The sequence below is a fragment of the Ambystoma mexicanum genome, chromosome 6p (assembly GCF_040938575.1).
Source record: "Ambystoma mexicanum isolate Mex_15411 chromosome 6p, UKY_AmexF1_1, whole genome shotgun sequence".
Classification (NCBI taxonomy): domain Eukaryota; kingdom Metazoa; phylum Chordata; class Amphibia; order Caudata; family Ambystomatidae; genus Ambystoma; species Ambystoma mexicanum.
In genome coordinates this window covers 23,061,455-23,638,170 of record NC_090935.1, presented here as the reverse complement: position 1 = coordinate 23,638,170, position 576,716 = coordinate 23,061,455, and the positions used below count along the sequence as shown (strand labels likewise).

The 576,716-nt window shown below is 49.1% G+C and overlaps 1 protein-coding gene across 3 annotated transcripts; it reads right to left on the bottom strand.

Moving 5' to 3' along the window:
• Positions 1-137,879: 137,879 nt before the first annotated feature.
• On the bottom strand, positions 137,880-558,247 carry LOC138511161 (uncharacterized). 3 transcript variants are annotated; one of them, XM_069626665.1, is made up of 6 exons: positions 558,197-558,247; positions 474,148-474,309; positions 373,877-374,117; positions 304,338-304,804; positions 255,773-261,086; positions 137,880-137,922 (listed from the first exon to the last, which is right to left on the bottom strand). In XM_069626665.1, the coding sequence occupies exons 2-5, from the start codon at positions 474,235-474,237 to the stop codon at positions 255,801-255,803; spliced, it is 6,084 nt and encodes a 2,027-aa protein (XP_069482766.1). In that variant the 5' UTR covers positions 474,238-474,309; positions 558,197-558,247; the 3' UTR covers positions 137,880-137,922; positions 255,773-255,800. The 3 variants fall into 3 exon arrangements, with proteins under 3 accessions (XP_069482766.1, XP_069482767.1, XP_069482768.1); XM_069626666.1 differs by having other exon boundaries at positions 474,148-474,303; positions 558,197-558,245; XM_069626667.1 differs by having other exon boundaries at positions 137,881-137,922; positions 255,758-261,086.
• Positions 558,248-576,716: the final 18,469 nt, after the last annotated feature.

Genomic DNA, 576,716 nt, shown 5'->3' with positions numbered 1-576,716 from the left:
GTTGCCCTCTGGTCTTGTCTACTCATCCACAGGCCTCCAGGCAGTGGCAGCCAGTGAGAAAGCTCATTGAGAGACTTGCAGGCCTCCAGCTTCAGTCCTAGCAGGGTCGACCCAGCAATTCATCCTCCCAAGTGTAACATGAACAGCTGCCTATAACAACCTGTAGGCACCCGATCAATATTTGTTATTTAGGTTTTTAAGTGTCCTGTATAATTAGTTAGTCTAAGCACTACTGCTGGTGTCTATCCCCTATGCTACAAGTCCAGCCCCTTCTCAATGTTGTAGCTTACAATGACTGCCTTAAGCGCCATGCTTTGCCCTCCACTCACATTGCCGAGTACACGCTGCCCTAACCTCCACACACGGTCTTCCACCCGCGTGGGCTGGTAAGGACTGTTCTGACCTGTATCCCGCTCTCTGCCCACTCGAGCTGGTAACTGTGACCCTGACCTCCACATCCTGCGTTCCACCCACGTGGGCTGGTAAGGACTGTCTTGACCTGTAGCCCGCTCGAGCTGATAACTGTGACCCTGACCTCCACATGCGCTCCTACTCCTACTCATGACAGAACTGCAATTACACACTCCTCATTTCTAAACGTTCAGAGTCCATCCTACCACACATAATCCTTGAGCCGAGGTGGCGGCTGGATGGCAGCCCTCAGGCCATACCATCCACCCCATGAGGCGGTTGCTACAGTCTCATGTGATCTCTCACCTTCCGCCTCAGGGTCACCCAGGTCCGGTTCGCTCCCCTGCTCCCACGTTCTGTCTTCCGTGTGTCCTTCGCCTTGGGAATCTTCGGGTACGTCCTCGACCCGCGGCGACTCCTCATCTTCTTGGGGACAATCCCCATCCATCCACAGGATGCGCGGCACCACCTTGAACCATGACGCATTGCGTGTCACCTGGCGATGTCCCCTTTGTGCAGTTATCATGGTCCCTCATGTCTCACGAACAGTCCATGGGAGAGTCTCGTAACGGGAGTCCATTTTGGACTTCGTCGGGTTCCGTAGCATGACCACCTGATGGCCCACCTGGTGGTCGGATGGTCGTGACCTCCTCTTGGTGCTCATGTTGGCGTTGGCGTCCCTGCGTCTTCGGTCAGTGCGCACCTCGTCTAGCTCGTCCGGTCCCCTGCTGGGGTGGTGTGGGATGGACGACCTGATGACGGTGCCGAACATGAGATCCGCTGGGGGGGACGCCTGTTGTGCAGTGCGGGGTGACCCGGTAGTTCCTCAGGAATCGATAGAGGTCAACCTTCCACAAGCTGGCATTTGCCTTGGACAGCCTCAGCACTTTATTGAGTGTTCTCATGAAGCGTTCTACGTCGCCGTTGGCCTGTGGCCATCTGGGCATGATATGGTGGTACCGGATGTTTAGGTCTTGCAAGTACTGTTTGAACTCCACCCCTTGGAAGGGGGCTCCGTTGTCACTTTTGATCGTGGTTGTTAGTCCATGTGTCGCGAACATCTTCTCAATGGCCGGGATGACCACTTCCGCTGCTGTGGACTCAACCACCTCAACCTCGGGGTATCAGGAGTGGTCATCGATTGCCACCAGGAGGTACAGGCCCTCCCGTAGTTTGCAGAAGTCAATCCTTATTGCGTCCCACCTGCCAGAGCCCCTTTCCGCCGATAAGATGGGTTCCGGATCTGCTGGGCTCCGGTTATGAGTCACGGCAGGCAGGTGTTGACCAGTTTCCACTTTTTCGTCAATGCGATGGAACCACACTCGGTGTCGAATGCGCGCCTTCGTTCGAGCCATCTCTTGGTGGCCCTCATGGGCGAGTGCCACTATCCGGTCGTGCAGGCCTGGCGGAATGACGATGCGGTCTCCGCGGAGCAACAGCCCCTGGTCTGTTATCGATAAGTCTTGGCAGACGGTGAACATTCCTGTGAGGAACGCTTTTGCCTCCTCCGTCCGGTTATGCGTGTTGCTCATGAATGACCTCCAGTCGCCCGAAATGATGGCGTCTTTCACCAGATCGCCTCAAGGGTCGCTGCATGTTTCTTCCGCGATGTCCTCAGTGCTGACCGCCTTCGGCCTCATTGCTCGCAACACCTGGCAGATGTGCTCTTCAGTCTCTTCGGCCACCTGGACTTCCTGTGGTGTTGCCTCCCTTGGGTGCCTTGAGAGGAAGTCCGCCGGGTTGCCACATCCCGGTTGATACTGGAGCTCAAAGTTGTACTGCTGCAGGTGTAGCAGCCATTTTGCTATTCTGGCCGGTGGGTGTGATGAAGTGCCCATGAAGATGGGGAGGAGGGGCTTGTGGTCCGTAATGGCTGTGAACTTGCGGCCATATAGGTACAGGTGGAAATGGCGGCACCCCCATAGTACGGCGATTGCCTCTTTCTCGATGTGCGAGTACCTCTGCTCCGTCGCTGTGAGAGCACGCGACGCATAGGCGATGGGTCTCTTCTCGCCTTTGTTGGTAACCTGCATGAGGATGGCCCCCAGGCCGACAGGGCTGGCATCGACGTAGAGCTCCGTCAGAAGGGTAGTGTTATAGTACGCCATTCTCGTCTCTGCGGATAGCGACTCTTTTATGCTCTCGAAAGCATCTTGGCACACTTTTCCCCACTCCCACTTCGCGTGGAGCTTCGTGAGTTCACGCAGGGGTTCCGACAGTGTGGCCAGGTTTCGAATGAATCTACCACAGTAAGTGGCCATCCCCAAAAAGCTGCAGACGTCAGTGGGAGTCTTAGGTGGGCTTGCGGCCTGCATGTCAGCGACCTTTTGGGGGTCCGGCGAGATACCAGAGCTGCTGAACTTGTAGCCGAAAAAAGCTATGTCTGTCTTGAAAAACTCGCATTTTTCCTCGTGGATGGTTAGGCTCGCCGCCTCCAACCGGTCCAGCAGCATCTCCAACCTCCTCGAGTGTTCCTCCTTGTCCTGTGCATGGATCAAGATGTCATCACTGACATTGAGGACACCTGGGATGTCCCGGATGACTTCCTGTATAGTCTGTTGAAAGACTTCGGCTGCTGACGATATGCCGAAGCTCAGCCGCTTGTATCTTCGCAGACCCAAGTGTGTGGAGAAAGTCGTTATGTGCCGGGAGTCTTTGTGTAGCTTCAGCTGGTGGTATCCTGCCTTCAGGTCAACTTTTGAGAAAACTCTGGATCCCGTGAGATCAGCCACGATCTCGTTGAGGGTTGGCGTGATATGGCGCTCCCTCTTGATGGCGGTATTCGGGAGGCGCATATCTATGCAAATGCGGACCTTCCCCGGCTGTTTGGGTTTCTGGGTGACCACCATCGGGGACACCCATGGTGTCGGCCCTGTTACCTCCTTGATGATGCTGGCTTTTTCCAGCGCTTTCAGTTCCAGCTCGACCTGCTCGCGCATGTGGAAGGCGGTCCTCCGGTGCCTGACGGCCCATGGTTGAACCGACTTGTCGATGTGGAGTTTAATTGCCTTTCCCTTCAGGCACCCAATCCCGTTCAGCAGGTTCGGATGTTGCGCCAGGAGCTTCTCGACCTCGTGGGCTTCCCCAATTTGATTGACGAATTTTATGAGCCCTAAGTCTTCCGCCGCATCACCGCTCAGGAGACATTCGATGCCGGCGTCCACAACGTAGACTTTTGACGGTAGGTAGTTCTCCCCATGGCTGAGGGTCGTGCGGAACCTGCCGACAACTGGTAGCGGCTTCTTGCAGCCATATGCGAACAGGAGGGTGTCAGTGTTTTTGAGAGACGGTTGCGGCTGCAGTGTCTTGAAAGTGGACGTGGGCATGACATTCACCGAGACCCCCATGTCAATGGTCATCCATATCTGTTGGTTTTGGATGGTGACCTGACATTTCCGTCTCCGGAGCCCTCTCTTCTGCGTGCCTCGTCCTCGATCCAGGGCTGACACTAGGTAGACTTTTCTACCTTTGGTCCGCTGCTCTCTGCCAGGGTCCAATGGAGTCCCTGTGATGTCGTCACCGTCTTCCTCAGTCGAAGAGTTGTTTGCTTCAATGCGCCTCATGACTCCCTGTTTCTTCTTTTTTGTACTACTTCTCTCCTGAGGATTTGGCGGAGGCGGTAATGGAGCGCCTGAGGAGCGGCACACCTTTGCATAGTGGTCCTTTCTGCCACAGGCCCTGCACGTTGTGCCTTGTGCCGGGCAATTTCGACGTCCGTGACGCGGTCCACCGCACCATCCACACTCTGTGGGCCCCGGGATCCATGGTTGCCATCTGGGCGGTGTGTAGTTTCCACCGTATTCATTTCTTGTGGATTGACTGTTTGTGACCTGGGCCACCATGGACGACGCGAGAGCCGGCTGTAATTTGTGCAGAGTCACGCCCATGTTGGCAGCCCTGGTGTGTGCTAGCTCCCTCTGCCGGCCTAACTCCAAAAAGCGCGTCAAAGAGATGCCCCTCTCACCCAGCACCAGCCTCTGTAGTTTCTCGGAATGGATGCCATTGATGATTTGTCTTCGGATCTCCTGCTCAACATCCGTGAACTCACAGGACATCGTTAACTTCCTGAGCCGGATGTGAAACGCATCCAACGTCTCCTCTTCCACCTGAAAAGTGGTGCAGAATATGAATGTCTTGTAATCGGGATTTAGTTGCGGGAGGAAGTGGGCCGTCAACGCGTCCTTCGCTCGCTGGTAGACGTCCAGGCCATCCGCGATGGTGAGCGCATTGAAAATGCGTAGCACCTCGTCCCCTATGTTCAGAAGTAGGTGCGATCTCATCTTCCTCAACGATGTCACATCCTTGCACTCCATGGCCATCTCAAATTTTTGGAGCCATAGCTGCCAGCGGGGGCCAACTGATGATGGATCCGTGAAAGGATCGAAAGGTTGGATCATCGTGGTCGAGTTGCTTTGTGGGCGAACTGGCGGTGGCGACAGTGGCAGGTTCGCCGTGATTCTGGACGGCGTGCCAGGGAAGGGAGTGGAAGTGCCGGTCGCCATATTGTGTGACGATGTCCCCTGATGGTTCCAGTTACGGCTGCCCTTTGAAATCCGTAGGCGGATAGGGCCGCTGCCTGTCCTCCACTGTCTACAGCCGTGACCGCACATGCGTGTTCCGTGCGCGGTCCGCCCACATGTCGACCCTCGGTGCCGTCGGCACGCTGGAAGGAGGTGTCATTCGTGCGAAGCAGGAGGGATGAGATGGTTGGGCGCCGAGCGCCTGTGCTGGGCCCCGTTTCCCTCGTTGCCAGTGTTCTGTTCCTGCCCCGCGCGGAGGCATAGCGTGGTAGGCCGCACCAGTAGGCCTCAGTGGCGCAGCGCCAGCCAGAGCGAGAAAGAAAGACACGACACACGCTGCTAGGGTCTGTGCCCGGAACTGCTTCCCTCGCGCGGGGGCGGGGCTTTTATTCAGACTCCCTACATCACAGCGTAGCGGGGCGAAGGGCGGATATAACAACTGCCATGACCTGTGTCCCACTCGATGCCCACTTGAGCTGATAACCGTCAATCCGCTCTCCAAAAATATGTGGTGGTAAATACTGCCATGACTTGTGTCCCACCCTCCACCCACCTGGGTTGCTCAAGAATGCCTGAGTGCTACGCCATGCCCTCTAGACACTATGGGCTTCTAAAATAATCCTCATACATTGTAAGACGGATGAGGAGGAGAGGGTAAGGCGGATGAGGAGAAAAAATGTTTTCTGCGGGCTGATCTGGGGAGGGGGCACTCTGGTGGGGTTTGGAAGCATCAAAGGTCCTAAACCCACCCCTTCTATCTGTGTGTGCGTTCCCTCAGGGATTTCCTTTTTACAAGCACCTCCACTTCCCCGCCCCTAAAATGTGGGTCTTCGGGATTAAGCATTTGCAGAACTGCGTTTTCTTTTATTTTCGGAAGAACACGGGCTCTTGATGCGTTGTATTGATTGCTAGCACCTGCAATAGAGCTGGGCCAAAAGCAGTGCCATCGTAGGCATCAGCTTTCATTACAAGTGGCAAGCTGTTCCTGGCCGGAAGCGGAAATGATACGCTGTGGGGACGTAGTCTTGCAAGATCGCAGGAAAGCAATCTCGTGAGAAAAGAGAACACAAAGCGCATGGAGAACACCATGGAGGGAGCATGGAGGGATATAATCTGGCAGACAGTGACAAAGACACACCGCCCCAGCCCTCCTCCTGATCATGGAGCTAAACTATCCTGAGGCCCTGACACGTGAGGCCATCGCATCCAGAGTGTAATGCCATGGCTGAGGGCAGCCACTGGGTGCTCTGCATGTGTGATGTGTGCACCCTATGCACACACAGCAGGCAGTGAGGTAACTGCATGCATTGGACTGCATACCCATGTGAGTACAGTTTCTGCCCCTTCCTTGGACTTTACTTATTCCCAGCTCAGCAAGTTTGTGGAGGTGTCCAAATAAACACTGTGTTCAGCCCTACCTGTGTCCTGTCTTCCTCCAGGCCACCACATAACTGGCGACGAGGATCCAGACCCCCACGGGCACGTCATACAAGGCGCCACGCCACCCCCCGCTTTCCTCCCTTCTCCGGAAACAGCTGCCATTGCATCGCAGCAATGGGAACCACTCTTCTCCGCGTACCTAGAGGCACTGGGCGGAACAGGGTACGTGCCGGCCAGAAAGAAGGCCATACACCTCAACGCAATGGGGGTCGAAGGGCAGCTCATTTTTGCAGGGCTCAAAGCCATACCCGCCGAAGACGAAGAGGGCGACGCCTACAAGGAAGCGATTCGCTGCATTTTCAAGAGATTCACCAATAAGGGAAATGTGGTGTTAAAGAGACTTAAAATCTACACCCGTAAGCAAGAAAGCAACAAGCCCGTAGACAACTACATCACCAGGATGAGGAAACTCGCGTCCCTATGCGGATTTGGTGACAATGTCGAACAAGTCATCTGTGACATGCTGGTGGTTTACACCAATTCAAGGAAGGTCCCAGACAAGTATACAGGAAAAGGAGATGGACCTCGACAAAGCCGTCCAGATCGTCAGAGCCGAGGAGGAGACCTCCAACAGACACAAAGAGGTCAGAGGCCCTCACCCGTACCTGAGTTTACCGCTCTGCAGTGGAGAGGGCGCAAATAGAGACAGCCCCACGATACCCCCAGAGACAGAGGTCCCAGACAAAATGTTCAAAATGTGGACGTTTTGTTCACGTGGCTGCAGCCAGCACATGGTGGGAAAAAACGGTCACCCGCATTGATGGCAACAAAGAGTCAAGCGACGACGACGACCAGCATGACAAACCGATGGAGATCATGGTCAACGCACCCCGCGCAAGGAGGGAAAAGGCTCCCTGCATAGTGAGAGTAGACGGCATGAAGATGCGAGTCATGGCTGACTCAGGATCAGACCTCACCATCCTCCCCATACAAACATACAAAGACATGATGAGCTGCGACCAGGTTGAAATCAGAACCACCAGACAGAAGCCAACAGTCTTTGGAGGGTCCACCGTAGACTTGCTCGGCTACATCAGGGCAAAAATCGAATTTACAGACAGGTCCACCACTACGAAAGTGTACTTATCATCCCAGGGCCCGGCCCTGCTAGGATGGGATGGCCAACACAGGCTTAGCATAAGGTTAGACCCCAGCACCCCAGATCAGGTGCTTTTGGTCTCTTCAGGAGGAGCACCACATTTGAAAGAAGCCTTCCCCGGCCTGTTCTCTGAAAAGCCCGGAAATATTTAATACTACGTCCACAAGATCCGTCTAAAGCCAAATGCAGTGCCTATGAAGCACAAGGTCAGATCTGTGCCAGCGACAGCGAGGCCAGCATTCAAAGCACAGCTCCAGAAAATGGTTAAAGAAGGCACCATCAAAACAGTGGAGTCGTCGGAATGGTTGAGCCCAGTAGTCCTCATCAAAAATAAATCTTCTAATGATCTGAAAGTCTGCATAGACCTACGAAGTCTCAACCTAGAAGTTGTCACTGACAGTTTTCCACTTCCCAGCGTCAGCGAAAAAGTGCTCATGATGAAGGAAGCAACCATTTTTTCGAGGCTCGATATGCGAGACGCATACAACCAGATAAGCCTGCACAAGACCATGTGCCCGCTTACGGCGTTCATTACCACGTTCGGCACATACCAGTACACACGCATGCCGTTCGGCCTATCCTCAGCCGCCTCGGCCTTCCAGAGGGTGATGAGCTCCTTGTTGCACGGCATTACCAACGTATCATACTTCAGGACGACATCTTGGTGTATGCCAAGGACACAGATACCCACGACAGAGCATTGAATGCAGTCTTAAACAGACTACAAGAGGCGGGCGTCCACCTACGCCATGACAAATGCGTGTTCGGCATGGAAGAAGTTGAGTACCTCGGTTATCGCCTCTCGAAGGATGGGGTGAGCCCCAAGAAAAATCTGCTCAAAGCGATAACCGATGTCCCAGCCCCGATGTCCAAGGATGAACTCCAGTCCTTCTTGGGCCTCGCGAAATACTATGCAAAGTTTGTCCCCAGATTCTCTGAAACAACATCCCCCCTGAGGGAACTCCTGAAGAAGGGCGTGGCTTACGCATGGGGGTCCCAACAGGAGCCTTTGTCGAGATCAAAAAAAGGATCCTACACGTGCCATGTCTCAAACCCTTCCATCCCGAATGGGAAACATGCAACACGACAGACGCCAACGCTTATGGTTTAGGTGCCACCCTCACCCAACAAAGGGGTGACACGGAGAACATAGTAGCCTTTGCATCAAAGGCCCTATCAGCATCAGAGAAAAACTACTCCACGGTGGAAAAGGAAATGCTGGTGTGCGCCAAGGCCGTTGAATATTTCAGATCATACGTCTGGAGTAACAAATTTCGATTGGTCACCGACCACAAACCCCTCATACACATGTTAAGCCCTGGCGGCACCAAAACTGCGATTCCGAGACTGGCTAGGATTGCCGCAAAACTTTGGGAGTACACCTACGAAATCGCCCACATCGCCGGATGGAAGAACGCCCAGGCAGACTGCATGTCCAGGCTCCTCGACCAAAATGCCCCAGTGACTACGTTCCTCGAAGATGAATGCATGGTAGCTTCCATAAGCGATCTTAGGAACAGCGAATTAATGGAACTAAGCGATCGTCATTGGCAAGAAGAATACGAACAAGACAACGCCTTACGCCATGTGACAGAGTTATTCTGCGAGGGATGGCCCAAAGAGAGAGCAGTTCCATAGGGCCTGCGCCCCTACTGGAAAGTGGGCGACAAGATCACCGTAATGAACCGTCTCGTTCTGAGAGGGGACCGCATAATTCCCCCAAGAGGCATCCGCAAAGTAATCCTGTGCAGAGCACATTCAGGCCACTTAGGGAGCAACATGACAAGACGCAGAGTACGCAATGCCTATTGGTGGCCTGGCATGTATCAAGACATACGGGCAATGATTGAAAGGTGCCACGAGTGCATCAACAGCGATAGACGCCTGTCCGTGAGACAAGCCCCCATGATGCCAACTGAAATCCCGAAAGGAGTATGGTGCAAAATAGGCTTGGACTTCATCGGCACGCTTGACGGCATGTCCACAGACAACAAGTATGGAATAGTCATGGTGGACAACCTTTCCAAGTGGGTGGAAATCGAATTCGCTGCAGACATCACCACGAGCACGGTCATAGAGGCGCTCACCGCCGTTTTTCAGCGAGGTGGTCTCCCCGAGGAAATCGTGACCGACAATGGAGTGCAGTTGTTGTCCAGAGAAATGGAAAAGTTTCTAAGGAAGAATAATGTCCGTCTATTGAGAGCAAGCCTTTACCACCCGCAAGCTAACGGGTTGTTGGAAAGGGTGAACCGCTTCATCAAAGGGGCGCTGCAACTGGCATGCGCATTGGGTCGAGACCCCAACAAGAGAGTAAAGGTAGCCGTCGCAACTCACCGCCTCACGCCCAACGCCATCACCAGAGTTTCACCTTTCCAACTGTTGAGAGGGAGAAGGATGGTGTCCATGCTTGTACCCCCTTGGCTGAACCAAGCCAGAGAAGACAAAGACATATACATGCGAGACATTGTATTCCGCATGCAGAAAAACAAGGAAGCCATGAAATCCAAAGGCGACAAACGCAGGGCCGCCCACCGCACTGTAGTCAATTGAAGGCGATCTAGTAAAAAAACGCCTTCCCCACAAAGACACCACAATCGGCTCCAAATACAGTAGTCCCATAGAGGTCACCGCAAAGGGAACCAGGTCCGCATCAGCAAGTGCAAGCGATGGAACCTGGAAAGAGTGGCCGTATACCGCAGAAGAGCGTCCACCAACCACCCGTCCACAGAAACAGGAGATGACCATGAGCAGCGAGGTTCACCCGGCGACCCCATTCATCCAGAGACAGACGCTTCGGAAATACATGATCAAAGGGAGCATTCAGACATGAGTCCCGTGCCCCATTCCTGGGAATCACTTGGGGAGGCGACACAAGGAGAACTCGATCCACCCGAATCTCCCCGTGTCACCGCTCGAGCTCCAGGTCTCATCTCCAACCAAGGCAGACCCCAGCGGGAGAGAAGGAAACCCACCAGGTTATCAGACTTTGTCATGGACTAGCACCCGTCCTTTTTCCACCAAGGGAGGTATGTGGGGACGTAGTCTTGCGAGATCGCGGGAAAGCGATCTCGTGAGAAAAGGGAGCACGAAGCGCAAGGAGAACACCGGAGGGATATAATCCAGTGGACAGTGCCAAAGACACACCACCCCAGCGTTCCTTCCTGTTCATGGAGCTAAACTATCCTGAGGCCCTGACACGTGAGGCCATCACATCCAGAATGTAATGCCATGGCTGAGGGCAGCCACCTGGGTGCTCTGGATGTGTCATGTGTGCACCCTATGCACACACAGCAGGCAGTGAGGTAACTACATGCATTGGACTGCATATCCATGTGAGTACAGTTTCTGCCCCTACCCTAGACTTTACATATTCCCAGTTCAGCAAGTTTGTGGAGGTGTCCAAATAAACACTGTGTTCAGCACTACCTGTGTCCTGTCTTCCTTCAGGCCACCACATCCACTTTCATTATAATTGCGAGCTCTTCCTGGCCGGAAGCAGAAATGATGCTGTGTGCAGAGGCTGGTTTATCATTCACTTTTGAACAGGAGGGGCTTTTTGAGGGGGTGGTTCATTCATGCCCCCCACGTTTCATCTCCACACGGGCTGAAGTTAGGAAGTTCTGGGAATTAGGGGTGAAAGTTTGGTGATGGACTCCCCATTTGGATTTGCATGTTCTGGTACTCTATTGAAGAGCCTGCCTTCGACTAACCACTTATGCACCAACGTGTTCTTCTCAGGAATGCTGTCCACCGCCGGCCCCATCTCACCAACCTAGAAATGCTAGTTGGTCATGTGGTATTTTATGATCTCACAGGCTTCTGAGGGTTTGTGGACCATGCGCGTGCTGAAGGACTGTCTTCAGGTGTGCCTGCCACCCCATGAAGATTGTTGAGCCCAGAACCAGCTGTGAATGACGGAAGAGTGAAGTCTGTAGATTAGTGTGTCATGACTGGAGAAACTGAAGCTCTGACTTTAATCAGTTCCGATTGGGAGAGGAAGATTCCCCACAGATCACTTTCAGTGGAGCTGGTTAAATCGGACCCGCTGACTGCTGTTCTTTGATAGGCCTCTATACCTTGGGTGCCAAGTGTAACTGAAGTGGACCCTCACCTCAGTTGGGGGGAAGCCTCAAGACTATCCTTTTCCCAAGAGCTAGTCTTAGTTCTCTTGGCCAAGACGGTCCTTTGCGGTTGACCTTCCAGACTTTGGTCTACCATGTTAAGTTGACCAAAGGCCATCGGTGGAACCTTGGGAACCAATTTCCCCAGCCTTTCATATCACTTGTTGAATGGCTGCAGGCCTCTGCCCCCAGTGTTCTATGCATGTGGGCACACTAGCAGTACAGTCATTGCCCTGTATTTGGTTGTGTTCTGGTGGTATTTTCTTGATATTCCTAACGCTTGGTGTGTTCATTTGCTATTCTGTGCACGTTTCCACAGCTCCCCCATGGCTCTGTTTGCCTTTGGGTCTCTTCTGCTGTATTGGAACATAACCCATTGTAAAATTGACGAAGGATGGTGGTGGCACATATTGTGCATTTAAGATGGAGACTGTGGCGCGCTGCAGGTTTGTGACATATTGATGTCTGCATGTTTCCATACTCTGCTGATGCGGTGTGTTTCCCTGTCTGAGGATTTGGTCTGTCTCTGAAGGAATGGCTTCGGCTTTTTTCAAGCCTTTTGTAACCGGTTCGTTCCTCCGGCCCTGATGGTGGGGTTTCTCCTTTCTTTACTTTTCCTGCCATTGTTTATGGCACCAGAGCACTATTACAAAATCCGTGCAAGCATTGCAATAATGTAAAATGCTAAGTATTATCAAAAAGAAAAGTAGGGACGAGAACTGTGAATAAAGTGGTTTTTACCCCCCACCCACCCCCTCACCTCATTTAAGATGCCCCGACACCCCCATCTTCCACCAATAGATCTCATGAAAGTGAAACCCCCCTGGGTCCAAAAGCTGACTTTCAGCTTCTTCCAAAGAGAGGAAAATCAGGACTGGATCAAAATGAACGTTATTCCACAAAGAGACGAAAGAGGAATAGATTTGTTTAGACTTTTGAACCTCTAGACTGAGTAGATCTTTTGAGTAGATCGCTTCACCAAAGATCTCTATCACCATTGTAAATATGTTTTTTATTGCCAAAATAAAGCTGCCTTGTAAATGAAGCGTGCCAGAGGGGAATCAATGCCGTGCTTTAAGGGTAACCGAAGGAGTTGGATAGTCATACTTGCCAACCCCACAGATTTAGGCAGTAGGTTACTGCTTTTGAAGCAGTCCTACCACCTACAGATTTCAGGGACAGATCCTACTGCTTTCTACAGTGGCAAGTAATGTATGTGATTCTAAGGCAGGCTGCAGGACAGAGCATGCAACACATTAATTAGTCTGTCTATGCAGTGGACTGGTAGGTGATTACTTTGATTGGACTCAGACCAATCCACTGACCTGACAGCTGCGCGACTCTGTCCTGCACTCTTGCCGGGACAACCCTTAGGTGAATCACCAGTGAAGGCAAGTGGCAGAGTGTAACACCATCACACAGCATCTGCTGACAATTTGGTGTTACCATTCAGAATTATACATTTTTAACATTTCAACATCTTTCCATTTTGTGCTGTTTGTATGTTTTGTATTTTCCTGTGATGTCATTGTTAAGGGAATTATGATTTTCGAAACTTGAAAAATCCTACATCTTTTTGCTCACAGAATGTTGGCAAGTATGCATAGGAATGGATCTAAAATCTCAAAGTTCCTGGCTCCTGCAAAGGGTCTGGCTGAGACCCGGAGGACCAGCTCAAAAGGGATAAGGGGGAGCCAGGCAAACTACCCTAAATTGAGATCTCGGAATTACCACAAGTGCCTGAACCATCATGTGGCGGTGATCGGGGTTTGGAATGTGAGGCTTTCCCACGCAGAGCAAATGCTACAGAAAGTTCCAGAAACTGCTAGAAATGCAGCTCTCTGAAGATGTGGTTCCTCTTCCTTCTCGTCTGATGGCGTGGTTCACTCTCCTCCTCCTCCTTCTCGGTTCCACTTCCTCCTTCTCTGAGCAGGGGGTTCTCTGATGTTGTGGGAACCCTCTTTTCCTCTCGCTTCCCCTGAATGTGAGACCACTCTTTTCCTAAAAGTTGCAACATATTTGGTGGAGTAAACGCCCAAGGTTTCTCCGGTGAGATATACTGAGAGAGCACAATGTGTACATGTGTAGGGATATCCATTTCCCCTTCATTTTATGATTTTCATTCAACTTCATGGCAAAATACACTGACCAGACGTTATACCTATAAATAGAAATACTTTTTTCTTTTTCCATTGTGCCAATACAAATACATTTCACATTCACAGGCCTGAGAGTGTAAACACTTCTCACTTTGGCTTCAGCCCTTCGCGAAATTCAGGCAGAATTTGACCAAGTGGCTGAGAGCCAAGGACATCTAACTAATCCGACCTGCTTGACCTGACTGTCCCTACTGGCGATCCACCTGCATGCCCCAGCTCTGATACCTCGGTCTGTATTTTACACCATTGTATATTACTGTATATCACCCCCACATTGTTAAGTGTTCCTGTACCCTTATCACCTCTTGTCGGGACCTAGCTCCAGCCCTGCTCATTCTTGCTTATTGTATACTGTATTATGACCATGCACATGTACCTGTACATATTTTATTTATTGTAGAATGTACTATGATTATGTAGATGTACCTGTAACAAAGCTGAGCATATTCTTGTCTTGTGCGCCCTGATGCTCCAGGGCATGGCGCGCCCTACAAATAATAAACTAAACTAAACTAAACTTATGTAACAAGGTTTGACGAGTATCTATGTACAAATCAACATGCAGATATTGCAGGACATGCCATTGGCCCTTCATACCTTGGCCAATCCGATGACTGTATGAACCAGGAACATGTTATTAATGAACACATTGTGTTCAGTACTTCCAGGAAGTTCTTCATGTCACTTATTATTCACATGGACTGTTCGTCATATTATCAAACTGAAACACCTAAATAACTCGGGTTAATTCAATAATTGCTCAGGACCAAAATGCAAATGATATTGGGTCTGGGGGTAGGGGTTAAAACAAATTAATTTTTTTAAAATTTTCCGCAAATGTGTCTTGCAATTCAAACAGAGAGCCCTTTCTTTTCTTTTAACCAAGGTGAAGTAAATGGACACAAAACAGAAATGAGTCTTCTTCGGGCAAATCAACTTTCCAACACACTAAGCTGCCCTTGAGACGAGGCTAAATCGGCGACACGCTGTTAACACATTCAAATCTTGCCAATATATGGTATACAATTCACCATAAACAACATCTCCAGTGACTTCTCCTTGGTGCAATATTCACTATGGCTGTTTCAAGGCAGCTTTTCATATTACTATTACAATATAATGTCTCTACAACAAGTGGGTACTGCTGTGTCCTCTTTAAGGCGAATAATGTTAACTATTGAAGGTATTTGTACCGTGCACCGTCACCAATGGAGTTGGTCCCCAGGCGCTCAGGCAGATCTGCAAACGAGAAGGTGGGATGGGTTAGTAAAGTGAAGGGGGAATGGGATTGTGAAAGGATTGGTGTTCTGTTGGCAGCTTCAGTTTGGTATACACCGTACGCTGAGCTTTGGTGCGATTATCGGATCAGAGTCAGTCCTTGTGTGCTGTTGGTGCGGCTTATGTGTTGTTTGTTGTTGCTGTGTGGTGCAGTGCATGCAGTTTGCTGTGTGAGAGGTGGTTGTGTGAGTTTTTGTGTGAGTTAAGTATGCAGAAATGTTGAGCTTTTTGGTTAGTGGGTTTATATGTTTCGCAGCTAACCTTCGCAGTATGGCCAAATACCTAGATTCTGGGAGTCCTGTATGGTGAGGGCGTGGGGGGAGGGCCTGGTCCTACAGTACACTCCTTTCCACACTATAGTGGGAAGATGTGTAGGCCACATCTAGATCTGGGTTTTCTGCAAAGTCTGGAAGAGGTCTAGATTTCATAGTAAATTACGTTTCACCATGTAGCAGACAAAGATGGAGGTTATCCCCCGATACGAGGGTTCTGTATAGAGGGAGAAAGGGGTTCCATGTGATATAATCGCGGCAAAAATTGCTGTGGTAACAAAATATCGCTTTTTGCGCCGCAGTCCATGTAAAACATGCGGGGGACACCCCCGCAACCCCCGCCCCCCTTAAATGGTATAATGGGGCACACTTTTACCGGGTCAAATGGCAGCATTTTTGCAGCGATATTTTTTTACCGTGACATTTTTGCTGCGAATATATTACCTGATACCGAGAAAGGTCCAGGCTTCACAATAGATGGGTTTTGACATACAATAGACAGGGTGGAAGTCACATCTAGATTAGAGAGTCCCGCAGAGTGGGAGAGAGGCCTAGGCATCCCCATGCTTTACGTTTCACCCTACACTAGATAAAAGGGGGGGGCATGCCGAGATTTGAGATCCTTTGGAATAGGTGCAACACAGGCTAGTTTATACAATTCTAGTCAGAGGTGGCATTTGCTAACATTCATCTTCATCTTGTATCCTGGCTTGCAACATTATGTGTTACTATTGACTTCTGCAATTGTATTTGCTCTCCACTTTTGTTTCTCCACTCTTGTTGACTGCTTAATCTCTTTTCTCTCCTCCTTTCCCTTCTCCCTTTTCCTATCTCCTCCCCTTACTTTCTTCTATGCACTTACTCTATCAGAATTGTCCCAGGACCTAATATGATAGCAACCTCGTCTGTTTCCTCCACCCTCCCATTACTGTTTTTTTCCTCCCCACCACCCCTCCAGCACTATCTGAAATATTGTCACGCCTAGTATGATAGTCGCTTGTTTTGTTCCTCCCCTCCCTTTCTGCACCCCTCTCCCTCACCTTTTGTTTTTCTCCGGCTCTACCAGAAATGTCATCAGACCTAGTACGGTAGTAGCCTGTCTGTTTCCATTTCCTTCCCACTCTCCCCCTCCCTTCCTTATCTATGTCTTAGCTCTTGCACTATCTGAATTGTCGCCAGGCTGAGTACGATAGTTAATTTCACATCCTTACTGTTCATGGCCTGTAAGAATGTGGTTGTATTTTCCCTTGTTCCCTCCCTTGCCTTGAAGCGCTTTGAAACACATTGTGTATAGGCGCTATTTAAATAAACAATCATATCATATCATATCATATCATTCACAAATCCATCCCAAATGCGCCACAAGGCAACGTTCACAATCCCGCCCAGACACCATCCAGGCCAGTGTTCACAAATTGAAACCAGTGGGGTTATTGCTATTGTTCACAGTTCCATATGGGTCCAGTGTAGGCTGATGTTCATCGCTCTATCCGGGCGTGGCATTTGCTAGCATCCACAGCCCCATCCGGGGGCGACACGGGCCAATGTGTAAATACTATTTAAGTGGCATTTGCATGTGACTCAGCCTAATGTTGGCCATTCTCTTCAAATACAGCGCTTGCCAACAACCAAAAATCCGTCCAGATGCGGCACAGGCCAACATTCACAATTCCATCCCAGTGTGGCACACGCCAACAAACACAAATCCGTCCAGATGCGATGCTAGTCAGTATCCACAATTCCATCCATGTGTGGCACCTGATAACATTCACAATTCCGTCCGATTGTGGCGCATGTTGACATTCCCAATTCCATGCCAGTGTGTTGCTTGCCAACACTCAGAATTCCTTCCAAGTGTGGCACATGCTAACATTCACAGTTCCGTCAAAGTGTGTCACATGCTAACATTCACAATTCTGTCTAAGTGTGTCGCTTGCTAACATACACAATTCTGTCTAAGTGTGGCACAAGCTAACATTCACAGTTCCGTCAAAGTGTGTCACATGCTAACATTCCCAATTCTTTCTAGCTGTGTCGCTTGCTGATATTCACAATTCCGTCTAAGTGTGGCACATGCTAATATTCACAATTCCATACAAGTGTGGAACAAGCTAACATTCACAATTCCGTCCAAGTGTGGCACATGCTAACATTCACAATTCTGTCTAGGTATGTCGCTTGCTAATATTCACCGTTCCGTCTAAGTGTGGCGCAAGCTAATTTTCAGAGTTTTGAGGTAAGGTAATGTAGAGTGGCAGGGCTTTCTGGAGTAGAGTAATTGCTCTACTCCCACCCATGCCACACTTACTTTGCTGGTTGATGGCATGTCGCTGGCTTCACTGGCTTCCCCTGCTGACACCTGCAGACACTCTCTGGAGCCGCCGCTGTTGGAGCCGCCCTTTGCCTCAGGCCCTTCGCGGCAGGTGCTGCTGGGCAGGGGCTGCCCTGGGGTGTCCTTGATGAGGTGTGATGGACCAGTTAGGGCAGGAGGGCGGTGTGGGAGGTGGGCAGAGGGGTGATCAGGAGGCAGGGGAAAGGGAGAGGAACCACGCACCGAGTGCACTCGCTGTGCTATTAAGCACAGGTGGAAGAGATTCTTAAGAGGCACAAGATGGAGAGGTCAGGGCCTCTTACCTGGTCAGCAGCTCATAATGAACCAGTCATCTATTTAAAGGTTTATTAGGAATGCCGCCTGTATTGCAAAAACCTCATAAAGGTAATTTTAATACTAATTGGCTCTCACTAAAATGCATAATAACAACCCCTTAATTGAATTGTCTCTTACAATTCCTTGCCTTTTAAGACCTCTTCCCTTTCTCAGTGTGAAATCAAAACAGGTAAAACCTATCTCTGCTATTCACAGAACTCCTCTGTAGCAGTAGAGAGTTGAAATCTGACATGCCTGAAACTGGAGTTCTACAATCCCAAAAAAGAAATCCCCAAAGGTCTTCACATTCAGCCTACCCTAACCTCATGTCCCGCAACGACAGACTAGTTGTGGACTCCCGCCTTACTTAGCAAAATGACCAACAGTCCTACGACTATAATTACGAATAAAAACACCATTGCAAACCTTGTGCCATTCAAAGGAGCCTTACTTAATGTTAGATCCCTTGTGGCCCATCCTACGGAAATTGCCAATATCATCCGTTCAGCAGACCTGGATTTCCTCGCCACCACAGAAACCTGGCTTCATGCCGCAGTAGGTCCCTCCCTAACTCTCGCGGTTCCAGACAGCTACTCCATCCTCAGGGCAGACAGACCTAATGCCCGTGGAGGAGGCGTAGCACTTATATTCAAATCCTCGCTCGACATCAGATCTGTGACCTCCCGTCCCCTAAATTCCTGTGAACATTTATCCATTAAAATTCAAACCACCCCTAAGAACACTATCACCCTGGAACTAATATACAGACCCCCTGGTCCCATAGGTTCCTTCGAGGAAGACATAACCTCCCTCATAACTGAAAAATCTAAACCTTTATCACAGAATATTATTCTAGGTGACTTTAACTTAGGATACAATGATCCTCACGACACTCCAGCATCCTCCCTTGCTAATGCACTCTGCGTACACAACTACATTCAACTCAACACCTTACCTACACATCAGAAAGGCAGAACTTTAGACTGGCTCGCTTCCCACAACTGTAACATTATCTGCAAGGACCCCCAACCACTTATATGGACCGACCACTTCCTACTCTCATTCGACATTAGCACTAATAACCCACACCACAAACAGTGCCCACCTGCACCAGCATGTCTGACGAGAAATAAGCGGAACATCATAGCTGAAGCACTCATACCACTGGTTCTACCTACCCTAAACATGATCCCCAACACATCGGACCTCAACTTACAAGTAGACACCTACAATAATGCCATGACCAAAGCTATTGACCTTGTTGCCCCTCTAAAACTACGCAAAGGCAAACCCAAAGCACATCTCAATTCCTGGTACACACCAGAACTTAAAATACTAAGAAATAAAAAGTCCCAAATGGAAACACAAAATCAATCTCACAAATGCATCCTCCCTTTATAAAAAAGAAATAATTCGCACTAAAAAGGAAGCCTATAATATAAGAATAAGCAATGCTAGTTCCAGCACTAAAGAATTATTTACCATCCTGAAGGAGTTAAAAAAAACAATCCACCCATGGACTTGTCCTCGAAGGAGCAACTCTGGTGCACTAGTATCCAAGATGCCCTTGCGAACAAAATCACTGGCCTACAAACTGAAAATAAAAGACTACAACTATCTAATAGTAGCCCCACCCCCAGCCCCCTATCCCTAGCCTATCCACCACCCCTAACACTAACCATGGCTTCACCTTCAAAAAAGTAACCGTACTTGAAGTGCAAAAAATTATAACATCCCTCAAACCATCAAACTGCAAAGGGGACAGCTACCCCACACAGATCATAAAAGATGCAGCAAGAGACCTCGCCCCCTTCATTTCCAAGCTCATAAACACATCATTTTCCACTAATTCGGTACCCAACAACTTGAAACAGTCATGGGTCCTCCCGCTGCTAAAAAAACAGACCTTGGACCCAACCATCCCCACAAATTACAGGCCTATCACAACCGTTCCCTTCCTGTTAAAAATCCTGGCAGAGTTGCCTACCTGCAAATTCAGCATTACCTAGAGTCCAACCAACTACTCGGATTGCGTCAGCCTGGCTTCTGGCCTCAACATGGAACAGAAACTGCCCTTGTTGATCTTAAAAGTCAGATTGACGAAATCAAAGATAAGGGCAAGACTGCCATCCTACACCTCTTAGATCTCTCAGCAGCCTTCGACCTGGTCGACCACAAAATACTCTGCAACCACCTCTCCTCTGCCGCTCACTTTTCCCCCTCTGCTGTCACGTGGATACAGTCCTTCCTGGCCAATACAACCATGAGAGTCTTCTCTCCTGTGGCAGCAGCAGACCCCATCCCTATCACTTGCGGTGTCCCACAAGACTCATGTGTTTCACCGACCCTATACAATATCTTTACAAAGCCCCTCTTTGATAAACTGGACCGTCTGGGTGTCACCTACACAAACTACGCAGATGACACCCAGATACTCCTCACCATCACGGGCAACTACAATACTGATGTAGCCAGGATCAATGAAATCTTCTCTGTCATTCAGGCATGGATGGCCACACATGGCCTCTGCCTAAATGACGAGAAGACTGAACTGCTCATTATTGGGTCACCGAACAACTTATAAAAACTAAGTCCCAACTGCTCCAACATCATAATTGTGATGGCAATACAATCCCGGTCGCCAAAAATGTGAAAACACTTGACTTCTATCTCGATGCCAATATTAACCTCACTAAACAAGTCAACTCGATCACTTCTGCCACTGCCTACACTGGAAAACTAATCAGAGCCTGTAGACCTTTTCTTTCCCCTAACAGTTGCCTCACGCTAGCTAGAGCTCTTCTACAATCTAAGTTAGACTACTGCAACAGCCTCTACTTAGGCGGCAACCAAGCAATAATTAGTAACCTCCAAGTCCTTCAAAATAATGCGCTACGGGCAGCGCTAAACATTCCTAGCCGTGAGCACATCTCGGCCACTAGAACCACATGCAAATGGCTCACCATCCAACATAAAATCGATCTAAAACCACTCTGCCTCACTTACAAAGCCCTCAACCATCTAGCCCCCCCTACCTGACTAACAAATTCACCATGAAATCTTCCATCAGAACAACGAGATCTTCCAATACCTTATGTCTCACAGAACCTAGATTTATCTCTAAAAGAGCCGGAGGCTCGAGCTTCACTGTCCTTGCCTCCCAACTCTGGAACGCCCTGCCTTTGAATATTAAGTCATCCAAATCCTTCCAGTCGTTCGGGAAACTTGCCATCGGGTGGCTTCTGACAAAAGGTCAACCTTGAAGTTAGACTTAGCAATAAACAGTACTTATTGCACATGCCTCATCTATGTCATGTTTGATGCTATCACCTCGACTGCCTGTATATCTTGTATATAACTGTGGTTTACCATGTACTATGTCTTGTAACTTGTAATAAGCGCCCTTTTACTCCCGGGTCCGGAGCGCTAAAGAAATAAAATAAACAAACATTATGAAATCCACTTGAAAGGCCACCTCAAAAAGTCATCATGCTCTCTAATGTCTATAACAAAAGCCTTATAAGAAATGTGGTGTCAATTGAATTAACCATGATGCAACCATAAGCAAAATCTAAATACGATAGTTCAGTGGGTTTGAGTTGCTGCAGTTAATTGCTTGGTGCTTCCATGTACAGCTCGATGAAAAAGGATAGTTCTCTAAAAAAGCTAAAAGGAGAAACCTTTGAGCCTCTGAATCAAAAATCCAATTTCAGTTCTGCGAAAATCCAGGTCAGAAAAAGGTGTGAAAAAGAGCCCCTCTCTTCTCCTCCATAAACCAGAAGGGAGACCGCTATTCAGCTTAGATCCTCAGCTGTGCCTCTGATAGCACTCTGTGATGTGCTCGAACAGCACAACCTTAACTCCTCCCAGAAGCACTCTTTATATTTCTGGATTTTTTCATATTCCTCTGGCTTTCCAAACATCTGCCGAGAGCTCATAAAACATGTTCCCCGAGAATAGGTTTACACACTCTGAAGGAACATGGAAAATATTCCCTGAGCTTCACAAGACTTGAGGCCTGCTCTCCTAGATTTCCTAGATTATCTAACCCTGGCCGCCATATTAAGAGTACATCCAGTAACTTGCAGATCAGCCCAAAACATTGTTTATTATTTACAGGAGTGCTGGGGACTATTTACATAAACAAAACAGCCACTGGATCCCAGCCTGGAACTTATATTTACAGTGTTCTCTTGTGCACCATAAACAAATGATAACCTGACTCAAATCCCAGACAGGAAAGGATTAATCATTCATATGTGCACTGTTAGAAACCTGAAGGTGTCTCACCCGCTAGTCCCCGGAGATCTGTCATCCAGGTGGCCAGGACACGGCCATCGCTATTGGATCCAGTTCCTGGGGGTGGACCAGTGGGGGAGGATCACCTGGATGGGGGTCTTTGGGGAGTGGAAGTGGGACACCAATGGGCGAGTTGCAGTACCCGCTTCCTTGTAACACCTTTTCCACATACTGCCCCGTAGGATATCAGGGTCAGGCAGAGTCAGGCAATTGACAGTAACAATGCACGCCTGACAGCCCTTTACCTTAGCCACAGGGATAAAAGGCGGGGCATGAGAGCACACTACGAGCAAGGCCAAACACTTGAGGAGGCAGCTATTCCAGACCAGCAGTTCAAGCGGAGGATAAATGCAGCGAGACCTGAAAGGATGACAAGGAGACAATTGGCCTTGCCCTTTTCAACTCAGACATGCAAAGCCTCCAAAAGGGGAATCACAAGACCCGGAAGTACAGCTGGAGTGTGGTGTGAGAGGCGTCAACGTTACAGGGAGCCATCCCGTGCCAATAGCCAAAGTAGGGAGAAGCACTGGCTACCGTGGTGCCATCCTTGACTCCAGACAACAGAAACTACAGCAAATTCAACACAGCTGGTGAGTCGGAGGGAACTGATAGTAAGCCGGACTGTGTTGAGCCGAAGGTTACAAGCGGCAACATTTGAACAAAGAACTTGTGTGAGATCACCTTTAACGAAAGCCCAGTTGAGGTCCAGATGCAGGGTGGTCCGATTTGGGGAGATGGAGACGGGTGCGGCATCATCCGCAGAAGGAGGTGACGTAGCACAAGTAATGTGGTAGAGAGTATAGGCAAGGCAATGCATGTCCCAACACCCACATGACCAAATCCAAGTCCAGATGGCGGGCCAAACCCTGCCACACTGAAATGCATGCTGAGTGCCAATCCCATAACCAACACACAGCCAACACACCTAGAATGCTAACATTCCCCCTCTGAATACCCTGCGCGACACACCTGTAAGACATGAATGCATGATCAAATGAATAATGAACAGCACCATCGTATGCCTCTGCCATGTCACACCATCACTGATGCCCTGCATCTCTTCTACCCCCAGGCACCGATGAGGAAAATGCGAGCCAGGAGACCACCACGAGGGCATCCACATCACACCCTAAGAAGAGGGCTACCACCACCACCTCCGCTAGAGGCAAGCAGGCCACAGCCACTGCCATTGTGCCTGTGCGAGCTGGGACACAGCCAGCAACACCTGCTGCCAGTGTGCCTGACACACTACAGACCCAGCAGGCCACACCCACGCCCCATACGAAGGGGAGTCCCTGGAAGCACCCGCCTCCACTGGGGAAGAACTGGATGCCAATGTGGAGCCAGAGGGAGTCACCAAGGTGACATGTCCACCCACCCTGAGCCCCGTGAGCACCCCCTCACCCCAAAACCTCACTCACCCACCTGCAGCGAAGCTGATCCCTGCCTCCGTGTCTGTGACCTACCCACCGCTGAGGAGTACAGGTTTCAGGTTAAACGGGAGGGACTTGATCTGTGTCTTAACGTCCTTGAAAGAAATGGCCAGCCTTAGATCCGGGAAAAGCTTATTCCAAGCTAATGGGGCTTGAACATCAAAGCTGGTTCCGCCAAAGCTGTCAATATGAACTCGGTTGCACCAGTTTATGTGAGTCGTAGGATTGTAAGTTGTGTCTCAAAGGGAGAGGGAGAAGCTGGTTTACTAGATACTGAGGTGCGTCACGATTCTGGCACTTGAACGTGAGGGATAGTAGTTTGAGTAACACAATGTTTCACAGGTAACCAGTGCAAGTCCCTCCTTGCCTTGGTGATATGGTCTCCCTTGAATAGGCTGTGGACTGCCCGAACAGCACCAGTTTGAGTAGCCTGGAGTGCCTTGATGTCATTTTTTGAGGTACTCAACAATAGACTGCTGCAGTAATCAAGGCGTAAGTTAACTAAGGCTGTAGCCGACAGTGATCTTTTGCTCAAAGAGAGAAAAGGGCGGATCTAGTTAAGCCATTTGGTGACATACCCACATGATGCCCGCATTTGAGCAACCTAAGGTTTTATAGTGAGCTCTGTGTTCAGAATAACTCCCAGGGTTTTAATGCTTTTGGCTACTCTGATGTTACTGCCAGCAATCGGGAAGCTTTCATAGTCTGGGGCAAGTTTGTTTAGCCTCTGTCTGGAAGCAAGGAATAAAAGCACTGTTTTTTCAGTGTTAAGAGCAAGGGAGTTTGTCACCATCCATTCCTTGACAAACTCATACATTTGATTGATGGAATGAGAGTCCTGATTGTAACAGCCGGACAATTCCAGTATGACCTGAGTGTGAGTGTCATTTGCATAGTTGGTGAACTGGGCACCCAGGGTGCCGAGGAGCGCAACTAGTGGCATGGTGTAAATGTTGAACAGTGTTGGGGAGACGCAAGATCCCCGAGGGACCCCACAGGTGGTTTTAGCCCCAGTGGATCCGGCATCACCCATTGCTACCCCTGTATTCCTGGGACCTAGAGAAGAGGAAATCCAGAGTGTTACAGGACTGGAGAGGTGTCCATGCTCACTAAGTCTTGCCACTAGCATTGAGCGATCAACCACATTGGCCATAAAGGTGGTGTAATGGACTTTTCCAATGCCATCATATTGGATGTAAGGTGGGCCGAATGGATGTCACAAACCAGGAAAGGAGTGCTTACAAAAACACAGGACGACCAGCCTTGGGTCCGCCACTGGATGCAACTTCCTGGCCTGATGGATCTGAAGAGACCCAACACTGCGGTCACAGGTTAGGTCAGAGTGACTCCTCTTTCACCTCTTGGGCCCTAGCAGGGCGGTGGCCTGGGGCCCAAACCATGAATCTGAGGGTCCCCATTCCACACGTATAGTGGGAAGCAGGAGTAAAATCAAGAAATTGGGCACAGTTAGGGGACAAGTTTCCGGAGTGCTCCGGCTGCAGTAATAACCATTTCATTGATGGGTCGAGCATCACCTGAGGCTCAAAATGGTCCATTTAATAGAATGGTATCCGAGTTCTTGAGATTGCGTGAGATGGATATCTTTTATTTATTTATTTATTTATTTGTATATAATCTTTTTATATTTTTACAAAGACAATTTTCGTAGATAGGAATAAGCAAAAGTTTGTGGAGTTGCGAAAGCTGAGAAGAGTTGATCACTTTTACTGTTCGTGACCGAGAGGGTTAACACAAATAAACTTTCAAGATCTGTCTAGGTCGTCTTCTAACTTGACGATGCATTTTTCAGTTGAAGTCGGAGTTGGTTGATCTTTTCCATGGCGATGTTTAGGAGTTTTGCCGTCGGAATTAGCCATCTAGGTTGAGCTCCTGTGATAAGGCGATTCCACCATGTGTCTTCATCATGGACGAAAGAGTTTATGAACAGGGGGCCGAAAAAGGCGTTCCTTTCTTGTGCTATTTCCGGACAGACCATCAGGAGGTGCCTTATAGATTCTGTCGTTTTCAGGTCTTTGCAGAGTCGGCATGTTTTCTCTTTGGTGGCTGCTCTGATTGCTAGGATTTCCTGGGTAGGTAGCAGGTTGAGACGTGCTTTCAATAGGGTTTTCATTAAGTTTGCTCGGATATTTTGTGCAGTACTCCATGGGCTCTTTAAGTTTGTTGAAAACCGGTGGCAAATGGTTTAGCAGTTTATTTGATACTGCTTTCTCATTGGTGTTTATCCAGTCTAGCCGATCCATTTTCGATTTAATTCTTAGAGGATTTTGGAGCAGTTCTTCTTCTGAGCAGGCTATCTCCTGCAATGTTTGTTGTTGGATTTCGACCCAGTCATTAAGGAACTGATTGCTTCCTTTGGCGATTTCCTCGGCAATCATACGATATATTTGAAGGCTCTCAGGGTGTCGAATTTTTCTGAAGAGTTGGATTGTACTTTGGGCCACGACTGCACTTAGAGAAAGCAGACCAAGTTCACGTCTTATTGCTGCAGAAGATGTTGATTTGGGGAGTCCTAGTAGTGTTCTCCAGATGAAACCTTCCAGTTTAGTCCAGAACGTGGACGGGATTGCAGGTGTTGCGTCCATGCCGTAAATTAATGACGGAATTACTTTTGCCTTGTAAAACTGGATGGCCGGTAGCAGGCTAAATTTGCCATATTTCCTATCGACTGCTCGAAGCTGGGCGGTTAGGTTCTTGGTCTTTGTCCATAAAGTTTGTTGCATACTTGATGCTTTCTTAGAGCTGTCGATTTCAACTCCCAAGTATTTAAACGTTGAGACAACTTCATTTTTGACTGATGCAGGAACCACTGTAAGCTTTCTTTCTTTTTGTTCCCCTGTTTCTGAATGATCAAGATTTTTGTTTTTGATTTGTTTATCTCCAGATTATTGTCCTTAGTATATTGTGCAAGGTTGTCAAGTTGGCGCTGGAGGCCGACATGTGTGTGATCCACAATTATCAGGTCATCAGCGTATAAAAGTCTGGTGACCCTTACATTACCGACTTTAGGTGGAAATGATCTGATCATAACTTGAGAGTCTTTAAAGTCGTCTAAAAAGGATATGAAGAGTGCTGGGGCCAACGGGCAGCCCTGCTTCACTCCATGATGGGAAGGTATATGGTCAGATAGTAGGCCTTGATTGTTCAAGTGAACAGAGACACTGGTGTTAGAGTGCAGGGCGATTATGGGGGCGAGGATTTCTTCAGGGCAGTTCGACGCCTTTAGTTTGTTCCATAGTTTTGACCTGTCGACTCTGTCGAATGCCTGGGATAGGTCAACGAATGCTAGGAAGACTTGCGGTGCTCCTGACAGGACTTTTTCTTTAATGATGCTCAGGATCATTATGTTTGCTGCGGAGCTAGCGTTTTTCTGGAATCCTGTTTGGAGTGGGTCAGCAGAGGGTGATGATCGTGCCCATTTCTGAAAATGGCTCAGAAGGATTGTTGCGAAGACCTTGCCAATGACGTCCAGAAGGGCTATAGGGCAGAAGTTAGAGGGATCCTCTCTGATACCCTTTTTGAAGATCGGCACGATAACTGCCTGGGTCCAGGAATCAGGGAGTATCTTCCGGTCTTTGCAATCTTTAAAGATCAGACTCATTACCGCTGACCAGTCGTCTGGATGTTGCTTTAGGTCAGAGTTTGCTAACCCGTCCGGTCCAGGGGCTCTCGATAGTTTCAGCCTTGTGATGACTTTTTTCATATCGTCTTCGTCTGAGAGGTCCACCCAGTTTCCGTCTGGCGGTCGGTTAGGTAGATCGATGGTCGTTGTGGGAGACTCAAAAAGTTGAGAAAAATGCTTGACCCATTTTGCTTCTGAAACTGAGTTAATCATTTGAGTTTTGGGATGATGATTTGTTTGGTTGACCATAGACCAAAATTCCCGAGGTTTTTTGCTGGATAAGGCCTTAAGCATATTTTTTGCATCTGATTGATAGAGGGCAAATCTGGTGTTTCTGAGCCACTGTTTGTAATTTCTCCTCTCGGTATGGTAGGATTCCCACAAAATTGTTGTGTTCAAAACAGCTGCTTCTTTCTTTAGTTTCCTTAGTGTTCTGCGTTTAGTTACCAAGTTCCGGTTGTACGCATGGTTATGGTTGGAAGTTGGATCATGCGAGGGCTTCCGTGGTTTTTTGAAGGGAAGGAGCAGCGGGATGACATTGCTTTGGAAAGAAAAATATACATATATGTTTAAAAAAAAAAAGAAAGTTGTGTCTTTAGTTTCGGTATCAGAAGTTAAGCTTTTATAGTTGTCCTCCAGCATTTTGATGTCTTTAGTAGACATGCGCAAGCGGGTTGCCTGGGAGTTCGTCTCGATCGATGGTTTGTAGAATTGATGATCTCGGGCACTACTGTTGCAGATAAGGTTCAGTAAGTTATGGTCGCTTGCCTTAGTTCTAATTATTTCAAAAGAGGTTATGCGCTGGTAGACCTTTTCGGAGACCAAGATGTAGTCAAGGGTAGCCGATGACCTGTCGCGCTCCCACGTAGGTATCAGAGTTTGGTCACTCATAACGTTAGCTGCGTTATGGAGATTCCTAGAGGTCATTAACGTTAGCCATGATTTTCCCCTTGCCTCTGCCAAAGTTAGGGCAGATGAGTTCGTCTTTAGCGAGTTTGAGACCGCACAGTTTGAATTTAAGTCCCCACAGATGAAAATGTTCGAAGTTGTCAAATCAGTAACAAATTGCACTAACCTGGGCAGACTGCGACCCGGAATGGAGACAACTGGCGGATGTCGTGGAAATGGATGAATGCCCCGTGGGAGTCCTGCTTCCCAGCTCCATGAATGATAAACCAGTTAGGAGCAGAGCAGGATCCCCAGGGAAAGCCTCCTGGGGGAAAAAACCCTGAGCCGCTGCAACTCTTCGGAACGGGAGGTGGAAGTCTGGACGGATCCTCTATGCGCGCTGGACAACGAAGAGTGTCGGAGACCTTTCCAAGGAAACAAGATAGAACAGGTAAGTTCCAGGAAGACTGGTAGCGAGAAATAAGTGAGAGTGGGAAGTGTGGTACCACGTACAAGTGTTTAAGGAGGGTGTCCTCTAAGGAAAGAGACTGCTCTCGGAAGTGTCCGAGGGCTTCAGAAGCCGGTCCTGTTCCAGGGATGTGGTGGCGCTAGCAATCAGAGAATAGAAAGTAAGCTTTAGAATGCCGGGGAGAGAAATCTACTGAAGGGAGATGAGTCTGATGGTACTCACTAACACGGGCGGCCAACCCGCCAGAGAACCCACGAATCCCACCAAATACGACCAGCAGCTGAGTCTAAGCAAGGGAATAGAAATCAGAACAGAGGTAAGGAATAAGTAGAAACTCTGAGTCAGTAGAGGAAAGGAGTGTGAGTCCTAAAAGCGAACTTACGGAGCGTCCACAAAGGCAGTAGCGACGCGTATACAGACAGCACTTCCTTCCTTATCAGGAGTCACATGACCCGGCGCGATTGCGTCAGATGTACGTGAAACAACTAGACCGTTGTTGTCTCTAGGAAAAGTCGCCGTTATGGGAGCCTGCATTATCACGTTATGCGCCGTTCTCCCTATTTTACGGCTTTGCCACCATGACCAACGTTGATAATGTGTAACAGAAGTCTGGTGTTTAATTCTGATTTCATCAATAATGTTGGCAGCTGCATCACAAAAGTTTTCTGGTGTTGTTTTTTGAGGATTCCAGTAAGCATTGATGATAGCAAGCGAGTCTTGAGAGGATTTTCTTTCAACTGAAGTTGCCTCGGTCCATGTGGCGAGGACAGCCAAGAATCCGTAACTTACTTCTATTTTCTTGGTTATGAGTATGCCTGATCCTATGCGGGTAGCTATCAGTAGGCCAGATGACGGTCGGCCTAGAGGGCCTTTGTAGGTAGGTGAGATTTCTATAGTGTAACCGTCCAGTGCCGGTTTGTCCAGCAACCAGGTTTCCTGAAGGCATAGGAGTAGTTGGGGTTTTAAGCACCTAGAACAGGTGCAATGTAAGTCCATCGGTGTCTAGCTTTTATTTTTATTGACCTTTGCTTGTGTTTTTGTTACAATAGCTCAGCAGTTGCTTTGCTTTCTGTCTCACCTCCTCCCACTGTTCAGTAACGTACGGCCTTTATGTATATAGAGGAGAGGCTCATTAATGAATCATTTGTTAGTTTACACACGAGCATCTTCCTCTGGCAGGACCTACTCTGGGTGTGGAGCAACATTGTCATGTTGGGTTCCTATTGACTGCAGCTGCAATGCTCTAGCCTCATGAATTCTCCAGAACCAGGGTCAGTCCTGACCACATTCTCATGGATCTGGTTTGCTCTCACTGCTTTCTTCTGAATCTGGGCTGTCCTTACCTCATGATTCTGATTTGTCCTAACCTCTTATTTCTCCAAATCTGGGCTGCCAACTCCTCATTGTCTTTGGTCAGGTTGCCCAGACATCCTCCTACCAGATCTGGTCTGTTTTCATTTTCCTCCTGGATCTGGGCTGCCCTCTCCTGTTCCTCCTGGATCTGGTCTGGCCACTCCTTTTCCTACTGGATCTGGTCTGCTCTCTCCTATTCTTCCTGGATCTAGTCTGGCCTCTCCTTTTCCTCCTGGATCTGGTCTGACCTCACCACATGGGTCTGGTATTGCCTTACCTCATCCTCACGGATCTGGTCTGCTGTTTTCTTTTTCCTCCTGGATCTGTTCTACCCCCTTCTTTTGCTCCTGGGTCTGTTCTACCCCTTCTTTTGCTCATGGATCTGTTCTACCCCCTTCCTTTGCTCCTGCATCTGGTCTGGCCTCTCCTTTTGCTCCTGGATCTGGTCTGCTCTCTCCTTTACCTCCTAGATATGGTCTGGCCACTCCTTTTACTTGTGGATCTGGTCTGCTCTCTCCTTTTCCTCCAGGATCTGGCCTGACCTCACCACATGGGTCTGGTGTTTCCTTACCTCATCCTCACGGATCTGGTCTGTTGTTTTCTTTTTCCTCCTGGATCTGTTCAACCCCCTTCTTTTGCTCCTGGGTCTGTTCTACCCCCTTTTTTTTTCTCCTGGATCTGTTCTACCCCCTTCTTTTGCTCCTGGATCTGGTCTGGCCTCTCCTTGTGCTCCTGGGTCTGGTCTGCTCTCTCCTTTTCCTCCTAGATATGGTCTGGCCACTCCTTTTACTTGTGGATCTGGTCTGCTCTCTTCTTTTCCTCCAGGATCTGGTCTGACCTCACCACATGGGACTGGTATTGCCTTACCTCATCCTCACGGATCTGGTCTGCCGTTTTCTTTTTCCTCCTGGATCTTTTCTACCCCCTTCTTTTGCTCCTGGGTCTGTTCTACCCCCTTCTTTTGCTGCTGGGTCTGTTCTACCCCCTTCTTTTGCTCCTGGATCTGGTCTGGCCTCTCCTTTTCCTCCTAGATCTGGTCTGGCCACTCCTTTTACTTGTGGATCTGGTCTGCTCTCTCCTTTTCCTCCAGGATCTGGTCTGACCTCACCACATGGGTCTGATCTGCCTCCCCTCATGGATCTGGCCTGCCCTTTTCTTTTTCCTCCTGTATCCTTGTCTGCCATCTCATTTTCTTCCTGGATCTGTTCTACCCCCTTCATTTGCTCCTGGATCTGTTCTACCCCCTTCATTTGCTCCTTGATCTGGTCTGGCCTCTCCTTTTGCTCCTTGATCTGGTCTGGCCTCTCCTTTTGCTCCTGGATCTGGTCTGCTCTCTCCTTTTGCTCCTGGATCTGGTCTGCTCTCTCCTTTTTCTCCTGGATCTAACCTGGCCTCTCCTTTTTCCCCTGATCTGACCTCACCTCATGGGTCTGGTCTTGACTCATCTCATCCTCCTGGATCTAGTGTGCCCTCTTCCTTTCCCCCTGATCTGGTCTGACCTCACCTCATGGGTCTGGTATGCCTTCTCCCCATCCTGCATATGGCAACCCTCTACTCATCCTCCTGCATCTGATTGTATTTGCTCCTATATAGCCTGGTCTTGGCTATGCTCTATGTATCCTATGCATCTGGTTTGCCCCATATTGTCTTCCCCGTGTCCATTTACCGTTGTCTTAGGTCTGAGCTGTATGTTAATTCGCCTGCTTTATGAAGTGTTTTTTCAGCACTGTTCTACTGCTCCTTCTCTCTGCAGGAGGTTGAGGAATTCACCTTCATCACTCACCTGGCTGGACTGACTGACCATGTGGCAGTGGGGCTTCGTTTGTTCGTATCCTGTCCACCTGAGGGGGTCTAGGAGTCTTCGGCAGGAGCATAAGAGAGCCACTCCATGTCTTTGCCTGGGTAAGGGACCCACTGAAGAATGGAGGACGAGAAAGGAGTCTATGTGGAAGCGGTCATACATGTGTTGTGATGACACCAGGCCCTTCTGACTCCTTGCTGGATGGGAGGACTTGATGGGTGATTTGGTGAAGGGTGCCCCCTGTTGGAAAGGGGCGGAACTCCAGACATGGTGTTATGGTCACAGTTCTGTGCAGGTGGAATTTGGGGAAAATGTACATTCCAGTTCATGTTCTGGTGTCTGCATATCTGACATTGTAGAGCCATTAACTTTGCTATCTTTGACTATGGGGTGACGATGAAGAGGTGCTATCAAATGTGGCTGTTTTAATTCTATGTATTTATGTGAATTTTTTTGTCTTGTATTTTTCTGATTATTTAGTGGAAGGTTTTTTGTAAACCATAAATGCAACAATAAAAAATAAAATAAAAAATGTGACTAATCGCGCAAATCACGTGTTGTATCACTAACAGCGGGGGCGTTCATGTCTGGAGCACAGAGGGGAACCTCCTGCCCCAAAGCCCTGCCATTTGGGAATACTGGATGAGCTGCGACTACACCTCCCCCCAGTGCAGAGGTTTGCATGTATTCTATTTGATTTACCACGTCTCTGGTAGATTCCCACATGTGCCTTCCCAAAAACGGCTCCGTCCAGTTTCCCAATGAATGCCAGCAGAGCCTCCGCAGTGCCACCCACAGATAATCGGAGCCTCCTTCCTAGATCTATAGATCTCCTTTGGGTCTCTGGCCTATCACCTCCAGAACTGTTACAGTAGCTTCCATATGTCTCCTATAGACTTCTTTTCAACCTCATTCGTGGGTCCCATATAGAGCTCCTTCGAGCCTCCCCAGGTCCCTTATACAGAATGCCACCACAATTTCCCCATGAGTCTCCTTTACAAATTCCTTCAAGCCTCTCTCATGTGTCTTCTTTAGAGTTCCTTTGAGTCGCTCGGTCTCCTGCTTAATTGCTTTAAGCCTCTCCTATGTATCATCTGCATAATTCCTGTATGCCTCTCCCATGCAGCCTCCACAGAATGTGCTGGCACCTCTCCCGTGTGGCTCCTGTATGCCTATCCCATGCAGCCTCCATAGAATGTGCTGGCACCTCTCCCGTGTGGCTCCTGTATGCCTCCCCCATGCAGCCTCCATAGAATGTGCTGGCACCTCTCCCGTGTGGCTCCTGTATGCCTCTCCCATGCAGCCTCTATAGAATGTGCTGGCACCTCTCCCGTGTGGCTCCTGTATACCTCTCCCATGCAGCCTCCATAGAATGTGCTCGCACCTCTCCCGTGTGGCTCCTGTATGCCTCTCCCATGCAGCCTCTATAGAATGTGCTTGCACCTCTCCCGTGTGGCTCCTCTATGCCTATCCCATGCAGCCTCCATAGAATGTGCTGGCACCTCTCCCGTGTGGCTCCTGTATGCCTCCCCCATGCAGCCTCCATAGAATGTGCTGGCACCTCTCCCGTGTGGCTCCTGTATGCCTCTCCCATGCAGCCTCTATAGAATGTGCTGGCACCTCTCCCGTGTGGCTCCTGTATACCTCTCCCATGCAGCCTCCATAGAATGTGCTCGCACCTCTCCCGTGTGGCTCCTGTATGCCTCTCCCATGCAGCCTCCATAGAATGTGCTCGCACGTCTCCCGTGTGGCTCCTGTATGCCTCTCCCATGCAGCCTCCATAGAATGTACTTGCACCTCTCCCGTGCGGCTCCTCTTTGCCTCTCCCATGCAGCCTCCATAGAATGTACTTGCACCTCTCCCGTGCGGCTCCTCTTTGCCTCTCCCATGCAGCCTCCATAGAATGTGCTTGCACCTCTCCCGTGCGGCTCCTGTAAGCCTCCCCCATGCAGCCTCCATAGAATGTGCTCGCACCTCTCCCGTGTGGCTCCTGTATGCCTCTCCCATGCAGCATCCATAGAATGTGCTGGCACCTCTCCCGTGTGGCTCCTGTATGCCTCCCCCATGCAGCCTCCATAGAATGTGCTGGCACCTCTCCCGTGTGGCTCCTGTATGCCTCTCCCATGCAGCCTCTATAGAATGTGCTGGCACCTCTCCCGTGTGGCTCCTGTATGCCTCTCCCATGCAGCCTCCATAGAATGTGCTGGCACCTCTCCCGTGTGGCTCCTGTATGCCTCTCCCATGCAGCTTCCATAGAATGTGCTGGCACCTCTCCCGTGTTGCTCCTGTATGCCTCTCCCATGCAGCCTCCATAGAATGTGCTGGCACCTCTCCCGTGCGGCTCCTGTATGCCTCTCCCATGCAGCGTCCATAGAATGTGCTGGCACCTCTCCCGTGTGGCTCCTCTTTGCCTCTCCCATGCAGCCTCCATAGAATGTGCTGGCACCTCTCCCGTGTGGCTCATGTATGCCTCTCCCATGCAGCCTCCATAGAATGTGCTGGCACCTCTCCCGTGTGGCTCATGTATGCCTCTCCCATGCAGCCTCCATAGAATGTACTTGCACCTCTCCCGTGTGGCTCCTGTAAGCCTCTCCCAGGCAGCCTCCATAGAATGTGCTCGCACCTCTCCCGTGTGGCTCCTGTATGCCTCTCCCATGCAGCCTCCATAGAATGTGCTCGCACCTCTCCCGTGTGGCTCCTGTATGCCTCTCCCATGCAGCCTCCATAGAATGTACTTGCACCTCTCCCGTGCGGCTCCTCTTTGCCTCTCCCATGCAGCCTCCATAGAATGTACTTGCACCTCTCCCGTGCGGCTCCTCTTTGCCTCTCCCATGCAGCCTCCATAGAATGTGCTCGCACCTCTCCCGTGCGGCTCCTGTAAGCTTCCCCCATGCAGCCTCCATAGAATGTGCTCGCACCTCTCCCATGTGGCTCCTGTATGCCTCTCCCATGCAGCGTCCATAGAATGTGCTGGCACCTCTCCCGTGTGGCTCCTGTATGCCTCTCCCATGCAGCGTCCATAGAATGTGCTCGCACCTCTCCCGTGTGGCTCCTGTATGCCTCCCCCATGCAGCCTCCATGGAATGTGCTCGCAACTCTCCCGTGTGGCTCCTGTATTATTCCCCAGCATTGAGCTGTTCCCATGCATATTCCTTTGTAGCTCCTGTATACCTCTCCTATGCAGCTTCCATAGAATGTGCTCTGACCTCGACCGTGTGGCTCCTGTAAGCCTCTCCCAGGCAGCCTCCATAGAATGTGCTTGCACCTCTCCCGTGGGACTCCTGTATTCCTCTCCCATGCAGCCTCCATAGAATGTGCTTGCACCTCTCCTGTGTGGCTCCTGTATTCCTCTCCCATGCAGCTCCCATAGAATGTGCTGGCACCTCTCCCGTGTGGCTCCTGTAAGCCTCTTCCATGCAGCCTCCATAGAATGTGCTTGCACCTCTCCCGTGTGGTTCCTGTAAGCCTCTTCCATGCAGCCTCCATAGAATGTGATCGCACCTCTCCTGTGTGTCTCCTGTACCGTTCCCAGCATTGAGCTGTTCCCATGCATCTTCCTTTGTAGCTCCTATATGAGCACTCATGCAGTACTTATTTAGGTCCTTCAAGCCTCTCCCGTGCAGCCCCCATAGAATGTGCTCGCACCTCTCCCCTGTAGCTCCTGTAATTCTTTCCCATTCAGCCTCCATAGAATGTGCTCACACCTCTCCCATGTGCCTCTCCCTGCAGCCTCCGTATAATGTGCTTGCCCCTCTTCCGTGTGGCTCCTTTAGTCCACTCCCATGCAGCCTCTATAGAGTGTGTCGCACCTCTCCATGGAGCTCCTGTAGGCATCTCTCATGCAGCCTCCATAGAATGTTCTTGCACCTCTCCCGTGGGACTCCTGTACCGTTCCCAGCATTGAGCTGTTCCCATGCATCTTCCTTTGTAGCTCCTATATGAGCACTCATGCAGTACTTATTTAGGTCCTTCAAGCCTCTCCCACTCAACACCTGTACAATTCCTTGATGCTACTCGAATGTCCCTCCTATAGAATCCCTCTCTGCCTCTCCCTTATTTAATATATGATCCCATTGGAGACTGTCTCGGTTGCCCGGTCAGACTGGTCATTTGGTTGTGGTCCACTGAGGGCACCTACAATGACCCCTGAACTCACTCCCCATTATACATATGCATTGATGATGAGACAAGCGGCCATCGTTCACCTGTGAAAGATATGTTTAGTTTGATGTTTAATTTATAAGTTCACAGTCCCACCCACTATTCTGGGTAAGAAAAACAGTGATTTCTCAAAACTCGAAATGTATTTAAAGAATTTAAGTTCACTTCAAGCAAACATGGTGTCCATCTTTATACCAAGGAAGTCACTACAATGTTCTCTACTCATAAACAATTAGACAGAAAAACTAACTTTTCCCAGCCTACATAAACTTTACTAAAATCAATGAGCACAAGCATTAATTTCCATATGCAATTCAAGGTATGTATACTCTCAAATGTACTAGACATTTTACATACACTCCTTCTATGATTGCTTCTATCTAAGCACAGCAGTATACGTCAATGATAATATTGCTGTGTGTGTGTGTGTGTGTGTGGGTGTGTTTGCGTGCCGCATACTGATATATGTAATTCCTTTTCGGAGATGACTTGTTACTCCAACTAATGGGGACCTCAATGGGCACAAACATGGCTCCATGCTATGCCAATGTGTTCATGTGTTGGCTCGAGGAACACTACATGCTGCACATTCCTACTGCATGTGGGAATCTGTAGTTTTATACAAGGTATATTGATTACATTTTTGGTATATGGGGTGGTACCACACAAGAATTGATCTCCTTCCTGGCGTCTTGGAGCCAGTTTCACAACTGGATAAAATTCACTTGGAACTGTCAACAATCTGCTATCTATTTTCTCGACACATAAGTGTTTATCAGACAGGACAAGCACACGACTTACTTATACACTAAACCACCTGATAAGAACAGTCTACTCCATGCCCACAGTTTCCATCCGCAGAGCACCTTGAACAGCCTGCCCTACAGCCAACTGTTACGCCTCAAGCGTATCATCTCTGACCCTGAGATATAACGAGCAATGTGAAGCAATGCTTGACCCGTTTCGCACCCGAGTTTACACCGAACAGAGGTTGACAAGGCGGTCACTCTTAACAGGGAGCCATTACTTCAGCAACATCCTAAACTAGACCCCCCTCCATTAGTATATGTACACAGCCATTCATTAGAGGCAAAGCAACCACATTAGACGCAGCATCAAACACTGGAATGTTCTCAAGCTTGACACAGCCACCCGTGCCTTGTTATCTGCCTTAGAATGTTCTCAAGCTTGACACAGCCTCCCGTGCCTTGTTATCTGCCTTAGAATGTTCTCAAGCTTGACACAGCCTCCCGTGCCTTGTTATCTGCCTTAGAATGTTCTCAAGCTTGACACAGCCTCCCGTGCCTTGTTATCTGCCTTAGAATGTTCTCAAGCTTGACACAGCCTCCCGTGCCTTGTTATCTGCCTTAGAATGTTCTCAAGCTTGACACAGCCACCCGTGCCTTGTTATCTGCCTTAGAATGTTCTCAAGCTTGACACAGCCTCCCGTGCCTTGTTATCTGCCTTAGAATGTTCTCAAGCTTGACACAGCCTCCCGTGCCTTGTTATCTGCCTTAGAATGTTCTCAAGCTTGACACAGCCTCCCGTGCCTTGTTATCTGCCTTAGAATGTTCTCAAGCTTGACACAGCCTCCCGTGCCTTGTTATCTGCCTTAGAATGTTCTCAAGCTTGACACAGCCACCCGTGCCTTGTTATCTGCCTTAGAATGTTCTCAAGCTTGACACAGCCTCCCGTGCCTTGTTATCTGCCTTAGAATGTTCTCAAGCTTGACACAGCCTCCCGTGCCTTGTTATCTGCCTTAGAATGTTCTCAAGCTTGACACAGCCACCCGTGCCTTGTTATCTGCCTTAGAATGTTCTCAAGCTTGACACAGCCACCCGTGCCTTGTTATCTGCCTTAGAATGTTCTCAAGCTTGACACAGCCTCCCGTGCCTTGTTATCTGCCTTAGAATGTTCTCAAGCTTGACACAGCCACCAGTGCCTTGTTATCTGCCTTAGAATGTTCTCAAGCTTGACACAGCCTCCCGTGCCTTGTTATCTGCCTTAGAATGTTCTCAAGCTTGACACAGCCACCCGTGCCTTGTTATCTGCCTTAGAATGTTCTCAAGCTTGACACAGCCACCCGTGCCTTGTTATCTGCCTTAGAATGTTCTCAAGCTTGACACAACCTCCCATGCCTTGCTTTCTGACCACCCAATGTTTTCCCCCAGAAATGCACGGTTAGTGAGCAACCAATTGGTACATGCAGAGTTGAAAGTTGGCACTTTCCCATGCTATAATTGTCACATTCTAACAGTCTCATTAAAGGCTCATCCATTTGGCATCCATTTAGCGGCAAAGAAGTCAAGCTGTCTACCTATGCCAGATGTGACTCAAAGAATGTGATTGATGCTCTGCGATGCCCTTGTGGACTGTATTACGTGGGGTTAACCACTAGCAAAGTGAAACTGCGGTGGGCAGTACACAGATCAGGACTGGTAACCGGAAGCCCCCTGTAGCTAGTCACCTTATATAGCGCATTTGGCAAGATGTCACTTTTTTCAAAAATCTGCCCTGCTTGTGAAATCTTCCTCTTCATAAGTTCCCAAGTGCTGCATATATTGACTAGTATGCTCAGTTAAGCTGCACACTACCTCCCCGCTGCAGATATCTAATACAGTGATTCAATAAGGTGATGCTCTCCTGCTGTACAGCACCGCAGAAGAGCAATGCTGAGAGGAGGTGGTAACACTCCTGACACAGAAGGGATACAAGGTTGACAAGGAGAAACTGTAATATTGCCAGAATAAAGTTGTGTATCTAGAGCAGATAATATAATCAGACGGGAGGAGGGTTACCCCAGAGAGAGCGGCGGCAGTACAAAACACAGCACAACCAAGCACAGTCAAGGTGATGCAACAATTCTTGGGACTGTGCAAGTACTGCCAGTCTTGCAATTTTGAGTAGTCTACCTACACCAATCCCCTCCTGTGGGGCCTCAAGGAAGCGCAGAAAGTGATGGGCCCTATAATTTTTACCCCTGAAACGATTGACTGATTCAAAGAATTAAAGAATGCACTCAACAATGCACCTGTTTCAGCATCCCCAGATTATAAGGACATTTCTTTTTTTTTACATTCTAATGGTCAGGTGATGATGGCTGTCATCACCCAGAAGACTTCACAAGGACACAGGCGTCTGGCTTTTTATAGCGGTCATTTAGACCCAGTAATCAGAGAAATGTTCCATGTGAGCAGCCACTTGCAAAAGCAGCATTTGCAATACATAAACCATGCACAATGACTATGGGCTGACCAGTGACGCTCTATGTGTGCACAGTATTTGCTATCTTGGACCAATCCAAGTCTGCCCTCACCACCTAACGAGCTTCAGGGCATGCAGTAATACTGTCAAATCATTTAATTAACATTGTGACGTGTCACATTGTTAATCCATCAACATTTCTCGCTAACCAGTGCAGAAAGGCAACTATGTACCTGATTGTACTTCCTATCAGGACACATTAGTAGATCTAACCGATGTTAGGGAAGGAGAGATACTTTTCATTGAAGGGTCATCAACGATCGATCAGAACTCAGGTTATCAACACATGGGGGTGGCCGTAGTACGCTATGAGGAGGGGCAGTTTCAGCTAATGTCAATGGTAAGACTGCTGCACTGTGAGAGTGTGGATGTCGCCCGTTACATCCCTAGACCTCTGGGGATAGAGGTATCGATCCCTAGGAGAGCCTGGATGTCACCCGTGACATCCCTTGACCTCTGGGGAAAGAGGTTTCAATCCCTAGGAGAGGGTGGATGTCACCCGTGACATCCCTAGACCTCTGGGGATAGAGGTATCGATCCCTAGGAGAGCTTGGATGTCCCCCAGTGACATCCCTAGAACTCTGGGGATAGAGGTATCAATCCCTAAGAGAGGGAGGGCACAATGATTGAGTGCAGCCTGCACCTTCTTTGAGCAATATCTCCTCTCACAGTAGGCATAGGTGTTTATAAACCCTTTGAAGCAATGGATGAGGCTCAGGCCATCCCTCCAAGAACTGAGCGATATTGTGCTCCTTGAGTCTTGCCACACAGTTTCCATTCTCTGCAAGTGTTACTATTGGACTGATGCAGGATCCTGTAAGTGGGAGGGGCTCTTTTCTTAGACATGTAACAATAATGATGACTTAGTGGATCCAAGCACATCAATGATTGTGAATACATACATACATGTGTATGTCTGTTAGGGGAGTGCTTCTCAGTGTGTTTTGCTGTGTGTTGGAGTAGAACTGCCCACAGAGGCCACTGTGTTAGGGCAGGGGGTGGAGTGGGGTCTCTCACAGGGGCTGCATCTCTGTGCCAGAGCATAACTTTCCACAGGTGGCTATTTTTAGCAAAGAGATTTGCGAGTGTGCTTGGACAGGACACCTGATTTCTATGGATGCTTCTGCACTGCCTGCAGTTGTGTTCGTAACCCCCCCCCCCCCCTCTGTCTGCTCAGAGTGATAAGATGTTACATTATGTTAATGATTTCTTATATTGCACGGTCAAGGACTGAAAGGAAAAAGCAGAGTTTACTTTGGAAACAGAAAGGTTTTCAGGGTTTTCCGAATTGAGCGTGGTGTTCAATCAGACACAAGGCTGGTGGAAGGGTGTTCCAGAGAGCGGGGGCTGCGGTTGAAAACACGTTACCATCCACTGACTTCATTTGGAATCTTGGAACAGTGAGGAGGGCTACATTTGCTGAGCGAAGAGTTCTGGTTGAGGAATAGGGGATACTCTTCTCCTCAAGATGTAAAGCACCCTGCCGATGAAAGCTGGTGAGTCAAACAGAGAGATCTGATTTTAATCCTGCTTTGAACAGGGAGCCAGTGAAGCTGAGACAGGATGGCAGAGATGTGTGTATATTTCGGCAGGCCAACAACTAAGTGAGCTGCAGACCTTTCATGAATTAGAAGCCTCTTACCATAATTTCTAGGATGGGCCAAAAAGGTTACGTTGCAATAAACGAGAATACCTAAGACCGCAGCGGCAACCACTGGTCCCCTCAGACCATGTTGTAAAATACGCAGCACCACACCTGAAACTAACCTGAAAATCAGGGGACAAGGAGACTGGGAATGGATAAAGAATAAAACATCAATATCCCTGCTTTCCCCTCGCGTGTTCCCTATGATGCCCCTCCCTTCCCGTCCCTTCCCTATATTCTGTTTCACTTGAAGCAGTCCCTGCGATGGCATAGGCACTATGCCAGCCACCAATATGGCATGTTTATTCCAGAAGAAACATCATGGCAAGGAGAGAGCCAATATAGGCCACAACCTAAAATCGGCCAGCAATAGGTTTCCAAAATATATTATTAATAAAACAGCAATGTAGGGATTAGTCCAGTGCTTCCTCCAGACAGCCTACTTCTATGAGCTTTGATAATCATTGATGCAACCCATTTATTGCACCTGATTAATGGACTACAAAGGATGAAAGGGTGAAGGATTACAGGTTTTACTTTTGTGAGATTCTGTGCATGTTGCTTAATATTTCATGTATAATAATGATAGCGACTATGCGTTTGCATAGCACAATGCATAGGTCTCTTGACTTACTTATGGCAGATTATGTTAAGGTAATTTCCCATGATGCATGCTCTAGAGTATGCTGATGTAACGCCTTGTGGCGTTACTGGGATGCCAATGCATATTCAAAATTGCAATTTAGGGCCTACCACACCTTTAGACTTAAAGGGACTTGAGAAACTATAGCCATCAATATCTGAATCATTTCGGGATGCTTAATAGATGTAAATGTTGTTACTCAATGCAAAGGCATTCACAATTCTTCCTTAGTTCTTTATAGATGACATAACCTTTCAGGGAGAGTTGGTTCGTTTAATGAGGCGATAAGACCCAAGATGGTGGGCCTACTCTGTGAGTTACAGACCGCCACCCAAGTTAAGAGCCAAAGCACAGTTATGGTATCTTTTGTTTTTTAATGTAAATAATCTTACCTTTCTTGCACATCCTGACGCAGGAAGTGCTGCTGTCCGTAAAGTCTGTTTTTCATGTTGATGTCTGTGACGTCATCGACATGAAAACAGACTTCACAGATAGGAGCATGGAGCAGCGCTGGGCCGTGCAAGTAAGGTATGTTTATTTTTTAATTTTTAAAAAAGACACCTTTAGCATCTGTGAAGGAAACTACATGGGTGCTAACTGGTGAAGGGGGAGCAGGGAAGGGAAGGGAAGTGGGCAGTGCAGAACATGTGCTTGTACCATACAGTACACCCTGTGTCCCGAGACGCCTGATTGGCCAGCGCCCCCATCCAGGGTGCTTCTTGCATTTCTCTGCTTCTTCCTCTCCACTCAGGGCTGCTGATTGTGTAGTATTTGCTACGCCCTCTGTGCCAAAATACATGCAAGCCCCCCCCTAATGTGCAGAGATATTGACAACCACACAACTTTATTATCCCCTTTATGTTTCAAAGCTCGACAGACCCGAGTGCAAAGTAATCTGGACCTAGATGATCCCCTCTGTGTTTTAAGACTCAAGACACAAAACAAAAAGATTCATACATGCTTCCTCTCACTCCCGCTGTTTCTGTTTCTTGCTCCACATTCATGGAATTCTCTTCCCACAGACATCCAAAAAAACAGTACACACCGATTTTTTTCGAAGATAAATTGAAAGGCCATGTCCTCGCTTCCGAGCTATCCTCATTATGATGCTGGAAAGGCATCGGAGGGACGGGGCCTCCGTATCCTTGCCCTTTACTGTATTTTTATTGTGTGTTCTGTTGTGTTTTCAGCACAGGGGTTCATGTGGGACTCCTGGTGGTACAGCTCTCTTTTGGTTTGGTGTACAGACCCATGGGATACCCTTATGGCACCCATGGGTGAAGGTACAACCCTGTACCCCTAGTGTATGTTTTTGGGCACCTGTGTGTGGCCCACAGAGCAGGGTATGGGCTAGTGGCAGCTCCATGCTGAATTGACAGGTGCACTGAACATATCCATTTTGGGATGCCCATATAAAGACTGTGTTTTAACTAATACAGTGTGTGGACATTCCTTTGTGGGTGCTTGGGGGCTACACTGTACTTAAGAACCAGCCTGCATCACCTCCTGAGAAGCTAGGCTTTGATTGCTCGACTATAGCTACCGAATAGAGAATCTTGGCTGCGGTCCTCTGTGCCTCTCCTCTGCCAAATAGAGAGCAGGAACAGAGACACCCCCCTCCAGTCTTTACGCTGGTTGCAGCGGTGGGATGCTTATGGTTTTAAGAATCAGTGTATAACCGTGCCATTTACAAAATATCTGCATTTTGTTAAATTGAGGTATAGTTGTGTACAAGATAACTGCATTACAGTATAGTTGTGTACAAGATAACTGCATTACAAGCAATGGAATCTATTGTGAAAGGTAAATTGACTCGGATGAGCTTAGAGGCTCTACAGAGTGCTTGTGAAGCCAGGGAGTTAGACTTTGTGGATAAGTCTAGGGCTGAGCTGATAGCTGCCCTGGTGGACTACCAGATTGATTGTAAAGCTCTTGAAGGGGGGATGCAACCAAGGAGGACTCTGCCCCTGGGGTTGCCATTGAATCCTATTCTGGGAACGCCACAATTCCTGCTGCCTCTGTTCCGAACCCCAGCACTGCTCTTCAGGGGGAAGCCCTGAAGATTGAACTTTTACAACTGGAACTACAACGGGAACAGTTAGCCTTTCAATACAAAAAGTTGGAAACAGAAGCTGAGTTAAAGAAAGAAGAGTTGGCACAGCAAGTGATACTCAAAGATAGGGACACTGAGCACCAGAAAATTCAGCTGGAGAGAGCTAGAATGGAGACTTCAGCGAAGCCAGTTGAGAGTGTCAGGTCCCCAGCCACCAAGTTTATGAAAGATTTAGTTGGTGTCTATGCAGAGGGTTCTGATATCCTCCAATGGATTGAAGAGGTTGAAATGGTTTGTGCAATTCATGATGTGGATAGGAGAGACTGGATATGACTGCATTCTGAAACTGAGTGTGGAAGAAAGGGGTCAGTATGAATGCATGAAGTCTGCTTTGATTGCCAAGTTTGGCAAGACACCTACCCAATACCTTAAAAGTTTCAGGGTTTTTAAGAAAAGAGAGAATGTGTCTTGGGTTGACTGGCTGAGTGCTGCACATATGAACACGATGGGGTGGATTGATGGTTACGAGGTGAAAACTTTTGTTGACTTATCCCACCTGTTGTTTTTTGAGCATTTTTCTGAAGCCTGTTCACCAGAGCTGCATCAGTATGTTGCTGACCAGAACATTTTGGATCCCTTTAAGCTGGCCAGGCTAGCTGACAAGTGGGTCTCCCACCGGGTGTCCCCTAAGGACTACAGTGGAAGGACAAGGACAAACAAAAGGGGACCTCTCAGAAAAAGCTGAGGAGTCCCAAAAGCAATCACAGTCGGGTAAACCAAAACCTTCCTCTCCTAGGACCCAAAAGTCTAGTGGGGATAAGTCCTCTGTCGGTGGGAATAAGAGTAGTGGTCCACTTGCTGCAAAGCAGGCACCCAATGGTTCTAGTACTAGACCCCGCATTCCTGGCACTTGTTGGGACTGTGGGGCTCTGGATCACAAGAAGGGTGACCCCAAGTGTAAAGGTAAGGCACTTGGAGCCCAGGCTGTCAGCCTGAGCTACCCTTACCCGATGCCTGAGGTGGAGGCCACTGTCCTCCCCTCCTCCCCAGGGATCACATTCAGTGCTCCTCTAGAGATGTCCCTAGTGTCCCTTGGGGCCTGGGACCAGTACGCAGAAGTACTGGCGACTATCCCACAGAACACCCGTAGGTTTTTGAGAAGTGTCCTTTTGAATGGCAAGCCTTCTACTGGCTTGAGAGACACTGGGCAAGCATGACAGTGGTGGACAGGGTACGACATCGTTTCATCGCGGGATGTTTTTTCGTGGGGTTTTTTACTGCGGATTTTTTTTCGAAAAAAATCATCCCATTTTTTGGGGAGGTAATAAAATTATATAAATTGGGTGTGGGTGTACGCGGATATGAAAAGAATTAAAGGGGGTGGGGTTTGGCGGGGTAACCCCCCCCAAAAAAAAGCGATGATTTTTTACGACAAAAAAAATCTGCGGTAAAAAACCCACGAAAAAACATCCCGTGATGAAATCACATGGAACCGGTGGACAGGACCCTGCTGAAGCCAGAGGACTATGTAGGTGCTCCTCTGAGAACCACCAGGTTAGCTGGTGGGCCTCCCAAATTATCGCCTGTAGCCTTAGTCACACTCATGATTGGAAACAAGACAGCAAAGCTTCCTGTCCTGGTTCAGGACAATGTCCCTGCTAACATAAGCTATAAGCTCATCAACACCTGCAAAGCCTTGCTCTCGCCGTCCAGCTGCATTACCCTAGCAGAGCGGTAGTGCTATCAAAAATCGTTTACTGCAATACGCTCTTCCTTGGCACCTCAGAACACAATTTGAACAAATTGCAGGTGCTGCAGAATAATGCCCTCAGAGCCGCACTGAGTATCCCGCGGCACTCTCACATCTCCAGCTTTAGGCAAGATGCCCACTGGCTCCCGGTTCGAGACAGAATCACCCTTAGATCACTAGTCATTATCCACAAATGCCTATCTAACGACGCCCCTAAGTACCGGGCAGACAAGTTTGACAAACACATATCAGCCCGACCAACTAGAACGGTGTATTTTCACTGCCATCCCCAAATTCTCCCTAAAAAAAGCAGGCAGCCCCAGCTTCCCGGTCCTAGCTGCCAAACAATGGAATGATATACCTGTGAACCTTAGAGCAGAACCATCTTTCTAGACCTTCAGATCAAAAACTAAGTCTTGGCTGGCCGACAAGAACTCTCCCTCTGTTTGACACATTAACGTTTGTTCTCACTATTGTATTTCTGCTGATGCTTGCCCTGACCACTATGTAACCCGGTCATTTGCACTTACTCTTATTATCTTGTATACCTATATTATGTTGTAATCTACTTTAAGTCTCTGGTGCCCAGTTACCTCAGGGTTCGGCGCGCGGTATAAATAAAGAAACAAACAAACAAACAAACAAACATTCTGTTAGGAAATGATCAAGTAGAGTTGGGGTTGATCTCGGATGGTCTACCCATGGCTGCTGCTGCAGACACTAGGTCACAGGTGACACCGGGTCTGGCTGTGAGTCAGGTACCCGAGCCAAAGGCGAGGCCTAAGGCTAGAAGACGGAAGAACAAGAAGGCCACCCAGGTGAAGGGGGCTCCTTCTCTTCCTGCTGTTCCTACAGCACCCATTGGGATCCATGCTCTGGACGGGCTGGGACCAGTGGAAAACCCAAACTCAACTCCTGAGGGAGAAGAGGCAGAAGACCCTCCTGCGGGAGAGGTGCTCAGCCCGGCGGACCCCCCGACCTTCAATGCCTGCTGGCTGAAGGGGGACCCTCCCGGGTGGACTTCTGTAATGGACAGAGAGAGTGGCACTCTCTTGAGGGTCTGAGTAAACAGGCCCTGTCCCAGGCACAGGGAGAAGTGTCTAGGATATTCTGGATCTCTTGGGAGGGTTGCTGAAGTTGGCGCATGAGGTGCTCTTAGCTGGTCATCTTGGTGCCAAGAAGACTAAGCAGAGGCTCTCTCCCCATTTCTACTGGCCTCGGATGGAAGTAGAAGTGGAGTCCCATTGCAGGACATGCCCAACTTGTCAGTTGTCTGGCAATACTGGAGGCAGTGTCATTGCCCCACTGCAGCCATTGCCAGTGTTTGGCACAACATTTGAGATGGTGGGCATCGACATTGTCGGTCCCCTTGAACCTCCCACTTTAGGTGGGCATCGGTTCATCCTGTCTTGGTCTTGGTTGATCATGCCACCAGGTACCCTAAGGCTATATCCCTTCGGACTGTTACTGCCAAGGTGGTTGCCAGGGCTCTCCTGGGCATTTTTACCCATGTTGGATTCCCTAAAATGGTTGTCTCTGACAGAGGGTGTTAGGCAGAATCCTCTGCAGTACCCGTAGGGAACACTACAGACAATTAAGTCCACCAGTGGTAGTACAATTTCACCTTTAGTAGTACAAGCCTGTACTACACAGTTATAGTGGTAGCAGTAGAGGAGCAGCCAGACTTATCTCAAGAGCAAATGAGCAGTAATAGGGATTACACCAAGGACTACAATTACTGTGACTCAAACAAACACTGACTCAGGGTTTCTGGTTAAAAAATATAAGTACATTTATTTTCTAACCATCTGTTCACAAAACACTTCACTTCTATTAAACAAGACCACACTCTAAATAAACCACCCACAACCAATTCCTTTGGTTCAGGTCGATTCAATGTAAGTACATTGGGATTTGACACACCGGTGTTGTGAAACAAAAGACGTTACCGGGGGTTAAGCAGCGCTCACTTTTTGACAGTAATGACAGTTCGTTCTTACGAAAGAAAAGCGTACCCGCGGTGTGAATTGTATCCGTAGTCAAAACACATTTAACACATTGAATAAAAACCAAGGAAAAGGGGATACAAATCATAGGCAATACTTTTGTCAAGGCACATGAATCAGAGGACATATTCAAAGAGACAGATAAAGTCAATAGGTCTGCACCAGTGTCAAATGGAGCAGGGCTCTGTTGTCGAGGATCACACGATTAGAACAGTTCGAGGTTAACGTTGCCAGGAGTACTTGGATATTGTCAACGGGAGGCAAAAGTTATAAGAGGGAAGAGGGAAGGAAGAAAGGACAAGCCTTCGGTAAGAAAAAGGGGTTCACCCCGATTCCTCAAGGTCGGATGGAGAGAACAACCAAATGGACAAAATACCTTATTCGACTGAAGAAGCTGGTGCCACGGCAGTTGTTCCTGGTAGTTCCTGCAGACTCACGGTTCCTGAAGCTTCAATCGTGGGGACAAGAAAGAGGACGTCTGGAGCGATCTGCACTACCCAGGGATGAGGCCAGCAGCAGCAAAGCAACAGTGAATAAAAGGGGCGCTCCTTTAAAACAGGAGAGGGCTCTTCTGATGGCTATCCGGACCACTACAGCTTTGTGCAGCGATTTTGACCCAGGAGAGGATTCTCTGGGTGTAGAAAGGTTAGCTGGTTGATCCCACCAGGCTCAAGGGAAGAAGACTCTGGACTGGATCTTCTCTGTCGTTGAAGGGTAGATAGCTCAGGACTGCAGCAGGGCTTTACCCGGACTCGGGAGTTGCAGCAGCCGTCTTCTTCTCCGCTTCTCTTCGGTTCTTGTAGTTCCAGTGGCTACTCTGACTTCCAGCCCAAGAGTCCTGCGTTTTATGCCAAAATCCCCCATTCACACAGCCTGGCTGTCAATCACACAGCAGGGGGGTTGTCCAGCTCGGACAACCACCTCAGCCAATGGACACAAAGTGCGACTTGGGTCTCCAAGGAGACCCTGTGCAGGGGGTGACTAAACCCCTCCCTCACATTCAGCCCACCTAGACACCCAAATGCCAAAGGACGGCGAACAAAGAAGGCAAACCTGGTTTGCCGCGCAAAGTAAAACACAAGAAGGATGTTAACAAAAAGAAATGGCGAATAAACCCGACTGGAGCCAAAATAAAATATATTTGGTCAAGCGGGTTTATGTTCGAGGCTAACACAATAGCCTAAAACAGTACCACGGTTATACACTATAATCGCGGTAGGAAAGTTAGGGTAGATACCACTGCCACCAGCCAAGTCTTAGTGTTAAGGGAGCGAAACAAGGCTCCAGGAGGTACAGACAAAAAGGGATCAGAGTTAACCCTTTCCAATACTCCATGTAAAATGGGGTGTACTGGGTCTGTAGGTTAAATGACTACATAAAGTAAATGGCAACTTTACCTGTTTCTGGGGGACAGCAGTCAGCCCCAGAGAAATGGAGTCAGTGGGAAGTCTTAGAGACAACCCTGTGTCACTGCACTGAAGGTGCTGTGTAACACACACAAAAAGTTGGGCTCATGGAGTGGTGTGGCTCCAGAGCCCAAGATCACACAAAAAGTAGAAATGCACATGGCAAAACACACGTAAGAGTGGGAAAAGGTTCACACTCTTACCAGGTGGAAAATATAAACCCCAGAAATCCAGCAAAGCTGCCGAGGGACTCACTAGGTAAGGGAAATTAGCCATAAATGAAAATTCTCCCTAACACTCGCCCCCCCATACCCCCGGACTAAGGGACAGGATGATTTAATCCACTCCTGGATGAATCTCATACCTCTAGTCGGTTCTAAACATCCTAGAGAGACCATCAGCATTTTGGTGGTGACTTCCTGCTCTGTGCTCAATGGTAAAATCAAACCCTTGCAGGCAGATTGACCATCTTAGTAGTTTAGGGTTTTCCCCTTTCATTTGCATCAGCCATCTCAAGGGTTGGTGGTCAGTCTGAATAATCAAAGTAGGCCCATACAAGTATGGTCTAAAGTTATTCAGTCCCCACAGAATAGCAAAACATTTGCGTTCTATTGTTGCCCACCTTGTCTCAGGATCCTTTAACTTCATGCTGATGAAACAAATGGGATGTTCCCTACCTTTCTCATCCAGTTGACTAAGCACTGCACCTATTCCTGCATTTGAAGCATCAGTTTGTACAATGAAGGGTTGGTGGTAGTCAAGAGCTCTTAGGACTGGAGCTTGACAAGGGCTTTCTTCAGACCTTCAAAGGCTTGAGTGCACTCCTCATTCCATCTGACCTTTTTAGGAGATTTTGGAGAGGAGATAACATTCAATGGAGAGTCTATGGACCCATAGTTCTCTATGAAGTTCCTGTAGTACCCAGTGAGACCTAGGAAGGCTCTCACTTGGGTTTGAGTAGTAGGGGTGGCCCAGTTTTGTACAGCCTGTACTTTGCTCGGCGATGGCCTTATTTCACCTCCTCCTACTTCATGTCCAAGGTAGACCACTTTGCTCTGACCAATTTGACATTTACTTCCCTTTATGGTCAGATGGGCCTGCTCAAGAGCCTGCAAAACATACCCTTGGTGATCAATATGTTCTTTCCATGTAGGGCCATGCAGAAGTCCTCCATCCCATTCAGAACTTGATTGACCATCCTCCGAAATGTAGCAGCTGCATTCTTTAGTCCAAAAGGCATTACCTTAAACTGGTAGAGGCCTTCTGGGGTGGAGAATGCAGTTTTCTCCTTGGCATGGTCTGTCAGAGCTATTTGCCAATAGCCTGAGGTTAGGTCAAATGTGCTGAGGTACTTGGCTACACCAAGGTTTATCCACCAGCTCATCTGTCCTAGGTAAAGGATGGGCATCAGTCTTTGTGACTGCATTTAGAGCGCTATAGTCCACACAGAATCTCAACTCTTTGGATCCTGCTTTTGGTACAAGCACAACTGGGCTAGACCATGGACTAGTAGAGGGTTCTATAACCCCGAGATCAAGCATCTTGTTGACCTCATTCCTTATGTGGGTTCTGATATTGTCTGACATTCTGTACCCCCTGCTTTTCACAGGCAAACAGTCACCAGTGAGTATATCATGCTGGCCCCAAGGGGTCAAGCCTGGTGAAAGTGAGAACAGGAAGGCAAACTGATTCAACAGTAATTTGCACTCATCCTGCTGGTCAGATATGAGACTGGAAGAGAGATTAACTCCTTCCACTTGCTCATCTAAAGGTAAGCCTCTGAGGAGGTCAGGCAGAGGTTCACTCTCCTCCTCCTCCTGAGCTGAAGCTAAGATCAAAGCTTCTATTTCAGGTCTAGAGACATAAGCCTTTAAACGGTTGGTGTGAAAGACTCTGAGAGCCTCCTTAGGATTGCCTAAGTCCACCAGATAGTTCACCTCTCCAAGTTTACCCACAACTTTGAAGGGTCCTATCCACTTGTCCTGCAAGGCCCTTTGCCTTGTAGGAACCATAACAGGAACAAGCTGGCCTTGAGTAAACTCAACCATGTTAGCCTTCTGGTCATGCCAATGCTTGACCAGAGCTTGACCAGCTTTCAAGTTATCACTTGCCTCTGCCATCATGTGTGACATTCTCCTCCGGAGACCTATCACATAGTCAGTCACTCTGACTGGCTTGGGGGAAGGAGCACTCTCCAACCCCTCCTTAATCAGCACCAATGGACCTCGAACTGGATGGCCATAGAGAAGTTCAAAGGGACTGTAACTTACTCCCTTCTGAGGGACTTCTCTATATGCAAAGAGAAGGCATGGCAGTAGAAGGTCCCACTTTCTTTTAAGGGGTTCTTCTAAAGTGTTAGTCTAGAAATTACCCTCCCATAGTATAAGCAATATATTTAGTTGGCTGAAAATCAACAACATCATATATTCAGCTTCGATAATACAAGTAGTATGGATTCATGAGCTTGACTAAACAGAGTCCATTTTGTAGAAATAGAATTCACCACTTTGATTAACCTTTTGCTCTTTGCTTTTTGTCAAACTCCTTTGCTGTAAGAATATTCCATTCCACTGAAGCTCATACGGAAGAACCGAGGCCACAAGATACATGATGAAACATAATACTGCCAACCCAGACAGGAATGTCCAATCTCCTCCCGTACAAGTCCTCCTTAAATGTAAGCAACAAGGCATTTAATCACTATGCAGATGCAAGTTAGTCTTGCTGGAGCGGTGGAAATGAACTAAACAAGTAATTGATGGTTTGAATTATGCTCCATTCCACGGCCCCCCTTGGCCAAGCCCGGGAGAGCGGGTTGACCCCTAGCACACGAATAGAAACTAAGAGATAGCAGGCCCTGGAATGTGTCTCTCCCCTGCACATAGTTTGCTTGCTAGAACAAGAGCTGTGTGTTCTGGAAAACAAAGAAACTTGTCTGCAAAATCCACAGATTGCAACTGTTGCTAAATGAAGGTCCAAGAGTGTCATATTTGTGTCATATTGGTCATAATTGTCAATCATCAAATACATTTCGCAGTAAATACATTATGGGCGGTATTGAACATGTCATATCTGATAGTAAGATGCTTGATTTGTATATATGTAACTGTTGTAAAATTGCTCGCGCTCTTGCGTCCCTCGGGGTCTGGAAACACACGTTGCGGGATGCGAGACCCAGTTGGCCAACTGAAACTATTTGCTTTGCAATAAACCCTAGATTTTGGGAATTGAACCTCGTGTCTGGCGTATCCATTCGTGTTCGGTGATTGTTCCTTGTTTCCATACACGCGGGGCCCCTAGGGGCCACATCAAAATGGCGCCCGAATAGGGACCCTCCCCCACTTGTTCCATCGCATACGTTGTAATAGAAAGAAGGCAAAAGAAGAAAACGGAGTGAGGATGAGACGGTCGAGCCGGGATCGAGAGGTGTTCGGGGCGCCCCTGTGAAAGTGATGAGAGACTCCTTTGCAGATCTGTACACCGCTGATCCCTGATCGAAGTGTCCGTCCAGAGAACAAGGAGGCGAGGGTCACCGAAACAAGGCAGAGTGAGCCAAGATACCCAGCCACGACAATTTTTGGTTGTGTCAGTATACGGACGAATTGCGTCTTGGAAGGCGATTTGGTTGATCAGGTAAGTCGTGCCCTGATTCTAAATAATCCTGATATGGTTGAGAGTTGGTTTGCAAAATCAAACGCCCAGGGTAAGGTAAGGTTAAAACATGCCCGGGGTATTGTCTGCCTGCATGGCGGGGTTTTTCCGCCGCGGTAGACATTCTTTGGAAACTGAACAGGTTGCGCCACCAAAGGGGTCGCCGGCCTATAAGATGTATATAAAATATGGTGTAGAGGCAAAAATGTTTTGTGAGATTTGGCATAGGAAACTAGACATGACGAAAATCTACAATGGCCTAATCATGGAAGTTATGAGATCGCGCGAATAGATTATTTGGAATCAATATTGTTGAAGAAAAGAGCGCGCCCTGCAACATTTGATGTCATTAGAGATTGGAGGAAGGAAGCTATGCTACGCTGGAAAAGCAGGGAGAAAAATGCGCGTAGACACAAGTCAAAAACAGAAAGAGTATAACTTGAGAAAGTCAGAGAGAATGGGTCAGTTGGGGGTAGACAAAATATATCCTAAACAGGAATTGCATGCATCAGATGAACTGATAGACAAAATATTAACTGAACATAGACGAGAGCACCCAAGAAAAGAGGTAAATAGAACTGCACCAGTGCCCACTGCCCAGCCCCCACCAGTTGCTCAGCCCATCCCTGCTGCTCAGACACCAGGACATATGCAGATTACACATCCCGTAGCGCTACAACCCATGGCTCCAGCGCTGCAGCAGCCACTCCCCGTTTCCATTCTGGTTGTTCCATGCGCGCCTCCCTCCCAAGAATTTCCTCCTCCCCCTCCGCCCATTGAACTACTTGATTTCACTATAGTAAGGGAAGATCCAGCAGGAGTGGGGATAGCACCAACTGAGTGTACCAGAGTAACTCGTGGTACAGTCAGTAAGGAGAGGAAACGCAAGATAAGGGATGCTGCAGAGATGTATATAGATGGAAATGACGAAACAGCGACGCTGGATTCGATGAATGATTTTAAAAGGGTTGGTGAAAAGCAGGTATTGTTGGAATGCATGGGAGATTATTTAATGGAGAGATGGAAGCAGTTAATTAGGATGGTGCAGCTGTAGACGCTGCGAGATTTGAATGCCTTGGCACGATGTAGAGAGAGAGAGATGAAGAGATAAAAGAACATGTGGATAGGCTCTTTGATTTTAAAAATGAACTTGATGATGCATTTGCTGAAATGTTTACTATGCCAGGATATAGGAAGAAAGATATAAGGAGGGATAAGAAGGAGGCAGTACCATATGTGCAGCGGCGATTTCTTCTGCCGTCAAAGCAGGCAGGTGACTAATTAAAAATATGTACGCGGAAAGCGCTGAAATGGATTACAGATCCCAGCATTCTCACGATGGAAGTGCATGAAATATTCGATCAGTACACCTTGCCAATGAAGAGAAAGGCATTGCAGGTGATGGTTGAATATTTGCAGGACAAAGATATAGATCAAAAACGAGCTCCCCCGAACTGATGGCAATATATAAAAGAGCAATAGAACGAGGGACGGGGGAAACAGCCTTATCACTTGATTTGGGAATATTATTGCATATGAGGGAAGGAGGAGGAACAGTGAGTGCGGTATTCCCCATGAGGGAGGTCCCTCCCACTTTTGTGCCAAAGGTTGCGGTAGGTAATATACCAGGCAGTGTAACGGAAGCCCATTATACAGCACAATATGTACATGTACCTTTCTCCAGACAGGAGGTGAATAATATAAAACAAACGATTCCTGATTTAAGGAAGAATCTGGCGGGATTCTATAAGGAAATAGAGTGCTATTTGAGGTCGTCCATATTTACTATGAACAACATAGATTTGTATTCCCAGTAATTGTGCCAGCAGACATATGGAACCACATAAGGAACGTGAATGATTAGGACACTTATGGAGCCACGTGGGAAAATCTAGTGATAGAGGATAGGGATAGAAAAGCGGGTGAGAAACCATCTACAAATATGACAGCGCTACCAGGACGAATAATACAAAAACTGAAAGAAATAGTTCCAGAAAAAAGAATTGTATGGGATAAACTGACTGCATGTCTCCAAAATAAAGATGAGGCAGCAGCAGATTATTTTAATAGATCTGAGGAAGTATTCACAGACTACAGTGGACAGGATGTGAGCACAGAGGCGGGTTAAAGGTTATTTGATGATAAATATGTGAGAGGATTAATACTCCCAATTCAAAACTTAATAATGACATCAGAGAGTGCATGGCAAGCAAAATCGCTGAGTGAAGTATTACACATGGCCCAGTACTATGAGAATAGGGTGAACGCAGAGAAAGAGAGAGAGGCAAAGGATAGAGCTAATTTAAAAACGAGAGTGTTACTTCAGCAGGTGAGTGGACTCAATAGAGGGAGAGGGTATGCACAAGGGAGAGGTAATTTCTCCTCAAATGGTAATTCCAACATGCATGGAGGACCCTTGGGACCAAATCAGTGCGCATATTGCAAAGAGGAGGGTCATTGGTGAGCGCAATGGCCACATTTGCAGAATAGGAATGGTTTTGGTCAAAGAAGACAGCATGGGGGACACCCGGGAACAACCGGTCAGAATAGAAATATGCAGCAATATCAGAATAATCAAGGAAATGGCAGTCAGAATCAAAGCCAAGCAAGCCAAGGGCAGAGACAGGCTCCAAATAACCAAAATCAGAGTGGGCCAAATAGAGGCAGGAGTGGAAACATTTTTGACACCCAAGCCAATGGACAAGCCAATACATATTATTGTGGTGACTACACATCGGATGATGTGTTCTTTCCTCAATAGGACAGCCCAAGACAGGGGTCGGAGCCAGTGTCTATTCCCGTGAATCAGAAAGGACCCTACGTAGAAATGAAAGTCGGGAATAAAGAGCACAGTTTCCTCGTAGATACAGGTGCACAGAAGTGCTCGATAGACCATCACTTGGTTCTGGAGATACCACTGTCAGGGCAGAGTAATATTTCAGTAGGGTTCGCAGGAACACCAGTAATCAACCCGGTGTCCCAATCAGTACCAGTGACATTAGGTCCATTCACTGAATATTGTCCATTTCTCTTAACAGAAAATTGTGGGGAAAATCTATTAGGATTAAACCTGTTGAAAAGATTGAGCGCAATTATTCATTGCACTCCAGACGGAGTGTTTTCGACAATTTCGCCGAAAAATGTACCAGTGTCTGAATTTTTGTCTAAACCTTTGCCAGGGGAGTTGAGCGAAGTACCAGCTTGCATATGGGCCATGAATGACAATGACGTGGAATGCTTGACAATAGAGCCAGTGAAAATTGTTTTGAAAGAAGGAGTAACGTTGCCACGTATTCAGATATATAGGATTTCAATGGATGGGGAGAATTCATTAAAAAGTATTGTTTCAGACTTGGTGAAATCGGAGCGGATTGAAGAAATTAAAGGTAGCACATGTAACAGTCCCATTCTCCCGTGTATAAGAAAGGAGGTAATGAAATACCGTATCATTTTATAATTGATTTACGAGCATTGAACAAAGTGGTAGACCCGCAATTGCCATTGGTCCCAGATGTCACCACAATTTTGACAATAATACCCGCTTTGGCGGAATATTTTAGTGTAGTGGACCTTAAAAATGTGTTTTTCAGTATCCCAGTACATAAGGATAGCAGATACTTGTTTGCTTTCACGCTAGGAGGACGGTCATTTACATTCACCAAATTCCACAAGGCTATACGGAGAGCCCGAGTATCTATGGCAGGGCACTGAAAGAATAACTGGATATGTTAGAACTACCGACAGGCTGTGTATTGTTACAGTATATAGATGATTTGTTGATTGCTGCTGATACAGAGGAGATTTGTAAAAAGAGCACTGTCTTGTTGTTGTCACACTTAGCAGCGCATGGCCATAAAGCGAGCTTGAAGAAATTCCAATATTGTCGACAGGCGGTGGCTTATTTGGGCTACCTACTTTCGAAAGAGGGGAGAAGACTGACACCAGAAAGGATAGAGAGTATCTCTGGTATGCCTATTCCAAAAACACAGAAAGGAGTCAGAGCTATAATAGGCATGGCTTCCTATTGCCGTCAGTGGATAAAAGACTTTGCTATGATCGTGAAGCCAAAGGTGGCATTAACAAAAAAGGATGCTGTGATGCCTTTGCAATGGAGTGAAGAATGTCAGAGAGCATTTGATCTTCTCAAAACTGCATTGTGCTCTGCACCAGTGTTGAGCACACCAAATGATGAAAAGATTTTTAGATTATTTGTGCATGAGAATGAAGGCTGCGCGTGGGCTGTTTTGACGCAGGAACAAGGTGGACGAAATAGACCATGCGGTTATTTTTCTTCCATGGTGGATCCTGTCGCGTACGCGTTACCACGTTGTTTGCGAGCTGTTGCAGCGGCTGCTGCGTCAGTGAAGAAACTGAAGGAATGGTATTGGGGCACACACTAATTCTGATGGTGCCACATGCCATAGACGTTCTATTAAATAGAACGCAGACGCAACACCTCACGTCCGCCAGATTGACGAGATGTGAAATTGTCCTGTTTGCACCAAACATCCAAATTATGAGGTGTAGCACTTTGAATCCTGAAGAATTAATGCCACTGCCCAATGGGAAAGTAGGTGAGAGTGAATCACCTCCCCATGATTGCTTAATGGTTACAGAGGAAGAAACGAAAGGAAGAATAGACTTAACAGACACCCCACAAAAAGAGCCAGATGGAGAACTGTTTTGTGACGGTTCTTGCTTCAAATTACCTGATGGCACATCAACTGCCGCCTATGCTATAACGACACAAAAAAGTATTGGGGAGAGTAAAGGAATCCCCTATAACTCTGCACAAGCCGCAGAGATAATAGCATTGACCAGAGCATGTGAGATTTCTGAAAATTTGAGTGTAAACATATACACTGACAGCCAATACGCTTTTGGGGTGGTACATAACTTTGGCCGACTCTGGGCTGAGAGGGGTTTCTTGACATCTCATGGAAGCAAAATACACAATGGACCTTTGATTGTACGATTGCTGTCTGCTCTTACGTGTCCAAAGCGCCTAGCAATAGTGAAATGCGAGGCACACAAGAAAGTAACATGTAAGGTGGGAGAGGGAAACACATTTGCAGACAGGATTGCGAAACAAACTGTCACTGATTTAAGTACCAAGATGTTAACAGTACAAACAGAGGAAGTGCCCTGCATGATAGAGGATGGGGTTGCCACTGTTAAAGAAATGCAGGCAGAGGCAACTGCTGATGAAATACAAAAATGGGCTGAGGGCTCTGCAGAACTGGATTTAGAGGGTTGCTGGGTGGACAAGAAAAGTAGAAACTGGATGCTGCCCAATTCTTATGTAATCGCAGTGGTCACAATGGCCCACAGCCCCACGCACATTTGTGCAAAGAAGAGAGTTCAGCACTTAGCTACAGTATGGCAGAACACTCAGATAAAGAAAAATGCAGAGAGACTGGTGCAAAATTGCATAACGTGTTTACAACATAATGTTGGAAAAGGAACAGCTACCCCAAGAGGAAGCTTTGACCTGCCCTCTATGCCATTTGAGGTAATCCATTTTGATTTCATAGAGATGGAGAGGTGTCAAAACTTTAAATATGTTCTAGTGGTTGTATGTGCATTTAGCAAATGGGTAAAAGCATATCCCTTGAAGGACTGCACTGCTATGAGTACTGCAAAAGTGATTTTAAAGGAGTATTTCTCCCGGTCTGGGTTGCCCCGGGTCATATGGTCAGACAATGGCCCGCATTTTGTGGGCGCAGTAATACTACAGATTTGTGCAGGTCTTCAGATTGAGAAACAATTCCATTGTGTTAGGCATCCGATGCGTGCCGGTCTTGTTGAACGTCAAAACGGCATTCTAAAGTCCAAAATCAGTAAAATATGCGCAGGGAACAAGTTGCGTTGGATAGATGCATTACCTCTAGCATTGTTGTGTACGCGCACATCTGTTCAGGCGAGGACTGAGCTCTCCCCTTACAAAATCGTAATGGGGAGACCGGCGAATGTTTGGTGTGCACCGCAGCCTAAAAAGTGAAGGGAAATCGAATATCCTGTGCTCTGTACATATTGTAACCTGTTTATACAGAAATTGCGTTTGATTCATCAGCAGGTGCAGGAGGCTCTACCCATCCGATACACCGGTCCAGGGCATTCGCTGCAACCCGGGGACTGGGTCCTGATAAAAAACTTTGAGAGAAAATCATCACTTGCACCCAGATGGCGTGGACCCCATCAGATCCTTTTGGCAACACACAGACTGCAATCCGAGTGGACGGTGGGAAAGCGTGGATCCACGCCACTCACGCGAAGAATGTCCCATCATCATGGAAAAAACTGCCTGATCTAGACGACGAGGAAAAGGCAGCTGCATCTGAAACAAAAGAAATTGTTGCCAGCATTTTGCCACAGAACGTATCTGATCCTGAAACCAAGCCTGGAAAGATTGCTATACAGGAGGAAGGGCCAAGAATGCCCCAACGTTACTCAGCAGAGTCTGAATCACTGCAGGCAGAGAGAAAACCTGCATCAACTCTTTGGCGCCCACCACTCATCGTTGCGCCGTAGGCTGACTCTGAGCCTGATCCAGGAAGTGCAGAAGAACTATTCATTGATCACGAGGTACCAGGGGTAAGACAGTACAATCTACGGCCTCGGAAAAAGGATCTTCATTATTTCTTTCTTCATTGCCTCTCTTTCCCATCCCGAATGAAGTGGGAACCGGAGGCTTAGGGGAGAGAGGCATGGGAGTTGTGAAAATCCGACAACTCAGGTACGCAGCTCCCCGGTGCTATCTTTGGAAAAGAAATCCATGCGTAGATCACCCCTTGGGGACAAGAGGGGCTTGCATGGTACGAAGGAAATTGATACTGCTCTGGAGTTCTTTGAGCAATGTGCCGAAGCACGATAATCTTGCCCAACGTATAGCAATCCAGGCTGTTGAGAACTGCAAAACACTGAATTAGGAGAACATTTTGTTGACATCACGGGCGAAGTGAGAAAAAGATAATCGCAATGAACATCGTAGGTGGAGAAGAATCACGAGAGAAAAAAAAGAAGAATGCCTACTTCAGCTTTTGCCTCCTCCTGCACCGCTGCTGATAATGAGTTAAATGTAGAGCCAATAGGGGTACAAAAGAAACATGATAGGAAAAATTGCATGTTGATCTTAACAATCGTCATGTGTGTCATGAGTGTACTAGCACCGGTAACGATGGTACTGGTGTTATGGTATATTGAAGAGATACACCCATTGGGAATGATCTTGCCTATTAGAAATATTTCTGCCACTGAAAGCCTGATCCATGTAGTTTCCTATACTTTGTCCCCAATGGAAGAACGGCACAGAGAAGGGCATGGGAATAATACCCTACTGTTGATAATGAATATGACACACTCAATTCTGAGAAAAAACAATTGTTGGGTATGTGCCCATCTACCCCAGCACGGGGTAAAAGGAATAGGTTGGTATGCGCAGCCCCTGCCTTTGAGCTCCGCATCTTACGCATCTTTAAGTGCATTCTATTATGGTAAATGGAATAAGAGTGAAACGGGTCAATTAGACAGAACAAACATGAACGAATTTGAAGAAGTGATAATGAAACCCGTAGGTTGCTCAATATTTCGCAAAACTAGACTAACAACACCAGTAGTAATACCACAAGATAGATTCTATGGACCCCATAAACCATCATCTGTAATCACGTTTCACATGAACCTGGTGGGAAATAAAGATACAGTGCCTCCCTCCTACACAGTAAATTACAGTCCTCGTTCTGTTCCATTTTGTTTGAAAAAGAAAGGCTCCTATTCAGCAGGGACAGTCACTGGATGTAAGAACATAGTGTTCCTTGAAATAGAGGAGGAACCAGTATATATAGGCGATCCTGTGTATTTCATATGTGGAGACAGAGCTTATCCCTGGTTGCCCAGAAACTGGGGAGGTACGTGTTATTTGGGGATTCTGTCTCCAGGGGTGTTTCTTTCAAAAACGGCCGACATAGCCAAACTATCTAGACCCAAATCAAGACAACAACGAAGTGAGGCAGGATTAATTGCAGAAGACATAGCAAAATCACTTATACCAGTCGTGGGCGCAGCAATAAACTCCTATAATATAAGACAACTGTCCAGAATATTAGAAAAAACAATAAATGGAACAACGGACATATTATACAACATGACATTGGAGGAGAAAGGGATTAGATTAATGACACTTCAGAATAGGATGGCTCTTGACATAGTTTTGGCTGATCGTGGGGGAGTTTGCAAAATCGTGGGGTCATCATGTTGCGTATTTGTAAGTGACTCAGCGCCCACGATTTTTTAAATTTGATATTTGATGAAATCACATGGAACTGGTGGACAGGACCCTGCTGAAGCCAGAGGACTATGTAGGCGCTCCTCTGAGAACCGCCTGGTTAGCTGGTGGGCCTCCCAAATTATCGCCTGTAGCCTTAGTAACACTCATGATTGGAGACAAGACAGCAAAGCTTCCTGTCCTGGTTCAGGACGATGTCCCTGCTAACATAAAATATAAGCTCATCAACGCCTGCAAAGCCTTCCTCTTGCCGTCCAGCTGCATTACCCTAGCCAGAGTGGTAGTGCTATCAAAAATCGATTACTGTAATACGCTCTTCCTTGGCATCTCAGAACTCAATTTGAACAAATTGCAGGTGCTGCAGAATAATGCCCTCAGAGCCGCACTGAGTATCCCGCGGCACTCTCACATCTCCAGCTTCAGACAAGATGCCCACTGGCTCCCGGTTCGAGACAGAATCACCCTTAGATCACTAGTCATTATCCACAAATGCCTATCTAACGACGCCCCTAAGTACCTGGCAGACAAGTTTAACAAACACATATCAGCCAGACCAAATAGAACAGTGTATTTTCACTGCCTAACCATCCATAAATTCTCCCTAAAAAAAGCAGGCGGCTCCAGCTTCCCGGTCCTAGCTGCCAAACAATGGAATGATATACCTGTGAACCTTAGAGCAGAACCATCTTTCTGGACCTTCAGATCAAAAACGAAGTCTTGGCTGGCCGACAAGAACTCTCCCTCTGTTTGACAAATTAACGTTTGTTCTCACTATTGTATTTCTGCTGATGCTTGCCCTGACCACTATGTAACCCGGTCATTTGCACTTACTCTTATTATCTTGTACACCTATATTATGTTGTAATCTACTTTAAGTCTCTGGCACCTAGTTACCTCAGGGTTCGGCGCGCGGTATAAATAAAGAAACAAACAAACAAACAAACATTCTGTTAAGAAATGATCTAGTAGAGATGGGGTTGATCTTGGATGGTCTACCCATGGCTGCTGCTGCAGACACTAGGTCACAGGTGACACCGGGTCTGGCTGTGAGTCAGGTACCCGAGCCAAAGGCGAGGCCTAAGGCTAGAAGACGGAAGAACAAGAAGGCCACCCAGGTGAAGGGGGCTCCTTCTCTTCCTGCTGTTCCTACAGCACCCATTGGGATCCATGCTCTGGACGGGCTGGGACCAGTGGAAAACCCAAACTCAACTCCTGAGGGAGAAGAGGCAGAAGACCCTCCTGCAGGAGAGGTGCTCAGCCCGGCGGACCCCCCGACCTTCAATGCCTGCTGGCTGAAGGGGGGCCCTCCCGGGCGGACTTCTGTAATGGACAGAGAAAGTGCCACTCTCTTGAGGGTCTGAGGAAACAGGCCCTGTCCCAGGCACAGGGAGAAGTGCCTAGGACATTCTGGATCTATTGGGAGGGTGAGCTCCTTGTTAGTGAGCCCACTAAGCCTGAACCTGGTGCCCTCAAGAGGTTGGTGGTACCCCAGGTTTACAGGCCCTTCCTGCTGCAGTTGGCGCATGAGGTGCCCTTAGCTGGTCATCTTGGTGCCAAGAAGACTAAGCAGAGGCTCTGTGCCCATTTCTACTGGCCTCGGATGGAAGTAGAAGTGGAGTCCCACTGCAGGACCTGCCCAACTTGTCAGTTGTCTGGCAAGACTGGAGGCAGTGTCATTGCCCCACTGCAGCCATTGCCAGTGGTTGGCACACCGTTTGAGATGGTGGGCATCGACATTGTCGGTCCCCTTGACCCTCCCACTTTAGGTGGACATCGGTTCATCCTGGTCTTGGTTGATCATGCCACCAGGTACCCTGAGGCTATACCCCTTTGGACTGTTACTGCCAAGGTGGTTGCCAGGGCTCTCCTGGGCATTTTTACCCATGTTGGATTCCCTAAAATGGTTGTCTCTGACAGAGGGTGTTAGGCAGAATCCTCTGCAGTACCCGTAGGGAACACTACAGACAATTAAGTCCACCAGTGGTAGTACAATTTCACCTTTAGTAGTACAAGCCTGTACTACACAGTTATAGTGGTAGCAGTAGAGGAGCAGCCAGACTTATCTCAAGAGCAAATGAGCAGTAATAGGGATTACACCAAGGACTACAATTACTGTGACTCAAACAAACACTGACTCAGGGTTTCTGGTTAAAAAATATAAGTACATTTATTTTCTAACCATCTGTTCACAAAACACTTCACTTCTATTAAACAAGACCACACTCTAAATATACCACACACAACCAATTCCTTTGGTTCAGGTCAATTCAAGTACATTGGGATTTGACAGACCGGTGTTGTGACACAAAAGACGTTACCGGGGTTAAGCAGTTCGTTCTTACGAAAGAAAAGCGTACCCGCGGGGTGAATTGTAACCGCAGTCAAAACACATTTAAGACGAGTATACTCGTCCTTTTTACATAGACTTCAATAACAGCCTGGCACTTAAGGGGTTAACACATTGAATAAAAACCAAGGAAAAGGGGATAAAAATCATAGGCAATACTTTTGTCAAGGCACTTGAATCAGAGGACGTATTCTAAGAGACAGATAAAGTCAATAGGCCTGCGCCAGTGTCAAATGGAGCAGGGCTCTGTTGTCGAGGATCACACGATTAGAACAGTTCGAGGTTAACGTTGTCAGAAGTACTTGGATATTGTCAACAGGAGGCAAAAGTTATAAGAGGGAAGGAAGAAAGGACAAGCCTTCGGTAAGAAAAAGGGGTTCACCCCGATTCCTCAAGGTCGGACGGAGAGAACGGCCAAATGGACACAGTACCTTTTTCGACTGAAGAAGCTTGTGCCACGGCAGTTATTCCTGGTAGTTACTGCAGACTCACGGTTCCTGAAGCTTCAGTCGTGGGGACAAGAAGGAGGACGTCTGGAGTGATCTGCACTACCCAGGGATGAGGCCAGCAGCAGCAAAGCAACGGTGAATAAAAGGTGCGCTCCTTTGAAACAGGAGAGGGGTCTTCTGATGGCTATCCGGACCACTACAGCTTCACGCAGCGATTTCGACCCAGGTAAGGATTCTCTGGCTGTTGATCCCACCAGGCTCAAGGGAAGAAGACTCCGGACTGGATCTTCTCTGTCGTTGAAGGGTAGATAGCTCAGGACTGCAGCAGGGCTTCACAGGGACTCAGGATTGCAGCAGCCGTCTTCTTCTCCGCTTCTCTTCGGTTCTTGTAGTTCCAGTGGCGACTCTGACTTCCAGCCCAAGAGTCCTGCCTTTTATGCCAACATCCCCCATTCACACAGCCTGGCTGTCAATCACACAGCAGGGGGGTTGTCCAGCCCGGACAACCACCTCAGCCAATGGACCCAAAGTGCGACTTGGGTCTCCAAGGAGATCCCTGTGCTGAGGGTGACTAAACCCCTCCCTCACATTCAGCCCACCTAGACACCCAGGCGCCAAAGGAGGGCTTCTTCGCAGAAGCCCGCCAAAGGACGGCGAACAAAGAAGGCAAACCTGGTTTGCCACGCAAAGTAAAACGCAAGAAGGATGTTAACAAAAAGAAATGGCGAATAAACCCGACCGGAGCCAAAATAAAATATATTTGGTCAAGCGGGTTTATGTTCGAGGCTAACACAATATCCTAAAACAGTACCACGGTTATACACTATAATCGCGGTAGGAAAGTTAGGGTAGATACCAGTGCCACCAGTCAAGTCTTAGTGTTAAGGGAGCGAAACAAGGTTCCAGGAGGTACAGACAAAAAGGGATCAGAGTTAACCCTTTCCAATACTCCATGTAAGATGGGGTGTACTGGGTCTGTAGGTTAAATGACTACATAAAGTAAATGGCAACTTTACCTGTTTCTGGGGGACAGTAGTCAGCCCCAGAGAAATGGAGTCAGTGGGAAGTCTTAGAGACAACCCTGTGTCACTGCACTGAAGGTGCTGTGTAACACACACACAAAGTTGGGCTCATGGAGTGGTGTGGCTCCAGAGCCCAAGATCACACAAAAAGTTGAAATACACATGGCAAAACACATGTAAGAGTGGGGAAAAGGTTTACACTCTTACCAGGTGGAAAAAATAAACCCCAGAAATCCATCAAAGCTGCTGAGGGACTCACTAGGTAAGGGAAATTAGCCATAAATGAGAATTCTCCCTAACAGAGGGTCCAACTTCATGTCTAGCTACATGAAAACCATGTGGAAAGAGTGCCGGGTAACCTACAAGTTCTCCACCTCTTACCACCCACAGACCAATGCTCTGGTTGAGAGATTTAATAAAACTCTCAAGGGCATGCTAGGCGCTTTGGAAGAGCCCCTAAGGAGGAAATGGGATCTCCTCCTGCCATGCCTGCTGGTCGCTTACAGAGAGGTAGCTCAAGAGGGTGTTGGTTTCAGCCCCTTTGAGTTACTCTTTGGACATCCCGTGAGGGGGCCCCTTGCCTTGATCAGAGAAGGTTTGGAAGCCACCCCTCCAGGTCCTGCCAAGCAAGTGGGGGACTATGTGTTAGACCTCAGACGGAGGATGACACAGATGATGGGTCAGGCGACAGCGAATCTCAAGGCCAGCCAGGAATTGAATAAGTACTGGCATGACCTTAAAGCCTCGTATGTGGATTGGACTCCAGGCCAGGAAATCCTTGTGATGGAGCCTATCAAGCCTCGAGCTTTGGCAGACAAATGGACTGGACCCTTCAGGATAATTTCCAAGATGGGCGAAGTCAATTATCTGGTTGACATGGGAGTCTCTGGGGTAGCCATCAAGTATTCCACGTCAACAGGCTGAAGCCTTTCCATAGGCGAGCGGAAGTCTCATGTCTCTTGCTAGCATCAGAGCAAAAAGAGGATGAGAGTGAGCCCCTTCCTGATTTGCTCAATAGCAGCCCTCAGGATGGCTCAGTGGAGGGAGTACATCTCTCTCCAGATCTGACGACAGAGCAGCAGAAGGCCTGCAGGGCTTTGCTCCGGCAGTATGACTCTCTGTTCTCACTGACACCAGGCCTTACACCGTGGTGTAGGCATGAAATTGACACTGGTGACAGTGTGCCTGTCAAAAGCAGGTGCTACCGTATGGCAGATACCGTTAAGGTATCTGACATATACCTACCGTTAATCTCTAGAAGGTGGCAGATGCCCCTGCCACCTTCCAGAGATTGTTCAATCATGCGCTCAGTGGGCTAGAGGCCTTTTGTGTGGCCTACTTAGACAACATTGCCGTCTACAGTTCCACCTGGGAAGAGCATTTGACACATCTGGATAGGGTGTTGCAGGCCTTGAAAAGGGCTAACCTCACTATCAAGGGCACCAAGTGCCAGATAGCTCAGGGGAAAGTCACGTATCTTGGACATGAGGTAGGAGGGGGTCAAATCCAACCTCTCCCCAGTAAAATACAGGATGTACATGACTGGGAGACTCCCACTACTCAAACTCAGGTGAGAGCCTTTTTGGGCCTCACTGGGTATTATCGCAATTTCATGGCAGACTATGGAACTATAGCTGCACCCCTGACAGCTCTGACTTCACCCAAACAACCTAGGAAGGTTAATTGGACGGAAGACTGTCAGAGGGCCTTTGATGGCTTGAAAGAAAGTCTGTGTAGGGCACCTGTGTTGTGTGCACCTGACTACAGTCGACCCTTTATCGTCCAGACAGATGCCTGCAACACCGGAATTGGAGCTGTCTTGTCCCAGTTAGATGACAAAGGGAGGGAACATCCGATCAGATTCATCAGTAGACAACTCAAGGGTAGAGAACTTAGGTGGGCTACTGTTGAAAAGGAATGATTTAGCATAGTTTGGAGCCTTAGGTGTTTTAGGCCCTACCTAACGGGGTCTACCTTCAAGGTCCAAACAGACCATAAGCCCCTTAAGTGGCTTATGCAGATGAAGGGTGAGAAGCCGAAACTGCCCAGGTGGTCCATTAACCTGCAAGGGCTCGACTTCACCATAGAGCATAGACCAGGGAAGAGTCACAAAAATGCAGATGGCCTTTCCAGAAGGTATGTTGACCGTCTAGGTGATGGTGTCTATCTCATGAAAGATAAGGCACCCTAACCTCAGTCTGGGGGGGGGCGACTGTGATGCTGGAAATGCATCGGAGGTCAGGGCCTCTGTATCCTTGTCCTTTACTGGTTTTATATTGTGTGTTGTGTCGTGTTTTCCGCGCAGGAGTTCATGTGGGACTCCTGGCGGTGCAGCTCTCTCTTTTGGTTTGGTGTACAGACCCATGGGATACCCTTATGGCACCCATGGGTGGGGATACAACCCTGTACCCCTAGTGTATGTTTTTGGGCACCTGTGTGTGGCCCACAGAGCAGGGTATGGGCTGGTGGCAGCTCCGTGCTGAATTGACAAGTGCCCTGAGCATCCTCCATTATGGATGTCCGGGCCCTGTCATTGGAATCAGTTGATTCCTGATGGAAACAAGATGGCCCCGTGGCCTCTTGCCTTCCATCACCTGTTACCTTGATTTTCCCGAAGTCCCGGGAAGGCCTAACTCTGTCCCCTCCCCCTGACTGCCTCCCTCTGACTGACTGTTGGGTGGAAGTTCCATATATGGTAGTGTGGGGAAGTGCCGACCAGACTGGCTGGAGCCTTCCCAACGACCATATGTTGTGGGTACACATGTGGGTGGGACCTGGGTGAATGGAGTGTATGACGAATACGCATTCTATGTTGTGGATGTCTATGATCTGGTGTTTGACACAATGGGCCTCATTACGAGTCCGGCGGTAACCGAGGTGGTAAAACCCCCTGGTTACCGCCGGACTTGTATTACCATTATGCCTCCGTGATTCTCGGTATTACCGGGGCATTACAACCCCGGGGTCCCGGGAATAACGGAGGCGGAATGGTGTAAATCCCCATTCCCATTGAGTCCTATGGGACTCAATGGGAATGGGGATCATGGAAACACCGGCACCATCTTGTGATGCTGCCGGTGTTTCCTCGTCTGCCTGCAGGCGGGCATTGGTAAACCCACCAGGTCAGACCTGGCGGGAACGCCACCTCCCGCCTGCAGGACTCGGGATCGGGCGGTCCGGAATTAACAGTGGCGGCGGGTTGACCGCCACTGTTATTTCCGGACTGCCCAACCTGTAATGAGGCCCAATGACTGAGACAGCCCTACCCGAAACTGGTATGAATGCAGTGTATAGTGTTGAATGGCGTGGTACTTGTTCGCATCAATATTCTGTGTTATGAGTGTCTGGATGGAGAAGAATGGCCTGAATGCACCGTGCGCCTGATTGGCTGACTAACTGCCTGAATGCCCTTCCGAGTGATTGGTTGCCTGAGTGTGACCCAGCAGAGGGAATGGGAGATCAACTAGTATATCTGGGGGCCTCTCACTGCTAGAAATCGTTCAGAAGCTGGAGTTGAAACTGACATTGAAACTGAAGCTTAACCTTGAAGCCCTGCTGGAAGAGAAGCATTGCTGCTGCTCCACTTCGTCGATCTGAAAGCTGCTGTGTCTTCAAGAACTGACCCAGAGAGGACCTGGCTAGGCACCCTGTTCCCAAGCTACGACTGACCATCGTTCACTGCTAACCTTTGCCGAAGCGCCCTGGATGTCAGCCTACGAAAGACTGTCAGGCGGAGACGGGGACCGCCGACGAGAAACAAAGAGAATGACGGGACAGCCATCTACCGTCGTCGACCAGCGTTCGCAGGTTTGCTATCACCACTGGAGGCCCTTCGAAGTTAGTTGCCCAGAAGCGCGGACTGCTTGACGCTGTGCCGTCGATGACTGGAGCCGCAACGCTCCTTTGCCTAAGACTTTTGATTCACGGACGCCCTCGTCCGTACCGCCGCCCGCCTTATCCCGCCAGAGAAGGCCAGGCTGTCGATGCGCCGAGGAGCCTCCGCCGGTGGGTTTCCCGCCACCCAAAGACCGTAGAGACACTGGACGACTCGACGCCCTTGCTGGGCCACAGTTCTTCACAAACTCTTTGCGGTCCCGAACTATCGACATTGAGGTGCCCCGCATGCCTCATCCTTGCAGGACGTCTTCGACTCATCATCGACGAGCACCGCCAGGACCGAAGCTGCTGCCTCCATGCCGTTGTTCACCCTTTCTTCCGGGGATCTCGATGAACCGTGGCTCCTGCCTGAAAGGGAGCCGCTCAAGAAGGATCTGTCGACGACCCGTCGAAACCTACGATTCCAGGTACATTGGGGTTGTAGAACACTTTAGAAGGAAATAAGACTCGTAAGAGCAATATATGGACTGGGCTTGTATTATATCTTACTTTACAGGTTGCTCAGGTGGGGGGATCTCCACACAGAGCTGTGTCTATGTCATGGGGCCAGTATTCTGCCAATTGTTCTAACCAACTGCTTTCCTCCTATGTCTATTGTTGGTTACCTTTATTAAGTGATTTGTGTGACATTTAACCAGAGTACAGTTGATGCACTTTAATGAAATCTGATAATAATTGTGGTACCACTTAGAACTGTATATATTTGACATTGTAGATTAACTGAGCACTGAGTTACTGTGATTGTGTATATAACCTTGAACCTTAATTATATAAAGACTGTGTTTTAACTAATATAGTGTGCGGAATTCCTTTGTGGGTTCTTGGGGACTACACTGTACTTAAGAACCAGCCTGCATCACCTCCTGAGAAGCTAGGCCTTGATTGCTCGACCATAGCTACGGAATAGAGAATCTTGGCTGGGGTCCTCTGTGCCTCTCCTCTGCTATATAGAGAGCAGGAACACAGACACCCCCTCCAGTCTTTACACTCATAACGTACCTCTCATCTGCCTTTAGCTAACATTTCCTCTCGCCTCCAACCTGTCTCTGTCCCTCACATTCTCTACCTCCACTCTAACACTTCTTCTATCATAGTCACATCCCTAACATAGCTGGCCGGACAGCCTAAATGTACTTAAAAATGTCTAATGTTGATTGTCCTTAATCTATTTAACTCCATCCACATATTGACCCCGGTGACTGTCCCATTTACTCCCATCTCAACTTCATCATAATGTCACTGGAACTCACCCCATTGTAAATAGCTCACTGATTCCCTTCAATTCTGATATCTTACCTATTGTACTTCTTTTACAAACCAAAGAGCATTGCTCGTCCCTGTATATAAAAAATAACTGCATAGACATCACATATATACTAGAGCTCAGCGCAGAAGAGGGCTAATGCCGTCTCCTCCACAGTTATAAAAGGAAGGGTATCCAAAGACGTGCAGGGTGATGAGAAGTCGATCTACTCATGCTTTAATAATATAGAGTTGAAAATAAAGAAAAAACCTCAGACGCAGCTCTGGTGTAAAACCTTTTGATGAATATATCACTTTAATAACAATGAGAGATACCCAGGGTCAGTACAGGCTTGGCGGAAAATGTGTGGGGGCCCATTTCAATATGACAGTTAGGCCCCCCTCTTGCTTAGAATGGAAAACAGTTTGAGGCACTCGTAGGGTGCATATATTATAATGGAGACACAGAAAGAAAGCCGAGGTGAATAGCCACCAATTGTCATGAGACGGCCAGATAGCAGGGAGCTGAAACACTAAATGACCATTGAAAAGCTATACATTCTTCTTTGTCAGCAAGGGGCTGATGTGGAGGAACCGGTGTTAGAAGGCAACTAGGTGATAACCTTTCTGTATACCCTGAGGGAAGTGACACCTTGTACCCCTAGTGCATGTTTTTGGACACCTGTGGGTGGCCCACAGAGCAGGGTCTGGGCTGGTGGCAGCTCCATGCTGAATTTGACAGGTACTGTGAGTATCCTCCATTTTAGGATACCAAGGCCCCGCCATTGGAATCAGTTGATTCCTGATAGGAAACAAGATGGCCCCCTGTGGCTTCTTGCTTTCTATTGCCTGTTACCTTGTATTCCCAAAGTCATAGGAAGCCGTGACTCTGTCCCTTCCCCTGACTGGCTGTAGGGTGGATGTTCCCTATATGGTAGTGCCCCTTGACTGTCTGTTGGGTGGAAACTCCATATATGGTATTGTAGGGAAGTCCAGGCCAGACTGGCTGGAGCCTTCTCAGTGACTGTATGTTGTGGGTACACCCTTGGGCTGGGGTCTGGGTGAATGGAGTGTGTGACCAATATGCACTTCTTGTTGTGGATGTCTAGTTTCTGGTATGTGACACAAGACTGAGACAGCCCTGCCTGAAACTGGTATGAATGCAGTGTGTAGTGTTCAATGGCTGGGTACTTGTCCCAATACACATTCCTTGTTGTGAGTGTCTGAGAGGGAGGAGAATGGTCTGAATGCACTCTGCGCCTGATTGGCTGCCTGACTGCCTGAGTGCCCTTCTGAGTGATTGCTCGCCTGAGTGTGATCCAGCAGAATAAATGAGAGACAGAACAGTATATCTGGGGGCCTCTCATTTCTAGAATTCGTTCAAAAGCTGAAGTTGAAACTGATGCTTAATCTCGAAGCCAAGCCGGAGGATGAAGGTTGACTGCTGTTACCTTCATCGCTATCTGAAAGTTGCTGTGCCTTCAAGAAACTGATCCAAGAGAGGACCTGGTAAGGAGACCTCTTACCAAACTACGAGGGACCATCGTGCACCGGCAACCTTTACCGAAGCGCCCTGGAAGCCAGCCTTTGAAAGACTGTCAACCGGAGACAGGGACCGCTGAGGAGAACAAAGAGAAGCCGTCCACCGTCGTCGACCAGGGTTCGCATGTTTGCTATAACCACTGGAGGCCCATCGAAGCTTTGTTGCCCAGAATGGGGAACTGCTTGACGCTGAGGCTGACTACCGGAGCCGCAATGCTCCCATAGATTAAGACACTTTGAATCCAAGGAATCTCTCGCCCGCACCATCGACCGCTTTGTCCCTCTGGAGAGAGTCAAGGCCGCTGAGGCGCAGGGGAGAATTCACTGGTGGGTTTCCTGCCACCTGAAGACCGCAGAGATGCAGACGACCCGATGCCCTTGCTCTGCCAAAGTTCTTCATAGACTCATTGCAGCAACGAACTATCGTCGCCGAGGTGCACCGCACACCTTGTCTTTGCAGGACGTCCACGACTGATCGTGGTCGCACATCGCTAGGACCAAAGCTGCTGCTTCGCTGCCGTTGTTCACCCTTTTCCTCGTGGGATCTCGATGATCCGTGGCTCCTGCCTTAAAGGGATCCGCTCAAGAAGGATCAGCCGACGACCAGAGGTGGACTGGCCTATAGGTGTCATGATCTCTGCTTCCAAAAGGTCAGGGTTTTCCCAACTCCCTTGGAAGCAGATCCATAACCCAGGTTCCGAGTGCCAACCAGTCCCAATTGGGACCTTTTGGACCCAGTCCTGGCGCCAGTGGCACCAGGCTCATAAATATGCCCAGTCCCAGCGCTGGAAGCGCCGGGCTCATAATGCTTCGGTGGACTTACCTGCAGCAGACCACGCTGCTTACTTGCCTGCCAGTTGAGCCTCTGATCCTCTTCTGTTTGGAACTACTTTTCCTGTTGGGTGGGGCAGGAGCCACTCCCTAGATTCAGAACACTGGAACTCTTCTGGAAAGCAGGAACTCTTTTCTTACCTAGGCGTGGCTGTGGAAGGAGACACCTAAGCACTACAGGAGGCTATTTAAACCACACCCGATGGATGAATCTTGCTTTGCGTTATTCTGCATCCTCTGCAGCAGAACGTTCATCGTGTCTTCTGCATCTGATCCTGGGCCTAAGGAAAAAGCCTTACCATCCTGAATCCAGTATTCAGCAACACCTATAAAGACAAGAAAGAACAGGTTAGCATTACGGTCTTCAGTGACAGCTCTTCACTTACCTGGTCCATCGGCTGTCACCAACGCTTCACACTGCATTCCGGCATCTGAAAGACAAAACAAGGTGCGTTTAAAGACATTGGGGAACTTTAATACTCACGTGCCATTACTCCTTTCCACACCTAACCCAGTGGGTATTCCGGCACCCTGCAGCCGCTCCGAACTTGTACCTGCAAAATAAAAAGACAGTTAGAGCGCATCGTGAAGCAGGCAACAAGCGCTTACTTACGTGCTTCCAGGCGCTTCTATTCATCACACAGGCTCCATCTTCAACTCACTTCAGCCCGTCATCCGCCATCGCCGGAACCCTGCAAAACAAGAAACATCATTACTAAAGACTTTAAAGACATTAGAATTACTCGAAACTTACCGTTCGTGCAGTAAACGACGGACAGCAGTCCTCTGAAGTCAAGAGGCCTGCTCCCCTTATCCAGTGAAGAAACTGGTTACAGCACCCTGCCCCGAGGCAGATGGAGAGCACGGCATTCACTTACCTAAGGTGAGAGCGTTAACCTTTGGGGTTCTACAGGAGAAGAGAAAGGGAAGAAGAGAGAGACATTCAATAACCCAGTTCCTTAATCCCATATTTTCTATCTGCAGACATCTTACCCTTCAAGTCAGACATACAGTGCACAGAGGTCCAGCCCAAAGAGCCAGCCGTGTGTTACACATCACCTTTGCAGATACGGTATACGCCCAGTCAAGACCGGCGCCTCTACGGGAATCAGGTGAGCGTTACAGAACGCAAAGCCTACCACAAAACTCCCGTCCAGGCGCTATGGAAACCTCGGATACCGACCAGCTAGCCCAGTTACTTGGGGAACTAAGGGCAGAAGTGCATGCAGCCCGTCAGGAAACGAACGCTCTAAGAAGGGAACTGATTATTTCCAAGGAGCGAACAGATGATCTCGCTAGACAATTGCTACAGTCACAAGCCGGACAGACCCCGTTACCCGCATCTGGGGGAAATCTTCCTTCTACATCCTCTATGAATCCAGTGCAGATCAACCTACCTGGGAATGTACCTCTGGCTCCGCCCGAACGATTTTCTGGTGACCCAAAGAGGTTTGCAGTATTTATCAATCAGTGCCGGTTGCATTTCTTATGCCGGCCAGCAGCCTTTCCAACTGATCAAGCTAAAGTAGCTTTCGTGCTTTCGTACCTTGGTGGCAATGCGGCAGACTGGTCGATCCCTCTAGTTAATCAAGATGATCCGGTTCTCCATGATTTTCAAGCCTTTCAGCTTAGTATGGAAAAACTGTTCGCAAGACATTCACAGGGGCAGGCCTTGGACAATGAGCTTCTTTCGTTGCGACAGGGTAATCAAGACCTTTTGGCTTATATTACATCTTTCCATAGACTAATAGTGGAAACTCAATGGCCTGAGGACAAAAGGATTACGCTGTTTTATAGAGGTCTACGTGGAGACCTCAAAGATGTTTTAGCCCAAGTAGTGAATCCCCCACAAGACTGTTCGGATTATATAGACTTGGTCGTTCAAATAGATCATAGACTGCAGAACAGGAAGGCCGACCGTTCCAAGTTTGATGCTCGAGTATTTTCCAAACCGCCAACTCCTTCCAAAGGAGAAGACTCCGGGGAACCCATGCAAATAGGGGGTCTGAAAGGTCCTCTAACACAAAAGGAGCGGGAAAGGAGAAAACAGTTGCAATTATGCCTCTATTGCGGAAACTCAGGGCACTTTCTTCGAGACTGTCCGGTGAAACCTGCCAAGAAGGCAGTAGGAGCTGCAGTTACCAAAGTTACAAAATCTGAGCAGGGAAACGACCTCGCCCGACAAGAATAGAGGTCCTCTTGCCGAGCGTGAAAACCAGTTCCGTGACCTCGCATTTCGTGATACCTATGGTCCTCATTAGCCCTGATAATCCGGATCGATTACATGCAATTGAAGCTTACGTCGACAGCGGTGCCATCGGCAATTATGTGGATCATGAAATGGTTTTGAGGATGAATCTAACTCTTTGTCCCAAGGCTGTAAAGGACGTCATTACTACAGTGGATGGTACGGAGATAGCCTCCGGGCCAGTAACGCATACCACTCAAGAGGTGACGCTAGTAAGTCAAGATGGACACCATGAGAAGATCGTGTTCAATGTGATCAAGGCCCCTCAGTTTCAGATTATTCTAGGAATACCTTGGTTAGAGAAACACAATCCTCTGATCGATTGGCGAGCAAGAACGGTCCTCCCGAATACCTTGAATACCAAGATGTTTTCCGGAAGGATCAGGCTAACACTCTACCTCCTCATAGGTCTTATGACTGCCAGATAGACCTGATACCTGGATCTACTCCTCCTTGTAGTAGAATTTATGCCCTCACCGAGCCTGAGAACCTTCACCTTCGACAATACCTGGATCAATACCTGGCGAATGGGTTTATTCGTCCTTCCAAGTCCCCTGCTTCTTCAGCTTTGTTCTTCGTTCCAAAAAAGGAAGGAGACCTTAGAACTTGTATCGATTATCGCTCCCTGAACCAGATCACCGTTAAGAATAGATATCCGTTACCTTTGATCCCTGAACTCCTGGACCAAGTCAGAAAAGCATGCATATATACAAAGCTGGATCTTAGAGGAGCTTACCACTTGGTACGAGTAAAAGAGGGCGATGAATGGAAGACTGCCTTCCGCACCAAGTATGGGCTATTTGAATATCAGGTCATGCCCTTCGGACTTTGCAATGCCCCGGCCGCCTTTCAATATTTTATGAACGATGTCCTCAGAGAGCTCATAGATGTGTGTGTTGTTGTTTACATTGACGACATCCTCGTTTATTCTTCATCGGAATCTGAACATCGGAAACACGTGAAAATGGTCCTCGAAAGATTGCGTCAACACAAACTTTTCGCTAAGTTGGAAAAATGTGTTTTCAACGTGACTGAAGTTGAATTCTTGGGATTCATATTATCACCTGGCGGAGTACGTATGGATTCAAAGAAGGTCGATGCAGTTCTCAAATGGCCATCACCATCCTCCGTAAAAGGTGTGCAAAGCATGTTAGGCTTCGCTAACTTTTACCGCAGGTTCATCCCCGAATTCTCTCGAATAGTCCAGCCCATCACTGCCTTGTTAAAGAAAAACAAACGTTTTGAATGGTCTACCGAGGCGGAACAAGCTTTCCAGGATTTGAAGACTAAATTTATCTCTGCACCAATCTTAAAGCACCCTCGCCCCGAACTCCCCTACATCGTGGAAACTGATGCTTCAAGCCTTGCCATGGGGGCAGTTCTATCACAAAAGGACCCGGTAACCAATCAGTTGCATCCCGTGGCATTTTGGTCCCGCAAATTCTCGCCTCCTGAAATCAATTACACGATTACTGACAAGGAACTTCTGGCTATCAAGTCTGCCTTTAAGGCTTGGCAGCATTATCTGCTGGGGGCCCGACACACCGTTACTGTGATTACGGATCACCGAAACCTGCAATATTTGAAAACCGCAAAAGCCCAATCCTCTAGACAACTCCGTTGGGCATTATTCTTTGCCGAGTTTGACTTCATAATTACCTATCGACCTGGTACAAAGAACGGTAAAGCTGATGCCCTTTCTCGGATGGGAGTGGAAGAACACTTGATCAACCCTAAACCTGTACCAATCATTCCCGAACAAAGAATTCTGGGTGTAATCGCCACAGAATCCATAGAGGAAGTTAAGGATAAAGCCAGGCAACTTGTAACTCCAGCAGACATACAGAATTGGCATCTGCAGGGAAAGGACTTTGCAGTAAAGGGCAACTTATTGTATTTCCAAGAACGATTATACCTACCCAGCACAGATTTACAGAAAAAAGTAATTCCTGTTATCACGATTCTTTAATGGAAGGTCATCCCGGTATGGCCAAGACCTCAGAAAAGATCACGCGCTACTTCTGGTGGCCGTCTTGGAAAAAAGATATCAGAGACTTTATAATGTCCTGTGGAGTATGCGCCCAAAACAAGAGTCAAAAGGAAAGACCAGCAGGCCTCTTACGCCCTATGGACATCCCACCTCGCCCTTGGCATACGCTTTCTATGGACTTCATCACCGATCTACCTCCATGCTCCGAATACAATACGATTCTAGTAATCATGGACTTATTCTCCAAGATGGCGCATTTCATTCCGCTCAAAGGCTTGCCAACAGCAGCAACTCTGGCCCGAGAATTTCTCGAAAACATCGTCCGACTACACGGTTTTCCTTCGGTTCTAATTTCGGATCGAGGTAGTCAATTTATTTCTCATTTTTGGCGAAGTTGCTGTCGGTCGGCTCAAATTGATGTGAGACTATCGACCAGTCACCACCCTCAGACCGACGGACAAACCGAGAGGACCAATCAAACTCTGGAACAGTATTTACGCTGCATGCTGCAACAAACTGAAAAAACTTGGAAAGACATCCTTTGGATAGCCGAATATGCCTACAATAACTCTGTCCATTCAGGAACTGGGAAAACACCGTTTTTTCTTTTGTACGGCAGTCACCCTCGAACCTCGGAGTTGGATCCCCTCCAAGATCTTGAAACACCAGCAGTAGACTACCTGCATTCTACAATCACCCAAGCCTTTAAGGAAGCTGTTTCTCACCTTCAAAGGGCTAAAGAACAATACAAGAAAGGAGCAGATCAACATCGGAAGGAAGCCAATATCAAGTAGGGGACCAAGTCTGGTTATCCACCAAATATCTACCTCTAAAAGGGCCACGCACATTCAACCCAAGATACCTTGGTCCCTATTCCATCACTACCATAGTAAACCCAGTAGCGGTCAAGTTGGACTTGCCCCCGCACATGAAGATACATCCGGTCTTCCACGTCTCTCTATTAAAACCCGTGCAACCTCAAACCCGACTAACTAAATCTCCAAAACCCATCCTAGTTGATGGAGAACTCGAGTTTGAAGTCAAAAGCATTCTGGACTCCAAGATCTCCAAATCTAAACTATTTTACCTAATTGACTGGAAAGGCTACGGCCCCCAAGAGAGATCCTGGGAACCTGCTGAATATGTCCACGCTCCTCGCCTAATCAAAAGATTTCACTGAACATTTCCTGACAAGCCAAAACCCCCGGAGAAGCCCGGTTTGGGAGGGGCCTTGAGGGGGGGTACTGTCATGATCTCTGCTTCCAAAAGGTCAGGGTTTTCCCAACTCCCTTGGAAGCAGATCCATAACCCAGGTTCCGAGGGCCAACCAGTCCCAATTGGGACCTTTTGGACCCAGTCCTGGCGCCAGTGGCACCAGGCTCATAAATATGCCCAGTCCCAGCGCTGGAAGCGCCGGGCTCATAATGCTTGGGTGGACTTACCTGCAGCAGACCATGCTGCTTACTTGCCTGCCAGCTGAGCCTCTGATCCTCTTCTGTTTGGAACTACTTTTCCTGTTGGGTGGGGCAGGAGCCACTCCCTAGATTCAGAACACTGGAACTCTTCTGGAAAGCAGGAACTCTTTTCTTACCTAGGCGTGGCTGTGGAAGGAGACACCTAAGCACTACAGGAGGCTATTTAAACCACACCCGGTGGATGAATCTTGCTTTGCGTTATTCTGCATCCTCTGCAGCAGAACGCTCATCGTGTCTTCTGCATCGGATCCTGGGCCTAAGGAAAAAGGCTTACCATCCTGAATCCAGTCTTCAGCAACACCTATAAAGACAAGAAAGAACAGGTTAGCATTCCGGCATCTGAAAGACAAAGGCTTACCTACTCTTCGTGCGCTCCGGAGGTCTTCACACTGTATTCCGGCATCTGAAAGACAAAAGCTTACCAACTCTTCGCACGCTCCGGAGGCCTTCGGCGCTGCATCCTGCATCTGAAAGACAAAACAAGGTGCGTTTAAAGACATTGGGGAACTTTAATACTCACGTGCCATTACTCCTTTCCACATCTAACCCAGTGGGTATTCCGGCACCCTGCAGCCGCTCAGAACTTGTACCTGCAAAATAAAAAGACAGTTAGAGCGCATCGTGAAGCAGGCAACAAGCGCTTACTTACGTGCTTCCAGGCGCTTCTATTCATCACACGGGCTCCATCTTCAACTCACTTCAGCCCGTCATCCGCCATCGCCGGAACCTGCAAAACAAGAGACATCATTACTAAAGACTTTAAACTTACCGTTCGTGCAGTAAACGACGGACAGCAGTCCTCTGAAGTCAGTGATTTGTGTGACATTTCAACTGAGTACAGTTAATGCATTTTAATGGAATCAAAGCATATGTGTGGTAGCACATAGAAACTGTATATATTTGCCATTTCAGATTAACTGAGCACAAAGTGTGTTATTGTGATTGTGTACATAAGTTGACCTTATTTATATAAAGAACTGTATTATGTGGACATTCCTTTGTGGGTGCTTGAGGACTACACTGTGCTTAAGAACCAGCCCGCCTCACCTCCTGAAAGCTTAAGCCTTGATTGCTCGACCATAGCTACCACATAAAGAATCTTGGCTGGGTTCCTCTGTGCCTCTCCTCTGCCATATAGCGAGCGGAGTACAGAAACCGTCTCCAGTCTTTGCACTTAGTCTCGGCAGCAGCTGTGTTCCAAAGGGTCATGGAAAAGGTGTTTGAGGGGGTACCAAACATTATTGTATTTCAAGATGACATTCTGATTTATGCTGAATTGAGTGAGAAACATGATGATCTATTGAAATTGGTCTTGAATAAGTTGAAAGGTGCAGGGTTGACAGTACAAAGGAAAAAGCGCAAGACTGCGGTGTATAGCGTGGAGTATTTAGGTCACAAGGTGTCGGGTAATGGCATCAGCCCTAAGCTCAGCTTGGTAAAAGCTATTGAAAAAGCCCCAAGTCCCACTGGCAAGGAACAATTAAGATCTTTTTGGGGTTTAGCTGAGTACTACCACAAGTTTGTGAGGAACTTTGCAGTTATTTCCACGCCCCTAAGGTCATTACTAAAGAAAGGGGTCAAGTTTGGGTGGTCAAATGAGTGTGAGGAGGCAATACAGAAAATAAAAGAGGACATAGTGAAAGCACATTCAATAGGAAAGTTTTCTTCAGAAGTCAGGTGTCTTTTTGTCCGTGGATGCCAGTATTTTGGGGCTGGGAGCAACGCTCACACAGTATGACAATGACAAGATAGAGAGAGTTATCACGTTTGCATCAATGACTCTGAAGTGTGCTGAAAAGAATTACTCAGTCATCGAAAGAGAGGCTTCGGAGATGTTTTGGGCAATATGTCATTTCAAGTTCTTCTTGTGGGCCAGAAAGTTCATAGTGATATCGGACCACAAACAATTGGCCCAAATGTTTGAAAGTGGAAACTGGGCTCAAGGGTCGCCCAGAATTAGCAGATGGTGTCTAGGCAAACAAGGATATGATTTCAAAGTGTGTTATTTACGGGGAAAGTACAATGTTATTGCAGATTACCTATCAAGAATGCCTACTACAGGAAGTGTGTAGTGAATGGAAAGAGGGAAATATAGTTGCAGAAGTGGAATTGGGAAGTGTGGGGCAAATGGAGTGGGAGCAGAGTGAGCAATTGGATGAAGACATGAAGATCATCAGAGCATGGACAGTATCGGGATGGCCTAATGAGTTGTTAGAGAAGACGTTTGAGGTTTGGTGGGAAGGTAAGGATGAGTTGAGTATCATTGATGGGAGGCTCAGAAGAGGAATGTGTATTGTACCTTCTGAGAAGATTAGAGATCAATTGGTGGGATTGGCTCATCAAGGACATTTAGGGGAAAGCGCAACCAAGAGGAAGCCAGGAATGCATAAAGTAGCTGAGAATTTTGTCAAGAATTGTGGCCCATGTGGGTTGAGTGAGAAAAACAAGGTTGTACGAGAAACTCCTCTTATTCCCAACTTTGTACCTGATCAACCCTGGAAGAAGGTATCCATCGATATAATAGGACCCATTATGGGGTTAGGTGAGGGGTTAGAATTAGTGTTTGTGTTGGTGGATTTTCATACTAAATGGGTGGAATGGAGTGCTGTCAGAGAGGAGACAGCAAGGGAGATAGTGGCATTTTTGGAGAAAGTTTTTTGAGAGAAGGGTTTCCCTCAGAAATCGTTTCTGATAACGGTGTTCAGTTCTCTTCAGAATTCATGTGGAAGTTTCTCAACAGTTATTCCATAAAACACACACGCACAGCTCTATATCATTCAACAGCGAATAGGTTGGTGGAAAGGACCAACAGGTTCATAAAAGGGAGCATTCAATTAGCATTACGTTCAGGACTACATATAACCACACCTCATTCTATGACAAAGGTATCGCTGTTTGTATCTCTAAAAGGGAGAGAATTTAGTACAAAACTATGCCCGGGTGGTTAGGCTTAGCAAGTTCGGTGGTGGTGGACAGGAAGAGCATAATTAATTATGTGAGACAAAGTCAAAGAGTGTGCAAAGAAACATTTGACAAAAAGAAGGGTGTGAAGGATCTAGAATGGAATGTGGGAGAATGGGTTCTTATTAAAAAAACCCTGATACACCCATAAATGTGTGGAAAGTAAATGTAGTGGCCCCAAGAGAATCTCTGCAGTGAGGAAGGTTGTGGTCATTGTGGAAGGTAGCGAGGTGTGGTCAATGGGCAGATTGGCAAAAGTTGAGAATGGTTGTAGTGGAGTGTCAGGGGAGGTTGAGTTGCATGATGGGGTGTTTTCGTCTAAGAGAGTGAGACGTTACAGGATTTTGTATGTGAATAGCGGGGTAAATTGAGGAGGTGACTGTCTGACTTCAAATTTGTTCATTCTGTTTTTTTTACCTTCCACAACAGTGTTTCTCTGGTGTACTGTGATTATCCTGTTAAAAAGAAATTGCTGTTTTCAAGTTTTACAGGTTCACATTGTTGGGCATCTTAGCCTGTTTGTTGTTCTTGTAAATGTTCTGTGAGGGGGGAGATATGTAATGATCTGTCTCCCGAGCCTTCCAGCGTGTGGAATCAGAAAAAATACAATATTACGGCTGTTACACCAAGCGATTCCCAGAATCTTTATTACAAAACTGAACAGTATTCAACAAAGTACACAAATAGCTATTTGGCCATCAATACATCACAGGGACCACCAGCAGGGTTCAATGTGAGCAGTGAACAGAATTTCCTGGCTGGACATCGACACATTTATACAATTTGTAAAATGATTGCCAGCCCTCTTACAGGTTAATCATACACTGGGCTAGGGTCGCGCCAGGTTCACTTTCCCAATTTACATATCTCGTGCATGCGGTTTACTTTTGAATACATTTACTAACACACTCCATTATTCTTTAGTTTAACATTTACACTCTTTACATACTGTTTTAATACAGACCAAACAAATGTTTTACATATTATATTCGGATAGCATTACTGTTCTTGTATACTTGTAGTTTAACATTGCTAATTCAAGTAATCCCCTGCTCCCGAGGTCAACAAAGGACAAGGTCTACATGACCCTAACATGTAGCCTGAAGGCAGGTTGGACATTAACTCTCCTACAGAGATTGGAGAGGTTAAGGCAAGAACAAGGGCACACGAGACAGCCATTTTAGATTACAGGGTGACTTTGTACAAAAACCCCAAAATGGCGGTTCTAACCTAAAATGGAGGCTTGATTCAAGATGGCGGATTACATCAATTTCTAAGGTCAAGACCTTGCCGTAGAGCGTTATTCGCGTACAATTTTTAAGCAACTTGGCGTAGGCCAATATACATACAAATCGTTATAATAGGAGGCATAATTTAATATCCAGTTCGACAAACCCTCCTTTTGGCCTATGCCAAGTGCTAACACTACTTCTGATCTGCTTACAAGTAACTCCATACGTCATCGTCCATACACCCCGAATCATTGTCGGACATATCTATTGCCATTAGATCTGACACCAGAGTTTCTTTCAACACATACTCTTTGGAAACATTCTTTGGGGTGTATATTTTATGCCCTAATGCACTTGTTGCTTGCGCGCAACATCCCCCTAACACTGAGCATATACCAGGGAGACACTGTATACAACAACAAAGAAACAGAAAACTTCCCAAGATAATCAGCAGGGCCGAAAACAACTTCATCCCCATGGCCATAGGAGGTCCCAAAACCACGTGCCAAGTTCCCAGTTTCCCTCAGGAACATGTACTTCTGAACTAAGAACATGTAGATTTTGGATAGCCCTAAAGATCGTCGCAAAGGAGTCTGGTATGTAAACGCAGCAAGCGGATCCCACTAATTTACATACTCCTACTCGCTCTGCCAGGATGACATCTAATGCCATCCGGTTCTGAAGAGCCACTAATCTTATCGCTCTCTGCTCCAACGTCATATTATAGAGTATGTCAGTGGTCCAGTTGATGGTTCTCTCCAATACTCTCGCTAGTCCCCTCATATCTTCTGAATTTGTAATTTGTCCAAAAAATGGTACAAAGGATTTCATAATATCTCCTAGAGTTTGCGCTGGAGTATCCCCTTTTACACCCCGTCGTGGACGAGTCTTCGAAATTTCTACAGTACTGGCAATAAATAACCCAGTTAATAGAATCCCTAAATAACAGGTTCCTTGCCAATCCCTGGGCAACCATGGAAATGCCACATTACCGCAAACAAAATAGACAGGTTCGCCTATGTACAGAGGTCTGTTTTCACTAGTCAAATTTGCAACATTGGGATGAGACAATCTATCAGACCGCGTAACAGAAGCAACGTTTGGCTTACTTTTATTTGCAAAAAGCGAGCATCCCAGGGGCATCAAAACATTCTTTTCAAAACTATTTAAATTTGTACCATCAAAGTTCCCTGAGATGCTGTCATTCCATTGACCAGAAAATAGTGCTCTAAGAGAAGCGTAACAGGCAGTTGTCAAAGGTAAGGGATAAATATACCAACCTAGCCCCTTATCCCCATGTTGCGGTAGATGTGTACAGATCCAGCAATTGGTCTTATTAAAAATTGCATAAGTGGCATTCATTATTAACAAAAGGGTATTATTCTGATAGTTCCGTCTATGCAAAGAATCCCTAGGCGACAAAGTATGCAATTGCACAGAAGGAGTGGGAATAAAGATACATTTTCAATAGGTAAAAAGTCCTCTAACGGATATACTTCCTCCAGATACCATAACCCAAACACAACAGTTACTAAAAATCCAGTAATTATCACAAAAAGGCAACAATATACTTTGGGGGTCCCCTTACATGCTTGATCATTGTCTCTGCTAGTCAAATGTTTATCTAAAAGTTCAGTACGAGCGGTGGCGGGTGCAGGCATTGTCGTCTTCAACCGAAAAACACCAATTGTTCGTTTGCTGGCGACTCCAGTCACACGTCTTCTTAATGTCTTTCCCACAACCCTTAGCTGACAGAATCTTCCGGTACAGTTGGGCCAAAAAGGCAAGCCCTCAAATGATTGTCTCAATCGCACAGTTAGACCATGCTGTACGTTTACTTCCTTGGGCGCAAATTACATTTTGCAGTTTCTGGTGAGAACAAAGTGTCGTCACTTCCTCCTGGAAGTGGCAAATGGACAGAAATGGGATCAGAAAAGGATTGATCCGGAAGTTCCACTGTTGGGGAGTACGGAGACAAGATGGCCGTTTTGTCCGGCCTTGCGGATTCTGAAGCGATCTCCGATTCTCCCGTGTTTCAGGCACGCTAGTTACAGCAGTGGGAAGGGATTCTGTGTCTTCGGTATCGTATGGCATGGGCTGTGGGATCCGTTTGGTGTGCGTCGCATGGATCCAGTGTTTACGACCCGCTACCCGCATGGCAGTCTCGGTGACTAGCAGGACTTGGTAGGGACCCCTCCACCGAAGTGCAAAGCAAGATGACCTCTCAAAAACCTTCATGAGGATCCAGTCCCCCGGTCAATGACTGTGACCAGGACCCTCTTAGTGCACAGGTAATGCCTCTCGCACCTGGTGATGAATTGAAAACAGATTTTTAGTCAACTGGTTACAGTAATCTGAAAGAAGCACATTTTCTATATCCCGTAATGAGCGACTTATGGCATTCCCCAAATATTAGCAGGTCTCCCCATTACCACCTCAAAGGGAGAGAACCCAGTCTTAGTTTGAGGGGTTGTTCTCATCGACAGTAACACGATCGGTAAGGCGTCCGGCCATTTTAGCTTGGTGCCAGCACACGTCTTAGCGAGTTTGTTCTTTATAATGCTGTTGTGCCTTTCCACTAATCCGGCACTTTGGGCATGTTTAGCTGAATGGAACCGCTTGTCAATCTGTAATCCTTTGCAAATTTGTAGGATTACAGTGGCAATAAAGTGTGGCCCATTATCTGACCAGATGACTCTCGGCAGCCCGAACCTAGGAAAAAACTCTTTCAACAGAATTTCTGCTGTGGTTATGGCTGTTGCATCTCTAACCGGGAAGGCCTCAACCCACTTACTAAAGGCACAAATAACAACCAATACATATTTAAGATTGTTACACTGTTCCATTTCAATAAAATCAAAGTGAATAACCTCAAACGGGACAGAAGGTGGAGCGAAACTTCCTCTAGGAGTCAAGGTACATTTTCCTACATTGTGCTGCAAGCAAACCATGCAGTTCTGGACAAAACGCTCCGCAGTTTTGAAAATCTTATCATTGGCCCATACACTGTGTAGCATTTTTGTCAATTTACGCGCACAAACATGTGTCGGACCATGAGCCATAATAACCATCATTGTAATGTAGGCGTCAGGGAGTAACCATTTCCCTTCAATATTGTCTACCAAACACCCATATCATCCAATCTCCCTGCACCCTCGATCCATCTCTTAGTTTCCTCTATGGTAGCATCTGCTTGAATATCTTTTACAGCATCGATACTTTCACCCAAAGTGCAAACATTTACAATTTCTTTTACAGCATACATTTCTGAACTGAAATCAGTGGCAGTCTGTTTAGCTATCTGATCGGCGAAAGCATTCCCTTTTCCTACATCATTTGTAACCTTTTGATGTGCTGAGCATTTTATGATAGCTAACTGAACAGGGAGTGCAAGTGCTGAAAGTAATCGCACTATTAAAGTGCCATGCTGGATTTTCGTTCCGTGCGAGATCAAGAAACCTCGTTCTTTCCAAAGTCTACCGAAATTGTGGGCCACCCCAAAGGCATACTGACGATCAGTAAATATATTCACTGTAAGCCCTTCAGAAAGTTCACAAGCTCGAGTTAACGCTATAATTTCTGCGGCCTGTGCAGAGTTATGCATAATTCTTTTAGTTTCCACAACAGTGCTTAAAGTAGTAACAGCATAAGCAGCCGTGGATGTACCGTCTGGAAGTTTAAAACAAGAGCCATCACAAAATAGCTCTCCTTGTGGGCTATTCAAAGGCGTGTCTTTCAGATCGATTCCGCCTTTAGTCTCTTGTTCCGTCATATAAAGGCAATCGTGTGACGTATCGTCACCATCAACAGTATCTTGCGAGACAGGTAAAAGTTCAGCCAGATTTAATACACAACACCTCTGAATTTGAATGTGGGGGGCAAACAACATTAGTTTATATCTTGTCAATCGTGCAGAAGTGAGGTGTTGCGTTTGAGTTCTATTCAATAGAATATCTACAGAGTGAGGTACCATTAGGGTTAACGCATGACCCAGGACCATTCCCTCACTCTGTTTTACAGACGCAGCAGCAGCAGCAACAGCGCGCAAACATCTTGGCAAAGCGCATGCTACAGGATCAAGGGCGGAGGAATAGTAGCCACACGGCCTATTCTTCCCTCCATATTCCTGCGTTAACACAGCCAAAGCACATCCATCACGTTCATGCACAAACAATACAAAGGCATTGTCATAATTCGGAGTTCCTAAAACCGGCGCTGAACACAGCGCGGATTTGAGCAAATCAAATGCTGTCTGGTGTTCCAAAGTCCATGGCAATGGCAAAGAAATGCCCTCCTTTGTCAAAGCCAGCATTGGTTTAATCATTAATGAAAAGTTAGGGATCCACAATCTACAATAAGAAGCCATACCTATCAAGGCTCTAACTTCCTTTTTCGCGTATTTGGGACAGACATGCCGGAAATGGTCTTTATTCGTTCAGGTGTCAACCACCCTCCTTTGACAGGAAATAGCCTAAATAGGCGACTTCCTGACAACAATATTGGAATTTTTTAAGTGAAGCTTTGTGGCCACGTTTTGCTAGATGACAAAGCAACAACACAGTGCCTTCTTTACAGGCGCTCTCAGAATCAGCAGCCAAGAGGAGGTCATCTACATACTGCAGTAATGTGCAAGTAGTAGGCAACTCGAGGGTATCGAGCTGCTCTTTCAATGCCCTACTATAAATACTTGGACTCTCAGTGTACCCTTGTGGTGCACGAGTGAATGTAAACGAGCGTCCACCTAAGGTAAACGCAAACAAATACCTGCTATCCTTGTGTATGGGAATACTAAAAAATGCGTTTTTAAGATCAGATCAACAACGCTAAAATGAGTGGCAGAAGCCAGAATCATGGTTAGTATTGTTGTAACATCAGGTACGATAGGAAATTGAGGAGCCACAATTTTGTTAATAGCGCGTAAATCAATTATAAATCAAAAGGGAATCGTATTATCACCTTTTTTGTATACTGGCAAAATGGGTCTATTACATATGCTACCCGTAATCTCCTCAATTTCACCACGATGTACAAAATCAGAAACTATACATTTCAAAGCCTGTTCGCCTTCAACTGAGATCTTATATTGCGGGACGCAAGGCAATTTTACTCAATGTTTCAAAATAATTTTAACAGGTTCAATTTGGAGAATGCCCACATCATTATCATCATTTCCCCATAAGCATTCTGGAACATTACTAAATTCTGGCGGTAAAGGTCGAGTCAAAAACTGAGAGGCAAGTGATTGCTGAGGTGAAATTGTTAGCCGAATTCCGTCCAGAGAACAATGTATTAATGCATGCAATGCCTTCAACAAATTTGGCCCCAGCAAGTTCTCCCCACAGTTTGTGGTAAGTAGAAATGGACACTGTTCCGTGAAGGGACCCAGTGTTATCGGTACCGGCAAAGAGACCGGACAAACTACAGGTGTGCCTGAAAACCCTACGGAAACGTTGGATTGCCGTGACAGGGGAATATTTGGAACCCGTGAATGATCAATGGAACATTTCTGTGCTCCCGTATCTACTAAAAATAGATGCTTCCTATTTCCCACCACCATCTCAACGTAGGGGCCTTTCTGATGAATGGGAATAGGCGTAGGATCCAAATCCTGCTTCGGGCAATCCTAGCGAAACAGAATATTATCAAAAGGAAGCTCTTCAGAGAGGTACGCGGCAGAAGGGTGATTCTATTATCCACATTCGAAACTTGTTTATCTTGTGAAGGAGTTTGCTGTGATTCTGGTGTAAACTGACCTCTGCCAGGGCCCCCTGCACCTGGGCGACCTCTGGATCGTCTACCCATGTTCCCAAATGACCTTTGCTGTAAGGTCGGACATTGTGCGCGCCAGTGGCCTTCCTGCCGGCAATAGGCACACTGGTTAATGGTTACCGGAGCCAAGGGCGCACTTCCCTGTGGAATGTACTGACCTCTAAATCTGCTGTAATAAAACTTTAGTTTTCAGGTCACCCTTTTTTTCTCAAGTTTTTCCTTTTCAGTATTTACACAATTTTCATAGTACTGAGCCATATGCAGTACTTCTGATTGAGACTTCGCCTGCCAAGCGCTTTCAGAAGACATAATCTTTAACTGGATGTCAGGCAGCAATCCACGTACAAATTTGTCGACAAACAACCTTTTCCCTGACTCTGTGCCTAAGTCTTGTCCACTGAAATCTGAGAATACCTGCTCAAACCGATTGAAGAAATCGGTAGCACCCTCAGACTTTCCTTAGACACAGGCCGTAAGCTTGTCGCAAATGATTCTTTTTTCTGGAACCATAGTTTTCAATTTTACAATAATTCTATCAGGCAAGGTTAATATCACTTGAGGTGCTCGTTCGCCAGCTGGTCTTTCTCTGTCTAGCCTAACCATGTTATCCCATGTATCACCCACCCCAGGTATGTCATCTATATTCCTAATCTGTTTCCACAAATCAACTGGCAGGAGTACGGGAAACAATAAGTCAATATCATTTAAAGTGAATACCGACGACTGTAAGACTGACTCTATTTCTTTATAGAATCCGGTCGGATTCTTTCTTATATCGGGAATAGATTGCTTTATGGTGTTCACTTTCTATCTTGAAAACGGGACGTGAACAAACTGTGAAACATAATGTGCAGGAATTTCTCCGGCGACTATTCCTCATCCAGCATCGGCCGCAATCTTAACTTTCGGGACAAATGTCGGAGGGACCTCTCTCATAGGCAACTGAGAAGTAGGCAGCTCCGAACGCTTACTAAGCAACAGAGCCAAATCAAGCGCTAAGGCAGTCGAAGAAGTATCAATCGAAAAGGCTCTTTTATAAACACTCAACAATTCTGCGGGACAACAAATCTTTCTTTTTACACACTCATTCTGCAGGTGTTCTACCATCACCTGTATCACTTTCTTTTGCATTTCTAACGTATACTGACTATATGTGTCATATACTTCATCTGGAGTTATCGACATATCCGAAATCCATCTTATCACATCCTTTATACAAATTTGCGCTTCCTCACCTTTTAATTCACAGCGAGGAGAAAAAATGTTTCTGTAAGTACATAATACCTAAACTACCACCATCTGCTTCCTCATTCTGTAACCCTTCCAACTCCTTCCTATACTCAAAAATCCTCTCAACATGCTCATATACCTTCTCCGCAGTATCTCTAGACAACGCTAAGACGTTCAAATCACATAACCCTTGTGGGAAATCTACATCATTTAGTCTATTCCACATTATACTCAAATGAGTCCCTAATCCTTCGATAAAAACAGTTTTTTCTGGAATATCTTTTAAATTTTTGTGGAAAAAACATTGGCTTGTTCACCCTTCTCCATACAATGTTTAGCCCAAGCAGTCAATTCACTCTTTTTGTCTGGGGACACAGTATTACGAGTCACAACCCTTGGTCTTGCTCCCTGGTCTACTACAAGCGATGCAGAATCACTTGGAAAAGGAAGAGTAGGCACATTCTGAATAACAACAGGTGAAGGCAAGGGGGCAGGAAAAGGGGCGACAGCTGGAGGAACAACAGGTAGAACAGCAGGGAGGACCGGAGGAACTATAGGAGGGGGAACTACAACAGGAAGGGGCAAAGCGCCAGGAGGAGGGACGTACGGAGGTGGCGCGGAGGCATCAGGTCTTTGTTCATGCAAAAGTTTATTAATCAATTCCTCTGACGTATGAAAATCTTTTGAAGAGTAGATTTTCTGAATGCCTAATTGAAACGCCCTGTCCGTGTTCCTAACTGACTCCAATTGTTTATTTTGATCATATAACCGTGCCTTTTCGACACTTGTCATATGTCTACGCATGTGTTTCTCTCTACTCTTTTGTTGCTGCAAAGCTTCTGTTTTCCAACTGTGCAACGCGTCAAATGCTGCAGGTCTAGCCTTTTTCTTTACTAATACAGACTCTAAATATTCTATACGAGGGATTTCAAAACTACCATTAGTTGGCCACCGAAGATTAGAATTATGTCTGGTTTGTCTGTGCCAAATGTCATTAAATACTATACTACCAAAGCCTTTCTTACAGTACATAGTACATGCCGGCGACCCCTCCTGTGGTGCGGGACCGCTATCTTCCAAAGATTGTCTGTCACTGCGGAATAATGCCCTGAAGCAGGAAGACAATTTCCCAGGCATGTCAAAGATTTGATGTTACCTGGTTAAATAATTCTGCTCGCGAGTACAATGCTCCAAATTCAAATTGTCAGGGTTAGATTAAGAATCGGGGCACGAATCACATGACCAAAGGACTGGGAGACCCGATCGGGTTACTAAGGACAATGCTAAGGACCCACGTGTCTGGTGATTTTTCGGCAAATTTACCCACCTCAAATATATGAACCCTTGTCAAGACGTCGTCTCGGGCTACAGCTCACCGTCCAGGGATCGGATCATGCAGTTTCATCGAGGAATTCGCTTCTCGTCTAGAGTGGCCATTTCTGTTGGCACCGTCCGATCCCGGTCCGATAGCCGAGCCAACCTTCAACAAGACGAAGTCAATCTTGAGGGTCCCTATTCGGACACCATCTGTGGAATCAGAAAAAATACAATATTACGGCTGTTACACCAAGCAAAGGAAAATACACCGACACGGGCTTGTAAAGATTCCCAGAATCTTTATTACAAAACTGAACAGTATTCAACAAAGTACACAAATAGCTATTTGGCCGTCAATACATCACAGGGACCACCAGCAGGGTTCAATGTGAGCAGTGAACAGAATTTCCTAGCTGGACATCGACGCATTTATACAATTTGTAAAATGATGTTCAGCCCTCTTACAGGTTAATCATACACTGGACTAGGGTCGCGCCAGGTTCACTTTCCTAATTTACATATCTCGACCATGCGGTTTACTTTTGAATACATTTACTAACACACTCCATTATTCTTTAGTTTAACATTTACACTCTTTACATACTGTTTTAATACAGACCAAACAAATGTTTTACATATTATATTCGGATAGCATTACTGTTCTTGTATACTTGTAGTTTAACATTGCTAATTCAAGTAATCCCCTGCTCCCGAGGTCAACAAAGGACAAGGTCTACATGACCCTAACATGTAGCCTGAAGGCAGGTTGGACATTAACTCTCCTACAGAGGTTGGAGAGGTTAAGGCAAGAACAAGGGCACACGAGACGGCCATTTTAGATTACAGGGTGACTTTGTACAAAAACCCCAAAATGGCGGTTCTAACCTAAAATGGAGGCTTGATTCAAGATGGCGGCTTACATCAATTTCTAAGGTCAAGACCTTGCCGTAGAGAGTTATTCGCGTACAGTTTTTAAGCAACTTGGCGTAGGCCAATATACATACAAATCGTTATAAAAGGAGGCATAATTTAATATCCAATTTGACAAGCGAGGTTGAGTTCTTTATTGTGCGGGCCTGCAGCGACTAACCGAAGCTGCCTCCCAGCTCCACAGCCGCCATAAAATGGTGGCTCCCGAACCTTCTGGGTTCCAGGCATGGATAGCTCGGGAGACAGATCATTACACACAAATTTAAAGATTTTCAGGCCGATTCATGAAATAATTGTGCGCCGAAATCTGTGGCGCAAGCTGGCGCAAGCGTGAAAAAGCTAGCAGGTTACATGCGATGCCAAGGGAATCATCACCTCTGTCTATGCAAACTATCCAGGTTCCACCCATGACAGTTTCATATACAGAATGTCCGCCCTGAGCCGGGCCCTGGAAGCTGGGAAGCATGGCGACACATGGCACATAGGTGAGTACAAATGCCTGTGCACATGCATGCATGTCACACACAGACAAATACACAAGCCCAACTAATGACAACCATTATCACCTTACCAGGGGACAGCGCCTACCCTCTGAGCACGTACATGATGCGCCAACACGGAACCCCACCACATCACCCCAGGTAAGATACAACGCAGTCCATATTGCAACCAGGGCCATAGTGGAGCACACATTCGGAGTGCTCAAGTCACGCTTCCGCTCCCTTGACCGCTCTGGCAGACAGCTACTATATGCACCCCCAGTAGTGTGCAGGATCATTGTGGCAGCATGTGTCCTGCACAACATTGCAACACGACGGTGCGTACCAGTGGACATGGTGGTGCCCCAACATCCCCAACCACAGGCGCTGCGCATGGGAGGGGAAAGGGCACGTGGCGAGGCAGCCCGTACCCAGCATGTGGCCACATTTTTCACCTAAACTCCAACCCCTGCGGAGTGCACACAGGCCTGGCACATACCAGGTGACAATCGATGATGAGAAAAGGACAGTTAACTGTCACAACCTTACCACCCTGAGAATGTGTCCACGGAAGTGCCACATTGTGTGCATCCCTAGCTACTTAAACACAACCAATCCTGTGTGACCAAAAGGAACACATGCAAGGTGCATATCCCACCCCCCCCCTGCAAAACAGGGCATGAAAGTACTGGTATGCCACCCAAATCCTCCCAACCCCCATGACCTCCGTCTGCCACACCATGCCATGGTATGCAACGGCAAAATATCAAACCAAATGCACAACACATGACACAATCGTCATGAAGTGCCACGTGAGAAATGTAAATAGGCACCAGACAATCACACCTGACAGGGAATCTGAAGAAATGACTGACCAAAACCTCACACCCTGAAAACTGTGGCACAAATGCATGCTGCCAGTGGTACAAGCAACAAGAGTCAGAATACCTGTTGCCATGCACATTGGACAATAGCAAATTGGCATTACAAACACTGTGTGCTGCGTGTGTGTCCCCTGCAACACACTGCTCACCGGACAGTACAGTGAGTGTGCATTGCGTTGGGGAAACACCTTGAGCATCATAAAAAATAAATACAATCAACAAAAAGTACCCTGTGATGCATGTACACGATCAATGAATTGGAAGTGAACATGGATTGTAGGGACGCAGTATGCCTGAGAAGTCAATCTGGGTGAACGTGTGTGCATGGTGTCATCGTAGTTGGTGTGGGGGGACGTTGGCTAAGTGTTTGTGTCAGTAGGGACATGCATTGAATACATGCATGTGAAATGAAGTGAGCCTCAGTGTCCTGTACACAGCACATGTGAACATTGCCCCCAAGGACCCCCCCATGTGTTAAACCACACCAATCCCCTGACACCTCAAAATCAAACCCAACATAGGATCAGCCATTGACCAGAAGAACATATCATGTACAGAGTACCCCACATCGACAATGGCAGACAGTGAGCAATCACTCATTGATTGATTGCAAATCCGTATGCGGCCTACACACAAAGTGCATCAAAGCGCCTCAAGGAGGGAGGGAACGAGGGAGAATAACAGTACATTCCTACAAGTCCTTCAAACAGTCCAGAATGTGAAAAATAACAATCAAATCAAAGTAGATAGTACAAGTGCTCGTAACAATAAGGGAGAGTCTAGGGAGGGAATGTGGAAAAACAAAACTAGCATCAACATTGCTATGCATGACGGCAATAGCTGCCGTGCAGGAGTCACATAAGGAGGGGGGTGAGGGAAGAGGAGGGAAGAGGTGAGGAGAGTAACAAAACAAATGTCAAACAATGGAAGGTTGATAAATAATCAAGATAGTACTGGGGAGGGGGAGAAGAAACGCAGAAGGGAAAGGGGGAACAGACGAGCTGTAATCAGTGGTGGAGGGACTGATGATAAAAGTAAGTGCCAAAATAAAACTCAAAAAGGTGAAGGTGGGGGGCGGATGGACAGAGGCAGAGGGGGACGTGTCTGCATAGAACAAGCGGCTACGTATCATCATGCCTGACAGCAATTGGGGTAGTGCTGGAAAAAGAGAGACAGAGGACAAGGAGGAGGGTAAAGGGTGGTGGAGAGAGTCAGGGTGGAGAGAAGGGAGGAGAGGGCCATGGTGTAAAGGCAGGAAGGGGCAGAGGGGGAAATAAAGCACACACAGGGGGCAGAGGGAAAGAAGAGGGTGCAGAAGGGGAGGGGGTGTGACAGTGAAAGGGGGAGACAGAGGGAGACTGGCGGGGGCAGGTGGAGACTGGCGGGGGCAAGGGAGTCAGGGGGGGACAGGCGGGTTGCAGGTGGAGGCTGGTGGGGGCAAGGGAGACAGGGGGAGACTGACGGGGGCATGTGGAGACTGGTGGGGGGCAAGGGAGACAGGGGGAGACTGGCGGGGGGCAGGTAGAGACAGGCGGGGACAGGGGAGACAGGGGGACAATCAAGGGACCCAGAAGGGTGGGGTACCATGGTGGACAGGGGTAGACAGGGCCTCCGTTGTGGGCCTTTGGTAGTGGTGGCTGGCTCCAGCCTCCTGGTTTCCCGAATTGGCTCAAGGGCCAAGTGCAACCAATGGGAGGGGTGAGCAATGCCAGGCCACAAACAGGACAGTCAAGTCAAAAGCAATGCGGCCATATTTCAAATGGCACAGCAAAACACCAGACAGGGCTGCAAGGTGGCCAAAGCAGGGGAAGCAAGGAATTGGGGGTCGATGAAACACGTGTCACAAGGATAACTCAGCATGCAGCGTTGATGTGGCATATCAAAATCACTGTAGGCCAAGTGTCCCAATGCAACATTGTCAGCACACTGACCCCTCTCACCATCAGTGTGTGTTACACAGCCAAAGGGTGCATGGTACCACCTACAACAGGAAGTGCATGAACATAAACAGTCAAGTCATAAAAAAAATCACAAGCAACATTATGAAATGCACAGTCAACAGAATACTCACCAAAATGAAGTGCACACATGCATTTGAGAAGCCATCTGGAATACCCACTAGGGGTGTACACACAAATAGGACTGCAGGCTGGCCACAGATATGATGGAAGCCCAATGCCCCTGTGTAAGATGCTGTCACACTGAGCCATCCTTGCGAGCCCATGGAAAGGGGAAGCAGGAGTAGCATATGTGTCAGGGCCCCAAGCAAAACACATACACGAGACAAGCCTGAATGGGCCCTGCTGGAACACACAGTGGATGCCTTCAAATGACACAAAGCACCACACTGTCACATGAATGCACAATAGACAAAAACATTTTTATTTTAAAATCATTGCAGGAAAACAAAAACAAACAAAAATGGCCACATACGACCCGGAGGTTGGGGGGGGCACCCAGGAGGGGGGAAGAACAGGGTGCACCTCAACACCCACATGTGTAGATGTTGAGATAAATAAAAAAAAACTCAATGGGCTCAGCGCCTGCACGGCCCGACCTATGTGGGAGATAGGTTGTCGTCGTCACCCTCTGGATGGAAATCAGAAGGTGGACGCGGCACAGTTGCCTGACCACGCCTATCCGCGGCTTGCTTCTCAGCGGCAGCAAGCATGCGGGTCTGGTAAACCAGGTCCTGCATGGCAATGACACATAGGTCTGCATGCATTACCACACGTGTCACACGTGCTTCCTCCTGCAAGGACTCACGTGTAAGACAGAGTTCTGCCTGCATGCCCTCACATGACAAACGGAGCACCTCCCGGCTTGCATGAAGTTCAGCTGAGATGGTTCTTTCAAGCCGCTCCATCCTGTCTTCTGCCCGCCTACTCCCGCCCATCATGAGCGCACCCAGAGTAGATCGGAGGGATCAGTGTTCGACCCTCAGGGCCTGTTAGGCAGAATTATATGCAGTTCCCTTTGGGAACACTACACACAATTAGGACTACAAGTGACAGTACAATTTCACCTTTGGTACAAGCCTGTACTAAACAGTTATAGTGGTAGCAGTAGCGGAGCAGCCAGACTTATCCAAGAGTAAGTGAGCAGTACAAGATAGTTACACAAAGGACAGCAATTACTATGATTCAGGCAAACACTGACTCAAGGTTTCTAAGTAAAAGAATATATATTTATTTACTTATCAGTTGTATAACAGTTCACCTTCCTAAGCAAGTTAAAAAATCGCAATCATCAATACACCACCTCCCTTAAATTCTATACACGTTAGGCTCACAAAATGAAGTGGGAGCAAAATGGCACTCCAGCAATTTAAAAGGGAGGGAAAGACAATGTTATCAGCAATTAGGTCAAACCAACAGATAAGTATTCTGAGCAGTTGAACAAGAGAGACTACAGTGAGGAGATCAGCTAGAAAAGGCTTATGTCCAAAGTCAATGGGTCAAAAGTCTTTTGCTCAAGATCACACAGTTCAAGGTAGTTCGAGGTTGGTTGGTAGAAAAGATAGTTCAAAGAGAAGAGAAGGACAAGCCCTCGGATCGGGGAAAGATTTCTAACACTTTCACCGCGGCTGAGCGAAACGCACAACCGTATATGCTCAGTACCTTAAAACGGAGAGGAGGCTGTAGCTGAGGCAGATGTTCCTGGTAGTTCCTGCAGGCTCACGGTTCCTGAAGTGACTGTCGGACTGATCAGAGGTAGGAAGGCTGGAGGGTCCTGCACTACCCAGGGAAGAAACCAGCAGCAGCGCCAAACAACGAATGAAAGGTGCGCTCCTGAAAACCCAATTAGGGCCCGACCTTCCTGGTTATCTGGCCCACTGTAGCTCTGTACAGTGAATTTGACCAGAGGAGGGGTCCTTTCTTGTAGTTTGGGCAAACTGGTTGGTCCCACCAGCTCAAGGGAAGAAGTTTTCCTGGAGGATCTTCTCTGTCGTCGGATTTGGAGATTCGGCCCTCTAGCAGGGCTTCACCGGGCGGTTCCGTCATGTTAGGGGTCCTCTTCGTCCAGTTCCACGTTGGTTCTTTCGTTCCAGTGGCGACTCTGCTCTTCCAGTCCCAGAGACCTGCTTTTTATGCAGTTTTCCCCCATTCATACAGCCTGGCTGTCAATCACACAGAAAGGTGGCTGGCCTGGCAAGGCCAGTCCCCTTAGCTAATCAGACAAGAGTGCAACCTGGGTTGCTATGGCAACCCATGGCAGGGGTCCGAAGATCCATCCCTCACATCCTGCCTATCTAGACTATCAGGTGCCTTAAGGAGGGCTTCTGTGCAGAAGCCCGTGAAAAGACAGCGAACAAAGGAATCATCCCCGGTTTAGCGCGCAGAGAAAAACACGAGAAAGACGTTAACAAAAAGAAATGGCGAATAAACCCAGCCGGAACCACATTTTAAAATGTATTTGGTCAAGCGGGTTTATGTTCGAGGCTAATATAATAGCTTGGAACAATACCACGTTTCTATAGTATAATCGCGGTAGAAAAGTTAGGGTAGATACCACTGCCACCAGCCAAGTCTTAATGTTAAGGGAGCGAAACAAGGTTCCAAGAGGCACAGACAAAAAGGGATAAAATGTAACCCTTTCCAATACTCCATGTAAGATGGGGTGTACTGGGTCTATGGTTTAAAGTGACCATATAAAGTTAATGGCAACTTTACCTGTTTCTGAGGGACAGTAGTCAGCCCCAGAAAAATTGAGTCAGTGGGAAGTCTCAAAGACAACCTGTGTCACTGCACTGAAGGTGCTGTGTAACACTCACAAAAAGTGGTGCACATGGAGTAGGTGAGGCTCCAGTGCCCAAGATCACACAAAAAGTGAAAGCACACACAGCAAAATACATGTAAGAGTGGGAAAAAGGTCTCACACTCTTCACAGGTGAAAGAAAGAAATCCTAGAAAACCAGCAAAGCTGCTGAGGGACTCAGTAGGTAAGGGAAATTAACCATTCTGGAGAATTCTCCCTATTACTCGACTCCACTCCCCTCCCGCCCCCGCCAGACTAAGGGACAGGAGGATCTAATCCCCACAAGGATGGATCTCCTGTTGCAAGTTGGTTAAATGGCCTGCTGAGTACACCAGAAACCTTTTTCAACCCTTGCTAGGAATCTTTTTTTCTCCAATGTTTTTCATTTGTAGACTATATGACCTACAAACCTGTTGTGATACATCTCTCTTTTTAACTGTATAGGGGATCTGTTCTAACAGTCCCTCAGAAGTTGTAACAACCTCTGAACCTACAATAGGCTTTTTCAAGGGGCCCTTAGAAAGGAATCCCTTAGATATAGAGGGGCCTCCATGGTTCCTCACCACCTCTCTCACCAGAGCAGGTTGGGTCTCGGGTATCTTGGTTGGAGGGGATGTGGTCAAGCAAGGTACCTGCTGCCACTTCCTCTGAGATCTGACCTTATCTGTTTTAGAAGTTTCCCTCCTAATATAAGGATTTACACTGGAGTCTTCAGTAGAAGATCCAACAGTCTTAAGGTTTTTAGCCTTAGACCTATTTTTCCTGGTTTTCCGCCAGCTTTGAGAATGACCAGTTCTCACAGGCCTAGAGAGGGGTCCAATCTGTCTATCCACCTCTTCCTCAGAAGCAGGGGGTGTCAAGGACTTTACAATTGGATGGGCAATGATGGAGCTTGGTTGGGCTCCAATTTCCCTACTATACTAGCCTCAGATTTGCCTGGGTTAGAGGTCAACTTACTAACACCAGGGCTTGCAGTGGGGTTCTCTCTAGATGTTCCCACAGGCTCAGAGTGGTCTTTTAAGGTTGCCTCCCTAGCCAATTTGGTTTGGTGCTGTTTTCTCTCACTGGGAGGCCTGGGGGTGCTGGATACTACTCCTAGTGTTTTTAAATCATTCCCCAATAGGACTCTCCCATGCACCTCATTCTAGACACTGACAGGGATCCTCACTGTCATATTATTACACTGAATGAGAGCTGGCAGAATTAGAACCAACTGGACAGGGCCTCCAGACAATTTAGTGGGACCTTTGGGTGCCTTAGCAACATCCTCAGGCTTGAAAAAGCTTTCATCCACTACTGTTCTGCTGGCCCCAGTGTCTCTCCTGGCAGGGATGTCCTGGCCATTGAAAGGAACACTGTCCATATAATATTCTATAGAGTTTTCTGGAATGGAGTTATAGACATCTAACGTCTGTTTCTTACCCAGACCCATGGACTCTAAGGATACAGTTGCCTGAAGACTCAAGGGTGCTTCAGCAAATAGTTCAAAGTGTGCACTAGCCATTTGTACTTCTTCCTCTGGGGAGAAGGCTAAGGGGGCAGTGCTGATCCCTGCAGGTGTACCCTTGCACCTGGGATCTTCTTTGATATGGTCAGTTGACCCACAGACATAGCATTTACCAAATGCTCTTTGGAATGGGGGCTTCTGCTGACCTCCCTCTGGTTGAGCACCAGAGGATTCGCTAGCCCTGTCTGGTTTCCCTTGTGGCTTAACCTGGTTATATTTGGGGGCCTCTTCTGGATGGAAGGTATTTGAATTCTCCTTGTTGTCTTTCTTTGGTTGTTTCCCCTCATCCTTTTTCTGAGTAGCCCCAGAATCCTTGTGAGTAGCCCTGTTGGCTACCCACAAGTCAGCGGCCTTAGCTGGCTTCTTTGGATCTATCACCTTAGAATCAGCCAAGTGCTGTCTGAGCTCAGGGGAGCAGACATCAAAAATAGACTCCAACATTACAAGATTTCTCATTCCTTCATAAGTGTTTACTCTGTAACCCTTAATCCAACCATCTAGGTTTTTCAACCACTCAGATACCCAGGTAGCCCAAGGAGTACCATCATGCTTTTTGAGGGTCCTAAACCTCTTAAGCTACTGGAAAGGGGTCTTCCCAAATCTAGAAATTAAAGCTAGCTTCACACACTCATAATCCATCCTATCCACCTCCCCCAACTCCATTACAACATCAGATGCAACAGTGGGTAGCCTAGAGAAGAGCCAGGGAAGCAATTGATTCCCTGAAAGAACTTGAACACCATGATTATATTCAAACATTGCCAACCAATCCAAAATATCAAGCTTAACCTCATACATACCCACAATTTATTGGGCATACAGGGTCTCTTAGGACTGGAAGACCTAGAAGACTCTGGGAGAGAAGCATTTTCAAGAGACAATCTTTTCATTTCAAGTTCATGATTCAACTCCATTTCTCTGAGCTTAAGTTCTTGGTGTTTTTGTTCAGTTTGAGCATTTAAACGTTTGAATTCCAGTTCAAGCCACATTTTCTCTAGAGCAATGAATTCAGGACTGAGTGTAGGACCTGTGGGAGTCCCAGTGGACAAGGGTTGAGATTGCTGAGCAGGCAAGGGAGCAGAGAGACCTACATTAGGGGACATGTCTACTTCTTCCAAGTCATCAGTAACAGATACATTATCATCCTCAATACTTTCCACATTTGCTAAGGAGTCAGGTATTTCAGACCCACTCCCTAAACTTGGACTCTTTAACAACTTTTCAACTAATTCAATCTTTTTGCCTTTGGCAGAGAGTTTCCTTTCTTTACACATGTTTCTTAAATAATCAGCAGTGTAACTCAGGAGGGTCTCCTGACTGTGGCTTTCCATATCTGACATGATTATTGTTGCTTTTTAGTGATGTTAGTCTTGTGGGTAGTTGATCCAAGGTAATAGCAGCACTCTGAGTGTAATTACTATACTTTTATCCTCACCGCTGTACACCAGTGTTAGGCAGAATTATATGCAGTACCCTTTGGGAACACTACACACAATTAGGACTACAAGTGACAGTACAATTTCACCTTTGGTACAAGCCTGTACTACACAGTTATAGTGGTAGCAGTAGCGGAGCAGCCAGACGTATCTCGAGAGTAAGTGAGCAGTACAAGATAGTTACACAAAGGAAAGCAATTACTATGATTCAGGCAAACACTGACTCAAGGTTTCTAAGTAAAAGAATATATATTTATTTACTTATCAGTTGTATATCAGTTCACCTTTCTAAGCAAGTAAAGAAATCACAATTATAAATACACCACACCACTTCCCTTAAATTCTAGACAAGTTAGGCTCACAAAATGAAGTGGGAGCAAAATGGCACCCCAGCAATTTAAAAGGGAGGGAAAGACAAAGTTATCATCAATTAGGAAGTATTCTGAGCAGTTGAACAAGAGAGGCTACAGTGAGGAGATCAGCTAGAAAAGGCTTAGGGCCAAAGTCAATGGGTCAAAGGTCTTTTGCTCAAGATCACACAGTTCAGGTTAGTTTGCGGTAACGTTCGTGGCACAGATTCCGGACGAGGTTGGTTGGTAGAAAAGATAGTTCAAAGAGAAGATAAGGACAAGCCCTCGGATTGGGAAAAGATTTCAAACACTTTCACCGCGGCTGAGCGAAACACACAACCGGATTTGCACAGTACCTTAAAACGGAGAGGGGGCTGTAGCTGAGGCAGACGTTCCTGGTAGTTCCTGAAGGCTCACGGTTCCTGAAGCGACTGTCGGACTGATCAGAATTAGGAAGACTGGAGGGCCCTGCACTACCCATGGAAGAAACCAGCAGCAGCGCCAAACAACGAATAAAAGGTGCGCTCCTTAAAACCCAAGCAGGGTCCGACCTTCCTGGCTATCCGGCCCACTGTCGCTCTGTACAGCGAATTCGATCAGAGGAGGGGTCCTGGCTTGTAGTTTGGGCGAACTGGTTGGTCCCTCCATCTCAAGGGAAGAAGTTTTCCTGGAGGATCTTCTCTGTCGTCGGATTTGGAGATGCGGCCCTGTAGAAGGGCTTCACCGGGCGGTTCCGTCGTGTTAGGGGTCCTCTTCATCCAGTTCCTCGTTAGTTCTTTCATTCCAGTGGCGACTTTGCCTTTCCAGTCCCAGAGACCTGCTTTTTATGCAGTTTCCCCCCATTCATACAGCCTGGCTGTCAATCACACAGCAGGGTGGCTGGCCTGGCAAGGCCAGTCCCCTTAGCCAATCAGACAAGAGTGCGACTTGGGTTGCTATGGCAACCCATGGCAGGGGTCTGAAGATCCCTCCCTCACATCCTGCCTACCTAGACTATCAGGCGCCTTAAGGAGGGCTTCTGTGCAGAAACCTGCGAAAAGACAGCAAACAAAGGAATCATCCCCGGTTTGGCGCACAGAGAAAAACACGAGAAAACCTTTAACAAAAAGAAATGGTGAATAAACCCAGCCGCAACCACAATAAAATGTATTTGGTCAAGCGGTTTTATGTTTGAGGCTAATATAATAGCCTGGAACAATACCACGTTTATATAGTATAATCACGGTAGAAAAGTTAGGGTAGATACCACTGCCACCAGCCAAGTCTTAATGTTAAGGGAGCGAAACAAGGCTCCAAGAGGCACAGACAAAAAGGGATAAGAGTTAACCCTTTCCAATACTCCATGTAAGATGGGGTGTACTGGGTCTGTGGTTTAAAGTGACTATATAAAGTTAATGGCAACTTTACCTGTTTCTGGGGGCAGTAGTCAGCCCCAGAAAAATGGAGTCAGTGGGAAGTCTCAAAGACAACCTGTGTCACTGCACTGAAGGTGCTGTGTAACACTCACAAAAAGTGGTGCACATGGAGTAGGTGAGGCTCCAGTGCCCAAGATCACACAAAAAGTGAAAAACACACACAGCAAAACACATGTAAGAGTGGGAAAAAGGCTCACACTCTTACCATGTGAAAGAAAATCCTAGAAATCCAGCAAAGCTGCTGAGGGACTCAGTAGGTAAGGGAAATTAACCATTCTGGAGAATTCTCCCTAACAGGGCCTCACGGTGTGCCTCTGCCTGAGCAGAAAGTGCTTGACGCAGAGCCACCATTTCAGCCCGGCGCGCCCTGTCAGAGGCTGCCATGCCCAGCCTGAGTGAGCGGCACGTGGACTCCGTAGCCTGCTGCTGGAGCTCCACCTGCCTTTCTGGGGGGAGGAAGGAACAGGCCACACTTTCCATACCTTGAGCCATCATCTCAACTGCTCCCCCCTGTTGCTGTGCTATGGCATAAATGGCATGCTCCCACTCAGTTGACCCCGGTGGCGCACAGCCACCGCATTGCTGGACACTACACATGCGGGCCCCAAGGAGCCCTGGTCCTTGCTGGGTTGGTGCCGCCCGCGGCTGCAGGACTGCATCCCTCCGTCGACCTGATGCCCCAGGAACATGGCCAACTGGTGTGGAGTGTGACCCTGCACCCGTAACCACCACAGGCATACATTCCAACCCCGCCTGTCCCCCTACTTCAGGTGTCACGGACAGAAGATCATCCAACGCAGGATCACTTACCGGCGATGACACGTCATGATGCAGATCCGGCTCAACATAGTGGTCAGAGGATCCATCAGAGCCTGACTCAGAGTCAGATCTGGACACGATGGCCTGGAGCACCAGTGGGTTCTCGTGGGCTGCCACCCCACGACCACCACTGGTGCCTGGTTGGTGATGTGAACTGACCACCGTGTCTGGGATGACATCTTCATCCTCTGCCTCCAGTGCGTCATCACCTGCAACATAAACAAAAGAAACATGAACATGCATGTCAGTAGCACATACCACACACATACAGATCACAACATTGACAGCCAACACATGAAGCAGACATGTCACACGCAACTCAAACCCCAACATGCATCCAGTGGCATTGCAATGCAAGGGTATCCCAAAAGCAGAAAAGGACAAAGGATGTATATGACATGATATGACATCTCATCAAGATTGCCCTCGTACACAAGTGGCTAAGAGAGCAACCAAACAAAGGGAGGGGAACAAGGGAGAAAAGGAAATGAAAACAACGATCTTACTGGGCACAATGATATTGAGAACATGCAAGTGCATGGAGTAGGGAAAAAGGGGTAAAGTCCCTGGAAGGGAGAAAAGTAGAAAGTGCCGAACAGAGGAGACTAAAGAATGAAAATGAAGTCTTATAGAATAGGCATTGAAAAGGTGGTAGTGCAGCCGGCAAGTGCAAGATCATTTGGATAGGGCAAATCTGATAAGTGCAGAAGAAGAGTGGGGGACTGTATGGGTACACATACAGGACCCATTGCAATGGCGGGCCTGGAGGCAGTGCTGGAGGGCTGTCCAGGTGCACAGTGCCAAGAGAGAAAACAGTTCAGCTGGGGAGAAGAAGAGCTAATGCAGGAGCAAATAGGAAGGTCTTGAGGTGCTTCGGAAGCAGAGATTTTTCTCCTCAAGCTTCAATGTGGCAGGTAGGCTGTTCTAAAGGGAGTTCCCAGCCGTAGACACAGATCTGCCCCCAGCTTTTTTTCTTCGATAAACGACTGACCCGAGGGAGTGTGAGGTAGAGGAGCAAAGGACTCGAGAGGGGAGGCACTGGCAGAGGGATAGTTGAAGGTATTTTGCACCCAGGCCCCAGAAATCCTTGTACACAATGCAGAGGGTCTAAAATGTAATCCTTGCATCCACTGGTAGCCAATGAAGGGATTTCAGAGCTGGAGAGATAGGATCCCAGGGCTTGAGGCCAAGGACTAGTCTCGCAGTCCTGTACTGGATAAGTGGTAGAGGGCGGAGAGTGGAGGCAGGTACAATTTTGAAAGAGGCTGTCACAGTAGTCCAACCTTGAGACAACCAGAGCTTGAGAGACAGTGAGCTTGTAGGTGCACGAGAGGAATGGCAGAGTACCCCTGAGGAGGTGAAGCAAGAAGTTAAAATCTCAAGAGACATCAGAAATGTGTGCGGAGAAGGAATGTGTGGAGTCAAAGGTGACCCTGAGGTTGTTGGCCTTGCAGGTGGGGGTAGGAGGAGAGCCAAGAGAGGCCGGCCAGAGAGTGAGGGGAAAGGATGGTGAAGGTGTACCGATGAGGAGGATGTCAGTCTTGCTGGCATTTAGACAGAGATCGTTGGCAGTACACCAATTTCAAATGGCAATTAGGCAATCAGGAATAAGGGAGGGAGAGGAGGTGGCCGAGGGCAGCCTGAAAATGAGTTGAGTGACATCAGCATAGCACTGGAAGTTGTTGCAGAAAATGGAAATGCAGTAGGCGAGAGCTGCCAGGTAATGTTTGAAAAGCCAGGACGAGAGGTCAGACCCCTGGTGAACACCACAGGTAGAGAGGGAGATTGATGAAAGGAAGGACCCAAGTTGTAGCTGGGAGGGTCACACACGCCAAACACACATGTCATTGAGTAACATGCATCAATACTCACTGGACGATGCATCATAATCCATCCTCTCTCCCACTCCATGGACTAGTGCTGTTGGGATGAACTCTGCAGCGATCTCCTCATGCTGAGTGAGTTCATCCTCCTCTGGTGCTGGCCCACCACCAGTCACCAGAGACATGGAATAATTGGAGGCACGCTTTTGTTTTGCACAGCGTCGGAGGTCATTCCAACTCTTGTAGCAGTCCTGAGCCGTGCGCACCTGGAATCCCATGGCTGTCACACCATCCGCAATATGCTGCCAGTGAACCCAACGCTGGGCAGGCGTTGTATGGCACTGTGGGCCCACAAGCATATCGCGTTTGTGTGCCGACACGTAGTCCACAAGGAAGTCCAGTTCCTGCTTGCCGAAAGGCTTCTTCCTCGACGTGCCGGAGGCCGGAGCCGTGTGTGGGGTCCCAGCCTCTTGCGCAGGAGCACGCTTCCTCCTTTTGGGCGGTGGTACTGACCCCGAGTGGCCAATGTGGCCCTGATCAGTGGGGACAGTGGCGCTGGTGCACTGGACGAAGGGAGTTGGTGTTGGAATGAAGACGGAAGGTCTGGCTTGGGTCTGACTCACTGCCGGGGTGGTGTTGGCTGCATCTGCCCATGCAGTTACCACCACCCGGCTGCTTGGGGCAGCAATGTCATAACTGCCCCAGATACATGTGCCCCGGTCACAGCTACACTGGACACATGTGACCCGCACCTTCTGACAAGATGGAAATCGTCCTGGGAGTCCTCATCATGCAACACAACATGCGCTGCCCGACCACGACCCTGGGTGGTGGTCCCCACAGCTGCACCTACAGCTACCACTAGTGGTGGGCCCGTTGTGATGCTGGAAATGCATCAGAGGGACAGGGCCTCCGTATCCTTGTCCTTTACTGCTTTTTATTGTGTGTTCTGTCGTGTTTTCCACGCAGCAGTTCATGTGGGACTCCTGGCGGTGCAGCTCTCTCCTTTGGTTTTGGTGAACAGACCCATGGGATACCCTTATGGCACCCATGGGTAGGGGTACATCCCTGTGCCCCTAGTGTATGTTTTTGGGCGCCTGTGTGTGGTCCACAGAGCAGGGTACGGGCTGGTGGCAGCTCCGTGCTGAATTGACTGGTGCCCTGAGTGTCCTCCATTTTGGGATGCCCAGGCCCTGTCATTGGAATCGGTAGATTCCTGATGGGGACAAGATGGCCCCCGTAGCCTCTTGCCCTCCATCGCCTGTTACCTTGATCTTCCCGAAGTCCCGTGAAGCCCTGACTCTGTCCCTTCCCCCTGACTGGCTGTTGCGTGGAAGTTCCATATATGGTAGTGTGGGGAAGTGCTGACCAGACTGGCTGGAGTCCCAACGACCGTATGTTGTGGGTACGCCTGTGGGTGGGACCTGGGTGAATGGAGTGTGTGACGAATACGCATTCTGTGTTGTGGGTGTCTAGTATCTGGTGTTTGACACAATGACTGAGACAGCCCTGCCCAAAACTGGTATGAATGCAGTGTGGAGTGTTGATTGGCTGGGTACTTGTCCCAATACACATAACTTGTTGTGAGTGTCTGGAGAAAAGTGAATGTCCTGAATGCACCGTGTGCCTGATTGGCTGCCTGCCTGCATGAATGCCCTTCACCGTGATTGGATGCTTGAGTATGACCCAGCGGAATGAATGGGAGATCAACAGTATATCTGGGGACCTCTGACTGCTAGGAATCGTGTTCAGAAGCTGAAGTCCACTACGACGAGTAACTGGAATAACTGAAGCTTAACCTTGAAGCCCTGCTGGAAGAGAAGAATTGCTGTTGCTCTCCTTCACAATCTGAAAGTTGCTGTGTCTCCAAGTACTGACCCACAGAGGACCTGGTAAGGCACCCTCTTCCCGAGCTACGAGGGATCATCGTGCACCAGCTGATCTTTGCCAAAGCTCCCTGGTAGACAGATCTTCGACAGGCTGCCGACCCGAGATGGGGACTGCCGCAGAATCCCAAGGAGAAGCGCCCGGACTGTTGTCCACCACTGTCGACTACCGCCGTCGCTGACCGGAGCCGCTGTGCTCCTGTTTGCCTAAGAACTTCATTTGATCGAAGGAAGCTCTCGTCCGCATCGTCACCCGTCTTATCCCACTGGAGAAGGCCTGACTGTCGACGCGCCGAGGAGCATCCACCGGGTGGTTTCCCGCCACCCGAAGACCACATAGACGCCGACGACTCGACGCCCTTGCTGGGCCACAGTTCTTCAAACTCTTTGCGGTCTACAACTATCGACACCGAGTGCCCCGCATGCCTCTTCCTTGCAGGACGTTTATGCTTCCCCGTCAACGAGCACCGCTAGGAGCGAAGCTGCCACTTCACCGTCGTAGTTCACCCTGTTCTCCGTCGGACGTTCGACGGCCCGTGACTCCTGCCTGAAAGGGAGGACATGCAAGAAGAGCCGTCGATTCCCTGACGAGGAACGCTACAACGCCAGGTATTTTTGGGGTTGCAGAACTATTGGGAAGTCTCTTGTGAACAATATATGGACTGGGCTTGTATCTTTATTCTACAGGTTGCCCAGGTGGGGGGATCTCCACACAGAACTGTGTCTAGTGGTAGGGGCCAGTATTCTGCCTATCGTTCTAACCAACTGCTTTCCTCTTATATCTATTGTTGGTTTCTCTTTTTTCACGTGTGTATTCACTCTGCATCAAGCTAGCCACGCGACAACACACGGAACACCACGCTCCTGCCCAGAAGGCCATTTTCCTGCCCCCCACAACCCCGAGCTGCCTCCCATGAGCCATCTGCTGCTGCCTGCCTGCTGGCCACGTGCCCTGCTATTTGGTGCCTGCACCTCTGCCATCTGCAGGGGTCCAGTTGCTGCGACCAGCCCTGCTGGAACAGAAGACTCCCGACTGCTGTTCCATCGCTCCACAGCCCAGCGCCAGGCCCCAGTTGCCCACCCACACCTGCCTCGGGGGTTGCTATGTCGGGGCAAACACTGTCTGAGACCACTGGCAACCCCCATCCAGAGAGGCAGAGGGCTGTCAGCTTCTCAGCCAGAGAAGTTGGCATCCTGGTGGAGCAAGTCCTGGGGCAATATGATGTCCTCTTCAGACGACCCTGCGCCGACAAGGAAGGATGGAAGAGCACCTGGTCGGACATTGTGGTTCCCATCAACGCGGAGGGTGTGGCAACCCGCGACTTGAAACATGTCCAGAAGCGCTGGGAGGACTTCAGATACAGGACCCTCAAGAAGGCCCGGCGCCTCTTGCGTGCAGCGGATGCAGGGGGCGCCGGGTCCAACTTTCCACCGACCAGATGAGGGTCCTGGAACGCATCGACCCAGTGCTTCACTTGGATATATGTCTGACATGGCCCATGTATGGATGCGTATGTGCAGGGACGTGACCGTTCTGCATGTGAGTCCAGTCATGTGTGATGCACATCAATGGTGTATGTGTTCCAAAGCATGACGCACAACTGCATGTGGAGATGCACACATGTTAGCATTTCTGTGTATGTACTATGCCATGGTTGGGGTGTGACACATGGATGCCGGATCCACCTTCCTGTACGTGCACAGCGTACATGTGCATGTGTGTGTTTGACATGTGTGCGACTGTGATACACCATGGATGCATGTGACACAGACAGGTAAGTACCCGATTGGCAGATGTGACATAGTTGCCGATGGTTGCACTGTGACAGGTGGTGGAGATGTACAGATGCATGTCTGTCTGGTGGCATGTGTGCATGTGTTCGGCACTCCCCATGTTGCTTGTGACATCATGCCAACCTTCGGATATTCATGCAGTTGTGTGTGTATGGATGCTGCTGGCTGCTGCATGATTCCTGTTAATTTGTGCATGTGTGTGGGTTCAAATGATATGAGTGTTGGGGAGTGTGATGCCATCTGTGAAGTTTGACACTGCCACTCATGTGCAACTGTCATGTGTGTATCAGACCATTGTACAGTGGCCTGATGCCTGTGTTCTATCTCTCCCTGTATGCGTCAACTGATGAAGAGGGCGGAGACGGTGCTGTGGAGCACAGCGGCATGGATCCCACCACCAGCCGGAGACGCAAGGGCCAGCTCCCCTCCCAGGTACTGATATCATCCGGGAGTGAGGAGTCTGGTGCCACGTCCATGGCTGCAGCTGCCGAGGGAAGGTCCAAGAGGTGGAGGTTGGAGGTGGATTCCTCAGCAGCAGTAGGGGCAGCTGAGCCCCTACTGGGGCCTATGGAGGAAGATGGCACAGAGTCATCCAGGTTGGTGGGGGGTTTGGTTGAGGAGGAGGCTGTGGAAGACCCGCGCACAGGGCCTGGAAGGGGATTCCACTGGTGCTAGTGGTGCAGTCCAGGGGCAGGGACAGGAAGCAGCACAGGCCGCCGTGAAGGTGCCTGTGTGTAATCCTGTCCCCGATCCTGTGTCTGCATCATCCGGCACCAGCAGGGATGCCGTCGTCCAGACCTGTTTTCAGGGAGGGGATGCGCAGACAACAACTGGCCTTCCTCTCCCTGTGGACGTGGCAATCCATGACCGGATTGAGCCTGTCTTAGCTGGTGTGGCGTTGCGCCAACGTGGTATTCAGTATGACGTGCAGGGTTCTTGTGAGGACAATGCACGTCATTTCAAATACCTGTTTGGCCGTGTCGCACTACTAGGACAGGTCGTCAGCACTGGGTTGCTCCGTGTGCTGGATCTTCTTGCGACCCCCTCCTCAACTGGACCCCCTATGCGCCAGTCGTCCTCCGTGCCATCTTCCCGCCCAAGTATCACCTGTGCCCCCTGTGGAGCTGCCCCTGAGCCAGCGGCCAGGCTGGTAGAGGACACATCCCTGACACAGTCAGGAGTCAGAGGTCCAGCAGGGGTGGCCACCCCACCCACTGGACCCCAGCAAATGGAGGACGTGCAGGCATCAACAAGCAGGGCACGTGCACGGCGGCACCAGAGGATTCCATCAGCCTGGATGCCGTTGTGGTGCCAGAGGCAGTTGCATTGGAGGCAGCAGCAGGCTCAGCGTGGGAGCCATCATGGCTCGGGGCCATAAACATCCCGGGGGCAGGCATCGGCCGGCGGGCAGGAGGACCCAGGATTGGGAGTGCCTTCCGTGTTGCAGCGGTTGGGCAAGCAAATAGATGCAGAGCGGCGGCAGGTGGAGATGGCATGGCTCACAATGGTCAGAGCGGAGAGTGCTTTGAGGCAACTCGCAGGGAGTTGGAGGATGCCATGGCTGCATCCCTGCGAGACCTCTAGGCCAGGGAACAGGCCCGCTTCCGGAACATCGACATGGAGTTCGATGATGCCCTGTCCCGGGACATCGAAAAGTGAGCCGTCGGACTAGCTCGCCGCCTTTGTATATAGTTATTTAGGTTTAGGTTTCATTTCGTTTTTTTATGATTTGGAGTACACAGACTTTGCTCCACTTTTTGTATATATTTGTACTTTACATAGGGGTTTTTGTAGGTTTCATTTTGTTTTGGCATCATGGACCCTTCAGACTTTCATTGTAAATAGTTCTGCACGTGGTCATACTTTCTTTTTTACGTCATCCCATGGAGTAATGGTTTTTTATGCTTTTCAATTGTGGATTTTTTTATATGGACTTTGGCAATGGACCACTTTTAATTTTTGATGTCTTGGAGTTTCATTTTTCTTTGGATTTTACTTTCTTTTTCATATTGCATTCATTATTTCTTCATTTGCATGTGTGGTTTTCATTTTGTCATTTTGTTTTATTTTTAACACATTTCATGAATCTTCACTATTGGTGTGGTCTACCCTCATTGGTTTCGTGCATGTCTCTATGAGCATTGGCTCAGTCATGTGTTGCCACTGTGTGGCTCTTTAGGACATTTATTCATGGGCATGCTGGTTCTTTTCAGTCTCTCATGGCATGGGTAATTTACTAGGGAGTGGGTGCAGTGGATGGTTGCATGTTTGTACTGGAGGGTCTGGGGGTGGGAATGGGGTTTGCATTAGGGCCATGGGTCTGTATTGTTATGACGTGGTGTTTGAGGGTACATGTGTTGGGGCCTGCTGGCAGGTTGCCGTCACTGGTGGGGGGGACATGAGTCAGGGCCTGCTGGCAGGTTGCCGTCAATTGGGGTGGGGACATGAGTCGAGGCCTGCTGGCAGGTTGCCGTCAATGGGGGTGGGGTGGAGGGACATGTGTCAGGGCCTGCTGGCAGGTTGCTGTCACTGGTGGGGGGACAGGAGTCGGGGCCTGCTTACAGGTTGCCGTCACTGGGGGTGGGGTGGAGGGACATGTGTCGGGGCCTGCTGGCAGGTGCCCGTCACTGGTGGGGGGGACTTGTGTTGAGGCTCACAAGTGCATGGTGCCATGTGGGCTGCCTGCGGGGCATGCCCAGCGGTGTAGGGTGGTCCCCTGTGGTGTGGGCTGCCTGTGGTGCATGGGGAGGGTGGATGGTCTGCTTGTGGGGCATGTCCAGGGGTGATGGGCTGCCTGCAGGGCATGGGCAGGGTGGATGGGCTGCCTGCGGGCATGACCAGGGGTGTAGGGGGGACCTGTGGTGTGGGCTGCCTGTGGGGCATGGGGAGGGCACACCCAGGAGGGCACACACTGCCAAATTGCGTGTTATTCTCACTTGCGTACCCCGGAATACATGTAACCCGCTCGCGCCAGCGAAATCGCGTGTAATTCTCACTTGCGTACCCCGGAATACACGTACCCCGCTCGCACCAGCGAAATCGCATGTAATTCTCATTCGCGTACCCCGGAATACACATACCCCGCTCGCGCCAGCAAAATCGCGTTTTATTCTCACTCGCGTACCCCGGAAATACACATACCCCGCTCGCACAAGCGAAATTGCGTGTAATTCTCACTTGCGTATCCCGGAATACACGTACCCCGCTCGCACCAGCGAAATCGCCTGTTATTCTCACTGTCGGACCCCGGAATACACGTATCCCGCTCGCGCCAGTGAAATCACATGTTATTCTTACTCGCGGACCCCGGAATACACATACCCCGCTCACGCCAGTGAAATTGCGTGTAATTCTCACTTGCGTACCCCGGAATACAGGTACACCGCTCGCACCAGCGAAATCGTGTGTAATTCTCACTTGCGTACCCCCAAATTCAGGCAGCAGTGCGGTGAGGAGCCACATGCATCCCCTGCAGCCAGCCCACACCACAGGGACCCACCCCACCCCCCTGTCCATGCCCCGCAAGCAGACCATCCACCCTCCCCATGCCCCACAGGCAACCCATCACCCCTGGACATGCCCCGCAGGCAATCCATCCACCCTCCCCATGCCCCGCAGGCAGACCATCCCCCCTGGACATGCCCTGCAGGCAGACCATCCCCCCTGGACATGCCCCGCAGACAGCTCATCCATCCTCCCCATGCCCCGCAGGCAGCCCATCACCCCTGGACATGCCCCGCAGGCAGACCATCCACCCTCCCAATGCCCCACAGGCAGACCATCCACCTTCCCATGCCCCGCAGGCAGACCATCTAGCCTCCCCATGCCCCGCAGGCAGACCATCCACCCTCCCCATGCCCCGCAAGCAGACCATCCCCCTGGACATGCCCCGCAGGCAGCCCATCCACCCTCCCCATGCCCCGCAGGCAGCCCATCCACCCTCCCCATGCCCCGCAGGCAGACCATCCACCCTCCCCATGCCCCGCAGGCAGCCCATTCCCCCTCCCCGTGCCCCGCAAGCAGCCCATCCACCCTCCCCATGCCCCACAGGCAGACCATCCACCCTCCCCATGCCCCGCAGGCAGCCCATCCCCCCTCCCCATGCCCCATAGGCAGACCATCCCCCCTGGACATGCCCCGCAGCCAGCCCACACCACAGGGGTACTTTTTCCAAGCTATTTGCCTGGCGCCAGCGGGGTACACGTATTCCAAGGGGTGCGCAGGGAGTTTAACACGCGATTAGGCTGGCGCGAGCAGTGTATGCATATTCCGAGGGGTGCGCAGGGAGTTTTACACGCGATTGGGCTGGCGCGAGCAGGGTACGCGTGTTCCAAGGGGTGCGCAGGGAGTTTTACACGCGATTGGCCTGGCAGGAGCAGGGTATGCATATTCAGACGGGTGCGCGGGGAGTTTTACAAGCGATTGGCCTGGCGCGAGCGGGGTTCGCATATTCCGAGGGGTGCGCAGGGAGTTTTACACGCGATTGGGCTGTCGCGAGCGGGGTACGCGTATTCCGAGGGGTGCACGGGGAGTTTTACAAGCGATTGGCCTGGCGCGAGTGGGGTACGCATATTCCAAGGTATGCGCAGGGAGTTTTACACGCGATAGGCATGGCCCGAGCGGGGTATGCATATTCCGAGTGGTGCGCGGGGAGTCTTACATGCGATTGGCCTGGCGCAAGCAGGGTATGCGTATTCCGAGGGGTGCGCGGGGAGTTTTACACACGATAGGCCTGGGGCAAGCGGGGTAAACGTATTCCGAGGGGTGCGCAGGGTGTTTTACACGCGATTGGGTTGTCGCGTGAGGGTTGAGTGGCGTTTTTAGCGCGATTTCATTCATTGTTGGGGGGCTGTATGCTGGTCCACTGGCCTTTGCGCCATGTAGGGGATTTGTGCGGATGTTTTTGGCGCACGGGGCGGTGTTGGGGACGTAACTGGCGCTGCTGCAGGGTCGCTGCGCCACGCTGCGCCACGGCTGGTCAGGGATGTTTGAATCCATGAATACGCGGTGCGTCAAAATGTATCCTAGCACCTTCCATCTTCTGCCTCCTACTAGGCCTGCTTGTCCCGTCATTCATCTGCTGTCTGTGTGCAATGATGCCTGTTTGCTGGAGCGCTAAATAAACATGAACATTCAGAATGTGAAAATTAATGCCACAATGATATTCGTTAGCGTTAATATGTTACTATAAGAATTTGCATGTTGTCTTGTGGCTTTAATATGCATTTTTTTCTACTAAAACCTTATTACTATTGTGGTGTCACGTGCCGGAGAGATTCCGGGTCACGTGTCAGGGTCGGGGATAGTAAAAATAAAAGCAACACCGGAACTGGCGTATAGGTGCCAGTTCGGGTTTATGCAGCTTCACAAGTGGTTGTGTCCTGATTGTGCGCAGCGAAGCGCAGCACCTTACGCACCATACGGCCTAGTCAGGCCCATCTCCTGTGTCGGGCTCCGACCACAACCTATGCCCGACATCAGACTGGCGACGAGGATTAGTATCAGAGCCCCACGCGCCCACAACATGAGCCGCAACCTGCGTGCAGGGGAAGTAAGAACCTCGACCTCAGGCCCAATACTCCATGAGGCCTACCAACATACCGCCGGGCCGCATATCAACACGTGTGGATACGGAGCCTCAGTTTCGCACTCCCAACGTTCCAGAACACTCCTGCTTAACAAACGAGGAAGTGGAGCCTCGTTCTCACACCCCCAACGTTCCGTAAAGTACACGAACACGCCAGGAGGCACAGCATCATCCACCACAGCAGGCAACAAGGGTTTCAAGCAACAAACGCCAGGGAGACAGCACTGCAGGCAACAAGTGGTATTTCAAAACACCCAAAAGCATCAACCTCAAGACACCGGTGAGTGCAGTCCCAGGAACAGGGACAAGCTCTGGACTACATAGAGCCCCTCTGACCCAAGGAAGGGTGCAGCCCCTGCAACCACCTGTGGCTGCACCTGCTGTAATAAGGGACACCCATTTCTCACGAAAGGAAACACCACAGCGCGAACCATGTCCAGTGCCGACACAAGCCCCTCGAGGGCTAGCGCGAGGAGTGCCAATCCAGACCACCCTGACCCAGCACTCACCACCCTCATGCTGCCTTTTGACCCTTTCACCACGGGAGCAGCCATTCGCTGGGAGATCTGGCTGCAGCAGTTTGAAATGCACTTCGATGCAAGGGAGATCACGGTAGCGAAGAAGAAACGCACATTCCTCCTGCTCAACATTGGAGCAGCAGCGCTACGCCTATTCAACACCATTCCAGACCGCAGAGACGCGGACAACTACGATGCTGCAAAGAACGCACTCACTAACATGTTCAGGCCCGACCTCAATCCTAACTATGAACGATTCCATTTCTGCGTGGCCAGACAGCGAGAAAATGAGACGGTGGACAAATTCCATGCCCGCCTACATGAAATGGCAGTCGGCTGCGAGTTCCCCAACGAATAGTTCACCATCCGTCTCCAAATAATAAACGGGATTTCATCAGAAAAACTGAGGAGGGCTATCCTGTCGGAGAGGAACGTACGCCTGTCCTGAATTCTCTAAATGGCGCACCTTTGTGAACAAACAGAGGACCAGGTAGCAGTAATCGAGGCGGCAATCCAACGACTCCCGCTCGACAACCCCAAGCCAACGGAGGACATTGCAGCCATATCGAGACACCAGAACACCCGAGAACAAAGCGAGCGAAGAGGAAACACCTCCAAACCCCAAACGTTGCAAGGAAGAGATAATGCATGCAAATGGTGCGGTGGCCCATGGCGCAGAGGAGAATCTTGCCCCGCATGGGGATCAACGTGCCGCAAGTGCAACCGCCTCAACCACTATGCAGCAGTCTGCCTAAATCCACCAAACAGAAGCGACCGAGAGCAAACACTGCGGTAGACACAAGAACGCCGAAAGAAATGTGCTCCTCGAGAAACATCTTGCCAACCAAGCAGGAAAGGAAGGGCAAGAGCTGTAGATCACACCCAGAGGTCACCGGACACAAGAGAAAGTGATGACAGTGAGGACAGTGCATCCCCCGACAGATGGGACAAGGAAAAACGAAGAAAAAACAGCAAAAGGATACACTGCGTACACCTCATCTCTGCCGTAGAGCCTCAACGGTCCAGACAACGAAAGAGGCCATCATGCACTGTCATTTCCGACGGAAAGCCACTGCGAGTGGTCATAGACATGGGCGCAACCGTTAACGTGATGCCAATTTCAGCATTCGACAAACTCCACCCAAGGCCCTAACTCCAAGAATGGAAAGTTCGACTATATGCATGCGGCTGCAAGAAACCCCTGCTGGTGCAAGGGTCATTCAAATCGGACTTCTCCCACAACAACACCACGTGCCGAGCACGAGTCTACGTCGTTGACGCTGGCTGCGAGACACTATTAAGCTGTAGAACTGCCGAAAAACTAAAATTAATACAATTTGCCATCAGCATCCAACACACAGAAATCGTTGACCTGTTAGAACAACATCACAAAGTATTCCAAGGCATCGGGTGCCTGAGAGGAAGATCTATCAAACTCCACATTGACCCTACCATCGAACCAAAAGCTGTACGCCATCGCCGAGTACCATTCCACATGAGAGAGGCCGTGGAAAAAGAACTCGACAAACTGGAAAAGGCTGGCATAATAGAGAAGACCTCAGGACCAACCCCGTGGGTATCCCCCATGGTAGTCGCAAAAAAAAACAAACGCAGTACGAATCTGCATTGACATGAGGCTCCCCAACGCAGCCATCGGGAGGGAACGCCACATTACACCAACAAGAGATGAACTGATTGTCGATCTAACTGGGGCAACAATTTTCAGCAAGCTCGACCTTAGGTCTGGGTACCACCAACTCAAACTAGCCAAGGAGTCGAGATACATCACTACATTCTGCTCCCACCTCGGACTGAGACGCTACAAGCGGTTAAACTTCGGAATATCATCACCGGCCAAAGTATTTCAGCACGAAATCCGGAAAGTTCTCACTGGCCTGGAAGGGACAACAAACATTAGTGATGACATCATTGTATATGCATCCAACGAAAAAGAACACCTCAAGCACCTTGTAGCGGTCCTACACAGACTAGAAGAAGCTGGACTGACCCTAAACGCAGAGAAGTGCGAATTTGGAAAAGAAGAACTATGTTTCTTTGGATACATCTTTAGTGCAAGAGGGTTGTCGCCGGATCCTGCTAAAGTCAACGACATCAAAAGCACCAGGACCCCGCAATCCGCCACAGAAGTAAGGAGCTTCATGGGAATGGCAACGTACTGCGGGAGATTCATCCCAAACCTCGCCACCATTGCAAGTCCCCTCCGCGAACTAACAAAAAAAGACCAGAAGTGGGAATGGTCGTCCACTCACCAACAAGCTTTCCAGCGAATCAAAGACACTCTGTCTGCCTCCACAACAATGGCATTTTTTGACATTGAGAGACACACTGAACTCCTAGTCGACGCCAGCCCAGTCGGCCTAGGGGCTGTGCTTACCCAAACAGACAAGTTTGGAAACATACACCCCATCGCTTTTGCCAGTCGTGCGCTAACCAAAACTGAACAAAATTGCGCGCTCATAGAAAAGGAGGCCCTCGCAATCCTGTGGGGATGCAGACACTTCAAAGTCTACCTGCTGGGCAAACAAGCAAAAGTGTTCTCTGACCACAAACCACTCATTCCAATATTCAGAGGATCAGCGCCACATCCCCCAGCACGCATCGAAAAGTGGATGCTACAACTCCAGCCCTACAACATAGAGGTAGAATACATGGCGGGGGCGGATAACCCAGCCGACTACCTGTCACGCCACCCGCGACCTGCCACCGATCAGGAAGAATGCCACGCGACGGAGACAGATGAATACGTGTGCCACATAGTAGCCTGCGCCCTACCACGGGCCCTGACCCTGCAAGACATAGCCAACGAGACCGAGGCTGACACCATTTTGACCCACACCACCATTGCCATCCAATCAGGGAATTGGAAGAACTTCCTGACCACCATGGCTCAGCGCACCACATCCGCCCAAGGGAAACTGCAAATACTGTTCAGGATCGCCACGAAATTACCGTAGCCGCCGAAGGGGTAATACTCAAAGGCCACCGAATCGTGTTGCCCACATCACTAGAAGAAAGGGCTCTCAAACTAGCCCACAGCGGGCACCAAGGAATTATGAAAACAACTGCGTACCTAAAATCCAGGATGTGGATGCCCAACATGCAACAGCGAGTGATGGATCTTGTGGGGTACTGTGAAGCCTTCCAAGCCACTAGGAGAGCCGATAACCCAGAACCCATCATCAGCACCCCGAGAAGCAGCAAACTGTGGGAAGCCGTCAGCATCGATTACTGCACCATTGCAGGAGAAGGCTACCTACTCGTCATGGTCGACGAATTCAGCCGGTATCCCGAAGTCGAACACGAGGCGTCCACCAACGCCGAGACCATGACTCTAGCATTAGAGAAAATATTTGCAATACACGGAATCCTGTCAAAAATCAAAAACGACAATGGGCCACCATTCACCTGCCAAGAGCTACGCCAGTTCTTCCAGGACCTCAACATACGACACAAGCGGATCACCCCAGGATTGCCACTAGCAAACGGCGATGCCGAACGATTCATGGGATCACTCAACAAAGTCATCCGCATAGCAAAGGGACAGGGACACTCCTGGCTAAAAGCAGTATATCGCTTCCTGAGGACCCACAGGCAGACCCCACACTCCTCGACAGGAATCAGCCCTGCAGCACTTATGCTTGGGGTACCTATACAAGCAGAGCTCCCCGTACATCCAATGTGGGGAGCCCCTGAGCCAGACTCCCAGCCATAGATGCCAGGAGGGCTAAACGAAACAAACAAGAGATTCTCACTCGACGAGCCAGCCACCGGGAGCTAGCACCCGGAGACACAGTCATAGTCAAGAACCGAGCCACGCCCAAGAAGATGTCCCTGAATTTCGAGTTCCAACCCTGGACAGTCAGCGCTGCGAATCACAGCATGATCACCGCCACCAGCAGAAGCGAGACAGTGACTAGGAACATATTGCACTTCAGGAAAGTACCGCCGAGCTATGGGAAGAAAACCCAAGAGCCGCAAGTGAAGAAACCAGATCATCCTGTCGGCCACAAGGCCGAATGACACCCGGAACTTGCGAGGTACCACGAGAGCAAAGGACACCCAACCGGCAAGAAGACGAAGTCAGGCCAGAGAGCCATCTGGCAGAAGATCCCGAGAGAAGCCATCCCCGATACTACCTGCGGGAAAGGCCGAAACCATTGTCCCGCCTCCAGGGGTACGTTGTAGATGGAATCTACCAGCAGATGAGCCTGCCCAGATAAAATCTGAGATACTAGAATGGACTACACCTGTTGTGATTTGTTATTGCCAATTGCTGTGAAAAACATTCCAAGTTGGGGAGGAATGTGGTGTCACGTGCCGGAGAGATTCCGGGTCACGTGTCAGGGGCGGGGATAGTAAAAATAAAGGCATCACCGGAAGTGGCGTAAAGGCGCCAGTCTGGGTTTATGCAGCTTCACGAGTGGCCGTGTCCTGATTGTGCGCAGCGAAGCGCGGCGCCATACGGCCTAGTCAGGCCCATCTCCTGTGTCGGGCTCCAACCACAACCTATGCCCGACATCACAACTATAGGCCTTGACATCCAACTATTTGAGCTGGTTTGTGATATCTCTCTCTTTCTCGCTATCTCTCTGCCCCCCATGAGCTCCCTCGTCACGGGGCGTGGCCTAAGCCCCCACCCCTTGTCAGCCACGCCCCCTTGAGGAGCACCTATCAGCAGAGATAGTTGAAAGGCCCTGACGCCTTCCCTGGGGCATTGGTGCTATTGGTCTGTTGCTTCTTCAGGGTCAGGAAAGACGAGCAAAACACACATGCATCACATGTGTTTTCTGGACCCCTGGAGAGGGTATCACTGGGCATGCGGGGGTCACTCGGGTGTAGTAATAGCGAAGTCTGGGGGGGCGTTCTCTGAGATGCTGAAATACTGAGAAGAGGAGGGGCCAAGCACTCGATGGAGCGCATGCGCCGTCTTTCCACCCGGGTATCCTTACACCCAGCATGCATAGCGAAAATCTGCATAACTGCGATCTCTCATTCACACAGAGAGGCATTATTTTCATGTGAGGTAATTAATGAACTCATGCTGCATATAGAGAGACCTTCCAAGTAGCCTAAGTAATGAAAACCTAAGGAAGTGCGGAAGTGCCCCTATCCTTGAGAGGTTACTCTGGTGTTATGTGCCTCTCCCGCACACAGCTTGGCATGTAATTTTGGACATAGTGTTGATAGCCGGCTGTTCCCAGCACCCCGTGGGGCTGTGATATTCGGCTTTAAGCCCAATATTTGAAGGTCTTTGCACGTGATGACGTGTTTGAGGCCAACACACTTGTAAAATGAAAGACTCAAAATGTTGATTGTGTGGTTACGCTGTACGTGCGGAGATTGCACTCTGGAACACGTGCGGTGGTTGCACACCGGGATACATGCGGAAGTTGCACTCTGAGATACGTTCGTAAATTGCACTCCGGGGTCATGCGGGGGATGCACTCTGGGGCACGTGTGGTAGTTCCATTCTGGGGTACGTGCAGTAGTTGCACTGGAGTACGTGCGTAAGTTGCATTCCGGAGTATGTGCAATAGTTGCACTCTGGGGCACGTGCAGTAGTTGCACTGGAGTACGTGCGTAAGTTGCATTCCGGAGTACGTGCAATAGTTGCACTCTGGGGTACGTGCAATAGTTGCACTCCGGGGTACGTGCAATAGTTGCCCTCTGGGGCACGTGCAGTAGTTGCACTGGAGTACGTGCGTAAGTTGCATTCCGGAGTACGTGCAATAGTTGCACTCTGGGGCACGTGCGTAAATTGCACTCCGGCGTACGTGCAATAGTTGCCATCTGAGGCACGTGCAGTAGTTGCACACCGGGATACATGCGGAAGTTGCACTCTGGGGTACGTTCGTAAATTGCACTCCGGGGTCATGCGGGGGATGCACTCTGGGGCACGTGTGGTAGTTCCATTCTGGGGTACGTGCAGTAGTTGCACTCTGGGGCACGTGCAGTAGTTGCACTGGGGTACGTGCGTAAGTTGCATTCCGGAGTACGTGCAATAGTTGCACTCTGGGGCACGTGCGTAAATTGCACTCTGGGGTAAGTGCAATAGTTGCACTCAGAGGCTGACCGGCCCCCGCAGGGGGCGCTAGAGGGACAGCCTACATAGCGGGCTGTCCCCTCTGGCCACCCCCTTCCGGTTGCTGGGCATGCCTCTCCTCTTCCTCCCACCTCAGCGAGGCGGAAGAGGTGTCCCCGGGGACCTGGCTTCCGGTCAGATCTCCCCGGGGACACTTATAAGGGCGGGAGCGGCAGGCCATCAGTCTTTTGCCCTGCAGCTCCCGCCTAGTGTTAATCCCCACCCACCCACGCCTGATAGTAAGTCTTGGGGCAAACAAGTTGAAGGTCGGTAAGATTTGGAGTGTAACCAAAAGCGCTGTCAGCCTGTGCCAGTGGCATATATGGGACAGTGTCCTACTGGTAGTAATCAGTGTTCTCCTGGTAGTAACCAGAAGCGTTGTCAGCTTGTGCCAGTGGCATATATGGGACAGTGTCCTACTGGTAGTAATCAGTGTTCTCCTGGTAGTAACCAGAAGCGTTGTCAGCTTGTGCCAGTGGCATATATGGGACAGTGTCCTACTGGTAGTAACTGGTGGGAGTTAATACGTGCAGACCGGTAGTAGAGTAGGATCAGGGTGAGGATTTCGCATCATCAATAGGAGTGATAAGGTGAACAGAGTTAATTAGTGATAAGATAAGTTTAGTGTGTTGTATGAGTTGTTCCTAATTCTCTTCTCTTGTTACAGGCGGAGTATCGGGGCGGTCCTAGCCAATGAGGGACTTCACGCTGCAGCTGCAGCGGCTCGGGGTTGGCCGGGCTCGAGCCGATCCCTCGACGGGCACTGACTCCCTTACTTAGGCCTTTAGGCCAACAATCTCCTGGTCAGTGCCCCTGAGTGTCCTGCTGGTAGTACCAGTGTAGCTGGAATAACCAGCAGTTTTTGTCAGTTTGGCCAGTGGCTAAAGAGGTGACATGGTTCACCCGTATCTGACTGTTTGGCCAGTGGCTAAAGAGGTGACATGGTTCACCCGTATCTGACTGTTTGGCCAGTGGCTAAAGAGGTGACATGGTTCACCCATATCTGACTGTTTTTTGTGATGTGGCTGGGACCGTCCCAAGTTGTCTTGCTCCAAATAAACTGTGACCTTGTGTTTTCCAAAGAACTTTAAAAAAATTGTCTGTGTATTCATTTCAATGTACTATTATTCTGACCTAAGGAGGTGGGGGTGTCCAATGGGGATCTCCCCGCTATGGGGTACGTGCAATAGTTGCACTCTGGGGTACGTGCAATAGTTGCACTCTGGGGTACGTGCAATAGTTGCACTCTGGGGTACGTGTAATAGTTGCGCTCTGGGGCACGTGCACCTGGAGAAGGAGTTGTGCTGGAATCACCCCCTTTGTCGGGTTTTCTCGGTACTAAAGGACCTGACCACTGATTGGCTGCATTAGACTGAGCACCGCGCCGGTGAACCTGAGCAGCGCCCCCTTCTGCTGGACCTCCCAATACCACAGTCGCTTAGAGGGGCCTCTAATAGAGGACCCTGGGACAGAACCCTTACATTACCAATGCTGGAGTCTACTTAGAGGGACCTCTAGTAGAGGACTCTAGGACTGCACCCTTGAATTTCCAATGCCGGAGTCTGCTTAGAGGGACCTCTAGCAGCAGACTCTGGGACTGCATCCTTGAATTTCCAATGTTGGGGTCCGCTTAGAGGGACCTCTAGCAGCAGACTCTGGGACCGCACCCCTGAATTCCCAATACCACAGTCGCTTAGAGGGGCCTCTAATAGAGGACTCTGGGACTGAACCCTTAAATTTCCAATGCTGGAGTCCGCTTAGAGGGACCTCTAGTAGAGGACTCTGGGACTGCACCCTTGAATTTCCAATGCTGGAGTCCGCTTAGAGGGACCTCTAGCAGCAGACTCTGGGACCGCACCCCTGAATTCCCAATACCACAGTCGCTTAGAGGGGCCTCTAATAGAGGACTCTGGGACTGAACCCTTAAATTTCCAATGCTGGAGTCCGCTTAGAGGGACCTCTAGTAGAGGACTCTGGGAATGCATCCTTGAATTTCCAATGCTGGAGTCTGCTTAGGGGGACCTCTAGCAGCAGACTCTGGGAATGCACCCTTGGATTTCCAATGCTGCAGTCCGCTTAGAGGTACCTCAAGTAGCAGACTCTGGGACTGCACCCTTGGATTTCCAATGCCGGGGTCTGCTTAGAGGGACCTCTAGCAGCAGACTCTGGGACTGCACCCTTGAATTTCCAATGCCGGGGTCTGCTTAGAGGGACCTCTAGCAGCAGACTCTGGGACTGCACCCTTGGATTTCCAATGCTGCAGTCCGCTTAGAGGTACCTCAAGTAGCAGACTCTGGGACTGCATCCTTAAATTTCCAATGCTGGAATCTGCTTAGAGGGACCTCTAGCAGCAGACTCTGGGACTGCACCCTTGGATTTCCAATGCTGCAGTCCGCTTAGAGGTACCTCAAGTAGCAGACTCTGGGAATGCACCCTTGAATTTCCAATGCTGGAGTCCGCTTAGAGGGACCTCTAGTAGCAGACTCTGGGACTGCATCCTTGAATTTCCAATGCCGGAGTCTGCTTAGAGGGACCTCTAGCAGCAGACTCTGGGACTACACCCTTGAATTTATTTCCAATGTTGGAGTCCGCTTAGAGGTACCTCAAGTAACAGACTCTGGGACTGCACGCTTGAATTTTCAATGCTGGAGTCTGCTTAGAGGGACCTCTAGCAGCAGACTCTGGGACTGCACCCTTGGATTTCCAATGCTGCAGTCCGCTTAGAGGTACCTCAAGTAGCAGACTCTGGGACTGCATCCTTGATTTCCAATGCCGGAGTCCGCTTAGAGGGAACTCTAGCGGCACACTCTGGGACTGCATACTTGAATTTCCAATGCCGGAGTCTGCTTAGAGGGAGCTCTAGCAGCAGACTCTGGGACTGCACCCCTGAATTCCCAATACCACAGTCGCTTAGAGGGGCCTCTAATAGAGGACCCTGGGACAGAACCCTTACATTTCCAATGCTGGAGTCTGCCTAGAGGGAACTCTAGCGGCACACTCTGGGACTGCATCCTTAAATTTCCAGTGCCGGAGTCTGCTTAGAGGGACATCTAGCAGCAGACTCTGGGACTGCAACCTTGAATTTCCAATGCTGGAGTCCGCTTAGAGGGACCTCTAGCAGCAGACTCTGGTACTGCACCCTTGGATTTCCAATGCTGGAGTCCGCTTAGAGGGACCTCTAGCAGCAGACTCTGGGACTGCATCCTTGAATTTCCAATGCTGGAGTCAGCTTAGAGGGTCCTCTAGCAGCAGACTCTGGGACTGCACCCTTGGATTTCCAATGCTGCAGTCCGCTTAGAGGTACCTCAAGTAGCAGACTCTGGGACTGCACCCTTGAATTTCCATTGCCGGAGTCTGCTTAGAGGGACCTCTAGCAGCAGACTCTGGGACTGCATCCTTGAATTTCCAATGCCGGGGTCTGCTTAGAGGGACCTCTAGCAGCAGACTCTGGGACTGCACCCTTGGATTTCCAATGCTGCAGTCCGCTTAGAGGTACCTCAAGTAGCAGACTCTGGGACTGCATCCTTAAATTTCCAATGCTGGAGTCTGCTTAGAGGGACCTCTAGCAGCAGACTCTGGGACTGCACCCTTGGATTTCCAATGCTGCAGTCCGCTTAGAGGTACCTCAAGTAGCAGACTCTGGGACTGCACCCCTGAATTCCCAATACCACAGTCGCTTAGAGGGGCCTCTAATAGAGGACCCTGGGACAGAACCCTTACATTTCCAATGCTGGAGTCTGCCTAGAGGGAACTCTAGCGGCACACTCTGGGACTGCACCCTTGAATTTCCAATGCTGGAGTCCGCTTAGAGGGACCTCCAGCAGCAGACTCTGGGACTGCACCCTTGAATTTCCAATGCCGGAGTCTGCTTAGAGGGACCTCTAGCAGCAGACTCTGGGACTGCACCCTTGGATTAACAATGCTGCAGTCCGCTTAGAGGGACCTCTAGCAGCAGACTCTGGGACTGCACCCTTGGATTTCCAATGCTGCTGTCCGCTTAGAGGTACCTCAAGTAGCAGACTCTGGGACTGCATCCTTGAATTTCCAATGCTGGAGTCTGCTTAGAGGGACCTCTAGCAGCAGACTCTGGGACTGCACCCTTGGATTTCCAATGCTGCTGTCCGCTTAGAGGTACCTCAAGTAGCAGACTCTGGGACTGCATCCTTGAATTTCCAATGCTGGAGTCTGCTTAGAGGGACCTCAAGTAGCAGACTCTGGGACTGCATCCTTGAATTTCCAATGCTGGAGTCTGCTTAGAGGGACCTCTAGCAGCAGACTCTGGGACTGCACCCTTGGATTAACAATGCTGCAGTCCGCTTAGAGGTACCTCAAGTAGCAGACTCTGGGACTGCATCCTTGAATTTCCAATGCCGGAGTCTGCTTAGAGGGACCTCTAGCAGCAGACTCTGGGACTGCATCCTTGAATTTCCAATGTGGGAGTCCGCTTAGAGGGACCTCTAGCAGCAGACTCTGGGACTGCACCCCGGAAATCCCAATACCACAGTCCACTTAGTGGGACGTCTAGTAGAGGACTCTGGTACTGAACGCTTACATTTCCAATGCTGGAGTCTGCCTAGAGGGACCTCTAGTAGAGGACTCTGGGACTGCATGCTTGAATTTCCAATACCACAGTCCGCTTAGAGGGACCTCTAGTAGAGGACTCTGGGACTGCACCCTTGAATTTCTAATGCCAGAGTCTAGATAGAGGGACCTCTAGTAGCAGACTCTGGGACTGCATCCTTGAGATTTACAATGCCGGGGTTCTGCTTAGAGGGACCTCCAGCAGCAGACTCTGGTAGTGCACCTTTGGATTTCAAATGCTGCAGTCCGCTTATATGGACCTCTAGCAGCAGACGCTGGGGCTGCACCCCTGGATTCCCAATACCACAGTCCGCTTAGAAGGATCCTCTAGTAGCTGACTATGGTACTGAACCCTTAAATTTCCAATGCTGGAGTCCGCTTAGAGGCACCTCTAGTAGCTGACTATGGTACTGCCCGCTTGAATTTCCAATGCCAGAGTCTGCTACCAGGGACATCTAGTAGCAGACTCTGGGACTGAACCCTTAAAATTCCAATGTTGGAGTGTGCTTAGAGGGACCTCTATCAGCAGACTCTGGTACTGCACCCTTGAATTTCCAATGCTGGAGTCCGCTTAGAGGGACCTCTAGTAGCTGACTATGGTACTGCATCCTTGAATTTCCAATGCCAGAGTCTTCTTAGAGGAACCTCTAGCAGCAGACTCTGGGACTGCACCCTTGAATTTCTAATGTTGGAGTCTGCTTAGAGGGACCTCTAGCAGCAGACTCTGGGACTGCACCCCTGAATTCCCAATACCACAGTTCGCTTAGAGGGATCTCTAATAGAGGACTCTGGGACTGCACCCTTGAATTTCCAATGCCAGTCTGCTTAGAGGGACCTCCAGCAGTAGACTCTGGGACTATCCCCTTGAATTTATTTCCAATGCTGGAGTCTGCTTAGAGGGACCTCTAGTATCTGACTTTGGGACTGCACCCTTGAATTTCCAATGTTGGAGTCTGATTAGAGGGACCTCTAGCAGCAGACTCTGGGACTGCACCCCTAAATTCCTAATACCACAGTCCGCTTAGAGGGAACTCTAGTAGAGGTCTCTCGGACTGCACCCTTGAATTTCCAATGCCAGAGTCTGCTTAGAGGGACCTCCAGCAGCAGACTCTGTGAGTACACCCTTGAATTTATTTCCAATGTTGGAGTCCGCTTAGAGGGACCTCTAGCAGCAGACTCTGGGACTGCACGCTTGAATTTTCAATGCTGGAGTCTGCTTAGAGGGACCTCTAGCAGCAGACTCTGGGACTGCACCCTTGAATTTATTTCCAATGTTGGAGTCCGCTTAGAGGGACCTCTAGCAGCAGACTCTGGGACTGCACGCTTGAATTTTCAATGCTGGAGTCTGCTTAGAGGGACTTCTAGCAGCAGACACTGGTACTGCACCCTTGAATATCCAATGCCACAGCCTGCTTAGATGGACCTCTAGTAGCAGACACTGGGACTGCACCCTTGAATTTCCAATGTTGGAGTCCGCTTAGAGGGACCTCTAGCAGCAGACTCTGGGACTGCACCCCGGAAATCCCAATACCACAGTCCACTTAGTGGGAAGTCTAGTAGAGGACTCTTGTACTGAACCCTTACATTTCCAATGCTGGAGTCTGCCTAGAGGGACCTGTAGTAGAGGACTCTGGGACTGCAACCTAGAATTTCCAATGCTGCACTCCGCTTAGAGGGACCTCTAGTAGCAGACTCTGGGACTGCACGCTTGAATTTCCAATGCTGTAGTTCGCTTAGAGGGAGCTCTAGCAGCAGACTCTGGTACTGCACCTTTGGAAATCCAAGGCTGCAGTCCGCTTAGAGGGACGTCAAGTAGCAGACTCTGGGACTGCACTCTTGGATTTCCAATACCACAGTCCGCTTAGAGGGACCTCTAGTAGAGGACTCTGGGACTGCACCCTAGAATTTCCAATGCTGCTGCACGCTTGGATGGACCTCTAGGAGAAGACTCTGGGACTGCACCCTTGAATTTCTAATGCTGCAGTCTGCTTAGAGGGACGTCAAGTAGCAGACTCTGGGACTGCACCCTTGGATTTCCAATACCACAGTCCGCTTAGAGGGACCTCTAGTAGAGGACTCTGGGACTGCATCCTTGATTTCCAATGCCGGAGTCTGCTTAGAGGGACTTTCAACAGCAGACTCTTGGACTGCACCCTTTAATTTCCAATGCCGGAGTCCGCTTAGAGGGACCTCAAGTAGCAGACTCTGGCACTGCACCCTTGAATTTCTAATGGTGCAGTCTGCTTAGAGGGACGTCAAGTAGCAGACTCTGGGACTGCACCTTTGGATTTCCAATGCTGCAGTCCGCTTAGAGGGACCTCTAGTAGCTGACTCTGGCACTGCACCCTTGAATTTCTAATGGTGCAGTCTGCTTAGAGGGACGTCAAGTAGCAGACTCTGGGACTGCACCCTTGGATTTCCAATACCACAGTCCGCTTAGAGGGACCTCTAGTAGAGGACTCTGGGACTGCACCCTTGAATTTCTAATGCCAGAGTCTGCTTAGAGGGACCTCCAGCAGCAGACTCTGGGACTGCACCCTTGAATTTCCAATGCCGGAGACAGCGTAGAGGGACCTCTAGTAGCTGACTCTGGGACTGCACCCTTGAATTTCCAATGCCGGAGACAGCGTAGAGGGACCTCTAGTAGCTGACTCTGGGACTGCACCCTTGAATTTCCAATGCCGGAGACAGCGTAGAGAAACCTCTAGTAGTAGACTCTGGGACTGCACCCCTGAATTCCCAATACCGAGTCCGCTTAGAGGGACCTCTAATGGAGGACTCTGGGACAGAACCCTTACATTTCAAATGCTGGAGTCTGCTTAGAGGGTCCTCTAGTAGAGGACTCTGGGACTGCATCCTTGAATTTCCAATGTTGGAGTCTGCTTAGAGGGACCTCTAGCAGCAGACTCTGGGACAGCACCCTTGAATTTCCAATGCCGGAGTCTGCTTAGAGGGACCTCTAGCAGCAGACTCTGGGACTGCACCCTTGAATTTCTAATGTTGGTGTCCGCATAGAGGGACCTCTAGCAGCCGACTCTGGGACTGCACCCCTGAATTCCCAATACCACAGTCCGCTTAGAGGGACCTCTAGTAGAGGATTCTGCGACAGAACCTTAAATTCCCAATGCTGGAGTCCGCTTAGAGCGACCTCTAGTAGCTGACTATCGTACTACACCGTTGAATTTCCAATGCTGGAGTCTGCTTGAGGGACCTCTAGTAGCAGACTCTGGAACAACATCCTTGACTTTCCAATGCCAGAGTTTTCTTAGAGGGATCTCTTGCAGCAGACTTTGGGACTGCACACTTGAATTTCCAGTTTTGGAGTCTGCTTAGAGGGACCTCTAGCAGCAGACTCTGGGACTGCACCCTTGGATTTCCAATGCTGCAGTCCGCTTACAGGTACCTCAAGTAGCAGACTCTGGGACTGCATGCTTGAATTTCCAATGCTGGAGTCTACTTAGAGGGACCTCTAGTAGCAGACATTGGGACTGCACCCTTGAATTTCCAATGTTGGGGTCCGCTTAGAGGGACTTCTAGCAGCAGACTCTGGCACTGCACCCCGGAAATCCCAATACCACAGTCCACTTAGAGGGACGTCTAATAGAGGACTCTGGGACTGAACCCTTGAATTTCCAATGTTGGGGTCCGCTTAGAGGGACTTCTAGCAGCAGACTCTGGCACTGCACCCCGGAAATCCCAATACCACAGTCCACTTAGAGGGACGTCTAATAGAGGACTCTGGGACTGAACCCTTAAATTTCCAATGCTGGAGTCTGCTTAGAGGGACCTCTAGTAGAGGACTCTGGCACTGCACTCTTGAATTTCCAATGTTGGAGTCTGCTTAGAGGGACCTCTAGCGGCACACTCTGGGAGTGCACACTTGAAATTCGAATGTTGGAGTCCGCTTAGAAAGACCTCTAGCAGCAGACTCTGGGACTGCACCCCTGAATTCCCAATACCACAGTCCGCTTAGAGGGACCTCTAATAGAGGACTCTGGGACTGCACCCTTGAATTTCCAATGCTGGAGTTCGCTTAAAGGGAGCTCTAGCAGCAGACTCTGGTACTGCACCCTTGAATTTCCAATACCACAGTCCGCTTAGAGGGACCTCTAATAGAGGACTCTGGGACTGCACCCTTGAATTTCCAATGCTGGAGTTCGCTTAAAGGGAGCTCTAGCAGCAGACTCTGGTACTGCACCTTTGGATTTCCAATGCTGCAGTCCGCTTAGAGGGACCTCTAGTAGCTGACTCTGGCACTGCACCCTTGAATTTCCAATACCACAGTCCGCTTAGAGGGATCTCTAGTAGAGGACTCTGGGACTGCACCCTTGAATTTCTAATGCCAGAGTCTGCTTAGAGGGACTTCTAGTAGCAGAATCTGGGACTGCATCCTTGATTTCCAATGCCGGAGTCCGCTTAGAGGGACCTCCAGCAGCAGACTCTGGGACTGCACCCTATAATTTCCAATGCCGGAGTACGCTTAGAGGGACCTCAAGTAGCAAAATCTGGTACTGCACCTTTGGATTTCCAATGCTGCAGTCCGCTTAGATGGACCTCTAGTAGCTGACTCTGGCACAGCACCCTTGAAGTTCTAATGCTGCAGTCTGCTTAGAGGGACATCAAGTAGCAGACTCTGGTACTGCACCTTTGGATTTCCAATGCCGGAGTCCGCTTAGAGGGACCTCTAGCAGCAGACTCTGGGACTGCACTCTTGAATTTCCAATGCCAGAGTCTGCTTAGAGGGACCTCTAGCAGCAGACTCTGGGACTGCACCCTTGGATTTCCAATGCTGCAGTCCGCTTAGAGGTACCTCAAGTAGCAGACTCTGGTACTGCACCTTTGGATTTCCAATGCTGCAGTCCGCTTACAGGGTCCTCTAATAGCGGACTCTGGGACTGCACGCTTGTATTTCCAATGCTGGTGTCCACTTAGGGAGACCTCTAGCAGCAGACTCTGGTGCTGCACCCTTGAATTTGCAATGCCACAGTCTGCTTAGAGGGACATCAAGTAGCGCCCTCTGGGACTGCACCCTTGGATTTCCACTGCCAGAGTCTGCTTAGAGGGACCTCTAGCAGCAGACTCTGGGACTGCATCCTTGAATTTCAAATGCCGGAGTCCGCTTAGAGGGACCTCCAGCAGCAGACTCTGGGACTGCATCCTTGATTTCCAATACCACAGTCCGCTTAAAGGGACCTCTAGTAGAGGACTCTGGGACTGCACCCTTGAATTTCCAATGCTGGAGTTCGCTTAAAGGGAGCTCTAGCAGCAGACTCTGGTACTGCACCTTTGGATTTCCAATGCTGCAGTCCGCTTAGAGGGACCTCTAGTAGCTGACTCTGGCACTGCACCCTTGAATTTCCAATACCACAGTCCGCTTAGAGGGATCTCTAGTAGAGGACTCTGGGACTGCACCCTTGAATTTCTAATGCCAGAGTCTGCTTAGAGGGACTTCTAGTAGCAGAATCTGGGACTGCATCCTTGATTTCCAATGCCGGAGTCCGCTTAGAGGGACCTCCAGCAGCAGACTCTGGGACTGCACCCTATAATTTCCAATGCCGGAGTCCGCTTAGAGGGACCTCCAGCAGCAGACTCTGGGACTGCATCCTTGATTTCCAATACCACAGTCCGCTTAAAGGGACCTCTAGTAGAGGACTCTGGGACTGCACCCTTGAATTTCTAATGCCAGAGTCTGCTTAGAGGAACCTCTAGTAGCAGACTCAGGGACTGCATCCTTGATTTCCAATGCCGGAGTCCGCTTAGAGGGACCTCCAGCAGCAGACTCTGGGACTATACCCTTGAATTTATTTCCAATGTTGGTGTCCGATTAGAGGGACCTCTAGTAGCTGACTTTGGGACTGCACCCTTGGATTTCCAATGCTGCAGTCCGATTAGAGGGACCTCTAGCGGCACACTCTGGGACTGCACACTTGAAATTCGAATGTTGGAGTCCGCTTAGAAAGACCTCTAGCAGTAGACTCTGGGACTGCACCCCTGAATTCCCAATACCACAGTCCGCTTAGAGGGACCTCTAATAGAGGACCCTGGGACAGAACCCTTACATTACCAATGCTGGAGTCTGCTTAGAGGGACCTCAAGTAGCAGAATCTGGTACTGCACCTTTGGATTTCCAATGCTGCAGTCCACTTAGATGGACCTCTAGTAGCTGACTATGGTACTGCACCCTTGGATTTCCAATGCCACAGTCCGCTTAGAGCGACCTCTAGTAGCAGACTCTGGGACTGCATCCTTGATTTCCAATGCCAGAGTCCGCTTAGAGCGACCTCTAGTAGCAGACTCTGGGACTGCACCCTTGAATTTCCAATGCCACAGTCCGCTTAGAGCGACCTCTAGTAGCAGACTCTGGGACTGCATCCTTGATTTCCAATGCCAGAGTCCGCTTAGAGCGACCTCTAGTAGCAGACTCTGGGACTGCACCCTTGAATTTCCAATGCCAGAGTCTGCTTAGAGGGACCTCCAGCAGCAGACTCTGGGACTGCACCCTTGAATTTATTTCCAATGTTGGAGTCCGATTAGAGGGACCTCTAGTAGCTGACTTTGGGACTGCACCCTTGGATTTGCAATGCTGCAGTCCGCTTAGAGCATGGGTGCACAACATACGGCCCGCGGGCCAGTTGAGGCCCGTCATGCCCTTTTGACCGGCCCGCGAGGCACAAAGACTTTCCTAATGGAGGGCGGCCCGCGGCCGCCCTCCATTAGGAAAGTCTTCGTTGTCTTCCGGGCCGGACAAAACACTGGCCCTCATTGGCTCAGCACACACGCACCACGTCGCACCTACGAGCCACGTAGTGCTTGTGTGCTGCACCAATGGAGTGCAAGCACTACGGCTGGCGTGGTCCATAAGGCTTGATGCCGGAAGGCATTTCAGCCTTGGACCACGACAGCTGTAGTATGATTCCAGTTACCTCACCAGCGCTCCAGCTCACCTGCCTTCCAGCACGTCTCCGGTAAGTGGTCTATTTGTTTGTGTTTGTGTGTTGGGTCTGTTTTGCTGTATGTTTGTGTTGTGTATGTTGAGATGGGGGAGTGGGGGGGTCGGGTGTGCATGAATGTTTGTTTTTGTATGTTTGTGTTGTGTATGTTGAGATGCGGGGGTGGGGGGTGTTGGGTGTGCATGAATGTTTGTTTTTGAATGTTTGTGTTGTGTGTTGAGATGCGGGGCTGGGGGGTTGTCGGATGTGCATGAATGTTTGTTTTTTAATGTTTGTGTTGTGTATGTTGAGATGCGGGGGTGGGGTGTGTCGGGTGTGCATGAATGTTTGTTTTGGAGTGTAAGTGCAGTGTATGTTGAGATGCAGGCTCTGTATGTGTGCATGCTTGCTAGTTTGTATACTGATTTGGGGGATGGGGGTTCTGGTCTGTATGGGTGCATGCTTGAGAGTTTGTGTGCTGAGTTGGGGGGTGGGGGGTTCGGGTCTGTATGGGTGCATGTTTGAGAGTGTGCTGATTTAGGGGGTTGGGGGGTTCGGGTCTGTATGGGTGCTTGTTTGAGAGTGTGCTGATTTGGGGGTGGGGGTTCGGGTCTGTATGGGTGCATGTTTGAGTGTGAGTGCTGAGTTGGGGATGAGGGATTCGGGTCTGTATGGGTGCATGTTTCAGAGTGTGCTGATTTGGGGGGGTTCGGGTCTGTATGGGTGCATGTTTGAGAGTGCTGAGTTGGGGGGTGGGGGTTCGGGTCTGGTTGGGTGCGTGTGTGTGTGTGCTGATTTGGGGGGTGGGGGTTTGGAGTTGGGGGGGAGGTGGGGAGTTCGGGTCTGTATGGGTGCATGTTTGAGAGTGTGCTGAGTTGGGGGGTGGGGGTTCGGGTCTGGTTGGGTGCATGTTTGAGAGTGTGCTGAGTTGGGGGGTGGGGGTTCGGGTCTGGTTGGGTGCTTGTGTGTGTGTGTGCTGATTTGGGGGGTGGGGGTTTGGAGTTGGGGGGGTGGGGGGTTCGGGTCTGTATGGGTGCATGTTTGAGAGTGTGCTGAGTTGGGGGGTGGGGGTTCGGGTCTGGTTGGGTGCGTGTGTGTGTGTGCTGATTTGGGGGTGGGGGTTTGGAGTTGGGGGGAGGTGGGGGGTTCGGGTCTGTATGGGTGCATGTTTGAGAGTTGGGGGGGTGGGGGGTTCGGGTCTGGTTGGGTGCGTGTGTGTGTGTGCTGATTTGGGGGGTGGGGGTTTGGAGTTGGGGGGGAGGTGGGGGGTTCGGGTCTGTATGGGTGCATGTTTGAGAGTGTGCTGAGTTGGGGGGTGGGGGTTCGGGTCTGGTTGGGTGCGTGTGTGTGTGTGCTGATTTGGGGGGTGGGGGTTTGGAGTTGGGGGGGTGAGGGGTTCGGGTCTGTATGGGTGCATGTTTGTGTGTGTGCTGAGTCGGGGGGTGGGGGGTTCGGGTCTGTATGGGTGCATGCTTGAGTGTGTGTGCTGAGTTGGGGGGTGAGGTGGGCCAGGGTGAATAACATCAGAGACAACTGGCAGCCTTGCCTGGTGCCCTGTAGGATCACACAGGCAAGTGAAATGTGTTTGCCAGTGCGAACCCTGGCCACTGGCCTGATGTATAGCAACTGCACCCAGTGTGTAAATCCCGGGCCAAACCCAAATCGGCATCACCATGTAGCTCTGTTCCCATTTAGTGATGCTCTTTGGCATTCGCTGCAGTCCCCTAAAGATCATACTCCTAGGTCCAGAATTGTCCCTGGACATGGTATGATAGTAATAAATGTTTGCCCCCAACCCCCACTTACTATCCCCTCTCCCTCTCCAGCACTATCTGAAATGTCGTCAGGCCTAGTATGATAAAAGCTTGTTTTGTCCCTCTCCCTCCTTTCTCCTCCCCTCTCCCTCACCTTGTGTAATTCTCCGGCTCTACCAGAAATAAACTATCATAGCATATCATTAGAGATGTTGGGCCAGAGTGTCAAGGGTTAGCAGTGGGTGTGGTTATTTGTACATTCCTAAAGCTTTCAAAATCGGCTGCAGACTTTTCTAGTAAGGTCCTGGATGATGTCTGCTCCTGTAATTTTGCAACTAAACCTCGATCAAGCGTTTGAGACCCATTGAGTGTGGGTAATTGTTACCTTTCTACAACCCCATCAAGCATTGTTCAGGGGGATAGAAGCACAAGCAGAAACTATTTCTCTGGCGCTCCTGCCAGTTTTGCCCTGCCCAGGAAGAAACTGAGATCACTTTCTTTGTATGTTCACTAAAGTAATTGGTCATCCTGTGATAATTCCTTTCAAAAGCTCATAATTTGGCAACAGCTTGTGCTTTGAAATGTTATTTTTTTTTAAAAAGTATGTCCTCAATTTCCACCTTAATCTCAAACATAGCAGGTTGATATGCTATGCAGCCCGCTATTCCTCAAACTATCCATGAATAGGTGCATGAAAAGGTATGCTGGTAAGGCTATGTTCTTTATCTGATTTTGTTCTTTTGTCGCTTCTAGGATTCTCCAAAAAGTATATAATTTGTATATACTCTAGACTTGGACCGTCGTAGTGGGAGCATAACAGTGGATTTCGTATCTTTATCCAAAGATGTCCCTGCCAATGTTTAGTGCAGTAAAAAAAAGACAGATTGACCAGGAGCACCGTCAATTTAAGGATGAGTGGACTGAGAAGTTTTTTTTCATCGAGTCCAAACCTGATGTGTACTTGTGTCTCATTTGTCTCGAACGCATAGCAGTCCCCAAGGAATATCAAATCCGCCGCCATTGTGAATCAATCCAAACATTCACAATATAAGGATTTGCAGGGGGAAGCGAGAATTAAGAAAGCTGGGGAGCTAAAAACATAGCTGACTAAGCAACAGGGTGTTTTTGCCCAGAAAAAAAAAGAATCTGAATGTGCCACCTTTGCGAGTTATAAGGTTGCTCGGCTTATTGCAAGGTCAGCACGTCCTTTCACAGATGGGGATTTCGTTAAAGACTGCGTGATGGAGATTTGCGAGGCAGTGTGTAAAGAAAAAAAAGATGTTTTTACAAATGTTCCCCTTTCACGTATGAGTATCCAGCGGCGTATTGTAGATATGGCTGCCAATTGTTACAGCCAACTGAAAATGCAGTGCAAGGATGTCAAGTCCTTTTCAGCTGCCCTTGATGAGAGCACAGATGCAAGTGACACAGCCCAACTCTTAATTTTCATTCGGGGGGTCGATAATCAATGCAAAGTATTTCAGAACTGGCTTCCCTGGTATCTTTGCATGGCAGGACTACTGGTGCTGACATTTTTAACGCCTTTCAAAAAGTCATTGATGATTTAAATTTGCCATGGGATGCGTTGGTAGGCGTGACGACTGATGGGGCGCCAGCCATAGTTGGGGAGCAAAATGGGTTTATTGGCTGCTTGAAAAAGCACTTAGGCGAGAAGGCTGTCCATTTAAAAAATTATCACTGCATAATCCACCAGGAGGCATTATGTGCAAAACATTTGAAATTCACTCAAGTGATGGACTTTGTTGTGAAAACGGTTAATTTTGTCCGTGCACGCTCTTTAAATCACCGATTGTTTCAGGCATTTCTAGAAGAGGTAAAGGCGGATTATGGTGATGTCCTATATCACACCGATGTTCGATGGCTTAGTCGTGGCAATGTGCTGAAGCGATTCTTTGCTTTACGGCACGAAATAAAAGCATTCCTTGATGAAAAGGGAATGGACACTTCTGTCATGCTAGATATTGACTGGGTAGCCGACTTTGCTTTTCTGACTGACCTGACAGGCCATTTCAATGATTTAAATTTACAGTTGCAAGGAAGCCAAAATCTCATATCGGATCTGTTTGAGGCAGTTTGTGCCTTTGAAATAAAGTTAAGGCTTCTTACAGCCCAACTGGAGAAAGGGATGCTGGCACACTACCCCGCATGTGCAGAGGATTTCCCCCATGACAAGTATGGAGGGTGGTATCGGCATGTGAAGGTCCTGAAGGAACTGCAAAATGTTTTTGAGAATCGTTTCTTACAATTCAAATCCCAGCGAGCCTCTTTTAAACTTTTTGCAGACCCTTTCTCAGCTGATGTTGACAGTGTGCAACCTGAACTGCAACTGGAACTGATTGAACTTCAGTGCTGTAGTGCCCTCAAAAATAAGCACAGAGAGATGCCTTTATTAGTCTTCTATCAGTCTCTGATAGCTTCAAATTCATCTTCTCATTTGCAATTCTCAATTCTCTAATCTGGTCCATAAGCTTCAAGGTCTTCTCATCAAAACGATTCATATGTTCCTCAGCTGATGTGACCCTCCTGGATACAGCTTCAAACTTCTCATCAGATTTCAGTAGAGCTGTCTGGATCTCCATCATGTCCATTTTAATTTCACTCAGCAGTGCCAAAAGCTTTTCATCTCTATTCTCCTCCTTACTGTCCTTCTCCTTCTCCATTCCTTTCTGCCTCTTGGCGTCTGGGGTATTTGGCACAGACATTTTCCATTTATTGTGTAGGGAAACTGCATAGGGCATAGGAGCACAGCAGTTATGCTGCCATCCTGGAGCTGACAGTTCTGGAATCTTCGCCACCTGTAGTCTTAATTGTGTGTAGTGGCCCCTAAGGGCACTGCACAGGATTCTGCCTAACAGGCCTTACGAATAATACTCTTAAAGCTGATGTCACAAATTGGGCTACTACATTGACAATCCTTTTTAGGAGTACTGTTGAAGGTTCTTGTTTCTCCGATCTTGGCATACAGCGCATGTGGTCCTGATTTCTAAGAGAGGTGCTAGGGCTGAAGCAAAGAGCTACCACCCTACATGGCTAATTGTTGCGGATAGCAAGGTTTTTGCGTCTCTCTTATAAAAACACCTGGAGAATTGGGCTGATCTGCGGGTAAGCTAAGTAAACTGCAGACTGGTTTTTGATGGGGACACCACTCATTTAAATGGTTTTATTCTTAGGATGATCCAAGAACATGCATGGGCTGATTCTTCTAGGTGCATCTATGTGGCCTCGATTGATGGACCGTAGAAGGCTATGGTCAAAGTTGGTTTCATGGCGTCCGCCGAGCAGCCTGTTGTCATTAATACGAGGTTTCCATGAGGAATCAGGTAAAAGAGTCAGATTAAACAAGGAAGGAGATATGTCTGGAAGGATTGTAACTACACCTGGGTGGAGGCAGGGGTGTGTCTTGGCCCCCACCCTCTTTAACTTACATGTTTCCATCCTTGCAGAACACCTCTCTCCATGGATAGCATACGTGATGATTTTCTGCTTCTGGGCAATCACAAGATAGGGCTTCAGAGGCTCTTATCTGCTTTTTCACATTATGCCAAAGACAATGGTCTACTAATAAATCCAGCTGAAACCAGAATCCATGACAAGAGTCAGAAAACACAGCATAACTCCATGGGTTGTTGAATGTATTAAAATCAAAAGTAGCCCAAGGATTCTGTAACTAGGGTTTCATATTGCTCGCAACCAATACATTTAAATATTACTCCTGTCCTTATGCAGAAGGCGAGATGCCGTCTAATCAGCTTTTAAAATGGATAGAAAATGTGGCAGTTTTTCTATTAGTACTGCTATCACTTATTAAGAAAGAAAGGTGGTTCCCAAACTGATTTACGGAATGAAATTAGGGTGCGATGCCATCTTACTACTGCTCGATCGATTGGAAGCTGTTTTTTGGAGGCAAGTCTTAAATGTCCCAATCTTCTCTACGGGTGAGGGTATTATGGAGATTTGTATCCTTGCTTAGGAAAATTGTCTTTCCAATGGATGACTCATTTTATGCAGAATTGAATAACTGCACGATTAATATCCCCTTGGTAGGGTCTGCAATTTACGTATGTATGCAGCCGCCTTCATCAGGGTCATTTTAAAGATAGTGCCTATATAAAGTAACATGTAACAACTTAAGAATACTATATCAACAACACATTAAAAACAACAGCAGCTCGCACTGTAAGGTATCTCGAGCACACATGCTTTGCATGGCTGACAGCACAATATACCTCACTATTCATATGATTAAACATAGACAGCAACAAGTCAGTAGTTAAAAAAAGCCAAGTGTCTCAATCTGAACAACACATTTTACTCAAGAAAATATATATATGTACACTCTAGTGTGAATATTCAAATGTATTGCCTAACCATCTAACAATGACTCAACATATAGAAACATGTATATTGGGCACATCAATATAGCGCATATAGTGAGAACAATATAGGTAATACTCACAAGTATAAAGACACACTTCAGATAAACATGGGTCAAAGCACATTGGACTGTGCAGCCTCCCTGGTCCCGAAGTCTAACACCACCGGAACATTATGGCTGAAATTAAAAGTGGCGCGATGGAGTGATGCAGCTCCGTCACGCCAATAAACGGTGGCATCACTGCGGTTGCACATCAGTGCACGCGGGGAGCCTGGACGAGCAATAAGTGTCACTGAGTCCTCTGTGGGGGGGTCCAGGGCTACCGCTGTGAGAGGCCTTGTGTCCTTGATAACAGTGGCGATGAGGAGGTCACTGTGAAGAACCATGTGCTCGGGCCATGCAGCAGTGATTTCGGATGTTCGCGCAGGGCATAACAACATCTCGAGGCACTCGCTGGCTGCGGAGCCGCTGCATGCACAACAGTGAGGCATACCCTCATCAGCCTGACAAGTTGAGTTGAGGCTCCCCTAGGGAGTGCACGTGCGTCTCTTCTTTATAATTTTTGGAGCACCCACGGATGTGTTGATTTTCGGACATACAAAAAAGAATTTTAAAACAGGTTAGTGTTTTGGGATATGTGTCGGTACAACTTCTTCTGTTGGCGACCAAGATGGGTTTGATTTGGCCTCTCAGCCGTGTCGCATCCTATGTGGCATTCGTTGGAGGAACCAATCCCCTACCTCCTTGGTTATTAATATGAATAGATAATCTGCCACTCAAGAATTGCGCCACACTTGTTAGTTCAATATTTTCAAAAGAACATTTCTTTTTATTCCTTATTTGCCCTTTGAATTCTTGTTGACACGTGTTTCGGCTACTCAAGAGCCTTTCTCAAAACAAAATAGGGCTTTATTAGGTACATATCTTATTCCATTAGCACAATTATTATATAATGTTCAAAACATTTTTGTATTCAAAAAGGTTTAGGTAAGGAAAAAAAAAGGTAACGAAGAAAAGAAAGAAATAGTAAGAAGAGGGGTTATGCAATAGTAAATCACATGTATTTTGAAAAATAAATAAAAAATAATAGATAATTCACAAATGCAATACATCGCAATACAAATAATTACATCAAAATGTGCATCCAATTCATAATAAATACAAAACAATATAAGTGATAAAAGAACAATAAAAGATAAAAAATAATAATAGTGGATAATAAGTAAAATAACAAACAGAGAAACAGAAAAAATATATTGTTTAACATAATTCCTCATACATAAATCCACATTTTATATTTAAGGTTTCAATATTAAACACAAATTCTCATTTGTATTATTTCTATAATGATTCTATCTTGTATTACAGTCTACAGTATCGTTCCCTCTAATGGGTTGCAGTAAATCTACATTCGACACACAATAATAATATTCATGTTTGAGCGTAATACATAGAACAGTAGAAGTCTCTTACCCGTTAATTCCATAAGTCCCGGGTAAATCCCTATAATGAAAATAATGCAAAAAGAAATATTTCCAATCCAATTGTTGTTCACACACAGGAATTGAATCTATTAATTCTCCAAAGGTTTTGGTTAAACTCAACCTTTCGTATGGCCATAAATTCTAACCTTCCACTTAAAAGTCCATCACATCTACCTCGCCACTCCACACCTTAATTTATCAACAATTTATGTTTGTCTTATTTAGTTTCACAGTCTCCCCGTTAGCAAAAAGACCCCGGTCTGAATCAACTCCCATATGGGCATTTGGATCGCCCGACTGCGGGCGTGCAAAAACGTCTCTTTTCCCTTTTCCGTTCGGGGACCCACCCCTGATGGCTTACCTGCAGCTTTGTAACAATCCGTCTCCTCGCGTCGGCCTCGAACAGAAATGAGCCGCCGCGGGGATCCACCATGTAATGTATAGCATCACCAAAGTTACACGAATCCTCCTTCTTCTCTTTCTAGCATCGTTTTACAGAGCGGCCATATTGGAAAGGTTAAGAATGCACATATCATCCATTCACTTAATCATTGTTTGTATCATGATGATGTGTCATATTCCCCATCTCCCATTCACATATTGAAATAAATGAATATATTTCTGAACGGGCATCTACCCTATATTATAGGCCAATTTGGAAATATATATTTAATACAAATTTTTGTTAGCCCCTCCAAATGGTGTTCCAACTCAGTTTGTGTCGAATGTGATTAGCCATTAACCACCCTTACATAACATTATTTCTCAATTAATCTTGATACAAATAAATGTTATTGAAAGGATTCGGCATTACAAACTACCTTTGCATATCAAATTATCATTTTTGTACATTTTACATATAAAATCAAGGTTGCAAACCATAAAGAATAACATCCATTTCAATATCCATTTGCTTCCTTCCACCAGAAATAAAGTACCATGCCCTAACAGTGTCCTTTCATTTCATGACATGTATGAACATTATCAAATCAGAGGAAATGTCCCATCTCATTATCATGATTGAGACCAAACTCAATTGATCTAAATTTGCATATCAATCTGGCTTCCATCTGTCTTAATTTCTCCTCTATATTTCCACCTCTTTTCCCCATTCGTATCTTCTGCAGTCCAATAAACCTCAGAGTTTTTTTGTTTTCCATTTGATGTTGGAGCTGCCAATGTTGTGCCAGCGGTAATGTTGCATCCTGGCTTCCAATGGATGAGAAATGTTCTCTTATACGAAACCTCGTTTCCCTAATCGTGCTTCCAATATAGATCATCTTGCATGGACATATTATTGCATATATTGTATATTTTGAACGACAATTTATATTTTCTTTGATTTTCATTTTCGTCCCTCTTGAGTCCACAAATTCCATCGTCATGTCATGTGCAAAATCACACATAGTGCAGGTGCCACATTTTCGGAACCCTGACGTCTTTGGGTCCAACCATGTTCTGCTATATTGGAAGCACGATTAGGGAAACGAGGTTTCGTATAAGAGAACATTTCTCATCCATTGGAAGCCAGGATGCAACATTACCGCTGGCACAACATTGGCAGCTCCAACATCAAATGGAAAACAAAAAAACTCTGAGGTTTATTGGACTGCAGAAGATACGAATGGGGAAAAGAGGTGGAAATATAGAGGAGAAATTAAGACAGATGGAAGCCAGATTGATATGCAAATTTAGATCAATTGAGTTTGGTCTCAATCATGATAATGAGATGGGACATTTCCTCTGATTTGATAATGTTCATACATGTCATGAAATGAAAGGACACTGTTAGGGCATGGTACTTTATTTCTGGTGGAAGGAAGCAAATGGATATTGAAATGGATGTTATTCTTTATGGTTTGCAACCTTGATTTTATATGTAAAATGTACAAAAATGATAATTTGATATGCAAAGGTAGTTTGTAATGCCGAATCCTTTCAATAACATTTATTTGTATCAAGATTAATTGAGAAATAATGTTATGTAAGGGTGGTTAATGGCTAATCACATTCGACACAAACTGAGTTGGAACACCATTTGGAGGGGCTAACAAAAATTTGTATTAAATATATATTTCCAAATTGGCCTATAATATAGGGTAGATGCCCGTTCAGAAATATATTCATTTATTTCAATATGTGAATGGGAGATGGGGAATATGACACATCATCATGATACAAACAATGATTAAGTGAATGGATGATATGTGCATTCTTAACCTTTCCAATATGGCCGCTCTGTAAAACGATGCTAGAAAGAGAAGAAGGAGGATTCGTGTAACTTTGGTGATGCTATACATTACATGGTGGATCCCCGCGGCGGCTCATTTCTGTTCGAGGCCGACGCGAGGAGACGGATTGTTACAAAGCTGCAGGTAAGCCATCAGGGGTGGGTCCCCGAACGGAAAAGGGAAAAGAGACGTTTTTGCACGCCCGCAGTCGGGCGATCCAAATGCCCATATGGGAGTTGATTCAGACCGGGGTCTTTTTGCTAACGGGGAGACTGTGAAACTAAATAAGACAAACATAAATTGTTGATAAATTAAGGTGTGGAGTGGCGAGGTAGATGTGATGGACTTTTAAGTGGAAGGTTAGAATTTATGGCCATACGAAAGGTTGAGTTTAACCAAAACCTTTGGAGAATTAATAGATTCAATTCCTGTGTGTGAACAACAATTGGATTGGAAATATTTCTTTTTGCATTATTTTCATTATAGGGATTTACCCGGGACTTATGGAATTAACGGGTAAGAGACTTCTACTGTTCTATGTATTACGCTCAAACATGAATATTATTATTGTGTGTCGAATGTAGATTTACTGCAACCCATTAGAGGGAACGATACTGTAGACTGTAATACAAGATAGAATCATTATAGAAATAATACAAATGAGAATTTGTGTTTAATATTGAAACCTTAAATATAAAATGTGGATTTATGTATGAGGAATTATGTTAAACAATATATTTTTTCTGTTTCTCTGTTTGTTATTTTACTTATTATCCACTATTATTATTTTTTATCTTTTATTGTTCTTTTATCACTTATATTGTTTTGTATTTATTATGAATTGGATGCACATTTTGATGTAATTATTTGTATTGCGATGTATTGCATTTGTGAATTATCTATTATTTTTTATTTATTTTTCAAAATACATGTGATTTACTATTGCATAACCCCTCTTCTTACTATTTCTTTCTTTTCTTCGTTACCTTTTTTTTTCCTTACCTAAACCTTTTTGAATACAAAAATGTTTTGAACATTATATAATAATTGTGCTAATGGAATAAGATATGTACCTAATAAAGCCCTATTTTGTTTTGAGAAAGGCTCTTGAGTAGCCGAAACACGTGTCAACAAGAATTCAAAGGGCAAATAAGGAATAAAAAGAAATGTTCTTTTGAAAATATTGAACTAACAAGTGTGGCGCAATTCTTGAGTGGCAGATTATCTATTCATAAAAAAGAATTTTAGTTTTCTCTCAAATATTTCTCTCTGGTGTGTGATTTGAGAGAAGTGAGGGATTTTTTCCTAGTTGGATGTTACCATTTCCATTTTGCCTCTACATGCAGGGGTGATCCATCGTTTCTGACTTTGTGGCCCGTTGTGCGCTCAAGGAAGAATTTTCTGCCAACTAATTCGACATCATGGGGGGTCAGGCTAATGCCCCTGCAGCTGCTCCGGCTGCTCCAGTTGGCGTACAGATGCCCCATCAACACGGGTCCCTCGGACCAATGCCAGAGTTTGATATTCCCGTTGCACCGTCAAGCCTGGACCCCAGAAGGAACCTGTGGATAGAATGTCTGTAGATGTATTTTAGAGCCACGGGGGAGGTAAATGGCCAGGCAAATATGTTGACTCTCATTTATGCGGCAGGAGCAGCAGTTCAGAAAATATTCAAGACTTTGCAACAAGTTAGTGACTCCTACTTGGATGCTAAAAATGTCTTGCGGGAGTACTTCCTGCCGCTCATCAATCTGGACTATGAGAGGTTTGTGATGTGCAACGCAAAACAGAAGGATGATGAGGCATTGGGCGCGTGTCATGGCAGGTTGAGACAGCTAGCATCCGCATGTGCATGGGACAACGGAGAGAGCATGATACGCCAGCAGCTCATTCAGGGAGGTGCCCTTGGAAAAATGGGACGCCAAGTGCTGAGAGAGCCTGGGTTAACCCTGACGCGCATCCTGGAAATGGGCGGCTCACATGAGTTGGCGGTGTAAGGAACTCATGGTGGCAATAGTAAAAACAGACACAAGTGATCCCAGTTCAAGGGTGTTTATTAATCTGTATGACAGCTACTGGACTGTCCTGCACTCTTACCGGGACAACCCTTAGGTGAACCACCAGTGAAGGCAAGTGGCAGAGTGTAACACCATCACACAGCATCTGCCTATCAGACTGAGGGGGTATCAGTCGCCATGTCATTCAGTGTTCAACTTCCAATAAATATGTACTGCCTGGGCTGCTACAACAGAGCAGTGGCAAACGTTGCCTACCAGCTCTGTGTGATTACCTTCTGTGAAGTTAGGTAATTGAATTTGGTGTTAAGTTACCATTCAGAATAATACATTTTTAACATCTTTCCATGTTGTGCTGTTTGATGGGTTGTCATACATGCCAACATTCAGACACACCTGGGAGGGAGGTTCCCACTGAAAAATCGGAACTCTCCCGTCTAAATCGGGAGGGTTGGCATGTATGAGTTGTGTATTTTTGAATGCTTCAATGTTGCCAACAATGTATGTTTTGCATTTTCCTGTAATGTCATTGTTATGGGAAATATTATTTTTTAAACTTGAAAAATCCTACCCCTTTTTGGTCACAGAATGTTGGCAAGTATGCAAGCACTGTGTGGAGGCCGTCTTTACAGCAATGGATACCGATTATCAGATGAATGTCTTTGTGTGACCTGTGAGGTACTGTCAGTGATTCTATCACAGTCCATTTCACCTATTATGAACCAAACACATGATCATACAATGTACTTGCAACTTCAAGAGATTGTATACTCACTGTATTTTGCAATAACAATTTAAGTATGATATCCACACAGCATGGCCACCGCACATTCGTATTTACCATGTATGGGCGATTTTGGCTCATGATAAGTTTCAGAACGCGGTATACTCACTTCTAGAATGGTTAAGCCACAAAGACTAATTCCGGACCATGCATTTGTTGTCATTGAAATTTCATTTTTGACACATGCATGTGGATGTATGCCCACATGTACCCCATTAGGTTATCTAAGGTGTAATAATAAGTTTAACAAGTGTCCCCTGAGTGGACATCAGTCAAATGACAGTCTTTCTACATTTAGTAAATCCCTTTTGCTTCTATATACTCCTGTACCTAATTATACATGGTAGCTTCATCCATGGGATGCTTGAATATGAGCACAACTACATACAGGCTAACATTCCAATTCACCAAGGAGGGAGATTTCTTCAGAGAAATCTGGAGACAGCAATTTCCCCGTAGGAATGCATTGGGGAAAGAATTATTTTAGGCCGCCTAAATCGGGAGGGTTGGCATGCATGCATGCAACTATTTTAACACCAGACCCAAGTTCTAGGTTTTCATGTCAGTCTGGGCTATTGCTTTTCTCCCACTAACAGTTACAGTGTTCGTGCTAATCCTGACAGCAGGTCTGGGTGGGAACCCATTGCTGTAACTATAATGCACTGCCGGCAGCACGTGGCACGCGAGAAAGACTTCCGGTTCTAGTGACGTGGCGAGGCGCGCGCGGAAGCACGAGGGCTGCTGCGCCGTTATCCGCTCGTGCGTGCGTGTGACGTGGGTGGCGCGCGGCACGTCGCACGCACGCACGCACGCAGGGCATCCATTTCCACCATGAGCAGGCGAGTTACCAGCCATGATGATTGTAAGTCCTTATTTCCGGACATGAATCCTGCCTGGATTTTGCGAGTGTCCGACCTAACATTCCTCGCCTAGAAACCTCACACGTGAATGTATTTCCATCTAGGTAAATACAGTGGCTTCGCCAGGAATCAAATTTAGGAGGGGCACAGAGGGGGCCAAAGACAAAAGTAGGGGGGGCACAGACAAAATTAGAGGGAGCGCATGGTCACTGCTCATTTTAGGTAGGGGGGCACAGGGTTTCACAGGGGGGTCCCACCCCTCCAAGCCCCCCCCTCCTAGCGACACCACTGGGTAAATATGAGGCGCAATTCCCCTCCTTATGGACCAAGTGAAGACTATCAGTCAGCTCCATTATCTACCCAGGGCCTAGAATTCAGTAGACAGTGCTCAGGATGCGCATGCAGACACACTCATTGCCATTCTGGAGCAGGATATGCATGCAGACACACTCATTGCCATTCTGGAGCGGGATATGCATGCAGACACACTCATTGCCATTCTGGAGCGGGATATGCATGCAGACACACTCATTGCCATTCTGGAGCGGGATATGCATGCAGACACACTCATTGCCATTCTGGAGCGGGATATGCATGCAGACACACTCATTGCCATTCTGGAGTAGGATATGCATGCAGACACACTCATTGCCATTCTGCAGCGGGATATGCATGCAGACACACTCATTGCCATTCTGGAGCAGGATATGCATGCAGACACACTTATTGCCATTCTGCAGCGGGATATGCATGCAGACACACTCATTGCCATTCTGCAGCGGGATATGCATGCAGACACACTCATTGCCATTCTGGGGCAGGATATGCAGGCAGACACACTCATTGCCATTCTGGAGCGGGATATGCATGCAGACACACTCATTGCCATTCTGGAGTAGGATATGCATGCAGACACACCAATTGCTATTCAGGAGTAGGATATGCATGCAGACACACTCATTGCCATTCTGGAGCAGGATATGCATGCAGACACACTCATTGCCATTCTGGAGCAGGATATGCATGCAGACACACCAATTGCTATTCAGGAGTAGGATATGCATGCAGACACACTCATTGCCATTCTGGAGCAGGATATGCATGCAGACACACTCATTGCCATTCCGGAGCGGGATATGATTGCAGACACACTCATTGCCATTCTGGAGCAGGATATGCATGCAGACACACTCATTGCCATTCTGGAGCAGGATATGCATGCAGACACACTCATTGCCACTTTGGAGCGTGCATGCAGACACACTCATTGCCATTCTGGAGCAAGATATGCATGCAGACACACTCATTGCCACTTTGGAGCGTGCATGCAGACACACTCATTGCCATTCTGGAGCAGGATATGCATGCAGACACACTCATTGCCATTCTGGAGCAGGATATGCATGCAGACACACTCATTGCCATTCTGGAGCAGGATATGCATGCAGACACACTCATTGCCATTCTGCAGCAGGATATGCATGCAGACACACTCATTGCCATTCTGGAGCAGGATATGCATGCAGACACACTCATTGCCACTTTGGAGCGTGAATGCAGGCACACTCATTGCCATTCTGGAGCAGGATATGCATGCAGACACACTCATTGCCATTCTGGAGCAGGATATGCATGCAGACGCACTCATTGCCATTCTGGAGCGGGATATGCATGCAGACACACTCATTGCCATTCTGGAGCGGGATATGCATGCAGACACACTAATTGCCATTCTGGAGCAGGATATGCATGCAGACACACTCATTGCCATTCTGCAGCAGGATATGAATGCAGACACACTCATTGCCATTCTGCAGCGGGCTATGCATGCAGACACACTCATTGCCATTCTGGAGCAGGATATGCATGCAGACACACTCATTGCTATTCTGGAGCGGGATATTCATGCAGACACACTCATTGCCATTCTGGAGCGGGATATGCAGGCAGACACACTCATTGCCATTCTGGAGCGGCATATGCATTGCCATTCTGGAACAGGATATGCATGCAGACACACTCATTGCCATTCTGGAGCAGGATATGCAGGCAGACACACTCATTGCCATTCTGGAGCAGGATATGCATGCAGACACACGCATTGCCATTCTGCAGCAGGATATACATGCAGACACACTCATTGCCATTATGGAGTATGATATGCAGGCAGACACACTCATTGCCATTATGAAGCAGGATATGCACGCAGACACACTCATTGCCATTCTGGAGTAGGATATGCATGCAGACACACTCATTATCATTCTGGAGCAGGATATGCAGGCAGACACACTCATTGCCACTCTGGAGCAGGATATGCATGCAGACACACTCATTGCCATTCTGGAGCAGGATATGCATGCAGACACACTCATTGCCATTCTGGAGCGGGATATGCATGCAGACACACCCATTGCCATTCTGGAGCGGGATATGCATGCAGACACACTCATTGCCATTCTGGAGCAGGATATGCATGCAGACCCACTCATTGCCATTCTGGAGTAGGATATGCATGCAGACACACTCATTGCCATTCTGGAGTAGGATATGCATGCAGACACACTCATTATCATTCTGGAGCAGGATATGCAGGCAGACACACTCATTGCCACTCTGGAGCAGGATATGCATGCAGACACACTCATTGCCATTCTGGAGCAGGATATGCATGCAGACACACTCATTGCCATTCTGGAGCGGGATATGCATGCAGACACACCCATTGCCATTCTGGAGCGGGATATGCATGCAGACACACTCATTGCCATTCTGGAGCAGGATATGCATGCAGACACACTCATTGCCATTCTGGAGTAGGATATGCATGCAGACACACTCATTGCCATTCTGCAGCGGGCTATGCATGCAGACACACTCATTGCCATTCTGGAGCAGGATATGCATGCAGACACACTCATTGCCATTCTGGAGCAGGATATGCATGCAGACACACTCATCGCCATTCTGGAGCGGGATATGCACGCAGACACACTCATTGCCATTCTGGAGTAGGATATGCATGCAGGCACACTCATTGCCATTCTGGAGCAGGATATGCATGCAGACACACTCATTGCCATTCTGGAGCAGGATATGCATGCAGACGCACTCATTGCCATTCTGGAGCGGGATATGCATGCAGACACACTCATTGCCATTCTGGAGCGGGATATGCATGCAGACACACTAATTGCCATTCTGGAGCAGGATATGCATGCAGACACACTCATTGCCATTCTGCAGCAGGATATGAATGCAGACACACTCATTGCCATTCTGCAGCGGGCTATGCATGCAGACACACTCATTGCCATTCTGGAGCAGGATATGCATGCAGACACACTCATTGCTATTCTGGAGCGGGATATTCATGCAGACACACTCATTGCCATTCTGGAGCGGGATATGCAGGCAGACACACTCATTGCCATTCTGGAGCGGCATATGAATTGCCATTCTGGAACAGGATATGCATGCAGACACACTCATTGCCATTCTGGAGCAGGATATGCAGGCAGACACACTCATTGCCATTCTGGAGCAGGATATGCATGCAGACACACGCATTGCCATTCTGCAGCAGGATATACATGCAGACACACTCATTGCCATTATGGAGTATGATATGCAGGCAGACACACTCATTGCCATTATGAAGCAGGATATGCACGCAGACACACTCATTGCCATTCTGGAGTAGGATATGCATGCAGACACACTCATTATCATTCTGGAGCAGGATATGCAGGCAGACACACTCATTGCCACTCTGGAGCAGGATATGCATGCAGACACACTCATTGCCATTCTGGAGCAGGATATGCATGCAGACACACTCATTGCCATTCTGGAGCGGGATATGCATGCAGACACACCCATTGCCATTCTGGAGCGGGATATGCATGCAGACACACTCATTGCCATTCTGGAGCAGGATATGCATGCAGACACACTCATTGCCATTCTGGAGTAGGATATGCATGCAGACACACTCATTGCCATTCTGGAGTAGGATATGCATGCAGACACACTCATTATCATTCTGGAGCAGGATATGCAGGCAGACACACTCATTGCCACTCTGGAGCAGGATATGCATGCAGACACACTCATTGCCATTCTGGAGCAGGATATGCATGCAGACACACTCATTGCCATTCTGGAGCGGGATATGCATGCAGACACACCCATTGCCATTCTGGAGCGGGATATGCATGCAGACACACTCATTGCCATTCTGGAGCAGGATATGCATGCAGACACACTCATTGCCATTCTGGAGTAGGATATGCATGCAGACACACTCATTGCCATTCTGCAGCGGGCTATGCATGCAGACACACTCATTGCCATTCTGGAGCAGGATATGCATGCAGACACACTCATTGCCATTCTGGAGCGGGATATGCATGCAGACACACTCATCGCCATTCTGGAGCGGGATATGCACGCAGACACACTCATTGCCATTCTGGAGTAGGATATGCATGCAGACACACTCATTGCCATTCTGGAGTAGGATATGCATGCAGACACACTCATTGCCATTCTAGAGCGGGATATGCATGCAGGCACACTCATTGCCATTCTGGAGCAGGATATGAATGCAGACACACTCATTGCTATTCAGGAGCGGGATATGCATGCAGACACACTCATTGCCATTCTGCAGCGGGCTATGCATGCAGACACACTCATTGCCATTCTGGAGCAGGATATGCATGCAGACACACTCATTGCCATTCTGCAGCGGGCTATGCATGCAGACACACTCATTGCCATTCTGGAGCAGGTTGCGCATACAGACACACTCATTGCCATTCTGGAGCAGGATATGCATGCAGACACACTCATTGCTATTCTGGAGCGGGCTATGCATGCAGACACACTCATTGCCATTCTGGAGCAGGATGCGCATACAGACACACTCATTGCCATTCTGGAGCAGGATATGCATGCAGACACACTCATTGCTATTCTGGAGCGGGATATGCATGCAGACACACTCATTGCCATTCTGGAGCGGGATATGCAAGCAGACACACTCATTGCCATTCTGGAGCGGGATATGCATTGCCATTCTGGAGCAGGATATGCATGCAGACACACTCATTGCCATTCTGGAGCGGGATATGCAGGCAGACACACTCATTGCCATTCTGGAGCAGGATATGCATGCAGACACAATCATTGCCATTCTGCAGCAGGATATACATGCAGACACACTCATTGCCATTCTGGAGTATGATATGCAGGCAGACACACTCATTGCCATTCTGAAGCAGGATATGCACGCAGACACACTCATTGCCATTCTGGAGTAGGATATGCATGCAGACACACTCATTATCATTCTGGAGCGGGATATGCAGGCAGACACACTCATTGCCACTCTGGAGCAGGATATGCATGCAGACACACTCATTGCCATTCTGGAGCAGGATATGCATGCAGACACACTCATTGCCATTCTGGAGCGGGATATGCATGCAGACACTCATTGCCATTCTGGAGCGGGATATGCATGCAGACACACTCATTGCCATTCTGGAGCAGGATATGCATGCAGACACACTCATTGCCATTCTGGAGTAGGATATGCATGCAGACACACTCATTGCCATTCTGCAGCGGCCTATGCATGCAGACACACTCATTGCCATTCTGGAGCAGGATATGCATGCAGACACACTCATTGCCATTCTGTAGCAGGATATGCATGCAGACACACTCTTTGCCATTCTGGAGCGGGATATGCATGCAGACACACTCATTGCCATTCTGGAGTAGGATATGCATGCAGACACACTCATTGCCATTCTGGAGTAGGATATGCATGCAGACACACTCATTGCCATTCTGGAGCGGGATATGCATGCAGGCACACTCATTGCCATTCTGGAGCAGGATATGAATGCATGCAGACACACTCATTGCCAATCTGGAGCAGGATATGCATGCAGACACACTCATTGCCATTCTGGAGCGGGATATGCATGCAGACACACTCATTGCCATGCTGGAGCGGGATATGCATGCAGGCACACTCATTGCCATTCTGGAGCAATATATGAATGCATGCAGACACACTCATTGCCATTCTGGAGCAGGATATGCATGCAGACACACTCATTGCCATTCTGGAGCGGGATATGCATGCAGACACACTCATTGCCATTCTGCAGCAGGATATGCATGCAGACACACTCATTGTCATTCTGGAGCAGGATATGCATGCAGGCACACTCATTGCCATTCTGCAGCAGGATATCCATGCATACACACTCATTGCCATTCTGTGCATGCATACACACTCATTGCCATTCTGGAGTAGGATATGCAGGCAGACACACTCATTGCCATTCTGGAGCAGGATATGCATGCAGACACACTCATTGCCATTCTGGAGTGGGATATGCATGCAGACACACTCATTGCCATTCTGGAGCGGGATATGCATGCAGACACACTCATTGCCATTCTGGAGCGGGATATGCATGCAGACACACTCATTGCCATTCTGGAGCGGGATATGCATGCAGACACACTCATTGCCATTCTGGAGCAGGATATACATGCAGAGACACTCATTGCCATTCTGCAGCGGGATATGCATGCAGACACACTCATTGCCATTCTGGAGTGGGATATGCATGTAGACACACTCATTGCCATTCTGGAGCAGGATATGCATGCAGACACACTCATTGCCATTCTGCCCCAGGATATGCATGCAGACACACTCATTGCCATTCTGGAGCAGGATATGCATGCAGACACACTCATTGCCATTCTGGAGCGGGATGTGCATGCAGACACACTCATTGCCATTCTGCCCCAGGATATGCATGCAGACACACTCATTGCCATTCTGGAGCGGGATATGCATGCAGACACACTCATTGCCATTCTGGAGGGGGATATGCAGGCAGACACACTCATTGCCATTCTGGAGTAAGATATGCAGACAGACACACTCATTGACATTCTGGAGTAGGATATGCATGCAGACACACTCATTGCCATTCTGGAGCAGGATATGCATGCAGACACACTCATTGCCATTCTGGAGCGGGATATGCATGCAGACACACTCATTGCCATTCTGCATCGGGATATGCATGCAGACACACTCATTGCCATTCTGGAGCGGGATATGCATGCAGACACACTCATTGCCATTCTGGAGCGGGATATGCATGCAGACACACTCATTGCCATTCTGGAGCGGGATATGCATGCAGACACACTCATTGCCATTCTGGAGCGGGATATGCATGCAGACACACTCAGTGCCATTCTGGAGCAGGATATGCAGGCAGACACACTCATTGCCACTCTGGAGCAGGATATGCATCCAGACACACTCATTGCCATTCTGGAGCAGGATATGCATGCAGACACACTCATTGCCATTCTGGAGCAGGATATGCATGCAGACACACTCATTGCCATTCTGCAGCAACCATCCATTTGAAACGCCCAAACAAGTGTGTGAAGGATTTCACCTTGCACTACTTCAAGCTTATATGTGGTGAGCAGTTTGCTAAACACTATTTTCATCTCTTTAGTGATTCTCTTGCGACCACGAATGAGTGGTGACATATGCATTTATAGGATTACAATTATTACTCCTTCTCAGATCAACAGGACGCATTCTGGACTATTGGGGAGCTTCAATTGCAATCCACTATAAAGCAATATATTGCACTTGGGGAGCACTCTGTGGGCCCCCTAAATAATACACCACTGGGTCGATGCACACACACTTGTCGTTTAATATCGAAAGGTGAAGGGAATGTAAGCATTCAAGGGCATGACACCCGGGGACATGTTTCAGTACTGCCACAGGAATGCTCAGTGGCCATGTCTTGGAGTTGGGCTCTCACATTGCACTTTTGCACTTTTACTCACAAATTTAGAATATGGACTGGTACCGATTTATGGTAAACTTGAAGGCCCTGTGTTTTCTGTTTTGCTCCATCTGCCTCCGGCTACTTCTCCATATGTGGGACAATCTTGGGTGTGTACAACTATTGATTCACTGTATATATTTTTTGATGAATCCAACCCCTTTTATATGTTTAGTTATTTTATGAATCTGTTTCATAATGCGTTTTGATTTTTCATTTTTTATTTGTTACTGTGCATTTGTATGGCACATACGAAATCAAACCTATGCTTTTGTTAATAATATGTACAGGTTGTCAGCCTTGAAGACGACTTCGGTCGAAACACGTGTCGGCTGCCTTTGTGGTGAATTAAACATAACACTTTTGCAATTTCTGCAGTTATTTCACTTTTTAACTATATGCATTAAGAAAATCTAATAGGCAGAGCGTGACACAGCAATTCTGAAAACAAATCTTTGATTTTCACTTCTGCCTACATTGAAATGTTAGCGTCAAAAAATGATCCCTAGTGTATTACATGGTGCAGAAGTGACAACTGCCAAGGGGGCCTGGTTTCAGTTTGAGGGCAAGCTTTGGCGCAAGGTGCTCTCGTTGCCACAGGGTACCCCGCTGCCTGCAATAAGGCATATATTAGACATTAGATCACTCCAAGCCATGATCGCCTGGAGAAGCCTGCAGTTATATAGAAGTGTACTTGCTCCGCTAGGTGGCTCTTTGTGGAGTTGCGATGTGTCAACCTGACTCCTAATGAGTCATGCAGCCTCCGGGCTTCCCTAATCTAGTGACACAAAGTTCCAAGGTGTGGCCACACAAAGGGTTCTCACAGCCTATTCTCAAATGTCCACCCCTAATCCAATCCCAACCAAAACACACAAACCCCCTTGGAATGCTCCGCCATAGTTACCTTCTCACTATCTTGATATGGTATGGCATTTATAAAGCGCCTATACACAAGTGTTTCAAGGCGCAAAAGGCTTAAATCTTTCCCACACAATGCTGAAAAGGGCCGCAATGGCCCCCTTTGTGCACATAACGTGTGCAGTAGTTGCATGAACCACTTTCATCTTCACAGTGAAGGTGGGAATGGCTGAAATCTTTCTTTTTTTATGTTTTATGTTTCCACAGATGGAGAAGGTAAAGGTATTTCCGAAATGCCACCCACGCTGGTGGTAAACTCTGCATTGGGGAATTTTCAGAAATAACTCTGCTGAAGGTGGCAACCTCTCCAGTGGTGTTTCATCAGACATGTGCCCACGTCTGAATGACGTGCTTAGTCTGCAGTCTACTAACAAGCAACACCTGAAAGGCACAGCTTTCTGTGCACGCTTTTCACCTGTGGCCAAAAGTGAGTACCACAAACAATCCAAGAGCCATTTCTATAACCACAATAGTCATATCCATGGGTGCTATTCAGGGTGCTATTCGGGGTGCTATTCAACTCTTTACGCAATGACCTTGCAAATGATCAAGAAATTCACCAGAAGACAGTGTAAGCATTCTTACAGAATGACCCTGTGATAGTGATAGGTTGGCAAGGAGTGTAAAAGACCAAAAGTGTTTGGGCCCCAGTGGGGCCAACATTACCAGCCAGGCTGACAGGTTGCCAAGGAGTGTAACAGACCAAAAATGTATGGACTGCAGTGGTGCCAAGATTACCATCCAGGGTGACAGATTGCCAAGGAGTGTAACAGACTAAAGGTGTACGGGCCGCAGTGTTGCCAACATTATCACCCAGGGTGACAGGTTGCCAAGGAGTGTAACAGACTAAAAGTTTATGGCCTGCAGTGGTGCCAACATTACCACCCAGGGTGACAGGTTGCCAAGGAGTGTAACAGACTAAAAGTGTATGGGCCGCAGTGGTGCCAACATTACCACCCAGGGTGACAGGTTGCCAAGGAGTGTAACAGACTAAAAGTGTATGGGCTGGAGTGGTGCCAACATTACCATCCAGGGTGACAGATTGCCAAGGATTGTAACAGACCAAAGTTGTATGGGTTGCAGTGATGCCAACATTACTATCCAGGGTGACAGGTTGCCAAGGAGTGTAACAGACTAAAAGTGTACGGGCCGCAGTGGTGCCAACATTACCACCCAGGGTGACAGGTTGCCAAGAGGTGTAACAGACTAAAAGTGTATGGGCTGGAGTGGTGCCAACATTACCATCCAGGGTGACAGATTGCCAAGGAGTGTACCAGACCAAAGGTGTATGAGCCGCAGTGGTGCCAACATTACCATCCAGAGTGACAGATTGCCAAGGAGTGTAATAGACCAAAAGTGAATGGGCTGGAGTGGTGCCAACATTACCACCAAGGCTGACAGGTTGCCAAGGAGTGTACCAGACCAAAGGTGTATGGACCGCAGTCCTGCCAACATTACCACCCAGGGTGACAGTTTGCCAAGGAGTGTAACAGACTAAAAGTGTACGGGCCGCAGTGGTGCCAACATTACCACCCAGGGTGACAGGTTGCCAAGGGGTGTAACAGACTAAAAGTGTATGGGCTGGAGTGGTGCCAACATTACCATCCAGGGTGACAGATTGCCAAGGAGTGTACCAGACCAAAGGTGTATGGGCCGCTGTGCTGTCAACATTACCATCCAGAGTGACAGATTGCCAAGGAGTGTAACAGACCAAAAGTGTATGGACTGCAGCGGTGCCAACATTACCATCCAGGGTGATAGGCTGCCAAGAAGTGTACCAGACCAAAGGTGTACGGGCCGCAGTGGTGCCAACATTACCATCCAGGGTGACAGATTGCCAAGGAGTGTAACAGACCACAAGTGTATGACCTGCAGTGGTGCCAACATTACCATCCAGAGTGACAGATTACCAAGGAGTGTAATAGACCAAAAGTGAATGGGCTGGAGTGGTGCCAACATTACCACCAAGGCTGACAGGTTGCCAAGGAGTGTACCAGACCAAAGGTGTATGGACCGCAGTCCTGCCAACATTACCATCCAGGGTGACAGGCTGCCAAGGAGTGTAACAGATCAAAGGTGTACGGGCCACAGTGGTGCCAATGTTACCATCCAGGGTGACAGATTGCCAAGGAGTGTAACAGACCAAATGGTATGGCCACATTGGGGCCAACATTACCATCCAGGGTGATAGTTTACCAAGGAGTGTAACACATACCAAAGGTGTGTGGGCCGTAGTGGTGCCAACATTACCATACAGGGTGACAGATTGCCAAGGAGTGTATAAGACCAAAAGTGTATGGACTGCAGTGGTGCAACATTACCACCCAGGCTGACAGGTTGCCAAGGAGTGTAACAGAGCAGAAGTGTACGGGCCGCAGTGGTGCCAACATTACCATCCAGGGTGACAGATTGCCAAGGAGTGTAACATACCAAAAGTGTATGGGCCGCAGTAGTGCCAACATTACCACCCAGGCTGACAGGTTGCCAAGGAGTGTAACAGAGCAGAAGTGTACGGGCCGCAGTGGTGCCAACATTACCATCCAGGGTGACAGATTGCCAAGGAGTGTACCAGACCAAAGGTGTATGGGCTGTAGTGGGGCCAACATTACCATCCAGGGTGACAGGTTGCCAAGGAGTGTAACAGACCAAAGGTGTATGGGCCGCAGTGGTGCCAACATTGCCACCCAGGCTGACAGGTTGCCAAGGAGTGTAACAGACCAAAAGTGAGTGGGCTGGAGTGGTGACAACATTACCATCCAGGGTGACAGGTTGCCAAGGAGTGTAACATACCAAAAGTGTATGGGCCGCAGAGGTGCCAACATTACCACCCAGGGTGACAGGTTGCCAAGGAGTGTAACAGACCAAAAGTGTATGGACCGCAGTGGTGCAAACATTACCATCCAGGGTGACAGATTGCCAAGGAGTGTAACACACCAAAGGTGTACAGGCCGCAGTGGTGCCAACATTACCATCCAGGGTGACAGATTGACAAGGAGTGTAAGGGACCAAAGGTGTATGGGCCACATTGGGGCCAACATTACCATCCAGGGTGATAGTTTGCCAAGGAGTGTAACATACCAAAGGTGTATAGGCCGCAGTGGTGCCAACATTACCATCCAGGTTGACAGATTGCCATTGAGTGTATCAGACCAAAAGTGTATGGACTGCGGTGGTGCCAACATTCCCACCCAGGCTGACAGGTTGCCAAGGAGTGTAACAGACCAAAAGTGAATGGGCTGGAGTGGTGCCAACATTACCATTCAGGGTGATAGTTTGCCAAGGAGTGTAACATACCAAAGGTGTATAGGCTGCAGTGGTGCCAACATTACCACCCAGGCTGACACGTTGCCAAGGAGTGTAACAGACCAAAAGTGAATGGGCTGCAGTGGTGCCAACATTACCATCCAGGGTCATAGGCTGCCAAGGAGTGTACCAGACCAAAGGTGTACGGGCCGCAGTGGTGCCAACAATACCATCCAGGGTGACAGATGGCCAAGGAGTGTAACAGACCAAAGGTGTATTGGTGCAGTGGTGCCAACATTACCATCCAAGGTAATAGGTTGCCAAGGAGTGTAACAGACCAAAGGTGTACGGGCCGCAGTGGTGCCAACAATACCATCCAGGGTGACAGATGGCCAAGGAGTGTAACAGACCAAAGGTCTATTGGTGCAGTGGTGCCAACATTACCATCCAGGGTGATAGGTTGCCAAGGAGTGTAACAGACCAAAGGTGTACGGGCCGCAGTTGTGCCAACATTACCATCCAGGGTGACAGGTCGCCAAGGAGTGTAACAGACTAGGGCTGCAGTGGTGCCAACATTACCATCCAGGGTGACAGTTTGTCAAGGAGTGTGGGCCGCAGTGGTGCCAACCATCCAGGGTGACAGAATCTGCCAGTGGGCGGAATGAAGATTTGCGCCTGTGGCCTAGACTCCTCCCTCTCACTGTGCTTAGACTCCTCCTCCTCTCACTATGGAGGCCCCCTCAGGCACTTTTGCAACATTACGGAAATCAAGTCGACTTACTGACTCCGACTGCAGAGATCATTTTGCAGCTCTCTCACAGGGAACCGCCGCCTAGCCAGCCTGTGGGGAATATGCTGCCTTACCACACTTCACACTCCACACCTGCCTGCGCGGGCCCAAAGGTAATAGCCGCCTATCCAGCCTGTGTGGAACATGCTGCCTTACCCCACTTCACACTCCGCCCCTGCATGCGCGGGCCCAAAGGTAACAGCCGCCTATCCAGCCTGTGTGGCATATGCTGCCTTACCACACTTCACACTCTGCCCCTGCCTGTGCGGGCCCAAAGTGAACAGCTGCCTAGCCAGCCTTGCTGCCTTACCACATTTCACACTCTGCTCCTACCTGCGCGGGCCCTTTATGCAACATGCCTGGATATTGGAACATAAATCAGTGCTCCTTTAAAGGTGTCAAGATGTCATTTGGGGGTCGCCAGGGGACGCAACTGCAACCCCTGTGGTTTCCCATGCTACCCCTGGGGTCTCCCTTGCTACCCCTAATTTTTTTTTTAAAATACAAATTCTTTTTTATTGGTTCTTAATTTTATTTTTAAATGTAAGCTCCTGGCCTGTGGCCAATCCCATGGGCCTCTCTGTTTCTATAGAGTGGCTGGATTTCTTGTTCAGGCCTCTTAAAAAAAAACAGGGGGTTCCACAAGAGTAACACTTTGAGCAGTGACCTTAAATAAGAAAGAATGGGAATAACAAATAAAGTGTCTTTCTGGAATTCTGTACAATAATTGCTAGACTCATTAAAGGTTTATTTTGGGCACACTTCAGGGGGTGAGTCACAGATTTAGTCTGATTTAGTCTGTTTTTAAACACCTCAAATTCACAATGCAGACAAAAACTATCAGGCCGATTCATGGAATAATTAGCGCGGCGCAAGTGGGCAAAAACGTGCGAATCGCAGTGGAATAGCGAAAATCGCAGTGCAAGTGCGAAAATCGCACGAAAAGCAGCACACGTCGATTCATGGAAGGCCGTGCGCGAGAAAACCAGCGGATGTGCGATAAAAAAGTGCGCGGCGCAAGTTGGCGCACGTTGGCGCACAGGCCAACAAACAGCGTGCGCCAGGTCACAGCGAAAATCGCACAGGCCACAGCGAAATTCGCACATAGCGCGGCGCACGCAACAAAAGTAGGCGGAACACGGGCGTAACACTCGGAATGGGGAACAACTTGCAAAAACGTGGGCGTCACGGGGGAAGCACAGGGCACAAGTGCGCGGAACGCCCACACGCTCGCCTACAACACGTATTCATGGAATAGAATAGGGCAAAAAAGCGCACGCTCAAACCAGCGTACAGGCACAAACACGACCGCCACAAGAAAGCAGGCGGTAGCGTCTCTGCGGCTGTAAGAAATGTGCGCCAAAAGGTGCGCCAACAAATAGCACCCATATACTGCCATGATGAATGTCCTATACTGTGGCCCTCCAGGACAAATGACGTGCAAAGGGGTACCCACAAACACGGACACGCTGACAAAAAATACGTGTGCGTGTATACCGGGGTGCGCGGGAAGTCTCACACGCGATTTGGCCGGGTACGTGGATTTCAGGGGTGCGCGGGAAGGTCCACGCGCGATTCCATCAGGGTAGGTGTATTTCAGGGGTGCGCGGGAAGTCCCACACGTGATTACAGCAGGGTACGTGTATTTCAGGGGTGCGCGGGAACTTCCACACGCGAATAGCCTGGGCGCATGTATTTCAGGGGTGCGCGGGAAGTTCCACACGCGAATAGCCTGGGCGCGTGTATTTCAGGGGTGCGTGGGAATTTCCACACGCGAATAGCCTGGGCGCGTGTATTTCAGGGGATCGCGGGAAGTTCCACACGCGAATAGCCTGGGTGCGTGTATTTCAGGGGTGCGCGGGAATTTCCACACGCGAATAGCCTGGGCGCGTGTATTTCAGGGGTGCGCGGGAATTTCCACACGCGAATAGCCTGGGCGCGTGTATTTCAGGGGTGCGCGGGAAGTTCCACACGCGAATAGCCTGGGCGCGTGTATTTCAGGGGTGCGCGGGAATTTCCACACGCGAATAGCCTGGGCGCGTGTATTTCAGGGGTGCGCTGGAATTTCCACACGCGAATAGCCTGGGCGCGTGTATTTCAGGGTTGCGCGGGAAGTTCCACACGCGAATAGCCTGGGCGCGTGTATTTCAGGGGTGCGCGGGAATTTTCACACGCGAATAGCCTGGGCGCGTGTATTTCAGGGGTGCGCGGGAAGTTCCACACGCGATTACAGCAGGGTACGTGTATTTCAGGGGTGCGCGGGAATTTCCACACGCGAATAGGCTGGGCGCGTGTATTTCAGGAGTGCGCGGGAAGTCCCACACGCGATTACAGCAGGGTACGTGTATTTCAGGGGTGCGCGGGAATTTCCACACGCGAATAGCCTGGGCGCGTGTATTTCAGGGGTGCGCGGGAATTATCACACGCGATTTGGCTTGGTACGTGTATTACAGGGGTGCGTGGGAAGTTACACACGCGATTAGGCTGGGTTGGACCTCACTGGTGTTCCCTGTACACCCTCCACGGCCCCTGCAGTCAGCCCACAAAACAGGGGACTAGCCTGCACACCTGCTCAAGTCCCCTATCACCCCCACCCCCCACCATCCAGGGGCACCCTCCACCAGGCCCCCACTCATGTCTCCCACCACCCCCACCCCCCACCATCCAGGGGCAGCCTCCACCAGGCCCCCACCCATGTCCCCCCCCCCCTGCCCCCCAGCAGTGCAGGGTCAGCCTCCACCAGGCCCCCACCCATGTATCCCACCACCCCCACCCCCCAGCAGTGCAGGGTCAGCCTCCACCAGGCCCCCACCCATGTCTCCCACCACCCCCACCCCCCACCATCCAGGGGCAGCCTCCACCAGGCCCCCACCCATGTCTCCCATCACCCCCACCCCCCACCATCCAGGGGCAACCTCCACCAGGCCCCCACTCATGTCTCCCACCACCCCCACCCCCCACCATCCAGGGGCAGCCTCCACCAGGCCCCCACCCATGTCTCCCACCACCCCCACCCCCCACCATCCAGGGTCAGCCTCCACCAGGCCCCCACTCATGTCTCCCACCACCCCCACCCCCCAGCAGTGCAGGGGCAACCTCCACCAGGCCCCCACTCATGTCCCCTATCACCCCCACCCCCCACCATCCAGGGGCACCCTCCACCAGGCCCCCACTCATGTCCCCTATCACCCCCACCCCCCACCATCCAGGGGCAGCCTCCACCAGGCCCCCACCCATGTCTCCCACCACCCCCACCCCCCAGCAGTGCAGGGGCAACCTCCACCAGGCCCCCACTCATGTCCCCTATCACCCCCACCCCCCACCATCCAGGGGCACCCTCCACCAGGCCCCCACTCATGTCCCCTATCACCCCCACCCCCCACCATCCAGGGGCAGCCTCCACCAGGCCCCCACTCATGTCTCCCACCACCCCCACCCCCCAGCAGTGCAGGGTCAGCCTCCACCAGGCCCCCACTCATGTCTCCCACCACCCCCACCCCCCACCATCCAGGGTCAGCCTCCACCAGGCCCCCACTCATGTCTCCCACCACCCCCACCCCCCACCATCCAGGGGCAGCCTCCACCAGGCCCCCACTCATGTCTCCCACCACCCCCACCCCCCACCATCCAGGGGCAGCCTCCACCAGGCCCCCACTCATGTCTCCCACCACCCCCACCCCCCACCATCCAGGGGCAGCCTCCACCAGGCCCCCACTCATGTCTCCCACCACCCCCACCCCCCAGCAGTGCAGGGGCAACCTCCACCAGGCACCCACACATGTCCCCCTGGCCCCAGGTCCTGACGATACACAATCATGGCAGTAATGGGCAGCATACCCAGCACAAACACCCAGGCAAGGATAGCATCCACCCACATAGTGAATGCAATTACATGATACAACCCCAATGGCAACAATGTAAATGGACACATGCCCGACACACACACATACACAATGGGTGCAAGTGAATGTCAAAACACATATCATGACATGTATGAAACCAATGAGAAAATAACACAAGTGAAAGTAAAAATAAAAAATGTATTATAGATAAAAAATAAGTAAACAAATCAAACATACAACTATGTGGATAAGCAAATTAATGGTCCATGTCCGAGAACAAAAGTCATAATCAAAAAAACAAAGGAATAAAAAAAAATTGTCGTCCAAAGCAATATCATGTAGTATGAAAAAATATGAAAAACCATTTCCTCATGGTGAACACAATAAGAAATGAAAAAGAAGTATCTACAAAAAGCAAACTATATACAGGAATGTTCCAGGGTCCATGAGCCCAACACCATAAATGAAACCTACTACTACCTAATCTAAAAAATATATACAAAAAAGTGGCCATTGTCCGAGCGGTCCAAAATAATAAAACAAAATAAAGGAAACCTAACACTAACTAACTAAATAACTATATACAAAGGCAGCGGGCAAGTCCTGCGGCTCACTTGGTGATGTTGCTGGCCAGGGCATCATCGAACTCCATGTCGATGTCCTGGAGGCGGGACTCTGTCCTGGCCCCGAGGTCTCGCAGGGATAACCCCATGTTCAGCTCAAACTCCCTGCGAGCTTCCTCGAGGCACTCAGCCCGCCTCAATGCCCGACGCATGGAGAACTCCGCCCTGACCATGGCGAGCCGCTCCTCTTCCGCCCGCTGCCGCTCCGCACCTATCCGCTGGACCAACTCCTCCCACACGGAAGACACCACCATCCCAGGGTTGCCCTGCCCTCCGGCCGATGGCTGCCCCTCTGATCTTGATGGCCCCGAGCCATTATGCCTCCCACGTCGAGCCCGCTGCTGCCTCCGACGCCACTGCCTCTGCCAGCACGACGGCATCCAGGCTGATGGAAACCACCGACGCCGTCGTGCACGTGCCCTGCCTGATGATGCTGTCACATCTTCCATCTGCTGGGGTCCAGTTGCAGTGTTGTCCACCCCTGCTGGACCTCCGACTCCCAACTGTGGCAGGGATGGGATCCCCACCGAGCTGGCTGCATTGGTCGGGGCAGGTCCACAGGGGGCCCTGGTGGCATCTGGCCCGGAAGACGGCAAGGAGAACGACTGGTGGATAGCCTGCACAGAGGAGGAGAGGGCCGCCACATTGGCCAACACATGCAGGAAACCCCCGAACATGGCCGATCCCAATTGGGCCACGTCGGCACGGTGCACTTCGTGATGACGTGCGTGCTCCTCCCGGGAAGCACGCACGGCATCACGAATCACAGCCGTGCGCATCGCGACCCCAATCAGGACCTTCTCCACACGGCCAGGGGTTCCCACGTCCGCTGGTGGAGGGGAGTCAGGTGACATGGACATCCCCACTACCTGCGGACGGGCCTGGGACGGGGCATCCCTGCTGGTGCATGGTGGTGCACTCACAGGGTCAGGGACAGCGACATGCACAGGCCCCTCCACGGTGACCTGTGTTGCCTCCTGCCCCTGGCCCTGGACTGCACCACTTGCACCAGCAGGGATGCCCCCACCAGGCCCCATGTGTGCCCCAGTGGCGGCCTCCTCCTCCTCTGTGCAAACCACCAACCTGGATGGCTCCTCACCGTCTCCCGCCGTAGCAGGCCCCTGTGGGGGCTCACCCACCCCTTCCGCTGTAGCCGTGGGTGCATCCCCGCCGCCTTGCTCCACAGCGCCGTCTCCGCCCTCTTCTTCACTAGCCGCTGCGTAGAGGGAGACAAAGAACACAAGCATCAGGGTACTGCACAATGGTCCCCTAGACAGGAAGCAATAGAAGATGAGCACCACTGTCAAAGCACACTTCCATCATGTCCCTCCACAACACATGGGTCAGTCCAGGCAAAACACACACAGTAACAGGCATGCTGCATGCCATGGATATTTCCATGCATGTCCAATGGACTCTTGAAACATTCAATGATATGCAACTCACATGCATCATGGCTCATGCATATCACATGCACACACTTCACCTCAGTCACATCCATCTGGCCCCAAACACACCAAACACAGCCAAAACAAGGGTAAGTTGGCTGCTTCACTGAATCTGTGCATTGTCACACACATGTGTCATGCATCCATGGCATGCACAAGTCACAGACACGCAGGTCAGGCACACAGACATGGCTACCATATATGTACCTGGCATCAGCACCCATCCCTCACCCCCACCCATGTCCAGGTACAGAGACTGGCATGCTCCCATGTTCAAAATCTGCATAGGGCTCCCCATGCCGCATTTGGACACATGCAACAACCACGTGGGTCACACATCACTGGTCGCACATGCATTACCATGATGTCCCTGCACACATACATGCATACATGGCCTATGGCACACATACAGGCAAGTATCATAGAACCAGCACACCGCAACATGCCCTGTCTCACACAGTAATGCTTGGACACTTACCGCTCAACTCCAGACGGGCCTCCCTCTCAAGGATCTGGGCGTGGAGCGCTGGGCGTACGCGTTCCAGGACCCTCTTCTGGATGGAACTCATGTGGCCCCGGCCCCCCTCCACGAGGCGCCGGGCCTTCACAAGGGTCCTGGACCTCAAGTCCTCCCAGCGCTTCTTGATCTTCTGGACGTTGCGGGTTGCCACCCCCTCCGCTTGATGGCAACCACACAGTCGGCCCAGATCCTCTCCCGTCCTTCCTTGCTGGCGCGGGACGATCCAAAGAGGGCATCATACTGCCCCAGGACATGCTCCACCAGGACACCAACTTCGGTGGCAGTGAAGCTGGTGCCCCTCTGCCCCTCTGGCCTGGGGTTGCCACTGGTGCCAGATGTGGAAGTGCCCGACATGGCAACCCCAGAGGCAGGTGTGGGTGGGCAACTGGGTCCTGGGGCTGGGCTGTGGAGCGATGTAATCCCAGTTGGGAGTCTTCAGTTCCAGCAGGGGTGGACACAGCAACTGGACCCCTGCAGATGGCTGATGTGCAGGCACCAAATGGCAGGGCACGGTGGCAGCAGGCAGGCAGGCAGGCAGCAGCAGATGGCACGTGGGAGGCTGCTCGGGGCACTGGGGGGCAGTAACTCGGCCTTCTGGGCAGGAGTGTGGTCTTCCGTGTGTTTTCGGGTGGCCAGCTTGATACGGAGTGATTTGGCACGTGAAAATCCTGCACGTCAGCGTGAAATCCGAGGAAAGGCCCTTAGCGCGTAAGCGCGTCAGCACGCATACGCGATTCTATTGGACCAGAGTCCCTCAGCGCGTAAGCGCGTCTGTGACGTGACCCGCACGGGTGTTCCCCGCTCAGCACGTGATGACGGAGCACACGTGAAAATACTGCACGTCCGAGTGTCATCGCGTGTCATTGGACAAAAGTGCGCTTACACGCGATTGGCCTATGTACGTGTATTTCAGGGGTGCGCGGGCACTTACACACGCAAGTACGTCAGCGCACCTGTATCCCGTGGTGCGTGGGAATTTCCACACGCTATTGGACTGGGAACTAGATTCCAGGGGTGCGCGGGTCACACGCTCGCCTAGTACACGCGCAAAGCATTAATTTGCGCACTTATCAAATGACAAGCCAGATGCCAGGATGAACATACCGTTCCTAGCAGCAGTGGCAGTGGGCTACCAAAGGAGGAGGAGGAGGAGAGTCAGGGCCAGAATATTCACACCCAGAACCAGCCTGTTCGGGATGCCTGATGACCAGGTGTATGGAAGGTACAGGTTTCCACCACACATAATACTGGACCTGGTGAGTGAGTGGGAGGATGACCTCACATCACCCACCCTGTGCTCCCAAGCACTCAGCCCCCTGGAGAAGGTCCTCAATGTACTGCACTTCTTAGCCACTGGATCATTTCAGCGGACAAGTGCCATAGTGGGTGGGGTGTCACAGGCCACCCAGTCACGCTGCCTACACCAGGTCTTGGACATCATCACTGCACGCCCATCAGTCCGCAGGCACATATACCTGCCCACAACACCTGCAGAAAGGCATGCTGCGGCCCAGGATTTTTACGGTGTGGCACGATTCCCCAAAGTGCTAGGTGCCATCGACTGCACCCATGTGGCTCTACGTCCCCCCAGGGCATCTGAGCACATCTATAGGAACCGCAAGCACTGGCATTCCATCAACGTGCAGGTAGTATGTAATGCCAAGGGAATCATCACCTCAGTATATGCCAACTATCCCGGGTCCACCCACGACAGCTTCATTTACCGAATGTCCACCCTATGCCGGGACATAGATGCTGGGCGGCATGGCGATACATGGCTGCTTGGTGAGTATGTATGCCACTGCACATGCATGCATGTTGGATACTGAGCAAGGTCACAACCCCACCAATGATACCAATCACCACCTCCACAGGGGACAGTGCCTACCCTCTCAGCCCCCACATGATGACGCCAATTCGGAACCCCACCACGCCACCCCAGGTAAGATATAACACAGCCCACATTACAACCCGGGGCATAGTGGAGCGCACATTCGGAGTGCTAAAGTCACGCTTTCGCTCCCTTGACCGTTCTGGCGGGCAGCTGTTATACGCTCCCCCAGTAGTGTGCAGGATCATAGTGGCAGCATGTGTCCTGCACAACGTTGCAACATGCCGGGGCCTGCCCGTGGACATGGTGGTGGCCCCACATCCCCAACCACATGCACAGCCGCTGCGCATGGGAGGGGAAAGGGCACGGGGGGAGGCAGCCCGTACACAGCTAGTGGCTAATTACTTCACATAGTATTCACTCCCCTGTGGAGTGCACACTGCCCTGGCACATTCCATCTGACAGTCAATGATGACTCAACCTGACACTGATCCTGAATGTCTGGAGATTCAACCGTGAAAAGCATATCAGCCTGAGATTGTTCACCTGGAAGTGTTACAATGTGTGCATCCCTACCCACACACAACACCAATGCAGTTTTGTGAAGAAACACATTCAAGCAGCCAAAATTAATACCCACTTGCTAAATGCAACAAGAGGACAGTGCCATGTCACCCAACCCATCCCCAGCACCGCCACACAACACACCGTGCCATGTCATGCTATGTGCAGGTAAACAAAGTAATCCCCACAACATGACAAGTGTTGCAATGTACAGTGTCCCCAATTGAAACTTCCTACACCTGAAATGCTCACTGTAATGCAGGACCAACAACAAACTTGAGCAGGTACTACCATTAACATGACTTCAGTAATGTGATAAATCAGTTGTCTCACCACCTGGATATGCCTGCACTCCCACCACTTCCAACTGAACAGTGTTGGTGCCATGTAGAGTTGTAGGTGCACTGCTGCCAACAAGGACCCCATCTCCAGACTAGAGGGCCTTGTGTAGACATGAGGAAGGGACCTGCAAATTGGGAGGCAGACACAGATGATGAGTTACACATCAATGCAACATGCAGTGTACAACACAACAGCAATATGCACTAGGAATGTATACACAGTATTGACTAGACTACCCACACATGTAGTGGGAGTCCAATGTCACCATGTACTTCAATGTCACTTGGGCACACCCTTTGCAAGCCCATGGAAACGGGAAGCAGGAGGGGTGTGTGTGACTCAAACCCAGGCATCTGAACCTAATACATGACAAGCCTGCATGTGCCCAGCCACAATGCAGCGTATGCCCACAGGAACCACGGAAGCCAACAAATTGTCCCAAAAAAATTGGGAAAAATATAAAAAAAAAATAAAAATAAAAATAAAAAATAATAAAAAATGGCCATTAAAGGGCCCGGGGGGGTTGGGGAGGCCACCCAGGAGGTCCTGTGTGGATCCTGGGAAAATAAAACACCTCCATGGGCTCATGGCCCACACGGCTACCCTATTGTGGGAGTATCACTGCTGTCGCTATTATCACCCTGTGCAGCTGCATCCGGAGGTGGTTGCACTATGGGAGGCAGCCCACGCAAGGCCCTACTCTGTTCCTCCATGGCTGCAAGCATGCGGGTGTGGTAGGTCTGGTTCTGGAGGATGAGGGTGCGGAGGTCCCCATGCAACAACTCACGGGATGCCCGGACCTCCGCCCTCGTTGCTTGCATCTCAGCTGAGAGCGTACGGGTGAGACGCTCCAGCTGCTGTTCTGTCCTTTGGTGTGTTGAAGCCTCAAGCTCAACTAGAGTCGTCCTGAGTTGATGTAGCTCCTGCCTCAGGGCTTCCCTGTGGCCCTGGGACTCTATGGAGATGGCCTCCTGCAGAGTCGCCAGTGCCGCCCGCCTGTCCCTGTTGGACGCCAACATGTCCTCCCTGTGTGACTGGCAGATGGAGTCGGTTGCCTGCTCTAGTCGCTCCATCAGCCTTTCAGGGGGGACAATGGAAGTGGCCACCCTATCCATGGCCTGAGCCATCATCTCGGATGATGCTGCCTGTTGGGTAGCCATACCGTAAATGGATTGCTCCCATGCGGTATTGCCAGGTGGCGTACGGCCACCACGTCGGCAGGCACCACACCTGTCTGTGGCAAGGCGGACTGCGCCTTGCTGTGCCGACACTGCCTGAGGCTGCAGGACTGCATTCCCCCTCTGATCTGCTGGCCCAGGAACAGGATCAGATGTCGCGGAGTGTGACCCTGCATCCGTAACCACCAAAGGCCTAGCTGCCAACACTGACATCCCCATTGAGGGTTCTGACCCTGGTGCAGGTGGGTGGGACAGAACAGATTCCCTCCCTGGAACACTCACCTGCGACGGCACGTAGGTCTCATCATCCGAGTCAACAGCTGAGTACAGCTCGGGGGAGGTGCAGCCAGAGACACCCTTTGAGAGCACAACCTGTAGCACTTGTGGATTTTCACCCACCAGCACACCACGTCCCTCACTGGTGGCTGGTCGGCCCTCGGACCCCTCCTGGCTCTGCACCATCTCCACAACCCCAGCAGTATCAGGTGCGTCTTCCCCTGCAATGACATAATAACAAAGAAATGGAAACCCGCATTAGCACCATGGCACACAATGAGGGCTGAGAAGCAAGAGAACCAGTACTTGATTGACACATGTCCCACATGACTAAGACCCTCCCATGCATGCACCCTCACTGCGTATGAAGGGCAGGCAAATGGCACACACTCATTACACAAAGATGGAAGATGAACACATTTTCTGCATGCTGCCTGGCAGTGGCATCACAGATTGCCCTGTGATTGCCAGGTGACACACACATGCCATCACACAGATGGCATGTGCCATTGCTATTGAGTGTAGATGGAGAGGAGGGCAGCACTTATTCATTCTGTCCAGTTCCCACATGCAATAGCTTTTCTAATTGAAACAGGTCTGCTTTATCACCTGGAGCTGCCAGTCCAATATGGTCCAATTGCACAGGGACATGTGTGAACATATGATATCCAGGTAACAAAGTCACTCCACTTTACCATGGCCATGCCAGACATGTGACTAGAGGACTGAGGAATGCCTAGTATAAGTGGTGGAATGCATACAATCTGTCTGATTGAACATAGGAAAATAAGCAACAATGTTGTGGCAAGGTGACACTTCAAGGGCAACTGGGGTGCTGTTGGGCTAGATGTCTACTGTTGGCAGAAGGGATACTGCAATGGCCAATTGCAGCTGTGCAGGATGTATTGCATGAAGCACATGGCTGACACATTCGACTCAGGCGCACACACTCTCACCTGGCACACCAACAGATGCCCTCACACACACACCATGCACATGGATGACACACACATGCATGTGCACTCACCGGACAATGCCTCGTAATCAGGCAGATCTCCCACGCCTTGGATCTGTTCCTCCGTGACGTAGGTCCCAGCGACTGACTCATGTGGAGTGAGTTCCATGTCTTCTACTGGAGACCCACCTCCAGTCACTAGAGTTGCGGCATGACTTGAGGCCAGCTTCTTCTTTGCCCTGCGCTTTAGGTCATTCCAGCGCTTGTAGCAATCATTGGCTGTGCGCCTCACGATTCCAAGGGCACTTACGATGTCCGCAACGGTCTGCCAGTGTGCCTGGCGTTGTGCAGGTGTGGTCTTTGATCCTGCAACAATGACCATCTCGTTATCATGTCCGGACACATACTCGACAAGTGCATTCAGTTCGTCATCCGTGAAGCTGGGCTTCCTCGACGGACCGGACTGTGTAGCCGTGTCTGGGGCATCAGCCTGTGCCGGACGAGCACTCTTCCTCTTCCGCTTGGAAGGTGGTGGTGATCCTGAGTGTCCTGCGCCGCTCTGGACACTAGGGGCAGGAGCCCTGGTGGGCTCTGTATCAGGTGTGTGGGATTGCACACTCAGCATGGGAGTTGGTGCAGGCATTGGCTCAAGTGTAATGGTGTCATGGGGAATGTCAGCAGAATGGACTAGGACGGACACTGTCCTGGCTGGGTGTGTGAGAGCTGGGGTGGATGGAGCCGCAGCTGCCCCTGCAGCCTCTCCGCCCTGCCTACTTGGGGCAGCAGATGACCTTGCTGCCCCAGATCCACGTGGCATGATGGCATCAACGTGCACCAGCGCACGTGTGGTAGCCCTGCTGACCTGGAAGTCAGCGATGGAGTCGCCAGGTGTGGTGCCACAATGGGCTGGTCCAACAAGGGCTGAGCATGGATGGTGTCAGCCACATCAGCCTCAACGGGAGGGGGAGGGGAGGGGGGGGATAATGGGTGCCCTTGACTGGTCCTCCGCACATGGGGGGACAGGCTCACCCTGCAAGTTACGACCACGTCCCCTACCGGATCCACCACGGCCACCACTTGTGGCTCTTCCACCTTTGCCACCCTTACGGAATCCTCGCCTCCCAGCCATGGCACTGATATTAATGTGCGTATGGGAGTGGCTGTAGACTATAGTCCTGGGAAATTGGGGGTCAAAGGGGTTGGGTACCAGATAGTAATTGTACCCTAGTGCTCTAGCAAGGCTGATTGTAACCCCTGGGGAAAGATGACGGGTCACGCAACGCACAGGAGGCCCAAAAAAGGGAGATGACGTGCACGCAACCCCTCCTAGACCACGTGTGCAGAAAGAAAAACCTGCACTACGCTGTGGCACCCAGTAACACAAGAATGAACGTATGCGTGTCACACGCAGCCTAGAATGACCTCTGAAGGGGTAGGCTACACACGGGGCAAGCACAGAAGTTAGATACGTGCGTGACTCACCGTCTGCCAGGTAAAAGAGCGTGAAAAATGAGCGCGTTTGGTTGGCAACACCCCCGCCAAAAGAAGATATGTACACTGTCTGAGGAGACAGGACAACAGTAGAAGGGGACACTGTTTGAGGGAACAGGCCCAGGTAAACCAGTACGAGAGAAAAAAGAGAAAAAGCTGTCAGAGGTAACAGGGAGTATGAACTGGAAACGCCGTGAAGTAAATCGCGTGTGAAACGACAAGAAGTACAGAATTCACCCACTCGCTCTCCACGAAAAGCATGTACAAGGAAATGGTGTTCTACACGTACCTTATATACAGGCCCACACGTACAGCGTCACTTACGCGGCGTGTACGTGCTAGGCCCATTTTCACCAATCACACGCTTTGTCACTTCTGCATGTAGATCCATTTTCACCAATCACACGCTTTGTCACTTCTGCGTGTAGAACCATATTCACCAATCACATGCTTTGTCACTACTGCGTGTAGGTCCATTTTAACCATTTACACGCTTTGTGACTTCTGCGTGTAGGTCTATTTTCTCCAATCACACGCTTTGACACTCGGACGTGGCACGCAACATTTTCCTGCACGTGCACGTGACTTCATGGACGCGCATATGCTGTTGATGGGTTTACGCGCTAAGGGCCTTTCTTCGATTCACACGCAGACGTGTGGGATTTTCACGTGCAAAATCACTCCCTATCAGGCTGTCCACGCGTAAGCACACGGAAGACCACGCTCTTGCCCAGGAGGCCAAATTACTGCCCCCCAGAGCCCTGAGCACGCTCCCACCTGCCATCTGCTGCTGCCTGACTGCCTGCTGGCCACGTGCCCTGCCATTTGCTGCCTGCACATCAGCCAGGGGTGCTGTTGCTGTGACCACCCCTGCTGGAACCAAAGGCTCCCGACTGTCACCCCACAGCCCAGCACCAGGACCCAGTTGCCCACCCACCCCTGCCTCTGGGGTTGCCATGTCGGGCACTACGACATCTGGCACCAGTGGCAACCCCCGGCCAAGGAGGCAGAGGGGCACCAGCTTCAGTGCCAGGGAAGTTGTTGTCCTGGTGGAGCATGTCGTGGGGCAGTATGATGCCCTCTTCGGAAGGTTGCGCGCCGATGGACGTCGTGACTGCCATCAACGCGGAGGAGGTGGCAGTCCGCGACTACTAATGTGTCAGGAAGCGCTGGGAGGACTTCAGGTCCAGCACCCTCAACAAGGCCCGGCGCCTCATGATGGCAGCAGATGCTAAGGGGCGGGCGGGGCCACTTGTCGGAAGATCAGATGAGGGTCCTGGAACGCATATCCCCTGCGCTCCACATCCATGTCCTTGAGAAGCAGACCCGTCTGGAGTCGAGCGGTAAGTGTACATGCATACTGATAGTAAGTTGTGCGTGTGGTGGTGTGCCAGGAGTGTGCAGGTTGAACATGTATTTTTATGTGGCCAAGTAGGGGGGGTGTACAGGGCTGTGAGGGTGACACATGCGAGGGGTCTCATGTGTGACACATGGATGGTGCTTGTGGGTGTGGGCTTGCATGGCACAGGATGTGGAGGAATGATTGTCAGGTGCGACATGGATGTCGATGGAGACACTGCGACAGTTGGCGGAGGTGTACACATGCATGCAGGTTTGGTGTTGTGTGTGCATGTGTAGTGTACTCCCTATGCTGCATGTGATGTGTGGATGACCTTTGGCTGCACATGCTGTTGTATGTGAATGGATGGTGCTGGCTGTTGCATCATGGCTGTGGTATGGCTCATGTGTGCAAGTTGAAATGACATGTGTGTTGGGGATTGTGATGCCATGTCTGAGGTTTACCTATGCCACTCATGTATAACTGTCATGTGTGTATGAGTCCATTTTACAGTGCCCTGATGCCTGTGTTTTCTTTCTCCCTGTCTGCACCGTCAACTGATGAAGAGGACGGAGCAGGTGCTGTGGAGCACAGCGGCAGGGGTCGCACCACCAGCCGGAGACGCAAGGGCCAGATCCCCTCCCAAGTTGTGATCTCGTCGGGGAGTGAGGAGTCTGGTGCCGCGTCCCAGGCCGCAGCTGGCAAGGGGAGGTCCAAGAGGCGGAGGTCGGAGTTGGACTCCTCAGCAGCAGAAGAGGCAGCTGGGACCCCACAGGGCCCAACGAGGGAAGATGGCACAGAGTCATCCAGGTTGGTGGGGTGTATGGTGGTGGGTGCCCCTGCACTGCTGGGGGGTGGGGTGGTGGGAGACATGGGTGCGGGCCTGGTGGTGGGTGCCCCTGGTGGCTGGGGGGTGGGGGTGGTGGGAGACATGGGTGCGGGCCTGGTGGTGGGTGCCCCTGCACTGCTGGGGGGTGGGGGTGGTGGGAGACATGGGTGGGGGCCTGGTGGAGGGTGCCCCTGGATGGTGGGGGGTGGGGGTGATAGGGGACATGAGTGGGGGCCTGGTGGAGGTTGCCCCTGCACTGCTGGGGGGTGGGGGAGTGGGAGACATGGGTGCGGGCCTGGTGGTGGGTGCCCCTGCACTGCTGGGGGGTGGGGGAGTGGGAGACATGGTTGCGGGCCTGGTGGTGGGTGCCCCTGCACTGCTGGGGGGTGGGGTGGTGGGAGACATGGGTGGGGGCCTGGTGGAGGCTGCCCCTGCACTGCTGGGGGGTGGGGTGGTGGGAGACATGGGTGGGGGCCTGGTGGAGGCTGCCCCGGCACTGCTGGGGGGTGGGGGGGTGGAAGACATGGGTGGGGGCCTGGTGGAGGCTGACCCTGCACTGCTGGGGGGTGGGGGGGTGGGAGACATGGGTGGGGGCCTGGTGGAGCCTGCCCCTGCACTGCTGGGGGGTGGGGGGGTGGGAGACATGGGTGGGGGCCTGGTGGAGGCTGCCCCTGCACTGCTGGGGGGTGGGGTGGTGGGAGACATGGGTGCGGGCCTGGTGGTGGGTGCCCCTGGATGGTGGGGGGTGGGGGTGGTGGGAGACATGGGTGGGGGCCTGGTGGAGGCTGCCCCTAGATGGTGGGGGGTGGGGGTGGTGGGAGACATGGGTGGGGGCCTGGTGGAGGGTGCCCCTGGATGGTGGGGGGTGGGGGTGATAGGGGACATGAGTGGGGGCCTGGTGGAGGTTGCCCCTGCACTGCTGGGGGGTGGGGTGGAGGGAGACATGGGTGGGGACCTGGTGGAGGCTGCCCCTGCACTGCTGGGGGGTGGGGGGGTGGGAGACATGGGTGGGGGCCTGGTGGAGGCTGCCCCTGGATGGTGGGGGGTGGGGGTGGTCGGAGACATGGGTGGGGGCCGGGTGGAGGGTGCCCCTGGATGGTGGGGGGTGGGGGTGATAGGGGACATGAGTGGGGGCCTGGTGGAGGTTGCCCCTGCACTGCTGGGGGGTGGGGGAGTGGGAGACATGGGTGCGGGCCTGGTGGTGGGTGCCCCTGCACTGCTGGGGGGTGGGGGAGTGGGAGACATGGGTGCGGGCCTGGTGGTGGGTGCCCCTGCACTGCTGGGGGGTGGGGTGGTGGGAGACATGGGTGGGGGCCTGGTGGAGGCTGCCCCTGCACTGCTGGGGGGTGGGGTGGTGGGAGACATGGGTGCGGGCCTGGTGGTGGGTGCCCCTGCACTGCTGGGGGTGGGGGTGGAGGGAGACATGGGTGGGGGCCTGGTGGAGGCTGCCCCTGCACTGCTGGGGGGTGGGGTGGTGGGAGACATGGGTGGGGGCCTGGTGGAGGCTGCCCCTGCACTGCTGGGGGGTGGGGGTGGTGGGAGACATGGGTGGGGGCCTGGTGGTGGGTGCCCCTGCACTGCTGGGGGGTGGGGTGGTGGGAGACATGGGTGCGGGCCTGGTGGAGGCTGCCCCTGCACTGCTGGGGGGTGGGGTGGTGGGAGACATGGGTGGGGGCCTGGTGGAGGCTGCCCCTGGATGGTGGGGGGTGGGGGTGATAGGGGACATGAGTGGGGGCCTGGTGGAGGTTGCCCCTGCACTGCTGGGGGGTGGGGTGGTGGGAGACATGGGTGGGGGCCTGGTGGAGGCTGCCCCTGCACTGCTGGGGGGTGGGGTGGTGGGAGACATGGGTGGGGGCCTGGTGGAGGCTGCCCCTGCACTGCTGGGGGGTGGGGGGGGGTGGGAGACATGGGTGGGGGCCTGGTGGAGGCTGACCCTGCACTGCTGGGGGGTGAGGGGGGGTGGGAGACATGGGTGGGGGCCTGGTGGAGGCTGCCCCTGCACTGCTGGGGGGTGGGGGGGTGTTTGACATGGGTGGGGGCCTGGTGGAGGCTGCCCCTGCACTGCTGGGGGGTGGGGTGGTGGGAGACATGGGTGCGGGCCTGGTGGTGGGTGCCCCTGGATGGTGGGGGGTGGGGGTGGTGGGAGACATGGGTGGGGGCCTGGTGGAGGCTGCCCCTGGATGGTGGGGGGTGGGGGTGGTGGGAGACATGGGTGGGGGCCTGTTGGAGGGTGCCCCTGGATGGTGGGGGGTGGGGGTGATAGGGGACATGAGTGGGGGCCTGGTGGAGGTTGTTCCTGCACTGCTGGGGGGTGGGGTGGTGGGAGACATGGGTGGGGGCCTGGTGGAGGCTGACCCTGCACTGCTGGGGGGTGGGGGTGGTGGGAGACATGGGTGGGGGCCTGGTGGAGGCTGCCCCTGCACTGCTGGGGGGTGGGGGAGTGGGAGACATGGGTGCGGGCCTGGTGGTGGGTGCCCCTGCACTGCTGGGGGGTGGGGTGGTGGGAGACATGGGTGGGGGCCTGGTGGAGGCTGCCCCTGCACTGCTGGGGGGTGGGGTGGTGGGAGACATGGGTGCGGGCCTGGTGGTGGGTGCCCCTGCACTGCTGGGGGGTGGGGGTGGTGGGAGACATGGGTGGGGGCCTGGTGGAGGCTGCCCCTGCACTGCTGGGGGGTGGGGTGGTGGGAGACATGGGTGGGGGCCTGGTGGAGGCTGCCCCTGCACTGCTGGGGGGTGGGGGTGGTGGGAGACATGGGTGGGGGCCTGGTGGTGGGTGCCCCTGCACTGCTGGGGGGTGGGGTGGTGGGAGACATGGGTGCGGGCCTGGTGGAGGCTGCCCCTGCACTGCTGGGGGGTGGGGTGGTGGGAGACATGGGTGGGGGCCTGGTGGAGGCTGCCCCTGCACTGCTGGGGGGTGGGGTGGTGGGAGACATGGGTGCGGGCCTGGTGGTGGGTGCCCCTGGTGGCTGGGGGGTAGGGGTGGTGGGAGACATGAGTGGGGGCCTGGTGGTGGGTGCCCCTGCACTGCTGGGGGGTGGGGGTGGTGGGAGACATGGGTGGGGGCCTGGTGGAGGCTGCCCCTGCACTGCTGGGGGGTGGGGGGGGGTGGGAGACATGGGTGGGGGCCTGGTGGAGGCTGCTCCTGCACTGCTGGGGGGTGGGGTGGTGGGAGACATGGGTGCGGGCCTGGTGGAGGCTGCCCCTGCACTGCTGGGGGGTGGGGGTGGTGGGAGACATGGGTGGGGGCCTGGTGGAGGCTGCCCCTGCACTGCTGGGGGGTGGGGTGGTGGGAGACATGGGTGCGGGCCTGGTGGAGGCTGCCCTTGCACTGCTGGGGGGTGGGGTGGTGGGAGACATGGTTGGGGGCCTGGTGGAGGCTGCCCCTGCACTGCTGGGGGGTGGGGGAGTGGGAGACATGGGTGCGGGCCTGGTGGTGGGTGCCCCTGCACTGCTGGGGGGTGGGGTGGTGGGAGGCATGGGTGGGGGCGTGGTGGAGGCTGCCCCTGCACTGCTGGGGGGTGGGGTGGTGGGAGACATGGGTGCGGGCCTGGTGGTGGTTGCCCCTGCACTGCTGGGGGGTGGGGGTGGTGGGAGACATGGGTGGGGGCCTGGTGGAGGCTGCCCCTGCACTGCTGGGGGGTGGGGTGGTGGGAGACATGGGTGCGGGCCTGGTGGTGGGTGCCCCTGGTGGCTGGGGGGTGGGGGTGATAGGGGACATGGGTGGGGGCCTGGTGGAGGCTGCCCCTGCACTGCTGGGGGGTGGGGGGGTGGGAGACATGGGTGGGGGCCTGGTGGAGGCTGACCCTGCACTGCTGGGGGGCGGGGGGGGGTGGGAGACATGGGTGGGGGCCTGGTGGAGGCTGCCCCTGCACTGCTGGGGGGTGGGGGGGTGGGAGACATGGATGGGGGCCTGGTGGAGGCTGCCCCTGCACTGCTGGGGGGTGGGGTGGTGGGAGACATGGGTGCGGGCCTGGTGGTGGGTGCCCCTGGATGGTGGGGGGTGGGGGTGGTGGAGACATGGGTGGGGGCCTGGTGGAGGCTGCCCCTGGATGGTGGGGGGTGGGGGTGGTGGGAGACATGGGTGGGGGCCTGGTGGAGGGTGCCCCTGGATGGTGGGGGGTGGGGGTGATAGGGGACATGAGTGGGGGCCTGGTGGAGGTTGCCCCTGCACTGCTGGGGGGTGGGGTGGTGGGAGACATGGGTGGGGGCCTGGTGGAGGCTGACCCTGCACTGCTGGGAGGTGGGGTGGTGGGAGACATGGGTGGGGGCCTGGTGGAGGCTGCCCCTGCACTGCTGGGGGGTGGGGGAGTGGGAGACATGGGTGCGGGCCTGGTGGTGGGTGCCCCTGCACTGCTGGGGGGTGGGGTGGTGGGAGACATGGGTGGGGGCCTGGTGGAGGCTGCCCCTGCACTGCTGGGGGGTGGGGTGGTGGGAGACATGGGTGCGGGCCTGGTGGTGGGTGCCCCTGCACTGCTGGGGGGTGGGGGTGGTGGGAGACATGGGTGGGGGCCTTGTGGAGGCTGCCCCTGCACTGCTGGGGGGTGGGGTGGTGGGAGACATGGGTGGGGGCCTGGTGGAGGCTGCCCCTGCACTGCTGGGGGGTGGGGGTGGTGGGAGACATGGGTGGGGGCCTGGTGGTGGGTGCCCCTGCACTGCTGGGGGGTGGGGTGGTGGGAGACATGGGTGCGGGCCTGGTGGAGGCTGCCCCTGCACTGCTGGGGGGTGGGGTGGTGGGAGACATGGGTGGGGGCCTGGTGGAGGCTGCCCCTGCACTGCTGGGGGGTGGGGTGGTGGGAGACATGGGTGCGGGCCTGGTGGTGGGTGCCCCTGGTGGCTGGGGGGTGGGGGTGGTGGGAGACATGAGTGGGGGCCTGGTGGTGGGTGCCCCTGCACTGCTGGGGGGTGGGGGTGGTGGGAGACATGGGTGGGGGCCTGGTGGAGGCTGCCCCTGCACTGCTGGGGGGTGGGGGTGGTGGGAGACATGGGTGGGGGCCTGGTGGAGGCTGCCCCTGCACTGCTGGGGGGTGGGGTGGTGGGAGACATGGGTGCGGGCCTGGTGGAGGCTGCCCCTGCACTGCTGGGGGGTGGGGGTGGTGGGAGACATGGGTGGGGGCCTGGTGGAGGCTGCCCCTGCACTGCTGGGGGGTGGGGTGGTGGGAGACATGGGTGCGGGCCTGGTGGAGGCTGCCCCTGCACTGCTGGGGGGTGGGGTGGTGGGAGACATGGGTGGGGGCCTGGTGGAGGCTGCCCCTGCACTGCTGGGGGGTGGGGGAGTGGGAGACATGGGTGCGGGCCTGGTGGTGGGTGCCCCTGCACTGCTGGGGGGTGGGGTGGTGGGAGACATGGGTGCGGGCCTGGTGGAGGCTGCCCCTGCACTGCTGGGGGGTGGGGTGGTGGGAGACATGGGTGGGGGCCTGGTGGAGGCTGCCCCTGGATGGTGGGGGGTGGGGGTGATAGGGGACATGAGTGGGGGCCTGGTGGAGGTTGCCCCTGCACTGCTGGGGGGTGGGGTGGTGGGAGACATGGGTGGGGGCCTGGTGGAGGCTGCCCCTGCACTGCTGGGGGGTGGGGTGGTGGGAGACATGGGTGGGGGCCTGGTGGAGGCTGCCCCTGCACTGCTGGGGGGTGGGGGGTGGGAGACATGGGTGGGGGCCTGGTGGAGGCTGACCCTGCACTGCTGGGGAGTGGGGGGGGGTGGGAGACATGGGTGGGGGCCTGGTGGAGGCTGCCCCTGCACTGCTGGGGGGTGGGGGGGTGTTTGACATGGGTGGGGGCCTGGTGGAGGCTGCCCCTGCACTGCTGGGGGGTGGGGTGGTGGGAGACATGGGTGCGGGCCTGGTGGTGGGTGCCCCTGGATGGTGGGGGGTGGGGGTGGTGGGAGACATGGGTGGGGGCCTGGTGGAGGCTGCCCCTGGATGGTGGGGGGTGGGGGTGGTGGGAGACATGGGTGGGGGCCTATTGGAGGGTGCCCCTGGATGGTGGGGGGTGGGGGTGATAGGGGACATGAGTGGGGGCCTGGTGGAGGTTGTTCCTGCACTGCTGGGGGGTGGGGTGGTGGGAGACATGGGTGGGGGCCTGGTGGAGGCTGACCCTGCACTGCTGGGGGGTGGGGGTGGTGGGAGACATGGGTGGGGGCCTGGTGGAGGCTGCCCCTGCACTGCTGGGGGGTGGGGGAGTGGGAGACATGGGTGCGGGCCTGGTGGTGGGTGCCCCTGCACTGCTGGGGGGTGGGGTGGTGGGAGACATGGGTGGGGGCCTGGTGGAGGCTGCCCCTGCACTGCTGGGGGGTGGGGTGGTGGGAGACATGGGTGCGGGCCTGGTGGTGGGTGCCCCTGCACTGCTGGGGGGTGGGGGTGGTGGGAGACATGGGTGGGGGCCTGGTGGAGGCTGCCCCTGCACTGCTGGGGGGTGGGGTGGTGGGAGACATGGGTGGGGGCCTGGTGGAGGCTGCCCCTGCACTGCTGGGGGGTGGGGGTGGTGGGAGACATGGGTGGGGGCCTGGTGGTGGGTGCCCCTGCACTGCTGGGGGGTGGGGTGGTGGGAGACATGGGTGCGGGCCTGGTGGAGGCTGCCCCTGCACTGCTGGGGGGTGGGGTGGTGGGAGACATGGGTGGGGGCCTGGTGGAGGCTGCCCCTGCACTGCTGGGGGGTGGGGTGGTGGGAGACATGGGTGCGGGCCTGGTGGTGGGTGCCCCTGGTGGCTGGGGGGTGGGGGTGGTGGGAGACATGAGTGGGGGCCTGGTGGTGGGTGCCCCTGCACTGCTGGGGGGTGGGGTGGTGGGAGACACGGGTGGGGGCCTGGTGGAGGCTGCCCCTGCACTGCTGGGGGGTGGGGGGGTGGGAGACATGGGTGGGGGCCTGGTGGAGGCTGCTCCTGCACTGCTGGGGGGTGGGGTGGTGGGAGACATGGGTGCGGGCCTGGTGGAGGCTGCCCCTGCACTGCTGGGGGGTGGGGGTGGTGGGAGACATGGGTGGGGGCCTGGTGGAGGCTGCCCCTGCACTGCTGGGGGGTGGGGTGGTGGGAGACATGGGTGCGGGCCTGGTGGAGGCTGCCCCTGCACTGCTGGGGGGTGGGGTGGTGGGAGACATGGGTGGGGGCCTGGTGGAGGCTGCCCCTGCACTGCTGGGGGGTGGGGGAGTGGGAGACATGGGTGCGGGCCTGGTGGTGGGTGCCCCTGCACTGCTGGGGGGTGGGGTGGTGGGAGGCATGGGTGGGGGCCTGGTGGAGGCTGCCCCTGCACTGCTGGGGGGTGGGGTGGTGGGAGACATGGGTGCGGGCCTGGTGGTGGGTGCCCCTGCACTGCTGGGGGGTGGGGGTGGTGGGAGACATGGGTGGGGGCCTGGTGGAGGCTGCCCCTGCACTGCTGGGGGGTGGGGTGGTGGGAGACATGGGTGCGGGCCTGGTGGTGGGTGCCCCTGGTGGCTGGGGGGTGGGGGTGGTGGGAGACATGAGTGGGGGCCTGGTGGTGGGTGCCCCTGGTGGCTGGGGGGTGGGGGTGATAGGGGACATGGTTGGGGGCCTGGTGGAGGCTGCCCCTGCACTGCTGGGGGGTGGGGGGGGTGGGAGACATGGGTGGGGGCCTGGTGGAGGCTGACCCTGCACTGCTGGAGGGCGGGGGGGGGGTGGGAGACATGGGTGGGGGCCTGGTGGAGGCTGCCCCTGCACTGCCGGGGGGGTGGGGGGGTGGGAGACATGGGTGGGGGCCTGGTGGAGGCTGCCCCTGCACTGCTGGGGGGTGGGGTGGTGGGAGACATGGGTGCGGGCCTGGTGGTGGGTGCCCCTGGATGGTGGGGGGTGGGGGTGGTGGGAGACATGGGTGGGGGCCTGGTGGAGGCTGCCCCTGGATGGTGGGGGGTGGGGGTGGTGGGAGACATGGGTGGGGGCCTGGTGGAGGGTGCCCCTGGATGGTGGGGGGTGGGGGTGATAGGGGACATGAGTGGGGGCCTGGTGGAGGTTGCCCCTGCACTGCTGGGGGGTGGGGTGGTGGGAGACATGGGTGGGGGCCTGGTGGAGGCTGACCCTGCACTGCTGGGAGGTGGGGTGGTGGGAGACATGGGTGGGGGCCTGGTGGAGGCTGCCCCTGCACTGCTGGGGGGTGGGGGAGTGGGAGACATGGGTGCGGGCCTGGTGGTGGGTGCCCCTGCACTGCTGGGGGGTGGGGTGGTGGGAGACATGGGTGGGGGCCTGGTGGAGGCTGCCCCTGCACTGCTGGGGGGTGGGGTGGTGGGAGACATGGGTGCGGGCCTGGTGGTGGGTGCCCCTGCACTGCTGGGGGGTGGGGGTGGTGGGAGACATGGGTGGGGGCCTGGTGGAGGCTGCCCCTGCAATGCTGGGGGGTGGGGTGGTGGGAGACATGGGTGGGGGCCTGGTGGAGGCTGCCCCTGCACTGCTGGGGGGTGGGGGTGGTGGGAGACATGGGTGGGGGCCTGGTGGTGGGTGCCCCTGCACTGCTGGGGGGTGGGGTGGTGGGAGACATGGGTGCGGGCCTGGTGGAGGCTGCCCCTGCACTGCTGGGGGGTGGGGTGGTGGGAGACATGGGTGGGGGCCTGGTGGAGGCTGCCCCTGCACTGCTGGGGGGTGGGGTGGTGGGAGACATGGGTGCGGGCCTGGTGGTGGGTGCCCCTGGTGGCTGGGGGGTGGGGGTGGTGGGAGACATGAGTGGGGGCCTGGTGGTGGGTGCCCCTGCACTGCTGGGGGGGTGGGGGTGGTGGGAGACATGGGTGGGGGCCTGGTGGAGGCTGCCCCTGCACTGCTGGGGGGTGGGGGTGGTGGGAGACATGGGTGGGGGCCTGGTGGAGGCTGCCCCTGCACTGCTGGGGGGTGGGGTGGTGGGAGACATGGGTGCGGGCCTGGTGGAGGCTGCCCCTGCACTGCTGGGGGGTGGGGGTGGTGGGAGACATGGGTGGGGGCCTGGTGGAGGCTGCCCCTGCACTGCTGGGGGGTGGGGTGGTGGGAGACATGGGTGCGGGCCTGGTGGAGGCTGCCCCTGCACTGCTGGGGGGTGGGGTGGTGGGAGACATGGGTGGGGGCCTGGTGGAGGCTGCCCCTGCACTGCTGGGGGGTGGGGGAGTGGGAGACATGGGTGCGGGCCTGGTGGTGGGTGCCCCTGCACTGCTGGCGGGTGGGGTGGTGGGAGACATGGGTGGGGGCCTGGTGGAGGCTGCCCCTGCACTGCTGGGGGGTGGGGTGGTGGGAGACATGGGTGCGGGCCTGGTGGTGGGTGCCCCTGCACTGCTGGGGGGTGGGGGTGGTGGGAGACATGGGTGGGGGCCTGGTGGAGGCTGCCCCTGCACTGCTGGGGGGTGGGGTGGTGGGAGACATGGGTGCGGGCCTGGTGGTGGGTGCCCCTGGTGGCTGGGGGGTGGGGGTGGTGGGAGACATGAGTGGGGGCCTGGTGGTGGGTGCCCCTGGTGGCTGGGGGGTGGGGGTGATAGGGGACATGGGTGGGGGCCTGGTGGAGGGTGCCCCTGCACTGCTGGGGGGTGGGGGTGCAGGGGGACATGAGCAGGTGTGCAGGGTAGTCCCCTGTGGTGTGGGCGGCCTGCAGGGGCCGTGGAGGGTGTACAGGGTACACCTGTGAGGACCCACCCAGCCTAATCGCGTGTTTAACTTCCCACGCACCCCTGTAATACACGTACCCAGCCAAATTGCGTGTGATAATTCCCGCGCACCCCTGTAATACACGTACCTGGCCAAATCGCGTGTGATTATTCCCGTGCACCCCTGTAAAACACGTACCCAGCCAAATCGCGCGTAAAACTTCCCGTATACCCCTGTAATACACGTGCCCAGCCAAATCGCGTGTGATAATTGCCGCGTACCCCTGTAATACACGTGCCCTGGCTAATCGCATGTAAAACTTCACGCGTACCCCTGTAATACACGTACCCTGGCCAATCGCGTGTTGAACTTCCCGCGTACCCCTGTAATACACGTACCCTGGCTAATCGCGTGTAAAACTTCCCGCGTACCCCTGATATGAGCGTTACCCGCTTTGCGTTCCTTGTTTGGCAGCCCTGTAAACTGGTCCAAGGTTAGCGCAGCCCTTTGCGATGATTTTGCGATTTTGATGGCTTTTCCTTGCGCGAGGGCGTTCTTGGGGGCGTTACTGGCGCTGCTGCAGGGTCGCTGCGATACGCTGCGCCACGGCTGGTTTGGGAGCCTAGAATCCATGAATACGCTGTGCGCGGAAATCGGTTTTAGCGCACGTGCCTGGCGCAGACAATCGCACGCGGACACTCTGCGCCAGACGCTTGCGACACTTTTCTGCGAAATTCTATGAATTACCCTGTATATGTATTTTGCTTTTCGCAAGTTGCAGTTATAGCATTTTTTTTTCTGCCGTTGTCTCTGTTACGATCATCACAAGACATTCCATCTCGCTGTCCTCAGTCACTTGACAAAATCATTGTGCCTTAAATCTTCTTTACAGTATAGAAATGTTTGGCCATAGCACATAAAGTGGCCCTTGATTTCATTGTGCCACAATTAATGCTTTGTTGTAATGTGTCTATCTTTCCTATCTCCCTGGCATGCTGTTCAGGGTGTTTGTTTGCATGTATGCGGTAACGAGTGCCCAGAGTACGGGGTGCTGCGTGAGTGCGCTGCTTTCTCTGCGCTACTCTAAATTCTTTAATACACAGTTATGAACCCTCCCAATGGTATGTATTTTGCCAGCCTCTGAAGCCTGAAAAGTTGATCCACGCAGGCTTCACATGTGGCCAACTCTGCACCATACATGCAGATGAACTGGCCTGCTGTTAAGTCTCAGTGACCAGTTTATTGGTATCCTCTGCAGAGTGTAATTTGCTTTCTGACTTTGAGTTGCCCATTTTACTATAGCTGGTAAGATAGCTCTAGCTGGTAAGATAGCTCAGTGGGTTGAGTGCTCCCTGCTGCAATATGTGTGTGATCTGCAGGTTGCAGATTTGAATCCGGGCAAGGCCAACTCAGCCTTCATCCTTCTGAGGTCTATAAATGAGTACCAACACGATATTATGCATATTTGTTCTATATAAAGGGCTTGGACGTCTGCTTGCATTTACAGTAATTTGGTAATAGGGGCCTATACACACTGATATTAACGATACATATGGTGATCCATTCTTGTATGAAATGTCTATCACATTACAGTGATATCGTAACCATATTTATCGTAGTGTGCTTAGGAACAATGTTATGTGACGGCACTTCCTGTTTTGTCAAAGGGTGAAAGGTCGTGTGACATCGCTTCCCAGGATGTCACTTCGGTGTGGGGTCAATTGACATCACTTCCGCTACCCCTGGCAATTTGGTGAAATGATATCCCCTGTCAACGCTATCTGTTTAGCACAATATATATATTTAGAGAATTTACCCTATTCGTGTCCCAGTGTCATTTCACATAGCAGGGCTGTGGTATATTTGATTGACCATGGTATAGTGCATACCGTCTAGGCGCTTCATTGGGTTCAGTTTCCACTCAACTCCTTCTCTGGTGAATAGAGGGCAGCGGAAGAGAGTTGCATTCATTTTTATATGAGGCTGTGTAGATTCCTGAGGAGCTGGGCAGCTTCCTGCCTCGATAGGAGGTAAACTGATGGCCGTCCTTCATATTGATATAAACAAATTGTCCCAGCTCACACCGATGGATACATTCTGATTAATGGGTTTAAAGATTATTAGTGGGGTGCTGGGGAGAAAACCAAGGTTGGCACTAGGTTGTACTAACCAATGTAAGAACAGCAGATGTCCACAAATTTGTGGAACTATCCCGTCCCCTGCACACCCAAGTGTTATTGTATATAACAAACACAAATTCAATGAATATAATGCGTTTTAAAGTGTAATTTTTAAACACAATTTTTAGAAAAAGTACAGGAACTACATTTTTACATAAAATTGTAATTTTTACTTCCAATGTGTATTTAGTCATACAAAGCTTAATTGGCTTAACACAAAATCCTAACACTGTTTCTATTTCACATATTAGTAATCCCAAAGATGCAAAACTACTTTAGTTTTTCAACTCTCAAAATTCATTCTGAGTAATCTGTTCAGGTGAACAAATAAACACATCAGCTCCTCAATCCTTTATACATATGTTAGCAAGTTCATACATCATATGTAAATTAGTTGATCCTTGTGCGTCTATGCACTCTATGCATTTCCGGGAGGAAAATCCCCTTCTTCAGGAGTTGTCCACCCCTTCTTTCTGTGGCCCTCATTACGACCCTGGCGGAAATCGGAAAACGATGGCGGAGATGCAATACCGCCATCGAATAGCGCTCGGTGCGACTATGACCCGCCACCGCAAAGTACGAAGTCATTAGCGACACCGTAGTGAACGCCAACGCTAACTGCACCAAGCACGCGCGCGCGCGCCATGCCAAACCGTAAATACCACCATGGCGCAAGGGTACGCGAATTCCGACCCTAGCGGACATGTACCTAACGCCATCAAGCATGGCGGAAAGCACCATTCCGCCATGGTGAGAAGTACGGCATCGCGAATCAACCGTAAACGGCCCCACTGAGTGCCTGTACACCGCTCCCTGCCCACAAAGCACAACTCCTCGTAGGTGCAATGAAGTCACAATGCTACCAGTGAAATGTACAAGTCACCCATGCATGCCAACGAACAAAAGAACCACAAGAGGGGCCAATGGGAGCTGCAGGGCACAGATGGCACGAATACAGAAGCCATTCCAATGGACATGACCACAGTCCCCCCCCCAGAAACGCACGCAAACACAGGCACCTGTGACCAGCAATATTACGAAACTCACAACATTCCACCAGTCCACCTGGCTGACCGTCGTCTGTTACACAAAACCCAATCCCCCGCCCCTGAGCATGACAACATCCAAACAGTCATATTGGCATCCCCCATCCCTGACCTCACTGGGCTCCGTAGGCAAACGCGCCCAGCACAGTACCACGCCACTAAATTCCGAAACCGGAACCCAATGCAGATCTCCTCACAAAACATCGCTCCCCAAATAGGAATATGCCACATCACTCGCAAAGAAGAACGCTACACGGGCCATATCAGAATAGAAATTTAATGCACAACTAAATCACCAAGCTCATACAGCCATCAGTCCATGAACTCCAAAACACATATCACCATTGTGGGCTGCATCCGCAAGGAATGACCAGCTACTACTTGTGTGACGCCCTGTCCCATCATGGCACACAGAGCCACATACACGTACGAAAAGGCAACATGGAAGCGCACAGAACCGCAGGCCCGTCCCAATGGGGAGGCACTAGTCCAACTGAAAGGCCGAAATGTTGCTCCGAGCCACTAGTACTGCGTAAGGGCATGTGGCCCATTGGCGATCGTCCCATAAGATCGTAATGCTGCTCCACTGATTAACACGAAGCAGCAGGTGTCGTGAGTAAACGCCATCTGCAGGAGTGGCATACAGATGGCAGTGGCAAAAGGGTAGGAGATACCTGTCAACAAAAAGAAAAGAAAAAGAACAGAATGGCCATCAGAACTACATTCGAACAACTCACTCCAATGACCACACTAAATCCACAGCCATATGCATGCTAGCCCACTCCAAAGGATCATCACCACCCCAAAACCACTTGCCACTCATAACTATCGATATCGAGGTGTAAACACCATCCCAAACGAGTGTACCTGTGCATGCGTCTGCCAAAACAGATTCCATCAGATGGGAATGTCAACGTGCATGGACACAAGTGTCTGAAGGCGCGTCGAGACAGGGAGGGCTCAACAAGGCCAGATAGACGATGGTGCCACTATGGCAGCCCTGCATCACATAGCGCAGGGGAGGCGGATAGATTCCAACAAGCCCTGTACATGGCAAACCCTGTATCAAATGAGCTGGCCATGCATCCATTCATCATGCCCTCATCCTGTCATAAATACACCGGAATATTTACTCACAAGACATTCGGGATTTCCATTGAGTCTGTGCGTTATGCAGCCTGCAAAATCCACAGTGTTCCAGCCCGTAATATCTGTGTTGTGAAGTTACATGATTTTGGGAACGTCCGGCCTCATCGCCCACGTCAATATAGCGCATCCCAAACTATTCATATCAATCATTGCTTCCTCGCCATGGCCTCTGTCTCAAGGACATCGAACAATAGAACATTATACTTGCAGTCAGACCTGTGGGCATCTCCTCTCAGCTAGCCGAAGACCGAAAGCGCCGGCCTTCGAATTCCTCATTTGCAACATCACGTCGAAAAGGCATCTGTGGCCGTTTGAAATCACAAATTAATCCAGCTAGTGCAGCTGTGTGTGTAAATGTCAACTGCCATCACCCACTAATGGGACGCCCCGCCCGTCGTTGCAACCCTGTACAGTGATGCATGAGGGCCCACCGTTACTCGAGTACTACGTTCCACTGACCCATCACAAGTCTGTTCGCGACTGCAAAGATTGTATGTGAAACAATGTGACCATAGCCGAATGTACAAATCAACAAATGTAACACGGCCATCGGGTACAAATACATGATTGCAATAGCAAGATGCCGTTCCTCGATTAGCAGCGTTGTGTGCGGGACGTGCTCGCCCAAAGGGGAGAGCAGCTTGCACAGGTGGAATGAATCACCACAGGTGGAGGCCATACAGCCTGAAAACACATAAATTGCACAGCCAGTCTCCTCCCACAACCACACCCACTCCGAAATGCTACCGGCAGGACTCGCGATGTTGGCCCTGGGGGACCTGATAGCACTGCAAGTACTCCAACTCCAAGAAGAAGACGAACACCAACTACAACCGGCCGCACGGAGGAGACGCAGGAGGAGGAGGAGGCCAAGGCAGGGCCCGCAAGGGCCGCCAGCACAGCCACTACCACCACGCAGGCAGCCCGCAATCCCACGCCTCCGAGCACATCCGTTCAACCTCACTGATGAGCAGATCCACACCCTCTACCGTTTGGACCGGAACACCATAGCCGCAATAGTGGACATGACACAGGCTGACCTTGTCAGCATGATAGACAGCCCAACCGCCATCCCACCCCTACTGAAGGTGGTGTCTGTACTCCACTTCCTGGCCACGGGCACCTACCAGCACACAGTCGGACAGTTGCATGGCATTTCTCAGCCACTGTTCTCACGGACACTATTGCAAGTGCTCGATGCCCTCCTGAAGCACGCAGACGACTACATCTCTCTACCACGCTCGGAGCAGGACATTACCAACACTAAAGTGGGATTCCATGCACTTGCCGGCATACCGGGTTGCATTGGTGCCATCGACTGCACCCATGTGGAATTGGTCGTCCCACATGCCATGGAGGCCCAGTACCGCAACCGAAAACAATTTCATTCCCTGAATGTACAGATGGTGTGTGACTCCAACAGGATCATTACACATTGTTGTGCCAGATTCCCTGGATCAACCCATGATTCTTTGGTCTTGAGGAACTCTACTATACCACGCTACATGGAGCGACACGCAGGGAACAGATCCTGGCTACTCGGTGAGTCTCTTTTCATGCATGATGATGTGGGGTATGTGATGCGGCAATTACCTGGCAGGAAGGGGGGGGGGGTGCGTACGTAGCAATGGCATTCCACATCATACGTTTATCGTCCACATACAGGTGATGCTGGGTATCCACTGAAGAGATGGCTCCTCACACCAGTCCGGAACCCACGGGACCAGCATGAGGAGGACTACAACCATGCCCACTCACGTACCCGTGTAGTCATTGAACAGGCATTCGGCCTACTGAAGACTCGTTTCCGCTGCCTCAGCAGGTCTGGCGGGGCACTCCTGTACCGCCATGAGAAGGTTGCAAAGATGGCGATGGCATGTGTCATGCTCCACAACATGTGCGTACGTAGAAATGTGCCCATGCCCCCAGACGCAGAACTGCAAGCACCTGATGATGGTCATGATGAGGGTGGGGATGTGGCAGAACCCAAGGAGTCTGCGAGGCACCGGAGGGCCGTGACATTCGTCAGCATGTCATTGATGCATGCTTCTGGCACTCACGCCTGGTGGCTGATACATGGACACGGGACTCGTGGCACTGTGTGTGTCTGGTACATGCACAATATGGACTATACGCCTAGGATGGCCTAGTACATTATGATCATTGTCGACACATCTCATTGGTTGATCGTGCACTTGTTCATGGCATATGTGATATCATGGTGTACACCCTATCGACCCGCCACCCAAGTGAGCCCAACACACCCCCTCCACCCTCCTACCTCCCCCCCGAACACCAGTGTCCAAAGATGCTCATTGTCAGTGGACTGTCGCTGTTGCAAGCCCCCTCTGCAGGTGTCAGGGGCACCCCTGCCTGTGGAGCGCAGGTTCCTCCCAGATCTACGTTGGGGGCTGCCCTGGACGGAACTAGCAACGGAAGATGTCTCTGCCTGCTCACGTCCATGCATGTCCCTAAGGGTTTGTGAGAGCTCCGTGAGCACACGGCGCACTGCAGCAAGTTCGGCACATACGTCTTTGGACGTCGCATGCAGTTCCCCCCTCAGGCTCTCGGTGCTTCTCTCCATTTGGACTCTCAGGCTCTCGGTGCTACTCTCCATTTGCGCCCTTAGTGTCTCTGTACCTCTCTCCATTTCTGCCCTGAGTGTCTCAGTTGATGTTTCTATGTCTGCCTTAGTGCCCCCACATTCATCGGCATGGTCCTTGAGGAGCGTGGCCAGTTGCTGCTGTTGCCCGATTAACTTGTCGAGGGACTGTTGCCTCTGCTGGGCCATGGCCATTTGCGGGGGGGTCACAGAGGGGCTGTTAACCTCATGTTGCCTTGCCACAGGGCTTGGGGGGATGGCCAGTCGTCGTCTTGTGGGTGCCCCTGCGTGGTATTCTCATGTTGTACGGGATGGGACAGACAGGGGGATTGGGACAGGTCATGGATGGATCTGACTTCGACATCTCCGTCTTCTGTGTCGGAGCATGCTGCCATCATTGGGGTGTAACCTATGGTGCTGCTGCCACCAGAGCCAGTGCATTCTGTGGCATCCGTTGGGGGGACCTGTGGTGGTGGTGTAGTGGGCATGCTGGCTGCTGGGGTGCCTGTTGATGTTCCCTCCTCTGTGCTGCCACCTGATTTGTGCTGCTGCCGTGTCTTGATGCGTGCAGCTGAGGTGGAGGGTCTTTGGCCGTTGGTCTTGGCCCTCTTTGCTGGTGTGCTGGTAGGGGTGTCCTGATGCTCGTCGTTTGGATCGGACCCTGTGGTGGAGTAAAGGAGGGCGAGGGTTATTAATGGGTCTGTGGGTATTGGAATGGCATTGTATCACATGCATTGGGGTGGTACATGAGGGTGATTTGGGTCGGGGCCTTAGAGGTGCTTTCATTTGTGTGTGGGGTGAGGGTGCAGTTGTTTGGCAGCCTGCAGTTAGGGTGTGCCTGCTGGACGTGTGGTGGGTGTTTTAGGGGTTTTAAATTATTCATGTATTTATTGTGGTTTTAAGGTGCGCTATGAGGGCGATGTGTGTGGACGTTCTCCTGGACATGTGTTCCTGTTGCACTATGTGGACACATGGTACTTCACATGATTGGACATTGTGGTTTTAGCATTATTTTATCTGGCCCACCTACCTGATTCTTCTGATGTCTGCACTCCTTTCTCCATCCCTCCGACTCCCTCGATGCTCTCCATTCCGATGGTGGAGGCACAGATTTCTTCCCAGGGGGTCAACTTGATGGGTGATTCAGGACCTCCCCCGGTGGCTGTGGCAATGTTGCGGTTGGCAGAGAGTATGCTGCGGACGCGTATCCGCAGGTCGTCCCACCGCTTTCGGCATTGTTGTGGTGTGCGGGGTGCGGTCCCCACCGCGCTTACCCGCTGTGCTACCAGAGCCCATATGGCCTTCTTGTTCGCAAGTGCCGTCCTGGTCATTTGCGTGGAGAAGACGACGGCACCATTCTCCTGGAGGGTCTCTGTTGGCACGGTGAGTTCTTCGCGGGAGAAGTGGACCTGCCGCTTGCGGTCGCACGCTTTCTTCGCTGCTTTTCACATTTTACTTGGTTTCGCTAGGGTGGATGACGGGTTGGGGTGTGTCTCAGGGTTGTGTTTTTAGTGGTAGTGTGGTTTTAGTGGTTTTATAGGTGTACGGCGGGTTGTTTCCCGTTCCGGGCCCATGTTTTTGCTTCCGTTTCCGTATATTTCCGGTCACCGTACTTTCCGGTAGGCGCACTCTGCGGTGTCCGCTGTGATGGGTGGCGGTATTGCACCTAGGGCGACGTACGGCGGCGGTGTGGGCCGTTTTGGGGCCATTTGCGCCATCGCGGACTTTGCACTTCCGCCATGGCGTGGTGCTCGTGCCCGATGGGTCGGAATGGGCCGCTCTTTGCTCCTTCGTGCAATGGCGGAAACGCTATTTACGCTGTTGCGGTCCGGTCAGTCACTTTCCGCCAGGGTCGTAATGAGGGCCTGTGTCTTTTGGTAAACTTATCGGGTATAGTTGATAGTACAATTTTAATTTCACATATTTGTACTCTTATCATTGTGTCATGATTCTTCAAACAATAAATAATCAACTGGATGTTCAATTTGTATGGTGTGTATAACTGTTGATTTGGTTACAAGTCGGTGTCCAGTCAAATTCAACCAACTTCTATTGACTTTATCCCCTGTACTGGGATGTACAACGGCCTAAATTCAAGAACACTGTGTAAATAAATTGTTTAAACAGGCCCAAAGGGCTTGGTAAAAAGCTAATCACAATTAAAATCACAATCTATTAAGATTTCTAGGGGAGAACAAAGTGAATTTAGACGGAATCCAGTTTTGACCTATATCACAAGAATTCCAAAGTCCCCAATTATATGCTTATACCTAAGTCATGGTTCAGGGTCAATCCAGTAGTGGTAGTAAGTATATCGGGTGTCCAGTACCGTTAGAATATACCTGGATCAAGTTTATGCTATGTAGTCCATGGTTTGTGAGAATTCAATGAACACAAATTAAGGTGGGTATTGATAATTAGAGATGTCTTACCCCTATCAGTAGCTTATGTCTAAGGACTCCCAAGAGTTGCCTTAGGTACGGGATGGTTCGAAGATGGTATCAGGGTCCAGTGTAGCCTGTGATCAGGCAATTACTCTGTAGAAAAGCGCTTGCGTGTCAGTCTGGTAAAGATTATATCTAATGCTGTTGAATTAGATAAATTCCTCAGTTATCTTTCCTATTGCTGTCCATATCTTACCTGGATGGGTTCAGAATTCTCAAAGAGCGACTGTGGTCAGCTGCGGTCGATGCTGCAACGTTAAAAAATGGCCGCAATATATAGTGTGATGTCATCACGCATTAGCATGATGACATCACATTGTTATTGTTTGCCGTCACGTTGCGTGATTACATCATTCTGATCACTAGTCCCATTTTACGTGGACGAAACTCATGGAAAGATTCATTTAATTTAGAAAAATAAATAAACAGTAAAAGGGTTTATTGGGTTTCTCTGGGACAAAATACAAAATGTAATAAATATTATATTGAGTATTTAATTATTTTTATTATTATTTAAACCAATCTGTTTATTCCCTGGAGAGATAGTGATGGTTATTTCTAAAAAAAAAACGGATAAACCCTTGAGTAGGGTCTCTAGGGATTAAAGTAAAGACGGGTGCCAACTAACCTTTATGGTACCCAACTCTGGTGTGGATGGGTGTCCTAGACATGCAAGGTTCTCCAAGATTGAATTGTAGTATAATTTAGAGGGTGGCTGCTGTCTTGAGTAAATACCCTAACTGATCATGTCGGAGATTGTACATCCAAGTGCTCATTGGTTGCTAATCATGCTCCCGTTCTAGTGCATCATCTCGACCAAAACGTTTACCATTTCCAAGATTGTTTCTTAAACAGCATCCAGTAATCTTGTATGTGCTATATAAACCTGATGTGTCACTTCAGCAGTATTACAGAAGAATATAAATCAGTCTAGCTTCATATTGGACCCTGCAAATGGCAACAGGGGTGGGCTCCCTTAGCTGCTGTTTATCATGGTCCTTGGATGTATGTATTTCAGCATTATTGATGCTCCTTGTGGGGTGTGAAGGCAGCAGATTGTGCGTGAACAGCCTGGGCCACATATGTGGAGTGTATTTGTATTTGTATTTATTGAATTTTATATAGCACTTTTAGCCAAAGCGCTTTACATGGAACACCAAGCATTACACAAAGCAACGTGAGTGCATATCATGAATCACGTAGCAGAGAACAATACAAGGGACAATTAACCAAAAACAGACAGTACTGTGAACTTGCACAGGGTAGGACAGTGGTCAGGATCGGCCGGTAGCTCTCAGGCAGGGGACTGGAGAAGGTGTGATCTTAAAGAAGTGAGGAAGGAGGAGTAAGAGGTGATGGAGCATAGAGAGAGAGGGAGAAGGTTCCAGTGGAGTGGAGCGAGAAATTGGAAGGAGCAGAAACAGGAATGTGCACAGGGTGCGGAAGGAACGGTGAGTAGGAAGTTATCAGCAGAGCGGAGAGGACGAGAAGGAGAATAGAAGGAGAGGAGGGAAGCGAGGTGGGGGGGCAGGTCCATAGAGAGATTTGAAAACAAGACAGAGGAAGTTATACTTGAGTTGAGAATGGAAGGAGAGCCAGCCCAGTGAGGTAAGGGATGAGGAGTGTGGGGTACATTTACCCACCCAGCAGAATTCCCCTCCATCACCAATCTGCACTTCAGCAGTTACCAGCAGAATGGCGGCGCTGGCTCCTTTGAGCGCCATTCCCTTGCATCAAAACTGCATTTGCAGCTACAAATATGATGGCTGCACTGTCTTTGCCAAGCACATATTGGGCAAGATGGAACAGGGAACACACCGAGAAAGGCTGGCAGTGTGTTTCCTTATGCGCACCAAAGAAGAGAATTGAGAAGCAGCACTGCTTGGCTGCTCGCTCAAAATTTCCAAATGAGTAAATAAGTGCATTTACTGTGGAAGCCACAGAACAGGTTTTCCTGCTTGGCTTCAAAGGACATTTGCTTGCTGGAAACAGGATTTGCCTTCCCACAAAGGGGCCAGCCCCTTTGAAACTATAAATGGACCAAGAGGAAGCATTTCACACGCTTGTCAGATTTTGTGGCTGGGATTGAGCCTGTTACAATAGAGTTCCAGGACACTTAGGTGCGAAATTGCAAAGAACACTTCCCCTCAACTTCAACTGGAGGGCTTCAAAGCCAGCTCCGAAGCAGCCTTGGAGGTTATTCCCTTATTTGGGAGACAATACTGGCCATCTGGCTCAAAAGGCTATTTTAATTAATACATTTTAAGGCTGTTATTGCTGCAACCGGACAACGCAGTAATCCAAGAGTTTTACAGTTTAAATTCAATTTTTGTGGCTTTAAATTAAGACGTGGTAGCGTTCACTAGCATGTTGGGTATGGAAATGATGGAAAATTGTATATTCTGAGGAAAGTGTATATGGTGCCACTTTTCAATACTAACATGCCTTATGATAATATGTACACATGTAAAAAGTTATAGAATTGTAAGTGAAATATTTCCCACTGAAAATCACAAAACATTATTAGAAGGATGAAACAATGTTGTATAAACCTGGGAGTTAGACTGCCATGCTCTGTGTGGAATATGTCATTTGCCTATATGATTTGCGAAAGCACCACAACTGTAAAAATGTGCAATTTATGTCAAAACTGATTTTTGGCAAAATTAACTGTGGGAGGGCCTGGGCATAGTAAACCCACACCATAAAACTCATGTCATGTCTCTAAATCCAACCGGCTGACAGACAGGCAGTAACAATAAACCCTGACCAATCCAGTTGTTTAGAGGCATGTCCAGCCAAAGCATGCCCCCATGGTAAATCCTGTGATGTCACCCACCTTATAAAAGGGGGAAGCTGACAGAGACAAAGGACACACACTCTTCTGAATTTTCCAGCTGATGCATATCCAGACAATTGCATATTCATCCTGAAGATTCCAGATCCACTGCCAGGCCAGAGCATAGCTGACCCTAAACCCCTTACCAAAATCCCACTAACTCAGGGAGAATGGGTGAAAAGCCATGGTACCCTTTTGAAGAGTATCTTGTGACCAGACCGTTTTTTTGCCCCATTACCTGCATGCCGCGGTGCCGTGACCAGACAGGCCCAGTTGTTTTCTGCTAGGAGAGTCTCGCCATGGTGCCGTGACCAGATCCCTTGAGTCCAGAAACCCAGTTGATTCAGCGCTGATTGGGAGTATCTCCCCATCCCATAACAACACATAGCCTACCCTATCTTGATACCTTGTCTTGGTTCCACCTCCTAAGCAATCCCATCCATACCCTGATAGCTTGTGTAAGATAGTCTGAATCCTCTGTGTATCCTGTTTCTTAATTTCATGTTCTGACGCCATTCTTTCCCATCCCTTTAGTCCATTGCATAAGTCCTTAGTCATATTTGGAGTTAATTAATTAATTTCCACATAAAGAGACACGTGGTGTGAAGGGGGTTAAGACGGCCGCTTAACCTGTTTTATGGGCAGCGTTATCTTCTTAATAATCTAGTTACAAATATATAGTTGTAGTAGTACTTGTCACTTTTCGTTCCAAACCGATTTTCTCTGTTAACTGCTTTTATTTTCCCAAAACCGAACTTCCTTTCACATTGAAAATCTCATCCAGTTCTTCAGCTAGAGTCACTCTTTCACTTTCCTATTATCCCTGTGATGTGCACCTATCACCCAACCTAAAAACCGCATTCCGATTCTGTGTATTTCACCTGTTTTTTTTTCCAAACCGTTTCGACATTTAAAACTGCTAAAAGAAGAAAATGCAACTTTCCAGTGTGTGATTTTGGCTGCACTGTGTTCTTACTTTCAAGCTGATTTTTGAACTGTATGCTCTTTGTTGATACCTTGCCTGGTACTTGCTAGTGTTCATACATGGCTGATATTGTATCATTCATATGTACCCCATTTATTCAACCGCACATGTAAATTAATTATTTAGCAATTCCGAGTGTCATTTATGCAATTGGAAAGATTTTTGCCTCCCATTTCGTGAGGGAAGGTCGAATTTCAATTCTGTTTACTGCCTAGTATCCCTGACTCCTTGATGCTCCATACTATACACTCAAAATTCGATTAATAGGGGGTTGAGGGAGCACTGCAGGGGGAAATCTTAACTCGGGTGCTATCTAACTAAACAGTAAAATTGCTCCTATTCATCTATGCTTTGGATATGTTGTAGTAGAAGGTCAACCAAGTGCATTTCATCAGTTTACATTGTAATTATCACCCTATTGGTGATTGTTGCCCAATATTAAAATTGTGTGATTTTCTTTGAATTGAAAATAAATAAATATTGTTTTCCCACCCACCGGCCTGGTTCATGGTCTATTGTGACACAGCATATTTGTAAAAGGGGGTGTGAGACGGGTTGGGTGCCAGCTCAATCCGAATTCTAGGAAATAAAGAAAAAGTATTTTAATTGAGCGCTACATCCTAGGCTAAGGGCAAGAGTCCTGGTCTCGTGTGTGACGCCCGATTAGAATCCTTAACAGGAGAAAGAGTCCTGATAGGAAAGAAGATAGAGAGAACGGATGGCAGAATGGTAGATGGACTTAAGAGGGGCTAGACGAGAGGAAGGGAGGCCGAAGAGGATAACAGAGCAATAGAAGAGTCGTGAGAAGAGTAAGGAAGATATTGGAAGTTTAGTGGCATGGAAAGTAAGAAAGGGATGAATTTTGCTTAAGTTGTATAGGTGGAAGCGATAGGCCTGGGTGGTAAGAGAGTTGTGGTGAGTAAGGTAGAGGTTGGAGCCGAGATAAAGGCCAGGATTGCGGGCAGACGGGGAGATAGGGAGATGGGAGGGAGGAAACAGAATGGAAGGAGGAGGAGAAGGTGGAGGGAGGGTATTAGCAATCAAGAATAGGACTTCAATATTCACAGTATTCAGGGCGAGATAGTGGGAGGACATTCAAGTTTTGATGGCAGTGAGGCATGATGAGAGTTTGTGATGGATGTTGGTTGAAGGACGAGAAAGAGAGAAAGAGCTGGGTGTCGTCAGCATAGAAGTGGTCAGATACACCAAAGGAAGAGATGATTGGCACGAGAAAAGGGGTGTACAGAGAGAAGAGAAAAAGGCCAAATACTGAGCCTTGGGGAACGCCATAGTCGATAGGGTAGTGGGGGAGATGCAGCCACCCCAAGAAACAGAAAAGGTGCAGTTGGATAGGTAGGAGGTGAGCCAGTGAAGGACGGAGCCACTGAAGCCAAAGGTGGAGAGAGAGTCAAGGAGTAAAGGATGATCTACTGTATCAAAGGCGGCTGACAGATTGTGGAGAATGAGGATGGAAGAGTGTTTGGAGTAGTGGGCTGTGAGGCGGGAGTTAAACACCGAGGTAAAAGAAGTTTCGGTAGAGTGACGGGCGAAATCCAGATTGGGTAGGAGGGAGGAGAGAGAGGTTAGTGACGTGAGCTAAGAGTTGTGAGTAAACAAGGCATTCAAGGAGTTTGGATAGAAAGGGAAGGAGTGAGATGGGACGAAAGCTTGAAGCCAGGAGAGGGTTTGCTGAGGGCATTTTTAGAATGGGGATGATGATTGCGTGCTTGAAGGCTGAAGGAAAGGTAGAGGAGGTGAGACAGATGTTGAAAAAGGAGGTAAGGTAAGGTACATGGGGCGGGAAGACTTTCGGAATGAGAGAGGTGGGAAGGGGATCGCAGGGAGCAGAGCTAGAGTCAGTCTTAGACAGGAGAAGGGAGACATCAGAGTCAGAGACAGGAGTGAAGTTAGAAAGGGTGGTGGAAGGGGTAGCGAGAGATGGGGGAGTGTGTAAGGGGGATTATAGGATGTTTTGGCGTAGAGTGTGTACCTTGGAGCAGAAAAAGTTATTGAGATCAGTAGCAGGAAGATGTGAGGCTATAGAAGGATCAGGAGTGGGGGGAGAGAGAAGGCGAGTCATGTGGGTGTTGGGGGTGAAGGACTGCTGAGTGTGGAGAGGGTAATGGAGATTAAACACAGTACCTTGAGGGAGGGACAGGCAGTAGGACGGAGTATGGTGGTGGAGAACGGAGGGAGCTGGCGGGTAGGCTACTGCATGCCTGTGAGCCCTTTTAGGTGCAGAAATGCAGTGGATAGTTAAGTAGCTGTTTGCTTAGCTTCACTGTGGCTGCGCCTGGAATTGGGTCTGGCAAGCCGTGCGGTGGGGCTGGTGAGGCTAGTGGGTTTGGCAGCTAACTGTCAGGCTTTGTCAAATGATAGGGAGCTGCTTCTGATGGTGGTAGGGGAGAAGGGCATAGGTGGAGTGGGGACCAGGGTTGAGGAGGCAGTTAGGGAGGAGCTAGAAGCTCTTTGGTCAGGTGAAGTAAGGGCCTGGATTGGAGTGGCCCAGTTCTGATAGGTGGAGCAAGGACCTGTGTTGGGGTGGCAAAGGACAGTTAGGGAGGAGCTGGAGATACTCTCTGGTTGCTGGATGGTAACTCAGTACCTCTTGAGTCTTCACAGGACTAGAGTGTGGGCCACATATGTGAAGTGGGCCACCTATGTGGGGTGGCTAAATGCCAGGCTACTGTCTAGTTTTCCTCGTTTCTTCTATGCTTCCTGCACCAGTGGAAAGCAGTGCAAGGGGAACTTTAATTTTAGTAGCCCCGGCTGCATATGGTGTGTGGACCGAGGGCCAGATGAGGAAAGTGATCTTCAGGGTGATGGAGCCCACTCATCACCGGCGGGGGCCGATGGAGCCCTTGTCACAGAGCAGGGCACATGCACTCTTGGTCCAGCCAACACACAACAATCGCCTTGTCACTGGGATTGCAGCAGAAATATTTTTCTTTACTGCTTCGTGAGATGCTCTGATTTGCCTGGTGGACACAAGGGCACTCTTCAGGTGCAGCAGAGGGCCTTCAGTTTCCTTTGGCACACAGGGGCACACGGTAAGTGGCAGAGCAGTCATTATAATTGTTCTTTTCTAATGCGCTCAATACAGAAGAGGTTGCAAAGCGCGAGACCGTGATTCGAACCTGTGTTGCTGTGCGTTGTCTTGCTTCCAAGACAAACGCGTTGCCCCTGAGCTATCCTACCGGTATATCCGGGGTCTTCACAAGGCAGGTAATGACTGGAAGCTCAAAGTAATCCAAAAAGGAGCGTACACCAAGCAAGAAGTAAAACCGTTTATTACAGCTGGACAAGCACAAATCAAGCAGCACAGTGGAATAGAACTGGGTAATGGGAGCTGTGAAGTACCCCCGCCCCCTGGGGCCAAGCATTTGAGACATTTACATGTTATTTGCACATTGAGAAATAGTTGCGAACATTGTTGCAAAATATTAAAATCCTGCAAAGCTGATTGGTGGGGCTGCATCAGTCCCCTATAGCCAGACATAGGTTAATCATAAATGATTGGAGCAAACAACCTTGATTGCTCTGTTTATTACCACTCATGTAACGTACCTGCACACCCTGCATCAGAAATTACTTTTTATTAGCAATACGTAATCATGCTGACCTCTGGAACTTTATTAATCTGCCATTGGTCAGCACACATGAGAAACACGAGGCACTCTGGGCTGGTGGGAAGGGATGCATTCACACGGCATCCGGCCAATAAGGTGCCTCGCGGGCTTCAGCGCGGACACAAAACACTGTTGCATTTTAGGGACACCAAAACTCATCTGCTGATTGGTTCCCTCCTGTCTCGTCCCCACGCCCCACATTCTCCTTCCCAGGCCCATCTGCCAAGGGGCAGTTTGAAACCGCTGGCCACACTGTGAATTTGCCTTTCAGAGCCTGCACTTATGCTTTTCATTGCCTGGCTTGCTGACCTTGTATGTATCTGCCGAGCCCCTTTCACAGTGACTGCCGTCTCCTGGCAACAGCCAGCTTGCAGCATTTCTCCAGCACACCGCTGTTGCGAGGCACTTGTGAAATTCATGTCTGCCTGCTATGCAGGGCCTGTCAGCGTAAAACCCAAGTGGTTTACTTACCTGTGGCTTTTCGCCCCATTTTGGCTGGCCTGTTGGTTGGCATTACATGATACTACCACGTCTAACCCCTAAGTCCCCTAGTCCCCATGTGCGTCCCCTTTAGCGCCCACACCCCTGTCTTACCCCTAGACTTCTCAGAACTGTGCGTGCGCACTCGGCACATATACCACACATCGCAGCTGTCAACAATGTCCCTTCCACATCTAGGGATACCCCGTCCCGGCTCCCATCATTCCCGCAGCTGGTGGGTGCACCCCCTGGGCAGCGCTGAGTTTGCACCTTCACCACATTGGCAGAGACCAGGGTACAGGCTTTCATCTCCCTATTGCCATACAGATAGCAAATAGCAAAGGGAATGATACTCTGGGCGAACCAAACCATATGTGAAAAAATAATAACACGGTCACAAGTAAATATATCTCGGACTGCACTAAATAAATCAGCATATATTAACCAATGCCACTGTGGGCCACAGACTGGGGGACGCTCAACATACATAAGGGGAGCTGCTGAATTTAAAATGTGTAATACAACACATGCTTAGAAAACAATCATAACATATATTTCATGTCACAAATTTGTAGGAAATCAAAAAAACACCAACACATACAAAAAGGCATTGAAGAAAACCTTAAAAACAATACAGCGGCCCAAACTAAAACTATGGATTTGTTTCCTTGAGTTGAGCCTGTACACATTCAGGCCTCTGGACATTCAAGCTTTGCTGCTGTGCTGGAATGAAGCCACGAAGAAATCCAAGTAGTTTCGGCTGTGCTCACTGTATGCAGCCGCCTTCATCAGGATCATTTTAAAGATGGTGCCTATTTAAAGTAACATGTAACAACTTAAGAATATGATATAATGAAAACATTAAAAACAACAGCAGCTCGCACTGTAATGTGTTTCGAGCACACATGCTTCCCATGGCTGACAACACAATATAACCTCACTATTCATATGATTAAACATAGACAGCAACAAGTCAGTAGTGAAAAAAGGCCAATCTGAACAACACATTTTACAACAAAAATATAAAAATATATATATATATATATATGTACATTGCTTAACCAATTAACAATGACTCAACATATAGAAAAATGTATATTGGGCCACATCAATATAGCGCATATAGTGAGAACAATATAGGTAATACTCACAAGCATAAAGACACACTTGACATAAACATGGTTCAAAGCACATTGGACTGTGCAGCCTCCCTGGTCCCAGAGTCCAGCAGCCCCAGAACATTATGGTTGCAATCAAAAATAGCGTAACGGAGTGATGCAACTCCGTCGCGCCAATACACGGGGCGTCACTGCGGTTGCACGTCAGTGCACGCGGGGAGCCTGGACGAGCAATAAGTGTCACTGAGTCCTCTGTGGGGGGGTCCAGGGCTACCGCTGTGATAGGCCTTGTGTCCTTGATAACAGTGGCGATGAGGAGGTCACTGTGAAGAACCATGTGCTCGGGCCATGCAGCAGTGATTTCGGATGTTCGCGCAGGGCATAACAACATCTCGAGGCACTCGCTGGCTGCGGAGCCGATGCATGCACAACAGTGAGGCATACCCTCATCAGCCTGACAAGTGGAGTTGAGGCTCCCCTAGGGAGTGCACGTGCGTCTCTTCTTTATAATTTTTTGGAGCACCCACGGATGTGTTGATTTTCGGACATACAAAAAAGAATTTTTGTTTTCCCTCGAATATTTCTCTCTGGTGTGTGATTTGAGAGAAGTGAGGGATTTTTTCCTAGTTGGATGTTACCATTTCCATTTTGTCTCTACATGCAGGGGTGATCCATCGTTTCTGACTTTGTGGCCCGTTGTTCGCTCAGGGAAGAATCTTCTGCTAACTAATTCGACATCATGGATGCCGGTCAGAGTAATGCCCGTGCGGCTGAAGCGGCTGATCCAGTTGGCGTACAGATGCCCCATCGACACGGGTCCCTCGGACCAATGCCAAAGTTTGATGTACCCGGTGCACCGTCAAACCTGGGCCCCAGAAGGGACCTGTGGATAGAGTGTCTGGAGATGTATTTTAGAGCCACGGGGAAGGAGAATGACCAGGCAAAGACGTTGACTCTCATTTATGCGGCAGGAGCAGCAGTTCAGAAAATATTCAAGACTTTGCAACAAGTTAGTGACTGCTATTTGGCTGCTAAACATGTCTTGAGGGAGCACTTCCTGCCGCTCATCAATCGGGACTGTGAGAGGTTTGTCATGTGCTACACCAAACAGAAGGATGATGAGGCATTGGGCGCGTGTCATGGCAGGTTGAGACAGCTAGCATCCACATGTGCATGGGACAACGAAGAGAGCATGATACGCCAGCAGCTCATTCGTGGAGGTGCCCTTGGAAAAAAGCGATGCCAAGTGCTGAGAGAGCCTGGGTTAACATTGGCGCGGACCCTGGAAATAGGCTGATCACATGAGTTGGCGGTGTAAGGAACTCATGGTGGCAACAGTAAAAACAGACACAAGTGATCACAGTTCAAGGATCTTTGTTAAACTGTATGTGCAGGTTGGAAAAACGCCTAATCTTAATCTAAATCTAAGATGGGAGCAAGCTACGACCATCAAATGAAAATAAGGCAGTCCTAGTGGCGGCGTGTCAAATAAAAGGGTCTATCCGAAAAAGAAACCTATTGTCAAACCTTACAACTACATACAAAAGGGGTGTGGGATAATGTTCAGGAGAAAGAAAGAAGATTTTACAAATGATACATCAGGATGTAGTAGCTGGGGTCTCCCTTCCCCATGTTTTGAGCACGGAACAAGGTGGGACTCCTGAGCACATCACACTCTCGAATTTTCCCAGAACAAGATCACAGTTCTGTTCTCAGCGATCAGAACCTCGATGGTTAAGTCTCTCTTTTACCAAAAAGTCTCTTGCCTTCGAGGTCCTGATGTATTCAAAGATAATAAACCAAAAGTTCCTTTCCGATGTATGTTGAGTGATACTTCTTCGCCCCTGGGTCCCCCTTTTCCGGGTTCAGACACCTCTCGAATATCAGCCTCCCTCCGTCGGGTTCCCTATGGCTTTTCACAAAAAGCACTTTCACCTGCTGCATTCACAGTTCTTTTTTTAATCAACTTTATTTATTTCGGTTACAGTGTTACCTATGCATTACATGTGTTATTGTGACTCCCTTTACAGTAATATGCATGCGGCTTGACCATTACCCCCTCCCAGTGGTCCCTCCTCTGTCACCTCTTTAGTCTGTGGTGCTTTGATGGGTTGGAGACCCGCCAGGGCTTTGGGGGCCCAGAAAGTACGATAGCAGGTGGGATTGAAATGTTAATGCCGGGAATCGGGAGTGATAGTCCAATACTGGGGCCCAGCAGTCGGTGAAGCTGTGGAGAGACCCCTCCTTAGCCGCTGTGATCTTCTCCACCACCAGGATCTCCCAAGCTTTTATCCACTAGAGGGCCAGAAGAGGACCCTCCTGAGCTTTCCACTTCCGTGCCACTGTGATTTTAGCTGCTAGCAGTAGGTGTGTGAGCAGTTTGGCAGATCGTCCTGTTTTGGGATAGCAGTCTGGGCTCGGGTGATGTCTGCCGCGATCCGCAGGACCTCCGTCCAGAAGGTCTGTGCTGTCGGGCATCACCACCACATGTGAAAAAAGGCTCCTCGCTCGCCGCAGCGTCTCCAGCAGCTCGGGTCTATGTCAGCGTTGCAATGGTGCAGGCAAACTGGGCAGTAATACCAGCGGTGAAGGAGCTTTAGGGTGCATTCCTTGTTTGTAACGCATCTGGATGTCGAGTTGATCCTGGACCATATCTCCACCCATGTCTGGTCTTCTATGGGGTGTACCAGGTACGCCTCCCACCCAGACATGTATGGCGGTCTAACTTTTAGCATGTCCTCCTGGAGGAGGAGGTACAGTTTGGTGATCCGACCCCAGCCTGTGCCTTCCCCTATCGCCTGTTCAAGAGGGTGGGGGTCGCGGGTGGCTCCCCGACGGACTGTGGGCTGCGAGAATCAGTGGCAAAGTTGGACATATGCAAACCTCTCTCTTTCCGTCAGCTGAAAGTGGACTCCGAATTGCTCGAAGCTGAGCGGGTTGTTGGCCTCGTAGAGTTGGGAGAGGGATCGGAGGCCTCCTGTGGTCCATCGGCTGAAGTGAGCTGCCTCCATTCCTGGCCTGAAGTCAGGGTTTCAGATGACCGGGGAAAGCGGGCTCAGGCCCTGGGCACCTTCCTCCTCCTTTGGGCCCACACCCACGCCTCGAGGGTCGCTTTGGTAGACGATAGCATCTGTGGTCCGTGGCTCCGGTGAGGCCTTGGGATATGTAGCAGGGAATGTAGTTGTGGCTGGCATCTGGATTGCTCAATGAGGGACCATTTTGGGGGGGCATCTAGATATCTAGACTCGCCCAAGCCGCAGCGCTCGCTAGTTGGGCCGCCAGGAAATAGTTCATCAGGTTGGGGAGCCCAAAGCCACCCCATTTTGCGGCCCCAGTCATGACCCTCATAGGTATTCTGGTTCTGTGTCCCCTCCACACAAATTTCGCCAACTTCCTCTGTGGTTGTTCCAAGGCCTGTTTTGGGGGGCGGGGTGCAAGAGCGGAGAACAGGTACAGCAGTCTAGGGAGGAGGTTAATTTTGCATGCTGTGACCCGTCCCAGTGGAGAAATCTCTTGGTTGTCGCATCGTTGGAGGTCCTCCTCCAGTTCCTTGAGCAGCGGGGGGAAATTAGCAATGAGAGCTGTTTCGGGTCTGCTGTGAGGCGTATTCCAAGGTAGGCCGTTGAGGAGGAGCTCCATGTTAGCGGGCAGAGTGCCTTGAGGTTGGCTACAAGGGGAGCGCCCAAGTTGACGCTCAGTGCCTCTGATTTGGAGTAGTTCACCTGGAATCCAGCCACTCTTTGGAATGCCTCCAGCTCAGTTAGGGTAGCTGGCAAGGAGGATTGACAGTTGGTGATGGAGATCATCACGTCGTCGGCGTACAGGGAGATCTTGAATCGTTCGCCGTTTATTTCTAGCCCAGTGATGTGGTCGTTGGCTTGTGTCCTTTGGACGAATGGTTCCATGACCAGAGCAGAGATCAGCGGGGAGAGCGGACAGCCTTGTCTCGTCCCGCATGAGAGCCGGATCGGGGACAAGTTCTTCTGATTCAGCCGGAGGATGTTCTCTTTGTAGTTTGCTAACACCCTTTTCTGGAATATCGGGCCAAACCGGAACGCCTCCACGGTGAGGCGCATGAAGTTCCAGTCCACCCTGTCAAATGCTTTGGTGGTGTCCAGAGTTAAGACCGCCAGGCCCCGTCGTTCTTGGGTCGCGACTTGGATGAGATTGAGCGCTCGGCGGATGTTGTCCATGGTGCTTCTCCCTCTGATAAACCCTGCCTGGTCCTGATCTATGATAGTTGGAAGGATTTGCGCCAACCTGTTCGCCAGTACCTTTGAGTTTTCATTAGCGTCCACATTGAGCAGAGATATCGGCCTATACGAAGAGCACTCCTTAGGGTCCTTGCCGGGTTTCAATAGCATGATTATGGTAGACTCTTGCATAGAGAGTGCGATAGTGCCGTGTCCCGGAGAGAGTTAAATAGCTCTGTCATTGGGCGCAGCAACATGGGGTGAAGGAGTTTGTAGAATTTTGGTGGAAAGGGGTCTGGGCCTGGGGCCCTGGGTTTAAGATTTTTGAGTATTTCTTCTACCTCTTAGGTTGTAATTGGGGCGTCAAGGGCAGCTCTGTCCGCTTCTGAGATGTGTTGTAGCCGGGCGTGTGCTATATATTGTTCCTGGATGGCCTGTGGGCGGGAGGGCTGAGGTCAGGGTGTCAGCTAGATGGGCTGCCGCCACCCATAGTTTTGCCCCTTCTCCATACAGGGTTCTACCTTTTGGGTCCTTCAGTGCGGTAATGTGGTTCCGTCGGCGGGTTTTGGCTAGTTTGCTCACCAGATATTTATTAGCTTCATTGCCATTCACGTAGTAGCTCTGTTTGGTCCGGAGCAGGGTCGGGGCTAATTCCTCGGCATAGTGAGCTCCCAGCTTCGTGCAAGCTAGCCTAAACATTTTGTCCGCTTTGGGCGACCGCTTCTATTTAGGGTCGCTTCTGCTTTCACCATTTCCTTCTCTAGCTGGTTACTGTTTATGGTTCGCCTCCTCGTATATGCGGCAGCCTGAGCTATCAGTTCCCCTCTGATTACAGCCTTCATGGCTCCCCATCTCGTTGCTGTAGAGGAGAGGTCTGGGGTTTTCCTTAAAGTAATTGCTGATCGCCTTGGCTATGGCATCACACACCGCCATATGATGCAGCATTGGTTCATATAGACACATCTGCCTCTTTCCGGGGGATCAAAGACCCTTGCGGTGAGGAGAATTGGGGCATGGTCCGACAGCACCCTTGTGCTGATTTCCACATCATCCGTGAACTGCAGGAGCTGCGAGCTAGCTAGAATCAGGTCTATTCGGGATGAGGAGCGGTGGACGTGGGAGAAGAAAGAGTATTCTGCGGTATCCGGGTGAAGGACCCTCCAGGTGTCTACTACGCCTAGTGTTTTGAACAGGTGGCAGAGGCCCAGAGCCAACCTAAAGTCCCTGGTGGATAGGGCGCCTGTCCTGTCCAGTGAGGGGTTGGACACCCCATTTAAGTCCCCGCCCAGGACCACCTGTCCTTCGAGGAATGGGAGGAGAGTGGATTCCAGGGTTGTGTAGAAGGCCGCCTGGCTGTCGTATGGTGCGTAGACCGCGATCAGCATGTGGAGTTGACCATAGAGATCCCCTTGATTGCTACGAATCTGCCATCTGGGCTACGCAGGGTCTCCTTCTCTTTAAAGGGAATGCCTTTCGCTAGCAGAATTGCTGTGCCCCCTTTCTTGCTGGGGCCAGAGGCCAGGTATTGTGTTGGGAATGGTCAGCACCATAGTCCGGGGAAGTCCTCTTCTGAGAGGTGGGTCTCCTGTAGGAATCCCACCGAGGCCTGAAGGTCCTGCAGGCGTCAAAGGATGGACTTGCGTTACGTCACAGTCCCGACATTCAGTGAGATGTAGCAGAGTTTGGTTTGTGCTGGAGGAGAGGTCAGCGGGGTGCCTTTAGGATTCAGGTGGGTGGTGGTGGGGGTAATCCTGTGCTCAGGGGAGTCCACCGGTAGGCTGGTGTCGGCCCGACTCAGCTGCAACTGAGTTTTAACTTTGTCCAACTCAGGGTTAACCAGACCCCAGTAACCAAGGGGGCTGGGGAAGGTCCCAACCCAACGAGGAGAAAGAAAGGAACAGAAATTTATCAAACTGGCCCAAACGGGCCTCAGGCTGAAGTGACTGTCCATCCACTCGGCTGGGGCATTGCGTGGGACGCCCGGGTGCCAAGAGTGCAGGTTCCAGCCTGGAGTGCTGATGGTCGGTTACTGATCGTATGCAGCGGGAGTTTTCCCTCCTTTTGGAGCTTTCATCCAGCGGCTATGCTGGGGCTTCAGTGTTGAGCTGCGTGGTTTATCCGTCGGGGAGGTAGTTGTATCTTGATCATAGTTGTTCGCTCCCCATAATGCTGCCTGGCTCCTCCAGATCATGAATTACCCTCGTTTGGCCCTCAAGTGTGAACTGAAGCGAGGCAGGGTAGAGCCAACGATATTTGATTTCCGCTCCTACAGAAAGGTTGTTAGAGGCCGAAGGGCTCTCGGCCATTGGACTGTGGGGGCGGCTATGTCCTGGAACAGCTGTATGGCGGCTCCCTGATATGTCAGGTTGCCTTGTGAGCGGCTCGCTGTGATGATCTCCTGTTTCATAGAGAAAAAATGTACTTACTTCAGGGCTAGCCGCCGATGGGTTATTCCTGTGGCCTCGCAGTCTATGAGTGCGATCAAGCAGAATTAGTGACTTATCGCAGTCCAGGAGGAGAGTCTGGAAGAGATCTCCGATGTAGGCAGGGAGGGCTTGGTCCGGGATCGAGGCGGGAACCCCTTTGATAAGGATGTTGTTTCTGCGGTCCTGTTTTCCAGGTCCTCCTGTTTGCGCTCCATAGTTTCCGCGTTGTCCTCCAGCGTATGGATTTTCTGTCGCAGCTCTGCACTCTGCACCGTGTGTTCCAGGACTTGATCTTCTGTGTCCCTGACCCTATGTTCCACCTCATCAACGTGATTGTCCAGGGCATCTATCTTGGTTGTAACCTCTGCCAATCAGTTGCGGAATTCCATTTTGATGTCGGAGAGGAGGCCCTGAATATCGTCTTTTGGAGCCCATTGTCCTTGGGCCCTTGTGGGCGAGGAAGGCTGGGTCGGGGGGAAAATGGGGTCCGGTTGTTTAGATTTCTCCTTCAAGTGGAGTAAGTTGGCTATATCTGCTGACTTCGGGCCCTTCTGCTTAGACATCTTGGTGTCTGGGTCGCCGTCGGCACGGATGAGTGGTATCCGCAGGCTGTTGTTGAAGGGGGGGGCATTTTCGGGTGTGAGCCCCTTTTCGCCCCAGCTGGGTGTGAGGATCTTCTCAGGGTGTCCTGGGGGAGGCCCTGCCTTGACAATGCCGCCTGTCATGTCACCGCTGGTAGGGGTTCCTGGCCAGTTCTTCAGATCTCTACAGGCTAGTGTTTGCTGAGGTTTACTGCAGTGGTTGGGATATTTACCACTGCTTTGGCAATTTCATTTGGGCTGCTGGTCACCTGCTGTTCTCCATGCTTCCCTTTTAATGCAGGGGGACCGCCCAGGTGGATCCTTCAGTGTTGCCTTAGTGGCGGAGGTCCGCAGGCTTCAGACGTGTGGTCGGGGTAGTGAGATAGGGCTGGCGCTGTGTCCCTGTAGCCCTCCGATAGTGTGTAGGCAGCCCATTGGGTCCACGTGGACTGGGGTGGATGGGCCCAGAGGGGGGCATTAAATGGGGCAAGTGGAGACCAAGGAGAGCTGCCCTGAGCCTCCCCAGGCCGATGTCAGGGTCTGCGGGCCTGTCACAGGCCAGGAGGCGTAGTGCTGATATGGCGATGGGAAGGCCCCCAACTGGTGCTGGCCCAGTGTTGGTGGGCACGCGGGATGCAGGCCTCCTTTCCCTCCTCAGGGTCCCAGGGCTAGCATGGTGGGTCCACCGGGGGGATCGTGCTGGTGGAAGGGCTGACACTGCATACGTTCCCGTGGCCAAAGTCAGGGCAGAATGTTGTTGGGGCTAATAGCGGGTGGTTGGGGACACCTCTGCAGCTTCCCGCCGCTTCAGAACTCAGGCGCAGCAGGGGTGCGTGCTATTGCACCGGCTCCTTGCCTGGGGTCGTCTGCTGTGGCAGGGGGCAGGCGACGGGGCCGCCCCTCCACTGATGCTGTGCCGTGAGGGGGAGGCAGTGCTGCCGCGGGCCGCCCGCTATGGTCAGGCTGAGGGTTTATGCAGAGCGGGCCCACGGTGTGACGCAGGCAGGCCCGGGAGACCCCTCGCAGTGTTCATCGGCCCAACATCCATGGGCGGGAGGGAATCCACTGTCCCACCAGTCGGGCTCGGGGGGGGCGGCGCTGAGCCCTGGCACCGCTCTCCACCAGGTGCTGATTCCCCTCTCTGCCGCTGGTCACAGGGACGAAAGAGGAGCTGTGTCTGCCTCGACTCCTTTATTCCATATGTCCTGGGACCCCGACCATCGGGGGTCCGTGCTGGTCTGGTCGGCTGGGCGGGGGGATTTAGTGTATGCCGCAGGAACCGCCATCTTGGAGGTGGATATCGGCCCCGGGCTTGGCTCCTTGAGCCAGAGGGCTGGGGGGCTTCCCCGTTCCGATTTCGCCTCCCAGTCGAGCTGCAGACTCCCGAGGTACTCCGCCACACCTCACGCTTGCTCCATGCCCGCCTTCACAGTTCTTATGTCTTTTTAAACAATGCACTGTGGACATCCCTCCGTCGGGCTGACTCTTGTCAACTTGCATTTGTAATTGGTTATTTATAAGAGGTTTCTAAGTGCGGACCCGGGGATCGAGCCTGTGTTGCTCTGCGTCATCTTGCTTCCAAGGTGAGCACGTTGCTGAGAGCTATCCTCCAAAAACATTACCCCAGGCTATCCTCCTGAACACACTGTTCTTTAGGGCATCATGCATCGCCCCTTCCTGTCGGCATTCCTCTGTAGGTTTCATTCTTGTCAATCACACCTTTGACTTTTCTCTCAAAGGGGGGATTTGTCTCCCTTAGTTTTCCAATGGTTTGTCGGTCAAAGACTATTGACTGTACAGAGGATTTTGCTAGACTCCTGTATGACCACTTGTTAGGGAGAATTCTCTATGTAGGCTGAATTTCCTAACCTAGTGAGTCCCACAGCAGTTGTGCTGGATTTCTGGAGTTTGTTTTTTTCATCCTGCCAAGAGTGAGACTCTTTTCCTCCCACTCTTGGACATGAATGTGGTTGATTTCTTTGAATGTCAATTTGTTCTATGGGCTATGGGGTCTTTTACTCCATAGGGCCTCATGTGTTTTGCTATGTGTGTTACACCGCACCCTCCGTGCCGTAACACTGGGGTGTCCTAGAGGATCCCCACCATAGACTCCATACCCTGGGACTGACTACTGTCTCCCAGGGCATGTAAAGTCACCATTGGCTTTACTAGACCTAAATTTACTAACAGAACTAGTTCAAACCATCCTATTGTGGACGTACTGGTAGGGGTAATTCGATTACCCCTGGGTCTGTTGTTCGAGGGGGCACTGTCCCGTCCCCCTCGTCGAGTTTTGGCTGGTGGCAGTGGATACTACTTTTTATATTCGACCGCAAATATATTCCTATGGGATTCTTCCCATTGTTGGAGGCTAATACTTTTTTCACATTAGTCTCTAACATACCGCCGGTTTATTTGTCTTAAATAAATCCACCGGTTGGTATTTTCTGCCAGAACTCGGTTTTTAAAATGGCGAATGTGTTCGCCTCTGTAACTCCGAACCAAAGGTTGAGCCCTTTGTTCCACTTTTGGCGGGCTTCTGCACAGAAGCCCTCCAGAGTGGTGCCATTCTGTCTGGGTACCACAGGGGGTGTGGGAGGGGGTTTAGGCACCCTGGACTGAGTTGCCTTGCCAACTTTGGTCGAACTCTTGTGTGATCGGCCCGAGTTGTGAGCCGCCCCGCTCACCACTTAGCATGTTTGATTGACAGCTAGGCTGAATGAATGGGGGTTTTCTCCATAAAAGCAGGGTTTTTGGGACTGGAACTTCAGAAGACGCCACAGGACCTAAGAATCCGACGAGGGTAAAGCTGAGCTGACCTGCAACGACAACACCTCCGGTGGAGTCCTGCTGAACTCACCACTTCCCAACGACAGAGGAGATCTCCCTGCTGGAGAGTCTTCTTCCCCTGACTGGTGGGAACAACCAGTCCCTTGCTTTTTCTTCACTTCCAGGACGTCTAGTGGTCGAATTGCCCATGCTGAGCACCCCGGCAACCGGATAGCCACTAACCACTGTACCGCGACCAAAAGGTGGTGCCTTGTGACTGAGCACTCCGCGGCTGGTCTCTTCCCTGGTGGTGCAACGATCTTCAACTTTCCTCGACAACGAGATCCTCTCATCTTCTGGCAAAGCCCTGACTTGCATCCACCACCAGGAACAACTGCCCCCGCCGGAGCTGACTCTTCACTTTCAAGGTACTGTGTCTGCCTGGCTTCCCTTGTGACGTTTAGCGTGAGGTGTCTTAAATCCTTACCTTTCCATTGTGTCGCCTCCATACCTTCTTAACTTTTTGTTCTAAAACTGGTCCAACCTTTCTGTGACATTTTGCTACAAAGACTTGAAGTGCATTTCCAATGTGATACTTTTGGGACATACAGCCTTGCCTCTCCCCGAGTGGGCCTGGCCTCTGAACTGTGTGATTTACAGTAGACCCTGCCTTGCTCGCCTCGCATTTGTTTCGTAAAAGTGTTGGTACTGAGTTGGTTTCATACCCTGCCCTTTTCTCTCCCTTTCTAACGAATACTAGAGTGCCATCTAGGTTAAAGCATTCACCTCTGTCTGCAAATAAGTGGTGCCGTTGAACCTAGACTTGTCGAAATATTGTTATGGGATTGATATATACTTATAGTAACTGTGATTGAAGTTGTTTGCCATATTAGTGCCAGTGTGTTTTCCATAGATGTGTTTTTAAATAAATAATTATATATCTTTACACCCAAGCTCTGATCCGTGTCTGCTTGTTCTACTGTGTAAATTGCCCTATCTTGTATACTCCAAATACGGCCTAACTCGTCTTGAGAGAAGTCTGACTGCTCAGCCACAGCTACCAGGTAAATCTGGGTGGTACAGACTGCTACCAATTGGGTTTACTGCTACCTCCTGTAGACTTAAACCTTTTGCAGTGGTTCCCCAGAGGGAACTGCACAGGTTTCTGCCAAACACTGGTCTACAGCGGTGGGATTCGTATCGAGTATACAGTTTAGAGTGCTTTTCAACACTTTAGGATAACTAACCACAAAGCTTAGCACTAAAAAGCAACTTTCTAAAAACATGTCTACTATGGAAGTTTACAGTCAGGAGTCCTTGTCAGGAAAAAAACTGAGAGTTTGAGAGCTCTCTGTAGACAAGAGAATCTTTCTGTAAAAGGCAAGAAAATAGAACTGATAGCAAGATTGCTGGAAAACCAAAGTCTGGGTACTGGATCAGAGGAACCAACTTCTCCAGCAAATGTAGATAACAGTAATGGTGTTGATCTAAATCAAAGTTCTGATGATAGTGATGAAGAGGCTGAAGAGGAAGGCGAGGCTAATGAAACTGTTTCCCCTGCTCCTCTATCTGCCTTACCAGCTGTATCTACTGGGCCTATAACAGGTCCCACACTAAGTCCTCAAGTCATTGAACTAGAAAAAATGAAAATAGACTTGGAATTCAGAAGGATTACTGCTCAAACTGAACAGAAACACCAAGAAATGCAACTAATTCTTAGGCTCAGAGAAATGGAGATCAAGCATGAGTTAGAAATGAAAAAGTTGTCTGTCGAAACTGCTTCTGTCTCTGGCTCCTCTAGAAGTGTGATGATTCCAAATGTGTTTCTCATCCTCCACCCGACATCCAACATGGCCGCCGATTCTGTAGCCAGAAATCGCCCACTCCGTGATCCTGAGGAAACCAATTCCAAGATGGCCGCCGCAGCGGTAACCATCGCAAACGCACAGCACAGGCTAGTTGTTCTCTCCCAGGAAGCCTCTCAATCTTCCACCTTAACTTCCTGTTTACCTCCTTATAACCCAGCAACTTCAGAAGGAAGAGGCGTTGCTACTCTCATAGGAGCCGGCACACGCTTCGTAAGTCCGCTTGCTAGAATTACGAAAAGCTCTCTCTTCCTAACAATTCCTCTACTCCATACTCACGTTCTTGTTTTCCTCTCCTCCCTTTGATTTCAGAAGGTATTACGGAACCCTTCTTTTTCATTTCCGGGATCGGATTTTCATCTAAGCACGCTTAGAACCGGAATCCTCTTCATACCTCCTTCTAGTGAGTTCCTAGGTACAATCTGTGGTCCATCTTGTTTTCGGTGATCAGACTTCGGATCTTCATTCTTCATCCTTCCTTTCTAGCGATATCCTGTTGGAATTCTTTGGACGCTTCTTTTCTACTCAGGCTGGCTCAAAAAAGACTTGAAAGAGAAAGGGTAGGGTTACCTCCTTATCCATCCCGCTATTTCAGGACTATATTCATTTATCCTAATCTTATGGGTTCTCTCTTTCTACCATTATAGAATCACTTACCTTTTACTTTCCAACGGAGATCCTTTACCTCTCCGCATTCTTCCTGTTAGACGCATGGTAAGCTTCTAAAACCTTTCTATAGGTATTCCTTTTTTCACCAGACTATCAGGATTAACTGTGTTTCTTTTACTTACTACATGTAGCCCAGTAACTAAAACAACTCGCCTAAATCAGCAGGAAATCAGCCAGAAGAATACCCAGATCAACTTTCCTCGCCTGGTCTTCACAGGGAAACAACGTACCCCAGCAGCTCTTCAAGGGTTTTATTCCCCACGAGGGTTTCCCTCAGGGTTTCACTGAGGACAAGCTCTTGCAGGTCCTTTGAGAAATCCTCAGGAGAATTTCTCTTATTCTTCAAAGGATCACACCTATTCGTAGAAACACCAGGGGTTCTTCGGGTACCTGTTCATCCTGCAAGATCCCAGGTAGGTGGTCTTTGCTTCTTTTCCAGAGTATTTTGGAACAAATTTGTTGTCGATTCTTAAACAACCATAATAGTCATAACAGTTAGCAACGCCCGAGTGTACATTTGTTCCTTTTACGCTGGGCAAGAGGCATAAGAATCACAAATCATGGATTCACAACAGCAGCAACAGCAACAGCAAATCCAACAGCTGATTGCTGCCGTTCAATCCTTAACTACTGAAGTACAGCAGTTAAAACATGAGAATAATTCCTTAAGACAACTCCAACAGCAAACGGCCCAACAGGCTGCAGCCCCTCGTACCCCACACTGCTCAGAAGTTCCTCCAGGACCCTTACCTGGAGGACAGTTTGATGGTAACCCGCATAAGGTTAAGGAGTTCTTAGACTCCTGTACTGTGCAATTTGCCTTTAAAGCAGCGTATTTTCATACCGATAGAGATCGTGTGGGATATATGGTCGCACAAATGACTGGACCAGCACTGGCTTGGGCCACACCATTAATCACTAACAATAATCCCATTTTAGATTCTCATACTGCATTTTGCAATAGCATCCGTACCATGTTTGGCCGTCAAGAGATTCGTGTGGCTTCACAGGAACACCTCCTAGATCTAAAACAAGGAAGTTTAGACATTTTGGCTTATATAACCAAATTCAAGCAGATGGCAAGTGAAACCACATGGTCAGATGACGCTCAAGTCACACTCTTCAGAAGGGGATTATCTGAAGACCTCAAAGACGAGGTGTCTCGGGTCCCACGCCCCACTACACTATCTGAATTCATTGCATTGGTAATGCAAATTGATTACCGCATGAAGGAAAGAGTACTAGAGAGAAAGAAGGGAAGGAATACACGAATTACGTTCGCTCCTTCTTCCCGTTCACAGTCTAACGATGAACCTATGCAATTGGGTACAACAGCTCGAGGTCCTTTGACTCCCGAAGAAAGAAACCGTAGGAGGACCTTGGGTTTATGTATGTACTGCGGTTCGAATAACCACATGGTACAGGATTGCCCAATTACACCACCTAGGCGTTCGGGAAACGCCAGCTCCCGGCCGTAAGAGGAACCACGGTACGGGAACCAGCATGTAAACAAGGTTCCTCTCCAACATCCTTCTCATCCTTCTGTACCAGTCAGAGTAATTCTCAGATGGTGGTACTCATGGTATCCTTCTCTTTTGGTAATCGTCTGCTTCAAAACATACCAGCTCTAGTGGACAGTGGAGCAGCCGGAAATTTTATTGATGATCAATGGGCCATTTCACACGGTATTCCTAGGTCCTCAAAGGTAGAGCCCATTCCAGTGGAAAGTGTGGATGGTAGTCCCTTGATTTCCGGGCCCATCAAGGATCATACCAACCCCTTCATGATGATCATCTCAACTCATCAAGAGATTCTTACATTGGACATTATTCGAATAGCCCATCATCCGGTAATTCTAGGATTACCGTGGTTAAAGAAACATAACCCGTTTATTAACTGGACAGCTGGATCTTTCTTTCTGGGATCTGAATACTGTATCACCCATTGTGTCAAGAATCAGCAAACGGTGAGGGTTGATTCGGCTCCAGTACCCTTGAACAACCAATGGGTAACCTCTCTTAACCAGGTTTCTGGTCTTCCAGAATGTTATCATAAATTCCAGGAAGTTTTCTCTGTCTCAGAATACACTCAACTACCCCCTCACCGTAGGGATGACTGTTCAATTGAGCTGGTTCCTGACCAGCCATTACCTTTTGGACGAATGTACATCTTGTCTGAGAACGAAAAGGAGGTTCTTCGTGAATATCTCAGAACCCATCTAAAAAATGGACTGATTACCGAATCCACTTCACCTGCTGCTGCCTCTCTGTTTTTCGTTTCTAAAAGAAACTCCAAGGAACTCCGTCCGTGCATAGATTTCCGTGGACTGAACAAAATCACAGTTCCAGATAAATACCCTATGCCATTAATACCCGACATCCTTGAAGCAGTCAAAGGGGCCAACATCTATACCAAATTAGATCTCAAGGGTGCATATCATCTCATCCGGATAAAACCGGGTGACGAATGGAAGACGGCATTTCGAACTCCGTTTGGACATTTTCAATACAGAGTAATGCCTTTTGGTTTGTCCAACGCCCCGGCTATTTTCCAGAGGTTTATGGATCATATCTTTGCAGACCTGTTACTCCACAATATGGTCGTCTATCTAGATGATATCTTGATATTCTCTTTCAATGTCCAAGAACATCAGAAACATGTTGAAGAGGTGTTACGGCGGCTCCAACAAAATCATTTGTATTGCAAGATAGAGAAATGCTCCTTCCATCAAACTCAGGTTACCTACCTAGGATATGTTCTTTCGGCCAGAGGAATGGAAATGGACCCTGAAAAGGTTTCTGCAGTTCAAAACTGGCCCACTCCCTCTTCCGGCAAAGACATCCAACGCTTTGTTGGATTCGCAAATTTTTATCGAAGGTTTATTCCCGAATTTTCAAGGCTCACCCAACCTTTGACAAATCTGCTCAAAAAGGGAATAAAGTTTTCATGGTCCCCTACTACAGATCAAGCATTCAACAAACTTAAGGAGTTGTTTACTTCAGCCCCTATCCTGTTGACACCGGATCAATCCCGCAGGTTCATTGTTGAAACTGATGCCTCTCAGTACGCCCTAGGTGCTGTTCTGCTTCAACTTGATAATTCTAATCAAGAACGCCCTGTAGCGTATTTATCCAAGACACTTGCCCCTGCTGAACTGAACTATACAGTTCTGGAAAAAGAACTCCTTGCCATCAAGCGAGCCTTTGAAGAATGGCGCCATTTACTCTTAGGGGCCAAACATCCAGTTGAAGTCAGGACGGATCATCATAACCTTCGGATCCTTCAATATGCACAAACCTGCAATAGCCGCCAGGCTCGTTGGGCTCATTTCTTTTCTCCATACAGAATTACTTTTTCATTTATCCCTGGAAGGGACAATTCAAAAGCTGATGCTCTTTCACGCAAGGAACACCTTCCCAACGAACCATTTAAAGCAGAACCCATCTTTCCCCTTACGGCTTCAGGGCTACAAACCACATCAGATTTTTTGTCACGACTCAAGATTCAATCTAGACACATTACCAAGGACCAATTATCACGTGCCAATAGAATGACCTTGACCAAGGTTGATGATTGCTATTTTCATGGAAATAAAGCTTTCATCCCCACTCGACCCCTCCAAAAAGAAGTCTTGGACATGTGTCACTCTTCATTGACAGCGGGACACCGTGGGTTCCTATCAACTCTGGAATTGATGTCACGTTATTTCTGGTGGCCGACATTCCGGAAGGATGTCAAAGAATATGTTGGATCCTGCCCTGTCTGCTTACAAACCAAGGTTCCTCGAAAAGCACCTCTTGGAGAATTGGTAAAGATGCCATTACCCTCTCGCCCTTGGCAGATAATATCAACGGATTTTATCGTTGACCTCCCACCTTCCGGGGGTTGCTCCACTATAATGGTAACCATCGATACCCTGACTAAGATGGCTCACTTCACTCCACTTGTAGGATTACCATCGGCAGCACGGATGGCTCGCATCTTTATCAGTAACATCTTCACGTTACATGGTTTACCCGAAACTATCATCTCTGACAGAGGGTCACAGTATACCTCACGATATTGGAAGCTTATCTGTTCCCATCTTGGTATTTCTCGGGCTCTCAGTTCCGGCTATCACCCCCAATCCAATGGCCAGACCGAGAGACTTAATCAAACACTGGAAGGATATCTCCGAAGTTATGTATCAGCAGCTCAAGACAACTGGAAAGAACTTCTACCCATGGCCGAGTTCACATATAATAACTCATACCATTCTGCCATTAAAACAACTCCTTTTAATTGTACTTATGGATTCAACCCCACATCTTTCCCCACTATGAAGAAATCTGAAACCAAATTTCCAGATGTGGACTCTCTAATGCTTCAGATACGTCACGGGCATAGTTCAGCCTTGACAGCACTACAAAATTCTCAAAACAAAAGAAAGTATTTTGCAGATCGACACAGAACCCCAGCTCCAGTGATTAAAAAAGGAGATTGGGTATGGCTATCCTCTAGGTTCCTTCCTCGCCATCTAGTACCATCCAAACTCTCTCCACGATTCTTTGGTCCATTTCGGGTCATTTCAACTATTGGTACAGCTGCCTTTAAACTCCGACTTCCGGTCTCCTGGTTCCGGATTCATCCGGTCTTTCACGTCTCACAATTAAAACCTGACAATCGAAGTACTTTTCATCCTGTGGTCTCGGTTCGCCCTCCCCCAGAAATGTGTAAAACCGGACCAGAATATGAAGTTAAAGAAATTTGTGACTCCAGATATCATCGGGGTCGGCTACAGTACCTTGTGGACTGGAAGGGATATTCTCCTGCCGACCGCACATGGGAACCTGAAGCTGCAATTCATGCTCCTCGCCTCGTTAAGAAATTTCACCTCAAACACCCGTCTAAACCGGGAGGAAGCAGGTCTAAAAAGGGGCATACTGTGATGATTCCAAATGTGTTTCTCATCCTCCACCCGACATCCAACATGGCCGCCGATTCTGTAGCCAGAAATCGCCCACTCCGTGATCCTGAGGAAACCAATTCCAAGATGGCCGCCGCAGCGGTAACCATCGCAAACGCACAGCACAGGCTAGTTGTTCTCTCCCAGGAAGCCTCTCAATCTTCCACCTTAACTTCCTGTTTACCTCCTTATAACCCAGCAACTTCAGAAGGAAGAGGCGTTGCTACTCTCATAGGAGCCGGCACACGCTTCGTAAGTCCGCTTGCTAGAATTACGAAAAGCTCTCTCTTCCTAACAATTCCTCTACTCCATACTCACGTTCTTGTTTTCCTCTCCTCCCTTTGATTTCAGAAGGTATTACGGAACCCTTCTTTTTCATTTCCGGGATCGGATTTTCATCTAAGCACGCTTAGAACCGGAATCCTCTTCATACCTCCTTCTAGTGAGTTCCTAGGTACAATCTGTGGTCCATCTTGTTTTCGGTGATCAGACTTCGGATCTTCATTCTTCATCCTTCCTTTCTAGCGATATCCTGTTGGAATTCTTTGGACGCTTCTTTTCTACTCAGGCTGGCTCAAAAAAGACTTGAAAGAGAAAGGGTAGGGTTACCTCCTTATCCATCCCGCTATTTCAGGACTATATTCATTTATCCTAATCTTATGGGTTCTCTCTTTCTACCATTATAGAATCACTTACCTTTTACTTTCCAACGGAGATCCTTTACCTCTCCGCATTCTTCCTGTTAGACGCATGGTAAGCTTCTAAAACCTTTCTATAGGTATTCCTTTTTTCACCAGACTATCAGGATTAACTGTGTTTCTTTTACTTACTACATGTAGCCCAGTAACTAAAACAACTCGCCTAAATCAGCAGGAAATCAGCCAGAAGAATACCCAGATCAACTTTCCTCGCCTGGTCTTCACAGGGAAACAACGTACCCCAGCAGCTCTTCAAGGGTTTTATTCCCCACGAGGGTTTCCCTCAGGGTTTCACTGAGGACAAGCTCTTGCAGGTCCTTTGAGAAATCCTCAGGAGAATTTCTCTTATTCTTCAAAGGATCACACCTATTCGTAGAAACACCAGGGGTTCTTCGGGTACCTGTTCATCCTGCAAGATCCCAGGTAGGTGGTCTTTGCTTCTTTTCCAGAGTATTTTGGAACAAATTTGTTGTCGATTCTTAAACAACCATAATAGTCATAACAAGAAGTTCCAGTCCCAAAAGACCCCGGATGCCTAAGGAATTAATTGGTATGTATGAACCAAAGTTGGATGTGTTGGATTGGCTGAGTTTGTTTGAGTACAATCATGGACTCCAGAACATCACAGGTAATGAGCTACTTACCTGGTTGTTCTCTAGGCTCCCCACTGTTGCAACTGATGTGGTAATGGAGTTGGGGGAGGAGGATAGGAAAGAGTATGAAAGTGTGAAACTAGCTTTGATAGCTAGATTTGGGAAGACCCCTTCCCAGTATCTTAAGAGGTTTAGATCCCTCAAAAAGCATGATGGTACCCCTTGGGCTACCTGAGTGAGTGAAGGGTTGAAAAACTTAGAGGGATGGATTAAGGGTTACAAGGTGAACACTTATGAGGGTATGAAGAATATTTTTATGTTGGAGTCTATTTATGATGCTTGTTCTCCTGAGCTCAGACAGCACTTGGCTGATTCAAAGGAATTGGATTCCAAGAAGCTAGCTAAGGCTGCTGACTTGTGGGTTGCCAACAGGGCTACTCATAAGTATTCTGGGGCAACTCAGAAAAAGGATGAGGGAAAACAGCCTAAAAAAGACTCAAAAGAGAATTCTAATAACTCAAATTCGAAAGAGGGCCCCAAACAAAACCATAAGGGTAAGCCACAAGGAAAACCACAGCAGAATAGTGTACCTTCTGGTGCCAAACCAGAGGGAGGCCATAACAAGCCACCATTCCAGAAAGCATTCAGAAAATGCTTTGTTTGTGGCTCTACTGACCATGTGAAAGGAGATCCCAGATGCAAGGGTAAACCTTCAGGGGTCCAGCTTGTCTCCTTAGCCTTCGCTCCAGAGGAGGAAGTCCAAATGGCAAGTGGAAACTTTCTACTGCTGGCTGATGAACCCATTGGAGTCTCAGCCAGTGTTTCTTTAGTGTCTCTGGGTTTGTGGGAACAACAGAATTTAGATGTCAATAATTCTATCCCAGATAATACTAAAGAGTATTATAAGGACAGTGTACAAGTGAATGGTCAGGAGACTCCTGCCATCAGGGACACTGGGGCCAGCATAACTGTGGTGGATACATCTTTTTTTCAGGTTAAGGATGTTGCTAAGGCACCCAAACGCCTCACCAAGTTAGCTGGAGGGCCTGTGAAGATGCTTCCCCAATTACCAGTTCTCATCCAGTGTAACGACATTACTGTGAAGATACCTGTCAGCATACAGAATGAGGTACCAGGACGAGTTCTGTTGGGTAACGATTTAAAAACTCTCGGAGTTGTGTCTCATACCCCCAGACCTCCTAGTAAACGGTTACAGGAGCTAACCAGACCTGCAAGGGAGAGAACCATGAGAGGTACTCCCGAGGAGATGATGAAGAAGGATATCCCTCCTGCTCCACTGGATTTGTCAGCTAGTGTCTCAAAGAAATCAGAAGCGAAAGGGAAACCTAAAACTTCTATACAGAAACCAGCAGCCAGCACTTCAGTGCAGCCAACAAGGACTTCCCCTCGGTTGTCCAAAGTTACACCAGTAACTCCCCCTCCAGCTGAGGCTGAGAGGGTGGTACAACCCCGTGTGGTAGAATTAGACTCTGAAGAAGAGCTAATGGAAGGCCAGGAACTCATTGGAGATCTGGATCCTGTTGACCATCCTGAGCTGCAGTCTTTACTGGCAGAAGGTGGACCCAAAAGGGCAGACTTCAGTAAGGGACAGAGAGAATGTCCAACTCTGGAAGGTCTTCGCCACCAGGCAGAAGCTCAGGCTGAAGGGCAAGAACCTGGAAAATACAGGTTGCACTGGGAAGATGGCCTCTTCTACAGTGAACCGACCGAGTCTGAACCTGGAGACTACAAACGACTTGTAGTACCCCAAGAGAACAGACAACAGTTCTTGCAGTTAGCCCACGAGATTCCTTTGGCTGGTCACTTGATTTTCAAGCAGACTAAGGAAAGGCTCTCTCTCTACTTTTATTGGCCAAAGATGGGGGCCGAAGTAGAAAAACACTGCAGGAGCTGCCAAACCTGCCAGACCTCTAGCAAGGTTGGTGCCAAGAATGTGGCACCCTTAGGGCCTCTCCCAGTTGTGGGAGTCCCATTTGAGAGAGTAGGGATTGACATTGTTGGTCCCCTTGAGCCTCCAACCTCCTCAGGCAACAGGTTTATACTTGTTGTAGTAGACCATGCTACTAGGTATCCTGAGGCAATTCCTATGAGGACTGTTACAGCTCTGGCTGTGGCTAAGGCCCTCCTTGGTATTTTTACCAGGGTTGGGTTTCCTAAGGAAGTAATCTGTGACAGGGGGTAAAACTTTATGTCCCACTACATAAAAGCCATGTGGAAAACCTGTGGAGTTACTTACAAGATCTCAACAGTTTACCACCCACAAACCAATGGGTTGGTAGAAAGTTTCAACTGAACCATGAAGAGCATGATAGGTGCTTTAGAGGAACCCCTTAAACGGAAGTGGGACCTTCTACTGCCATGCCTTCTCTTTGCTTATAGAGAAGTCCCTCAGGAGGGAGTAGGTTATTCTCCCTTTGAGCTTCTCTATGGTCATCCCGTCAGAGGTCCCTTGGCCCTGATTAAGGAGGGGTTGGAGAGTGCTCCCTCCCCCAAGCCAGTCAGAGTGACTGACTATGTGATAGGTCTCCGGAGGAGAATGTCACACATGATGGCGGAAGCAAGTGATAACTTGAAAGCTGGACAAGCCTTGGTCAAGCACTGGCATGATCAAAAGGCTAACATGGTTGAGTTCACTCAAGACCAGCTAGTTCTCGTTATGATCCCAACAAGGCAGAGGGCCTTGCAAGACAAATGGATGGGACCCTTCAGAGTTGTGGGTAAACTTGGAGAGGTCAACTATCTGGTGGACTTGGGCAATCCCAAGGAGGCTCTGACAGTCTTCCACACCAACAGACTCAAAGCCTATGTCTCGAGACCTGATGTAGGAGCGTTGCTTCTAGCATCATCAGAGGAAGAAGAAGAGAGTGAAGCTCTTCCGGATCTCCTCAGAGGCTTACCTTTAGACGAAAAAATTGAAGGAGTAAATCTTCCTTCAAATCTGACACCTGAGCAACAAGAAGAGTGCAAATCTATGTTGAATCAGTTTGCCTCTCTGTTCTCACTTTCACCAGGCTTGACCCCTTGGGGCCAGCATGACATACTCACTGGTGACTGTCTGCCAGTCAAAAGCCGAGGATACAGAATGTCAGAAAGTGTAAGAACCCACATCAAAGGTGAGGTCAGCAAGATGCTTGATCTCGGGGTAATAGAGCCCTCTACTAGTCCATGGTCTAGCCCAGTTGTGTTAGTACCTAAGGCAGGATCTAAAGAACATAGATTCTGTGTGGATTATAGAGCTCTTAATGCAGTCACTAAGACTGATGCCCACCCTTTGCCAAGAACAGATGAGTTGGTGGATAGACTTGGTTCAGCCAAGTTCCTCAGCACATTTGACTTGACGTCAGGCTATTGGCAAATAGCCCTGACAGACCATGCCAAGGAGAAAACTGCATTTTCTACCCCAGCTGGCTTATACCAGTTTAAGGTAATGCCTTTTGGATTGAAAAATGCACCTGCTACATTTCAACGGATGGTAAACCAGGTTCTGAATGGGATGGAGGACTTCTGCATGGCATACTTGGATGATATAGCAGTGTTCAGCAATTCCTGGGAAGAACATGTAACCCATCTAAGAGATGTTTTGCAGGCTCTTGGACGAGCCAATCTGACCATAAAGGTGAGTAAATGCCAAATTGGACAGAGTAAGGTAGTCTATCTTAGACATGAGGTAGGAGGTGGAGAAATAAGGCCTTTGCTCAGTAAGATTGAATCTGTGCAAAATTGGACAACACCTACTACTCAGACCCAGGTGAGAGCCTTCTTAGGTCTCAATGGGTATTACAGGAATTTCATTGAGAACTATGGGACCATAGCTTCTCCTCTGAATGCCATCTCCTCTCCAAAATTCCCTAAGAAGGTTAGATGGAACGAGAAGTGCAATCAGGCCTTTGAAAACCTGAAAAAGGCTCTTTGCCAAGCCCCAGTACTCAGAGCTCCTAATTACCACCAAACTTTCATTGTGCAGACAGATGTTTCAAATGTAGGAATAGGTGCAGTACTCAGTCAACTGGATGGGAAAGATAAGGAGCACCCCGTTTGCTTCATCAGCCGCAAGCTGAAGGATCCTGAAACAAGGTGGGCAACAATCGAAAGAGAGTGCTTTGCTATCGTGTGGGCTCTGAAGAAGTTTAGGCCGTACTTGTATGGTTCTACTTTCGTCATTCAGACTGACCACCAACCTTTGAGATGGTTAATGCAAATGAAAGGGGAAAACCCAAAACTACTGAGATGGTCAATCTGCCTGCAAGGGTTTGATTTCACCATTGAGCACAGGTCAGGGTGTCACCACCAAAATGCTGATGGTCTCTCTAGGATGTATGTCATCGACTAGAGGTATGAGATTCATTCAGGAGCGGATTAAATCCTCCTGTCCCTTAGTCTGGGGGGGGGGGCGAGTGTTAGGGAGAATTCTCTGTTTAGGCTGAATTTCCCAACCTAGTGAGTCCCCCAGCAGCTTTGCTGGATTTCTAGAGTTTGTTTTTTTCATCCTGCCAAGAGTGAGACTCTTTTCCTCCAACTCTTGGACATGAATGTGGTTGATTTCTTTGAATGTCAATGTGTTCTATGGGCTATGGGGCCTTTTACTCCATAGGGCCCCATGTGTTTTGCTATGTGTGTTACACCGCACCCTCTGTGCCGTAACACTGGGGTGTCCTAGAGGATCCCCACCATAGACTCCATACCCTGGGACTGACTACTGTCTCCCAGGGCATGTAAAGTCACCATTGGCTTTTCTAGACCTAAATTTACTAACAGAACCAGTACAAACCATCCTATTGTGGACGTACCGGTAGGGGTAATTCGATTACCCCTGGGTCTGTTGTTCGAGGGGGCACTGTCCCGTCCCCCCTCGTCGAGTTTTGGCTGGTGGCAGTGGATACTACTTTTTATATTCGACCGCGAATATATTCCTATGGGATTCTTCCCATTGTTCGAGGCTAATACTTTTTCACATTAGTCTCTAACATACCGCCGGTTTATTTGTCTTAAATAGATTCACCGGATGGTATTTTCTGCCAGAACTCGGTTTTTAAAATGGCGTATGTGTTCGCCTCTGTAACTCCGAACCAAAGGTTGAGCCCTTTGTTCCACTTTTGGCGGGCTTCTGTACAGAAGCCCTCCAGAGTGGTGCCATTCTGTCTGGGTAGCACAGGGGGCGTGAGAGGGGGTTTAGGCACCCTGGACTGAGTTGCCTTGCCAACTCAAGTCGCACTCTTGTGTGATTGGCCCAAGTGGTGAGCCGCCCCGCTCACCACTTAGCGTCTTTGATTGACAGCTAGGCTGAATGAATGGGGGTTTTCTGCATAAAAGCAGGGCTTTTGGGACTGGATCTTCAGAAGTCACCACAGGACCTAAGAATCCGATGAGGGTAAAGCTGAGCCGACCTGCAACGACGACACCTCCGGTGGAGCCCTGCTGAACCGACTCACCACTTCCCGAGATCTCCCTGCTGGAGAGTCTTCTTCCCTTGACTGGTGGGAACAACCGGTCCCTTGCTTTTTCTTCGCTTCCAGGATGTAGTGGTCGAATTGCCCGTGCTGAGCACCCCGGCAACCGGATAGCCACTAACCTGTACCGCGACCTAAAGGTGGTGCCTTGTGACAGAGCACTCCGTGGCTGGTCTCTTCCCTGGTGGTGCAACGATCTTCAACTTTTCCTCGACGACGAGATCCTCTCATCTTCTGGCAAAGCCCCAACTTGCATCCACCACCAGGAACAACTGCCCCCGCCGGAGCTGTCTCGCCACTTTCAAGGTACTGTGTCCGCCTGGCTTCCCTTGTGACGGTTAGCGTGAGGTGTCTTAAATCCTTACCTATCCACTGGGTCGCCTCCAGACCTTCTTAACTTTTGTTCTAAAACTGGTCCAACCTTTCTGTGACATTTTGCTACAAAGACTTGGGGCCTCATTACACGGATGGCGGTAAGGATTTACCGGTACCGGTAAATCCTTACCGCCTTACTACGAGGTCCCTTTGCGGGTTGGGGGATTTAAGCCCTGCTTTTTGCAGGCGTTAAAAACCAACCCGCAAAGGGACCCAGGGAGCTAATTACGGTACCGCAATTTACGGTACCGTAATTAGCGCCTTCCCCATTCCCATTGAGCCCTATGGGCCAAAAATGGGAATGGGGAAGGGCAATGGTGGAAGGGGGAATTACCGCCCCGCCAACCTTGGAACGGGGCGGTAATTCCCCTTTCCGCCAAGGCGGTGCAGGTATTTTACCGGCATGGTTCTCCGCCATCCGTGTAATGAGGCCCTTGAAGTGCATTTCCACTGTGATACTTTTTGGGACATATCGCCTTGCCTCTCTCCGAGTGAGCCTGGCCTCTGAACTTTGTGAGTTACAGTAGACCCTGCCTTGCTTGTCTTGCATTTGCTTCGTAAAAGTGTTGGTAACGAGTTGGTTTCATACCCTGCCTTTTCTCTCCCGTTCTAACGAATACTAGAGTGCCATCTAGGTTAAAGCATTCACCTCTGTCTGTAAATAAGTGGTGCCATTGAACCTAGACTTGTCGAAATATTGTTATGGGATTGATATATACTTATAGTAACTGTGATTGAAGTTGTTTGCCATATTAGTGCCAGTGTGTTTTCCATAGATGTGTTTTTAAATAAATAATTATATATCTTTACACCCAAGCTCTGATCAGTGTCTGCTTGTTCTACTGTGTAAATTGCCCTATCCTGTACACTCCAAAATACGGCCTAACTCGTCTTGAGAGAAGTCTGACTGCTCAGTCACAGCTACCAGGTAAATCTGGGTGGTACAGACTGCTAACAATTGAGTTTACTGCCAACTCCTGTAGACTTAAGCCTTTTGCAGTGGTCCCAGAGGGAACTGCACAGGTTTCTGCCTAACACTGGTGTACAGCGGTGGGATTTGTATCGAGTACACAGTTTAGAGTGGTTTTCAACACTTTAGAATAACTAACCACAAAGCTTAGCACTAAAAAGCAACTTTCTAAAAACATGTCTACTATGGAAGTTTACAGTCAAGAGTCCTTGTCAGGTGAAAATACTGAGAGTTTGAGAGCTCTCTGTAGACAAGAGAATCTTTCTGTAAGAGGCAAGAAAGTAGAACTGATAGCGAAATTGCTGGAAAACCAAAGTCTGGGTACTGGTTCAGAGGAACCAACTTCTCCAGCAAATGTAGAAAACAGTGATGGTGTTGATCTAAATCAAAGTCTTGATAATGAGTCAGAAGAGGAAAGTGAACAGCCTCTGTCTGCCTTACCTACTGTACCTACGGGGCCCATACCAGGTCCCACATGTAACCCTGCTTATTTTGAACTTGAAAAAATGAAGCTCGAATTAGAGTACAAACGTTTTTTAGCTCAATCTGAAAGAAACCAAGAGCTAGAGTTTAGAAGAATGAATGCCCCGGCTGAGCAGAAGCAAGCTGAGTTAAGTCTCCGAGAATTCGAACTTAATCATGAGTTGGAAATGAAAAAGTTGTCTGTGGAAAATGTTTCTCTCTCCTCTGGTTCCTCTAGAAGTTCCAGTCCGAAAAGACCCCGGATGCCTAGGAATTAGTGGGTATGTATGAACCTAGATTGGATGTGTTGGATTGGTTGAAGTTGTTTGAATATAATCATGGGCTCCAGGACATCACAGGGAATGAGTTACTTCCCTGGTTGTTCTCTAGGCTTCCCCCTGTTGCGACTGATGTGGTAATGGAGTTGGGGGAGGTGGATAAGAAGGATTACGAAAGTGTGAAACTAGCTTTGATAGCTAGGTTCGGGAAGACCCCTTCCCAGTATCTTAAGAGGTTTAGAACCCTCAAAAAGCATGATGGTACCCCTTGGGCTACCTGGGTGAGTGAAGGGTTGAAAAACTTAGATGGATGGATTAAGGGTTACAAGGTGAACACTTATGAGGGTATGAAGAATCTTTTTATGTTGGGGTCTATTTATGATGCCTGGTCTCCTGAGCTTAGACAGCACTTGGCTGATTCGAAGGAATTGGATTCCAGGAAGCTAGCTAAGGCTGCTGACTTGTGGGTTGCCAACAGGGCTACTCATAGGGATTCTGGGGCAACTCAGAAAAGGGATGAGGGAAAACAGCCTAAAAAAGACCCAAAAGAGAATTCTAATAACTCAAATTCCAAAGAGGGCCCCAAACAAAACCATAAGGGTAAGCCACAAGGAAAACCACAGCAGAATAGTGTACCGTCTGGTGCCAAAACAGAGGGAGGTCAAAACAAGCCACCATTCCAGAAAGCATTTGGGAAATGCTTTGTTTGTGGCTCTACTGACCATGTGAAAGGAGATCCCAGATGCAAGGGTAAACCTCAGGGGTCCAGCTTGTCTCCTTAGCCTTCGCTCCAGAGGAGGAAGTCCAAATGGCAAGTGGAAACTTTCTACTGCTGGCTGATGAACCCATTGGAGTCTCAGCCAGTGTTTCTTTAGTATCTCTGGGTTTGTGGGAACAACAGAATTTAGATGTCTATAATTCTATCCCAGATAATACTAAAGAGTATTATAAGGACAGTATCCAGGTGAATGGTCAGGAGACTCCTGCCATTAGGGACACTGGGGCCAGCATAACTGTGATGGATAAATCTTTTTTTCAGGCTGAGGATGTCGCTAAGGCACCCAAACGCCTCACCAAGTTAGCTGGAGGGCCTGTGCAGATGCTTCCCCAATTACCAGTTCTCATCCAGTGTAACGACATGACTGTGAAGATACCTGTCAGCATACAGAGTGAGGTACCAGGACGCGTTCTGTTGGGTAACAATTTAAAAACTCTCGGAGTTGTGTCTCATACCCCCAGACCTACTAAGAAATGGTTACAGGAGCTAACCAGACCTGCAAGGGAGAGAACCATGAGAGGTACTCCCCAGGAGATGATGAAGAAAGATATCACTCCTTCTCCACTGGATTTGTCAGCTGCTGTCTCCAAGAAATCAGAAGCGAAAGGGAAACCTAAAACTTCTACACCGAAACCAGCAGCCAGCACTTCAGTGCAGCCAAAATGGACTTCCCCGCGGTTGTCCAAAGTTACACCCATAACTCCCCCTCCGGCTGAGGCTGAGAGGGTGGTACAACCCTGTGTGGTAGAATTAGACTCTGAGGAAGAGCTAATGGAAGGCCAGGAACTCATTGGAGATCTGGAACCTGTTGACCATCCTGAGCTGCAGTCTTTACTGCCTGAAGGTGGACCCAACAGGGCGGACTTCAGTAAGGGACAGAGAGAATATCCAACTCTGGAAGGTCTTCGCCACCAGGCAGAAGCTCAGGCTGAAGGGCAAGAGCCTGGGAAATACAGGTTGCACTGGGAAGATGGCCTTTTCTGCAGTGAACCGACCAGTCTGAACCTGGAGACTACAAACGACTTGTAGTACCCCAAGAGAACAGACAACAGTTCTTGCAGTTAGCCCACGAGATTCCTTTGGCTGGTCCCTTGAGTTTCAAGAAGACTAAGGAAAGGCTCTCTCTTTACTTTTATTGGCCAAAGATGGGGGCCGAAGTAGAAAAATACTGCAGGAGCTGCCACACCTGCCAGACCTCTGGTAAGGTTGGCTCCAAGAATGTGGCACCTTTAGTGCCTCTCCCAGTTGTGAGAGTCCCATTTGAGAGAGTAGGGATCGACATTGTTGGTCCCCTTGATCCTCCAACCTCCTCAGGCAACAGGTTTATACTTGTTGTAGTAGACCATGCTACTAGGTATCCTGAGGCAATTCCTATGAGGACTGTTACAGCTCCGGCTGTGGCTAAGGCCCTCCTTGGTATTTTTACCCGGGTCGGGTTTCCTAAGGAAGTAATCTCTGACAGGGGGTCGAACTTTATGTCCCACTACATGAAAGCCATGTGGAAAGCCTGTGGAGTTACTTACAAGTTCTCAACAGTTTACCACCCACAAACCAATGGGTTGGTAGAAAGGTTCAACCGAACCATGAAGAGCATGATATCTGCTTTAGAGGACCCCCTTAAACGAAAGTGGGATCTTCTACTGCCATGCCTTCTATTTGCTTATAGAGAAGTCCCTCAGGAGGGAGTAGGTTATTCTCCCTTTGAGCTTCTCTATGGTCATCCCGTCAGAGGTCCATTGGCCCTGATTAAGGAGGAGTTGGAGAGTGCTCCTTCCCCCAAGCCAGTCAAAGTGACTGACTACGTGATAGGTCTCCGGAGGAGAATGTCACACATGATGGCAGAAGCAAGCGATAACTTGAAAGCTGGACAAGCTTTGGTCAAGGACTGGCATGATCAAAAGGCTAACATGGTTGAGTTCACTCAAGACCAGCTAGTTCTCGTTATGATCCCAACAAGGCAGAGGGCCTTGCAAGACAAATGGATGGGACCCTTCAGAGTTGTGGGTAAACTCGGAGAGGTCAACTATCTGGTGGACTTGGGCAATCCCAAGGAGGCTCCGACCGTCTTCCACACCAACAGACTCAAAGCGTATGTCTCGAGACCTGATGTTGGAGCGTTGTTTCCAGCATCATCAGAGGAAGAAGAAGAGAGTGAAGCTCTTCCGGATCTCCTCAGAGGCTTACCTTTAGATGAAAAGATTGAAGGAGTAAATCTCTCTTCAAATCTGAGACCTGAGGAACAAGAAGAGTGCAAATCTATGTTGAATCAGTTTGCCTCTCTGTTCTCACTTTCACCAGGCTTGACCCCTTGGGGCCAGCATGACATACTCACTGGTGACTGTCTGCCAGTCAAAAGCAGAGGATACAGAATGTCAGAAAGTGTAAGAACCCACATCAAAGGTGAGGTCAGCAAGATGCTCGATCTCGGGGTAATAGAGCCCTCTACTAGTCCATGGTCTGGCCCAGTTGTGTTAGTGCTAAAGGCAGGATCTAAAGAGCTTAGATTCTGCATGGACTATAGAGCTCTTAATGCAGTCACCAAGACTGATGCCCACCCTTTGCCAAGAACAGATGAGATGGTGGATAGACTTGGTTCAGCCATGTTCCTCAGCACATTTGACTTGACGTCAGGCTATTGGCAAACAGCCCTGACAGACCATGCCAAGGAGAAAACTGCATTGTCTACCCCAGCTGGCTTATACCAGTTTAAGGTAATGCCTTTTGGATTGAAAAATGCACCTGCTACATTTCAACGGATGGTAAACCAGGTTTTGAATGGGATGGAGGACTTCTGCATGGCATACTTGGATGACATAGCAGTGTTCAGCAATTCCTGGGAAGAACATGTAACCCACCTAAGAGATGTTTTGCAGGCTCTTGGACAAGCCAATCTGACCATAAAGGCGAGTAAATGCCAAATTGGACAGAGTAAGGTATTCTACCTTGAACATGAGGTAGGAGGTGGAGAAATAAGGCCTTTACTCAGTAAGATTGAAGCTGTGCAAAATTGGACAACACCTACTACTCAGACCCAGGTGAGAGCCTTCTTAGGTCTCACTGGGTATTACAGGAATTTCATTGAGAACTATGGGACCATAACTTCTCCTCTGAATGTCATCTCCTCTCCAAAATTCCCTAAGAAGGTAAGATGGAACGAGGAGTGCAATCAGGCCTTTGAAAACCTGAAAAAGGCTCTTTGCCAAGCCCCAGTACTCAGAGCCCATGATTACCACCAGGGGTGGACTGGCCAATAGGGAACTCTGGAGATTTCCCGGTGGGCCTCTGCACCCTGGGCCTCTTTTGTGTGGTATTTCCAAATTTTCTCATAGGAAAAGCATTGGGCTTGCTGAAAATGTGTCATATGGGGCCACTTTGAACTTTATTTCCAGGACCTCTTTTGGTCCCCAGTAATTATTTCCAGGGCCTCTTTTAGTTCCCAGTCCAGCCCTGATTACCACCAAACTTTCATTGTGCAGACAGATGCTTCAAATGTAGGAATAGGTGCAGTACTCAGTCAACTGGATGGGAAAGGTAGGGAGCACCCCGCTTGCTTCATCAGCCGCAAGCTGAAGGATCCTGAAACAAGGTGGGCAACAATCGAAAGAGAATGCTTTGCTATCGTGTGGGCTCTGAAGAAGTTTAGGCCATACTTGTATGGTTCTACTTTTGTCATTCAGACTGACCACCAACCCTTGAGATGGTTAATGCAAATGAAAGGGGAAAACACAAAACTACTGAGGTGGTCAATCTGCCTGCAAGGGTTTGATTTCACCATTGAGCACAGGCCAGCGTGTCACCATCAAAATGCTGATGGACTCTCTAGGATGTATGTCATCGACTAGAGGTATGAGATTCATCCAGGAGTGGATTAAATCCTCCTGCCCCTTAGTCTGGGGGGGGGGGGGCGAGTGTTAGGGAGAATTCTCTGTTTAGGCTGAATTTCCTAACCTAGTGAGTCCCCCAGCAGCTTTGCTGGATTTCTGGAGTTTGTTTTTGTCCATCCTGCCAAGAGTGAGACTCTTTTTCTCCCACTCTTGGACATGAATGTGTTTCATTCCTTTGAATGTCAATGTGTTCTATGGGCATTGGGGTCTTTTACTCACTAATTTCTCACTGCCCTCTTAATATGCAATTCCTCGAAGTGCCTCAATATTAATTAATATTGTTGCTGTATCCTCATGTCAACTAATCCTCTGTAATTCGGGCAAAACTTGTGCACTAGGAGCAGTGTTGGTTCCTGGTCACCTGATTTGGTAACATTTTAACACTACAGCTACCAGAATCCCTAGAGACTAAAAGAGCTGCTAATTGGAATCACCTAAATATCAGCACAGCCTCCCTGATGATTGTTTGTGACAAGAAAGCGCTAGGAGGAGAAGAACAACAGAGCAACTGAACAGCAGATGGGATCCAACCCTGTTAATACTTGTTAAATAGTTTTTTGGGATCTAACCCAGTTATTTTGCATCAAGTCTAATTTGACTGGGAACTGGAGTGCGCGCCTCATCATCCCCCTTTTTTCTAACCATCTGTATCACCTTCTGACTGCCCTCATAATGTGCATCCCTCTAACTGCCTCAATAGAACTGAATCCTATTACTGTATCCTCATGGCATCTAATCCATTGTATCACCTCCCTCATACACTTCTCGCTGCACTTATATGCAATCCGTCTAAGTGCCTCAATATGAATGAATCCTGTTACTGTATCCTCATGTTATCTAACCCTCTGTAACGCCTCCCTCATACCTTTCTCACTGCACTCATAATATGCAATCCCTCAAAGTGCCTAAATATTAATGAATACTGTTACTGTATCCTCCTGTCGTCTAACCCCCTGTATTGCCTCTCTCAGACCCATCTCACTGCCCTCATAATATGCAATCCTCCAAAGTGCCTTAATAGCAATGATTCATTTTACTGTATCCTCATGTCATCTAACCCTTCTGTGTCACCACCCTCATATCCTCATCAAAGCTCACATTATATGCAATCCCTCTAAGTGCCTCAATATGAATGAATCCTGTTACTGTATCCCCATGTTATCTAACCCTCTGTATCGCCTCCCTCATACCTTTCTCACTGCACTCATAATATGCAATCCCTCAAAGTGCCTAAATATTAATGAATACTGTTACTGTATCCTCCTGTCGTCTAACCCCCTGTATTGCCTCTCTCAGACCCATCTCACTGCCCTCATAATATGCAAACCTCCAAAGAGCCTTAATAGCAATGATTCATTTTACTGTATCCTCATGTCATCTAAGCCTTCTGTGTCACCACCCTCATATCCTTTTCAAAGCTCACATTATATGCAATCCCTTTAAGTGCCTCAATATTAATTAATCCAGTTACTGTATCCTCATGTTATCTAACCCTCTGTATCGCTTCCCTCATACCTTTCTCACTGCACTCATAATATGCCATTCCTCAAAGTGCCTAAATATTAATGAATACTGTTACTGTATCCTCCTGTCGTCTAACCCCCTGTATTGCCTCTCTCAGACCCATCTCACTGCCCTCATAATATGCAAACCTCCAAAGAGCCTTAATAGCAATGATTCATTTTACTGTATCCTCATGTCATCTAAGCCTTCTGTGTCACCACCCTCATATCCTTTTCAAAGCTCACATTATATGCAATCCCTCTAAGTGCCTCAATATGAATGAATCCTGTTACTGTATCCCCATGTTATCTAACCCTCTGTATCGCCTCCCTCATACCTTTCTCACTGCACTCATAATATGCAATCCCTCAAAGTGCCTAAATATTAATGAATACTGTTACTGTATCCTCCTGTCGTCTAACCCCCTGTATTGCCTCTCTCAGACCCATCTCACTGCCCTCATAATATGCAATCCTCCAAAGTGCCTTAATAGCAATGATTCATTTTACTGTATCCTCATGTCATCTAACCCTTCTGTGTCACCACCCTCATATCCTCATCAAAGCTCACATTATATGCAATCCCTCTAAGTGCCTCAATATGAATGAATCCTGTTACTGTATCCCCATGTTATCTAACCCTCTGTATCGCCTCCCTCATACCTTTCTCACTGCACTCATAATATGCAATCCCTCAAAGTGCCTAAATATTAATGAATACTGTTACTGTATCCTCCTGTCGTCTAACCCCCTGTATTGCCTCTCTCAGACCCATCTCACTGCCCTCATAATATGCAAACCTCCAAAGAGCCTTAATAGCAATGATTCATTTTACTGTATCCTCATGTCATCTAAGCCTTCTGTGTCACCACCCTCATATCCTTTTCAAAGCTCACATTATATGCAATCCCTTTAAGTGCCTCAATATTAATTAATCCAGTTACTGTATCCTCATGTTATCTAACCCTCTGTATCGCTTCCCTCATACCTTTCTCACTGCACTCATAATATGCCATTCCTCAAAGTGCCGCAAAATGAAAAAATCCTGTTACTGTATACTAATATCATCCAACCCTCTGTATCCCCTCCCTCATTCCCTTCTCACTGCCCTCATAATACGCAATCCCTCTAAGTGTCTCAAAATAATCAATCCTGTAAGATATATATATATGCATATTTTTGTTTGATTTAATTGAATTAACAATTTTTACAAAAAATCCCAGAAAAGATCAAATCCACTGAAGTAAGCAAGGATGCAGATCGTCTTGTTAGTTCATCAAAGTCAAGAGTTGGTCCTCCTAAGGTCTCTTGAGTAGTGCTCGATAAGCCCCCGAACAGTCAATGGATCGTTTAGGTGATCGGGGCATATGGTTCACAAAGGCCGCGTAAGCTTGTGGGGCAGAACTCCCTAGATGTTTTTGGGCCTTATGTCTCTAGGCCTCTGCCTTTCATCTAAAGTTTTTCTCCAAATCAATGATTTTAAAAAAAGAGGTTACCCTGATCACACAACGGGTGTCGTCACCATTTGACAGCACCCTCCACCATTCATCTTCAGTTAAAGTTGTAAAAGCTGCCATTATTTTTCTCAGGACTGTGTTTCTGACTTGGTGTCTCCCTTCACAACTCAAAAGCAGGCGTTTACTTGTTTCCATTTCGTCTTCCTTTTTACAAAATCTGCACTTGTCCGTTGTAGATTGTTTTCTTGTAAAGAGTACTTAGTTTGGTTTAAGTTGATTTAAGGGAAATCTCAGAAAGGCCCTGCTGCGAGTTTTGCCCGGGAATTTTCCCAGGTAGCTTCTAGTCTCATTTAGTTTCTTAGCTGTTGTAGGGAATTGCTTAGTCAAACTATAGTTGTTGGCGGTCTCACCAGTGAGTATCCAATTCAGTTCAAAAAGTGTTTTGGACACTATCTGGGTTTATTAAGAGCTTATGTGCCGAGGCATCAATCTCGTTCAATAAGGTGATGTTCTGGTTTTTCCAATCTGTCAGTAGTTAAATGTTGTCCTTCTCCATTACTTTCCCGACCAAGTACAGAGCTTTGGGCTTATTGTCCAATAAGATTTTTCGATACAACATCAGCATGTTTCTCTCTTTGGTGGCTTTAAGTGAGGGAAGACATAATTTGCGTCTGATGGATGGCATGGGAGTGCTCTTTGACCGTCCAAGTACTTGCCTCCAGAAATAACTCTCCAGTTTGATCCAGAGATTGTCCGGGAGAGAAGGAATGGCCTCAGTTCCGTACAATATTGCTGGGACCACCTTTGATTTGTAAAAGGTTATTGCTGCCACGAGCGAGAATCTACCATATATTTTATAGATCATTCCTGCTTGTGTGGTCAAAGCTTTCATATTTGACCAGAGCACGCCCTGCATTGGTTTCTCCATGGGGTTATTACTTAATGTAACTCCCAAATATTCAAAGGTGTTGACTTTTTCCAGTTTTTGACCCTCCACAAACCAATTCTGTTTTTGTTTTATTCTAACCGAGGTTTCCCATGTCATCACCTTGGTTTTTGCTGTGTTCATTTGAAGGTTGTTTTTCTTCAAGTAGTCTGCCAAATTGGACAATTGTCTCTGCAGTCCGACTGCTGTAAGATCTAGTAAAATAATGTCATTTGCGTAAAGGAGACGCGATACCAATTCTCCTCCCATCTTCGGTGGGAAGCATTTCACCTTATCCTCCGTGTCTGAGTAGTCCGCAATATAGGCCTTATACAGTGCGGGAGCTAGGGGGCAGCCCTGTTTAACACCCCTTGATGTCTTCATTTCTTCAGACAGAAGGCACGCTTGACTTAGCCGTACCTTCATCAATGTATCGAATGCGAGGAAAAGACGGCAGCTGAGATGTGTGGTCATGTCAACGGGTCTGAGGTCCCTGTGTTGTCATCATCGATATCTACTAATCACTTCTATTTGAGAGGCAATTGTCAAATATGTGATCACTGGGTCTTCAAGCTCGTGATGTCTTGGCAGAGATTGCTGGGTCGACGTGCTTCCAGGTTTGGTTTTTGTAGGTAGTGCAGTGACAGGTGGTTGGGTACCCGCTCCCCACACCACAGGCTTGCTTTCCGGTTTCCCCTGGCATGGAGAGAGTGCAAGCACTGAACTGCAAGGTCAATATGGCTCTGACAGATATCCAAAGGAATCAAATAAGGACACCAGTATCGCAGCAAGATCAGAGTCGGGCCAAGAGAGAGAAAGCAGGCTGAGAAGAGCAAAGAGGCAGATGGTAAGTGAACCGACCAGCAGACGGGCAAAGGCAGCAGAGAACAGGAGCAAAGACAGCGTTGGAACCCAAGAGCAAGGCATAAAGAACACAAGAGACAAGAGGCAGACACAGAGAGCCAGGCAGGAGGCACAAGGCACCAGGCACAGGGCAAAGGATGACCAGGAAATAAGCAGAGTGAGGGTCCTGGTCGGGACGTTAATATGTGCTGAAGAGAAGGTGCGTTGGGCTTTTATTTCCCACTCACGTTGTGGTTGCCATGGCACAAAGGACACACCATGCATGCTTGGCGTTCCCGCGTCCGCCTGTCTTCCGGAGCTGGGCAGCGTCTGCCCCACTCGAGAGGACTGCCTTGGAGACTGGCGGTACATGTTGAAGCGCTATCAAGGATACAGGCACCAGCCTGTGACAGTCATGGCGCAGCCGTGGCGGAAAGAGTACGGCATTACAGTAATGCCCCAAATAATAGAGCAATGGGGAATAAAATGGTATTCACTAGTATCCTTGGTGACGGTTGTTCTGTATGTTTGAACAGAAGCAACCTTTTACTGATTTTTTCAGAAATTCCTTCTTTAAGGGCATTGTCCTCGGTTGATCTGGAGAGAGTTGAGGTCCCAGATAGAATGAACACGAACAGGTGCATCTTACAATTTGGGTCTAAATTGGTACAGGAATTGGTGTATTCTGAGTGACAAAAAATGAATAACATCTGTTGACTATCTGGAAGCTTTGAATGAAGAGGATCATGGATATAAGGGCAGCAGAGTCAAGGTTTATGTGCACCAAGTAAAATTGATTGGTACGCAGTCACATCTGCCCTGTGGAGAACAACTAATCGATGAAAAGGATGATCATTTAAAATGAATATGTTTGAACACACAGGGAAATCTTCAATTCTTAACAAATCCAGGGGTTATGACTACCATTAAGCACACTATATGTATTATGTTACAGGGAGCATGGCTGTGCTGCTCTCCCAAACTAGATGGATTCCAGGTATTCTTTTCAAGCTGCTAAACCTAGTAGAGGGGGCCGCCCAGCTGGGGGTTTGATTACAGCTATACGCTCATGTTTGGGTTTCTTTGCTGAGATGATTCCTGAGTTTCCTCATGGTGTTGGCAGTGGTTTTATCGAGGCGCTCAGCCCATATCCACTTACTATTGATCAGTGTTTACTGGCACAGAGAGGTAAGAGACGTGAATGAATCTTTAGGAATTAATCTAGATTGCACCATGGTTTGGAGGATTAGGGAACCTCACGGGCATATCCTCCTGGCGGGGGATTTGAATGCAACCTGTATTCCCCCTGATTTGAAGGGGGCGCATTGAGATTGTGTTCCGGATAGGGGGGCCTCTGACTTTAAAACATTGTCAGGACAGAAGTGGGATCCCTCATAAACCTCGATTAGTCCACAATTACTGAACGGACAGGACAAGGAGATGGCAATGGCCAAAAACAGTATGGTATCAGGGTCTTAGTAAGTCTACTCAGCACTATTTCTGTGTGCACCAAGGTTTATTTGACACGTGTATTGACTTTCAAATTATTAAAAATAACTGGAGTGGCCACTGTATTTTAAAGGCACTTTTTAGCAAGGCTCTCTTCGTACATGTTAACGGTGGCCCTACTAGTTTGCGAGTCAATGAGGGAGGAATCATATTCGATGGACCCCACATAATATTGGGTTTTGGAAGCATGATGAGTAGCTCCACGCTGGAATGGAAGCTGGAAGCATTCAACGTGGGCAAACTATTGAGTCATTTGGAGAGAGCTGCTTGTGCTAAAATAGGTTCTATGAGGAAACAGCGTCTGCACATTTACTCTGACCCTTTAGCAATCCAAAAGCGCAATATGAGGAAGGTAGAGATATTGAGCTCCCTAAAGAGGGGTATGAAGTTCAAATTAATTAGTGTAAGAAGATTGAGCAGAAATATAGACATTTCTGCAAAGCATACAGCGCATATCTATTGCAGAAGGGTGCAGAAAATATGTTGTATACCCTTATTAAAAGGGACAGCACATCGTTCTGGGCCCTGGTGAATGCTCAAGATGTTGCTTCTGCTATTGTCCAGTTCAATGCTCTATCAGAGCATGCCTGGATTAAACACTTTGAAGAACTGTATCGCCCGAATGAGAATGTTAATGTGGCATTAAGCACCATTTCCAGGGACTGGAACGGGTGTTAACGGCGCTGCGGCTTAAGTTAGAAGCACGAGCAAAGAGAGGCGTTCCGTTCAATGAATGAAATCCTTTTCCAAGATCGCCACCATAGAACGGAATGGCGGGCCTCTTCGGCGCCCCTCTTCCCTTTCCATGTCGGCCAGAGAAGCTGGGAAGTAGCTGCAGCGGCGGCCTGCACCGCCACAACAAACAGGTAAGTGGAGGTGGGAAAAGGGAAGAATAAAACAAGTAAGGGAATGGAGGGTGGGGGAAGATGGCGACGCAGGTGCTGGCCGTCAGGCGGCATGGAATGCAGGCTTTCACCGGCAGTTCAAGCACGCGTTCCTAGCCACCTGAGTGGTTGGCACCCCCTGCCAGGGTGCTAATTGTATTTCTACTGTTCCCTTAGACCAGTGGTCTTCAAACTTTTTTGGCCAGGGCCCCCCTGAGCAAAATTTGGGCAGGTCGGGACCCCCCAGAAATGCCAAATGGACAGTATATATTGCGCGCCGTCACCTGCTCCCATCAAAGTCGCTGGGCTCCCTCATCCCACTCCTACCCAGTCGCTGGTCTCTCCCCACCCCATCACACACCCAGGGCTCTCCCCACTCTGCTCCCATCACTATCCCATGGTTCCCGCCCATTGAGCTCCCACCATAGTCCCTCGGTTCCCCCATCCCGTTCCCAACACAGTCTGAGGGCCAGTGGCGGCTGGTGAATCTTTTTTAAGTGGAGGGGCATTAAGGGGAGGTTCGGGGGGGTTTCCCCCTGTGAATTTTTTTTTAAATAATAGGTTAAAATGTTGCATTGTAGAGCATACTTTTAACAAAAAATGGGTAAATAGCCAAACAGTTTGCAATTGTTGCTGGGAGTCCAGGGGGCAGGCATTGATATTTTATTTCTATCGCGCTCGTACACAAGTGTTTCAGAGCGTGACAAGGCAAGGGAGGGGAACAGAGGAGAATAAAACAGCGATCTTACTAGGCCCAGTGACATTGAGAACGCGCAAGTGTGAGGGGAAAAGTGCATGGAAGGGGGGAGAAGTGGAAAGTGCGAAGCAGAGGAGAAACAGATAAATAACAATAAATAAATAATAAAGGCAACAAACAGTGGTAGTGCAGCCAGCAATTTGCAAGTGCTACGTTTAAGGCAGCAGACAGGGTAGGTCTGATAAGTGCAGGAAGAAAGATGGTTCTCCTCAAGTTTTAGAGTGGCAGGGCGCTGTTCCAGAGGGAGGCCCCAGCCGAAGACGGAGATCTACCCCCAGCTCGTTTCTTTGATAAACGACTGACCCTGAGGGAGTTGGAGGTAGAGGAGTGAAGAGCTCGAGAGGGGAGGTATTTGCGGAGGAATAGCTGAAGGTATTTTGGACCCAGGCCCCAGAAAGCCTTGTGGACAAGGCAGAGGGTTTTGAATGATAGATGTCCGGTAAAAAGATACCATCCCTGTCCCCTGGGCCCCACTGGTCCTAACACAATGAACATGATTATGTGTATATGCAAGGCGCTGCACATTCATACAGCAATCACTCTATCATTCACATGAGCATCCATCACCATACACTCACTCATAACGCATCCATACACATGTTTAAATAAAAACAATGAACATAAACGTACCTTCTGCATTGGCCTGTGTGTGGGTGCTGAAACGGCCTGCTCCAGCTGCTCTGTCCGTATGTGCGAGGAGGCGCAGGAGCTCCCCCTCGGACATACAGACATGCAGTGCCCCAGCCAGCATTTCCAATGAGCTATGCAATGCTGGCGAAGCAAAACGCCCCAGCACTTGCATGGCTCAGTGAGCATGTGCGGCTGGGGAACTAAACTGAACTGTCAAAGGGAAACAGTGTTTCCCTTTGACTGTTCAGCCAGCCCAGGAGCACTCCATTAGCTGGATAAAGCAGCTGAGGGAGTGCTCACTGTTTCACTGGGCTGGCTCCTTAGCTCCTCCATAATGGGTGAGGGGCCACTGGGTGGGCGCCTCTTGCCATTATGGATGAGCCGCCAGGCTCGGACAGGCCTATAGGGCAATGCCTGTACCAAAAATGTAAAATGCTAGTTTGGGCCAATCAAAATGGGCCACCATTTTGGCCAATGTGGACCATTTTGATGAGTTACTTAACTATGCAGTTAGTAATGTTGACCATTGTTGCTGAATATATCACAATTTACTTACATTTTAACACAAAGCACCCCTTTGGGTACTATTGAAACAGTGGGCTTCATAACTACTCTGGCGGTAGCTGTGCCGGTAAAACCGGCACGGCTGCCACTGGAGTTGCATCCGGGTCTGGCACCCGCGAATGGGCAATTACTAGGTCATGCCGAGTTAGGCGGACATGATAATTGCCCTTTCGAAGGTGCCGGTAGATCCCCATTCCCATTTGAGCCCCATATGGCTCAAATGGGAATGGGGAGCTCGGATGCACCGGCACCGTTAATAACGGTGCTGGTGCATCCGACGAGCTGAGGTCAGACCTGGCGGGGGCTGTCAAGCACCCACGAGCACAACTCTTACTATGGCGGAACGGTAGCAACGGTGCCGGTAGCTTACCAGCACCGTTGTTACTGGTCCGCCATAGTAGTAATGAGGCCCAGTCTGTGACTAAAGGAATGAATATCCATTTACAACTGTGGGCCACTTTTTCATTGTTGCCTGAGACAGTTTCATGCTTCAGCCCGCCCATGTGGGCCACCCCTGCTCATTTCTTCCAATCTAAAAAAAAAAAAAAAAATCTTTTTTCATGCTGAGCTCTCAGGGCCCCCCTGGGATGCACCCGCGGACCCCTAGGGGGTCGCGACCCACAGTTTGAATACCACTGCCTTAGACAAACCTGTGAATAAAGATTGGGGGCTTCACATTGATTTTGATGATGTCTATGAGATTATTGTAAGGAGTAATAACTCGAGGGCTCCTGGCCCTAATGGCTTTAAGAATAATACTCTTAAAACTGACACCACAAATTGGGCTACTACATTGGCAATCCTTTTTAGGACTATTGTTAAATGTTCTTGTTTACTGATCTTGGCATATGGCGTATGTGGTCCTGATTTCTAAGAGAGGTGCTAGGGCTGAAGCAAAGAGCTACCACCCTACATGGCTAATTGTTGCGGATAGCAAGGTTTTTGCGTCTCTCTTATAAAAACACCTGGAGAATTGGGCTGATCTGTGGGTAAGCTAAGTAAACTGGAGACTGGTTTCCGATGGGGACACCACTCATTTAAATGGTTTTATTCTTAGGATGAACCAAGAACATGCATGGGCTGATTCTTCTAGGTGCATCTATGTGGCCTCGATTGATGGACCGTAGAAGGCTATGGTCAAAGTTGGATTCATGGCGTCCGCCGAGCAGCCTGTTGTCATTAAATCGAGGTTTTCAGGAGGAATCATGTATAACAGTCAGATTAAACAAGGAAGGAGATATATCTGGAAGGATTGTAACTACACCTGGGTGGAGGCAGGCGTGTGCCTTGGCCCCCACCTTCTTTAACTTATATGTTTCCATCCTTGCAGAACACCTCTCTCCATGGATAGCATATGCTGATGATTTTCTGCTTCTGGGCAATCACAAGATAGGGCTTCAGAGGCTCTTATCTGCTTTTTCACATTATGCCAAAGACAATGGTCTTCTAATAAATCCAGCTGAAACCAGAATGCATGACAAGAGTCAGAAAACACAGCATAACTCCATGGGTTGTTGAATGTATTAAAACCAAAAGTAGCCCAAGGGTTCTGTAACTAGGGTTTCATGTTGCTCACAACCAATACATTTGAATATTACTCCTGCCCTTATGCAGAAGGCGAGATGCCGTCTAATCAGGTTTTAAAATGGATAGAAAATGTGGCAGTTTTTCTATTAGGCCTGCTATCAATTATTATGAAGGAAACGTGGTTCCTAAGCTGATCTACGGAATGAAATTATTGTACAATGCCATCTTACTACTGCTCAATCGATTGGAAGCTGTTTTTTGGAGGCAAGTCTTAAATGTCACAATCTTCTCTACGGGTGAGGGTATTATGGAGATTTGTATCCTTGCTTAGGAAAATTGGGCCTCATTACGACCCTGGCGGAAAGTGACTGACCGGACCGCAACAGCGTAAATAGCGTTTCCGCCATTGCACGAAGGAGCAAAGTGCGGCTAATTACGACCCATCGGGCACGAGCATTACGCCATGGCGGAATCCGAAAGGCTGCGATGGCGGAAATGACCCCAAAACGGCCCTTACCGCCGCCGTACGCTGCACCAGGTGCAATACCGCCACCCATCTCATCGGTCACCGTAATGAGCGGACACCGTAATGAGCGGGCACCGTAATGAGCGGGCACCGTAAATATACGGAAACGGAAGTAAAAGCATGTGGCCGGAACGGGAAACAGCACGCCGCACAACTATAAAACCGAATCCCAACACAACCATTAAAAATCCGACCCTGACACACATCCCAACCCCTTAGCAACCCCAGTTAAAAAAATAAATATGGGAAAGGTAGCCAAGAAAGCGTGTGATCGCAAGCGGCAGGTCCACTTCTCCCGAGAGGAACTGACCGTGCTGACCGAGACCCTGCAGGAAAATGCCGCCGTCGTCTTCTCCAGTCAAATGACCAGGACGGCCCTTGCCAACAAGAAGGCCATATGGGCCCTGGTGGCACAGCGCGTAAGTGCGGTGGGGACAACACCCCGCACGCCACAGCAATGTCGCAAGCGGTGGGACGACCTGCGGATTCGCGTACGCAGCATACTTTCTGCGAACAGGAACATCGCCACAACTACCGGGGGGGATCAGAGTCGCCCATCAAGTTGACCCCCTGGGAGGATATCTGCGCCTCCACCATAGGAATGGAGAGCATAGAGGGAGTCGGAGGGATGGAGAAAGGAGTGCCGACATCCGGAGAATCAGGTAGGTTGGTCAAGAGAAACAATGCGAAATCCACAAAGCACGAACATGTGCAGTACCATGTGACCCCATAGTGCAATACATACTTTGCCCTGACAGCGCCCTCTAAAAGTCAGAAAGAATAAACAAATTAATCAAGATGCCATAAACAACCCCTACATGTGCAGCATGCACCCCCTAACTGCAGGCAGCCAAATGAATGCATCCTCAATCCACACGAAAATGAGACCACCTCCAAGGCCCAGTCCCAAATCACCCTCATGTACCACCCCAATGCATATGATACGTTGCCATTCCAAATCCCACAGACCCATAACTAACGCTCGCCCCTCTTTACTCCACCACAGGGTCCGATACCAACGACGAGCTGCAGGACACCCCGACCAGCACGCCTGCAAAGAGGGCCAGGACCAACGTCCCAAGAGCCTCCACCTCAGGTGCAAGGATCAAGACACGGCAGCAGCAGGAATCAAGTGGCAGCACACTGGAGGGGACTGCAACAGGCACCCCAGTAGCCAGCAAGTCCACAACCCCAGCACCACAGGTCCCCCCAAAGAACGTATCTGATGGCACTGCCTCTGGTGGTAGCAGCACCATAGGTGACACAGCTGTCATGCCAGCATGCTCCGACACGGAAAACAGTGCTGGCGACGTAGGTACCATCCATGACCTTTCCCAATCCCCCTGCATGTCCCATCCCCTACACCATGACGAAACCACGCAGGGGCACCCTGAAGACGACGACTGGCCAACCCCCACAAGTCCTGTGCCAAGCCAACATGTGTTGAGCAGCCCCCCTGTCACACCACCGCAAATGTCCATGGCCCAGCAGAGGCAACAGTCCCTCGACCTGCTGATCGAGCAACAGCAGGAAGTGTCCACGCTACTCAAGGACCATGCAAATGAATGCGGGGGTTCCAGGGCAGCCATGGAAACATCCACCGAGACACTCAGGGCACAAATAGAGAAAAGTAGTGAGAGCCTCAGGGGAGAAATGGAGAGAAGCACCGAGAGCCTGAGAGCACAAATGGAGAGAAGCACCGAGAGCCTGAGAGCACAAATGGAGAAAAGCACCGAGAGCCTGAGGGGGGAACTGCATGCGACGTCCAAAGACGTCTGTGCTGAACTTGCTGCTGTGCGCCGTGTGCTCTCGGAGCTCTCACAAACCCTCAGAGACATGCATGGACGCGAGCAGGCAGAGTCATCATCCGTGGCAAGTTCCGTCCAGGGCAGCCCCCAACGCAGATCTGGCAGGAACCTGCGCTCCACGGGCAGGGGTGCCCCTGATACCCGTAGAGGGGGCTTGCAATAGCGTCTACCCACGGACAGCATGCATATTTGGACACTGGTGTTGGGGGGGGAGGTAGTAGGGTGGAGGGGGTGTGTTGGGCTTCACTGGGTGGCGGGTCCATAGGGTGTATAAATCAAATCACATCAACAATACAGTACTTCATTATCATCCAATGACATGTGTGGACATTGATATTTGCGTACGAGGCCCTCATAGGCGTACAGTCCACAATGTGCCCGTACTACACACACACAGTGCCACAGGTCCCCTTTCCATGTAATAGGCACCATGCGTGGTTGCTAGAAGCATGCATCTATGATGCTCTGTCGGATTGCACGTGCATCCTGTGCCTCATGGACTCCTTGAGGTGCCTCCACATCCCCACCCTCATCATTATCATCTTCAGGTGCATGCAGTACAGCGTCAGGGGGCATGGGCACATTCCTACGTATGCACATGTTGTGCAGCATGACACATACCATGACCATCTTAGATACCTTCTCATGGCTGTACATGAGTGCCCCGCCAGACCTGCTGAGGCTGCGGAAACGAGCCTTCAGTAGGCCGAATGCCTGTTCAATGACCACACGGGTACGTGAGTGGGCATGGTTGTAGTCCTCCTCATGCTGGTTCTGTGGGTTCCGGATTGGTGTAAGGAGCCATCTCTTCAGTGGATACCCGGCATCACCTGTATGAGACGAATAAAGGGTGTCAGTGGAATGATAGTGCTAAGTAGCCCCCCCCCTTCCTGCAAGGTCATTGACGCATCAAATGGGCCACGATGTCATGCATGGAATGAGACTCACCGAGTAGCCAGGATCTGTGCCCTGCGTGTCGCTCCATGTAGCGTGGTATTCTTGTGTTCCTCAGGACCATAGAATCATGGGTAGATCCTGGAAATCTGGCACTACAATGCATAAAGATCTTGTTGGAGTCACACACCATTTGCACATTGATTGAATGATATTGTTTGCGGTTGCGGTACTGGACCTCCATGGCATGTGGGACAACCAATTCAACATGGGTGCAGTCGATGGCACCAATGCAACCCGGGATGCCGCCAAGTGCATGGAATCCCACTTTTGCGTTGGTAATCTCCTGGTACGTGCGTGGTAGTGTGATGTGGTCGTCGGCGTGCTTCAGGAGGGCATCGTGCACTTGGAAGAGTGTCCGTGAGAACAGTGGCTGTGAGATGCCATGCAACTGTCCGACTGTGTGCTGGTAGGTGCCTGTGGCCAGGAAGTGGAGTACAGACACCACCTTCAGTAGGGGTGGGATGGCGGTTGGGCTATCTATCATGCTCACGAGGTCAGCATGTGTCATGTCCACAATGGCGATTATGGTGTCCCGGTCCAAACGGTAGAGGGTGTGGATCTGCTCAGCAGTGAGGTTGAACGGATCAGCTCGGAGGCGTGGGATTGCGGGCCGCCTGCGTGGTGGTAGTGGCAGTGCTTGTGGGCCTTGCTGACCCTGCCTTGCCCTCCTCCTCCTCCTTCTCCTCCGTCTCCCCTGTGCGCCCGGTTGTTGTACCTGTTGTTGTTCGTCGTCTTCTTGTAGTTGTAGCACTTGCAGTGCTATCTGGTCCCCCAGGGCCAACATCGCTAGTCCTGCCGGTAGCATTTTGGAGTGCGAGTGGTTGTGGGAGGGGTTTGTGTCTGCTATATATGTGCTGTCGGCCTGTATGGCCTCCACCTGTGCTGATTGAATGAATCTGTGGCAGATGCAATCCCTTCTGGCCGAGCACGTCCCGCACGTAAGGCTGCATTTGGCCGCATGGCATCTTGGGATAGGAATCATGTATCAAATCCCGATGGCAGTGTGATGTACTTTGACTGATTTTCATGCTATGCTCCCATTGTTACACATGCTATGATTGCAGCCGCTTACATACCTGTGAAGAGTCAGTGGTATGTAGGGCTCGATCGATGGCCGACCCTCATGCAGCACAGTAACGAACTTCACCGACGGGCGTGGCGTCCCATTTGTGATTGCAGCCAGTTAGCATTATGACACACAGCCGCACTACATTGATGTGATTGTGAATGCAAGCGTTCACAGAAGCCTTTTCGACGTAATGTTGCAAGTGTGGAATTCGAAGGCCAGCATTTTTGGTTTCGAAGTAGCGGTGAGGAGACGCCCACAGGTCTGCCTGGAAATGTAACGTTCTATTGTTGAATGGCCTTGGGACAGGGCCCATAACGAGCAAGCAATGAATGATATGGATTGAATGGGATGCGCAATAGCGTAGTGGACGATAAGGCAGGACGTTCCCAAATCCATCTTGCTTCACAACACTACAGATCCGGCCAGGAGCACAGTGGTTTTTGCAGACTGCATTACGCACAGACGCGATGGAAGTTTCAAATATTATGTGAGTGAATATTCATGCGTTTTCATTGCGGGATGAGGGAATGATGAATGGATGCATGGACAGATGATTCCATTTAGGGTCTGCCATGTACATGGGTTTTTTGAATCAATCCCCTTCCCCTGCGCTATGTGATGCAAGGCTGCCATAGTGGGACTTACGTCTATCTGCCCTTGTCGGATCCTCCCTGTCTCGACGCGCCTTCATACACTTGTGTCTAGGCACGTTACTAATCCCATGTCATGGGTTCTGTCTTGACGGACGCATGCACAGTAACCGACGTTGCCAATGGTGTATTTACCTCGATTGATTTCGTTATGAATCGATACTGATTTAGGGGTGTGTATATTCCTTTGGAGTGGGCTAGCATGCATGTGGGTCTGGATTTGGTGTGTTGAATGAAGATTGTAATGCATCATGAGTCCCGTAATGCAATCGGTTAATTTGTGTTTCATTTGGGTGACAGGTATCTGCTGCCCTATTGCAGATGCCATCTGTACGCCACTCCTCCAGATGGTTTTTACTCTCGACACCTGCAGCTTCGGGTGAATCAGTGGAGCAGCATTACGATCTTATGGGACGATCGCCAATGGGCCACATGCCCTTACGCTGTACTGGTGGCTAGGTGCAACATTTCGGCCTTTCAGCTGGACTAGTGCCTGCCTCATGGGACGGACCTGCGGTTCTTGCCGCTTCCATGTTGCCTTTTGGAACGTTGATGTAGGCCCTGTGTGCCATGATGGTACAGGGCGTCACACAAGTGGAAGCTGGTCAATTATTGCAGATGCAGCCCTCGGTGATGATGGATGTTTTGGTGTTATTTTGCAAATTGCTGTGAGGCCTTTGTCATTTGGATGTGCATTTAAATTGTATTCCGATATTTGGCGTGTTGCGTTATTCTTTGCAGGTGATGTAGCGATTTTCGATTTGTGGCGGTATGTATTGCGAGATGATCTGCATTGTGTTCCGCCTTCTGAGTTGAGTTGTGTGGTACTGTACTGGCCGCGTTTGACTACGTAGCACAGTATGGTCACGGATAGGGGCTGCCATTGTGACTGTTTACATGATGTGCTGTTCAGGGGCGGGGGATTGGCTTTTGGCCGACTGGTGCCTGTCAGCCAGGTCGATTGGTGGAATGATGGGATGTTCAGAATGTGGCTGGTCACAGGTGCCTGTGTTTGCGTGCGTTTGTTGGAGGGGGACTGGGGTCATGTCCATTGGAATAGCTTCTGTATTCATGCCATCTGTGCCCTGCAGCTCCCATCGGCCCCTCTTGGGATGAGCCTGGCTGCTCAGTCACTCTGCCAACTTGTGTGGTACATGCTTCTGCTGATGGTTGGTTTGTTTACTGGCAAGAGTACAGGGCTGGTGCAGTCCCCCTCAGGATGCTGTTTTGGATGTTGCCTTGCGCTGGTGGCAAGCGATGGGGGACTACTGTTGTTTTGTGTCATGTGTTCTTGATTTTCATTTTGATGTATTGTACCTTCACATGCCTGTGCTGCTTCAGTACGGCTATGGTGGCATGCCGTACATGGATGCCCACTCACGGGGCGCTTTGAGCCCCTGCATGCATTTCTACGTTGGCATGCATGGGTGAATTGTGGATTTCACTGGTTGCATTGTGTGAGTACATTGCGCCTGCCAGGGGTTGTGCAATGTGGCCAGGGAGTGGAGTACAGGCACTCAGTGGGGCCGTTTACGGTTGATTCGCGATGCCGTACTTCTCACCATGGCGGTATGGTGCTTTCCGCCGTCCTTGATGGCGTTAGGTACATGTCCGCTAGGGTCGGAATTCGCGTACCCTTGCGCCATGGTGGTATTTACGGTTTGGCATGGCGCGCGCGCGCGTGCTTGGTGCAGTTAGCGTTGGCGTTCACTACGGTGTCGCTAATGGCTTCGTACTTTGCGGTGACGGGTCATAGTCGCACCGAGCGCTATTCGATGGCGGTATTGCATTTCCGCCATCGTTTTTGGATTTCCGCCAGGGTCGTAATGAATTGTCTTTACAATGGATGACTCATGATATATTATCGTGATAGTGTATATAACATTGAACCTTATTTATATAAAGACTGTGTTTTAACTAATACAGTGTGTGGACATTCCTTTATGGGTGCTTAGGGGACTACACTGTACTTAAGAAACCAACCCGCATCACCTCCTGAGAAGCTAGGCCTTGATTGCTCGCCACGTTTACCAATATAGAGAATCTTTGCTGGGGTCCTCTGTGCCTCTAATCTGCCGTATAGAGAGCAGGAGTACAGACACCCCCCTCTGGTGCGTTTCTTTACAATAACTATGGAATGTTTTCATGGCTATGCCTCATTAAAGCATTTGGCTTATGAACATAAAAAAGAGGATCAACATCACCTTGTTTAATCTTGTTTCCAAAGAGTCATTATCACTCTATTTGCATGCGATTAAATTGGAATCTGTCGCCCGCAAAGGATGTTCTTCTGAAAAGGGTCCTGATCACTGCTGACAATGCATCCTGTGGGTATTGTAAAGATAGGGAGTGTGCTAACTACTAAGCATTTGGTAATGTACTGCAGTTCGCTTAACCGTTTAAGAATGACTTGTATTTTGAAAGTATTTTCTTTAATTAAATGGGCTAAAAATGATAAATTATGGAGACATTGGTTGGCTGTTGCTGCCTTTTTTAATTCTTTGGCATTTTATAATTTGACACCATTTTTTATATGTAACTATTTTAAATGTAATATGGAAATAAACAGCTTTTAAAAGAAATAATGATGATGAATTCAATGAGGTTTTTAAAAATAAATGTTTAAACATTTCTGAAATTGTGGTTATGTGAAAACCTTGTGCGTTGTACTAATGTGCTTTATTTTGTAAAGAGTTTTTCAAACCATACACTAAAAAAAACGAAATAAATACGAGATAGGCCATTTGCAACTGCAATAAGGTACATGGACATTTTAAGGACAACCCAACACTAGACACTTTTGTTACAAGTGGAAATGTTTCAAGAATGGGCGTGACTAGAATCAGCGTTTGAAATGTTTAAGAAAATAAAAGCAAAGCAGACGAGCCTTAGAGGAAGGGTGCCTAACACTAACCACATGGAACATCTGTTGATATCTTGAGGTGAAGGGATTGGTTGCTCTGGAACTAAAGAGAGCAGGAGTGCTATTGCTACAGAAGACAATGGCAATTACCCCATTTGAACTAGAAGGGTTTTATACCTACAACAAAGTCGCCATTAGGGCTCAGCAAGGCAGGCCGTCAGGCGGTCTGGCAATCGCAATAGACTTGAACTATGACTGTAGACATCATTAAATAGAGACAAACCCAAAGGACATTACGGCTGTGAACTTATTCCTTCCTACCATAAATGCTATTCTGTTAATTGTCAACCTCTACTTTAACCACCTGAATATCAAAATGGCAGACCTCTAGCAGGCGTTAGACATCTTGCTTACGGACTGGTCTGGGAGTGGAGATACAGAGCTTACAGTGGTGTGGGCTGATTTTAACTCTGCCTGTGCGTTGCCACACTGTACAGGGGGTTGGCAAAGATTGCAAGGCGCTGCACTCATTCTGCACGACAGGGGGTGGTATGAAACAATTACTTAGAGCAATGGGATCTTCGGACTTGCTTACCAAAGGACCAAGAAGTGAAGAACTTTTACACATGGCGTCGGGGCGAGAAAAGGACATGGGTCGACCGTCTTTTTGTCTCTGATGATCTGGGCCACTCCTGTGATCCATTAGAAAAAGGGGATGGCCACGGAAGCTACGACTTCCCTATCAGCCTGGCAATCCGACTCCCATTTAAAGTCAATCATATACAACACAAAACAGCATTTGTTTCATCGGCAAGAGGGGAGTGGATGGTAAAATGGAATGCAAGTGCCTACAGGACATTCAGTGTTTTGTGGGAGGAGATTTCATAACCATCCCTTTGATTTTAAAGTCAAAATGCGAAACAGACAAAGAGGGCAGCCATCAGAACTCTACTCAACACAGATCCTGATAACTCCACCTTCACGGTAGAAAAGAAAAGAATAGTGGGCCTCTATAAAATAACATTAAGACGAACTGGTAGGGAAAGCCTGATTGATCAACATCGAAAGCTGATCAATATTCTTATTCAGAACGATACGGCCAACTTCTGGAAAATTCTGGGGGGTGCAACGAATGGTGTGCATAATTCCCTGGAGAGTAACATCACTGCCAAGGAATGGGAAGCTTATATTACTTAGAAATCCATCAAGGCCCCTGATGAGGAGTATTTACTTAACCTGAGTATGGCAAACCCTGCACAAGGGGTCCTTCAGTGGTAGACAGAGGACATTTTATGGGCAATTGACAGGGCCAAGCCATTAAGGGCCCCGGGCCCAGACAACATACCGCCAGCACTGATTAAATCTAATCCAGAAGTTTGGGCAGACCCTCTGAGACACTTATTCAACCATGTGAGCAAAACCCTTACAGTCCCGGATACATGGAGAGAATCCCTAATTATCCCCGTATGCAAACAGGAGGACAGGGGAGAACCAAAAAACTTTAGACCAATAGCCTTGCTGGATTCTTCCAGTAAGATTTAAGAGCACTTAAGGGACACATAACATCAAAGGGCCTGTATTCTCATTTTCCGATTGGGTTCTGCACCGGCATGGGATCCTCTTTGAGTGCCTTTGCAATGTCACATCTTCTAGCAGCAGTGAAAAAACATAAGGTAGGGACTGTCTATGTGGCATCGATAGAGCTTTCCAGTGCCTTCGACACAGTTTGCAGAGCAAGGCTTTGGAAGAAACTGCTGGCCATGAATCTCCCCTTAATGCTGGTACAGTTGCTAGCTTTGCTGCATATCGACACAGCGGTCAGAGTAAGGCTGACGGGGGAGGGAGCCATAAAGGACCACATTGCTATGCACGTTGGTTTGCGGCAGGGTTGCGTGATGGCCCTCACCCTTTTCAACCTCTACCTCGCTGACCTACCTGGGGTCTGGGAGGGGGTATTACCAACCCTGCAAATCTGGGTTCAGTGTCATTAGACTTAATTATCTTTGCTGATGACTTGGTCTTGTTCGATGGGACTCCAGAGGAAATTGACACTGTTTTTCTGATTACGCAGTACAGAATAACCTCAGCGTTAACGGCTAGAAGTCGAATGTCATTCTCTTCACAAATAAGAGAGCCCTGAAAACCATGCGATGGAAGGTGGGTGGCAACTCTTTAGAAAGAGTGGAATCCATTAAGTATCTTGGTTACCATGTCTCCAATACACATTCTAAGGAGAGCTGGAAACATTTGATCAGGGGCAAGACCCTGCCACTGCTGGCAAAAATGAAGAAGGTATACACGCAATGGTGTCACTTCTCTCTTAACCCTACTCTTCAATACTACCTTTGTACTGTAGAGGTTACCCTCATTTATGGTTTGGATCTTTGTCTTTTTGAATTGAGGAATTTCCTTAATACCATCCAGGGAATGCTGCTTAAGAAAACACTAGGGCTGTCTATGTCCATCCCGAATGCTGTCATAAGGCAAGAGTTTGGGCTGATCTCATTGGGGACAAGAGCTAAATGGAGGTAAATGGCGGAATACGTCAAATTACTAAATCCACCAGTGACGTCTCTCTGTCAGAGCTGGGGGGCAGAGCAAACTAGAGCATCTGGCGCTTCAGGAAGAAATGTGTGACTTAGTTACCTTGATAGGGTCATCAAAAGAAGAGCTTTGCTATAACGCGCCCACTGTCAAGAATAAACTACACAATATGATTGGGAGATCTCCTCAGAAAAGTTGGGGACTTACAGTACTATGCTGAATACAGCAAATTTCTTACCAGGTGCTCCCAAAGTATTCCACATTTTCCCCTGTCTTAAACGTAGGACGAACTACCTATGTTTTAGGCTAAATCAAATCCTGACTTTGGAAAGGATAAGTAAATGGGGGCTGGGCATGAGCAACCAGAATTGTAGGTTTTGTAAGAACTTGAACATCAAAGAGACTATTAAGCATCTGGTAACTGATTGCCCGGCTTTGCAAACAGAAAGGGATAAACATTTGGGGATTTTGTGTGTTGTAGCTTGATGGTTGGCCAACGTCAGACCCGGATACTGGCTCTAGCTGGTTTTCTTGACAAGATAGAAAAAAAAATGTTGGACGTATGATGATGGACATCGATTAATTTTATCCGTTTTTCTCCCAAGTAATATTTTATGAAATTTGATTTAATAAGTTAAAGCATTTTGTGTTAAAGGATGGTGATTTAATTTCTCTTTCTTTTTTCTTCTCTTCTTAATGTGGTATGTTTATTTTGTATGAAGTGAAAGGTTTATACTTTTGTCTGAACCAAAACACTTAATAAATAAAAAATAAATAAGGTACATGGACATTTTAAGGACCACCCAACACTAGACACTTTTATTACAAGTGGAAACGTTTTGTCACATGGTGCCTGCAAAAGGGTATCAACATTATTGACAGTTTACCTATAGATTTGTTGACACACCTACTAGACCCCTTAGACTGTGGCTTCTTCTAGCCAGTAGTAGAAAGGTACAGCTTCACTGTTGACTTTGCAGAGCACAAAAGATGCTGAGTCATGGCTTTGACTGTCGCATCTGGATCGAATTCTATCAACTGACACGCGTCTTAGTGCAGCGTCTCAGCTTCTGTGAGAAAACGGAGGGTAAAGGGTAGCCCCAACCAGCAATCCTACTCTTTCAGGAGCATCTTTGTGACACATAGACACACCCACACAGACCTGGCTGGAGCCCAAGTCAGAAAAGTACCCTAAATGGCCACTGACATTCTGCAAGTAATCAACGGCAAGGGCAACAGTTTTGGGTTGCCTTGATATTGGGTTTCAGCCACATCACTATTTCCCGGCCTTTTAGGTAGAAAAGGCTGAATGTGAATGAAAATGACCAGACGCTCGTGCTGCCACTGATTATGGTGCACTGCCACCAACCAGAACCAGTACAACTGTCTGCATCAAGGGAGGGTAGTGGCCAACTTGGCAATACTTCACATGTTTGGTGGCCATAAGAGTCTCCAAAGGGCCAAACACATATACAAGTTGCATATCCAGTGTAATCTGGATTGAATCCACTGGGGAAACCGGCCAGAGCACTGCATGGTACAAGCATAAAATGGAGGGGGCTCATAAATGTTAGCCAAATGTGGGCTTTCTTTCTTACAAGTCCCAGGTGGACTGTAATGGAGGCAACCATGGACTCTACAGTCTTAAGTGTTTCCGTCTGAGCTCTTATCTGCACTAGCCCATTGAGAAGTAGAATGGCTGGTGACTAGCTTTTACGAAGGACTGAGTTAGGAAGACATAATTTTTAAGTTAATTAATTTTAGTACAAGACTTTTTAACAAGAATTGGTTAAATTGCTTATTTCCTGTGTTATTCACCTGATAATCCAAGGGGTAAATTCCAAGGTATTTAATAGGCACGGCTTTTCAATTGCTATTTTACATTGTTATCTCTATTGCCATTGTTCAGTCACTTGGTGAAACGTGTAACTTTGTTCTAAAAGTGTAACACTGTATTTTATGTAATGTTTAATTTAAATTGTATACATTGTGTAAGGTTTAATTAAAAACCATGAGCACAAATAAATGAATACACAAATGAATGAAATAATCAGAGAAGCCCAAAGCAGAGCATAAGTGAATATTGGATCTTGGCCGCCTACCTCTCGTCTGCTCACCTGCGGGGTGATATCCTCTGCACTTGAGTCAGGATAGAACCTTCTGATGATTATCCACCTCGATGAGCTTGGGGCCTTTCACCTCCTTCTGCTTGGCTTCTGTAAATTTAGCTTTTGCTCCCTCGATTGGAATCTTTTTCACTTTTCGGTTCTGCTTTTGTTCAGTAAAGAAACGGTCAGTCTTATTTCTTTCCAGAAAATTGTCGACGGTTTTTCCAACATGTTTGTTAATTTCACTGCTGATTCGATTGTTTGTGAAGCTTGTTAAGCGGCTTGAAAATAATTCAATGAATTCATCACTTAATAGTTGGGATATTGTTTCCAGCAAATCTGCTTTCATGATCTTCACATCTGGGAAATTGCGACGCCCGTCTTCCTTATAGTCTTTAGTGGTTGGGAGCTCATCGCATTTCTTAATCATAAACGGGAAGACTCTCTTTTCCATCATCTCTTTAGTTGGGGCGGCATTTACCAACTGCACAAACTCAGCTGTGCTCTTTCCGACCTCAACACTGAGCTTGATTCCTTTCTGGATAGCTCCCTTCACCTTGGCCTTCTCTAGAATTTGGAGGACACCGTCTTCCATAGCCTGGAGGTAAGTAAACAATTTGTTGACAGTGTCGTAATCATCAGTGACGTCAGTGACTGCACTCTGGCAAACATCTGCTATTACGCTATTCATGATCTTGCGGTGTGTTCCTCGAATCTGAAAGGTGTTTGGATTCTCGGTGAGTAGGGCCTCCTCAGGCACCCCATTGACGATTGCAAACTTTATCATGGCCTGGTTCAGAGCTTCATCCCCTTTCACAGATTGGGTTATCATTTCTTTGAAAGCCTTTTCAAACATGCTTCTGAAGGCGGCTTGCAGCCCTTTGTCCATGCCATATTCTAGACCCTTGAGTGCGCCCTGCTTGGCGATCTCTTGACCAGCGTATTTTGCTGCCTGCAGAAAGTTTTTCCTCACAGCAGAACTTGAGGCGAGGGCCTTGATGGATTTTGATAGAGACTCTTTGGTCACGGTGGACGCTGTGGATTTTGTTGTATTAGCAATTGTAGAAATTAAAGATTTTCCAGTTCGGATAATGTCATCTGCAACAGATGCAAAGGTCTTGGTTCCATTGATCAAACTCTTTGCCACTTTCACAGCGACTTCCGCCACTTTTTTTATGGTGCTAAATCCTGCCGTTACCAGGGCCAGCCCAATACTAATTGCTTTGGATATTGCCCATTCTGCCCAATCGAAGGCACCCTTTACCATCCCTTCTATGCCCGATATCATGTCAGATACTCCTTCGGATATAAGCCCCATTCCAAACTGACTGGCAGTCCCAAAGGTGAAAGCGCACACAAGAATACCTGCTAGGACCTGCAGTGCTCCGAGGATGAAGCAGATAAGAGCATCAATGCAGAACTCTGGCTTCTTCTCAACTTCAAATACAAAGGACAAGCCATAGTCGTAGAGCACAGTCAGCTCATCAGTGGTTAAAGGGCCATGATCAGCTGACAGTGAGAAGACGGCTTGGTCCTTTGTGATGGCATTGCTCTTGCTTTTTTGCAGCTCTCTTAATTTTGCTACGGATTTATCAATGTAATCGATCCAGGATTTGAAGAGGCTCTTGCGGGTTTGCATTTGTTTTGCAAAGTTGGTTTCATCTCTGTTGTGAGGCTCGAATCTTGCTATGCAGGACATTTGGCAGGCCACCGTGGTGTTCGCCACCTCTGAAACATAGATATGGATTGTCTGCTTTGATTCCGTCAATAAATCAATGGCATTCTGCATGTAGTCCCCCTGTCCCAAATTAATTTTTATGTAAGCTTGATTGTAGAGAGAGATGGCACGGTACACTCGATCAGTATTCTGCGCTTTCTCCCAGAACGATAATGCACCATAATCCGACCCTTTGTTCTGAGTGTGAAGGTACATGCGATCCATTGCTTGCTTAATGAAGTCATAGAAGTTCTCTGATTCCCCCCTTAGGAGGCTCTCTGCTCTCTTCTGGATCACTCTGCTGAGGTCTTGCTTTAGTTGTTTGAGGTCTTTATGCTCCTCTATGTCTTTGTCATGAAGCGTGAGCCAAAGGGCCCAGGTCTCCTTCAGTGCGTTCAAAGCTGGGCGGTAGTCCAGCTTGGCCTGGGAGTAATCAAATGTGTCATCACTCGCGAGAAAGACAGAAGACAGGTAGATATCTCTTCTTTCCACCTTTCCGTAATTTCCATGAAAAAGATCCAGATGCTCACAAAATGTCCCAAAGAGTTCCTCTCGCATCTTTACTTCCAAGAGCTCATCGTCCTCCATGTCAGGGATGCGCTTCTTTTCATAGTCTGCCCTGAGTTGCCTCATCACCTCGATGGGTTGGCCTTGATAGGATTGAGACAGTTCTTGGTAGTTCAGTATCATCTGGACCATCCCAGGGTTCCCTTTACGAGATGTTCGGCCAAATATTTGCTTTTCCACTCTCATGTTCGTAGGGAAATGAGTGAGAATCACAAAGAGCCCCCCACTGTCATTCACATCTCTAGTGATTTTAACATCGGTGCCCCTTCCACCGAGGTTTGTAGCAATTATCACATCCCCGGCATCGAAGATTCTCGTTTCAATGTTGTGTTTATCACTTCTGGTGTATAAAGTTAATTTATCTGAGTTGGAAACAGCCTTTAGTTCTATTAACTCTTTTTGCAGCTTCTCAGCTGTTTTCACATCTTCACAGACAACTAATGTGGCTTGACCTTTGACCCACTGATTTGGGCTGGTGTGCTCCTTCACACATTCGCAAATCTTTTTAATCCAAGCATCTTGCCCGCCTTCAACCTGGACAACAGGTAGCTCGGTCTTCTTGGTGTAGCGGTGAGTAGGCATGATATAGCAAGAGACTCTATAATGCTTTTTCAGGAACTCCACTTCTGCCTCATCCCCCAGGGTTCCCGAGACACCAAACATGCCAGTGCCTTTAGTGTATCTCTGAAGGAAATGGAAATTTGACATAAAGTTGGTGACATTCGATAACGGAGATATCGCCAATTGGTGCTTCATTTCTAGGAATTGCTGCAAGCCGTCTCCCCAGCGCTTGTTCTTCTCGAGCACACCGGTAGCTTTGAAGTCCACTGGGATGATGCAGTGATACTCATGGATGGGCGAGGTGGTCTTTACTTGGTTTTGTTCTGTGGCCGATTCTATCATGTACTCACGATCCTTGACCATTGTTAGTGCTTTCAGGGCATTTTCCACAAAGACCTTCATCCTGCTCTTGGTATACTCTTTCAGGTAGGCTGGCAGAAGGATGAAGTGCTCCTCGTTATTACTTTGGCTTTCTGGTGGCTGATAGGCATCTGAGTACTTAATTCTTGATTCCAGTTCAGCAATGGCTCCTTCCACTAGTGCCTTTTCATGCATCACTTCGCAAGCGTGCCCATGTTCCTGGAGAAGAATGTGTACCTTCTCATGATCCAATACAGAGGTGTTGTCGGCTGTGGAATTGTTCTCGAAAGCAGATGCTTTACCATCCTGTACCTCATAACATTCAAACACAACTGCATCTTCTAGAACCTTCTGAAATATGGACAATAGATCTCTCTGCTGAGCAGGTCCCAGTTTATCCATGAGCTCTTTGATTTCAGAGTCCTTTGGTTCTTCCGTGCTCGGCTGTTCTGGTCTACCTATGGTGGTTTCTATTTGTTTCACATCTTCTTCAGTGAAGAAGCCCAGCTGCAGTCCTGGCATCAGAATATCGAGGGGAGAAAAATGTTTAGAGGTCTGTGGTCCCATCACAGCTGTTGTAGCAACTTTGTGGAAATACTGTGTTCCTGTTGCCCAGAGAATGTCTCCGGTTTTGGCCTCTACGATGCATTGGCATGTACACACCTTGGCCCAGATAACAGCCAGAAGTTGTTCTAAGTGCCGAATCCCTGTGGCTGCATGTGAAAGAAACGTGACTTGTACACCACTGTCTAAGGTCATATAGTCTACTTCATCCACAATGGCTATATCGAAAGTCCTATCCCCGCGGGTTCTGACTTTTTCAAATTCCTGTCGTAGAATATCTGCAGCAAAATTCCCAATCGTACCATACACAATATCAGCTGTGTATGCCTCTTTAATGGTTTTATCCCTTTGTCTTGAGTCAGTGCATTCATCTGACGATGGAGGTGGAACAACACTACAAGATACATCGAACATCTTGTAGAGTTTGCTCCATTCCTCTTGATCTCGACGGGCAAGTACCGGGGAACTTGTTATAACATCCACTTTCTTTCCACGGATTGCATGGATGAGGGCGAGCATAGCCACGATTGAAGATTTGCCCTCACCAGTGAAGATCTCCAGAAGACAACCATTGCATTCAGAGTCTTTGGAAAGGAGAAGTGTCAACACAGATGCAAGTTGGGTCATGCGTGGGAAATATCCTTCGATCTTCTCTCCCGACTCTTTTATAATAGTTGTGGTGTCCTGAACAGCCACACATAAGCCAATCACAATCTTAACAAGTGTCTCCATATCAGGATTTTCCAAGTCAATAGATCGGGTCATCTCTAACCCTTCTTGTTTCATTTTCTCATCCAGATCCAATGTTTCGTATACCGGTAGTCGAGCCCCAACTTCACTAAGGACTTGTTCCAGAATGGAGAGAACCTTTTCTGGATATCTGTTTGCTCTCATTTCTGCTAGGATGGTTTTTAAATCTTTGTCCTTCTCTTTCTTCACTTGTTGTTGGAGATGTTGAAGAGGATCAAGCTCCTTCAAGGAAGCAATGGCAGTGTTAATATCTACATGGTACGTCTGTACGCAATGGAGGATTTTCTCTACCTTGTCCCGAGAAACAGCTTCCTGTCGCACCTTCAGCACAAACACAATGGCCTGGATAGGGGTCCATATGCCACTGAATAATAGGAGACCAAGGCTGTCTTGAACGGTGCTAGTGAGTTCAGAAAAGACCATGTGGGAAAGTTTTCCCACTAATGTCTTGTTTGTCTTATAAAGTATGTCCAGTATTCTAATGAGACAGCTGGATTTTGCATCTATCTCGTCTTTGCACTTCAGCAGATTAATCATCTCCAACCCAACTCCATTCAGTGTTACTTGGACTGTTGCTTGAAGAAGACTCAGGTGCTCGGTCAGAGAGAGATTCTCATAATTGAAGGCCTTATCCAAACTTCCATGACTGCAGGTGGGTATGTCCTTGTCCAGGAAGTACTGAGCAATGAGATTCTGCTGCAGTGTTTGCATCCGAGCACCGATGTTTTGGGATGCCAAAGCTTCGTCTTCCTTCATGTTGGTCTCAAGTAGTAGGAGGTTAAACCTCTCCTCAACATCTTTTTCCTAAAATATAAAGAAGATGTGTGTTAAATATCTCAGTGCATTGAAATCAGAAATGACATACAAGTTAAGCACCTCCCAAGTGGATCTGAACGCTTTGCTGACCACTTGTGTGTTCCTGTAGGAAATCCCCTCAGACGCTCACACCAATCAAATACAACCCACTTGGGAAAAAGGCCCAGCACACCTCTTGCAAGGATAACACGTTTTATTTCCACACAAAAGGGAAAAAAGCGGCAAAAAAAGTCTGCTGCCACGGAATGTGCAGTACATTATAACTGTAAGCATCGTCACTGGTGACGTCATATCATACAGTAGAAACTCGCTATGCTGATTGGAGAGATCCTGCACATAGGTCACCTGCTCCATAGGGAACACCAGGCCATTGGTCTCAGCCTTGTCCGTCCATCTTCGTCCACATGGGTGATATTGCAGTCGTCACTGCTCAGCCAATGATCATTTAACAATTGTAATACTTTACTGGACTGTGTGTGCAAACTAAACAATGCGATTGGCAGACAGTGCACTCAATTTTGCTTTAATGTTGAGCACAGTTTCGATAATTTGCTTTTTATCAGGATGTTTATCCTTTCTACGACCCTGTTGGTTTTGGGGTGGTAGATGGTGCACATCTGATGTCCAATGCCCAATAATGCCGAAATCTCTTTAAAAATGTAATTAAAGAAATGAGTACCGTTATCTGACCTTAATACATCTAGTTTGTCGGAGGCAGCTGCTGCTGTAGGCGCCAGTGCTGCCTGGCGTTGTTCCGGTTCTAGGTTTATTCCTTTAACCTCTTCCGAGGTACGCTGACTGTTGGAGCTGCTCTGGCAGGCACTGTAGCCGTGGGTGCAGTTGCACTTTGAAACGGTGCGGGTCTCCCGTTGTCCCTTCTACTGTGCAGCAACTGGGATACTTCTGTGAGTCCAGCGGGATGACCCCCAACTATGTCCGTCTCTATTTGTGTTACCACTGAATAGTGCTCCATGTGAGTATTGAGTGAAGGAGTGTCTTCTTGAGTTTTTCTCCCTGAGCCTTATCTTATGCCTTTCCCTTCAGATGGGGAAGGGAACATCTGCCGAAAAAATCTGGGGAAGCTTTGTTATTTGATAAAGGCTCACTGACCCCTCAAAGACAGGTTTTGGGAAGCACTCCATTAATTAATACCCTGTTGATCACTTCCCCTGCTGTGGTTGGATCCTGGCTGCCTGATGGCCCGACAGCTTTGCCTAATTTGACTCCTCTTGCTCCTTTGGGGGGGTCATATCGCTGAGGTTCAGACTCTAAGCCAACACAGGAGGCAAAGGGTACAACAAAAGCTGCAAATGGAGAGGGACAATCTGTCCTCTGATGCAGACGATACTACCTTGTTGAACAATGGAGGTAATTGATCGACTGTGGCAAATTGGACAACCGAAGGGGATATTAATATTGGGGAACCTCTACCCACTATAGAGGATTCCTGTTCGTCCCCATTGCTCATATTACCTCTCTTGGATCTGGATGGCTCCAGGCTTAAATCCGAGTCCCAAGCCCTTTTGGACTTGAAAACTTCCCTGGGGCTAACGGCTCAGCCCAACTTGGATACAGACTCCCAGACTACTCCAGATAAATGGGATCTGGTTAAAGCTAACATTATTGAAGATTTGACCTTGTGTACAAACTTTACAGACTTTTGCTTATGGGTGGATTGCCTGGACAACTGTGATGGGAATTACCACCTTATTAAAAGGGATAACTCATCCCAAACTGAATCTCTAACTCCTTTAAGGTTGCAGCAACTTTCTGGGTCTGGTTTGGTAAATATCTGCACGCAGTCGGCTTCTTTATTGAATAGCTCATTGCAGCAACCACTCGGCTTTGTAAATACTTGTGCCCAGTCAGTTCCCCTATTGAAGAAAATAGACAGTTCTCCCCTAACATCCCAGCATATTTGAGAGGAGGTTGGTAATCCACTCTCGGAAGGTAATGATGTGCCCAGTTCCCTCTATCCTGTACCTTTGGTGGATATCGTTAAGCCTAAACCAGGCCCTATTGGGGCAGGTCGCCCTGGAACTCGATGTTTGCTGTCATCTATCCCAGAACACTTTCGAGTTAGGAAAGCACAATTACCAGTTCCCAAGGAAATACTACTATGTGACTTTGTTAGGGATGAAAGAAATGTTGTCATCACTAATATAGAGAAATTGAATGGGTATGAGCCTAGAGATGCATTAAGGAACAAAGTCCTGGCCTGGCTCCATCAGGGAACTGGGCCAGGAGAAGTCCGGAGCTCAGATTTGAAATTGGTTCGAAGATTACAGTTAGACGAATGGTGTAATCAGAATAACAGGGACTGTGTGCTGGTGGGATGTGGAACCAGTAAACTCCCCCTCTATTTGAGTAGCTGTAAATACCTCCCCAAAGGCCTATCGAATTTGAAACTTGTAGTATAATGGCATGGATAAGTAATGTCCCTATTTCACGAGACTGAGGTTGTCGACTTAGATGATTCTGTGAAAAAGAATGTTTGATTGTCCTTGCTTTGATGGTGTTATTTTTATGTTTCATGTTGTATGTTGTGTTTTGTAGTCCTTCAATGCCTACAGGCTTTAATGCTATATAAATATACAAATAAATAAATACATTGCACACACCCCATCAAGGGCAAACCTCTTGCACCAAACATGTTGCAGCGCACTTAGCGTCTGGGTGTGCACAAGGTCCCGCCTTCACCCATCGTGAGAAGGGACACACAGTCACAATGAGGTACTGAGACCCATTACACCTTTCGCCCATGAGCGCATAATCAATATGAGTTTACGGAACGGACAGTAGGGAGTGGCGGGGTGCCGCTAATTGTTCTTAATGTGAGGCCTGTATTGTAGGTTTGGCACGTGGTGCAATGCATGACCATATTTGCCAAATTCTCATTCAGGTACGGAACAAACCAGTCTTCCTGAATTTCCGCTGCTATTTGTTGTTTGGAGATGTATGCCGGGGTGCAGCCAGTCGAATGCTACTAGTAACAACTCATTGTTGCACCCTCTTTTAATTCAGAGCTCTTTCTCTTCATGCAGTGCATGTCCCTGTATTTCAATCAACTAGGCAATTGATAGGCCATTGTATGGTGTGGGTAACTGTTCTGTGGTAGGCTTTAACACAGGATACTCTGCTACTGGTGGCACTGGGAGATATGCTATGGTTTTCGCTGCTGTGTCCACAGCGGCGTTACCAAGTGAGACCTTTTCTGGGTTGTTAGTGTGGGCAGCGCATTTGCCAACTGCCACTATGAGTGGCGGGTAAAGGGCGTGGATGAGCTTATCCAGCAAAGCAGTGTGTTGCACAGTAGATCCGTCAGCCCACCTAAATCCCCTTCTCTTCCACTTTGCAAGTCCAGCATGTACTGTGGTGGTAGCGTATGCTGAATCGGAGTAGATAGTCACGTGACACCCTTGGGATGCTTGAAGAGCCTCAATAAGCGCAATGAGCTCTGCTGCCTGGTTTGAGAAGTGCACCTGCAATCACTTTTGCACCAATGTTTCATATTCCCCATCCACCACATGGACCACAGCTGCCCCAGTATGCCTCATGCCAGTGCACCCCATGACAATGGTAGAACTTTTCTCGATAGCAAATGCTGCTGCAGCAAGTGCTTGCTCGCAGGCAAACTGTCCCTGCATTACTGAGTCTAGGATGCCACTGTAGTAGGCCAATGGCACAAGGAACATTTTTGCGTCAGTACAGCAGTCATTAACTATCCAATAGAATGGGAACATAGGCAGAACTCCTGCGTGTAATCTGGGGTTGCTGACACTGGTGCAATGGAGATGACCTCCTTAAGGTCATTGAAGTTTTTAAACATTTCCTCTGTTCATATTATGTTACTGTCACCCTTCTGAGCTTCCTGATCTTATGGCCTTAGGCAGGTAGTGTGTCATGCAGCAGATGGGATGCAGAGTAACTCTTACACCAAATAATCAAACCAACTCAGGAAGATGGCAAAGTACATTTTTACTGTTTTAATAGCAATTGTCTAAACTGGGAGTTACAACGGAAATTAACGGACGTTGCACAGAATTTCTCTCGAAGCATTTCATAACAAAATTACATTTATATAGTAAAATGTCATCATACGTGACGTCATACTACGTGGCAATTAAGCGAAACCTACGGAGAGTTGTGATAGGCTAAAGGGGAACATCTAAGTATACTTTCTTTAAGGGATCGGGTAGTGATTGGGTCTCTACAGTCAGGTGGACAACTCATGCCCACCCCTAGTGCAAATCATCTTCAACTGTTATAAGATACACAGTACATCATTGGCTCTCAGACTAGAAGGCCCTTCGTTATATGGCCCTCTACAATTGGTTGGCACACTTGTGCCCTTCTGGAACATTTGGCTCACTAGCAGCACCTAATCCCATACCCCAGGTACCAGGAGGTGGACATGACCGTGTCTCCCCATCCAATTAGCCCAACATCTCTCCTCACCAATGCCTTCTGCCATGGAGATTGTCTTTGAACTTGGCCTTGCAAAGTTTACTTGCTTCTGAGAATATATGGGAGTTTGAGCATGCGCTATCATTGTTCTGGACTGTATACCAAACTTCTATTTTCATCCTTGGCTCACTTGACAGGAGACCGCAATTCGGCCCATTTTGCAGCATTTAATTGTATTAAATGAATAAACTTGGCACTCATGGTGTTCTTTGCACCTTAACAAGGGATGATTCGCCATCTCACATTCAGTGTTCTAAAAGTATAGATAACCAGTTCCTTGGCAGCTCCATCCTTGACACCTGGCCATACAGCCTTTCTTGATCCTTCCACGATCTCAGCTACTTTTTTGCTGCGACACAGCTTCAGCCTTTCTCTTCATGGGCTTGAACTTACTAAAATGGAGACAACGATGTCCAGCTTCTATTAAATGGCAGCACCGCCTGTGGTCTATTCACTACGTATAGCTAGCTTCTCTGATCACTTAATCTACTTGCGTTGCTGCATCGGTACAGTTATTAAATGGCTTTCGTTTTCTGCAGTGCTCTTCACATGTGCAATCTTCGTCTCGCATATGGGAGGGGGGCGGGGCAGTTGGCTGCTCCTCTACATTCCTTAAGACCCTGCAGTAGTGGTCTCGTGTAAGCTGCGTAATCAAGTATGCATGCCCTGCAGTAATTACAAAGCCCCAAGATTTTTTGCATTTCTTTTACTGTTTTGGGTGGGGAGTTGGCATGCACCGTTGTTGCGCGATCAGGAATTGTTCTTTTGCTGTTGACAGAAATGAACTGACCCAAGTATAATACCTCCTTGAGGAAATAGTGTCATTTAACCTTGTCCACCTTGTATCCCTTTTGGGCCAGGAGTTGTAACAGTGTTATAGTCCTTCCTACACTGGCGTTCACTGATGCTACACACTAGTAAGTCGTCAACATATTGAATGAGGGTACTGAGCACATTAGTATTACCCAAATCAGTGCGCAGTATTCTTTTAAAAATACTGGGGGATTTGCAGTATGCTTGAGGCAATCTCATGTGTTCGATGCGCATTCCCCCATGCGTAAATGCGGAAAGGTACTGTGAGTCTGGGTGCAGGGGGACACAAAAGAAGGCATTTTTGAGATCCACAACAGTAAAGTAGGTCACCTTTTTGGGGATGTTACAAAGGGTTGTTGCAGGGTTTGGGACCACTGGAAACTCTGCCTGTACAATGTCATTAAAAAGGCACAAATCTTGGCTCATTCTTCAACTCCCCCTTTTAGCCTTCTTAATCGGATAGATTGCTCTGTTGCATGGGGAGGTAGATGGTACAACTATCCCCTGGTTTAGTAGAGCAACAATGGTGTTCCTTATCCCTTCTTCTGCCTCCCTTGACAGGGGGTACTGCCGTACCCAAGGAAACACCGCTCCTGGCTTGAGTGGTATTCTTACTGGGGTCACCCCCCTTGTAAATGCTCAACATCGTGGGCATTTGGCGTCCACAATCTCTGATGGACTTGCTTTAAATCTGCATCAGTGAAGGGGGTGGGGCCACCAGAGCCATCAACGGGCACTGCACCTTTGGATACTGCACCATAATGTCACAAGGAATAGATATTGCTAGCACAATCTTGCCATTTTCTGGGTTGTCCTCAAACAAATCTGCTTCTGTCACTTCCTTCAGAGGCACTGTAGGATCAATACACAACACTGTGCGCCACTCGCCTCCATCTGAGTCTGTTCCAATTACAACAATCCATTTAGCTGACATCACCAGACCCTGCAAATTTAGGGACAATATTGTCCCTGCCACTAGGTCAGGGGACACCACAGGTTGAAAAATGAAATCAGACGGAACTCGCCAACAAGCCTTCTGGGGCACTGCCACAAGAAGCACTGTTATGCCATACACAAATAAATCTGGGCCCACAGGGATACCGCAAAACACAATCTATCCACCCCTAGCATGTATGATGAGCATCTCTCTTATGAAACACATGCCTGGAGTGGCGCACATGCCTCCATCTGTGAATGACACCGTCATATTCAATTTGCTTAACAGGTCTCGCCCCAATAGGTTTATTGGGGAGCTCTCAGAATACAACAATGGTGCATGCTCCACCCTTCCTACTATCTTCATATCAAGTTCTTTTGTGTATGGAACCGTGGAGACAGCCCCAGAGAATCCCTGCGGGTCAAGAGTTTCTCCTGATAGCGGGAACTTCCCCTCACTGATGCATGATTTAGTGGCACCTGTGTCAACCATGAAGATGAATTTCTTGTTACCTATCTCATCGCCCACCAAGGGTTCCTCGCCAGGGTGGACTGTCATGGACAGGACTGGGCACGCAAGAGTTCTCTATGGGCTGTCCTAGTCAGGGTATGTGTTTTTTCGGGGAACGTGAAGGGGTTATTTCCCACCATGCTCACCCCTCTGTCAATGGCATGTTACTCCCATACATGGTATTCTGCTGGGGAATTAATGGTTATGTCATTAGCTGATGTGGCACTTGGGCACCCGGGGGTCACTGTGGCAATTGCGTGTAAGCCTGGTGTATCTACACCAGGCTTATAGAGGTTGGTCTCATGAGCTGTACCTGTGGTTGGGGCGGTGGGCAATACTCCAGCATTCCCTTGCAAAATGCCCCCATTTCCCACAGCTCCAACATTGAGAGTGCCCCCCCTCCCTGCTCCCCTGGGTCCCATCCCTCCAAATCCCTCCAAATCCCCCTCTACCCTCCCTGAACTCACCCCTCCCGTGCTGCTGACCTCTTTGTTGCCAAATGGGATAGGGCACTGTGCCCCACCTCCCTACTGTCCTTGTCATCCTCCTGGCCAAAATGCTGCTATCCTGACATCAGGACTGGAGTCTGCTCTGCCACCTCCCTTGACGCGCTTGATGGTGCTGTCCCCTTAACTGCGATCGTCCCCAATTTCTTTTGCACCCATTTCGCTTGCTCTGCCTACAGCTGTTGGGCTGTTTCCTTTTCTCGCTCTTTTATTCTCCTACAATGATCTATTAGTATAGTCTGTATCTTCGCTCATCCCTTCGCTTCAATGCCCACAATTTCCTCCAACGCCTTCTGAACATTCTTGGGCAAACCCCTTCTGATAACAAAATAGAAAGGAGGAACTGAATGGTCCCACTGGTCCCCCTTCTCCGCACTCCACATCTCCTGACCCTTTAATAATGTATTGTGCATGGCCGTTGTCATCTCCCATGGTGAGACAGTGGGCTGATAGGAGACAGAACAGGAGGCAGAAGGAGAGAGAGGGGAGGCTGGAAGAAGGAGGCAGAGCAGGAGGGACAAGGAGAGAGACAGGAGGCTGAATGAAGGAGGCAGAGCACAAGGCAGAATGAGGGAGACAGGTGCCTGGAAAAAGGAGACCATGCAGGAGGGAGAATGAGAGAGACAGGATGCTGGAAGAAGGAGGCAGAGCAGGAAGGAGAAGGAGAGAGGCAGGAGGCTGGAAGAAGGAGGCAGAGCAGGAGTGCAAAGGAGAGAAACATTAGGCCAGAAGAGGGAGATAGAGCAGGAGGGAGATGGAGAGAGACGGGAGGGTGAAAGAAGGAGGCAGAGCAGGCGGGAGAAGGAGAGAGACTAGAGGCTGAAAGAAGGAGGCAGAGCAGGCGGGAGAAGGAGAGAGACTAGAGGCTGAAAGAAGGAGGCAGAGCAGGCGGGAGAAGGAGAGAGACTAGAGGCTGAAGGAATGAGGCAGAGCAGGGGGAGAATGAGAGAGACATGAGGCTGGAAGAAGAAGACATAACAGGAGGGAGAAGGAGAGAGCCAGGACGCTGAAAGAAGTTGGCAGAGCAGGAGGGCGAAGGAGAGAGACAGGAGGACGGTGAAGGAGGCAGTGCAAGAGGGATGAGGGAGGCAGGTGGCTGGAAGAAGGGGACAGAGCAGGAGGGAGAAGGAGAGAGACAGGAGGCTGGAAGAAGGAGGCAGAGTAGGAGGGAGAAGGAGAGAGACAGGAGACTGAACGAATGAGGCAGAGCAGGAGGGAGAAGGAGAGAGACAGGAGGATGGAAGAAGGAGGCAGTGCAGTAGGTAGGAGGGGGAGGCAGGAGACTGTAAGGAGGCAGAGCAGGAGGGAGATGGAGAGAGACAGGAGCCTGAAAGAGGAGGCAGAGCAGAAGGTAGAAGGAGAGAGACAGGAGGCTGGAAGAAGGAGGCAGAACCAGAGGGAGAAGGAGAGAGACAGGAGACTGAAGGAATGAGCAAGAGCAGGAGGATGAGAGAGACAGGAGGCTGAAGGAATAAGGCAGAGCAGGGGGAGAATGAGAGAGACATGAGGCTGGAAGAATAAGGCAGAGCAGGAGGGAGAAGGAGGGGGCCAGGATGCTGAAAGAAGTTGGCAGAGAAGGAGAGAGACAGGAGGACGGAAGAAGGAGGCAGTGCAGGAGGGAGGCTAAGGGAGGCAGGAGTCTGGAAGGAGGCAGAGTAGGAGGGAGTATGAGAGAGAAATAAGGCTGAAGGAAGAGGCAGAGCAGGAGGGAGAAGGATATAGAGACAGGAGGCTGGTGGCAGAAGGCAGAGCACGAGGGAGATTGAGAAAGACATGCGGCTGGAAGAAGAAGGAAGAGCAGGAGGGAGAATGAGAGAGACAGGAGGTTGAAGGAAGGAGGCAGAGCAGGAGGGAGAAGGAGAGAGACAGGAGGCTGAAGGAAGGAGGCTGAGCAGGAGGGAGAAGGAGAGAGACAGGAGGCTGAAGGAAGGAGGCTGAGCAGGAGGGAAAATGAGAGAGACATGAGGATGGAAGAAGGAGGCAGAGCAGGAGGAAGAAGGAGAGAGATAAGAGGCTTAAAGAAGGAGACAGAGCAGGAGGGAGAAAAAGAGAGACAGGAGGCTGGAAGAAGGAGACAGAGCATGAGGCAGAAGGAGAGATAGTTCTGCTGCGAGACTGGAAATCCACTGTGCTGCCCTCCACCGGGAGATGAGCCTGCTGGGAGACTGAAGTCCTACCACTGAGCTGCTGAGTTCCTCCTGACCCTGCCCGCGGTCAATACAAGCTGTGCCTTCATGATGTCATCTGTGGGCATCTCCTCTTAATCGTGGGACCAAGCGTGGATGGCCCATCAACCTTCTGAGGTTTCCAGAGGAACCGAGAGACAGCCAGAGGTGAGTGTCCTTGAATACGCAACCTGACGACAGTGCACGATGACCAAAACAATGAGGCATGCGTTTCAAACTATTTGCTGTTTCCTGGATCCATTTGTAACTATCTAGTACATTTGGGGGCCTGAGGTCACTTCTATCGCTTGAACAGTCCAGACCCACCCACTCATTGGTTTTGGATTGGGCGTAAAGTCCTATTTACCTAAGAGCTATGGGCCTCGCCTAAGGAGGTAGTGTCCGGGTCAGTTCTTCAGTGGAATATATTTCTACATCTCAGGGCTGGTTGCTGCTTCTCTAATTTCTACAAACTCACTTAAGATACACAAGCCTCTTTCTCACCAATTTCCTTTGCTCTGGACTAACTGCTTGCTGTGTTTTACCTACCCTAGCTGAGTACACTCTCCTATCATTCTCACCTTGACTCTCAGGAACCTTTATTGGGCACCTAAAGAATTCCCATAGACTTTGTGTAGGCTAGGGCTGGACTTCTGAAGACTAAGTATATAGTGTTGAGTGCCTTATAATTACAATGCCTATGTTTTGATGTGTGTGTTGTAACATCTTTCTCCCTACTTTGGTGATGGCTTCTATTGTCAGTATAACTGCTTGTGATACTACAGCAGTCTGTAACCAATAGTGGGTTACACAACTGTGAGCTGTATATAAACATTACTATTACATACCTATGAATATTAAATGGGTGTCTTAGTGTAGTATTTACATACTATTTCTGTTAACAGCTAACCATATTACATAACAGTGCCCACTTTCTCCTTAGTTCAGCCTTACCGTCCGGTCTACGCCACTTAAGAGAGTGGTTTAGCTTAACTGGGGTTGTGAATAGCCTTGCTACTGTTGAGAGGCAGATGAATACGTCATCCATACCTTCTGCCCCTCCCCTAGATCAATACTGCACAGTTGAGAAACGTTACTCAAAAAGGCAGCTGTACCGGCTTATCCCAGGCAGGTACAGCAGGAAATGGACACAATCTAAGCTGAAGATGGCACGGGTAACCCAAACCAACATTGTAACAATACATGTGCATGCATTAGACACGAAGCAAATGGGCACTCAACATGAACAACGCGAACAGTAGGTAACACACGCATTTATACATGAATAATATGAACAAAGCATCCAGAAGACATGAAGGATACTAAAATAAGCAATATGTAAGCTGAATGCAACATGAACAACACTCGAATATAGCTCACTAACATAGAAACGCAACAGTAATGGGCAGCCATCTTTTCCAAAATAGATGCACAATATGCTTCTAAATTAAATGAAAGGCCTCAAGGCTTCACGAGGACTCAAAATGCTGAAATAACAAAATACAGATCTGTGCAGTGCTCAGACAGTATCTAGCAATCCAAGCCAAGGTTACCATGAATAAGGGAGGATAGAAACGGCAGAGAGAAGGCACGAGATAACGATTCCCAAGACGCAAGCCATATATTCTCAGATTATATAAGAGTACAACCAACCTTTGTAAGCCAGGTGCAGGACAACTATACGCTAAAAGACTCCATGACGAATAACTCAAGAGTGTCCCCAGTGGTAAAAGGAACCATAACACTTGCACCAATACTAGCTAGAATCCTAATAAATGTAGGGTGACATAATTCCAAACATGGTCCCATCACACGTGACTCATAATTGAGGAACACTGTCTATTCATTAGCAACGAATAAGACACTTGCCTTACTACTTACACATATCTATTTATTTATTAATGTGCTATAGCTTAACATAAGCTTTTTACATTTCATAAATCAATACACATTACAGAAAGAAAATATTATTGCAACTTCATTAGACATATAAAAACATTAAAATGAGAATTAAAAGAAGACAGAAGAGAGAAGAAAGAAAACTTTAGCACATACTAAAAATGGAAAATGCAAATCTACATAAATATATAAACAGTACACACGCATTAATCTTTATTCACCTATGACCAATTTCGTTCCGTGGAAATTTCGCATTCTGAAGATTCTAAAAGAAGGATTGCTGGCGTAAACACTTATCAATTCATAGGTATTACTTTATCGTTTAGACACTCATTCTCACACATGAAATTTTTTCACCGGAGTATTAAAGCGCCTAAATGGTTATACCTAGCAGACTCTCTACAATCAACCATACGTCATACATTGCAATATGAAGTTTCATGCCAATTGTGTTAACAGACCTCAGCCAAAAGTCGTTACTACTTATGTGGTCCTCACTATGGACAAAGCCACCATAACATGTTGAGTGGGTTTTTAGCATGGCAGGACAACTGGTTAGGACATGTTTACCAGATTCAGTCTCATATTTATTCGTACAGAGCCGGAAGAAGCGTATGATGTAGGAAGATTGTTCATAATCCCAGTGATAGCCAATACCGGAAGCTGATCAATCCTCATTGAAAGGATGAACCGCCTCAGACGAGGCGAAGGGCAGAGAGACAAGTATGGCAGTGATTGCTTAAAGATATATCGCATGTATGGGACAAATTTCTAGCGTTTCAAGTCTTCCAAATGAGCATAATTATCAATACAGTCACACAGTTCGGACTTCTTAGCTAATGCCCGCAAAGAACTAGCTGTGTCCCCATACAGCCTATTGGTCCAACCAATCTTGTCCAAATAGCTGTCCATGTGTTTTTTCATAAGTGGAAATGTGGAAGACATTAATTTCACTGTGCATAGCAGAAAGCAAGGGATTATCTGCCTTCAACGTCATTTTTAAATACAATTCCGCCCTCTTCCTAAGTACCTGAGATTTCCACGAGATGAGGCACAATTCCAGTCTAAGGATGGACATGGGTATACATGTCGGGAGACCTAGTATCTTCTTCCAATATTTCCCCTCGAGCATCTGCAGCCACCCAAGGTCCATTAGCTGTAAGGCTTCTAGTCCATGAGTGATCATAGGTGCTAGAACCTGCAGATATAATTGGCGTGCGGCCCAAATAGTGTACCCACAATGTGAGGCAGAAGAACGATGTATCAATGCAGTGATTTGAGCCGCTCGAGTGATCCGAGCTTGTTTGCACATATTATATTGTCCCTTGGGCTTTATCTCTATACCCAGATATCTATAATAGGGGGTATATTGAATTGCTGAATCGTGGATTTTAATACTCACTCATGATACCTTCTTACAGGTAAAAACCACCATCTGGGTCTTACCCAGGTTGATTGAGAGGCCGTTTCTTTGAGCGCAGGTCCATAGGGCCTCTGCTGAACTACGTAGTCCGCTGATTGTGTGGTTCATGATGACTAAGTCATCAGCATAAGCTAGGACCGGACAGTGGACTGTGCCTATCTTAGGGGGACAATTATGTTCTGCTGTTATTGCTTTCGGTATATCGTGGACAAACAGGTTGTATAATAGTGGTGTTGTAACACAGCCTTGTTTTACATCACAAGTTTGCCGAATCATACTAGTCATGTTCCCTTTGGAGTCTAGCTTCAGAGAAACCGAGGTGTTGTGGTGTAATAGTCTGAGATAATAAAGTATCCCTTTAGGGCAGCCCAAGGTCTCAAATTTAGACCACAAAAGTTCTCTCGGCACTAAATCAATAAATAATGCATATAATGGTGGATTGCCAGTTGATCTGGCCCTGTTTCGAAGAATATCCATTACCACCAAGTTATGCACTGTGGAGTATCCACCACTGAAGCCACATTGAAATCGATCCAATATCTTCTCTCTGTCCATCCATGCCTGTAGTTCATGCAATAGATATGTGGCAAATAATGTTCCCGTGCAATCCAACATGGACAGTAGACGATAATTAGATGGATCTGCCCGATCCCCCTTTTTAAAGATCGGGACCAGAATTGCCATCTGCCACGATTCTACTTACACATATCACCAGACACGAGATGACACACAAGAAATTCCTGGCTCATGGCCTTGAAATGAGGGATGCTATCTTCTTCATTTGAGAGAAAAGCAGTCCGTGGACCTCTCTCCTCCTACTCCTGTCTGGCTCATGTCTTGACGACCTGTCGGCTGTCCAAGGTTGGTAAGTAAGACGCCAACCAATGAAAATCTCTAATGTCACGCCGCCCATGAAGCAAGGTGCCAGCCAATAACATATTGTAGCGATGATGCATTTTTACCGTTATCAATTTAGAGGAGGTCGCAGGAGGAGCCAACAGACAAGCGGTACCCAATCAGAAATGTAACCCCTTTAGAATGTATATGTAGTCACCATTATTAGCCAATCCCTGTACCCCGTAGGTTTTGGAAACTAAGTTACAGTATGATGGGCCTCATCACAAGTTTGGCGGTACCCCAACGCTAATTGCGCTGGTATACCGCGAACACAATGAGCGTTACTGCAACTTGGTCTGGCGCATGTTGTGCTGAATCCTGAGTTCGGGGGGGGGGGAAGACATATACGCCCGCATCCAGGCTTGGATGGGAGTAAACGGACTATGTCTAAATGGGGAAAAAAACGAAATACTACTAGTAGGCCCTAAAGAAGCCCTAAAAAGACTTGACAACACGTATAGCTCCTTCATCATCGAAGACACAGTCATTACAACTGCAGCCTCAGTGAAAACCTTAGGTGTTTACCTAGATTCCACACTCTCTATGGACAGACAAGTCAGTGGCATTTCATCAGCAGCAGCTCTAACCTCTAAATCATAATTGCAGTGAAACCCTACCTATCCCAAAAGAAACGCCTCAACATTGCCAGAGCCACAATAGATGCAAAATTAGATTACTGCAACATCCTACTCCTCGGAACCTCTACGCACAACATCAATCGTTTGCAAGTAGCACAAAACAATGCCCTCAGAGCGGATCTCAGCATTGCCAAGAGAGAGCACATCACTCAGGCAAGAAGGGACACCCACTGGCTACCAGTCAAAGAACGCATAACATTTAAAGCCCTTACAATCACACACAGATGCATCACCCAAACCGCACCAGCGTACCTAGTAGAAAGAATACACCAAGCACCAATCTACAGGCCAAAACGCAATAAATACTCACACCAACTCTCAGTCCCAGCATTTAACAGAGTGAAAGCTGGTGGATCCAGCTTTGAATTTCTAGCCCCCAAGCATGGAACTCGCTACCACCCAATCTGAGAAGGGAACAATCCCTCTCTACCTTCAGGAAAACACTGAAAACAATGTTGTTAAACTAACTCTTGCATTGCTTTGCCTTTCCTCCAAACTGTTCCTCTGTAACCACGGAACCACTCTTTGCTAACCTGTACTAAGTTGAATATTCTGTGAACAGCGCCACGAGGCCTCCAGGCCGCTGGGCGCTTTATACTGGACGCTTTATAAATCCAAATAAATAAATAAGTAAATAAATAAATAAATAGAGGGATTCCAAAATACCAGTTTTAGGTGCATGTAGAAAACTGTGCTTATCCCAAAGACATTAGGCACTGCACACCTATTCCCTACTCTTATCCGAATATCCGAATGTCTTTGAAGCACACACAACAAAGAAAAGGGGTAGAGCTTGTGCCGGACTAAGGTTTCATGAAGTAAACAGATGGGCACTGAGAAAACAAATGACCCAGTTAATGGAAGCCAACTCTTAAAAAAACCTAGAATTAAAATTGGATTACTGGTGAAGTCCAGGATCTATCTGACAAGTGACAAGTTACAGGAGACTGCCACTGAGTAAGTGGGCAGAGTTATACCCTCTGCTCAAAGAAGATAATGAGCATTAGCCCTGGGAGAAAGAAATGTTCATTGCTTTTATGGCAGGCATGGGTGAACCAAGGCCAGAGGCCAGGACTACATACATATCGTGGGAACAAAAATATGCCATTTAATTGAAGGGCAAAAAATGCATGTCATTATTTCTTCATAGGATTGTATGGAAGATCATACTTTGACCATTATCCCAGGAAACATACCTCTCAAAGACATCATTCACATATCTATGAAAAGATCAAGGAAAGCTCCATCCAATGATTCAACGCTCCTTAGAATTCAACGTTGGGAACTGAAGTTATAAGCTCAAATGTGATGATAGTTTCACAGAAAAAGTCACAAAGCAGAGATTCCGGAAGATGGGAGCTTATTGAAACAGATACCTGTATATCAAATCTTGTGACAATGGGTGTTAGGCAGAAACCTGTACAGTTCCCTTAGGGAACACTGCAAAAGATTTAAGACTACAGGTGTTGGCAGTAAACCCACTTGGTAGCAGTCTGTACCACCCAGATTTACCTGGTAGCTGTGGCTGAGCAGTCAGACTTCTCTCAAGAAGAGTTAGGCAGTATGCAAAGTATACACAATAGGCACTCAGATACAATAATACAAGCAAACACTGACCAGAGCTTTGGTATCAAAGTATATAATTATTTATTTAAAAACACACTGTTTGAAACACTCCAGCACTCTTATTGTAAAACACTCTAAACACAGTTACTATTATAATATATACAACCCTTATTCCTTATCAGACAAGTCTTAGTTAACACCACTTATTTCCAGACAGAGGTGAGCGCTTAACTATAGATGGCACTCCAATAAGTTCATGAAGAAGGGAGGGAAAAAGACAGAATATGCAAAGATACACCACTCTAAGATTCAGGAACACTTTTAGCAAGGCAGAAGAGCAAAAGTCACTGGTGAGCCAAAGTCCATAGGCTAGGCCCACTCTTAGAGAGAGCAGAGCACAAATGCACCCAAGATCACACAGTTACACTAGGCTTAGAAAGTCTTGCAGAGGGTTCAAAAAGAGTTTAGAGAGGTTTAGGAAAGTTTAGCCAGGGTGTCCCAGGCTAACCCAGGTTCGAAAGCCAGGGCCTAAATCTACCCCCTACAGTCGGTAGCAAGGGAAGCCAGGCGGGACACGGTACCTTAAGTGGGAAGGATCCTCCAGCGATGGCAGTTGTTCCTGGTGGTGGGTGCAAGTTGCATCGTCGTCCAGGAGAAGAGAAGATCTCAACTTGGAGGAAAGATGAAGGTCGTTGCACTACCAGGGAAGAAACCAGCCGCAGAGTTTTCCGGTTAAAGGTGGTACCTTTGTTTCGCGGTCGTGGTAAAATGTGGTATCCCGGTTGCCAGGGTGCTTGGCACAGGCAAGGCGGCCACGAGGTACGTCGGGAAGGCGAAAAGACGGTGAAACTGGTTATCCCCACCAGTCAAAGGAAGGAGACTCTCTGGCGGGAGATCTCCTCTGTCGTTGGGAAAAGTGGTGAGACAGTCCAGCAGGGCTCCACCGGTGGTGGTGTCGTGGCAGGTCGGCTCAGCTTCTCCCTTGTCGGATTCTTAAGTCCTGTGGCGACTTCTGAAGTTCCAGTCCCCAAAGCCCTGCTTTTATGCAGAAAACCCCCATTCACTCAGCCTAGCTGTCACTCAAACATGCTAAGTGGTGAGTCGGCCGGCTCACCACTTGGGCCAATCAGGATGGAGTGCGACTTGAGTTGCCTAGGCAACTCAGTCCAGGGTGCCTAAATTCCCCTCCACCCCTCCTAAGTACCCCAGACAGAGTGGCACCACTTTGGAGGGCTTCTGTGGAGAAGCCCGCCAAAAAATGGAACAAAGGGCTCGGCTTGGGTTGGAGTCACAGAAGAGAACACAAATGCCATTTTAGAATCAAGTTTTGGCAAAAAATACCAACCGGAGAATTAATATTAATTAAATAAACCGGCGGTATGTTCGAGGATACCGTAAATAATTAAATAAAGATAGTAGCCTAAAACAATGGGAAATCCCATAGGAAAATATTTGCGGTTGAATATAAAAAGTAGTATCCATTGCCACCAGCCAAATCTCGATCAGGGGGGACGGAGACGTGCCCCCTCGACTAGCAGACCCTGGGGCAATTGAATTGCCCCAGCCAGTACGTCCACAATATGATGGTTTGTACTGGTTCTGTTCAGAATTTAAGACTAGTAAAGTCAATGGTGACTTTACATGCCCTGGGAGACAGTAGTCAGTCCCAGGGTATGGAGTCTATACTGGGGGGTCACTATGACACCCCTGTGTCACTGCACTGAGGGTGCTGTGTAACACACATCACAAAAACACATGAAGCCCCATGGAGTAAAAGACCCCATAGCCCATTAAACACATCTAGATTCAAAGAAACACACTCAAATCATGCCCAAGAGTGAGGGTAAAAGAGTATCACTCTTGGCAGGAGAAAAAAATAAACCCCAAAAATCCAGCAAAGCTGCTGGGGGACTCGCTAGGTTAGGAAATTCAGCCTAAACAGAGAATTCTCCCTAACACTCGCCCCCCCCCCAGACTAAGGGACAGGAGGATTTAATCCACTCCTGGATGAACCTCATACCTCTAGTCGATGACATACATCCTAGAGAGTCCGTCAGCATTTTGATGGTGACACCCTGACCTGTGCTCAATGGTGCAATCAAACCCTTGCAGGCAGATTGACCATCTCAATAGTTTTGGATTTTCCCCCTTCATTTGCATTAACCATCTCAAGGGTTGGTGGTCAGTCTGAATGACAAAAGTAGAACCATACAAGTATGGCCTAAACTTCTTCAGTGCCCACACAATAGCAAAGCATTCTCTTTCGATTGTTGCCCACCTTGTCTCAGGATCCTTCAGGTTACGGCTGATGAAGCAAATTGGGTGCTCCCTACCCTTCTCATCCAGTTGGCTTAGAACTGCACCTATACCTACATTGGAAGCATCCGTTTGTACAATGAAAGTTTGGTGGTAGTCAGGAGCTCTTAATACTGGAGCTTGGCAAAGAGCTTTCTTAAGTTTTTCAAAGCCCTGATTGCACTCCTCATTCCATTTGACCTTTTTAGGGAATTCTGGAGAGGAGATTACATTCAGTGGAGAAGCTATGGTCCCATAGTTCTCAATGAAATTCCTGTAATACCCAGTGAGGCCTAGAAAGGCTCTCACTTGGGTTTGAGTAGTAGGTGTTGTCCAATTTTGCACAGCTTAAATCTTGCTGAGCAAAGGCCTTATTTCTCCACCTTCTACCTCATGCCCAAGGTAGACCACCTTACTTTGACCTATCTGGCATTTACTTGCCTTGATAGTCAAATTGGCCTGTCCAAGAGCCTGCAAAACATGTCCTCGGTGGTTTACATGATCCTCCCAGGAGTGGCTGAAGACTGCAATGTCATCCAAGTATGCCATGCAGAAGTCCTCCATCCCAGCTAGAACTCGGTTCACCATCCTTTGGAATGTAGCAGGTGCATGTTTTAATCCAAAAGGCATGACCTTAAACTGGTACAAGCCAACTGGGGTGGAAAATGCAGTTTTCTACTTGGCATGGTCTGTCAAGGCTATTTGCCAATAGCCTGACGTAAGGTCAAATGTGCTGAGGTACTTGGCTGCACCAAGTTTATCCACCAACTCATCTGTCCTTGGTAAAGGGTGGGCATCAGTCTTGGTGACTGCATTAAGAGCTCTATAGTCCACACAGAATCTCAAGTCTTCGGATCCTGCCTTTGGTACTAACACAACTGGGCTAGACCATGGACTAGTAGGGGGTTCTATTACCCCGAGATCAAGCATCTTCTTGACGTCCCCCTTGATATGGGTTCTCACATTTTCTGACATTCGGTATCCTCTGCTTTTGACTGGCAGACAGTTACCAGTGAGTATTTCGTGCTGTCCCCAAGGGGTCAAGCCTGGTGAGAGTGAGAACAGGGAGGCAAACTGATTTAACATAGATTTGCACTCCTCTTGTTGCTCAGGTGTCAGATCTGAAGAGAGATTGACTCCTTCAATTTTTTCATCTAAAGGTACACCTCTGAGGAGATCAGGGAGAGACTCACTCTCTTCTTCCTCTGCTGCTGAAGCTAGAAGCAAGGCTCCTACTTCAGGTCTGGAGATGTACGCTTTCAGTCGGTTGGTGTGGAAGACTCTAGGAGCTTCCCTGGGTCTGCCCAGATCCACCAGATAGTTGACCTCTCCAGGTTTTCCTACAACTTTGAAGGGTCCCATCCATTTGTCTTGCAAGGCGCTCTGCCTTGTTGGGAGCATAACGAGAACTAGCTGGTCTTGAGTGAACTCAACCATGTTAGCCTTTTGATCATGCCAATGCTTGACCAAAGCTTGTCCAGCTTTCAGGTTATCACTAGCTTCTGCCATCATGTGTGACATTCTCCTTCGGAGACCTATCACATAGTCAGTCACTCTGACTGGCTTAAGGGGAGGAGCACCTTCCAACCCCTCCTTAATCAGGACCAATGGACCTCTGACCGGATGGCCATAGAGAAGTTCAAAGGGAGAATAACCTACTCCCTCCTGAGGGACTTTTCTATAAGCAAAGAGAAGGCATGGCAGTAGAAGGGCCTACTTTCTTTTCAGAGGTTCCTCTAAAGCACCTATTATGCTCTTCATGGTTCTGTTAAACCTTTCCACCAATCCATTGGTTTGGGGGTGGTAGGCGGTAGAGAACTTGTAAGTAACTCCACAGGTTTTCCACATTGCTGTCATGTAGTGGGACATAAAGTTTGACCCCCTGTCGGACATTACTTCCTTAGGAAACCCAACCCTGGCAAAAATACCAAGGAGGGCCTTAGCCACAGCCGGAGCTGTAACAGTCCTCATAGGAATTGCCTCAGGGTGTCTAGTAGCATGGTCTACTACAAGGATGAACCTGTTGCCTGAGGAGGTAGGGGGATCAAGGGGACCAACAATGTCAATCCCTACCCTCACAAATGGGACTCCCACAACTGGGAGAGGCACTAAGGGTGCCACATTCTTGGCGCCAACCTTACCAGAAGTTTGGCAGGTGTGGCAGCTCTTGCAAAACGTATCTACTTCTGCCCCCTTTTTTGGCCAATAGAAGTAGAGTGAGAGCTTTTCCTTGGTCTTCTTGAAGCTCATGTGACCAGCCAAAGGAATCTCATGGGCTAAGTGCAAGAACTTTTGTCTGTTTTCTTGAGGTACTACAAGGCATTTGTAGTCTCCAGGTTCAGACTCAATTGGTTCACTGTAGAAGAGGCCATCTTCCCAGTGCAACCTATACTTCCCAGGTTCTTGCCCATCAGCCCGAGCAGCTGCCTGTTGGGGGAGACCCACCAGAGTTGGACATTCTCTTTGTCCCTTACGGAAAGCTGCCCTGCTGGGACCACCTTCTGCCAGTAAAGACTGCAGCTCAGGATGGTCCTCAGGGTCTAGATCTCCAATAAGTTCTTGGCCTCCCACTAGCTCTTCTTCAGTGTCTAGTTCAACCATACAGGGTTGTACCTCCCTCTCAGCCTCAGCTGGAGGTGGAGTTACAGGTGTAACTGTTGGAAGCACTGGAGTGCTTGCTGCTGACTTTTTCATAGGAGTCTTGGGTTGCCCCTTTGCTCCTGATCTGGTAGTTACTGCAGTGAGTTGCTCCAGTGGTAAAGGAGTGATCTCTGTCATCATCTCCTGAGATACCCTCGTAGGGTTTTCTCTCTTGCAGGTTTTGTGAGCTCCTGTAACCTTTTACTAGGTGGTCTGGGGGTATGTGACACAACTCCAAGAGCTTTCAGGTCATTACCCAACAGAACCCTACCTGGCACTTCACATTGTACACTGACGGGTATTTTTACAGCCATGTCATTACACTGGATGAGAACTGGTAACTGGGGACACATCTGCACAGGCTCCCCAGCTAACTTGGTGAGGCATTTGGGTGCCTTAGCAACATCCTCTGCCTTGAAAAATGATTCATCCACCACAGTTATGCTGGCCCCAGTGTCTCTAATGGCAGGAGTCTCCTGACCATTCACCTGGACACTGTCTTTATAATACTCTTTAGTATTATCTGGGATAGAATTATACACATCTAAGTTCTGTTGTTCCCATAACCACAGAGAGACTAAAGAAACACTGGCTGAGACTCCAATTGGTTCATCAGCCAGCAGTAGAAAGTTTCCACTTGCCATTGGGACTTCCTCTTCTGGAGCAAAGGCTAAGGAGGCAAGTTGGATCCCTGAAGGTTTACCCTTGCATCTGGGATCACCTTTCACATGGTCAGTAGAGCCACAAACAAAGCATTTACCAATGGTTTTTTGAATGGAGGCTTGTTCTGACCTCCCTCTGGTTTGGCACCAGAGGAGACACTATTCTGCTGTGGTTTCCCTGGTGGCTTACCCTTCTGGTTTTCTTTGGGGCCCTCTTTGGAATTTGCAGTATTAGAATTCTCTTTGGAGTCCGTTTTAGGCTGTTTCCCCTCATCCTTTTTCTGAGTTACCCCAGAATCCTTGTGAGTGGCCCTGTTGGCAACCCACAAGTCAGCAGCCTTAGCTAGTTTTCGGGAATCTAATTCCTTTGAATCAGCCAAGTGCTGTCTGAGCTCAGGAGAGCAGGCATCATAAATTGACTCCAACATAAAAAGATTATTCATACCCTCATAAGTGTTCACTTTGTAACCCTTAATCCATCCCTCTATGTTTTTCAACCCTTCACTCACCCAGGTAGCCCAAGGGGTACCATCATGCTTTTTGAGGGTTCTAAACCTCTTAAGATACGGGGAAGGGGTCTTCCCAAATCTAGCTATCAGAGCTAGTTTCACACATTCATACTCTTTCCTATCCTCCTCCCCCAACTCCATTACCACATCAGTTGCAACAGGGGGAAGCCTAGAGAACAACCAGGTGAGTAAGTCATTTCCTGTGATGTTCTGGAGCCCATGATTATATTCAAACAGAGACAACCAATCCAACACATCCAACTTAGGCTCATACATACCAACCAATTCTTTGGGCAGCCGGGGTCTTTTAGGACTGGAACTTCTAGAGGAGCCAGAGAGAGAAGCATTTTCGACAGATAATTTCTTCATTTCTAGCTCATGCTTGAGCTCCATTTCCCTTAGCCTTAGTTCTTGATTCATTTCCTCATGTCTCTGTTCAGCCTGAGTATTCAGTCTCTTGAACTCTAGTTCAAGTTTCATTTTCTCTAATTCAAGATATTGAGGACTAAGTGTGGGACTTGGCAAAGGCCCAGTAGGTACAGCAGGTAGAGCAGACAGAGGCCTAGGGGGGACAGTCAGAGCAGCCTCGCCTTCCTCTTCTGACTCTTCCTCAAGATCATCAACATTTTGATCAATGTCTATTTCTATACTGTTATCTACATTTTCTGGCATGGTAGGTTCCTCTGAACCATCATCCAGACTTTGGTTAGCTAACAACCTTTCTATTAATTCCATTTTCTTGCCTTTAGTCAGGAGGTTCTTATGCTTACATAGTACTCTTAAACAATCAGCAGTTTTTGTAGCAAGGGACTCTTGACTATAAGTTTCCATAGTTGACATGTTAGAAAGATTACTTTTTCAGTGCTAAGCTTTGTGGTCAGTTGTACTAAGGTATCCTAAAGCACTCTAAAGTGTATACTCAATACAAATCCCACCACTGTACACCAGTGTTAGGCAGAAACCTGTGCAGTTCCCTTAGGGAACACTGCAAACGATTTAAGACTACAGGTGTTGGCAGTAAACCCACTTGGTAGCAGTCTGTACCACCCAGATTTACCTGGTAGCTGTGGCTGAGCAGTCAGACTTCTCTCAAGAAGAGTTAGGCAGTATGCAAAGTATACACAATAGGTACTCAGCTACAATAATACAAGCAAACACTGATCAGAGCTTTGGTATCAAAGTATATAATTATTTATTTAAAAACACACTGTTTGAAACACTCCAGCACTCTTATTGTAAAATATTCTAAACACAGTTACTATTGTAATATATACACCCCTTTTTCCTTATCAGATAAGTCACAGTAAAACACCACATATTTTCATACAGAGGTGAGCGCTTAACTAGATGGCACCCCAATAAGTTTGTGAGAAAGGGAGGGAAAAAGACAGAATATGGAAAGGTACACCACTCTAAGATCCACTCTAAGATTCAGGAACACTGTTAGCAAGGCAGAAGAGCAAAAGTCACTGGTGAGCCAAAGTCCAAAGGCTGGGCCCACTCTTAGAGAGAGCAGAGCACAAATGCGCCCAAGATCACACAGTTACACTAGGCTTAGAAAGTCTTGCAGAGGGTTCAAAAAGAGTTTAGAGAGGCTTAGGAACGTTTAGCCAGGGTGTTCCAGGCTAACCCAGGTTCGAAAGCCGGGGGCTAAATCTACCCGTACAGTCGGTAGCAAGGGAAGCCAGGCGGGACACGGTACCTTAAGTGGGAAGGATCCTCCAGCGGTGGCAGTTGTTCATGGTAGTGGGTGCAAGTCGCATCGTCGTCCAGGAGAAGAGAAGATCTCGACTTGGAGGAAAGATGAAGGTCGTTGCACAACCTGGGAAGAAACCAGCCATGGAGTTTTCCGGTTAAAGGTGGTACCTTTGTTTCACGGTCGTGGTAAAACGTGGTATCCCGGTTGCCGAGTGCTTGGCACAGGCAAGGCGGCCACGAAGTACGTCGGGAAGGCGGAATGACGGTGAAACTGGTTATCCCCACCAGTCAAAGAAAGGAGACTCTCCGGCGGGAGATCTCCTCTGTCGTTGGGTAAAGTGGTGAGACAGTCCAGCAGGGCTCCACCGGTGGTGGTGTTGTGGCAGGTCGGCTCAGCTTCTCCCTCGTCGGATTCTTAGGTCCTGTGGCGACTTCTGAAGTTCCAGTCCCCAAAGCCCTGCTTTTATGCAGAAAACCCCCATTCACTCAGCCTAGCTGTCACTCAAACATGCTAAGTGGTGTGTCGGCCGGCTCACCACTTGGGCCAATCAGGATGGAGTGCGACTTGAGTTGCCTAGGCAACTCAGTCCAGGCTGCCTAAATTCCCCTCCACCCCTCCTAAGTACCCCAGACAGAGTGGCACCACTTTGGAGGGCTTCTGTGGAGAAGCCCGCCAAAAAGTGGAACAAAGGGCTCGACTTGGGTTGGAGTCACAGAAGAGAACGCAAACGCCATTTTAGAATCAAGTTTTGGCGGAAAATACCAACCGGAGAATTAATATTAATTAAATAATATGTTCAAGGCTACCGTAAATAATTAAATAAAGATAGTAGCCTAAAACAATGGGAAATCCCATAGGAAAATATTCGCGGTTGAATATAAAAAGTAGTATCCACTGCCACCAGCCAAAAATTGATCAGGGGGGACGGAGACGTGCCCCCTCGACTAACAGACCCTGGGGCAATTGAATTTCCCCAGCCAGTACGTCCACAATATGATGGTTTGTACTGGTTCTGTTCAGAATTTAAGACTAGTAAAGTCAATGGTGACTTTAAATGACCTGGGAGACAGTAGTCAGTCCCAGGGTATGGAGTCTATACTGGGGGGTCACTATGACACCCCTGTGCCACTGCACTGAGAGTGCTGTGTAACACACATCACAAAAACACATGAAGCCCCATGAAGTAAAAGAACCCATAGGCCATTAAACACATCTAGATTCAAAGAAACACACTCAAATCATGCCCAAGAGTGAGGGTAAAAGAGTCTCACTCTTGGCAGGAGAAAAAAATAAACCCCAAAAATCCAGCAAAGCTGCTCGGGGACTCACTAGGTTAGGAAATTCAGCCTAAACAGAGAATTCTCCCTAACACTGGGACCGGCAAACTACGAGTTGTGCTCGCGGGTGCCTTTCTGCCCGCCAGGTCTGACCTGGCGGGCTGACCGGCACCCGCAAGGACAACTCGTTGGATGCACCGCACCATTCATGAATGGTGCTGGTGCATCCAACCTCCCCATTCCCATTGAGCCCAACAGGGCTCAATGGGAATGGGGACTACAGAATACCGACACCCGGCAATGGGGATGGATCGGGTCCGCCGGGGTCAGAATGCCCCTGTATGTCCCCATTGGCGAGTTTTACCGGCACGGCTACCGCCAAACTCGTAATGAGGCCCACTGACTTTTACCCTGTCTGAATAAATCACTATAATATGTCATTCGATCCGGCAACCTCATGCCGAAATTAGACACATTTCATTAAGTCCGGCATGATTAGACCATTTCGGACACATATCGCTTGTGACTCTCATTTGTAAATTTAAAGAAATTCCCATGTTTTAGTTTTTAAGGTCAAAATGCAATTACAAAGGGGTGGAGTTATACCTACCAGAGATTGGTGCCCGGTCAGTAAAGAAACCAATCATCGCAACAGGGCTGGACAATAGAGGTCCAATCCTTATCAAGAGCCAATAAGCTGGCACCTGCTAATTTAGATATTTAGGGGAGTGATGAAAGATTTAAAAGTAGATGCACAATGGGAAAAGGGGAGAGCTGACTGAAATCCTCTGAATGGAGAACTGCTGGAACAATTGCTGGAGAGCCAATATTGCCTGGGAGGTGGATTAGACCAAGAGAATCAAGACTAAAATCTGGAGGGAAGATGGAGAGGCAAATAAAGTGATTGAGTCTGGAGGTCTCCATGACTTAACCTGGAAAGGCCATCTATCCACGTCCATGCGTTTTCCCTGAGTATCCAGAAGTCTTGGTTTCTTTTCCTGAGCACAAACCCCAGACATATTCTATGAAAGTAAGCTTGTCCAACCAAACCAATTATTGTGGGGATCTGTTTGATTTAATATTTTCCCTTCATTGATTGGGTGGTGTAAGGGAGGCATGGTATCACAAGGATACACTGACACAGGAGCTACACGTTTCAAAACCTTTATTACATTCTTGGGGTTTGGAAAACATCTACTTTGCCCTATAGCTATGATGGAAGTAGTCTCTACCATCAAATAATAAAGAAAACACAGTCCTAGTCAGTCTATGTCAAATCAAAATGGCCTATACTAAAAAACCTAATTCCTGTCCTATCTCTTATACAAAAAGTGTGTAAAGGGGAATGTGTATGTAAAGGAAAGTCAGTGTTATAACTTAAAGGATCAAGATGGCTGAGTCAGCTCTCCTCCCCACGTTGGACAGCACAGAGTAAGGTGGCCCCTGTAGACAGGATGACACACTCTGGCTCAGGTTATCAAAAAAAGGCAGTTCAAAACGTGGGTCGAGGCCCGCTTGGCCTTCCACGTTAAAGTTACTTATGTTTAGTTCACCAAAGGTTCTTTCACAGTTCGACAAAAGTTCACCTATGTCTCCCGCTGTCGGGCTCAGACATCTCAAGGCATCAACAGTTCACGTAGATCTCCCTCAGTCGGGCTCGGACCTCTCAACAAAAGTACCTGATTCAATGTAGATCTCCCTCAGCTGAGCTCGGACCTCGCAATCACAGCACTTGCAGGGGTGCCCTTCCCCAAGCTTTATTCACCTTTGTTAGGGGGTTCCCTTCCCCTAATTTATTTGCTATTCCTGGTCTCCCTCAGTCAGGCTCGGATCTTTCACTGATGTTGAAGACTTTCGGGTGTGCAAGGCTTTTTTCATAGACCTCCGCAAGGACCACTTCGACTTTCACTTCAGCTCTCCCTTATGGTATTTTCCCCAGTGTCTCTTGGTCTTGGTAATTCCATAACACAATCAGAAAAGTTCAAAGAAATCTTTCTCTTAACGCAATCACCTTTTAACTTCCCCTTTCGTCGGGGTTAATCTTGACCATTGCGCATTTCAGAGACTTTTGAGTGGGCCATTTCCTTTTCGCCGGACCACTCCGCTACTCTGAATCACTGGCTTCACAGTTATCACTGACTTTAAAGTTCACTACAGGTTTGCTTTCTTTCGCGTCTCATCAGCACGCGTACATCCTTCAATGGGGAGATACACTGTTGCTGCTTCAATCGTTCCTTGACACAAACCGGCCTTTCATGTCTTTCGCGAACTCACTGGTTGTATGCAATCCTTTCTTTTCTCTGCAGCTTTAATTCACGAGTCAAGGTTAGTACCACAGGCTTGGCCCTGCCTCCCCAACTCTGTTGTCCACCCGGGTGGGTCTCTGTAGTCCTTGAAACACAACACAGACTTCTTCTTGTCTGGGATTTGGCTTTCTCTGTGTATCCTTCACAGTTTCCCAGAGGCAAGAACCTCCTGCAGGGATCTTCAGGGTTTCCCTAACCCTTGCTCTGGTCCCTTGATCCGTCGTCCTGCTCCAGTGTGTTCACCTTCGCCCCAGAAGATCTTCTCATTCTCGTGTCTCACTTTGCACAGAGTGTGTCTCCATGTTCTGCCTTTTATCAGTGTGGGGGGGCTAATGGGTATCAGATGTATGTGAATACGGTCAAGTGCCTGACTTTGCCTGACCTTATTAACGGGACATGTCCAATGGGATATACAAGTCTTAGCCTCTTTACTCACAATCCTTCTCTTCCTCTGCCCAGTGTTTGTGTAAAAGGGGGTGGGGGGAGTTGGAACGTTGGAGAATCCTATAAAATAGGATGGGTTATTGGCTAAGAAAGGGGGAATACCCCGTCATACCACCGGTTGTCTCACCCCGACCCCTCGAAGATCCCTCGTGCAGGTGATCCTCCCGCACTGGTCCACCCCTAGGGTCTGGATCCAAAGGCGATGGCCGTGCCCTGGCCACCGGAGAGAGAGATACCCAGAGCCTAGTAAGTGAAACAACCTTTGGTTTCTCACAGTGTGCCAACCAAATAGACCCTTAGCATTTTACTAAATGCTAAATAATAATTTTATCAACTCCCATATAGTCAGGGAACGCATGGTGAGCTCGGGGGAGTTCCAAACCTCTGCTCTCTCTCCTAACGCTGATTCTAGGTATAGAGGGTCATTCCGACCCTGGTGTTAGGGGTTCAACGGCACAGTAAGGATGCCGGTGGCATTAGCCCCCTACCGCCACATTCCGAGGTGCCTTAGCGGGTCGCACCAGGAACGGCTGGTCTTACCAGCCATCCTTAGCGGGACCCGTTAAGGGACCATGGAGCTAATAACGGCCCCGTAATTTGCGGGCCCATTATTAGCTCCTTCCCCATTCCCATTGAGCCCTATGGGGGCTCAAATGGGAATGGGGAATGGTTTTCTGAATGGGGATTTACCGGGTCCTCCAATGTTGGAATGACCCGGTAAGTCCCCATTCAGAGACACCGGACCCGGGTTTGGAGGCAGCCATGGTGCTAGTAGCACCATGGCTACCTCCAAACTCAGAATGACCCCCATAGTCTGTTAAAGTAATTGGGTACTCGTATTTTCTTTTGGCCAACCCCAAAATGTATCTTAAGGAAAGAGGGGTATAAAAGACGAAACTGTTGAACACTCCCGGTGTCTTGCATTAAAGCAGACAGGATACCAATTGAATATCTGAGTCTGTGCTGCTCAGGAAAGTGTTTTCTAGGTTAAAGAAAGTGAAACAATTGATTTAAAAAGCACCCTCTCAACAGAGAGTGAGAAAATAAACCCTGGTCAAAGAGAGATTCTTCATTGCATAGGGGTGAAGGAATAAGGGTTCCAAATATATAAAAGGTGATTGTTCTTAAAAGTCTGGTGTGCTCCATCACTTTAAAGGGATATACAAATACAGATCGCTGCACGTGTGAAATTGCTTTTGCCAATAGAAAAGTGTTGCATGTTATTTAAATTATTATTATTTTTTTTTTTTTTTTTTTTTTTTTGGTTTATACAAACCTTTAAAATACATCGTTTGTCAGAGACCAATGGCCAATACAAAGCAAGACAAGACTAGACAAGGCAGAACATATAAGCATGAGATAAAGTTCCATCCATTTGTCAGGGGTCAAGCCTTTGGTACTAGCGGAGCCTTATCGAGAAGGTCCCAATGTACTAAATTAAACTTCATGTAAAGTGTGTTGCCAAGCGTGTGATCTGGTCAGGTTTCAAGGTGCTACACAGTATAAAGTAAACCCTATGCAAAGTATATTGTGAAGTTAAATTGTTCCGTCATGTGCATGGTACTGCACAATTCTGTACATTTAGAGTATTTTGTCTGTGACTCAGGTATCTGAAGTACTCTATAGACCTGTGTTTCTTTGTAACCTATGGAAATAAGCAAAGACGGAAAACTGTACCTGTTGGGTTAAAGAGTCTGGGATCTGTGCTATCATAAACCAACTGGTGTTTTGAATTTGTGTGAAAAGTGAATTGACAGGAAGGAAAAGCATTTTGGCCACAGAGTGAGCTGAGTTGTTTTGTGATTTGTGCCAATATTAATTTTCCTTTTGATTAATAAATATATAGTCTCTTTACACACTGGATTGATTCATGACTTATCTATTGCACAGAGTTCATGGCTGATCCTGGTGTGAAATGAGTCAGGGACAGAGCTATCAAAAGATCCTATCAATTGAGTTATTGGTGTGGCGCTCTTGATTGGGGAGGGAAATAATTCTCTGCATTGATTGTTGCTGCATAAATATCTCCTCCATCAAAGGGGGCTCGTCCAGGAAAATCGATCCCAAAGAGCAGAGGGCATGTAGAAGAGGTTGAAGACAAACCCACTTTGTGGCGAAGGAAAATAAGATCATCCCCTTTGAAAGAGAAGAATCCCCAGAGGATTCAGGCATGGATTCAGGAAAAGGGCCAACACCTATTTATCCCCATTCAGACAAATGAGTTGGAAGAGCCAGTGTTCACCAATGTGCCTGAATAACGGAAAACGCGTCATCTGTGAAGGATTATTCAGCAAAATCCAAAAAGATCAGACCATTCCCACATTTAAATTGATTGATAAATGGGAGGTGGGTCTGGAAACACCAAATTCCAAACATTTCCTGCCTAGCAGGAGTATGCTCAAAAATTCCATTGGCGACAAAATTATAGAACACAACAGTTGGGTCGTTAGAGATGTCCCTTCTGACTTTTATTTGGGTTGTGTGACATCCTAAATCAATTCACAATTAGCTTAGATCTAATTTATAACAAAGTATGGTCACGACTTGGGGGTAACCCCATGGGCTTTGACAACACCTTAAGATCCTTTCGGCCAGCTCAATTGCTGCCTTATGCGGTTGAAGTTCAAGTGGGAGAAGAGATTGCCATCCCGAGACAGCTGCGGCAATTCACCATTCCCCTCAAAATTAAGTGAGGACAGAACCTCAAACATAAGGATGCCTACATGAATTTGAACTCTTGCCACCAACAACAAGGTTTTCATGTAAATCCAAAACCTTGAGTGCATCGAGAACACAACACCATTAAAATATTGTTGGATATCAACGACCCTCGAAGTATCACTTTGGGCATGGACACCTCGAATGAAATGGTGGTCGATGCCCAACACTATTCTGTTGGTTTAGGTAATAATCGAACCAATTCCTCACAATTGTTTCGACACCAGTGACAGTATTCCTCCAGAAAGGATTTTTACCTGGCAAGGGCGGAATTTCTTGGTGTACTCTTCATGCCCTCATGGGGCGGAAGAGGTTACCTGTGACATCAGGAAGGATGAGGTGGTATTTAGAGTCAATGGCCCTCATTAGGACCCTGGCGCTAAGTGTTTAACAGCGCCGTAAAAGGCTGCGGCGCCGTTAAGCACTTAGCACCTTACTACGAGGTCCCTTTGCGGGACCCGTCCTGAACGGCTTGTCTAGACCAGCCATTAAAGTAGGAACCCGCAAAGGGACCTTGGTGCTAAGTACGGTACTGCAATTTGCGGTACCGTACTTAGCACCTTCCCCAGTCCCGTTGAGCCCTATGGGGCAAAAATGGGAATGGGGAAGGGCCAATGTTTAATGGGGAATTACCGCCCGCCAAACTTGGAATGGGGTGGTAATTCCCCATTGAACATTGGCGGACTCGTTACGATACCGGCACCAACCATGGTGCTAATAGCGCCATGGTTTAGCGCCAGTATCGTAATGCGAGCCAATGACAACTATCTCAAATCCAAGGAACCTCAAGTCCCAGTAAACACCATCAAAAGAGATCTCTCCACCCCCTCTCGTATTACCATTCCACCTCCGTGATTCCCGGAATAACCAGGGCATTACGGCCCCGGTGACCCGGGAATTCCGGAGGGAGAATTCTGTAAGTCCCCATTACCATGGAGTCGCATAGGAATCTATGGTGATGGGGACAATGGAAACACTGGTTCTGTCTATGACGGAGCCTGTGTTTCCATGTCCACCTGCAGGTGGGTGGTGTTAAAACCGCCAGGTCAGTCCTGGCGGGATTGACACCTGCAGCCTGCAGGACTCTGAATCAGCTGGTCCAGAAAGAACGGTGGCAGTGGTTTTACCGCCACCGTTCTTTCCGGACCGGCAGGGTCGTAATGAGACCCATTGACAACTATCTCGAATCCAAGGAACCTCATGTCCCAGTAAACACCATCATCAAAACAGATCTCTCCACCCCACTGGAGGATACTCACTGAATTTCCAAGCCTGAGGTCTTCCAGGTTTCAGGAAGATGGTTGAGAAACTGATCAATCTAGCTGATGCCTGTGAGACCGAGGAAGACAGCAGCTGAAACAGGCATTCCTGGACTTGCAGGATATCTTTGCAGTAGATTCATATGATTGTGATGTACATCTATCCATTCAACTACCATAACCATGGACCCAGAGATGGCTCCAGTATTCATTACCTCTCACGTCCATGGAGTCTCTCACAGAAATGATTAATAATTTGGAATCCCGTGGGATAATTCGTCTGATCTACAGTACCTTTAACAACCCGGAACTGGAGATACTAAAACTAAATAAGCAATGGAGACTATGTGCAGACCTGAGTGTGTTAAACAAATGGGTCCACATGTCAAAATGGCCACTTCTCTACATCAATCAAGGACTGTGACAGATTTGGGTGAAAGTAGAAACCTGGCCTATGTAGATGATGTATTGATCAAGAGCCCAACTGTGGAATAACATATAGCAGAAATTGGCTATGATCTAGCCCAGTTGCAGAATGCTGGAGCAAAATTGGCCTTTTAGAAGGCACAGTGGGGTACAACCACAGTGAACTTTCTAGGGCAGGAAATCACCCCTGAGGGTATCAACACCCAGGCGAAGAAAGTGGAAGCCCTATTGAAATTAAAAGACCCTACTACTCTGCGTGAATTGAGAAACCTTCTTGCACAGAGGTCACTCGACCTTTGGCCCATTTATTAAAGGCCGGAGTCAAGTGGGAGTGGGGTCCGGAGCAATCCGAGGCAGTAAATCAACTGTAAGGAAGCCTTTCTCAAGCTCCTTGTTTGGCGTATCCCATTAGGAATAAGGAGGTCTTGGAGAAAGGGTTTTCAGGTACCTGCCTGACAGCAGTATTGTACCAAAAGCACGAAAAGGTCAACAAAGTTATCTCGTACACAAGCAAAACTTTGTTCTCTGTGGAGGGAAAATTCAACAACCGCGAAAAAAGGTACTCCTGGCAGTGGTATGGGCCTTGAAAAACTACAGCCCATTTATCCAGGGGGAGTAGACTCCTCACCAATCCCTGTGGTACTTACAAAGTGACAGAATCCGGGCTGAGAATATAAGTAATTCCACAATTACATCCTGGATTCTGTCCATGCAAGGCTTTCCCATGGAGGTCAGATATGGCCTAAACAAGAACAGTACTGTGGCGCAAGGTTTAGCTGACTTGCATGATTGTGCTCAATAAAACTGTCTTGAGGACGAAAGTCTAATAACCAGCAACAACATGGAGGCGTACTTAACTTCCCCACACAAAGTCTATGAAGAAATCACTTGCAGGAGATACCCACAGTTTATGTGGATGGGTGCTCCTCGCAAGTTGGTAATAACGGGGAAAAAGAGCTAGTGGCTGTGTCGGGATGAATATCTCACATCCCACATGAGAAAGGAAGTACAAACTCAGGACATCCATAAAGCAAGAGTCTGAATACACATCAAAGGCGAAAAATCTAAATCGCAAACAGATTACCCTATCATTTCCACCATGTCCCTTCACTGAAAGATAAGCAGTCAACAGTATCACATGTATTCCACATTTAAATGCACAGAAAGCAGCAGATATTATCAACCAGCAATTACACGTTAGGCGTTCAGCTTGAATAGGTACAAGCAAATAGGCCCCAAGAGACAGGGAGCCCAATAGGCAATAGAGTAAGCATTTAGTAGGTAAGGCAAACATTAACATACTTAAGTAATGCTTCGTAGGTACCTTAACTTCAGCAGGCCTCAAAACATCAAAGATAGTTTTATACAGCGAACGGACAGGTAGCTCAGGTCAGACCATGAGGAATATGCTGACAAGGACAGTAGCCTTGAGCGCGGTGTAAAGGTCGCGCAGCGATTGGTTAGATGTAATAGGTGAAAACCTGGTCCCAAGCAACACAAAGGAACATGACTTAATCAAATGTTGCTATCAGAAGCGGGTATACAGGGGCAAAGGGAAGAATGCTGCATAAGCATTGGCTGCAAGTGAGATCGTCCATTCCAGTCTCACACATTCAGCAAGTGAAACATACAACTAATAAAGGTTTCGCCATGTTCCTGTAAAGTAACAAAAGACAAGGTCACAGCCATGTTGAGAACAAGAGTACATGCAGAGACATGTACACGCCAGAGTCATTCAAGTCATTCAAACCGAAGAAGCACATCGCCCCCTGTAGGAAAGCATCCACCTAGAAGTGGACAGGACACACACGCACACACAAAATGTATAATGCAAGTTCTCAGCCCAGAAAGTACTCAGTAAACGGTGCAAAGGAAACCCAAAGGCAATAGCCCCCAGTACAAAAGATGCAATAAAGGGGGCATATCGATAAGGACCCATTTGTAAAGCACAGGAAGAGTGAATCACTTGATGTAGAGTTTTCTGTATAAAGTTTTCATTTTAGTAGAAATAGAAGAGGGCTGTCGTGGGGAAGCAGTGACGTCACAGTAGTGGTAATAGTGGGTATTTAAGTTTTAACGTTTCTCAATGAGGCGAGGGGCAATCTGTTCAACTAAGAGTGGGAAGTCCTGCACTCGCAAGGACTGCAACACTCAGTTCCACGGGTAATGGAATGAGAGGAGGAAAAATAAAAAATGGTGTATATGAGTGTTGAATTTTAATCATATTGTAAAAAGTGTTGATATAAAAGGTATAGTTGATTAGAGGCGAAAGTAGTGTGGGGTGAGTGTGGAGCGTGGATATAGAGCGTAGAGAAGAGTACTGTGAGGAGTGAAACTGTATTGATTTTTGTATTGGTGCAAAGATGCCTAGTGAATAGAATTTTGTACTCGTTTTGTGTTTTTTTGAGGAAATTTGGGGTGCTCTGTAGGGGGCAAACTTAGAGATCGGGCTAGTCAATTGTTGATTATTGGAGTTTTGTTTGTTGTGATTATTAAGTCGTTGGTCCGTTTGTTATTGTAATGTAGGTATTGTTGAAAATGTGTCCCCTAATCGAACACATGTGTAGGGAGCTCCCAACCTATAGGGACAAAATGCTTAAACATAATTTAGATTTGGTCCATAGGGACAATGTTTATCCCATGGTAAACTGAAGGCACACATGATAAGGGTATTATAGTACACATGTATATGCATTTATTATCGACTTATAAAGGCAAAAAACTCAAAAGGAGGAAGAGTATATTAGAGCTTTGGAAGCTCTACGATGAGGTAGAAAGAGAATCAGAGGGAGGAGGTGAAACCAAAGGGAAACATTGTAGCCACCGCCCCTCCATTACCCAGAGACAGCACAAGCACGACACAGTCTGTGACGCCTGTGCAGTCGTCAGCTCCACCCCTAAGTCAGGGAAATGCAAAGTCAGCACAGGCTTCAGCACCTGCACAGCCGATATATACACCCCTTGCTGGAACCTATCCTGTTAACCCTGCCGCGGGATATATGAATCCCCGATACAAGCCCTAAGGAGAACAAGAACCATCGACATCATGAGGGGCCACTGGAAACACAGAAAAAGAAAAGACAGAGACCCTATCATAATGAAGATAGAAAACAAAGCACGTAGGGACGTACAACCTGCAATTCAAAAAACATGGGAGGAGCTACAGAGAGTGACGAAGAGAAGGGAATGAGAGGGACCATGTCCCGTGATTATTGCTGACACATGGACAGCAGGGGTTGCATTGTTAACGCTTAATAGAACAGTGATTAAGGATGTGAAAGTAGAGACAGAGGAGGACATACAGTCAGAAGGAAGACATGAGGAAAGCACGCCGCACCAAGAACAGATGAGACAAACTTTCAACTATGATTCAGTAGCAACAGTGAGTGACGAGGAGCAAGAGGGTGATGATGAAGATTGGGAAACAGAGGGAGAACAAAGAGAGAGAACTCCATGGGGGGGAATGGCTTTCACCCCGCCCTGCAACCATAGCAGTAGCACGAGGAAGGAAAAGGGCTAGACCGAACAAACAGCAAAGGGAGAGAAGGGACCCTATTTCCATTGATACAAAAAGGGATAGGAAGATCGCAATATGTACGCTGGTCAAATCAAAAACAATTTGATTAAAACGCTTCCTGCTCTTACCCCAGGAGCTGCAAGTCTATACATGAACTTGAAAAGCTGACAGCGGGTATCACATTAGCAGTAAGAGATATGAAAAGCTTACTTGCTAGTATATTGAGGGAACAGACAAACAGGGTATCCTAGCGTACGATTAGAGAGTAATGTACATGACAGACCCCCCCCCTTTCAGCAACTGTAGAGCCCATGTGTGGGACCCTTTGAGAAGGGTGTACCCAGACACACCCGACATAGGATCAATCATGGCACGCACATAATGCGAGCTGATGAAGACCCAGCATTATACATTCACTCGATTCAGGAGATGTGAAGGAAAGAGACAGGTGAAGCATGGGATAAAACAGTACCAATCCTTTACCATGTATTGCGTAGAGGTCTTTCCACGGAAGTGCAAATTAAGCTAGACAAGATAGTGGGCATTGAGGCTAAAACATGGGGAGAAATCCAAGCATACGTAGCACATTATTGTAAACACAAGCACGAGAAAGAAAGAGAGAAAGAAAAGCAAGCACAGCAAGCCCGAGCAAAACTAGTACAGAAGAAACAAGCCGAGGTGAGTATGGAAGGTGCGATGGTTACAAATGTCGCCGATGGGAGACAGAATCAGGAGCCTCAACAAGAAGGGACAGGTAATATGGGCAATGACAGGATACAAGGTGCATGAGGTAACACCCAGCAAGGGCAAGGGGAAAGTTTTGGAGGGTTGAGACCAAGGTTTGGAGGGGCATGCTGGACATGTGGCAAAGTGGACCATCTAGCACGAGACTGTAAAGCAGCCGGCTAATGCAATATCATCCAGCTGCGACCCCTAATCAGTATCCAGCCTAAGGGGAATATGCCCCAGGTCAGCACAACCACAATATCCAGGCTCACTGCAGATTGGGGCGCCCACACAGGGAGGACTCATTCAATACCCAACACCAAACAACACACAGAATGTTAGACAATGAGTACCATCACAGACAACTATATTCCCCTGGGAGAAAAACATACTACCACGAGGGACAGTAACACATTATGTCATGGGAGAAAACATATACCCGCTCCCAGGGACAAACATGTATTCACAATAGGACAGCACACCGTTAACCCTGACATGTCCAGTCCTATCTATCACCCAGACCTAGAAAAGGAACCTAAAATGGGAGTGAAGATAGGAGACAGGGATATGGGAGTTACAATAAACGAGGGCTGGTTCCCATTAACCAACAGATATATGGACACGCAGGGATTCTCTGGGCAATAACAAAGGTTCCTTTCACAGAAGATTTACCTCTCACCACAGGGACACAAGATATGCTAGCACCACTACTATACGGCACTGAGACACCAGTAAACTTGCTAGGTAGCGACCTACTTCGGAAGCTAAACATGACATTCTCATTCACAGATAAAGGAATAGTGTGCTCCACACCAGGTATGCATTGCACCAGAGTAGCTGCAGTAGTCCAAATGTAGCACCAGTGCAATTAGGGCACTACCCTTACCCGAGCATGTGGTCATGTATGCAGTGACCATCCTGATTGGATGGTTTCCAGGAGTTCAAAACATGCTATTTCACCTGCCAGTGGAGTTCATATTTAGACCAGCAGTACCACCAGAAGGAACACCAGGCACAAAGTTTGTTTTACACATTGATGCAGTGACCACCAGAAAAGACACCATCATTCTCACAAGCACAGTTGAAGAATGGATAGAATGGCACACAGTATTATGCACAGATCCCATTCTACCATTAAGTGTGGTCATAGACACACATTTAGTTGCAGATACATAATCTGACTGGGAAATAGTATCCGTTGGCTATAGATGCTTGGGACAGGCCTCACTTGTAATGGGGGCGATTGTACTCATTGCTGTCAGATGTTTGAGACAAGCCTCATGTATAATGTTAGTGATTGTATCCACTGGCTATAGATGCTGGAGACAAGCCTCCCTTGTAATGGGAGCGATGGTATCCATTGCCTTCAGATATTTGGAACAAGCCTCATGTATAATGCAAGTGATTCTATTTGCTGGCTATAGAGGCTTAGGACAAGCCTCACTTGTAATCAGAGCAATTCTATCCATTGCCTTCAGAATTTTGGGGCAAGCCTCACTTGTAATGGGAGCGATTGTATCTGTTGCCTTCAGAATTTTGGGGCAAGCCTCACTTGTAATGGGAGCGATTGTATCTGTTGCCTTCAGATGTTTGGGGCAAGCCTCACTTGTAATGGGAGCGATTGTATCCATTGCCTCAGATGTTTGGGGCAAGCCTCACTTGTAATGGGAGCGATTGTATACGTTGCCTTCAGATGTTTGGGGCAAGCCTCATGTGTAATGCAAGCGACTGTATTCATTGCCTTCAGATGTTTGGAACAAGCCACATGTATAATGCAAGTGATTCTATTTGTTGGCCATAGATGCCAGTAAGACTGAGATTCTCTTCATCAGCACACCCGCTCCCTCCTTTCCTGCTGCTCTCTGGCGGACCTCTCTTGGTCCTCTTCCCGGTCCTATATGCAAAGCCAAAAACCTCGGGGTCATCTTCGACTCCACACTCTCTTTCTCTCCTCACATCTCTGACATCTCCAAGAAGTCACTCTACCAGTTGCACCTCCTCAGAGGTATTCTGCCTTTCCTCTCCTTCCCCCAGAAGCTCACTGTCTCCAGAGCTCTGGTTCTCTCTAGGCTGGACTATTGCAACAGCCTCTTTCTAAATCTGCCTGCCCCTACTCCCCGCCCTCTGCAACTCATCCAGAACAGGACTGCCAGACTTGTCCTTGGCCTCAAGCCAGGGATCATATCTCTCCAGGACTGAAATGTCTGCATTGGCTCCCAGTGGCTGCGAGGATTAAGTTCAAAACCCTCTGCATCGTCCACAAGGCCTTCTGGGGTCTGGGGCCTCAATACCTCCAACTCGCTCTTCCTAAATATCTTCCTTCGCGAGCTCGTAGCTCATCTGCCTCCAACTCCCTCATGGTTACTCGCTTCTTCAAGCAACGAGTTGGTGGTAGATCTCTCTCCACGGCTGGTGCCTCCCTCTGGAACAGCCTCCCTGCTTCCCTCAAACTTGAGGAGAACCATCTCCGGTTCCGGAAGCACCTCAAAACCTTTCTCTTTGCTTCTGCCTTCTCTCCTCCTCTCCTCTGCTGACATCCTGGCTGAAACTGGTACTGCACTGGCTACCTGGACAACCTTCTGATCCCGGGCCCAGGTTCCTCTCCTGCCAGCGTCACACACCTGCACTGCCCACCTGGCAACCCCTGCACTCGGGGACTGTTCTGTATCCCTACAGTCCCCCAACCAGACCTTGATAGCTGATGTCCGCACTTACCCTTGCACTTGCCATTGCTGGCCGCTATTTATTTTAATTATTGTTATTATCTACGCCCATGTCCATGTCCACTTTCCTTTCCTCCCTTCCCACGCACTTGCGCGATCTGAAAGACACCTGGCCTAGTAGGATCGTTGTTTGTCGCCTTGTTCCCCTCCCTTGCCTCGTCGCGCCTTGAAGCACTTGTGTATATGCGCGTTACAAATGCCATATCATCATATCATATCATATCTTATCATAGATGCTTAGGACAAGCCTCACTTGTAATGGGAGCGATTGAACCCGTTAACTTCAGATGTTTGGGGCAAGCCTCACTTATAATGGGAGCAACTGTATACGTTGCCTTTAGTGTTTGGGGCAAGCCTCACTTGTAATGGGAGCAATTGTATATGTTTCCTTCAGATATTTGTGGCAAGCCTCACTTGTAATGGGAGCGATGGTATACATTGCTTTCAGATGTTTGAGGCAAGCCTCACTTGTAATGGGAGCTATTATGTACATTGCATTCAGATGTTTGGGGCAAGCCTCACTTGTAATGGGAGCGATTGTATACGTTGCATTCAGATGTTTGGGGCAAGCCTCACTTGTAATGGGAGCGATTGTATACGTTGCTTTCAGATGTTTGGGGCAAGTCTCACTTGTAATGGGAGCGATTGTATATGTTGCTTTCAGATGTTTGGGGCAAGTCTCACTTGTAATAGGAGCAATTGTATATGTTTCCTAGGCTCACTTGTAATGAGAGCGATTGTATACGTTGCCTTCAGATATATTGGGCAAGCCTTACTTGTAATGGGAGCAATCGTATCCATTGCCTTCAGATAATTGGGGCAAGCCTCACTTGTAATGGGAGCGATTGTATCCATTGCCTTCAGATGTTTGGGGCAAGCCCCTCTTGTAATGGGAGCGATTGTATACATTGCTTTCAGATTATTGAGGCAAGCCTTACATGTAATGGGATCGATTGTATGCGTTACCTTCAGAAGTTTGGGGCAAGCCTCACTAGTAATGGGAGCGATTGTAAACGTTGCCTTCAGATGTTTGGGGCAAGCCTCACTTGTAATGGGAGTGATTTGTAAACGTTGCCTTCAGATGTTTGGGGCAAGCCTCACCTGTAATGGGAGTGATTGTAAACGTTGCCTTCAGATGTTTGGGGCATGCCTCACTTGTAATGGGAGCGATTGTACATGTTTCCTACAGGTGTTTGGGGCAAGACTTACTTGTAATGGGAGCTATTGTATACGTTGCTTTCAGATGTTTGGAGCAAGCCTCACTTGTAATGGGAGCGATTGTATACTTTGCTTTCAGATGTTTGGGGCAAGTCTCACTTGTAATGGGAGCGATTGTATATGTTTCCTTTAGGTGTTTGGGGCAAGCCTCACTTGTAATGAGAGCGATTGTATACGTTGCCTTCAGATATTTGGGGCAAGCCTCACTTGTTTTGGGAGCAATTGTATTGATTGCCTTCAGATGTTTGGGGCAAGCCCCTCTTGTAATGGAAGCGATTGTATACATTGCTTTCAGACGTTTGAGGCAAGCCTCACATGTAATGGGATCGATTATATACGTTGCCTTCAGATGTTTGGGGCAAGCCTCACTTGTAATGGGAGCAATTGTAAACGTTGTCTTCAGATGTTTGGGGCAAGCTCACTTGTAATGGGAGCGATTGTAAACGTTGCTTTCAGATGTTTGGGGCAAGCCTCACCTGTAATGGGCGTGATTGTAAACGTTGCCTTCAGATGTTTGGGGCATGCCTCACTTGTAATGGGAGCGATTGTACACGTTTCCTACAGGTGTTTGGGGCAAGACTTACTTGTAATGGGAGCTATTGTATACATTGCTTTCAGATGTTTAGAGCAAGCCTCTCTTGTAATGGGAGCGATTGTATACGTTGCTTTCAGATGTTTGGGGCAAGTCTCACTTGTAATGGGAGCGATTGTATACGTTGCTTTCAGATGTGTGGGGCAAGTCTCACTTGTAATGGGAGCGATTGTATACATTGCTTTCAGATGTTTGAGGCAAGCCTCACATGTAATGGGGTCGATTGTATACATTGCCTTCAGATGTTTGGGGCAATCCGCACTTGTAATGGGAGCGATTGTAAACGTTGCCTTCAGATGTTTGGGGCATGCCTCACTTGTAATGGGAGCGATTGTACACGTTTCCTACAGGTGTTTGGGGCAAGACTTACTTGTAATGGGAGCAATTGTATACATTTCCTTCAGATGTTTGGGGCAAGCCTCACTTGTAATGGGAGCATTTGTATCCATAATTGGTCGATTGTATACATTGCCTTCAGATGTTTCGGGCAAGCCTCACCTGTAATGGGAGCGATTGTAAACATTGCCTTCAGATGTTTGGGGCATGACTCACTTGTAATGGGAGCGATTGTACACGTTTCCTACAGGTGTTTGGGGCAAGACTTACTTGTAATGGGAGCAATTGTATACATTTCCTTCAGATGTTTGGGGAAAGTCTCACTTATAATGGGAGCATTTGTATCCATTGCCTTCAGATGCTGAGTCATTTGTAACTGCACACATTGGGGATATGATATGATGTTGCAATTATAACGCGCCTGTATACAAGTGTTTCTTGGCTTGACAAGACAAGGAGGGGGAAACAAAGGGAGGACAAAATAACGATCTTACTAGGCCTTGTTTCATTCAGTTTGCACAAGTGCAGGGAAGAGGGAAGGGGAGAAGTGCCAGGGGGAGGGGAAAGGGGAAGTGCAGTTAACTCAAAAGTGCAGAGACCGGTTGGCTCGTAAGTACTGAGCAAAAGGACCTTAGGGGTGCCGATACAGACCCGTAAGTGCTGGAGAGCCCGGAGGCAGTGCGTGGGCAACTGGACATGCAGGAGCCTGGGCCAGAGTTCAGGGGGTAACCAGGTGACCAGTGTGCAGAGCAGTCGGGTGCATCAGCAGGGGAGAGGAAGAGAGAAAGCGGAAGTGAAAAGGAAGGTCTTCAGTTGCTTCCGGAACCGGAGGTGGTTGTGCTCAATTTTGAGAGGCAGGGATGATGTTCCAGAGGGTTACAGGTCATTTGGTTGAAAATAAATGGTCGACAGGACAAATGGTCGACACAATTTGGTCGAAAGACAAATGGTCGAATTTTTTAATTTTTAATTTTCACTTTTTTATTTTTTGGGGGGGTCCCCCCCAACCCCATTTTTTTGCTAAAAAAACCCTTTTTTTTCTAAACGAAAACCTGAAAAATATATATATAAATTAAAAAAAATTCGACCATTTGGCTTTCGACCAAATTCCATCAACCATTTGTCTGTCGACCATTTGTCTGTCGACCAAATGACTGGACAGCGTTCCAGAAGGAGGCCCCAGCCAATGAGATAGATCTGCCCCCTATTCTCTGCTTGGAGAAGCGTCTGACCCTCAGAGATTTGGAGGTGGATGAGCAGAGAGCTCGAGAACGAAGATGTTTTGGAAGAGAAAGGTAGAGGTAGATCGGTTGTGGGCCACAAAAAGCCTTCTGCACGATGCAGAGGGTCTTGAACTTGAACCTTTCAGCCACAGGAGCCAGTAAAGAGATTTCAGAGCTGGAGAAATACGATCCCGGGGCTTGAGGCCAAGGACAAGTCTCGCAGTCCTGTTCTGGATAAGTTGTAAATGTCAAAGAGTAGAGGCAGGAAGATTTAGGAAGAGGATTTTGCAGTAGTCCAGCCTAGATTCTTATTTTTCAATTCCATTAATAGAATATTAAAATAAACTGTGGTATTGGTATAGACCCTTCAATCAGAGTAAGGAGAAGCAGTGACAGAGCCATTTAAATGGAATGTCCACATACACATGATAAACCCCAACATCTGCCTCCCTGCTTTGTCCCTTCCTGCACACGTACTTTAGGTCTTTGGGTGCCTTCATGATGGGGTACATAGGATAGCTGCTGCTGGTACGAGCCACCACTGCTGCTCTCCTCTGCTTCTTTCCCATGCGTGTAATGCTGCGAGACCCTGCACAAGTGCCCCAAGGGGCATAGGCCCAGCCTTGGCGACTGGCTGTAGTGGCTGTTAAATATCAAGGGGTGAAGAGGTGCTGCTTGAGAGGTTGGACTGCATTTTCTCCAGTTCCAACCTGTGTGTCCCCCTCACACTTGAAGGTCTCTACTGGGTGCCCCAACTCCCCCCTCTATCCTAATGCAAAGGTTCCTCTACCACTACTTGGCGCCTTCGATGCCCACAGTTTCCCTTGGTGTTTTAGGGTGCACTGTACCTCATTTGTCTCAATGCCTTCAGCGTCATCTTCCACGGAAAACTGCGTGATGTGGGAGCGCTCTTGGAAATGGTCCACTCCTCTCTGGTTGCTTCTGTTTTTTAACTTCTCTGAGGTTTTTTTCAACCTTTCCTCCAGGGATTGTCTCTCTTTCTCAATGTCTTCTGCAATTCTTTGCTCCCTCTCGCGACGCTCCTGTTGCCTCTTCTCTTCCTCCCTCTGTTGTTTCTCTCTCTCTTCTCTCTGCCTTCTTTCATCTGCTTCTCTCTGCCTTTTTTCATCTGCTTCTCTCTGCCTTTTTTCATCTGCTTCTTTCTGCTTTCTCTCAGCCTCTTCTCTTTGCCTTCTTTCATCTGCTTCTTTCTGTCTCCGCTTTGCCTCCTCGCTCTGCAATCGCTGAGCCTCCTCCCGACGCCTCCGCTCCTCCTCTTCACGTTTTTGAATGATCTGATCTTCCTTCTGCTTCACTAAAAAGAGAATAAAAAAACATAAGTCAAAATTATTATTGGATCCAGAAAGATTATTTTGCATCTCTGTTTGGGATAAAAAAAAAATTGCAAACGCCCCCCTTACTTGCTTTGAGCCCCCAGTGCTACTGCTGGACTTTCTGGATTTGTTTTATTGGCTTTGAAGGTGAGTAAGGTTCTTCAGCCTCACCTCCCCCTCCTGAATGTATTTTTCTTCTGGGGACACTAGTTCACCTTTTTAGGGTGCTAGGGGATCTCTCCCTTTTCCTCTGTTAGCGCCCCGCACCTTAAGTAGTGTGCTGCCGGGTGCCCTTTGTACCCAAGCGCCCACCAGTGCTCAACACGAGGACAGAAGATAGCATGGCATTAAGGAATGACACAGTTGTTGACATCTGCCCGTGTCCCTGTTCTCCACAAGCTATCTTCCATGCAGTGCTCTGGGGACAATATGAGTCCCCCATTACTTTCCATGCCTCTCCTGAACAAGCTGCTGGTATTTGATACCTTTTTACCTTTTATTTCTGATGCAAAGTCACGTGCTGTAGGAAGGATTGTAGATGCACTTGCCTAGTATCTTAAAGTGTTAGGAACATATGTGAATGAAGTAAGTCATCTTTTAAGGTGCGGGGGAGAAACGTGACCCTGGCACAGGACCACAAATACCTATCCGTAATGAGAGAAAAGAGCATCCATAGGTAGGAGCCCTCCCGCCCCCTGCACACTATTAGTATACCGTGTAATAACGGTTAAGTATAAATCTTTATAGAGCATAGGGATGAGGTAGGAGCCCTCCCGCCCCCTGCACACTATTAGTATACCGTGTAATAACTGTTAAGTATAAATCTTTATAGAGCATAGGGATGAGGTAGGAGCCCTCCCGCCCCCTGCACACTATTAGTATACCGTGTAATAACTGTTAAGTATAAATCTTTATAGAGCATAGGGATGAGGTAAAGTAAATGTTCAATTCAATCAAACAAAGTTTACAACAATAATATAATATACTTAAAATTCATTATTAAGGTTCATTCCTTGTCAACGAATCTTGTGATGCTGGGACCAAGAACAAAAAATGTCAGGTATTAAACAACGTTTTCAAAGAATGTGCAGTATATACAATTACAATTCAAGAAAAAAATGGCTGACGCTTTTCGGGATCCATATCCCTTCTTCTTGAGCCAAACAAATTGTAAACTGTAAAGAAATGAAAAAGCGTGTCAGAGTTCTGACTAGTAAATGATCATAAATTAAGTGCTCGAAAAGCATATATTAAAGATAAGGCAAAAGCCATTAATTGCAGGGTAGTTTGCTAAGTATTTACAAGTAAGTTCATATTCGTTATCTAGGTCACATTTAATCCACTAAGCACCTATCCCACAGGGGGAATTGTCATTGTGACCAAAAAACAATCCTCACAATCAGTGTGTCTGTATAATGAAGGTACTATTCACCCAAACATATTAGCCACGTAAGGCTGATATTTAATATCAAGTTGGACGGGTATTATGCCAAAACACGGCATATTAAGTGAAGGTGGAGACCTACATACCTTAATGATACTCGTGAAAAAGATGCGTAACAGCCTGGAAGGCGTGATATTTTGGTATTGGTCCTCAAACTTCAACCAGGTGGACAACCTCCCTGTTGCCAGGGCGGCACCCTAAATGTGAACAGAACAATTCTGTGATTTAATCTTACTAGAGCAGAGTATTCCAAACAGACTACAGCTGTTGAATGCACTCTCAAAAACATATTTAGGAAATAATAATCATGAACAGGCAAGTGTGAGCTTGTAGAGCTCCAAGAGTCAATGCACCAGGCATACCTCTCACTTGACGTGTAACAGGGTCCGGGATGACTACGTGCTTTTAAACGTTGTACGAGCTGAAGATAATGTCCAACAATGGATAAGTCCTCAGGGCGCAGTAATTACTTGCAGTACTATAGAGACTGGAACCTGAAACGGTAACATGGTTCACAGTCATATTGTGTTCACAATAATGTAGTGTAATATAATATTTCATGAGGCGGCATTCTTAGTTGAAATAATGGTCTTAAATACTAGGATCTTGTGCTTACCTAGTGCTGATATTGGAGCTGAACAGAAGGTCAGTAATCCGGGATTCACGGAATTGACAACTCGAAAGCTGCGGGCACAAGTAATGCTAGCATTCTGAGTTACATAAATTTCAAAAGCGGGAGGCTACGGCCGCGGATGTATAAATGCGGGCGAAGCGTTCCTCACAAAGGTTGCGATGGGCTACACTGTTGCCTAAGAGGCCTTCCAAGACGCTGGAGCAGTATCTAGGTGACTGAAACAAAGATCACGCTTAATTAATAAACATAAAGGAAGAACTATACATTGTGTTGTGTGAACATGCAGGGCAATGGGAAGAGGATGTTCTGTGTGGGCGCCATCTTAAGATGGAATCTGATGGAGCTAATAGGGTCTATACACGGTTTAATTTGATGTAACCATAGTAATCATGAACATGATAGTAATAGCCATTAGTGTTAAGTATAAAGAAAGATATAATATCATGCTGATGATGAGTGTCTTGGTTAGACTAAAGTATAAAACCCGATAACAATTGTAGAGGCTTGTGGAGATTATAGAGTGGTCACAATGACTAATGGTGCTAAGTAAAAAGAGGTTCACGATACCTCTAATGTGCTACGATGTTAATCTTGGATTCACATTTGATCAGCGGGTCAGTTGACAATTACTGGACTCCTCTAAACTACACAGGTATTCCACTATAGGTTTATTTATGCTGCAGATGCAGTTGTATTATGTGGTATACGGCATTCCAAGATAATAACATAATGCGTACTAAATATAACGCATAATCACTGTCGATGAACTTGACAATGATGTCAAGAGATTCATGATGCCTATTATGTTATGCATTGTTGTACTTGGAGTACCATTTACTCAGTGGGCCGGTTGACAGATCCCGGACTTGCCTATACTTAACAGATGTTGCACTGTAATTAATACATGTTACAAATGCAATGCAATTAGTGGATGATGCCAATTCAGTGTACATGCAAATATGAGCACATACAGTAAGGAAATGTATTTGTCATTCAATAAAGGTCAACATAAAGTAAAGTTATTAGTCACATGCATTTCAAATAAAACATCTCAGAGAAAACTCCTCATTGAGTCCTCTAGGGTTGAGAGTGTCCAGAAGGTCAATCCAATATTTTTCTCTGCGTTAGAGGGTTGATAGATAATCCCCCCCTCTGTATGGTTTTTTGACAACCTCCAAAACCATGTACTTTATTTGGGCTACTGTGTGTAGCGATTGTGAGAAATGCCTAGCAAAAGGAGATTTCATGTTCTTGCATCTAATGTTCGATTTGTGTTCTTTTTAGGAGTGTACCATATACACAACTGGCTATCGGGATTTAAGTCCTGTTCAAGATGGTATGGTCTTTGTTGTCTGTCCTTCTACTTCCCTCATAGGGAGGTTCCTGTAGGGGTGTGCCTGCTTGTATCCACGCCCCGCATCATCACGTTGTCTGTGAAGCGGCATGTGGCACTGAGCAGCACGGATGTGGCACGTCAGGCAGAGGCATGGCAAATATGCTGAGTCAGCAGCTGTCCCCCATAACTTATAAAATAAAAGTTCAACCAAATTTCTACAGTGGCAATAAAGGTGGGATCAGGAGACCACGTGGCAGACTCTCCCTCAAATTCGACACCAAAAGGGCACTAGAAGCACATGGAGAGACAGAAGAAACTGTCATTAAAGAAAGCAACAGGCAAGGAGATACTGCAGCAACCACTTTCCTGCGAACCCCCCTTCCTGAGGCACCTATCCCTTGGACCGATTGATGCTCCAGAAAGACAATAGAGGTCATTACGAGTCCGTCGGTATATGTTAAAATTGGTGGTAATGGAATTACTGCCACATTTACCAATCTGCCGAATTATGAGTCTGCAGGAATGCCGCTGACTGTATTACAGTAGGCGGAATTACAAACGACTGCCTACAAACCCACAGGACTAGTACATGACAGACAATGCTGTATGAATACGCATATTCACATTGACACAACGGCCTACCAACACACAAGAATGAATACAGGTACCACAAAGCAACATGATAGATCCGTAATCATTGTATCAGAAAGTGGGACATAGCACCAAAGACCACTAACACTGGCAATTCCTTGGCCAAGTACTCATGTACATTACTCCATCATGTAAGAGACGCAGACACCAGAAACCCAGGGCACATGCATGAAAGCAACATAGATGCCCAAACCAGGCACCATGACATCTTGCTATGACAACCATAGAGCCTGGATACTGCTCGATACAACTTGCCCATACAGTGATAGCAAGACATGTGGTGCAATGAAGCTTCTAACATGCACAGAATGTCCATGGACATGATGTAGTGCCCATACACAATGCACTTTGACTGACACCTTTGACCTTTCTCCTTGCAGGTGACTTTGGATACCCGCAGCTGCCATGGCTCACGACACCTGTGTGGGATCCACATACGCCACTGGTGGTGGCCTACAATGACGCACACAGCAGGACCAGCTTCTGTATTGAGTGGACCTCCAGCCTCCTGAAGGCCAGTTTCTGCTGCCTGGATCATACTGGAGGGGCATACATGTATAAGCCAGAACAGTTTGGCAAAATGGTGCTGGTCTGTGTCATGCTGCATAATATGTGCCTCTGGAGGAATGTTCCTCTACACCCTCATGTGGACATGACAGCAGGCGGATACACTGCCTGGGGCTGAGGCAGTTGCACTCAGTGCCCAGGATGAGGTCAAAGCAGAATGGTTCATCAGAAACTCAGACATTTTCTTCTGAGCCCAATTCTTTCCACATGCCATGCACCACTGTATTTTATTATTTATTTATTTTATTTTAACATTTATATCAGCGTACAAAACCCACAGGCATCTAGGCGCTTTACTTGGCTTGACACGCGCTAATTTACTATATCTATTTGGTGGCGATTTGAAACGGAGTTTCTTACTCTGCACGCACACCGTCATTCATTGGAATTACAGTTCCCATTGGTCTTGTGGTCCACTGAACCTTAAAATCGCAATCCAGGCGTGAATGCGCTGGTGCGAATAAGCCCAACCGGTCTGTGCCAGTCCGTGCAGGACAGGAAGGCAGGAACTGTTGGCTTTCTGTCTGTGCATATCCTGTTTACATAATAGGCATTGCAGAAGTTTTAGCAGCTATTGTTATGCCAAGATAGAAGGGATGGGAGAGAGTAATAGTGCTGCAGGTGCTTCCCTGAATCTAGCCATGCCGGAAGGCTAATGCATGTTACGCCAAGATAGAAGGGATGGGAGAGAGTAATAGTGCTGCAGGTGCTTCCCTGAATCTAGCCATGCCGGAAGGCTAATGCATGTTACGCCAAGATAGAAGGGATGGGAGAGAGTAATAGTGCTGCAGGTGCTTCCCTGAATCTAGCCATGCCGGAAGGCTAATGCATGTTACGCCAAGATAGAAGGGATGGCAGAGAGTAATAGTGCTGCAGGTGCTTCCCTGAATCTAGCCATGCCGGAAGGCTAATGCATGTTACGCCAAGATAGAAGGGATGGGAGAGAGTAATAGTGCTGCAGGTGCTTCCCTGAATCTAGCCATGCCGGAAGGCTAATGCATGTTACGCCAAGATAGAAGGGATGGGAGAGAGTAATAGTGCTGCAGGTGCTTCCCTGAATCTAGCCATGCCGGAAGGCTAATGCATGTTACGCCAAGATAGAAGGGATGGGAGAGAGTAATAGTGCTGCAGGTGCTTCCCTGAATCTAGCCATGCCGGAAGGCTAATGCATGTTACGCCAAGATAGAAGGGATGGGAGAGAGTAATAGTGCTGCAGGTGCTTCCCTGAATCTAGCCATGCCGGAAGGCTAATGCATGTTACGCCAAGATAGAAGGGATGGGAGAGAGTAATAGTGCTGCAGGTGCTTCCCTGAATCTAGCCATGCCGGAAGGCTAATGCATGTTACGCCAAGATAGAAGGGATGGGAGAGAGTAATAGTGCTGCAGGTGCTTCCCTGAATCTAGCCATGCCGGAAGGCTAATGCATGTTACGCCAAGATAGAAGGGATGGCAGAGAGTAATAGTGCTGCAGGTGCTTCCCTGAATCTAGCCATGCCGGAAGGCTAATGCATGTTACGCCAAGATAGAAGGGATGGGAGAGAGTAATAGTGCTGCAGGTGCTTCCCTGAATCTAGCCATGCCGGAAGGCTAATGCATGTTACGCCAAGATAGAAGGGATGGGAGAGAGTAATAGTGCTGCAGGTGCTTCCCTGAATCTAGCCATGCCGGAAGGCTAATGCATGTTACGCCAAGATAGAAGGGATGGGAGAGAGTAATAGTGCTGCAGGTGCTTCCCTGAATCTAGCCATGCCGGAAGGCTAATGCATGTTACGCCAAGATAGAAGGGATGGGAGAGAGTAATAGTGCTGCAGGTGCTTCCCTGAATCTAGCCATGCCGGAAGGCTAATGCATGTTACGCCAAGATAGAAGGGATGGGAGAGAGTAATAGTGCTGCAGGTGCTTCCCTGAATCTAGCCATGCCGGAAGGCTAATGCATGTTACGCCAAGATAGAAGGGATGGGAGAGAGTAATAGTGCTGCAGGTGCTTCCCTGAATCTAGCCATGCCGGAAGGCTAATGCATGTTACGCCAAGATAGAAGGGATGGGAGAGAGTAATAGTGCTGCAGGTGCTTCCCTGAATCTAGCCATGCCGGAAGGCTAATGCATGTTACGCCAAGATAGAAGGGATGGGAGAGAGTAATAGTGCTGCAGGTGCTTCCCTGAATCTAGCCATGCCGGAAGGCTAATGCATGTTACGCCAAGATAGAAGGGATGGGAGAGAGTAATAGTGCTGCAGGTGCTTCCCTGAATCTAGCCATGCCGGAAGGCTAATGCATGTTACGCCAAGATAGAAGGGATGGGAGAGAGTAATAGTGCTGCAGGTGCTTCCCTGAATCTAGCCATGCCGGAAGGCTAATGCATGTTACGCCAAGATAGAAAGGATGGGAGAGAGTAATAGTGCTGCAGGTGCTTCCCTGAATCTAGCCATGCCGGAAGGCTAATGCATGTTACGCCAAGATAGAAGGGATGGGAGAGAGTAATAGTGCTGCAGGTGCTTCCCTGAATCTAGCCATGCCGGAAGGCTAATGCATGTTACGCCAAGATAGAAGGGATGGGAGAGAGTAATAGTGCTGCAGGTGCTTCCCTGAATCTAGCCATGCCGGAAGGCTAATGCATGTTACGCCAAGATAGAAGGGATGGCAGAGAGTAATAGTGCTGCAGGTGCTTCCCTGAATCTAGCCATGCCGGAAGGCTAATGCATGTTACGCCAAGATAGAAGGGATGGGAGAGAGTAATAGTGCTGCAGGTGCTTCCCTGAATCTAGCCATGCCGGAAGGCTAATGCATGTTACGCCAAGATAGAAGGGATGGGAGAGAGTAATAGTGCTGCAGGTGCTTCCCTGAATCTAGCCATGCCGGAAGGCTAATGCATGTTACGCCAAGATAGAAGGGATGGGAGAGAGTAATAGTGCTGCAGGTGCTTCCCTGAATCTAGCCATGCCGGAAGGCTAATGCATGTTACGCCAAGATAGAAGGGATGGGAGAGAGTAATAGTGCTGCAGGTGCTTCCCTGAATCTAGCCATGCCGGAAGGCTAATGCATGTTACGCCAAGATAGAAGGGATGGGAGAGAGTAATAGTGCTGCAGGTGCTTCCCTGAATCTAGCCATGCCGGAAGGCTAATGCATGTTACGCCAAGATAGAAGGGATGGGAGAGAGTAATAGTGCTGCAGGTGCTTCCCTGAATCTAGCCATGAAGGAAGGCTAATGCATGTTACGCCAAGATAGAAGGGATGGGAGAGAGTAATAGTGCTGCAGGTGCTTCCCTGAATCTAGCCATGCCGGAAGGCTAATGCATGTTACGCCAAGATAGAAGGGATGGGAGAGAGTAATAGTGCTGCAGGTGCTTCCCTGAATCTAGCCATGCCGGAAGGCTAATGCATGTTACGCCAAGATAGAAGGGATGGGAGAGAGTAATAGTGCTGCAGGTGCTTCCCTGAATCTAGCCATGCCGGAAGGCTAATGCATGTTACGCCAAGATAGAAGGGATGGGAGAGAGTAATAGTGCTGCAGGTGCTTCCCTGAATCTAGCCATGCCGGAAGGCTAATGCATGTTACGCCAAGATAGAAGGGATGGGAGAGAGTAATAGTGCTGCAGGTGCTTCCCTGAATCTAGCCATGCCGGAAGGCTAATGCATGTTACGCCAAGATAGAAGGGATGGGAGAGAGTAATAGTGCTGCAGGTGCTTCCCTGAATCTAGCCATGCCGGAAGGCTAATGCATGTTACGCCAAGATAGAAGGGATGGGAGAGAGTAATAGTGCTGCAGGTGCTTCCCTGAATCTAGCCATGCCGGAAGGCTAATGCATGTTACGCCAAGATAGAAGGGATGGGAGAGAGTAATAGTGCTGCAGGTGCTTCCTTGAATCTAGCCATGCCGGAAGGCTAATGCATGTTACGCCAAGATAGAAGGGATGGGAGAGAGTAATAGTGCTGCAGGTGCTTCCCTGAATCTAGCCATGCCGGAAGGCTAATGCATGTTACGCCAAGATAGAAGGGATGGGAGAGAGTAATAGTGCTGCAGGTGCTTCCCTGAATCTAGCCATGCCGGAAGGCTAATGCATGTTACGCCAAGATAGAAGGGATGGCAGAGAGTAATAGTGCTGCAGGTGCTTCCCTGAATCTAGCCATGCCGGAAGGCTAATGCATGTTACGCCAAGATAGAAGGGATGGGAGAGAGTAATAGTGCTGCAGGTGCTTCCCTGAATCTAGCCATGCCGGAAGGCTAATGCATGTTACGCCAAGATAGAAGGGATGGGAGAGAGTAATAGTGCTGCAGGTGCTTCCCTGAATCTAGCCATGCCGGAAGGCTAATGCATGTTACGCCAAGATAGAAGGGATGGCAGAGAGTAATAGTGCTGCAGGTGCTTCCCTGAATCTAGCCATGCCGGAAGGCTAATGCATGTTACGCCAAGATAGAAGGGATGGGAGAGAGTAATAGTGCTGCAGGTGCTTCCCTGAATCTAGCCATGCCGGAAGGCTAATGCATGTTACGCCAAGATAGAAGGGATGGGAGAGAGTAATAGTGCTGCAGGTGCTTCCCTGAATCTAGCCATGCCGGAAGGCTAATGCATGTTACGCCAAGATAGAAGGGATGGGAGAGAGTAATAGTGCTGCAGGTGCTTCCCTGAATCTAGCCATGCCGGAAGGCTAATGCATGTTACGCCAAGATAGAAGGGATGGCAGAGAGTAATAGTGCTGCAGGTGCTTCCCTGAATCTAGCCATGCCGGAAGGCTAATGCATGTTACGCCAAGATAGAAGGGATGGGAGAGAGTAATAGTGCTGCAGGTGCTTCCCTGAATCTAGCCATGCCGGAAGGCTAATGCATGTTACGCCAAGATAGAAGGGATGGGAGAGAGTAATAGTGCTGCAGGTGCTTCCCTGAATCTAGCCATGCCGGAAGGCTAATGCATGTTACGCCAAGATAGAAGGGATGGGAGAGAGTAATAGTGCTGCAGGTGCTTCCCTGAATCTAGCCATGCCGGAAGGCTAATGCATGTTACGCCAAGATAGAAGGGATGGCAGAGGGGGAGGGGAATATTTATTTTTAGATCATCCTTGTCTATCTGGGAAGTTAATGGTCACTTCATGGACGGAATTGAGTCTATTTATATCAAGATAAGCCGAATGCTGAAGCAACTGTCAATGTTCTTTTGTTATATAGGCCCCCATCTATGACTGAGGATTTTATCATGGCCCTATCAAATTTCCTTCTCTGCTGCTTGAAACCTAACACCAACTTTGTACTATTAGGTGATTTTAATTGCTGGTTGGGGCATGATGAAGACAAAATGGCTACTGATCTGCAGGTAGCTCTGTCTGACCTAGGCTTTGATCAAAAGAAGACGGTACCCACCCATAGTTTGGGGCACACCCTAGATTGGGTTTCCACCTTGAAGTTTGACTCCAGGGATCTTCAAGTGTCGCCATGTCCTTGGTCTGACCACTGTTGTATACAATTTACAGTGCAGGTGCAACTTCATATGAAAGCTAAAGGTGGTTTGGTCAAGGGTAAGCCCTCAGGAAATCTTAAGAACATCTCCTTGGAGCGGATTGAGCCCCTTCTCAGCCCTTTGGCTGTTATCTCTGAACAGAGAATCTCTGATGAGATTGCGCGATTGCTTTCCACTAATATTAACGATATCTCTAATACACGAGCCCCTCTAAAACAGAGAAGATGCAAGGAAATTAAAAAAAGTCATGCATGGTTCTCCCCTGAATTAAAAAAAACGTAAAGCCTCGACACTTAAACTTTTCTATAATTGGAAACTTAACTCCACTCCACAAGCATTGGCAGCCTATAAAGGAGCAGCCAAAGCCTACAGGTTAGCGATCATTGAAGCCAAAAAATCGCATTTAATATCAGAGTACAGAACGCTCAGTCAGATGTACAAGAGCTGTTTAAGATCCTTAAGGAGCAAGAAACCACTCATTCTCCTAATTCCTCTCATTTAGTGAAGGATGGTGATTTGTGATCTGCGATTCAGGACGCCATGCAGGGCAAGCTGAATAACATTAGAGATATCGCTAAAAAGAAAGAGGGGCAAATTATAGTAGCAGAAGAAGGCTCAAAAGGCACCCCGTTTACAGGTCCCCCCTATTCCCCAATTTAGCTTTTCTGCTATAACGGTCATTGAATTGGGTACCATAGTGGAACAGCAGAAGGCCACTAAGTGTATGGGCGACCCCTGTTCGGCCGTCATAATTAAAACCTGTCTTCCCAGGCTTCTCAAAGCAATTTGTAAATTTGTAAATCTATCCTTTATGGAGAGCTTGGTGCCTCAAGACCTGAAGAAGGCATGAATAACCCTGATCCTAAAAATAACCTGGGTTATCTGTTAATGTCCCACTTAACTACAGGCCTATCACCAATACCCCATTCTTACTAAAAATCTTAGACTGGGTGACTTAGACTCAAATTGCAGAGCACATTAACAACTTTCCCATCCTTATCAAACACCAATCCGCCTTTCGATTAGGGTTTGGGACAGAGACTGCGCTGCTTGAACTCAAAGCCAGGCTATTGACCCGGATTGATAAGATTGAAGCTTCAATGCTGATGCTGCTGGGGTTGCCGACGGCCTTCGACCTGGTGGACCATTCCATCTTGGTCACCAGAAGTCTGCAGGACTGTGAAGGCCTCAAAGGAGCCTTTCATTTTTCAGCCACTAAGGCCTGGAATGATCTACCGTTGGAACTCATATGCTTGAAATCTACAGATCTTTTTAAGAGGAAATTGAAGACTCTTCTGTTCACTTGAAGCCAAACTCTGTGCCGCACTGTGCCGCACTGTGCAGCCCCGCATCCTAACCCACCCCCACAGAATGGGACTTCATTCCCATCCCCCTCCAACCTGTGCTTCACCATCTGTTCACTCCCATGCTCTGGTACACAACAACTCCTCAAGCTTCGTGCCAGAACACTGAGTTCAGCACTGCTACCGGCTGGCTTCACACTGCCCATTGATGGCAAATCCAGATGCTCTAGGCTCTCCATGTGTACCACCGCCCTTTCTATCCCCCTCAACCACCACTCCCCACTCCACCCCTGCCCTATCGAATACCCCCCCAGCACACTGTCATTGCCCTCTTTAAACAGGAACTCTCCATCAACTGCACCTTGTTGAATGTCTGCTCTTTCGGAGCCTATGCCATTGCTGTCCACAACCTCATCTTAGACCATCAACTTTATATTTTTGCTGCCACAGAATCTTGGCTCCACAATGCCTCTGGTCCCCTACTCTCTCTTGCCATCCCCTCTGGCGGCACCATCCTTAGAGTTGACCGACCCAATGCACCAGGAAGTGGTGTTGTCCTTATCGCCAAATCACCCTTCAATATCAGACAGATCTCCACCCCCATTTTACCTGGCTACGAAATAAGCCTCACCAAACTTTCTACCAACCTCCAGATCACCTACAATCTATTACTCCTTTACCGGCAACCTAATTCCCATAGCTCACCAGAATCGGATCTACCAATGCTACTCACTCCTCTCATTAAGCCTACCCCCATATTCAGGAGACATCAATCTGTGCTTTAATGACCGTCCGACACTAAAGCTTGTGCTCTCGTTAACTCTTCGATTGAAATTAACTTCACTGGGCAAGTCTCCTCTCCCACCCATGACAAAGGGCGCATTCTTGACTGGATCCTCACTACCAATGCATCCATAGACTTATTAGCCATCAACCCTGTACCTTGGTAGGATCACTGCATGATAGCGTGTGACATCCTTCTCTCTCACCCAGTGACCACACCCCACTACACCTGTATTGATGCGCAACACTTGCAAGCTTACTCAAACAACACATTGAGCTGAGCGAGAGGCTGTCTCTTTATAGTTCCACTATTGCTATTTACTATTAAAAGGCATAGTGCTTGATGCACTGTGCATATGTTGAAAGTATACTTAACAGTGACGTAAAGTCACGTAATGCAAATACAGGTGTCCTTTGTTTTGACATAGGACGGAGGTTGAAGCGCGACTGCGCAGGCTCATACAGTGGCCCGGATTGGGATGTCACAGATGTGAACACACTGCACTCGAATAGAGTTATAGCAAGGGTCAGTAGCACATTGGGAAGATGTGACAAAGATGTTACAGCCCACAAGATTTTGTTAAATGGGCTTTCATTGAGTTCATTATTTATTTTAGGTCATGTCACCACATATGTGGTGTTAAGATGTGCTTCTCCCTGAAGAAGGCTGGGTTGATGGTTCGCAATCAACTATATAGCCGAAATGAGTTGGCGGTTTGGCTGAAGTTTACATCTTTGAATCCTTATTAAGCTGACCAGCCAGAGACACGCAAATTGCTCTCCATATGGATAGCTGAATAGTAGAGCATTCTGTGTAAAATAAGGACTCTTGGTTGTTATTCAGTACAGCCTGTTAATGTTAATCTGGATAAAAGCTGCTATTTTGCCCATCTGTTTGCCCAGAAGAGTTAGGTCTTGCACATTACGTTTTTGTTGTCCGAGTGGTCTTTGGGGTTTGTGATAGGTGTTTGTCTGTGTGTGAGTCTGTGTATTTGTTTGGTGTGGTGTTACTCCTTAGGTAACATTGGCTGTATTTTTTTTCAAAACTGGCACATTACTGCTTGTGCAACCGTTGGCATTCTGTCATTAACTACTCATATGTTTTATATTATCTCACAATTTGTTGACTGTCCATATTGCTGTTATTGTATCTCATTGCTTGCTGTTTACCTTATATTATTATGATTAATTGATATTAAAATTGACGGTCAATATTACAAATGAAATTAAATTACATTGAAGTGATTTTGTTAACACCGTTTTTGTTTAAATATCTGACATAGGCAGTTGCTTTTGTTCCTAAGTTTGGTGGTTCACGGATACCGATGCCTTAGGTTTCTGTTGTTGACGACCTCAGGTCTTTGTTGTTGAGAGATTGAGAATTGGGCAAGTCCTTCCTTTGTCTTTATTCGGAAGGAGCACTGACAACTAGAGCACCCATTCACCTTCTTCCAAGTGCTCTTCAGTGCTCTGTACCTCCTCCTCGTCCCAATACATCTCAAGGAAGTCCTCCCTACTTTTCCTCGTCTCAGTAAATGTTGGGATTTCAGTCTTGCATACATACATAGAAGTGGGTGATATAGAAGTGTGGGTCATGGGGTAGGAGGATGTATAGGGTGCTTAGTTTTTCTCCCTAGTCAGTTGTCCTTGTCCCCATGAGATCCTCCCTCTGTGGGTAGTGGCCTGGCCTCCCTGGCCTCATGGGAAGGCTCTCCCCCTCAGAGAGAGAAGTAATGACCTCTAAGGATTTGTCACAAAAGACAGAATGTGTGAGACTTACTGTATACATTATATTCTTGCTTTGCCTTCTTAGCAGAAGGTATGGTGTGAAACCGCGGATGCAGGCCCATGGTGGAAACCCATTGTGTGAAACTAACAGGTTCACAGCTGCATCAAAAACACCACACCACGACTGGGTCTGACTTTCACTCTCTTCTCTTTGTCCCCACCTTAACCTTCTGCTGCAATTAGGCTTAGATGTGGTGTAAAGTACAGTTCATATATTTCCCTTCACTGCTTGACCACAATTGTGTATCAAATCTATACTTATTTATTAACAACACAGGTATGCAAGTCATGGACAATGTAAGGTAATAAAACTATGTGAACACACAAATACAATACAACATTGGTGTCCATGTGGAACACCATCCACAACTGCATTATTCACATTATGTACTTTTGTATCAGATGAAATGGGGAAAAAGATCTGATGCTATTACAAATGCCTTTACAAAATATAAGAAACACCAACACCTGGCTAAAATAATTTGGACAATTCATCCCTTCTCCCCATAGAGGAGCCACCCCCTGTGAGTCTTGGGAGGTGGGTCTGTTCCACCAGACCCTTCCTTGGGGTTTGGGCAAGTGGGTCCTCGCTGGGAGTGTCTCCCCTGTAGGGAAGAAGGACATCGGAGACTAATGAAGACCTCCCTGAAAAGTACATTGCCTGCATATATGGGACCCCGATTGGCTTCAGGTAATGCTGACTATCATCTGATGGCTGCTGTAAGTGAAAAAGGACACACCTTTTTTGATCATAATGAAGTAAGCATACAGAATGAAAACTGTGAATGGAGAGAGACTGGGGAAGCCACAGTACGCAGAGGCGAGACACTGGAAACACATCCTGGAGGGACAGAGCTCCGAACAAGCACAGAGCTAGCAGTGCTGTAGCAGGAGCGAAGCCCGCTAGCTGGAGGAAATGCAACATGTATGCTGACCAAGCGATAGTCTCCGACAGGAAAGTAGCCTCAACGGGAAGCAAACCGTCTTTCCTGGTGGCACGCCCACTAACACTCAGTGAAGGGCTGGGTGCCAGCAACCAACGCCGAAACTAGAAACATGCTGGGACGCTGAAGCTCCACATAGTGAGAGCAGGTCCAAGCAGGATGAACACAAACAGGGAGGCAAACGCTCCCACCGTGAGGCGGCCAGGCGACAAGTTGTGGGGTCAGAGACTGCCAATACCATTTCTGGTATGAAACCCACGGAAACCGAGAGGAGCACAAGGCCCAGATAATCTAATATCGACTATTAGGGCTGGAGAAGTCACTGTGAGGGTGAAAGTCTGAAAGCATGGAGCGGGCATGCAGCCCCATATCAAAAGCGTGACAGAACCACAAACACTGTGTATGAAGGCTGGGGAAACCATTTTCAAAATCAGAAAGAACAAGACTTTAATGGACCCATGTCTTGGGGAGCAGCGAGCCAAAGGAGTGTGTGTGATTTGTATCCAGGTAGGGGAATCCAACAAATGTATAACCTGCAATGCTGTTACGAACAAATACATAATGAAGCCAAAAAAAAGACAAAAGTGTACCTATCTAACCCAATCCCCGTCACTGTATTTAAGAAGGTTAATGCTGTGATTTTGCTTAAATTTGCTGAACACAAAACTCCAGCAATGCATTAGAGCTAAATTGCCACAGGTCAATGCTTTATGCAGGTTCGGCGGGCAGGAACTCAACCAGTGGCACTTAGCCATAGAATGTGTGGCATTGGGGGTAGAATGCGCCATGTGTTTTAAAAATTTAGTCCATGATCCTTCAGCCTTCTTTATTGATGTGTTTTGGGTTCGGCTTTTGTCAGGGAACTCTCTGAAAATGACCTACGCTCTCATGCAATTTTTAAAGCATATCAGTTTAGAGGAATTAACTTGTGTTTAGAAAATAAAATCCTTTTTTGGACTGTAATTTTAATGTTTTCTTTTTAAATTTTGTATAGTTGTTGATTATGTGTGTATGTGAACTGGATTATTTGGATTGTGTAGTGTACGGTTTGCAATAAACCAAAAGAAATAGTCAAACATGGTTATAGTGACAAATCATATGATGGTACGTTCAGGTATTGCAAGAAAGAAGAAGGCAGCCACCTGTCCAGCAGATGGGACTCAATGACCACAATCACACTTTGGCTGATGCCACACAAGGATAACCCACCTTCCTACTTCGTGGGACAAATATACGCTGCACAAAAACAAAGGGAGGTTTATTAGTGAGTGTCAATTGTTATAACCTCATCAATCTCCCAGGGGTGGTCTTAAACAAATAATAGACATCCCATCCACCATCACTGTATCAATCATATTTCATAATTGTATTACAAAAACAGTTAATTTTACCTACACATAGTAATAGCAAAAAACACTCAAATTCATGCATAAAACATGAACATCAAGTACATAACGTATACAAAAATTACACACAAATACACAATGGGCATCATTTTATCCTGTTTCTTAGTGATCCAGGTTTCCACTAGCATGGATTTACTAAACACAATTGTCACGCTGTGGTTATAGTCTAAATGTACAGGTTTCTGTCCTAACGAGGCTTACATCTGCCAGTCATTCGTCAGGGTGTGTATCGGGCGCTGGCTGACCGCTGTTGGCAACCTTCTATCACCCTGGTCTTGCTGTGGATCCCATCCCGACTGGGTGGTATTGCTGAATACATGTCTAGAGACCCCCTGCAACCATTTGTGTTGCTGATAGCTGATTTCCTGGCTTTGGAAATACCAGCCTATCTTCCTCTTGCTATCCTCAATGGGTAGCGGTAGCTGTCTCTTAAAAACTGTACTTCGTCTCTCAAATGTACTTCTTCTCCCAACAGTGCACTGGCACTGGTTGTGGAATAAGGGAAGTCCTCCTCTATCCCAATAATATGAGGCTCTTTGGCTGAGTATCAGATGTAACAAAGGCACCAACTTCAGCCCAAGTGGATATCCCAAAATATTGTTCTCTGATTGGACTCTCTGTAGCTATGTTTGCTTTCTATGTAATCTGGAGGAGCTTAGCTCCCTAGTCCTCTAGGTGCGGCTGGAACTAGAGGACTAGGGAGCAAGGGTCCCCCAGACAGTTTTGTAGTAGAGAAGTGCGTACTGGTGATGAAGATGAAGAGAGCGAGAGCAACAGTGTTCTAGTGAAAAGCATTGTGCTCCTTCTGTGCTCCGGTGAAGGAGATATCTCTGCGATTTTGGCCGGCAAGTGTTTTTTGATAGGATGCAGTCTTTTTTGTAAAGAGTGAGAAGTATAATTAGAGCAAGTAGCTCAGTGAGGTGATTGCGGTGTAAGTGAGTATGGTGAGTGATTGTTGGAGATGACTAAACCTGGAAGGGGTTTAAAGAGGGGTTCTTTGGGTGGAAATGGTGTGCCGCAGGTGCTTTTTTGTGTTAAATCAGTTTGTATATATTAGGTTGGATTATGTAGACTCTGCTGAATAATTTGTGTCAGGTACTTCCTGGCTATAAGGCGAAGATTTTAAAATATCATTGGGAATGGTTGAGGGAAACTAAGGGGAAAATGCTCAATTCTTGGCCTATCGAGGGGACCTATGATAAGGAGATATTAGAGAACCTGCATGCTTTCTTAAGGGTAAACAAGGGTTCAAAATTAGAGAATCAGTTAAATAACTTAGAGCTATGGAGGATGTATGAAAAAGGCGGGAAGGCCCACAGTGTTAAAACCGTGGAGGAAGGGCCGGAAATGGAGGGTGCGGGAATTCCTCTGCACTGCCCCCATATGGGTGCTACCTTTATTGCCCGCAGAGGGGTGTACAGATCTTGAGTTCGAACCTCCACTTTCCCCAGCAGCTTCTCCAGTACTTGCGAGAAGAAGCAGGTAATGCCTCCATCAGGTACGATTTCTAGAAAATGGGACAGCGAGGAAAGTGGAAAGGTAACTCCTTCAATGGTTAGGGCTTCAGAAAGATTGAGAACGGAAAGCGGGAAGGGAATACATTCCCTGACTGCTAGGTTAGCAGACAGATTAAGGATGCAAGAAACAGAAAGAGTGAGGTCGGCAGTTAGGATAGCAGATGAGGAATTGAAAACAAAGAAGAAGGTTAGGCCTTTTCCTGCTTGGATAGAACATAGGCTGGAAAACATGAAAGAAGCGTTGAGGTTAGAGGAGGAAGAGGTATTGCTTCTAAGATGGTGAAGAGATTAAGAGTTGGAAGAATGGAGTAGACAGGTAAGGGATTTAAAAGAGTGAAAGTGGAGGCATTGGCACGTTCTTCTGAGATCGGAAAATTCAGTTTTTAGATAGGTTGAGGATGACTTGTGTTGAGGCGCGGTATAAATACCAAATCCTTTCATATCATGGAGGACAGGGATGCTGCCACTTGTGAGCAAGCTTTAGCGGCAGCAGCTTTTGCAATTCAAAAGTCTTCGACCATTACTATGGGTTGCCCGTTGACATTGTTTGTGGAGCATGCAGTCATCATGATTTTAGAGAAATCTATGTTGACTTGGACAACCGTAAGAGTTTCAGGATACAAGGTTATTTTATCAAATGCATTGATACATCCCGTGCAGTGTCACCTAGTCAATCCTGTGACATTTGTAGCAAAACCAGTGAAACCTGAAGACATTGTTCATGATTGTGTCACATATGAGGAAGAGAGAATGAACGTTAAAGAGGATGCCTTGAAGGGAGGTGAGGTACTTTTTGTTGATGAGTCCTCATCCATAAATCAGGCACTGGTGAAAGGCATACAGGTGCAGCTGTTGTGGGCCTTGTGTATGGGTAATACCTGTTCAGAATGAAGAGACGGTTGTCTTTGCATTACTCCACGCAAGAAGCAGAATTAGTGGCACTTATTGAGGTGCTAGAGTAAGGGGAAGGCAGTCACTGTTCATTAAGACTCTGCATATGTCACCTCCACTGTGCATTCAAGGTTATCCAGGTGGCAGAGAAGAGGGTCTAGGAGGTCTGACGGAACCCATGTCCAGCATGCCCCACTGCTCTCCCGCTTAACTTTGGGGCTAGTTAAATGCACTGCACACACTAACTGTACTAAGCCAATAGCTCTCGGGAATGATGCCACAGACAAGGTGGCGAAGGAAGCCGCATACTTCCTTTTACAGATTCCCACTAAATGAAAACCGTGTCCCATCAGGTACAGTTGCCAGACCCGTAGACCGCAGTCTCGGTGCTTCAGATCATATAGATGCAAGGGAATGCCCCTAGAGAAGAACAGGAGCACTGGGAAAAGAGAGGATGTGTTCTCTCACGCACAGATTTGCTGTGGAGGTAGGAGTTGACGGGGAAGGTAGTAGAGCTGCTTCTCATGGCTCTAGAGCAACTACATTACTCATAGCACACTTCTCAGTGACAAATTGTACCACAGCTTCAGGAGGAATGGTGTGTACCGAACCTCCATGAACATGTTAGTAGGAAACTGTGTAGTCTGCAAATAATTCAATCCCAGAAACACCACAAGGTCAGTAAGGGGAGTCTTGCCTAGCCCCTCTGGGCCATTCAGGGAGCTCCACATAGATTTCATGGATATGATCAGCAGGTGTAATACCTATTGTTATTTAATTGTGATTGCCTGTCCCTTCTCATGGTGGCTTGAGGTTGGTCCCTGTGTACACCTTGATGCTAAGTTAGTAGCAAGATTTCTGGTGAGTGAGTTGAAAAGGTCTTGGTACCATTGCCTTTCCCTGGCCCTGTTTTATCTGAGAAACCAGTCAGGAAAAGACCACCATTCGAGCCCTCATGAAATCGTGATGGGCACAGGCTACACACACCTCTGTCAGCTGCATGTATGGTTTCAGACGCACAGAAGACCGCAGAGGTCCTGAGAGAGGAATTTAGAGAGTATCTTAGCGCTGAAAAAGATCAACGCAAGATGCACCTACTCCCAGGAGACCAGGTATTTATTCATACCATCATGCGTTGTTGGAATGAGCAGCGTTTCCACAGGCCTCACTGCGTTATTGTTAGGGAGAATTCTCTGTTTAGGCTGAATTTCCTAACCTAGTGAGTCCCCCAGCAGCTTTGCTGGATTTCTGGAGTTTGTTTTTGTCCATCCTGCCAAGTGTGAGACTCTTTTCTCCCCATCTTGGAAATGAATGTGGTTGATTCCTGTGAATGTCAATGTGTTCTATGGGCTATGGGGTCTTTTACTCCATAGGGTCTCATATGTTTTTCTATGTGTGTTACACCGCACCCTCCGTGCCGTAACACTGGGGCGTCCTAGAGGATCCCCACCATAGACTCCATACCCTGGGACTGACTACTGTCTCCCAGGGCATGTAAAGTCACCATTGGCTTTACTAGACCTAAATTTACTAACAGAACTAGTACAAACCATCCTATTGTGGACGTACTAGGAGGAGTCATTTGATTACCCCTGGGTCTGTTATTCGAGGGGGCACTGTCCCGTCCCCCCTCGTCGAGTTTTGGCTGGTGGCAGTGGAAACTACTTGTTGTGTTCGACCCCGAATATAACTCTATGGGATTCTTCCCATTATTGGAGGCTAATGCTTTTTCCCGTTAGTCTCTAACATACCGCCGGTTTATTTGTCTTAAATAAATCTACCGGTTGGTATTTTCTGCCAGAACTCGGTTTTTAAAATGGCGTCTGTGTTCACCTCTGTAACTCCGAACCAAAGGTTGAGCCCTTTGTTCCACTTTTGGCGGGCTTCTACGCAGAAGCCCTCCAGAGTGGTGCCATTCTGTCTGGGTACCACAGGGGGTGTAGGAGGGGGTTTCGGCACCCTGGACTGAGTTGCCTTGCCAACTCAAGTCGCACTCTGGTTTGATTGGCCCATGTGGTGAGCCACCACGCTCACCACTTAGCGTGTTTTGAGTGACAGCTAGGCTGAATGAATGGGGGTTTGCTGCATAAAAGCAGGGCTTTTGGGACTGGATCTTCAGAAGTCGCCACAGGACCTAGGAATCCGACGAGGGTAAAGCTGAGCCGACCTGCAACGACGACACCTCCGGTGGAGCCCTGCTGAACCGTCTCACCACTTCCCAACGACAGAGGAGATCTCCCGGCTGGAGAGTCTCCTTCCCCTGACTGGTGGGAACAACCAGTCCCTTTGCTTATTCTTCGCTTCCAGGGCGTAGTGGTCGAATTACCTGTGCTGAGCACCCCGGCAACCAGATAGCCACTAGCCCGTACCATGACCAAAAGGTGGTGCTTTGTGACGGAGCACTCCACGGCTGGTCTCTTCCCTGGAGGTGCAACGATCTTCAACTTTCCTTCGACGACGAGATCATCTCATCTCTTGGCAAAGCCCCGACTTGCATCCACCACCAGGAACAACTGCCCCCGCCGGAGCTGTCTCTCCACATACAAGGTACCGTGTCCGCCTGGCTTCCCTTGTGACGGTTAGCGTGAGGTGTCTTAATCCTTGCCTCTCCATTGGGTCGCCTCCAGACCTTCTTAACTTTTTGTTCTAAACTGGTCCAACCTTTCTGTGACAATTTGCTACAAAGACTCGAAGTGCATTTCCACTGCGAGTGGGCCTGGCCTCTGAACTTTGTGATCCACAGTAGACCCTGCCTTACTTGCCTCGCATTTGCCTCGTAAAAGAGTTGGTACCGAGTTGGTTTCATACCCTGCCCTTTCTCTCCCGTTCTGACGAATATTAGAGTGCCATCTAGGTTAAAGCATTCACCTCTGTCTGCAAATAAGTGGTGCCGTTGAACCTAGACTTGTCGAACTATTGTTAGAGGAGTGATATACTTATAGTAATTGTAATTGAAGTTGTTTGCCGTATTAGTGCCAGTGTGTTTTAAATAGATGTGTTTTTATAAATAAATAACTATATATCTTTACACCCAAGCTATGTTCCGTGTCTGCTTGTTCTACTGTGTAAATTGCCCTATTTTGTATACTCCACATACTGCCTAACTCTTCTTGAGGGAAGTCTGACTGCTCAGCCACAGCTACCAAGTGAATCTGTGGGGTACAGACTGCTACCAAGTGGGTTTACTGCCAAACACCTGTAGGCCTAAATCTTTTGCAGTGGTCCCAGAGGGAACTGCACAGGTTTCCGCTTAACAGTTATCTACGCAGCTCCAACTGCTGTGAAATGTAAGGAAGGCATGGTATCAAACAGTAAGACAGACACAAGTGATCACAGTTCAAGGGTGTTTTTGAACTTCAATTGGGTTTGAAAATTGCCTTTGTAATCCTAAATCTAAAGATGGGAGCAAGCTACGACCATCAAATATTAATAACGCAGTCCTAGTGGTGTCTTGTCAAAATAAAAGGGCCTATACTAATAAACCTATTGCCAATCCTTACCTCTAAATACAAATAGTGTGGGAAACAATGTTTATGTAAAAGAAATGTGTTCAAGAAATGATAAGTCAGGAAATTTTAGCCGTTGGCTTCCCTGCCCCACGTTTTCAGCATGGGACAAGGCGGCACACTCAAGCTCAGCACAGCCTCAGGCTTCTCTAGCATGAGGATGCAGTTCAGATCTCAGTATCAGGGTATTATGTACCAAAGTCTGTTTGCCATTCAAAGTTTCTTGCTTCAGGGGGCCTGTTACGACAAACAATCAAAAAGTTCCTTTCTGCTCAGGATTCTCAGGTACAACTTTGTGGGTGATTTTCGATTCACCCGGGTCACCCTCTGCTGGGCTCAGACCCACTTTAACACACAACCTTCCTGGGTAATTCACTTTTCACTCTAGGTACCCCTCTGCCGCGCTCAGACCCATTTTAACACAAAGGGCCTCATTACACGGTAGGCGCTAAAAAATGTGATTTACCGTCATGGCGCCATTAGCGTGTCCGCCATCGTAGGAGACCGCTAATAGCGTTACATTACGAGTTAGCGGACACGCGCATAGGGCCATGACGGTAAATGACCCCACCGCCATGGCGGAAAAGCACCTTACCGGCTCCGACCAAAGTGCTGATAGCACCTCCGCCCTCATGCTGCACGCTATTAGCGGCCACCGCCGTTAGCGGTCACTGCTATTAGCGGTCACTGCTATTAGCGGTCACCGTAAAACACCGGAACCGGAAATAGCGTCATCGCACCGGAACGGGAAAGAGCCCGGCGGCCATCTTTAAAAACACAATCCATTGCCATCCCCTGCACTCAGGACCTGCAGCAACACCACGACTGGCAAAACCACATCCCAGAAGAACAAACAATGCCCAAGGCCCTAAAGAAAGCCGATGCGCGCCAGCGCAAAGAACGCTTCTCAAACGAGGAATTGAAAATGCTGGCAGACACCCTGGCTGCAAATGCAGACGTAGTGTTCGCTAGCGACATGCGGCGCCCGGCACTCCTGAGAAAAAAGGAAATCTGGGCTGAGGTGGCGCAGAAAGTCAGTGCGGTGGGCTCCACCCCCCGCACCGTAAAGGACGTGCGCAAGCGGTGGGATGATCTGCGCCTCCGTGTACGCAGCATTTTATCGGCCAACAGGAATCTGGCCATGGGCACAGGAGGCGGAGGTGGATCCCTGATGAAGATGCAGGAGTGGGAGGAGACATGTGCCAGCACCATTGGCATAGAATCCATCGAGGGAGTGGGCCGAATGGAGTGTGGTGTGGCAACAACGTCAGACGGAGGTGAGTGACCACGCAAGACACAGCAATGCCAAGCATGAGTCCCTCCCCTAAATGTGAATTGGGAATCAGCTAATGGATGGGGTCATCACACACACATGTACACAACCCTGCATATATGCCCTGCACATCCCCACACAACCACATGCATGCAGCACCTCACACACGTGTCACCCTGACACATGTCCGGATGACCCACCCATCTGGCCAACAACCTGCAGGCCCAAAGTAGATGTCCAAATCCAAAGAACTGCAGCAACAACAACATATGCATGATGCACGTTGACCCATCACTGATGTTATCCCTGTCTTGCTCCCCCACAGGGTCACAATCTGACAGTGAGGAGCTGGACGCTGCAACGCAGGCCCCACCACCCAAAAAGCAGGCCAAGGGAAAGGATGCAGGCACCAGGCCCAGTACATCGAGGGGCACTGGGATATCTGGAGTGGCCCAGCGTTCAAAAGCCACCCACGCAACGACCACACCAAGGGTCGAAATGCCATCCGACACTGTGGCAGCACCCCCACCACCCACCCCCACCACTCAGGAGCCAGTGCCAGAAGGCACGCCGTCCGCAGCCAATAGCTCCGTTGGGGAAGCAGCAGCCACGGCACCTATGAGTGATGTGGACGACCCATGTCCGACACCGGAAGGGCAGCGTACACCCAGCCCCCAGCTGTCCCCACTCCACAGCCCATGCAACACATCCAATGGCAACATCCATGAGGTGCATGCCGGAGATGCAATGGATGGGTCATTCAGTCCCGTGGCGAGCTCACCTGATGTCGGCCACATGCAGCAAGCTGCGCCGAGGAGTAACAGGGGCAGGGCCGCAGACGACACCATGAGCCTGATACGCCAGCGCCAGGAGGAGCTCAATGCCCTGGTTGCCCGGCAAGTGAGCGAGGCTGCCTCGACCAGGGAGGAGATCCGGGTGTTGTCAAGGGACATGAAAGCTGCCATGGACAGCAACACGACGCGCCTATGTGACGAGATGGCCGCTGTGAGGCAGGTCCTAACGCGCATTGCTGAGGCGATGGAGAGCATGCGTCACTCACAGGGAGCAGATCAACCAGCCATGCCCTCGTCTACTAGCTCCGACCAGACAACCATCCTGCGCAGGTCCAGCCGGTCCTTGCGGCGGTCAGACTCACAACCCCCCAATGGTGGTAGTGGAGGAGGAAAGTAGGGCCAGCCTGTCCCTGTTGACACTTGGGAACTAATGCAGCACTGATGTGCACACCATGTTCGGTGGAGTTGTGGGGGGAGGGGGGTGAGGGTGTACGGTGGAGTTGTGGGGGGAGGGGGGTGAGGGTGTTTGGGGGAGTTGTGGGGGGAGGGGGGTGAGGGTTGTTGGGGTGGAGGGTACATGCACGTTTGAATGTCATAATGCTCAATACAGACGTAATGGCATGGATAATCACATGACTGGACATTGATAATTGTGTATGTGTGTTTTATTGTTGAAGGGTGCACTGTGATTATGTCCTCCATACACCCCGTGCCCTGAGCTGAACACCAATTGCACCCTCCTAATCCATGTGCATCAGAAACAATGGTCTATCAGGTGCTGCCGCACAGCACGTCCCTCATGGGCATCGCCACCTGCATGACCTGCAGCCCCCTCTCCTCCATCCTCATCCCCGTCATCATCCTCAGACGGTGGTCGCAGTTCTATGTCAGGGGGCATTGGCACATTCCGTCTGATACACATATTGTGAAGCATGACACATGCCATGGTGATCTTGGCCACCTTCTCATGCCCGTACAGGAGTGCCCCGCCCGACCTGCTGAGGCACCGGAAGCGTTCCTTCAATAGGCCGAATGTCTGCTCGATCACCACGCGGGTACGGGTGTGTGCATGATTGTAGTCCTCTTCGTGCCTGTTCTGTGGGTTCCGCACAGGGGTAAGGAGCCACCTCTTCAGGGGATAACCTGCATCACCTGCATGGGTGCAACAATGGGTATGTGTAAGTGTCTACATAATGTGGAGCATGCACATATCACACAACCAAACATTGCATATTCAACGACATCCACTGATCCAAGCACGCATGGCAATCAGGGTAACTGCAATGTGGGAAGGTGAGGTGGTCCTTGCAAGTGGACATGTACCATGCATGCATACAGCAGGGATTGCCATGTCCCGCCAGAGTTTAAGTGATTTGTGTTTCCTGGCCCTGGCAACGTTAGTGCCACACTGCTAGTACACTGCCATTCCTTAGTTGATGTCCCCATGCTGTTTGATGGCAATTCTGTGGTGGGGTACGGGTGTGCCTCACCACAATGGCTACAGGGGATCCATTTGTATGCACTCATGTGCGCGGACCATTTCTGATGTTGTTCAGCGTACATTTCAGTTGTGATTTTGATATGCATGTTGCTGATTTGTGTAATGGGGGAATGGTGTGTTGTGCGGTGTGCATGTTGTTTGGAATGGCCTGTTTGGCGTAATGGATTGATATGTTTGCCGTGGCACTCACTTCCGGCATGTGGTTTTGTCTCTGGTCCATTGTGGGCTGCCTCACTGTACAGTGATGCAAATATGTATGTCCATTCTTCTCATGACACAAGTTCACGCCCAGTTGGAGTATGCATCTCCCCCCCCCCCATTCACGGCCAGTTGGAGTATGCATCTCCCCCCCCCCCATTCACGGCCAGTTGGAGTATGCATCTCCCCCCCCACTCACAATCCACATCACACTGACATGTGGTCGGCCTGCTACTCACCAAGTAGCCACGAACGTTGTCCAGCATGTCGCTCCATGTATCGTGGTATTGTCGAGTTCCGCAGGACCATTGCATCATGGGTTGAACCGGGATATCGGGCACAGCAATGTGTGATGATCTTATTGGAGTCACATACCATTTGGACGTTGATGGAGTGGTATTGCTTTCTGTTACGGTACACTACCTCATTGGCATGTGGGACCACCAGTTCTACATGGGTACAGTCGATGGCCCCGATGCAACTTGGGATGCCTGCCAGTGAATGGAAGCCAACTTTGGTGTTGGAGATCTCCTGGGCAGTCCGTGGCATGTATATGTGTTGACTTGTGTGCTGCAGGAGGGCATCGAGCACCTGGTTCAGTGTGCGTGAGAATACTGGTTGTGATATGCCATGCATCTGACCTACCGTATGCTGGTAGGTGCCTGTGGCCAAGAAGTGGAGCACTGTTACTACCTTCAGTAGAGGGGGGATGGCAGTACGGATGTCAATGAGACTCACAATGTCGTTGTATATCATGTCTACTATGGTGGTGATGGTATCCCAGTCCAGACGGTACAGGGTGTGTATCTGCTCAGGGGTTAGGTTGACTGGACTGGCTCTGATCCTGGGAATTGGTGGCTGCCTCTGTGGTATCACTAGGTGCACTGGTGGTGCTTGCTGCGCCTGTCTTGCCCTCCTCCTCCTCCTCCTGCGTCTCCTCTGTGCTGCCTGTTGTTGTAGCTGCTGCACAGCAATCATGTCCTCTAGCCCATGTAATGCTGCTAGTATTGCATCCATCTTGGTGTGGGAATGGGTGTGGGGAGGGGTGTGGTGTGCTCTTTTGTGCTGCCAGTCTCCATTGCCTCCACCTGTGCTGATTTTGTCCACCTGTGGCAGGTGGGAACTCTGCTGTGCTCTTTTAACGTGTGGTTCGCGATGCCGGTATTAGCGCCTTGCCGGTAAGGGTTCTTTGGGTCTACTACATGCCGGTATTGCCATGTACGCATGGCTCGTGATGCCGTGATATTAGCGCTATGCCGCTATTTCCGGTCTGAGGGGCCGCGCGCTCACGGACTTGCCGCTAATAGTGCCACCGTACTTTGCGGTGCCGCTAATAGCGGTATGTCCGGGTCGTGATTGGGGAGGGGATTTACCGATACCGGTAATCCCTTACCGGTAACGGTATGTCCCTACCGCCTACCGTGTAATGAGGCCCAAAATCTTCAATTGGTCTCCCTCTGCCAGGCACAAACCAGATTCATGAATTTTTCCAAACTTTCTCTATTTTACCCAAATCGAAGACTTTTGACGGTGAGCAGGATTTTGCTTGACCCTTCGCAGGACCACCTTGGTTCACATTTGTTCGTTCACTTTCAAATGATCTCCCTCTGCCGGGCTCAAACCAAATATATCTACATTTGTCACTCCTCAGCTGGATACCTTACAGAGACCTTCTATTGAGCACACATGTGGGGCAGGAGCACTCTGTCAAGGGTATTGTAGCTTGTATTAAAGTCTAATCACTAATTTGCAGTTTAACTTCACTTGCGTCTCTTATCACACGAGTTTTAACAATGTTCGTTCCAGTGCTCACCATACTATGTTGCTGCTTGCAACCTTGGCTTCAACACAGACCGGTCTTGTATCGGTCTCCCTAAATTACCCACTGTGGTGATTTCACTGATGCTGCTTTTTTCTTGGAGCCAAGGACAGTACCACTGTGGCTGGTGATTCTCCTCACCTCGATTCTTGTCGCGGGAGGGCCCTGGGTATCCCCGACACACAATGCAGGTTAAAAGAAAGGAATGAATTAGTGGTGCCCACTCATCCAGATCTTCCTTACGGTTCTTTTGTCATCATGTCGGAAGATGGCAACAAGCGTACATATAGAATGTTCAAATGCTAGTTTTAGGGAACTCAAAAATGTATTGTTAAGAGAAAAAAGAAATGTTAATATTGATTTCTTGAATAATGGGGATGATGAACTGGATCCCACAACAAATGTATTGCAGTGGATAATGTCTGGTAAAGCCATATGAGGAAGATTGGGAGAGAGAGATCTGTAGGATATTGCTACATCTGCTCTCTCATCCCCCATACTTCTAGCATCCTCAGGGTGTTTATCCCGAACAAGGTGCACTGTGCCTAGTGTACCTATATTGTGTAGGGTCCGAGTAGAGTTTAAAGGGCAATCAATCACAGCATCCGATGTACCTGTCGATAAAGAATGTTCAGCCACAGATTTAAAAGAGCAAAAGAATATTCAGTGTATACAAAGAGCCCAATTGTATTTAAAAGGAGCTATTTTTCGAAAATTGATGGGAGCAAGTGGTGAAGAGTTGCAGAGCTGGAGGAATGAGGGGATTCTCAGATGAAGGGGTGGCACGAATAAACCAAGAACATTGGACTGTGTGGCAAAATTATTAGTAGCATCTGACGTGGCTCAAAGAGCCAGAAAAACCTGTTAAGATAAAGACAATTACCCATTTTTCTTTGTGATTTAAGAGCGATGGCACAGTGCCTGTTGGCACAAATGGGAACTGCAGCCACACGCTTCACATCACTCATCTGACTGGAGGTATGACTGCCTTTTTGGACAATTTCTGGACTTATGGATCCTACGCCTATATGCAGTTGCCTCCAGCCTGGCGAGGTGTGTGCGGTTTCTCTACTCTTCACGTGCTAGTCCTCATCCCTGAAGAGTACTTGGTCCTTGCTCGTTCAATGTCCAAAGTTATATCTGTACCCCCTTTCTCCCCTGTGCCCCTTGCGTCCCCTTCATCATCGTATATGGACAAACCAAAGACTTTCTTTGATGACAAGAATCAGGAACTATTGCTACGCACCCACAGAACTTGAGACTACTTGCTGCACCTTTCTTCCTCTCAATGACACAGAGAATGGAGCCCTAACACAAATTATCGCAGCCTTGCATAAGCTCAGAGTGATCATGGAAAATGAGATAGGAATTACCAATGATGCGTGGTTAGACTCTCTTTTCTCCTGCGTGCCTGCATGGATGAGCCTCGCTGCAAAGATCTTCCTGCCTATTTTTGTCTTTTTTCTTATTCTTTTCTGATCCTGTCAAATACTCTTAAGATATTGTCCTGCTCAAGTACCGAAAGTAGCTCCTATGATGACTGTGACCCTGTCCAAGGTTAGGACCACTACCACTTCATCCCATATGGGTACTCAGACTGAAGCTGTTTTGTGGCCTCCATCGAGTCCTGATTACTGCATGGGGCAGTGGGTCAATTGCAGACATGGTGAGGAGACAAGTTGGAGTTGTTTAGTGGAGGAGTATGGCCATATTGGGATTGGTATGAGAGAGGGTGGTAGGGATGTTCCCCAGGAAGATGATTATGATTTGTTAGTTAAAGTATTAACTAAAGGGGGCAATGTTGGGGTGGTTAGGAAAAGTCCCCACGAGGGGTTGATATTGCACTTGCCATATTGATGACTGGGGGTGCGGCGAAATGAGCGCAAAGTTGCATCTACATATGTATCCAGTGTAGGTTATTATGGATGGCATATGTTACTGTAGTGTTACGTTTTGGTTAGAACTGATACATATTAGCTTTGCACGCACGCAGAAAGATAAAATATTAAAACCACCTAATGCAACATTAACACGATTCACACATGGGGTACTCTGAAGTACATGGAAAAACTAGAGGGACAGGGAACGCTTTTAATGCGCATGCAAGGAAGAAGACTAGTTACAGAGAACCCAATCTGAAGAAAATATGACAGTTATTAAACATACATGCACACTGATACAAATACATGGGAATTCATGAGTCTAAATTTAGTGGGCTTTTTACAAATTCATTAAAACAAGGCCGTCAGGGTTTTTTCAAGGTGAATTTGAAAGTGATTTTGAGGAAGTGGTTTTGCGAAGTTTTATGGCCAGAGGATAGGTACATAAGTACCTATCCTCTGGCCCTAAAACTTAGAGGTAGTTGACCTTAGAGATAGTCAACTCAGCTAAATCTCGTAAATGCATTGAGCTTGACAGAGGGTTTAGACTTGTCCAGCAATAAACGTGGGATGAAGCAATGCCCGAAGCCATGGAGTTCGATACTCAATTGTTATTTCAAGGTGAAACTACAGGCCTTATGTGCTTAAGTGGTAGTTGTATAAATTTGAATGTTCCAATGGCGCCAGATGGCCGAGGCAGATGAGATAGCTATCACTAGTTCAAAGAGAACCTGTTTATGCAGCCTTCTTCATATTGCTTGAAGTATCTATGCAAACCATGTGCAATCACAATTAAGGTTGGAGGGCTCAGGCCAATTGTTAACTAGCAATAAATTATGTGTGTACACAAATGTTTAACTGTTTGATGATGTCCTGACCAAGAAAGGGTGTGCTATGAATACCATCTGAGGATGGGAGTAAAGATAACAAGTGGCCAATGAACATGGGAGAATTAGAGAAAGATGCGTTTTCTTTGAAGAGGTCCAATCACATGTGGGGGGTGGATTGCAATAAAATATATGTGAGTGTTTTAACTGTTGCAAAAATGTATATAATGTGTCAATTTATGTGGGTGAGACTGAGTTAGTTTGGCTCGACAGGGTCATCTAACTGCCCCCCAGATGATTGTTGGGGGTCTCAGAAAAGAAGTTAGGTATGGGCATATCCAAGATGGCTAGACCCCCTCGAGTGTTCATGTTTTCTATTACCTACACTGTTCTCTCCTCCTCTTTCCCTGTTTGACCAAGATCAAAAGAATTAATTAATTACCTTCCGGCATCTTACATTGGCCCCTATGAAGCACCATGCACTTACTCCTCTCCAGAGTAGGTACGTCCTGTTCTCCCAGGAGGGGCGCCCTAATGAAGGCTACATCTGCTGTGTGTGAGGCTCCTCGGCCAGAGACATTACACAAATGGCTTTGCAGCTTCAAAGGTCACAGTAAACTAGTTGATAATATAACTACATCATATTGGGTTTCGGCAGTTTCAACTGCATCTCCCCATATGCCACTAAATCAAACTAGATATAGTTTTACATATATATGTATCCACGTACTAACACCAGGCAGTGACGATATGCCGTTAGGTATAGTTTAAATCATGGGTGCCCACTGTTAAAGGAAGCCTGTGGTAATGTAAAGATGCTCTAAAAGCTGTAAATTGTACCGCATCACACACCTCCCCCCCTACACCCCCAGCTGATCAACCAAGTGACATTGGTAGTTCTACTACTTTGATTATGTTCCATATTTGTCAATTTTCTAACTTCAACTCGTGATGGCCTACAGCATTGATTCTCGCTGGTTTGTAGTATAAGGAACTACCTTTAGGAACTGCCCTTGTTTCCTTACCCACACAACGTCCTCTTCTTTCAACAATTGCTTCCTCTGTACAACAGCCATCTTCATCATTCTCTCTTTTTGCATACATATGTGGGAGTGCAGTTACTCTTCTCTAGCATCCCTGGTCCACCTCTTTACAGTTACGTGGGGAACCTCCTCAATAACCTAAAGAGGGACCCTCCTGTTCTCGTTTGTTTTGAAAAACACATCTCTCTAAACCTTGTCACTACGGCTCGCTCCTCATCTTCTACACAGGATTTAGTCGAGAGGTCTGCAATCTGTTGCTCTCTATGTTTTGGACTACATCTGTCATGGTCCTGACCAGTCACTCCGCTGTTGTCTAGGGCTGATGGAAGTTTTAGGCTAAAACATCTGCAAACTTAAAGGTTGCAGACCCCTCAGTTAGTAAAATGTATAGCCATTACAATTGCCCTGTTGGCCCTTTCTACAGCACCATTGAACTCAGGATTATGTAGGGACATCTTCCTAAGGTTTAATTCCATTTTCATTCTGAACGATTTCACATCTTTTGCTTGATAACTGTGAGCCATTGTCAGTCAATATGCTCGCTGGAAGTCCCTCCGAGGAAACACACCCATTCTAAGAACACTATGATACTGTCTGATGTGACATCCCAGAGTATTTTGATCTCAACTAATTTTGGATAACGGTCCACCACATACACACACACACACACACACACACACACACTGCATAACACTCCCCTTTCCATAGTATCATGAGTGAACCAAGTATGTCAACTGACATGTCCTCCCATGCTTTAACTGGAAATGCAATCAGCTTGAAACCTTGCACCTCACGCTTGAATGTTGTGTCCAGGTTTACGCTCTTGTTCAACTGACAGTTTATGCATCAATCAAAGCCAGGCCACCAACAGTTGTTTCTCAACACTTGTTTTGCCAGAGTTCCTCTGATAGGTCACTCACAAGCAATATCCACTAAACCATTCCCCGTCCCTACTGGGGTAATGACCTTCACTCCCCCATTACAATGGTGTCTTCAATACTCAATTGCTCCCTAATTTGCCAGAATCCCCATTGGGCTTCACTAAATTTTCCTTCGACGGGCCAATTTAGCTCCATCAATTCGCAGACACTTGGCAAAGTCCTGTCCTCAGCGCTTGCTTCATCCCAATTCCCTAGATACAATATGTCTTGCTGGAAAAAACCAGTGCTTCGCATTATACTATATTCTTGACCTCCCTTACTGCAAAACTCTTTAGCCTACCCTTAATGTGTAGAGTGTGTGGGATGCCCAATTGCCAATGAGCCAGAATATGCATTTGAACCCTTTCATCTCTTATATGCTCTTAAGTGGTTTCTGGTAAGTATGTAACATAAATTGTGGACCCGAAAGCACAGGCTTGAATGTCTCAGTCCTCCAGAGGCATGACAACGCTTCCTGTTCCATGACCCAGAAATGTGGTTCTGGCCCTTTTAGCATCTGCGGGGTGTGTGCAATCACTATCTTTGCATTCAGGTAGCTCCTAAACCACCTTCACTGGCATCGACTCTCAGCATTTAGAGTTTTTGTATATCGATCAGCCCTAAAATGAGGACTAGGCATATTTCATACTTGATGCAGTTAAGCTCCCATTCACATGCTCTGCTCCACACGTACTCAAACTTTCTTTATAAAAAGGTTCTCATATTTTCCACTTTTTCAGCAAAATGTGGCACAAACCATTGGTGCAATTTCACAGGATGAACAAATGATTTCTCGGGACACGCATGACCTTAAAAGGCCTCCACAATGTCTCTTTTTGAGTAGACCCCTTTGGTCGTCAATTTCCCCTGCACTAAACATGCTTCTTTCCTTCCTGATCCGGAATATTTTTAATATACTTAGCACATTACTGTCATGTGCCTTCCTATCAGATCCACCTACTAACATATAGGGCCTCATTCCGAGGCTGGCGCTATCCATGGAGTAAATAGCACCATGGTAAGCAACCATGGAGCTATTTACTCCATGGAAATCCGGCATGGTGAATGGAGTAATTACCGGTCCATTCCAAGGTTGGAGGGACCGGTAATTCCCCATTCACCATACCGGTTCCCCATCCCCATTCCTGCCCCCATAGGGCTCAATGGGAATGGGGAAGGAGTAAATTACAGCACCGTAAATTACGGTGCCGTAATTTACTCCAAGGTCCCTTTGCGGGTTGGATTTTTAACGCCTGCTAAAAGCAGGCGTTAAATGCCAACCTGCAAAAGGGAACTCGGAATATGGTGGTAAGTGTTAACGGTCACCGTTGCCATTAACGGTGACCGTTAACCCTTACCTCCAGCCTCGGAATGAGGCCCATAGTCATTAAAGCATTACGACAAATAGGGCCTCATTACGACCCAGGCGGTAAGTTACCGCCTGGGCCGTGACTTTACCACCATGGCGTAAACTACGTTTACGCCATGGTGGTTGGCGGACTTACCGCCCCATTCCGAGTTTGGCGGGGCGGTAAGTCCCCAATCCCCATTTACCCTTCCCCATTCCCATTTTTGCCCCATAGGGCATAATGGGAGTGGGGAAGGCGTTAATTACGCCACCGTAAATTACGGTGGCGTAATTAACTCCATGGTCCCTTAGCGCCATGGATTTTAACACCTGCTAAAAGCAGGTGTTAAATCCGCCATGGCGCTAAGGGACCTCGTACTCAGGCGGTAAGGGTCGGCGCTGTTTACGGCGCCGTAAACCCCTTACCGCCTGAGTTGTAATGAGGCCCATAGTGCATGATCTTCTTCAACACTGACAAGGTCAAAACTAGCTGAAAAGCATGCACATGAGTGACAAATGCCGCAAAACAAATGTACAATTTGGGAGACTAGCACACTTCATGGTATGCTGAAGTTAAGTCAAGTTGGGAGAAATACTGAAACGTCCGTAAAGTGGGCACTAGTTCATTTACATTGGGCAATGGGCAACTATCTACTATGATACACTTGTTCAGTTGGCGCTAGTCTACATGCAAGCGGAGATCAGCAGTGCCTTAATATTAATGAATCCTGTTACTGTATCCTCATGTCACCTAACTCTCTGCATCGCCTCCCTCATATCCTTCTCACTGCCCTCATAATATGCAATCCCCTCCAAGTGCCTCAATATTAATTAATACTATTACTGTATCCTCATGTTATCTAACCATCCTTATCTCCTCCCTCCATACCCTTCTCACTGCACTCACAATCCTGCAAGTGCCTCAATATCAAGGAATCATGTTACTGTATCCTCATGCCATCGAACCCTCTGTATCGCCTCCCTCATATCCTCCTCACTGCCCTCATAATATGCATTCACTCTCAACATTAATGAAACTAGTTACTGTATCCTCACGTCATCTAACCCTCCTTACCTCCTCCCTTTCCTGTACCACTGCACTCATAATATGCTATCTCTCTAAGTGCCTCATCATTAATGTAATCCAGAGGCACGGAAACTGCTCTTCTAAACACCCGTGAAGACCTGCTCTAAAATCTCGACACCAACACTTCCTCTGTCCTTATTCTCCTTGACCTCTCCTCTGCCTTTGACACAGTTAACCACAACATCCTGATCGTATGCCTCTGTGACACCTTGGAAATCACAGGTCAGGCTCTGGCGTGGTTAATCTCCTTTCTCTCCGACCGCTCATCCCAGGTGGAACTCGGAATCTTTGTATCGACTATTGCACTCTCAACATGTGGTGTTCCCCAGGGATCTATCCTATCCCCCTGGTTCTTCAACGTCTATATGGCTGCCTTGGCACGTGTGATTGCCACTTTCACCTATAACTTCCAGTGTTACGCTGATAACATGCAACTATCTTTTAGGGATGTATGCAAATTGCTCTAATCACAATTGATCGCAGGAGAATTTCTTGAGGGGAAAATTGATCTAATTTATTAGGTCAATTAGGACATATATGCGGGGGGAAACCACCTGCAACCCCCCACCCAATCCAAAACCCCCGCATCCCCTCACCCAATCCCCTTATATTATTTATTATCCCAAACCCACCCCACACATATATAAAAGAAAGATACAGGTAAAGGTCAATTGTGCAGAAGGTCAATTAGGACCACTATTATTAGGTCAATTAGGACAAAAGGTTAATTTGAAAAGGTCAATTTGGGTAATACCTCTTTCAGGCTACACTCAGCCGCCTCCTCCTCCTCGCTCCTATCTGGCTGTCTGTCCGCTATTCAGTCATGGTGTGCCGCAAATGACCTCTGCCTCAATGCTTGTTCGCATTGGGACTCCTGCTCCCGCTTTTCCACTTTCGCTCTGGCTGGCCTCCCTGGGCCCTGCGCCCGCACCCACATGCGAGGCAAAAAACCTCAGGGTCATCTTCTACTCCACCCTCTCATTCTCCTCTCACATTTCTGAAATCTCTAAAAAGTCTAGCTATCAGCTACACCTCCTCAGAGGTACTCTTCCTATTCTCACTTTCCCCCATCGGCTCACTGTCTCTAGAGGCTTAGTTCTCTCTAGGCTGGAATATTGCAACACTCTTTTCCTCAACCTCCCTTCTTCTGCCCTGCACCCTCTGCAGCTCATCCAGTACAGAACCGCAAGACTTATCCTTGGCCTCAATCCCAGTGACTGCTTCTCTCTGGCGTTGACATCTCTTCACTGGCTCCCTGTGGCTGCAAGGATCAAGTTCAAGACCCTCTGCATTGTCTACAAGGCTTTCTGGGACCCACCTACCTACAACACTGCCTACCTAAATACTGTCCCTCACGAACCCTCCGCTCATCTACCTCAAACCTTCTGCGAGTGAGACAGTTTTCCAAGCAGAGATTTGGAGGGAGATCCTTGTCCTCAGCAGGTGCCTCCCTCTGGAATAGCCTCTGTGCCTCCCTCCATCTTGAGCCTGACCTTCTTAAGTTCTGGAAACTCCTCAAGACCTTCCCCTTCTCCTCTTCTTTCTCCCTCCTTCTCCCCTGCTAATCTACCTGTCTGCTCATCCTGACTGCCTGCGTGGTGCCCTCAGTGTCTCACCGGGCACCATTCCCACCTTGACCAGTCATCCTGCACTGCATCCTGGCCTACCTCGCACTTCCCGACTGGGACTGCACCTGTGTAGTCATTTGCCTTCCTTGCACTTACTCAGAGCCCTGCTGCCCAGACTGAACTGCCCCCCGCACCTTTTCTCCTGCACTTCTCACGTTTGCACTTGCACAATCCTAATGTCACAAGGCCTAGTGGGATCATTTGTCTTGTCTTGTCCTCCGTTTCCCATCCCCTTGTCTTGTGGCGCCTAGAAACACTTGTGTATAGGCGATTTATAAATACCAAATCATATCATATCAACTTCTCACTGCCCCTCACAATATTCAATCCCTCTAAGTGCCTCAAAATTAATGAATACTATTACTGTTAACTCACCTCATGTCTCCTCATCCTCTATATCACCTTCTCACTGCCCTCATAATATGCATCTCTCTAAATGCCTAAACAGTATTGAATCCTGTTAATGTATCCTCATGGAATCTAACCCTCTGTATCACCTCCCTGTATCCTTCTCACTGCTCTCAAAATATACAATCCCTCCAGGTGTCTCAATATTAATGCATTCTGTGATGGCATCCTTGTGTCATCTAACCCTGTGTATCAACTTCTTACTGCCCCTCATAATATGCAATTCCTTCAAGTGCCTCAATATTAATAAACCCTATTCCTGTATCCTCGTGTAATCTAACCATCTGCATAGCCTCCCTCACTGCATGCATAATATGCAATCCCGCAAAGTGCCTCAATATTAATGAATACTGTTACTGTAACTTCATGTTCTGTAATCCTCTGTATTGCCTCCCTCAGACCCATCTCACTGCACGCATAACATGCAACTCCCCTAAGTGCTGCATTATCAATTAATCATGTTACTGTATCCTCATGTCACCTAAACCTCTGTATCACCACCCTCATATCCTCCTCGCTGCCCATATAATATGCAATCCCTCAAAGTACCTCAATATCAATTAATCCTGTTACTGTACTTCATGTCATCTAATCCCTGTATCAGTTTCTCACTGCCCTCATAATATGCAATCCCTCTAAGTATTTCAATATTAATGCTGTATCCTCATGTCATCTAAACCTCTATATCACCTTCTCACTGCCCTCATAATGTGCATCCCTCTAAGTGCCCCAATAGAAATTAATCCTATTACGGTATCCTCATGGCATCTAACCACCTGCATTCCCTACCGCAGATCCATCTCACTGTCCTCATACTATGCAATCCCTCAAAATGAAAGAATTGTGTTACTGTATCCTCATATAATCTAACCCTCTGTATCACCTCCCTCATACACTTTTCCATACACTCATAATATGCAATCCCTTCAAGTGCCTAATCTTAATGAATCCTGTTACTGTATCCTCATGTCATCTAAGCATCGGTATCCACTCCCTCACACCCTTCTCAAAACCCTCATAGAAAGCAACACCTCCAAGTGCTTCAAAATGAATGAATCATGTTACAGTATCCTCACATCACTTAACCCTCTGTATCACCAACCTCAGAACCTCCTCACTGCCCTGATAATTTGCAATCCCTCTAATTGTCTCAATATTAATGAATTCTGTTAGTGTATCCGCATGTCATCTAACCCTCTGTATCACCTCCCCATACTCTTTCCACTGCACTCATAATATGCAACCCCTTAAGTGCCTATATATTACTGAATCCTGTTACTATATCCTCATGTCACCTAACCCCCTGTATCGCCTCCCTCGTGCATTTCTCACTGCACTCAAAATATGCAATCCCTTAAAGTGCCTCAATATGAATGATTCTAATTACTGCATCCTTGAGCCAACTGACCAGCCTTATCTCCTCCCCATAACATTCCATCTGCACTCATAATATGCAATCCCTCCAACTCCCTCAATATTGGTTAATACTGTTACTGTGATCTCATGTCACCTACCCTCACCGCCTTCATAATATTGTTTCCCTCTAAGTGCATCACCACTGTTGATACCTGTTACTGTATCCTCATGTTATCTAACCCTCAGTATCATCTGCCTCATATCCTTCTCACTGCTCTCCTAATGTGCAATTTTTCCAAGTGGCTCAATAGTAATTATCCTCTTACTGTATCTTCATGCCATCTAACCCTCTGTATCGCCTCGCTCATACTCTGCTCACTGCCCTCATAATATGCAATCCATCTAAGTGCCTCAAAATGAATAAATCCTATTCCTGTATCCTCATGTCATCTAACCCCTATATCAGTTTGTCACTGCACGCTTAATATGTACTCCTTACAAGTGCCGCAATATTAATTAATACTGTTACTGAATCCTCATGTTATCTAGCCCTCTTAATCTCCTCCCCATATCCTTCCCACATCACTCATAATATGGAATCCCTCAAAGTGGCTAAAAATTAATTATTACTGATACTGTAACCTCATGTCTCCTCATCCTCTATATCACCGTCTCACTGCCCTCATAATATACATCTCTCATAGTGCCTCAACAGCATTGATTCCTGTTAATGTATCCTCATGGAATCTAACCCTCTGCATCGCCTCCCTCATATCCTTTTCAGTGCTCTCATAATATGCAATCCCTCTAAGTGCCTTAATATTAATGAATCCTGTTACTATAGCCTCATGTCATCTAGCCGTCCTTATCTCCTGCCCATACCCTTCCCACTGCCCTCATAATATGCAATCCCTCTAAGTGTCTTAATATGAATGAATCCTTTTTATTGTATCCTCATGTCATCTAACCCTCTGTATCAACTTCTCACTGACTCTCATAATATGCAAACCCTCTAAGTGCCTCAATATTACTGAACACTGTTACTGTATCCTCATGTCATGTAACCGTCCTTATCTCCTGCACATACGCTCCCCACTGTATTCATATCCCTCAAAGTGCCTCAATATTAATACTGTTACTGTATCCTCATGTCATCTAACCTTCATTATCTCCTGCCCATACGCTCGCCACTGCACTCATATCCCTCAAAGTGCCTCAATATTAATACTGTTACTGTATCCTCATGTCATCTAATCTTCCTTATCTCCTGCCTATACGCTCCCCACTGCACTCATATCCCTCAAAGTGCCTCAATATTAATACTGTTACTGTATCCTCATGGAATGTAACCCTCTGTATCACCTCACTCATATGCTTCTCAGTGCTCTCATAATATGCAATACCTCTATGTGCCTCAAAGTGAATGAATTATATTCCTGTATACTCATGTCATCTAACCCCCTATATCAGTTTACCACTGCACCCATAATATGCACTCATCCTAAGTGCCTCAAAATTAATTAATACTGTTACTGTATTCTCATGTCATCTAATCCTCCTTATCTCCTCCCTCATATCCTTTTCACTACACTCATAATATGCAACCCCTCTAAGTGCCTCAATATTAATTAATTTGAAGAAAAAGTGGCAGAAAAGGCCAGCAGGATACAGCGCATAGAACGGTAACTTATGTGGCTGTGATAGGGCTGCGGCTGAGAGCTTGAGTAGGAGCCTGCCAAATTCCCACTGGAAATTGGAATTAGAGAAAGAAAGGGTTTGCTCTCAAACTGCGCACACACATAGAATAATAAACAATTGCAAATTAAATGAGTGGTTTTAATCAGAATTGGTGCAGCCTGACACGTGTTTCGAGCTTCCCGCTCTTCTACTGAGGCTTAATCTTGGCTAGTGTGTATTTTGAATACAAAGGTAGAAGTTGAGTAATCTGACAAAGTTAGGCGTGGGCTCCCATTATTTTGCAGTTGCACGAATGAATTTTCAGTAAATTATTATCTTGCAGTACTTTCACTGCTATGTGGGGAACTGGATTACTCAACTTCTACCTTTGTATTCAAAATACACACTAGCCAAGATTAAGCCTCAGTAGAAGAGCGGGAAGCTCGAAACACGTGTCAGGCTGCACCAATTCTGATTAAAACCACTCATTTAATTTGCAATTGTTTATTATTCTATGTGTGTGCGCAGTTTGAGAGCAAACCCTTTCTTTCTCTAATTTCAATATTAATTAATACTGTTACTGTATTCTCATGCCATCTAACCCCCTGTAACGCAGCCCACATACCCTTTTCACTGCCCTCATGATATGCAATCCCTCCAAGTGTCTAAAAATGAAGGAATTCTATTCCTGTTTTCTCATGTCATCTAACCCCCTATGTCAGTTTGTCACTGCACTCATAATATGCACTCTTTCTAAGTGTCTCAATATTAATGAATACTCTTACTGTGTCCTCATGTCATCTAACCCTCCTTATTTCCTCCCGATATTCTACCCACTGTACTCATAATATGCAATCCCTCAAAGTGCCTCAATAGTAATGAATCCTGTTACTGTCTCCTATTGTCATCTACCTCTCCTTATCTCCTCTGCATACCCTTCTCACTACTCTCATAGTACGCACCCCCCTAAGTGCCTCAATAATATTGAATCCTGTTACTGTATCCTCATGGCATCCCACCCTCTGTATCCCCTACCTCATTATCCTTCTCACTGCTCTCATAATATGCAATCCATCTAAGTGCCTCAATATTAATGAACCCTGTTACTATATCCTCATGTCACCTCACCCTCTGTATCACCTCCCTCATATCCATCTCACTGCCCTCATAACATGCAACCCCTCCTAGTGCCTCAATAATATTGAATCCTGTTACTGTATCCTCATGGCATCCCACCCTCTGTATCCCCTACCTCATTATCCTTCTCACTGCTCTCATAATATGCAATCCCTCTAAGTGCCTCAATATTAATGAATCCTGTTACTATATCCTCATGTCATCTCACCCTCTGTATCACCTCCCTTATATCCATCTCACTGCCCTCATAACATGCTATACTCCTACGTCCTGTCCCCTTTACTCCATACTTATGGGACATCTCTCCATCCTGTGGGACAGGACCGGAGCACTTTGTAAAAAGCATCCAAAATATTTCCAAAAATGTGTCCTTCCTCTCTTTCCTTCGCGGGGCACGGCGCGTGGATATAACCCCGACCACCTTGGATCCGCCCCGCGCGTCGCCCACCAGTCCTTTTCTCCGCTCGTTCGGGACTGGACGCACTTGCATCCTCAGAAGATTTTCTTCCCTTTTTTCCTCTCTGGCTCTCGCTAGCTAGTCTGTACTAGTCTGTCTGTACTAGTCTGTCTATGTCGTTCAAACTAGACTTTCCAAACTGTTCATCGTGTCACTGTTGCTTCGTGAGGGTGGATCCCCATTCTCTTTGTTTAGAGTGTTTGGGTCGGATCACCGTTGGGACTCCTGCTTTTACTGCGACTCCTTTTCGGTCTGGGCACTTCAACGTCGGTTGGAGCAGTGGGAGGAGGTGTTCCGACAACCTCCTCCTTCGCATTTTCAGGCGTTCATCAACGAAAAGAAAAAACGCCCGGTAAGTTCTTTACTTTTCAGAGCACCCCCGCCGGGGGATACCTTTCCAGGTTCCTCTCGGGCCGGGAGGAGCGTTGATCGCTCTGTCACCGGGGATCGCCCTGAGGTGCCCGTTGGGCCTAATAATTGTACCAGCGTTTTCTCTGAGGGTCTCCGTAAGGGGCCTGTGGATACCGGAGCACTCTCCGAGGCCCCTCCTGTGGGGGCTGTTTGTAGACCCAGTTCTACTGAGTCGTGGGATACCGGAGCTAGCTCTGAGGCCTCTCTATCGGCTTCCCTCAAAAATAAGACCAGGGTGCACCCCGAGACCTTGGTGGGGCTTGGTGTCACCCAACGGATGTTCGATGTCCGCGCGGATAAGGCTGTTACCGGACGTGGGTCCGAGGTCCCTCTTACAGAGGCTAAAGTTACCAACATTTCAGAGAAGCCTGACAAGGCCTTATCGGTGAAGGCTGTTTCTCACCGTTCCCGCTCTTGCGGCGACACCAGATCTGTTGAGGGGGCAAAGAAGGAAAGTTCTAATTTTACCAGCAGTGCCAATGTCCTTCCTGGGAAGGCTAATTTGGCGGGTGGTATGTCGCAGAAACATTCCAGGCCTCATACTACCGGCTCTGCCGAGGTTCCTTATGTTAAGGCTAAAGTTAAGACCCCTGATCCATCGACGGGGACCTCTGCCTCACTTCCTCACGTGCCGCAGTTCCCCTCAGGCGATCACAAAATGGCACCCGTTCCCGCCACGACCGTGGCAGCCTTTTTGGGTGCTACCACTACAACTACGCCATCGGCCACAGGTGTAGGGCTTGGTTCCTTGGGTGAACATAGAGTTCCTTGGGCGCATCCTTATCGGCAGTTTACGATTGGAACGCCCGGATGCCCCTTCCGCACAATGCTTCGTTGCCTGCATGGTCGGCACCTTTGATTTATGTGGATACGTCGGTGGAGGGGCCGGTGTGGCACCCTTCCCTGTTAAGTCCCTGGAATTGTCCACCTCATGAGAGGCCTCATCAGGTTCCAAAGCAGTCCCTGGAGGATGCCTTTTTCGGTAAATTTCAAACGCTCATGCGTACCGACACCATGAGGGAGTATTTCAAAGGACTTTTTAGGGAGATACGTCCGCCCGCGCCTCCGGCTCCACCTGTTCCTCCGGTGGTTCTGCCGGCGCCTCCCTTGCCTACGGTGCCTTCCCCGACTCTTCCGCCTTTGCCCCCATTGTCCCCCATGGACAAGGCAGCGCCCGACATGGCTCAGCAGGATCCTGACCTGTCGGATGACGCACAAGGCGATCAGGACAACGAGGACCTGCCCCGCTCTATTAGAGCTTTTCATGACCAGGTACTGGACATGATGTGCTTCTAAGATGTTCCGGTGCCCGAGGCACCCGCTCCACAGGAGGGCGTGCTTTCTGGGGTGTTCACGCTGTCTCCTCTGGAGCGTACCGGCCTGTTCTTGCAGAAGGACGTTTTGGCCGAGGTCCGCAGGGTCTGGGAAAAGCCACACTCTGGACTTTACGTCAATAAGAAAATTGACGCGAGATACAGGCTGCACTCTTTGGAAGAGGTGGCCCTGTCATCTCGTCCGCCCCCCTTCTCCACAGTGGTGGCTGCGGCCACTTTGCAGTCCAGGCCTGCAGCATCCTCTTCCATGACGGCTACTCAGGTTCTACCAAAGGAGGACTCCCTTGGGAGAAAAATCTTTGCCAACTCAGCCTCGCAGCTCAGGCAGGCCAATGCCGAACTGGTGTAGCGGGGACTAATATGCGGATGTGGAAAGGTCTGTCGGAGTTTGAGGAATTCATCCCGGTCGAGAAGCTGGAAGACTTTAAGGGGAGATTATCCGACACCAGGGTCTTGGCCCAGGATCTCCTGGAGGCTGCGGCTCATCACATAAACACCTCGGCTCGGGGCCTTATGCTGGGGGTTGATACCTTACCGCAGGCGTGGCTGCATGCCACTAAATTCTCAAAAGAAGTGCAGGACAAGGTGTTGGACCTTCCGTTCGATTGTAAGGAGCTCTTTCATTCTACAACAGATGTAGAACTCACCAAAACGTAGGAAAGCACTCAGACAGCCAAATCCTTGTCGGTCCTTGTTAAAACCCCTTTCAAAACCCAGAGACCGTTGTCACAAAGCCGACCCCCCTCTGGCTTTAGGGGCTTCCTCGACCGGAAATCTCGCAGAGTGGATACCCCTTTGGGGAATAACCACCGTAGGCAACAACGGAATCAGGTTTTTATCCCGTTCCTCAGCCTCCTCCTCAGGTTCAGGTGGCAACACCACCGAAAAACCTACAAAATTAGGGTTCTCCACGCTCGCACGAGACCCCGGTGAGAGGACGCATTGAGTCTCATTGGGAGGCGTGGCAGACCATCACCGAAGACAGATGGGTCTTGTCAGTCCGCTTACCCCTAGCCCCTACCCCACCCTTCAACCCTCCCTTTCAGCTGTCAGCTCGCCCTCCCTCAAAGCCGAGGTTCAGAAACTGCTAGACCTCAGAGCTGTGGAACCCGTTCCCCTCGGGGAACGAGGGGAGGGCTTCTACTCCCGACTGTTTACGGTGCCCAAACCCAACGAGGCTGGCCTGCGCACCATCCTAGACCTTTCCCAGTTCAATCTTTTCCAACCCCAAGTGAAATTCAAGATAATCACGCCCAGCCAGATACGGTCCTCCTTGCAGATGGGTGATTGGCTCAGTGTGGTGGATCTTCAGGATGCGTACATGCATATTCTGATTTGGAATCCACACAGGAGATATCTCTGTTTCTCTTTGGGAGAGGAGCACTTCCAGTTTCAAGTGCTTCCTTTTGGCCTTAGCTCAGCGCTGCGTGTCTTCACGAAGATGATGTCGGTTATTGCGGCCTATCTTTGTCTGCAGGGTATCCATGTGTATCCGTATTTGGACAATTGGCTCTTACGCAGCCCTTGTCCGCTGAAAGCAGTGGGCAATCTTCAGTCTCTCCTTCAGCTCCTGTTCCATCTTGGGCTGTCGGTGAACTGGCAGAAATCTTCCATGACGGTCTCGCAGGACTTGATTTTCCTGGGTTTTCGCTGGAACACGATCGACTGCAGAGTGTACCTGACCGGGGACAAGATGGCAGATCTGTTAGCCACGTGTCAGATGCTTGCGCAGTCGGAGAGCATGTCGGCCTGGTGGTTCCAGAGGCTTCTGGGCCTCATGGCCTCGTGCGTGTTGGCTCTTCCTCTTGCTCGTCTCAAGATGAGGCGGACCCAGATGGCTCTTCGGAGTTCTTGGCGTCAGACTGTGGACCCGGATTCCAAACGGATAATGATTCCGGCTTCCATGAGAGTGTCCCTGGAATGGTGGTCATCTCTCAGCAACCTGTCGGTGGGTGCGGGGTTTCAGGACCCAGCCCCAACGGTGAGGATCACGACTGACTCCTCCCTCCTGGGGTGGGGTGCGACATTAGATCCTCTTCAGGTCTCGGATCTCTGGTCGCCTCAGGACAAGCTCCTCCACATAAATCATTTAGAGCTTCTGGCGATCTTCCTAGCACTCAGGGTGTTCAGACCGATCATAGCCAACAAGGTGGTCCGCATACGCATGGACAATGTGGTGTTGATGTATTACATCAACAAGCAAGACAATTCTCCTCCCCTCGTGGACCTGTCCATCCAGATTTGGGAGTGGGCTGTGCTTCATGGTGTTTGGCTGCTTGCAGTGCACATCCCGGGCCAGCTGAATGTCACAGCGGATGCCCTCAGCCAGCAGACAGTGGTCAGCTATGAGTGGGAGTTGAAGGCGGAGGTCCTCTCATGGATTTTCTTGCGTTGGGGCACACCAGAGGTGGACCTCTTCGATACGGCGGCAAACAAGAAGCTTCCTCAGTATGCCTCCAGAGGGGGGCTGGGAGCCTCCTCTTTGGGGGATGCTCTCGAGATTCCGTGGCACAACATGAGAGCTTATGCCTTCCCGCCTCTGCCTCTGGTCCATCGAGCAATTTGGAAGTTGAAGAACTCTGTGAACTGTTCCCTTCTACTCATAGCCCCGTGGTGGCCGGCCAGGTTTGGTTCTCAGAACTACAACACCTGTCGGTGTATCTGCTGATCAGGTTACCAGTGATCCCTGATCTTCTTCACCATGGGGAACAGTGGATGTGGCACCCCTTCCCACAATCGCTCAGCTTGGCAGCATGTTGCCTGAGTTCAAGTCTTTAGAACATCTTAACTTGTTTGCGGATAACATGCGTATTATCCAGTCAGCCAGGAAACCCTCAACTAGATCCCAATGTTAGGGAGAATTCTCTGTTTAGGCTGAATTTCCTAACCTAGTGAGTCCCCCAGCAGCTTTGCTGGATTTCTGGAGTTTGTTTTTTTCATCCTGCCAAGAGTGAGACTCTTTTTCTCCCACTCTTGGACATGAATGTGGTTGATTTCTTTGAATGTCAATGTGTTCTATGGGCTATGGGGTCTTTTACTCCATAGGGCCTCATGTGTTTTGCTATGTGTGTTACACCGCACCCTCTGTGCCGTAACACTGGGGTGTCCTAGAGGATCCCCACCATAGACTCCATACCCTGGGACTGACTACTGTCTCCCAGGGCATGTAAAGTCACCATTGGCTTTTCTAGACCTAAATTTACTAACAGAACCAGTACAAACCATCCTATTGTGGACGTACCGGTAGGGGTAATTCGATTACCCCTGGGTCTGTTGTTCGAGGGGGCACTGTCCCGTCCCCCCTCGTCGAGTTTTGGCTGGTGGCAGTGGATACTACTTTTTATATTCGACCGCGAATATATTCCTATGGGATTCTTCCCATTGTTCGAGGCTAATACTTTTTCACATTAGTCTCTAACATACCGCCGGTTTATTTGTCTTAAATAGATTCACCGGATGGTATTTTCTGCCAGAACTCGGTTTTTAAAATGGCGTATGTGTTCGCCTCTGTAACTCCGAACCAAAGGTTGAGCCCTTTGTTCCACTTTTGGCGGGCTTCTGTACAGAAGCCCTCCAGAGTGGTGCCATTCTGTCTGGGTAGCACAGGGGGCGTGAGAGGGGGTTTAGGCACCCTGGACTGAGTTGCCTTGCCAACTCAAGTCGCACTCTTGTGTGATTGGCCCAAGTGGTGAGCCGCCCCGCTCACCACTTAGCGTCTTTGATTGACAGCTAGGCTGAATGAATGGGGGTTTTCTGCATAAAAGCAGGGCTTTTGGGACTGGATCTTCAGAAGTCACCACAGGACCTAAGAATCCGATGAGGGTAAAGCTGAGCCGACCTGCAACGACGACACCTCCGGTGGAGCCCTGCTGAACCGACTCACCACTTCCCGAGATCTCCCTGCTGGAGAGTCTTCTTCCCTTGACTGGTGGGAACAACCGGTCCCTTGCTTTTTCTTCGCTTCCAGGATGTAGTGGTCGAATTGCCCGTGCTGAGCACCCCGGCAACCGGATAGCCACTAACCTGTACCGCGACCTAAAGGTGGTGCCTTGTGACAGAGCACTCCGTGGCTGGTCTCTTCCCTGGTGGTGCAACGATCTTCAACTTTTCCTCGACGACGAGATCCTCTCATCTTCTGGCAAAGCCCCAACTTGCATCCACCACCAGGAACAACTGCCCCCGCCGGAGCTGTCTCGCCACTTTCAAGGTACTGTGTCCGCCTGGCTTCCCTTGTGACGGTTAGCGTGAGGTGTCTTAAATCCTTACCTATCCACTGGGTCGCCTCCAGACCTTCTTAACTTTTGTTCTAAAACTGGTCCAACCTTTCTGTGACATTTTGCTACAAAGACTTGGGGCCTCATTACACGGATGGCGGTAAGGATTTACCGGTACCGGTAAATCCTTACCGCCTTACTACGAGGTCCCTTTGCGGGTTGGGGGATTTAAGCCCTGCTTTTTGCAGGCGTTAAAAACCAACCCGCAAAGGGACCCAGGGAGCTAATTACGGTACCGCAATTTACGGTACCGTAATTAGCGCCTTCCCCATTCCCATTGAGCCCTATGGGCCAAAAATGGGAATGGGGAAGGGCAATGGTGGAAGGGGGAATTACCGCCCCGCCAACCTTGGAACGGGGCGGTAATTCCCCTTTCCGCCAAGGCGGTGCAGGTATTTTACCGGCATGGTTCTCCGCCATCCGTGTAATGAGGCCCTTGAAGTGCATTTCCACTGTGATACTTTTTGGGACATATCGCCTTGCCTCTCTCCGAGTGAGCCTGGCCTCTGAACTTTGTGAGTTACAGTAGACCCTGCCTTGCTTGTCTTGCATTTGCTTCGTAAAAGTGTTGGTAACGAGTTGGTTTCATACCCTGCCTTTTCTCTCCCGTTCTAACGAATACTAGAGTGCCATCTAGGTTAAAGCATTCACCTCTGTCTGTAAATAAGTGGTGCCATTGAACCTAGACTTGTCGAAATATTGTTATGGGATTGATATATACTTATAGTAACTGTGATTGAAGTTGTTTGCCATATTAGTGCCAGTGTGTTTTCCATAGATGTGTTTTTAAATAAATAATTATATATCTTTACACCCAAGCTCTGATCAGTGTCTGCTTGTTCTACTGTGTAAATTGCCCTATCCTGTACACTCCAAAATACGGCCTAACTCGTCTTGAGAGAAGTCTGACTGCTCAGTCACAGCTACCAGGTAAATCTGGGTGGTACAGACTGCTAACAATTGAGTTTACTGCCAACTCCTGTAGACTTAAGCCTTTTGCAGTGGTCCCAGAGGGAACTGCACAGGTTTCTGCCTAACACTGGTGTACAGCGGTGGGATTTGTATCGAGTACACAGTTTAGAGTGGTTTTCAACACTTTAGAATAACTAACCACAAAGCTTAGCACTAAAAAGCAACTTTCTAAAAACATGTCTACTATGGAAGTTTACAGTCAAGAGTCCTTGTCAGGTGAAAATACTGAGAGTTTGAGAGCTCTCTGTAGACAAGAGAATCTTTCTGTAAGAGGCAAGAAAGTAGAACTGATAGCGAAATTGCTGGAAAACCAAAGTCTGGGTACTGGTTCAGAGGAACCAACTTCTCCAGCAAATGTAGAAAACAGTGATGGTGTTGATCTAAATCAAAGTCTTGATAATGAGTCAGAAGAGGAAAGTGAACAGCCTCTGTCTGCCTTACCTACTGTACCTACGGGGCCCATACCAGGTCCCACATGTAACCCTGCTTATTTTGAACTTGAAAAAATGAAGCTCGAATTAGAGTACAAACGTTTTTTAGCTCAATCTGAAAGAAACCAAGAGCTAGAGTTTAGAAGAATGAATGCCCCGGCTGAGCAGAAGCAAGCTGAGTTAAGTCTCCGAGAATTCGAACTTAATCATGAGTTGGAAATGAAAAAGTTGTCTGTGGAAAATGTTTCTCTCTCCTCTGGTTCCTCTAGAAGTTCCAGTCCGAAAAGACCCCGGATGCCTAGGAATTAGTGGGTATGTATGAACCTAGATTGGATGTGTTGGATTGGTTGAAGTTGTTTGAATATAATCATGGGCTCCAGGACATCACAGGGAATGAGTTACTTCCCTGGTTGTTCTCTAGGCTTCCCCCTGTTGCGACTGATGTGGTAATGGAGTTGGGGGAGGTGGATAAGAAGGATTACGAAAGTGTGAAACTAGCTTTGATAGCTAGGTTCGGGAAGACCCCTTCCCAGTATCTTAAGAGGTTTAGAACCCTCAAAAAGCATGATGGTACCCCTTGGGCTACCTGGGTGAGTGAAGGGTTGAAAAACTTAGATGGATGGATTAAGGGTTACAAGGTGAACACTTATGAGGGTATGAAGAATCTTTTTATGTTGGGGTCTATTTATGATGCCTGGTCTCCTGAGCTTAGACAGCACTTGGCTGATTCGAAGGAATTGGATTCCAGGAAGCTAGCTAAGGCTGCTGACTTGTGGGTTGCCAACAGGGCTACTCATAGGGATTCTGGGGCAACTCAGAAAAGGGATGAGGGAAAACAGCCTAAAAAAGACCCAAAAGAGAATTCTAATAACTCAAATTCCAAAGAGGGCCCCAAACAAAACCATAAGGGTAAGCCACAAGGAAAACCACAGCAGAATAGTGTACCGTCTGGTGCCAAAACAGAGGGAGGTCAAAACAAGCCACCATTCCAGAAAGCATTTGGGAAATGCTTTGTTTGTGGCTCTACTGACCATGTGAAAGGAGATCCCAGATGCAAGGGTAAACCTCAGGGGTCCAGCTTGTCTCCTTAGCCTTCGCTCCAGAGGAGGAAGTCCAAATGGCAAGTGGAAACTTTCTACTGCTGGCTGATGAACCCATTGGAGTCTCAGCCAGTGTTTCTTTAGTATCTCTGGGTTTGTGGGAACAACAGAATTTAGATGTCTATAATTCTATCCCAGATAATACTAAAGAGTATTATAAGGACAGTATCCAGGTGAATGGTCAGGAGACTCCTGCCATTAGGGACACTGGGGCCAGCATAACTGTGATGGATAAATCTTTTTTTCAGGCTGAGGATGTCGCTAAGGCACCCAAACGCCTCACCAAGTTAGCTGGAGGGCCTGTGCAGATGCTTCCCCAATTACCAGTTCTCATCCAGTGTAACGACATGACTGTGAAGATACCTGTCAGCATACAGAGTGAGGTACCAGGACGCGTTCTGTTGGGTAACAATTTAAAAACTCTCGGAGTTGTGTCTCATACCCCCAGACCTCCTAAGAAATGGTTACAGGAGCTAACCAGACCTGCAAGGGAGAGAACCATGAGAGGTACTCCCCAGGAGATGATGAAGAAAGATATCACTCCTTCTCCACTGGATTTGTCAGCTGCTGTCTCCAAGAAATCAGAAGCGAAAGGGAAACCTAAAACTTCTACACCGAAACCAGCAGCCAGCACTTCAGTGCAGCCAAAATGGACTTCCCCGCGGTTGTCCAAAGTTACACCCATAACTCCCCCTCCGGCTGAGGCTGAGAGGGTGGTACAACCCTGTGTGGTAGAATTAGACTCTGAGGAAGAGCTAATGGAAGGCCAGGAACTCATTGGAGATCTGGAACCTGTTGACCATCCTGAGCTGCAGTCTTTACTGCCTGAAGGTGGACCCAACAGGGCGGACTTCAGTAAGGGACAGAGAGAATATCCAACTCTGGAAGGTCTTCGCCACCAGGCAGAAGCTCAGGCTGAAGGGCAAGAGCCTGGGAAATACAGGTTGCACTGGGAAGATGGCCTTTTCTGCAGTGAACCGACCAGTCTGAACCTGGAGACTACAAACGACTTGTAGTACCCCAAGAGAACAGACAACAGTTCTTGCAGTTAGCCCACGAGATTCCTTTGGCTGGTCCCTTGAGTTTCAAGAAGACTAAGGAAAGGCTCTCTCTTTACTTTTATTGGCCAAAGATGGGGGCCGAAGTAGAAAAATACTGCAGGAGCTGCCACACCTGCCAGACCTCTGGTAAGGTTGGCTCCAAGAATGTGGCACCTTTAGTGCCTCTCCCAGTTGTGAGAGTCCCATTTGAGAGAGTAGGGATCGACATTGTTGGTCCCCTTGATCCTCCAACCTCCTCAGGCAACAGGTTTATACTTGTTGTAGTAGACCATGCTACTAGGTATCCAGAGGCAATTCCTATGAGGACTGTTACAGCTCCGGCTGTGGCTAAGGCCCTCCTTGGTATTTTTACCCGGGTCGGGTTTCCTAAGGAAGTAATCTCTAACAGGGGGTCGAACTTTATGTCCCACTACATGAAAGCCATGTGGAAAGCCTGTGGAGTTACTTACAAGTTCTCAACAGTTTACCACCCACAAACCAATGGGTTGGTAGAAAGGTTCAACCGAACCATGAAGAGCATGATATCTGCTTTAGAGGACCCCCTTAAACGAAAGTGGGATCTTCTACTGCCATGCCTTCTATTTGCTTATAGAGAAGTCCCTCAGGAGGGAGTAGGTTATTCTCCCTTTGAGCTTCTCTATGGTCATCCCGTCAGAGGTCCATTGGCCCTGATTAAGGAGGAGTTGGAGAGTGCTCCTTCCCCCAAGCCAGTCAAAGTGACTGACTACGTGATAGGTCTCCGGAGGAGAATGTCACACATGATGGCAGAAGCAAGCGATAACTTGAAAGCTGGACAAGCTTTGGTCAAGGACTGGCATGATCAAAAGGCTAACATGGTTGAGTTCACTCAAGACCAGCTAGTTCTCGTTATGATCCCAACAAGGCAGAGGGCCTTGCAAGACAAATGGATGGGACCCTTCAGAGTTGTGGGTAAACTCGGAGAGGTCAACTATCTGGTGGACTTGGGCAATCCCAAGGAGGCTCCGACCGTCTTCCACACCAACAGACTCAAAGCGTATGTCTCGAGACCTGATGTTGGAGCGTTGTTTCCAGCATCATCAGAGGAAGAAGAAGAGAGTGAAGCTCTTCCGGATCTCCTCAGAGGCTTACCTTTAGATGAAAAGATTGAAGGAGTAAATCTCTCTTCAAATCTGAGACCTGAGCAACAAGAAGAGTGCAAATCTATGTTGAATCAGTTTGCCTCTCTGTTCTCACTTTCACCAGGCTTGACCCCTTGGGGCCAGCATGACATACTCACTGGTGACTGTCTGCCAGTCAAAAGCAGAGGATACAGAATGTCAGAAAGTGTAAGAACCCACATCAAAGGTGAGGTCAGCAAGATGCTCGATCTCGGGGTAATAGAGCCCTCTACTAGTCCATGGTCTGGCCCAGTTGTGTTAGTGCTAAAGGCAGGATCTAAAGAGCTTAGATTCTGCATGGACTATAGAGCTCTTAATGCAGTCACCAAGACTGATGCCCACCCTTTGCCAAGAACAGATGAGATGGTGGATAGACTTGGTTCAGCCATGTTCCTCAGCACATTTGACTTGACGTCAGGCTATTGGCAAACAGCCCTGACAGACCATGCCAAGGAGAAAACTGCATTGTCTACCCCAGCTGGCTTATACCAGTTTAAGGTAATGCCTTTTGGATTGAAAAATGCACCTGCTACATTTCAACGGATGGTAAACCAGGTTTTGAATGGGATGGAGGACTTCTGCATGGCATACTTGGATGACATAGCAGTGTTCAGCAATTCCTGGGAAGAACATGTAACCCACCTAAGAGATGTTTTGCAGGCTCTTGGACAAGCCAATCTGACCATAAAGGCGAGTAAATGCCAAATTGGACAGAGTAAGGTATTCTACCTTGAACATGAGGTAGGAGGTGGAGAAATAAGGCCTTTACTCAGTAAGATTGAAGCTGTGCAAAATTGGACAACACCTACTACTCAGACCCAGGTGAGAGCCTTCTTAGGTCTCACTGGGTATTACAGGAATTTCATTGAGAACTATGGGACCATAACTTCTCCTCTGAATGTCATCTCCTCTCCAAAATTCCCTAAGAAGGTAAGATGGAACGAGGAGTGCAATCAGGCCTTTGAAAACCTGAAAAAGGCTCTTTGCCAAGCCCCAGTACTCAGAGCCCATGATTACCACCAGGGGTGGACTGGCCAATAGGGAACTCTGGAGATTTCCCGGTGGGCCTCTGCACCCTGGGCCTCTTTTGTGTGGTATTTCCAAATTTTCTCATAGGAAAAGCATTGGGCTTGCTGAAAATGTGTCATATGGGGCCACTTTGAACTTTATTTCCAGGACCTCTTTTGGTCCCCAGTAATTATTTCCAGGGCCTCTTTTAGTTCCCAGTCCAGCCCTGATTACCACCAAACTTTCATTGTGCAGACAGATGCTTCAAATGTAGGAATAGGTGCAGTACTCAGTCAACTGGATGGGAAAGGTAGGGAGCACCCCGCTTGCTTCATCAGCCGCAAGCTGAAGGATCCTGAAACAAGGTGGGCAACAATCGAAAGAGAATGCTTTGCTATCGTGTGGGCTCTGAAGAAGTTTAGGCCATACTTGTATGGTTCTACTTTTGTCATTCAGACTGACCACCAACCCTTGAGATGGTTAATGCAAATGAAAGGGGAAAACACAAAACTACTGAGGTGGTCAATCTGCCTGCAAGGGTTTGATTTCACCATTGAGCACAGGCCAGCGTGTCACCATCAAAATGCTGATGGACTCTCTAGGATGTATGTCATCGACTAGAGGTATGAGATTCATCCAGGAGTGGATTAAATCCTCCTGCCCCTTAGTCTGGGGGGGGGGGCGAGTGTTAGGGAGAATTCTCTGTTTAGGCTGAATTTCCTAACCTAGTGAGTCCCCCAGCAGCTTTGCTGGATTTCTGGAGTTTGTTTTTGTCCATCCTGCCAAGAGTGAGACTCTTTTTCTCCCACTCTTGGACATGAATGTGTTTCATTCCTTTGAATGTCAATGTGTTCTATGGGCATTGGGGTCTTTTACTCACTAATTTCTCACTGCCCTCTTAATATGCAATTCCTCGAAGTGCCTCAATATTAATTAATATTGTTGCTGTATCCTCATGTCAACTAATCCTCTGTAATTCGGGCAAAACTTGTGCACTAGGAGCAGTGTTGGTTCCTGGTCACCTGATTTGGTAACATTTTAACACTACAGCTACCAGAATCCCTAGAGACTAAAAGAGCTGCTAATTGGAATCACCTAAATATCAGCACAGCCTCCCTGATGATTGTTTGTGACAAGAAAGCGCTAGGAGGAGAAGAACAACAGAGCAACTGAACAGCAGATGGGATCCAACCCTGTTAATACTTGTTAAATAGTTTTTTGGGATCTAACCCAGTTATTTTGCATCAAGTCTAATTTGACTGGGAACTGGAGTGCGCGCCTCATCATCCCCCTTTTTTCTAACCATCTGTATCACCTTCTGACTGCCCTCATAATGTGCATCCCTCTAACTGCCTCAATAGAACTGAATCCTATTACTGTATCCTCATGGCATCTAATCCATTGTATCACCTCCCTCATACACTTCTCGCTGCACTTATATGCAATCCGTCTAAGTGCCTCAATATGAATGAATCCTGTTACTGTATCCTCATGTTATCTAACCCTCTGTAACGCCTCCCTCATACCTTTCTCACTGCACTCATAATATGCAATCCCTCAAAGTGCCTAAATATTAATGAATACTGTTACTGTATCCTCCTGTCGTCTAACCCCCTGTATTGCCTCTCTCAGACCCATCTCACTGCCCTCATAATATGCAATCCTCCAAAGTGCCTTAATAGCAATGATTCATTTTACTGTATCCTCATGTCATCTAACCCTTCTGTGTCACCACCCTCATATCCTCATCAAAGCTCACATTATATGCAATCCCTCTAAGTGCCTCAATATGAATGAATCCTGTTACTGTATCCCCATGTTATCTAACCCTCTGTATCGCCTCCCTCATACCTTTCTCACTGCACTCATAATATGCAATCCCTCAAAGTGCCTAAATATTAATGAATACTGTTACTGTATCCTCCTGTCGTCTAACCCCCTGTATTGCCTCTCTCAGACCCATCTCACTGCCCTCATAATATGCAAACCTCCAAAGAGCCTTAATAGCAATGATTCATTTTACTGTATCCTCATGTCATCTAAGCCTTCTGTGTCACCACCCTCATATCCTTTTCAAAGCTCACATTATATGCAATCCCTTTAAGTGCCTCAATATTAATTAATCCAGTTACTGTATCCTCATGTTATCTAACCCTCTGTATCGCTTCCCTCATACCTTTCTCACTGCACTCATAATATGCCATTCCTCAAAGTGCCGCAAAATGAAAAAATCCTGTTACTGTATACTAATATCATCCAACCCTCTGTATCCCCTCCCTCATTCCCTTCTCACTGCCCTCATAATACGCAATCCCTCTAAGTGTCTCAAAATAATCAATCCTGTAAGATATATATATATGCATATTTTTGTTTGATTTAATTGAATTAACAATTTTTACAAAAAATCCCAGAAAAGATCAAATCCACTGAAGTAAGCAAGGATGCAGATCGTCTTGTTAGTTCATCAAAGTCAAGAGTTGGTCCTCCTAAGGTCTCTTGAGTAGTGCTCGATAAGCCCCCGAACAGTCAATGGATCGTTTAGGTGATCGGGGCATATGGTTCACAAAGGCCGCGTAAGCTTGTGGGGCAGAACTCCCTAGATGTTTTTGGGCCTTATGTCTCTAGGCCTCTGCCTTTCATCTAAAGTTTTTCTCCAAATCAATGATTTTAAAAAAAGAGGTTACCCTGATCACACAACGGGTGTCGTCACCATTTGACAGCACCCTCCACCATTCATCTTCAGTTAAAGTTGTAAAAGCTGCCATTATTTTTCTCAGGACTGTGTTTCTGACTTGGTGTCTCCCTTCACAACTCAAAAGCAGGCGTTTACTTGTTTCCATTTCGTCTTCCTTTTTACAAAATCTGCACTTGTCCGTTGTAGATTGTTTTCTTGTAAAGAGTACTTAGTTTGGTTTAAGTTGATTTAAGGGAAATCTCAGAAAGGCCCTGCTGCGAGTTTTGCCCGGGAATTTTCCCAGGTAGCTTCTAGTCTCATTTAGTTTCTTAGCTGTTGTAGGGAATTGCTTAGTCAAACTATAGTTGTTGGCGGTCTCACCAGTGAGTATCCAATTCAGTTCAAAAAGTGTTTTGGACACTATCTGGGTTTATTAAGAGCTTATGTGCCGAGGCATCAATCTCGTTCAATAAGGTGATGTTCTGGTTTTTCCAATCTGTCAGTAGTTAAATGTTGTCCTTCTCCATTACTTTCCCGACCAAGTACAGAGCTTTGGGCTTATTGTCCAATAAGATTTTTCGATACAACATCAGCATGTTTCTCTCTTTGGTGGCTTTAAGTGAGGGAAGACATAATTTGCGTCTGATGGATGGCATGGGAGTGCTCTTTGACCGTCCAAGTACTTGCCTCCAGAAATAACTCTCCAGTTTGATCCAGAGATTGTCCGGGAGAGAAGGAATGGCCTCAGTTCCGTACAATATTGCTGGGACCACCTTTGATTTGTAAAAGGTTATTGCTGCCACGAGCGAGAATCTACCATATATTTTATAGATCATTCCTGCTTGTGTGGTCAAAGCTTTCATATTTGACCAGAGCACGCCCTGCATTGGTTTCTCCATGGGGTTATTACTTAATGTAACTCCCAAATATTCAAAGGTGTTGACTTTTTCCAGTTTTTGACCCTCCACAAACCAATTCTGTTTTTGTTTTATTCTAACCGAGGTTTCCCATGTCATCACCTTGGTTTTTGCTGTGTTCATTTGAAGGTTGTTTTTCTTCAAGTAGTCTGCCAAATTGGACAATTGTCTCTGCAGTCCGACTGCTGTAAGATCTAGTAAAATAATGTCATTTGCGTAAAGGAGACGCGATACCAATTCTCCTCCCATCTTCGGTGGGAAGCATTTCACCTTATCCTCCGTGTCTGAGTAGTCCGCAATATAGGCCTTATACAGTGCGGGAGCTAGGGGGCAGCCCTGTTTAACACCCCTTGATGTCTTCATTTCTTCAGACAGAAGGCACGCTTGACTTAGCCGTACCTTCATCAATGTATCTCGGTAAAGTGCTTTAATTGGAGCTAGTATTGACTCAGGACAATTTAGGTGTTCCAGCTTTTCCCATAGTAAATGTCTGTTGACCTGGTCAAAGGCTTGGACCAGGTCAATAAAAGCCATATGCACTTGTTGGCCCGGTTGTACGACCTTTGCTTTTATTATGCTCAGCATTAATATATACGTGGTGGTCCCTGCGTTCTTGACAAAGCCCGTTTGAAAGGAGTCAGATCTATTTTCCCCCTTCAGCCAGGTTTGAAATGCTTCCAATGCAAAGCCTCCAAAGATTTTTCCTATGACATCCAAAAGCGAGATGGGACGATAGTGCGCTGGATCCGCTCTGTCTCCTCGCTTAAAAATTGGGACCACTACAGCCGTTCACCATGATTCCGGGACGTTTTGTTCCTGATTACATTTCTTAAATATCTTGCTGATGAACGATGACCACAACCCGGAGCCCTTGATTTACTTAGCTTCTTAATTTGTAGCAGGATATCTTCGTCACTGTACGGGATGCTACACAAAAGATTTTTCTCAGTTTTATGGGTAGTCCCACATGTGTTCCTGCAATTTGCGTTGTAAACTTGGCCATACAGTTTCTCGAAGTGAGATATCCACTTGGTCTCACTTACACTATTATGCAGTACGTTCGTGGTGGTGCTTGCTCCATTTATAACGGACCAAAAATCCGCCTAAATAACTTTTTCAGCATGTTTTCGGCATCCATTTGGTATAAGTAGGCACTTTTTTGTCGTATCCAGGACTTGTATTCCTTTCGGGATGTATACCATCTCATCTTGCTCTCTGTCAAGCCAGATGTTATTGCCATTCTTTTTATTTTTCTCAGCGTTCTTCTCCTTACAACTACTTCATGGTTATAGGCATGTTGATGGTCAGACGGCAGGGCTATGTTCTTGCCCTTTATCATAAATTGCTGTAAGAGTGGTGTATAGTTCAGGATACCTTCTTCAGTTTCCCCTCTGTTAGTATTTTTGTTACACATTACAGTGTAGTTCTTCGTGAGCTTAATTATGGCATTCTCCGTAAGCTTGAGGCGATTGCCCCTCGCATTCACTTCAAGGTCGTGCATATGCCGATGTTTTGGTTTTTGATAGTTAATCCAGCTTGCATATGATAAATTGTGATTGCTGTGCTTAGTTTTCTCTACTGTAAATTTGTTCATCAGCCCTAAGAGTTCCTTTGATACAAACGTGTGGTCAATTGTACCCGTTTGGTCTCCCCTTTGCCACGTTGGTATGTCCAAGTTTGCTTTTGATCTCAACCAGTGTAGTTTGTGGAGATCTCTTGCCACTAGTGTTTTTTCCAATCACCTGCCTCTCTCCAAAATTGGCAAATGGCGTTGAAGTCTCCTGTTATTATTGTATAGTTATACAAATAGTTTACGCTTGCTTCGTCTAAGATGTTGTTCAGGGATTCTATGTAAACGTCGTTGGTAATAACTTCCGGATTCCAATAAGTATTCATCAAGAGAATCCTTTCTTCATTCTCCACAGTAGCGTAGGGCTCTAGGTGCTTCCAAGAAAGTAAAAGAACTTGGAATAAGTATGTTGTTTGAAGATTTTTCCTGCACCTCCAAGCCACAACCGGAGCGTATTCCTGTTAGTAAGCCAGCCATAGGTCTCCCAGTCAGTCCTTTTTTTGCCGGGGTATTAACAATCATGTATCCATCCAATTCTGATTTCTTTAGAAGCCATGTCTCCGGAAGGCAGATTATGTCCCATATACCTAATTTAACATCACTCTTTGTCGTTAGGTGAGCGAAGCCTCTAGTGTTCCAGGAGGCCACGTCCATAGATTATTTCAGAGTTTACTTTGGTTCTGATGATTTTGGTCGGAAGGTAGTCCCTATTGACTGCTCCTTTTTGTCTGATTGCTATTTTTCCTCATTTAAATGGGGTGCAGAGGATTTCCATGTCCATTTGATGGGTATGCTTTTGATGGTGCTCTTTTGCCTAGGCAATACCTCAGGTTTGTCTTTGATGTTTAGAGCCAGTCGATCCTGTTTAGTGTTTTCGTTCTTGCGAGCCCCCTCTGATTGTCGTTGTTCATTTCGTTCTATTCTAATATTTTCTTCCTCTGAATCCGATGACGCATACTTTTTTGAGGCTCTAATGTTTCCCCTTCTTAGGTGATGCCTATGGTCTTGCGTTAATGCCGGCTCTTCTCTATCCCAATTTCTTGTTGTATTTTCATTTGATTTGCCTTGCCTTGCAATTCTTTTGCATTTGCTTTCTTCCCTCTATGGGTGTCTTTCATGAATGTTTGTGTCTCCTGTTGTTCTCTCTGAGTCTTTTGGCTTTCAGTTCTCATGGTCTTTCTGTACCTCTATATGTTGGTCAATTTCCGTCATATCATATCCTAAGATTTTGAGATATTCTGCTCCCTTCTGTAGCAGTTCTCGAATGACTTGGGATCTAATGTGTAAGTAGGATCTGTCCTTCCTCCCCATTTCGCATGGCTCGGCTATCCATAAGTCATGGCTCTGGATATGACGCAGTTTTGGTATCTGGGCGAATATGTTTATAATAGTTTGCCTGTTCAAAGTTAGTTCATCATTTCCCTGGTGTTTATGTTCCAATTGAAAAATGCAGATGCTTTTTATTTTTGGTGCTGTCGTCTTCCTATGTTCTTTCCTTCTTGGTGATAGTTCTGGTGATTTATCTTTTAATAATCTCTGGCATATCTCAATGGAGGTTCTCTGGTTAGACCATTCCTAACCTTTTTTTCAGACAGGGGTGGCGTCGTATTCAACTGTTTTATACTCTGTGTCCTTTCGACACCTTTCTACCCCCGGTCGGGATTGCCACTCATTTTGCTTCTTCCACCATTGTCCCTTGTACTGGCTTTTCATTCGAATCTCTTTGCTTCAGTTGCCCCCGTGGCTGCAGGACCGGTTCCTGTTCCCTAATACAAATCTTCTTCCTCTGCTCCAACCCCTTATCAGTTCGATTTAAGGTAACTGCTTTTCGTTTGTATCTAGGGGTTGGGTTGGAGTCCAAGTCCACCTCGTCTACTGTGTAAATACTCCACTACGTTGTGTCGTATGATGAGTTTATTATGTCATCTGCTGATTGACTGCAGTTATTGGTTGTTTTTGTCTGCGCCACAATCTTATCTTTTTCTTTTACCTCTGTTTTCTTTGTTACTTTCTTTGTTTCCCTAGCAGTGTTCCTATTAGAGGGAGTAAGCTGTTTATCAAAGACGGACTTCTGGTGGCTAAATATTCCAAATGTAAAAACACTTGGTTTTTCTATTTCCTTTTTTTGATGTTTTTCTTAGTCAAGTTGTTCGGATGGTTTCCTGGTCCCTGTTTTGGCGTGTCCTGTTTCTCCTCTTGAGTAGTCTGTGTGCCACTTTCCCCCATTTGTTTTTTCTTCTGTGACTCTTGATATGTTGAGGGGGGGTTCAATTATCTTCATTATATTTGGTTCTTTGGCTAAAATATAGCCTTCCATGAGAGTTAATTTTGTATGCATCAAAGCTATCAACGATATCTGATCCTTCACTGTGTCATTCAATGTCTCGTAGAGTTTGGAGAATGGTCCTAGGACAATAGTTATGGTGGAATTTATAGACATTAAGTCTATTTGTTTTTGTGATGATTCTTTTTGCCCTTCAGATGTCATCTCACTAAGTCTTCTATTGAGGATTGGTGTAGCTGGCATGCCTGGCTTCAAGTTGCTTTTGTTCCATTTTATTGGAGTTTGCTCTTGGTTTTCGTCATTGTATTGTCTTTCCTCCGTTTGGGTTCCTGTAGCTTGTAATTTTATTTGCGGTGGTCCTTTCAGTGGAGACCATGTTGTTTGAGTAGCTTTTGGGGAGGTGCAGTCCGCAGGGATCGTTTTGTTCTTCCCGGCAGTATCGCCGGTCTTGTTGGTGGTCTTGATCCGGCTTCTTTCTCTTTAAGTTTGGAGTTCCAGTTATTTGGGCTTATAGTTTGCAGGTTTGCAAGTTTCTCAATGTGAGTTTCTATTTGGGAAGGGCGCTGTACTCCCTGCCCGACAGGTATTTTTTGCTTTCCAGGTAGTGTGTTTGGGTGAGTCCTTGATTTGTTAAAATGCCGTCTATTTGGTGTTGACGTTGATTTCTTCCTCAGACTTGGTAATACGTGCACTGATGCCGTGCTTTTCACACTGACTTTGGATGAATTTGTGTTCCAGTCACCAAGTTGAAAAGCGCTGTCTAATAGTTCTGTGTCCGAGATTTCATAGATTCCACCTACCTTGGGCAGGTTTGTAAATGCAGTTTTATATGTTCTTATTTTGAATCCTTTCTCTTTCTTAGGTTTGTTTTTGCAGCTTTGCCCACCACATCTTTGTTTGGATTAGAACCTTGTTTGTTGGTAGTGCCTTTATTCCACCTTCGCTTAGACTTTTCGATGCTTATCTGGGGTTTGGGAGTTAGATCTTGGTCTCCCCAATCTACTTCTTGTGTTTTGTCATTGGTATTGTTCATATTGATCCCCTTGTTGGGGATCTGTGGGTTTTCTAGCTTGTTGGTTGTCAAGTTAGGCTCCTGAGGCTCTTTATTTGACTCTTTTGTAAGTTAATTCTTGTACAACGTCGATGCTAGATTGATCAAACGCGAGACCCCCATCCTCCATGGACTCGTCCTGCAAATCTCCTTTTTCAGTGCCCCCATTGCACCCCGAGCCAACCTGACCTTGGCTCGCCTCATAAGAGTAGTCTTGGTTAGCAGCAGAGTGGATTTCAACTGTAACCTCCTTCATGGCTGCATGGTTGGTTGGGTCTTCATCTAACACCACCGACAACTGGCCGCATTCAGGTGGGGATTCTGTTCTGTGTTGCTGTTTATCACTAATGATGCCTGCTTCACTCAGCTGGTTCTCTCCCAGCTACTCTGGGCTCTCTGTAAGAGGATCTACTTCTCGCTGCGTGGAAGGGCTTAAGGGGTTTGGAAGTGTGGTATCTTGTCCCACACAGTCGTCCCCGGCCCCCTGTTTTTTTCCAAACTCACTCGTTTGTTCGTCCCTCATTGGTGTAGGAGACTGGTTATCTCCTTGGCGAGTAGGTAAGTGGTTTTGCTTTTTATCTCTTTTCAGGGGTGTGAGCTTTTGTTCTCCCCCCTTCGATTGGGTTGTAGGCTGGGCTTCATGTCCTCCCTTTGAAGCACCAGCCCATGATATACTCAGGGCGGCTTCCCCAACCTTCTCATTAGTCTCTAAGATGTTTATTGGAGTCTGTTTGCTCGTTTGCTGGGCCATGTGTCTCGGGAGGATAGCTCAGGGGCAACATGCTCGCCTTGGAAGCAAGACGACACAGAGCAACACAGGTTCGATCGCCGGGTCCGCACTTAGAAACCTCTGGGTATTAAGCGCGTTATAAATAACCTATCATATCATATCTTATCATGTGTGGAAATGTTTTATAACTCACTGTTCAGGCCAAACGTTTTTGTGGGGCCCATTTCAACTTACTTTGGAGCGGGTCTTTTAAGGGGCGGAGCACACGCTTCTGCGTTACTGTTTTCTTTATAACCGACTCGCTAAGTTCGTGCCCCAAAATGTCTGAGCCGCGAGCGTCCATGTCGCTCTTACCTTCTGTGCCATCAACACGTTGAAGCTGGTCCGCCTCAGTCAATGCCGAAGGAATCTCCAGCTCCCCTCCAGCCTGAAGAGCTGCTGGGCCTCGCCCCCTATCCTCCGCTGTAGTCTTGATCACGGAGCTCAATGATTCCTCCAGTTCCTCCGATGCACTCGGGAGGAGCGCCCCAGAAGGTGGAGTGCAGCCGCTCAAGGTAAGTTCTTCCTCCATTTTTTCAATCTTCACTTGAGGGCCACTTTAAAGTCGGTATAAACCGATGTAGTTTTCTATGAATTTATATGAGGACTGTGTACTCGGGCAGATTACAGTGAGTAAAGTTGGTGTCACGTAATCTCACAAGCCGAGCTGTCCCACGCTGTCTGCGACGTCTGCCTCACTCTACTGCCTCACTCACCGGCCCGCTCCACGGCCGCCTGCAGTTCTTGAATAATGTGCTCAATAAAACACGAAGAAAGACTGTACAGGCTGCAAGGGTCTGGTCTGCGACGACTGCCTCACTCTACTGCCTCACTCTGCGGCCTGCTCCGCGGCCGCCTGCAGGTCTTGAAGAATGGGCTCAATGAAGCACAAAGAAGGACTGCACAGGCTGCAAGGGTCTGGTCTGCGACGTCTGCCTCACTCTACTGCCTCACTCCGCGGGCCGCTCCCCGGCCGCCTGCAGTTCTTGAAGAATGTGCTCAATGAAGCACGAAGAAAGACTGCACAGGCTGCAAAGGTCTGGTCTGCGACATCTGCCTCACTCTACTGCCTCACTCCGCGGCCTGCTCTGCGGCCGCCTGCAGTTCTGGAAGAAGGTGCTCAATGAAGCACAAAGAAAAACTGCAGAGGCTGCAAGGGTCTGGTCTGCGACGTCAGCCTCACTCCGCGGCCCGCTCCGCGGCCGCCTGCAGCTCTTGAAGAATGTGTTCAATGAAGCACGAAGAAAGACTGCACAGGCTGCAAGGGTCTGGTCTGCGACGTCTGCCTCACTCTACTGCCTCACTCCGCAGCCCGCTCTGCGGCCGCCTGCAGTTATTGAAGAATGTGCTCAATGAAGCACGAAGAAAGACTGCACAGGCTGCAAGGGTCTGGTCTGCGATGTCTGCCTCACTCTACTGCCTCACTCCGCAGCCCACTCCGCGGCAGCCTGCAGTTCTTGAAGAATGTGCTCAATGAAGCGCAAAGAAAGACTGCACAGGGTGCAAGGGTCTGGTCTGCGACGCCTGCCTCACTCACTCTACTGCCACGCTCCAGATATATTATATGATATGATATGGCATTTATAATGCGCCTGTACACAAGTGTTTCTAGGCAACTTGTATTCTCATGTCATCTAACCCTTTGTATCACCTCCCTCATACCTTTCTAACTGCACTCATAATATGCAATCCCTCTAAGTACCTCAATATTAATGAATACTATTCCTGTATTCTCATTATCTCCTCCCTATATCCTTCCCATTGCACTCATAATATGCAATCATCTAAGTGCCTCAATATTAATGAATCCTGTTACTGTATCCTCATGTCATCTGATCCTCTGAATCGCATTCCTCATACCTTTCTCACTACCCTCATAATATACAATCCTACTAAGTGCCTTAATATCAATGAATATTGTTACTGTATCCTAATGTCATCTAAACCTTTGTATCACCACCCCATATCCTCCTCACTGCCCCCATAATTTGCAATCCAAGTGCCTCAATATTAATTAATACTGTTGCTGTATCCTCATGTCATCTAACCCTCTATATCACCTTCTCACGGCCCTCATAATGTGCATCCCTCCAATTGCCTCAATAGATCTGATTCCTATTACTGTATCCTCATGGCATCTAACCCACTGTATCACCTCCCTCATACACTTCTCACTGTACTCATAATATGCAATCCCTCCAAGTGCCTCAATATCAATGAATCTGGTTACTGTATCCTCATGTCATCTAACTCTATGTATCCCTCCCACCATACCCTGCTCAATGCACTCATAATATGCAATCCCTCTAAGTGCCTCAAAATGAATGAATCCTGTTACTGTTTCCTCATGGCATCTTACCCCCTGTATCAACCACCCTCATATCCTCCTCACTTCCCTCATAATATGAAATCCCTCTAAGTGCCTCAACATAAATGAGTCTTATCACTGTATCCTCGTGCCATCTAACCATCTATATCCCTTCCCTCCTACCTTTCTCACTGCCCTCATAATATGCTGTAAGTGCCTCAAAACGATTGAATCCTGTTACTGTATTCTCACGTCATCTAACCTCCTGTATCGCCTCCCTCAGACCCATATCACTACCCTCAAAATAATATGCAATCCCCTTAAGTGGCTTAATATTAAAGAATCCTGTTACTGTATCCACATGTCATCTACACCCTCATATCCTCCTCGCTGCCCTCAATATGCAATCCCTCTAAGTGCCTTAATATTCTTTTATTCTTTATTTACATTTTACCGAACAAGAATACACAAATCATATAAAAGAAAAATCACACAACATTGCATAAAAAGGGTACCAACATCAATAGCATGAGAAGAAGAAAGGAAAAAAAAAGAAAGAAAATTACCCTAGAACATATTCAAAAACACATCCCAGACCTTAGCATGTAAGTGCAATTTTCCCATGCTCCTGTATATCACCTTTTCAATAGCCGCCAAAGAAACCATCTCATCAACCCAATCATTGGGACTAGGCGGGATCCGGGACTTCCACCCCCTCAAAATCATTTTCTTGGACACTGACGCTCCCCTGAACAAACATTTTTTGCAGACATTAAGTGCCTTAATATTAATGAATCATGTTACTCTATCCTCATGTCACCTACTCCTCTGTATCACCTCCCTCATACCTTTCTCACTGCACTCATAATATGCAATCCATCCAAGTGCCTCAATATTAATGAATACTGTTACTGTGTCCTCCTGTCACATAGCCCTCTGTGGGCCTCATTACGACCCAGGCGTTAAGGGTTAACGCCGTCGTTAACCCTTAACGCCTATTCTGATTTTAACGGCTGCTCTTAGCAGCCGTTAAAATCCATGGTGCTAACCTGTCATGATGCTAATTACGCCACCGTAATTTACGGTGGCGTAATTAGCGCCTTCCCCACTCCCATTATGCCCTATGGGGCAAAAATGGGAATGGGGAAGGGAAAATGGGAAATGGGGATTTACCGCCCCACTCACCTTGGAATGGGGCGGTAAATCCGCCATCCACCATGGTGTAAACCTGGTTTACACCATGGTGGTAAGGTTGGCGCAATTAGCGCCTGGGTCGTAATGACCCCCTGTATCACCTTCTCACTGCCAACATAATATGCAATCCATCCAAGTGCCTCAATATTAATGAATACTGTTACTGTGTCCTCCTGTCACATAGTTCTCTATGTCACCTTCTAACTACCGTCATAATATGTGTTGGGATGCACGTTCAGGTTACCATCCCCCCAAACGATTTAAAATGTAGAAAATATATTAACATATGGATAATTTGTAAAGGGTGGTGTAGGGGACAAGGGGAACCTTATGGGGGAATCAACTGGCGGGAGACACATATTCTTGAAGCTTGTATAGGGGAAAGTAACCATTTTCTTTGCAATATTGTTATGTAGAATACATTGCATGTGCGTGACATCTATAACATGAACTAACACTGCATTTAAGAGCAGGCCTGAATCCTCATTTCTTGCTTATCACATTCTAATTCCCTGGCATGTTAGGGAACACGCATGTACACCCACATATAATTGTATCTGGTCAAACCTTTGAACAATTACGAAGGAATGTGAGCAGCCAAATAGGAGAAGGCCTGTGGCCCATTACGAAGCCCACACTTCTGGGAGCCGGGGAAGAGTTTAGGACACTAGCGCCCCCCAGAATAATGGTCACTGTATTTGAACTATATGATGTGCTACAATCAGATTCTTAACTCTTTCATGAATTGGATGAATTAGTGGGACATCAGGCCTACCTCTTGGGAGTGGTAACTGACACAGGGGGAGCCTAGAACAAAAAGGTATGTGATTTGTACAAGGGAGAGCGAAGGGTGATGCCGTTACCCATGTGTGGAGAAGATGGAGGAGAAGAATCCTAACCAATTTTAGAGGGGCCCATATGTAACCATTAGCATGTAAATAGGCGGTAGGCAATGAGGGTGGGGGATGCGTCATGAAGGACGATGTTCATGTTTATAAGGTGAAACATACTTTTAGGCGGGGAGAGAGCACTGCGGCAGCGGACTTATAACACCTTGTTGCTGTTTTCCTTTTTGTATACAAAATAAAGCTCTTGTTCTATTCGAAAAAGGGTGCACCAAACATGTTTTCTATGTCTGATTGTTTGGGAGTTACCCCACATGTGCAGTACCTCTAAGTGCCTCAATATTAATGAACCCTGTTACTGTTTCCTCATGTCATCTAACCCTCTGTATCACCACCTTCATATCCTTCTCACTGCCCTCATAAAAAGAAATCCCTCTAAGTGCCTCAATATTAATGAATCCTGTTACTGTTTCCTCATGTCGTCTCACCCTCTATATTCCCTTCTCAATGCACTTATACTGTGCAATCCCTCCAAGTGCCTCAATATTAATGAATCCTGTTACTGTTTCCTCATGTCGTCTCACCCTCTATATTCCCTTCTCAATGCACTTATACTGTGCAAACCCTCTAAGTGCCTCAATATTAATGAATCCTGTTACTGTTTCCTCATGTCGTCTCACCCTCTATATCCCCTTCTCAATGCCCTCATAATATGCAATCCCTCCAAGTGCCTCAATATTAATGAACCCTGTTACTGTTTCCTCATGTCGTCTCACCCTCTATATCCCCTTCTCAATGCACTTATAATATGCAATCCCTCCAAGTGCCTCAATATTAATGAACCCTGTTACTGTTTCCTCATGTCGTCTCACCCTCTATATCCCCTTCTCAATGCCCTCATACTATGCAATCCCTCCAAGTGCCTCAATATTAATGAATCCTGTTACTGTTTCCTCATGTCGTCTCACCCTCTATATTCCCTTCTCAATGCACTTATACTGTGCAATCCCTCCAAGTGCCTCAATATTAATGAACCCTGTTACTGTTTCCTCATGTCGTCTCACCCTCTATATTCCCTTCTCACTGCTCTCATAATATGCAATCCCTCCAAGTGCCTCAATATTAATGAACCCTGTTACTGTTTCCTCATGTCGTCTCATCCTCTATATTCCCTTCTCAATGCACTTATACTGTGCAATCCCTCCAAGTGCCTCAATATTAATGAATCCTGTTACTGTTTCCTCATGTCGTCTCACCCTCTATATTCCCTTCTCAATGCACTTATACTGTGCAATCCCTCCAAGTGCCTCAATATTAATGAATCCTGTTACTGTTTCCTCATGTCGTCTCACCCTCTATATTCCCTTCTCACTGCTCTCATAATATGCAATCCCTCCAAGTGCCTCAATATTAATGAACCCTGTTACTGTTTCCTCATGTCGTCTCATCCTCTATATTCCCTTCTCAATGCACTTATACTGTGCAATCCCTCCAAGTGCCTCAATATTAATGAACCCTGTTACTGTTTCCTCATGTCGTCTCACCCTCTATATCCCCTTCTCAATGCCCTCATACTATGCAATCCCTCCAAGTGCCTCAATATTAATGAATCCTGTTACTGTTTCCTCATGTCGTCTCACCCTCTATATCCCCTTCTCAATGCCCTCATACTATGCAATCCCTCCAAGTGCCTCAATATTAATGAACCCTGTTACTGTTCCCTCATGTCGTCTCATCCTCTATATTCCCTTCTCAATGCACTTATACTGTGCAATCCCTCCAAGTGCCTCAATATTAATGAATCCTGTTACTGTTTCCTCATGTCGTCTCACCCTCTATATTCCCTTCTCAATGCACTTATACTATGCAATCCCTCTGTGTGTAGCAATATTAAGACATTATAGTACTGTACCCTCGTGCTATTTGACACCTTGTTGGGTCTCACTTAGTTTTTGGCAATATAAATCAAATAAACACAGGATGGTTTTAAATTCCTATAGTATCAAGATAAAGAAGTCAGTCCTACATTGTTGAATTATATGAAAACTTGCTGGACATGCTTTACTGGCAGAGCTGACACATGTGCATTGCTGTTCACATACATACGTCGAGTCACGGATCATGCATTATACTCACCATAGTTTGGGCAGACGGGGGCTTCGCCTCCGCGATTACACACCAGCTGGATCTGGGAACGGTCCCAGTTGATCACCCGGATATAGAACGTTGGGTTGTCCATTCCGGTGTATTGCCGACACAGGTCTGCGTATTGTCGACAAGTAGATCCATCATGGCGTCCCAATTTCACATATAGAAGACTTATTATTTCTCGCTGCTGGGATACAATGGTCTGACCGGGTGCGAGGACAGCGTGATGCTAAAGAGGAGAAGAGAGTAGATTGACTCATTTGGGGGTTTTACACCCTCGCACATTCCAAAGACTTGTGATGGAATGAGGGACACACATCACATACAAATCAAAGCATTTGAAGGATTTCAGCCGCCTTGGGCCTGTTTTAACGCTCCCCCAACACCACTTGTCTTTCATAGACCTCAGTGGACTCACCGGTCCAGGAAAACCTTTACCAAAAGTAAAAGGTGCATTCATTTGCATTGCCATCAATGGGGACCCACAGCAAACACCTGATTTCACTTTCCTTGGGCTGCCAATAGGTTGAGCTGTGTGGTACAGGCACTCTGCCAATGCAATCATCGGAACTGCTAGTTTTTCCTTGGTTTGCACACATGGTGTCATGTTGTGGATAGCCACATTGTTATGTTTGAGGCGGGGTTAGGGAGGGGCAAAGGGAAAAGGAAGTGATGTGTGGAGGCAGGAAGGCTCAAGGCACAAGTTACAATAAAGACAGAGTTGGTGTTGGTTACACTGTGTGGGCCTCCATTTCGTCTGCATACGCTGCGCACTATTTCTGCTGCACTCTGGTGCGCGCCGCCCCGAACAGCGGGACTCACACATTGGAATGTTTCACTGGTAAGAGAGAAAAGGGCACTCTGATGAATCCAGGGAATTAGTTCTAGGGAGGTGAGCCCACTATGCTTAACACCCACTAGGGGACAGGCCAAGCAGTATCCCATTGGTAGTGGTCCCCAAGGAATCCCCAAGCAGGGATTTTAATCAACTTTTCATTAACACAGCGCCTCCATTATTTGCATGTGTTGGTACTGTGTGTGACCCTTTTATAATGACAGATATGGTTTCTGACCTGGTGATGATAACATCTTCCTTTGAATTACGGGAACCAGTGATGGGCCAGTCTTCTTACAGAAGGAAATACCAAGGACTGGTGAAAATGAGATGGGAAGAGAACGAGATCCTGCTGAGTAAGCTGCTGGAGCGGAAGACCTTCCGAGGGGCGGACCAGGAGGCAGCAGCACCCAGCCAGCATGCCGGGTACAGATGCCGAACAGCATGCCGAACAGCCTGAGAGGCTGGCCACTCCTACATGGAGCCAAGCGCGAAGCCTCAGCTGCTCTCAGCACTGGCCCACTGCTCTTGTCGCTGTCGGGTTCCTTCTACAGGAACCCAACCACGACAAGCGCAGTGGGACAGTGCTGGAAGCAGCGAACCCCAAGGCAAAGAAGGTAGCCGACAAAATGAAATGGATGCAACAGGTACACGCTGAAGAGCACATAGGAAACCTCAAAGCGGTTCCACCACAGCCGAGGAGAGTGCCCGCTCCCATAGGAACGCTGAGGCAACAAATCAGGTACACAGTTATTCCAGGGAGTCGGGAGGAAGGCAAAGAGACCCGGGCAAAGGCCAGGCTGGGCCAAGAAATACTGTGATAAAACCCTAAGAAAGGGGGAGAGTAACACAAGCTGGAATAAGAGAAACAGATACTCAAGTCAGTGTGTAACTGGAGAAACCCCAAACTGTAGAGAAAGAAACAACATTCAAACCAAGGTGTAAAGAGAAACAGATACCTGAGTCAGTGTGTAACTGAGAAACCCCAAACACTGGAGAAAGAAACAACATCCAAGCCAATGTATAAAGAGAATCAGATACCTGAGTCAGTGTGTAACTCGAGAAACCCCAAACTGTGGAGAAAGAAACAACATCCAAGCCAAGGTGTAAAGAGAAACAGATACCTGAGTCAATGTGTAACTCGAGAAACCCCAAGCCGGAGAGAGAGAGAGACGCATACACCTGAGCAACGGTGACAATAAAGCCCCTTCCAAGGCCAGGGCAAAGGAAACAGAATCCAGAACAAGGGTGATAGTTGAGAAAGCCCAAGCAGTGGTGTGAGAGACAGATATCTGAGTCAGGGTGAATTTCAAGAAAGTCCACGGCACGGAGAGAGAAATGGACCCCCAAGTCAGGATGAAGATCAAACTACCCTGGTAAAGGGTGAGAAAAATAGATATCCGAACTTAGGCGAAAATCACAATATTTTACGAAGGGGTGAAGAAACAGAAAAGACTATCAAAGATGGGAAAGTCAAATAGCCCACGCCTGGCTGAAAACCGAAATAACCCTCATAGGGGTGAGAACCCCAATAGCCCACAAGGGACTTAGAGATCGAAAAATTGAAACAGATTTGCAACCCAAGATATCCCAAGTTGGGATGAAAGACATTACCAGTCAGAGAAATGCAGACAGCCAGAGACAGGGAGAGCCTGTCCACCTATAAGGGAAGGAGAAATACAGAGACATTGGATAACCCTGAATTGTGAACTGCGCAGCCATGCAGACCGCCTGGCACAAGAGATAAGGACATTTTGGTGAGGGACAGAAACCAGCCGGCATTTCCCCAAATTAATGGAGAGCCGATGTTCAGGCTAAGTTTATGTTCGTTTTTGTAATAGTGATAGGGATAGACAATAGGTAGATTAGTCTTTAGATAGAGGAATTAATTGGTTGCAAGACCACCAGGTTCTTTCATTGTGTCAGTTTATTTTGTAGAATAGGGACCATCACCTCCTTAAAAGTAGTTTCAGGACATGCCTTATTTCCTTTTAATAAAACTGACCATTTGGAAACATGACTTTGTGTCCATCTCCTATGTTTGACTTACCACATGTGACGGAGTCCCATCACAAATAACCTGGTTTCTTGGTCCCCTTATTTCATCAGATCAGCGGAGATTGGTCACTTCTGAGTGTGATCTTCCCATTATTACCTACAGGGTGGGCTCTTGTCGAGATTCTGAGATCCTTAACTTCTTCAAAGAATAAGTTCCATTCGCACATTGGGCATGCTCGGATGTGGTAGGTGTTAGTCCCTAGGTTGTACAGGACAGCCATACCTCACCAGCGTAACTTTGTTCTATAATTGCGGGCCCCACATGCAGGGAATGTCTGTGCATTAGGCCAGATTTGGGGGTTATTCTCCATTAAATGCCTTCAAGAAACTGGTCCTGACCAACACCTCCCTTCTCGGCGGAACCACCACATCCTCATCGGCATACAGATCAAAGCCAGCGGCTGAGGCTGTGTCTCTGGTGGGTAACCTTGTGGTCCGGGTAAGACGTGTCACTTTTAGCATCCTCATAGCCTCTGTATTGGGGCCTGGATGATCCCACTTCTGACACTATGTGTGACGGGGACCCGCCATAAATAACCACGCTGGCATCGTCTTCTAGTCCAAGCGTGTTTCTTTTTTTTCAAAACAAACAAATTGGTTTTGGAATTCTTGTGATTTTTTGGGCCAACATAGTGACTGGGGTCTTTGGCACTAGGGCCGTCCCTTTCTACACAGAAATCACAAAAGGCCTTAGACTCCCACATTGAAATCACTCCCCAAGATCCTACTTTTCACAGAACATTTCACCAGTCACTGCTTACTCCACCACCATACTTCTTCCCCTCTGGAGCTCCATGCTCCCTCCTCCCCCTAACCACCCCAGCTCCTCTGCTAACCCTGCACCCTTGCTTGTAACCCCCGGGTGCGTCCCAATGCCCGACGCCCTGTTGTTTCCCAGCTAGGTTTGCATTTTATAAATCCCATGCAAACATACACACACACACCCCAATGCAAGGGCAACTTCCAGAGGCGCCTGGCCTCTCTCTCATCCAATGGCCTGTCCCACCAGGTTGCCTGGGCCGGTTGAGGGGAAGCAGAGGCCCATTTTAAATGTCATGTGGGCATCCTCCAAGGTGTTTGGATTGCCTTCAAAGTGGTGGAAATCCACGCCTGTAAATCCCTCAATCTCTGCCAGCAGCAGCAGATCCATTAGTTGTACGTTCAGCAAAGGCTCTAAATAGCCTCTATAAAGTACACAAAAGGATGCTTTAATAAAAATGTTCCATTGAGAAAAAGATAATGGTACAATTGAGTTGAAACAGGGGAATTAGAGGGTTCTGGGGCCAGTGGGAGGCCCCCGACGTGTTGTCCAGTTGCACAGGTGCTGGAACTAAGTTACTGGGACTGAGCATTGCAAAGTAAACCGCTTCTTTAATTTTATCGGCAGTGCTTCACTTTGCTGTTAGCGAAGAACAGACGGTAAAAGTAACGTTGCCAAGCAAGGACCTCATCCCTTTCAAATGAAAAGGGTGAAATGCCAAATACCTGACAGCTACCCCTCCCTGCCTCACTCTCCTGGGATTTTTATAATGCTGCACTACAACTAGACCGCATTACCTGGGATCTGAGATGTGTGGACATCAAGCCTCACCTTAAAATAACCTCCATGGAAGCCGGCGAGCTGGTAAAATGCAAACCCTTTTCCTAAATTCCTGTTTTCCATGTTCTGGAATGCCATCAGGTGATGCAGGTACTTCTGTTTCTAATAGGGAGGTCTTCTAACCAACCACCCACCCCTTCATAATGCTCCGTGCCCAAACATAGTACCTTCATGTGAGTTTGCTGGGACGGTCTTCTGACATCCCCAGAACCAGCCCTGTCGAGCAGCAGGTAGAGTTGGCTTTTTAATCTTCTGCACCTCTGATTCAAAAGATAAAATTGTGTAACCTAGTCAGACTGCTGGCTTGTTTAACTGTAAATATAAGGCATGCCTGGTTGTGGCAAAGTGGCTACTGGGGTCACACAATCATAAAGCCAAAGCATTTGTATATGATATTTTACCAGCTTGCTGAGCAGTGCTTCAAATCAATCATGTGAGACAATGGCCAGGATGTAGCTTCTATGATCCTCCTAAGGAAGGTCAACAGCGTTCCCTCAAAGCACAGGAACACTTCCTTGGTGTTCTCACGGAAAGCAGTGCTTCAAAGACAGTCCTGGCATAACAAAACCACTCTCACACAAGACTGCTGATTATTCGAGTCCTTATGAGGTCAGCAGACATGAGAAGAGGTTAGATCTAAAGTGGCCCAGAGGAAAAGGTAGGCCAGGAGAGAGGTTCTACCATCTTGGTTTCTGCTAGGGCTCTGTAGAGTGTCCTGCCCCATCCACTTCCTGCAGCCAAAGCACTCTGGGTATGATATTATAAGGCAAAGGACACTTGTAACAGCAGACTGGATTTGACCCTGACACAGAATTGCTTTGGACAAATCCACTGTAGCACTTTGCCCTTATAAGGGCAGGAACTCCTGTCCTTAGTTGATTCATATCTTGGCATTAAAACACGAAGAATGCATCTGGGACCCTGTCCTGGATACTGTCCATTCCAAAGTACTTTGCCCTAGAGGTGAAGACAGAGAGCTCCAAGGCAGAGAAATGCTCTGTCTACTGTAACGCTCACCATGTATCCACGTGGACGTCACTCAGCCTGTTTTAACCTCTTACAACCTCGAACCCTTCTCTGGAGTCTACTCGACTGGAGACTGGGCCTTGTTTTCTTCGACAGTGTGCTCTCTGTCCTGCTTTCAGCGCAGGGGCGCGTTGATTGATGTGGGCTCATTGCTGCCTAGTTACTTCACTGGCAAGAGTCTGACAGGTAAGTATAATGAGTCTTTTGAACTGTTCTCTAACATCGTTCCTTTGCTTCCTTAGATGATGGCCGGCGTCCGGGGATGGCGACATGCTGCTGAGATGAGTAGCGCTGAAGGTGAGTGAGAGCGCGATGCGCGATGCGACCCTTACGTATTTGTATTGAACTGAATTCTTTTTCGGTGTCTTTTAGGTGCCGCAACGTTTTCAGCATGGATGCCGGTTATGAAGAAGAAATGCAGTGAGTAAGCGCGGTATGCAGCGCCTCTAGATGTTTCCACGCTAACCTGGAGTGTCTTTTCCCTCTTGCAGATGGAGGAGAAGTTCCGGAGACAAGAGTTCCCCAGAGCGGCTGGGATTCAAGTAGGCGTTTGAAGCTTGTACAGTCTTTAAAAATAAGTGAAGATTTGCTGAATGCTTACTAGTGCCTTTTTTCTGTTCTTTTCCCTTTTCCTTAGGAAGCGGCGTGCCGGGATGGGAATGACACCACCGAAGATACCCGCAGAACAGAAGGAGCGATGAATGATGGGCAGAAGCGCCGCAAGGTAAGGCTGTTCCTAACGGTGTTCTTGTTCTTGCAGGAGCTGAGCGCAGAAGAAAGATGCAGGCCTACTGGAGACCAATCCGAACACGGTGAGTGTCACGCTGCAGGTGCAGAAAACACAAAGCATGTTTCTCAGCCTGGGCGTGGCTTAAATAGTCTCTGGGTATCCCAGGTGTCTCTGGGCTGAACCACACCCAAAAGACTAGACTGCACATGCAGTTCTGGGAACCGAAATATGTGGGGGCATCCATCTTGTCCCCATCAATGCACTACAAGTCCAATCCCCAATGTTATCCTATGGGAGTGAGTGAGTCTGGTGCCACAAGCGCCAAGTCTGACTCCAAGTGGGTCTTTGGAGGGTTGGAGAGGCCCTTGAGGGCCATGTAGGTGATCATGGCCTGGCTCCAGCCTGACATCTTGGAGGGCTGGGGACATGAGGGGCAGGAATCATGACACCTACTAACAGTCACCAGGGACAATGGGGGTGACACTGCTGTGGACAAGGTCACAACTGAGACACGGGTACCCAGGAACCTGCTTACTGGAGGTGGCAGAGCCCTGCATGTGTGCTCTACAATCCTTACTGGCAGAGAAGTGGAGAAAATGACTTACATTGGTGCTGAGATCCTGGACTGAGTATACAACAACCACAGACCCAAGGCAGCAACCCCTTGCTCCCCTGTATCTCCAAACCACCTTGATGCCAGTTTAGGCACTTTCCAAACAATCCTAGCAACTTCAAGAGAAACCTCTAGAGTCTTTACGACCTTGATGCTTGACGACCTCGGCATCTCTGAGTGCGGCTGAATGCTGATGATGAAGCTCTGCCATATCCACATCTGAGATCTGCCTAGTCTTCTAGCATCCCCAACTTGACGCTGCCTGCCTGGTTGCCAGCATCCTTGCTCTCCAAGCCGTTGCTGCTGTAGTACCCCGATGTCATGCAGCCAAGCCTGCTCACCGGGAATGGCCAGTCTCTGCTTCTCCATACCTGAGGCCGCTGAGCCCTGCAGCACCACTGACCCCACATCTCCTGCTGTCCCCTGCACATTTAACGCATAATCAGTCTGCTGAAAAGCACTGCATTGTTGGACCCAAAGCAGCCGCTGCCTGCCTCTACACTAGCCCAGCACCAAATGCACCCAGACTCCCAGTTAGACACAAAAAGCCTGTCTCAACGCTGGGGTAAGCGGCTCACCAGGGTGTATTCCAGAGCCAATCCTACCCCGCAGTACTGATTCCCCTAAATATGCATTGCATGTTGACATTCATAACAATGTCATTCACCCAATCCCTTACAGACTCATTTAGGGGCAGAGGTCTCTTTGTTTTATTTCAGGTACACAGGGTCCAGAAGGCTGGGCGGTGGCAAACAATCACAGCAGACTCTGGCACGCTCAAAAAGCACAGAAAGGCAAATAACATGCGACTCACCAAATCCAAGCAGAACCAGAACTCCAGAGAGTTAGTGTGTGATTGTGGGGTAAGTGGAGGCTGCGACAGTGGGTGGCACCAAGCATCGAGAGTGAGTGTGTGATTGTGTGGTAAGTGGTGGGTGGCACCAAGCATGGAGAGCGAGTATGTGATTGTGGGGTATGTTGAGGCTGTGACAGTGGGTGGCACCAAGCATAAAGAGTGAGTGTGTGATTGTGGGGTAAGTGGAGGCTGTGACAGTGGGTGGCACCAAGCATAGAGAGTGAGTGTGTGATTGTGTGGGAAGTGGTGGCTGTGACAGTGGGTGGCACCAAGCATAGAGAGTGAGTGTGTGATTGTGGGGTAAGTGGAGGCTGTGACAGTGGGTGGCACCAAGCATAGAGAGTGAGTGTGTGATTGTGTGGGAAGTGGTGGCTGTGACAGTGGGTGGCACCAAGCATAGAGAGTGAGTGTGTGATTGTGGGGTAAGTGTAAATTGATATGAGCAGGCAAACCCTTCCTGTCGAACAACATCCGCATCACACTTGCGAGAGCGCTTGTGTTATCAAAGTTGGACTATTGTAATTCGCTCTACATTGGGATCAATAAGGAAGTTATCAAAAGAATTCAAATCTTGCAGAACAACGCGCTTAGAGCAGCACTAGGTATTCCCAGGAGAGCCCACATCACCAAACTCAGAAGAGCCAATAACTGGCTTTCTACCCAGGAGAAAATCCAGCTAAAAGTAGCCTCACTTGTCTACAAATGCCTAAACAATGCCGCACCACGTTACCTTTCTGCGAGATTCATGAGAACAAAACCAACAAGACTCACCAGATCTGCAAACTCCAACAACCTTTCTACACCTAGATTTAAACTGTCCAGAGTCGGTGGCTGTAGCTTTCAGGTGAAAGCAGCTCAACTTTGGAACTCCCTACCATCCACCCTAAGGACAGATCAACCATACCTTACTTTCCGACATAACCTCACAAGGTGGATCATAGATGCATGTTAGGGAGAATTCTCTGTTTAGGCTGAATTTCCTAACCTAGTGAGTCCCCCAGCGGCTTTGCTGGATTTCTGGAGTTTGTTTTTTCCATCCTGCCAAGAGTGAGACTCTTTTCCTCCCACTCTTGGACATGAATGTGTGTAATTCCTTTGAATGTCAATGTGTTCTATGGGATATGGGGTCTTTTACTCCATAGGGTCTCATATGTTTTTCTATGTGTGTTACACTGCACCCTCCGTGCCGTAACACTGGGGCGTCCTAGCGGACCTCCACCATAGACTCCATACCCGGGGGCTGACTACTGTCTCCCCGGGCATGTAAAGTCACCATTGGCTTTACTAGACCTAAATTTACTAACAGAACTAGTACCAACCATCTTATTGTGGACGTGCTAGTAGGGGTAATTCGATTACTCCTGGGTCTGTTACTCGAGGGGGCACTGTCCCGTCCCCCCTCGTCGAGTTTTGGCTGGTGGCAGTGGAAACTACTTGTTATGTTCGCCCCGGACATAACCCTATGGGATTAGTCCCATTGTTGGAGATTGATACTTTTCCTCGTTAATCTCTAACGTACCACCGGTCTACTTATCTTAAATAAGTTTATCGGATGGTATTTTCTGCCAGAACTCGGTTTTTAAAATGGCGTCTATGTTCGTCTCTGTGACTCCTAAACCAAAGGTTGAGCCCTTTGTTCCACTTTTGGCGGGCCTCTGTACAGAGACCCTCCAAAGTGGTGCCATTCTGTCTGGGTTACCAAAGGGGTGTGGGAGGGGTATTAGGCACCCTGGACCGAGTTGCCTTGCCAACTCTGGTCGCACTCTGGAGTGATTGGCCCAAGTGGTGAGCCTCCCCGCTCACCACTTAGCGAGTGTTGATTGACAGCTAGGCTGAATGAATGGGGGTTTCTGCATAAAAGCAGGGCTTTTGGGACTGGATCTTCAGAAGTCGCCACAGGACCTAAGAATCCGACGAGGGTAACGCTGAGCCGACCTGCACGACGACACCTCCGGTGGAGCCCTGCGGAACCGACTCACCACTTCCCGACAACAGAGGAGATCTCCCTGCCGGAGAGTCTCTTCCCCTGACTGGTGGGAACAACCAGTCCCCTTTGCTTTTTCTTCGCCTCAGGACGCGGTGGTCGAATTGCCCGTGCAGAGCACCCTGGCAACCGGATAGCCACTTCCCCTGTACCGCGACCAAAAGGTGGTGCCTTGTGACGGAGCACTCCGCGGCTGGTCTCTTCCCTGGTGGTGCACCGGACTTCACTTTTCTTCGACGACGAGATCATCTCTACTCTTGGCAAAGACCTGTCGTGCATCCACCACCAGGAACAACTGCCCCCGCCGGAGCTGTCTCTCCACAACAAGGTACCGTGTCCGCCTGGCTTCCCTTTCGATCGGTTCGAGTGAGGTGTCTTAATCCTCGCCTTTCCGTTGGGTCGCCTCCAAGCTTTTTCTCACGTATTGTTCTGAACTGGTTCAATCTGCCGATAACAATTTGCTACAAAGACTCGGACGCATTTCCACTAGAGACTTTTTGGAACATATCGCCTTGCCTCTCTCCGAGTGGGCCTGGCCTCTGAACTTTATGATCTATTGTGGTTCTTGCCTTCGTGCCTTGCATTTTATCCGTGAAGTATTGAACTGTGTTGATTTCGTAACCTGCGTATTTTTCACTCCCGTCCTAACTAATATTAGAGTGCCATCTAGGTTGAGGTATACACCTCTGTCTGAAAATAAGTGATACCGGTAGAACCTAGACTTGTCGAAATATTGTTAGGGGGATTGATCGTTTTCTTCTGCGTAGAGTAATTGTAATTGAAGTGTTTGCCGTGATAGTGCCATAGTGTTTTCTATAGATGTTCTGTTATAAATAAATACCTTAATATCTTTACACTGAAGCCTTGTTGCGTGTTTGCTTGTCTTACTGTGAAGAATTGTTCTATATTGTATACTCCACATACTGCTCAACTCTTCTTGAGAGAAGTCTGACTGCTCAGCCACAGCTACCAAGTGAATCTGTGTGGTACAGACTGCTACCAAGTGGGTTCACCGCGAAACACCTGTAGTCCTAAATCTTTTGCAGTGGTCCCAGAGGGAACTGCACAGGTTTCTGCCTAACACTGGTGTACAGCAGTGGGATTTGTATCGAGTATACAGTTTAGAGTACTTTTCGACGCTTTAGGATAACTAACCACAAGCTTAGCACTAAAAAGCAACTTTCAAAAACATGTCTACGATGGAAACTTACAGTCAAGAATCCTTGTCAGGTGAAAATACTGAGAGTTTGCGAGCTCTCTGTAGGCAAGAGAATCTTTCCGTAAGAGGCAAGAAGTTAGAACTAATAGAGAGATTGCTGGCGAACTAAAGTCTGGGTACTGGTTCAGAGGAACCAATTTCTCCAGCAAATGTAGATAACAGTGATGGTGTTGATCTGAATCGTAATTCTGATAATAGCGATGAAGAGGCTGACGAGGACGGAGAGGCTAACGAAACTGTCTCCCCTGCTCCTCTACCTGCCTTACTAGCTGTACCTACGGGGCCCATACCAGGTCCCACAAGTAACCCTGCTTATTTTGAACTTGAAAAAATGAAGCTCGAATTAGAATACAAACGGTTTTTGGCTCAATCTGAACGAAACCAAGAGCTCGAGTTCAGACGGATGAATGCCCAGGCTGAGCAGAAGCAAGCTGAGCTAAGACTCAGGGAAATAGAACTTAATCACGAGTTAGAAATGAAAAAGCTGTCTATGGAAAATGCTTCTCTCTCCTCTGGTTCCTCTAGGAGCTTCAGTCCCAAAAGACCCCGGATGCCGAAGGAATAAGTGGGTATGTATGAACCGAGATTGGATGTGTTGGATTGGTTAAAACTGTTTGAGTACAATCATGGGCTCCAGGACATCACCGGGAATGCTTTACTTCCCTGGTTGTTCTCTAGGCTCCCTCCTGTTGCGACTGATGTGGTAATGGAGTTGGGGGAGGCGGATAAGACGGATTACGAAAGTGTGAAACTAGCTTTGATAGCTAGATTCAGGAAGACCCCTTCCCAGTATCTTAAGAGGTTTAGAACCCTCAAAAAGCATGATGGTACCCCTTGGGCTACCTGGGTGAGTGAAGGGTTGAAAAACTTAGAGGGATGGATTAAGGGTTACAAAGTGAACACTTATGAGGCTATGAAGAATCTTTTTTATATTGGAGTCAATTTATGATGCCTGTTCTCCTGAGCTCAGACAGCACTTGGCTGATTCGAAGGAATTGGATTCCCGGACGCTAGCTAAGGCCGCTGACTTGCGGGTCGCCAACAGGGCTACTCATAAGGATTCTGGGCAACTCAGAAAAAGGATGAGGGAAAACAGCCTAAAAAAGACTCAAAAGAGAATTTGAATAACTCAAATTCCAAAGAGGGCCCCAAACAAAACCAGAAGGGTAAGCCACCGGGAAAACCACAGCAAAATAGTGTGTCTTCTGGTGCCAAACCGGAAGGAGATCAGAACAAACTACCATTCCAAAAAGCGTTCGGTAAATGCTTTGTTTGTGGCTCGACTGACCACGTGAAAGGAGATCCCAGATGCAAGGGTAAACCTTCAGGGGTCCAGCTTGTCTCCTTAGCCTTCGCTCCAGAGGAGGAAGTCCAAATGGCAAGTGGAAACTTTCTACTGCGAGCTGACAAACCCATTGGAGTCTCAGCCAGCGTTTCTTTAGTATCTCTGGGGTTGTTGGAAACAACAGAATTTAGATGTCTATAATTCTATCCCCGATAATACTAAAGAGTATTATAAGGACAGTGTCCAGGTGAATGGCCAGGAGACTCCTGCCATTAGGGACACTGGGGCCAGCATAACTGTGGTGGATAAATCGTTTTTTCAGGCTGAGGATGTTGCTAAGGCACCCAAACGCCTCACCAAGTTAGCTGGAGGGCCTGTGCAGATGCTTCCCCAATTACTAGTTCTCATCCAGTGTAACGACATGACTATAAAGATACCTGTCAGCATACAGAGTGAGGTACCAGGACGCGTACTGTTGGGTAACGATTTGAAAACTCTCTGAGCTGTATCGCATACTCCCAGACCTCCTAGTAAACGGTTACAGGAGCTAACCAGATCCGCACGAGAGAGTACAATGCGCGGTACTCTCCAGGAGATGATGAAGACAGAAATCACTCCTGCTCCACTAGAATTGTCGGCAGGTGTCTCCAAGAAATCAGAAGCGAAAGGGAAACCTAAGACTTCTATCCCGAAACCAGCAGCCAGCATTTCAGTGCAGCCAACACAGACTTCCCCGCGGTTGTCCAAAAGTACACCCGTAACTCCACCTCCAGCTGAGGCTGAGAGGGAGGTACAACCCTGTGTGGTAGAATTAGACTCTGAGGAAGAGCTAATGGAAGGCCAGGAACTCATTGGAGATCTGGATCCTGTTGACCATCCTGAGCTGCAGTCTTTACTGGCAGAAGGTGGACCCAGCAGGGCAGACTTCAGTAAGGGACAGAGAGAATGTCCAACTCTGGAAGGTCTTCGCCACCAGGCAGAAGCTCAGGCTGAAGCGCAAGAGCCTGGGAAATAGAGGTTGCACTGGGAAGATGGCCTCTTCTACAGTGAACCGACCGAGTCTGCACCTGGAGACTACAAACGACTTGTAGTACCCCAAGAAAACAGACCACAGTTCTTGCAGTTAGCCCACGAGATTCCTTTGGCTGGTCACTTCAGTTTCAAGAAGACTAAGGAAAGGCTCTCTCTCTACTTCTATTGGCCAAAGATGGGGGCCGAAGTAGAAAAACACTGCAGGAGCTGCCACACCTGCCAGACCTCTGGTAAGGTTGGCTCCAAGAATGTGGCACCTTTAGTGCCTCTCCCAGTTGTGGGAGTCCCATTTGAGAGAGTAGGGATTGGCATTGTTGGTCCCCTTGATCCTCCAACCTCCTCAGGTAACAGGTTTATACTTGTTGTAGTAGACCATGCTACTAGGTATCCTGAGGCAATTCCTATGAGGACTGTTACAGCTCCGGCTGTGGCTAAGGCCCTCCTTGGTATTTTTACTAGGGTCGGGTTTCCTAAGGAAGTAATCTCTGACAGGGGGTCAAACATTATGTCCCACTACATGAAAGCCATGTGAAAAACCTGTGGAGTTACTTACAAGTTCTCAACAGCTTACCACCCCCAAACCAATGGGTTGGTAGAACGGTTCAACCGAACCATGAAGAGCATGATAGGTGCTTTAGAAGAACCCCTTAAGCGTAAGTGGGACCTTCTACTGCCATGCCTTCTCTTTGCTTATAGAGAAGTCCCTCAGGAGGGAGTAGGTTACTCTCCCTTCGAGCTTCTCTATGGTTATCCCATCAGAGGTCCATTGGCCCCGATTAAGGAGGGGTTGGAGAGTGCTCCTTCCCCCAAGCCAGTCAGAGTGACTGACTACGTGATAGGTCTCCGGAGGAGAATGTCTTACATGATGACGGAAGCAAGCGATAACTTGAAAGCTGGACAAGCATTGGTCAAGCACTGGCACGATCAAAAGGCTAACATGGTTGAGTTCGCTCAAGACCAGCTCGTTCTCGTTATGATCCCAACAAGGCAGAGGGCCTTGCAAGATAAATGGATGGGACCCTTCAGAGTCGTGGGTAAACTCGGAGAGGTTAACTATCTGGTGGACTTGGTTAATCCCAAGGAGGCTCCGACAGTCTTCCACACCAACCGCCTTAAAGCGTATGTCTCATGACCTGATGTAGGAGCATTGCTTCTAGCATCATCCGAGGAAGAAGAAGAGAGTGAAGCTCTTCCGGATCTCCTCAGAGGCTTACCTTTAGACGAACAAATTGAAGGAGTAAATCTCTCCTCCAATCTGACACCCGAGCAACAAGAATAGTGCAAATCCATGTTGAATCAGTTTGCCTCTCTGTTCTCGCTTTCGCCAGGCTTAACCCCTTGGGGCCAGCATGACATACTCACTGGTGACTGTCTGCCAGTCAAAAGCAGAGGATACAGAATGTCAGAAAACGTACGAACCCACATCAAAGTTGAGGTCAGCAAGATGCTTGATCTCGGGGTAATAGAGCCCTCTACTAGTCCATGGTCTAGCCCCGTTGTGTTAGTACCAAAGGCCGGATCTAAAGAGCTTAGATTCTGCGTGGATTATAGAGCTCTTAATGCAGTCACCACGACTGATGCCCACCCTTTGCCAAGAACAGATGAGTTGGTGGATAACCTTGGTGCCGCCAAGTTCCTCAGCACATTTGACTTGACGTCAGGCTATTGGCAAATAGCCCTGTCAGACCACGCCAAGGAGAAAACTGCATTTTCTACCACCGTTGGCTTATACCAGTTTAAGGTAATGCCTTTCGGATTGAAGAATGCACCTGCTACGTTTCAACGGATGGTAAACCAGGTTCTGAATGGGATGGAGGACTTCTGCATGGCATACTTGGATGACATCGCAGTGTTCAGCAATTCCTGGGACGAACATGTAACCCACCTAAGAGATGTTTTGCAGGCTCTTGGACGAGCCAATCTGACCATAAAGGCGAGTAAATGCCAAATTGGACAGAGTAAGGTAGTCTATCTTGGACATAAGGTAGGAGGTGGAGAAATAAGGCCTTTGCTCAGTAAGATTGAAGCTGTGCAAAATTGGACAACACCTACTACTCAAACCCAAGTGAGAGCCTTCCTAGGCCTCACTGGGTACTACAGGAATTTCATAGAGAACTATGGGACCATAGCTTCTCCACTGAATGTCATCTCCTCGCCCATATTTCCTAAAAAGGTTAAATGGAACGAGGAGTGCAATCAGGTTTTTGAAAACCTGAAAAAGGCTCTTTGCCAAGCCCCAGTACTCTGAGCTCCTGATTACAGCCAACACTTCATTGTGCAGACAGATGCTTCCAATGTAGGGATAGGTGCCGTACTCAGTCAACTGGATGGGAAAGGTAGGGAGCACCCCGTTTGCTTCATCAGCCGCAAGCTGAAGGATCCTGAAACAAGGTGGGCAACAATCGAAAGAGAGTGCTTTGCTATCGTGTGGGCTCTGAAGAAGTTTTGGCCGTACTTGTATGGTTCTACTTTTGTCATTCAGACTGACCACCTACCCTTGAGATGGTTAATGCAAATGAAAGGGGAAAACCCAAAACTATTGAGATGGTCGATCTGCCTGCAAGGGTTTGATTTCACCATTGAGCACAGGTCAGGGTGTCACCACCAAAATGCTGATGGTCTCTCTAGGATGTATGTCATCGACTAGAGGTATGAGATTCATCCAGGAGTGGATTAAATCCTCCTGTCCCTTAGTCTGGGGGGTCGAGTGTTAGGGAGAATTCTCTGTTTAGGCTGAATTTCCTAACCTAGTGAGTCCCCCAGCAGCTTTGCTGGATTTCTGGAGTTTGTTTTTTCCATCCTGCCAAGAGTGAGACTCTTTTCCTCCCACTCTTGGACATGAATGTGTGTAATTCCTTTGAATGTCAATGGGCCTCATTACGACCTTGGCGGAGGACCATGGCGCTATAAGCACCATGGTCCATGGCGCTAAGCTCCCAACTCCGCCATGGTGGTTGGCGGACTTACCGCCCCATTCCGACCTTGGCGGGGCGGTAAGTCCCCAATCCCCATTTTACCCTTCCCCATTCCCATTTCTACCCCATAGGGCATAATGGGAGTGGGGAAGGCGTTAATTACGCCACCGTAAATTACGGTGGCGTAGTTAACTCCATGGTCCCTTAGCGCCATGGATTTTAACGCCTGCAAAAAGCAGGCGTTAAAATCACCATGGCGCTAAGGGACCTCGTAATCAGGCGGTAAGGGTCGGCGCTGTTAACGCTGGCGTAAACCCCTTACCGCCTGGGTCGTAATGAGGCCCAATGTGTTCTATGGGATATGGGGTATTTTACTCCATAAGGTCTTGTATGTTTTTCTATGTGTGTTACACCGCACCCTACGTGCCGTAACACTGGGGCGTCCTAGCGGACCTCCACCATAGACTCCATACCCAGGGGCTGACTACTGTCTCCCCGGGCATCTAAAGTCACCATTGGCTTTACTAGACCTAAATTCACTAACAGAACTAGTACCAACCATCTTATTGTGGACGTGCTAGTAGGGGTAATTCGATTACTCCTGGGTCTGTTTCTCGAGGGGGCACTGTCCCATCCCCCCTCGTCGAGTTTTGGCTGGTGGCAGTGGAAACTACTTGTTATGTTCGACCCCAGACATAACCCTATGGGATTAGTCCCATTGTTGGAGATTGATAATTTTCCTCGTTAATCTCTAACGTACCACCGGTCTTCTTATCTTAAATAAGTTTATCGGATGGTATTTTCTGCCAGAACTCGGTTTTTAAAATGGCGTCTGTGTTCGTCTCTGTGACTCCTAAACCAAAGGTTGAGCCCTTTGTGTAACGCTCACCTGATTCCCACGGAGGCGCGGCTCTGAAGATGGACTGGAAGGGCCCCTCTATTCTGGCTTCTCTGGCTCGCAAGAATACCCTCCTGTACGTGGAAAGGGAGTATTACCAACTGGCGGAAATAATGTTCAAGCCTCCCACTCCCATCCAACCCTCCACGAAACCTCTTCCACGGTTCCCCGTGAAGCCTCACCTTAGGGTTTCGAATGGTGAGCTCTCCGTCCTGCTTCAGATGCAGGGGCGCGTTGAAACCCAGTTACTTCACTGGATTGAGGGTTGATGGAGTTCAGGTAAGCTTGACTGTTCAGGTAAGGCGCTGTAATAGTTATGTTCAAAAGTTCAAGCTCTTTAATTATGTCCGTTGTCTTATTGCAGCAAGCGCTAATGCTCATGTCCTTTTCCCCTTAGGGGCCGGGTTTCGGATGCCGGAGAAATGGCGCCGACCCGAAGTGAAGCGTGCCGCTTCAGTAAATGGTAGGTAAGTTCCGGATGAGCGCTCAGGTAATGTCTTTACAAACGCTCAACAATGACTTTGTCTTTTTTCCCCATAGGGGCCGGGGTCCTGAGATGCCAGGAAGCGGCAGGACCCGAAATGCAGAGGGAAATATCCAACAAGTAAGTCTTAAAAGGAAACTGAGCTTTCCTTATTCCTTTTCTCCCTCTCACCTTTGTTCTTGTCTATTTTCCTCTAGGCACCGGAACGTAGCTGAATCCGGAAGATCGCTGCTGAAGATGGAAGCGCCTTGCCAAGGTGAGTGAAATGCAGCGCTGCAGCGATCGAAACGAAATGCTTTAAAAAAGATGTCTTCCTTTTCAGGATCGTCGGTGAAGTGACTCCGGAATGCAGATTTAGCAGGTAAGGGCTTTTCTTCACCTAATCTCTCCTTTCTCCCCTTTCTCCCCTTGCAGGTGTTCCAGGGTGCTGGCAGGCGTGGCTGAAGTCAGGATGCAGGAGCAGACACGGTGAGCGTCCAGCTGCTAGGTGCAGAACAACGCGAAGCACGTGTGGCTGATCGGGTGTGGTTTAAATAGCCTTGGAAGAAGTTCCTGGTATGTATCCTTCCACCAATCAGGTATGTATCCTTCCCCGACCACACCCAGGTGGTGAAGTAGTCCCACAGGTAAAGTAGTCCCATTCAGGCCTCAAGAGGGCCTGGATGAAGCAGCATGGTCTGCATCAGGTAAGTGTGCACCCAAGCACTTAAACACATATCCTCTCTTATGAGCCTGGTGCCTAAGGCGCCAGGACTGGGGGCCCCTATGAGCCTGGCGCCTAAGGCGCCAGGACTGAGTCCAAAGGGCCCCGACTTGGGCCCGCTGGGACTTCCCAGGGGAAAATGATGTCTGCCTCTGGGGTTGCTGGGCCCGGCCTGGCTCCTTAGAGGCAGGCATCATGACAGTACCCCCCCTCAAGGCCCCTCCCAAGGTCTTTTCCTCCGGGGGTTTTGGTTTGTGCGGGAATCTCCGATTGAATCTTTGTACCAGTCGTGGTGCATGAATAAAGTCACTGGGTTCCCAAGATCTTTCCTGAGGTCCATATCCTTTCCAGTCAACAAGATAGAAAAGTTTCGACTTAACTATCTTGAAATCTAAAATGTCTTTCACTTCGAATTCGAATTCTCCATCAATTTGGACAGGATCCGGAGGCTTAGACAGTCTAGTTCCAGGTTGCACTGGTTTCAGAAGAGATGCGTGAAAAACGGGATGAATCCGCATGTTAGATGGTAAATCGAGTTTAAAGGCCACTGGGTTGACTATAGCCTTGATGGGGTAAGGTCCAATGAATCTGGGATTAAAAGTTTGCGGGCCCCTGAGGGGTAAATGTTTAGTTGCTAGCCATACCTGATCTCCTACTTGGTAAGGAGGAGTCTTACTTCGGTGCACATCAGCGTTTTCTTTATACCTTTTCTTGGCTTGTTGTAAGTGCGTAGTAGCATCTTTGAAGGCTCGGGTGATAGTGGAATGTAGGTGATTTACCGCGGGCATTTCCAGGGTCAGAGGTGGATCAAGGTCAGAAGTCCGAGGATGGTGACCATACAAAGTATAAAAAGGAGTCTGTCCGGTTCCAGAATGCACTGAATTATTGTATGCATATTCTGTAATCCAAAGGATGTCTTTCCAATTTAACTCGGATTGGTGTAACATACACCGAAGATATTGTTCGAGAGTCTAATTGGTTCTCTCGGTTTGTCCGTCGGTCTGGGGGTGGTGGCTGGTGGATAACCGCACATCTATTTGTGCCAGTTGGCAACATTTCTTCCAAAAATGGGAGATGAATTGACTTCCACGATCTGAGACTAGTATAGAGGGGAAACCATGTATGCGCACTATACTCTCCAGAAATTCCTTGGCCAAGGTGGAAGCTGACGGCAATCCTTTTAGAGGGATGAAATGGGCCATCTTGGAGAACAGATCCACTATGACGAGAATAGTGTTGTAACCTCCACAAGGAGGCAGGTCAGTTATAAAGTCCATTGACAAGGTGTGCCAAGGTGCTGGTGGAATGTCCAAAGGTTGATGTAAACCGGCAGGCCTTTTCTTTTGACTCTTATTTTGGGCGCAAATTCCGCAAGACAACACAAAAGACTTTATGTCTTTTCTCCAAGAAGGCCACCGGAAGTGGCGTTTGATCTTTTCTTCTGTTTTCGCGATACCAGGGTGTCCTTCCATTAATGATTCGTGATGACGGGTGATGACAAGTTCCTGTAATTCTTTACTTGGCAGAAACAACCGCTCCTGGAAATAGGGTAAATCATCCTTAACGGTGTAGTGAGGACCCTTTTGACTCCATTCCTGTAAGGCTGAAGAGTCTAAAAGTTGTTTTACTTGAGTTTGGATGTCCTCAATAGTTTGCAATGAAGTTAAGCCCAAAATTCTTTGTTCAGGTATGATTGGCACAGGTTCTATACTCGAATTGGGTTCCTCCATGCCAATCCGGGATAAGGTGTCTGCTTTACCATTCTTGCAGCCAGGGCGATAGGTAATTACAAAATCAAATTCTGCAAAGAATAAAGCCCATCGGAGTTGTCGTGAAGATTGAGCTTTGGCCGTCTTTAGATACTGCAAATTTCTGTGGTCCGTAATTACGGTGATGGTATGTCTAGCCCCAAGAAGATAGTGACGCCAAGCCTTGAAAGCCGATTTAATAGCCAGTAGTTCTTTGTCGGTAATTGCGTAATTGATTTCAGGTGGAGAGAATTTTCTCGACCAAAAGGCTACAGGGTGTAATTGGTTAGTTTCTGGGTCTCTTTGCGACAGGACAGCTCCCATGGCCGAACTGGATGCATCGGTTTCCACAATGTAAGGGAGATCTGGGTGCGGGTGCTTCAATACAGGTGCAGAGGTGAATTTGGTTTTCAGGTCCTGAAAGGCTTGTTCGGCCTCATGAGTCCATTCGAAGCGTTTATTTTTCTTTAAGAGAGCTGTGATGGGTTGAACTGTTCGAGAAAATTCCGGGATGAACCTTCGATAGAAATTGGCAAAGCCAAGCATGCTTTGCACTCCCTTCACTGAGCTAGGAGATGGCCATTTGAGAATGGCGTCCACCTTCCGCGAGTCCATTCGGATTCCTTGAGGCGTCAGGATGAATCCGAGAAACTCCACTTCTGTGGTATGAAAAACGCATTTTTCAAGCTTGGCAAATAACTTGTGCTGGCGCAATTTCTCAAGAACTGCCCTAACATGTTTTCTGTGATCAGATTCTGAGGAAGAGTACACCAGGATGTCGTCAATATAAACGATGACACAAACATCAATAAGTTCCCGAAGAACATCATTCATGAAGTACTGAAAGGCGGCAGGTGCGTTGCACAAACCGAAGGGCATTACTTGATACTCGAAGAGCCCAAATTTGGTGCGGAATGCAGTTTTCCACTCGTCGCCCTCTTTTACACGCACCAGGTGGTAAGCTCCTCGGAGATCTAGCTTGGTGTACACACGAGCATCTTTTACTTGGTCGATGAGTTCAGGTATCAGGGGCAAAGGGTACCGATTCTTAATCGTTATCTGATTCAGGGCGCGGTAGTCAATACATGTCCTGAGGTCTCCTTCCTTCTTAGGTACGAAGAACAAAGCGGAAGAGACTGGAGACTTTGACGGGCGAATGAAGCCATTGGCCAGGTATTGATCCAAGTACTGACGCAAATGCAGGTTCTCAGGTTCAGTAAGAGCATAAATCCTGCTACAAGGTAGTGGCGCATCGGGTACCAAGTCGATTTGGCAATCGTAAGATCGATGGGGAGGCAAAGTGTTAGCCTGCTCTTTCTGAAAAACGTCTTGGAATTCTTGGTATTCGGATGGTAGCTGTACAGGGGTGGCAGTTGCAGAGGCTAGACCCATAACTGGATTCCTTGGATAACAGGTTGGTTCACAATCAGGAAAAGTTATCTTCTTTGCTCGCCAGTCTATTCTTGGATTATGTGTTTCTAACCAAGGGATTCCAAGAAGTACTTGAAATTGTGGGGCCTTGATCACATCAAACACGATTGCTTCCCGGTGTCCATCTTGACCCACCAGTGTGATTTCAACAGTGGAATGCGTTACAGGCCCTGAGGCTATTTCGGTTCCATCAACTGTGGTAATTACATCTTGGGTTACTTTTGGACGGAGAGGAAGCTTAATCCTGGAAGCCAATTCATGGTCTATGTAATTTCCAATAGCTCCACTGTCTATGTATGCTTTTATGGCATGCAACTGCTGAGGCTGTTTTGGATTCACTAGCACCATTGGCATGACAAAATGCGAGGTCAAAGAGTTTGTTTTCAAGCTCGGCAAGCGGACCCCTACGCTTGTCGGGCTAGGTCGTTTCCCGAACCAGGTGTCAATAACTCGTTATCAGTGGCTCCAACCACCTTCTTGGGTGGTTTTACTGGACAACTTTGGAGAAAGTGACCGGAAGTCCCACAATACAGACAAAGTTGCATTTGTCGCCTTCTCTCTCGTTCTTTCTGCGTTAATGGTCCTTTAACACTGCCTATTTGCATCGGTTCGGAAATGTCAGTACTCTTGGAGTTAACATGGGTCTTGATGGGTACTCTGGTTTCGTACTTGAGCCGATCTGCTTTTCTATTTTGAAGTCTGTGATCAAGTTGAACCACTAAGTCTATGTAGTCTGTGCAGGCCTAGGGTGGATCTACTATCTGAGCTATAACATCTTTAAGCTCTCCGCGCAGGCCTCGATGAAACAAGGTGATCCTTTTATTTTCAGGCCATCCGGTTTCCACAATCAGTCTATTAAAGGTGGCGATATAGGACAAAAGATCCTGATTACCTTGCCGTAAGGATAACAGTTAGTTGTCAAGGGCCTGTCCCTGCGAGTGTCGAGCGAACAATCTTTCCATGCTGGCCTGGAAGCCCTGGAAATCCCGGAGAATGGGATCATCCTGATTTACCAATGGAATAGACCAATCGGCAGCACAGCCACTGAGGTAAGATAGTACAAAGGCTACTTTGGTCTGGTTGTTGGGGAAGGCCCCGGGCCTGCATAAAAAGTGTAAACAGCATTGATTCATAAAAACGGCATATTTCTTGGGATCCCCCGCAAAACGTTCAGGCGGGGCCAAAGGCATGTGTCCAGGTAGATTGATTTGTGCCGGGTTAGTCGAACCCATTGATGTAGAGGTACCCCCGGAATCGGGTAAAGGAGTGTGCCCTGCCTGGCCCTGCAACAACCTTTTGGCCAGATCATCAGTTCTTTCCTTGGATAGGATTAATTCTCTTCTAAGAGCGTTAGTCTCCTGGCGGGCTGAGTGCACTTCTGCCCGTACTTCCCCTAAAAGCTGGGCCAGCTGATCTGTCTCGGAAGTCTCCATAGCGCCCGGGTGGGAAATTGTGGTAAGGCTTCGCGTTCTGTAACGCTCACCTGATTCCCACGGAGGCGCGGCTCTGAAGATGGACTGGAAGGGCCCCTCTATTCTGGCTTCTCTGGCTCGCAAGAATACCCTCCTGTACGTGGAAAGGGAGTATTACCAACTGGCGGAAATAATGTTCAAGCCTCCCACTCCCATCCAACCCTCCACGAAACTTCTTCTACGGTTCCCCGTGAAGCCTCACCTTATGGTTTGGAATGGTGAGCTCTCCGTCCTGCTTCAGATGCAGGGGCGCGTTGAAACCCAGTTACTTCACTGGATTGAGGGTTGATGGAGTTCAGGTAAGCTTGACTGTTCAGGTAAGGCGCTGTAATAGTTCTGTTCAAAAGTTCAAGCTCTTTAATTATGTCCGTTGTCTTATTGCAGCAAGCGCTAATGCTCATGTCCTTTTCCCCTTAGGGGCCGGGGTTCGGATGCCGGAGAAATGGCGCCGACCTGAAGTGAAGCGTGCCGCTTCAGTAAATGGCAGGTAAGTTCGGGATGAGCGCTCAGGTAATGTCTTTACAAACGCTCAACAATGACTTTGTCTTTTTTCCCCATAGGGGCCGGGGTCCTGAGATGCCAGGAAGCGGCAGGACCCGAAATGCAGAGGGAAATATCCAACAAGTAAGTCTTAAAAGGAAACTGAGCTTTCCTTATTCCTTTTCTCCCTCTCACCTTTGTTCTTGTCTTTTTTCCTCTAGGCACCGGAACGTAGCTGAATCCGGAAGATCGCTGCTGAAGATGGAAGCGCCTTGCCAAGGTGAGTGAAATGCAGCGCTGCAGCGATCGAAACGAAATGCTTTAAAAAAGATGTCTTCCTTTTCAGGATCGTCGGTGAAGTGACTCCGGAATGCAGATTTAGCAGGTAAGGGCTTTTCTTCACCTAATCTCTCCTTTCTCCCCTTTCTCCCCTTGCAGGTGTTCCAGGGTGCTGGCAGGCGTGGCTGAAGTCAGGATGCAGGAGCAGACACGGTGAGCGTCCAGCTGCTAGGTGCAGAACAACGCGAAGCACGTGTGGCTGATCGGGTGTGGTTTAAATAGCCTTGGAAGAAGTTCCTGGTATGTATCCTTCCACCAATCAGGTATGTATCCTTCCCCGACCACACCCAGGTGGTGAAGTAGTCCCACAGGTAAAGTAGTCCCATTCAGGCCTCAAGAGGGCCTGGATGAAGCAGCATGGTCTGCATCAGGTAAGTGTGCACCCAAGCACTTAAACACATATCCTCTCTTATGAGCCTGGTGCCTAAGGCGCCAGGACTGGGGGCCCCTATGAGCCTGGCGCCTAAGGCGCCAGGACTGAGTCCAAAGGGCCCCGACTTGGGCCCGCTGGGACTTCCCAGGGGAAAATGATGTCTGCCTCTGGGGTTGCTGGGCCCGGCCTGGCTCCTTAGAGGCAGGCATCATGACACTTTGTTCCACTTTTGGCGGGCCTCTGTACAGAGACCCTCCAAAGTGGTGCCATTCTGTCTGGGCTACCACAGGGGTGCCAACTCTGGTCACACTCTGGAGTGATTGGCCCAAATGGTGAGCCTCCCCGCTCACCACTTAGCGAATGTTGATTGACAGCTAGGCTGAATGAATGGGGGTTTTCTGCATAAAAGCAGGGCTTTTGGGACTGGATCTTCAGAAGTCGCCACAGGACCTAAGAATCCGACGAGGGTAACGCTGAGCCGACCTGCACGACGACACCTCCGGTGGAGCCCTGCGGAACCGACTCACCACTTCCCGACGACAGAGGAGATCTCCCTGCCGGAGAGTCTCTTCCCCTGACTGGTGGGAACAACCAGTCCCCTTTGCTTTTTCTTCGCCTCAGGACGCGGTGGTCGAATTGCCCGTGCAGAGCACCCTGGCAACCGGATAGCCACTTCCCCTGTACCGCGACCAAAAGGTGGTGCCTTGTGACGGAGCACTCCGCGGCTGGTCTCTTCCCTGGTGGTGCACCGGACTTCACTTTTCTTCGACGACGAGATCATCTCTACTCTTGGCAAAGACCCGTCGTGCATCCACCACCAGGAACAACTGCCCCCGCCGGAGCTGTCTCTCCACAACAAGGTACCGTATCCGCCTGGCTTCCCTTTCGATCGGTGCGAGTGAGGTGTCTTAATCCTCGCCTTTCCGTTGGGTCGCCTCCAAGCTTTTTCTCACGTATTGTTCTGAACTGGATCAATCTGCCGATAACAATTTGCTACAAAGACTCGGACGCATTTCCACTAGAGACTTTTTGGAACATATCGCCTTGCCTCTCTCCGAGTGGGCCTGGCCTCTGAACTTTATGATCTATTGTGGTTCTTGCCTTCGTGCCTTGCATTTTATCCGTGAAGTATTGAACTGTGTTGATTTCGTAACCTGCCTATTTTTCTCTCCCGTCCTAATTAATATTAGAGTGCCATCTAGGTTGAGGTATACACCTCTGTCTGAAAATAAGTGATACCGGTAGAACCTAGACTGTCGAAATATTGTTAGGGGGATTGATCGTTTTCTTCTGCGTAGAGTAATTGTAATTGAAGTGTTTGCCGTGATAGTGCCATAGTGTTTTCTATAGATGTTCCGTTATAAATAAATACCTTAATATCTTTACACTGAAGCCCTGTTGCGTGTTTGCTTGTCTTACTGTGAAGAATTGTCCTATATTGTATACTCCACATACTGCTCAACTCTTCTTGAGAGAAGTCTGACTGCTCAGCCACAGCTACCAAGTGAATCTGTGTGGTACAGACTGCTACCAAGTGGGTTCACCGCCAAACACCTGTAGTCCTAAATCTTTTGCAGTGGTCCCAGAGGGAACTGCACAGGTTTCCGCCTAACAATGCAGACAAACAATAGACCACCCATTGACTGGACCTACCCCGCACATCCCTCCACCTTTTGTACTTTGCACACACCTACTTCCTGGCAGTTTCTGCCTGTCTGATTACGACTGTAAATACGTGCATCAACATTTTTGCCTGTTGTATATTTTTGTATATTTCTTGTTTCTCTATTTGCCATGTGCTCTTGTAACTAAGCTGTAAGTTGTCATATAAAATGTGCCCAGTTACCCCTGGGTCTGGAGCGCAATACAAGTAATAAAACAAACAAGTGGAGGCTGTGACAGTGGGTGGCACCAAGCATAGACAGTGAGTGTGTGATTGTGGAATAAGTGGAGGGGCTGTGGCAGTGGGTGGCACCAAGCATAGAGAGTGAGTGTGTGATTGTGGGGTAAGTGGAGGCTGTCACAGTGGGTGGCACCAGGCATAGAGAGTGTGTGATTGTGGGGTAAGTGGAGGCTGTGACAGTGGGTGGCACCAAGCATAGAGACTCAGTGTATGATTGTGGGGTAAGTGGAGGGGCTGTGGAAGTGGGTGGCACCAAGCAGGGAGAATGAGTGTGTGATTGTGGGGTAAGTGGAGTCCTTGACAGTGGGTGGCACCAAGCATCGAGAGCAAGTGTGTGATTGTGGGGTAAGTGGAGGCTGTGACAGTGGTGGCACCAAGCATGGAGAGTGAGTGTGTGATTGTGGGGTAAGTGGAGGCTGTGACAGTGGGTGGCACCACGCATAGAGAGTGAGTGTGTGATTGTGGGGTAAGTGGAGGCTGTGACAGTGGGTGGCACCAAGCATCGAGAGCAAGTGTGTGATTGTGGGGTAAGTGGAGGCTGTGACAGTGGGTGGCACCAAACATCGAGAGCAAGTGTGTGATTGTGGGCTAAGTGGAGGCTGTGACAGTGGGTGGCACCAAGCATAGAGAGTGAGCGTGTGATTCTGAGGTAAGTGGACGCTGTGACAGTGGGTGGCACGAAGCATAGAGAGTGAGTGTGTGATTGTGGGGTAAGTGGAGGCTGTGACAGTGGGTGGTACCAAGCATCGAGAGTGAGTGCATGATTGTGGGGTAAGTGGAGGCTGTGACAGTGGGTGGCACCAAGCATAGAGATTGGGTGTGTGATTGTGTGGTAAGTGGAGGCTGTGACAGGGGGTGGCAGCAAGCATAGAGAGTGAGTGTGTGATTGTGTGGTAAGTGGAGGCTGTGACAGTGGTTGGCACCAAGCACAGAGAGTGAGTGTGTGATTGTGGGATACGTGAAGGCTGTGACAGTGGGTGGCACCAAGCATAGAGACTGAGTGTGTGATTGTGTGGTAAGTGGAGGCTGTGACAGTGGGTGGTACCAAGCGTAGAGAGTGAGTTTGTGATTGTGAGGTAAGTGAAGGATGGGACAGTGGGTGGCACCAAGCATCGAGAGTGAGCGTATGATTCTGAGGTAAGTGGAAGATGTGACAGTGGGTGGCACCAAGCATAGAGAGTGAGTGTGTGATTGTGGGGTAAGTGGAGGCTGTGACAGTGGGTGGCACCAAGCATAGAGAGTGAATGTGTGATTCTGAGGTAAGTGTAGGCTGTGACAGTGGGTGGCACCAAGCATCGAGAGTGAGTGTGTGATTGTGGGGTAAGTGAAGGCTGTGACAGTGGGTGACACCAAGCATGGAGTGCGAGTGTGTGATTGTGGAGTAAGTAGAGGCTGTGACAGTGGGTGGCACCAAGCATAGAGAGTGAGTGTGTGATTGTGGGGTAAGTGGAGGCTGTGATAGAGGGTGGCACCAAGCATCGAAAGTGAGTGTGTGATTGTGGTGTAAGTGGGGGCTGTGACAGTGGGTGGCACCAAGCATTGAGAGTGAGCGTGTGATTGTGGAGTAAGTGCAGGCTGTGACAGTGAGTGTCACCAAGCATAGAGAGTGAGTGTGTGATTGTGGGGTAAGTGGAGGCTGTGACAGTGGGTGGCACCAAGCACCAAGAGTGAATGTGTTAATCGAGGCTGTGACAGTGGGTGGCACCAAGCATAGATAGTGTGTGATTGTGGGCTAAGTGGAGGCTGTGACAGTGGGCGGCACCAAGCATAGAGAGTGAGTGTGTAATTGTGGGGTAAGTGGAGGCTGTGACAGTGTGCGGCACCAAGCATCGAGGGTGAGTGTGTGATTGTGAGGTAAGTGGAGGCTGTGATAGTGGATGGCACCAGGCATAGAGAGTGAGTGTGTGATTGAGGGGTAAGTGGAGGCTGTGACAGTGGGTGGCACCAAGCATAGAGAGTGAGTGTGTGATTGTGATGTAAGTGCAGGCTGTGACAGTGTGCCGCAACAAGCATAGAGAGTGGGTGTGTGATTGTGGGGTAAGGGAGGGGCTGTGGCAGTGGGTGGCACCAAGCACAGAGAGTGAGTTTGTGATTGTGAGGTAAGTGAAGGATGGGACAGTGGGTGGCACCAAACATCGAGAGTGAGCATGTGATTCTGAGGTAAGTGGAGGCTGTGACAGTGGGTGGCACCAAGCATAGAGAGTGAGTGTGTGATTGTGGGGTAAGTGGAGGCTGTGACAGTGGGTGGCACCAAGCATAGAGAGTAAGTGTAGGCTGTGATAGTGTGTAACACCAAGCATCGAGAGTGAGTGTGTGATTGTGGGGTAAGTGGAGGCTGTGACAGTGGGTGGCACCAAGCATGGAGAGCGAGTGTGTGATTGTGGAGTAAGTAGAGGCTGTGACAGTGGGTGGCACCAAGCATAGAGAGTGAGTGTGTGATTGTGGGGTAAGTGGTGGCTGTGATAGTGGGTGGCACCAAGCATCGAGAGTGAGCGTGTGATTGTGGAGTGAGTGCAGGCTGTGACAGTGGGTGGCACCAAGCATAGAGAGTGAGTGTGTGATTGTGGGGTAAGTGGAGGCTGAGACAGTGGGTGGCACCAAGCACCGAGAGTGAGTGTGTTATTGGAGGCTGTGACAGTGCGTGGCACCAAGCATAGAGAGTGAGTGTGTGATTCTGAGGTAAGTGCAGGCTGTGACAGTGTGTCGCACCAAGCATAGAGAGTGAGTGTGTGATTGTGGGGTAAGTAGAGGCTGTGACAGTGGGTGGCACCAAGCATGGAGAGCGAGTGTGTGATTGTGGAGTAAGTAGAGGCTGTGACAGTGGGTGGCACCAAGCATAGAGAGTGAGTGTGTGATTGTGTGGTAAGTGGAGGCTGTGACAGTGGGTGGCACCAAGCATAGAGAGTGAGTGTGTGATTGTGTGGTAAGTGGAGGCTGTGACAGTGGGTGGCACCAAGCATAGATAGTGAGTGTGCGATTATGAGGTAAATGGAGGCTCTGACAGTGGTTGGCACCAAGCACAGAGAGTGAGTGTGTGATTGTGGGGTAAGTGAAGGCTGTGACAGTGGGTGGCACCAAGCATAGAGACTGAGTGTGTGATTGTGGGGTATGTGGAGGAGCTGTGGCAGTGGGTGGCACCAAGCATAGAGAGTGAGTTTGTGATTGTGAGGTAAGTGAAGGATGTGACAGTGGGTGGCACCAAGCATTGAGAGCGAGTGTGTGATTTTGAGGTAAGTTGAGGCTGTGACAGTGGGTGGCACCAAGCATAGAAAGTGAGTCTGTGATTGTGGTGTAAGTAGAGGCTGTGACAGTGGGTGTCACCAAGCATAGAGAGTGAGTGTGTGATTGTGGGGTAAGTGGAGGCTGTGACAGTGGGTGGCAACAAGCACCAAGAGTGAGTGTGTTATTCGAGGCCGTGACAGTGGGTGGCGCCAAGCATAGATAGTGTGTGATTGTGGGCTAAGTGGAGGCTGTGACAGTGTGCGGCACCAAGCATCGAGGGTGAGTGTGTGATTGTGAGGTAAGTGGAGGCTGTGATAGTGGATGGCACCAGGCATAGAGAGTGAGTGTGTGATTGAGGGGTAAGTGGAGGCTGTGACAGTGGGTGGCACCAAGCATAGAGAGTGAGTGTGTGATTGTGATGTAAGTGCAGGCTGTGACAGTGTGCCGCAACAAGCATAGAGAGTGGGTGTGTGATTGTGGGGTAAGTGGAGGGGCTGTGGCAGTGGGTGGCACCAAGCACAGAGAGTGAGTTTGTGATTGTGAGGTAAGTGAAGGATGGGACAGTGGGTGGCACCAAACATCGAGAGTGAGCATGTGATTCTGAGGTAAGTGGAGGCTGTGACAGTGGGTGGCACCAAGCATAGAGAGTAAGTGTAGGCTGTGATAGTGTGTAACACCAAGCATCGAGAGTGAGTGTGTGATTGTGGGGTAAGTGGAGGCTGTGACAGTGGGTGGCACCAAGCATGGAGAGCGAGTGTTTGATTGTGGAGTAAGTAGAGGCTGTGACAGTGGGTGGCACCAAGCATAGAGAGTGAGTGTGTGATTGTGGGGTAAGTGGTGGCTGTGATAGTGGGTGGCACCAAGCATCGAGAGTGAGCGTGTGATTGTGGAGTGAGTGCAGGCTGTGACAGTGGGTGGCACCAAGCATAGAGAGTGAGTGTGTGATTGTGGGGTAAGTGGAGGCTGAGACAGTGGGTGGCACCAAGCACCGAGAGTGAGTGTGTTATTGGAGGCTGTGACAGTGCGTGGCACCAAGCATAGAGAGTGAGTGTGTGATTCTGAGGTAAGTGTAGGCTGTGACAGTGTGTCGCACCAAGCATAGAGAGTGAGTGTGTGATTGTGGGGTAAGTAGAGGCTGTGACAGTGGGTGGCACCAAGCATGGAGAGCGAGTGTGTGATTGTGGAGTAAGTAGAGGCTGTGACAGTGGGTGGCACCAAGCATCGAGAGTGAGTGTGTGATTGTGTGGTAAGTGGAGGCTGTGACAGTGGGTGGCACCAAGCATAGAGAGTGAGTGTGTGATTGTGTGGTAAGTGGAGGCTGTGACAGTGGTTGGCACCAAGCATAGATAGTGAGTTTGCGATTATGAGGTAAATGGAGGCTCTGACAGTGGTTGGCACCAAGCACAGAGAGTGAGTGTGTGATTGTGGGGTAAGTGAAGGCTGTGACAGTGGGTGGCACCAAGCATACAGACTGAGTGTGTGATTGTGGGGTATGTGGAGGAGCTGTGGCAGTGGGTGGCACCAAGCATAGAGAGTGAGTTTGTGATTGTGAGGTAAGTGAAGGATGTGACAGTGGGTGGCACCAAGCATTGAGAGCGAGTGTGTGATTCTGAGGTAAGTTGAGGCTGTGACAGTGGGTGGCACCAAGCATAGAAAGTGAGTCTGTGATTGTGGTGTAAGTAGAGGCTGTGACAGTGGGTGGCACCAAGCATAGAGAGTGAGTGTGTGATTCTGAGGTAAGTGTAGGCTGTGACAGTGTGTCGCACCAAGCATTGAGAGTGAGTGTGTGATTGTGGGGTAAGTGGAGGCTGTGACAGTGGGTGGCACCAAGCATGGAGAGCGAGTGTGTGATTGTGGAGTAAGTAGAGGCTGTGACAGTGGGTGGCATCAAGCATAGAGAGTGAGTGTGTGATTGTGGGGTAAGTGGAGGCTGTGATAGTGGGTGGCACCAAGCATAGACAGTGAGTGTGTGATTGTGGGGTAAGTGGAGGCTGTGACAGTGGGTGGCACCAAGCATAGAGAATGTGTGATTGTGGGCTAAGTGGAGGCTGTGACAGTGGGCGGCACCAAGCATAGAGAGTGAGTGTGTAATTGTGGGGTAAGTGGAGGCTGTGACAGTGTGCGGCACCAAGCATCGAAAGTGAGTGTGTGATTGTGAGGTAAGTGGAAGCTGTGATAGTGGATGGCACCAGGCATAGAGAGCGAGTGTGTGATTGTGGGGTAAGTGGAGGCTGTGACAGTGGGCGGCACCAAGCATAGAGAGTGAGTGTGTGATTGTGATGTAAGTGCAGGCTGTGACAGTGTGCGGCAACAAGCATAGAGAGTGGGTGTGTGATTGTGGGGCAAGTGGAGGCTGTGATAGTGGGTGGCACCAAGCATAGACAGTGAGTGTGTGATTGTGGGATAAGTGGAGGCTGTGACAGTGGGTGGCACCAAGTATAGAGAGTGTGTGATTGTGGGGTAAGTGGAGGCTGTGACAGTGGGTGGCACCAAGCATAGAGACTGAGGGTGTGATTGTGGGGTAAGTGGAGGCTGTGACAGTGGGTGGCACCAAGCATAGAGAGTGAGTGTGTGATTGTGTGGTATGTGGAGGCTGTGACAGTGGGTGGCACCAAGCATAGAGAGCGAGTGTGTGATTGTGGGGTAAGTGGAGGCTGTGACAGTGGGTGGCACCAAGCGTAGATAGTGAGTGTGCGATTATGTGGTAAATGGAGGCTGTGACAGTGGTTGGCACCAAGCATAGAGAGTGAGTTTGTGATTGTGAGGTAAGTGAAGGATGTGACAGTGGGTGGCACCAAGCATTGAGAGCGAGTGTGTGATTGTGGGGTAAGTGGAGGCTGTGACAGTGGGTGGTACCAAGCATAGAGAGTGAGTGTGTGGTTCTGAGGTAAGTGTAGGTTGTGACAGTGGGTGGCACCAAGCATCGAGAGTGAGTGAGTGATTGTGGGGTAAGTGGAGGCTGTGACAGTGGGTGGCACCATGCATGGAGAGCAAGTGTGTGATTGTGGAGTAAGTGGAGGCTGTGACAGTGGGTGGCACTACGCATAGAGAGTGAGTGTGTGATTGTGGGGTAAGTGGAGGCTGTGACAGTGGGTGGCACCAAGCATCGAGAGCAAGTGTGTGATTGTGGGGTAAGTGGAGGCTGTGACAGTGGGTGGCACCAAACATCGAGAGCAAGTGTGTGATTGTGGGCTAAGTGGAGGCTGTGACAGTGGGTGGCACCAAGCATAGAGAGTGAGCGTGTGATTCTGAGGTAAGTGGACGCTTTGACAGTGGGTGGCACGAAGCATAGAGAGTGAGTGTGTGATTGTGGGGTAAGTGGAGGCTGTGACAGTGGGTGGTACCAAGCATCGAGAGTGAGTGTATGATTGTGGGGTAAGTGGAGGCTGTGACAGTGGGTGGCACCAAGCATAGAGATTGGGTGTGTGATTGTGTGGTAAGTGGAGGCTGTGACAGGGGGTGGCAGCAAGCATAGAGAGTGAGTGTGTGATTGTGTGGTAAGTGGAGGCTGTGACAGTGGTTGGCACCAAGCACAGAGAGTGAGTGTGTGATTGTGGGATACGTGAAGGCTGTGGCAGTGGGTGGCACCAAGCGTAGAGAGTGAGTTTGTGATTGTGAGGTAAGTGGAAGATGTGACAGTGGGTGGCACCAAGCATAGAGAGTGAGTGTGTGATTGTGGGGTAAGTGGAGGCTGTGACAGTGGGTGGCACCAAGCATAGAGAGTGAATGTGTGATTCTGAGGTAAGTGTAGGCTGTGACAGTGGGTGGCACCAAGCATCGAGAGCGAGTGTGTGATTGTGGGGTAAATGAAGGCTGTGACAGTGGGTGGCACCAAGCATGGAGTGCGAGTGTGTGATTGTGGAGTAAGTAGAGGCTGTGACAGTGGGTGGCACCAAGCATAGAGAGTGAGTGTGTGATTGTGGGGTAAGTGGAGGCTGTGATAGAGGGTGGCACCAAGCATCGAAAGTGAGTGTGTGATTGTGGGGTAAGTGGTGGCTGTGACAGTGGGTGGCACCAAGCATTGAGAGTGAGCGTGTGATTGTGGAGTAAGTGCAGGCTGTGACAGTGAGTGTCACCAAGCATATAGAGTGAGTGTGTGATTGTGGGGTAAGTGGAGGCTGTGACAGTGGGTGGCACCAAGCACCAAGAGTGAGTGTGTTATTCGAGGCCGTGACAGTGGGTGGCACCAAGCATCGAGAGCGAGTGTGTGATTGTGGGGTAAATGAAGGCTGTGACAGTGGGTGGCACCAAGCATGGAGTGCGAGTGTGTGATTGTGGAGTAAGTAGAGGCTGTGACAGTGGGTGGCACCAAGCATAGAGAGTGAGTGTGTGATTGTGGGGTAAGTGGAGGCTGTGATAGAGGGTGGCACCAAGCATCGAAAGTGAGTGTGTGATTGTGGGGTAAGTGGTGGCTGTGACAGTGGGTGGCACCAAGCATCGAGAGCGAGTGTGTGATTGTGGGGTAAATGAAGGCTGTGACAGTGGGTGGCACCAAGCATGGAGTGCGAGTGTGTGATTGTGGAGTAAGTAGAGGCTGTGACAGTGGGTGGCACCAAGCATAGAGAGTGAGTGTGTGATTGTGGGGTAAGTGGAGGCTGTGATAGAGGGTGGCACCAAGCATCGAAAGTGAGTGTGTGATTGTGGGGTAAGTGGTGGCTGTGACAGTGGGTGGCACCAAGCATTGAGAGTGAGCGTGTGATTGTGGGCTAAGTGGAGGCTGTGACAGTGGGCGGCACCAAGCATAGAGAGTGAGTGTGTAATTGTGGGGTAAGTGGAGGCTGTGACAGTGTGCGGCACCAAGAATCGAGGGTGAGTGTGTGATTGTGAGGTAAGTGGAGGCTGTGATAGTGGATGGCACCAGGCATAGAGAGTGAGTGTGTGATTGAGGGGTAAGTGGAGGCTGTGACAGTGGGTGGCACCAAGCATAGAGAGTGAGTGTGTGATTGTGATGTAAGTGCAGGCTGTGACAGTGTGCGGCAACAAGCATAGAGAGTGGGTGTGTGATTGTGGGGTAAGTGGAGGGGCTGTGGCAGTGGGTGGCACCAAGCATAGAGAGTGAGTTTGTGATTGTGAGGTAAGTGAAGGATGGGACAGTGGGTGGCACCAAACATCGAGAGTGAGCATGTGATTCTGAGGTAAGTGGAGGCTGTGACAGTGGGTGGCACCAAGCATAGAGAGTGAGTGTGTGATTGTGGGGTAAGTGGAGGCTGTGACAGTGGGTGGCACCAAGCATAGAGAGTAAGTGTAGGCTGTGACAGTGTGTAACACCAAGCATCGAGAGTGAGTGTGTGATTGTGGGGTAAGTGGAGGCTGTGACAGTGGGTGGCACCAAGCATGGAGAGCGAGTGTGTGATCGTGGAGTAAGTAGAGGCTGTGACAGTGGGTGGCACCAAGCATAGAGAGTGAGTGTGTGATTGTGGGGTAAGTGGAGGCTGTGATAGTGGGTGGCACCAAGCATCGAGAGTGAGCATGTGATTGTGGAGTGAGTGCAGGCTGTGACAGTGGGTGGCACCAAGCATAGAGAGTGAGGGTGTGATTGTGGGGTAAGTGGAGGCCGTGACAGTGCGTGGGACCAAGCATAGAGAGTGTGTGATTGTGGGGTAAGTGGAGGCTGTGACAGTGGGCGGCACCAAGTATAGAGAGTGAGTGTGTAATTGTGGGGTAAGTGGAGTCTGTGACAGTGTGCAGCACCAAGCATCGAAAGTGAGTGTGTGATTGTGAGGTAAGTGGAGGCTGTGATAGTGGATGGCACCGGGCATAGAGAGCGAGTGTGTGATTGTGGGGTAAGTGGAGGCTGTGACAGTGGGCGGCACCAAGCATAGAGAGTGAGTGTGTGATTGTGATGCAAGTGCAGGCTGTGACAGTGTGCGGCAACAAGCAGAGAGAGTGGATGTGTGATTGTGGGGTAAGTGGAGGCTGTGATAGTGGGTGGCACCAAGCATAGACAGTGAGTGTGTGATTGTGGGGTAAGTGGAGGCTGTGACAGTGGGTGGCACCAAGCATAGAGAGTGTGTGATTGTGGGGTAAGTGGAGGCTGTGGCAGTGGGTGGCACCAAGCATAGAGACTGAGGGTGTGATTGTGGGGTAAGTGGAGGCTCTGACAGTGGGTGGCACCAAGCATAGAGAGTGAGTGTGTGATTGTGTGGTAAGTGGAGGCTGTGACAGTGGGTGGCACCAAGCATAGAGAGTGAGTGTGTGATTGTGTGGTAAGTGGAGGCTGTGACAGTGGGTGGCACCAAGCATAGATAGTGAGTGTGCGATTATGTGGTAAATGGAGGCTCTGACAGTGGTTGGCACCAAGCACAGAGAGTGAGTGTGTGATTGTGGGGTAAGTGAAGGCTGTGACAGTGGGTGGCACCAAGCATAGAGACTGAGTGTGTGATTGTGGGGTATGTGGAGGAGCTGTGGCAGTGGGTGGCACCAAGCATAGAGAGTGAGTTTGTGATTGTGAGGTAAGTGAAGGATGTGACAGTGGGTGGCACCAAGCATTGAAAGCCAGTGTGTGATTCTGAGGTAAGTTGAGGCTGTGACAGTGGGTGGCACCAAGCATAGAAAGTGAGTCTGTGATTGTGGTGTAAGTAGAGGCTGTGACAGTGGGTGGCAACAAGCATAGAGAGTGAGTGTGTGATTCTGAGGTAAGTGTAGGCTGTGACAGTGTGTCGCACCAAGCATTGAGAGTGAGTGTGTGATTGTGGGGTAAGTGGAGGCTGTGACAGTGGGTGGCACCAAGCATGGAGAGCGAGTGTGTGATTGTGGAGTAAGTAGAGGCTGTGACAGTGGGTGGCACCAAGCATAGAGAGTGAGTGTGTGATTGTGGGGTAAGTGGAGGCTGTGATAGTGGGTGGCACCAAGCATCGAGAGTGAGTGTGTGATTGTGGGTTAAGTGGAGGCTGTGCAGTGGGTGGCACCTAGCATCGAGAGTGAGCATGTGATTGTGGAGTGAGTGCAGGCTGTGACAGTGGGTGTCACCAAACATAGAGAGTGAGTGTGTGATTGTGGGGTAAGTGGAGGCTGAGACAGTGGGTGGCACCAAGCACCGAGAGTGAGTGTGTTATTGGAGGCTGTGACAGTGCGTGGCACCAAGCATAGAGAGTGTGTGATTGTGGGATAAGTGGAGGCTGTGACAGTGGGCAGCACCAAGCATAGAGAGTGAGTGTGTAATTGTGGGGTAAGTGGAGGCTGTGACAGTGTGCGGCACCAAGCATCGAAAGTGAGTGTGTGATTGTGGGGTAAGTGGAGGCTGTGACAGTGGGTGGCACCAAGCATAGAGAGTGTCTGATTGTGGGGTAAGTGGAGGCTGTGACAGTGGGTGGCACCAAGCATAGAGACTGAGGGTGTGATTGTGGGGTAAGTGGAGGCTGTGACAGTGGGTGGCACCAAGCATAGAGAGTGAGTGTGTGATTGTGTGGTATGTGGAGGCTGTGACAGTGGGTGGCACCAAGCATAGAGAGTGAGTGTGTGATTGTGTGGTAAGTGGAGGCTGTCACAGTGGGTGGCACCAAGCATAGATAGTGAGTGTGCGATTATGTGGTAAATGGAGGCTGTGACAGTGGTTGGCACCAAGAACAGAGAGTGAGTGTGTGATTGTGGGGTAAGTGAAGGCTGTGACAGTTGGTGGCACCAAGCATAGAGAGTGAGTTCGTGATTGTGAGGTAAGTGAAGGATGTGACAGTGGGTGGCACCAAGCATTGAGAGCGAGTGTGTGATTGTGGGGTAAGTGGAGGCTGTGACAGTGGGTGGTACCAAGCATAGAGAGTGAGTGTGTGGTTCTGAGGTAAGTGTAGGTTGTGACAGTGGGTGGCACCAAGCATCGAGAGTGAGTGAGTGATTGTGGGGTAAGTGGAGGCTGTGACAGTGGGTGGCACCATGCATGGAGAGCAAGTGTGTGATTGTGGAGTAAGTGGAGGCTGTGACAGTGGGTGGCACTACGCATAGAGAGTGAGTGTGTGATTGTGGGGTAAGTGGAGGCTGTGACAGTGGGTGGCACCAAGCATCGAGAGCAAGTGTGTGATTGTGGGGTAAGTGGAGGCTGTGACAGTGGCTGGCACCAAACATCGAGAGCAAGTGTGTGATTGTGGGCTAAGTGGAGGCTGTGACAGTGGGTGGCACCAAGCATAGAGAGTGAGCGTGTGATTCTGAGGTAAGTGGACGCTTTGACAGTGGGTGGCACGAAGCATAGAGAGTGAGTGTGTGATTGTGGGGTAAGTGGAGGCTGTGACAGTGGGTGGCACCAAGGATAGAGAGTGAGTGTGTGATTGTGGGGTAAGTGGAGGCTGTGACAGTGGGTGGTACCAAGCATCGAGAGTGAGTGTATGATTGTGGGGTAAGTGGAGGCTGTGACAGTGGGTGGCACGAAGCATAGAGATTGGGTGTGTGATTGTGTGGTAAGTGGAGGCTGTGACAGGGGGTGGCAGCAAGCATAGAGAGTGAGTGTGTGATTGTGTGGTAAGTGGAGGCTGTGACAATGGGTGGCACCAAGCATCGAGAGTGTGTGATTGTGTGGTAAGTGGAGGCTGTGACAGGGGGTGGCAGCAAGCATAGAGACTGAGTGTGTGATTGTGTGGTAAGTGGAGGCTGTGGCAGTGGGTGGCACCAAGCGTAGAGAGTGAGTTTGTGATTGTGAGGTAAGTGAAGGATGGGACAGTGGGTGGCACCAAGCATCGAGAGTGAGCGTTTGATTCTGAGGTAAGTGGAAGATGTGACAGTGGGTGGCACCAAGCATAGAGAGTGAGTGTGTAATTGTGGGGTAAGTGGAGGCTGTGACAGTGGGTGGCACCAAGCATAGAGAGTGAATGTGTGATTCTGAGGTAAGTGTAGGCTGTGACAGTGGGTGGCACCAAGCATCGAGAGCGAGTGTGTGATTGTGGGGTAAATGAAGGCTGTGACAGTGGGTGGCACCAATCATGGAGTGCGAGTGTGTGATTGTGGAGTAAGTAGAGGCTGTGACAGTGGGTGGCACCAAGCATAGAGAGTGAGTGTGTGATTGTGGGGTAAGTGGAGGCTGTGATAGAGGGTGGCACCAAGCATCGAAAGTGAGTGTGTGATTGTGGGGTAAGTGGTGGCTGTGACAGTGGGTGGCACCAAGCATTGAGAGTGAGCGTGTGATTGTGGAGTAAGTGCAGGCTGTGACAGTGAGTGTCACCAAGCATATAGAGTGAGTGTGTGATTGTGGGGTAAGTGGAGGCTGTGACAGTGGGTGGCACCAAGCACCAAGAGTGAGTGTGTTATTCGAGGCCGTGACAGTGGGTGGCACCAAGCATAGATAGTGTGTGATTGTGGGCTAAGTGGAGGCTGTGACAGTGGGCGGCACCAAGCATAGAGAGTGAGTGTGTAATTGTGGGGTAAGTGGAGGCTGTGACAGTGTGCGGCACCAAGCATCGAGGGTGAGTGTGTGATTGTGAGGTAAGTGGAGGCTGTGATAGTGGATGGCACCTGGCATAGAGAGTGAGTGTGTGATTGAGGGGTAAGTGGAGGCTGTGACAGTGGGTGGCACCAAGCATAGAGAGTGAGTGTGTGATTGTGATGTAAGTGCAGGCTGTGACAGTGTGCGGCAACAAGCATAGAGAGTGGGTGTGTGATTGTGGGGTAAGTGGAGGGGCTGTGGCAGTGGGTGGCACCAAGCATAGAGAGTGAGTTTGTGATTGTGAGGTAAGTGAAGGATGGGACAGTGGGTGGCACCAAACATCGAGAGTGAGCATGTGATTCTGAGGTAAGTGGAGGCTGTGACAGTGGGTGGCACCAAGCATAGAGAGTGAGTGTGTGATTGTGGGGTAAGTGGAGGCTGTGACAGTGGGTGGCACCAAGCATAGAGAGTAAGTGTAGGCTGTGACACTGTGTAACACCAAGCATCGAGAGTGAGTGTGTGATTGTGGGGTAAGTGGAGGCTGTGACAGTGGGTGGCACCAAGCATGGAGAGCGAGTGTGTGATTGTGGAGTAAGTAGAGGCTGTGACAGTGGGTGGCACCAAGCATAGAGAGTGAGTGTGTGATTGTGGGGTAAGTGGAGGCTGTGATAGTGGGTGGCACCAAGCATCGAGAGTGAGCATGTGATTGTGGAGTGAGTGCAGGCTGTGACAGTGGGTGGCACCAAGCATAGAGAGTGAGGGTGTGATTGTGGGGTAAGTGGAGGCCGTGACAGTGCGTGGGACCAAGCATAGAGAGTGTGTGATTGTGGGGTAAGTGGAGGCTGTGACAGTGGGCGGCACCAAGTATAGAGAGTGAGTGTGTAATTGTGGGGTAAGTGGAGTCTGTGACAGTGTGCAGCACCAAGCATCGAAAGTGAGTGTGTGATTGTGAGGTAAGTGGAGGCTGTGATAGTGGATGGCACCGGGCATAGAGAGCGAGTGTGTGATTGTGGGGTAAGTGGAGGCTGTGACAGTGGGCGGCACCAAGCATAGAGAGTGAGTGTGTGATTGTGATGTAAGTGCAGGCTGTGACAGTGTGCGGCAACAAGCAGAGAGAGTGGGTGTGTGATTGTGGGGTAAGTGGAGGCTGTGATAGTGGGTGGCACCAAGCATAGACAGTGAGTGTGTGATTGTGGGGTAAGTGGAGGCTGTGACAGTGGGTGGCACCAAGCATAGAGAGTGTGTGATTGTGGGGTAAGTGGAGGCTGTGACAGTGGGTGGCACCAAGCATAGAGACTGAGGGTGTGATTGTGGGGTAAGTGGAGGCTCTGACAGGGGGTGGCACCAAGCATAGAGAGTGAGTGTGTGATTGTGTGGTAAGTGGAGGCTGTGACAGTGGGTGGCACCAAGCATAGAGAGTGAGTGTGTGATTGTGTGGTAAGTGGAGGCTGTGACAGTGGGTGGCACCAAGCATAGATAGTGAGTGTGCGATTATGTGGTAAATGGAGGCTCTGACAGTGGTTGGCACCAAGCACAGAGAGTGAGTGTGTGATTGTGGGGTAAGTGAAGGCTGTGACAGTGGGTGGCACCAAGCATAGAGACTGAGTGTGTGATTGTGGGGTATTTGGAGGAGCTGTGGCAGTGGGTGGCACCAAGCATAGAGAGTGAGTTTGTGATTGTGAGGTAAGTGAAGGATGTGACAGTGGGTGGCACCAAGCATTGAGAGCCAGTGTGTGATTCTGAGGTAAGTTGAGGCTGTGACAGTGGGTGGCACCAAGCATAGAAAGTGAGTCTGTGATTGTGGTGTAAGTAGAGGCTGTGACAGTGGGTGGCACCAAGCATAGAGAGTGAGTGTGTGATTCTGAGGTAAGTGTAGGCTGTGACAGTGTGTCGCACCAAGCATTGAGAGTGAGTGTGTGATTGTGGGGTAAGTGGAGGCTGTGACAGTGGGTGGCACCAAGCATGGAGAGCGAGTGTGTGATTGTGGAGTAAGTAGAGGCTGTGACAGTGGGTGGCACCAAGCATAGAGAGTGAGTGTGTGATTGTGGGGTAAGTGGAGGCTGTGATAGTGGGTGGCACCAAGCATCGAGAGTGAGTGTGTGATTGTGGGTTAAGTGGAGGCTGTGCAGTGGGTGGCACCTAGCATCGAGAGTGAGCATGTGATTGTGGAGTGAGTGCAGGCTGTGACAGTGGGTGTCACCAAACATAGAGAGTGAGTGTGTGATTGTGGGGTAAGTGGAGGCTGAGACAGTGGGTGGCACCAAGCACCGAGAGTGAGTGTGTTATTGGAGGCCGTGACAGTGCGTGGCACCAAGCAGAGAGAGTGTGTGATTGTGGGATAAGTGGAGGTTGTGACAGTGGGCAGCACCAAGCATAGAGAGTGAGTGTGTAATTGTGGGGTAAGTGGAGGCTGTGACAGTGTGCGGCACCAAGCATCGAAAGTGAGTGTGTGATTGTGAGGTAAGTGGAGGCTGTGATAGTGGATGGCACCAGGCATAGAGAGCGAGTGTGTGATTGTGGGGTAAGTGGAGGCTGTGACAGTGGGCGGCACCAAGCATAGAGTGGGCAGCACCAAGCATAGAGAGTGAGTGTGTGATTGTGATGTAAGTGCAGGCTGTGACAGTGTGCGGCAACAAGCATAGAGAGTGGGTGGGTGATTGTGGGGCAAGTGGAGGCTGTGATAGTGGGTGGCACCAAGCATAGACAGTGAGTGTGTGATTGTGGGGTAAGTGGAGGCTGTGACAGTGGGTGGCACCAGGCATAGAGAGTGTGTGATTGTGGGGTAAGTGGAGGCTGTGACAGTGGGTGGCACCAAGCATAGAGACTGAGGGTGTGATTGTGGGGTAAGTGGAGGCTGTGACAGTGGGTGGCACCAAGCATAGAGAGTGAGTGTGTGATTGTGTGGTATGTGGAGGCTGTGACAGTGGGTGGCACCAAGCATAGAGAGTGAGTGTGTGATTGTGTGGTAAGTGGAGGCTGTGACAGTGGGTGGCACCAAGCATAGATAGTGAGTGTGCGATTATGTGGTAAATGGAGGCTGTGACAGTGGTTGGCACCAAGCACAGGGAGTGAGTGTGTGATTGTGGGGTAAGTGAAGGCTGTGACAGTGGGTGGCACCAAGCATAGAGTGTGAGTTCGTGATTGTGAGGTAAGTGAAGGATGTGACAGTGGGTGGCACCAAGCATTGAGAGCGAGTGTGTGATTCTGAGGTAAGTTGAGGCTGGGACAGTGGGTGGCACCAAGCATAGAGAGTGAGTGTGTGATTCTGGGGTAAGTGGAGGCTGTGACAGTGGGTGGTACCAAGCATAGAGAGTGAGTGTGTGGTTCTGAGGAAAGTGTAGGTTGTGACAGTGGGTGGCACCAAGCATCGAGAGTGAGTGAGTGATTGTGGGGTAAGTGGAGGCTGTGACAGTGGGTGGCACCATGCATGGAGAGCAAGTGTGTGATTGTGGAGTAAGTGGAGGCTGTGGCAGTGGGTGGCACCAAGCACAGAGAGTGAGTGTGTGATTGTGGGGTAAGTGGAGGCTGTGATAGTGGGTCGCACCAAGCATCGAGAGTGAGTGTGTGATTGTGGGGTAAATGGAGGCTGTGACAGTGGTTGGCACCAAGCACAGGGAGTGAGTGTGTGATTGTGGGGTAAGTGAAGGCTGTGACAGTGGGTGGCACCAAGCATAGAGTGTGAGTTCGTGATTGTGAGGTAAGTGAAGGATGTGACAGTGGGTGGCACCAAGCATTGAGAGCGAGTGTGTGATTCTGAGGTAAGTTGAGGCTGGGACAGTGGGTGGCACCAAGCATAGAGAGTGAGTGTGTGATTCTGGGGTAAGTGGAGGCTGTGACAGTGGGTGGTACCAAGCATAGAGAGTGAGTGTGTGGTTCTGAGGAAAGTGTAGGTTGTGACAGTGGGTGGCACCAAGCATCGAGAGTGAGTGAGTGATTGTGGGGTAAGTGGAGGCTGTGACAGTGGGTGGCACCATGCATGGAGAGCAAGTGTGTGATTGTGGAGTAAGTGGAGGCTGTGGCAGTGGGTGGCACCAAGCACAGAGAGTGAGTGTGTGATTGTGGGGTAAGTGGAGGCTGTGATAGTGGGTCGCACCAAGCATCGAGAGTGAGTGTGTGATTGTGGGGTAAGTGGTGGCTGTGACAGTGGGTGGCACCAAGCATAGGGAGCGAGTGTGTGATTGTGGAGTGAGTGCAGGCTGTGACAGTGGGTGGCACCAAGCACAGAGAGTGAGCGTGTGATTGCGGGGTAAGTGGAGGCTGTGTCAGTGGGTGGCACCAAGCACCGAGAGTGAGTGCGTTATTGGAGGCTGTGACAGTGTGTGGCACCAAGCACAGATAGTGAGTGTGTGATTGTGGGGTAAGTGGAGGGTGTGACAGTGGGCGGCACCGAGCATAGAGAGTGTGTGTGTGATTGTGATGTAAGTGCAGGCTGTGACAGTGGGTGGCACCAAGCATAGAGAGTGAGTTTGTGATTGTGGGGTAAGTGGAGGCTGTGACAGTGTGTGGCACCAGGCATAGAGAGTGAGCGTGTGATTGTGGGGTAAGTGGAGGCTGTGACAATGGGTGGCACCAAGAGTGAGTGTGTTATTGGAGGCTGTGACAATGTGTGGCCCAAGCATAGATGGTGTGTGATTGTGGGGTAAGTGGAGGGTGTGACAGTGGGCAGCACCAAGCATAGGGAGTGAGTGTGTGATTGGGGGTAAGTGGAGGCTGGGACAGTGGGTGGCACCAAGCATAGAGAGTGAGTGTGTGATTGTGATGTACGTACAGGCTGTGACAGTGGGTGGCACCAAGCATCGAGAGTGAGTGTGTGATTGTGGGGTAAGTGGAGGCTGTGACAGTGGGTGGCACCAAGCATCGAGAGCGAGTGTGTGATTGTGGGCTAAGTGGAGGCTGTGACAGTGGGTGGCACCAAGCATAGAGAGTGAGTGTGATTGTGGGCTAAGTGGAAGCTGTGACAGTGGGTGCTACCAAGCATCGAGAGTGAGTGTGTGATTGGGGGGTAAGTGGAGGCTGTGACAGTGGATGGCACCAAGCATAGAGAGTGAGTGTGTGATTGTGGGGTAAGTGGAGGCTGTGACAGTGGGTGGCACCAAGCATAGAGACTGAGTGTGTGATTGTGATTTAAGTGCAGGCTGTGACAGTGGGTAGCACCAAGCATCGAGAGTGAGTGTTTGATTGTGAGGTAACTGGAGGCTGTGACAGTGAGTGGCGCCAAGCATAGAGAGCAAGAGTGTGATTGTGGGGTAAGTGAAGGCTGTGACAGTGGGTGGCACCAAGCATCGAGAGTGAGCGTGTGATTCTGAGGTAAGCGGAAGATGTGACAGTGGGTGGCACCAAGCATAGAGAGTGAGTGTGTGATTGTGGGGTAAGTGGAGGCTGTGACAGTGCGTGGCACCAAGCATAGAGAGTGAATGTGTGATTCTGAGGTAAGTGTAGGCTGTGACAGTGGGTGGCACCAAGCATCGAGAGTGAGCGTGTGATTGTGGAGTAAGTGCAGGCTGTGACAGTGAGTGTCACCAAGCATAGAGAGTGAGTGTGTGATTGTGGGGTAAGTGGAGGCTGTGACAGTGGGTGGCACACAGCACCAAGCGTGAGTGTGTTATTCGAGGCCGTGACAGTGGGTGGCACCAAGCATAGATAGTGTGTGATTGTGGGCTAAGTGGAGGCTGTGACAGTGGGCAGCACCAAGCATAGAGAGTGAGTGTGTAATTGTGGGGTAAGTGGAGGCTGTGACAGTGTGCGGCACCAAGCATCGAGGGTGAGTGTGTGATTGTGAGGTAAGTGGAGGCTGTGACAGTGGGTGGCACCAAGCATGGAGTGCGAGTGTGTGATTGTGGAGTAAGTAGAGGCTGTGACAGTGGGTGGCACCAAGCATAGAGAGTGAGTGTGTGATTGTGGGGTAAGTGGAGGCTGTGATAGAGGGTGGCACCAAGCATCGAAAGTGAGTGTGTGATTGTGGGGTAAGTGGTGGCTGTGACAGTGGGTGGCACCAAGCATTGAGAGTGAGCGTGTGATTGTGGAGTAAGTGCAGGCTGTGACAGTGAGTGTCACCACGCATAGAGTGAGTGTGTGATTGTGGGGTAAGTGGAGGCTGTGACAGTGGGTGGCACCAAGCACCAAGAGTGAGTGTGTTATTCGAGGCCGTGACAGTGGGTGGCACCAAGCATAGATAGTGTGTGATTGTGGGCTAAGTGGAGGCTGTGACAGTGGGCAGCACCAAGCATAGGGAGTGAGTGTGTGATTGTGGGGTAAGTGGAGGCTGTGACAGTGGGTGGCACCAAGCATAGAGAGTGAGTGTGTGATTGTGATGTAAGTACAGGCTGTGACAGTGGGTAGCACCAAGCATCGAGAGTGAGTGTGTGATTGTGGGGTAAGTGGAGGCTGTGACAGTGGGTGGCACCAAGCATCGAGAGCGAGTGTGTGATTGTGGGCTAAGTGGAGGCTGTGACAGTGGGTGGCACCAAGCATAGAGAGTGAGTGTGATTGTGGGGTAAGTGGAAGCTGTGACAGTGGGTGCTACCAAGCATCGAGAGTGAGTGTGTGATTGGGGGGTAAGTGGAGGCTGTGACAGTGGGTGGCACCAAGCATAGAGAGTGAGTGTGTGATTGTGGGGTAAGTGGAGGCTGTGACAGTGGGTGGCACCAAGCATAGAGAGTGAGTGTGTGATTGTGATTTAAGTGCAGGCTGTGACAGTGGGTAGCACCAAGCATCGAGAGTGAGTGTTTGATTGTGAGGTAACTGGAGGCTGTGACAGTGAGTGGCGCCAAGCATAGAGAGCAAGAGTGAGATTGTGGGGTAAGTGAAGGCTGTGACAGTGGGTGGCACCAAGCATCGAGAGTGAGTGTGTGATTGTGGGGTAAGTGGAGGCTGTGGCAATGAGTGGCACCAAGCATAGAAATGAGTGTGTGATTGTGTGGTAAGTGGAGGCTATGACAGGGGGTGGCAGCAAGCATAGATAGTGAGTGTGTGATTGTGTGGTAAGTGGAGGCTGTGACAGTGGTTGGCACCAAGCACAGAGAGTGAGTGTGTGATTGTGGGATACGTGAAGGCTGTGACAGTGGGTGGCACCAAGCATAGAGACTGAGTGTGTGATTGTGGGGTAAGTGGAGGGGCTGTGGCAGTGGGTGGCACCAAGCATGGAGAGTGAATGTGTGATTCTGAGGTAAGCGGAAGATGTGACAGTGGGTGGCACCAAGCATAGAGAGTGAGTGTGTGATTGTGGGGTAAGTGGAGGCTGTGACAGTGGGTGGCACCAAGCATAGAGAGTGAATGTGTGATTCTGAGGTAAGTGTAGGCTGTGACAGTGGGTGGCACCAAGCATCGAGAGTGAGCGTGTGATTGTGGAGTAAGTGCAGGCTGTGACAGTGAGTGTCACCAAGCATAGAGAGTGAGTGTGTGATTGTGGGGTAAGTGGAGGCTGTGACAGTGGGTGGCACCAAGCACCAAGAGTGAGTGTGTTATTCGAGGCCGTGACAGTGGGTGGCACCAAGCATAGATAGTGTGTGATTGTGGGCTAAGTGGAGCCTGTGACAGTGGGCAGCACCAAGCATAGAGAGTGAGTGTGTAATTGTGGGGTAAGTGGAGGCTGTGACAGTGTGCGGCACCAAGCATCGAGGGTGAGTGTGTGATTGTGAGGTAAGTGGAGGCTGTGACAGTGGGTGGCACCAAGCATGGAGTGCGAGTGTGTGATTGTGGAGTAAGTAGAGGCTGTGACAGTGGGTGGCACCAAGCATAGAGAGTGAGCGTGTGATTGTGGAGTAAGTGCAGGCTGTGATAGAGGGTGGCACCAAGCATCGAAAGTGAGTGTGTGATTGTGGGGTAAGTGGTGGCTGTGACAGTGGGTGGCACCAAGCATTGAGAGTGAGCGTGTGATTGTGGAGTAAGTGCAGGCTGTGACAGTGAGTGTCACCACGCATAGAGAGTGAGTGTGTGATTGTGGGCTAAGTGGAGGCTGTGACAGTGGGCGGCACCAAGCATAGAGAGTGAGTGTGTAATTGTGGAGTAAGTGAGGCTGTGACAGTGTGCGGCACCAAGAATCGAGGGTGAGTGTGTGATTGTGAGGTAAGTGGAGGCTGTGATAGTGGATGGCACCAGGCATAGAGAGTGAGTGTGTGATTGAGGGGTAAGTGGAGGCTGTGACAATGGGTGGCACCAAGCATAGAGAGTGAGTGTGTGATTGTGATGTAAGTGCAGGCTGTGACAGTGTGCGGCAACAAGCATAGAGAGTGGGTGTGTGATTGTGGGGTAAGTGGAGGCTGTGATAGTGGGTGGCACTAAGCATAGACAGTGAGTGTGTGATTGTGGGGTAAGTGGATGCTGTGACAGTGGGTGGCACCAAGCATAGAGAGTGTGTGATTGTGGGGTAAGTGGACGCTGTGACAGCGGGTGGCACCAAGCATAGAGACTGAGGGTGTGATTGTGGGGTAAGTGGAGGGGCTGTGGCAGTGGGTGGCACCAAGCATAGAGAGTGAGTTTGTGATTGTGAGGTAAGTGAAGGATGGGACAGTGGGTGGCACCAAGCATCGAGAGTGAGCATGTGATTCTGAGGTAAGTGGAGGCTGTGACAGTGGGTGGCACCAAGCATAGAGAGTGAGTGTGTGATTGTGGGGTGAGTGGAGGCTGTGACAGTGGGTGGCACCAAGCATAGAGAGTAAGTGTAGGCTGTGACAGTGTCTAACACCAAGCATCGAGAGTGAGTGTGTGATTGTGGGGTAAGTGGAGGCTGTGACAGTGGGTGGCACCAAGCATGGAGAGCGAGTGTGTGATTGTGGAGTAAGTAGAGGCTGTGACAGTGGGTTGCACCAAGCATAGAGAGTGAGTGTGTGATTGTGGAGTAAGTGGAGGCTGTGATAGTGGGTGGCACCAAGCATCGAGGGTGAGCGTGTGATTGTGGAGTGAGTGCAGGCTGTGACAGTGGGTGGCACCAAGCATAGAGAGTGAGTGTGTGATTGTGGGGTAAGTGGAGGCTGTGACAGTGGGTGGCACCAAGCACCGAGAGTGAGTGTGTTATTGGAGGCTGTGACAGTGCGTGGCACCAAGCATAGAGAGTGTGTGATTGTGGGGTAAGTGGAGGCTGTGACAGTGGGGGACACCAAGTATAGAGAGTGAGTGTGTAATTGTGGGCTAAGTGGAGGCTGTGACAGTGTGCAGCACCAAGCATCGAAAGTGAGTGTGTGATTGTGAGGTAAGTGGAGGCTGTGATAGTGGATGGCACCGGGCATAGAGAGCGAGTGTGTGATTGTGTGGTAAGTGGAGGCTGTGACAGTGGGCGGCACCAAGCATAGAGAGTGAGTGTGTGATTGTGATGTAAGTGCAGGCTGTGACAGTGTGCGGCAACAAGCATAGAGAGTGGGTGTGTGATTGTGGGGTAAGTGGAGGCTGTGATAGTGGGTGGCACTAAGCATAGACAGTGAGTGTGTGATTGTGGGGTAAGTGGAGGCTGTGACAGTGGGTGGCACCAAGCATAGAGAGTGTGTGATTGTGGGGTAAGTGGAGGCTGTGACAGCGGGTGGCAGCAAGCATAGAGACTGAGGGTGTGATTGTGGGGTAAGTGGAGGCTGTGACAGTGGGTGGCACCAAGCATAGATAGTGTGTGTGCGATTATGTGGTGAATGGAGGCTGTGACAGTGGTTGGCACCAAGCACAGAGAGTGAGTGTGTGATTGTGGGGTAAGTGAAGGCTGTGACAGTGGGTGGCACCAAGCATAGAGACTGAGTGTGTGATTGTGGGGTATGTGGAGGAGCTGTGGCAGTGGGTGGCACCAAGCATAGAGAGTGAGTTTGTGATTGTGAGGTAAGTGAAGGATGTGACAGTGGGTGGCACCAAGCATTGAGAGCGAGTGTGTGATTCTGAGGTAAGTTGAGGCTGTGACAGTGGGTGGCACCAAGCATAGAAAGTGAGTGTGTGATTGTGGTGTAAGTAGAGGCTGTGACAGTGGGTGGCACCAAGCATAGAGAGTGAGTGTGTGATTCTGAGGTAAGTGTAGGCTGTGACAGTGTGTCGCACCAAGCATTGAGAGTGAGTGTGTGATTGTGGGGTAAGTGGAGGCTGTGACAGTGGGTGGCACCAAGCATGGAGAGCGAGTGTGTGATTGTGGAGTAAGTGGAGGCTGTGATAGTGGGTGGCACCAAGCATCGAGAGTGAGTGTGTGATTGTGGGTTAAGTGGAGGCTGTGCAGTGGGTGGCACCTAGCATCGAGAGTGAGCATGTGATTGTGGAGTGAGTGCAGGCTGTGACCGTGGGTGTCACTAAACATAGAGAGTGAGTGTGTGATTGTGGGGTAAGTGGAGGCTGTGACAGTGGGTGGCACCAAGCATAGAGACTGAGTGTGTGATTGTGATTTAAGTGCAGGCTGTGACAGTGGGTAGCACCAAGCATCGAGAGTGAGTGTTTGATTGTGAGGTAACTGGAGGCTGTGACAGTGAGTGGCGCCAAGCATAGAGAGCAAGAGTGTGATTGTGGGGTAAGTGAAGGCTGTGACAGTGGGTGGCACCAAGCATCGAGAGTGAGCGTGTGATTCTGAGGTAAGCGGAAGATGTGACAGTGGGTGGCACCAAGCATAGAGAGTGAGTGTGTGATTGTGGGGTAAGTGGAGGCTGTGACAGTGCGTGGCACCAAGCATAGAGAGTGAATGTGTGATTCTGAGGTAAGTGTAGGCTGTGACAGTGGGTGGCACCAAGCATCGAGAGTGAGCGTGTGATTGTGGAGTAAGTGCAGGCTGTGACAGTGAGTGTCACCAAGCATAGAGAGTGAGTGTGTGATTGTGGGGTAAGTGGAGGCTGTGACAGTGGGTGGCACACAGCACCAAGCGTGAGTGTGTTATTCGAGGCCGTGACAGTGGGTGGCACCAAGCATAGATAGTGTGTGATTGTGGGCTAAGTGGAGGCTGTGACAGTGGGCAGCACCAAGCATAGAGAGTGAGTGTGTAATTGTGGGGTAAGTGGAGGCTGTGACAGTGTGCGGCACCAAGCATCGAGGGTGAGTGTGTGATTGTGAGGTAAGTGGAGGCTGTGACAGTGGGTGGCACCAAGCATGGAGTGCGAGTGTGTGATTGTGGAGTAAGTAGAGGCTGTGACAGTGGGTGGCACCAAGCATAGAGAGTGAGTGTGTGATTGTGGGGTAAGTGGAGGCTGTGATAGAGGGTGGCACCAAGCATCGAAAGTGAGTGTGTGATTGTGGGGTAAGTGGTGGCTGTGACAGTGGGTGGCACCAAGCATTGAGAGTGAGCGTGTGATTGTGGAGTAAGTGCAGGCTGTGACAGTGAGTGTCACCACGCATAGAGTGAGTGTGTGATTGTGGGGTAAGTGGAGGCTGTGACAGTGGGTGGCACCAAGCACCAAGAGTGAGTGTGTTATTCGAGGCCGTGACAGTGGGTGGCACCAAGCATAGATAGTGTGTGATTGTGGGCTAAGTGGAGGCTGTGACAGTGGGCAGCACCAAGCATAGGGAGTGAGTGTGTGATTGTGGGGTAAGTGGAGGCTGTGACAGTGGGTGGCACCAAGCATAGAGAGTGAGTGTGTGATTGTGATGTAAGTACAGGCTGTGACAGTGGGTTGCACCAAGCATCGAGAGTGAGTGTGTGATTGTGGGGTAAGTGGAGGCTGTGACAGTGGGTGGCACCAAGCATCGAGAGCGAGTGTGTGATTGTGGGCTAAGTGGAGGCTGTGACAGTGGGTGGCACCAAGCATAGAGAGTGAGTGTGATTGTGGGGTAAGTGGAAGCTGTGACAGTGGGTGCTACCAAGCATCGAGAGTGAGTGTGTGATTGGGGGGTAAGTGGAGGCTGTGACAGTGGGTGGCACCAAGCATAGAGAGTGAGTGTGTGATTGTGGGGTAAGTGGAGGCTGTGACAGTGGGTGGCACCAAGCATAGAGAGTGAGTGTGTGATTGTGATTTAAGTGCAGGCTGTGACAGTGGGTAGCACCAAGCATCGAGAGTGAGTGTTTGATTGTGAGGTAACTGGAGGCTGTGACAGTGAGTGGCGCCAAGCATAGAGAGCAAGAGTGAGATTGTGGGGTAAGTGAAGGCTGTGACAGTGGGTGGCACCAAGCATCGAGAGTGAGTGTGTGATTGTGGGGTAAGTGGAGGCTGTGGCAATGAGTGGCACCAAGCATAGAAATGAGTGTGTGATTGTGTGGTAAGTGGAGGCTATGACAGGGGGTGGCAGCAAGCATAGATAGTGAGTGTGTGATTGTGTGGTAAGTGGAGGCTGTGACAGTGGTTGGCACCAAGCACAGAGAGTGAGTGTGTGATTGTGGGATACGTGAAGGCTGTGACAGTGGGTGGCACCAAGCATAGAGACTGAGTGTGTGATTGTGGGGTAAGTGGAGGGGCTGTGGCAGTGGGTGGCACCAAGCATGGAGAGTGAATGTGTGATTCTGAGGTAAGCGGAAGATGTGACAGTGGGTGGCACCAAGCATAGAGAGTGAGTGTGTGATTGTGGGGTAAGTGGAGGCTGTGACAGTGGGTGGCACCAAGCATAGAGAGTGAATGTGTGATTCTGAGGTAAGTGTAGGCTGTGACAGTGGGTGGCACCAAGCATCGAGAGTGAGCGTGTGATTGTGGAGTAAGTGCAGGCTGTGACAGTGAGTGTCACCAAGCATAGAGAGTGAGTGTGTGATTGTGGGGTAAGTGGAGGCTGTGACAGTGGGTGGCACCAAGCACCAAGAGTGAGTGTGTTATTCGAGGCCGTGACAGTGGGTGGCACCAAGCATAGATAGTGTGTGATTGTGGGCTAAGTGGAGCCTGTGACAGTGGGCAGCACCAAGCATAGAGAGTGAGTGTGTAATTGTGGGGTAAGTGGAGGCTGTGACAGTGTGCGGCACCAAGCATCGAGGGTGAGTGTGTGATTGTGAGGTAAGTGGAGGCTGTGACAGTGGGTGGCACCAAGCATGGAGTGCGAGTGTGTGATTGTGGAGTAAGTAGAGGCTGTGACAGTGGGTGGCACCAAGCATAGAGAGTGAGTGTGTGATTGTGGGGTAAGTGGAGGCTGTGATAGAGGGTGGCACCAAGCATCGAAAGTGAGTGTGTGATTGTGGGGTAAGTGGTGGCTGTGACAGTGGGTGGCACCAAGCATTGAGAGTGAGCGTGTGATTGTGGAGTAAGTGCAGGCTGTGACAGTGAGTGTCACCACGCATAGAGAGTGAGTGTGTGATTGTGGGGTAAGTGGAGGCTGTGACAGTGGGTGGCACCAAGCACCAAGAGTGAATGTGTTATTCGAGGCCGTGACAGTGGGTGGCACCAAGCATAGATAGTGTGTGATTGTGGGCTAAGTGGAGGCTGTGACAGTGGGCGGCACCAAGCATAGAGAGTGAGTGTGTAATTGTGGAGTAAGTGAGGCTGTGACAGTGTGCGGCACCAAGAATCGAGGGTGAGTGTGTGATTGTGAGGTAAGTGGAGGCTGTGATAGTGGATGGCACCAGGCATAGAGAGTGAGTGTGTGATTGAGGGGTAAGTGGAGGCTGTGACAATGGGTGGCACCAAGCATAGAGAGTGAGTGTGTGATTGTGATGTAAGTGCAGGCTGTGACAGTGTGCGGCAACAAGCATAGAGAGTGGGTGTGTGATTGTGGGGTAAGTGGAGGCTGTGATAGTGGGTGGCACTAAGCATAGACAGTGAGTGTGTGATTGTGGGGTAAGTGGATGCTGTGACAGTGGGTGGCACCAAGCATAGAGAGTGTGTGATTGTGGGGTAAGTGGACGCTGTGACAGCGGGTGGCACCAAGCATAGAGACTGAGGGTGTGATTGTGGGGTAAGTGGAGGGGCTGTGGCAGTGGGTGGCACCAAGCATAGAGAGTGAGTTTGTGATTGTGAGGTAAGTGAAGGATGGGACAGTGGGTGGCACCAAGCATCGAGAGTGAGCATGTGATTCTGAGGTAAGTGGAGGCTGTGACAGTGGGTGGCACCAAGCATAGAGAGTGAGTGTGTGATTGTGGGGTGAGTGGAGGCTGTGACAGTGGGTGGCACCAAGCATAGAGAGTAAGTGTAGGCTGTGACAGTGTCTAACACCAAGCATCGAGAGTGAGTGTGTGATTGTGGGGTAAGTGGAGGCTGTGACAGTGGGTGGCACCAAGCATGGAGAGCGAGTGTGTGATTGTGGAGTAAGTAGAGGCTGTGACAGTGGGTTGCACCAAGCATAGAGAGTGAGTGTGTGATTGTGGAGTAAGTGGAGGCTGTGATAGTGGGTGGCACCAAGCATCGAGGGTGAGCGTGTGATTGTGGAGTGAGTGCAGGCTGTGACAGTGGGTGGCACCAAGCATAGAGAGTGAGTGTGTGATTGTGGGGTAAGTGGAGGCTGTGACAGTGGGTGGCACCAAGCACCGAGAGTGAGTGTGTTATTGGAGGCTGTGACAGTGCGTGGCACCAAGCATAGAGAGTGTGTGATTGTGGGGTAAGTGGAGGCTGTGACAGTGGGGGACACCAAGTATAGAGAGTGAGTGTGTAATTGTGGGCTAAGTGGAGGCTGTGACAGTGTGCAGCACCAAGCATCGAAAGTGAGTGTGTGATTGTGAGGTAAGTGGAGGCTGTGATAGTGGATGGCACCGGGCATAGAGAGCGAGTGTGTGATTGTGTGGTAAGTGGAGGCTGTGACAGTGGGCGGCACCAAGCATAGAGAGTGAGTGTGTGATTGTGATGTAAGTGCAGGCTGTGACAGTGTGCGGCAACAAGCATAGAGAGTGGGTGTGTGATTGTGGGGTAAGTGGAGGCTGTGATAGTGGGTGGCACTAAGCATAGACAGTGAGTGTGTGATTGTGGGGTAAGTGGAGGCTGTGACAGTGGGTGGCACCAAGCATAGAGAGTGTGTGATTGTGGGGTAAGTGGAGGCTGTGACAGCGGGTGGCACCAAGCATAGAGACTGAGGGTGTGATTGTGGGGTAAGTGGAGGCTGTGACAGTGGGTGGCACCAAGCATAGATAGTGTGTGTGCGATTATGTGGTGAATGGAGGCTGTGACAGTGGTTGGCACCAAGCACAGAGAGTGAGTGTGTGATTGTGGGGTAAGTGAAGGCTGTGACAGTGGGTGGCACCAAGCATAGAGACTGAGTGTGTGATTGTGGGGTATGTGGAGGAGCTGTGGCAGTGGGTGGCACCAAGCATAGAGAGTGAGTTTGTGATTGTGAGGTAAGTGAAGGATGTGACAGTGGGTGGCACCAAGCATTGAGAGCGAGTGTGTGATTCTGAGGTAAGTTGAGGCTGTGACAGTGGGTGGCACCAAGCATAGAAAGTGAGTGTGTGATTGTGGTGTAAGTAGAGGCTGTGACAGTGGGTGGCACCAAGCATAGAGAGTGAGTGTGTGATTCTGAGGTAAGTGTAGGCTGTGACAGTGTGTCGCACCAAGCATTGAGAGTGAGTGTGTGATTGTGGGGTAAGTGGAGGCTGTGACAGTGGGTGGCACCAAGCATGGAGAGCGAGTGTGTGATTGTGGAGTAAGTGGAGGCTGTGATAGTGGGTGGCACCAAGCATCGAGAGTGAGTGTGTGATTGTGGGTTAAGTGGAGGCTGTGCAGTGGGTGGCACCTAGCATCGAGAGTGAGCATGTGATTGTGGAGTGAGTGCAGGCTGTGACCGTGGGTGTCACTAAACATAGAGAGTGAGTGTGTGATTGTGGGGTAAGTGGAGGCTGAGACAGTGGGTGGCACCAAGCACCGAGAGTGAGTGTGTTATTGGAGGCCGTGACAGTGCGTGGCACCAAGCATAGAGAGTGTGTGATTGTGGGGTAAGTGGAGGCTCTGACAGTGGGTGGCACCAAGCATAGAGAGTGAGTGTGTGATTGTGTGGTAAGTGGAGGCTGTGACAGTGGGTGGTACCAAGCATAGATAGGGAGTGTGCGATTATGTGGTAAATGGAGGCTCTGACAGTGGTTGGCACCAAGCACAGAGAGTGAGTGTGTGATTGTGGGGTAAGTGAAGGCTGTGACAGTGGGTGGCACCAAGCATAGAGACTGAGTGTGTGATTGTGGGGTATGTGGAGGAGCTGTGGCAGTGGGTGGCACAAAGCATAGAGAGTGAGTTTGTGATTGTGAGGTAAGTGAAGGATGTGACAGTGGGTGGCACCAAGCATTGAGAGCGAGTGTGTGATTCTGAGGTAAGTTGAGGCTGTGACAGTGGGTGGCACCAAGCATAGAGAGTGAGTGTGTGATTCTGAGGTAAGTGTAGGCTGTGACAGTGTGTCGCACCAAGCATTGAGAGTGAGTGTGTGATTGTGGGGTAAGTGAAGGATGTGACAGTGGGTGGCACCAAGCATTGAGAGCGAGTGTGTGATTCTGAGGTAAGTTGAGGCTGTGACAGTGGGTGGCACCAAGCATAGAGAGTGAGTGTGTGATTCTGAGGTAAGTGGAGGCTGTGACAGTGGGTGGCACCAAGCAAGGAGAGCGAGTGTGTGATTGTGGAGTAAGTAGAGGCTGTGACAGTGGGTGGCACCAAGCATCGAGAGTGAGTGAGTGATTGTGGGGTAAGTGGAGGCTGTGACAGTGGGTGGCACCATGCATGGAGAGCAAGTGTGTGATTGTGGAGTAAGTGGAGGCTGTGACAGTGGGTGGCACCACGCATAGAGAGTGAGTGTGTGATTGTGGGGTAAGTGGAGGCTGTGACAGTGGGTGGCACCAAGCATCGAGAGCAAGTGTGTGATTGTGGGCTAAGTGGAGGCTGTGACAGTGGGTGGCACCAAGCATAGAGAGTGAGCGTGTGATTCTGAGGTAAGTGGACGCTGTGACAGTGGGTGGCACGAAGCATAGAGAGTGAGTGTGTGATTGTGGGGTAAGTGGAGGCTGTGACAGTGGGTGGCACCAAGGATAGAGAGTGAGTGTGTGATTGTGGGGTAAGTGGAGGCTGTGACAGTGGGTGGTACCAAGCATCGAGAGTGAGTGTATGATTGTGGGGTAAGTGGAGGCTGTGACAGTGGGTGGCACCAAGCATAGAGATTGGGTGTGTGATTGTGTGGTAAGTGGAGGCTGTGACAGGGGGTGGCAGCAAGCATAGAGAGTGAGTGTGTGATTGTGTGGTATGTGGAGGCTGTGACAGTGGTTGGCACCAAGCACAGAGAGTGAGTGTGTGATTGTGGGATACGTGAAGGCTGTGACAGTGGGCGGCACCAAGCATAGAGACTGAGTGTGTGATTGTGGGGTACGTGGAGGGGCTGTGGCAGTGGGTGGCACCAAGCGTAGAGAGTGAGTTTGTGATTGTGAGGTAAGTGAAGGATGGGACAGTGGGTGGCACCAAGCATCGAGAGTGAGCGTGTGATTCTGAGGTAAGTGGAAGATGTGACAGTGGGTGGCACCAAGCATAGAGAGTGAGTGTGTGATTGTGGGGTAGGTGGAGGCTGTGACAGTGGGTGGCACCAAGCATAGAGAGTGAATGTGTGATTCTGAGGTAAGTGTAGGCTGTGACAGTGGGTGGCACCACGCATCGAGAGCGAGTGTGTGATTCTGAGGTAAGTGAAGGCTGTGACAGTGGGTGGCACCAAGCATGGAGTGCGAGTGTGTGATTGTGGAGTAAGTAGAGGCTGTGACAGTGGGTGGCACCAAGGATAGAGAGTGAGTGTGTGATTGTGGGGTAAGTGGAGGCTGTGATAGAGGGTGGCACCAAGCATCGAAAGTGAGTGTGTGATTGTGGGGTAAGTGGTGGCTGTGACAGTGGGTGGCACCAAGCATTGAGAGTGAGTGTGTGATTGTGGGGTAAGTGGAGGCTGTGACAGTGGGTGGCACCAAGCACCAAGAGTGAGTGTGTTATTCGAGGCCGTGACAGTGGGTGGCACCAAGCATAGATAGTGTGTGATTGTGGGCTAAGTGGAGGCTGTGACAGTGGGCGGCACCAAGCATAGAGAGTGAGTGTGTAATTGTGGGGTAAGTGGAGGCTGTGACAGTGTGCGGCACCAAGCATTGAGGGTGAGTGTGTGATTGTGAGGTAAGTGGAGGCTGTGATAGTGGATGGCACCAGGCATAGAGAGTGAGTGTGTGATTGAGGGGTAAGTGGAGGCTGTGACAGTGGGTGGCACCAAGCATAGAGAGTGAGTGTGTGATTGTGATGTAAGTGCAGGCTGTGACAGTGTGCGGCAACAAGCATAGAGAGTGGGTGTGTGATTGTGGGGTAAGTGGAGGGGCTGTGGCAGTGGGTGGCACCAAGCATAGAGAGTGAGTGTGTGATTGTGGGGTAAGTGGAGGCTGTGACAGTGGGTGGCACCAAGCATAGAGAGTAAGTGTAGGCTGTGACAGTGTGTAACACCAAGCATCGAGAGTGAGTGTGTGATTCTGAGGTAAGTTGAGGCTGTGACAGTGGGTGGCACCAAGCATAGAAAGTGAGTCTGTGATTGTGGTGTAAGTAGAGGCTGTGACAGTGGGTGGCACCAAGCATAGAGAGTGAGTGTGTGATTCTGAGGTAAGTGTAGGCTGTGACAGTGTGTCGCACCAAGCATTGAGAGTGAGTGTGTGATTGTGGGGTAAGTGGAGGCTGTGACAGTGGGTGGCACCAAGCATGGAGAGCGAGTGTGTTATTGTGGAGTAAGTAGAGGCTGTGACAGTGGGTGGCACCAAGCATAGAGAGTGAGTGTGTGATTGTGGGGTAAGTGGAGGCTGTGATAGTGGGTGGCACCAAGCATCGAGAGTGAGTGTGTGATTGTGGGTTAAGTGGAGGCTGTGCAGTGGGTGGCACCTAGCATCGAGAGTGAGCATGTGATTGTGGAGTGAGTGCAGGCTGTGACAGTGGGTGTCACCAAACATAGAGAGTGAGTGTGTGATTGTGGGGTACGTGGAGGCTGAAACAGTGGGTGGCACCAAGCACCGAGAGTGAGTGTGTTATTGGAGGCCGTGACAGTGCGTGGCACCAAGCATAGAGAGTGTGTGATTGTGGGATAAGTGGAGGCTGTGACAGTGGGCAGCACCAAGCATAGAGAGTGAGTGTGTAATTGTGGGGTAAGTGGAGGCTGTGACAGTGTGCGGCACCAAGCATCGAAAGTGAGTGTGTGATTGTGAGGTAAGTAGAGGCTGTGATAGTGGATGGCACCAGGCATAGAGAGCGAGTGTGTGATTGTGGGGTAAGTGGAGGCTGTGACAGTGGGCGGCACCAAGCATAGAGTGGGCGGCACCAAGCATAGAGAGTGAGTGTGTGATTGTGATGTAAGTGCAGGCTGTGACAGTGTGCGGCAACAAGCATAGAGAGTGGGTGTGTGATTGTGGGGCAAGTGGAGGCTGTGATAGTGGGTGGCACCAAGCATAGACAGTGAGTGTGTGATTGTGGGGTAAGTGGAGGCTGTGACAGTGGGTGGCACCAAGCATAGAGAGTGTGTGATTGTGGGGTAAGTGGAGGCTGTGACAGTGGGTGGCACCAAGCATAGAGACTGAGGGTGTGATTGTGGGGTAAGTGGAGGCTGTGACAGTGGGTGGCACCAAGCATAGAGAGTGAGTGTGTGATTGTGTGGTATGTGGAGGCTGTGACAGTGGGTGGCACCAAGCATAGAGAGTGAGTGTGTGATTGTGTGATAAGTGGAGGCTGTGACAGTGGGTGGCACCAAGCATAGATAGTGAGTGTGCGATTATGTGGTAAATGGAGGCTGTGACAGTGGTTGGCACCAAGCACAGAGAGTGAGTGTGTGATTGTGGGGTAAGTGAAGGCTGTGACAGTGGGTGGCACCAAGCATAGAGAGTGAGTTCATGATTGTGAGGTAAGTGAAGGATGTGACAGTGGGTGGCACCAAGCATTCAGAGCGAGTGTGTGATTCTGAGGTAAGTTGAGGTTGGGACAGTGGGTGGCACCAAGCATAGAGAGTGAGTGTGTGATTCTGGGGTAAGTGGAGGCTGTGACAGTGGGTGGTACCAAGCATAGAGAGTGAGTGTGTGGTTCTGAGGAAAGTGTAGGTTGTGACAGTGGGTGGCACCAAGCATCGAGAGTGAGTGAGTGAGTGATTGTGGGGTAAGTGGAGGCTGTGACAGTGGGTGTCACCATGCATGGAGAGCAAGTGTGTGATTGTGGAGTAAGTGGAGGCTGTGGCAGTGGGTGGCACCAAGCACAGAGAGTGAGTGTGTGATTGTGGGGTAAGTGGAGGCTGTGATAGTGGGTCGCACCAAGCATCGAGAGTGAGTGTGTGATTGTGGGGTAAATGGAGGGTGTGACAGTGTGTGGCACCAAGCACAGAGAGTGAGCGTGTGATTGTGGGGTAAGTGGAGGCTGTGACAGTGGGTGGCACCAAGCACCGAGAGTGAGTGTGTTATTGGAGGCTGTGACAGTGTGTGGCACCAAGCAAAGAGAGTGTGTGATTGTGGGGTAAGTGGAGGGTGTGACAGTGGGCGGCACCGAGCATAGAGAGTGTGTGTGTGATTGTGATGTAAGTGCAGGCTGTGACAGTGGGTGGCACCAAGCATAGAGAGTGAGTGTGTGATTGTGGGGTAAGTGGAGGCTGTGACAGTGTGTGGCACCAGGCATAGAGAGTGAGCGTGTGATTGTGGGGTAAGTGGAGGCTGTGACAATGGGTGGCACCAAGAGTGAGTGTGTTATTGGAGGCTGTGACAGTGTGTGGCCCAAGCATAGATGGTGTGTGATTGTGGGGTAAGCGGAGGGTGTGACAGTGGGCAGCACCAAGCATAGGGAGTGAGTGTGTGATTGTTGGGTAAGTGGAGGCTGTGACAGTGGGTGGCACCAAGCATAGAGAGTGAGTGTGTGATTGTGATGTAAGTACAGGCTGTGACAGTGGGTGGCACCAAGCATCGAGAGTGAGTGTGTGATTGTGGGGTAAGTGGAGGCTGTGACAGTGGGTGGCACCAAGCATCGAGAGCGAGTGTGTGATTGTGAGCTAAGTGGAGGCTGTGACAGTGGGTGGCACCAAGCATAGAGAGTGAGTGTGTGATTGTGGGGTAAGTGGAAGCTGTGACAGCATCGAGAGTGAGTGTGTGATTGGGGGTAAGTGGAGGCTGTGACAGTGGGTGGCACCAAGCATAGAGAGTGAGTGTGTGATTGTGGGGTAAGTGGAGGCTGTGACAGTGGGTGGCACCAAGCATAGAGAGTGAGTGTGTGATTGTGATTTAAGTGCAGGCTGTGACAGTGGGTAGCACCAAGCATCGAGAGTGAGTGTTTGATTGTGAGGTAACTGGAGGCTGTGACAGTGAGTGGCGCCAAGCACAGAGAGCAAGAGTGTGATTGTGGGGTAAGTGAAGGCTGTGACAGTGGGTGGCACCAAGCATCGAGAGTGAGTGTGTGATTGTGGGGTAAGTGGAGGCTGTGGCAATGAGTGGCACCAAGCATAGAAATGAGTCTGTGATTGTGTGGTAAGTGGAGGCTATGACAGGGGGTGGCAGCAAGCATAGATAGTGAGTGTGTGATTGTGTGGTAAGTGGAGGCTGTGACAGTGGTTGGCACCAAGCACAGAGAGTGAGTGTGTGATTGTGGGATACGTGAAGGATGGGACAGTGGGTGGCACCAAGCATCGAGAGTGAGCGTGTGATTCTGAGGTAAGCGGAAGATGTGACAGTGGGTGGCACCAAGCATAGAGAGTGAGTGTCTGATTTTGTGGTAGGTGGAGGCTGTGACAGTGGGTGGCACCAAGCATAGAGAGTGAATGTGTGATTCTGAGGTAAGTGTAGGCTGTGACAGTGGGTGGCACCAAGCATCGAGAGTGAGCGTGTGATTGTGGAGTAAGTGCAGGCTGTGACAGTGAGTGTCACCAAGCATAGAGAGTGAGTGTGTGATTGTGGGGTAAGTGGAGGCTGTGACAGTGGGTGGCACCAAGCACCAAGAGTGAGTGTGTTATTCGAGGCCGTGACAGTGGGTGGCACCAAGCATAGATAGTGTGTGATTGTGGGCTAAGTGGACGCTGTGACAGTGGGCAGCACCAAGCATAGAGAGTGAGTGTGTAATTGTGGGGTAAGTGGAGGCTGTGACAGTGTGCGGCACCAAGCATCGAGGGTGAGTGTGTGATTGTGAGGTAAGTGGAGGCTGTGACAGTGGGTGGCACCAAGCATGGAGTGCGAGTGTGTGATTGTGGAGTAAGTAGAGGCTGTGACAGTGGGTGGCACCAAGCATCGAGAGTGAGTGTGTGATTGTGGGGTAAGTGGAGGCTGTGGCAATGAGTGGCGCCAAGCATAGAAATGAGTGTGTGATTGTGTGGTAAGTGGAGGCTATGACAGGGGGTGGCAGCAAGCATAGATGGTGAGTGTGTGATTGTGTGGTAAGTGGAGGCTGTGACAGTGGTTGGCACCAAGCACAGAGAGTGAGTGTGTGATTGTGGGATACGTGAAGGCTGTGACAGTGGGTGGCACCAAGCATAGAGACTGAGTGTGTGATTGTGGGGTAAGTGGAGGGGCTGTGGCAGTGGGTGGCACCAAGCGTAGAGAGTGAGTTTGTGATTGTGAGGTAAGTGAAGGATGGGACAGTGGGTGGCACCAAGCATCGAGAGTGAGCGTGTGATTCTGAGGTAAGCGGAAGATGTGACAGTGGGTGGCACCAAGCATAGAGAGTGAGTGTGTGATTTTGGGGTAAGTGGAGGCTGTGACAGTGGGTGGCACCAAGCATCGAGAGTGAGCGTGTGATTGTGGAGTAAGTGCAGGCTGTGACAGTGAGTGTCACCAAGCATAGAGAGTGAGTGTGTGATTGTGGGGTAAGTGGAGGCTGTGACAGTGGGTGGCACCAAGCACCAAGAGTGAGTGTGTTATTCGAGGCCGTGACAGTGGGTGGCACCAAGCATAGATAGTGTGTGATTGTGGGCTAAGTGGAGGCTGTGACAGTGGGCAGCACCAAGCATAGAGAGTGAGTGTGTAATTGTGGGGTAAGTGGAGGCTGTGACAGTGTGCGGCACCAAGCATCGAGGGTGAGTGTGTGATTGTGAGGTAAGTGGAGGCTGTGACAGTGGGTGGCACCAAGCATGGAGTGCGAGTGTGTGATTGTGGAGTAAGTAGAGGCTGTGACAGTGGGTGGCACCAAGCATAGAGAGTGAGTGTGTGATTGTGGGGTAAGTGGAGGCTGTGATAGAGGGTGGCACCAAGCATCGAAAGTGAGTGTGTGATTGTGGGGTAAGTGGTGGCTGTGACAGTGGGTGACACCAAGCATTGAGAGTGAGCGTGTGATTGTGGAGTAAGTGCAGGCTGTGACAGTGAGTGTCACCACGCATAGAGAGTGAGTGTGTGATTGTGGGGTAAGTGGAGGCTGTGACAGTGGGTGGCACCAAGCACCAAGAGTGAGTGTGTTATTCGAGGCAGTGACAGTGGGTGGCACCAAGCATAGATAGTGTGTGATTGTGGGCTAAGTGGAGGCTGTGACAGTGGGCGGCACCAAGCATAGAGAGTGAGTGTGTAATTGTGGAGTAAGTGAGGCTGTGACAGTGTGCGGCACCAAGCATCGAGGGTGAGTGTGTGATTGTGAGGTAAGTGGAGGCTGTGATAGTGGATGGCACCAGGCATAGAGAGTGAGTGTGTGATTGAGGGGTAAGTGGAGGCTGTGACAATGGGTGGCACCAAGCATAGAGAGTGAGTGTGTGATTGTGATGTAAGTGCAGGCTGTGACAGTGTGCGGCAACAAGCATAGAGAGTGGGTGTGTGATTGTGGGGTAAGTGGAGGCTGTGATAGTGGGTGGCACTAACCATAGACAGTGAGTGTGTGATTGTGGGGTAAGTGGAGGCTGTGACAGTGGGTGGCACCAAGCATAGAGAGTGTCTGATTGTGGGGTAAGTGGAGGCTGTGACAGCGGGTGACACCAAGCATAGAGACTGAGGGTGTGATTGTGGGGTAAGTGGAGGGGCTGTGGCAGTGGGTGGCACCAAGCATAGAGAGTGAGTTTGTGATTGTGAGGTAAGTGAAGGATGGGACAGTGGGTGGCACCAAGCATCGAGAGTGAGCATGTGATTCTGAGGTAAGTGGAGGCTGTGACAGTGGGTGGCACCAAGCATAGAGAGTGAGTGTGTGATTGTGGGGTAAGTGGAGGCTGTGACAGTGGGTGGCACCAAGCATAGAGAGTAAGTGTAGGCTGTGACAGTGTCTAACACCCAGCATCGAGAGTGAGTGTGTGATTGTGGGGTAAGTGGAGGCTGTCACAGTGGGTGGCACCAAGCATGGAGAGCGAGTGTGTGATTGTGGAGTAAGTAGAGGCTGTGACAGTGGGTGGCACCAAGCATAGAGAGTGAGTGTGTGATTGTGGGGTAAGTGGAGGCTGTGATAGTGGGTGGCACCAAGCATCGAGAGTGAGCGTGTGATTGTGGAGTGAGTGCAGGCTGTGACAGTGGGTGGCACCAAGCATAGAGAGTGAGTGTGTGATTGTGGGGTAAGTGGAGGCTGAGACAGTGGGTGGCACCAAGCACCGAGAGTGAGTGTGTTATTGGAGGCCGTGACAGTGCGTGGCACCAAGCATAGAGAGTGTGTGATTGTGGGGTAATTGGAGGCTGTGACAGTGGGCGGCACCAAGTATAGAGAGTGAGTGTGTAATTGTGGGCTAAGTGGAGGCTGTGACAGTGTGCAGCACCAAGCATCGAAAGTGAGTGTGTGATTGTGAGGTAAGTGGAGGCTGTGATAGTGGATGGCACCGGGCATAGAGAGCGAGTGTGTGATTGTGGGGTAAGTGGAGGCTGTGACAGTGGGCGGCACCAAGCATAGAGAGTGAGTGTGTGATTGTGATGTAAGTGCAGGCTGTGACAGTGTGCGGCAACAAGCATAGAGAGTGGGTGTGTGATTGTGGGGTAAGTGGAGGCTGTGATAGTGGGTGGCACTAAGCATAGACAGTGAGTGTGTGATTGTGGGGTAAGTGGAGGCTGTGACAGTGGGTGGCACCAAGCATAGAGAGTGTGTGATGGTGGGGTAAGTGGAGGCTGTGACAGCGGGTGGCACCAAGCATAGAGACTGCGGGTGTGATTGTGTGGTAAGTGGAGGCTGTGACAGTGGGTGGCACCAAGCATAGAGAGTGAGTGTGTGATTGTGTGGTAAGTGGAGGCTGTGACAGTGGGTGGCACCAAGCATAGATAGTGTGTGTGCGATTATGTGGTAAATGGAGGCTCTGACAGTGGTTGGCACCAAGCACAGAGAGTGAGTGTGTGATTGTGGGGTAAGTGAAGGCTGTGACAGTGGGTGGCACCAAGCATAGAGACTGAGTGTGTGATTGTGGGGTATGTGGAGGAGCTGTGGCAGTGGGTGGCACCAAGCATAGAGAGTGAGTTTGTGATTGTGAGGTAAGTGAAGGATGTGACAGTGGGTGGCACCAAGCATTGAGAGCGAGTGTGTGATTCTGAGGTAAGTTCAGGCTGTGACAGTGGGTGGCACCAAGCATAGAAAGTGAGTGTGTGATTGTGGTGTAAGTAGAGGCTGTGACAGTGGGTGGCACCAAGCATAGAGAGTGAGTGTGTGATTCTGAGGTAAGTGTAGGCTGTGACAGTGTGTCGCACCAAGCATTGAGAGTGAGTGTGTGATTGTGGGGTAAGTGGAGGCTGTGACAGTGGGTGGCACCAAGCATGGAGAGCGAGTGTGTGATTGTGGAGTAAGTAGAGGCTGTGACAGTGGGTGGCACCAAGCATAGAGAGTGAGTGTGTGATTGTGGGGTAACTGGAGGCTGTGATAGTGGGTGGCACCAAGCATCGAGAGTGAGTGTGTGATTGTGGGTTAAGTGGAGGCTGTGCAGTGGGTGGCACCTAGCATCGAGAGTGAGCATGTGATTGTGGAGTGAGTGCAGGCTGTGACAGTGGGTGTCACCAAACATAGAGAGTGAGTGTGTGATTGTGGGGTAAGTGGAGGCTGAGACAGTGGGTGGCACCAAGCACCGAGAGTGAGTGTGTTATTGGAGGCCGTGACAGTGCGTGGCACCAAGCATAGAGAGTGTGTGATTGTGGGGTAAGTGGAGGCTCTGACAGTGGGTGGCACCAAGCATAGAGAGTGAGTGTGTGATTGTGTGGTAAGTGGAGGCTGTGACAGTGGGTGGCACCAAGCATAGAGAGTGAGTGTGTGATTGTGTCGTAAGTGGAGGCTGTGACAGTGGGTGGCACAAAGCATAGATAGTGAGTTTGCGATTATGTGGTAAATGGAGGCTCTGACAGTGGTTGGCACCAAGCACAGAGAGTGAGTGTGTGATTGTGGGGTAAGTGAAAGCTGTGACAGTGGGTGGCACCAAGCATAGAGACTGAGTGTGTGATTGTGGGGTATGTGGAGGAGGCGTGGCAGTGGGTGGCACCAAGCATAGAGAGTGAGTTTGTGATTGTGAGGTAAGTGAAGGATGTGACAGTGGGTGGCACCAAGCATTGAGAGCGAGTGTGTGATTCTGAGGTAAGTTGAGGCTGTGACAGTGGGTGGCACCAAGCATAGAAAGTGAGTCTGTGATTGTGGTGTAAGTAGAGGCTGTGACAGTGGGTGGCACCAAGCATAGAGAGTGAGTGTGTGATTCTGAGGTAAGTGTAGGCTGTGACAGTGTGTCGCACCAAGCATTGAGAGTGAGTGTGTGATTGTGGGGTAAGTGGAGGCTGTGACAGTGGGTGGCACCAAGCATGGAGAGCGAGTGTGTGATTGTGGAGTAAGTAGAGGCTGTGACAGTGGGTGGCACCAAGCATCGAGAGTGAGTGAGTGATTGTGGGGTAAGTGGAGGCTGTGACAGTGGGTGGCACCATGCATGGAGAGCAAGTGTGTGATTGTGGAGTAAGTGGAGGCTGTGACAGGGGTGGCACCACGCATAGAGAGTGAGTGTGTGATTGTGGGGTAAGTGGAGGCTGTGACAGTGGGTGGCACCAAGCATCGAGAGCAAGTGTGTGATTGTGGGGTAAGTGGAGGCTGTGACAGTGGGTGGCACCAAACATCGAGAGCAAGTGTGTGATTGTGGGCTAAGTGGAGGCTGTGACAGTGGGTGGCACCAAGCATAGAGAGTGAGCGTGTGATTCTGAGGTAAGTGGACGCTGTGACAGTGGGTGGCACGAAGCATAGAGAGTGAGTGTGTGATTGTGGGGTAAGTGGAGGCTGTGACAGTGGGTGGCACCAAGGATAGAGAGTGAGTGTGTGATTGTGGGGTAAGTGGAGGCTGTGACAGTGGGTGGTACCAAGCATCGAGAGTGAGTGTATGATTGTGGGGTAAGTGGAGGCTGTGACAGTGGGTGGCACCAAGCATCGAGAGTGAGTGTATGATTGTGGGGTAAGTGGAGGCTGTGACAGTGGGTGGCACCAAGCATAGAGATTGGGTGTGTGATTGTGTGGTAAGTGGAGGCTGTGACAGGGGGTGGCAGCAAGCATAGAGAGTGAGTGTGTGATTGTGTGGTAAGTGGAGGCTGTGACAGTGGTTGGCACCAAGCACAGAGAGTGAGTGTGTGATTGTGGGATACGTGAAGGCTGTGACAGTGGGTGGCACCAAGCATAGAGACTGAGTGTGTGATTGTGGGGTAAGTGGAGGGGCTGTGGCAGTGGGTGGCACCAAGCATAGAGAGTGAGTTTGTGATTGTGAGGTAAGTGAAGGATGGGACAGTGGGTGGCACCAAGCATCGAGAGTGAGCGTGTGATTCTGAGGTAAGTGGAAGATGTGACAGTGGGTGGCACCAAGCATAGAGAGTGTGTGATTGTGGGGTAAGTGGAGGCTGTGACAGTGGGTGGCACCAAGCATAGAGAGTGAATGTGTGATTCTGAGGTAAGTGTAGGCTGTGACAGTGGGTGGCACCAAGCATCGAGAGCGAGTGTGTGATTGTGGGGTAAGTGAAGGCTGTGACAGTGGGTGGCACCAAGCATGGAGTGCGAGTGTGTGATTGTGGAGTAAGTAGAGGCTGTGACAGTGGGTGGCACCAAGCATAGAGAGTGAGTGTGTGATTGTGGGGTAAGTGGAGGCTGTGATAGAGGGTGGCACCAAGCATCGAAAGTGAGTGTGTGATTGTGGGGTAAGTGGTGGCTGTGACAGTGGGTGGCACCAAGCATTGAGAGTGAGTGTGTGATTGTGGGGTAAGTGGCGGCCGTGACAGTGGGTGGCACCAAGCATAGATAGTGTGTGATTGTGGGCTAAGTGGAGGCTGTGACAGTGGCGGCACCAAAGATAGAGAGTGAGTGTGTAATTGTGGGGTAAGTGGAGGCTGTGACAGTGTGCGGCACCAAGCATCGAGGGTGAGTGTGTGATTGTGAGGTAAGTGGAGACTGTGATAGTGGATGGCACCAGGCACAGAGAGTGAGTGTGTGATTGAGGGGTAAGTGGAGGCTGTGACAGTGGGTGGCACCAAGCATAGAGAGTGAGTGTGTGATTGTGATGTAAGTGCAGGCTGTGACAGTGTGCGGCAACAAGCATAGAGAGTGGGTGTGTGATTGTGGGGTAAGTAGAGGGGCTGTGGCAGTGGGTGGCACCAAGCATAGAGAGTGAGTTTGTGATTGTGAGGTAAGTGAAGGATGGGGCAGTGGGTGGCACCAAACATCGAGAGTGAGCATGTGATTCTGAGGTAAGTGGAGGCTGTGACAGTGGGTGGCACCAAGCATAGAGAGTGAGTGTGTGATTGTGGGGTAAGTGGAGGATGTGACAGTGGGTGGCACCAAGTATAGAGAGTAAGTGTAGGCTGTGACAGTGTGTAACACCAAGCATCGAGAGTGAGTGTGTGATTGTGGGGTAAGTGGAGGCTGTGACAGTGGGTGGCACCAAGCATGGAGAGCGAGTGTGTGATTGTGGAGTAAGTAGAGGCTGTGACAGTGGGTGGCACCAAGCATAGAGAGTGAGTGTGTGATTGTGGGGTAAGTGGAGGCTGTGATAGTGGGTGGCACCAAGCATCGAGAGTGAGCATGTGATTGTGGAGTGAGTGCAGGCTGTGACAGTGGGTGGCACCAAGCATAGAGAGTGAGGGTGTGATTGTGGGGTAAGTGGAGGCCGTGACAGTGCGTGGGACCAAGCATAGAGAGTGTGTGATTGTGGGGTAAGTGGAGGCTGTGACAGTGGACGGCACCAAGTATAGAGAGTGAGTGTGTAATTGTGGGGTAAGTGGAGTCTGTGACAGTGTGCAGCACCAAGCATCGAAAGTGAGTGTGTGATTGTGAGGTAAGTGGAGGCTGTGATAGTGGATGGCACCGGGCATAGAGAGCGAATGTGTGATTGTGGGGTAAGTGGAGGCTGTGACAGTGGGCGGCACCAAGCATAGAGAGTGAGTGTGTGATTGTGATGTAAGTGCAGGCTGTGACAGTGTGCGGCAACAAGCAGAGAGAGTGGGTGTGTGATTGTGGGGTAAGTGGAGGCTGTGATAGTGGGTGGCACCAAGCATAGACAGTGAGTGTGTGATTGTGGGGTAAGTGGAGGCTGTGACAGTGGGTGGCACCAAGCATAGAGAGTGTGTGATTGTGGGGTAAGTGGAGGCTCTGACAGTGGGTGGCACCAAGCATAGAGAGTGAGTGTGTGATTGTGTGGTAAGTGGAGGCTGTGACAGTGGGTGGCACCAAGCATAGAGAGTGAGTGTGTGATTGTGTGGTAAGTGGAGGCTGTGACAGTGGGTGGCACCAAGCATAGAGACTGAGTGTGTGATTGTGGGGTATGTGGAGGAGCTGTGGCAGTGGGTGGCACCAAGCATAGAGAGTGAGTTTGTGATTGTGAGGTAAGTGAAGGATGTGACAGTGGGTGGCACCAAGCATTGAGAGCGAGCGTGTGATTCTGAGGTAAGTTGAGGCTGTGACAGTGGGTGGCACCAAGCATAGAAATGAGTGTGTGATTGTGTGGTAAGTGGAGGCTATGACAGGGGGTGGCACCAAGCATAGAGAGTGAGTGTGTGATTCTGAGGTAAGTGTAGGCTGTGACAGTGTGTCGCACCAAGCATTGAGAGTGAGTGTGTGATTGTGGGGTAAGTGGAGGCTGTGGCAATGAGTGGCACCAAGCATAGAAATGAGTGTGTGATTGTGTGGTAAGTGAGGCTGTGACAGTGTGCGGCACCAAGCATCGAGGGTGAGTGTGTGATTGTGAGGTAAGTGGAGGCTGTGATAGTGGATGGCACCAGGCATAGAGAGTGAGTGTGTGATTGAGGGGTAAGTGGAGGCTGTGACAATGGGTGGCACCAAGCATAGAGAGTGAGTGTGTGATTGTGATGTAAGTGCAGGCTGTGACAGTGTGCGGCAACAAGCATAGAGAGTGGGTGTGTGATTGTGGGGTAAGTGGAGGCTGTGATAGTGGGTGGCACTAAGCATAGACAGTGAGTGTGTGATTGTGGGGTAAGTGGAGGCTGTGACAGTGGGTGGCACCAAGCATAGAGAGTGTGTGATTGTGGGGTAAGTGGAGGCTGTAACAGCGGGTGGCACCAAGCATAGAGACTGAGGGTGTGATTGTGGGGTAAGTGGAGGGGCTGTGGCAGTGGGTGGCACCAAGCATAGAGAGTGAGTTTGTGATTGTGAGGTAAGTGAAGGATGGGACAGTGGGTGGCACCAAGCATCGAGAGTGAGCATGTGATTCTGAGGTAAGTGGAGGCAGTGACAGTGGGTGGCACCAAGCATAGAGAGTGAGTGTGTGATTGTGGGGTAAGTGGAGGCTGTGACAGTGGGTGGCACCAAGCATAGAGAGTAAGTGTAGGCTGTGACAGTGTCTAACACCAAGCATCGAGAGTGAGTGTGTGATTGTGGGGTAAGTGGAGGCTGTGACAGTGGGTGGCACCAAGCATGGAGAGCGAGTGTGTGATTGTGGAGTAAGTAGAGGCTGTGACAGTGGGTGGCACCAAGCATAGAGAGTGAGTGTGTGATTGTGGGGTAAGTGGAGGCTGTGATAGTGGGTGGCACCAAGCATCGAGAGTGAGCGTGTGATTGTGGAGTGAGTGCAGGCTGTGACAGTGGGTGGCACCAAGCATAGAGAGTGAGTGTGTGATTGTGGGGTAAATGGAGCCTGAGACAGTGGGTGGCAAAAAGCACCGAGAGTGAGTGTGTTATTGGAGGCCGTGACAGTGCGTGGCACCAAGCATAGAGAGTGTGTGATTGTGGGGTAAGTGGAGGCTGTGACAGTGGGCGGCACCAAGTATAGAGAGTGAGTGTGTAATTGTGGGCTAAGTGGAGGCTGTGACAGTGTGCAGCACCAAGCATCGAAAGTGAGTGTGTGATTGTGAGGTAAGTGGAGGCTGTGATAGTGGATGGCACCGGGCATAGAGAGCGAGTGTGTGATTGTGGGGTAAGTGGAGGCTGTGACAGTGGGCGGCACCAAGCATAGAGAGTGAGTGTGTGATTGTGATGTAAGTGCAGGCTGTGACAGTGTGCGGCAACAAGCATAGAGAGTGGGTGTGTGATTGTGGGGTAAGTGGAGGCTGTGATAGTGGGTGGCACTAAGCATAGACAGTGAGTGTGTGATTGTGGGGTAAGTGGAGGCTGTGACAGTGGGTGGCACCAAGCATAGAGAGTGTGTGATTGTGGGGTAAGTGGAGGCTGTGACAGAGGGTGGCACCAAGCATAGAGACTGAGGGTGTGATTGTGGGGTAAGTGGAGGCTGTGACAGTGGGTGGCACCAAGCATAGAGAGTGAGTGTGTGATTGTGTGGTAGGTGGAGGCTGTGACAGTGGGTGGCACCAAGCATAGAGAGTGAGTGTGTGATTGTGTGGTAAGTGGAGGCTGTGACAGTGGGTGGCACCAAGCATAGATAGTGTGTGTGCGATTATGTGGTAAATGGAGGCTGTGACAGTGGTTGGCACCAAGCACAGAGAGTGAGTGTGTGATTGTGGGGTAAGTGAAGGCTGTGACAGTGGGTGGCACCAAGCATAGAGACTGAGTGTGTGATTGTGGGGTATGTGGAGGAGCTGTGGCAGTGGGTGGCACCAAGCATAGAGAGTGAGTTTGTGATTGTGAGGTAAGTGAAGGATGTGACAGTGGGTGGCACCAAGCATTGAGAGCGAGTGTGTGATTCTGAGGTAAGTTGAGGCTGTGACAGTGGGTGGCACCAAGCATAGAAATTGAGTGTGTGATTGTGGTGTAAGTAGAGGCTGTGACAGTGGGTGGCACCAAGCATAGAGAGTGAGTGTGTGATTCTGAGGTAAGTGTAGGCTGTGACAGTGTGTCGCACCAAGCATTGAGAGTGAGTGTGTGATTGTGGGGTAAGTGGAGGCTGTGACAGTGGGTGGCACCAAGCATGGAGAGCGAGTGTGTGATTGTGGAGTAAGTAGAGGCTGTGACAGTGGGTGGCACCAAGCATAGAGAGTGAGTGTGTGATTGTGGGGTAAGTGGAGGCTGTGATAGTGGGTGGCACCAAGCATCGAGAGTGAGTGTGTGATTGTGGGTTAAGTGGAGGCTGTGCAGTGGGTGGCACCTAGCATCGAGAGTGAGCATGTGATTGTGGAGTGAGTGCAGGCTGTGACAGTGGGTCTCACCAAACATAGAGAGTGAGTGTGTGATTGTGGGGTAAGTGGAGGCTGAGACAGTGGGTGGCACCAAGCACCGAGAGTGAGTGTGTTATTGGAGGCCGTGACAGTGCGTGGCACCAAGCATAGAGAGTGTGTGATTGTGGGGTAAGTAGAGGCTCTGACAGTGGGTAGCACCAAGCATAGACAGTGAGTGTGTGATTGTGGGGTAAGTGGAGGCTGTGACAGTGGGTGGCACCAAGCATAGAGAGTGTGTGATTGTGGGGTAAGTGGAGGCTGTGACAGAGGGTGGCAGCAAGCATAGAGACTGACGGTGTGATTGTGGGGTAAGTGGAGGCTGTGACAGTGGGTGGCACCAAGCATAGAGAGTGAGTGTGTGATTGTGTGGTAAGTGGAGGCTGTGACAGTGGGTGGCACCAAGCATAGAGAGTGAGTGTGTGATTGTGTGGTAAGTGGAGGCTGTGACAGTGGGTGGCACCAAGCATAGATAGTGTGTGTGCGATTATGTGGTAAATGGAGGCTGTGACAGTGGGTGGCACCAAGCATAGAGAGTGAGTGTGTGATTGTGGGGTAAGTGAAGGCTGTGACAGTGGGTGGCACCAAGCATAGAGACTGAGTGTGTGATTGTGGGGTATGTGGAGGAGCTGTGGCAGTGGGTGGCACCAAGCATAGAAAGTGAGTCTGTGATTGTGAGGTAAGTGAAGGATGTGACAGTGGGTGGCACCAAGCATAGAGAGTGAGTGTGTGATTCTGAGGTAAGTGTAGGCTGTGACAGTGTGTCGCACCAAGCATTGAGAGTGAGTGTGTGATTGTGGGGTAAGTGGAGGCTGTGACAGTGGGTGGCACCAAGCATGGAGAGCGAGTGTGTGATTGTGGAGTAAGTAGAGGCTGTGACAGTGGGTGGCACCAAGCATAGAGAGTGAGTGTGTGATTGTGGGTTAAGTGGAGGCTGTGCAGTGGGTGGCACCTAGCATCGAGAGTGAGCATGTGATTGTGGAGTGAGTGCAGGCTGTGACAGTGGGTGTCACCAAACATAGAGAGTGAGTGTGTGATTGTGGGGTAAGTGGAGGCTGAGACAGTGGGTGGCACCAAGCACCGAGAGTGAGTGTGTTATTGGAGGCCGTGACAGTGCGTGGCACCAAGCATAGAGAGTGTGTGATTGTGGGGTAAGTGGAGGCTGTGACAGTGGGCGGCACCAAGCATAGAGAGTGAGTGTGTAATTGTGGGGTAAGTGGAGGCTGTGACAGTGTGCGGCACCAAGCATCGAAAGTGAGTGTGTGATTGTGAGGTAAGTGGAGGCTGTGATAGTGGATGGCACCAGGCATAGAGAGCGAGTGTGTGATTGTGGGGTAAGTGGAGGCTGTGACAGTGGGCGGCACCAAGCATAGAGAGTGAGTGTGTGATTGTGATGTAAGTGCAGGCTGTGACAGTGTGCGGCAACAGGCATAGAGAGTGGGTGTGTGATTGTGGGGCAAGTGGAGGCTGTGATAGTGGGTGGCACCAAGCATAGACAGTGAGTGTGTGATTGTGGGGTAAGTGGAGGCTGTGACAGTGGGTGGCACCAAGCATAGAGAGTGTGTGATTGTGGGGTAAGTGGAGGCTGTGACAGTGGGTGGCACCAAGCATAGAGACTGAGGGTGTGATTGTGGGGTAAGTGGAGGCTGTGACAGTGGGTGGCACCAAGCATAGAGAGTGAGTGTGTGATTGTGTGGTATGTGGAGGCTGTGACAGTGGGTGGCACCAAGCATAGAGAGTGAGTGTGTGATTGTGTGGTAAGTGGAGGCTGTGACAGTGGGTGGCACCAAGCATAGATAGTGAGTGTGCGATTATGTGGTAAATGGAGGCTGTGACAGTGGTTGGCACCAAGCACAGAGAGTGAGTGTGTGATTGTGGGGTAAGTAAAGGCTGTGACAGTGGGTGGCACCAAGCATAGAGAGTGAGTTTGTGATTGTGAGGTAAGTGAAGGATGTGACAGTGGGTGGCACCAAGCATTGAGAGCGAGTGTGTGATTCTGAGGTAAGTTGAGGCTGGGACAGTGGGTGGCACCAAGCATAGAGAGTGAGTGTGTGATTGTGGGGTAAGTGGAGGCTGTGACAGTGGGTGGTACCAAGCATAGAGAGTGAGTGTGTGGTTCTGAGGTAAGTGTAGGTTGTGACAGTGGGTGGCACCAAGCATCGAGAGTGAGTGAGTGATTGTGGGGTAAGTGGAGGCTGTGACAGTGGGTGGCACCATGCATGGAGAGCAAGTGTGTGATTGTGGAGTAAGTGGAGGCTGTGACAGTGGGCGGCACTACGCATAGAGAGTGAGTGTGTGATTGTGGGGTAAGTGGAGGCTGTGACAGTGGGTGGCACCAAGCATCAAGAGCAAGTGTGTGATTGTGGGGTAAGTGGAGGCTGTGACAGTGGGTGGCACCAAACATCGAGAGCAAGTGTGTGATTGTGGGCTAAGTGGAGGCTGTGACAGTGGGTGGCACCAAGCATAGAGAGTGAGCGTGTGATTCTGAGGTAAGTGGAGGCTATGACAGTGGGTGGCACGAAGCATAGAGAGTGAGTGTGTGATTGTGGGGTAAGTGGAGGCTGTGACAGTGGGTGGCACCAAGGATAGAGAGTGAGTGTGTGATTGTGGGGTAAGTGGAGGCTGTGACAGTGGGTGGTACCAAGCATCGAGAGTGAGTGTATGATTGTGGGGTAAGTGGGGGCTGTGACAGTGGGTGGCACCAAGCATAGAGATTGGGTGTGTGATTGTGAGGTAAGTGGAGGCTGTGACAGGGGGTGGCAGCAAGCATAGAGAGTGAGTGTGTGATTGTGTGGTAAGTGGAGGCTGTGACAGTGGTTGGCACCAAGCATAGAGACTGAGTGTGTGATTGTGGGGTAAGTGGAGGGGCTGTGGCAGTGGGTGGCACCAAGCGTAGAGAGTGAGTTTGTGATTCTGAGGTAAGTGGAAGTTGTGACAGTGGGTGGCACCAAGCATAGTGAGTGAGTGTGTGATTGTGGGGTAAGTGGAGGCTGTGACAGTGGGTGGCACCAAGCATAGAGAGTGAATGTGTGATTCTGAGGTAAGTGTAGGCTGTGACAGTGGGTGGCACCAAGCATCGAGAGTGAGTGTGTGATTGTGGGGTAAGTGAAGGCTGTGACAGTTGGTGGCACCAAGCATGGAGTGCGAGTGTGTGATTGTGGAGTAAGTAGAGGCTGTGACAGTGGGTGGCACCAAGCATAGAGAGTGAGTGTGTGATTGTGGGGTAAGTGGAGGTGTGATAGAGGGTGGCACCAAGCATCGAAAGTGAGTGTGTGATTGTGGGGTAAGTGGTGGCTGTGACAGTGGGTGGCATCAAGCATTGAGAGTTAGCGTGTGATTGTGGAGTAAGTGCAGGCTGTGACAGTGAGTGTCACCAAGCATAGAGAGTGAGTGTGTGATTGTGGGGTAAGTGGAGGCTGTGACAGTGGGTGGCACCAAGCACCAAGAGTGAGTGTGTTATTCGAGGCCGTGACAGTGGGTGGCACCAAGCATAGATAGTGTGTGATTGTGGGCTAAGTGGAGGCTGTGACAGTGGGCGGCACCAAGCATAGAGAGTGAGTGTGTAATTGTGGGGTAAGTGGAGGCTGTGACAGTGTGCGGCACCAAGCATCGAGGGTGAGTGTGTGATTGTGAGGTAAGTGGAGGCTGTGATAGTGGATGGCACCAGGCATAGAGAGTGAGTGTGTGATTGAGGGGTAAGTGGAGGCTGTGACAGTGTGCGGCAACAAGCATAGAGAGTGGGTGTGTGATTGTGGGGTAAGTGGAGGGGCTGTGGCAGTGGGTGGCACCAAGCATAGAGAGTGAGTTTGTGATTGTGAGGTAAGTGAAGGATGGGACAGTGGGTGGCACCAAACATCGAGAGGGAGCATGTGATTCTGAGGTAAGTGGAGGCTGTGACAGTGGGTGGCACCAAGCATAGAGAGTGAGTGTGTGATTGTGGGGTAAGTGGAGGCTGTGACAGTGGGTGGCACCAAGCATAGAGAGTAAGTGTAGGCTGTGACAGTGTGTAACACCAAGCATCGAGAGTGAGTGTGTGATTGTGGGGTAAGTGGAGGCTGTGACAGTGGGTGGCACCAAGCATGGAGAGCGAGTGTGTGATTGTGGAGTAAGTAGAGGCTGTGACAGTGGGTGGCACCAAGCATAGAGAGTGAGTGTGTGATTGTGGGGTAAGTGGAGGCTGTGATAGTGGGTGGCACCAAGCATCGAGAGTGAGCATGTGATTGTGGAGTGAGTGCAGGCTGTGACAGTGGGTGGCACCAAGCATAGAGAGTGAGGGTGTGATTGTGGGGTAAGTGGAGGCCGTGACAGTGCGTGGCACCAAGCATAGAGAGTGTGTGATTGTGGGGTAAGTGGAGGCTGTGACAGTGGGCGACACCAAGTATAGAGAGTGAGTGTGTAATTGTGGGGTAAGTGGAGTCTGTGACAGTGTGCAGCACCAAGCATCGAAAGTGAGTGTGTGATTGTGAGGTAAGTGGAGGCTGTGATAGAGGATGGCACCGGGCATAGAGAGCGAGTGTGTGATTGAGGGGTAAGTGGAGGCTGTGACAGTGGGCGGCACCAAGCATAGAGAGTGAGCGTGTGATTGTGATGTAAGTGCAGGCTGTGACAGTGTGCGGCAACAAGCATAGAGAGTGGGTTTGTGATTGTGGGGTAAGTGGAGGCTGTGATAGTGGGTGGCACCAAGCATAGACAGTGAGTGTGTGATTGTGGGGTAAGTGGAGGCTGTGACAGTGGGTGGCACCAAGCATAGAGAGTGTGTGATTGTGGGGTAAGTGGAGGCTGTGACAGCGGGTGGCACCAAGCATAGAGACTGAGGGTGTGATTGTGGGGTAAGTGGAGGCTCTGACAGTGGGTGGCACCAAGCATAGAGAGTGAGTGTGTGATTGTGTGGTAAGTGGAGGCTGTGACAGTGGGTGGCACCAAGCATAGAGAGTGAGTGTGTGATTGTGTGGTAAGTGGAGGCTGTGACAGTGGGTGGCACCAAGCATAGATAGTGAGTGTGCGATTATGTGGTAAATGGAGGCTCTGACAGTGGTTGGCACCAAGCACAGAGAGTGAGTGTGTGATTGTGGGGTAAGTGAAGGCTGTGACAGTGGGTGGCACCAAGCATAGAGACTGAGTGTGTGATTGTGGGGTATGTGGAGGAGCTGTGGCAGTGGGTGGCACCAAGCATAGAGAGTGAGTTTGTGATTGTGAGGTAAGTGAAGGATGTGACAGTGGGTGGCACCAAGCATTGAGAGCGAGTGTGTGATTCTGAGGTAAGTTGAGGCTGTGACAGTGGGTGGCACCAAGCATAGAAAGTGAGTCTGTGATTGTGGTGTAAGTAGAGGCTGTGACAGTGGGTGGCACCAAGCATAGAGAGTGAGTGTTTGATTCTGAGGTAAGTGTAGGCTGTGACAGTGTGTCGCACCAAGCATTGAGAGTGAGTGTGTGATTGTGGGGTAAGTGGAGGCTGTGATAGTGGGTGGCACCAAGCATGGAGAGCGAGTGTGTGATTGTGGAGTAAGTAGAGGCTGTGACAGTGGGTGGCACCAAGCATAGAGAGTGAGTGTGTGATTGTGGGGTAAGTGGAGGCTGTGATAGTGGGTGGCACCAAGCATCGAGAGTGAGTGTGTGATTGTGGGTTAAGTGGAGGCTGTGCAGTGGGTGGCACCTAGCATCGAGAGTGAGCATGTGATTGTGGAGTGAGTGCAGGCTGTGACAGTGGGTGTCACCAAACATAGAGAGTGAGTGTGTGATTGTGGGGTAAGTGGAGGCTGAGACAGTGGTTGGCACCAAGCACCGAGAGTGAGTGTGTTATTGGAGGCCGTGACAGTGCGTGGCACCAAGCATAGAGAGTGTGTGATTGTGGGGTAAGTGGAGGCTGTGACAGTGGGCAGCACCAAGCATAGAGAGTGAGTGTGTAATTGTGGGGTACGTGGAGGCTGTGACAGTGTGCGGCACCAAGCATCGAAAGTGAGTGTGTGATTTTGAGGTAAGTGGAGGCTGTGATAGTGGATCGCACCAGGCATAGAGAGCGAGTGTGTGATTGTGGGGTAAGTGGAGGCTGTGACAGTGGGCGGCACCAAGCATAGAGTGGGCGGCACCAAGCATAGAGAGTGAGTGTGTGATTGTGATGTAAGTGCAGGCTGTGACAGTGTGCGGCAACAAGCATAGAGAGTGGGTGTGTGATTGTGGGGCAAGTGGAGGCTGTGATAGTGGGTGGCACCAAGCATAGACAGTGAGTGTGTGATTGTGGGGTAAGTGGAGGCTGTGACAGTGGGTGGCACCAAGCATAGAGAGTGTGTGATTGTGGGGTAAGTGGAGGCTGTGACAGTGGGTGGCACCAAGCATAGAGACTGAGGGTGTGATTGTGGGGTAAGTGGAGGCTGTGACAGTGGGTGGCACCAAGCATAGAGAGTGAGTGTGTGATTGTGTGGTAAGTGGAGGCTGTGACAGTGGATGGCACCAAGCATAGATAGTGAGTGTGCGATTATGTTGTAAATGGAGGCTGTGACAGTGGTTGGCACCAAGCACAGAGAGTGAGTGTGTGATTGTGGGGTAAGTGAAGGCTGTGACAGTGGGTGGCACCAAGCATAGAGAGTGAGTTCGTGATTGTGAGGTAAGTGAAGGATGTGACAGTGGGTGGCACCAAGCATTGAGAGCGAGTGTGTGATTCTGAGGTAAGTTGAGGCTGGGACAGTGGGTGGCACCAAGCATAGAGAGTGAGTATGTGATTGTGGGGTAAGTGGAGGCTGTGACAGTGGGTGGTACCAAGCATAGAGAGTGAGTGAGTGATTGTGGGGTAAGTGGAGGCTGTGACAGTGGGTGGCACCATGCATGGAGAGCAAGTGTGTGATTGTGGAGTAAGTGGAGGCTGTGGCAGTGGGTGGCACCAAGCACAGAGAGTGAGTGTGTGATTGTGGGGTAAGTGGAGGCTGTGATAGTGGGTCGCACCAAGCATCGAGAGTGAGTGTGTGATTGTGGGGTAAATGGAGGCTGTGACAGTGTGTGGCACCAAGCACAGAGAGTGAGTGTGTGATTGTGGGGTAAGTGGAGGCTGTGATAGTGGGTCGCACCAAGCATCGAGAGTGAGTGTGTGATTGCGGGGTAAGTGGAGGCTGTGACAATGGGTGGCACCAAGAGTGAGTGTGTTATTGGAGGCTGTGACAGTGTGTGGCCCAAGCATAGATGGTGTGTGATTGTGGGGTAAGTGGAGGGTGTGACAGTGGGCAGCACCAAGCATAGGGAGTGTGTGTGTGATTGTGGGGTAAGTGGAGGCTGTGACAGTGGGTGGCACCAAGCATAGAGAGTGAGTGTGTGATTGTGGGGTAAGTGGAGGCTGTGACAGTGGGTGGCACCAAGCATCGAGAGCGAGTGTGTGATTGTGGGCTAAGTGGAGGCTGTGACAGTGGGTGGCATCAAGCATAGAGAGTGAGTGTGTGATTGTGGGGTAAGTGGAAGCTGTGACAGTGGGTGTTACCAAGCATCGAGAGTGAGTGTGTGATTGGGGGGTAAGTGGAGGCTGTGACAGTGGGTGGCACCAAGCATAGAGAGTGAGTGTGTGATTGTGGGGTAAGTGGAGGCTGTGACAGTGGGTGGCACCAAGCATAGAGAGTGAGTGTGTGATTGTGATTTAAGTGCAGGCTGTGACAGTGGGTAGCACCAAGCATCGAGAGTGAGTGTTTGATTGTGAGGTAACTGGAGGCTGTGACAGTGAGTGGCGGCAAGCATAGAGAGCAAGAGTGTGATTGTGGGGTAAGTGAAGGCTGTGACAGTGGGTGGCACCAAGCATCGAGAGTGAGTGTGTGATTGTGGGGTAAGTGGAGGCTGTGGCAATGAGTGGCACCAAGCATAGAAATGAGTGTGTGATTGTGTGGTAAGTGGAGGCTATGACAGGGGGTGGCAGCAAGCATAGATAGTGAGTGTGTGATTGTGTGGTAAGTGGAGGCTGTGACAGTGGTTGGCACCAAGCACAGAGAGTGAGTGTGTGATTGTGGGATACGTGAAGGCTGTGACAGTGGGTGGCACCAAGCATAGAGACTGAGTGTGTGATTGTGGGGTAAGTGGAGGCTGTGATAGTGGGTCGCACCAAGCATCGAGAGTGAGTGTGTGATTGTGGGGTAAATGGAGGCTGTGACAGTGGTTGGCACCAAGCACAGAGAGTGAGTGTGTGATTGTGGGATACGTGAAGGCTGTGACATTGGGTGGCACCAAGCACAGAGACTGAGTGTGTGATTGTGGGGTAAGTGGAGGCTGTGACAGTGTGTGGCACCAGGCATAGAGAGTGAGCGTGTGATTGTGGGGTAAGTGGAGGCTGTGACAATGGGTGGCACCAAGCACTGAGAGTGAGTGTGTTATTGGAGGCTGTGACAGTGTGTGGCACCAAGCAAAGAGAGTGTATGATTGTGGGGTAAGTGGAGGGTGTGACAGTGGGCGGCACCGAGCATAGAGAGTGTGTGATTGTGATGTAAGTGCAGGCTGTGACAGTGGGTGGGACCAAGCATAGAGAGTGAGTGTGTGATTGTGGGGTAAGTGGAGGCTGTGACAGTGTGTGGCACCAGGCATAGAGAGTGAGCGTGTGATTGTGGGGTAAGTGGAGGCTGTGACAATGGGTGGCACCAAGAGTGAGTGTGTTATTGGAGGCTGTGACAGTGTGTGGCCCAAGCATAGATGGTGTGTGATTGTGGGGTAAGTGGAGGGTGTGACAGTGGGCAGCACCAAGCATAGGGAGTGAGTGTGTGATTGTGGGGTAAGTGGAGGCTGTGACAGTGGGTGGCACCAAGCATAGAGAGTGAGTGTGTGATTGTGGGGTAAGTGGAGGCTGTGACAGTGGGTGGCACCAAGCATCGAGAGCGAGTGTGTGATTGTGGGCTAAGTGGAGGCTGTGACAGTGGGTGGCACCAAGCATAGAGAGTGAGTGTGTGATTGTGGGGTAAGTGGAAGCTGTGACAGTGGGTGTTACCAAGCATCGAGAGTGAGTGTGTGATTGGGGGGTAAGTGGAGGCTGTGACAGTGGGTGGCACCAAGCATAGAGAGTGAGTGTGTGATTGTGGGGTAAGTGGAGGCTGTGACAGTGGGTGGCACCAAGCATAGAGAGTGAGTGTGTGATTGTGATTTAAGTGCAGGCTGTGACAGTGGGTAGCACCAAGCATCGAGAGTGAGTGTTTGATTGTGAGGTAACTGGAGGCTGTGACAGTGAGTGGCGCCAAGCATAGAGAGCAAGAGTGTGATTGTGGGGTAAGTGAAGGCTGTGACAGTGGGTGGCACCAAGCATCGAGAGTGAGTGTGTGATTGTGGGGTAAGTGGAGGCTGTGGCAATGAGTGGCAGCAAGCATAGAAATGAGTGTGTGATTGTGTGGTAAGTGGAGGCTATGACAGGGGGTGGCAGCAAGCATAGATAGTGAGTGTGTGATTGTGTGGTAAGTGGAGGCTGTGACAGTGGTTGGCACCAAGCACAGAGAGTGAGTGTGTGATTGTGGGATACGTGAAGGCTGTGACAGTGGGTGGCACCAAGCGTAGAGAGTGAGTTTGTGATTCTGAGGTAAGCGGAAGATGTGACAGTGGGTGGCACCAAGCATAGAGAGTGAGTGTGTGATTGTGGGGTAAGTGGAGGCTGTGACAGTGGGTGGCACCAAGCATAGAGAGTGAATGTGTGATTCTGAGGTAAGTGTAGGCTGTGACAGTGGGTGGCACCAAGCATCGAGAGTGAGCGTGTGATTGTGGAGTAAGTGCAGGCTGTGACAGTGAGTGTCACCAAGCATAGAGAGTGAGTGTGTGATTGTGGGGTAAGTGGAGGCTGTGACAGTGGGTGGCACCAAGCACCAAGAGTGAGTGTGTTATTCGAGGCCGTGACAGTGGGTGGCACCAAGCATAGATAGTGTGTGATTGTGGGCTAAGTGGAGGCTGTGACAGTGGGCAGCACCAAGCATAGAGAGTGAGTGTGTAATTGTGGGGTAAGTGGAGGCTGTGACAGTGTGCGGCACCAAGCATCGAGGGTGAGTGTGTGATTGTGAGGTAAGTGGAGGCTGTGACAGTGGGTGGCACCAAGCATGGAGTGCGAGTGTGTGATTGTGGAGTAAGTAGAGGCTGTGACAGTGGGTGGCACCAAGCATAGAGAGTGAGTGTGTGATTGTGGGGTAAGTGGAGGCTGTGATAGAGGGTGGCACCAAGCATCGAAAGTGAGTGTGTGATTGTGGGGTAAGTGGTGGCTGTGACAGTGGGTGGCACCAAGCATTGAGAGTGAGCGTGTGATTGTGGAGTAAGTGCAGGCTGTGACAGTGAGTGTCACCACGCATAGAGAGTGAGTGTGTGATTGTGGGGTAAGTGGAGGCTGTGACAGTGGGTGGCACCAAGCACCAAGAGTGAGTGTGTTATTCGAGGCCGTGACAGTGGGTGGCACCAAGCATAGATAGTGTGTGATTGTGGGCTAAGTGGACGCTTTGACAGTGGGCGGCACCAAGCATAGAGAGTGAGTGTGTAATTGTGGGGTAAGTGAGGCTGTGACAGTGTGCGGCACCAAGCATCGAGGGTGAGTGTGTGATTGTGAGGTAAGTGGAGGCTGTGATAGTGGATGGCACCAGGCATAGAGAGTGAGTGTGTGATTGAGGGGTAAGTGGAGGCTGTGACAGTGGGTGGCACCAAGCATAGAGAGTGAGTGTGTGATTGTGATGTAAGTGCAGGCTGTGACAGTGTGCGGCAACAAGCATAGAGAGTGGGTGTTTGATTGTGGGGTAAGTGGAGGCTGTGATAGTGGGTGGCACTAAGCATAGACAGTGAGTGTGTGATTGTGGGGTAAGTGGAGGCTGTGACAGTGGGTGGCACCAAGCATAGAGAGTGTGTGATTGTGGGGTAAGTGGAGGCTGTGACAGCGGGTGGCACCAAGCATAGAGACTGAGGGTGTGATTGTGGGGTAAGTGGAGGGGCTGTGGCAGTGGGTGGCACCAAGCATAGAGAGTGAGTTTGTGATTGTGAGGTAAGTTAAGGATGGGACAGTGGGTGGCACCAAGCATCGAGTGTGAGCATGTGATTCTGAGGTAAGTGGAGGCTGTGACAGTGGGTGGCACCAAGCATAGAGAGTGAGTGTGTGATTGTGGGGTAAGTGGAGGCTGTGACAGTGGGTGGCACCAAGCATAGAGAGTAAGTGTAGGCTGTGACTATGTCTAACACCAAGCATCGAGAGTGAGTATGTGATTGTGAGGTAAGTGGAGGCTGTGACAGTGGGTGGCACCAAGCATGGAGAGCGAGTGTGTGATTGTGGAGTAAGTAGAGGCTGTGACAGTGGGTGGCACCAAGCATAGAGAGTGAGTGTGTGATTGTGGGGTAAGTGGAGGCTGTGATAGTGGGTGGCTCCAAGCATCGAGAGTGAGCGTGTGATTGTGGAGTGAGTGCAGGCTGTGACAGTGGGTGGCACCAAGCATAGAGAGTGAGTGTGTGATTGTGGGGTAAGTGGAGGCTGAGACAGTGGGTGGCACCAAGCACAGAGAGTGAGTGTGTTATTGGAGGCCGTGACAGTGCGTGGCACCAAGCATAGAGAGTGTGTGATTGTGGGGTAAGTGGAGGCTGTGACAGTGGGCGGCACCAAGTGTAGAGAATGAGTGTGTAATTGTGGGCTAAGTGGAGGCTGTGACAGTGTGCAGCACCAAGCATCAAAAGTGAGTGTGTGATTGTGAGGTAAGTGGAGGCTGTGATAGTGGATGGCACCGGGCATAGAGAGCGAGTGTGTGATTGTGGGGTAAGTGGAGGCTGTGACAGTGGGCGGCACCAAGCATACAGAGTGAGTTTGTGATTGTGATGTAAGTGCAGGCTGTGACAGTGTGCGGCAACAAGCATAGAGAGTGGGTGTGTGATTGTGGGGTAAGTGGAGGCTGTGATAGTGGGTGGCACTAAGCATAGACAGTGAGTGTGTGATTGTGGGGTAAGTGGAGGCTGTGACAGTGGGTGGCACCAAGCATAGAGAGTGTGTGATTGTGGGGTAAGTGGAGGCTGTGACAGCGGGTGGCACCAAGCATAGAGACTGAGGGTGTGATTGTGGGGTAAGTGGAGGCTGTGACAGTGGGTGGCACCAAGCATAGAGAGTGAGTGTGTGATTGTGTGGTAAGTGGAGGCTGTGACAGTGGGTGGCACCAAGCATAGAGAGTGAGTGTGTGATTGTGTGGTAAGTGGAGGCTGTGACAGTGGGTGGCACCAAGCATAGATAGTGTGTGTGCGATTATGTGGTAAATGGAGGCTGTGACAGTGGTTGGCACCAAGCACAGAGAATGAGTGTGTGATTGTGGGGTAAGTGAAGGCTGTGACAGTGGGTGGCACCAAGCACAGAGACTGAGTGTGTGATTGTGGGGTATGTGGAGGAGCTGTGGCAGTGGGTGGCACCAAGCATAGAGAGTGAGTTTGTGATTTTGAGGTAAGTGAAGGATGTGACAGTGGGTGGCACCAAGCATTGAGAGCGAGTGTGTGATTCTGAGGTAAATTGAGGCTGTGACAGTGGGTGGCACCAAGCATAGAAAGTGAGTCTGTGATTGTGGTGTAAGTAGAGGCTGTGACAGTGGGTGGCACCAAGCATAGAGAGTGAGTGTTTGATTCTGAGGTAAGTGTAGGCTGTGACAGTGTGTCGCACCAAGCATTGAGAGTGAGTGTGTGATTGTGGGGTAAGTGGAGGCTGTGATAGTGGGTGGCACCAAGCATGGAGAGCGAGTGTGTGATTGTGGAGTAAGTAGAGGCTGTGACAGTGGGTGGCACCAAGCATAGAGAGTGAGTGTGTGATTGTGGGGTAAGTGGAGGCTGTGATAGTGGGTGGCACCAAGCATCGAGAGTGAGTGTGTGATTGTGGGTTAAGTGGAGGCTGTGCAGTGGGTGGCACCTAGCATCGAGAGTGAGCATGTGATTGTGGAGTGAGTGCAGGCTGTGACAGTGGGTGTCACCAAACATAGAGAGTGAGTGTGTGATTGTGGGGTAAGTGGAGGCTGAGACAGTGGTTGGCACCAAGCACCGAGAGTGAGTGTGTTATTGGAGGCCGTGACAGTGCGTGGCACCAAGCATAGAGAGTGTGTGATTGTGGGGTAAGTGGAGGCTGTGACAGTGGGCAGCACCAAGCATAGAGAGTGAGTGTGTAATTGTGGGGTACGTGGAGGCTGTGACAGTGTGCGGCACCAAGCATCGAAAGTGAGTGTGTGATTTTGAGGTAAGTGGAGGCTGTGATAGTGGATCGCACCAGGCATAGAGAGCGAGTGTGTGATTGTGGGGTAAGTGGAGGCTGTGACAGTGGGCGGCACCAAGCATAGAGTGGGCGGCACCAAGCATAGAGAGTGAGTGTGTGATTGTGATGTAAGTGCAGGCTGTGACAGTGTGCGGCAACAAGCATAGAGAGTGGGTGTGTGATTGTGGGGCAAGTGGAGGCTGTGATAGTGGGTGGCACCAAGCATAGACAGTGAGTGTGTGATTGTGGGGTAAGTGGAGGCTGTGACAGTGGGTGGCACCAAGCATAGAGAGTGTGTGATTGTGGGGTAAGTGGAGGCTGTGACAGTGGGTGGCACCAAGCATAGAGACTGAGGGTGTGATTGTGGGGTAAGTGGAGGCTGTGACAGTGGGTGGCACCAAGCATAGAGAGTGAGTGTGTGATTGTGTGGTAAGTGGAGGCTGTGACAGTGGATGGCACCAAGCATAGATAGTGAGTGTGCGATTATGTTGTAAATGGAGGCTGTGACAGTGGTTGGCACCAAGCACAGAGAGTGAGTGTGTGATTGTGGGGTAAGTGAAGGCTGTGACAGTGGGTGGCACCAAGCATAGAGAGTGAGTTCGTGATTGTGAGGTAAGTGAAGGATGTGACAGTGGGTGGCACCAAGCATTGAGAGCGAGTGTGTGATTCTGAGGTAAGTTGAGGCTGGGACAGTGGGTGGCACCAAGCATAGAGAGTGAGTATGTGATTGTGGGGTAAGTGGAGGCTGTGACAGTGGGTGGTACCAAGCATAGAGAGTGAGTGAGTGATTGTGGGGTAAGTGGAGGCTGTGACAGTGGGTGGCACCATGCATGGAGAGCAAGTGTGTGATTGTGGAGTAAGTGGAGGCTGTGGCAGTGGGTGGCACCAAGCACAGAGAGTGAGTGTGTGATTGTGGGGTAAGTGGAGGCTGTGATAGTGGGTCGCACCAAGCATCGAGAGTGAGTGTGTGATTGTGGGGTAAATGGAGGCTGTGACAGTGTGTGGCACCAAGCACAGAGAGTGAGTGTGTGATTGTGGGGTAAGTGGAGGCTGTGATAGTGGGTCGCACCAAGCATCGAGAGTGAGTGTGTGATTGCGGGGTAAGTGGAGGCTGTGACAATGGGTGGCACCAAGAGTGAGTGTGTTATTGGAGGCTGTGACAGTGTGTGGCCCAAGCATAGATGGTGTGTGATTGTGGGGTAAGTGGAGGGTGTGACAGTGGGCAGCACCAAGCATAGGGAGTGTGTGTGTGATTGTGGGGTAAGTGGAGGCTGTGACAGTGGGTGGCACCAAGCATAGAGAGTGAGTGTGTGATTGTGGGGTAAGTGGAGGCTGTGACAGTGGGTGGCACCAAGCATCGAGAGCGAGTGTGTGATTGTGGGCTAAGTGGAGGCTGTGACAGTGGGTGGCATCAAGCATAGAGAGTGAGTGTGTGATTGTGGGGTAAGTGGAAGCTGTGACAGTGGGTGTTACCAAGCATCGAGAGTGAGTGTGTGATTGGGGGGTAAGTGGAGGCTGTGACAGTGGGTGGCACCAAGCATAGAGAGTGAGTGTGTGATTGTGGGGTAAGTGGAGGCTGTGACAGTGGGTGGCACCAAGCATAGAGAGTGAGTGTGTGATTGTGATTTAAGTGCAGGCTGTGACAGTGGGTAGCACCAAGCATCGAGAGTGAGTGTTTGATTGTGAGGTAACTGGAGGCTGTGACAGTGAGTGGCGGCAAGCATAGAGAGCAAGAGTGTGATTGTGGGGTAAGTGAAGGCTGTGACAGTGGGTGGCACCAAGCATCGAGAGTGAGTGTGTGATTGTGGGGTAAGTGGAGGCTGTGGCAATGAGTGGCACCAAGCATAGAAATGAGTGTGTGATTGTGTGGTAAGTGGAGGCTATGACAGGGGGTGGCAGCAAGCATAGATAGTGAGTGTGTGATTGTGTGGTAAGTGGAGGCTGTGACAGTGGTTGGCACCAAGCACAGAGAGTGAGTGTGTGATTGTGGGATACGTGAAGGCTGTGACAGTGGGTGGCACCAAGCATAGAGACTGAGTGTGTGATTGTGGGGTAAGTGGAGGCTGTGATAGTGGGTCGCACCAAGCATCGAGAGTGAGTGTGTGATTGTGGGGTAAATGGAGGCTGTGACAGTGGTTGGCACCAAGCACAGAGAGTGAGTGTGTGATTGTGGGATACGTGAAGGCTGTGACATTGGGTGGCACCAAGCACAGAGACTGAGTGTGTGATTGTGGGGTAAGTGGAGGCTGTGACAGTGTGTGGCACCAGGCATAGAGAGTGAGCGTGTGATTGTGGGGTAAGTGGAGGCTGTGACAATGGGTGGCACCAAGCACTGAGAGTGAGTGTGTTATTGGAGGCTGTGACAGTGTGTGGCACCAAGCAAAGAGAGTGTATGATTGTGGGGTAAGTGGAGGGTGTGACAGTGGGCGGCACCGAGCATAGAGAGTGTGTGATTGTGATGTAAGTGCAGGCTGTGACAGTGGGTGGGACCAAGCATAGAGAGTGAGTGTGTGATTGTGGGGTAAGTGGAGGCTGTGACAGTGTGTGGCACCAGGCATAGAGAGTGAGCGTGTGATTGTGGGGTAAGTGGAGGCTGTGACAATGGGTGGCACCAAGAGTGAGTGTGTTATTGGAGGCTGTGACAGTGTGTGGCCCAAGCATAGATGGTGTGTGATTGTGGGGTAAGTGGAGGGTGTGACAGTGGGCAGCACCAAGCATAGGGAGTGAGTGTGTGATTGTGGGGTAAGTGGAGGCTGTGACAGTGGGTGGCACCAAGCATAGAGAGTGAGTGTGTGATTGTGGGGTAAGTGGAGGCTGTGACAGTGGGTGGCACCAAGCATCGAGAGCGAGTGTGTGATTGTGGGCTAAGTGGAGGCTGTGACAGTGGGTGGCACCAAGCATAGAGAGTGAGTGTGTGATTGTGGGGTAAGTGGAAGCTGTGACAGTGGGTGTTACCAAGCATCGAGAGTGAGTGTGTGATTGGGGGGTAAGTGGAGGCTGTGACAGTGGGTGGCACCAAGCATAGAGAGTGAGTGTGTGATTGTGGGGTAAGTGGAGGCTGTGACAGTGGGTGGCACCAAGCATAGAGAGTGAGTGTGTGATTGTGATTTAAGTGCAGGCTGTGACAGTGGGTAGCACCAAGCATCGAGAGTGAGTGTTTGATTGTGAGGTAACTGGAGGCTGTGACAGTGAGTGGCGCCAAGCATAGAGAGCAAGAGTGTGATTGTGGGGTAAGTGAAGGCTGTGACAGTGGGTGGCACCAAGCATCGAGAGTGAGTGTGTGATTGTGGGGTAAGTGGAGGCTGTGGCAATGAGTGGCAGCAAGCATAGAAATGAGTGTGTGATTGTGTGGTAAGTGGAGGCTATGACAGGGGGTGGCAGCAAGCATAGATAGTGAGTGTGTGATTGTGTGGTAAGTGGAGGCTGTGACAGTGGTTGGCACCAAGCACAGAGAGTGAGTGTGTGATTGTGGGATACGTGAAGGCTGTGACAGTGGGTGGCACCAAGCGTAGAGAGTGAGTTTGTGATTCTGAGGTAAGCGGAAGATGTGACAGTGGGTGGCACCAAGCATAGAGAGTGAGTGTGTGATTGTGGGGTAAGTGGAGGCTGTGACAGTGGGTGGCACCAAGCATAGAGAGTGAATGTGTGATTCTGAGGTAAGTGTAGGCTGTGACAGTGGGTGGCACCAAGCATCGAGAGTGAGCGTGTGATTGTGGAGTAAGTGCAGGCTGTGACAGTGAGTGTCACCAAGCATAGAGAGTGAGTGTGTGATTGTGGGGTAAGTGGAGGCTGTGACAGTGGGTGGCACCAAGCACCAAGAGTGAGTGTGTTATTCGAGGCCGTGACAGTGGGTGGCACCAAGCATAGATAGTGTGTGATTGTGGGCTAAGTGGAGGCTGTGACAGTGGGCAGCACCAAGCATAGAGAGTGAGTGTGTAATTGTGGGGTAAGTGGAGGCTGTGACAGTGTGCGGCACCAAGCATCGAGGGTGAGTGTGTGATTGTGAGGTAAGTGGAGGCTGTGACAGTGGGTGGCACCAAGCATGGAGTGCGAGTGTGTGATTGTGGAGTAAGTAGAGGCTGTGACAGTGGGTGGCACCAAGCATAGAGAGTGAGTGTGTGATTGTGGGGTAAGTGGAGGCTGTGATAGAGGGTGGCACCAAGCATCGAAAGTGAGTGTGTGATTGTGGGGTAAGTGGTGGCTGTGACAGTGGGTGGCACCAAGCATTGAGAGTGAGCGTGTGATTGTGGAGTAAGTGCAGGCTGTGACAGTGAGTGTCACCACGCATAGAGAGTGAGTGTGTGATTGTGGGGTAAGTGGAGGCTGTGACAGTGGGTGGCACCAAGCACCAAGAGTGAGTGTGTTATTCGAGGCCGTGACAGTGGGTGGCACCAAGCATAGATAGTGTGTGATTGTGGGCTAAGTGGACGCTTTGACAGTGGGCGGCACCAAGCATAGAGAGTGAGTGTGTAATTGTGGGGTAAGTGAGGCTGTGACAGTGTGCGGCACCAAGCATCGAGGGTGAGTGTGTGATTGTGAGGTAAGTGGAGGCTGTGATAGTGGATGGCACCAGGCATAGAGAGTGAGTGTGTGATTGAGGGGTAAGTGGAGGCTGTGACAGTGGGTGGCACCAAGCATAGAGAGTGAGTGTGTGATTGTGATGTAAGTGCAGGCTGTGACAGTGTGCGGCAACAAGCATAGAGAGTGGGTGTTTGATTGTGGGGTAAGTGGAGGCTGTGATAGTGGGTGGCACTAAGCATAGACAGTGAGTGTGTGATTGTGGGGTAAGTGGAGGCTGTGACAGTGGGTGGCACCAAGCATAGAGAGTGTGTGATTGTGGGGTAAGTGGAGGCTGTGACAGCGGGTGGCACCAAGCATAGAGACTGAGGGTGTGATTGTGGGGTAAGTGGAGGGGCTGTGGCAGTGGGTGGCACCAAGCATAGAGAGTGAGTTTGTGATTGTGAGGTAAGTTAAGGATGGGACAGTGGGTGGCACCAAGCATCGAGTGTGAGCATGTGATTCTGAGGTAAGTGGAGGCTGTGACAGTGGGTGGCACCAAGCATAGAGAGTGAGTGTGTGATTGTGGGGTAAGTGGAGGCTGTGACAGTGGGTGGCACCAAGCATAGAGAGTAAGTGTAGGCTGTGACTATGTCTAACACCAAGCATCGAGAGTGAGTATGTGATTGTGAGGTAAGTGGAGGCTGTGACAGTGGGTGGCACCAAGCATGGAGAGCGAGTGTGTGATTGTGGAGTAAGTAGAGGCTGTGACAGTGGGTGGCACCAAGCATAGAGAGTGAGTGTGTGATTGTGGGGTAAGTGGAGGCTGTGATAGTGGGTGGCTCCAAGCATCGAGAGTGAGCGTGTGATTGTGGAGTGAGTGCAGGCTGTGACAGTGGGTGGCACCAAGCATAGAGAGTGAGTGTGTGATTGTGGGGTAAGTGGAGGCTGAGACAGTGGGTGGCACCAAGCACAGAGAGTGAGTGTGTTATTGGAGGCCGTGACAGTGCGTGGCACCAAGCATAGAGAGTGTGTGATTGTGGGGTAAGTGGAGGCTGTGACAGTGGGCGGCACCAAGTGTAGAGAATGAGTGTGTAATTGTGGGCTAAGTGGAGGCTGTGACAGTGTGCAGCACCAAGCATCAAAAGTGAGTGTGTGATTGTGAGGTAAGTGGAGGCTGTGATAGTGGATGGCACCGGGCATAGAGAGCGAGTGTGTGATTGTGGGGTAAGTGGAGGCTGTGACAGTGGGCGGCACCAAGCATACAGAGTGAGTTTGTGATTGTGATGTAAGTGCAGGCTGTGACAGTGTGCGGCAACAAGCATAGAGAGTGGGTGTGTGATTGTGGGGTAAGTGGAGGCTGTGATAGTGGGTGGCACTAAGCATAGACAGTGAGTGTGTGATTGTGGGGTAAGTGGAGGCTGTGACAGTGGGTGGCACCAAGCATAGAGAGTGTGTGATTGTGGGGTAAGTGGAGGCTGTGACAGCGGGTGGCACCAAGCATAGAGACTGAGGGTGTGATTGTGGGGTAAGTGGAGGCTGTGACAGTGGGTGGCACCAAGCATAGAGAGTGAGTGTGTGATTGTGTGGTAAGTGGAGGCTGTGACAGTGGGTGGCACCAAGCATAGAGAGTGAGTGTGTGATTGTGTGGTAAGTGGAGGCTGTGACAGTGGGTGGCACCAAGCATAGATAGTGTGTGTGCGATTATGTGGTAAATGGAGGCTGTGACAGTGGTTGGCACCAAGCACAGAGAATGAGTGTGTGATTGTGGGGTAAGTGAAGGCTGTGACAGTGGGTGGCACCAAGCACAGAGACTGAGTGTGTGATTGTGGGGTATGTGGAGGAGCTGTGGCAGTGGGTGGCACCAAGCATAGAGAGTGAGTTTGTGATTTTGAGGTAAGTGAAGGATGTGACAGTGGGTGGCACCAAGCATTGAGAGCGAGTGTGTGATTCTGAGGTAAATTGAGGCTGTGACAGTGGGTGGCACCAAGCATAGAAAGTGAGTGTGTGATTGTGGTGTAAGTAGAGGCTGTGACAGTGGGTGGCACCAAGCATAAAGAGTGAGTGTGTGATTATGAGGTAAGTGTAGGCTGTGACAGTGTGTCGCACCAAGCATTGAGAGTGAGTGTGTGATTGTGGGGTAAGTGGAGGCTGTGACAGTGGGTGGCACCAAGCATGGAGAGCGAGTGTGTGATTGTGGAGTAAGTAGAGGCTGTGACAGTGGGTGGCACCAAGCATAGACAGTGAGTGTGTGATTGTGGGGTAAGTGGAGGCTGTGATAGTGGGTGGCACCAAGCATCGAGAGTGAGTGTGTGATTGTGGGTTAAGTGGAGGCTGTGCAGTGGGTGGCACCTGGCATCGAGAGTGAGCATGTGATTGTGGAGTGAGTGCAGGCTGTGACAGTGGGTGTCACCAAACATAGAGACTGAGTGTGTGATTGTGGGGTAAGTGGAGGCTGAGACAGTGGGTGGCACCAAGCACCGAGAGTGAGTGTGTTATTGGAGGCCGTGACAGTGCGTGGCACCAAGCATAGAGAGTGTGTGATTGTGGGGTAAGTGGAGGCTGTGACAGTGGGCGGCACCAAGCATAGAGAGTGAGTGTGTAATTGTGGGGTAAGTGGAGGCTGTGACAGTGTGCGGCACCAAGCATCGAAAGTGAGTGTGTGATTGTGAGGTAAGTGGAGGCTGTGATAGTGGATGGCACCAGGCATAGAGAGCGAGTGTGTGATTGTGGGGTAAGTGGAGGCTGTGACAGTGGGCGGCACCAAGCATAGAGTGGGCGGCACCAAGCATAGAGAGTGAGTGTGTGATTGTGATGTAAGTGCAGGCTGTGACAGTGTGCGGCAACAAGCATAGAGAGTGGGTGTGTGATTGTGGGGTAAGTGGAGGCTGTGATAGTGGGTGGCACCAAGCATAGACAGTGAGTGTGTGATTGTGGGGTAAGTGGAGGCTGTGACAGTGGGTGGCACCAAGCATAGAGAGTGTGTGATTGTGGGGTAAGTGAAGGCTGTGACAGTGGGTGGCACCAAGCATAGAGACTGAGGGTGTGATTGTGGGGTAAGTGGAGGCTGTGACAGTGGGTGGCACCAAGCATAGAGAGTGAGTGTGTGATTGTGTGGTTTGTGGAGGCTGTGACAGTGGGTGGCACCAAGCATAGAGAGTGAGTGTGTGATTGTGTGGTAAGTGGGGGCTGTGACAGTGGGTGGCACCAAGCATAGATAGTGAGTGTGCGATTATGTGGTAAATGGAGGCTGTGACAGTGGTTGGCACCAAGCACAGAGAGTGAGTGTGTGATTGTGGGGTAAGTGAAGGCTGTGACAGTGGGTGGCACCAAGCATAGAGAGTGAGTTCGTGATTGTGAGGTAAGTGAAGGATGTGACAGTGGGTGGCACCAAGCATTGAGAGCGAGTGTGTGATTCTGAGGTTAGTTGAGGCTGTGACAGTGGGTGGCACCAAGCATAGAGAGTGAGTGTGTGATTGTGGGGTAAGTGGAGGCTGTGACAGTGGGTGGCACCATGCATGGAGAGCAAGTGTGTGATTGTGGAGTAAGTGGAGGCTGTGGCAGTGGGTGGCACCAAGCACAGAGAGTGAGTGTGTGATTGTGGGGTAAGTGGAGGCTGTGATAGTGGGTCGCACCAAGCATCGAGAGTGAGTGTGTGATTGTGGGGTAAGTGGAGGCTGTGACAGTGGGTGGCACCAAGCACCGAGAGTGAGTGTGTTATTGGAGGCTGTGACAGTGTGTGGCACCAAGCAAAGAGAGTGTGTGATTGTGGGGTAAGTGGAGGGTGTGACAGTGGGCGGCACCGAGCATAGAGAGTGAGTGTGTGATTGTGATGTAAGTGCAGACTGTGACAGTGGGTGGCACCAAGCATAGAGAGTGAGTGTGTGATTGTGGGGTAAGTGGAGGCTGTGACAGTGTGTGGCACCAGGCATAGAAAGTGAGCGTGTGATTGTGGGGTAAGTGGAGGCTGTGACAATGGGTGGCACCAAGAGTGAGTGTGTTATTGGAGGCTGTGACAGTGTGTGGCCCAAGCATAGATGGTGTGTGATTGTGGGGTAAGTGGAGGGTGTGACAGTGGGCAGGACCAAGCATAGGGAGTGAGTGTGTGATTGTGGGGTAAGTGGAGGCTGTGACAGTGGGTGGCACCAAGCATAGAGAGTGAGTGTGTGATTGTGATGTAAGTACAGGCTGTGACAGTGGGTGGCACCAAGCATCGAGAGGGAGTGTGTGATTGTGGGGTAAGTGGAGGCTGTGACAGTGGGTGGCACCAAGCATCGAGAGCGAGTGTGTGATTGTGGGCTAAGTGGAGGCTGTGACAGTGGGTGGCACCAAGCATAGAGAGTGAGTGTGTGATTGTGGGGTAAGTCGAAGCTGTGACAGTGGGTATTACCAAGCATCGAGAGTGAGTGTGTGATTGTGGGGTAAGTGGAGGCTGTGACAGTGTGTGGCACCAGGCATAGAAAGTGAGCGTGTGATTGTGGGGTAAGTGGAGGCTGTGACAATGGGTGGCACCAAGAGTGAGTGTGTTATTGGAGGCTGTGACAGTGTGTGGCCCAAGCATAGATGGTGTGTGATTGTGGGGTAAGTGGAGGGTGTGACAGTGGGCAGGACCAAGCATAGGGAGTGAGTGTGTGATTGTGGGGTAAGTGGAGGCTGTGACAGTGGGTAGCACCAAGCATAGAGAGTGAGTGTGTGATTGTGATGTAAGTACAGGCTGTGACAGTGGGTGGCACCAAGCATCGAGAGTGAGTGTGTGATTGTGGGGTATGTGGAGGCTGTGACAGTGGGTGGCACCAAGCATCGAGAGCGAGTGTGTGATTGTGGGCTAAGTGGAGGCTGTGACAGTTGGTGGCACCAAGCACAGAGAGTGAGTGTGTGATTGTGGGGTTAAGTCGAAGCTGTGACAGTGGGTATTACCAAGCATCGAGAGTGAGTGTGTGATTGGGGGGTAAGTGGAGGCTGTGACAGTGGGTGGCACCAAGCATAGAGAGTGAGTGTGTGATTGTGGGGTAAGTGGAGGCTGTGACAGTGGGTGGCACCAAGCATAGAGAGTGAGTGTGTGATTGTGATTTAAGTGCAGGCTGTGACAGTGGGTAGCACCAAGCATCGAGAGTGAGTGTTTGATTGTGAGGTAACTGGAGGCTGTGACAGTGAGTGGCGCCAAGCATAGAGGGCAAGAGTGTGATTGTGGGGTAAGTGAAGGCTGTGACAGTGGGTGGCACCAAGCATCGAGAGTGAGTGTGTGATTGTGGGGTAAGTGGAGGCTGTGGCAATGAGTGGCACCAAGCATAGAAATGAGTGTGTGATTGTGTGGTAAGCGGAGGCTGTGAGAGTGGGTGGCACCAAGCATAGAGAGTGAGTGTGTGATTGTAGGGTAAGTGGAGGCTGTGACAGTGAGTGGCGCCAAGCATCGAGAGTGAATGTGTGATTGTGGAGTAAGTGGATGCTGTGACAGTGGGTGGCGCCAAGCATAGAGAGTGAGCGTATGATTGTGGGGTAAGTGGAGGCTGTGACAGTGGGTGGCACCAAGCATTGAGAGTGAGTGTGTGATTGTGTGGTAAGTGGAGGCTGTGACAGTGGGGCATCGAGAGTGAGTGTGTGATTGTGGGGTAAATGGAGGCTGTGACAGTGGGTGGCACCAAGCATCAAGAGCGAGTGTGTGATTGTGGGTGGCACCAAGCATAGAGAGTGAGTGTGTGATTGTGAGTTAAGTGGAGGCTGTGACAGTGGGTGCGCCAAGACTAGAGAGTTTGTGTGTGATTGTGGGGTAATTGGAGGCTGTGACAGTGGGTGGCACCAAGCAGAGAGAGTGAGTGTGTGATTCTGAGGTAAGTGTAGGCTGTGACAGTCGGTGGCACCAAGCATCGAGAATGAGTGTGTGATTGTGGGGTAAATGGAGGCTGTGACAGTGGGTGGCACCATGCATGGAGTGCGAGTGTGTGATTGTGGAGTAAGTGGAGGCTGTGACAGTGGGTGGCACCAAGCATAGAGAGTGAGTGTGTGATTGTGGGGTAAGTGGAGGCTGTGATAGTGGGTGGCACCAAGCATCGAGAGTGAGTGTGTGATTGTGGGTGTTAGGCGGAAACCTATGCAGTTCCCTCTGGGACCACTGCAAAAGATTTAGGACTACAGGTGTTTGCCAGCAAACCCACTTGGTAGCAGTCTGTACCACACAGATTCACTTGGTAGCTGTGGCTGAGCAGTCAGACTTCCCTCAAGAAGAGTTAGGCAGTATGTGGAGTATACAAAATATGGCAATTTACACAGTAGAACAAGCAAACACGGAACAGAGCTTCGGTGTGAAGATATATAGTCATTTATTTATAAAAACACATCTATGGAAAACACACTGGCACTAATATGGTAAACAACTTCAATCACAATTACTATAAGTATCAATCCCCCTAACAATAGTTTGACAAGTCTAGGTTCAACGGCACCACTTATTTGCAGACAGAGGTGAATGCTTTAACCTAGATGGCACTCTAGCATTCGTTAGAACGGGAGAGAAAAGGCAGGGTATGAAATCAACTCGAACAGATGCAAGGCAAGTAAGGCAGGGTCTACTGTAGATCGCAAAGTTCAGAGGCCAGGCCCACTCGGAGAGAGGCAAGGCGATATGTCCCAAAAAGTATCACAGTGGAAATGCACTTCGAGTCTTTGTCGCAAATTGTTATAGAAAGGTTGGACCAGTTCAGAACAGAAAGTTAAGAAGGCTTGGAGGCGACCCAATGGAGAGGCGAGGATTAAGACACCTCACGCTAACCGTCAAAAGGGAAGCGAGGCGGACAGGGTACCTTGTTTGTGGAGAGACAGCTCCGGCGGGGGCAGTTGTTCCTGGTGGTGGATGCAAGTCGGGGCTTTGCCAAGAGAAGAGATGATCTCGTCGTCGAAGGAAAGTTGAGGATCGTTGCACCACCAGGGAAGAGACCAGACGCGGAGTGCTCAGTCACAAGGCACCACCTTTTGGTCGCGGTACAGTGGGTAGTGGCTATCCGGTTTCCGGGGTGCTCAGCACGGGCAATTCAACCATTACGTCCTGGAACGAAGAAAAAGCAAAGGGGACTGGTTTTTTCCCACCAGTCAGGGGAAGAAGACACTCCAGCAGGGAGATCTCCTCTGTCGTCGGGAATTGGTGAGTCGGTTCAGCAGGACTCCACCGGAGGTGTCGTCGTTGCAGGTCGGCTCTGTTTTACCCTCGTCGGATTCTCAGGTCCTGTGGCGACTTCTGAAGATCCAGTCTCAAAAGCCATGCTTTTATGCAGAAAACCCCCATTCATTCAGCCTAGCTGTCAATCAAAACATGCTAAGTGGTGAGCGGGGTGGTTTACCACTTGGGCCAATCACACCAGAGTGCGACTTGAGTTGGCAAGGCAACTCAGTCCAGGGTGCCTAAACACCCTCCCACACCCCCTGTGGTACCCAGACAGAATGGAACCACTTTGGAGGGCCTCTGTGCAGAAGCCCTCCAAAAGTGGAACAAAGGGCTCAACCTTTGGTTTAGGAGTCACAGAGACGAACACAGACGCCATTTTAAAAACCGAGTTCTGGCAGATAATACCAACCGATAGATTTATTTAAGATAAATAAACCGGTTGTATGTTAGAGATTAACGAGAAAAAGTATTAACCTCCAACAATGGGAAGAATCCCATAGAGTTATATTCCGGGTCGAATATAACAAGTAGTTTCCACTGCCACCAGCCAAAATTCGACGAGGGGGGACGGAACAGTGCCCCCTCGAATAACAGACCCAGGAGTAATCGAAGTACCCCTACTAGTACGTCCACAATAGGATGATTTGTACTAGTTCTGTTAGTAAATTTTGGTCTAGTAAAGCCAATGGTGACTTTACATGCCCTGGGAGACAGTAGTCAGTCCCAGGGTATGGAGTCTATGGTGGGAATCCTCTAGGACGCCCCAGTGTTGCGGCACGGAGGGTGCGTTGTAACACACATAGCAAAACATATGAGACCGTATGGAGTAAAAGACCCCATAGCCCATAGAACACATTGACATTCAAAGGAATTACACACATTCATGTCCAAGAGTGGGAGAAAAAGAGTCTCACTCTTGGCAGGATGGAAAAAACAAACTCCAGAAATCCAGCAAAGCTGCTGGGGGACTCACTAGGTTAGGAAATTCAGCCTAAACAGAGAATTCTCCCTAACAGTGGGATAAGTGGAGGCTGTGACAGTGGGTGGCACCAAGTATCGAGAGTGAGCATGTGTTTATGGGGTAAGTGGAGGCTGTGACAGTGGGTGGCATCAAGCATAGAGAGTGAATGTATGATTGTGGGGTAAATGGAGGCTGTGACAGTGGGTAGCACCAAGCATAGTGAGCGAGTGTGTGATTGTGGGGTAAGTGGAGGCTGTGACAGTGGGTGGCACCAAGCACCGAGAGTGAGTGTGTTATTGGAGGCTGTGACAGTGTATGGCACCAAGCATAGAGAGTGTGTGATTGTGGGGTAAGTGGAGGCTGTGACAGTGGGTGGCACCAAGCATAAAGAATGAGTGTGTGATTGTTATGTAAGTGCAGGTTGTGACAGTGTGCGGCACCAAGCATCGAGAGTGAGTGTGTGATTGTGAGGTAAGTGGAGGCTGTGACAGTGGGTGGCACCAAGCATAGAGATCGAGTGTGTGATTGTGGGGTAAGTGGAGGCTGTGACAGTGGGTGGCACCAAGCATAGAGAGTGAGTGTGTGATTGTGATTTAAGTGCAGGCTGTGACAGTGGGTAGCACCAAGCATCGAGAGTGAGTGTGTGATTGTGGGGTAAGTGGAGGCTGTGACAGTGGGTGGCACTAAGCATCGAGAGTGAGTATTTGTGAGGTAAGTGGAGGCTGTGACAGTGGGGCATCGAGAGTGAGTGTGTGATTGTGGGGTAAACGGAGGCTGTGACAGTGGGTGGCACCAAGCATCGAGAGCGAGTGTGTGATTGTGGGTGGCACCAAGCATAGAGAGTGAGTGTGTGATTGTGAGGTAAGTGGAGGCTGTGACAGTGGGTTGCGCCAAGCATAGAGAGTGAGTGTGTGATTGTGGGGTAAGTGGTGGCTGTGATAGTGGGTGGCACCAAGCATCGAGAGTGAGTGTGTGATTGTGGAGTGAGTGCAGGCTGTGACAGTGGGTGGCACCAAGCATAGAGAGTGAGCGTGTGATTGTGGGGTAAGTGAAGGCTGTGACAGTGGGTGGCACCAAGCACCGAGAGTGAGTGTGTTATTGGAGACTGTGACAGTGTATGGCACCAAGCATAGAGAGTGTGTGATTGTGGGATAAGTGGAGGCTGTGACAGTGGGTGGCACCAAGCATAAAGAATGAGTGTGTGATTGTGATGTAAGTGCAGGCTGTGACAGTGTTCGGCACCAAGCATCGAGAGTGAGTGTGTGATTGTGAGGTAAGTGGAGTCTGTGACAGTGGGTGGCACCAAGCATAGAGAGTGAGTGTGTGATTGTGATTTAAGTGCAGGCTGTGACAGTGGGTAGCACCAAGCATCGAGAGTGAGTGTGTGATTGTGGGGTAAGTGGAGGCTGTGACAGTGGGTGGCACTAAGCATCGAGAGTGAGTCTTTGATTGTGAGGTAAGTGGAGGCTGTGACAGTGAGTGGCATCAAGCATAAAGAGCAAGTGTGTGATTGTGGGGTAAGTGAAGGCTGTGACAGTGGGTGGCACCAAGCATCGAGAGTGAATGTGTGATTGTGGGGTAAGTGGAGGCTGTGGCAGTGGGTGGCACCAAGCATAGAAACAAGTTTGTGATTGTGTGGTAAGCGGAGGCTGTGACAGTGGGTGGCACCAAGCATAGAGAGTGAGTGTGTGATTGTAGGGTAAGTGGAGGCTGTGACAGTGAGTGGCGCCAAGCATCGAGAGTGAGTGTGTGATGTGGAGTAAGTGGAGGCTGTGACAGTGGGTGGTGCCAAGCATAGAGAGTGAGCGTGTGATTGTGGGTTAAGTGGAGGCTGTGACAGTGGGTGGCACCAAGCATAGAGAGTGAGTGTGTGATTGTGTGGTAAGTGGAGGCTGTGACAGTGGGGCATCGAGAGTGAGTGTGTGATTGTGGGGTAAACGGAGGCTGTGACAGTGGGTGGCACCAAGCATCGAGAGCGAGTGTGTGATTGTGGGTGGCACCAAGCATAGAGAGTGACTGTGTGATTGTGAGGTAAGTGGAGGCTGTGACAGTGGGTTGCGCCAAGAATAGAGAGTGTGTGTGTGATTGTGGGGTACGTGGAGGCTGTGACAGTGGCTGGCACCAAGCATAGATAGTGAGCGTGTGATTGTGGGGTAAGTGGAGGCTGTGACAGTGGGTGGCACCAAGCATAGAGAGTGTGTGTCTGATTGTGCTGTAAGTGGAGGCTCTGACAGTGGCAGGCTGTGACAGTGGGTGGCACCAAGCATAGAGAGTGAGTGTGTGATTGTGGGGTAAGTGAAGGCTGTGACAGTGGGGCATCAAGAGTGAGTGTGTAATTGTGGGGTAACCAGAGGCTGTGACAGTGGATGGTGCCAAGCATAGCGAGCGAGTGTGTGATTGTGGGGTAAGTGGAGGCTGTAACAGTGGTTGGTGCCAAGCCTCGAGAGTGAGTATGTGATTGTGGAGTAAGTGGAGACTGTGACAGTGGGTGGCACCAAGCATCAAGAGTGAGTGTTTGATTGTGGGGTAAGTGGAGGCTGTGACAATGGGTGGTGCCAAGCATAGAGAGTGTGTGTGTGTGATTGTGGGTGGCACCAAGCATAGAGAGTGAGTGTGTGATTGTGGGGTAAGTGCATTATGGGTATGGGAGTGAGTGCAAGTGTGAGGGATGGTGAGAGTAGAGATAGTAGGGGAGGTTGGTGGGAGAGACAGGTAGTAGACGAGTGTGACAAGATCGGGGGTGAGGGGGCAGATGAGGGGAGAAGAGGGGACGAGAGAGAAAGTGGGAGTCCTAGGAAGACGAAAGGGGAAGGGATAAGGAGGGAGTAGTGGGACAGGAGTCAGAGGTGCAATGGATAAGATCAGGGAGAGAGAGGAGAGGGAGTGAAGGTACACACCCATCCTAGAACTTGCAGAGCTGATTTTGGGGAAGGGTGGGGTACCCTTTGGAACTTCCGGAGGAAGTCAGATAGAAGAGGCATTGGTCCCTAGGTCTCCACCGGAAGTGTGGAAGAGATCAGAAAGTAAGGGCGGGCGATCTTTAGTCTGGAGAATAGGGACTCCTGGGTAGGGTCAGGTGGAGGGGGCCTACAGGAGGTTGAGGGGCCAGTTAGGGAACCCCATTAGATTTGGCCATCGAACAAGAAAGTACAGATTGGGAGGCTGCTCATAAAAGGTCTTGATCCATCTTATGCCGTCTGGAAATTATTAAAGCCATATGTGATGCAGGAAAGAAGTGCAGGCACGTAGACCAGGAAGGAAGTGCAGGCACTTAGACCAGAAGGAAGTGCAGGCACTTAGACCAGGAAAGAAGTGCAGGCACTTCGACCCCAGAGACTTTGAGTGGATGGTTTGCCCCATGGAGGTGGAGTGGGAAGGAAAGAGAACCCTAGCCTTTTCCTCGGTCAATCCCTGGGTTTGTGCTGCTCTTGAAGGAAAGTGTCCCTTAACACTAGCTTTAATGTGTTTGTTGATCCCATGACACCAGCTGCGAGCCCTGGTACCTCTGACGGGGCCTCCTATGAGGACTTATCAGGGAAAAGTCCGGTAAAGCATCCGGGGCCAGGGGTTTCCGCAGGAGAAGCACTACTGGGACAATGGCAGCTTATGAATGACTCCTTTTCAACCTTGCGGTCACTCACGTAGTCTGGTGACAGCAGGAGCACATGAACCCACTCAGCTACCTACCGGCGCTGACTACTCACCCGAATATCCATCTCGCTCCCCAGGTAGCAGAAACAGTAGTTGAACTCGTAGGGGGTCTCATTGACGACCGTAACGCAGTAGTTGCCCATGATGGCCGCCCAGCGTCACGCCTGCAGGGTCTGGAAGATACTGTGTGTCCTGTGGCTGACGGGTCCCTGCAACTTAAAAAAGACACCCACATAAAAAACAGGTAAATGGCAAGAAGGCAGAAGAGGGAAAGGGGGAGTGGGGCTGGAAAATGGCATCAAGGGTGCTGTTATAGGTTGTTCAGGCTATAAAGGGAACATTAATGATGAAGCAGGAATACAATAAATCACAGAGCCATGGAACGTATATGTTATCACTTTAATTATTAGGCGCGAACTGCTCTCCAGGCGGTAACCCTGCGTAAGTCCAAACACGTGGGTGGCAACCCACGAACACAACAATGAGAAGGGGACACAGCTCCCTTTTAATTAATGATAGAAATAGAACGCTACACTGAGCACAGAGGAAAGAGGCGATTATCCAATTCCAGGGACTAACGGTGAGGCTTTGCAGCCAAACAGCGACAGGTCATGCATGGTGTGATGCTGGAAATGCATCGGAGGGACAGGGCCTCCGTATCCTTGTCCTTTACTGATTTTTATCGTGTGTTCTGTCGTGTTTTCCGAGCAGGAGTTCATGTGGGACTCGTGGTGGTGCAGCTCTCTCTTTTGGTTTGGTGTACAGACCCATGGGATACCCTTATGGCACCCATGGGTGGGGGTACAACCCTGTGCCCCTAGTGTATGTTTTTGGGCACCTGTGTGTGACCCACAGAGCAGGGTATGGGCTGGTGGCAGCTCCGTGCTGAATTGACTGGAGCCCTGAGCGTCCTCCATTTTGGGATGCCCAGGCCCTGTCATTGGAATCGGTAGATTCCAGATAGAGACAAGAGGGTCCCCGTGGCCTCTTGCCATCATCCGCCTGTTACCTTCATCATCCCGAAGTCCTGGGAAGCCCTGACTCTGTCCCTTCCCCCTGACTGGCTGTTGGGTGGAAGTCCCATATATGGTAGTGTGGAGAAGTGCCAACCAGACTGGCTGGAGCCTTCTCAACGACCGTATGTTGTGGGTACACCCTGTGGGTGGGACCTGGGTGAATGAGTGTTTGATGAATATGCACTTCTTGTTTTGGATGTCTGGTTTCTGGTGTTTGACACAATGACTGAGACAGCACTGGCCGAAACTTGTATGAATGCAGTGTGGAGAGTTAAATGGCTGGGTACTTGTCCCAGTACACATAACTTGTTGTGAGTGTCTGGCGAGAAGTGAATGGCCTGAATGCACTATGCACCTGATACGAAGAGTAACTGGAGTAAAACTGAAGCTTAACCTTGAACCCGTGCTGGAAGAGAAGAATTACTGTTGCTCTTCTTCATCAATCTGAAAGCTGCGGTGTCTCCAGGGACTGACCCAGAGAGGACCTGGTAAGGCGCACTCTTCTCGAGCTACAAGGGACCATTGTGTACAAGCTGATCTTTGCCAAAGCTCCCTGGTAGACAGACCTACGAAAGGCTGCCGACCGGAGACGAGGACCGCCGCGGAATCCCAAAGATAAGCACCCGGACTGTTGACGGCCACCGTTGACAACTGCTGTCGCCGAACAGAGCCGCCGTGCTCCCTTTGCCTAAGAACTTTTGATCCAAGGACGCGGTCATCCGCTTTGCCGCCTGCCTTATCCCACTGGAGAAGGCCAAGCCGTCGATGCGTCTTGGAGCATCCGCCGGTGGGTTTCCCGCCACTCAAAGACCACAGAGACGCCGACGACTCAACGCCTTTGCTGGGCCACAGTTCTTCAAACTCTTTGCGGTCCAGAACTATCGACATCAAGGTGCCCCGCACGCCTCCTCCTTGCATGACGTTTATGCTTCCCCTTCGATGATCTCCGCTAGGAAAGATGCTGCCACTTCACTGCCGTAGTTCACCCTGTTCTCCGTCGGACATTCGACGACCCGTGACTCCTGCCCTAAAGGGAGGGCACTCAAGAAGGGCGGTCGATTCCCTGACGAGAAACGCTACAATGCCAGGTACTTTGGGGTTGCAGAACTATTGGAAAGACTTGTGTGAACAATATATGGACTGGGCTTGTGATATATCTTTATTCTACAGGTTGCCCAGGTGGGGGGAACTCCACACAGAACTGTGTCTATGTAACGGGGCCAGTATTCTGCCAATTGTTCTAACCAACTGCTTTCCTCTTTTATCTATTGTTGGTTTCCTTTACGAACTGATTTCTGTGACATTTAACCGTACAGTTGATGCACTTTAAAGAGATCTAATAGTAACTGTGGTACCACGTAGAACTGTATATTTGCCATTATAGATAACCGAGTACAAAGTGAGTTATTGTGATATTGTACATAACCTGAATATTAATTATATAAAGACTGTGTTTTAAATAATAAAGTGTGCGGACATTCCTTTGTGGGTGCTTGGGGACTACACTATAATTAAGAACCAGCCCGCATCACCTCTTGAGAAGTTAGGCCTTGATTGCTCGTCCATTGCTACAGTAATAGAGAATCTTGGCTAGGATCCTCTGTGCCTCTCCTCTACCATATAGAGAGCAGAAGTACAGACCCCGCCTCCAGTCTTTACACTGGTGACAGCGGTGGGATGCTTATGGTTTTAAGAATCAGTGTATAGCCGTGCCACTTACAAAATATCTGCACTTTGTTAAATTGAGGTTTAGTGGTGTACAAGATAACTGCATTACAAGCAATGGAATCTATTGCAAATGGTAAATTGACTCGGATGAGCTTAGAGGCTCTGCAGGATGCTTGTGAAGCCAGGGAGATAGACTTTGTGGATAAGTCTAGGGCTGAGCTGATAGCTGCCCTGGTGGACTACCAGACTGATGGTGAAACTCTTGAAGGTGGATGCAACCAATGAGGACTCTGCCCCGGGGGTTGTCGCTGAATCTGTTTCTGGGAACGCCACCATTCCTGCTGCCTCTGTTCCGAACCCCAGCAATTCCTTGGAACTTGAGTTATTAAGGATGAAATTGGCCTTTGAATATCGCAAGTTGGAAATAGATGCAGAGCTTAAGAAAGAGGAGTTGGCACAACAAGTGGAGCTCAAGAATAGGGATCTTGAACTCAAAGATGGGGACCTTGAACTCAAGAACCGGGCCACTGAATGTCTGAGGATCCAGTTAGAGAAAGCTCGAGTGGAGACTTCAGCTAAGCCCGTTGAGAGTGTCAGGTCCCAGGCAACCAAGTTTATGAAAGATTTGGTTGGTGTGTATGCGGAGGGTTCTGATATCCTCCAATGGATTGAAGCGTTTGAGATGGCTTGTGCAATTCATGATGTAGATAAAAGAGATTGGGCTAAGTCTTTGTTAAGCAGAGTGCCTCAGACTGGATATGACTGTATTCTGAAACTGAGTGTGGAAGAAAGGGGTCAGTATGAGTGCATGAAGTCTGCTTTGATTGCCAGGTTTGGCAAGACACCTACCCAATGCCTTAAAAGGTTCAGGGATTTTAAGAAATGAGAGAATGTGTCTTGGAATGACTGGGTAAGTGCTGCGCACATGAACATGATGGGGTGGATTGATGGTTACGAAGTGAAAACGTTTGTTGAATTGTCCCACCTTTAGTTTTTTGAGAATTTTTTGGAATCCTGTTCACCAAAGCTGCATCAGTATGTTGCTGATCAGAACATTTTGGGCCCCTTTAAGCTGGCTATGTTGGCTGACAAGTGGGTCTCCCATCGGGTGTCCCCTAAGGACTCCAGTGGAAATGACAAGGACAAAGAAAAGGGGACTTCTCAGAAAGCTGAGGAGTCCCAGAAGCAATCACAGTCGGGTAAACCAAAACCTTCCACTCCTAAGACCCAAAAACGTAGTGGGGATAATTCTGTTGTGGATGGGAGTAAGAGTAGTGGTCCGCCTGCTGCAAAGCAGGGTCCCAGTGGTTCCAGTACTGTACCCTCCACTCCTTGCACTTATTGGGATTGTGGGGCTCTGGATCACTGAAAGGGAGACCCCAAGTGTAAGGGTAAGGCGCTTGGAGTCCAGGGTGTCAGCCTGACCTATCCCTACTCCGTACCTGAGGTGGAGGCCACTGTCCTCCCCTCCTCTACTGGGATCACCTTCAGTGCTCCCGTAGATATTCCATTAGTGTCCCTTGGGGCCTGGGACCAGTACGCAGAAGTACTGGCAACTATCCCACAGAACACTCGTAGGTTTTTGAGAAGTGTCCTCTTGAATGGCCAGCCTTCTACTGGTTTGAGAGATACTGGGGCAAGCATGACAGTGGTGGACAGGACCCTGCTCAAGCCAGAGGACTATGTAGGTGCTCCTCTGAGAAACACCAGGTTAGCTGGTGGCCCTCCCAAATTATCGCCTGTAGCCTTTGTCAACATTACGATTGGAGACAAGACAACAAAGCTTCCGGTCCTGGTTCAGGACAATGTGCCTGCAAGCATTTTGTTAGGCAACGATTTGGTCGAGTTGGAGATGATCACGGATGGTCTACCCATTGCTGCTGTGGTGGGCACCCGATCGCAGGTCACACAGGGTCTGGCTGCAAGCCCGGTACCCTCACCGATGGGTAAACCCAAGGCGCGAAGGAAACGGAAGAGTAAGAAGGCCACCTATGTGGAGAGGGCTCCTGCTCTTCCTGCTGTTCCAACAACACCCATTGTGATCCATGCTCCGGACGGGCTGGGTCCAGTGGTGAACCCCGTCTCAACTCCTGTGGGAGAAGAGCCAGAAGACTCTCCTGTGGGAGAGGTACTGAACCCGGAAGACCACACCGACCTTCAATGCTTGTTAGCTGAAGGCGGACCCTCCCGGGTGGACTTCTGTAAGGGTCAGTGAGAGTGCCACTCTCTGGAGGGTCTGAGAAAGCAGGCCCTGTCCCAGGCACAAGGAGAAGTGCCTAGCCATTCCGAATCTATTGCGAGGGTGAGCTCCTTGTTAGTGAGCCCACTAAGCCTGAACCTGGTGCCCTCAAGAGGCTGGTGCTACCCCAGGTTTACAGGCCCTTCCTACTGCAGTTGGCGCATGAGGTGCCCTTGCCTGGTCATCTTGGTACCAAGAAGACTAAGCAGAGGCTCTCTGCCCCTTTCTACTGGTCCCGGATGGCCCCGGATGGGAGTAGAAGTGGAGTCCCACTGCAAGTCCTGCCCCACTTGTCAGTTATCTGGCAAGACTTGTGGCAGCCATTGCTAGTGGTTGGCAGACTGTTTGAGAGGATGGGAATCGACATTGTCGGTCCCCTTGACCCTCGCACTTCAGGTGGACATCGGTTCATCCTGGTCTTGGTCGATCATGCCACCAGGTACCCTGAGGCTATACCCCTTCAGACTATTACTGCCAAGGTGGTTGCCAGTGCTCTCCTGGGCATTTTCACCCATGTTGGGTTCCCTAAGGAGGTTGTGTCTGACAGCGGATCCAACTTCATGTCTACTTACATGAAAACCATATGGAAAGAGTTCAAGTTCTCCACCTCTTACCACCCACAGACCAACGGTCTGGTTGAGAGATTCAATAAAACTCTCAAGGGCATGCTAGGCGCTTTGGAAGAGCCCCTAAGGAGGAAATGGGATCTCCTTCTTCCATGCCTGCTGTTCACTTACAGAGAGGTTCCTCAAGAGGGTGTTGGTTTCAGCCCCTTTGAGTTACTGTTTGGACATCCCGTGGGGGGGCCTCTTGCCTTGATCAGAGAAGGTTTGGAGGCCACCCCTCCAGGTCACGCCAAGCAAGTGGGGGACTATGTGTTAGGCCTCAGACAGAGGATGACACAGATGATGGGTCAAGCGACAGCAAATCTCAAGGCCAACCAGGAATTGAACAAGTACTGGCATGACCTTAAAGCTTCGCAAGTGTATTGGACTCCGGGACAGGAAATCCTCGTGATGGAGCCTACCAAGCCTAGAGCTTTCGCAGAAAAGTGGACTGGACCCTTCAGGATCATCTCCAAGATGGGCAAAGTCAATTATCTGGTTGACATGGGAGTAACGGGGGTAGCCCCTCAGGTATTGCATGTTAACAGGCTCAAGCCTTTCTACAGGCGAGTAGAAGTCTCATGTCTCTTGCTAGCTTCAGTGCAAGACGAGGATGAGAGTGAGCCCCTTCCTGATTTGCTGCATAGCAACTCTCAGGATGGCTCAGTGGAGGGAGTGCTTCCCTCTCCATATCTGACGGCAGAGCAGCAGAGGGCCTGCAGGGCTTTGCTCCGGCAGCATGCCTCTCTGTTTTCACTAACACCAGGCCTTACACCGTGGTGTAGGCATGAAATTGACACTGGTGACAGTGTGCCTGTCAAAAGCAGGTGCTACCGTATGTCAGATACAGTTAAGAACCATATCCAGGCTGAGGTCGCCAAGATGTTGGATCTGGGTGGTATTGAACCCTCAACTAGTCCCTGGTCCAGTCCAGTGGTCCTTGTCCCCAAGGCAAGTTCCCAGGCAGATACCAAGGATTGGAGGTTCTGTGTGGAATACTGAGGAGTCAATGCCATCACAAAAACTGACGTGCACCCATTTACCAGGGCTGATGAGCTTGTGGACACCATAGGTGCTGCCAAATTTGTAAGCACCTTTGACCTTTCCTCAGGCTATTGGCAAAAAGCTCTGACGGACCTTGCCAAGGAAAAGACGGCATTCTCAACACCTGAGGGACTCTACCAGTTTAGGGTCATGCCTTTTGGGTTGAAGAATTCCCCTGCCACCTTCCAGAGATTGGTCAATCATGCGCTCAGTGGACTGGAAGCCTTTTGTGTGGACTACTTAGACGACATTGCCGTTTACAGTTCCACTTGGGAAGAGCATTTGACACATCTGGATAAGGTGTTGCAGGCCTTGAAAAGGGCTAACCTCACTATCAAGGCCACAAAGTGCCAGATAGCTCAGGGGAGAATCACATATCTTGGTCATGAGGTAGGAGAGGGTCAAATCCAACCTCTCCCCAGTAAAGTACAGGATGTACAGGACTGGGAGACTCCCACTACTCAAACCCAGGTGTGAGCCTTTTTGGGCCTCACTGGGTATTATCGCAATTTCATGGCAGACTATGGAACCATAGCTGCCCCACTGACAGCTCTGACTTCCCCCAAACAACCTAGGAAGGTTAATTGGACTGAAGACTGTCAGAGGGCCTTTGATGGCTTGAAAGAAAGTCTGTGTAGTGCACCAGTGTTGTGTGCGCCTGATTACAGCAAGCCCTTTATCGTTTAAACTGATGCCTGCGACACCAGAATTGGAGCTGTCTTGTCCCAGTTAGATGACAAAGGAAGAGAACATCCGATCATATTCATCAGTAGACAACTTAAGGGTAGAGAACTTAGGTGGGCTACGGTTGGAAAGGAATGTTTTAGTATAGTTTGGAGCCTTAGGCGTTTTAGACCCTACCTTACCGGGTCTACCTTCAAGGTCCAAACAGATCATAAGCCCCTGAAGTGGCTTATGCCGATGAAGGGTGAAAACCCAAAGCTGCTCCGGTGGTCCATTAGCCTGCAAGGGCTAGACTTCACCATAGAGCAGAGACCCGGGAAGAGTCACGATAATGCAGATGGCCTTTCCAGAAGGTATGTTGACCGTCTGGATGAGGGTGTCTATCCCGTGCGAGATTAGGCACCCTAACCTTAGTCTGGGGAGGGGCGACTGTGATGCTGGAAATGCATCGGAGGGACAGGGCCTCCGTATCCTTGTCCTTTACTGATTTTTATTATGCGTTCTGTCGTGTTTTCCGCGCAGGAGTTCATGTGGGACTCCTGGCGGTGCAGCTCTCTCTTTTGGTTTGGTGTACAGACCCATGGGATACCCTTGTGGTACCCCTGGGTGGGGGTACAACCCTGTGCCCCTCGTGTATGTTTTTGGGCACCTGTGTGTGACCCACAGAGCAGGGTACGGGCTTTTGGCACCTCTGTGCTGAATTGACTGGAGCCCTGAGCATCCTCCATTTTGGGATGCCCAGGCCCTGTCATTGGAATCGGTAGATTCCAGATGGAGACAAGATGGCCCCCGTGGCCTCTTGCCTTCCATCGCCTGTTACCTTGATCTTCCCGAAGTCCAGGGAAGCCCTGACTCTGTCCCTTCCCCCTGACTGGCTGTTGGGTGGAAGTCCCACATATGGTAGTGTGGGGAAGTGCCGACTAGACTGGCTGGAGCCTTCCCAATGACCGTATGTTGTGGGTACACCCTGTGGGTGGGACCTGGGTGAATGAGTGTGTGATGAATATGCACTTCTTGTTGTGGATGTCTGGTTTCTGGTGTTTGACACAATGACTGAGACAGCCCTGCCCGAAACTTGTATGAATGCAGTGTGGGTGTTGAATGGCTGGGTACTTGTCCCAGTACACATAACTTGTTGTGAGTGTCTGGCGAGAAGTGAATGGCCTGAATGCACAATGCACCTGATTGGCTGTCTGCCTGACTGCATGAATGCCCTTTTGATCAATTGGTTGCCTGAGTGTGAACCAGCAGAATGAATGGGAGATCAACTAATATATCTGGGGACCTCTCACTGCTAGCAATCGTGTTCAGAAGCTGTAGTCCACTACGAAGAGTAACTGGAGTAAAACTGAAGCTTAACCTTGAAGCCCTGCTGGAAGAGAAGAATTGCCGTTGCTCTTCTTCATCAATCTGAAGGCTGCTGTGTCTCCAAGGACTGACCCAGAGAGGATTTGTTAAGGCGCCCTCTTCCCGAGCTACGAGGGACCATTGTGCACCAGCTGATCTTTGCCAAAGCTCCCTGGTAGACAGACCTACGAAAGGCTGCCGACCAGAGACGGGGACCGCCGCGGAATCCCAAAGAGAAGCACCAAACTGTTGTCCGCAACAGTCGACGACCGCTGTTGCCGACCGGAGCCGCTGTGCTCCCTTTGCCTAAGAACTTTTGATCCACATACGCGCTCGTCGGCATCGCCGCCCGCCTTATCCCCCCGGAGAAGGCCAGGCCGCTGACACGCCGAGGAGCATCTGCCGGTGGGTTTCCCACCACCCAAAGACCACAGAGACGCTGACGACTCAACGCCTTTGCTGGGCCACAGTTCTTCAAACTCTTTGCGGTCCAGAACTATCGACATCGAGGTGCCCCGCACTCCTCTTCCTTGCAGGACGTGTACGCTTCCACGTCGACGAGCACCGCTAGGAAAGAAGCTGCTACAACGCCAGGTACTTTGGGGTTGCAGAACTATTGGAAAGACTTGTGTGAACAATATATGGACTGGGCTTGTGATATATCTTTATTCTACGGGTTGCCCAGGTGGTGGGATCTCCACACAGAACTGTGTCTAGCTAACAGGGCCAGTATTCTGCCAATTGTTCTAACCAACTGCTTTCCTCTTTTATCTATTGTTGGTTTCCTTTACTAACTGATTTGTGTGACATTTAACCGTATAGTTGATGCATTTTAAAGAGATCTAATAGTAACTGTGGTACTATGTAGAACTGTATATTTGCCATTATAGATAACCGAGTACAAAGTGAGTTATCGTGATATTGTACATAACCTGAATATTAATTATATAAAGACTGTGATAAAACTAATACAGTGTGCGGACATTCCTTTGTGGGTGCTTGGGGACTACACTGTACTTAAGAACCAGCCTGCATCACCTCTTGAGAAGCTAGGCCTTGATTGCTCGTCCATTGCTACCGTAATAGAGAATCTTGGCTGGGGTCCTCTGTGCCTCTCCTCTACCATATAGAGAGCAGAAGTACAGACCCCCCTCCAGTCTTTACACATGGTCAGACATGGAGGCCAGTCTCCCCCGCCTGCTGCTGCTGCTGGGTAGAGCTGCACATCACTCCAGGCAGCTCGCCCTCCCCAAGTGCTCCCTCTTGGGTTCATCCTGCCTTAAATATTTACGCCAACATTCTCCTTCAGGAGGGCGGAGGAGCTCTGGTCTGGAGGGCTGTTTGGTGGAGTCCCCATGATCTCCACTGACTGTCTGGCAAGTGTCCCCCAGCCCCCTGCAGCTCCCGACTTGGGCATAGTGAATGGATGATGCAGAGGGAACCCGTGGGTTAACTGCTCCAAGCACACGTCGCTGCCTTCCTGCTCGGTTGGAGTGGAGGGTTAATGCAGGACAGCCACCCTGCTGTGTGAGTGACAGCTAGGCTGTGCATGAATGGGAGAAACCTGCTTTAAAGGCGAGGGTGTTGGGACTGTAGACAGAGTCGACCACTGGGAAGGCCATCCTGATGAAGAAACCGTGACAGAAGCTTGCTGCATCCTCCTGGACCATTGAACTTCCCGGTGAAGCCCTGCTGCGCTGAAACTCCTTTTTCTAATCGACAAGAGAAGCACCGGAAGGGACGACTTCTTCCCTTGGGTTATTCAAGCTGAGTCACCTGACCAGAGTGCAGGACCGAAGGAGGGAAGGAAGCCCAACCGGTGTCCAAGATCCACGGTGGTGCTGTTTACTGAGCGCTGAAACCGCAAAGTGCCACTGATCCGAAAAGAGCCTGCAGAGGCCGCTGACCATCAAATTGCTGATGCCGGAGTCCCCAGACGTCCTCCCTCTTGTCCCTACGACTGAGGCCCAGGAACCCTGTATCTGCATCACTGCAACCAGACAGGAGCCATCTGAACCCTCTTCTTCTAACCAAAGGTACTGTTCTGGCTTGGGGTACTTACCTCAGTGTCTGTAGCTTGCTCTTCTCAGTTGAGATTTGCAGTGGATGTGTTTCTAGAGATGATTTCAGCTCTAACTTTCAAACGTGTAACAGCTTGTGACTCTACAGTGATTTTACTTCAACAAACTCTCTAACTTTGTACAAGACTTTGCTCTCTAAGAAGTGCCTCAGCTCCATAGACTTTGCTCCAATTGATGTTGGCTGCCTTGGCTCCCTGCAGACTCTTCGATTCCATTTGACTTTGATTCTTACTGTCCCTCATAGGTGATGCATTGGTTTTAAACTAATATTTGCTGGGTGAGGTTTTTATCTAGACTTCATTGGAAGATTTAAAGTGCTCACATGCTCTGAGAACCTATTTAACCTTTTTCCTTCCTCTAACCTTTCCTTTCTACTAACCCTAGAATCTACAAAGTGTACTAGTGATATATAAATGCCATTACTGTCCTAGTTAGTGAAGTCACCTGGGTGCAGGAAGTCTGTATGAAGCATCTCTAAAGAGTATCTACTTGCTCTGTGTTAATGATTCTGAGAAAGTATTTTACAGAATATTTGATTGCTACATATATTGCCCTTTTTAAAGAATGCTTATATTTAAAAACTGACTGTAAAATAAATAAATAACTATTTTACTACAAACCTTGAGTGTAAGTGTTATTTGGATACTTGTATTGGTGGATTTCATTTGGTACAGCTCTACAGCTCACATTTAACCCGCTTGAGATAATCCTGGCTGCTCAGCCACCCTACCAACTTGTGTAGTACAGACCTATACCAGTAGGTGGGTTACCTAATACCAAGAGGACAAGGGTGGTGTAGTCTCCCACAGGGTTACTACATCAATTCTTGCCTAACACTGGTAGCAGGCGGAGGGATAGACGTAGAGTGGTTACATTGATTATTTGCTGTATTTGTGCCCAAATAAACCTGCCACAAGTCTAGGCTCCATCAAAAAGTGAAGCAATTGTAACACGCCAAATATGGATAACTTCAATGAGGCAGCCCTGATTGTTCTGACAGTAGATCAACTGAAAGATATGTGCAAAACCAGGGGTCTGACTCGGAAAGGTTGTGGGATCACCAAAGTGTGGGTAGTAAGCCTGTAGCACCTACTCCCCAAAGTAATGAGGAAGATAATGATGAGGATGCTCATTTAGAGTCAAGCTCCAATCTGCAAGAGGGGTCAGAGGAGGCAGAAGAGTCTGAGGAAGAGAGACCCTCTCTGCCACAGCCTGCCCTGATGCCTCAGCCTATTTCAGTTAAGCCCAGAATATGTCCCTCTTGAAAGAATGAGATTTGAGTTGGAGTTTAAAAAGTTAAATGCCCAAGCTGAAGCCAAACATCAAGAGGTGAAACTCAGAGAGAGGGAGATGCAATATCAAATGGATATGACAAGACTGTCCCTTGATTCTGCTTCCATTTCAGGGTCCTCTAGCTGTGTATGACTGGGATGATGCTAGGATTGTAATATGGGGATTTAAACATCAAACTCCTCAATAAAGCTGGCTATCCTCTGAAAGAAGGCAAATGGAATGAGAGAGAGTGCGAGTGGATGGGTAATATGAGACAGAGGGAGATGTACATTCTCAGTGCCCAAACGGTGGGTGATATTCCAGGCAGGGGCACATGGAAATGTGGGGATTTGAAGTCATGTATCGACACATACTCAAATTATGCAAGAGGAGTATTGATATGGATCGCCCCAGGAGTGCCATTCCAACTCATTAAAAAGGAGATCGACCCAGAAGGGAGAATGGTGATAGTACACGGCATGCTAGAAAATAAGGAGGTGTGCCTAGTTAATACTTATGCACCAAACCATGACACGACAGAATTCTTCAAAAAACTAACACCTAAATTGGCCCAATACAGAGACACAACGTTCATCTGGGCCGGAGATTTCAATTGCACCCTGAACCCGCTCCTTGATCGATCAGACGACAGGCGTAAGAAACCAGCACCACTTGCCAAGGAACTGCAGAGAGCCCTAGATCACCTGAAGCTGGTGGACGTCTGGAGACAGGTACATGGGGCAAGAAGAGGGTACACACACCATAGCGCACCCCACGGAATATTTACACGGATAGATTACATACTTACGGGCACTGAATCATTGCACGACTTTACAGGGATCAATATTAGAGCCCGAACACTTTCAGACCACGCTCCAATATTGACAACATGGGCACACACATACGGGAAAGCCCCACTACCAATGTGGCGACTCCGGGCAGAAGCTTTGGAAGAGGGAGAATTCCAAGAACATCTTCAGGAAGCAATAGATTGTTGCTTTGAGCATAATGAAGGAAGTGTAGAGAGTAACGCCACACTCTGGGATGCGTTCAAGGTGGTAATAAGGGGGGCAGTAATCGGCAAAATGGGAGGTCTAAAGGGGGTAGCCATAGAGGAACTTAATGAACTAGAAAGGCAGATAGAAATAGAGGAACACAGGGCGCAGGCAGCGGGGGAGGAGCCTAATGAATTGATAGAGTTGAGAACAAGGTGTATAGAGCTCTGAGAGAAGCTGGGACGGTTGAATTATGGAAGGTATCTGCAAAGATTACATGCGGAAGGGCACAAAACAAAAGAGAACCCATTATAGTACTAGAAGACTAGACAGAGACAGAGATTAGGAGCCAAGAGCACATTAACCACTTATTTGCGGGCTTCTATGAAAAACTATATGCCCCTAATCCGGAAGTGGACCCAGATGACATAACTGACGCGCTAGCAGAGATAAAACTGCCAAAACTAACAGAAGAGCAGGCCCAAATACTTGATGCCCCACTCACAGAGGAAGAGATAGCAGGTGTAATAGCAGAACTCCCTACAGGTAAATCCCCGGACCCGGATGGACTCCCAGGAGAGTTCTATAAAACATTTAAAGGCACCATCACCCCAAGGTTATTGGAGACATATCAAGACGCATATGAAAGCGCACGATTACCGACCAGCATGTCAGAATCAATTATTGTACCGATCCTTAAACCAGGGAAACCGCCCACAAAGTGCACTGCATATTGGCCGATTTCCCTCATTAACCAGGATACCAAAATACTAACGGCGGTTTTAGCCAACCGCCTGAAACAAGTGATCCCCACATTAATACATCCAGATCAAACGGGTTACGTTCCAGAACGGAATACATCATGGAACCTCCGTAGAATACATCACGTGATAGATAGAACAAACCAGGGGCGAAGAGAATGTGCGATAGTGTCCTTCGACGCAGTCAAAGCATTTGATTCGGTGAACTGGGGGTGGTTGATGAGGGTTCTCGCCCACTTTGGCATTGGAGAAGGGTTCCTTAGATGGATCAGTATATTGTAAAGTGAGCCTAGGGCCAGGGAGAAGTCAGGAAGATATATCTCAAAAGACTGGAAGACCTATAGAGGAACAAAACAAGGGTGCCCACTATCACCAATGTTATATATCTTGGCCCTCGAAATGTTGGCGGTCTTCTTTAGAGCAGAATACGGAGACACAGGGATAGAGGTAGACGGAGTGCTCCACCAAATTTCGTTATACGCAGACGACATGTTGTTGTTTGTAGAAAACCCACACACTAGACTGCCGTGCCTCCTGGAAGCAATATGAGCAGACACCAGACTCTCAGGTATAGCAATAAATAAGGAGAAGTCTCTGATCTTCCCCCTGGCAAACCTGAGGTGGGTCCCCCCGGCAGAACTCCCAGACTTAGGCCTAACGTGGGCAACTCACTCCTTTAGATATTTGGGAATAGAGGTCCACCATGACACTGCAGACTCTCACCGACATAATACGCAGGCAGCCCTAGAAAAAACACAAAAATGCATGACCTTCTGGAGAACACTGCCACTGGGAATGATGGGTAGGGCGGCCCTCCAGAAAATGGTAGTACTCCCACGCCTGTTATATTATTTCACAAACATTCTGCATAATATCCCTAGGGCCTTCTTCACTAATCTAAATACAATAGCAAGGAACTTCCTCTGGGCAGGGGGAAGAAATAGGATTGCAATGAAGACCCTACAGAAAGATTATGGAAGAGGAGGCATTAGGCTGCCAGACTTTGAAAAATACTATCTGGCTGGGCAGTTGCAATTCGTGGCCAATTGGCTGGGGGAGGATGAAACAATTGACACAACCAACTTCCAGCCGGCACTGAAAACACATTATCTAAGGGAAATACTGTGGCTGGACAAACCCCTGCTCAGGACCCTGCCGTACCTGCTCAACCTCGCAGTGAGGTTGTGGAACAGAGCATGGAAATTACAGGGGACGGAAGATCCCTATTCAGCACAAATCCCCCTGGTGGGCCTAAAATGTGTTGTCAACGTTCCGAACTCAGTGGGAAGCCAAAGGCGTAGCACAAATTGGAGACTTGAGAAGAGGAGGGAGATGGGTAGACTTCCAAGAGATGGTGGAAGAACACGACATACATGAAGGCCAATTTATCCTGCATAACAGATTAATCCTCAGAATTAAAAGCAGATGGCCGGAATGGGAAGACCAAGAGGAAGCAGCAGGAGTATTGGACATGTGGTACGACATATCAGAGGGGACACATACTACCTCCAAACTATACGACCAGATGCTAAGAACCCACAAGGAACAAGAGTTGCATATGAAACAATGTTGGGAAGAAGAACTCCACAAACCACTCAGTGACCAAGAATGGAGCAGGGTGCTGAGATACCCAAAGACAGCGTCTAGGAACGCAAGGTTCAAACAAGCACAGCTGTACTTAACACATAGAGCGTACCTCATACCTAAGAGGATGAACGTGATGCATAGAGGTGACCCCAGCAGGGTGGGGCCAAGCCTGATTTGCATATGGTCTTTCCCCTTCTGTAATGGCTTGGCAGGCGAAGAACGATGGTCTGGAGGTTTGCCCTGAGCAATGCCAGTGGTTAAGATTCAGTCTAAACCTTCTAGCCATCACCTCTTTGTTTTTGCTTTGTCACCCCGAGTGGGACGGGTATGCCCAGACGTGGGTCCCGTGCCTGCTGGGCCTAGAGACCCAAGCTACTCCTCACTGATGAGCCCCAACAAGGGCGAAACATGTTTGGGGATGCTTGTGGTCTCGTGCAGAAGGGATGTGACCTAGCAGTTCGGGCTGGACTGCCCCTTTTGGGGTGGGGCCAAGCCTGATTTGCATATGGTCTTTCCCCTTCTGTAATGGCTTGGCAGGCGAAGAACGATGGTCTGGAGGGTTGCCCCGAGCAATGCCAGTGGTTAAGATTCAGTCTAAACCTTCCAGCCATCACCTCTTTGTTTTTGCTTTGTCACCCCGAGTGGGACGGGTATGCCCAGACGTGGGTCCCGTGCCTGCTGGGCCTTGAGACCCAAGCTACTCCTCACTGATGAGCCCCAACAAGGGCGAAACATGTTTGGGGATGCTTGTGGTCTCGTGCAGAAGGGATGTGATCTAGCGGTTCGGGCTGGACTGCCCCTTTTGGGGTGGGGCCAAGCCTGATTTGCATATGTCTTTCCCCTTCTGTAATGGCTTGGCAGGTGAAGAACGATGGTCTGTAGGGTTGCCCCGAGCAATGCCAGTGGTTAAGATTCAGTCTAAACCTTCCAGCCATCACCTCTTTGTTTTTGCAGCTGATGAAGCAGACATGGTGCACATGTTTTGGACATGCCCGGTGGTACAGACTTTCGGGAAGGTATTAGGACCAAAATAGCAGAGAGTGGCCTTCAGATACAGGCAGAGCACCCCGAATGGTACCTGCTGGGCCTCTTCCCACGAGGGGGCAGAGACAAAGTGCATCTAGCAAAAATGAAAGACTTGATATGCATATTAGCCAAAAGAAGGATAGCTATGTCCTGGAAATCTAGAGAAGGCCCGACCACAGAAGCATGGTGGTCGGACCTCCGGAAGTGGACATTAGCGGAAACTGCAGAGTGGATAAGAGCAGTGCAAAGAGGGGAAGGGGAAACGGCTCGAAAAATATCAGCATGGAACTCCCTAGTGCAGGACTTATTTGGACACGAGGGGAAGGAAACTGAAGAAGAGGACCCGGAGGAGGTACAGGGATACCAGAGGACCAAGGACAGTGGGACACAAGTGACCGAATAATAGACAATATAAGCACGGACATTGATGCGGCCCACAAAAGCAGCTACAGGCAGAGGAAGTAAGGTTGTCGGACAGCTCCAGGATAACAAACCCATAGCAGAATCTGTGGGAATGCCAAAATGCCAGTTTATTTTGTATGTTTGTATGTTATGTATATATATGTTGTTAATTGAAAACAATAAAGAAATTAAAAACAAATGGCAAAACTAAGCCAAAGGCAAGAAAAGTTGGAAACCCACAAAATACATGAAATTAGACAGAGCGGCGCCCAAATACACTAGGACAAAAGGGCCCGGAAGTCAGTGTGGGCGAACCCATTCAGTGGCCTGAATATGGGCCGAATGGTACGAATGTGGGTTTGGCAGCGCACCTGGTGGAGGAACTTTCGGATTTGACTAGAAAAATTACTCAACAAAAACGCCTGAGCCTAACCCAGGTCAATGATCGGCTACGTGTTCTGGACCAATCCCTGAAACAAGCTGATAGGGATGTGGAGCAGGAAGCCGCAGAATCAAGACATCCATATATGCAAATAGAGGAAGGGAAAGGCCACGTGGAGATAAAATCTACCTCCGAGCAAACGGATGTATGGCCAGAGAAAGTAGGGATGGAGGAGGAGAGAGCTGCAGAGCCTAAAAATAATCCAAGAGCGTTGGATTGGGATGTGGAAGTGGAACAACCTCAAGTACGAAATATAAACTGGTGTTCGGAAAGAGGGGATGGTCAAGTGTTTAAAGATAGAGACACTTCCTCCTCCACTGCTTCATTAGCATCCTCCATCAACGCTCAGAGTGTGTGGGAAGGAAGAGTGGGTGTAGAGAAGGCCCTTTCCAAATTGAAGACAGAGCCGGTCTACAACAGCTCATGATGGCGTTGCTAACAACTTCACTACTACCTTTCACTAAGCTCTACGAGGCGATACATTCTAGTCTACAAGATCAGTCCTCTCTGATTACAGGAATATCTAACAAGCTGATAGTTCTTGAGGTTCTGGCATATAAGGTTGATTCGAGGCTGGACAAAGAAGCAGAAGCCTCTGCGAATCGGCAAAACTGACTGTGCGATCTTGCCAGGAGAGAAATCAGGGATAAGACCCTAATGATGGAGGCCCTCTCATCGGATTGTGAATGGATGATGTCCCATTTCAAATCCTCCCAAATGGTGGAACGACCGAAGCCACAAGCTTCAGATGTAGTAACGGGAAAACCTACATCCATTGAGACAATTTCGATTTCTTTGGATAAAGAAAAGCCTCATCAGGTTGCCAAAGATGTTAATATCTTTTCAATGTACAAACTGCAAACAGATGTGGAAGGCAGCAAAGTGGCCCCCAGAAAGCCCATGAAAAGCCTCTGATGTAAAAAATATGTTAGTGACATCCAAGAGGAAATCTAACAGATCCAGAGCCTATTTAAGAAATCTACGCTCTCCGCCACCAATGGACAACAGACCTCTACCTAAAAATGCTTGAAAGGAATTAAGTCTGCCTGAAGTAAATTTGAATAAAGATCAGGCAATGGCGGCAGAATTGGAGAATGAAGCGGATTATCGGGAAATCCCAGCAATAGATCTAAGTGACCTCATTGAAGAAATTGAAAGAAACGAAGAAGATGAGATGTGGAAGGAGGTGAGCAATTCAGAATGGGCCAAAATTGAGAGTCAAATAGATTTGGGAATAAAGCACCAAGATACGAGGGACCAAAGACCTGATGAAAAATTGAAACAACAGGTATACAAAAAGTCCCCCGGGGGTTTAAGAACTTTGGAAGAAAAGAGAAAGGGACGCCCCCCAACCGATAAACCCAAGGACGACGCAGAAGAGGTAGTGAGAAGTGTGAAAGAAAAGGCCAAAGTGCCAGACCACTCTACGAACCTGGGGAACAACAGTAAAAAACAAAAATGTGGTGAGTCAAGCCCGTGGGCCAGTCCCAAAATATATCTAGAAATAATTGTTGCTTGCTCAAATATGCTGGTGTTAAATAGGAGGAATGTTTTAAGATTGTTGAACTGTATCCTTCCGGCTCGACAGATATCCTCAGGGGATATTAAAAGTGTGGGATTTGTGCTCGAGAAAAATGACTGGGTGATATGATATGATATTTTATTTGTATCGCGCTCATACACAAGTATTTCAGAGTGCAAGATATTTACATCTAAACTCACAGTTCAAGCAAGATCTGCTACTCTGATCGAAAGAAAAGTTCTTGCGTCTGGGCTACGATTTAAGTGACTTTCACATGAGAATTAGAGCAAATTAGAGAGAGGCAACGATTCCTAAGTCTGAAGTAAGGTCCACTCTAACTGTAACTGATCAAAAAAAAGAGCCAGTGAACCTATGGAGAATAAGAATACGAGAGAGGACAAAATCGCCTCATTTACAAAAAATGACCTGGTCCCAATGAAATTTACAGTGTCAAATCAGAAAAAAAATAGAGCGAGGGAGGGTGTGAGACAAGTAGCTGCCAGTTTGGAGAATAGATCATGGGACTGGCTGGCGGGAGCTTTTAACAGCTCACCGGAGGATTAGATTCACAAACCAGTCAGTTCAAAGCCCCTGCGAATAGCATCTTGGAACACCAGAGGTTTTTGAATACTATTTACTGAAAGTGTCCCAGATCTACAGAAGTTTGACATCTTGTGTTTTCAAGAGACTTGGTTAAGGGAGACCCCACAAAGTGAAGGTTATGTGGCTTATTTTAATCCAGCCCATAAGGGTCTTACTGGTCATCCGTTTTTTGGGTCTCTTAACCATGATTAAAAAGGAATCGAGTTGGAATGCAAATAAAGTAGAGTGCCCTAACCCCTATGCCCAGAGTTTGACTCTTGAATGATCAGGGGTCGACCATCTAGTACCCGTACTCCCAATTAATATCTACTGGAGAGTTAATATGTCAAAGGAATTGAAGTTAATAGAGTCAGCAATGCGGGCAATTGATGAAGCTGTGTATGACTGGGATGATGCTAGGATTGTAATATGGGGATTTAAACATCAAACTCCTCAATAAAGCTGGCTATCCTCTAAAAGAGGACAAATGGAATGAGAGAGAGTGTGAGTGGATGGGTAATATGAGACAGAGGGAGATGTACATGCTCAGTGCCCAAACGGTGGGTGATATTCCAGGCAGAGGCATGTGGAAATGTGGGGATTTGAAGTCATGTATCGACTATTGCTTTACCTAAGAGAGAAGGTGGAGAGATTTGAGATATTGCCACAGGTGTTTAGTGATCACGATCTGATGGAAATCACCATCTGTGGGTGGGAAATGGAGAAAAACTGGAAACAAATGGGTGAAGTAGAGTTGGAGTGGGGTGGAAACCGTTTAAGGTTGAAACATGATATGATACGATATGGCATTTATAACGCGCAAATTGTTTCAAGGCACAATGAGGCAAGGGAGGGGAAACAGAGGGAAGACAGAGACAGCGATCCTACTAGGCCAGGTGACATTGAGATCGCGCAAGTGCAGGGGAGAAGGGAAGGGGAAAAGTGCAGGGGGAAAGTGGAGGGGGCAGTGCAATCCATAGGATGACACGGAAATAAATATAGAAAAATAAATAGAAGTGCAAACATCAGGTGTCAAGTGCTAGTGGGGGCTGTAGGGATACAGAAACAGTCCCTGAGTGCAAGTGTTGCCAGGGGGGCAGTGCATGTGTGCAACTGGCAGGGGGGGGCCTGGGTCCAAGATCAAAGGGTAGCCAGGTAAACCAGTGCAGTTTCAGATTCAGCCAGAAAATCAGCAGGGGAGAGGTGGAGAGAAAGCAGAAGCAAAGAGGCAGGTCTTGAGGTGCTTCTGGAACCAGAGATGGTTCTCCTCAAGTTTCAGGGAGGCAGGAAGGCTGTTCCAGAGGGAGGCCCCAGCAGAAGAAAGAGATCTACCACCAACTCGCTGCTTGGAGAAGTGACTAACCCTGGGGGAGTTGGAGGTGGATGAGCGAAGAGCTCAAGAAGGAAGATATTTAGGAAGAGAGAGTTTAAGGTTTTGAGGTCCCAGGCCCCAGAAGGCCTTGTGGAGAATGCAGAGGGTTTTGAACTTAATCCTCGCGGCCACTGGGTGCCAGTGCAGTGATTTCAGTCCTGGGGAGATGCGATACCTGGTAAGGATCCCTGTCAGTGTTCAGAATGAGGTGCCTGGGAGAGTCCTGTTGGGGAATGACTTAAAAACTCTAGGAATAGTGTCCAGTACCGCAGGCCTCCCAGTAGGAGGAAACCTGAACAAACCAAATTGGCTAGATAGGCATCCTTAAGAGACCACTCTGAGCCTGTGGCACCCTCTACAGAGACCCCTACTGTGTCCTTGTGTTAGTAGGTTAACATCTAACCAAGGCAACTGCAAAACTAGAATAACAGGAAAATGGAGCCCCAACCATAGTCCATCATTGCCAAGCCAATCGTAAAGTCTCTGACCCACACTGCTTCTGAGGAAGAGGTGGATAGACACATTGGATGGACCCCTGTCTATGTCTGTGAGAACTGGTAATTCTCAAAACTGGTGGAAATCCAGGAAAGACATGTCTAAGGCTAAACACCTTAAGCATGTTGGATCTTCTATTGAAGACTCCAGAATAAATCCTAGTGTTAGGAGGGAATATTCTAAGCCAGGTAAAATAAGATCTAAGAGGAAGTGAAAGCAAGTACCTTGCTTGATCACAACCCCTCCAACTACGATACCAGATACCCAACTTGCTCTTGTGAGAGAGGTGGTGAGGAACCATGGATGCCCCTCTAGGTGTAAGGGACTTCTTTCTTTATAAGGACCCCTTGAAAAAGCCTACTGTAGGTTCAGAAGTTGTCTGGCTGTTAACCCAGATCCCCTATACATTAAACAAGAGAGATGTACCCAATAGTATTTGTAAGTCCTATAGCTAACAAATTAAAACACCTGTTAAAATGTGCCATAGCAAGGGTTACAAAAGGTTGCTGGTGTTCTCAGCAGACAATTTAACCGACTTGCAACAGGAGATCCATCCTGGTGAGGATTAGATCCTCCTGTCCCTTAGTCTGGGGGGACAAGTGTTAGGGGGAATTTTCATTTTAGTGCTTAATTCCTACTACCTTAGAGACCCCCAGCTCTTTTGCTGGACTTTAGGACTTTTAAATTGTAACTCTGGAGTGAGTGAGCCCTTTTTCTCACTCTCTCATGTGTTTTTATCTGATTTGGATGATGTGTTTCCTTTGTTTTTGGAGTCTGACAAACTCCACAGACTTTTTGTATGGTACACGCAGCACCTTCAGTGCAGTGTCACAGAGAAGTCCCAAAGATTTCTCATAAGGTTTAAATACCTTTTCTTGTGTGAATTACCGTTCCCAAGAATGGTAAAGTGAAATTGACTTTACTTACCTTTTCTCTTTGTAGGTCCAGCACACACCATCTTATGTGGAGTGCTGAGGGTGGGGGGGTTACTTAGTAGTCCCTTTTCCTACCTACTCATGTAACATGTTTTATGTTACCCTCCTGACTTCAAATGGCTGGTGGTAGTGGTTTAATTTTCCTACTATTGTGTGTTTTTACCGCAGGCTGAATCCTTAGCTGCGGTATAGCACCCACGGGTGACCATTTTGTGAGAATGGCGCCAGTCTTCTTTTTTTACCATTTTCTGTTTGTGAGGTCTTTCTCGGGTTTTACACTGCACCCCAAGACAGGTTTGAGCCCTTTGTTCATTTTGCCTTTGGCAGGCTTCAGTGCTAAAACCCACCTCTGGCTCCAGTGTGTCTGCCAGGGCAGCAAGTGAGGGAGTTGGCCAAAACTCCCCTGTCCTTAGTCACCAGGGAATCCTGAATGCACCCAGTGCTGATTGGCTGGCTGGGTGTCCTTGCAGGACAGCCACCCTGCTGTGTAAGTGACAGCTAGGCTGTGCATGAATGGGAGAAACCAGCCTAAAAGGCGAGGGTTTTGGGACTGCAGACAGAGTCGACCACTGGGAAGGACATCCTGATGAAGAAATCGCAGTAGAGATTTGCAGTGGCTGCATTTCTAGAGTTGATGTTAGCTCTAACGTTCACAAGTGTAACAGCTTGTGACTCTACAGTGATTTTTCTACAACAAACCCTCTAACTTTGTGCAAGACTTTGTTATCTAAGAAGTGGCTCAGCTCCATAGACTTTGCTCCAATTGACCGTGGCTGTCCTGGCTCCCTTCAGACTCTTCTATTCCATTTGACTTTGATTCTTACTGTCCCTCACAGGTGATGCATTGCTTTTAAACCAATATTTGCTGGGAAATGTTTTTATCTAGACTTCATTGGAAGATTTAAAGTTCTCACATGCTCTGAGACCCTGTTGAACCTTTTTCCTTCCTCTAACCTCTACTTGCTCTGTGTCAATTCTGGGAAAGTATTTTAAAGTATATTTGATTGCTACACACATTGCACTTTTTAAAGAATGCTTATTTAAAAATGACCGTAAAATAAATAAATAATTATTTTACTAGAACCCTTGAGTGTAAGTGTTATTTGGATACTTGTATTGGTGGATTTTATTGCTACAGCTCACATTTACCCCTCTTGAGATAAGCCTGGCTGCTCAGCCACCCTACCAACTTGTGTAGTACATGCCTATACCAATAGGATTTGGTTGCCGAGTTGCAGTCTGCGTCAGTCAGCCCATTCTACTCGTGGAAGTAGCCTTGTGGAAACAGTCTGCTTTCTACTACCATTAATTGCTGGGAGGAGTTGTCTTCAAAAACCCCTTTGAGCCACGGAGCAGCCGCAGAATTGGTTTGCCCGAATTGGAGTCTGCGGCAGTCAACCTGTTCTACTTGTGGAAGCAGCCTTGTGGAAGCAGTCTGCTTTCTACTACCAGAGAGTTGGTTGCCGAGTTGCAGTCTGCGGCAGTCCGTGGCATCCGAGCATTGGATTTTCGAACGTCGTAAAAAGAGAATGGATGAAGACGGAAGACACCTTAGAAGCCAGCGCCCTTGTCGTGAGGAATTGGGCATGGTGTGGAGAAGTCCAATAAGAACGGCGCGTGTGAAGAGAATTACGTCAGCCCCAGCCCCAATAGTGAGCATGAGTATGGAAAAGTCAAACAACAGGCCGCCCAAGCAGTCTACGAAAATGATCGAATCAGGCTTACCGATAAACTCGCAACGGGAAGTCGAAGAAGTAGAGGATCCACGGCATTACCGGGATATATGTACCGTCTCACGATGGGCATGTGGTCAGTGTCTAAAAAACTCGGCCACGGGTCGGGACGGCTAGGAACATTGCAAAACAAAACGCAGGAAGTTTTGGGTTTCCGAAAAGGAAATCCAACAAATTGAAAGCCGAGCCCCCCTCATTGGAGGAGAATGGGATTGGATGAGTTCTGATGCAAGTGGAATGCACCAAGAAAAGCGATGGGTTTTGTGAAAAAGTCCCCCCTAATGAATAGGAAAAATTTACTAGCATTCCAGTACAGAATATAGAGAAGGTTCCTCGCTTGGGTGAAAAACTGACTCAGAACAAACATCCGCTACCTCATATTACAACCGAACCGGTTAAAGACGGACCCAGTATGTCACAGGAGCCCCAGCATATAGGGGATGGGCTGGCTACCCCTCTTCAAGATGTCGCCAGACAAATGAAGATGACAAATGATCAGAAATACAACAGAAATACATAACAGAAATACATCCCGTAGGGAAGAAAGAAGATCTGAAGAGCCAAGAGACAACATACCACACATATAATTTCCAAGTAATTCAGATGAAAATACTACAGAAGTGATAGACTACAATTCGGAAGACCTGACTCCACAAGAAATATCTGACATCGATCCTTTGAATAAGTCAAAGGAAATAAACTTGCTGGTGAACAAGCCTATAGTAGAAATAAAGGAGAGGGAAGCTCCACCAGAACATACACCCTCACAATGGGAGAAGGCCTCCAAGGCCAACATTCTCTTAAAAGGACTACAGATGCGCCCTAAAAGACCGGTGAATTCAGGAGCTAAAGTCACAATGTAGTTAAAAACTAAAAGATGCCCAGAGACCAAGACTGCCAGAAAATTGAAGACAAATTATAAACCGGTTTGTAAGCAGGGCAAACAGACGCCGGTGAGAAATATTGCCAAAAAAGATCTTTTAGCACATTTTTTTTAAAAAAGAGCTTTGTCCGGAGAGAAGAACCAACGACATTTCGGACGTTGGAATCTTGGAGGGTATAATAACCGATGAGACCGCCAACCTAATAAAAAAGAAAGGGGCAGGGCGGTCCTCGAGCTCACAAACAGCTAGTAATAACTCCTCTAAAAATACAACGTCAACACCACTTAGATGGCATTTTGGTAAAGACCCTTCCACTCGAGATTTTAACAGGACAAATCAGGAAATGGAAGACGTTCGAAAACACCCTGCAATACCACAGGCAACTCGTCACCGGCCTACTGAAAAAATCTCTTTACAAAGCAAGCAGGAAATCCGCATAAGTTGACCTTAGGAAGAAAATGTGACACCTACTGAGCCAAAAACCTCTTTTCAAGAAAGGATGATAAAAGAAATCAACCCTGTAGCGAACGTTAATAGGTCATTTGGTGCAGTGAGTATTTTGGAACGAAAACAGCATGAAAGCTCAATTCCAAATCAATGGGAACAAGAAAATACACCACCAATTAAAAGTTCTGATAACAGGAAAACTCCAGATCAGACACATTCAATGAGAAATCCTCTTCTGAAGACTACGCAACAAGCCCGACGTTTGAGTGAAACCATACAAAACAAAGATAACCCTTCCAAAAAGGCAGACTTATTAAACATCATGGCCACGGTCACCATAGCATTAGCACTGTTTAGCAAGCTCTACGAAGCACTAAACGACACACTCAGGGACCAAAGCTCGTTGATAGCACTTATGCATACTAAGATGACCTATCGAGAGGGGTTTATATTGGCAAAGGAGACGGAGAAACTTTCCAAAAGTGCTCTAATACAGAACACTGATATAGTTCTCTCAAACGATCATAAGGTAGGAACTAACAACTTAACAACTAATACCGGCAGGATGAGTGATGCACAAACGCAAACACAAGAGGCGCAGGAAAAACTCGATTGAGATTTGTTAATAAAAGGAGGAGCTGAGATTGACGAACGAGTGAATCAAAAAAGATACAAAGAGAACAATCGAGGTTACAACTGCTGTACCAGCAACATTGAAATGCCAACCATCATCAATGATGGAAATAAACACCAAACATCAGAAGCGGAATGGCTGTATATCAACCGTACCTGAGGGTATCAAACATGATAGAAGAGTAACACCAGAACCCACAATAAAGATGAATTGTGGGACGGGAATAAACAAATCTACTTTTGGGATATTTAAGCAAGTGACCCTGGGAAAGGACAATAATGACGAGTCGAAAACAACGTAAAAAAATCCTTTCTCAGAGAAATCGTCAGAAAAGACGGGGCCTAAGAATAAGACTCACAAACCTTACAACAAAGGCCCTCCAAAAAGACCTGAAGGAACGAAGGGAGGCATAATAACACCAAAATACAAGGACACCAGTCTCCCACAGAGGGAAGAAGATCCCTCAGTAAACCTGATGGACATGAGTACATACACAGTTGAGGATTTTGAATCAGAAATATTCAGCCAAGAGAAAAAAGAAAAGCAGATGGTATCAAAATCAACAATTCCAAAGACAAACCTAAGAAAAGGGTATTTATAATGGAACCAACATCCTCTCGCCGTGTAAGTACTCAAGTAAAAAAGGATAAGAGAGCTGAAGTCAAAAAGCATAATGAAAGGGACCTGGACTCCAACTACAAATGAGAAAGTGATAAGAGATACGAGGCTATGTACAAAGACAAAGAGACCAAATGACAACGAGATCTAGTCCTGAAAGCATCTCCTTATAGGAAAAGCAAAGCAAGACATAGTTCATCACGTCTTTGTGACAAAGAACACTCCCAAAGCCCGGCCCCAAGGAGAAAAGGTTATCAGCGACATAATAAAGATAGACCTTATTTAAATGAAGATCGGGAAATGCACCCAGCTGTAGGAGGAACAAAGAGTCGATTACAGACAAGGAAAATTCAAGGTGCATGTATCTTCAGATTAGAACGAAGACATGATTACGTAGATAATCTGACTTTGAACAGAACCACTTTACTGTCTCTCTGCAAACAAATACCAAATCTGAGGCAATTACAAAATGAGGACTTCTGGATTGTGGAACCCTCTTTAAGTAAAAGAAAAGATCGATTGTTTCTCCACATACACTCAAAAGTAATACAAAATCTATTGACAAACTCAGAAGAAAGTTTCAGGATGCTAAGTTAAGATTTCAAAGAACTCAAGCAAAGTAATGTCAAACACGTGGAAGCAAGTCAGCATATACCAGAGACAATGGAAAGAAGTTTGGAAGGAACCTATGTACAAAAGAGGAATCTTAGCTGCGGCAGCAGTGATAAACAGGCCCAGAGAACAAGCAGTAGAACATACGAAAGTTCGAGGAGGAGACATTCAGGTGAGACTCCTCACGGACGGCAACCAAGGGCGAGGAAGATAAACAAAGACAAAGAGAGAGACCATCATAGAAGGGGACATACTTCAAGAGAAGACGCACAACACGATAACTTAAGAGATCTGGATAGGAGGCCTCTTGGCCTGGGGGTAAATAAGCAAGCCAACGTTAATTACAACATGCCGCAGTATAAGCAACCATCAACACCAGATAGAAATTGTGAGAGTACAAAGAAGATAGACCCGAAACATTGGGTATGGAAATCATCCGCGAATACTACAAGTAAGAAAAACTAGCCATTGGATCTGAGGAAAGAGGTAGAACTAGACCGACCTCTAACTAAAGGCACTAATGGGCAACAAACCCATATTAAAATGGGCTCTCGGAACACCTGAGGATTTGCCCATTTGGCAAAGAACACAAAGTGAATTTGGGCTCTTTGGACGTCCTTTGTTTCCAAGTAAACCACATTTAGATGGCTACACTATGGCATTCACCGCAGCCTTACAGGTAGACCAACATCTGGCTTACTGACAGTCACACGCTCAGGTTCGGGATTGAATATTCATGCCCATATGTATTCTTCGCATCTGATTCAAGCAACGCTAACGAGCTGGACCCGTCAGAAGAGCCTAGGAGGAACTGAGTCTCCGGAGAGGATTTTAATCATAAACACATATTGGAATCCGGAGGCAACTAACAACCAGAAATACATGACCTCCATGGCTGAGATTTTGGACGAAGCAAATGTGTTATATAATTATAACCATGTAATAATTACCGGAGACTTCAATGCAATATGCAAGGATATTGGAGATCAAAAACTTAATTTACCAAGATCGGCCTCAATCCTGGAAAGAGGTTGGCTACTGGAGAAGTTAATGTCGGATAGAGATCTTCACAATCTTCACTGGCTGAGACATAAATCCAATCTAAGTATACCATCATGGGAACATGCTGCTCAACAAGGCACAATTGATCATAAATGTGTGTCAAAGGAGCTATTTGGACAGGTAGACAGTTTCAGAATTGAGAGAACTACAAACAGTGACCACAACTTACTTATATCAACTTGGATCGCACCACAAGAAAAATGACAGCAATTAACAGTGGAACTAGAAACAGAGCAGAGAGGAACCCGTCTCAAGCTTTCAAAGAGATCAATTAGAGAAATGACAAGCCAGTATCAAGTGGGCAATAACATCCAGGACAACATACAGACTCAACAAATCTCCGAAGTGGATTATACTCCACTTCTATTAACTTATATACAAAAAAGAAATATAAAAAACAGTATGGACACTCAAAACGTACACACGTATAATACCAAATTGGTATTAAGAAGGAGAATATTACGGCAATTAACGCGTGTTAAAAAAAATCGAATACGATAGCAAATTCTGAACGACTGAAGCAAGTAAAAACTAACTATAAGAATTGGATCAGACAACAGCGACAAAATCTTTACCAAGCAAATGCAGAGGAAATGCTCCGTGCAATATGTGGCAAGAACAGTAAACAATTCTGGTCTTCAATAAAAGACACCGACGGAAAGAACAACGATCGCCTACAAATCAACATAGGAGAAGTGCAGTGGATAGACCACTTCACTAAAATGTATAAAGCACCAAGGACGGAAACAAATAATCCAGCTCCCGGGAGAATAACAAAGTGGGATATCCCGAACGACCGTGATCTAATTCTGTCAAAATTAAGAAACTGAACAACTCAAGGGCACCTGCCCCTGATGGGATTCCAAACCTTGATTTGAAAAAACATCCAGAAGAATGGGCCGGTGTTACGGTCACCTGGTCTCTGCGGGGGCATTGGACTACGGTTGCAGCCCTCCCTGGACTTGGCTCCCCTGAATCAGGCTTCTTACCCTGCTCCTGTAGTGTGGACTGTGCTGGTTGCAGACACTGCTCCTGAGAGAATACGAGAGGCAGTGAGAATGCTGTGGTTGGACTATGATTTCCCTCGAACCCTTCTTCCCAGAATGAGGTGAGCATGCGTCTGCCCATATGGTTTCAGCTGCTTATTTGTGCAGATAAGCTCTCCATCCTGCTTCTCAACTGCTGGTGCGCCTTTAATGGGCCTAGTTTCTTCACTGGTCCACTTGTGTGGCAGTCCAGACTGGCTGTGACTAATCCACTTCGAAGGTAAGTGTTTCTTAACAATGATTATTATCCGTATCCTTTTGCAATGTCTTTCTTCCGTGATTATTGTCCGTAACCCTTGTAATATCTTTCCTTCTCCCCAGTAGGTGATGAAGGGCCCAGCGGAGTTGCGGTGTTAGGAGCGAGTCCAAATGGAGGCCAGAGGAGTTTTCTAGGTCCCCAGAAGAAGGTAAGTTCAGTTCAGGTTAGATGCGCGCTGGAGATGATGTTGCTGGTGTCAGGTAAGCTGCGCTTCAAGCGATGGTATCGCAGGAATCAGGTAAGATGCACGCTGGAGATGATGTTGCTGGAGTCGGGTAAGCCGCGCTTCAATCAATGATATTGCTGGAATCAGGTAAGATGCTTCAGGCAGCGGTGAGCGTTACGCTGCTTAAGCAGACTAACGCAAAGCGCTTGCATGCGGGCATGGGTTGACTTAAATAGCCTGGTCCCAGCTACGCCCCCTTGGCTTCAACTTGTGGCCCCACCTTGCTGCAGGTGCAACCGAATGTTTCCCTATGACCACGCCCGACCTGGATGCACGTGGGGAACCTGCAGGGAAGGAAATAACACGTGCACCAGAAATAAAGTGTGCAGAGCACACTTTCTCATGAGCCTGGTGCCAAAGACGCCAGGACTGGGTCCACTTGGACCCTCTAGATGATGGCACTAGTGGTCCTTGCCAAGTGGCCATGACAGCACTCCCCCTCAAGGCCCCTCTCACGGACGCTCTTCCCCCTAGTCCTGGTTTGGCTGGATTGTTACGATGGAATTTTCTGATTAGCCGTGGGGCATGGACGAATTCAACAGGTTCCCATGTACGTTCTTGAGGTCCATAACCCTCCCAGTCGATTAGGTAGTACAGTTTAGATCGCACTATCTTGAAATTCAGAATGGCCTTGACTTCATGTTCTGGTTCTCCTTCTATGATATCAGGCTCGGGTGGGGCTTTAATTTGAGTATCGGGTTTCATTGGTTTCAGGAGAGAAACATGGAATACCGGATGGATCTGCATATTGGCTGGTAGATCCAATTTCATGGCTGCAGGGTTAACAATGGCCTTGATGGGATAAGGTCCCAGGTACCTGGGACGGAAGGCTCGGGGTCCTTTCAAAGGTATGTTCTTGGTTGCCAACCATACATTATCTCTGACTTGGTAATGCGGGGCCTCTCTTCGATGTCGGTCTGCCAACTTTTTCTGTTGTTCTTTGGCTCGGGTCAGGTTTTCTGTTGCCTCTTTAAGGGTTTGAGTAATGGTCTTATGCAATGTGGTAATTGCTGGCATTTCCAGTTCGTCAAGTGGATCAAAGGAGGATGTTTGGGGGTGCCGACTGTGCATTGTGTAGAATGGGGGTTGTCCGGTGCTAGTGTGGATAGAGTTATTGTAGGCAAATTCGGTTAACCAGAGGATACTTTTCCAGGACTCCTCAGTTTGTTGCAACATACATCTTAGGTATTGCTCCAGGGTTTGGTTGGTCCGTTCAGTTTGATCATCGGTTTGGGGATGGTGACTCGTGGATAACCGAAGGTCAATTTGGGCTATCTTACAGCACCTCCTCCAGAGAGCAGAGACGAATTGAGTTTCCGCGATCTGAAATCAATACAGATGGGAAACCATGTAACTTGACAATTTGATCCAAAAATACAGTGGCAAGAGTGGAAGCAGTGGGAAGGCCCTTCAATGGAATAAAATGCACCATTTTAGAGAATAAGTCTACAATGACCAGGATCGTGTTAAACCCATCGCAGGGTGGAAGATTGGTAATAAAGTCCATTGACAGCGTATGCCATGGTGCTGGTAATACAGTCAACGGACGCAGTAACCCTGCTGGACTTAACTTCTGGGATTTGTGTTGCACACAGACACCGCAAGTCGCAACAAATTGGGCAACGTCTTTCCTCCAGGTTGGCCACCAATAGCTCTTTTGAATTTTGGCCCGAGTCTTGGCAATTCCAGGATGTCCTTCCACTAATGATTCGTGGTAGCTTGCTATTATTTGGTTTTGCGTTTTCTTGTCCTGAATATATAGTCTTCCTTGAAAATAGGGTAGGTCGTCTTTGATGGAGTATTGATACCCCTTAACCAACCACTCCTGTTGAGCTGTTTTGTTCATCCGAAATTGGAGATCGGTCTTTAAGTCCTCCCAACAGGCGGTTGCAGCAATCTGATTTTGAATCTGTTCTTCAGGGGAAATGGCCACTGGCTCAGATGTTGCGAAAGCGTCTTTGTCCTCACCCATGCGTGACAGGGCGTCTGCTTTCCCATTACGTATTCCAGGTCTGTAAGTAATGACAAAATCGTATTCAGCAGAAAAGAGAGCCCAGCGAAGCTGGCGCGAAAATTGGGCCTTAGCAGTTTTCAAGTATTGCAGATTACGGTGATCTGTGATGACTGTGCCCATGTGTCTTGCCCCTAGAAGGTAGTGTCTCCAGGTTTTAAAGGCTCCTTTGATTGCTAATAGTTCCTTGTCAGTAATTGCATAGTTTAATTCCGGTACAGAAAACTTATGGGACCAAAATGCTATGTGATGTAATTGCCCTGTGTCCAGGTCCTTTTGTGATAATACTGCTCCTATGGCCACACTGGAGGTGTCTGTTTCGACTATGTAAGGCAGGTTGGGTCGGGGATGCCGAAGAACTGGTGCTGTGGTGAAGGCAAGTTTTAATTCCTGGAAGGCATTTTCTGCTTCGGGGGGCCAGAGGAATCTTTTATTTTTTCTCAGTAGGGAGGTGATTGGATGAACTATTCGCAAAAACCTTGGGATAAACCATCGAAAATAATGGGAAATCCGAGCACACTTCGTACTCCTTTTGTGGTTGTTGGGGATGGCCACTGAAGGATAGCATCCACCTTGCGTGTGTCCATGTGAAATCCCTGTGGGGTAAGCATGAGGCCCAAAAATTCAACTTCCGTGACATGGAAGAAGCATTTTTCCAATTTGGCAAACAGCCGGTGCTGACGAAGCTTCTCCAGAAATGCTCTTACATGGCCAACATGATCCTACTTGGACGTTGAGTAGATAAGAATGTCATCAATGTAAACGAGTACGCAAACGTCCAACAATTCATGAAGCACATCGTTCATGAAGAATTGGAACGCCGCTGGTGCATTACATAAGCCAAAGGGCATGATCTGATACTTGAAGTCAGTATTTGGTTCAGAATGCCGTCTTCCACTCGTCTCCCTTTTTAACTCTCACAAGATGGTAGGCCCCTCATAGGTCCAGTTTTGTGTAGATTTGGTAATTCTTCACCTGGTCTAGCAGCTCTGGGATGAGTGGCAGAGGACATCTGTTCTTTACTGTGATTTGGTTCAGTGCTCTATAATCTATGCAAGTTCTTAAGTCGCCCTCTTTCTTGGGCATGAAAAAGAGACCCGAGGAGGCAGGAGACTTAGACGGGCGGATGAATCCGTTAGCTAGCTACTGATCCAGGTAAGACTTCAGATGCTGATTTTCTTGCTCGTTAGAGCTTAAATTCGACTGCAGGGGATTTGTGCTCCGGACACCAGATCGATCTGGCAGTCGTAAGGTCTATGTGGAGGCAGGGTTTTTGCTTATTCCTTTTGGAACACATCCAGGTAGTCCCGATATTCAGGGGGTAGGGAATCAGAGAGCCCTAGGATAGATTTCATCTTGAGTTCCTGACTCTTCACGCTCTTGTGGTAGCAGCTTTTGGCGCGTTCTTGAGGAAAGGTCAGCACTCGTGTTGGCCCGTCGATCCTGGGGTTATGGGTTTCCAGCCAAGGCATTCCTAAAACCATCTGGAACTGGGAAGCCCAGATAAGATCGAAAGAGATGTCTTCCCTATGACCATCCTGACACATCAGCATGACTTTATCGGTGTGTTGCGTCACTGGGCCGGAGGACAACTGAGAACCATCCACTGCTGTGACGTTTTCCGATTGAGGTTTTTGCTGGAGGGGAAGGCCTATTCGTGCAGCCAGATCTTGGTCAATATATTTTCCACCGCTCCACTATCAATATATGCCTGCAAGGCATGTACCTTTGGCAGTTTTTGGTGGTTGACCAAGAGTACCGGGATGACCAGATGTGAGGTCTGTACAGATTCCTTCTTTTCGCTTGACAAGTGGACCCCTATGCTTGTCGGGCATTGGAGTTTTCCGGGTTTTGTTCTTTCTCTTCGTTGCCATTGTTGCACCGACTATTGTCTTGGAGGGTTTTATCAGGCATTCACTGAGGAAATGTCCTGCTCTTCCGCAGTATAAACAGCGTTGATGTTGTCTCCTTTTCTCTCTCTCTGCCTTGGAGATAGGTGCCCATAATCCCCCGATCAGCATGGGCTCGGTTGGTTCGTGGGCCTTGACTTGAGTGTCCTGGGGTCGCATATAGAGCAACCTCCCTTCAGTTGTTGTGCGATCCTTTTTTCGGTCCTGCAACCTATGGTCCAGCTGTACTGTCAGATTGATGTACTCCGCACAGCATTCAGGAGGGTGGACCACTTGGGCTAGAACATCCTTTTGTTCACCACGCAATCCCCGATAAAATAGTGTGGTCCTCTTTTCTTCTTGCCAATTTGTCTGTGCTACAAGCCGATTGAAGGTGGCAATATAAGTCAGCAGATCATGGTTTCCCTGTCGGAGGGACAATAGTTCGTTATCCAGGGCTTGTCCTTGGGTGTGTCTAGCAAACAGTTTTTCCAATTCCTGTTGGAATTCTCCAAAGTTTCGGAGTAGAGGGTCATCCTGATTTACTAATAGTATCGACCAGTCTGCTGCGCTGCCTCCCAAGTATGAAAGTACAAAGGCAACTCTTGCGCTATCGTTAGGAAAGGCCCCAGGGCGGCACAAAAAGTGAAGGCGACATTGGTTCATGAATATGGCATATTTGTTGGGATTGCCGGTAAAGCGTTCCGGTGGGGCCAGTGGCACTGCCCCTGGGAGCACCACTTGGGCTGGTGGGGATGGCTGTGGTATAGGAGTCTGTGCTATTCCAGGTAAGGGAACCTGCCCTGCGTATGTCTGAAGCATCTGCCTTGCCAAGTCATCAGTTTGTTCTCGGGCTACAATAAGGCATTGGTTTCTTGTCTGGAGGCATGTACTTCGGCTCCCAATTCCCCCAGCAATTGGGCCAACTGTTCAGTTTCTGAGGTCTCCATAACGCCCAGGTAGAAATTCAGAGAGGCTTTGCGTTCTGTTACGCTCACCTGGTCTCTGCGGGGGCGTTGGGGCACGGTTATAGCCCTCCCTGGACTTCGCTCCCCTGGATCAGGCTTCTTCCCCTGCTCCTGTAGTGTGGACTGCGCTGGTTGCAGACACTGCCCCTGAGAGAATACGAGAGGCAGTGAGAATGCTTTGGTTGGACTATGATTTCCCTCGAACACTTCTTCCTAGAATGAGGTGAACATGCATCTGCCCATATGGTCTCACCTGCTTATTTATGAGGATGAGCTCTCCGTCCTGCTTCTCAACTGCAGTGTTGCCTTTAATGGACCTAGTGTTTTCACTGGTTTGCGTGTGTGGCAGCCCAGACCGGCTGTGACTGATCCACTTCGAAGGTAAGTGTTTCTTAACAATGATTATTGTCTGTATCCTTTTGCAATGTTTTTCTTCCGTGATTATTGTCCGTAACCCTTGGAATGTCTTTCCTTCTCCCCAGTAGGTGATGAAGGTCCCAGCGGAGTTGCGGTGTTAGGAGCGAGTCCAAATGGAGGCCAGAGGAGTTTACTAGGTCCCCAGTAGAAGGTAAGTTGAGTTCAAAGGTCAAGCACGAAGGATAAGTTGCGTGTGAACTTAGCGTTAAGTCTTTATGTGTTTCTAACCTTGTTTGTCCTTTTCTCTTGCAGGGATGGCCTGGCGACGTCTGACGAGATGCAGCTATCCAAAGACCTGCCGGCGGTTGCTGGATGGATGGATCCGCGAGGCTGCTGAGCGAGATGGGCTCCCGCAAAGCTTAGGCGCCCGGAACAGGTGAGGGTGCACCTCAACTATGATGACTGCTGGAATCAGGTAAGATGCACTGCAGGCGATGGGATGCGGTAGTCAGGTAAGATGCGCTTCCGGCGATGGTATTGCTGTAATCAGGTTAGATGCGCGCTGGAGATGATGTTGCTGGAGTCGGGTAAGCCGCGCTTCAAGCGATGATATTGCTGGAATCAGGTAAGATGCTTCCTGCGGCGGTGAGCGTTACGCTGCTTAATCAGACTAATGAAAGCGCTTGCATGCGGGCGGGGCAGGCTTAAATAGCCTGGTCCAGCCATGCCCCCTTGGCTCCACCTTTAGGCCCCACCTTGCCACTCCCAGAGGATGCTGCACGTGCAGCCCAATGTTTCTCTATGGCCACGCCCGACCTGGATGCACATGCGGAACCTGCAGGGAAGGAAATAACACGTGCACCAGAAATAAAGTGTGCAGACCTTTAGTCTCATGACCCTTTAGATGATGGCACTAGTGGTCCTTGCCCAGTGGCCATGACAGCGGGCTTCATGGAAAAAATCTTTAGAAACTGTAACCAATCCAAAGAAGTACCAGCATCATGGAGAAAAGCCATAGTTGTTCCTATTTTCAAGAGAGGAGCAAAAGACGATCTTCGACAATATCGCCCCACAGCACTCCTTAATGTTATGGGGAAGGTTTTTGGTGCCTTTGCATTAGAAGCCTTTCAGAACTGGCTAAAAACTAACAGCCACCTCGACCCGTTTCAATCAGGTTTTATAAAAAAAAGCAGGAATATCTATTAACATATTGCTGGTGAGCACCATGAAAGCGAAAGCTTTGCAGGAGAGACAACCTGTGTATATGGCCTTTGTTGACCTGGTCCAGGTTTTTGACCACGTCAACAGAGACCGTTTGTGGAACAAACTTTACAGCAAAAATTGTCCGAAGCTTGTATTGGGACCAATCCGTGCTCTCCATCAGGAAACAACTATGAGGGTTAGACTAAGGAAATCAGCAAGGCCAGAGGGGTCAAACAGGGTTGTCCCCTCACCCCCAGTCTTTATAACGCCTACATTTCAGATTATGCAGCCACAGAGGTCACACTAAGAATTTTTTCTCTGACAACAGGAGAGGTCAGGGTCGCAAGACTTCGATATGCAGATGACATCATCTTATTAAGACAGTTGAATAACTTGACGACTTACCTAAAAACCAACAATCTGGAACTGAATAAAGACAAAACCAAGATCATGGTTATGGAAGGAAGAGGGAAAAATCTGCACAGTTCAGATGGTATATCGAAGTTCTTGAAATTGAGAAAGTCCAATCGTTTAAATATTTAGGAGTCACGATAAGTGGCAACTCTTTGTAATCACTAATGCAAGGGATGTTGTTTGCAAAGTTAAAAGCCTTGACAAGCCAAGCACTTCCCATAGATAGGAAAATGGACGCTTCTCGTTGACTCCTGTCATCAACCTCTTCAAAGCCACAGTTACAGCGAGTTTAACATACGGTATGGACGCTCTACCCTCAATATCAATGACACTTTGGCTGAAATTTGAGAGCTATTTTTGGAGAAGAGTTTTACGGCTGTCAAAAACCACTCCCATTGCCCTCATAAGACGAAAATTATGTTTAACATCACGAACGGCAATTGTGGTCAGAAATACATTGATGTTGCATAGAAAAGTCATCTCCGAACCAGATTCGAGAATAATGAACATCATCAAAAGGGAACTAGAAAAGGGTCAGAACTATATGTTGACCATTTGGGCAAGATCCAACAAGAACTTGCTGAAAGAGTTAGCCACAACAAAGGAAAACCTTGTAGCAAACGCGACTAAAATAGCCAAGAGGCTATTAGAAAGCTACTGGATTACAACCCTTGATATTGCAAATGGATATAAATTGACCAAAGACATGCCAACAACATCAATGAAGGCGAACGAGGTTCGAGGCTGCTTAGAGACATTTCCAGATAAATCATTAAGTGGAATATTCCTGAGATTCAGGCTGAACCAGATAACAACCAACAAAGTTTTGGCCACAAGGAAACAATCCACCACAAATACATGTCGATTTTGCAGGGAAATCAACACGGTGGAATCAAGCAGACATCTCTTACTATCCTGTATTGGAGCAAGGTCGGAAAGGGCCATACATCTGGGGGACATTTTCACAAGCCAGACGACCTTTGATGAGGAGACCTGGTGGAAAGCTGTGACAAGCGGCTCAAGCATGAAATGTGTGATTGGATTGGCTTAATTCTTTAAGCAATTGGACCTTGATCAATTTGAGGAAAAGACGTGAATTTACATAGGAACAAGGACCATAAGAATGGACGGGACTGTGGGACATTTTTGTAAAAATTGTTGCACAATAAAAAAAATAGAGAAATAGGAATAGGTGGTTTACCTAATACCAAGAGGCCAAGGATTGTCTTGACATCCCATGTTAAAAAGCTTTTATACTCTGCCAAATCGCCACCGTAGTAGTCTCCCACTAAATGCTGTCTGACAAAAGTACCCATGCTTTTGATGGCAACATTTGGAAATGGAAATCAATACCTGGTATGGTGGGAGCACTGCGCATAATGAGAATACCAGGCATGATGAGAGTGCTGGGCATGATGAGAGTACCGGGCATGATGAGAGTACCAGGCATGATGAAAGTAAGGGTCATGATGAGAGTACCAGGAATGATGACAGTACGAGGCATGGTGAGAGTAAGGGGCATGATGACAGTACCAAGCATGATGAGAGTACCGGCCATGCTGAGAGTATCGGCCGTGATGAGAGTACGGGGCGTGATGAGAGTACCAGGCAATGATGAGAGTACCGGGCATGATGAGAGTAAGGGTCATGATGAGACTAGGGGTCATGATGCGAGTACAGGGCATGATGAGAGTACCAGGCATGATGACAGTAAGGGGCATGATGAGAGTACGGGGCATGATGAGAGTACAGGGCATGATGAGAGTACCAGGCATGATGAGAGTAAGGGTCATGATCAGAGTACCGGGGATGATGAGAGTACCAGGCATGATGAGAGTAAGGGTCATGTTGAGAGTACCGGGGATGATGAGAGTACCAGGCATGATGAGAGTACGGGGCATGATGAGCATACTGGGCATGATGAGAGTACCAGGTATGATGAGAGAAAGGGTCAGGATGAGAATACCGGGGATGATGAGAATACCAGGCATGATGAGAGTAAGGGTCATGATGAGAGTACCGGGCATGATGAGAGTACCGAGCATGATGAGAGTTCCGGGCATGATGAGAGTACTAGGCATGATGAAAGTAAGGGTCATGATGAGAGTACCAGGGATAATGAGAGAACCAGGCATGATGACAGTAAGGGGCATGATGAGAGTACCAGGCATGATGAGAGTACCAGGCAGGGTGAGAGTAAGGGGCATGATGAGAGTACCGTGTATGATGAGAGTACCGTGCATGACGAGAGTAAGGATCATGATGAGAGTACCAAGCATGATGAGAGTACCAAGCATGATGAGACTAAGGGTCATGAGGCGAGTACAGGGCATGATGAGAGTATTGGGCATGATGAGAGTATCTAGCATGATGAGAATAAGGGTCATGATGAGAGTGAGGGTCATGATGAGAGTACAGGGCATGAGGAGAGTGCAGGCATGATGAGGGTACTGGGCATGATGAGAGTGCAGGCATGAGGAGGGTACCAGGCATGGTGAGAGTACCGGGCATGATATGAGTACCAGGCATGATGAGAGTACCAGGTAAGCCCGCTTGCTTTACACTGATTGTGTTTTTTGTTTCCCACTGTGATTTTGCTCCAAGGTTGTGTTGGATTGCACGTCCACCTCCCAGGCACTCCCAAGCCCCCCAAGCACTTTAGGCTGCCGGAAATATATTGACACATAGACAACTGAGCGTGCGCAGTTAAAGAGGGGTGGAGTGGGCACGATGGGAATATTAGATATAGGGCCTCATTACGACCCAGGCGGTAAGTTACCGCCTGGGCCGTGACTTTACCACCATGGCGTAAACTACGACCTAGGCGGGGCGGTAAGTCCCCAATCCCCATTTACCCTTCCCCATTCCCATTTTTGCCCCATAGGGCATAATGGGAGTGGGGAAGGCGTTAATTACGCCACCGTAAATTACGGTGGCGTAATTAACTCCATGGTCCCTTAGCGCCATGGATTTTAACACCTGCTAAAAGCAGGTGTTAAAAGCACCATGGCGCTAGGGGACCTCGTAATCAGGCGGTAAGGGGCGGCGCTGTTAACGCTGCCGTTAACCCCTTACCGCCTGAGTCGTAATGAGGCCCATAGTGTTTTTAAGCAGCAAGAGAGAGCGCGAACGGTAATAACATGTAGAAGTTAGGCCCTGGTTCGAGTATGAGAGTAGCGCCATATTAGAAGTGTGGCCTTAAGTGTGTATTATCACATTGTATAAGCCACTTAACCATCTAGGCCCCCAGTACTGGGACTTACATGTGGAATTATGTTGCATCAGTTCTGTACAGTGATGTTCTTTTTTCTTTTTATCAACACCGTCTTGATTAGTTCCATAATAGGGTAACTATATTGCTTTTGCATTTGATTTGTATAATGCACATGTATTTAATATTAATTAAAATATGCAATTGTTTTAGATCCTCTAACACTGTTGTCCCTCATCTTTGATGAATTTGATAATAGTTGAGGATATGAGATAGCACTTCCCGTTACTCCAAGAAAGCAGTCATTTTCTGAGTCACAAGCCTTTTTGTTGTTGTAACAACGGTTCTGCCCTTAATGTGAGGGTTTGCTTGTGACTCCATTTCCCCCCTCAACCTCTTTGTGTTGCTTTGTGACTCAGGTAAACCCACTCGCGATGCACTGAGTGAGTCGTTTGTTTCCCACTGTGGTTCTGCTAAAGGTTTGTGCCCGATAGGTGACTCAAGTAAGCCCTCTTGCTTTGCACTGAGTGAGTCTTTTGTTTCCCATTGTGATTTTGCTAAAGGTTTGTGCCCGATAGGTGACTCAGGTAAACCCACTCACTTTGCACTGAGTGAATCTTTTGTTTCCCACTGCGATTTTGCTAAAGGTTTGTGCCCGATAGGTGACTCAGGTAAGCCCACTCGCTTTGCACTGAGTGTGTTTATGTTTCCCACTGTGATTTGTCTCCTAGTTTATGCCCCATAAGCGATGCAGGTAAGCCTGTTTATTTTGCACTTAGTGTATTTTTTGTTTCCTACTTTGATTTTCTTCCAAGTTTGTACCCAATAGGCCATGCAGGTAAGGCTGCTCCTTTGCACGCAGTGTGTTTTTTGTTTCCCACTTTGATTTAGCACAAGTTTGTGCCCCAGAGGCAACAGCAACAACCTTGCATGCTTTACACTGAGCGTATTTTTTGTTTCCTGTTAGGACCGTTTTTCTGAAGTCCAACTAAGGGCTTAGTAAAACCATTCAACTGAGGCAGTACCAGACTCCACTCTTAGTATTAGGCTGTACCACCTGAGTTCAGGGTAGCGTAGACTGAGCGAGTAGCCACGCTTATCTTAGGAGGGAGAGAGTACTGTAGAATCAGTACAAATGAAATTGTAATACAAATGGTCCAAAGAAACACTGAAACACAATGTAGTGTAAAAATAAATGGTTTATTTAAATACAAGTAGGCCCAGATAAATCTTGGGGGAAATAAGTACTATCATATATATAACCGCAATTATAAAAACACAACACTATGCTTGAAGGTGCACAGACCAAAGCATACAACCCTATTTGGAACACCTAACAGTAGTTCTAGGGAAGTCAAAACCAATAGTTACTTTTGGATTACTTACACTAATACAAGGGTAGTAGCCCCTAACAGTTGTACCGTGATGCACAACAAGAAATCACATAGTAAGGCAAACGGACAATATACTTTTCAGAATAGTAGAACACTTATTCCAAGTACAGTATAAACCTATAACCTTGATTCAGGATAACACAGTTATACTAGTGGAGTTGGACGTTGGGGTGTAATATTCAATTACAGTTGCTTTTCAATTCGCAGACTAAGGGAAGCAATAACTCAAACTTATTTTAGGATAGCACACAGCTACGCAAGGTAAGCAAAACCTCTATATACTTTTTGTAAGGAGCTACCAGCAACCTAAAATGTAAGTATGACCTAAGCAGACTTATTATGAACAGGCTAACAGCAAGTCAGGGGAAGCAAGACCTATTTGAGGACACTCATACAATTATCCTAACAGGAATAATAAAGTGAAACCAACAGCATTACTTTTGTGAATAGGGGAACCCAATTCACAGGTGAGTAAGCTAACCTTGTATCTACTTTCTGTGAGAATGGCGAGCCAGTTTCGGGATCTCCAGGTCGATTGGAAGAAAGGGCTATAGCAGGCTCTGGTTACACAGCAGGGTCTCTGGTCGCTTGAAATCGTCCCAGCCGCGTTTCCTTCATCATCCTCTTCGGTTTTGGTTCAGTTGTCACCTTGTCAGCAGCTTCCAGATTTTGAGTTTTTATCAGGAACTACAGCACAACCTCTGCATTCTCTCACCGCAATTTTACAGCAAGGGGCGGTCTGGCTTTCCATTCAGGACAGCCAGCCCCCCACTGGGAGTTGTTCCCTTTCAGGCAAGGTGGAAGACAAAGGGCTGCAAAGTTTTGGACTCCTCCGTTGCTTCCTGTCTTCCCAGACACTCTGGAGTATGGGCAGGGAATCCACAGTATTCCCACTGAAGCAAAACAGCCACTGAGGTTGTTCCCACCTAGAATGGCAGGGAAGACCTTAGAAACAGAAAGCATGCAAGAAATGGCAAACAAAGGAGAAGCCCACCATATTAACAAAATGGTGGCCCTTCTGTGCATTACCGAGGCTGAATGAACAGCCTGAGAGTAAGAAAGACTAAAAGTCATAAAGGTAAAACCACTTCCACCAGCCATCCATGTAAAACTCCCGATTGTAGCCAAAAAAAAGTAGGAAAGGGGATACATTGTATCCCCAGCACTCCTCATAAGGTGGGGTTTGCTGGCCCACTATATAATATGCAAAGGGGGATGAAAATCCCTCTTTACTACTTGGGAACAGTAATTCACCCAAGTACCTGAAAGAGAAATTAACAGGGGAGCCCAAAGGGCCCACCCAGTTTAAGGCCAAACGTTTTAGGAAAGTATAACTTAAACTTTACACTATGGAGAGACATAAAAAGGTCACCCATAAAAAGAGTAAAAGACTAGGTGAGAGGGGGAAAAATACTCCCCTTCACCTAGGGACAAGGTAAAATAGTTATCCAGTCAAAGCAAAAAGTCTGGGTTTGACGCAGGTCAGGAGGTTTATCACTGATATGAAAATCTTACCTAACTTTTCATACTGTGATTTTGCACAACGTTGTGCCCACAGACGACACAACTAAGCCTGCTTGAGTTGCACTGGGTGTGTTCTTTGTTCCCCACTGTGATTTTGCACAAGGCTGTGCCCCATAGGTGAGGCAGCTAAGCCTGCTTGAGTTGCACTGGGTGTGTTCTTTGGTTCCTACAGTGATTTTGCTCCAAGGTTGTGCCACATAGGTGAGGCAGCTAGGCCTGCTTGCTTTGCACCCAGTGTGTTCTTTGGTTCCCACAGTGATTTTGCTCCAAGGTTGTGCCGCATAGGTGAGGCAGCTAAGCCTGCTTGTTTTGCACCCAATGTGTTCTTTGGTTCCCACAGTGATGTTGCTCCAAGGTTGTGCCGCATAGGTGAGGCAGCTAAGCCTGCTTGCTTTGCACAAAGTGTCTTTTTTGGTTCCCACAGTGATTTTGCTCCAAGGTTGTGCCCCATAGGTGAGGCAGCTAGGCCTGCTTGTTTTGCACCCAGTGTGTTCTTTGGTTCCCACAGTGATTTTGTTCCAAGGTTGGGCCCCATAGGTGAGGCAGCTAGGCCTGCTTGCTTTACACCCAGTGTGTTTTTTGGATCCCACAGTAATTCTGCTCCAAGGTTGGGCCCCATAGGTGAGGCAGCTAGGCCTGCTTGCTTTGTACCCAGTGTGTTCTTTGGTTCCCACAGTGATTTTGCTCATAGGTTGTGCCCTATAGGTCCCACAGTTAAGCCTCCTGGGTTTGCACCACTGTGTTCCTACTTAGTGTAGTCCCACTCCTCGCATGTGCATCATTCTGGTCTTGCTCCTGGTTGCCTCCCATGACACTACTCCTCCCCATTAGGTGTTTTGCTCCTGCCTTGTGCCTTTGTGAGTTTGCACCTCGGGTACACTACAGGCTTCGCACCCTAGGTCCACATGGCACAGTAGGCTGGCCCCCATTACAGGACACTCACCAGGGCATGTTGAGGGGTATAGGTAGGGTGCAGCTACATAAGGGACTATTGTAATGCTACCTGTCAGCAAGCATGAGGTTCCATGCCTCAGTTCTAGTGAAGAGTGGGGGTTTCGGGGGACAGTCGGGGCCCCACTGCACCTGTACCTGCGCGTTTTCCCCTGCAGGTGGGGCCCACAGACCTGCCGTCTTTGCTCTCTCACCTGTCGCCAGGATGGTCCCAGGTGTCTTTTATGGAGTCTGCAGGTTAGGGTGGCCTCCTGAACTACCCATCTCAAGCCACTCTGCCACCATTTCCTAGTTCCAGTAGTGCCCTGTAAAGTGCTAGAAACTCCCTACATGGGTGTGCACCCTTTTGCATAGGTACCAAACGCTTTGGCCCTCATTACGACCCTTGCGGAAATCGACCGACCGGACCGCCATAGCGTAAATAGCGTTTCCGCCATTGCACGACGGAGCAAAGTGCGGCTCATTCCGACCCATCGGGCACGAGCACCACGCCATGGCGGAAGTGCAAAGTCCGCGATGGCGGAAATTACCCCAAAACGGCCCACACCGCCGCCGTACGGCGCCCTAGGTGCAATTCCGCCACCCATTTTAGCGGTCACCGCAATGAGCGGCAACCGGAAAGTACGGTGACCGGAAATATACGCAAACGGAAGTAAAAACATGGTCCCGGAACGGGAAACATCACGCCGTACACCTATAAAAACACTATTTCCACACAACCATTAAAAACACTACCCTGAGACACATCCCAACCCGTCAGCCACCCTAGTGAAACCAAGAACAATGGGAAAAGTAGCGAAGAAAGTGTGCGACCGCAAGCGGCAGGTCCACTTCTCCCGTGAGGAACTCACCGTGCTCACAGAGACCCTCCAGGAGAATGCTGCCGCCGTCTTCTCCACGCAAATGACCAGGACGGCACTTGCGAACAAGAAGGCCATATGGGCCCTGGTGGCACAGCGGGTAAGTGCGGTGGGGACCGCACCCCGCAACCCACAGCAATGCAGAAAGCGATGGGACGACCTGCGGATCCGCGTCCGTAGCATACTTTCTGCCAACCGCAACATTGCCACAGCTACCGGTGGGGGATCGGAATCACCCATCAAGTTGACCCCCTGGGAAGAAATCTGTGCCTCCACCATTGGAATGGAGAGTATAGAGGGAGTCGGAGGGATGGAGAAAGGAGTGCAGACAACCGAAGAATCAGGTAGGTGCCCCAAATAAAACAATGCCAAAACCACAATGTCCAATAATGTGAAGTACCACGTGTCCACATAGTGCAACAGTAACACATGTCCAGGAGAACGGCCACATGCATAGGCCTGATAGCACACTTTAAAAGTCACATTAAATACATAAATAATTAAAAATCCTAAAAACACCCTCTACACGTGCAGCAGGCACACCCTAACTGCAGGCTGCAAAACAACTGCACCCTCACTCCACACACAAATGAAACCACCTCCAAGGCCCCAACCCAAATCACCCTCAGGTACCACCCCAATGCATGTGATACATTGCCATTCCAATTTCCGCAGACCCATTAATAACGCTCGCCCTCCTTTACTCCACCACAGGGTCCGATTCAAACGACGAGCTCTAGGACACCCCTACCAGCACACCTGCAAAGAGGGCCAAGACCAACGGCCAAAGAACCTCCACCTCAGCTGCACGCATCAAGACACGGCAGCAGCACAAATCGAGTGGCAGCACACAGGAGGGAACTCCAACAGGCACCCCAGCAGCCAGCATGCCCACAACAGCACCACCACAGGTCCCCCCAATGGATGCCACAGTAGGCACTGCTTCTGGTGGCAGCAGCACCATAGGTGACACTGCATTAATGGCAGCATGCTCCGACACAGAAAACGGTGATCTCGATGTAGGATCCATCCATGACCTGTCTCAATCCCCCTGTTTGTTTCATCCCGTACACCATGAGGATACCACGCAGGGGCACCCACAAGACGACGACTGGCCATCCCCCACAAGCCCTGTGTCAAGGCAACATGAGGTGATCAGCCCCTCTGTGACACCACCGCAAATGGCCATGGCCCAGCAGAGGCAACAGTCCCTCGACCAGGTGATCGTGCAACAGCAGCAACTGGCCACGCACCTCAAGGACCATGCTGATGAATGTGGGGGTACTAAGGCAGCCATAGAAACATCTACTGAGACACTTAGGGCAGAAATGGAGAGAAGCACCGAGAGCCTGAGAGTACAAATGGAGAGAAGCACCGAGAGCCTGAGAGTCCAAATGGAAAGAAGCACCGAGAGCCTGAGGGGGGAACTGCATGCGACGTCCAAAGACGTATGTGCTGAACTTGCCGCTGTGCGCCGTGTGCTCACTGAGCTCTCACAAACCCTTAGGGACATGCATGGACGTGAGCAGGCAGAGACATCATCCGTTGCAAGTTCCATCCAGGGCAGCCCCCAACGTAGATCTGGGAGGAACCTGCGCCCCACAGGAAGGGGTGCCCCTGATACCCGGAGAGGGGGCTTGCAATAGCGTCTGCCCACTGACAATGAGCATCTTTGGACACTGGTGTTCGGGGGGGAGGTAGGAGGGTGGAGGGGGTGTGTTGGGCTTACTTGGGTGACGGGTCGATAAGGTGTTTAACATGATATCACATATGCCATGAACAATGCACGATCATACAATGAGATGCATGGACATTGATCTTTGTGTACGAGGCCATTATAGGCGTACAGTCCATATTGTGCATGTTCCACACACACACAGTGCCACAAGTCCCGTGTCCATGTATCAACCACCAGGCGTGAGTGCTAGAAGCATGCATCTATGATATGCTGACGAATGTCACGGCCCTCCTGTGCCTCGCAGACTCCTTGAGGTGCTGCCACATCCCCACCCTCATCATGACCATCTTCAGGTGCTTGCAGTTCTGCGTCAGGGGGCATGGGCACATTTCTACGTACGCACATGTTGTGTAGCATGACACATGCCATGACCATCTTTGCAACCTTCTCATGTCGGTACAGGAGTGCCCCGCCAGACCTGCTGAGGCAGCGGAAACGAGTCTTCAGTAGGCCGAATGCCTGTTCAATGACTACACGGGTACGTGAGTGGGCATGGTTGTAGTCCTCCTCATGCTGGTCCCGTGGGTTGCGGACTGGTGTAAGGAGCCATCTCTTCAGTGGATACCCGGCATCACCTGTATGTGTACAATGAAGGTATTTTGAGGAATGCCATTGCTACGTACGCACCCCCCCCCCTTCCTGCCAGGTTATTGCCGCATCACATACCCCACACTATCATGCTTGAAATGAGACTCACCGAGTAGCCAGGATCTGTTCCCTGCGTGTCGCTCCATGTAGCGTGGTATAGTAGAGTTCCTCAAGACCATAGAATCATGGGTTGATCCTGGGAATCGGGCACAACAATGTGTAATAATCCTGTTCGAGTCACACACCATTTGTACATTCAGGGAATGAAATTGTTTTCGGTTGCGGTACTGGGCCTCCATGGCATGTGGGACAACCAATTCCACATGGGTGCAGTCGATGGCACCAATGCAACCCGGTATGCCGCCAAGTGCATGGAATCTCACTTTTGCGTTCGTAATTTCCTGCTCCGAGCGTGGTAGAGAGATGTAGTCGTCTGCGTGCAGCAGGAGGGCATCGAGCACTTGCAATAGTGTCCGTGAGAACAGTGGCTGTGAAATGCCATGCAACTGTCCGACTGTGTGCTGGTAGGTGCCTGTGGCCAGGAAGTGTAGTACAGACACCACCTTCAGTAGGGGTGGGATGGCGGTTGGGCTATCTATCATGCTCACAAGGTCAGCGTGTGTCATGTCCACAATGGCGGTTATGGTGTCCCGGTCCAAACGGTAGAGGGTGTGGATCTGCTCATCAGTGAGGTTGAACGGATGTGCTCGGAGGCGTGGGATAGCGGGCTGCCTGCGTGGTGGTAGTGGCTGTGCTGGCGGCCCTTGCTGGCCCTGCCTTGCCCTCCTCCTCCTCCTCCTCCTGCGTCTCCTCCGTGCGGCCGGTTGTAGTCGGTGTTCGTCTTCTTCTTGAAGTTGGATTACTTGCAGTGCTATCAGGTCCCCCAGGGCCAACATGGCTAGTCCTGCCGGTAGTATTTCGGAGTGGGTGTGGTTGTGGGAGGGGGTTGGGTGTGCAATTAATGTGTTTCCAGGCTGTATGGCCTCCACCTGTGGTGATTCATTCCACCTGTGCAAGCTGCTCTCCCCTTTGGGCGAGCACGTCCCGCACACAACGCTGCAATTCGACGAATGGCATCTTGCCATTACAATCATGTATTTGTACCCGATGGCAGTGTAACATTGGTTGATATGTTCATTCTGCTTTGGTCCCATTGTTTCACATACTATCTTTGCAGTCGCGAACAGACTTGTGAAGGGTCAGTGGAACGTAGTACTCGAGTAACGGTGGACCCTCATGCAACACTGCACCGAGGTTCACCGACGGGCGGGGCGTCCCATTTGTGAGTGAAGGCAGTTGCCATTTTCACACACAGCCGCACTGGATGGATTAATTTGTGATTTCAAGCGGCCACAGATGCCTTTTCGACGTGATGTTGCAAATGAGGAATTCGAAGGACGGCGCTTTCGGTTTTCAGCTAGCGGCGAGGAGATGCCCACAGGTCTGACTGCGAATATAACGTTCTATTGTTCAATGTCCTTGGGACAGGGGCCATGGCGAGGATGCAATGATTGATATGAATAGAATGGGATGCGCAATAGCGAAGTGGGCGATAAGGCCGGACGTTCCCAATTACATGTTGCTTCACTACACTGGAATTACGGGCTGGGGGAACAGTGCATTTTGCAGGCTGCATTACGCACAGACTCAATGGAAGTTTCACATGTCATGTGAGTATGGAAGCAGGCGTTTGTGATAGTGTTTTCACCTCGATATAGGTAGTTATGATTCGCTAGTGGTTTTTGGTTGGTGATGATCCTTTGGAGTGGGCTAGCATGCATATGGCTGTGGATTTGGTGTGATCATTGAAGTGAGTAATTCAAATGTAGTTCTGATGGCCATTCTATTCTTTTTCATTTCGTTTGGGTGACAGGTATCTCCTCCCCTTTTGCCACTGCCATCTGTATGCCACTCCTGCAGATGGATTTTACTCCCGACACCTGCTGCTTCGTGTTAATCAGTGGAGCAGCATTACGATCTTATGGGACGATCGCCAATGGGCCACATGCCCTTACGCAGTACTAGTGGCTAGGAGCAACATTTCGGCCTTTCAGCTGGACTAGTGCCTCCCTATTGGGACGGCCCTGCGGGTCGAGGCGCTTCCATGTTGCCTTTTCGTACGAGAATGTAGCCCCTGTGTGCCATGAGGGTACAGGGCGTCACACAAGAAGTAGCTGGTCATTAATTGCGGATGCAGCCCACAATGGTGAAATGTATTTTGGAGTTCATGGCCTGATGGCTGTATGGGCTTGGTGATTCTGTTGTGCATTAAATTCCTATTCTGATATGAACCGTGTAGCGTTATTCTTTGCAGGTGATGTGTCATATTCCTATTTGGGGAGCGATGTATTGTGAGGAGATCTGCATTGGGTTCCAGCTTCGGAGTATAGTTGCCTGGTACTGTGCTGGGCGCGTTTGCCTACGAAGCCCAGTGAGGTCAGGGATGAGGGCTGCCAATGTGACTGTTTTGATGATGTGATGCTCAGGGGCGGGGGAATGGCTTTGGTGTAACAGATGCCGGTCAGCCAGTTGGATTGGTGGTATGATGTGATTATCAGAATATGGCTGGTCACAGGTGCCTGTGTTTGCGTGCGTTTCTTGGAGGGAGACTGAGGTCATGTCCATTTGTGTGGCTTCTGTATTCGTGCCATCTGTGCCCTGCAGCTTCCATTGGCCCCTCTTGAGATTCATTTGTTCGTTGGCAGGCATGGATGACTTGTACATTTCACTGGTTGCATTGTGTGGCTTCATTGCACCTACGGGGAGTTGTACAATGTGGCCAGGGAGCGGTGTACAGGCACTCAGTAGGGCCGTTTACGGTTGGTTCGCGATGCCGTACTTCTCACCATGGCGGAATGGTACTTTCCGCCGTGGTTGATGGCGTTAGGTGCATGTCCGCTGGGGTCAGAATTCGCGTACCGTTGCGCCATGGTGGTAATTGCGGTTTGGCATGGCGCGTACTTGGTGCAGTTAGCGTTGGCGTTCACTGCGGTGTCGCTAATGGCATCGTACTTTGCGGTGACGGGTCATAATCGCACCGAGCGCTATTCGATGGCGGTATTGCATTTCCGCCATCGTTTTTCGATTTCCGCCAGGGTCGTAATGAGGGCCTTTGCCTTTTCTGATCCATGCAATGTTTTGACTCCTTCTACACTGGCTGCGCAGGCGCGCACTCTATGCTACCTCCGCACCTTCTTCCTCTTAGCTGGACAAATCTTTCATGGGTGTTTAAGCATTCTCCCCCTTTCCCCTTACTCCCCGATTCCCCTCCAGCTCCTTTCCCCTTCTTTCCCCTTCTCCCTTCCTCTCCCTGTCCCCATCCTCCGCTTTACCCAACCTGCCCCTTTACCCAACCCCCCTTTCACCTTCCCCCTTTATTCATTCTCCCTTTCCCCCATTCTTTCCCTTTACCCACCCCCTTTCCCCATTGTTCCCCTTTACCCACCCCCTTTCCCCATCCTTCCCCTTTAATCTCACCCACCTTTTTCCCATTCTCCCCCATTCCCCTCCTGCCTGGAAGAGAGTATGCAACGTTCTAGGTATTAAAAGGGGTCTTAGCTCGGGGTTTCACCCGCAAACTAACGGGCAGACGGAGCGCCTAAATCAGACCCTGGAGGGTTATTTACGCTGTTTTGTCTCTGCTGCTCAAGACAATTGGGCTGATCTCTTACCTTTAGCAGAATATGCCTACAACAACGCTAGACACTTGGCCCTGAACACGAGTCCATTCAATTGCTCTTATGGATATCATCCTTCATTTATCCCTACTGTCTCTTCGACTTCTTTGAAATTTCCCGGAGTAGACAGTCTTCTTGCTGACATCCAGATGGGACATAAAACGGCTAGGCTGGCCCTTCAAGCAGCACAGGACAGGGCCAAGAAGGCTGCTGATAAACACTGCCGAGCTACACCTCCAGTTGGCAAGGGTGACAGGGTCTGGTTGGCAGCTCGGTTTCTCCCCAGACATCTGATTCCTTCTAAATGATCTCCCAGATTCTTTGGACCTTTTACGGTGATCGATCAGGTGGGAGACTTGGCAGTCCGGTTATCCTTGCCTCCTTCCTGGTTCCGCATCCACCCAGTTTTTCATCTGTCCCAGATTAAGTTGGCAGTGCCAGATCGTTTTCAACGCTCTTCCAACATTACTCCCCCGCCTGTGATGACCAACTCTGGAGCAGAGTTCGAAGTAGCCAGCATTTGTGACTCTTGGTATCATCGAGGTTGTCTCTAGTTTCTGATTGATTGGAAGGGCTACTCCCCGTCAGACAGGGCCTGGGAACCTGCCTCGGGGGTTAACGCACCTCGTCTGGTGCAACGGTTTTTTCACCTTCACCCGGGCAAACCGGGATCGCCTCCTCTGAGGAGGGGGCATACTGTTACACCGTTACAACGATGGCAGTTAAGACGGCAATGGTCGTTGTGTGGATCCGCATTTCATGGTGATTTCAATATGACCGTGAATCACTCGCACAGGAGGAGTGACGGTCTAGTTGTTGCACGTCTTCCACACACGCGATTGGGCGATCACGTGACTACATTTAAAGACCGAAAACCTTCTCTCCAGTGCGTCGCTTCTGTTTATATGACGCTCCGTAAGTTTGCAATCCTGTTAGGTAAACTTTAGTTGTTATCGAAAGGGCTCAACCTTATTTCCTCTTTTCTGTCATCCTTTCCATTTAGCAATCCTACGCTTACCTTCTCCCCCGCGATCTTTTCTCTTCCGAACTGCCCGGTGCATAAACCCCTTCCAGCTCGGGAATCGCCTTTCATGCAGAATTGAAGTCGGAGCCAGTCTTCTCTCTTGAGACAGTGAGTTCTTCCCTCTTAGCAACCTCCTTTTCCTTTCGCTCCTTCCCTTATTGTTAGGCAGAAACCTGTGCAGTTCCCTTAGGGAACACTGCAAAAGATTAAGGACTACAGGTGTTAGCAGTAAACCCACATGGTAGCAGTCTGTACCACCCAGATTTACCTGGTAGCTGTGGCTGAGCAGTCAGACTTCCCTCGAGAAGAGTTAGGCAGTATGCAGAGTATACACAATAGGCACTCAGACACAATAATACAAGCAAACACTGACCAGAGCTTTGGTATCAAAGTATATAATTATTTATTTAAAAACACACTGCTTGAAACACTCCAGCACTCTTATTGTAAAACACTCTAAACACAGTTACTATTATAATATATACAACCCTTATTCCTTATCAGATAAGTCTTAGTTAACACCACTTATTTTCATACAGAGGCGAGTGCTTAACTATAGATGGCACTCCAAAAGGTTTTTGAAAAAGGGAGGGAAAAAGACAGAATATGGAAGGGTACACCACTCTAAGATTTAGGAACACTATTAGCAAGGCAGAAGAGCAAAAGTCACTTGAGAGCCAAGGTCCATAGGCTGGGCCCACTCTTAGAGAGAGCAGAGCACAAATGCGGCCAAGATCACACAGTTACACTAGGCTCCGAAAGTCTTGCAGAGGGTTCGAAAAGAGTTTAGGGAGGCTTAGAAAAGTTTAGCCAGGGTGTCCCAGGCTAACCCAGGTTCGAAAGCCGGGGGCTAAATCTACCCCGTACAGTCGGTGGCAAGGGAAGCCAGGCGGAACACGGTACCTTAAGTGGGAAGGATCCTCCAGCGGTGGCAGTTGTTCCTGGCAGTGGGTGCAAGTCTTGTTGTCGTCCAGGGGAAGAGAAGATCTCGACGTGGAGGAAAGATGAAGGTTGTTGCACTACCAGGGAAGAAACCAGCCACATAGTTTTCCGGTTAAAGGTATTACCCTTTTCTTTGCGGTCGTGGTAAAACGTGGTATCCCGGTTGCCGGGGTGCTTGGCACAGGCAAGGCAGCCAAGAGATACGTCGGGAAGGCGAAAAGACGGTGAAACTGGTTATCCCCACCAGTCAAAGTAAGAAGACTCTCTGGCGGAAGGTCTCCTCTGTCGTTGGGAAAAGTGGTGAGACGGTCCAGCAGGGCTCCACCGGTGGTGTCGTCTTGGCAGGTCGGCTCAGCTTCTCCCTCATCAGATTCTTAGGTCCTGTGGCGACTTCTGAAGTTCCAGTCCCCAAAGCCCTGCTTTTATGCAGAAAACCCCCATTCACTCAGCCTAGCTGTCACTCAAACATGCTAAGTGGTGAGCAGGCCGGATCACCACTTGGGCCAATCAGGATGAAGTGCGACTTGAGTTGCCTAGGCAACTCAGTCCAGGGTGCCTAAATCCCCCTCCACCCCTCCTAAGTACCCCAGACAGAGTGGCACCACTTTGGAGGGCTTCTGTGGAGAAGCCTGCCAAAAAGTGGAACAAAGGGCTCGACTTGGGTTGGAGTCACAGAAGAGAACACAAACGCCATTTTAGAACCGAGTTTTGGCAAAAAATACCAACCGGAGAATTAATATTAATTAAATAAACCGGTGGTATGTTCGAGGCTATCGTAATTAAATAAATAAAGATAGTAGCCTCGAACAATGGGAAAATCCCATAGAGACATATTTGCGGTTGAATATAAAAAGTAGTATCCACTGCCACCAGCCAAAACTCGATCAGGGGGGACGGAGACGTGCCCCCTCGACTAACAGACCCCGGGGCAATTGAATTGCCCCAGCCAGTACGTCCACAATATGATGGTTTGTACTGGTTCTGTTCAGAATGTAAGACTAGTAAAGTCAATGGTGACTTTACATGCCCTGGGAGACAGTAGTCAGTCCCAGGGTATGGAGTCTATACTGGGGGATCACTATGACACCCCTGTGTTACTGCACTGAGAGTGCTGTGTAACACACATCACAAAAACACATGAAGCCCTATGGAGTAAAAGACCCCATAGCCCATTAAACACATCTAGAGTCAAAGAAACACACTCAAATCATGCCCAGGAGTGAGGGTAAGAGAGTCTCACTCTTGGCAGGAGAAAAAATTAAACCCCAAAAATCCAGCAAAGCTGCTGGGGGACTCACTAGGTTAGGAAATTCCGCCTAAACAGAGAATTCTCCCTAACACTTATTCCTAAGACTAACCCTCTCTCTCTCATTAGGAATCTTCAGGTAGCACACGGATCCATCGCTTTCGATACACCTTTCCTCCAAAGACTTAAATCCGTGTAGAGTTTAAGACAGTAAGTGGGTTCCCTTCCAACGAATTGTCTTATCTTTGTCATGATGCCCGCTCCCGGGGAGCTGGTTCAAGCCCTGCGTCCCGAAAGCAGACATCCAGTCCCCAAGGAAGGACCCAGCAACCCCATATAGGGGCCCTTTGGACAGTGTCCTGGTGCCTATGGCGCCATGCTCATAAAAGACATCAGTCCTGGCGCCATAGGCGCCAGGCTCATTATGGAAGTGCTTGGGTGCATTTACCTGATGCAGACCATGCTGCAGGATCCCGGCCTCGTTGAGGCCTGAAAGGAACTACTTTACCTGTGGGACTAATTTACCTTCCGGGCGTGGTCAGGGAAGGATACATACCTGATTGGAGGAAGGATACATACCTGGAACTTCTTCCAAGGCTATTTAAACCCCACCCGAACAGCCACACGTGCTTCGCGTTGTTCTGCATCTAGCAGCTGGACGCTCACCGTGTCTGCTCCTGCATTCTGACTTCTGCCACGCCTGCCAGCATCCTGGATCACCTGCAAAGGAAGAGAAGAAGAGAACAGAAGAAGGAAAAGTCCTTACCTGCTAAATCCGCATCCCGGAGACATCTCGCCGACAATCCTGAAAAGGAAGACTTTTATTTAAAAGCTCATCGCGTCGATCGCTGCAGCGCCGCATTCCACTCACCTTTACTGGGCGCCTCCATGTTCAGCAGCGATCATCCGGATTTGCAGTCACGCCCCAGCGCCTAGGGAGAAAAAGACCAGAACAAAAGGTGAGAGAGAAGGGAATAAGGAAAGCTAAATCTCCATGTTAAGACTTACCTGTTGATTCATTCCCTCTTCATTTCGGGTCCGCGCGGCATCCTGGCATTTCCAGACCCCGGCCCCTAAGGGGGAAAAGAGACATCAGCGTCAATGAGCGAATGAAAAGACATTACCAAAAAATGCTCATTAAAGACTTACCTGATTTCTATAAGGATTTCACCTCTCATCTCGGGTCGGTGCCTGTTCCCCGGCATTCCATACCCCGGCCCCTATGGGGAAAAAGACACTAGCATTAGTACATTAATGCATGGACACAAGGGGAACCTCTTATCAAAAAACTTACCTGGAAGCCAAGCAAGTTTGGTTCTCACCAATCCGAAAATTCAGTGAAGTAACTGGATACCAACGCACCCCTGCATCCGAAGCAGGATGGAGAGCTCGTCCTTCCAGACCCTAAGGTGAGATGCTACGAGGAATCACAGAAGGGTTTCGAGGAGGGTGAGCGGGGAAAGTGGGAGGCTGATTGCATTACCCCACAGACAGTTAATCCCCTATTTTCGCCTACAGAAGGATACTTCTGCGAGCCAGACAAGCCAGATTTGGGTGCCCGGTCCAGTCCGTCTTCCGAACCCTGCGCATCACCTTAGAAGAGGTCACAGCAGCGCGAACCAGGCCAGCGCCTCCGTGGGAGTCAGGTGAGCGTTACAGAACGCGAAGCCTTCCTACAAATTACCACCCAGGCGCTATGGAAAGTTCTGAGACTGATCAGTTGGCCCAATTACTGGGGGAATTACGGGCCGAAGTACATGCCGCTCGTCAAGAGACTAATGCCCTCAGGAGGGAATTAATAATATCAAAGGAAAGAACTGATGACCTGGCCAGACAGCTTTTGCAAGGTCAAGCTGGGCAAACTCCTCTGCCCGGTTCCGGAGGGAACCCCGCTCCTGTGGTTTCCAGTAACCCTGTGCAGATTAATCTACCTGGAAACATGCCGCTGGCCCCACCCGAACGCTTTGCTGGGGCCCCAAACGATTCGCCGTATTCATGAATCAGTGTCGTTTGCACTTCCTATGCAGACCTGGGGCCTTCCCTAATGATCAGACCAAGGTAGCCTTTGTATTGTCATATCTCAGCGGCTGCGCTGCCGATTGGTCAGTTCCACTGGTTACTCAAGATTACCCAATTCTCCGTGATTTTCAAAGGTTTCAAGCAAGCATGGAAAGGTTATTTGCTCGACACTCTCAGGGGCAGGCTCTGGATGACGAACTTCTATCCCTGCGACAGGGCAATCAGGACCTCCTATCCTATATTGCAACCTTTAATAGACTAATTGTGGAAACGGGATGGCCAGAGGATAAAAGAGTTACGTTGTTTTATCGAGGTCTACGCGGAGAACTTAAAGATGTCTTGGCCCAAGTTGTAAATCCGCCCCAAGAATGCACAGAGTATATAGACTTAGTGGTCCAATTGGATCACAGACTTCAAAACAGAAAAGCAGATCGGTCCAGGTTTGAGACCCGGGTGTTGGTCAAGACCCATGCTAATCCCAAGGGAGTTGATGTCTCTGAGCCTATGCAAATTGGAGGGGTTAAAGGACCCTTAACTCAAAAGGAACGTGAAAGGAGGCGGCAGTTAAAATTATGTCTTTATTGTGGGAATTCTGTACACTTTCTACGAGATTGCTCGGCAAAACCGCCCCGAAAGGCGGTAGGAGCCGCTGATAAAAACCATGAAGACTCTGTTTCGGGAAACGACTCCGCCCGACAAGTGTAGGGGTCCGCTTGCCAAGCTTGAAAACTAACTCTCAGACCTCGCATTTCATTGTGCCAATGGTTCTCGTAGATCCAGAACAGCCTAAGCGGTTGCATGCAATAAAGGCATAGATCGATAGTGGGGCTATTGGAAACTATGTGGATCGTGAATTGGTCTCTAGGATTAACCTCTCTCTCCGTCCTAAAACCAGCAAAGATGTCATCACCACAGTCGATGGAACTGAAATTGCCTCTGGACCGGTAACACATTCCACTACTGAGGTGACTCTTATTGGTCCCGACGGCCATCGGGAGGGTGTTGTGTTTGATGTAATCAAGGCTCCACAGTTTCAGGTTATTCTTGGAATCCCTTGGTTAGAGACACATAATCCTCGAATTGATTGGCGAGCTAAGAGAATAACCTTCCCCGATTGTACACAAACCTGCTACCCAGAAAACCTGAAGATTAATCTAGCATCTGTAACCTCTGCCTCCATGCAACTACCTCCGGAATACCAAGACTTTCAGGACGTCTTCCAAAAGGAACAGGCCAACACGTTACCTCCTCACAGATCGTACGATTGCCAAATCAATCTGGTGCCCGGTGCACAACCCCCTTGTAGCAGGATTTATGCCCTTACCGAACCTGAGAATCTGCATTTGAGACAATATTTGGATCAATACCTAGCTAATGGTTTTATTCGTCCGTCAAAGTCCCCGGTATCCTCGGCTTTGTTCTTCGTGCCCAAAAAAGAAGGCGACCTTAGAACTTGTATTGATTACCGCGCATTGAACCAGATAACGGTTAAAACCCGTTATCCTCTGCCTCTGATCCCTGAACTCCTTGACCAGGTGAAGGACGCTTGCATATACACCAAGTTAGATCTCCGGGGGGCTTATCATCTGGTACGAGTTAAAGAAGGCGACGAATGGAAAACTGCCTTCCGTACTAAATACGGATTATTCGAGTACCAGGTGATGCCTTTCGGATTGTGTAACGCGCCGGCTGCCTTCCAATACTTCATGAATGATGTCCTTCGGGAACTCATCGATGTTTGTGTTGTCGTATATATCGATGACATTCTGGTGTACTCCTCTTCGGAATCTGATCACAGAAAACACGTCAGTACTTGAAAAACTGCGCCAACACAAACTATTTGCTAAATTGGAGAAATGTGTTTTCCATACCACAGAAGTCGAGTTTCTAGGTTTCATCCTGACACCCAAAGGAGTCCGAATGGACTCAAGGAAAGTGGATGCCATCCTCAAATGGTCATCACCTAGCTCTGTAAAAAGGGTTCAAAGCATGCTCGGCTTTGCCAATTTCTATCGCAGGTTTATCCTGGAATTTTCACGCGAGGTACAACCCATTACTGCACTCTTGAGGAAAAATAAACGTTTTGAATGGTCTGAAGAAGCCGAGCAGGCCTTTCAGGATTTAAAAGCTAAGTTTACCTCTGCACCTATATTGAAACACTCGCGTCCAGATCTCCCTTATGTCGTCGAGACTGACGCATCCAGCCTAGCCATGGGAGCTGTCCTGTCCCAAAGAGATCCCGAAACCAACCAACTGCATCCCGTAGCATTTTGGTCTAGAAAATTCTCGGCACCCGAGGTTAATTATGCAATCACGGACAAAGAACTGTTAGCCATTAAGTCCGCTTTTAAAGCCTGGCGGCATTATCTGCTTGGCGCTCGACATACCATCACAGTGATCACTGATCGCCGGAATTTACAGTATTTGAAAACCGCCAAGGCTCAGTCATCACGGCAGCTCCGATGGGCTTTGTTTTTCGCTGAATTTAATTTCGTAATTACCTATCGACCTGTCTGCAAGAACGGCAAAGCAGACGCCTTATCCCGAATTGGAATGGGAGAATCAGATACAAACTCAGAACCAGTTACCAATAATTCCCGAACAGAGGATTCTAGGCATGACTTCATTACAGACGCTTGAAGACATTCAAGCCAGAGTGAAACAACTCCTGGACCCTACAACCTTACAGGATTGGATACAAAAGGGATCAGACTTTACCATAGATAATGGTTTACCTTATTTCCAAGGACGCTTATTCCTGCCACATAAGGAATTACACGAACTAGTTATTTCTGATTATCATGATGCATTAATAGAGGGACACCCCGGTATTGCCAAGACAGAGGAAAAGGTGAAACGACAATTTTGGTGGCCCTCTTGGAGAAAATATTTTAAATCTTTTGTAATGTCCTGTGGTGTTTGCGCCCAAAATAAAAGTCAAAAGGAAAGACCAGCCGGTCTCCTTGAACCTCTAGACATACCGCCAGCACCCTGGCACACCCTATCAATGGATTTTATTACGGACCTGCCTCCTTGTTCGGGGTACAATACTATTCTGGTAATTGTGGATTTGTTTTCCAAAATGGCCCACTTTATTCCTTTGAAAGGTTTACCTTCAGCTTCTGTCCTAGCCAAAGAATTCCTCGAAAATATTGTTCGGCTACATGGATTCCCATCTATACTAATCTCTGACCGGGGAAGCCAATTCATTTCCCACTTCTGGCGCAAATGTTGTCAAATGGCGCAGATCGGCGTAAGATTATCGACCAGTCACCACTCTCAGACCGATGGTCAGACCGAGAGGACAAATCAGACCCTTGAGCAATACTTACGGTGTATGTTACAGCAATCTGAAAGCAACTGGAAAGACATTCTTTGGATAGCCGAATACGCATATAATAATTCGGTACACTCTGGAACGGGCCACAGTCCTTTTTATACTTTGTTTGGGCATCACCCTCGAACCTCAAACCTTGACTCACCTCAGAACCTCGGAATGCCTGCAGTAGAACATCTGCATTCTACAATTACCCAAGCCTTCAAAGAGGCAACTACGCATTTACAACAAGCCAAGAGAAAATACATGGAGAATGCTGATCTACATCGGAGTGAAGCACCTCCGTATCAGATTGGGGATCAAGTGTGGTTAGCTACCAGACATTTACCACTCAAAGGGCCTCGAACTTTTAACCCAAAATATCTCGGACCTTATTCTATTACGGCAATAATTAACCCACTGGCTGTTAAACTTGATTTACCAGCTAGTTTGCAAATTCACCCTGTTTTCATGTGTCACTTCTGAAACCAGTGGTACCCGGAACCCGACTACTCAAACCTCCAGAACCTATTCTAATAGATGGGGAGCCCGAATTCGAAGTGAAGAACATTTTAGACTCAAAAATGTTTAGGTCAAAACTGTTCTACCTAATTGATTGGAAGGGGTACGGACCTCAGGAGAGGTTGTGGGAACCCAGCGACCATGTGCATGCACCTCGATTAGTCAGGAAATTCCACCGACTCTTCCCAGACAAACCAAAACCCCCGGAGGGAACAACCTTGGGAGGGGCCTTAGGGGGGAGTGCTGTCATGATGCCCGCTCCCGGGGAGCCGGTTCAAGCCCTGCGTCCCTGAAAGCGGACATCCAGTCCCCAAGGAAGGACCCAGCAACCCCATATAGGGGCCCTTTGGACAGTGTCCTGGCGCCTATGGCGCCATGCTCATAAAAGACATCAGTCCTGGCGCCCTACGCGCCAGGCTCATTATGGAAGTGCTTGGGTGCACTTACCTGATGCAGACCATGCTGCAGGATCCCGGCCTCCTTGAGGCCTGAAAGGAACTACTTTACCTGTGGGACTAATTTACCATCCGGGCGTGGTCAGGGAAGGATACATACCTGATTGGAGGAAGGATACATACCTGGAACTTCTTCTAAGGCTATTTAAACCCCACCCGAACAGCCGCACGTGCTTCGCGTTGTTCTGCATCTAGCAGCTGGACGCTCACCGTGTCTGCTCCTGCATTCTGACTTCTGCCACGCCTGCCAGCATCCTGGATCACCTGCAAAGGAAGAGAAGAAGAGAACGGAAGAAGGAAAAGTCCTTACCTGCTAAATCCGCATCCCGGAGACAAATCGCCGACAATCCTGAAAAGGAAGACTTTTATTTAAAAGCTCATCGCGTCGATCGCTGCAGCGCCGCATTCCACTCACCTTTACAGGGCGCCTCCATGTTCAGCAGCGATCATCTGGATTCGCAGTCACGCCCCAGCGCCTAGGGAGAAAAAGACCAGAACAAAAGGTGAGAGAGAGAAGGGAATAAGGAAAGCTAAATCTCCATGTTAAGACTTACCTGTTGATTCATTCCCTCTTCATTTCGGGGCCGCGCCTCCTGGCATTTCCGGACCCCGGCCCGTAAGGGGAAAAAGAGACATCAGCGTTAATGAGCGAATGAAAAGACATTACCAAAAAACGCTCATTAAAGACTTACCTGATTTCTACAAGGATTTCACTTCTCATCTCGGATCGGTGCCTGTTCCCCGGCATTCCGTACCCCGGCCCCTGTGGGGAAAAAGACACTAGCATTAGTACATTAATGCATGGACACAAGGTGAACCTCTTATCAAAAAACTTACCTGGAAGCCAAGCAAGTTTGGTTCTCACCAATCCGAAAATTCAGTGAAGTAACTGGATACCAACGCGCCCCTGCATCAGAAGCAGGATGGAGAGCTCGTCCTTCCAGACCCTAAGGTGAGACGCTACGAGGAATCACAGAAGGGTTTCGAGGAGGGTGAGAGGGGAAAGTGGGAGGCTGATTGCATTACCCCGCAGACAGTTAATCCCCTATTTTCACCTACAGAAGGATACTTCTGCGAGCCAGACAAGCCAGATTTGGGGGCCCGGTCCAGTCCGTCTTCTGAACCCTGCGCATCACGTTAGAAGAGGTCACAGCAGCGCGAACCAGGCCAGCGCCTCCGTGGGAGTCAGGTGAGCGTTACAATCTTGGTCTCTCCCTCCTTTCCCATAATTTACCTGTCAATCCTTATTCTGTAGGAAACTCCTCTCCTGCAACAACATCCTTCGTCCAAAGAAGATCCGATACCTCTGAAGCACTCTTCAAAACCGCCCAGGGTTTTCTTCCCCAGAGGGTCTCCCTGGGGCTCCTGTCTCTCCCTACCTGGATTTCATTCTGCCCGGGTTTCGGGAGGAGCAGGGGTTTCCGGGAGATTCTTGTGTTCTTCCCTGCTGTTCCAGAGACTTGCCGTCAGACCAGGTTAGTGACAGTTATAATCTTAATCTGTCATTATAATAAACCCTCGAGTAAGGGTATTATTGACTTTTGCAGAATTTCCATTTACCTAAATTACATTCGCCTTAACAGAACGGCACTGTCGTCTCTTAACAAGGAGTGTCCTGGTACCAACACATATCCCGACTAGGACTGCCCACAGAGAACTCTTGCGTGCCCAGTCCTGTCCATGACAGTGCACCCTGATGATGAACCCTTGGTGGGCGCTGAGATAGGTAACAAGGAATTCATCTTCATGGTTGACACAGGTGCCACAAAATCATGCATCAGTGAGGGGAACTTCCCGCTATCAGGAGAAACTCTTGACCCGCAGGGATTCTCTGGGGCTGTCTCCACGGTTCCCTATACAAAAGATCTTGACATCAAAATAGGAGGAAAAATGGTGCATGCACGTTTGCTTTATTTTGTGAGCTCCCCGATAAACTTATTGGGGCAAGACCTATTGAGTTAATTGAATATGACCATTTCTTTCACTGATCAAGGGATAGTGTGTGCCACTCCAGGCATGTGTGTCATAAGAGGAATGTTCATAATACATGCAAGGGGAGGAGGGGCTATGGTTCACGGTATCCCTGTGGACCCTGATTTTTGTGTGTACGGCATAACAGTGCTTCTTGAAGCAGTGCCCAAAATTGGCAAAGCGTGTTGGCGAGTGCTGTCTGATTTCATCTTCAGACCTGTGGCATCGCCATAACCGGTGGCAGGAACAATATTGTCCCTAGATTTGCAGGGGTTGGTAGTATCAGCTAATGGATTGTTGTAATTGGAACAGACTCCGATGGGTGCTAGTGGCGCACAGAGTTGTGTATTGACCCTGCAATGCCTCTCAAGGAAGTGACAGATACAGACTTGTTTGAAGACAAACCAGATGATAGTGAGATTGTATTAGCAATTTCTATTCCCTGTGACATTATAGTGCAGTATTGGAAAGTGCAGTGTCCATTGATGGCCCTTGCAGCTCCACCCCCCTTTACTGACACAGACTTAGAACAGGTCCATCAGAGATTGTGAACGACAAATGCTCACGCTGTCTTACCTGAGGTAACACTGCTCCTGGCTTGAGGGTTATTCCGAACCCCGCAACAATACTTTGCAACTGCCCCAAAGAGACAACCCACTATACTATGGTGGATCTTAAAAACACTTTTTTCTCTGTTCCCCTGCACCCGGATTCACAATACCTCACTGTGTTTACACATTGGGGGATGCGCTTCTAACACACAAGGTTGCCTCAAGGGTATTGGGAGTCCCCCAGCATTTTCAACAGCATACTACACGCTGATATATATTCAGATGCCCAGTACCATCATTCAATATGTTGATTACTTATTAGTGTGCAGTGTCAGCGAACATCAGTGCAGTCAGGACTCCATCGCACTACTACAACTCTTGGCCCATAAGAGGTGCAAGGTTGGCAAGTTGAAAGTACAGTATTGCCTCCAGGAGGTGCTCTACTTGGAACCAATTCATTTTGGTGAATCGCGCCACCTCTGTGCATGCCAACCCACAACCCAAAACAGAGAAGGAGATGCAAATATTTGTGGGGCTCTATAACTATTATAGGGCATGGATACTTGATTATGCAGCATACATGTTCCAAGGCTTCAAAGAAGCTTAGAGGGATGATAACAAAAAAGTACGGACATAGGACATGTTCACCAACATCAATGAATTAAAAGAGGTTATATCCACTGCACCAGTGTTAGCAACCCCAGACTACATGCAAGAGTTTACCTATTTTCCCACTCCAATGGGCAGTTGATGACTACAGTGTTAACACAAAAGAGCACCATGGACCATAAACCATTGGCCTACTACAGTTGTATCCTAGATTCTGTTACGCAGGGTCAATTTGCCTGTGAACAAGCACTTGCTGCAGCTGCATTTGCTATTGAAAAAAGCTCAACTATTGTCATGGGATGCTCTTGACACTGTACGTCGAGCACGCAGTTTTTGCCATTTTAGAGTGCTCCAAATCCACACTTACCACGCAACGAGAGTCTGCATATGATATTATTTTATCCAGTCCAAACATACACATTGTAGGCTGTAAAACTATACACCCTGTCACCTTCCTCACTGAAATGTGTTCTGACGAAGATTTAGCGAACCATGACAGTGTAACCTTTGAGGGAGACGAAGACAACATCCCGAAAGCACATGACAGCCACTCGTGGGGGTTGAGGTCCTCTTCATTGATGGATCAGCAATAATTGACCAGGCAATGGGATTACGGCACACTGGTGCGGCGGTGGTCTGTCTTGTGGATGGGGAATATGAAACACTAGTACAGAAGAGGTTACCAAAGCATTTCTCAAGCAGCAGAGCTCATAGTGCTTATTGAAGCGCTACAAGTGTCCCAAGGATATGATATGATATTTTATTTCTATTACGCTCATACACAAGTGTTTCAGAGCGCGACAAGGCAAGGGAGGGGAACAGGGGAAAACAAAATAACGATCAAACTAGGTCTAGTGACATTGAGAACGCGCAAGTGCAAGGGAGAGGGAGAGGGGAAATGTGCATGGAAGGGGGGAGAAGTGGAAAGTGTGGAGCAAAGGACAAACAGATAAATAATAATAAATAAATAATAAAGGCAACAAACAATGGTAGTGCAGCCAGCAGGTGGCAAGTGCTGGGTTTAAGGCAGCAGACAGGGTAGGTCTAATTAGAGCAGGAAGAAAAGGGGGGACTGTATGGGTACATATACAGACCCCAGTGCAAGGGGTGGCCCGGAGGCAGTGCATGAGAGTGGCAGGGTGAGCAGGTACCTGGGCCCGGAGGACAGAGGGTGGCCAGGTGCACAGTGCCGAGACAGTACAGGTCTGCAGGGGAAAGGGGGGGCAAAGGCAGAAGCAAAGAGGAAGGTCTTGAGGTGTTTCCGGAACCGGAGATGGGTCTCCTTAAGTTTCAGAGTGGCAGGGAGGCTGTTCCAGAAGATAGAGATCTACCCCCAGCTCGTTTCTTTGATAAACGACTGACCATGTCATGTGACCATCTACTCAGACTCAGCAGATTACATTAGCACCACAGTACATACGGGTCTTGCACGATGGAAGAGAAGGAGATTCAGGAGGGCATACGGATCTCCCATACAACATGTTGCATTACCAGACAAGCTCATCCATGCACTTTTCCAGACGTTTGTAGTGGTGGTCGTAAAATGCACCACCCGCACTAACAAGACAGACAATGGGCCTCATTAGGAGTTTGGTGGTACGGTAACAACGGTGCCGGTAAGGCACCAGCACCATTGCTACGGCACCGCCAAACTACGAGTTGTGCTCGCGGGTGCCTTCCATTCTGCCAGGTCTGATCTGGTGGAATGGAAGGCACCCACGAGCACAACTCGTGGATGCACCGGCACCGTTGTGAACGGTGCCGGTGCATCCATGCTCCCCATTCCCAGTCAGCCCTATGGGGCGGAATGGGGATGGGAAGTGCGTCACACCGGCACCCGCGTATGGGTAATTACCAGTCCGCCGAACTCAGAATGGACCGGTAATTGCCCATTCGCGGGTACCGGTGTCGGATGCGAGTTTGGCGGTAGCCGTGCATGTTTTACAGGCACGGCTACCACCACACTCCTAATGAGGCCCAATGTCTTGCTCGGTAACGCTGCCGCGGATGCAGCTGCAAAAACAGCAGCATACCTAGCCATGCCAAAAGTGGCAGAGTATGCCATGTTGACACCTAACACAAAACAGTTGCCTACCCCATACAATGCCTTGCCAGTTGCACAGTTGATTAAATTGCAAGGACGGGCACCGCAAGAGGAGAAAGAGCTGTGGGTGAAGAGGGGGTGTAAATAGTCTCCAACAGCTCTCTTGTGGAGACAAGAGATATCAGGGGAAGTGGTGATGCCCCATGAGTTATTGTTAGTAGCGTTCGACCAGTTACATCATCCTTCACATGTTTCCAAACAGCACATTGCAGCCAACATTAGGGAAGACGGATTCATCCCCAACCTTCAAGAACAGTTGATGAACATGGCCACACATTGCACTACGTGTCAAAGTTATAACACAGGCCTCACATTACGGTCTATTAGAGGCACCCTGCCCCGCCCTACTGGGCCGTTCCGCGAACTCCACGTTGATTATGCGGACATGGGTGAAAGGTGTAATGGGTCTCGTTACCTCATTGTGGTCGTTTGCCCTTTCTCGCGATGGGTGGAGCAAGGGACTTGTGCCCATCCATACGCTAATTGCGCTAAGAAATGTTTGGTGCAGTAGGTTTTCCCTAGATGGGGTGTGTGCGGTGTATTAAGGTCAGATAATGGCACACACTTTTTGAATTACCTTTAAGGAGATTTCAACATCCTTGGGCAACAGGAATCGGATGTGCACCATTTACCACCCCCAGGCCAATAGGATTGTAGAGAGGATAAAGGGCATGCTCAAGAGCAAGCTGTCGTAGCTGTACACCACATTAAAAAATAACTGGGTGCAATGTTTGCCACCCACACTTTTGAGTTTGCGCACAGAGCCCTGTAAAGACCACCATTTATCGCCCCACAAAGTGGTCACAGGGTGCCACATCCGCACGCTGCTCTCGCCTGTTAGGCGAGGGTCAGGCACTCAGAGCAGCATCCATCTTGCCGGAGGAATTCAGTAATTTCCTGTCCTCCCTTACAAAGGCAATAAAATGTGTCTCTGAATAGGTTACGCCTCACCAGACAGGCAAAGCAACTGGCGCTGTAGCAGACATGCCTGCAATGTCACCTCCTCTGCAGCTCTTCCCTGGTGACCTAATATATGTTAGAAATTGTATTCGCTGATGGAATCAGCCCAGGTATAGCGGTCCGTTTCGGATCGTTTATGCTACTCCCCTCACTGTCAAGGTGAAGCAACTACATTACTGGGTGCACCTCTCTGATGTTCGAAAGGCACCTCCGCCCCAACCTGCACCAACAGATTGAACTGCCTTTTGTCTGCAGGTCTTTTGAAAGTGTGTATAACATAGCTCTAGCACGTAAGAAAAGGCAACTTAGAAAGTATAGATATGATAAGTATAATGGGCTGGGCCTAGATTCCATAGAAGATGTGCATCATGCCGAATTGTCAGGTAGTTGGTACGCAGACATGAGCTTGATGGGAAAGAGAAGAGTGAATGGAAGTTATGATGTTTGTTCATTGATACCACACGCGTCAGGGGCACCTAAGGTATTAATAGCACAAGAACTACCAATTACAGAGGCTCAATGTCTGGTTCATCTGGCATTGTGTCGGCTGCGAGGCACATTCCAGGCACAATCTGTGCAACTAGAGACTGTGGATCCTGATCTGCTGCAGAGGCCGTACATGAACTTGCAAGGAGTGAAATACGTAGACAGGAGGTGGCAAGAAACATCAATGAGCTGTGCAGCCGGAGGGTTACTGGGATTCAGGGATGAAGTATTGGCTCAAGTGAATAAAGTATGTGCACCATTCAGAAATTAACATGTCACAAAACTAACGTGGGTGGAAGCAATGGAAAAGCCAGTAACAGTGCAGCAGCAAGAAACTCATGAATTATGCTTTTATAACGAAGGAACTTTTTACGGGTGGGACCATCTCAAATGCAATAATACACTTTGTTTGTTTGTTTGTTTGTTTTATTCACTTTTTGTGCGCGCCAGACCCAGGGGTAGCAGGGCGCAGTGGCAAGAAAATGCGAAATTTACAAGGTTACATCATAGCAAAGTGTACATTAGAAATTGCAATAGACATTACACTGTTTATCCCAGACCTCAAAAAGGTACAGCTGCAGTAATGGACTACTACTGGGTGTGGGAACAGCAGGCGTTCCTGCACCTCCCGCCATCATGGAGGGGCTATTGCTCACTGGCCACGCTGCACTCAGCAATCCTTGTGATCCCTGAAGAACACCTCACAGTGGGATCAAAGACTTTGCCTGCCCCAACCCCAGCCACTATGTGGCCTACCAGAAACCTGTTATCATGTCCCATCTTCTGTGTCTTGCCCGAGAAAGAAATGAACAAGTTACGCAGAAAAACAAGATCCAACAATCTTTCTTAAGACTCTTCTGAATTACTCAAAGAAATACCTATAGGCTGTTTAGCAAAGAAGAAACATTCTTCGCATCTTTACTCCTGCCTGGGGTCCAAACATCCACGAACACAAAGTGGCTGCAAATTTTCAGATGGGAGGACATACAGCTGGCTAATGACACAGAACAAGGCCTCAACGCAATCAAGGTCGAGATGCGCACCATAAGGTTGATGACCCTCCAGAACCGGTATGTGCTTGTCGTGCTCACGGCAATGGAAGGAGGGGTATGCAGAAAAATCAGCGATTCTTGCTGCACGTACATGCCTCAAAACGATGCAGAGAACGGCTCCCTGGCGCAGATAATTTGAGCACTACACACCCTCAGATCGCACATGCAAACTGAAGCTGACATACAGGAAGGTGATTGGTTTGATGGACTTTTCGCTTGGGCACCATCCTGGATGGGGGCATTGTGTTCAAATTGGTCCTTTTTTGCACCTGCCAATTGGGGCTTCGATGTTGTGCCAAAGCCGTACCTAGCAGTGCCATATTGATGATGGTTTCAATTGGGGGACCAGATGCACATTCCGTTACAAAAGGCAGTGCTGTCCAAACAGATGACCCAAACAAACCACGCATGGTAGTAGTAGCGCAGCGTTTGCTCCCTGCCGGTACTATCACTACAACCCCAGCCCACCCCAAGCATTATACAGAGCATTGGGTTGATCCCCTGAGGAGTATGCCCAGTCAGGCCAGAGCTTACGTCATGTATGTAGAGCGTGGGTTCCAAAAGCGGGATCACTGCCTTATTTAGAGGCTGAAAGGTTGGAAGAAGAATGCTACCATGGCAGAAGTAAGGGTGGGTCTATGTGGGAGTGTGGTAATGTAGAATTAATGAAAGGGGGGAATGTTGGGAAGGAGACATGATCTTCCCGCTCCCCCAGGCACTTTAGAATAAGGCAAATGCTGGCATCAGTAATATAAGTGACCAGGGAGGAGGTATAGGTACCTCCTCGATCATATTATTGTACATTTTGTAGGTATAGCTTGCATGTGGGAATAGCAGCCTTCTTAGATATTAGCAGCCATATTGTGGCTCACAGTTTAAACCTGGCGTTGCAATCAACACCCCAGGTCTAAGCTGCGAACATTGGTAAAGGAATAAGTTTTATCCCAAGCACTGATGAGAAAGCCCAGAGCTACACAGATCCTTAAATCCCTAATTGTCCTAAAATGTCGCCAACCTTCGCGCCCTGGGCAGAATGTGCGCTGCAAGGCCACAGGAGGAGGGCTGAGTGCCTGTGAAAAGTACGATCCCATGAGAAGGAGGGCACGGGCCTATGACCACCACCAGTCCCAGGCCTAAATGATAGCACCCCTGAATTTCAGTGTACCAGATAACCCCCAGACCACTGACTATAAACCTGCTGGACCCCCAATCGATCAAAAGATCAGAAAGCAGAGTCTTCCTGCCTTCACGCCTTCACTTCTAGGCACTTCTTGTGCTGCGGGGTGGAGGGAGGGATGAAATGATAGCCCTGGGCCCCTGTCTGTTCGTACCAGGTGCCATGTTACATAGAGATAGATGTGTTTCTCTTAGTTAGTAACATAACTGTTGTTTGGCCGTCTGCTGATCGATGACGACTGCAACATTGCCCACGTGGAGGGAGATGGACGACGGGGCTGGGACCAATGGCTTGGCATTCCCTATGGAGCAGGTAACCAAAGTGCAGGGTCTCACCAACCAGCAACGCGGGTTTCTCCTGTATGTGATGATGTCACTGATGACACCATGTACCTTCTTAACTCACTGCGCATGCCGATTGGCAGAACGTTCTGCAGCAGCAGAGTTCTTTGTTGGCACGTTTCCTTTTGTATGGAAATAAAACTTGGTATCCTTGCAAGAGGTGTAGTGGGCCTTTTTCCCTAGCGGTTTGTATTTTTTCTGGTTTGAGCGTCAAGAGGGATTTCCTATATTTTCTACCTACTGCGGTGTCAGAATTCCACTTGGGCCAGAGTATAGATGTGACTGCTTTTTACCCACCACCCCACCTGTCTAAGAATGAGGAGAGGCTACACAGGTTGGATCCCAAGAGGGCGCTGAGTTTTTACCTGGCAGAACGGGCTCTTTCAGGAAGGATGATTGCATTCTCGCAATCCAGGTTATGGCGGCTGTCACCAAGCAGACTATCTCTCGTTGGATAATGCTTTGCATCTCGGAGTGCTACCAGAATGCAGGTAAGGCGGTGTCAGCAAGGCTTAGGGTCCTCTCTACCCAGAGGGGTCACGGCCTCTTCAGCTCCCAAGAAGGGAGTGCCGGCTTGAGACATTTGTCATGCATTACAGCTTGGATATTGCCTGAGGAGCCGATGCTTGCTTTGTAAGGGCGGTCCTCCAGAGTTTCTTGGTGTGACTTCCAAACCTCCACCAGCACGGTTACTGCTTTGGGAGTCTATCAAGATGAGGAATCTGTGGGAGAATGCAATCCATTGATGACCAGTAATGTTCTATTTATGGATTCTTCTCCCACAGATTCCTCATTACCCACCCAGCCTACCCTACGTGGACGTTCATGAGGTCTGTCACACTTTTATTTGTTAATGATATGAGGTAGAGGTTGCTGTGCGGGAAAAGTTAGGTTAAAAATACGTACTGGCAAACCCAATAGTTTTGACTGGTATTCAAGTATTAGACATTTGCTAGGCAATGCCACTATATGCCAAGGTACTGGCACCGTTTTACAGCTGCTACCATAAATGGCCAGTTAATGCCAATGCAGCAGTGTCTGACAAGTGCCTTTACCATGCCTACACTAAAGTCAAACCTGTTGGCATTGCCAATGCTTGTTTTGAAATGTTTTGTACTTATCTCATTGTAATGCGCACATGTGTTTAACTTCGTGTTTTGTGTGTGTTGCCATGTTGGGCTGTTCATTAGTCATGAAAACTTTCTGGTGGGTTTTTTTCTCACATTTTTAGGGCATGTTGTCGAGAAACATATGTTTTATTGTTCTTACACATGATGTCCTTGTTAAATTAAATGCTGAGCGTTGACGATGGAAACTTTATGGTTGTATTAAATATTAAAACCAGAGCAGCCCAACCCCTGGCACTGGACCGGGGACTCTGGGTTTTGGAGACTTTCTTTGGGTGACAGCACCTCTGAGATTTCTAGTTGGTATAAAAACGTTTTATGAGCAGGAAGTAATGATGTTTGGTTCCCTCGACAGGAACCGACCCAGTGTTGTGCAAGACACCACAGGCTGAAGGAGAATTCTGTTAACTGAGCTAGCTTTCACATCTAGACACCACAGTGTGAAAGAGCATTCCGCCAACTGAGCTACCTTGCACAATTAGACACCACAGTGTGAAAGAGCATTCCGCCAACTGAGCTACCATGCACATCTAGACACTGCAGTGTGAAAGAGCATTCTGCCAACTGAACTAGCTTGCACATCTAGACACCGCAGTGTGAAAGAGCATTCGGCCAACTGAGCTACCTTGCACATCAAGACACCACAGTGTGAAAGAGCATTCTGCCAACTGAGCTAGCTTTCACATCTAGACACCAGTGTGAAAGAGCATTCCTCCAACTGAGCCAACTTGCACATCTAGACACCACAGTGTGAAAGAGCATTCCGCCAACTGAGCTACCTTGCACAATTAGACACCACAGTGTGAAAGAGCATTCCGCCAACTGAGCTACCATGCACATCTAGACACCGCAGTGTGAAAGAGCATTCGGCCAACTGAACTAGCTTGCACATTTAGACACCACAGTGTGAAAGAGCATTCCGCCAACTGATCTAGCTTGCACATCTAGACACCACAGGTTGACGGAGCATTCTGCCAAATGAGCTAGCTTGCACATCTAGACACCACAGTGTGAAAGAGCATTCTGCCAACTGAGCTAGCTTGCACATCTAGACACCAGTGTGAAAGAGCATTCCGCCAACTGAGCTACCTTGCACATCTAGACACCACAGTGTGAAAGAGCATTCCGCCAACTGAGCTACCTTGCACAATTAGACACCACAGTGTGAAAGAGCATTCCGCCAACTGAGCTACCATGCACATCTAGACACCGCAGTGTGAAAGAGCATTCGGCCAACTGAACTAGCTTGCACATTTAGACACCACAGTGTGAAAGAGCATTCCGCCAACTGATCTAGCTTGCACATCTAGACACCACAGGTTGACGGAGCATTCTGCCAAATGAGCTAGCTTGCACATCTAGACACCACAGTGTGAAAGTGCAACTCCCCCACAGAAGAGAACAAATCACAACTCAAACTTTGTGCAAACAACTACAAAAAAGAAATCCTACTCACCAAAAAGAAACTATTCAATGAAAGAATCGAAAAATCGAGCTCCAACACCAGAGAACTATCTGCTATATTAAGGGAACTAGAATCCCCGATACCCCCACCAGACAATATAATTAAGGATAAAGTATGGTGCACCAGCGTCCAAAACGCACTAACTAATAAAATCAAAAGTCTCCAAACCAAAATCGCTCTGAAAAAAGACTCTCTCACCACCAATGAAACATCTCCCAGCAACCACGATAAAACAGCCAACCGCCCAGGCCATAATCTCTTCAGATTTACCAAAATATCTATCCCAGAAACAGAAAAAATTATAGCCTCACTTAAACCATCTAACTGCAAAGGCGACAACTGCCCTCCCCAGATAATCAAGGATGCTGCTAGGGATCTAGCCCCCTTTATAACCAAGCTGATCAACGCATCTTTCTCCTCCAACACCATACCAAGCAACCTCAAAGAATCTTGGGTCCTGCCTCTCCTCAAGAAGCAAACCCTAGACCCCGCTATCCCCACCAATTACAGGCCCATCACCACGGTGCCATTCCTGTTAAAGATAATAGATAGAGTAGCATACCTGCAGATTCAGCAATATCTTGAAACTCACAACCTACTAGGCACCCACCAATCAGGCTTCAGACCGAAGCACGGCACCGAGACAGCCTTAATCGATCTTAAAACCCAGATCAATGAGATTAACGACAAAGGGAACATTGCCATGTTACTACTCCTCGATCTGTCGGCAGCATTTGACCTGGTGGATCACGCAGTCCTGTGCGAACACCTGGCCTCAGCAGCCCACTTCTCGAAAGAGGCTATAGCCTGGATCCAATCATTCCTGGACAACCGAACTATGAGGGTCTTCTCCACCCTAGCCTCAGCAGACCCCATTAAAATAACCTGTGGGGTGCCCCAAGGCTCCTGCGTCTCTCCCACCCTCTACAACATCTTTACCAAGCCCCTATTTGACAAGCTGGACAGACTGGGTGTCTCATATACCAATTATGCAGATGACACCCAGATCCTCATACCCCTTTCAGGCAACCACGCTTCAGATACGGCCTTGGTAAACAAAATATATCTCATCATTCAGGCATGGATGGCCACACACGGTCTATGTCTAAATGATGAGAAAACCGAAATCCTGCTCCTCGGATCCAATACCAATCTCAAAAAACTCAGTTCTAACTACAAGGCCTTCAACATTGATGGCAATACCATCACAGTGGCCAAAACAGTGAAAACACTAGGCTTTCACCTTGATGCAACCATGTCACTAAAAAAACAAGTCAACTCACTAGCATCCTCCACCGCCTACACATGCAAGCTAATTAGGGCAAGTAGAGCCTTCCTCACCCAAGCTAGCTGCATCATCATAGCCAACGCCCTAATACTATCCAGACTGGACTATTGCAACGCCATGTACCTAGGAGCCAACAAATGCATAACCAACAAACTACAGACACTACAAAACAACGCTCTCAGAACAGCCCTCAACCTACCCTCTAAGGAACACATCTCCAACAAAAGAAGAGAACACAAATGGCTTAAAATCCATGACCGCATCTCCCTCAAAACGGCATCACTCACCCACAAATGCTTAAACAACACAGCCCCCCCCTATCTCGCATCCAGAATAAAGAAAAAAACGTCCTCCCGCCCCACCAGATCGATCAATTCCTACTGCCTGCAAGTACCCAATTTCAGACAAAAGAAAACCGGCGGCAGCAGCTTCCCTGTCCTGGCAGCCCAACACTGGAACGCCCTCCCACTCCACATTAGGACTGACCAATCCTACTTTAGCTTCAGGCGAAACACCCTCACTTGGCTGCGGGCCAATGATCCTCACGACTAACCCTGCCATCTAATCTGATCATGCCAGTGTTATAACCTGACTACCATGTACAGCCTTAAATTTGTAAATATGTAAATGCAACCGAACTGCCCCTATGCACAGTATTAATATGTAAACCTGTAAGCTTTCGCTCAATTATATGTATATATGCACATCCCACACAATGTAACTGTAAATGCAATGCTCTTCTTCTCATGCCTATCTTATTCTGTAACCAAGTTTTTATGCAATCCTATCTTCCTGACCTCTGTTGCGCCCTGTTACCCCTGGGTTTTGCGCGCTATACTAAATAAATAAACAAACAAACAAACAAACAAACAAACAAAGAGCATTCTGCCAACTGAGCTAGCTTGCACATCTAGACACCACAGTGTGAAAGAGCATTCTGCTAACTGAGCTAGCTTGCACATCTAGACACCACAGTGTGAAAGAGCATTCCGCCAACTGAGCTACCTTGCACAATTAGACACCACAGTGTGAAAGAGCATTCGGCCAACTGAGCTACCATGCACATCTAGACACCGCAGTGTGAAAGAGCATTCGGCCAACTGAACTAGCTTGCACATTTAGACACCACAGGGTGAAAGAGCATTCCGCCAACTGAGCTAGCTTGCGCATCTAGACACCACAGGTTGACGGAGCATTCTGCCAAATGAGCTAGCTTGCACATCTAGACACCACAGTGTGAAAGAGCATTCTGCTAACTGAGCTAGCTTGCACATCTAGACACCACAGGGTGAAAGAGCATTCGGCCAACTGAGCTAGCTTGCACCTCTAGAGTGTAGTCTGCTTTGTTTGTCTTGACCTGCCACCAGGCCCCTCACTCCCATGCAATTATTATTGTACTGCTCAGCAGATGTCTAAGGCCTTTACACATTTGTCCAGTAGTTTATTATGATTTGTGTAATTTTCAAATAATCTCTTTAAAATAGAGCCATCTTGAAATGCACTCATTGAACCAATCAGACCTGATAAAATATGTTGTCAAGTGCCTACATTGCAGACTGGTCTCAAATCCCGGCTTCAGCTCGTAATTGAAGTGGGTGATCCTGGGCAAACCAGTTTCTCCTTCTGTGCCTTATCTACGTAGCTACAGTATAAACTCCATAATACCTGGTCTTGCGCCAGACAGAGGACCATATAATGATGAACCGAACATGTGTGTGGGCCAGAATCAGGGACCACTGCCCTCCTGCAAACATGGTCTCAATGCGCGCAGGGATTTGCAACCACTCCTCAAATTGCATCAAAAAGCCCAACATGAAACGGTGGCAGCTGTATCATACTGTTAGGGTGACCATTCTGACAGATGGAACCAGCACCGTACCCAGTGTGCATTGCATGAATTTACTTCCCCAAAATGCTGTGCTTTTATGCACAGCAGCCAGCATCCTATATTCAAGGCACTCACATTATTCGACACCTAGGACCCCCTCAGTCCCACACTCACCACCACTGACAGACAATCCACTTCCCTCATCCCTAGGGAAGGGAGATCCCCCAGGAACGTTTTTCCATTTGTAATTGGTTATTTTTAACGCCTTAATACCCAGTGGTTTCTAAGCGCGGACCCGGGGATCGAACCTGTGTTGTTCCGTGTCGTCTTGCTGCTAAGGTGAGCGCGTTGGCCTGAGCTATCCTCATGACGCTGGCTGAGCTGGGGAAGGGTCAGTCCTTCACTGGGCTCCTGCCATGCGGCTGGCCCTGCCCCAGCTCTAGTGGCACTTTCTAAGAAACAGAGTGGCAGAACAAACACAGATTTATAGCGCAGAGAAGGTGCACAAAACGTGTCGAGGAGGGTGACGCAGAAAAATAAGGGACAGAAAAGTATCTGAATGCAGAGCTCTCACGACGGCAGGTAACTCATCAGGTCTGCTATTTTACTATGGATTCTGGGACTTGTAGTCCTGCATTTACCATGGGAAAAGGTAGACTACCCGTTCCAGAATAAAGAGGCCTGAATGAGCTTCTTACACCTGACATGGGAAAACGTGAGAGGTCTAACCATGTACAAAAACTGGTAATAAGGACACGTGTGTTCTCATGTAGCATTTGGTGCCGCAGATTCGCAGTTACGCAAATAACAGAATATTGACCTGTTTTTAACAGTACTCTTTTTAACAGTACTCTGCTACATGGACGGATAAAAAGCGGAGCTGGTCCTGGCAGGTTTCAAATCTGAGACCTGCTGGCCATGCACCCGCTTAACTCACATAGCTATCTGACATGCAGGGGGTTGGGTGCGCCCTGCATGGAGTGCATGACTGACCCTGCCCCAGCTATGCATGTTGGGTGCCCTCCCTGGAGTATAGGACTGACCCTGCCCTAGCTATCTGACAGGCAGTTTGCTGGGTGCGCCCGCCCTGGAGTGCATGACTGACCCTGCCCCAGCTATCTGACAGGCAGGGTGTTTGGTGTGCCCTCCCTTGAGTGCATGACTGCCCCAGCCCCAGCTATCTGACAGGCAGGGTGTTGGGTGCGCCCTCCTGGAGTGCACGACTGACCCTGCCCCAGCTAGGCATGTTGGGTGCCCTACCTGGAGTGCATGACTGACCCTGCCCCAGCTATCTTACAGGCAGGGTGTTGGGTGCGCCCTCCCTGGAGTGCATGCCTGACCCTGCCCCAGCTGACAGGCAGGGTGTTGGGTGCGCCCTCCCTGGAGTGCATGACTGACCCTGCCCCAGCTATCTGACAGGCAGGGTGTTGTGTGCGCCCTCCCTGGAGTGCATGGCTGACCCTGCCCCAGCTATCTGACCAGCAGGGCGTTGAGTGCCCTCCCTGGAGTGCATGACTGACCCTGCCCCAGCTATCTGACAGGCAGGGTGTTGTGTGCGCCCTCCCTGGAGTGCATGACTGCCCCTGCCCCAGCTATGCATGTTGAGTGCCCTCCCTGGAGTGCATGACTGCCCGCGCCCCAGCTATGCACGTTGGGTGCCCTCCCTGTACTCCATGACTGACCCTGCCCCAGCTGTCTGACAGGCACGTTGTTGTGTGCGCCCTCCCTGGAGTGCATGACTGACCCTGTCCCAGCTATCTGACATGCAGGGCGTTGGTGCGCCCTCCCTGGAGTGCATGACTGACCCTGCCCCAGCTATCTGACCAGCAGGATGTTGGGTGCGCCTTCCCTGGAGTGCATGAATGACCCTGCCCCAGCTATCTGACCAGCAGGGCGTTGAGTGCCCTCCCTGGAGTTCATGACTGACCCTGCCCCAGCTATCTGACAGGCAGGGTGTTGGGTGCGCCCTCCCTGGAGGGCATGACTGACCCTGACCCAGATCTCTGACAGGCAGGGTTTTGGGTGCGCCCTCCATGGAGTGCATGACTGACCCCGCCCCATCTATCTGCCCAGCAGGGTGTTGGGTGCACCCTCCCTGGAGTGCATGACTGACCCTGCCCCAGCTATCTGACAGGCAGGTGTTGGGTGCCCTCCCTGGAGTGCATGACTGACCCTGCCACAGCTATGCATGTTGGGTGCCCTCCCTGGAGTGCATGACTGACCCTGCCCGAGCTATCTGACCAGCAGGGCGTTGGGTGCCCTCCCTGGAGTGCATGACTGACCCTGCCCTAGCTATCTGACAGGCAGGATGTTGGGTGCCCTCCCTGGAGTGCATGGCTGACCCTGCCCCAGCTATCTGACCAGCAGGGCGTTGAGTGCCCTCCCTGGAGTGCATGACTGCCCCTGCCCCAGCTATGCATGTTGAGTGCCCTCCCTGGAGTGCATGACTGCCCGCGTCCCAGCTATGCATGTTGGGTGCCCTCCCTGTACTCCATGACTGACCCTGCCCCAGCTATCTGACCAGCAGGATGTTGGGTGCGCCCTCCCTGGAGTGCATGAATGACCCTGCCCCAGCTATCTGACCAGCAGGGCGTTGAGTGCCCTCCCTGGAGTGCATGACTGACCCTGTCCCAGCTATCTGACAGGCAGGGTGTTGGGTGCGCCCTCCCTGGAGGGCATGACTGACCCTGACCCAGATCTCTGACAGGCAGGGTTTTGGGTGCGCCCTCCATGGAGTGCATGACTGACCCCGCCCCATCTATCTGCCCAGCAGGGTGTTGGGTGCACCCTCCCTGGAGTGCATGACTGACCCTGCCCCAGCTATGCATGTTGGGTGCCCTCCTGGAGTGCATGACTGACCCTGCCCGAGCTATCTGACCAGCAGGGCGTTGGGTGCCCTCCCTGGAGTGCATGACTGACCCTGCCCTAGCTATCTGACAGGCAGGGTGTTGGCTGCCCTCCCTGGAGTGCATGACTGACCCTGCCCTAGCTATCTGACAGGCAGGGTGTTGGCTGCCCTCCCTGGAGTGCATGGCTGACCCTGCCCCAGCTATCTGACCAGCAGGGCGTTGAGTGCCCTCCCTGGAGTGCATGACTGACCATGTCCCAGCTATCTGACAGGCAGGGTGTTGGGTGCGCCCTCCCCGGGGGGCATGACTGACCCTGCCCCAGCTATCTGACATTCAGGGTGTTGGGTTCACCCTTCCTGGAGTGCATGACTGACCCTGTCCCAGCTATGCATGTTGGGTGTCCTCCCCGGAGTGCATGACTGACCCTGCCCCAGCTATGCATGTTGGGTGCCCTCCCTGGAGTGCAGGACTGACCCTGCCTTAGCTATCTGACAGGCAGGTTGCTGGGTGCGCCTGCCCTGGAGTGCATGACTGACCCTGCCCCAGCTATCTGACAGGCAGGGTGTTTGGTGTGCCCTCCCTTGAGTGCATGACTGCCCCTGCCCCAGCTATCTGACAGGCAGGGTGTTGGGTGCGCCCTCCCCGGGGGGCATGACTGACCCTGACCCAGCTATCTGACATTCAGGGTGTTGGGTTCACCCTTCCTGGAGTGCATGACTGACCCTGTCCCAGCTATGCATGTTGGGTGTCCTCCCCGGAGTGCATGACTGACCCTGCCCCAGCTATGCATGTTGGGTGCCCTCCCTGGAGTGCAGGACTGACCCTGCCCTAGCTATCTGACAGGCAGGTTGCTGGGTGCGCCTGCCCTGGAGTGCATGACTGACCCTGCCCCAGCTATCTGACAGGCAGGGTGTTTGGTGTGCCCTCCCTTGAGTGCATGACTGCCCCTGCCCCAGCTATCTGACAGGCAGGGTGTTGGGTGCGCCCTCCCTGGAGTGCATGACTGACCCTGCCCCAGCTATGCATGTTGGGTGCCCTCCCTGGAGTGCAGGACTGACCCTGCCCCAGCTATCTGACAGGCAGGGTGTTGGGTGCGCCCTCCCTGGAGTGCATGACTGACCCTGCCCCAGCTATCTGACCAGCAGGGTGTTGGGTGCGCCCTCCCTGGAGTGCATGACTGCCCCTGCCCCAGCTATCTGACAGGCAGGGTGTTGGGTGCGCCCTCCCTGGAGTGCATGGCTTCCCCTGCCCCAGCTAGGCATGTTGGGTGCCCTACCTGGAGTGCATGACTGACCCTGCCCCAGCTATCTTACAGGCAGGGTGTTGGGTGCGCCCTCCCTGGAGTGCATGCCTGACCCTGCCCCAGCTGACAGGCAGGGTGTTGGGTGCGCCCTCCCTGGAGTGCATGACTGACCCTGCCCCAGCTATCTCACAGGCAGGGTGTTGTGTGCGCCCTCCCTGGAGTGCATGGCTGACCCTGCCCCAGCTATCTGACCAGCAGGGCGTTGAGTGCCCTCCCTGGATTGCATGACTGACCCTGCCCCAGCTATCTGACAGGCAGGGTGTTGTGTGCGCCCTCCCTGGAGTGCATGACTGCCCCTGCCCCAGCTATGCATGTTGAGTGCCCTCCCTGGAGTGCATGACTGCCCGCGCCCCAGCTATGCACGTTGGGTGCCCTCCCTGTACTCCATGACTGACCCTGCCCCAGCTGTCTGACAGGCAGGTTGTTGTGTGCGCCCTCCCTGGAGTGCATGACTGACCCTGTCCCAGCTATCTGACATGCAGGGCGTTGGTGCGCCCTCCCTGGAGTGCATGACTGACCCTGCCCCAGCTATCTGAACAGCAGGATGTTGGGTGCGCCTTCCCTGGAGTGCATGAATGACCCTGCCCCAGCTATCTGACCAGCAGGGCGTTGAGTGCCCTCCCTGGAGTTCATGACTGACCCTGCCCCAGCTATCTGACAGGCAGGGTGTTGGGTGCGCCCTCCCTGGAGGGCATGACTGACCCTGACCCAGATCTCTGACAGGCAGGGTTTTGGGTGCGCCCTCCATGGAGTGCATGACTGACCCCGCCCCATCTATCTGCCCAGCAGGGTGTTGGGTGCACCCTCCCTGGAGTGCATGACTGACCCTGCCCCAGCTATCTGACAGGCAGGGTGTTGGGTGCCCTCCCTGGAGTGCATGACTGACCCTGCCACAGCTATGCATGTTGGGTGCCCTCCCTGGAGTGCATGACTGACCCTGCCCGAGCTATCTGACCAGCAGGGCGTTGGGTGCCCTCCCTGGAGTGCATGACTGACCCTGCCCTAGCTATCTGAGAGCAGGATGTTGGGTGCCCTCCCTGGAGTGCATGGCTGACCCTGCCCCAGCTATCTGACAGGCAGGGTGTTGGGTGCGCCCTCCCTGGAGTGCATGACTGCCCCTGCCCCAGCTATGCATGTTGAGTGCCCTCCCTGGAGTGCATGACTGCCCGCGTCCCAGCTATGCATGTTGGGTGCCCTCCCTGTACTCCATGACTGACCCTGCCCCAGCTATCTGACCAGCAGGATGTTGGGTGCGCCCTCCCTGGAGTGCATGAATGACCCTGCCCCAGCTATCTGACCAGCAGGGCGTTGAGTGCCCTCCCTGGAGTGCATGACTGACCCTGACCCAGATCTCTGACAGGCAGGGTTTTGGGTGCGCCCTCCATGGAGTGCATGACTGACCCCGCCCCATCTATCTGCCCAGCAGGGTGTTGGGTGCACCCTCCCTGGAGTGCATGACTGACCCTGCCCCAGCTATCTGACAGGCAGGGTGTTGGGTGCCCTCCCTGGAGTGCATGACTGCCCCTGCCCCAGCTGTGCATGTTGGGTGCCCTCCCTGGAGTGCATGGCTGACCCTGCCCGAGCTATCTGACCAGCAGGGCGTTGGGTGCCCTCCCTGGAGTGCATGACTGACCCTGCCCTAGCTATCTGACAGGCAGGGTGTTGGCTGCCCTCCCTGGAGTGCATGGCTGACCCTGCCCCAGCTATCTGACCAGCAGGGCGTTGAGTGCCCTCCCTGGAGTGCATGACTGACCATGTCCCAGCTATCTGACAGGCAGGGTGTTGGGTGCGCCCTCCCCGGGGGGCATGACTGACCCTGCCCCAGCTATCTGACATTCAGGGTGTTGGGTTCACCCTTCCTGGAGTGCATGACTGACCCTGTCCCAGCTATGCATGTTGGGTGTCCTCCCCGGAGTGCATGACTGACCCTGCCCCAGCTATGCATGTTGGGTGCCCTCCCTGGAGTGCAGGACTGACCCTGCCCTAGCTATCTGACAGGCAGGTTGCTGGGTGCGCCTGCCCTGGAGTGCATGACTGACCCTGCCCCAGCTATCTGACAGGCAGGGTGTTTGGTGTGCCCTCCCTTGAGTGCATGACTGCCCCTGCCCCAGCTATCTGACAGGCAGGGTGTTGGGTGCGCCCTCCCCGGGGGGCATGACTGACCCTGACCCAGCTATCTGACATTCAGGGTGTTGGGTTCACCCTTCCTGGAGTGCATGACTGACCCTGTCCCAGCTATGCATGTTGGGTGTCCTCCCCGGAGTGCATGACTGACCCTGCCCCAGCTATGCATGTTGGGTGCCCTCCCTGGAGTGCAGGACTGACCCTGCCCTAGCTATCTGACAGGCAGGTTGCTGGGTGCGCCTGCCCTGGAGTGCATGACTGACCCTGCCCCAGCTATCTGACAGGCAGGGTGTTTGGTGTGCCCTCCCTTGAGTGCATGACTGCCCCTGCCCCAGCTATCTGACAGGCAGGGTGTTGGGTGCGCCCTCCCTGGAGTGCATGACTGACCCTGCCCCAGCTATGCATGTTGGGTGCCCTCCCTGGAGTGCAGGACTGACCCTGCCCCAGCTATCTGACAGGCAGGGTGTTGGGTGCGCCCTCCCTGGAGTGCATGACTGACCCTGCCCCAGCTATCTGACCAGCAGGGTGTTGGGTGCGCCCTCCCTGGAGTGCATGACTGCCCCTGCCCCAGCTATCTGACAGGCAGGGTGTTGGGTGCGCCCTCCCTGGAGTGCATGGCTTCCCCTGCCCCAGCTATGCATGTTGGGTGCCCTCCCTGGAGTGCAGGACTGACCCTGCCCTTGCTATCTGACAGGCAGGTTGCTGGGTGCGCCTGCCCTGGAGTGCATGACTGACCCTGCCCCAGCTATCTGACAGGCAGGGTGTTTGGTGTGCCCTCCCTTGAGTGCATGACTGCCCCTGCCCCAGCTATCTGACAGGCAGGGTGTTGGGTGCGCCCTCCCTGGAGTGCATGACTGACCCTGCCCCAGCTATGCATGTTGGGTGCCCTCCCTGGAGTGCAGGACTGACCCTGCCCCAGCTATCTGACAGGCAGGGTGTTGGGTGCGCCCTCCCTGGAGTGCATGACTGACCCTGCCCCAGCTATCTGACCAGCAGGGTGTTGGGTGCGCCCTCCCTGGAGTGCATGACTGCCCCTGCCCCAGCTATCTGACAGGGAGGGTGTTGGGTGCGCCCTCCCTGGAGTGCATGGCTGACCCTGCCCCAGCTATCTGACATACAGGGTGTTGGGAGCACCCTCCCTGAAGTGCATGACTGACCCTGCCCCAGCTATGCATGTTGGGTGCCCTCCCTGGACTCCATGACTGACCCTGCCCCAGCTATCTGACCAGCAGGGTGTTGGGTTCGCCCTCCCTGGAGTACATGACTGACCCTGCCACAGCCCTACCAGGAAGAGATCGCTGACAACAGCCCAGTCCAATTCTTCTGCTGGAGCCCTGCTGGTGCGTGAGACTCTTTCATACAGTCCTCTATTAAGGTGGACTTTCAGAAAAATTGCACGCTTTTTACAGCAATGCCAGAGGTCTGGCCAGAGGTCTGCGCCAGAGGTCTGCACCTGAGGTCTGCGCCTGAAGTTTGCACCAGAGGTCTGCACCAGAGGTCTGTGCCTGAGGTCTGCGCAGAGGTCTGCGCCTGAGGTCTGGCCAGAGGTCTGTGCCAGAGGTCTGCGCCAGAGGTGTGCGCCTGAGGTCTGCGCCTGAAGTCTGGCCAGAGATCAGCGCCAGACATCTGTGCCAGAGGTCTGCACCTGAGGTCTGCGCCTGACGTCTGCACCAGAGGTCTGCGCCAGAGGTCTGCGCCAGAGGTCTGCGCCTGAGAGCGAGGGCAATGCTGGGCTATGGGGGCCTGGCCAGCTGTCCTGCGGGGCCCACGGCCAAGGTTTAACCAGAGATGCCTGCGTTCATCACGCTGACCTTGGAGTCACTGAAGAGACACTGAAAAGGACGGCCCGTCCAATCCCATGCACAGAACAGCGCCGCCAGCTCCTAGAAGCCCCAATGTCCCCATCGAGGCGCTTCAGCAATCAGGGGCCAGACTCCCGGGTGTCTGTTGAACACTTCATGGGTCTGATTCATGGAATAGAATGCAGTACTTTGCCTGAACTTGCGTGGAGTTCGCGCAGGCTCAGCCATAGGCCCTATGCGAGCCATCGAGAGCCTTGCAAGACCCCACGCAGAGCATGGGCGTGGCTTGTGCAGAGGGCAGAACACCAAAATTGGGGAAGAACTTGTTCAAAGATGGGCATTCCGAGGGACGGCCTGCAAGTAGTCCCTCCCACGCTCACAATTGCGTGGCACGAGACGTATTGATGGATTCGATCATGCAAACTCTGGGCCAGGAAATGGCTATGCAAGTCCTTCATATGATCTGCCACCCAAAGGCAGGCGTAAGTACACTTGCATGTTGGATTTACAGCACAGATGTGGGGTTGCACGTCGGATTTCGGGGTAGTGTACTCAATCAGGGTTCCAATGTAATTTAGGGGTGCGCGTAAGCAGTGTAGCAGGGTGCTGTAATGGGTTACGGGGTTTGCACGTAGATTTTTTAAGTTTAGACCGAGTTACGATTTTTCATACGACCTTGCGCAGAGTCTCCGAGATGCAGGTCTGCTTGTGGGGGACCCCATTCACTGTTTGAAGGGTGCGTGTATGCACTACCAGGGAACGCACAAAGGTATCTGATCTGGCTTTTTATGCTTTGTGTGAGGGCGTGTCGGGGGCGTACCAGCCGCGACTTACCAATGCGGTTACTTTGCGGGAACAATTCCATGAATACGCAGGCTCGCATTTTTTATTCTGTGCGCATGGCCTTTGCGTGATTTCCGCGCACATTTCCATGAAACGGGCCTCATGAGTTTAAATGAGTTTACACAAGCGGAGGTGTAAATGCCCCCTCCCTCCCACACCAGTGAAGTGTCTCATACACAGAAGAGACCTCAGGCCTCAGGGTGAGGTGTTTACATCACAGAACTCACTCATCTATTCATTTTCCTGTTCTAATCATTCACTCAGCACCAACTCATTCACCCCCGCCCCCCTCCATCACTCATTAACGGGCTACTTACCGTGCGGTGTCTTGTCCTGAGGCCTCCTCCAGTGCTCTGCACTCTCCCCCAGCAGCATTTATACTCTTAGGGAAGTGTCATGAACGTGACCCCCCCCCGTCCCCCACGGGCTTGCGTGAGCAGGAGTGTCCCGCGCTGACCTGCACCGTTTCTAGCGAACTTGGTGCCCAGGGCCAAAACACTATAATGCCCACCCCACCCCCTCACACCTGCCACTCCCAAAGTATACCTCTGTGTCACACGAGAAAACCGGCCTTTCTCAGTCTCAATAAATCGATGCTAAACAAATGTAGCTGCCTTCATCACAGGGCAATGCAAGTACTTTACAGAAGAATGCTAATGTGAAAGGAGAGTGTCTGGGTAGTAGTGTGCAGGGGGAGGGAGTAGAAGAGTGGAGCAGGCAGTAGGAGAGAGGAGCTGGAGTAGTGCTGTGGAGGGGGAGAGGGAAGGGGGAGCACCCCAGGCTCTCTGCGAGGCCCATTAGGAGACTAGTGACTACACAGGAGGGGCAGTTAGGAAGTCCCCCAGGGAGTGTAGGGAGAAAAGCCCCTGTGGGCCATGCAAATATCCAGGAAAATGCGAGAAACCCCTTTCTTTATGGACCCAGCCCTGCGCTCAAGCACTCCCCACAACCACAGAGCAAATGGCCTCGCGTCTATACATTCACGGAAGTGGGGGGTAACTGAAACCCTCTAGATAGCTCAGCGGGTCAAGTGCTCGCCCAACAGTCTTTGACTGATTGATCAGTCTAAGTAACATGAAAACCTGCTATTCCAGCGTTTAGAATGGGAGGGATGTCTCCTCTCGTCGTGTGGAGAAAAGTGGTGAGACGCTGCAGCAGGGCTTCACCGGTGGTTCAGTCGTTGCAGATGTCTTCAGCTTCTCTCCTCTTATATCAGAGCGTGATATTCTTATTATGCCGCCCGTACAGGGAGCCCCACAGCTAACACATGACACGACAACCTGCACAAGCATCCGTAGCAAAAAGGGGAGTACATGTATGACGTCATGCTTCATATTACCTGACATATAACAGCTATGACTTCAAAAGAGCACAAGGGGGAAAAGTGTGTCCTAAGTTCATCCCTCAATTGCAGACCCTTGACCTCTGATGGCATCACAGTGTTAGGCAGAATCCTGTGCAGTTCCCTTAGGGAGCACTACAGAAGATTAAGACTACAGGTATATGCAATAAATCCCCTTTGGTATCAGTCTGTACCACAAATATTTAGTTGGTAGCTGTGGCTGAGCAGTCAGACTTATCTCAAGAGGGAGATGAGAAGTATTCAGGGTTTACACATTAGGACTACAATACTATGGAACAAGGAAACACTGACCAAAGCTTTGTATCAAAAAGAATATATATATTTATTTTACACACTTCTAGTTCAACACATTAATCACAAGTAATAAAGCAAGTTAAAATCAGTCACGAAAAGTATACACAACTCCCTAGTTAAATTGTAGACACGTTTAAGCAAGGGTGAAAACTGAGTAAAACGGCACAGTGAAAACCAAACACAAATGGCACTCTAGCAATTTCTCACAAGGGAGAGAAAGTACAAGTTATACAGGAATATCTTCTTAGGCACCTTAGCAACACTTCCCAATAAGTTTGTGACCAAGTTAGGCAAGGCAATACTTTAGTATAGAGAATACTTGAATGAAAACCGAGCAAAATGGCACTTCACAAGTTTTAAAAGTGGGGAGGAAAGGTGGTTATAAGAAGTAGGTGCATCAACACAGTTCTAGTTGAGAAGCAATCTAGAGAAGGCAGGTCTAACAAATTTAGCCAGAGTCAATAGGCCTGTGCCAGAGTCAGTGGTACAGGGCAAAGAGCTTAGGAGCAAAATGTTCTTGTAGCTGCAGTCAAGTCTTTGGTTAACGATTTCGAAAAGGTGGATGCAGAAGTTGAAAGACATGGTTAGACAATAGGGGCGGCCAACCCAATAGGTAGGTAAAGGATTTAAAGCACCTTTAGCGCTACCACACGAAAAGGGAGGTCTGGCGGAACAAAGAACCTTGCAATGCAGAAGAGGCTCTTGCAGTGGCGGCTGTTCCTGGTAGTTCCTGCAGTTCGGGGGATCCAGCAGAGGAAGAGAGGCTCTCGTCGTGGAGGAAGGTTCGAGTTACTGCGCTACCCAGGGATGAAACCAGCCGCAGTGCTGCCCAACGAATAAAAGGTACGTTCCTTTAAATCGCGGTCCGGGTGGATGGCTGCCTGGCTATCCGGCCTCCAAGTGCTGGGCACTGGAGATTCGACCAAGGCAGGTCCGGGAAGGCGATTGGCAAACTGGTTGGCCCCACCAGCTCAAGTGAAGAAGGCTCTTTCAGATGAAGATCTCCTCTCGTCGTGTGGAGAAAAGTGGTGAGACGCTGCAGCAGGGCTTCACCGGTGGTTCAGTCGTTGCAGATGTCTTCAGCTTCTCTCCTCTTCGGTTTCTTAGTTCCAGTGGCGACATCTTGTCCTCCAGTCCTCAGGACCCTGCTTTTATGCAAAAAGACCCCCATTCATACAGCCTAGCTGTCACTCACACAGTGGGGTGGTCATCTTGGTGGGAGACCCTCCAGCCTATCAGGATGGAGTGCGACATGGGTTGCGGAGGCAACCCTGTCCAGGGGTCCTACTCCCCCTCCCACACAACGGACCCACCCCAGACTCAGTGGCGCCGAAAGAAGGGCTTCCTGGCAAAAGCCCGCCAAAAGGACGAACAAAGGATCCCCGACCTGGGTTAGGAGTTTAGAGAAAGACACAAGAAAGAATTTATTTAAAAGTTCTGGCAAATAAAACCTACCGGAGTAAAGTTAATATAAAAATAAACCGGCGGTATGTTAGAGGCTGTCAGGAAAAGTGTTAGCCTCGAACAATGGGAAAATCCCATAGGAAAATATTCACGGTCGAATATTTATGGTAGTAACCATTGCCACCAGCCAGAAACTTTAGAGAGAGGCACTGTACGGTACCCCCTCGAAAATGAACATAAGGGAAAAACTATTAACCCTTTCCAGTACCTCCATAGTGAGATGGGTTGTACTGTTTAAGTTCATAGAATTTGACTAGTAAAGTCAATTGGGACAGTAGTCAGTCCCAGGGTATGGAGTCTATGTTTGCGGGTGCGACGACACCCATGTGTCACTGCACGGAGGGTGCTGTGTAACACATGTGAATAAAGATGGTTCCTATAGGGATAAGAAAATCCCATAGACATTAAACACAAAAATAGCCTAGAACACACATAGCAAAGATGCCTAAGAGTGGGAAAAAGAGTCTGACTCTTAGCAGGTAAAAATAAACAAACATTTCAAATCCAGCAAAGCTGCTGGGGGACTCTATAGGTAAGGGAAATTAGCCATAGAATGAGAATTCTCCCTAACACCAACAAACAGATGGCACGTAGCATAGCCATGGCAGAAATGTCAACCAGCCCCAGATAGAAGTTGAATAGTACTGTCCATGACACATGTAAAATGCATGTCAACATACAGTACAAGAAAATCACTACGAAAAAAGTACACGTGTCACAGGATGCAACAACGCTAGTGTATTGCAATACAGTGAAGGGAGGCACATGGATACATTAATGCCAGGTCACTTTGACATCACACAAGTGAATTGCCATGTTGAAGGGTGAAACAGGACTCAAAAGTGTGTGGGAGCAGTGCAGTACATGTGTACGGCCTCAACTATCAATACAAACACAAACGCAGTGATGGCAATCTCGTGTCATGATGGCAGTGTATGGGCAAGTGCAGTCATCATGTGCAAAGTGTTGGCAGTGGGTTGGAGGGATACAGCGACCCAACCCGCCGCCCCTCCCAGAGTCCGGGTAATGGCTGGGAGGCAGTGCATGGCTCAGTATGGTGGATCACAGTACTGTGTAGTGGCAGACAGTGTGGGCAGGTGTCAATTGCATCATATGAGTCATCTGAGACTACAGCAGATGAGAGGGGGACAGAAAGCAGGGCACATGAGGAAGCATCAGAAGCTCACCCAGACACGGAGAAGCTACAAGGTCAGTTGCCTAGAGGCAGGGGGGCTGTACCAGAGGGAGGCGTCCGCTTGACACAGACAAGGACACCCTAAACATGGGTGTGATGAGGAACTGCCCCGGAGTGAGCATGAGAGGGATGAAATACTGGAGATGGAGTAGAATGAGTAGCTTGACGCGGACCCATATGGCCATGCTGGGAATGTACATGGTCCATGAATGAACACTCATGTCCACTGTGAGCCTGTGCCATCTGCACAGTCCAACTAAGACACCCTGCATCAAGAACTAAGGATGTACCACACAGTACAGGTGTGGCAGAGTTGCAGAGGGAAGTGTGTATATCCACAGAATCACCAATACCATGGAGACAGTGAGCTGATGGGGGATATAGAGTCAAGGAAGCATGCCTCTGAGGAGGATGGTTTGATGAGGATTGCCACTGTGTGCACCACATGGCCTGTATGCAGACTGCATCACAACAAGCACGTGTCAGTGAAGCATTGCATGGCTCATACATGGCAGTCATGACTGCAGAGCCTGGACTGGCAGTCAATCACAACACATCACCCAAGCAAAACACACATGGGCTGGACACACACGCATCAACACTCACCGGACGTTGCATCATAATCCGGCATCTCTCCCACTACTTGGATTTGACCCTCATCGATGAACCCTGCAGCGATCTCCTCATGCGTAGTGAGTTCATCGTCCTCTGTTGCTGGCCCACCGCCACTCACCAGAGTAGAGGCATAATTAGAAGCCCGCTTGTTTGCTCGGCGTCGGAGTTAAGTCCAACGCTTGTAGCAATCATCAGCTGTGCGCTTCTCAAATCCCATGGCGCTGACACGTTCTGCAATGCACTGCCAGTGGGCCTTACGCTGGGCAGGCGTAGTTTTGCACTCTGGCCCCACCAGCATTTTGCGGTCTTGTGTCGACACGTAGCCCACAAGTGTATCCAGTTCCACTTCATTGAAACTACTCTTCTTTGATGTGCCGGAGCCCTGAGCCGTATCTGAGGTCCTAGCCTCTTGCGCAGGAACACGCAGGAGCGCAGGTGGACTGGGCAACGGGAGCAGGCAATGGCAAGACAACGGAAGGTCTTATAGGAGGAATTGGCTGCTGGATGCTGTCGCCAGGACCCAGCCTCACAACTGCCTCAGTGCCAAGGGCTGTGGCCAACACAGTCCTGGCTGGCTGACTCACATCCGGGGAGGTGCCTGCTGCATCTGCCCCTGCAGCTTCCACAACCTGGCTGCTCGGGGCAGCAAATGTCACTACTGCCCCAGATACACGTGACTTGGTCACTGCAACCTTACCCACATGTGCCTTGCCCTTCCTGACCAGGAAATCTGCCTGGCAGTCATCCTGTGCCAATGCAGCCTGCGCTGGCTGACCCCGAGCCTGGGTGGTAGTCGCCGCAGCTGCACCTGCAGCTCCCACAACCTGGGTGCTCGTGACAGCAGATGACACAGCCTGTTGAGTCAGATGGGCGCTGGAGATGTCTACAGCAGCTGCAACTCCCTGACATGCTGGGGGGGCATAGCTGTCCCATTTGCCCCCATTACCACTTGGTGGCCTCCCAACCATGGCACAGATGGACTAGTGCAAATGGGAGGTGCACACAACAATTGTCCTGGGCAATTGGGATGAAGGGGGCAGGGTACGTGATGGAATAGTACCCCTGTGCTCCTGCGAGGCTGTCTGTGACCCCTGGGGGAAAATGACAGGTCACGCAATGCTCAGGCACCCCAAAAAACAAAAATAACGTGCATGCGACTCCTCGGTAGCCCACATACATGTAATTAACATCCCGCAATACGCCGTGGCACCCAGGAACACAAAAAATGCGTACGCGTGGAACACGCAGGCTACTCTGACCTCGAAACTGGGGTACACGACACACAGGGGCAACCACAGTGGGAAAAATGCATGCGCGTCTCACCATCTTTCTTGAAAAATGAAGAAAAACACACGCATAGGCAACACCCCTGCCAAAACAAGAAGTACGTACTGCAACCGTTGTGATGATATCATGTGTGAAACCACATGAAGAACAATCTCAAGCGTTGGTTCCCACGAAAAGCACGTACAGCGAACTGGTGTCCTACGTGGACATTTAACCCGGACTGAACGGCAACGCCCGTGCTTCACGTAACTAACACGCGTATGCGCTATGGGCCTTACTTCGAAATCCACGCTAACGCGCTGTTTTTGCACATGCGCAGTCACTCTGCTTCAAGCTGGCCACGCGACAACACACGGAAGACCAGGCTCCTGCCCACAAGGCCATTTACCTGTCCCCAATGCCCCAAGCTGCATCCTGCGAGCCATCTGCTGCTGCCAGCCCACTCAGTGTGCCTGCTGCCTACGTGCCCTGCAATTGGGTGCCTGCAGAGAAGCATTGCCAGGGATCCTGTTACTCAGACCACTTCTGATGACACAGAAGACTCCCGACTGCTGTACAATCGCTCCACAGTCCAGCCCCAGGACCCAGTTGCCCAGCCACACCTGCCTCGGGGGTTGCCATGTCAAACCAAGCAACATCAGGGGCTAGTGGCAACCCCCCGCCAGAGAGGCAGAGGGCTGCCAGCTTCAGTGCCAATGAAGTTGGCATCCAGGTGGGGCAAATCCTGGGGCATTATGATGCCCTCTTCAGCCCGACATCGCGCCTTGACAAGGAAGGACGGAGTAGGATCTGGGCGGACATCGTGGGTGCCATCCACGAGGAGGGGGTGGCACCCCGCGACTACGATCGTGTCTGGAAGCGCTGGGAGGACTTCAGGTACAGGACCCTCAGGGAGGCCTGGCACCTCCTCGGAGCTGGTGAAGAAGTGGGGCGCCGGGGCCGGTTGTCCAACAATCAGATGAGGGTCCTGGTGCGCATACACCCAGTGGTTAGGTCCTAGAGTTGCAACTCCGTTCGGAGTCGAGTGGTAAGTGTCTATGTGTTCTTGTCCTGCGTACTGCATGTTGAGGTGTGGCTGGAGTGTGCACCTTGGCCTTATGTCTGGCATGACTCATGTACAGATGTGTGTGTGTGCAGGTCCATGACGGTGCTGCATGTGAGTGCTATCAAGCGTGTTCGATATCAATGTCTGTGTTGCAATGCATGATGCCCACTGGCATGCAAAAAGTTGCACATGTTTGCATTGCTGTGTCTGTACATGGACATGTGAGATGTGTGAGACATGGATGCTTATGTCACCTTCATGGACATGCATGGTGTACATGTGCGTGTGTCTGAGTAGTGAGTGTTTGACTGGCAAACCCCATGGATGCATGACACATGATATGATATGATAGTTTATTTATATAGCGCCTATACACAATGTGTTTCAAAGCTCTTCAAGGCAAGGGAGGGAACAAGGGAAAATACAATGACATTCTTACAGGCCATGAACAGTAAGGATGTGAATTAACTATCGTACTCGGCCTGACAACATTTGAGATAGTGCAAGAGCTAAGACATAAATAAGGAAGGGAGGGGGAGAGTGGGAAGGAAATGGAAACAGACAGTCAACTACCGTACTAGGTCTGACGACATTTTTGGTAGAGCCGGAGAAAAACAAAAGGTGAGGGAGAGGGGTGCAGAAAGGGAGGGGAGTGTTACGCTCACCTGGTCTCTGCGGAGGCATTGGGGCATGGTTGCAGCCATCCCGGGGGTGAGGTCGCTCGGATCTGACTTCGCCCTCTGTGTTTATGTGGTGACTGGTGGTAATAGGTGATGCAGCTCGGGACTGCTCCTGCGTGAAGAATAGGGGGCGTGAGTATGCCAGCTTGTGCACCTGATCCCCTTCCAGACCCCTCTCCCAAACCGTGGTACCCGTGGGATGCGCTGTCCCTGGAAAGCTCACCTGTTGATTCGTTTTGGCAAGCACTCCATCCTGCTGCTTCTGGCAGGGGCGCTTGTGTGATCTGGAGTTCCTTCACTGGTCCCTTGCACGTGGTAGTCCAGTCCTGCTGCGACTAAGCCACTATACTTCAGGTAAGTGTTCCTGTTTGCCTTTGTCTTCCCTCGTCTGTTTTTGTTGTATTGTAAAGTTTGTTGTCTTGTATTGCTGTCCGTTTCACTTTTGATGTTTACTCTTTTGCTTTCTTCCCTTGCAGGTGATGTTGTCGGCCCGGCAGAAGCTGCGGAACTCGAGGCGGCAACTGGGGGGACAGAGGAACAAAGCTGCAGTGGTACAGTAGCTGGTAAGTTGTTAACTAGGGGCGCGGGCGCGTGGGGTTCAAATGCGGCACGGCTCTAGGATGGATGTTCTAACCTTGTCTTTCTTCTTCTTCACAGGGTCCGAGTTCATGGATGCAGAGCGTGGTGGTGTGGCGTCGGGATCAAGATCACTGGATGTCAGGAGATGAGTCTGCAGATGAAGCGATGAAGCACCGGTTTCCTGGCGGTGAGTATGCAGGAGAACGCCTGGTTTTAAAGGTAAGTAAACTGGTCCAACCGGCGGTGAGCGTCACGTTGCACGCGAGTGCACAGTAACGCGAAGCACCAGCCTTAAGGATGGAGCAGTTTATATAGCTGAGCTTCTGAAGCCACACCCACCAGGTTCAGCCTGCCTGTCACACCCGATGAGTCAGCACATGAAGACCAGGCCTAGGGAGCCACACCCGATGAGTAAGCACATGAGAATATATCAGCTCCTGGAAAGTTCTTGTAAAATAAAAGCACTCCTGCACTGAAATAAAGTAAAAGCACTCCTGCACTGAAATAAAGTGTTCATGCTCACATCTCTATATGAGCCTGGCGCCAAAGGCGCCAGGAATGAGTCCAGCCAGGGCCCCTGTGTTTATGGGTCCCAAAGGGACATAAGTGAGTCAAGTGACCCATTGCCCCCATCACTAGATGGTGTGGTTTTTGTGTTCTGGGGTCTGTGGCCATGACAGCACTCCCCCTCAAAGCCCCTCTCATGGGTGGTTTCCACCCTGGCCCTGGTTTAGTGGGGTTATTGCGGTGGAACTGCCTGATTAATCGTGGAGACTGGACATGCTCACTGGGTTCCCAGGTCCGAACTTGGGGTCCACAACCTTTCCAGTCTATAAGGTAGTATAACTTGGACGGGACCATCTTAGAGTCTAGGATCCTTTTAACTTTGTATTCTGGTTCTCCTTCAACTATTTCAGGATCCGGTGGAGTATCGATCCGCGTACCTGGTCTCAATGGTTTTAGGAGGGAGACATGAAACACCGGGTGGATCCGCATGTGGGCCGGTAATTCTAATTTCATGGCCGCAGGGTTGATCACAGCCTTGATAGTGTAGGGTCCCAGATATCTGGGACGGAACGCCATGGTCCTTTCAGGGGGATGTTTTTGGATGCTAACCAAACCTTGTCTCCGACTTGGTAGTTGGGAGCTTCCCTTTGGTGTCCATCCGCAAACTGCTTCTGTTTCTCTTTGGCTCTGGCAAGATGCTCTGCTGCTTCCTTAAGAACCTGGGTGATGGTTTTGTGTAAGGTCCTTACAGCGGGCATTTCTAATGATTCTAGTGGGTCGAAAACGGATGTCCGTGGATGTCGACCGTACACTGTGGCATCACCTATAAATCTGCATTACAGTACTGTACCTAACATCACTTGAGTTTGCCAAGCTGGCTGCATATTATGTTTGTGCTCCACTGCCTAACTAGTTTGCAAACATATCCGCCCCCATGCCTTACCACTCACTGGCTAGTCCCTTCAGATTAACTTCACTCGTGATCTCACTACTCTCGGCGCTACCGCCTGGAAATATGCTTGCTCCATTAGTCTTTTGCCTTGGGCACCGTACCCTTTGTTAATTCATCTGCCTGTGTGAAATACGTTACTATTGCTGTCCCATAGCACTGCAAATGCGCTAGCACACATCTTTAACCTAACTTGTATAGTTCGCTCTAAACAACAAGTTCTCAATGCATTTCGATTGCTTACGAGTTGAACCTGCCACACATTAGCTCCTATCTTGATTATTGTATTTACGGACCTTTGCTACTGATCGTTCTTGGACCCCCATCCCATCTCTGCTGTTTGAACATTTTAACTAGTGTTACCTTGTGAACCTAATTTGCCTCTTGCATGGCACCCATTGCGCTGTTCGAACATTTTAACTAGTGTTACCTTGTGAACCTAGATTGCCTCTCTGCATTGCACCCATTTTGCTGTTTGAAGATTCTGACTTGTAATACTTACCTTACTCAGACTACTGTGCTAAGTCAAACGACCTGCCTCGCCAACTAGCATTGCCTTTAGTAGCATTTGCCCATCCTACACTGCCTTGACTGCTTCGGACCTTACTACCCTAAGGCTCCATTTGTCCTTATTGCCTAACCAACCATGGCCACCACTAAGACGCAGTTCATACTTACAAAACTAATACCTTTCTGCGCTCTTATAACAATGGCCTATATTACCAGTACCATGCACTCCGCAGGCAAGAAATGTCAGACTTAGAGCAAGACTGCCCCGGATCTATGAACCTAAGGCCAACAGCCTCAGATTCCAAGATAAACAGCAAAATACCAGAACCCTATGCTCCCGTCTACCGACAGCACCGTTAGAAACTGCATACAAAGCCCACGCCAAAACCAACCTCCCTAAACACAGACCACACTCCACCCGTGAGCAGCACAAAGTTACAACTATTACAGGAGCCATCATAAATGCCAGATCCCTCACGGCACATGCGATAGAAATAGCAGATATACTTTCCACGGACGAGTTAGACATTTTAGCTGTGACCGAATCCTGGCTCCATGACGCAGCAGGCCCTGCCCTTATGCTAGCCATACCAGATGGCTACGAAATACTTAGAGTGGACAGACCTAACGCCAGAAGCAGTGACCTGGCCATCATAGCCAAAACCAAACTAGCATTAAGGCTAAGCACACCTTGTGAACTCAAATCCTGTGAGATACTTTCCCTGAAACTCTCCAACTGCCATGTTGACAGCTGCCCAGCTCAAATAATCAAGGACGCAGCTAGAGAGCTAGCACCTTTTATCTCCAAACTAATTAACGCCTCCTTCAACTCCAATACCGTCCCAATCAATCTCAAAGAATTGTGGGTACTACCATTCCTCAAAAAACAGACACTAGACCCATCCATTGCCACTAACTATAGACCCATAACAACGGTCCCCTTCCTACTCAAAATCATTGACAGAGTAGCCTACCTCCAAATTCAAACCTACTTGGAGGCAAACCACTTACTAGGATCCCGTCAATCTGGATTCAGAACACAACATGGGACTGAAACAGCGTTAATTTACCTTAAAACACAAATCAACGAGTTGAAAGATAAAGGGAAAACAGCTATGCTACTCCTCCTCAACCTCTCGGCAGCCTTTGATTTGGTGGATCATGCAGTATTATGTGAACACCTTTCATCAGCTGCACACTTCTCGAGTGATGCTATAGCCTGGGTTCAATCCTTCCTAGCTAACCGTACGATGAGAGTGTTCTCCCCATCAGCCTCAGCAGATCCAATCCAAATCACTTGTGGTGTTCCACAAGGCTCATGTGTCTCACCAACAATGTATAATATTTTTACCAAGCGCCTCTTCGACAAACTTGACCGACTAGGCATCACATATACTAACTATGCTGATGATACACAGATCCTCATTCCCCTCTCGGGCAACTTTGTGGAAGACTCAGCTTTGGTAAACAAGATATACCTCATAATTCAGGCATGGATGGCCTCACATGGACTCAGCCTGAACGATGACAAAACCGAGATTTTGTTCCTGGGCTTTAATTCCAACCTTAAAAAACTTAGCCCCAACTACATTGCTTTTACTATCGATGGCAACCTTATCAAAGTTGTCACTCAAGTAAAAACACTAGGTTTCTACTTGGATTCCACACTCTCACTGAAAAAACAAGTTAGCTACATGGCCTCATCCACAGCCTATACTTAAATTAATTAGGGCTTGTAGACCCTTTCTATCCAAATCCAGCTGTATTACACTTGCCAGTGCATTAATAATGTTTAAACTAGACTACTGTAATGCCTTATATGCCGGTGCTAATAAAAGTATCATTAATAAAATCCAAATACTACAAAATAATGCGCTGAGAGCTGCCCTGGATATATCATGACGAGAACACATCTCCAACCATAGAAGAGACCAGCATTGGTTAAAAATTAGTGACAGGATACTTCTCAAAATGGCATCCCTCTCCATCAAATGTCTTAATAACGCTGCTCCCTCTTATCTCTCTGCCAGACTGACCAGAAAAACCCCAGTACACCACACCAGAGCGTCCAACCACCTCTGAATAGAAACTCCTAGATTTAGACTCGCCAAGGCAGGCGGAACTAGCTTCCCGGTCAAAGCCGCCCTTGCCTGGAATGCTCTGCCCTCCCACATCAGATTGGAACAACCCTACCCTAGCTTCAGGCGCAATCTGCAGACCTGGCTGAGAACTAACGACAACTAAACACAATTGGACTTCTGACCTTGGTACAAATACACTTCCATATATATATATATATGAACTAAACTGTAAATTATCTGACTGTAAATATGCAATGTCCTCTAATGTAAATATGCAATATGATATATGTACCTTTTGTATTGTGTAACTAAGCTTCAAGTATCCTTGTAATTGTTGCACCCAGCTACCTAAGGGTTTGGTGTGCATTACCAAATGACTAAACAAACAAACAAACAAACTATGTAGAATGGGCTTTGTCCCGTACTAGTGTGAATGGAGTTCTTATATGCGTATTCTGCTAACCAAAGTATGTCCTTCCAGGTATCCTCGGTTTGTTGCAGCATACACCTTATGTATTGCTCGAGGGTCTGGTTAGTCCGTTCAGTCTGGTCGTCGGTTTGGGGGTGATGGCTGTGGATAACCGGAGGTCGATTTTGGCAATTTTACAACACCTTTTCCAGAATGCAGAGACAAACTGAGTTCCTTGGTCTGATATCAATATTGATGGGAACCCGTGTAGCCGGACAATCTGTTCCAAAAACACGGTAGCCAGAGTAGAAACAGTTGGGAGACCTTGCAGGGGAATAAAGTGGGCCATTTATTTTTTTAATTTTTTATTTAGTAGTTGTTTTAGCTGATTATCAACTTTACAATTTATGAAAAAACAAAAAACAAATTGTCAATTTTTGTTATAAAATCTGTACATAGAATGATTACATAAATTTAGCAGGCACAAGTAAAGTCGCATCTGTGACTTATATAAAGTTACAGTTTCATAAAGATACAGTGTTCCAGAAATCCTATATTACCATAATACCATTATCCTGTCTTGAACAGTGCTTCCAAAAATATTTTTATGGCTACATACACAGGTATTTGATTTGTTGAGAAGTATATACTCCATCTCTCTTCTTGATCAAGAGTTTCATATTGCTGACAGTGTTTGTACAAAAATAGTTCTCGCTCTCTCAACACCCCTGCACACTCCATAAACAGATGTCATAAAGGTTCCTTCACTTCTATGTTTTCACAAAATCAACAGAAGTTTGAAGATATGGCAATTAGTTTTCGCTTAGCCATTAGCGATCATGTTGGCCATAAATTTAATCTAAATCGTAGTATGGCTGAGCGAAATGAGATGGATGGAGACCGAATTAAGTAAGGTTCACAATCACCAAACTTTTTAGTTGCAAATGGATTGTCTCTAAAATCTCTGTATGTGCCACATAGTTCTCTAGTTCGAATCCAATCATGCATGTATAGTTTCTTTTTTGATCTATCAGGATTTTCGAACAACGTTTGCAATGAGACATCTGCAACAGCCATTGCCTTATATGCACTTTTACACCAATTGACCGGAAAACTGTGTGCTGATTTCAAAATGTACGATGCAAGAGAGAACAACAAGGGATTGGGATTGTCAGCAAGAACACATTTTCTCAGCAGAGCACACTGTTGCCACTGGAGTCTAACGTGCAGGGACAGTAAGCCAATTTCATCTCGTATACATGCAACTGGCGTGCACTGTGGCAAGTTGAGAATTTTCCTCCAATATCTCCCCTCCAATTTTTGCAGAATACTTAGGTTCAGATTGGGCCATGTGTCTAGGCCATACAGAAGTATTGGTACAGTCTTCTGATTGTAATAGGTAATGACCGTTTTTATGGAAAATGTGCCATAGGTGCGCAATATTAGCTTCGATTGCGAGATTGCCGTCGTCATTCGTTCCTCCAGGGTTTTTAAGTGTGCTCCGCTGAGCTGAAAATCATTGATTTGCATTCCCTGGTATTTATACCTGCTTACAACCTCTATCACTGCACCTTGTAAAACCCATTTGTATCTTTTATAGTTCTTCTTGCAAACGTTACAAACCATAATCTTGGTTTTATCAACATTCACCGTGAGCTGATTAGTATTAATATACGTAGTTACAGCATGTAGTAGGTTTTGTAGGCCAGTAGGTGTTTTTGAAAGTAAAATTAAATCGTCAGCGTATAATAACGCAGGCAATGGTATCTGACCCAATCTTGGAGCATCCATGATTACGTTTTGGAAGCTATCGGGCAAGTCGTGTATAAAAAAAGTTAAATAGGGCCGAGGCAAGGATACATCCTTGCCTCAACCCTCTTTTGGTTCACAGAGATGTTGACAAGAGACCCTCCATATTCAGTCTCACCTGTAATGAGGTGTTCGTATGCAACTCATGTATAATGTCTACAATAGTACTTGGGCATTCTGCCCTCTGTAACTTAGAGATTAACAACTCTCGAGACACAGAGTCGAATGCTGCATGGAAGTCTATGTATGCAAGATACAACAGTTGTTTCAGAATATAGGCCTTCTGTTTAATGGCATAGAGAGACATTAAGCTGATGCCTGTACCCATCCCACGGATAAAACCAGTTTGGCGGGGGTCTCTTTTTTGATGTTGTATAGTCCATAAACTGAAGTCTCGCAGAACAAATCGTGCGAATACCTTCCCAGCAACATCAAGCAATGATATCGGTATACAGTTAGACGGGAGAAGACGGTCGCCACTTTTGTAAATTGATACTACCACCGCTTTACGCCATGACTCTGGAATGGTTTTTGTTTTGATGACATTAAGGATTCTTGCCCAATCATGAGGAAAGGCTCTAAACATAGCATTGCTTAAACCATCTGGGCCCGAGGCCCGTGAACTGGAGGACTTGTTGATAAAGCCTACTATGTCTTCCACCGATATATCCAACTGCCAGGTGGTGCATGTCGTGATCGGAACCTGTACCATGCTCCATTTTGTTGTACTGTAAAGCTCCTGAAAGTGTTGTAGCCAGCAATCCTCTGAGACTCCATTGATCTGAACCAGTCTTTTGTTGTTTTCAGATTTGTTAAGAATTGACCACATAAGAGCTGTGCTTTTCGATGTCCAGCTCGTAGCATTATCTCACCATCTCGTTGATATTTCATCGCGCTCCGGCAGCGTGTCCAGTTTCTGTATCGACATTTTATGGAACGTAAAGTGGTTGATCTATCAGGCTCAGTCTGTGAGCAGGCGGTTTTTTTGTCTTTTCTCGTTTGAGCTTTCTTATTCTTCTATTGTGGATCAAAGGAGTGGGCTTTCTGATACTTTGGCTCGCTCACCGGCCGATTAGATCTAAATGGGAAGAGAGCCAAAGTGTATGAGATCTTTCCATCTTTGAGTAAATTCTGTAATATTACTTCGTTCAGTTGTCGTAGCTTGTATTCATTCCATCGAAATCTAATTTTTGCACTATTTGTCTCCAGGTCGTGAGAGTAATAATTCCTTGCCTCAGGAGCTTTTCTCGAGTTTGAGTTCCAGATCATTGTTAGGATGTTATGATCACTAAATAATTGCTCCAACACTTGAAATCTGACAGTCTGATTATACAGGGCTCTGTCGGCATATATGAAATCAATTATGCTATTTGACAGGCCCCTGGACCATCTAGGTCTAGGTGGTATGTCTTCAGGGAGTGATCCGTTCATCATGATCAATCCTCGTTCTTTGATTAGGACAGTCTACTTGGACACATCTGATCTTTTTTGTGCAGCTTCGTCAAGACATCGTAAATTCAAGTCTCCCACCAAGATTATGCCGGTCACTTGTGTGTCAAGAGCAATTTCGTCCAGCATATTTATCAGGTCTTGATAAAATTTGGAATCAGATATGCCGGCAGGATTCCTACAGATATTTAACAGCTCAATCACTTGTTCATGCTGAACGATCTTGACCAGCTGGATATAGTTATTGGGTGTCAGCCATGTTTGCAAAATACATCCTGTACTGGTTTTAGTTGCCACCATTAGTCCTGATGTAGGTCGGCCTTTGGTGGCAGGAGTCGCGGGAAGTAGCAGAATATTATGGTCGTTCCACACTGGATCATTTAATAACACCGTTTCTTGGAGTGCGATTATGTCAAAGCCTTCCAATTTACTACCCAAAGATTTAATGAGGTGGGAATGTCCACGGGTATTCCAGCTCGCTAAACTAGTCTGTTTCAATCTGATATCCTTGTCATGATCACTTGGTTTATGAGATTCAAGTTATGTTTGGCGGGTTCCCCACTCTGTGTCTGTATAATGTCGAGTACTAATGTATTTTTCTGTTGCTGGTCTCCCCATGTTTAAAGGCTCATAGCCTTGGTTGTCTTGCAAAATGATGAGGCCCAGTTCAAACAATTTGGGATTGGCATTCCATATTGCCTGAGCCACCATGCCTGATGGTATCCACAGCCTAATGGTCTCTGGTTTGTATAGGTTCGGAAATTCTACTTGCACAATATCGACTGAAGCAATAGAATGTTAGCACGGCACAGCGTGAATTGTTTAGAGGGTGCTGGGTGACATTTAATAATCAGTGTATGTTGAGCCGGTTTGGTTTTAATGTTCGTATGGTTGATGTTTTTCTGATTTCCAGCAAGACCGCTAGTGAGACTTTGCTTGTACGAGTCCATCGCTGTTTTCGGAGGTATGTTATACCCTCCCTCATGCTGCAGTTGACTACATGCTTGACTAGGCTGATTCAGATGTTGGCAGCTACATTTTGAAGCTTGCTCAAAGGTGACACTTGGCGGAGCATTGCTAAATTGAAGCTCAGTATTAGGTCTAGTTGTCGGCAGCATATTTGATGGATTGTTTTTGTTCCCTGGCAATCGCTGATTACAAGGTTGATCCCCTTGCTGTTTGTCGTTTCGACCACATTCTGAGTGCTGAGAGTGGTTGGCGCAGACTGGCATATTACTTTCTGGCGGAATCCTATGTTGGATATGCTTGTTTCTTTGGGAGCTTAGATATGCATCAACCACCTCTCTAATTTCTTTCCTTCGGGATTCAATTGCCTGTCTGCTAAGTTCTTTGCTATCAATTTGACCCGTTTGGTTTCCCTTTCGCGCATTAGTGGGCTCGCATCTAGTTTCCTGGCCAAGGTCATATTGTTCTTTAGATATTTCGTCATCCAATTGGTTTAGCGGCTCATGTGTAGAAACTCACATGACACTGAGCCTTCCAGTTCTGCTTCTCTGTTTTTCTGCATGTTTTTTATATTTATTTATAACAGCCAGACTGGCTTTCCTTTTTTTGAGCTGAAACGATTCTCTTTATGAACTGCTTTGCTGCTGTTTTTTTTTCTCCATTTCCACTTGTGCACTGTTTTTTTGGCTTTCACAGATCCTTTAGAGGCAAGTGTGGCTTGTGACTCCAGTTGAAAGATGTCATAGGTTTTTTGAGCGATTTCATTTACACTCACAACTAGGGGGCTCTTTTTTCCAATGGCAGCTCCGGTAGTTTGTTCTGTAACTGGTCCAATTATTGAATCAACGATCGGTAAAACTGGAACCAGAGTTATGGCCCCTGCAACTCCTGCACTGGAACACTGCCTGTCCTTTCTTCCCCACTGTCTGCCTGTCTGATGTGAGTGGACGTGCTTCAGTTTCCTTTAACAGGCATTCAGTGATTTTATCTATTTGTATGTTTTGATGCGTGGTTTTTGGTCCATAGTTTTGAAGAGTCGCCCCAGACTCACTAAGGCATTGTTAATCGCCGCGAGAGTAATTTCTAACAGCAGCTGTTGGGGATTCGTCGCCCTTAGTAGAGGCAATGTTGTAGGGCGTCTCGGAGTGGGGGCGACAAGTGATACTGAAACAGAAGGTGAATGGGAGTTTCCTATCTGTGAGATTCGAGATGAGCTTAACACCTCCTGCCCCTGCGAGGGTTGCGAAAAGCTTGCATGTAATGGCAAATCAGATAGTGTGGTCTGGGCTAAGTCAATCGTGGGAAACACATGGGTGTCCGCTCCATGGTTTCTTCCAAAGAGTGAGGTTCACATAAAGATGTTTCGGGTTGGTCCAGATAGGCTCTTTTATGTTTATTCCCCCCTTGTTCTAGAGTAGTTAGGTGGGGGGCTTGGTGTTCTCAATGCGCAGTTTTCTCCTTTTTCTGTTTTGCTCCCGCATATTATCTGCTCCAAGTCTGATGTACTTGGTGTTTGCACATCACGTTCACTTGTACAACGAAATGTTTGCAGTTTTGTATTAGGTTTTGCTATTTTGTTGTACAAACTCGAACCAACACAGTATTTTCGGATGTCACTCATAACCAGAGCTTTCT

What these genes read in the sequence shown, in the direction of transcription:
- LOC138511161 (XM_069626665.1), bottom strand. Translation starts at nt 474,237, where the DNA reads ATGGGCAACTACTGCGTTACGGTCGTCAATGAGACCCCCTACGAGTTC. An exon ending in CCCCGTCTGCCCAAACTATG is followed by an intron (nt 304,805 to 373,876) that starts GTGAGTATAATG and finishes TTCTCTTTTTAG; the next exon opens with TGAAGCAGAAGGAAGATCAG. An exon ending in AAGGCATTGAGACAAATGAG is followed by an intron (nt 261,087 to 304,337) that starts GTACAGTGCACC and finishes TTTATATTTTAG; the next exon opens with GAAAAAGATGTTGAGGAGAG.